The following is a 496,674-nucleotide window of genomic DNA, read 5'->3' on the forward strand; positions in this document are numbered from 1 at the left end:
AAGATCTGACTAGAATGGTAAATAAATACTCAAAGGGTTTTCCATGAAACTGATGACGATTATTGACACTACCCAGCGTGTCTATGTGGCCTTCAATCTCAAAGTTATCTGCGATTCAGCCGCAGCTTTGCTTTGTGGCCTTTTCATAGAACCCCCCCGCCAAACCCCCCCCCCCCCCCACCCTTGGCTTTTTTTTTTCTTTTTTTTTTTTAAATCACCAGCTTGTTCTCCCTTGGTGTAAATCCATCAAGCTCATATCCGTGTTGACGAAGGCCCGAGCCGTTGACCTTTCAGTCGGGGCTACGATAGTGAAGGCAAGTGGCGCGGTGGCTTATTGAAAGCAGCTGGCAACGGGAAGTGGCTGCAACCAGAGAGGGGGTAGTTTGCCGCTTTGTTTAATCTGGAAGGAGGCGGGGGGGGGGGGGGAGGCGCTGGCATATTTACTGACCCGGCGGGTCACAATCCGCGCATCGGATCATAACTCTTCTTCATTGGTCAACTTTTCTGCCGAGCGTAACTGTCCAGTCAAACCCTTTGATGATAGTGGAGGGTGACCTGGTGGGGTTTTCATGGCAAATGTTAACCCTGTCTGATGTGTTTCACTTGATGCTTTTATATACATTGCGCTTCCTTCGCTTACTCCGAGCCCAACCAGATGGTCTTGAGTTTTGAGATTGCCAAACTGTCCTGCGAAATCATGTGCAGACAATTGGAATGCGTCAATTCTGTCGGGACTAAGGTTTGGGAAGATCCAAAAATCAGTTGTTTTTATTCAAGACACTATCAGCATCCTGAATTTTGGGTATCAACCCCATATGTGCATGCAGTACAGTTTTGCAAGCTGTTCTAGACTGAGAGTGAATCTGGATTCTCATCTCGAGTCGGTTTTGCCGGGAGACGTGTTCTGGACCACACTCGCTAAACTTTGAAAGCCAGGCACATCTCCACCAGGCACATCTCCACCATCTCTTCTCAGATAATATGTTTATATCATATACATCCTTGCTCCAAAAATACAATATAAAAAAAAAAACGGAATTTTTTTACATTATCTACAAGTTAAAAATATGATAAAGAAAAAAATTCCAACACTTCGGGGTACGCTCCAACCGCCTGTTTTAGCTAAAGATATTAACAAGCTTTCTCCGACAACAACAAAAAAACTTTCAAAAATATATAAGTTACTTTCATATACTGATAAAATGTCTTTACCCATCTCGAAATGGTCGAAACTTGTCTATAGCACCGGAACCTGACTTTTGGATTCAAGTTTGTGAAAACGCATTTAAAATGACAAAACACACAAATTTACAACTTATCCAATATAAAATTATTCACAGAACATACATTACTCAATATATGATGAAGAAAATGGGACTCTCAGACTCCGACATTTGTCTCCAATGCTTACAAAACACTACAGACACTTATTTTCATGCTTTATGGTTATGTACTCCGGTTATGTATTTCTGGACTAAAGTCTTAGAAAAACTTTCCGCTATTTTGGACTGTAGGATACCTTTATCTCCAAACTTGTGTTTGCTAGGTGACCTAACAACAACTGACTTACCACATAAACAATTTCAATCTACACTTGTAGCCCTTACTATCGCTAAAAAAAACAATTCTTGTTAACTGGAAAAATAAACAAACTCTGAATATCCACCAATGGTCTAACCTCCTCATAAATCACATTTTAATGGAAAAAATATCTGCCTCAAATAAAAACCAAATATCAAAATTTATAGAAACATGGTCTACGTATATAGAATTTTTTAACCTAATTCCGGTTACTTAATTCTGTCTGTTAGCGAGAGCCACTACATCGTGATAACTTACATTGATGTTTCTGCATTTGGCAATTTATTATTATATTATATTATTAGTATGGGATTTTTTTTAATGGGCTTTAGGTGAACTGATGAATACACACACGCTCGCACGCACGCACGCACACACACGCACACACACACACTCACCCACATACAAAAAAAAATATGTATATATATATATATATATATATATATATATATATATATATATATATATATATATATATATATATATATATATATATATGAATATATATGTATATATATTTAAAAAAAAAAAAACATTTATTAAAAATTTTTTTAATTGATTTGTTTGTTTGTTTTTAAAAAAAAAGGAGAGCAATGATGATGTCAAATCGAATGAACAATACTGAGCTCTCCTGGAAAGAAAAAAAAAAAAAAGCCAGGCCCACATTTCATCATCCCCAGAGCTGCCGTGAATTTCGGATATCAGCACATCACAATTTTTGGGAATCATCATTTGAAAATTTTCCCTAAAAACTGAAAAAAATCACATGTACAGAAATATTCCCAACTCCAACTGCGTCGGGATGTTGAAGTGGGTGCGTGGCTTGAAAGGTTTGAAGGCAAGACTGGGGGCACAACTGGCAGCAGCTGAAGATCATTTTTGGGTATCAACCTCATATTCAAGACGGCGAAGGCGTCTAGAATAAACACCGTTCGTGTTTGTCCAGACGCTCAGTAAGACTAAAGATATTCGGGAGGCCAGCGGGTCATCCTGTAGACTTGGGAGGCCCGTGGTTCCGCTGGGAATGGCGCTTCCTCGACATGGCAATCTGGCGCGGTGGCTAGGTGAGCAAGCGTTAGTCACGCCGCTGAGCTGACTGTCTCCGGATATCGAAGCACACCAGGACCTTTTGCACCGCGAATCCCACATTCATCCAGGTTCAGACATGCGTTTCCACCATACAGGCTGATGAATTACAGTAACTCCCCATGTTACGAATGAGTTAGCTTCCAGAAGGCTGTTCGTAACATAAATAGTTACTTAGGACTTTTTTTTTTTCTCTATATGTTATGTATTCCGTAACGCCTCGGTTTCTCGTAGTTTAGCAGCTTGTGACCAGTTCCACAAATAAGAGCCAAAATGGTTAAATTGTCACTTAAAGTTGAAATCTAAATTTGTTTTGATTTAAGTCTGCTAGCTTACGCGAAACATCATGGACTGGCTAACGAAAATTTGCAGAGATGTTACTGTAATTCTAAAAGTCAAACAACAAACGGAGCACACATTATTCACAGGCATTGATTCTCTACTCTGCGGGAACAACAAATATTAAAACTAGAAAACATATCGTATTATTCTAGAGGGCATCCTCTTCTTCTTCTTGGTGTTAATTACGCCGCTGCATCTCTTTCAGTAGACTTTAGTGTTGCCCGGCAAAATAGGGTGCAACGCTGAAGAATCATGATTCCCAAAAATGTAACTAACATGGACGTTTTCGTACAGTATGTCAAAAATATTTGTTAATGTGTTCTGACCAACTTGCTTTTGCCTTCTTTCCTAGGAAGTGTGCAGAGAGCTCTGGTGCCTTAGCAAAAGCAACCGCTGTGTCACAAACAGTATTCCCGCCGCCGAGGGAACGCTGTGCCAGACGGGGAGCATCGAGAAAGGGGTGAGTCACCCCCGCCAAACGGCTTCTGCGGCACATCTGATGATCTCTAGAACTATTGTGCGACTGCAGTGTATTTTGGCAGCGCTAACAATCTCAGAGATGGATATCTGAAAACACAAGCTAACCACATGGCTAGCCGATACGCCAATTGACAATTCCGAGCTTACGTCACTAGTCAAAATGGTGCCAAATAACAAGCCTTAGCCTACTTAAGCGTTAGCCAAGCTGCCCGCTTACTTGAAATGTTTTGCATTGGGAAGTCGTCATTTCTCCAAGCGTAAGAACTAATCATCCAAAGCAAGCGCTAGCTAGCTTGCGGGAGCCCCTGTCTGCTGGGTTGATTTGATTTTTGGTATGTTCCTTTTACTTTTACTTTGGTAAATAAGTCTAATCAGTACTTCTACTTCCATCAGTCTTTATTTTACACAGCATCAGCTATCTGTTTCTTTAGCATTAAGGCTTGCGCTAACCCTAGCTAGCATCTGTTTTAAAAACAAACTTTTTATTGTGCTAAGTTGTCAACATGGATTGTTTATATTAATAGGAAAGACTTACTTTTTAAAAACATTGTATCACAGCTTCTAAATAGTACTTAAGTATAGAGTGTGAGTAGTTTTGCCGCCTCTGCACACTAGTGAGGCAAACTTTACGTCACCGGCGTGCTGTCCGTGGCAGCCAGGTTAGGGAGAGACAGTTTTAACGCGGATTACGGCGGTTATTGTGGCCGGATGGTTGGCGGTCTAAAAGGGAAGAATGGGAGAGTGTCACGAGCTGTCAGCGGCCATTAGCATTAGCTCAGTGGAGCCTTTGAGGGTCGGGGCCCGCGGACAGGGTCCTGGACAACACAGGGGGCCCCAGGTTGAGCCAGGGGGGCTTTTGGAAGCGCTTTTGGAGCACTTTTTTAGGAGCGCTGCCCCGCCGTTGCCTGTCTGCCCCCGGCCGGGATAGCTTCAAAGGAACACGACTGTCAGCCGTTTCTCACCCGCCGTGTAATGAAGAGAGGCCCGGCCAACGGGAAAGGGCAGGGGGCAACGGGGGGGGGGGGGGGGTTATGCTAAGGGGGTGGATTGGAGGGCTAGAAAGACAAAAAGTGACCCACTGAACTGAGCTTCTTGTGTGCTCTCACCTTGCTGGAGGTTGTTGTGTAACGCAAACCTCTCGGCCGCAACATAATCTCGTTTTCCGGAGCCGGCCCGAGGACGTGCGGGACAAAGCCAGGCAAAGAAAGAGGACAGCGGTCCAACGGAGCTCTCGCTCACTTTTAGCAGTGGGAAGCAACCGAGTACAAATAACTTGTGTTTAAAGACCCTGCATAGTGAATTCAAAAGTTTGTTTCTAAATAGATTATACTTGCTTAGAAGGAGTTGAATCTGTACTTCTACTTTTTACCGGTCTGTATATATAGATATTTTTTTCCCTCCAAAAGTACTTTTACTTAAGTACAGACACTGAGTTCTTTTGCTCACCTTGAAGCTCACACTCACGCTCGGGGCTCTTAACCCACTGACACAGTTGGTGAAACAAAAGGCCTGCCTCTGATCCACTCGGATCTCCCAACAGGCTTAGCGAACAGCTTAGCACCCTCCCGCGGCGCCAGGTCGTCCCAGAAGACGCAAGAAAATTGAAGAAGTATTCCTCATTAGATAAAAAAAAAAAAGACTGGCCACGTGGGGCTTCTGCACACGCCACACCCAGAAGACTGGGAAGTAGGACGCATCCCATTTTAAGCTTGCGAAGAAAGTTTCAGGTCAGGTGTAAACAAAAGACATGATGGCCGGGATAAGTGATATAGGTTACATTATGTAAGAGAGCTTTTTCCGAAATGGGTTATTTGATAAAACGAGTCATTTCAATCATGTATGTTCTATTTTTGTAGTCGTATTAAATGTCCACCCTGTCATTACAGAGTGATGCAACCCCTACAAGAAAACCTCTGTTGTTTTCAGGGACATCACTAACAGCATTTTATGTGTCCTCAACGGGGGCAAAATAGGACAAGCTAGTAGCAGAATGAATTTCTTTTTTTTTTCTTCTTTTTTTGTTGTTGAAAGTTGTCAAACTTGTCCACTCTGTCATAGTGGAATATCAATTGATCAAAAAAACTTTTTAGAAGAACAAAATATATTTGTTAAACCATACAGTGAGCTTGCTAACCGAAACATATTTGAAAAGTTGAAAGTCCATCCCGTGCTGATTAAATGCTAATATTAGCTAAAAATGTCCACCCTGTCAGCAAGCTTGTATTATTTTACCTGTTAACGAACATCGTCTTCAGACTGTTAATTTATGAAAAAATCTAAATAAAGGAGCTCTGATATGATTTGATATAAGATAATTTCACCTCATAATGACAATGGCTTTAAACATTTATTCCACATAAAAATAAAACTGAGAAAACATGTCCTCAAAAAACAGTGTTTGAAACGTGTACTACTGTGTCTAATGTGCAAATACCACTTAATAATATTATTCTTAGTTGAAAAAAAAATACAGTATTGACACAATTAAATACAATCTAAGGAATAAAACAAATAAAATAAAATAAAAATTGTAATCACATTTCTGCTTCAATTCAGTGGCCATTGGGCTGCTCCTTTTGCTGTGCATACCTTGGTCACCAGGGGGCAGTACAATACTGCCATACAAGTATACATGAAGTTGGCATCACAATTTCTCCGTAAGCCGCAGTAATATTAGTTGTTCTTCACTGAAGATAAAGAATATGTGCCTGTGAATATTGTTATATTGTCTGCTAACGTTTTACTCCATCGTTCATGTTCAAATATCCATTGTCAACAATGCTATTCCATTATCCGGTCTGTGGTGTTTTGCATTGTCTGTTAGCATTAAGCTAAACGGACTGTGGTAAGAGCATGTGGGTTTAAATACACTGCAAGTAATTCTCCCAGTTTTATGTTTAGCTTGACAGTAAACTTCAACTGGGAGAGGCATTAAACAGCTTGAAGCCTTTTTTTTTTGATGAATTGTTCACCGTCTGCCGAAGTGCTTCTCGTTGTAAAGTGAGTTGAGTTCACCGCCACCGTACAGCTCTCGCGTCGCCAACTTTTACTCGCAAATCATCCGTGCGACGGCTCCTATCCCGAAAAAACACGCAAGTCGTCTCACTCGTATCACGGGGCGCCTCTCTCTTCGGGATTCGCACTGCTTTCATCCTGACCCACAAAACTTTCGGCTTACTCAGCGAATTCCGGGAAAGACACGCAAAGGCAGAAATAATTTCCCCTGTGACAAACACGTAGCGCAAAAAAAAAAAAGCACATAAAAAAAACGCACACAAACGATAAAAGCCCTACAAGGACGACTGCAAAAGTGGACTAACGCGTAAATGAAATTATGGGCTGAGTAATGGCGCGATTGGGAGTTAGCGTGTGTTTAAAAGGGCTTGAAAGAAAGATGGCGCACGTGTTGCTTGGGGGAAAAAAAAGTCATCAGTCAAGGGCTGTATAGTCTACATTTCACGCCGAAGCTAATTTACAGCCTGGACGGGACGCTTGGAAAACAGTAAAACTGACACTTGTGTTGTCCCGGCTCGTAATAAGTTGCTGCTCGCTCATTGTACTCTCCCCCGCTTCTCGCAGTGGTGCTACCAGGGCGAGTGCGTGTCGTTCGGGACCTGGCCGCAGAGCGAGGACGGAGGCTGGGGTCCCTGGTCCATGTGGGGGGAGTGCAGCCGGACGTGCGGCGGCGGCGTCTCCTTGTCCGTGAGGCACTGTGACAGCCCAGCGTAAGTAGGCAAAGTAAGCCACAGCGAGCGAAACACACACACATCCGGGGAGGGGGGGGGGGCCTGCCTACACGTGTGTGTGTAGCCGGACCCGCTGAACAAGACTGGAGACGATCATATGCGTATGCATCGTTTTCAGATGCGGCAGGAAGTCGTCATAAGCGGCGCAGAGTTAACGGCCAATCAAAACACACGTGGGGTACCAAGCCTAAATGTACGACGGCGTATTAGGGCCACGTAAAAAAAAATAATTTGGGAGGGCGGGGGCAATATTCCCAGAAAAAACTTGCCACTTCATAAAGTCGGAAATTTGCGACTTTATTTGCGTAAAATCTTTATATATATAAAATAAAAATATTTTTAGAATCGTTTAAATTAAATTACACTTTTAATTTTAAAAAAATTGCTCTAAACGATTACTCCGTTATTAACTCTTTGACCGCCAGACGTTTTCAGAAAAAGGGATGCCGTGGGTGCCAGCCGATTTTAAGCATTTTGACTGATCTTTCAAGGTCCATAGAAAATTATGTATTTGGACTATGGAAACACACATGCTACCAAAAAAAGATTGGACTCTCATCTTTCATCAGAAAAAAAAAGTTTGTTTCTACCTTATTCCGTTTTTCAGTAATCCACAATAGAAAATGGTTAGTTTCACCTCTGTTTTGAAACAAACGTCTTTTAACGTCTTTGGCACTCCTCCATAGGATTTTACTAAACGTTATTTAACGTTTTTGGCAGTCAAAGAGTTCAAATAGTTTTCTATTATTTTGATAATTGATTACTTGGCGATTAATTAATCACACCAGAAAAAAAATAGTACAGTAAAGTATCACCCTAGGGGTGTGTAAACTTATGCGCTCACGGTATGGTGAGAAAAAGGCGTTATTGCCAATAAAATCCAAAATACTCCGGCAATTGTTTCGATATTTTCAGAGGTTGTAGTTGACACGAGTAGCGACGGGAATGTGAATTTTGGTGACGGTTCGTAGCATTTGTGGCTCATTAAGAGACGTTTAGCTTTTGCACATTTGCAGTCGCGCTCATAAGTTTACATACCCCAAACGTATGCAAACTATCGGAGCGCAACTAACTGTATGTTCTTCTTTTCTGACTTTTGCCGTTGGCGGAATGCGATTTTGGCGGCGTGCGAGGATCCGCCAAAACTGGCGCAGTTGCAGCTCTGTTAAAGCGTTTGATGAGGCTGTTGCCGTGGCGACAGATGATGTCACCTCTCACTCAAGTGTCCCGTGTCCCACTCAGGCCTTCCGGAGGAGGGAAGTACTGCCTCGGGGAGAGGAAGCGCTACAGGTCCTGTAACACTGCCGTGAGTTTCTTTCTCCTTTTTCTTCTCTTTCTTCTTGTGCAACCTGAAGCCCGCGGGAGGCTTTGCTACGCTTTCTGGGCAAGGTCTTTCCAAGGTCAGCGCTCAGCTTCCTGATTTCCTGTCTCGGTGGAAGTCCGGCGAGACGGTGATTTAAAAAAAAACAAAACAAAAAAAAAACGGCGGTGATTCAGTATTCCCGCGCGGGATCTTTCCCGACCGACACATTGCTCATGACACTTCCTTGGAGCGCACGTGGACGAAAGCTTCGCACTTTACGGCGTAAAAAGCAACAGGCCGAGGGGCTTGGAGCAATGCTTTGGATAAATATTGAATGTGGCCGCGTGTCGACAACCCGACTCCCCCCCAACCCCACTGCTCAGCTATTTCCATATGCATGGCTCTTTAGTTTTTTTTTTTATTTCTTCAAGAATTAGAATCATCCATATTGGCCAAGTGTAAATCTAAATCCACTAGCTTAATGCTAACAAATAATGCAAAGTGGCATAGGCGGGGCTAATGGAAATGAGCTGATTGACTCAGTGACAGAGCCCCGGGGTGGACGGTCGGCCGCCGCTTTTAAAAATAACAGCTGAGGGAGGGCAAGCGTGACGCGGAAAACAAACAGCAGCGCAAAACCGCCGTTTTATCACGCGGACCACAAGCGCCAGATGGCCATGAAGCAAAAACAGACACGTTTCAGTCAGAAGGCTGCTTTTTAAAAATTATTTCTTGTTGTTGCATCTACTCAATTACATGTGTTTATTTACTAGAGGCACAACTACAGACATTTTGTAGAAGTCAAACAAGTCAGTTATCTGATCTCAACCCGGTAGTGTTTTTATTATATTTTATTAATTTTTTTTAACAAAACGCTGCCAAAAATTCCAGTTTTTTTTTTTTCCCTCAATGGCAGCTAATAGAGTAGGGTTACTAAAGCTTTTATGGTGGCCACAGGTAAATTTGTGGGGTGGAAATTTAGATAGATGAAGTGGATATAAAAAGTCTACACACCCCTGTAACCCACCCTTTTCGAATGCCAGGTTTTTGTACAACACAATCTAAGAGCGAGAGAGAGAGAGAGAGAAATCTATAACAAGCACAAAATCTTCAGGTTTATGTTAAAAAGCAAACGATATATCATGGAAAGCCAACTAGAACATCTGAACATTATTTGGCGTTCATCAGAGGATTTTTTCAATGGCGGCAAATGTGTGCTGACACCCCGCCCAACTACGAGTTTGAATGTGATCGGCTAATTCCAATTATAAGAGGGTGTGCACACTTGTGCAACCACATTCTTTTACCTCCCTCTGTGAAAGTTTTCAAATGATTTAATCTTCGTCTCATTTTTTTTTAAATCACAAAAAGCTGGCATTTGAGTATGGGTGTGTAGTTGTATTTTTTAATCATTGTAGATAGATAAAAATCTTTATTGATTGATTGATTGATATTGATTGTCTTTGGTGCAGGTACAATGAAAATGTTGAAGTAGGATAAGTCAAATATTAAAAACAATTTTATACAAGACTAAAATATCCAGTGGAAAAAAACAGCAAGGCACAGTTGATGAATTTGAGTCATGAATATTTACAAATGTAAAATAAAAACATAGTCGCAGACAGTATGGAATAATGTTTGTCAGTGAGTTCAGTCAGCGTGAAAGGGGCCACTCTTTAAACGTCAAGTCATGTTGGGTCGGCATGAGTTGCGGCAAATCCAGTTAGGTGTGTGTTCTCGGGTGAGGTTGCGTCAGGTTAAAGTGGCGTCGGATTATACATCAGGTTAAGTCGGGTCATGCGCGGTCAACTTTGTGTCAAAGAACAAATCAGTACATCATTCGTGCTATATGTTTATTTTTTCTGCGCATAAATGACAATATTTGTATTCGAAACGTGTGCTGACAAAACACAATGAGGATTAACTTTTAAAAAATGAATACAAACGAATGATACGGAATAGAATGTGTCCAAAAGAAAAATGGCATTTGTCTTTGTTTTTTTTTTTCTTTTTTTTTTTCTTTTTTCAGGAGAGCTCAGCATTGTTCATTCGATTTGACATCATCATTGCTCTCCTTTTTTTTAAAAAAAACAAATAAATTAAAAAAAATTAAAAAATGTTTTTTTTTTTATTATTATTATTATTATTATTTTTTTTTTTGTCTTTGTATGTCAGGCCTGTCCTTCAGCATCTCGTGATTTCCGGGAGAAGCAGTGCGGCGACTTTGACAGCATGCCTTTCCGGGGGAAGTACTACAACTGGAAGCCTTACACCGGCGGTGAGTTCACAAACATCAAGGAAAACCAAAATGCGATTAGCCGATCCAACCTGAATTTTAAAAGCTATCCTGAGAGATGATTTTTTTCGTGATGGATTTTGTCGTCCCAAGAGGAGGCTCTAGTCCTGATAGAAGATTCTGGTCCCCATAGATTTCAGTCCTAAGAAATAGTTCTTGTCCCAAGAGAAGGTTCTAGTTTTGAGAGAAGATTCTAGTCCCAAATATAAGGGTTTAGTCCTTAGAGAGAGGGGGGGGGGGGGCAGGTAGAGAGGGGGAGGGAGAGGGAGGGACGGGGAGAGAGGGAGAAGGAGAGAGAGAGGGGGGGTGAGGGGGAGAGAAAGAGGGAGGGGGGCAGGGGAGAAGAAAGAAAGAAAGAAAGAAAGAAAGAAAGAAAGAAAGAAAGAAAGAAAGAAAGAAAGAAAGAAAGAAAGAAAGAAAGAAAGAAAGAGAAAGCTGTTGTCCCAACTTTCAAGAGAAGATTCTGGTCCTGATACAAGGTTTTAGTCTAAGAGAAGGATTTAGTCCTGAGAAAAGGCTGTCGTCCCAAGAGAAGGTTCAAGTCCCGGGAGAAGATTCTTGTCCCAGTAGAAGATTTTAGTCCCAAGAAGAAAGTTCTTGTCCCAAAAGTATGTCCTCATCCAAAAAGATGGTTCTAGTCCCGGAAGAAGATTCTAGTCCCAACAGAGGGGTTCAGTCAGTTGTCGTCCCAAGAGAAGGTTCAAGTCCCGGGAGAAGATTCTTGTCCCAGTAGAAGATTTTAGTCCCAAGAAGAAAGTTCTTGTCCCAAAAGTATGTCCTCATCCAAAAGATGGTTCTAGTCCCGGAAGAAGATTCTAGTCCCAATAGAGGGGTTCAGTCAGTTGTCGTCCCAAGAGAAGGTTCAAGTCCCGGGAGAAGATTCTTGTCCCAGTAGAAGATTTTAGTCCCAAGAAGAAAGTTCTTGTCCCAAAAGTATGTCCTCATCCAAAAGATGGTCCTAGTCCCGGAAGAAGATTCTAGTCCCAACAGAGGGGTTCAGTCAGTTGTCGTTCCAAGAGAAGGTTCAAGTCCCGGGAGAAGATTCTTGTCCCAGTAGAAGATTTTAGTCCCAAGAAGAAAGTTCTTGTCCCAAAAGTATGTCCTCATCCAAAAGATGGTTCTAGTCCCGGAAGAAGATTCTAGTCCCAATAGAGGGGTTCAGTCAGTTGTCGTCCCAAGAGAAGGTTCAAGTCCCGGGAGAAGATTCTTGTCCCAGTAGAAGATTTTAGTCCCAAGAGAAAGTTCTTGTCCCAAAAGTATGTCCTCATCCAAAAGATGGTTCTAGTCCCGGAAGAAGATTCTAGTCCCAACAGAGGGGTTCAGTCAGTTGTCGTCCCAAGAGAAGGTTCAAGTCCCGGGAGAAGATTCTTGTCCCAGTAGAAGATTTTAGTCCCAAGAAGAAAGTTCTTGTCCCAAAAGTATGTCCTCATCCAAAAGATGGTCCTAGTCCCGGAAGAAGATTCTAGTCCCAACAGAGGGGTTCAGTCAGTTGTCGTCCCAAGAGAAGGTTCAAGTCCCGGGAGAAGATTCTTGTCCCAGTAGAAGATTTTAGTCCCAAGAAGAAAGTTCTTGTCCCAAAAGTATGTCCTCATCCAAAAGATGGTTCTAGTCCCGGACGAAGATTCTAGTCCCAACAGAGGGGTTCAGTCAGTTGTCGTCCCAAGAGAAGGTTCAAGTCCCGGAAGAACATTCTAGACCCAACAGAGGGGTTCAGTCAGTTGTCGTCCCAAGAGAAGGTTCAAGTCCCGGAAGAAGATTCTAGTCCCAACAGAGGGGTTCAGTCAGTTGTCGTCCCAAGAGAAGGTTCAAGTCCCGGGAGAAGATTCTTGTCCCAGTAGAAGATTTTAGTCCCAAGAAGAAAGTTCTTGTCCCAAAAGTATGTCCTCGCCCAAAAGATGGTTCTAGTCCCGGAAGAAGATTCTAGTCCCAACAGAGGGGTTCAGTCAGTTGTCGTCCCAAGAGAAGGTTCAAGTCCCGGGAGAAGATTCTTGTCCCAGTAGAAGATTTTAGTCCCAAGAAGAAAGTTCTTGTCCCAAAAGTATGTCTTCATCCAAAAGATGGTTCTAGTCCCGGAAGAAGATTCTAGTCCCAACAGAAGGGTTCAGTGAGTTGTCGTCCCGGGAGAAGATTCTTGTCCCAGTAGAAGATTTTAGTCCCAAGATGAAAGTTCTTGTCCCAAAAGTATGTCCTCATCCAAAAGATGGTTCTAGTCCCGGAAGAAGATTCTAGTCCCAACAGAGGGGTTCAGTCAGTTGTCGTCCCAAGAGAAGGTTCAAGTCCCGGGAGAAGATTCTTGTCCCAGTAGAAGATTTTAGTCCCAAGAAGAAAGTTCTTGTCCCAAAAGTATGTCCTCATCCAAAAAGATGGTTCTAGTCCCGGAAGAAGATTCTAGACCCAACAGAGGGGTTCAGTCAGTTGTCGTCCCAAGAGAAGGTTCAAGTCCCGGGAGAAGATTCTTGTCCCAGTACAAGATTTTAGTCCCAAGAAGAAAGTTCTTGTCCCAAAAGTATGTCCTCATCCAAAAGGATGGTTCTAGTCCCGGAAGAAGATTCTAGCCCCAACAGAGGGGTTCAGTCAGTTGTCGTCCCAAGAGAAGGTTCAAGTCCCGGGAGAAGATTCTTGTCCCAGTAGAAGATTTTAGTCCCAAGAAGAAAGTTCTTGTCCCAAAAGTATGTCCTCATCCAAAAGATGGTTCTAGTCCCGGAAGAAGATTCTAGTCCCAACAGAGGGGTTCAGTCAGTTGTCGTCCCAAGAGAAGGTTCAAGTCCCGGAAGAAGATTCTAGACCCAACAGAGGGGTTCAGTCAGTTGTCGTCCCAAGAGAAGGTTCAAGTCCCGGGAGAAGATTCTTGTCCCAGTAGAAGATTTTAGTCCCAAGAGAAAGTTCTTGTCCCAAAAGTATGTACTCATCCAAAAGATGGTTCTAGTCCCGGAAGAAGATTCTAGTCCCAAAAGAGGGGTTCAGTCAGTTGTCGTCCCAAGAGAAGGTTCTGGGGGAAGGGTTTAGTCCCTATAGAAGACTTTAGTTTTAGAGAAAGGCTTCTCATCCCTAGAGAAGGTTCTAGTTCTAGTCCCATTAAAAGCTTTTAGTCTTGAAAGAAGATATTTGCCCCAAGAGAAGGGTTCAGTCCCACCTGAAGGTTTTAGTTATGAGAGAAAGTGCAAGTCCAGTATGGACGTTCTTGTCCCAAGAGAAGGTTCTAGTTTTGAGAAAACACTAAGAGAAGTTTCTTGTCGCAGGAGACAAATTTCATCCTTAGCTCTTTGACTGCCAAAAACGTTAAATAACGTTTAGTAAAATCCTATGGAGGAGTGCCAAAGACGTTAAAAGACGTTTGCTTCAAAACAGAGGTGAAACTAACCATTTTCTATTGTGGATTACTGAAAAACGGAATAAGGTAGAAACAAACTTTTTTTTTCTGATGAAAGATGAGAGTCCAATCTTTTTTTGGTAGTATGTGTGTTTCCATAGTCCAAATACATAATTTTCTATGGACCTTGAAAGATCAGTCAAAATGCTTAAAATCGGCTGGCACCCACGGCATCCCGTTTCTGAAAACGTCTGGCAGTCAAAGAGTTAAAGAACGTTCTTGTTATTTGCAACATGTGCGCATGAAAATCGCACCTTCCACAAATCAAGTTGGCGTGTCTCACAGGCGGCGTCAAGCCGTGCGCCCTCAACTGCCTGGCGGAGGGATACAACTTCTACACCGAGCGCTCTCCGGCCGTCATCGATGGCACGCGATGCCAGGCCGACTCCTTGGACATTTGCATCAACGGCGAGTGTAAGGTGAGCCAGCTCGCTTCGTCACTTCGCCTTGCGTTCCTTTTCCGATTACGCGAGCCGGCAGCGAGTGGCGCCGTGGCATTCATTTACACGGAATAAATGCGTTGTTGCGTTCCAGCACGTGGGCTGCGACAACGTGCTGGCGTCGGACGCCAAGGAGGATCGATGTCGAGTGTGCGGAGGCGACGGCAGCACCTGCGAGGCCACCGAGGGACTCTTTAACGACTCTCTGCCGCGAGGAGGTGAAACACTTTTAACTCTTTGACTGCCAGACGTTTTCAGAAAAAGGGATGCCGTGGGTGCCAGCCGATTTTTAGCATTTTGACTGATCTTTCAAGGTCCATAGAAAATGATGTGTTTGGACTATGGAAACACACATACTACCAAATGAAAGATTGGACTCTCATCTTTCATCAGAAAAAAAAGTTTGTTTCTACCTTATTCCGTTTTTCAGTAATCAACAATAGAAAATGGTTAGTTTCACCTCTGTTTTGAAAAAAACGTCTTTTAACGTCTTTGGCACTCCTCCATAGGATTTTACTAAACGTTATTTAACGTTTTTGGCAGTCAAAGAGTTAAAAACAATAAACATATATATATATATATATTATTATTTTTTTTAATTCAGCCCTGGAAATTTGGTAGACATTTTCTGTAATGCATAGACAATTTCCGAAGAAACTAGGTCTGGAATTGAGCAGTAAGTCTACCATTTTGTTTCAAAGCTGCCATTTTAGGGTCATTTTTTGTGTTTTCCTACGCTAAAAAACATTAACGATACATCAACATAGATTGGCTGTAACACAGCCCGGTTAAGTATGAACAAAATATGTGCATACGTGCAAAATGCACGCTTTTAAAGGGATACTTGACTCATTGAGCCATTTCAGCAGAATTTCAGAATTAATGTGATAACTTCAATTTCCGTAACTTTATGTGCGTAGTGTGTGTGACGCAATGAGATTACACCGCACCGCATTGCGTCCGTCATAGCCGACGGTCGCGGCGCGATCCGTAGCGAGAAACATCTTTGTCCTATTATGGTGGGCCCCAGTGTGTAGCGTCTAAAAATACTTGTGTCGCGTCCTCGCGCTTTTTGTCCTTTTTTGGACCATTTGGCCCATCATTTGGACTCTATACATCCGCTCGTAAAAAAAAAAAAGAACACGTTGTCGCACTGTGCCTTCACTTGCAGGCTACATGGAGGTGGTCCATATTCCCAAAGGTTCCGTTCACGTCGAGATCCGAGAGGTCACCATATCCAAGAACTACATCGGTAAGTTATCATGGCCATTGAGGGCCATCTGGGATCCTTTTGTACAATATGGAGAGTAAAAGTTTTTTTTCTTTTCTTTTTTTTTCTTCTTTGGGACGGTGGGGGCAACGGAATATGGAGGAGAAAAATTGCCAACATTTCAAAGAAATAAATAAATAAAAGTGAAAATAAAAAGGGATATAAAAAATATAAGAAAAAAATTAAATACTTTTTTTTTATATAAATGGAAAAATATATATATTATGTTTCATATATATATATATATATATTTTACATATTTTATATATTTTAACGGAATATGGAGGACCAAAACTGCCAAAATTACAAATAAATAAATGACTAAATAAGTGAAAATAAAAACTGATATAAAGAATATAAATCAAAACTTAAATACAAAAAAAAATTACATAAATGGAAATAAAAACAACAAAATAAATATATAATTCTATTTATAAATGTATTTTTGTATCTAGTTCAACATTTATTTTCATAGTTAATTTAATGTTTTTAATCTTGTTTTTTATTTTTGTATTTATTTTTGCTTGTATTTATTTATTTATTTATTTATGTGTGTATGTATATAGTTTTATTTGTATTTTTGAATTCTATTTTTTATAGCAGTTTTTTATTCATTTATATAGTCATTTATGTTTTAATTTTGGCAGTTTTGGTCCTCCGTAACGGAAGGCCAAGCGAGGTTGAGGTAGAGCACCGTCAGTCCCCGTCTGGAACCTGCCATGGAAAAGCGCCTTATGGCTTAATTATCTACCCCGCAAACCAAATTTAGATGATAGTTCATGCGGTTCGAACTCATAGTGGTCCTCGAAAGAGACCACATTCATGTAGTTCCTGGAACGACAACATTCCAATTTAATGTTAGCAGTACCAAGACCTGAATTTTTCCTAGAATTTCCGCTAGGCACATTTCAGCAGCAGGATTTAACCCTGAACTAGCACATTTGTGTGTTTTACTACAGGAGCTGTTCTGGGGTAATTTAGCCATAGTTCCTGGAAATGAAACTTCTGATGAGATGTTCCCAGTGCCAAGACCTGCAATTTCCCTGGAGCTTCCCCTGAAAATGTAGCTTAATAGCACATTTTGACAGAAGGAACGTTACCAGAGATGATCTTACGCAGTACTCGCAGCGCATCCTGGCGCCTTTTGCGCTTTTGGAACACGTCATGACAAATCTGTGACGGGCTTGAAAATATTTGAAACAATTGTACACACAACAGCGCTCACAATCAGTGCCAGATGTGCGGCTCCGTCCCCAGTCGTAAACACGTGACGCCGGGATGCGTTCGCGTGCGTTTGGAGGAGAGCGGCGTTTGTTTTGACAACCGCCAAAACCGGGGCGCCGTTCGGCAGATTAGCGGCGGCTTTCACCTGAAAGTCTTTTCCCGCGTGTGCGTGAGGACAGAGACTTGTCAGGCGGGGGGGGGGGGATGAAGACGAACGAGGCCGATGAGGTCACACCCGCTGATTGTCTCCACCTGTGGCCTCCTCGGCTACCGTGCACATCTGCTTCTTGTTCTCGGGTCTCTCCGAAATGGCTCGGTTTGGTCGTCGTGATCATCTTGCGGCAAATAAATGGACATTTAAAGGACTTTCCCATACTCAAATACTAGGGCTGGCGTTTGATTTTGATTCACAAGAGTTGAGTTTGATTCCATTTCGCACTCGCAGCCATTTTCACTGAAGCAACCCCCTTCGCTCATATATATAAAAAAAAACATATAAATACGTCTTTGGGACACTTAAATCATTTAAAATAGAACTTAGTTATACATTTTTGGCCAAGACATTAAAAAACTTCTAAGACATTAAATCCCAAAGTAAATTTTAACACTTGTTATAATCACTTAAGTGTTACACAAAATCAGCAAAGATGAGATCACATTTAAAGGACTTTCCCATACTCAAATACTAGGGCTGGCGTTTGATTTTGATTCACAAGAGTTCAGTTTGATTCGATTTCGCACTCGGAGCCATTTTCACCGAAGCAACCCCCTTCGCTCATATAAAAAAACATATAAATACGTCTTTGGGACACTTAAATCATTTAAAATAGAACTTAGTTATACATTTTGGGCCAAGACATTAAAAAACTTCTAAGATATTAAATTCCAAAGTAAATTTTAACACTTGTTATAATCACTTAAGTGTTACACAAAATCAGCAAAGATGAGATCACATTTAAAGGACTTTCCCATACTCAAATACCAGGGCTGGCGTTTGATTTTGATTCACAAGAGTTCAGTTTGATTCGATTTCGCACTCGCAGCCATTTTCACTGAAGCAACCCCCTTCGCTCATATAAAAAAAACATATAAATACGTCTTTGGGACACTTAAATCATTTAAAATAGAACTTAGTTATACATTTTTGGCCAAGACATTAAAAAACTTCTAAGACATTAAATTCCAAAGTAAATTTTAACACTTGTTATAATCACTTAAGTGTTACACAAAATCAGCAAAGATGAGATCAAAAATATTTTCATAATTCTAATTCAATTATTGTAAATAGAAATTAAAACGATTCTGAATTGTCTAAAAGTGGAATAAGTCAAGTCTTTCATAAATGTAAAAAAAAACAAAAAACTTTTCAATTCACGTGAACCAAGTTCAAGAAAACAAAAAAAAATTGGCCTTTAAATTCTATTTTCTTAAGAATTTATGGGGAAAAGAGAAATTAAAAATAATCCATTCATGGTTTTATGACTCGATATCGAGCTTGAAAAAGAAAATCGATTCAATATCAATTATTCGATTAAAACATTTTTTTTTTTTAAACCCAGCCCTATCAAATACTACAGAGGTCAGAGAGCACCAATGATTGGCTGTCTTGGGTTTAAAAAAAATCCGGTTGCACTCAGCAACATGATTGCAATTTGCTAGACCCTTAAAACAGGGTGTGTGAGAGCTTTTTCATCTTCACTCTTCCCAGCGTTGAAATCCGAAGGGGACGACTACTACATCAATGGCGCGTGGACCATCGACTGGCCAAGGAAGTTCGACATCGCCGGTACCGCCTTCCACTACAAGAGGCCCACCGACGAACCCGAGTCTTTGGAGGCCCTCGGGGCAACCACAGAGAACCTGGTTGTCATGGTAACGCTCACGCCAATCAGTTGAGCGACTATATCGCTTTGCGGGAATCCCAAAGTAGCAATTTCTCCCCTTGCCCGTCTCAGATCCTCCTCCAGGAACAGAACCAGGGCATCCGTTACAAGTTCAACGTGCCCATCCAGCGCACAGGAAGTGGCGACAACGAGGTGGGCTTCTCCTGGTACCACCTGCCCTGGTCCGAGTGCTCGGCGACGTGCGCCGGAGGTATGGCACAGTTCCCGTTTTCAAGCTGCAGGAGCATAAGTCATGCTTTGTAATACTATAAGAGTAAATATGGGATAACTTATATACATTTATTCTAACAGGTTTTAAATCTAGGTTCTAAACTAGCGTTAGGGTTTTAAACTTGTGTTACGGTTTCAAATTAGGATTTGTATTTTTTAGGGTTAGGGTTCTATACGTTTCTATAAGCGCTTATCTTGTGATCCGTCTCCCGCCGTCGGCAGGCTCCCAGAAGCAGGAGGTGGTGTGCAAGCGGCTGGACGACAACTCGGTGGTCCAGAACAGCTACTGCGACGCGGACGGCAAGCCCCCGGACAACCAGCGGGACTGCAACAGCGAGCCGTGCCCTCCGGAGTACGTCAAAACGGACCCGAAAAACTCACCAAATTTATTATAATACAATAAGTGAATTAGTCGTATCATTTCGTCAAAGCAAAGTCCACTAGTTTTATGCTAACGTGATGCAAAACACCATAGATGGGCTGACACAAGTTAGCATAGATGCTACAATAATTCTAAACCTTTCGAAAAACAAACAGCAAAGAACAAAGGAGAACTTAACATTTTATATTTCAACACCAAAACAATTTGTCCAAAACTAACTAGCTTAATGCTAACATACAATGCAAAACAGGCTAACCTATTAGCATAGATTTAGCGCTAATTATAAACACGATACAAACAGAACATCAAACTGACCTCAAATCAACTCCGAACCTTCCATAAAAGTGAAATCGGTTGGCTTTTGCTCTTAAAAAAAAAAAGTGTTTGGAGGAAAATAATAAAAGCAAGCAGATTTACAACTTTCCGCGCTCACCCGCGCCAATAATAAGAAGCCCGGAGAGCGACCACCTGCGTTTGATGCTTTTGGCATCGGCGTGTGCGCAGGTGCGAGGCGACACGGCGGCCAAGTGGTGTGAAGCATGACGCCGACAGACTTTTTTTTTTTTTTTTTTTTTTTTTTTTTTTTACTTACGAGTGTTCGTGTCGCTCATCTGGATCTGCTCCTCGGCGCACACGCGCCTCTTTTACTAGTGCAGATGTTTGAAGGTGGTAATTGCACGTGGATGATGATGTCATACATTCGCACGGGCAAGTTATGCAGTTTGCAGTGTAGTGGGTTTTTTTTCCAGTAAAAAAAAATGCAACTAGTAGAAATGGTCAAGCAAAAGGAAGAATACAAAACACTGGCGACTTAATGGATAGTTGGCTCGTTGAATTCTTTTTTTCTGGGTCATTTCCACCTTTTTCTATGTTTCTTTCTGCATTATTTTCTTCTACTTTATTTGTTCCGTAATGTCAAAGGCCCTTGTAGACAAAACGGGCCTCAACGTTGAGTTTTTGCATTGCTGCGCTCTCCCAGGTGGTTCATCGGCGACTGGTCCGAATGCGGCAAGACGTGCGACGGGGGCGTCCGGACCAGGACGGTGCTGTGCATCAGGAAGATCGGGCCGGCTGAAGAGGAGACCCTGGAAGACACCCACTGTCTCACCCACAGACCCATCGAGCAAGAGGCCTGCAACAACCAGTCCTGCCCGCCCAAGTGGGTCACTTTGGACTGGTCGGAGGTAAACCAACTAGCGTAGCGTAGCTGACATCCTGAAAAATCGGTTTACATTTTTAATTGCCATTCGCAATAATGAAATGAAATAGTGGGTTATTATTTTATTCGCTTTTAAATCTGACACAAAACAATGCATGCATTTTTGTCTTTTTAGGCTCTGAAAACAGAAAATAACCGAAAACAAAAAAAAGTGTATTTATTTATTTATTTTTCTGTATTTATATATATATATATATATATACATATATATATATTTTTTTAAATTTATTTTAATTATTTTTCCTGTATTTATTAATATATATATATATATATATATATATATATATATATATATATATTATTTTATTCGCTTTTAAATCTGACACAAAACAATGCATGCATTTTTGTCTTTTTAGGCTCTGAAAACAGAAAATAACCGAAAACAAAAAAAAGTGTATTTATTTATTTATTTTTCTGTATTTATATATATATATATATATATATATATATATATATATATATATATATTTTTTTAATTTATTTTAATTATTTTTCCTGTATTTATTAATATATATATATATATATATATATATATATATATTATTTTATTCGCTTTTAAATCTGACACAAAACAATGCATGCATTTTTGTCTTTTTAGGCTCTGAAAACAGAAAATAACCGAAAACAAAAAAAAGTGTATTTATTTATTTATTTTTCTGTATTTATATATATATATATATATATATTTTTTTTAATTTATTTTAATTATTTTTCCTGTATTTATTAATATATATATATATATATATATATTTTTTTTTTTTCTGTATTTATATATACATTTTTTCTTCTTCTGTATTTATATATATATACAGAAAAATAAATTTAAGATGCAAAATAAAGTGGAAAGAGCAACAGGAAATTGTAGATAAATAACATAAAAATAACAAATAACACAAGGGAAAAAAACTTAAAATAAATAAATATATATGAATAAGTAATAATGCTGAGGAAAAAAAGAGTGAAGAATAATACAGGAAAACAACATAAAAAGAATGTGAAAAAAGTTACATGAAAAAAATAGTACAGGAAAAAAAAACAAGCAAATATACTGAAAAATAATGTAGGAAAAACATGTTAAAGTTTAAATAAGTTTAAATAACAAAAACAAGTAAAAAAAAAAAAAAATGCAGGAAAAACAATTACAAAGAACGCCACATTTTTGTGCTTATAGTGTACACCCAAATGCGGGCCCGGCTTCAAGCATCGCATAGCCTTGTGCAAGAGCAGCGACCTGACCAAAACCTTCCCGCCCGCCCACTGTCCGAGCCACAACAAGCCGCCGGTTCGAATCCGCTGCAGCCTCGGCCGCTGTCCTCCTCCGCGCTGGATCCCCGGCGAATGGGGGCAGGTACGTTTCAGCCCATGAGTGTGTGTGTGTGTGTGTGTGTGTGTGTGTGTGTGTCTGTGAGTCTGTAATATCCCCCCAAGGCTGTTTAAAGTCAGAAGCCTCCCTGATGCTTCCAGGAAAATGCTTAAGAAGATAGCATTCCCCACCATGACGCAACACACACACACACACACCCCAAAAAATTGTTGTTTGATTACCTCTGTCAAGCAGGCTAAAAACTAGTTGGTTATTTAGGAGGGTTACATCCAAACTTCTATCGAGGGACTTAATCAGTGCTTCCTGACTTTTATTTAGCCGAGGCACAAATTGTACTTGAGAAAAATGTCACAAAAGTGGATACACATGTTGTGTTCCTTCTGTCCACTTCCATTCCCAAAAGAGGAACTTTGTTGAATAATGTGCATTACAGGATTGGAGTAAAACTTGTAAAACACGATTTGAAACGTGTTATGCGACCCACAAAAAAAAGGTCACGAAAACACGGCTAAAATAAGCACACGAAGGAGGCCGTTTTGATTTGAAGTGGCCATTTTAGGCTCATTTTGGTCATTTTTCCAAAAAACTGTTTGTCTTTGTAATGCTCATTACTGCCACCTACAGCACTGGGGTGGAACATGTCATGATTTCTTTATTTTTCTATCAAATGTTTACGACTAACAAAAAACGTTTCAAGAAGCTAAACCCAAAATGATGCAGGAAGTCTGCCGTTTTAGGCTCAATCCCAAAAGATGAATTTGTTCTAGTAATGCTCTTTTCTGCCACCTACTGGACATGATGATTTTTCTTTCCAAAACACGTCCAGACATAAATGTTAAAGACTTGATGGATGTCTGGTTTGGTCCTTTAAATCGATGTTTACTTTTGCTGATGGCGATTTTGGTATCGCAAATCCATTTTCTTTAAAGTTCAGAGGTCACCAGTCAGACAAGTCTTCGCCAACATCAAGGCACCTTTGGTAATTCAATCATTGGGCAGACCCCGCTGATAACCCCGGGGTGGTCCATCAAAGGGTGCCAAGAGGTTAAACCCTGGCGGAGCAACAGCTGGAGTCCGCTCAGCACTTTCTCTCACAGCGCGGCGCTAATTACATGCCTCAGAGGCTAGGAGGCGTAGTGATTGATAATTGTTTACAAAAAAATGAATTATATCACAATCAATGAGCCTAAAGTGGCAAAACGACATCCCCTTCACCGTTGCAGTGCTCGGCGCAGTGCGGCCTGGGTCAGCAGATGCGGACGGTGCAGTGCTTGTCCTACACGGGGCAGCCGTCCAGCGAGTGCGCCGACGCCCTCCGGCCCACCACCATGCAGCAGTGCGAGAGCAAGTGCGACGCCACGCCCGTCTCCAACGGTGACGGTGAGATGCCCGAGTCCAGCGTTTCGGGTTTGACGAGAAGAATTTTGTAATATTAGTGGAGACGCTTATTTGACCCTGAAATTGGTTTAACTAATGAAAATAAATTGAGCAACTGTAAATATTAAAACAAATTAAATTTTTTTTTTTAAATTTTTTTATCTTATGATAAAATCAATTTAGAAATGAGCAATAAGCTAACTTTTTGACATTTTTCAATTGCATAATTTGATTGATTTATTGTAAATATTAAATATAATAGATCTATAGAATTTTATTATGAATAATATGATTTTAAATGGACCATCAATTACTTCAGTAAAAAGAAAATTAATAGCTTGTAAAGTATTTTACACATATTGTTAATTGAGCCATTTTCCCTGATATTGATTATTCATTTCCATCCATCCATTTTCTTAACCGCTTGTCCTCACAAGGGTCGCGGGGGACGCTGGAGCCTTGATTATTCATTTCTATTATGTATTTATTTTAAATAAAAAACAATGTAAAAATTGTCTAGAAACAAATTTACATGTACAACTAAAAATCTATAATTAAATTCATTATAAAAAAAAAAAATCTGGAAAATATTGCGCCAAACCACCCCCATTTCTAAATTAATTTAGCTCGTAAAAAATAAATAAAATCCATATACTTACATTTAACATTTATTATATTCAAATGATAGTTTAAATAATAAATTGAGCATCAATCAATTACTTTATAATGATTTTTTATTTTATTGTTATTTTTTTTAGATCAAGTGTGACCCCTTATTTTTTTTTAATTAATTAATAAATGTATTTATTTTGCGGTATGACATGTTCGGTGGAGCTCGCGTGGAAAACGTGAGCAGCGTTTACAGGCCGGCTAATGGGATTAGCCGCGGGCTAATTGTCGCTTCGCGGACGGCAGTGAGGCAACGTCTGGTCTCATTGGGCCCGTCCCAGGCGGGGGCCCGAGCCTAATAAGGGAAGACACTCCGATCATGATAAGGCATTTACAGCCACGGTGCGCTTAGTGTGTGCGTGCGAGTCGTGGCAGCGAGCCCGGAGAGCCGAGCGGGCCAGAATCCTTCTCGGTCTTCGCCTCGTCGTCCAAGTAGAGCCGCTGTGTTCCCTGAGGGAGGTTTCGCCTCATAAGTATTACAATTACGTGTGAGTCACAGCGGCAGGCCGTCCTTCAGGCTATTTTTAGACCTCGACTTTTTCAGTCGGCTCAAGGGTGAATTTGTACGCTACCTTAGAGATGCAACAGGACCAGATGTAGCCTTTTGTTATCTCTTAACTCATTCACTGCCATAGACGGTTATAGACGTCAAAAAATTATTTTAACTATTTCTAGTTTAACATTTTTTTTCCGCACTTTTGTTAACAAAAGTATGAAAACCTAGATTTTTTTTGGTATTAGAACAGAACAAACAAGAAATTTGTGATTAATCGTGAGTTAACTAGTGAAGTCATGCGATTAATTGCTTTAAAAAAAATATATATCGCCCGACGCCCCTAATTTTAAATATTTTTTATTATTAAAAATTTAAAATATTTTTTTTATTTTTAAGAAAAGGTTATTAAAAATTTGGGGCATCAGGCGATTAAAATTTGTAATCATAATTAATCGCATGATTTCACTAGTTAAAACAATTAATCACACATTTTATATCTGTTCTAAATGTACAAAAAAATATAGGTTTTCATACTCTTGTTAACAAAAATGGAGAGAAAAAATGTTTAACTAATAAAAATAGTTAAAATTATTTTTTTACGTCTATAGCTGTCAATGGCAGTGAATGAGTTAAGTCCCTCTCTTGTAATAAAATAATATTTTTTTACATATTTATTTTTAGATAAATATTATTTTAAGGAATTAATGATTAAATAGAAAAATAATAAATATTCCAAAAAATGTCAGTTCAAATTTTAAGTTGCCAGAAAATGAGACGAAAGATAGATGAAAAAGTTTTAAACAAATACCTAAAAATGTCCAAAAAGGAAGAAGAAAAGTAGAAAATTACCAAAATTTCCATTAAATTGCCAAATATGTCAGAATTTAATAAAAAACGGCACCAACATTTTTTCAGAAAGTAACCATAAAATGTCCACAAAAACAGAAAAAAATCTAAAAAATTACCATAAAATGCCCACAAAATTGTAAAAAAAAATGTCAGCAAATTGATACCAAAAAAATTGTCATAAAATGTCCAAAAAAAGGAAGAAGCGAGGCCCATAATATCTCCATAAAATTTAAAACTTTTTGACAAAAAGGTAGAAAAGTCCCAAAAAAATTAAATAAATATCAACATTGTAACGTTATCTCTCATTGTACGTCATTGACATTTACTAAACACCGTTGTAACAAAACGAATTGTTCCCACCTCCCACCGCCATGTTCTGACCCGTTGTCGTCTCGTGTGCGCAGAATGCAAAGACGTCAACAAAGTGGCCTACTGCCCGCTGGTGCTCAAGTTCAAGTTCTGCAGTCGGGCCTACTTCCGCCAGATGTGCTGCAAGACATGCCAGGGCCACTGAGGCCCACGCCAGCCAGCGAAGGAGCGCCAACGTCGGCGACCAACGCCGCCGATAACGCCGCGACGCCCGAAATGGGAAGGCGACCTTTCACGGTTGGCCGCAGAGGCAAACCACTGCTCAGCCGCCACGCTGACACACACACACACAAAAAAAAAAAAAAAACGGTTCACTTCTGTGAAGTGGAGCTCGGAGGAGGATCGATTGGTGATGTTATTTTATTATAATAATAATTCCTGGTATCATTGTTGCGTCTTCCTCCGAGTTGCTGTTTGATCCAAAGTGCTGGACACGGAGCTGAAAGAGGACGGACGACGGGCGAGAGACGCGGTCGCCGGGCGGACTTCTGGCTCGGCTGCACTTTTTTTGTGTGTGTAAATAATTCAGCCGCCAAGGAGATACGACAGAGAGAAGCAAGCCCCGCCCCCGATCATCAGTGTACTGTGTATTTATTGTACAAGAGTCACAAAGTAGCCTACTGTCTTGGAAGGGAATACAATGTCATCGGATGGAAACCCTGACTTACTGTAACCCAACCTTTATTGAGCCAAGGCACATATTAGAAGAAAATCTCACAGCACGCCAGCAACCCCCCCCAAAAAAAGAGGGAATATTCCAAATTGGAAACTTTCCATGGGAATTTACAAGAAATTAAGGGCAATTTAATGAAAATGTGTCATACTCAAGCATAAACATTTTGTTTTGTCAAAAGCAGATATCCATACTAAATATGTAGCTCTCCTTGCCCACATGTGAGGGCATTACAGTACCTCAAATCATTCACTATCAGCTGTACTGAATGCAGTTCCCCATGTCAGCCATTTTAGATGCTCTCTGAATTCATGTCCCCCTCAAAGGGTGCCTTGCTTCCTAACATTCAGCCAGAAAATGTGCAACCAAAACTCGCGATAAACACTTAAGGATTGGCTTTTTCAAATATAATTTTTCAAAACTTTACCGCAAGGGTAAAATGAGACTTGCTACTTTTTTTTACGTTGTTTCAATAATGGTGATGGATTCACCCTGAATTAGCTTTTTGTTGGCAGGCCAGATAATATAGGAGCTTTTTATTTTGGACACCGCTCTTGTATCTGTATGCTATGTTAGCATAAACAACAGCTAGCCAACTCCATCCAGTGCTGCTAATGAATTGACATAAAAAAAAATATATATTTTTTTTATTTTGTCGGCTTGGACTTTTTGACCACTTACGGTATTGGATAGTCTAGTTATAAATTTAGGTCACATTATCTTGAAATTAAAGTTGCATTAAAGTTGTACAGGACCTGTGAAGAGAAGCAAATTAGCTATATTGTTAGCTCAAAAACCTTAAGCTAGGCATACATTTACAACAAGGTTACGCTAGGCTAGGCTCATGTTAACAAAATCTATAGCGAAAGCTAAGCTAGGTATCACTTTGGACAGTTCTAGCCTACTAACACTTTGTGCAATGTCAGGTTCATGTTAAAGCGAACAACAGCGAGAGCTAAGGTGGATATAATTTTGGTGCTAATACTAACTTGTGTCAAAGCTAGTATCATGTTAGCTTAGCTTGGCGCTCCATTCAAAACCGATGGGAATTTGAAAACATTCCCTTTGGCTTGTACGAGGCCTGTCCTCAAAATGATTCAGTAAAAAGTAAAAAAAAAAAAAAAAAGAAAAAAAGACAGCGGTAGCACTGAGCTAAAAAAAAAAAGTGTTGCAGCTCTAGACAGAGGCAAGTTAGCATTAGCAATGATAGCTTACAGATGCTGGAGTGGTGTCAAATTGATTTTTTTTGTTTACCCCTTAAAAACAGTCTTCAATTCCTCCAGCCAATGTGAACAAAAACACCCAAAGTCAATATGGTGCTTGTGGTGCTAATCATGGTATCTGCTGGTCGTGTTCTTGTCATGTTGTTTGTACCTCACACTGGGATTGTATTTGTTGTAGTATTGTATTGTTGTACAGCAAGAAAAGGAAAACAAAAGAAGAAAGAAAAACAGGACACTTTCATCCCGTCACCAGCAAGCCATTTACTGCTGGCTCAGGAAAGGAAAAACGTCATTTCTATTCATTTGTTGTTGTTGCTGCTGCTGCTACTATTTTTTGGTAGCCAACGTCAACGTCGTTCCTTGGAGGAGGCCGTCGAGAGAACAGGACAGCGGGGAGAGTGTTTGGATTCAAAGCGCTAGGACTTAAGGAGAGAGAGAGAGAAAAAAAAAAAGGTACTCTGTTGCTGTGAACTTTTTGAATGTCGCATTGCTTACACACTTAAAAGAGACAATGAAAAGCATCATGTGATGAGTTGTGTATATTTTATATTCAGTATTAATGTTGCTACACTGTTACTAATTTCTTTTTACCCCCCCTCCTCAAAATGTAAATTATATGCTAATTTATTGCATTGTCTCACGGGTACATTTATTTTCACTGCATGCAAAACTGACATTTTAGCATCTTGGGAAAAAGAAGAAGAAAAAAACGCAGATTTTTAAAAACAAAAAGTTAGATATAATAAAATGAGCTGATTTTAAAGAGACCACTGTGTGAGTATCTGTGGTGCTAAAATTCCAGACGGTAGGAAAACGCTAACTACTATTTAAATCTTTTATTGCAGTTTCACAAACTTTATTGAGCCAAGGCACATATTTGACATTAAAAATAAAAATAAAAAAAATCATGGAACACCACTAGACAAAAATGTCACAAAAAGGATATATTCTTCTTGCTTTCTGCCATCTCATGGAAAGTGAGTTTATGAATTTTATGCAGTCAAGCGGCATTCCGTGGCCCGGTGTGACGTATGAACCACTTAATGCGACAGCAACAATTGCTTTCAACGCAACGGGGCACAAGGAGGGAGTGTCGGGTGTTAAAGTTCACACCCCGGTTCGGACTTTCCACTGCTCTGATTCTACCTACCAGAGGTGAGAATATGTCATACACACGAAAGTTATCAATTCAAGTCTTATACTTCAACCTTTTTTTTTTTTGCACCACTCATGTCTGTATGCTATATTAGCATAAGCAAGCTAGCCTAGCAACCAGCTCCAAAGCTATCCGGCGCTCCCTAAAGGTTACTTACGGTAATCCTTTTTCTCGTCTCAAGATTTTGGACAGGTCTTGTCTAATGTTTACTAAAGCAAGGCTTACGTTCGCGTGAACTACAGCAAATGCTAAGCTAGAAATAACGGACGCTAACACAAGCTATAAATTCATGCTGCTAAACTGTGACGTTAATGTAGCTTAGCTAGCGGGTTGCCTGGTTTGTTACAAAAAGTAACTTCGAAAAAAAAAAAACTTGCAGAGATGAGGGTGACGGAGGCTGATGGAACTCAAGTCTTCTCCCCTTCTTTGTAGAGGTTGCGATGAACTTTCTCCTGACAAAACAAAATCTGGCGACTGAACTTTGAAGCACAGACACGATGACGTAACGCGGCAGATAAGGGAGGATGCTGGTGATTTAGGTTCTGCCGTGGAAGTTCATTAGTGCAGCGTTTCCCGTCCTTTATGGAGTCCGTTTTACATGTGAAAAATCTCATGGCGGACCACCGAACAAAAATATCACAAAAAACAAAATATATATACAGGACTATTCAAATGTTTGGGGGTCAGGCTTTTGACGTTTTTAGCATCTCTTCTTTATTTATTTTAAATTAAATTTTCGAATTATATTTTTTATATCCGTTTTTATTTTAACTTTTACTCATTTATTTATTTAGAATTTTGGCAGTTTTGGTCCTCCATATTTTCCAACTTCATACCAGGGAGTATGCACGGGAACGCCCCTTTGACGCACCATGATTTCGACCGACTGTGTTAATCAGAAAAACAATTTATTGGAATCAGCCATCTTTGTTGTTTACATTCGCTTCGAACGCTTTGTGGTCCAAATTGGGAGATTTTTCATGGGATATGTCCGACTTCCCAGAGAGAGAGATCAGAGAGTAACTTGCTCGCTTTGGCTATTCCGATCGCCACTAATCTTAAAAAGTTTGTTTATATAGATCGGTAAGTTAACCATATCTTAGTGATGTAGTATCCGGTGAAAAACGTGCGACCTTGCTAGCGTTTATTCACAAAACCTGTTTCCATAGCCAAAATAATAATTTTCCTTTTTTCAATACGCTTCAAAATCCACCCCCCTCTAGGCGTAAAAACTTTTTTGCGAATTTTGTAGGGGTGGGAATCTTTGAATGTCTCACAATTCAATTCAATTCCCATTTTTAGGTCTGCGATTCGATTCAGAGTCGATTTTCGATTAAGAACGATTTTTGATTCAAAATGACTTGATTGACAATGATTTTTGCTTCAATCTATAGATGTGCAAGGAATCGTAATGATCTACTCCAATCTGACTCGCTAATGCTAATTAGCGCGCCATTCGCGGCACGTTTATCACTCAAAAGAACGGCTCCACGCTGCAAAAAAAACAACTTTTATTGAAATAACTTGATTGTGACTTTTTCTTTCTACTCTCTAATGTGGCTACAACTTAACAGTGTATTAGACCGCATGGAACCACACTGCCCCTCGGTGGCCAACAACATGAACAGCGCTCCAAATAAAGGCACAGACAGACAAAAACAAGACAAGAATCGATTCTGAATCGTACTAAATGAGAATCGATTTTTTTGGCACACCCCTAGAATTTTGGGTCCTTTTTCAAATTTCTGAAAATTTTTGAAGAAAAATGGGTGGATGCAACCCCAACTACTAGCATAAATATATGAACAAAAGGTCCATTATTTGTCGTAAATCTTCAGTCCCACAGCACAGCGGTTGGGGATCATCGCTTTAGTCTGCTCTTGACTTGAATGTGCGGACACGTCCTGGTGTGTGAGGCGCTAACAACAAGGACAACAACAAGGCACTAATCATCACAGGCAACCGCGGCGCTGCCTAAAATCAAATGGTCAGCGATGAAAGCGCCGAGTGTTGTGGACACTTCAGCGCTTGAACAAAGCACAGCGGGATGAGGAGCTCCAGATGGTGTCCTCGGACACAGAGCATGCAGAGTCCACATTCGGGAAGGGTGCGAGGGGGTCGGGAGCGGGTGGCTAGACTGACAGGCTGGAATGCTGGACCGAAATGGGAAGGTCACGGCTCCGGCACCTGCTATCTGCTGAGGTCTGCTTTGGGGCTCGGTGTTGTTAAGCCCCCGCTGAGAGTTTTTTTCCCACAGCTGATGTCCAGACTGGACCGCCGCCACCCAGATGAAAGTCTCGAAGAGGGGAAAGTTCACACTGGGGGGGAAAGCAGGAGGATGTCAAAGATGTGAAGAGAAAGTCTTCGGCTGCGACCAGCAGAAATAAGGGAGGATTTTGGTACAAGATGATGTTGGCGAATACTCGCTTTAAATCCTAATAAGTGACAACCCCCGAAACTTTGAAAGTCGTCAGGAAAGTTCCAGGACTGGTTCTAATGTATTTCAATCTAACATTTTCCCAGCCTTTTCTGCCACACCTTCACGCACCCCTGGAAGAAGACAGACCACTAAAACCTAGGATATCTTTTATTTTTCTAAAAACACTTATTACCACGGTCCAAGCCTCAAACCTGCTTCGTTCCAACCCTTGAACCCGTCTCTCCCTTTGCAGACGAATCTACCGTCCAATGAACTTGAAAGCTTCTTCATAAGACAGGCCCGGCCGAGCGTGTCCGCTGCTGCCGGGAGACGGCACCTATTCCGAGCTTCTGCAGGTAGCCGGGTCACCTCTGCAGACTCCAGGTAAGTGGATTACATTCATAAAGAATCGATAGCCAATCACTTAGGCCAAGGGACCGGAAAACCTGGCGCCGTTCAGTTAGACTACTAAATCCTTGCCGGGTGAATTACGAGCTTGTCCTGCTCCCGAGAAACGACAGGCGGCTAATGAGGACAAATGCTAATGAGGGTTATTACTTTCATTGACATGCCGTTTCTGTCCCACTTTCATGTGCTACACTTGCAACATCCAGGAGGACGTCCAGTGCCGGCTCTAATGGCAACTTTGAAGCCACCAGCTTGTAGATGCTATGACTATTTAAGAGAACTCCAAGAACAAGGTGAAGATAGAGAACTCCATGGGCTAGGCTGAGCCGTCCCCCCCCAGTGTGGGTGGGCGGCCAAGACAGTATAAGAGTAGAAACCATTTTGGACAGATTAGACCTTCTTCTGCATTCAGCAGAAAAGTTGTTTGTTGATACATGAGGTGGAAAACGACAAGCTAGCGCACGTCCAATTTCTATTTTGAATCAACATGAAGATTGACAAAACTGACTGAAGGAAACATTGCACTGATTATATGACAGATCCATATATATATATATATATATATATATATTCCAAAAATATCAGTTCAATTTTTTTGTTGTCAGTAAATGAGACGAAAGGTAGATGAAAAAGTTTCAAACAAATACCTAAAAATGTCCAAAAAGGAAGAGGAAAAGTAGAAAATTACCAACATTTCCATTAAATTGCCAAATATGTGAGAATTTAATTTAAAAAAAACGGCACCAAATTTTTTTTAAAAAAGTAACCATAAAATGTCCACAAAAACAGAAGAAATCTAAAAAAATTACCATGAAATTGCAAAAAAATGTCTGAAAATTTATACCAAAAAATAGTCATAAAATGTCCAATAAAGGAAGAAGAGAGGCCATAATATCTCCATAAAATGTAAAACATTTGACAAAAAGGTAGAAAAGTCAAAAAAATTATGAAAAATAAAGTATGAAAAATTACTTAAACACAAAACAAAAATCCAAAAACGGAAGACGAAAGAAAACAATAACACATTGTTCCCTTCATCACAATCTTCAACAGTTTTGCGGCTCCGCACACATTTGTGGTTATTTATTTGGCCTCAAATGTCTCTTTTGACAGGAACGGTTGCTGACCCCTGGTTTTGAAATAAAGCTGACGTAATTACTAATCAATCGCAAGTCGTTTCAGCTCATTAACAGTTTATTGTCAATACATTGGCCACAAAAACATCACAAATGACTCACAAGCAGCAGTCCAAAATTGTCCCGTCACGACACGGTGAGCATCCTGAATCCAGATGTTTGGGATATCGCTTCACAAAAGCAGGGTCCGATTTGAAGCCGCAGCCCGCCAGCACCTCCCCCCCGAACCCCCCCTCACGACTTCACCTCTTAGCTTTCTTCTCCTGCATGATCTTCTTGCTCTCCTCCCGCCGCCGCTTGTTGACGGGGTTGCGTGGGTCGTAGATCTCGAAGGTGTCCTCGTCCTGTATGGTGGCGTCTTTGACCTTGCGGGACTGCTCGTCAAACTGCAGCACGTGGCCGAGCCTGGACGAAAGGTGGAGACGGGCGGGAGCGCTTACAACTCCGACCCAAGAATATTCAAGGCTTTTAATAAGCGGTTTTGCATCGCTCTTGTCGGGTCAAAATTTGGATTTTGCTCTTCATTAACTCATTTGCTCTATAAAACTTTCAATTTTAAATATTGCCATGGTCCCAAAAACGTATTTATACGTTTTTTTAAATGTTTTTATTTTAATTTTATTTTTTTAATGTTAGCGCTTTGACTGAAGAAGTCGCTTAAACCAATGGTAGTTATTACAAAAAACGGTCAACAGGTGGCAGCAGAGTATAAGAGATCAACCAGGACCATGTTGAAAAAAAGCTCACAGTTTTAAACAGGTTTGTGAATAATGATGAAACTTAGCTATATTCTAATGCTAATTGCTGCAAAACTAGAACAGATACAAATATAAAAAAAATTCCCTAAAGAAAGAAAAGACTCTAATCTTTCTTTTGTATGTTTTGATAGCGATAGAACACAATAATCTGTGGGCCTTGCAAAATCAGTCAAAATCCAGTAAAACAGCCGGGAGTGAAGGGGGTTGCTTCAGTGAAAATGGCTCGGAGTGAATTGAGTTAATACAAAATAAATGGCAAAACTGAGAATTAAATGCCGAGACAACAAAAGTAGTGATGTGTATTGGGAGCTTAAAACTTCAAACGAACTGTCAACGGTTCATTGTTGTTTGTTTACTTTGAAGATTGGTGTTGTAGTAACTATAAATTGGGCTAGAATTCATGACTCTTGACTTTTTGTGCATTTTTTCCTCCTATGCCTTACAAGATATCAGATTGTCTTAGGAAATTGTCCAGTTCCACTCTTCCTGGTCCAAAGAAAAAATATTTGGCTTTTTAAGCCCAACTGATACAACAACTTTCAACACTGAGACTGAAAACAATCAAAGGAGCGTTTCCAACTTTCAATCATTCCTGCCAGGATATCAGCTCGCTTTCAATCCATCAGCTCCGTGAGTCCAAATTTTCCAATATATGACACGCTCAATTACGCACTGCAATGTAATGACATAGTAATAAACATGAACATCAATCAAAAATAACCGGCGGCTGCCAAATTTTCCGTTATATTCTTAACTCTAGTATATTTACAAAAAAAAAAAAAAATGCACCCATTTCCAACCGTCGTCAACCGTACTGGTCGTTGGTGAGAACGGGGCTAAGGCGAGACGGAGGCTGTGATGCAAAGCTACAGAAGCCTCCGCTGTTTATTTTTCTGGCCTTGTTCACTCAAGCGAGAAAGGGGGGGGGGGGGGTAAAAAGTCGAGGCAGGAGGGCGAGTTGGGGGGGGGGGGGGGTCGGTCTGCGCCGACACAGATGGAATAGTTTACCTCCTCTGTCCCAGACTTGACTTCCAGTGTCTGACCTGTTGTAACCCACATTCTGAGTTCGCCGCTCCTGCAGTGGCACACACTTCCCACTGCTATTTTTCCAGGAACCTCGCGAGGCACCCCGACTCCCCCCTGCAGTCCTTGCCATACCTGGCGGGGGCGGCGCGGCGCGGCGAGGTGTCTACCAACCAAGGTTTCTCAAAAATTCATTTGCCCCCCCTCCACCCCCACACACGGAAACCAACCCTCTCCACTCACACACACTCCTGGAGACTAATGGCAACAACAGATTGTGTTATTCTAAATCTCTCGTTCACACACATGGTATTCATTTCAAAATGGACTTGCTTTTAAGATCTGCGCCGAAAAACAGAATATGAGAGCAGAACACAGCGTCAGGACCCATTTCCTGGCGGCGGCGGCGGCGGCCGGCCGACGCGTGCACGTACTGTACGTACCCCCTGAACTTTGGCACGCATTGAAACGAGTGCAACGTCAGACCGTGACTTTCTTTGGGCGGAAAATGGCAGGTGCGGGTAAGCACACAATTAAGACCCGTGTGGACAACATTTGTAATTGAAGTAAAAAAAATTAAATAAAAATAAAAAGATGGCTTGATTTTAAAAGTGCTAAGCAGCAGGTGTCAGAAAACTATTTTCCAAAGGTCTTAGAGCCATAAGAAAGAAGTTTAACTCATTCACTTCCATTGACAGCTAAAGACGTAAAAAATTAATTTTAACTATTTTTATTAGTTTAACATTTTTTTCCATTTTTGTTAACAAGAGTATGGAAACCTAGATTTGTACATTTAGAACAGCTATAAAATTTGTGATTAATTGTGTTAACTAGTGAAATCATGCGATTAATTATGATTACAAATTTTAATCGCCTGATGCCCCAAATTTTTAATAACCTTTTCTTAAAAATAAAAAAAATATTTTTAATTTTTAATAATAAAAAATATTTAAAATTAGGGGCGTCGGGCGATATTTTTTTTTTAAAAAGTAATTAATCGCATGACTTCACTAGTTAACTCACAATTAATCCCAAATTTTATATCTGTTCTAAATGTACAATAAAAAAAAAATTCCTAGGTTTTCATACTCTTGTTAACAAAAGTGGGAAAAATGTTTAACTAATAGAAATAGTTAAAATGAATTTTTGACGTCTATAGCCGTCAATGGCAGTGAACGAGTTAATGTAGAAAAGTAGAAAAAAAAAGCCAACGTAGCTGGTCAGTGTGCACATCAGATTTAAAAACAAACGCGCGCCCGTCAACATTTCGCCGCTCACCATCCTTTGTCGTCGTCCTCCGCCAGTTCTTCCACGTCCGCCTCCTCTTCCGGGGCTTCGCTGATGGCCGTCGAAAGCTTGGACTTGAAACGGTTGAGCAGCTCCATCGTCTGTTCAAGGAAGTCAGAGGTCAGAGGTCAAACCCGTGCGCCACCGACCGTGACAATTGTTTACCTGTTCCTCTCTGCCCGAGCCTTTCTTGCGCTTGTCTTTCCTCTTCTCCTCGTACTTCTTCCTCTCCTCGAGATACTCGGCGACGGCCTCGCTGGTCGGATTTTTGCTCTCTGGACAAAACAGGCGATTTGTTACCAGCCGTAAACAGTCGCCAGAACTTGACATTGGGCTAACACGCTGGCCACAGTTACGCTTGTGGTACTTAATAGCAAGTGGGTACGTTTGTCTCTTATTTGGCATATTTTGCAGAAACTGCGTGAAAGGGGCTAACCATTTACGTAGCTGACAACGCTTGCCATCCCGCTGCAATGGAAACAAATCCTAATTAGGTCTTAAAAGTTCAACAAACAAACGGAACCACTTGGCAGAAGCGCGGCTTTTAATTCAATTTTCTGACTGGCTCGGGAGTCGTGTACCCGTCGGCAAATCCGACGCGACACAACAAGAAAGTGTTGTGTACTAAACGCAGCTGAGAATACTTTCCCGCCGCACCTCTGGCAGCGACGTCTGGTGCGAAACGCCCGATGTGAGGTCAGCGAGCGGCAGACGGTCTGACTGGCTGCAGATGCGGCGTGATGTGATGTTTATTGCGGGCGCATGACAGACGTCTGTGGTGACGCTCGCGTTTTGCTACGCTGACAAACAAATGAAGTAACAGAAACCGCAGCGAGGCCGCCGGATCCGCGTCTGGCGAGCGAACGAGCGAGCGGACGAGCGGTTTGCGCTCAAGTCCGTTGAATGAATTGCAGGACATTTTTGCTAGCATTATTTTTCGTTTTATATACGTAAAATGTAGCTTTCGTTTTTTGAAAAGCACTGTCGTTTTTTTTTCTCCGTTAAAGGGGAAGTCAACCTTAAACATTTCTTGACAATCAAATGTTATATGTGACCTCACTAGTCTAAACATGACATGCTGATTATGAGTTATGCAGCAAAATCCATCTCAGGGGGCGGCCATTTTGCCACTTGCTGTCGACTGAAGATGACATCACAGTTGCTCAGGCAACGACCAATCACAGCTCACCTTCAGCTGTGATTGGTTGTTACCTGAGCCCTGGGCAACTGTGATGTCATTTTCAGGCGACAGCAAGTGGCAAAATGGCCGCCTTCTGATACTGTTAAAAAACGGTTGGATTTTGCTGCTTAAAGGGGAAGTCAACCCCTCTCCAATTTTTTCGGGACAATAATAAGCCCCACTCGTCTAAATGTGGTATTCTGGTTGATATTGTGTTAGTGGAATATAAGTTAAGCAGCAAAATTCAGTCTTTTTGATCCATCTCAGGGGGCGGCCATTTTGCCACTTGCTGTCGACTGAAGATGACATCACAGTTGCTCAGGCAACGACTAATCACAGCTCACCTTCAGCTGTGATTGGTTGTGACCTGAGCCCTGGGCAACTGTGATGTCATTTTCACGCGACAGCAAGTGGCAAAATGGCCGCCTTCTGATACTGTTAAAAAACGGTTGGATTTTGCTGCTTAAAGGGGAAGTCAACCCCTCTCCAATTTTTTCGGGACAATAATAAGCCCCACTCGTCTAAATATGGTATTCTGGTTGATATTGTGTTAGTGGAATATAAGTTAAGCAGCAAAATTCAGTCTTTTTGATCCATCTCAGGGGGCGGCCATTTTGCCACTTGTTGATTGAGGATGACATCAATGTTGCTCAGGTCTCAGGTAACAACCAATCACAGCGCAGCTTGAGAAAACAGGTGAGCTGTGATTGGTCGTTGCCTAAGCCCTGCGCAACTGTGATGTCATCTTCAGTCGACAGCAAGTGGCAAAATGGCCGCCCCCTGAGATGGATCAAAATGGCTGGATTTTGCTGCATAACTCATATTCCACAAATGTAATATTTATCAGAATGTCATGTTTAGACTCGTGAAGTCACATATAACATATTATTGTCAAGAAATTGTTTTTGGGTTGACGTCCCCTTTAACTATAATAATCTTGCCAGTTACCTCCATGAGCGCGGTTGATATTCCAGCCCACAGTAGGTAGACACCTCCGACCCATTTGGAGCTTTACCACACTAGCTCGGCGCCAAGATATAAAACATTTCTTTAGTTGCAAGCTCTTGTTTGCTTGGTTTTGCTGCTTCAGTAAAATATTTGAGGTTTGGAGCGCAGAGGAGATTTTGCAACATCTTTTGTTGTTTTTTTGACACTTTTAAGACCAGATGATTTGTCAATGACTTATCCGAGAACAATGAGTGGTACAGTCATCATTTATTGCGAGCCCTCAAACATTTTAGTGCCAACGTTAAGCGCTTCCTCTGTGAGGGACGTGAGCGGCTCGGGAAAAAAAATAATAAATTGTTTGCATTTTCCGAAAGATGCTGATTCTTATTATCTTATTATTTATATTATATTTTTGGGGCAATTAACATAAACAATGTTCTCCTTCAGGGGGGAAACATTTCTATAGCCAATTTTCTACACAAATGCAAAAAAAATGCTAAATTGCGGAACCTCGTCGGGGGGAACAATAGACGTCTGCAACTAATTGGCACAATTAGAGGCTCGCTCGCTCGTCTGTCTTCGTGACCATTAGCAGAGAATGCGGCGCGGACCACCCGGCTGTCAGAGAGTTTGCTGGGGGCCGTAAAACTCCATTAAAATGTGCCACCTTGCACACTATGTTATCCGTTTATTAAAAAAAAAAAAAAAAAAAAAAGTAAAGAAACACGGCCCGCATACCCTCCTTGACTTCCTCCATGGCGGGCTTGGGGCCGTCTTCTCTTTGCTTCAACGCCTTCAGCTCCTTCTTCAACTGGCGAACTTCCTTGCGCAACTCTTCGCTGAGGAAAGAGAAACAAAGAGAATAAAGGAGGGCATTTGGCACAACTGTCCAGAACCAGCAGGTGGCGCTAGACTCTATTTGAATGGCAGCAAAACCTAAGCGTTTGACTCCGCCCACACAGATTTTCAACCTCAAAGCGCCTTCTTTCTTTATTTGTTGTTAAAAACCTAACCCTAACACATAATGATTACAGCATGTTTTGTATTGAACAATGAAAATTAAAAACGGACCAAAATGCAAATGCTAACCTCAACTTCTGGGGACTCGCAGTACTGCACTCACGCCTCTTCCTCAAACCGTTTAGTTAGCTCCGCCCCGGCTGACCGAGGCTTGAGTATTAAAAATAACTTCATCATTAAATCTGCAAATTTTGTTGAAAAAAAAAAAAAAAAAGTTAAAACCATTTTGGAAAATTCGTGTGGGCGGAGTCAAACCGACGTTGAGGCACGCCTCGAAATGCACTCAAAAAAAAAAGGGAGAATGGATTTGCGCAACAGCATAAATTAACCAGAAGACAGTTTTTCGATGACGGCAAGAATAGAAAAGTAGTAAACAACAAATATAAATGTTTTTTATGCGGCCCCGTGGTCTAAATTCAGTTAGATATTATTTTGGTTAATATTGTGTTAGTGGAATAAGCATTAAGCAGCAAGATCTAGCAGTTTTTATCAATATCAGAAGGCGGCCATTTTTGCCACTTGCTGTCGAGGGAAAATGACATCACAGTTGCTCAAGTCTCAAGCAACGACCAATCACAGCTCAGCTTCAGAAAACAGGTCATCTGTGCCTCGTTGCCTGCGCAACTTGTGATGTCATCTTCAGTCGACCGCAAGTGGCAAAATGGCCGCCCCTGAGACGGATAAAAACGGCAGGATTTTGTTGCGTAACTCATATCCCACAAATGTAATATTTATTAAACGTGTCATGTTAAGACTAGTAAGATCACATTTAAAATGTTATTGTCAAGAAATGTTTAAGGTTGACTTCCTCTTTAAAAAAATTTAAAACATCAAAAGGTACATTTTATTGTTTTTTTTTTTTTTATTGACTGTCAAACCGAAACGAGAATTACGCCATTTTGCCTTCGGAAAGCTTATTTAGCTTAATGCTAACAAACAATGCCAAACGCTAAAGACAGGCTAACGAGTAGCATCTGTTTTAGTGTTCCCAAAAAAATAAAAAATAATAATAATATTAGTGGGTTGTGCTGTCTTTCTATTTGCATTTCCTATAGGAAAAAAATCATAACAAATTTGAGGCTGAGCAGCGTCGCGACCTTCCGCCGTACATCATCATTATTCACGTTATTTATGGCGCTACAAGTCTCACATTTATGAGTAACATCTCCTCCTTTCTCTTAAAGTGGTTTGCGGTATTGAGTGGAAAAGCCCTCAACGGTCATCCACGTACAGAATCGGACCGTCTTCAAACTCCGGACGCCAGTCGTTTTGTTTATACTCCCTCCCTTCAAACGTGGAGCAGTTACATAAAGTTTTCACGCAAAAAAAACACACCAGCAAGCCGGAGGGAAGCGACGCGGCCTCTTTGACCCGCGGAGCCGACCCACTTGGCGGGCGGCCCGAAAAAGCGGGGCTCCCGCGGGGCGAGACGTGCCGGTCGGCTATGACGCAGGCCCGCAGATGTTCCGCCGGGGAGCGATGATGTTTCGGGAAGCCTGACACTTATTGTGTTGCTGCCTTGCTCTCAAAGCTCAGGTAAGCGGCAGCGTCTGTCTGGGCCCCCGAGCAGAAACATGTCAAGCATCTCCAGACTAAACAACGATCGCTTTTCGTTTCTGACGTCCGCTTCTTCAGACTCTTTTTTTTTTTTTCCTCTCTCTCTCGAGCCTTCTATTAGATGTCTAGCTTTACTTTATCCACATGGTGTGCCGCCGTGCCTTTGACTTACAAGCTTGTGAACGTAAAAACGGTCACATCTAAACACTTGTATCTCAAATCAGTCAGCAAATAATTTCATGAAAAAAAAAAAAAAGATTACTAATCAAACATTTGCCAGCCGAGTAGACGTCCTCGTAGATGTCATCTGATTTTAAATGTGGGCGTTTAACGGCAATACTGTAAATATTAGACGATGGACTGACACTGATGATTTTTTCAGGGCCGATACTGATTATTAGTAGTCAAAGTTGCTGATAACCAATATTTGGGGCCGATATTCATTATGACTAAACTAAACTAAACTAATGCCAGAGCTCTTAAATTTGGGGAATTTTTAAGCACATGTTTATTGAACGACTTTTAGGGCTCGAGTAAAAAAAAAAAAAAAACTATCTTAGTCAATAGACATCTTTGTTTTAAAAAGTCGAACAAAAAAGTTCAGGGATCTCCCAGGGGCGTGTCTTCAAAAGTTAAATAAAAACATCAATAAATTGCTCCCTATTGTTTTCTACAGTAAAGAAAAAAATTCCAAAATGTCAAAATATCTGAAATATTAAAATTTTACTTATCTTAGTTTAAATTTCAAACAAACAGAAGGTGCAGAGAGTTGCTAGGGTCAGCAGCATCTATTATTGGCCGTATAACTCAAAATGGCCGATGCCAATATTTGTCAAAATGCTGAATATCGGCGCCAATAATCGGTCTATACCTAGTAAATATTTGTATTAATTTTATAAAACAGTCATTTTTAATATCAAATGAATGTTTATAGAAAGTCCACCAGCTGAGGCTCAATGGGTACTCCTGCAAGCCTCTGGCCTTCAGACTGAATTCGGGTTCGAATTTCCCGCCCCTCTGTCTGCTGATGTAACGTCATGTGCGCATTGTGTATGTGAAGAAGGGAAAATGCAGTTTCATTTTTCAGCCACAGGTGGCAGTAGTGATTCGAAATCCAATTCTCTGCTGTAGCTTTAATTTACGGGTAGATGAATTGTTATTAATCGGACTGATGCATGGCCTATAAATCCATTATAGTATATATAAAATATATATGTTTTGCACTATAGAAAATCCAAGGACCGGAGGAGGTGACAAACATCTAAAACATGTCCGCCTCCGTATCGTTTCAAGATACTGCACAGATGCCGTCCTTCTCTCAGGATGGAAAAATAAAAAGGTGTTAAAATCAAAGAAAGAGCTGTGGGTGATTAACTTTGCATGGCGGTGACCCAACAACTCCCCGGTGATTCAGAACCTCCAGAATCGACTCTGGTGTCTGGCAGGAGTCTGAAGCCGACACGGGGACTTTTTTTTAATTTTTTTTACAAAGCTTAAAATAGCCGCCCGATGACTGCATGCCTCGTCGAAAAGTCGATCATATTCCAAGATATCGGTACTTTTTGTCCGTCGTTTTTGGATGTCTCCGAATTCTCGTTTTACGGCCTTCGAGCGAGAGAAATAAAGGCCAACTGTTCAAATAAAGCATCTGTTGAAATGAGTTAAAGGTATATTAAAACAAGTCAAACTTAACACCTCGCTATGTGGCTGCGCGCAGCGAGGAGACCGCAAGGATGGCGGCGGCGGCGGCAGCAGCCTCCCGTAATGACCCAGCGAGTGATGCGGACCAACGGGCCGGGTGAACTTGCCTGGGGGGAAGTGGGGGGGGGGGCACGCCACAGCTTGGGCTCGGGCCAAGCAGAACTGCGAGCAGGAATCCAAACCTCCACGCAGGAATTTGCATGACTCGGCAACAGCCATCCAGACCGACGCGCAGCCCACCGCGGGTCCCTGTTTTACAACGCCCCCCCTCCCCCCTCCCAATCTAGCCACCGCCATGATGCCAGACAGCAAAGCGTCAGCAAAATGTATACAGTAAGCTATAGTGCGGTTTTTATTTACAGCCTCTATGGGAAACTATTCGTCCTATAGGGAATAATATAATTACGGTGTTCCCCCGCTATAACGCTGTTCACCCTTTGCGCTCCTGCTATAATTACTATCTTTTTTTTTTTTTTTTTTGCAATACTTCATCCGGCTATAACTTAGTATAGTACAGTGTTACTGTTCTCCCATTATTTAATAGTATTTGATGCCCACCCAAAAAGGTTTGCGAGTACAGTAGTCCCTCGTTTATCACAGTAGTAGTAGTAACTAGAAAAATTCCCGCGGAAATTTTGAATGGGACTGCTGACTCTTTGGTAATGAGCTGAACAGTTTAAAATTTAAACCACTGGAATCGCTCAAGAAATGTGGAAGTTAACCTAACTAGGGGTGGGAATCTTTGAATGTCTCACGATTCGATTCCGATTTTTGGGTCTGCGATTCGATTCAGAATTGATTAGGAACGATTTTTGATTCAAAATGATTTGATTGACAATGATTTTTGCTTCAATCTATAGATGTGCAAGGAATCGTAATGATCTACTCCGGTCGGACTCGCTAATGCTAATTAGCGCGCTACTCGCGGCACTTTCGTCACTCAAAAGAACGGTACCACACTGCAAAAAAACAACTTTTATTGGAATAACTTGATCGTGACTTTTTCTTTTGCTCTCTAATGTGGCGACAACTTAACTGTATCAGACCGCGTGGAACCACACTGCCCCTAAGTGGCCAAATTGGGTACAACATGAACAGTGCTCCAAATAAAGGCACACACAGACTAAGGCCAGACAGTATAAAATAATTTTTAAAAAAAAAACGATTTGGGGACATATAAAATCGATTCTGAATCGTACTAAATGAGAATTGCGATTCTTATGAAAATCGATTTTTTGGCACACCCCTAGTAGTAATCATATTATGCATGTGAAGTTACTGCAGTATTTTTGTCCACTTGAGGTTGCCATCCTCACGTTCTACACTATAACTAGTATTTTTGATACACAAAATGTTCCCACTAAACATTGACAGGTAATTAAAAAAAAAATCCCAATACAGCATTTTCCCTTAAAATTGCATGAAATTAACAGCAATTTTCTGTTCTTCTAATTTCTCATTCTAAAACGGCTACCAGGGTGCCTCTGATGCCGGTATCAGTCGCTGTCACGAGTACCGATACCTTGAAATAAGATAAGATAAGATCCACTGATTGTCACAAATAAGGCCAAGTATCAATACGATACCGATACTAGGTATCGGTACTCGCCCATCCCTGGTTAAATGGATAACAGTTTGCAGCTAGTTTTTGAACGTGCCTGTTACGAGTTTATTTAGATACCGTTCGTTTAATAGGGCGATTGAAAGTGCGCTGGCGACTGCGTTTATCCTTGACCACCTGTGGCGGGATTACGATTCTTTCGAACTAATTCTAATTAGCAGTTAGTAAGCCAGTTCTGCTTTGCATTGCACTTTAGCTTCTGTTTTCAAGTGTAAAATCATCCGAAACTTCGGACATTCTCTTTTTTTTTTTTTTTACACACTCTTTTCCTCCTGGCTGGCGTTTATTGCTACGTGAGATTGCCGCAAAATCCTGCCGATGTTGTGACCAGTTTGACATAAACTTCAAATGTGGCTAGCAAGTAAACAGCTTGAAGCAAGCACGCTTGACCTCTTATTTGGAAAAAGAGAGGGCGAACAAGCGCTAAGAATTATTATTTTTTTTTTAAGTGTGTTTTCACAAGTTGAACGATCTAAAACATGTAGGAGAGGTAAAACTATCTAATAATGTTCTTCTTGACATTGCAGTTTTTTTTTGTTTTTTTTTTAAAGACTCCCAGACGTGCACGTCTGTCTGGAAGCGTTTCCAAGCAGCCGGCCAGGGAGCGAGCGCCCCATGCGGAGCAGATGTGCTGCACTGGGCCAGAGTTCTGTAAACCTGGCAGCTCCCAAACGTACACAATCCCGCAGCCAAGCGCTGGATTATCTCAAGTGGTTTTCCACACACACACACACGCTCTCGCGCGCGCGCACACGCAAAACGAGGCCGCATAACTTTGCGAATCTCTGCGAGGCCTCAGCGAGCGAGAGCGCGTGGGCCGGCGTCCAATGACGCCGGCGAAGACGCAGCTATGTCTGATGACCCACTTTGGATGCAGATGATCCAGGGCGGGCCGGCACCGTGGATGTTGACGGTGATGTAATACAACAAAGTCATGTGACGGCTAAGGCAAGGTTCGCAAATGTTTTTCGGGTCCAGGGACCCATTACGTTGAACAAAAATAAATAAATAAATCCGAGGACCCTCCAAAAATAACAGGAAAACAGGATTTTTTTTTTATTTTTTTTTAAACACTTTCACCTAAATATTCACAGCATGTTTAGTTTAGTGACTGAAAACAAAATGTAGCAAAAGTAGCATTTGTTGATGACTTTAACAGAGTATTCAATCTGTCACCCAACGGCTAATTGACACCCTACCAAAAACGTTTATAATTACCTACTGTTGACACAAGATGGCAGCAGAGGGCAACTTTTCCAACTAATTCCTTGGCAGCAAGATGGCACCGTTGCGCTAATTTTACATTAGACATGGTTTTGGTCAGATCACAAAAATAGCTCAGAGGCGAGTTTTTTTTTTTTGCAAATAGTGGAGGGTAGACTTGGTTAATAGGAAAGTAGTAATTGGTGTCAAGGGGGAAGTCAACCCCCCCCCCCCCAAAAAAAAACATTCTTGATAATAATATGTTGGATGCAGCCCCACTAGTCTAAATACAGTATTTTGGTTAAGATTGCATTATTGTAATATGAGATAAGCAGCAAAATCCAGCAGTTTTTATCTATATCAGAAGGCGGCCATTTTGCCACTTGCTGTTGAGTGAAAAATGACATCACAGTTGCTCGGGTCTCAGGCAACAACCAATCACGGCTCAGCTTCAGAAAAGAGGTGAGCTGTGATTGGTCATTGCCTGATGTCATCTTCGGTCGACAGCAAGTGGCAAAATGGCCGCCCCCTGAGGTGGCGTAACTCATATTCCACAAATGTCATATGAATCAGAATGTCATGTTCAGAATCGTGAGGTCACATATAACATATTATAGTTGAAACTACTATTAGAGGCCATTATAAAACATTTGTAGTCAAAATTTTCAGCAGGATTTAGGTCTGGGCTCTGGATGCTTGCTCCATTCTGTCAAACATTAACACGACTTCCTCGTACTGAACTAACTCAACCGTCAGTGGACGTGAGCTGCGGTTCCGTTTTGGGCAACGAGAAAAGGCAAAAGCCCGGATCAAATCAAAGCAGTTGACGGCGGCAGAGGGATTGGATATGGTGGGGGTGATAGAGCACCCCCTCCCCCGCTGGCTCGCCCCCCCAAAAATACAACAATGCCCCCTTTGTGGACGACTCCCAGTGTACCTTGCAGCCTGCTCTGTGATGCCCTGCCAAGACAAACCACTGTGTTGGGTTACAGTTCTTGTAGCAAAACAATCTGTGCTTGTGTTTAATAAAGTACACTGGGCCTGGCTGTCAGTCAAGCGCGCGCACGCACACATGCACGCACACACCGTTGATCCCATTAGCACTAATGAGAGGGGCGGGTTCGATGATGCACGCTGAGAGAGGGCTACCTGTTGAAAAGACGAGCGCCGCAGTCGCTCTCCCGGACTCGTCATCCGGTGGTTTTTACGCGGTCGACGCCGGGCACGTTATCGCTTGCGTGCACCTGCGCCGCCCGCCGCCACTCACACTTTTCAAGTTGTGAGAACGTCACTTTCAATAGTGAATTCAAAAAAAGTGGCGTCAAGCTGTTTAACGTTAAACAAACATGCAACCAAGAGAATTATGGTTGTGAATTGAAAACAGCGAAACAATGCTGCCCTCAAGGCCTGCTAGCTTAATACTAACAAATAAAGGGAAACGCAATTGGCATGCTAACAGTTAGCATCGATGGTCACAAAATGCGGACGCCATGGAGGAATTCATGCAAGTTTTTTGTCGGAAATGTGTCATGTTTCGGCATAAATACGCCCGAGCAAAACAGATAGCTCTCCTTGCCCAAAAGCAAGGGCATCACGGAACTTTAATAATACACTGCAACCCTAATACACTTAGTTAAAAAATAACTTAATATAATTCATTTATTTGTTCAATAAGTTTGACGGAAAGGACAGCAACAGCTGACTTTGATTTGGTATGTTGTAATTATGCGGCATAATTAATAGCATGCCTGAGTAATGTTCCCCAAAATATTTTTCATTTGACTGGGGTAAATGTTAATATAGTAATTAGGTAGCGCTAATACCACATTAAAGTGAATTAAGAATTAATATTTTGGAACATCAAACCTAAAAATACCTAAGATTCCAAATAGTACGCAATTAGTTTTGCAAGGTCAAATTTAACAGGCAGTTAAATGAAAATCAACAGCGCCCCCAGCAGGAAGTTACCTTACATTACAAGTGTAGCAAAAGGAGTGATAAAGCCTTTTTTTAAATATGCTTTAGTTGAAAATATTAGCATTTAAATATACAATGTTTCATGTGTCAGTTTTAGACTTTTTTTTTTTTTGGTAGTGACATTGAGACCGCTCGCGTCTTTGTAAAATGCACGAGCATGCCGAGTCGTACCTGCGGCTGGTCTTCTTCCCCCGCTCCTCCTCGTCCTGGGGCTCGCTCGCTTTTGCGTCGCTTTTCTCCTTTTTCAGCTTGGCTCGGACCAGCTCGCTCATTTTCTCGCCCTCTTCGGCCTCCTGCGGGAACGCGACCACGCGTTTGGGTGATGTTTGACGAGCTTTCTTTCCGGTTTCAAATGGGACGGACTTACCTCTGCTTCATCTCCAGACGTGTTCTCTCCTCTTGGAAAGAGAAATATGATGATATGTAAGAAGTCTTGCTTGTTATTATTACTGTTATTAATGTTATTATTAGGGCCTGATCGACACCAATTATGATATTTAGCAGATTTTATTTTTTTTTGCCAGTTTTAAATGAGCTAATATTGGCTAATTAAATCGACTGGCTGATTAATTGGTCGGGCCCTAATGAATGAATTCATTAATTGTATTACTTATCGACAGCTGGAACGGAGCTCAGTCTTGGATCATCCGTCAGGAGGTCGTGGCTGCTTTTGCTCTTTCCTTTCAAGCTCTGGGGGGACGACAACGACAATTGCGGGAATCAGACGCGGAACACACAACGCTATTAAACAGCGAGCGCTACCTGACTGGCCTGATTGACCATCTCCTCGTCTTCTTCGGCCTCCTCGCCGAACGACAGCAGGCTGAAGTTCCTTCAATGATGGACAAATATATGAGAACGTGCGTTCATACGAGCCACTACAAAAAATGACTTACTTTGTGGCTTTTGACTGTGATTTCTTTCCTTCTTCTTTTTCTTTGTCCTTCTTCGCTTTCTTTGTTTCACGCGGCTCAATGTCGTCAAAAGGACAATGCAGCACCTAGAATATTAAAAAGTGAGAAAAACTTAAGAAAATAGAATGATTGAATCGCCACAAACGTAGGATGCCGAGTCTTACTTCCGCAGTTCTTATTTTGTGGGGATTCAAAGGTCGCTCATTGCCGTCACATTCCACGTCCGCTAACCTCAGCATGTTATAGACCGTGTCTCCGGTCACCTGAAAGCAGCGTTTTTTATTCGTGTCGTACGTCTGGATGCGCAAACAGCTCCCTTTCAAACTCACTTTGCCAAAAATGGTGTGCTTGTTGTTGAGCTCATCAGCACGCGCCAACGTGAAGAAGAACTGGCTCCCGTTGTCGTGCGTCCCGGCGTTGGCCATGGCGACCAAACCTCTTCGATTGAAGCGCAGTCTGGTGTGAAACTCATCCTGAGGGTCGGAGCGGAGAGACAAACAACGGTCTGTATGTCATTTTTTTGTAACCGATAGGTGGATAGTGGTGTCATGGTGAATTGTCTTATGGAAAGGTGAGTTTCAGACTTCATGGATGCATTCCAACCTTGAACGTCCTCCCATAGACGGACTCTCCTCCTGTCCCGGTCCCAGTCGGATCGCCACCCTGAATGATGAATTCAGGCACCACCCTGTGGAATATTGTCCCGTCGTAGTAACCTTTAGGCCGCAATGAAAGTAAAAGACATTATTCGTATAACAATGTCAATTTGATGATTTCAAACTGGCAATTGTGTGACTATTTACCTTCCATGCACAGCTGCACAAAGTTCCTGCATGCTTTTGGAGCTTCTTTGGCCCACAGCTCGATGTCAATCTCACCGGCGGAGGTCTTTAACAAGACCTTGAACGAAACGTTAAGTGGATTAGTTAAACATATTTTAGAAGTAAATGCTAGAGTTGTAGTTAAATGTGACAGATTTGAGTCCGCTCACCTTTCCATTCGTGGGAGGTTCTTGGATGTATATATTGCTCATTTTTAGGACAAGTGTTCTTCCACACTAGTTATTTTTTAGCCGATCTTTACACTTTTAATGTACAAAATGTTGCTCTGTGGAAGAAGATGAGCTTAATTTGCGACACTTATCTGCCTGTTGTGCTGCGACCGTATTGATTTCGTCCTTGTGTGAGGGGGGGTTGACGATTATTGTTACAGTTATTGATTCTTATTTCATCTAGAATTTACACTTAAATAAACTTGACTTCAGTTATAATTTCATTAATAAATCTGCTTGTCTTGTTCGGGTATCTTGGTGTGCGTGTTTTGGCGACAAATAAGGAACGAAAATCTACTTACGCCCCTAAAAATTACGTGTTGGTTTGACCCATGTGCAGTGTGAAAATAGTCCCTCCAAGAAACAACGACAACAAAGAATGTTCCGGAAAATTTGGGCGCTGAGCGGAAGTGCTGTAATTCCGAACGGGACTAGGCGGAAGTTCGTCGACAATGGCGGCAGCTGAAAACAATGTGGAACTGAAGCGAAAAGCCGATCAAACTCAGGATGAAGACGGAGAAAATGAAGAATGGGTCGGGCCCATGCCTAGCGAGGCGGTGACGACTAAGAAAAGAAAAGGTTGGTGTGTTTTGTCAAACAATAAGACCGTTTTAAGTTACCTACTATGAACCCGAAATTGATGGTTCGGCGTTTGAGTAAATACCACAAAATGTACATGCTTTCAGCACATATAAATACCAGAGGTGGAAAGGTCACAAATGCTAAGTCTCAAATCTTAGCCTCTATTTGTTTAATTTGTCACTATGACCTGACAGGACATAAAATGATCTCTGAAAAAAATCAGCACTCTCTCTATAACCCCAATTTGTGCCTCTAATATCATGTGTGAGAAACCACCACGCCTGAGAAAAACAACCAATAAGAGACAGAAGGTGTGGGAAAATAACTGTTTTTCCCAAAAATAATTGCAAAATTGTCCCTGTTTTGCTCAGTTCTGGAATATGAACGTGTCTACCTGGACAACTTGCCTTCAGCTGCCATGTATGAAAGGAGCTACATGCACAGAGATGTGATCACACACATCGTTTGCTCCAAGTAAGTTTCCCTGTAGCTCCAACTGTGTTAGTAAATGGTAGCGGAAGTGCGCCCACCTCAGGATGCTATTTTTTCATTTTATTTATTTAAAGGACAGACTTCGTCATCACGGCCAGTCAGGACGGTCATGTCAAGTTCTGGAAGAAAAAGGAGGACGAGGGAATCGAGTTTGTCAAACACTTTCGGAGTCATCTTGGTGAGCTTTGATTTTTTTGTATTCATCAGATTTTAAATTCTACGATATGAGCACGTTACCCGGTGTGGTTTCCTATGCAGGTGTTATCGAGAGCATCACGGTCAGCGTTGACGGCGCCCTCCTCTGTTCGGTCGGCGACGACCAGGCCATGAAAGTCTTTGACGTTGTCAACTTTGACATGATCAACATGCTCAAGTTGGGGTGAGTTTGCGTGGCAAATCGAAGCGGGGATTAAGCGGTGCCTTCAGGATTTCATGAAGCTTCTTTGGGATTGAAAGCTCAGATTTCGGTGCAATTTTTGGAAACATTGGTTGAAATTGCAAGAGGGCAAATAATTGACAGGGATTGGTTGAATTGTGGTGATATTGCAAATTCTTAAGAGGACTGGGTGAGAAGTTCAGACACTTTGTTTTTTGTTGTAGCTTCCACCCCGGCCAGAGCGAGTGGATCTACAATCCCGGAGATGCCATTTCTACAGTGGCCTGCTCAGAAAAATCCACGGGCAAGATTTTCGTCTACGACGGCCGGGGAAGCGGCGAACCTCTCCACGTGTTCGAGAAGATGCACTCGTCTCCGCTGTCGCAGATCCGCCTGAACGTCAAATTTCGAGTGATCGTCTCCGCCGACAAAGCGGGAATGCTGGAGTACTGGACCGGCCTCCCCTCGGAATTCCGCTTCCCCAAACACGTGCAGTGGAAATACAAGACGGACACGGATTTGTACGAGTTCGCCAAACACAAAACGTACCCCACCAGCCTGGTGTTCTCACCCGACGGGAAGAAAATGGCCACCATGGCGTCTGACCGTAAAGTCAGAATCTTCCGCTTTCTCACGGGGAAACTGATGAGAGTGTTTGATGAATCCTTAACGGTAAGATTACAGTTTGGGTTTACTTTTTTAATTTAATTTTTCTTTTTTTCTTTAGTTATGCCGCTGTATGAGTGATTGTGATTTAAAAAAAAAAAAAAAAAGTTCTTCTTCTTCATCCATTTTCCTCACTGTGCCAGATGTTCACCGAGCTGCAGCAGATGAGGCAACAGCTGCCCGACATGGAGTTCGGCCGTCGGATGGCGGTAGAGCGAGAACTGGAGAAGGTGGACGGCATCCGACTCACCAACATCATTTTTGACGAGACGGGCCATTTTGTCCTTTACGGGACCATGTTGGGCATCAAGGTCATCAACGTGGAAACCAACAGGTGCGGGTTCAAGCTAGAGTTGAACAAAAGGATAGCAGCAGCAAATGTCTAAAAAGTGTCATTATTTTCCCTCCCAGATGTGTGCGCATACTTGGCAAGCAGGAGAACATCCGCGTGGTCCAGCTGAGTCTCTTTCAAGGGGTCGCGAAGGCCATGCAAGTGGCGCCCACCGTGGAGATGAAGGCCTCAGACAATCCCGCCTTGCAGAACGTAGAGCCCGACCCCACCGTGTTCTGCACCGCCTTCAAGAAGAACCGATTCTACATGGTGAGACGCGATGAATACGTACCGTAGATCAAACACCAAAATGTTCCAAGTTTCAAAATGAAGGGCTATCGATCGTTTCCTAAGTGAGGTTTTCGCACATTCTGCCGTGAAGTTCTCTAAGAGGGAACCCGAGGACACCAAGAGCGCCGACTCGGACCGAGACATCTTCAACGAGAAGCCGTCCAAGGAGGAGGTGATGGCGGCCACGCAGGCCGAAGGTCCCAAGAGAGTGTCGGACAGCGCGATCATCCACACCACCATGGGCGACATCCACATCAAGCTCTTCCCCGTCGAGTGGGTGCCCGCCCACTGACGCCACGCTTCGGACATTCCCACAAATTCTCACCTCTGCTCCTCTTCTCGTAGGTGCCCGAAAACGGTGGAGAACTTCTGCGTTCATAGCAGGAACGGCTACTACAATGGACACATCTTCCACAGAGTCATCAAGGTTTGCGCTGTTGTAATGACACAAATGGATCATCCGGGCTTGTGCCATGGGAGTCCCTCAAGGCGTCATTTTAGGACCACTGATTTTTTTCCTTTTTTTTTTCTGACATTTATGCGGACATTTTATGGCAATTTTCGCAATTTCTACTTTTGTTTTTGGAGATTTTCTTTTCTGCCTTTTTTATTCAATTCTCTAACATTTTTGGCAAATTCATTGCGTTTTTATGGTAATTTTCTGCTTTTCTGCCTTCTTTTTGGACCTTTTTTTTTGTATTTTTTTAAAAACTTTAGTCTCTCTTTTTGTGACAATTAACACATTTGGACCCTGACATTTTTTTTCAAATGTTTAATATTTTATATATATATTTTTTTATATATATATATTTTATATATATTTTTATATATATATATATATATATATTTTTTTTATATATATTTTATATATATATATATATATATATTATATTTTATATATATATTTTATATATATATATATATATATATTATATTTTATATATATATTTTATATATATATTATATTTTATATATATATTTTATATATTTTATATATATATATATATATATTATTATTATATATTAGTTTTTATGTGTTAATGGAGAAAATATAATGTAACCAAATTACTAGATTAGATCACCTAAATTCTATGCTTATCTTTAAAAAGCCCACAAAACGGATAAACTGCCATTTGAAATTGAAGTTAGACTGGGTTTATGTCTTCAGGGTTTCATGATCCAGACCGGTGACCCGACGGGCACCGGCATGGGCGGGGAGAGCATCTGGAGCGGAGAGTTTGAGGACGAGTTCCATGCCACCCTCAGACACGATCGGCCCTACACGCTCAGCATGGCCAACGCGGGTCCCGCCTCCAACGGCTCGCAGTTCTTCATTACGGTGGTGCCCACGGTGAGTTCAGACAGCTCTTCGCAAATTAATTATCAGTCGGCATAAAAGAGGTTTTATTTTTGAGAATCGGGTGACTCTGCTTTGCATCTGCACATTCTGCCTGTAGATGCCACAAGATGGCGTCAAAGTACTACTTTTTTTAACTAGACAGGCTTTAGCCTATAGACCTTTTTGAAAAAGCAGTTCACACCACATTTGTGTGGACAGGCATTTAAGTAGAATTTTATTTTGTTTTGATCTCTGTGAATAAAATATACTTCCATTTCCTCGGCAGCCCTGGCTCGACAACAAGCACACGGTTTTCGGAAGGTGCACCAAAGGCATGGAGGCCGTGCAGAGGATCTCCAACGCCAAAGTTCACCCCAAAACGGACAAACCGTACGAGGACATCAGCATCATCAACATCACCATTAAATGATCGTACGTCCGCTTCCTGTACAGTGTTTCCTTTTTAAATATTAAACAATACTTAGTTTTACATGGTGCATAATTTGACTCACTCCGACCTTGCGTCAAAACAAAATGATTTCATTTCTTATCGAACCAAGTCAATCACTTCCTACTCATTTCAAGTTTTTGGATATAACATTCTTTCTTTCTCCAAACCAAAATTTGTGAGACAGTATAAGATGAATCCACAACTCATGTTCAGATTTCGTAAAAAGGAGCCTTGAGTCCAAAATTTGACGACTTAAGGCCCCCCCCCCCCCAAAAAAAAGGACAGACGCGGACAATTCTGGTCAGTCAGTTTATTTGACAGCATCACAATACGAATAATTTACAAAAAAAAGCCGTCATCAAGTCAGATGGTAACAAAATGTGTTGAGACGCGTTTGTGCTTCTACGTTTTTGCAAACTACGCGGAAAAAGGCTTCACACCACATTTACATTTTTTTTATATATTTTTTTTTTTTACATAAGTAGTAAACATTACATAGCAATGAATAAACTCAAAGGTTGTGTGTCAGTGGCGGGTGGGGGTTTCACGGGTTCACATTACATCACAATGAGGCGGCGGGTTAAAAGTCCGACGGTTTCCACAAAACCGTCCAGAGTCGTGACGTTAATACTGGAAGGAGACAGTAGAGAGTTTGTGCGCCTAACTACGACGAGGCAGCGGACAGCAAGTGCGTTTGCCCTATTTTAACGTGCAAAAAAAAAAAAGTTGGAATTCAACACTATAAATATTGTCAGTAAACATGTTTGTTCTGTAACAGAGCAGCGACCCTAATAAAATCTTTTCCACCAACAAAAATCAGCTGTTATTGCGTATGCCTGCATTTAGCATTTATTCAATAACTTTGAAATCCAGCTTGAAGGTCCATGTTTGATTACATTCTTTGTCCTCACTAGTTAAAAAAAAAAAAAAAGACACAATATTAACATTTGTTCCCTTACTTTTATGCAATTAAACCTGCACCATATGACAATTGCATGCTGCTATAAAATTCTATTTAACATCTATCTTTTCACTAGTAGACCAAGTAGCGCGCAGATGTGCACAGTTTTGCCTCTATAGTAACTAACTGAAGCCAGCAGTGGAAAAATGTTGCTAGTAAAACAGCTCTTTACTAAAGCGCCCTATAGTTGTGCACTGAATTGTTTTACCAGCGAGGACAAAGAATGTACTCGTACATGGAAACTTAAGAGGAATATTGAATAGATACGAGAACGGCTTCCTTCAGCTTGCTCACGGGCTTTTTCAGTACCTCACTGGCTCCCCCCGGAGGAGGAGAGCGGTACTCCATGTCGAGGCTCTTCCAACGTGTACCTTCAAGTGTTTGTTCACAGCTAAAGCGCTCCCAGGTGTCCTCTCCCCCCCCCTCCTAGGCCACGTCCAGGACGCCGGCGGCCACCAGCTGTCTGGAGAGCCAATCCAGGCCCTCGTGGAGGCCCACCCCGCTGCGGGCGTCGCAGCCCTGGATGTGCCAGCTCCTGCCGCAGCACAGCTTGTGCAGGCTCAGCAACTCCGTCATCTCCTCCACGGAAACGGCGCCGGGGACGTCCTGAGGAAGCAAAATGATGTGAGGTGAGGCGACCTGAGCTCCGCTGTGATGGGGAGGTTTTGAATTTGATCAAAGTTTTATACCGCTGTCCAGTACCTGCTTGTTAGCAAAGATGAGGAGCAATGCGTCTCTCAGCTCCTTCTCAGTCAGCAGCTTGGCCAGCTCGCTGTGCGCCTCCATCAGTCGGTCCCGATGGCAGCTGTCGATCACAAACACCACCGCTGCGTGCAACACGGGAGGCGCAGAGGAAGAGGGAAAAGAGCTTTGACATTTCGCTCATCATCGAGGAGGCTTGTATGTACTCGATTACTCCTAGTGGTCGTATTTCGTAAAAAGAGAGCGGTTGAGTCCGTCAGTCGCAGCCATTTTCGCTGAAGCAACCCCCTTCGCTCCCGGCGGTTTTACTGGATTTTGACTGATTTTCTAAGGCCCACACAATATTGTGCTCTGTTGCTATAAAAACATGGAACCTACCAAAAAATGTCATCAGGAAAAAAAAGTATATTTGTATCTGTTTTGCAGAAATTAGCATTAGAATATAGCTCATTATTCACAAATCTGTTGAAAACACCGGGGAAAAGAGCTTGTTGCAACATGGCCCTGGTTGATCTCTTATACTCTGCTGCTACCTGCTGGCCGTTTTTGGAATAACTACCATTGCTTCAAACAATCGCTTCAGTTCAGAGGTTGCTCATCAAAGCCTTCTGTGTGCTCTAGCATATTAAAAACTTCCTCCTTTTTTTAACGTATAAATACGTTTTTGGGACCATGGCAATATTTAAAATAGATCGTTTTTATATGTTGAGTTAAATTTGATCACAAGTGGATTTAGAGATCTCTAAATTACATTTCTGAAAGGCTTAATTATTCGTTATAAAATACTTGAACGTCAACAATGTAATAGAAAAATTCTGTAAAATATTCACACACTCAGTGAAAGTGATGTCTTTAAATCTGATTTAGGGGTTATAAAAAAGGTCATTATGTCTTAAATTAAAAAAAAATTAAAAACTGAAATGTCAATAATATTATTTCTAAAATTCTTAAAATATTCACTCATACTTAAGTCATCCTTAAAGTGACGAAGAAGTCTTAAATTTAAGACAAATTGGGATTTAAAAAGATCTATAAATAAGTCACAAGGACTTCATTTTGGAAATCGAAATATAATTTAAAAAATCCTGTCAAAAAAAAAAAATCTTTAAACACTGTGACATGAAATTCAAATTTACTAAGAGAGGCAAATTTTGATTTCTTAACCTTGCAAATACCCCGATGGCAAGAAGAGTCAAGTAAAAAGATTGTAATAACATTGAAAAAGCCCAAACGTGTTACCTTGAGTGTTTAGATAATAGTGTTTCCACAGCGGCCTCAGCTTATGTTTTCCTCCCACGTCCCAGATGGTGAATTTCAAGTTCTTATATTCCACTGTCTCCACATTGAAACCTTTAAAAAATTAAATACAATTGGACAACATGAGTGGCGATATATGGAGCGATATATATATATATATATATATATATATATATATATATATATATATATTTTTTTTTTTTTTTTTTTTTTTTTTTTTAAGTGTTTGGCGGACCAATTGTAGGAATGGGCTGCATGAACTCATCCTGTTTGAGCTTGAAGAGGATGGTGGTTTTGCCAGCACCGTCCAGCCCCAGAGTCACCACGCGGATCTCCATCTTGGGACCGATGTGAACGCGGTTGTCCTGAACCCGGAAAGCAAAACATATGGAAAGCCCCCGTTTGAGCATCTTAGCATACATACCCTCGATAATCAGTAGTTTCCACGGCACGTGCTGATATGCACTTTTGTCCTCGTTACACAGACGATATTGACACACTGTGAAGAAATGCTGAAATAGACTCGCCGGGCGTACCTTGGTGAAGGTGACCGGGATTCCCGCGTCCAGCTGGATGTGGTCAGCCAATTCCGTGAACTGATGCTGCTGCTTCTGAAGAGTCTCCAGAAGACAGTTGATCTCCTGCTTGGCCAGCACAACTCTGCAGTCGTCCTGCAAGGCAAGTTCATTTATTTATTTTATTTTATTTTATTTTTTAAATGTTTTATTTTCTGAGGGGAAAAAAAGGCAAGTTCATTTAGATTGGATCATTCATAAAGTCTGCAAGGCAAAGCCATCATGAAAAAAAAAAAAAAAAAAGTCTGTTCCGTCTTTGCCATTAGCCGAACCCTGCAAAATAAGAACCATTGACAGTTTTTGACTCCAAATACCAGGGATGTGATTTTTCCGCTAATTCGCGGAATTCCGCTTTTTTTTATCCCCCCCCCCCAAAAAAAAATCCGATTTTTTTTTTTTTTTTAGTAGTTCATTGTGTATGCACATGACTCCGACAGATAACATCTTCTGCTATAACAAAGACATTTGTGGTATGCTCTAATATGAGTTACTTTTCATTTGGTCATGATACAATTATTTGTTCATGAAATTTGAACTCTTCAACATTATTTATGTGTTAACTTAGTAATCACATTAGTTAGATATGATGATATTCTCAGTGATAGTTTTTAAAAGCAAAGGCAGTCCAATGTTTTTGAATGTGACTGATTTTGAGTTGACTAAAACTGCCATTTTATATAATATACATTGAAAATTTATGCTGTTGTTTTGTCTATTTCTTTGTCATGTGAGTGCATTGAAATTACTTAAAAACACGGAAAACCCATGAGCTCCGGGGGGCTGTGCCCCCCTTGTCCCCCCACCAGGGCACTGCCCTGGACCTAGCTGGGTGCCAGCGGCCCCCAGACCCCCGGCTAAATTTTCAGATAATTTCACTTTGGTCAAATCACATCCCTGAAATACGCTCGTCCCACCTGTTGAAGCGTCTTCTCGCAGTGCAGGCAGGCGGTGGACACCTGGGACAGCAGGATGGTCATGTCCTCCTGCTGCTGCCTCAACCAGATGAGCCTCTCGCGGACGTGGGCGTCCACCACGCTCAGCGCCATCTCCTCCTGGCGACACAGCGTCTCGTGGAGGTCGGCGAAGTAGGCGCGCACGCAGGAGCGAGCGCTCTCCGCCGTGCCGGGCACCTGTTCGGGACACGGACGGACGAATGATTATTTTGTCCAGTTGATAAACAAAAAACGCGTTTGGAAAGATCAAGCAGGTCTCCTCACGTGTTCCGTGTGCGCCATGCCGACGCCGTCCTCCACGATCTGCTCGCCGCCCTCGATCTGCCGCACGATGCCCACCAGCTTCCTGGAGTACTCCGACACTTCCTCTGTGAATGTGCGGATGCAGTGCGCCATATCCAAGATGGACGCCCGGATCTGGTTGGCCTCCGTCTCCAGGACGGCATGCTGAAGAAAGGCAAGAACACGACAAAAAAGGTGCCATTTCTTGAAAAAGATGGAAATTTATAGACGAAGACAATCCTAAACATTTCTTGTCTAAATGTGACAATCTGATTAATATTACATTTGTGGACTTTGAGTTATGAAGCAAAATCCAGCCTATTTTTATCCATCTCAGGGAGCGTCCATTTTGTTCATGAGCAACTGTGATGTCATCTTCAGTCGACAGCAAGTGGCAAAATGGCCGCCTTGCGATATTGATAAAAACTGCTGGATTTTGCTGCTTAACTCTTTGACTGCCAAAAACGTTAAATAACGTTTAGTAAAATCCTATGGAGGAGTGCCAAAGACGTTAAAAGACGTTTGTTTCAAAACAGAGGTGAAACTAATCATTTTCTATTGTTGATTACTGAAAAACGGAATAAGGTAGAAACAAACTTTTTTTTCTGATGAAAGATGAGAGTTCAATCTTTCATTTGGTAGTATGTGTGTTTCCATAGTCCAAACACATAATTTTCTGTGGACCTTGAAAGATCAGTCAAAAGATCAGTCAAAATGTTTAAATCGGCTGGCACCCACGGCATCCCTTTTCTGAAAACGTCTGGCAGTCAAAGAGTTAACCAACACAATATTGATCAGAAAACCATATTTAGACTAGTGGGGCAGCATAGAACATATTATTGTCAAGAAATTTGGGGTGGTTGAATGAAAATGGAAATGGAAATGATCTGTTCTAAATGCAGCGTCCAACAGCAATGCTTGTTTAATGGATGATTCCTATTTCCCAGTTTCCCTGAATGCAGCATAAGAAGTGGGTACGGTAGATGATGCGGTCCATAAAAGAGGGACGGAAATTTAGGACCTCAGACAGGGAAAAATGTAATGGAAATTACATATATGAAATTCACAATATGTTGGTTGAAAAATGTGGAATGATGTGGAATGATACTTGGCAAAATGCGGAATGATATGTATTGTGTAATGACATTGAAACTAAGATATGCAATGACGTGGAATGATAAGAAATGATATAGGTGGGAAAATGTGGAATTTTGGAAAGTGGGAATTGTGGAAAAAATGATTCCCAAGGTGCAATTGTCAGAAAACTGAATTGTTGGAATGAGAAAAATAATAACCTACATGTTGTAAATGTTTCCAGAATTCACACATTTGAAAACGTATCCTCCCAAAATACTAGTTTACTGCTGGTTGTGACCCATCCACAATGATTCAAGTGTCAAGCTAATGCTAATGCTAGCGCGCGAAACCGACCTTGTGTCCCTGGTGCTTGCCGTACTCCTTGCACACGCAGCACATGAGCGGACCCGGCAGGCACGCCTCCTCCAGGCACACAAACTCGATGGCGTGCACCTGGTGCTGCGGGCACAGCGTCTTCTCGTGCGGCTTGTCGGCCAGCGGCACTCGCCGGTGCTTGGCCAGCGTGCGGGTGGAGTGCGTGAGCTGCGAGCACTCGGCGCACAGGTGGGTGGCGCACACGGTGCAGTACATGGTGGCCGTATGGCTCTCGTCCTCGTCGCAGCGGATGACGCACTGCAAGGCGAGAAAAGGGGGGAATTTGCAATCAGTTTTCATGGGAGGTTAAAAAGAGGAATTTGGGAAATATTTCAAATGAGAAACAATTAGAAACTAATGATGCGGTCTTATTCCTGTGTATTCCCATAAATTTCCATTTATCATAATAGGTTTGAAAATAAAATTTAAAACCCTTTCACACTGTGGTAGGAAAAGGAAAGACATAGAAAATGGTTGCGAAAGGAAGTTTTTCTGTCTCACCTCGCCCATTCCCCTCAGAACATCCTCCGCCATGCCCGACTGGTTGGTGGCACCGTTCTGCAGTCGCTCCAGAAGCTCTAGGAGAGCAAAGTTCTTCTTCAGACCCCAAACTCCAGAGTCGCCTAGAATGGAAAGATGAACAGCAAAGCACCATTTACACCAAGTGGTCTGATTCAGTTCCACTTCTATAAGATTTTTAGGGCACTTTTTGATGTCGGTGGGTTGACAAATAACTTACCCAGTTCTGTCACTTGCCGGTCGAACGGGCAGCGGACTGCCCGGCCGTGCAGGGGCAGCCGGGTTAGGCAGTCGTGGCACACGGTGTGACCGCACAGCAGCAGGCGAGGCACCTTGTCGCCTTGGAGGGAGAAGACGTCCTCACAGACGCCGCACTCGAGCAACTGTGAGTCAACACACACACACACACACACACACACACACACACACACACAATATTACCACAACCACACTTGAATGGACCACCCATGCATGTGCTGTGTGCAAACCACATCACACATGCACAATGACTCGTGACAATGTGTAATTACTCTTTAAATAAAAATAAAAAATAAAGTTTTTTTTTTTTTTTTGAAAGTTGCACGCATACCTTTAGCTCGCATTTACTCAATTATCTGCCAGGCACTTAATACATGACTGCTTTGACATTAGAACTTATTTGGCCTGAGCACAAAACACGAAACAGGTGAGTTTTTCCAACGAATTATGGAGTTCCCCAAAGTTCCTGTAGGCTGTTGGCAATGAAGGAATGCAGAAATAAATATGGAGCCGTGGGCCTGCTCTCTCTGCACGTATGCACACGCACAAATGTGACGTCACCTACAGGCTGCTCCCAGACACCAACAAGCGACACGTTTAAGATTTCAAACAAAACTCCGCGCAAGTGTCGATTTTAGACGTTATTTGTAGCGAGATATTATTGCCACGGTGAGCTAGGTGACGTCTATGCGGCGTTCAGCCTCAAGTCAGCAGCCTCGAAGGCTTGCCGCACAAAATGGCCCAAACGACACATTTATTCGTGTTTTAGTTGCAGTTTGTAAATCTCCCCGACCTTGACGGTGCCTCCGTTGGCCGCCCGGCCGTGTCGAACGCACGGCTCCATGGTCGTCAGGACGCCCTGCTTGTTTATTCCTGCGGCAAAGGCAGCCATTGCGGGACAGCTGCGCCGAGCCCACTGCGCATGCGCGGGTTACACACGGCTAGCCTCGTCACACTTCCGGTTTTGCCCTACGTCATTGTAAGTTCGGATTTTTTTTATGACGTTTTTTGATTTAGTAATTCCTCACCAAAGCATTTATGTGAATCCTGTTCGCAAAAATGATATTTTATAACAAAAATCTTTATTAACATTCTATTCCTTACTTTCTTTTTTTTAATTGAAACGTCCAACTACTTTCGCATTCCTCACACGACTCACATCTCATTTAAGCGAATGAGGCAATAAACAAAAGAGGCACACATTTCATGATAACTAAGTACATTTGTGAGTAATTTGAGACAAAATCATCATAATTTTGCTTGATAGGATATGTGCCTAGGCGCAACTCAACGCACTGCACTACACCAACAACAACATTTCACTTTACTAGATTTTCTGTTGTTGTATTTGCCTGTTCAATCACATCATTTATCATTAACCAAGAAGAAAATGCAATGAGCTGCATCAATGACTGCTATCACACACGCTTTTGACTTGCAAGAGTTCAAAGTTCAACTCTGGTCTTTTGTTATGAAACACGTCTGGCAGGCGTCAGTCGGGTGACCTCGGCGGACATCCTCAGTGATTTCATCACAGGTGAGCAAAAATGATCGTTTTTGTTACTTTCAAAGCACTTTTATTTACAAAAAAAAAAAAGAGTTGCATTTTCATGGGACAACACTGAAAGACTGGCAGTAAGTAGGCTGTGTAATAAATTACTGTGCCCTCAAAATAACTGAGCACCAAAAAACCCTTACATCAAAAGTGTGCACACCCCTGACAGGAACACCTAAATCATGAAAATCCTACAGTGCAGTTGTTCAGGGAATCAATGTGCATTGAATATCACTGCCTGAGAGCTTGAAGCGTTTGTTATTGTGAGGTGGGGAAGGCAACAATGACATTTTGTTTGCTAAAATACTGAGGTCAGCACTTCTCTTTGTTACATTTTTACAACAATTGCACTGGAATGAATGCTTGTTTTGTTAGCAAAACGCAGTACAGTACAGTACACATTTTCAATTGATTACCATAGACCAGAGTTGTCAAACAAATTTTTGTCGTGGGCCACATCGTAGAAGGCCGTTATAACTGTGAATATCATATAAATGTATATTATATACAAAAGTTAGACTCCATTTTATTGGTATTCAATCGATTCTTTTCACAACAAATTCAATCAATCATGGAAAATAGTGACAACGAAAAATAAATATTGGTGTTCGACATGTGTTAAGAAGGGATTTATGAGAAAAAAAGGTTTGTAATATCTCTAAATAAATAACCAAATTAAAAAGAAACAATCCATCTAGCAAAAAAAACACTTGAAGTACTCTCAAAAACAAAAACATGTAAGCTAGCCAGCTAGCTAGCACGCTAGCTAGCTAGCTAGCCAGATAGCTAGATAGATGGTAAGTCATACATGTAGTATATTTGTGCTACTATAATATTTATACAATAAGTGCAAAGTGAGAATCATAATATTATTGACAGTGATATTTAATAACATATTGAACAACTCAAAGGTAGAGCATGTTCATTATCTCTTGAACTTTGCCCATTCAAACGCGCAGTCACTTGTGATTGGCTGGCACGCTTGCACACCCCCCCATAAGCCCCCCCCCCCCCCCCCCCCCCTTGTTGTTAACTGCGGCTCCACTTCACTCGAGGCACGAGGTCCCCGCACCTGACGGCGAAAAAAAAAATGTCTGAGAAGGGAGCCTTCGACACCAACGTGCTGACCCTCACCAGGTTCGTGCTGGAGGAGGGCAGGAAGGCCCACGGCACCGGCGAGCTCACCACCCTGCTCAACTCCATCTGCACGGCTGTCAAAGCCATCTCCACCGCCGTCAGGAAAGCCGGCATCGCCAACTTGTGAGAAGTGATTTCCTTTTTTCTTTTCTTTTAATTCACAAATGCTATCTAAAGGCTTCTCTGGAGAAACTGATATGGAAAGCCGTTTAGCATTTATTCCATATGCTAGATCTTTAAATCCATTTTATATGCTCACTGTATTCACTAGTAACACGATTCAGTGCACTAGTAGACTTCAGGGCGGACTTGTACCACTTTTGGCCCACTAGTATGACCTTCAGATGGATTTGATGTCCTTGATGTTGAATAAATGCTAAAGCAGATTTCCATAATGAATTTATTTGATATCAACAATATTTCAACTCATTCACTGCCATTGACGGCTATAAACGTCAAAAATTCATTTGAACTATTTCTATTAGTTTACATTTTTTTCCCCCACTTTTATTAAGAAGAGTATGAAAACCTAGAAAAAAATGTATTGTGCATTTCGAACAGATATAAAAATTTGTGATTAATCGTGAGTTAACTAGTGAAGTCAACCTGAAGAGATGATTATTAAAAATTAGGGGCGTCAGGCGTTTTTTTTTTTTTTTGCGTAATTAATCGCACGACTCACGATTAATCGCAAATTTTATATCTGTTCTAAATGTATAATAAAAAAAAGTCTAGCTTTTCATACGTAGAAAACAATAAAATAATAGAAATAGTTCAAATGATATTTTGACGTTTGGAACCGTCAATGGCAGTGAATGAGTTAAAGGCTTTAAGTCATTAGTGGGAAATGTTACTTTGGACTTCCACCCGGGCAAAGGTTAACACTAGCTGGCCTGGGGAATTGTGTTTTTTTTTTCTTCTTCTTTTTTTTTGCATTGACATTTAGCATATTTATCTTTAGTACAGTCAAAGGTCTCCTCCTCCATGTCTTTTTTTTTTTTGGGCAGGTACGGTATCGCCGGCAGCACCAATGTGACGGGAGACCAGGTGAAAAAACTGGACGTCCTGTCCAACGACATGGTCATCAACATGATCAAGTCGTCCTTCACCTCATGCGTGCTCGTGTCGGAAGAGGACGAGCAGGCCATCGTGGTGGAGTTGGACAAGAGGGTAAGAATTTGAGAAACCCAACAAAACATGCGCAATAAAACGGGAAAAAAAAAACAATCCGCAAAGTGTGACCGTAACATCACTGTCGCATCGGTGCAGTGACCTTGTAACGTCACGACACCATTGTTACATTCGTGTAACAGATTTATAATTCACTTCGCTAAAGGTAGCGTAACGTAACTGTAACATCTGTTTAGGGTCATAGTAACTTCACTGTTACATCAATGTAATAACAATGTAATTACACTGTCATATTTGTGTAATGACGACGCATAACAGTAACACCGGCGCTAGTGTGATTATAACATTACTAAAGTATGGATGAATGTAACATCTGTAAAATATGTTATATGTGTAACAGTGTAACAAAGTTACGTTAGGATTGTTCTCTTTCAGGGCAAATACATCGTCTGCTTTGACCCACTGGATGGTTCCTCAAACATCGACTGTCTTGTCTCTATTGGTACCATCTTTGCCATCTATAGGAAGGTGAGCATGAACGTAAAATGCTATTTTAAGGTTCGGGTCCGATTTGACCCGATTTGACACACCAAAAAAAAAATCATTTTAATGTCTTGAATTGACCCGGAACAGACCACAGACGACGCGCCCAGCGAGAAGGACGCCCTGCAGCCGGGGAGGAACCTCGTCGCCGCCGGTTACGCTCTTTACGGCAGCGCCACCATGTTGGTCCTGTCCACCGGCCAAGGGGTCAACTGCTTCATGCTTGACCCGGTAAGGCCGAGTCGTGACCGCGATGTCTCGTCGCTGTGCAAAAACTCACACATGTCAATTTGCCCTTCAGGCCATCGGGGAGTTCATCCTGGTGGACCGAGATGTAAAAATCAAGAAAAAGGGCAAAATCTACAGCTTGAATGAAGGATACGCGCAACATTTTTACCCCGATGTGACAGAATACATTCAGAGGAAGAAGTTCCCCGAGGTAAATGAATGATTTTATTTCATAAGTCACATTCTAAAGTGGTTTGTTTCTTGAGCTCAATTGAGTGTGACGGTGCTGACCAGTACGGTGCGTTTCCAGGACGGTTCTGCCCCATACGGCAGCCGCTACATCGGCTCCATGGTTGCTGACGTCCATCGCACGCTGGTGTACGGCGGCATCTTTTTGTATCCCGCCAATACCAAGAGTCCGAAGGGGAAGGTGAGCGTGCGACTCGTAACGGTTCACCTAATGGGTCGGAAACATGCGGTTCTGGAACCTCTGTGGATCTCTAAGAATTTTTTTTTTAATTAATATTTTTTAAATATATATATATTTTTTTATATCTAAAACATTATTTGGATGAAGTAATGATCTAGATAAAAAAAATATAGTTAAATATTTAAAAAAGTCACAGTCCATTTTTTATAACTCATTCACTGCCATAAATTAATTTTAAACAAATTATAAAAAAATAAGGGACGACAGGCAATATTTTTTTTTTTAACTGTAATTAATCATATGACTTCACTAGTTAACTCACGATTAATCACAATTTTTATATCTGTTCTAAATGTACGATAAAAAAAAATATTTTCATACTCTTGTTAACAAAAGAGGAACAAAATGTCAAACTAATCGAAATAGTTCCAATGCATTTTGGACGTTTTTAGCCGTCAATGGCAGTGAATGAGTTATTTGTCAGAAAGAGGGAAAAAAAAGAGGAGGAAAAGTAGAAATTTATCATAAAATGTCTATGAAATTGCCCAAAAATGTCATAGAATTGAAATTTAAAAAAAAGGCAGAAAAGAAAAAAGTAACATAAAATGTCCAAAAACAAAAGAAAGACAGAAAATTATCATAAACTTTTGGGGGGAATTGGCAAAAAAGTAACTAAAAAGTAACTATAAACTGTCCAAAACCAAAAGAATAAATCCTGAAAAATTACCATAAATGTACACAAAATGGCAACAAACAAAAAAAAGTCAGAAAATGTATTTTATATAAGTAGAAAATAAAGTGTTTAAAAAGTAACTATAAAATGTCCAAAAACAAAAGAAGAAATACCGAAAATTATTCTAAAATGTCAACAAAAATACCACAAAATTGTCAGAAAATTGCTAGCAAAAAAGGTAAAAAAAATGTCAACAAAAAAAGCCAACAAATTTTCAAAAAAGGAAGAAAATGACAATATGTCCTTAAAGTTGCCAAATATGCAAGAAATTTGACAGAAAGGCAGAAAAGTCTAAAAATGCATGAAAAAATGTACAACAAATTACAAAAACAGAATAAATATAATAAATAAATACAATTATATATTTTCATATGCTTATTTTTTGTTATGGTGCAGCTCTAATTAGTCCTTGGGCCCTCTCGTACTTTCAACTAACAATAACACGCTATTTCCTTCATCACAATCTTCAAATGTTTTGCCGCTCCAGACGGACAATCCTTTTTGTTGTTGTTACTTATTTGGCCTAAAACGGCACTTTTGACACCTGCTGGACGCCAATAAAAGTATCGCGTACCAAGTGAGACAAGGAGCTTCATGTAGTGCTTTGACGCCATCTCGTGCGTTGCGTGCGGCCTCTCAGCTGCGGCTGCTGTACGAGTGCAACCCGATGGCGTTCATCGTGGAGCAGGCGGGCGGGATGGCCACCACGGGGGCCGGCAACGTTCTGGACATCCGGCCCACCGACATCCACCAGAGGGTCCCCGTGGTGCTGGGCTCGCCCGACGACGTGCAGGAGTACATCGCCATCTATAAGAAGCATCGCAAATGAGGTGAGGCGGGTCACGTGACACCTCTGCGCGAGTCTTTGTGACGTTGATGTTCATTTTTTTTTTTGTTTTTACATGACGCGGGGCCATTCTGGCTCTTCAGCTCGTTCGCTCGACTGCACTGAAACCGCGAGCCGACGATTCGCGGGGACGCGCATTCCCACGGTGACGGATCTTCTCATTTGCATCTTCACCTCCATTTGTTTATAAAAGAAGACAAAAATAAATGTCTTTGTCATAAAATTGTGAATCTCAAAACTCCGATCGCTCATTTTTTACCCACTACCGAACATGTGACATTGAATTGAGGTTTTGAAAAAAAAAACATCACAGCCCGTAACTGTCGGCAGGGCACTCTCTCGGAGAATTTGGCAATCGAAAGCAAAAAAAAAAAAAGGAAAAAAAGTTTCCTTTTGGATGTGTGAAGTGAGCGGGGGTCAGTTGGGAACGAGACAAGCCGTCAGAATTGCTATACAATGTTCTCTTGTGTATAGTGGCGGCGAGTAATCAAGTAGAAATACTTTTGTTACATTTTTTTTTCAGGTACAGCGCTGTAATATTTGTTCCTTGACCTCGCTCAAGTCATCGCCATTAAAATGCCTTTTATCCATTCCGGCCTGCCCCCAAAAACAACAAAGAATCTATCTATCTATCTGTCCGTCCGTCCGTCCGTCCATCATCATCATCATCATCATCATCCATTCATTATCATCATCATCCATCTATCTATCTGTCCGTCCATCCATCCATCCATCATCATCATCATCATCATCATCCTTCCATCCTTCCATCATTCCATCATTCCATCTATCTATCTATCTATCTATCTATCTATCTATCTATCTATCTATCTATCTATCTATCTATCTATCTATCTATCTATCTATCTATCTATCTATCGTAGCTAGCGGGCTAACTACAGTATCTAGCGGGCTAGCTATGTAGCTAGCGGGCTAACTACAGTATCTAGCGGGCTAGCTATGTAGCTAGCAGGCTAACTACAGTATCTAGTGGGCTAGCTATGTAGCTAGCAGGCTACCTACTTACCTATCTATAGTAGCAGGCTAGCTAGCTACAGTATCCATCTATCTATCTATCTATCTATCTATCTATCTATCTATCTATCTATCTATCTATCTATCTATCTATCTATCTATCTATCTATCTCTATCTATCGTAGCTAGCGGGCTAACTACAGTATCTAGCGGGCTAGCTATGTAGCTAGCGGGCTAACTACAGTATCTAGCGGGCTAGCTATGTAGCTAGCAGGCTACCTACTTACCTATCTATAGTAGCAGGCTAGCTAGCTACGTAGCTAGATACAGTATCTATCTATCTATCTATCTATCTATCTATCTATCGTAGCTAGCTGGCTAACTACAGTATCTAGCGGGCTAGCTATGTAGCTAGCAGGCTACCTACTTACCTATCTACAGTATAGTAGCAGGCTAGCTAGCTGCATAGCTAGCTACAGTATCTATCTATCTATCTATCTATCTATCTATCTATCTATCTGATGCCTATGACGGTCACAATTTCTCAATAAGCTGCAGTAATAGTCGTTCTCTGCAAAGCATTAGCATTAAGATGAATGGACTTTTATGTGACAGTTACGTGTAATTATCATTGATTTTTGTTCATGTGCTTTATCCGGTGAGTTGCATGCACTGCCGCCATACTGTGCTTGTAGCTCAAATTTTCGCTCTTAAGTCAAAGCAAAAAAAAAAAAAAAAAAATCAACTAAACGGCAGATCATACTAAAGAGTTAAATAAGTACTTTAAAAAAATAATAATTCTATATGTACACAAGTCAACTTTTACTTAAGTACAGTGTATGTGTACTTTTTCCACCTCAGTTTATTTGCAGAGCGAATGCACAGCCACCTACACTCATACTTTTTGGGAGTGTCCGCGGCGCGCGACGGCCGCTCAAATTTATTGCCACTTTTTTTGTGGATTATGATTATAGCTTAGCGAGTCGATATTCAGATGTTGCAGGGAAAGCAAAAAAAAACAACCAGTTTATTTTCCTCCTCAGACGCACTTTGTGTGGTGTGTTCACAGAAAATGGATGTATAGATTTTTTGGGATTTTTTTATGTAGCATTCATCATTGCAGCCACGGTGGTGTGCGACGCCTCCTCTGGTGGCGCTCGTCAGACCTCACGGGATTAACCCCCAAAACTGCATCAAGGGAGCCATATTTGTCCCACTCGCACCACCGAGCTCGTCTTCCCCGTGCCACATGAAAGCCGCGCTGAGTGAGGCCAGAAACCGCACCAGAGCTTCAACACTGGACCAATAAAATGTCCGCTTCTGTGACAAAATGCGGAACGTTTTGTTGCAATGTGCGTTACTAGGCAATTCTAGTAAATGAAGAGCTGCCGACTCAGAAAGATTTTGGTGTCAATGTTTGAAGAAGAAAAATTGTACCAAAATAAATGGTTAAAAATAAGTCCTAAAGTCCTAGATCAATTGAAGTCATTTTAATGTATTGATTTATTCATTTATTGAATTAAATAATTGGTTATTTAATTAAATGTGCATAACAATATGAAAAATATTAGTCATTTTACCAGTTGTAGATCAAAATAATGTTTAAAAAAATTCAAAAGCTAAATATTAATTAATCCTAATTAAAATACACTATTTTAAGTATAACACAGTCAGATATTTTACATATATGTCATTGTACATGCAGACCTGGCCCATCAGTTTATTTTCAAAATAAAATGTTCTAAACTCTTTTTTTTTTTTTTTTTTTTTTTTTTTATGCTGACGGTATATATTTTCATAAGGCTCATGTAAAAGCTTTTGGTACTTTCCCAGCCACTTTCACTTAATTAGTTAAGTTATCATTATTATTATTATTATATTTTTTCATCCATGCCAACGATGTATAATGAGTGACAGACAAAACCGAAATGCTCAATCAGATTTCAGCCTCAGAATCAGTTTGACTGTCCAAAGTCCAAAGTTTGTGTGCCTGCGTCACCGCCCCGTGTGACGTCACAGAGTTGAGGTCCAATCATCGTCGGGGGAGGGTTGCAGTGGAGTTGCTCACCCAAACACAAATCAAGTAACTGCGTGGAACGATAGCTGCAGAGAGGATGAGCAGGTCCCATTTGTAACTTTCGAGTAAAGTTGCGCACTTTTTTTTTTTTTTTGACGTGAGGAGCCATGAGGACGTCGAGGACCCCCGAAAGTCACGTCGCGTGATGGGGCGGACAGCCGCGTGGCCATGCGGCGTGTTCGGGCTGCTCCTCGGGCTCTGCCTCTGCGCCAACCAGAAACACAAGCAGAACCCGCGGCCCGTGTGCTGGAAGGCCGTCCTGCAGTGCCACAGCGAGCCGGAGTGCCTGTACGCCTACGAGCAATACACCCGCGCATGCGCGTTGGTGCTGAGCGGGGAGCGCCGCAGGTGTCCCAGCCACTGCGTGTCGTCCCTGACCCAGCTCAACCTGACGCGCGGCGGGCCGGATCTGGAGGACTGCGACTGCGCACTGGACCCACTGTGCGCCAGGACCAAGCGGGCCATCGAGCCGTGCGTGCCGCGGACGCGCGCGCGGCTGGGCTGCACGGACGCGCGGCGCCGGTGCGAGGAGGAGCCGGCGTGCGCAGCCGCCACCCGGGACTACCTGCACCACTGCCGGAGGCTGTTCGGCCGAGGGCGGCGGTGCTCGGCGGGGTGCCGCGCGGTCATAGCGCGCATGCGCGACATCCCCGCCGCGAGGCTGCTGGAGACGTGCGTGTGTGACGGTGAGGAGAGGAACATATGCGAGTACGTGAAAGTCAGAATGAAGACGTTTTGCAAAGAGGGGGGGGAGGAGGAGGAGGAGATGGATGGGAGTGGATTCTCGGACTCGGAGGAGGACGAGGAGGACGACGCGGGTTATCTCTCGCGAGTGGACACTTCCGGCGCGCCCGCGCGGCTCCAGAGCGCGCTCGTCACCTTCATATTTTTAACCCGTGGGTTTTTCATATGAAATATGACCGGGCCCAACCGCGAATCGCGAAAATCCGCCAATAGCGGGGGTCAGCACTGCACAGAACTTTTGTGACAGAAGCGCTTGCACTTGTTGGACAGTATGAACGCAAATGTGTCTGAATTGTGGCGCATGCACGCAAAAAATAAATTTGGCCAGTTTAAAAGAGATGTCTCTGAACTTCCCACCTCATGGCCTTTCACACATACACAGACCTACTGCAGACACTCACTCACTATTTTTTTTTTTTTACACTTGTAGACAGTTTAACTTGGTAACATCAAACTTGATAAATAGTGCATGAAAGATTTTATTTTTTTTTTTTTTGCTATGAATAAGAGGCGTTAATGTGAGAGTTTTTTGATGAAGTTTTTTGTGTGAGTTTTGTGGATGAGGTTTTTGGGGGGCGTGTGGGAGTGTTTGTGAGTGTGAAATTTTGCATGGATAAGATTTTTTTTATGAGAGAGGTTTTATGGTGTTTTTTTGGTATATGAGGTTCTTTAATGAGAGTTTTCTAGTGTGTGTATGAGAGAGTTTAGTTTTGAGTGTGAGGGATTTTTATGCGACTTTTTTGATGAGTTGATTATTTTTGTTTTGTGTGAGAGTTATTTTGTTGTGTGTGAGTGAAAGGTTTTAGGTGAGAGGTTTTGGTGTGAATGAGAGGCTTTTTTTTTTTACTGTGAGTGTGAGTGATTTTTGGTTGTTTAGGTGGCCTTTTGGTGTGTGAGAGGCTCTTTTGGGGCGGGTGAGAGTTTTTTTTTTTTTTTGCAGCGATGGACCCTCCATCCATTAACTGAAGGAGACGTTGAGTGGCGCTTCCATTGTGTGCCCTACACTTAACATCACACAATGGCGTGGTTGCACAATGGAGGGGGCACTTCATTCACTCGGGACCCTTGTAAGCCTTCTGGGAAGCCATTTTAGAAAGGAGGCATGCAGCTGGAGTTATATGTGAGAATAGGCCCACTAAAAAAAATTTGGGGGACCATTTCAATCAAATAATCAGTCAGTATCAATATCAGCTTTGATGGGCAGGAGGCTCCTGATACAACCTGGAAGCCAGAGTATTTCTAAATTTGTCATTTATAAACCCCCCCCCCATACCCGTCAGTGCCTTTCACACAGCAGCAAAACAAAGAGGCCACTTGAGGAAGGTAGCGAGAACGGTTTTATAAGGAGGGGCTGATTTATGACGAGGGGTATTAATTATTTCGCCAAGGGTTGAATGTCCATACAAAGTGGGAATATTCAATCGAGCTGTCACTTTTTTTCCACGGGAGGGGGGCGCGGTTGTAACTCCTTAACACCTCAATGTCTCTAGTGACCCGTGCAGGCAAAAGGGGAGGCGTTTAAGGGGTGCGAATTGACACCTTTTTGAAGAACGTTTGTCCTAAAACAACATGCCTTACCTCGGAGAAAGCTCTACGTGTTTAGCAAAAAAAAAATTGGAAGGCGAAAAAAAAAAGGCAAGAACTAGAATTGGGAAGTAACTTTACTTTGTTACTGTACTTAAGTAGATTGGATTGTTTATTTTTCCAATGGCGTATCAATGTTGTTGGCTCCCAAAAAGGAGTTGCATTGAATAAACTGTGCCTAAAAACTACAACAACAACAAAAAAATGCTGTAGGGTTAGGATCCCAGTACTTATTGTTGTTGTTTTTTTGCCTTGGCCACCGGGGGCAGTGTAGCACAAACATACACACAAAGAAGAGTTTAAACACTATCACTGTAAGCTTTATTAGTCTTTTATATTAGCAAAGAATCAAGACAATATGACGGTGAGTATTGCTACATTGTATCTTCATGTGTTGTTTAAAGTATTATAACACAACAATGCTATTTGTTAGCCTGTTTATGCTGTTTTTTTGCTGTGTGCTAGCATTAAGCTTATAAAAATAATCCAGCTATGTCATGTAATGTGTAATTTAGTTCTTAAACCAACAAGGTGGACACCTGGACCGCCTCAGGGTAGGAGTTGAAATGACAACACAGGAAAAAAAACAGAAAGTCTTATTTTCCATAAATAAGGAAATTAATAAAAACACAGAAATGGCTTATTTTCATTTTCCTGTTCAACGGCTCCTCGTCTGGTTTTAATTTGTGAGCGCAAGGGGCTGGAATGCGCCTTTTGGCTTTAACAGAGATTTAGTAGCCCAACGATTTGACGCTTGAGCCAGCATGGCTGAAAAACAGAACATGCTCTGTGCTCAGCATATACAGCTCTGATGCAGTTGACATGTTAATAATTTAATTTTGTATTTTTTGGATGTGCATCGAAGAGGTGTGGCTTAGGGAAGGGCTGGCTGGTCTGCAGTGTTTTCATTTAGTATTTTATTTTTTTTTTCATTTTGAGTGTCATCATTTTATATTTCTGTGAATTGAATGTTTGTCCCGTACAATGAATGGCTGAAAGTGTGCCGTGGCTCTCCTTGCCCACATGTGAGGGCATTACAGGAGCTTAATTGCAACACTTTTTTTTCCACTCGGTTTTTCTGTTGGCGTTTCTGAAGGCCAAATAAATAAATTATTTTTTTTTTAAATCCCACTTTCACCTTTGCCATAGGCCAGTTAAAAACACTGCAACACTGTAAAGGCTTCAGTCAAGTTTATCTACAGACATTAATGTAGCCATAGAATCACTGCTCTGTTTTAAATATTAAACACATGGAAAACAGAGGGAAACTCGCTGATAAAAAAAAAAAAAGATGCAAAATCGAATGCAAACTGGTCATTACGGACCACTAGATGGCACTATTATGCTCATCAACAGTACTTTTCACTCCTGGTGTCTCCCCTGCACTGGGCACCGAGCAGCCCGTTTGTGTTGCAGCTTCGAGTCCTGGTTCGTTTGCCGCCTCTGCAATCGGACCAGCCGGACCAACAGGCCCAGTTGCCTTCTTGAGAGACCTCAGGCCGTTCACCTGCGCAATAAATGTATTATGTTAGCAAAGAAAATGTTAATACGGTAGTAATATGGTTAGTAGATAATAATAGATAATAATAATAATAATGCGCCCTGTGATGGGACTCTCACCCGTGTGCTTCGCTTTGTCGCCTTTGAAGTTCTGGCAGGCCATTCCCTCAAAGAGGTGCGGGCAAAGACACATGCACTTGCCGTCCAGCAGCGCCACAGTGCCGCCATTGTGGCACGGCCTGCATTTGCATACGCTGTACTCGGCCACGTAGTCCGCCGTGGCCCGCTTCAGGTTGGCGATCCTCACGTTGGCGTCGGCCATGTCCAAGGGCACGAGCGTGTGAATGGGCTGCGGCTGGCAGAGGAACGGCAAATTCAAATTGAGGGCAATTCAACGTCACGTCACATGTGCTTGCGCTTGCTTTCCACCTCACTGCTGAGCAGCGCCGGGGCGTCGGCGATGGTGCGAGCCCATTCTTGATAGGTGGCGATGTCCATCAGCCCGTCTTTGTTTAGTTTGGCCCTCATGGTCACGGCACTTGCTAACGTGCCTCCTTTTACGGAGGTCATCACCTTGTCCACCACGGCTTTGCCAGCAATCTCATCTGCGGGTCAAAAGTGGAGTCCTGCTTTAGCTATTTGATTTTGAACCGGTCGTTTTAGGTTTTTACAGGAAAGACCAAATCTTTGCACATTTCTCTTAGCCCCTCTATCTTGTTTCGCAATATATGTTAGCATTAAGCTATTAGATTTTCAACCAATTGTTTTATGCTTTTACAGGAAAGACAGAATCTTCGCTAATTTCTGTTAGCCCATCTATCTCTTTTCGCAGTATATGTTAGCATTAAGCTATCCAATTTTCAACCAGCCGTTTTATGCGTTTACTCAAAAGACCATATTTTTGGTAATTTCTGTTAGCCCCTCAATCTCTTTTGGCCATATAGGTTAGCATTAAGCTATCAGATTTTCAATCAATTGTTTTATGTTTTTACAGGAAAGACAGAATCTTTGCTAATTTCTGTTAGCCCCTCAATCTCTTTTCGCCATATATGTTAGCATTAAGATATCAGATTTTCAATCAATTGTTTATGTTTTTACAGGAAAGACAGAATCTTTGCTAATTTCTGTTAGCCCATCTATCTCTTTTCGCCATATATGTTAGCATTAAGCTATCAGATTTTCAATCGATTGTTTATGTTTTTACAGGAAAGACAGAATCTTTGCTAATTTCTGTTAGCCCGTCTATCTCTTTTCGCAGTATATGTTAGCATTAAGCTATCCAATTTTCAACCAGTCTTTTTATGCGTTTACTCAAAAGACCATATTTTTGGTAATTTCTGTTAGCCCCTCAATCTCTTTTCGCCATATATGTTAGCATTAAGCTATCAGATTTTCAACCAGTCGTTTTATGCTTTTACCGGGAATACCGAATATTTGCTAATTTCTGTTAGCCCGTCTCTCTTTTCACAATAGATGTTAGCATTAAGCTATCAGATTTTCAATCAATTGTTTTATGTTTTTACAGGAAAGACAAAATCTTTGCTAATTTCTGTTAGCCCCTCAATCTCTTTTCGCCATATATGTTAGCATTAAGCTATCCAATTTTCAACCAGTTGTTTTATGCTTTTACAGGAAAGACAGAATCTTCGCTAATTTCTGTTAGCCCATCTATCTCTTTTCGCAGTATATGTTAGCATTAAGCTATCCAATTTTCAACCAGTCTTTTTATGCGTTTACTCAAAAGACCATATTTTTGGTAATTTCTGTTAGCCCCTCAATCTCTTTTCGCCATATATGTTAGCATTAAGCTATCAGATTTTCAACCAGTCGTTTTATGCTTTTACCGGGAATACCGAATATTTGCTCATTTCTGTTAGCCCGTCTCTCTTTTCACAATAGATGTTAGCATTAAGCTATCAGATTTTCAATCAATTGTTTTATGTTCTTACAGGGAATACCGAATATTTGCTCATTTCTGTTAGCCCGTCTATCTCTTTTCACAATAGACGTTAGCATTAAGCTATCAGATTTTCATTACAAAAAAATAATATGGATTGTCGAATATTTTGGTGTTTAAATGGCCACCGTTTAATTGTCTTTTTCTGTATACACTTTTACAAACAGTATTGCTGCCGCATGTATGTTGAGGGTAAGTATCAAGTACTCGAGGAGGCTGTTGATACCAGCCACTGATACCTAAGGCACAGGGCGTTCCGAAATAGACAAACAAATCACATCAAATCTGCAATATAGCAGCAGGAAGGGGAAGCACGATATCGCGAGGAGCATAATTCAGAATGAGTCGAGGCTAACCTTCGGCTTTTGTGGCTACGTCATTACACGTGTCGCCTTTGAGATCGGCTTTCCCCTCGAAAACAGACTCTCCGGTAAGGTCCAGCGTAATGCCCAATTTGACGCATTCTTGAACTTTTCTCTCTGTCAGTTCTGGAAGAAGAACAAATGACACGTCGAGTACCTCGTCAACGCAACAGCCGCCGTGCGCCGACTGACGTACTTTTGGCCTTGATGGCGTCCTGGTTGAGAACATAGATGAGTTCATATTCCCCGCCAGATTTTCCGTTTTGGGTGTAGTGCGTTCCGTAGTCCTCCAGGAAGGCGAAGTAGATGCCCTTGTCGTATTGCAGAGGCAAAGAACGGACGTGCGCCACGAACTCGTCGGCCATTTGCAGCTCTCGAGAACGAAGTCTGTAGGTGCTCATCTGGATTCGACCTTTAACCCTCATGAAGCTCTTGTTCTGATCGGGAAAGAGAATGAAGGATTATTTTATTTTTATTTTTTTTTTAATTTTTCTTCAGAGCTCAGTATTGTTCATTCGGTAATTTTACCGATTTGACATGTCATCATCATTGCTGTCTTTTTTTTTTTAAATATTAATTAATTAATTATAACGGATATCCTGGCAACCTCTTGAAAACTAAGAAAAGGGAGGCGACATTCTTTCTCTCTCCTTTTGGTTGTATTCAAATTCCTGGTGTGTTTTTTAACAAACAGTGGCGCCTTGAGATACGAGTGACCAGACCAGGCGTTGATCTAGGGGGTGGGGGGATGGTGGGGGGGGGGTTAATGCTTGGGGCCCCTTGCGAAGCCCCTTTGGTCGACTAATTTCTTACATTTTGATTTTTTTTTTAAATTACTGTTAAACTAAGCATAAAACAAAAAGAATGACACTTTGTGTATTTCAAACTATCATACAGTAAAAAAAAAAAAAAAAGGAATTACCCAGACGTTGGAGTACTCGGACACCTCCTTGATCATGGTTTTCTTCTCGTACTGGCCCCCTAAATCCACGCCGACAGCGGAGGTGGACATGGACTCCTCGCTCAGCTTGAACTTGAAGGAAAGTCCGGCATCCACCTTCCCGCTCACCTCGCTTAGGATCTCCTTCAGCAGGCTGTGTGTGTCCTGGTAGATTTCCCTGGAGACCGTTTCCTCCACCAGCGTCTTGAGATTCCAAAAAAAAACCATCACCACATCATGCTCGTGTTTTTTTTTGTTTTTTTTTCTCAATAATCTTTCTGGCTCACCTGATAGTTGAGCACCCCGACATTCCACGGAAGCCGATCATTTTTTCCAGTGTACGGATTCCTGACTCGACTGCAATGGCCGTTGAAGTAATCGTTGTTGAAAGGGTTCATGCGAGGGTCCGACCCCAAAACGTTGATTCTGGTGGAGGAGCAAAGGAGGGAAATGTTCAGACCGGAGACCATGTGTGTCTCATGAACTTGTTTATAATCAACTCATTCGTACCCGTATCCCGCCGTCCTGCCTTGTTCGTTGTTCTCCAGCGCAGAGGTGAAACACGGGTTCCGGACAGGTTCGCAGTCCTCATCGGATCCGTCTTCGCAGTCGTAGTCTCCGTTGCACATCAGCCTTTTATTGATGCAAGAACCTGCGTGAAAACAGCACCAAGTTTGTCATTGAAGACAATTACAGAAGACGGTTAAAGTACGTAAACATTATATTATCTTTTTTTTTTTAAATTTTGTTCAAAACAAATCATTATAACAATAAGAATAGTAACGTACCTGATTCGCATTGGAAATATGTGTCGGAGCAGGCGGGACGTGGTGGTTGTTGACATGTGGCGTTGCTAACGCAAGACTCTCGCTCGCCGATGGAACCCTGGCAGGACTCGCCACCAAACTGTCCAAACACTATGGCGCTCCGAGAACGCCTCTGACCACCATAAAAGACATTGAAGAAAATCAAGATCCACTACACAGCCAAACTCGATTTTGGGCTGTTAAACTGCCACTTCTCCGGCGGTGGAGCAGATGATAGCATAATTCAATCAGGCCCTGCCACATCCAAAATGGAAGGAGGGTCACAAAAGTGACTGTTTGTGTTTACAACTGTGAGTCCGCACGCCTGAAATGGACTCACTCTGATCAACGTGCACGGATCACAATCGCCCCATTCGGACCAGCGACTCCACACGCAGTCCACAGCGGGCGGATCAGGAAGTTCCACTCCCCTGAAAAGACACAATTAGCGACGGAATTAGCTGGGACGAGTGTTCCCACAGGAGGAAGTGGAGAATTAAGTTATTTTGTTATCGCGTCGTGTCAAACATGTTTTTTTTTTTTTTGAAGTTTTAGTTCGCACCATCATTGCATGTCTATGCTAGAGAGACAAAACAAAAAAAAAACATCCCAGCTAGCATGTATAGCCTAGCTTATTTCATGATTTATTTGCCATTTCTTCTACAATAATTTTGTATTTAATGAACCAGATCAGTTGAAAGTGATTTAAAAAACATCCCAGCTAGCATGTATAGCCTAGCTTATTTCATGATTTATTTGCCATTTCTTCTACAAATAATTTTGTATTTAATGAACCAGATCAGTTGAAAGTGATTTAAAAAACATCCCAGCTAGCATGTATAGCCTAGCTTATTTCATGATTTATTTGCCATTTCTTTCACAATAATTTTGTATTTAATGAACCAGATCAGTTGAAAGTGATTTAAAAAAACATCCCAGCTAGCATGTATAGCCTAGCTTATTTCATGATTTATTTGCCATTTCTTCTACAATAATTTTGTATTTAATGAACCAGATCAATTGAAAGTGATTTAAAAAACATCCCAGCTAGCATGTATAGCCTAGCTTATTTCATGATCTATTTGCCATTTCTTTCACAATAATTTTGTATTTAATGAACCAGATCAGTTGAAAGTGATTTAAAAAACATCCCAGCTAGCATGTATAGCCTAGCTTATTTCATGATTTATTTGCCATTTCTTCTACAAATAATTTTGTATTTAATGGACCAGATCAGTTGAAAGTGATTTAAAAAACATCCCAGCTAGCATGTATATATAGCCTAGCTTATTTCATGATTTATTTGCCATTTCTTCTACAAATAATTTTGTATTTAATGAACCAGATCAGTTGAAAGTGATTTAAAAAACATCCCAGCTAGCATGTATAGCCTAGCTTATTTCATGATTTATTTGCCATTTCTTTCACAATAATTTTGTATTTAATGAACCAGATCAGTTGAAAGTGATTTAAAAAAACATCCCAGCTAGCATGTATAGCCTAGCTTATTTCATGATTTATTTGCCATTTCTTCTACAATAATTTTGTATTTAATGAACCAGATCAATTGAAAGTGATTTAAAAAACATCCCAGCTAGCATGTATAGCCTAGCTTATTTCATGATCTATTTGCCATTTCTTTCACAATAATTTTGTATTTAATGAACCAGATCAGTTGAAAGTGATTTAAAAAACATCCCAGCTAGCATGTATAGCCTAGCTTATTTCATGATTTATTTGCCATTTCTTCTACAAATAATTTTGTATTTAATGGACCAGATCAGTTGAAAGTGATTTAAAAAACATCCCAGCTAGCATGTATATATAGCCTAGCTTATTTCATGATTTATTTGCCATTTCTTCTACAAATAATTTTGTATTTAATGAACCAGATCAGTTGAAAGTGATTTAAAAAACATCCCAGCTAGCATGTATAGCCTAGCTTATTTCATGATTTATTTGCCATTTCTTTCACAATAATTTTGTATTTAATGAACCAGATCAGTTGAAAGTGATTTAAAAAAACATCCCAGCTAGCATGTATAGCCTAGCTTATTTCATGATTTATTTGCCATTTCTTCTACAATAATTTTGTATTTAATGAACCAGATCAGTTGAAAGTGATTTAAAAAAACATCCCAGCTAGCATGTATAGCCTAGCTTATTTCATGATTTATTTGCCATTTCTTCTACAATAATTTTGTATTTAATGAACCAGATCAGTTGAAAGTGATTTAAAAAAACATCCCAGCTAGCATGTATAGCCTAGCTTATTTCATGATTTATTTGCCATTTCTTCTACAAATAATTTTGTATTTAATGAACCAGATCAGTTGAAAGTGATTTAAAAAACATCCCAGCTAGCATGTATAGCCTAGCTTATTTCATGATTTATTTGCCATTTCTTCTACAAATAATTTTGTATTTAATGAACCAGATCAGTTGAAAGTGATTTAGTTGCTTTTACTGAGGTTGAAATTTCAGAATGATAGAAAATAATACATACATACATTCCATTTCCAGGGAACGTCAGCATGAGAAAGATGGCAAGCGTAACCTTCATCTTGAATTTGCAGGAGAAGAACAACTGGAACGTGCGCAAAGCCGCGTTCCAAACGGACTTTTAAGCCGTCGCCCTATCAATGATTGTCAGATTGCAAAAGCGCATTCGGATTTCAGAATTGGAGATATTGATTGGCGGCCGGCAAATCTCCCACAGGGCAGAGACAATGTTTGTTTAAAGAAGTCTGAACATTTTATTCTGTATTATTTCAGTCATCCGTACTTTTCGTCACTTTCTAGTGTCTACTACATTTAAGGAAAAAAAAAAAAACTTTCCACTGAAAAGCATGTGAAGATTGGAAAAGAGAAATGGATTTGGGTGGGGGATGCAATCTCAGGCAGGGTGAAAAAAAAAAAAAAAAAAACGATCTTCACATGCTTTTCAGTGGAAAGTTTGCTTTTTTTGTGCAATCTCAGGCAGGCACTAACAGCTCGAAGCCTTTCTGCCAAACTATTGCTTACGAAGTGAGTCAAATTGAGTTCACTGCCACCATGCAGTGAATATCAAGAGCATGACCGCTCCTATCGCGAGAAATTCGAATTTTGATTGTAAATGTATAGTGTCAGTGTTGCTGATGGCCGCCCGCTACTGTTGTAGGCAGTAACGTATCCTTTAATCGACTTTTAGTGCACACAAATTGTGTCGAGTGTACCAGCAAAATCAGTACAATGTCAGCCATTTTCCGCTGACTTACAATAACATTGTCCCGCCTGCCAGGTTTGTTCGGAGGCAAGTTGGTGTCCTTCCTATAGGGAAAGAGTGGAAAGGGGGCTCCTCGGTCACAAGTGTTTTGCTGATGTGACCGCTTTTCACAAGATTTTGCAGTTTCCTCCAAGCAGGAAGCTGGAGGCTAGCGCAAAGTGCTCGGCCAGTGTTTCTCCTGACTAGAAAGACTTCCTGTTTTTTTGCGGCCTGGTGAGTAGGCGGAGGGAGGAGGGGGGGGGGACGTGTAACGACAGTCGGGGTCCAATGCAATTAATCTGTCGGGATTTGGTTAGAAATGATCAGAGCAGGCAAAATCATTCACACTCTGTCTGCACTTAATTTGAAATGCTGTACAGTAAAAAAAATACTTGGAAAATACGTGGAAGTTTGATTAAACTCCTGTAAAGTAAAAAAAAAGTACGGACTCTGGTATGTACTTAAGTACATTTGAAATGAATTATTTTGTCAATTATGCTTGAAAACTTGGCACAACAAGCACATTTTCTGCACGCAAATTACTCTCTTTTTTTTAATTAACTTACATAGTGCTTGTAGAAGGAAGGAACGTTATACGTTACATGATGCATTTTCAAAATGAAGGCGTGCTGTCAAAAGGTGTAAAAATGCTGAATTAGCTCATGATAACTAAAATGCACCTGTAGTTTTATTTTAGGTAGATGTTTTTTTCAGTGGTTTAAAAAAACAAACAAACTAAAAAGTCATCAGAAAAATAAATGCTCGAGTAAAGTTCAGCTAATTAAAAAAAATCGACAGAAATTATGTAATTGTGAGTGCTAACTAGCAGCCGCTAGCTGGCTAGTAGCCTGTTCTCCAAGTTAAGCTACATTCTTGTATTACGTTTGTATTTTCCTATTTTGACAATTAATACTTTAATGGCAATATTTGATGCTAATGTTAAGTGCTAATCTATTAGTCACTTACTTGCTAGCTGTTACTCGAATTGTTATCGTATTGTTATCAAAGTCAAACTGAGATTGTTGAAAAACAACAACACCTAATGCTAAGCGCTAACCCGCTAGCCACCAACTTTCTAGCTGCTACACGCATTATCACTTGATGTCAAAGTTAGGCTCCTTTTTATTTTATTTTACATTTTTTCTACACTTTAATGAAAATAACACATGTTACAAAATATTACTGGTAATGTAAGATGTCATATTTGTGATGAATAGTTTCTTGGAAAGTGACTCAATATCTTTTTATGACCAAAGTCAAGCCGGTTGCGTAAAGCCTGCTCGGAAAACAAGACGTCACAGTGACCGGTGGCTGGGCGGGGCTTGGTGATATGACTTATTTATTTATTTATTTGTCACAAAAGTCACATTTGTTTATTTGAACATTGAGACGAGTTAGCATATATTATTGTACATCTGGAGGGAAATTTGGCATACTATCATATCGTTAGTTACTCTGTGTGCCATTTTCTTCGCTGAAAGTGGAATTTTGTTCAAGTACACTCAGAAGCCGAATAAAAGAAAATTCCCAACAACCTCCTTGGTTTATTTGTTCCTTTTGATGTTTTTACCTGTAATATTCTGCAGAGAAACCGTCAATATGCAAGTGACGAAATCTGTCAAGTGAGATGCTTAAGTCAATGTAAAAAAAACAACAAAAAAAACAGAACAAAACAGCTTCTGTCAGCAAAAGACAGGATGCGACAAGACCAGGAAGAACGTCCTTCCTCTCCTTTTCTATAGTCTCATCAAAACCATTGGAAAGACCAAATCACTGCAAATTTTCGACATTCCTAACAACTGTATGATCACGATGACTTGGCTCTGTTTGCCAGTAGTCTTTGATGAGCTTTGTTGTCATTCGGTCCAATTCTTTTCTATAATAAAGACCCCCCCCCCCCCCCCGAAAAAAAGATACACGCGCTCTTGAAATCCGATTGGGTGACGGCTGTTGTGTTTCATGCAAATGAGCCACTGCTCACACCAATCCCACAACCACGCACAGGGGTGGGGGTGGGTGGGGGGGGTTACCATTCGGCAAACACAGATTGCCATGGGCGCCAAGATTTCCAGGGGCCGCCAAACGTCTCGTAAAAAAAGTGATTATTAAAGAGCGCTGCCATTTTTAGCCGTGCCCAAAAAGAACAGGAAAATTAAAATTGTGATTTTTTTTTTTTTTAAATGCTTTATCTCCACAATTCAGTACTACACTTCTTCAGAGAACAGCACGTTGAGCAAAACGTACCAAAAGTTTACCTGTAAAGTTCGCAGTGCATTTGAGGTTCATTCTGAACTGAACTGCCCAACTTTTTTGGGCATGTCCAGTCTGACATGTGACGGCGTTGCTATGTGACTCGTCTTGCGCAGTTTACAGAAGTGAAAGTCGATAAGGGACTGGAGCAAAGAGTCATCCTGACGTTTTCTGATAGAAAAATGTGGCAATCCCTTTCCTGCCTGTGTTTGTTTTAAACTTAGAAGTCCTTGTAACAAGGCGACCGTGGCGCACCGTCATTGACGGTAATCAGCAAACGCCAAAACACTTCCTGTGCAAAAGCGAACACGGCATTGACGCGACTTCATCTGCTGTCTATTTCGTCTGCTTTACTTTTGGAAATGTCAGCATTAACTTTCCTTTTTCCCCCCTTCGTCTTGGCACCGGCGGAGCATTTTTTTTCCTTTTCTTCCCAGCAACACGATGGGACGCCCACTACAATGCATCCACGTCCACTTTTTTTTTTATTTCCATTGTTTGGAGGAACATGTCGGGGGCTGCAAAATCACTTCACGATTACAAATCAAATTTTTTTTGCGCAATACTGTACTAGCGAGTGAGCCCCCGATATATTGCAGTTCATTCAGTTCATGCCCCAAATGTTTTATGCTGCTCTGAGTGTGTTAAAACAGCAGCTGTTTCATATGTTAGCATTACCATCTATGCTAATTTTCGTTTTCCATCTCTATGGAGTTTCGCATTGTATGGTTAGCATTAAGGTGAAATAATATGTTATGGATGAAAAATTAGGTGTTTAAATATGTAGACCAGAAAGTCATTCATCCTATATTTTGATAAAAAAATAAATAAAAAATGTTTTCACGTCACTAGAACTAGGATTGCAGGTGTACGTTAGCCAGTCTTTGCATTTGCCATTATGTGTTAGCATTAAGCTAGCATACGTAAACTGGTATGGTTGTTTTGAATTCTTTGTTTAACGGTAGGTTTAGTTTGATGGTAAACTTCAACTGGGAGTGGCAATAAAGAGCTTCAACCTCTTTAAAAAAAACCCAAAAAAAAACCAAACTGCTTCTTGTTATGAAGTGATTTGAGGAAGCTATAAAAAAAAAGTAGACAAACCCCTGTTCTAAACACAGTTTTTTTTATGTGTGCTGTTTTTCACCACTAATTAACCTATAACCTGTACACTTCAGTTGAAAAAAATATGAGAGATATAATTTAAAAAAAATAAATCTGTTTTTATTTTCATGTTTATCGATTAATTCATTTATTTGTTTTTAATTTTGGCCGTTTTGGTCCTCCATACCACTTGGGGTCTATGTGAGCACGTTCCTAGCAAAGCACCACTGTAATTGCCATTCAAAATTATTATTATTATTTATTTATTTTTACTCAAGCATTTTATTTGAAGGACTACTTTTAAAGCGGTGGTAGTGAACCCTGGTCCCCGAGAGCCACTGTCCTGCCTGCTTTCCAAGTCTCCCTGCATCAACACACCTGATTGATGAACAAGTTCGTTATCAGGCTTCTACAGAGATTAGCTGATCATTTGAGTCACACGTGTTGGAGGAGAGAGACGTGCAAAACAGGCACGACAATGGCTCTCGAGGACCAGCTGGGTTCCCAACCCCTGTTTGAATTAAACTGACAACACTCTTGGCTTATTCCTGCTGTGGCCGCCAGGGGCAACAGAGGACGCTATTGCATTTAATGCACATGTAAAAAAAACAAATAAAAAAAAAACACACGCATTGAAAAATATTCAATTTATCATAGTGATACATAAGTATGAGGTAGGGTTAGGGGATGCATTAAAAATGATCAAACAAAAATGTTTCTTAGCGTCCGATTTATTAGTAATGAGGCCTAATCGACGTTACTGCCGGCAGGGACCGCCCACTCCTCCCCCCACCCCCCCACCCCCCTCCAGAAGCGTCGTTGGCTTGCAGGCAGGCAGGCAGGAAAGGCTTCAAGTGTGACAAGTTTGCGGCGCAGCGAGAGTGCGAGGCGCTCCTGTGCTGTCCACGTTCACGGAGAGAAAAAAAAAAAACATCTGACCGGCAGCTTCACACCAACCGTCACTTCTCAAGCGGGGCTCCCCTTTTCCCCCCCACCCCACCCCCGAAACACACGGTGAGTACACGGCCATTTCCCCCACCTTATTGTGCACGCGTGTGCGTAAGTAAGTGTGTGTGTGTGTGTTTCCCAAATTTCCATCCATGAATGTTTGAGCAAGCTGTCGTTTGTCTTCAACATTTTTTTTTGGGGTGGGGGGGGTTTTACAACGTATCTTGAGTTGTGTCAACTTTTCTGGGCTTGTTGCTCCACAACTCTAAATCACAGGGGAGAAAAGTCTGCTCGCTGTCCAAGGCAAAGGAGTCTAAAAATGACTTTTCAAGCCCACGCAGCTTCTCCTCCTCCTCCTCCTCCTCCTCATTGTGCACGAGAGGCCCATGTTGGCGTGCGCGGCCCGTGTTCGTGTTCGTGCTCGTGTGTTTGTGCTCTGGCGCTGTTTCACCACATTTCATTCACTCGCACGCTGACTCACTGGTTGATTTCCTCCAGATGTGCACCGCTTTACGCTTCCTGACGGCCCCAGGATTGTGACATTTCTATTCTCTCTCAACCCCCCCCCCTTTTTTTTCCTCCGTATTCTGCTGACGTTTGAGGTAGTGCATGACCCAAAGTCCTTGTAAAAGTGTGATCCTTTAACTGTAATTGGCGACGAGCAGCTGACTTTTTATGCCGACGAGGTCATATTGTTTGTGTTTGAAATGTCAGGGAGGGTCAAAAGACGCTTTTGAGAGAGAGAGAGAGAGAGAGAGAGAAAAAAAAGTGTCCAGCCAGGTGTCCAATCGACACTAATAAAGGGATGCAGAGGTTCTTCTACTTTTTGCTTTCCGGAGAGATTTTTCCAACAACCTCCTCATAAAGTGTAACACTAAATGCCATGGGAAATCATTTTTTTGTAGGTTTTAATTTTGGCTGAACAATTCGGAAAAATAATCAATTTTTGCATCATTATTGCGATGCATGATAATTTTTTTGTCCAGAAAACATAAGCTTCGTTGCTTTAACTGTATTACAATAAACAATAAGAGATTTAAATGTTTTGTTCTTATAGGGTAGTATTTCGCAGAAATAAAGGCAAATGAACCATAAATTAATATGAAAGACATCCTATTTGTCTGTTTCAGCTAGTTGCTAACTTGCTAAACACTTTGACTTTACTACAATAACAACATTCTACCAAAATTGTGTAGCCCTAATCATAAATCTGATTACAACAATATTGCAAACAAATCTGTGGCTTTATCACTTCAACTCACCATGTTAAATTAATGAATAAATAAATTAAATATATGGAAAAATAAAGATGACTAAAACAAATTGGTTATTTATTTATTTATTTATTTTTTTTTTACTTTGCCTTTAAAGTCTTTGCAACGACATTCTACTGCATTGCAAGATCATTTTAAATTAGATTAATTGTTCAACCCTAATTTCAACTGAAATTAAATTAGCGTTTTAAATGAAAATTCTAAATAAATGCTTTTTGTCGCTAGCTGATGTGCACTGCTTACACTAAGAACATGGCTGGGAACAGAGGCGCTAATTTGATTCAAAATGATTTGTCTGACTCGCTAATGCTAATTAGCGCGCTACTCGCGGCACTTTTATCACTCAAAAGAACGGCTCCACGCTGCAAAAAAAACCTAATTTTATTGGAATAACTTGAGCGTGACTTTTTCCTTCTACTCTCTAATGCGGCTACAACTTAACAGTGTATCAGACCACGTGGAACCACACTGCCCCTAAGTGGCCAAACCGAGTACAACATGAACAGCGCTCCCAATAAAGGCACGCACAAACAAAGGCAAAACAGTATATAATAATTTAAATAAAATCGATTTTGGGACATTTAAAATCGTATTCTGAATCGTACTAAATGAGAATCGATTAATTTTTTGGGGGGCACACCCCTTTTAGACAGGCTAACGTAAATTAGCATTGATGTTACAGTAACGTCGTTAATCGGTGCCAGTATCATATTGTCCATCATCACATAATTGTTAATCATTCCAGGTGCTTGGATGGTTTTCACGAACAGAAATATGCAAGCATCCTATAAACTTCCGACCATTCCCACGTTATCTCCCGTTGGTTTGTTTTTACTGTCTGTTGGCTCGACTCTTGAGTTCCATCAGCTGATGCTTTGCAGATAAATCACAAGATCTTTTACACTGCCTGCGTAAGATTAACCTACCCTAATTGCTCGACCTTTGCCCCCCGTCCAACCTTTGCTCAGTCCCGCGCTGCTTGCAGCCTCGCTAGACGTTAGCATTGGGATCCGGAAGGGCTCCGAAAGGTATGTTGAGTGTGTGTGTGGTGTTTTGTGTGTGTGGTCTGTTATCATAAACTGTCAGTGGAGATACAAGGCAGTAAAGGCATTTAAAATAGAAAGTTTTTTTTTGTGCTCTCTCTTTTATATACCAAGATGATGCAAATAGGAAAGTAGTAATTTGTGACAAGGACATACAGTATGCTGAAGGCATACAGTGCATCTCAACTGTTGTATAAGAGGGAGGAGCTAAGTTTAGCCTTGATTATTAGTGGAAGTTACGGAGAGTCTTTCTCACATTTGTATGTTTTTGCATTGATATTTAAAAGCTCAAGCTAACAAACCATCCAATGTCCGGCAATGTCTATGAGCTTGCATTTGTAGTTTTCCTGTTATATCTCATTTCTTTAAGATGTTGTTTAATTTATTGATGAGAACAGGGAAGTGCAAAAAAAAAAAAAAAAGTCTTATTGGCTGCTGTGTAGCAGTCACCTGGTCTTATTCAGCATGTTTTGCCACTTTGGAGGTCAAGATGCTTTTATGGGTCACATGTCTTTGCTCCTGTTAAGCTTGTAAATGTTTACAGTCAGGTTGTCAAAATAGTCTTTTCGGTAGCCGAGCAGTAAATATCTTTTGCACTCTGTAGTGCTGCAGCTATCATATATATATTTTTAAAAATGGATTATTCTGTCCATTATCCCATTGATTAATCGACTAATTGGATAAATATAAATTTTAGCCTTATTGAACACGTGAATGGGAGGTGCCGCAAATTATTTTTAGGGTCGGCATCGCTATGCTCACCTGTAGTATCTGTGACTTTGAGTGTGTATGGCTTTAAAAACTGAGGCCTGATTTGGTGAGTGATGTGGGTGTCAGCGAATGAGAATTTGAGATTATATTATTATTATATTATAGTTGTGGCCATCGGGCAGCTCACGTATAAATGTACTTTTTACGTGTTTATTTTTTCTTACTGCTTGTTCATTTAAGCACTTGAAAGTTGTAACGCTGGCTGTTAATCGTTGCAGATAACCACGTGAAGCATGCGCGGATGCTGAGCGCTCCCGCCTGCTGAGCTGCCTTCCGCCAGAGCCACCGACCGACGTCCTGTCCTCCAGTGAGACTCGTCTCGCACGCGTCCCCCCACCCCTCCCCACACTATGTCTGCCATGGTGGAGGCCAACGTGCCGGTCGCCGCCGCCGCCGCTGACCCGACTGCGGTGTCGCCACCCGCGGCCTCGACCTCCATTTCACCTCCTGCCTCACCCGGGAACGTAGCATCCAAGGTCCCGTTTAGGAAAGACAAGAAGAAAGGTGAGATAAATAAGTAGACTAGTAAATAAAAAAAAATGTGGTGGAATGTCAAAGTCAGGTTCTCAAAATGGGACTTGCTCACACAGTTCTTCAAATAAGAGGCAAACTTTACTTGCTAAGTAGTTTGTCACTCCCTGTGAATGTTTAGCTGACATATAAAGCAAAAGAGAATTCAACATTGTATATTCATATTCAAACACTAAAATGTTCATCTAACCTTATTAATAGTTTGCTAGCTTTATGCTAACCGATATGCGAAACAGAATAGCTGGGCTAACTGAAATTAGCATAGCATCAAGCCACGAAGTCTGCCTAGCAACAATTGCCAGCGTAAACAATGTCGCATGACCCCAAAGACCAAAACGTGATTAGAATTTTGTCATTCAGTGCCGGAGAAAACGGATGAGTACCTGCTGGCCAGGTTTCAAGGGGACGGCGTGAGGTACAAAGCCAAACTGATTGGAATCGACGATGTATCCGAAGCCCGAGGAGATAAAATGTGCCAGGACTCCATGATGAAGCTAAAGGTGATCACTACTACCAACTGTTGAGTATTTCAAAACTTTTTTTTTTTTTTTTTTTTTATTACACACACAACGTGCAGTTCTTTAACTAGGAAAGGACAAACAAATGGACTCATAAATTTCCATGGATGTCCACTTCTGTGACTCTTTCACTCTCTGTTGCAACCAGCTGTTGAGTCTAAGCTCCGATATGCAAAACAACAAGTACTGAAACATTCAACAGTTGATCGATCGTGTGTCGAGAAGTTTAGAGTTTACCACTATAGGTTATACTGCATTTTAAGTTTATCCTGAACGTTTACCAGAATGCTTATTTGAGTTTGTATTTTTGTATTTCCAGGGAATGGCGGTAGCTGCTCGCTCGCAAGGGAAACACAAACAGCGGATTTGGGTCAATATATCCATGTCTGGCATCAAAATCATTGACGAGAAATCAGGAGTAGGTGCTTTTTTTTATTTTTAGGTACAATGTGGCCATTGGTGCTATTTCATTCTCAAGTATTTATATACTTGTTTTTTTGCTAAATACAATGCTGATGTAAGACTGTGTATTAGGGCCATATAATAATATATATTTTTTTAGAGGGTGGGGGGGGGGGGGGGGTTGTTAGGTTATAAAGTGGCAGATTTATGAGGAAAAAAACTCGAAATACACGTAGCGTACTCGGATGTTTGTTTGTTTGCGTTTCAGTTGGGTTGTCAAATACAGAGATAGTAATTCATTGCTTTAGCAGATATTAACCATATCATGAATATAAAATGTATATTTACTTGTACATTTATGTTTCCAGAATTGTTATTCATACTTTTTTTTTTTTTTTTGGTACAAGTAGCTAAATTGCTCTCTGTCATTCACTTGCATTTACCTAAAGTATGCTAGCTTCTGATTGGTTAGTGTTAGTCAGCTGATAGGGGATCAGGAAGTGGCTAAATTGCTCTCTGTCATTCCCTTGCATTTACCTCAAGTATGCTAGCTTCTGATTGGTTAGTGTTAGTCAGCTGATAGGGGATCATGAAGTGGCTAAATTGCTCTCTGTCATTCACTTGCATTTCCCTAAAGTATGCTAGCTTCTGATTGGTTAGTGTTAGTCAGCTGATAGGGGATCAGGAAGTGGCTAAATTGCTCTCTGTCATTCACTTGCATTTACCTAAAGTATGCTAGCTTCTGATTGGTTAGTGTTAGTCAGCTGATAGGGGATCAGGAAGTGGCTAAATTGCTCTCTGTCATTCACTTGCATTTGCCTAAAGTATGCTAGCTTCTGATTGGTTAGTGTTAGTCAGCTGATAGGGGATCAGAAAGTGGCTAAATTGCTCTCTGTCATTCACTTGCATTTACCTAAAGTATGCTAGCTTCTGATTGGTTAGTGTTAGTCAGCTGATAGAGGATCAGGAAGTGGCTAAATTGCTCTCTGTCATTCACTTGCATTTCCCTAAAGTATGCTAGCTTCTGATTGGTTAGTGTTAGTCAGCTGATAGGGGATCAGGGAGTGGCTAAATTGCTCTCTGTCATTCACTTGCATTTACCTAAAGTATGCTAGCTTCTGATTGGTTAGTGTTAGTCAGCTGATAGGGGATCAGGAAGTGTTGTCGCTCTAGCTGCCTGTATGACGAGTAAAGTTGAAATTAAGAATAAATCGGTCGCCATCCTGCCTTTTCAATTTATAAATAGTGTTCCATTAACCACCAACAAATCCTCACTTTTAGACTATTTTGCTACGCTGCGTGTATTTGTACAAATTTTACACTTATTTTTTTTCTCTGATTATTAATAAAAAAAATATAAACGTGACCCTAATACACTGTCGTACTGATACCTATTATTGCTGCTTGTATTTATTATTCAGTTTCTCAATTGATTTCCTGTTTCAGGTGATCGAGCACGAGCACATTGTGAACAAGATCTCCTTCATCGCCAGAGACGTGACCGACAACCGGGCCTTCGGCTACGTGTGCGGGGCCGAGGGCCAGCATCAGTTCTTCGCCATCAAGACGGCGCAACAGGTTCCCAAGCGCCCGGCTAACATTCGTCCGCCGCGCCCGTCCGTTCCTGACACGCCGTTTGTTGCCTTTGTTAGGCGGAGCCGCTCGTCTTGGACCTGAAGGATCTCTTCCAAGTCATCTTCAACATGAGGAAGAAAGAGGCCGAGGCTTCACAGAAGGTAAGGAAGGCCCACATTGCAAACTTCCCATAAGACGCCTCCTTTATGATGGCAATGAATTGTACTTAACCCTGGAGAACCCAAGAACCCTTTTTTTCTTTGGAAAATTATGAATTATACATTAAATGACTGCTATAAGTTCACTGAACATCAAAATATATGTTTTTTCAATTTATTCCCTAATTTATGATTAGGGTGAAATTTGACCCTTTGGGATTTAGGGGTATCATTTCGAAAAATCACAATAACAAAAACTGTCAGTAAACTATTTAGAATTTAAGAAAATAATCAATCAAATACACAGCTACATTGAACAATATATATTTTTTTGTTTTATTTGTTGCATTTTAGCCACCTTGTCGCCACCACTCTGGCTCATGTAAGTGCAATATTCATCCACTAGATGGCCTCATGCAGGGGTCAGAAGTGGCACTCTGGACTTTTGAAGTAAAATTTGTAAAAAAAAAAAAAGGTCTTTATTTGAGTAGCAGAATTTATAGGGGCCAAATTTGACCCCGTGGGTTCTCCAGGGTTAAAACAATTTCGCCTTAAGAATGCTAGCATATTGCTAATGCATAATAGAAAACGCCGTTTACGTCAAAATAGGCTTTTTTTTTTTTATCATTTCGCACATTGTGTTTATTTACAGGGAGAAAATGGCAGCGCAGTCGTTGAGGTGAGCACGTGGAAGCGTTTTAAACGGAACGGGACTCTTTAATTCACTTCTATTTTTTTATTTATAATATGTGTTTTTAGAATGGAAGTAATGCTGCACCGGTGAAAAACACTCCAGTAAGTCGACGTCGCTCTGATTTATAATCCAAATCACTTATGAGCCTTTTATTCTTAATTTCTGCATTTGTATCATTACATATTATTCTTGTTTGCATTCACTTCAGTCAACAGACTGAATATGTTTCTATTAATTCATGTGACGACTGCGCCTGTAGTGACTTTTTTTTAATGTTTGGGACGAATAGCCAGTGGAGCAGCTGGACTTGTTCGGAGACATGTCGACCCCTCCGGACATCCGAGCCCCGAACGTAAGTATCCGACGTTCGCTTTCGGCTCGGTCACCGTGGTGCTATCTTTGGGGGGGGGGAAAGAGCCCCAACAAGCCACATAATATAATATTCATAATGATACTCACAACCGTATGTTACAAAATGATCTTTGTGTAAACTCAATTCTAAAAAGAACATTTTTTTGTGTGTTTTGGAGGTGATCAAATTCTGAAGGGGAAAAAAAAAAGTGGAATTTGTGCTTTTTAGAATTGAGTTGATCTTCATGTGAAATCATTTAACGTTTAAAGCTGTTACACGAGAGAGTTGCCTTCGATGATGGTGTTCACACACACTGGCCTCTTCATTAGGTACACTTTTAGTCTCATGAGATCCAGTGTGTCAGAAGAGTAATGTATAAATATTAGAAAAAAAATATTTGGGCCACACTGAAAAGGAAAATAGCACGACACTAAGACTTAAGTCATAATGTTATGAGGATAAAGTTGTATATTTTTGAGAAGTTGTAGAATTGTTGATGGAAAGAGTCGTGTTTTTCTCTCTCAAGATTTAATCCACATTACAAGAATAAAGTTGCATATTTTGTTGTTGTTGAGAAAAAGTATTATATTTCTTGAAAATCTCTTAACTTTATTCTTGTAGTATTAAAAAATATGACTCTTCTCAAATACCGTTATGGGACTTTTATGTCAAATATACAACTTTATTCTCAGAAAATTATGACTTCAATCTTAGCGTTTTTATTTTTATTTTTTATAGTTGGTCTTATGATCATTTTGAGTGTATATTTGAAATCTAAAATTTGAAGTGTACATTTGAGAATTTGTGTAGAATGTTTTGGTTACTAAGACTCTTGAGTACAATAATGATCATGGATCAGAATTTATCATCAAATCTCCATTCAGCATATTTGCCGTCTTTGCACGTAGCAGCTTTAAACGTTTCTCTTTTTGTGATTCATGTGTCATGTGTTATTGACCCCCGTATTGATCCGATCTCTGCATCTCCCTCTCATGTGAACCAGGACTCTAATGATATTCTCTTGCTGGACTTTTCCGCTCAAGTCGACAGCAATCAGAATTGCATAAAGGGAACGCTTTTAACTTCCTGTGCCGCCGACCACAGGGCGCCGCCCCAGACAGAGAATTCTTTCTACTCGCCATTCGGCTACTTTCCAACCCCGGACAGCGACCCTTTCAGAGACGATCCGCTGTCCAAAACGCCCCGTCCCGACAACGGCCCGATCGTCTCTGCTAGGACGGCTGTTAGCGGCCCTTTGAACGGAAACTCCGAGCACCTCAGCCAGCAGGTGCGAGACTTAACCAGTAAGAATATGATCCTCGCTCTCAGTAACGGCCAGTGGCCACTAGGGGGCACAATAACGCACGGCGGCATGATGGACGGCAGCGAGTCCGGATCGGGCCCGTCGGCCAAAAACCCCTTTTTTGACTCAAACGCCTGCGACGTTTTGAACGGGGCGGGCCACCAAGCCGCAGAGATTGCGAGCGCGGACGCGGTGGTTCTAAACCCGCCTCCGCAGAGCTCGAGGGCCGGACGAGGTCGAAGGAGCCAGAAGGTGACCTTGTCGTTTGATGGCGTTGGCTGCATGTGGGATGCCTGAAGGTGGCTGCATGCGGGTCTTGACTGCTCGCATTTGGGTCTTCGCGATGTGCACGGCACGTATTCGAGCAATTTGTTCCGTATGCTTGATATCTCGTACTAGATTTGCCAATTCAGCACACTAGTAAAACGACTGCTGTTTTTTTCGGGCAAGAGGAGTCTGTCGCGCCAATCAAAAAAAAAAAAAAAAAAAATGCATCAGGAAGAAGATAAAAGCATACAAGGATGTAAGTTGCACTGCACTATAACCGAAATAAAGGACAGCAGAGCTCGGACTGGCAACCAAAATGTCCGTTCCCTAATTGTGTCGATGGCAACAAACAAGCTTCCAGTTGGATTCAAAATGTCCGTTTCTAACTACAGAGTTTTTCTTGTTAGTTTAAAATGGCTTACCTTTACTAGAATAGGGTGTTGCATTTTGGTCAAAGGTAGTATCCTGTTTTTTTTTTTTTTTAATTGTACCTTTTGATGTTGTAAAATAGTAAATCGGTGTTATGGCCGATGCTGCATGCTAAGCTAGCGAGCTAGCTGGGGAGACGGTCACGGTACTTTTTCTTCTACTTCTCCCTTTTGTCTTCTTATTGTACGACTTCTACTTTTCCTTTGGCGGTAATTACTTTTGGTGTGTTACTTCTGAAAGGGATTGCGCGTGACACTATTCATTGTGCTACAACACAGCTAATCTCTTTCCTGCGGTTTAGTTACGTGACATTTGCAATGCAAGCCCGAGGACACTTTGGTGTCAACTTCAGTCAACTGCAGGGGGCAGTGTAGGTCAAAATAGCAGCGCCCTCCCTGACTTTGAAGAAAATGGATGGATTAACCCGAGTAATCGTTGTTCCACAAACGCAATATTAACTCGTTCACTGCCATTGACGGGTATAGACGTGAAAAATTCATTTGAACTATTTCTATTAGTTAAACATTTTTTTCCCCACTTTTGTTAAGAAGAGTATGAAAACCTAGAATTGTTTTATTGTACATTTAGAACAGATATAACATATGTGATTAATCGTGAGTTAACTACTAAAGTCATGCAATTAATTACAATTACAAATTTTAATCGCCTGACGCCCCAAATTATTATTTTTTTTATTTTTAAATCGCGTCAGGCGATTACATGTTTTTTACATTTTTTTATGAATCGCTTGATTTTAATAGTTAACTCACGATTTATCACAAATGTTATATCCGTTCTAAATGTACAATATTTTTTCCTTAGGTTTTCATACTCTTGTTAACAAAAGTGGGAACAAAAATTAACTAATAGAAATTGTTCAAATGAATTTTTGACGTCTATAGCCGTCAATGGCAGTGAATGAGTTAATCAGAATGACACGTTCATACAAGTAGGGTTACATGGTAAATATTGCAAAGAACATTTTTGAGTTTCACGTCACTAGTAAATGTTGAGCTGTCAACTAGTAGCAGTTTTCGCTGTATTTGTAGCTACTAGTGCACATTTTAGCCTGCTACTAACTAGCAAGACAGTCGTTTTACTATGGCGCTGTGTTGTCTTCACTAGTGAGGACAAAGAGCATACTAGTACAAGGACCTGAACCAGGATATCAAGGGTATTGAATGCTCAAAAGTCAAATGGATGGTGGTGGGGTGGGGGGGGGGGGGGGGGTTCCTGTTTGAACGCATGCACCTGTGGTCACATGCTTCCTCTGAGACAATCACAAATGTCCTCTTTGTCTTTTAATGCCTTTTAACCGCCTCTCTCTGTTTTTGCTAACGCTTGCGCCGATAAAGCGCCGGTAAGTGACAATGCACGCTGGTAAGAAAAGCTTTGCAATGTATTTGAAGTTGTGGACTCGGAGTGCACTCACAAGCGGAGGAAATAGTATATTTTTTAATGAAAATACCGAATTGGAAAGAGGCGACCAATCAAGTGCATTTTGATGAGGATCAACCCCCGAACGCAACCTAAAGCATTACCTGTCAAAACGTAATATGGTGAACAGATTTTTCAGATTTTGAATGAATGCACATAGTCTATATGTACTTGTGGCGAAGACTCTCCTAATTTCCACAAACAATCCGGACTAAAGTTGGCTTCACACTGACATAACAATGCTCGTCTCTTAAGATGTATCGCCTCAGCGTACTTCCTTGAGACCAATTCCTATTTACCATGGTACATGGAAATATTGAACTGGTGCGAAACCCACACTCTGGTTGTGCAGATGCACCCCGCGTCTGAGAAGATGTCATGTCATTTAGTGTCAAAAGATGACGGTGACGTTTTTTGTTTGGGGTTCATTATGTTCCCTCAATAGTCCTCAGCAAGTGACTTGTTCGGAGCGGAATCGTTTGCAGCTGCGGAAGGTTTGTCAGCTGCCGGCGACCTGTTCAACAACACGCCGGCTAACTCTGCTCAGTCCTCCATTGCGGCTTTGGGTAAGAGATGGTGGCGTGATAGAGCATGTGGTCCTCAACCCTGATCCTCAGGGACCGTTATCCAGCCTGTTTTCCATGTCTCCCACAGCCAACACAGGTGGAGATCATTATCAGCCTTCTCCAGAGATTGCTGATTAGCTGATGATATGAATCACCTGTGTTGGCTGTGGGAGGCATGGAAAACAGGCTGGATACCGGTCCCTGAGGACCAGGGTTGGGGACCTCTGTGATAGAGCATGTGGATCGTTCCCTGGTGTGTACAGGAACTTTTAAAATCTGTTCTCATCTCTAGGGGATCTTCAGTTGGGCCCACCACCAGCTAGCACAAGCATCCCCCCTGCGGGCATGTGGGCAACCTCCACCGTCGCCCCCTCAATGTACGCAGTCCCGGCGGCCGCCTACCCGCAGCCGTCCGCATTTGGCGGTCTTCCCATACCCCCGAACGCCTGGGGTCACCAGATGCCCCCTCAGTTCGGCGCCCCGCAGCTTGCCTGGGGCCAGCCTGCGCCGCCAGCCGCAGTCTGGGGCCACCCGGCCACCACCAACCCCTTCCAGCCCGGGCCCTTCCCCGGCCTTGGCGACCAGCAAGGTCCGTCCCGCCCGCCTCCGCGGCCGCCCGTGAAGGAGGCCCCGCCGAAGGCGGAGAGAAACGCCTTCACTGCTTTGGACCCGCTTGGCGAGAAAGAGAAGAAGACCGGGAAAGATATGTTCAAGGACTTCCAGCTCGCCAAGCCGCCCGCCATCCCCGCTCGGAAAGGCGAGCAGGCGGGCACCCCGGCTTCAGAATCAGGGGCTTTCGACCAGTACTTCAACAATAAAGTGGGCTTGGCTCAAAATGCCGCAGACCACGATGACTTTGACATCAATCAAATGTCGGTGGCGGTCAACGGTAAGGAAGCGCCGTACACAAACAATTTCCACATCGGCTATCCTTACATTGTCTTCTTTCCCGTGCAGATGCACCGTCTCCGAGTGCGAATGCCCCGGGCCTCCTCGGTGACCCCTTCTCCTCAAACGGCTCAGCACCGGGACAAGGCCTCGGTCTCGACAAGTTCGATGAGGCATTTGGAGCCCCCGATGCGACTCCGTTTGGAGTCCCACCTGTCCCAATGGTACAGATTCGTCATTGTCCAAATACTTCTTGGCCAAAACATACATTGATCGACAACAAAGTGAGATTCATAGAAGCTCATTTAGATATGTGATATTGTTAGCTCATTTGCTCCCCAAAACGTGTAAATACGTTCTATTTTAAATGTTTTTTAGTGTCCCAAAGACGTATTTATACGTTAATAATAATAATAATTTAATGCTAGAGCATACAGAAGTCTTTGATGCAGCCTCAACTGCAGTGAACAGTTGAGGAAATGGTAGCTATTACAAAAACGGCCAGCAGGTGTCAGCAGAGCACCAGAGCCATGTGGGAAATACCTCATTTACCCACTAATATTTTTTTTCCTGATGAAGGAAGAGACTCTAATCTTTCTTTTGGTAGGTTCCATGTTTTTATGGTAATAGAACCCAATAGTCTGTGGGCCTTGCAAAATCCAGTAAAACAGCCGGGAGCGAAGGGGGTTGCTTCAGTGAAAATGGCTGGGAGTGAATGCGATATAGAAATACCTTAATGTTTTTATTGCATTTACAGCACATTTTTTTTCTTCACAATCCTCATATTTCTTTTTGTCCTATATGGCAGACTGCTCCTGTTGCCCAGAACTCCACAAGTGCCTTCGGAGATCCCTTTGGAAATCCCTTTGCTTGACCTTAAAATTGTTGTAAGTCATTGATGCATTCATTTATTCACGTATAAGAATATACTTTAGATTTATTTTTTTCGTGTTTTCCCAGCTAAAATGAAGACTCCATGAAGTAAAATCATCTCGGGGACCAACCCGCTGCGAGACAATCAAAAACGATGGCCTCCGTCCAGCCTTCTTCTACGTTGCTGTCTGTTATTTGCGCTGTTTGATTTAGTAGTTCCCTTATTTCCTAAGAGCATTGATCCAACACCTTATGTCATGATCTGCTGAGGGTAAGATGGAGGGGAAAAAAAAAATTGTATAAGGGAAATGTCCAAAAAGGTCCACTGCTGATATTGCCTGTATTAAAAACAAACAAATAAAAATAATGATAAAGCTGCATTGTGTGGATCAGTTCTTTTTGTTTTTCAATAATATATATATTTAAGTTTTTTTTATTGCAAAAATTACGATTACAAATAAATTAAAATATGTATATATTTAACGTGTCTTGCAAGAGCTCCCACATGTCCTTTCAGTCCAATATCTTCATCCTAACGAGGGTGTCATTCTGTCCCAGGTTCACATAATAGGTGCGAAATGTCATTATGTCCGACAGTCCAGAAAACGTTGACCTCTTAAAGTATAGGTAATTTTCTCCAAAGGCAAGTGCAGAGACAATTCCTTAAACCTCTTTACAATACTTGGTTTTCCAACTGACCTCCATGATAGATCTAGCACTACAGTGCCTGTAGTAAACTTATATACACAAACATTCACTGGTATTTATTTAGTCTATGCTCAGCCAGGTAGATCAGTTCATTTTACAATGAAATCAAGCTAGTTGTGTTTGAGGGAAAACATTTTTATTGGTTGATTGTTACCTTTTATACCTGAATAAATGTAGACAATTATGACGTTGACTAGGGTTTTTGTGGTTCCAAGATGCTATAACATGGTGCCAGAGCAATATTTTAAACGGTGCTTTGGCCTGAGCGAATAAAGGAGAGGATTCACTGTACAGGTGAGGTGAGTGTTGTAATGCCAGCTAAATTATTAAGATGTAAATTGTATGAAATTTACTGAAAATATTTTTTACGTTTGTATTCAACTCTTTTTTTTCTTTTTTTTTTTACTCTCGTAAATGAGTCTAGTTATTTTAGTTTAACCAGCTACGCTTGACGTTTACGACCACATTTCCCACAATGCCCCTCGCGGGCGATGAAATAACGCGTCATGGCCAACATGGCGGTTTAATATCTTGCTGCGGGCTTTCATGGCTTGTTTTTTCTCGTCGATTAGTGGACTTTTATTTCTTACTGGCGAAACGTTGGCGAGCAGGTAAGTGGTCCGAAAAAAACGCCGGAAATAATCGATAAAAGCCATTTTGGTTTTGCAAGGTAGAAAGACGGAACGTGTTAGAAAAAGGCGCACGCCTCGCAATCATGTTACTCTGTCAACTGTACAACATTGTTTGTTGGAGTTTTGTCTACTTGTAGTTAACCACACGTATGAACAGCTTGCATATTTAGATTTCGTTTGAATTTCAAAAATCATCATTGGGCTGTCAGGCTTACGCTCTTTTAGAAGCACTAACGGGCCAGCTGCTGGCAACGTCACGTTTCCTTACCATTATTATGAAAACATATGAAAACGCTAATGCTGTCAGACGGTATCAGTAGTTGTGTTCTCAGATTGACTGTGTCAATAGTGCACCAAAAAGTGCAGTGAACTCTTACTCAAAATGTGTACAGTATACATTATTGGGGGATGACAATATTTTTCCAGTAAACTGTATTAAAATACATTTTTAAACATTTACTTCCACAAAATAACTTATAGGTCTCACATTTGTGAGTGCGACATGTAAAGGCGTAACATGAAGGTATAAGAAAGGCAGTTTGTTATTGTAAAGGCAGGGCACGTTTTGATGTTGTTGAAAGAATACTAGCTTATTATAGACATTAAATATCTCACCAAAAAAAAAGTGCGTCCCTCACCTTTGTGTAAATGTTTTATTATATCTTTTCATGGGACTTAAGAGCTGACACTTCCAGTTAACAATGTGAAGATAACACCAAGTTAAACATTCCTGCTCCCATTTACATCAAAGGCGCTCAAGCGGAAAAATGGCTATTTGGGCCCAATTTGGACATTTTCATTTAATAGAATAGTAGTTTCCATCGGTTTGGACATGACTGTGTTGAGTTATTTTGATGGGACAGTAGATTCACACAGTTATTCAGGGTACACTTGTTGTCGTAAAGTGTCTTTTCAAACAGTGTTGTACCATAAAAAGGTATTTAGAAAAATGTGACTGTGCAAAGTTTTACGAGCGATTATATGGAAATTATAGGCACCTTAAAGTGTTCAATTAACTTTTTCTAGCCTTGAAAGGTCATCAAGTTCGGTGTGTATGACGTTCCAGTGTAGCTGATTGACACTCCTTGTGACACGCTCAGGCCTTAATGTTTCGCCGCTCGAGGTTCAGCGTTCGTCCCAATGTGGGCGGGGCCGGGAGGACGGCGGCACCATTGCAGGAAGCCGTACCGATAAGTCAGGAGACGAAAGAGGCTCCTCCGAAAGACGTTGATGAGATTGCGGCGGCCTCTGCGGTGACCGACAGCCAGCTGGTTGACGTGCCTGCGGCTAAAGCTACCCCCGTGAGGTGAGTGGTTTATTTATTAAGGAGGAAATGCGACGTAAACCTTTAGAAGTCCTTGAAATATGTCCTTTCAATCACTTTATTGAATAAAGTAATGAGCACGCAGTCACTCGCCATACAGACTGGGTTTGCCAGTTAACAGCCAACTCTACATTCTCATTTGCTGGCACCCATGTCACTCACCAGAGACTCGTACAAGGATCTCTTCCGGGTTAATGTAGACCTATTTCCGTCCTGCTTAGTGATGGAAACGATCCAAGTGGGGATGGTACCGGCTCCTCGTCTGCTGTCCAGAGGAGGAAACGCTTCTCTGTCAAGCCCAGAGTGGCCCCGGGTCGCCTCACCGCCCCACCTCGAACGCAAAAGTCCCCCACCAAGGTGGGCTCTGAAAATCTCTCCAAAAATTCTGACCTTGAGCCACAAATTGGAACCGAAGTGGTACTGCCTGGGGTCCAGTCGCCGAAGTCGCCCGAGCCCATCGTTGTCTCTTGTGATGGTTCAACACAAGCAGCTGCCGTCTCCCCTGACCACTCTCAAAAAGGAACAAAAAAAACTGAGAAGTCATCACTACCGTCGGACGACAGTCTCATCAAAGTTCCTCCCAGGCCGCCGGACAAAGAGACGGCAGCGCTGTCGGAGAAAGCCAAGACTCTCTTGTCGTCGAAGAGCAGGAAGTCGTCGATTCCCAGGTTCTCCCTGAGTCGACTTTTGAACGACCCGTCGGACATTCAGAGGCTGGAAAAGGCTCAGAAGCTTCGCGACCTGCTCAGGCAGGAGATGCGGAAAGAAAAGGTTAGTCGTTAGTAGAGTTGTGCAAATAATCAAAATTTAATTACAATTTTAATTATTACACTCCACAATTACAAAATTGGCATAGTCGTGAACAAAAATAAAAAAATATTAATACTAATTTTTAGTTATTTAAATGTATATATTTGTACATTTTTATTTTAAAATAACTCATTTAATAAACCTAGTTTGCTCCAAAAGAAACTTGCATAATTATACTGTTTCAAAGAAATGCATTTGTCTTCATATTTTTTACATTTAAACATTTTCTTGTTTTGTACCAAAAAACAAATGATCGCCCTAATCGTGATTTCAATTATTACCAAATTAATTGTGATTAATATTTTCTTCATATTCGAGCAACCCTAGTCGTTAGCCCAGTGGCAATTGTGGTAGAGTGTCCGCCCCGAGACTTGGAGGTTGTGGGTTCAATCCCCGGCCGGGTCATACCAAAGACTACAACAACGGGACCAATTTGCCTCCCTGCTTGACACTCAGCTTTAAGGGTTGGAATTGGGGGGTTAGATCACCAAATGGTTTCCGAACGCAATCCCTGCTGCTCACCGCTCCCTCGGGATGGGTCAAATTCGGAGAACAAATTTCTCCCCACTTAGTTGGGTGTGACAATCAGTGGTACTTAAAATTTAGCTTTCTTGTGTCTTTTATTGTAAAACACATCCAATTTTGGGGCGACCGTTAGAGTGCCTTGTTGTAGAGAAAACAGAAGAACAAGGTAAAAATCAAAAGCAAATAATATTTGGACCCAATTATGTGAAATTGGACCGTTTCCCACGACACACCTGTTGGTCAGTCAAGGCACGTTAATGTGGCACAGTCGTTGGCCAAAAAAAATAAGAAAAGACGTGTTGTGTTGCAGGGTGCCAAGAGAGCAAAGAGGAAACGTGAGCAGGAATGCAATTTGGATCCCGCCAAAATGACCATGAGGGATCTCATCCGCTACCTGCCGACGTCCGACCCAACGTTGTGAGAACTTCTTGCCCGTTTAGCCGATACTACCGCATCACATGCATATTCCTTTGTGTGACCCACAACTAACCGTGTCACAGGTCCAGTTTGGAGGATGAAACTCAGGAGAACGAGACCGTGGTTCCAGTTTCACCAAGGAGAGAAAAGTGAGCGTACCATTCAGTAGATCCCGGTCAAAATTCATGATGGTGCAAGATTTTAACGGCTCTTCTACTTTGATGCTGTCCCAGATCGCCAGAAAGAGTTCCGAAACTGGACTCGGAAGTTATCCCGAAGGCGGGGAGCCAAGCGGAGGAGGAACAGGAGGAGGCAGTGGATGAGGATGAGGATGAGGAAGATGACGGGGCGCTGATGGTGCCGCGGGTCAAAGTGGCTGAAGACGGCACGCTGATCCTGGACGAGGAGAGGTAACGTGTACTAACACCAGAACCCAGCAGTGTTGCACCCCTTCAATGTGCAAAGCTAATTTAGTTAGCCCGTTTATGGTGTTTGACATTATTTGTTAGCATTAAGCTAGCTGAATCGGTGTGATTTTCTGACGCATATCCACGGTGATAAACAGGCGATTTTCTGTAGAGTAATCGTGAGCATTCATGTGTCTCAGTTTGACTGTGGAGGTCCAAAGAGCCAAAGGGCCGAACCCGGCGGAGGGCCGAGACCCCATCTTCGAGCGCGGCTCCACTACCACGTATTCCAGTTTCAGGGCGTCCAGCTACTGCAAGCCCTGGACCAACGAAGGTTCGGACACACACAAGCGTGTAGACAAGCCGAAATTGAATGCATCGTGTATCTTCCTTTTTATGTCTCCTTATTCTTGTAGAGACAGACATGTTCTTTCTGGCGATCAGCATGGTGGGAACGGATTTCTCCATGATCGGCCAGCTCTTTCACAACAGAACTCGAACCGAGATACGGGTCCGTCAAAAAGAGCATTGATGTGTTTATTTATGTAGCTATCTAATGTGCAATGTTGTTTTTTTTTGTGGTTGTGTGTATGTTTAAACAGAACAAATTTAAAAAAGAGGAACGGCAGAACTCCTGGAGGATCGACAAAGCTTTCCGTTTGTACTCCGTTTGCCGTTTTGTGACAGAATCCCGCATATTTATTTATTTTTTGAACATCCCAAGATCCGTCACAGTTGCCATTTGTTTTGCAGGAGAGAGACGAAAACTGGACATCGAGTATTTCACTAAGCTGCTACAGAAGATTCTGGAAGTCCAGGCCAACAGGAAGAAGCTCAAGTCGCTCGTGGAGAAGAACGCATACAAGAAGCGCCGGAGGAGCTCAAAGGGCGAAAAGAGTGAGTGTATTTAAGTCATCTACAATACTTGTGGTAAAAATATAATAGCAAGATGGAAATATAGTGAGATCATATAAAAAAATGTTTCATCCCCTTGCAAATGCTTTAAACACTTCAAAACTACTTGAAACACACTTAAACGTTTTAAATGATTCCTTACCTCCTATTTTTATCCACAAGAAATAGATGGCTATTGTATAGAGGGATGTGATTTTTCCGCTAATTCGCGGAATTCCGCTTTTTTTATCCCCCCCCCAAAAAAAAATTCAGATTTTTTTTTTTTTTTTTAGTAGTTCATTGTGTATGCACATGACTCCGACAGATAACATCTTCTGCTATAACAAAGACATTTGTGGTATGTTCCAATATGAGTTACTTTTCATTTGGTCATGATACAATTATTTGTTCATGAAATTTGAACTCTTCAACATTATTTATGTGTTAACTTAGTAATCACATTAGTTAGATATGATGATATTCTCAGTGATAGTTTTTAAAAGCAAAGGCAGTCCAATGTTTTTGAATGTGACTGATTTTGAGTTGACTAAAACTGCCATTTTATATGGGATAGTTCAATATACATTGAAAATTTATGCTGTTGTTTTGTCTATTTCTTTGTCATGTGAGTACTTAAAAACACGGAAAACCCATGAGCTCCGGGGGGCTACGCCCCCCTTGTCCCCCCACCAGGGCGCTGCCCTGGACCTAGCCCCCAGACCCCCGGCTAAATTTTCAGATAATTTCACTTTGGTCAAATCACATCCCTGTGTGTATAACATCACTTTTATGAAACAAAAAGAAGACTCTGGCTCACGCGGTTCTCCTTGTCATTCCCAGTCGAGGTTCTCAAGTAAATAAAAAATGGCTGACCATGAATTATCGTATCTGCATTGCATCGTGAATGATCTTTCATCTCTTGGTCCTTTTGGTTCTCCTTGGCAGGTAAAAAGTTTGTGGACCATCTCAACAGCGAGGAGGAGGATGAGGAAGTAGACGAGGAGGAGGAGGAGGAGATGGATGGCTTCTTGAGTTCGGAGGCGGAGGACGGAAAGGAAGAGAACGACGAGCTGCGCAAGGGCGGAAAAGCCCTCGCCGCGAAAGCCGGGCAGAAACGCAAACTCCAGAGTGCGCAGGACGTCTCGGCGGCGAAGCTAAAGAAAAGCAAAGTGGGAGGAAAGAGTGGCGGAGAAGGTGCATATCTGCCAGAGCAGAGCGTTCTCGTTGAACCGCACATTTTGTTTTAGGGATTGATTTTGTCTCCTCAGATGACGCTTGCACACCCGAAGACACAGAGGCAGCCCTTCCTGAGGATCAACCCGATTCACAAGTGTAAGGAAGTTTAAAGGGCATTCCACCATGACGTCATGTATTGATACTTCCAGGTGGCAACGGGTTTAATTCTGATTTTAGCCTCCTTCTTTACTGCTGTAGTATTTTTTAGATGAGCGCAATTCTTTGGACGTGAGATAGAAAGCCAAGAGTGATAAAAGTAGTAAAAGTTGGCCCCTAGATGGTCTTGCGACCGGAAATTGGCGTAATCCCAAACAAAGTTTATGTTGTCATTTGTATTTTGGTGCCTCTTGTTAGCAAACACGTTCTGTTGAATTGAATCTCAAGTGGTATATCTTCTCACCAAACGACCAGGTGTGAAAGTCCGGAGATGTGCGAATCATCCGAGCGCGCCGCAGTCAAACCCGCCAAACTCTCACGAGCCAGAGCAGCCAAACCAGTCCTGCCCCTCGGCAGGAAGTGGAGCAAGAAGCTTCCACCCGGTCCAACCGCCACGAAAGCCAAAGGCGATGCGATCCCGATGGGAGACGAATATGTAGCGGATGAAGCCTCGACAGAGCAGGTGATGCTACCAGAGCTTTGTTGAATACACTTTCAACCAGCTGCTAACTTTTTTTTTTTTTTTTTTTTTTTTCAGATAAACAAAGAGACAATGCCACCTAAAGAAGTCAGCGAGGCGGATGAGGAGGATGGTGATGGTGCTATTTCCTCTGGTGATGATGATTACTCTTCTAAACCTGCAAAACCTACCAGGTATACTTCACAAGCCGTGTCCCAATTCAGATGCTGCACTCTGGGGAACTGACGTAACTTTTTTCCCCCATCCTTAATTTGAAAAGGCAAGAAGAAAAGGTCTCTGTGTTTGTTTCGCAGGTATGGGAGAGTCCCCAAGCCCCCCAGCCACTTGAATTACCCTGCCAAGGAAGAGGGTCCCACATCCAAACCCGAGCAAAAGTGCACCGCCAAGAGGACCAGATCGGCCGTGGCACCTTCCTCCGCCCCGGCGTCCAAAAAGTCCAAACTTATCACCCTCAGAGCATCTCAGTCCGAATCCAGCGAGGACGAGGAGGAGCAGCAGGTCCAGCAGGTGGACGAGGAAGAAGCGTTTGTGCCCGCCTGTCTGCGCTCTCCTTTGGCTGTCATTCAACCGGTGGACGAGACAATGGAGGAGGTGCCAAACTCGTTCAGTCGCACGTCATTTTCATCTTTGAATCATTTGCATTTGTCTTTTGTGCATGCTTCCCATAATTCACTCCCTCCTCTCTCATGTAGCTTGACATCTTGGGCAACATGTCTGATGTGTTAGACATTTCCCAAGATGAACTCTGCCCTGATTCCCTCTGTGAGGGGAACAAAAGTGAGTCAGGGGTACGCGAACCGTGTGTGCATCAATTGGACCTCCTGGTTGTAAGTGTCCCCTGCTTAGAGTGCAACACCCAAAAAAAAAAAAAAAAGTTTGTTTAAACCATAAACATTTCTTGACAATAATATGTTATGTGTCCTCACTAGTCTAAACATGACATTCTGATTAATTACATATGTGGAATATGAGTTATGACGCAAAAATCCATCCGTTTGTATCCATCTCAGGGGGCGGCCATTTTGCCACTTGCCGTCGACTGAAGATGACATCACAGTTGCTCAAGGCTCAAGCAACGACCAATCACAGCTCACCTGTTTTTTTTTTTTTAAGCTGAGCTGTGATTTGTTGTTACCTGAGACCTGATCAAAATGGCCGCCTTCTGATATTGATAAAAACGGCTGGATTTTGCTGCTTAACTCATATTCCTCTAATGCAATATTAATCAAAATACAGCGTTTAGACTGCATAGACCATATTGTCAAGAATTTTTTTAGGGGGTTGACCTCCCCTTTAAACTTTATACATTGCCATCATCCACCTGTCTTTTGATGTGTTCTTCCAGATTTAACAACCCCAAATAAAAGTCTTGCTTGTCTTTCAGGATGTTATCGACTTAATGTCTTCTGAACACGCCGAAGGTATGTTGACGCTCTTTTTTTTTTTTTTTTTTTTTCAAATGACTAGTTTCCTGACTCAAACATTGAAATTAAACTTTGCGTTGTTTCTCAGTGTCCGAGGCAGAGAGCTTCAACGAGGCCGCGCAAACGTTGCTCGCCATTGGCAACGTAGCTCACCTCTCTCAGTCGGAGACCACGCGTGATCCGAGAACGGGTACACATACTGTAGTAGTAGTAGTAGTAGTTAATACTGCGGCAAGCAGTTACAGTTGCAGTCAATTTGTCTGTAATTGCAGAGACGGAATCGGAGAGTGTGAATGAGACCAACAAACTCTTGGAGGAAGAAATAGCAGAATTCATCAAGGAAAACAGTTCCAGCCAAATCCCAACTGCAGACCACGGAGTCACACAGATGATTGAGACTTCCACCTTAGCGCCCACAAACACAGGATCTTCAGCTCCTGACCCAAGCCCACAGACCAGAAGAGGTAACGCGTCCAAGGTGAAACCAAAACCTAACCTGGCCAGAGCCTCAAGGACCGCACGTTCAAAGTCCGAACCAGATGCATCACCTGTGAAGTCTCCTACGGAGAGCTGCAGTCTTGCTCCCGTCCTTTCTAAAGAGACAACCCCCATGGAAGGACCGTATGACCAGGCATCAGAAAACCAAACCTGTGACTTCACAGAAGCCAATTTTGATCAGGCTGCCGTAGCAGCCAAGCCTACAGATGTTGAAAGTGGACATAATTATGTGGCTGCATCAAATGTTGCGGAATCGCAAACTGATGGGTCAAACGCACCTTTGCTACAAGAAATTGCTGATCATGACGTTGCTAGGCAAGAAACACTTAAATGTCAGAAACCGAGTGAAGCTGAAGAGACCAGGAGTCGATTCCCAAAGGTCAAATCAAAACCAAATCAGTCACAAATATCAAGGACACAGTCTAAACCTCAGACTTCAGAAGGAACTAGCCCGTCGCCCAATCTGGAATCCACCTCAAAAACAACAGCTGAAGTAGAACCACAGCCAGCTTCTTTAGAGACACCAGGTCAAAACACCAGTTCTGCGTCAACTTTGACCCCATTGATGAACTTAAGCGGCAGTATGATGCAATCAGGAGAGAAGATGGTAAGAGTCGGACATGCCGCAGGTGACGTGAAGTCCACGGATGATAATGCGGATAAAAGTGGTGGAAATACCAAGGCAGCTTCTGAACCCAAAGCTGAATCAAAGACACATTCCGTCCAAGAAGGTAGAGAATTTGACGCCGCCACGCAGGAACAATCGGAAGGTCACAAACCAAGAGAAGTCCAGCCGACCAGGAGGAGTCGATTCGTAGGGATCAAGCCAAACATTTCACATGTATCAAGAAATGCACAATCTAAACCTAAAACCACTAAAGGAAGTCGCCTGTCTGAAGTAGAACCACAGCCCTCGTGTGCCCGCTCTCTTGGGACACCCGCTCAAAGCACCAGTACAGTTTCTAATGCGACTCCAGTCACGAATGTAAGTTCCGGTATCATACATTTCGAGGAACTGGGTTCGGGTGAGGAGAATGTGGTAGACGTTGGAGTTGCTGCAGAACCAAAGTCCACAAACGGTGAAACAGTCAAAAGTGGTCGTAATAATGAGACGGCAGAAGTCTCAAAACTCGAGGCCGAAAAGTCAAAGAAAACTTTGGATCTACTTGAAGGTCAGAAAACGAGTGAGGTTGTTTCCACCCATCAGACCAGAAGGAGTCGATTCCCAAAGGTCAAACCAAAACCGAACCTCGAGACATCAAGAAATGCACAGGATAAACTTAAAATGAGCCCGTCTCTAAATCTTGAATCCGCTCGCGAAACAACAGCTGATGTACAACCACAGCCAACCAATCAAATCACCAGCCCTGCTACGACGGTGACGGCAATCGCAAATGTAGTCTCCGATGTGATACCTTCGGAAGAACTGAATCCTGTGCAGAAGATACCAGGCACCGGACGTGACGCAAGTGCCACAAAGTCCAAAGATTGTGAAACCGTTGAAAGTGGTCGTAATAATGAGACGATATCTGACGCAACAGTCACAGAACCCCAAGCCGAAGAGTCAAATAAATCTTTGGACCCAAAAGATGGCGATCCTGACAGTACCTTGCAAGAGTTACCCGAATGCCAGAACCCAAGTAAAGTTATTTCCAGGAGAAGTCGATTCCCAAAAGCCAAACCCAACCTTCCGCAGACATCAAGAAGTTCACCGTCTAAATCTCAAACCACAGAAGAAACAGCCGAAGTAGAATCACAACGGCAGAAACCAAGTCAAAGCGCCAGGAATCCGATGGCAAACCTCAGCTCTACTGTTACACCTTCAGATGAAATCACTTCTAGCGAGGAGACGGTGGTCGGTCTTGGACCCGATACAAACAAGGAAGACTCAAAGGCATGCGAACACACTCGAGAAACAATTCAAAGACTCCCCAAGGCCAAACCCAATTTGGGATCCGTTGCTAGAGCGACGCAGTCCAAGAATGGATTGGACAAACCCGCCGATGGAACGTCAGACGGCAAATCGGTGTCAGCAAGTTCACGCGGTGAAGGTGGCTCCAAGTCGGCGTTGTCCGTTACCGATGGCCGTAGTAGTGAAACTCCAGCAACGGGTAAGGAAACGGGCAAGCAACGTTGCTCATCATCAGGACACTGTGACGGTGGCTGGTACTTAAAATTGCACACCTAACGTCCTCTCGTTAAACATCACTCCGGCAGATTCTGAAACCAGTGGAGCGTATCAAGTGACCGCAGAGGCTCAAACCCGCAAATGGTGAGCTTATTTAATTTATTTTTATTGTTTCATTAAATTTGCATTAAAGTGGAATTTAACCTTAAACATTTTTTGACAATAATATGTTATAGGTGACCTTACTAGTCTAAACATGACATTCTGATTAATATTACATTTGTGGAATAAGCGTTTTGAAGCAAAATCCAGCCATTTTTATCGATCTCAGGGGGCGGCCATTTTGCCACTTCCTGTCGACTGAAGATGACATCACAGTTGCATAGGGCTGATGCGACGACCAATCACAGCGCACTTGTTTTCTGAAGCTGAGCTATGATTGGTTGTTAGCTGCGACCTGAGCAACTATGATGTCATTTTCACCCGACAGCAAGTGGCAAAATGGCCGCCCCCCCTGAGATGGATAAAAATTGGATTTTGCTGCTTAACTCATATTCCACTAACGCAATATTAACAATACCTTATTTAGACCAGTGGGGCTGCATAGAACATATTATTGTCAAAAAATCATTTCTTTACAAGAGCTTTTTTATTTGACCATTTATGACTTTTTTTTGTAATTATTTGGGAGCAATCACAACAAATCCACATTTCATCGTCCTGATTTTTTGGTTAGGTCCATTGGTTATCCTTCCCTTTTGGCTGAGGTGAAACCTATTTTAATTAGTAGATTAACACCTTAGCTGTTAATAATGGTAACTCTTGCAAGCCAATAGTTATCAGACAGGATTCGGGTTAGAATTTCCCGCCCTCTGTCTGCAGATGTGATATTGTGCACATTGTGTACAGTATGTGAAGAATGGGAAATGTAGTTTTATTTTTTGCCCATAGGTGGCAGTAGCGATTCAAAATTCAATATTGACATGAGTTTGCTTGCTAATGGAAAGTTTGCCCTTATATCGTAAGCACTGACGATACTTCGTTGCCCAAAACCTCCACAATGAGACGAGGCAGGCTCGTTAAGCCCAAGCCCAATGTTGGACAACGCCTTCGCCAGTCTGGACAAGTGACCGTAAAAGCAGGACCAGGTGTGTGGCAGCCTCAATCAGACAAACATACATCACGACATTGCTCTTACTTTGTTATTCGAGACCACCAATTTTGATTCTTGCCCAGTTGGCGCTCGAGGGCAAGCGACCGTCGCGCTGACGCCACTAGAGGGAGCTGTTGATCAAGTTATGGCTACTTGCTCGACAAGAGCACCCGAGCACTCCATTCAGGTAGCATTGTTTATTTCAGTCACATTTAACTAGCCACCAAATCTCCAATGACCTCCTCTTATGTGTTTGTTGCCGCTAATTATGCATTTGAATCTGAAAAGGTGGACTTTGGGCAGACAATTCCGTTTTATTTCTCACCCGATGTCTTTAAGGAGGACTCTGCGACAAGCACGAGAGCCAACCGAACTTCTGCAAGTCTCCCAGTATTTGCAGACAGTAAGTTGGTGATTTTGTGCTAAATTGGAGATGACCAATGTAGCACATGATGTTGGCAGAGCCTTAAAATCTCCAAATTAACTCTTTCACTGCCTGACGTTTTCAGAAACGGGTTGTCCCCACTGCCAGCCGATTTAAGCATTTTGAGTGATCTTTCAAGGTCCACAGAAAATGTTGTGTTTGGACTATGGAAACACGCATACTACCAAATGAAAGATTGGACTCTCAGCTTTCACCAGAAAAAAAAGTTTGTTTCTACCTTATTCCGTTCTTCAGTAATCAACAATAGAAAATGGTTACTTTCACCGAAATTCTCTCTTTTGAAACAAAAAACGGAGAAAAAGAGCTTTTTGTGAAACGATGTTATTTCATGCACTCTAGTGAATTGTACACTTCTTTTTGTCCACGAATGATGCCACAAACACCTAAATAGTGCTTTACTTCTGTAAAACGCTTTCACCAACAATGAAAAAGTGTTTTTTGATTGAAAATACGTTTATTTCCATTCAACAGTGTAACAATTTGACAACACTTTCTTGACGGCCTTTTTTTCCGGGGAATAAAAAGCAAGTAGCAGACTGTACACACTTCCTCCGATGAATATGCATTGGACTCGGGGCACTCACCGTCGTCCGATCGAACGTCCGCCTGTGCGTGCTCGGTTGCGCTCCGCGTTACGACACCGTCATAGCCGCCGCGTCAGCGGTTCCAATTTCGCCGTCAAGCTCGGATTCACCTTCATCATCATCGAGGATGATCACCGTCGTCATCAATGCACTATTTTAGCGTTGGTCGATGCCTTTCGTCTTGTAAGTGTAGAGCTGCTTGCAAACGCTCGCCATTGCCCGTTCCCTCCTCCATCTAGCTCCATCTAACGTCTTCTACTGCCGCGTCAATGCTTCTCAACCACGGAGTCACCACCCTCATCTTCATCATCGATGATGATCATCGTCGTCAACAATGTGCTTTTTCAGCGATGCTTTTGGTCTTTGAAAAAAACGTCTCGGGCGTGAGCTCCTCGCGACCGGCCGCCATTTTTCCTTTGTCTTCCATTCTCATCTCCTGCTCGACGCTCTAGCTCCGCCTCTACTGACGCCCACCCGATCTTGTCAAAAGAGTCATCGCTGCCCTCTAGGGGCCAAAAATAGTCATTAGGCACAACAGACAGACTTGAAACTTTCACCAGACATGCGGAAGGGTTTCCTCTACCCGTTTCAAAAAAAAAAAAATCATTGGATGACGTCTTTTGATGTCATTGGCAGTGAAGCGTAGGTTTTTACTTGACGTCTTTAAACGTCAGTGGCAGTGAAAGAGTTAAATATTGAAAGTCTTTTTTTTTTCTTTTTTCTTTTTTCTTTTTTTTTAAATGGACCAAATCTTTGTGGGGAATGTTGCCATTCTGCTTCTGAATAATGTATTTTATGTCATATTTCCAAATATTATCACATGCTGTGTGGTCTTGGAAAATCACAAAAAGTGTTACATTTAGCATGTTTATTTACATCATCTAATTAGGTTCTGCCATTTTAAATGAGCCCTATTATGCAATGTGGGCCGCCTTTCCCCACAGTATTCATGATGACATGATCAACAACAACAAAAAAAGGACAAACTGGGTGCCACCCCAGTTATTTTTTTTTGTGCTATTGTGTTGTGCAGTGCAAGGCCTGGGCACGCTAAATACTCACCTTTTGTTCTTTTCGTGTGTGGAATAATTATGTCGTGAATGAATGTTAATGTGCTACCGAGTTTCACTCTCTGTTCACTTTCTTTCACATCAGCGCTTTCAGTGCCATCAGATCCAGACGAGCCCTTCTTCATCCTGTCCCTAATGGAAGTCCCACTGGATGCGTCTCCCCCTCGGCCCCCCCGAGCAGATCTATCCCTGCAGCACAGGTCCAAATGGTCCCGATACGTTGAAAAGGTGATACCCTGCTCTTGGGTGTCTAATGGTGCCTCCTTGTCTCCGCAGCCTTCCTGTGGACAGTGCGGTTGCAGGGACGGCCGTCCCCTGTGGAGAGATTGGTGTCGCCGCGGTAACACTGTAGCACCGACATTGAGAGATTTTGTGTGCGATGTTATAACATTAAGGGGGGGAAAAAAAACTCTCAGTAACTTAGCTTTGTATAAGCAGACAAACTATTACTACTTATATTGACACCTGTGGACATTTTATTTAGTTGCTAACTAACCATAGATGACTTTGGGGAGATCAACTCGGTCATTCAATTTTATATTTGATCGGTGGGGCAGGAATACCAGACACAACTATTTGTTTACACAGTCAGTTTCCCATAATATGTTCTTTTTTCTTTTTTCGTGAAGCATCCAGTCCTACCAGCTCCAGCTGCAGCAAGTGAAGACACGCCCCCATCAGCTGTGTCAAGTCCTCCCCAAAGGTGACAAAATGCACCTGATTAATGTGATAAGTGATTATCTTCTGTGTTTAATCAAAATAAGACATTTTGCAAACATCTGTTTTTACTTTGGAAAACAATGACCGAACCGGTACAATAGTAAAACATCATTCCTCCTTTTTTTTTTTAATCACAGGGATGTGATTTTTCCGCTAATTCGCGGAATTCCGCTTTTTTTTTTATCTCCCCCCCCCCCCAAAAAAAAAAATCAGATTTATTTTTTATTTATTTTTTTAGTAGTTCAGTGTGTATGCACATGACTCCGACAGATAACATCTTCTGCTATAACAAAGACATTTGTGGTATGCTCTAATATGAGTTACTTTTCATTTGGTCATGATACAATTATTTGTTCATGAAATTTGAACTCTTCAACATTATTTATGTGTTAACTTAGTAATCACATGAGTTAGATATGATGATATTCTCAGTGATAGTTTTTAAAAGCAAAGGCAGTCCAATGTTTTTGAATGTGACTGATTTTGAGTTGACTAAAACTGCCATTTTATATGGGATAGTTTAATATACATTGAAAATTTATGCTGTTGTTTTGTCTATTTCTTTGTCATGTGAGTGCATTGAAAGTACTTAAAAACACGGAAAGCCCATGAGCTCCGGGGGGCTATGCCCCCCTTGTCCCCCCACCAGGGCACTGCCCTGGACCTAGCCCCCAGACCCCGGGCTAAATTTTCAGATAATTTCACTTTGGTCAAATCACATCCCTGTAATCACTATATGAATACGAAGTACGAAATAAACCCCAATCACTGGTTAATAAACAGTAATCATGGGGGGAAAAAATGCTTTTGTTATGCACTTTAATGCAAAATTGAAATTAATCCGATTAGTCGATTGATTGAATAATCGAAAAGATTAATTGATTCTCAAAATATTCCATATTTACGGCACTAATTTGGAGTGTTTCAATATATGTTATTATTAGCGGTGCTTCATGAACTGTTACAAATGTTGAAAAATCGCCAGTAGGCGAGCTGAACAATTTTGAAAAATAGTAAAAAAAAATAAAAATAAAAATCACTATTATTATACCAATTTTTTGGGGGGGTCTTATGCTGCCAAAAAGGCAAATAACCCATGGATCAATATGAACGCTTTATCGACTTCAAATAGAGTTGTTATTGCTATTTGCCCTATTAAAAACATGTTCAACCCGTTTTTTTGTTATTCCCCAATAGGAGAGCCAGAGGCAAAGCCGCTTCCTGCCGACCCAAAGTCAGCAAACGCGCGACCGGAAAGCGGCCTACGGCATCAACCGCGGCCCCCCAACTGGAGACCGCGCAAAGCACAGCAGAGCCCGAACCATTAGCAGCCTGTACAAAAGCATCGCGACCACCTAGTCCTCCTTTGTCTTCAATTGAGGTAAGCAACGCTCAAGAGCGCCATCTGCAGGCTCATGAAAAGCTCTGCTTGTACTTGTACACGATTCCTACATCTGGATCGCAAGGATATGGAATAAATGCTCTCACATCTTTTTTTTTTTTTTTTTTTTTCACCAGGTAAGGCTTTAAAAAAACAAAAACAAGAAACAAAGCAAATTTGATTGAGTGCTTAACTAAAACTCTTTGTGTCTGTCTTGTAGGTTTCTCCGTGCCATCGCAGCAACAGCAGCACGGTCCAAGAGGAGCCCACCAACGTGTCCCAGTACTTCCTAAGTGACATTTTCACTGAAGTGAATGAAACGTGAAAAGTACTACATTTACACTCCTTTTACCTTTTAATTTTATTTTCCTTACAAAAAAAACGTGATTGGGCTTGGAGTCAAATCCTAAAACGCACTATAACCTTTTTAGGTGACCTTCTCTAAACTTGTTATAGTGCAATTAATAGGTAAAAAATGTTATATACAATAATATGTGCTATGTGACCTCTCTAGTCTAAATTAATGTTGCATTTGCGGAATATGAGTTATGCAGCAAAATCCAGCCATTTTTATCCATCTAAGGGGGCGGCCATTTTGCCGCTGAAGATGATGTCACAGTAGCCCAGATAATGACCAATCACGGTCCCCCCGGTTTTCTAAGTTTGCTCTCGTGACGTTTCCAAGAAGAGCTGTGGTTGGTCGTTACCTGAGACCTGCGACTGACGTCATTATCAGTTGATAACAAGCGGCAAAATGGCTGCCGAGACGTTGCTGAATTCATATTCCACAATTAGTTCGAAATCAGAATACATTGTTTAGAACGGCGGGACCGCATATGATATGCTATTGCGAAGAACAATTTGGGACTTGACTTCCGCTGTAACGTCCATCTTTAAATTGACCCTCAAAGCCCAGTATTGCTAACTTTTTGTGAATAATAGTGTATTTTCGTTGTTCAGCACTTTATAGGGGTATATTTTTTTTGTACTTAGCCATGAAAAAAACAACAGACTGACACATCTTGCTGGTGGAATAATGTGAAGCAACGTCAACCTCCTTATGTTTTGTTTTTCATTCCTTTTTAACACAGTAAACACAAAATCTTGAATGACTTTTCAATGAGCCAAATAAGACTTAAGCTGATTATGCAATTGGATGCACATTCTTTTATTTTTTATTTTTCTCCTGTAACCACTTGAAACACGTAACAAAGTAGTTTCTTTACAATCCAAATAAACACGTTCTTCCACCTAAACGGCGGTTTGCAGGTGTTTTACCTGGATTCTACTTTTCACAATGAGCCAATTATTACCTCAGCCTGCAGAATCTCCAAACATGACCACATAATTCGCGTTCCAACTATTTTTGCTATGCTGGCCTGCAGGGCTTTGCTAACAGCGTTGAAGTTAATTTATAGCCCGGCGACACCCGATCTGAACCCTAAAAGGTCTTCCAAGGTGATCCTAATCGTTTCAATTATTTTAATTTTTTGTCAAATTTCCATCTCAGCTGCTTGCGAATGCTTCGTGATTCCAGGAATGGCTCATCTGATGACTTGCTTTTTCCAACCTTTACGGGCGATGGCGTGACATAAAAATAAAATAAAAACCAACGTGGAAAGCGAGAGCCGATGACGCACCGGGTTCGGAGAAGCACTATATTTTCCACCCTCAGTCTTTTATATAAGAGAATTAATTGCTCCATGCCGTCGTCTCCAAGAATTATTCTCAGCGATTGTGTTGGCTTGTTTGCGCCAGCCTGAAAACCACAAGGTTCTGGCATTCAAAAATTCTCCGCCTAAACTGAAAGAACACAACCCGCCCCAATTAGCATTAGCAAATGTAGCTTTTTTTTTGGGTCTTTTTTTTTTTTCTTTCTCTCCTTTGTTCCAAGTTATCAAGCTGTCATCGCAGAGTCTACACGTAGACTTTTACTAGTAAATATCTGTCCTTTAAATTACAATTTAATTTAATTTCTCTTAATTTTCCTGCAACTAATAAATAAATGACTATAAACTAAAAGGCTGTAACATTCCGTCACTGTCAGAGAAACGTGTTTGGAATATTTGATCACGACTCTTGATATGAGGGAGTGTTTGTTTTTCTTAAGCAATTCTGGTACGCAAACATCTCGAGCATCCGAACAGAAACAAAGGCTGTATTTGATACCGGTAAATGTCGGAATGTTTGCATATTTTTCAACGGCTATAAATGGCTGGCATGTTTGGAATAACGCCGAAGAATGTTTCACAGAGATTTTCATGGTAAGGTTCGTGTGTTACAAAAAAAGATGACAGTGATGGCTGACTCGTTAATTTGTTTATAAGGGGCGGGCCAATGCTATTTGGCATATTTTTCAAAACACAAATTGTTTGATAAACTGCAAACTTACCAAAAGAAAGAGTAGACTCTTTTTTTTTTTTTTTTTTTTTTTGCCTGCTAACATTAGCTTTCGAGCTAGCTAGCTGCCTTGGATGTCGTTACGAAATACAGTATAGTGAAACCCTGGTATATTTATTGTGGGGGGATACGTTCCAGAACGCAGGTGAAAATCCTGCAATATCAACATCTATGATCCATCCATGTTAATAGTGGGCGTTAACTGTTAATGATTAGTGTTAGCGTGCTAGCGACTCAAGACGTCAGTATCCTCGTCTTTGTCGCGGTAGATGAACTTCCTGTGAAGATGCTGCCGGCCCCAAAATCAACCGTTATTTGACAATGATATGTTCAATGCAGCCGTTTTTTTTTATTCATCTCAGGCGGGCGGCCATTTTAGATACTTGCTGTCGACTGAAGATGACATCAATGTTGCTCAGGTGTCAGGCAGCAACCAATCACAGCTGAGCTTCAGAAAACAGGTGAGCCGCGATTGGCCGTTGCCCTGAGCTGCAACGCAGCAAGTGGCAAAATGGCCGCCCCCCCTGAGATGAATCAAAACGGCTGGATTTTGCTTCATAACTCATATTACAAATGTAATATGAATCCGAATGTCATTTTTAGACTAGTGAGTTCACAAGAAATGTGTCAGGTTGACAGGTTGAAAAATTTATGAAGGAGCCGTTTGCCATGCAAGAGTCTTATACCAAGATGTAATTACATATTGGCATCAAAGACCTGTCGGTTCGGTTTCCCAAGATTGGCCTTGTGTGAGGCAACATACAATTAAAGCAATTAAATAAAGCACAAGCTGTTCTTAAAAAAACAAACCTTTATGCCAAAAAGCGACCTAATTGAGACTTTTATTAAATTCCGCAGTGTCATTGTGATGCTTCCCGCCCGGGGTGTAGTTACATTATACAATCAAATGCGGTGTTTGTTTCCCAACATCTATTGAGCAAGGCAGCCTACAAACTTTGGCTCATTGACGCCACTACTTTTAATGTGGAATGAAAATTTCCTGCCAACGTATCGTGAGAAGCTTGTGGAAGGATATCCGGAATGGTTACCCAATGTTATACAGTTTCCAGGCAGTGCTAGCAAAATACTCATGAAATACATCGAAAGTTCTGACTTTGAAGTAATGAATGCAAAATTGTATAAAAAAATCAGATTAAATAAAATATATCATTTTTCCTGCCTTTAGCAAATAGACATCATTTTGTACCCTTGCCATTAGGTAAATTGTGTAAAACACCAAAACACCAAGTGTTATGATGTACTGTTCAGACCCACGGAACTCAATAAGCTGATACCAATAACAGATACCAAATTTCCCATGACACAGTTGGTAAGCAAAAGGTAAACATGCCAAAACCGTCCCAATCGCACTCAATCTCGTCAAAGCTGTTTTTGTTTCTTCATATCCTCATAGCAGCGTAATTGTGTGTGTGTGTGTGTGTGTGTGTGTGTGTGTGAGAGAGACAGACATGGAAAGTACACTTCTTGGTGTTGGAAGGGATCCTGCGTTAAGGCGGATGAATTTGAAATTTGATTGGCTAAAGAAGCCCTCCCATTGCTAATCGTTTGAAGTGATATCAGTCGGTACTGTTGATTCTGAAGGCCCCGTCGTAGCCGCTTGGCACATTTGGAAAAAACAAAAAACAAACCTCACCTTTTGCACTGGCTTGTCCTCGTTTGGCCTCGAATACGATGGCGTCGGCCAAAGGGCGTCGGCCTCCGTCTCCTCTAGTTCAATCGTAGTTGCTTTTGGTGTATCGACTAATTGAGGGTGCACATTACAATTAGCAGCCGCTCAGCAAGTTTAGCGTCTGGATGAAAGACGCGTGATTTGCCGTCGCCATGGAAACAGGGATATACGGACAGCACTTGATTGGCGTTTGATTTGAAGCGTTGACAATCCAATAATTGGAATGTTGACAAACATTTCAGTGATTTGTTGTAAGAGAACACTCTTTGTATCCAAATGAAGACAGCAATAAACCCAGTCATGAGTTTTACCTACATTGACACCGTTTTATGTATTAATGGTGAACCCTGTTATGTCATGGTTTATCTTTCGCACTCGTGCTACAGCTAGCAACACGTTTTTGTGGTGTTTATTTATTTTTAAAATATTTTTCTGGAGGGCTCAGTATTGTTCATTCGGTAATTTTACCGATTTGACATGTCATCATCATTGCTCTCTCTCTCTTTTTTTTTTTTTGTATGTGGGTGAGTATGTGGTGCGAGTGTGTGTGTGTGTGTATTCATTAGTTCACCTAAAACCTATCAAAAAATCCGATACCGTTCACCTAAACTGAACACTTCCAGACAGTCGTGAGGCCGCCAGGAGACCCGAGGAAGGACCAAAGAAAGGAAAGTGAAATCCAGCACCCACCAGGTGTGTGATGGTGTTTATTTTCTAACTTTCCACAAAGCAGAGAGAATATCTGCCTGTGAGTATTGCTGCATGCTCTTTGTATGCGTTGAATGTTATGGCAGTGGCAGTTGTTTGAAGGTTTATAAATACTTAGCATAAATTAGCATAGATGTTAACCTTAATAAAATTTTTGTTAAAATTATACGGTTGGTTTAAATGTTGGTGTCTACAGTGTGAGAATTTTGCAGTCAATGGCAAACAGCAACTTTTAAAGGTTTCTTGACAATAATATGTTATACGTGACCTCGCGAGTCTAAACATGACATTCTGATTAATATGACATTTGTGGAATACAGTATGGGTTATGCAGCAAAATCCAGCCGTTTTTATTCCATCTCAAGGGGGCGGCCATTTTGCCATTTGCAGTCGACTGAAGATGACATCACAGTTGCTCAGTGCTCAGGCAACGTCCAATCACAGCTCACCTGTTTTCTGAAGCTGAGCTGCGATTGGTGGTTACCTGAGCCCTGAGCAACTGTGATGTCATCTTCAGTCGACAGCAAGTGGCAAAATGGCCGCCCCCTTGAGATGGAATAAAAAACTGCTGGATTTTGCTGCTCAACTCATATTCCACTAATGCAATATTAACCAGAATATATATTTTTATATTATTATTATTATTTTTTTATTTATTTATTATTTTATTTTTTTTTGGGGGGGGTCAACTTCCCCCTCAAACCAAGCACACGATGCTTCTTATTTGTAGAATTGTGCATTTTCGTTTTCTTGGTGATATCAAACGATAGTTTCCCATTTCTTGACAGTGACAGAGACAAGTGCGAAGGAAAACTTTAAAATGTATTTTAATTATATTAAATGTGTAAAGAAGGTGTAAAAAAACATTTTTTTCTTGAATGGTCTCTTGCATCCCCGAGTGTTGTGGATACAATATTTACACAGTCTTTCCATTCCTGTGAGCGTCACGTGGAGTTGGAGATGATTTTCTTGAGCTTCATCACCTCCTCGCTGGTCAGCTGCAGCATGGCGGCGGCCGAGCTGGAATTCATCATCAGCAAAGACGAGTTGTTGTTCTCTGGCGCTTTCCAACTGGAATCGGCGTCTCTCTGACGGCTCGTCGTCACCGTGAGGTCGTGCGGAACCGGGTCGGGGCTCTTCTGGGGCGGTTGCCTTTCCTTGGCGGAGGCCTTCCAGTAGGGCGGAGGTTTGGGGCCGCTTGATGACGTCACTTCCGGCTGGGGAAACTGAGGAGAAGGGTTCGGAACGGTGCTGGGTTTTGGAGCACTGTTGGAAGGGGCGGGCACTGCGTAGCCGGTGAAACGATTTGGGTTGGGGGCGTGGCGCACCGTGGACGTCGGGATGCTTGAGCTCGAGCTCGGGCTTGGCGCTTTTCTGCCGGGCACTCTGAGGTCTTCGATGCTGGCGCTACGCTGGTGGCAGTTGGGGTGAAGCGCTAACTGCCCCGGGGGCGAGTCCTTGCTCCTTTGCGCCACCTGCTGCAAGAGGCGAGGTAGCTGCTTGCCGTCGTAGCTCGCACCCGGGGGTCTGTACATCCGTAGCCAGTTGTGGAACACCGACAGGGGGATCTCGATCTCCATTTTGCCGTTGTTTTCGGCAGGCGGGCAAGGCTGGAGGTGGCTGATGTTTAATCTCTTCGCCGGTGGGCCCTCTTCTGTCGGAGTCCTGTACTCGCTCGGGTTCCGCTTGGTAACGCAGGTGCGGCTGTCGGTTCTCATTGTTAGGGCGGCGTCGACCTCCGGACTGCTGCTGGAGGTGAGGTCGACCACAAAGTCCTCCCTGGCGAGGTACGCCGTCGCTCGGTCTGTGGCGGCCTCGTCCGGCTGCTTGGCGCCGTCTTTCCTTGCGCCCTGCGAGTACAGTGAAGACGGCGTGTTGAGAAACTTCGGGTTCTTGCTGGCCAAGGGTGGCGAGAAAGACGATTTTGGATTCCTATCCATCCTTTGAGTCTCCGCTTTGACGCTCAGGTTGAGAGGTTCGCTCAGTCCGGAAGAAGACTTGTACTGCTCAGCCAGGAAGCGCAAGTGCTCCAGAGGCCTCACTTGTTCGGGCGGGCCAGAACCACATGGGGGGAAGGTGAATTTGGGTGGGGGGGCTGTCTGGGGGCTGTGGGAAGTCATCATGGGAGCAGACATGGGGACGTAAGGCGGCAGAAGGGCGCGACCTGAATGGTAGTAGTGGGGGGGTTGAAGTTGGAGGGGAAAGCTGGTGTGATGAAGGCCCGGATGGAGGTTGGAATGATTCTGGTGGAGAGAAAAGTGGAGTTTACTGCGTCTGTCTTTTGGTTCTCATGTCATGCCATGGTTGCCTTGATCCCTTTTAACACTGCTGTTTAAATTCAATCATGTAGATACCTCCCATTGAAATGAATGGCGGGTGACCAGGGGTCGAAATCCCCCCATTGAAATGAATGGCGGGCGACCAGGGGTCGAAATCCCCCCATTGAAACGAATGGCGGGCGACCAGGCGTCGAAATCCCCGCATTGAAACGAATGGCGGGTGACCAGGCGTCGAAATCCCCCCATTGAAATGAATGGCGGGTGACCAGGGGTCGAAATCCCCCATTGAAACGAATGGCGGGTGACCAGGGGTCGAAATACCGGCCCCATTCATTTTCAATGGCCGGGCTGGATACGCTTTAAGGTTGAATAGTTTTGCAAGAGGGAACGACAACCATGCAACCAAAGTAGTCAAGGTGGGCGCGTCAATGAATTTTGAGCGTCCGCCATTCGGCAATCGTCAACAGTCAGGGACACCCTTCCGTCACCGTCACCGTCAATATTTCAAGCCGAACCGTCCATCCATCATTCGTCAAATGTTGAGCAAAATTGGCATCGATTCATGTTTTTCGTCATTCGAAGTGGGCGTCTGTCAATGATTTGTCATTCGTCACCAAATTTATTTATTTTTTATTATTATTTTTTTTTCTGGAGAGCTCAATATTGTCCATTCGGTAATTTTACCGATTTGACATGTCATCATCATTGCTCTCTTTTTTTTTTATATATATATATATATATATATATATATATAAAAAATTTTTTTTTATATATATATATTTTTTATTTTTCGTCACCAACTTTATTGACAGATTGACGATTACAATGTCGGATGAAAAGGCATTTTGAGCGTCCGTTATTCGGCAATCGGCAATAGTCGGGGACACCCTTCCGACATTATCAAATCGTCAATATTTTAAAAAAAAGCTGTCATTCATCGATTGCCCAGCAAAATGAACGTCTGTCCATGTTTCCGTCAATCCGTCACCAAAATCGGACGACCGTCATTGACGGATTGACGATGACATTGCCGGACAAAAACCCACTTCCGTCATCCATTTTTCAAAGTTTCCCGTCAATCGTCAACTAAATGGCCGTCCGTTGGATCGACTGGTTGTTAAACAATACTTCTCTTTATACTACCATCATTTTCTCGTACCCTGTGATTATCTTGTTTGACTTTGTCAAACAGGAACGATCCGCCCTACCACAAACTCACGCAACAGGAGTAATAAGCAGAAATTTACAGTTATGTAAGAACGGACAGAATTTAATCAATGATTGCATGATTTTCTTTCAAATGCCTTCCCGGCAATTTAGCACGTAAGGAGTGTCTGATTTGTGATCAGTGAGTACCAGAGACATTTCCCCGTACCGTTCTGCTTCTTCCGCCTACTCCTGATACTCCGAGAGTGGGCAAGGAAAAAGATAGCTCGGATGACTAAAAGTCATTTGGCAAGTCAATCATGTCCTCTCAGGAAAATTGGCTTTCGGAACACATAAGCTCGCTTTGAAGATCTTTTCGTCTCCCCAGAAAGAAGTAACGTGACCAACCTGGTGGTGCAGCGGCAGCGACATCATCTTGCGCTTGACCGGTCTCGGACCGTCCACGTCCTCCACGCCGTAGCCGTAGCCGTAGCGGTAGTGCTCGGCCACGTGCGGCGACACCACGTTCATCGGCATCCCCTTCAGGTGGCACTCGTACGCCAGCAGCAGCCTTCGCGGGGATGCCCACACGCACGCCGGTTAGGTTCGAGTCTGACGAGTAACCCCCCCCCCCGACTGACTCACTTCTCGTAATGGCGGCGGGTGCAAGTGGCGGCGCTGGTGCTGCGAGGGTTCCCTCCCAGCGAGTTGTAGACCTGCTTCCAGAGCTGCTGAGCCGTCACCTGTACCGGACAAAAGCTCCCATCAATCGTTTCCATGCCATAAAACTTTATTAGCAAATGCTCGCGTTAACAATGTGATTAGCATCTTAGCTACAGAAAGAGGAAGCAAAGTGCTAGCAAGGCAACTATAAAGAACGTACCTGGTGGTAGCCCCCCAAGTCTCTGACTGTCTTGAACATCACAAATAGATCAACTGGGGGGGGGACAAAAACTTTTTAGGCCTCTCGCATTAACCGATACAAGAATTGTCTTTAACTCTTTGACTGCCAAAAACGTTAAATGACGTTTAGTAAAATCCTATGGAGGAGTGCCAAAGACGTTTTTTTCAAAACAGGTGAAACTAACCATTTTCTATTGTTGATTACTGAAAAACGGAATAAGGTAGAAACAAACTTTTTTTTCTGATGAAAGATGAGAGTCCAATCTTTCATTTGGTAGTATGTGTGTTTCCATAGTCCAAACACATCATTTTCTGTGGACCTTGAAAGATCAGTCAAAAATGCTTAAATCGGCTGGCACCCACGGCATCCCTTTTCTGAAAACGTCTGGCAGTCAAAGAGTTAAGAAAAAGTCACCAGATTGATGTAATCAGACTGAACCAAATGATAGGAAATTTTAGGCTTTCTCTGCTAGCTGCTAAATTTCGAGTTTTGCTTGTGTTGCCTTGTCAGTCTACTGACAATTCCAAAAACCGCTCAAGTACTTTGTTTGAAGCCCAGATGCGGGATCCTCTCGATGGGGGTGTCTCGCTTCTTCATGAAGAGGTAGAGATTCTTCAGGAAGGCCTCCTCGCTCACGGCCATCAAGTCCCTACGGTTCTCCTCTTGGACCGCCGGGGCCCCTAAGTGAGCCTTAGCCAAATGTGCCTGCCGATGCCAAGAATAACAACAAATCAGCGCGTTTGACAAAAGGCTCACTGTTCTGCTTTCTTATTGATGAACGGTCGTCAAACAAATAAATCAAGTGTGAGACAGCCGCGCCGTTGCTGCATCAATGCCGCCTTTCACGGTCGGATGACGCGTCGCCCGTCAAGAATTTGGCAAGGCACGTTACTGCTTTTTTGACTGCACCGATTTTCATCTTTAAAATCTTAACCTTCGCCCCCAAAACATACCCTAGCCTGACCCCGGCTGCAGCTGCAACTCCCAACATGTCACCCTAACCTCGAACCCTGACCCTAGTTTAACCTGAACCCCAACTGCACCCTTGCCAACACACAGAGCGCCGTCATGCTCGGAAATTAATTTTGTTGTTGTGAAAGCTCAAATGATATCGAATAGCATTTTTGATTGGCCATTCCATGCAAATACATTTTCGAGTTACCGAAAACTAGTAAACTGAAAAAAAAAAAACTAGTATCAGAACCCCACACAAACCCAAATCCTACTCCAAACCTGCAACCTTAACCCCAAACCTACCCCAAAATCTTAGCCCGAACCTGCAACATTGGCCCTAATCCTAACCAACCAATTTTCACCCCTTAACTCCAAATCCTAATCCCAAATCCAAACATAGCATAATCCTAAATCAATTTTGCACATTTTTGGAAAACTACTAAACACTACTAGAAGAGTCCAGTTGCATATTCAACATTTGTGAATCTACACAGACATAAATTTAAAAAAAAAAATCTATTTTTAGCAAGCCCATTGATTTTTTTTTTTTTTTTTTTTTAACTGATATGACTCGGTTAAAACTGACTTATCACAAAATACCAACCCAAATCCTACCCCTAAAAGTGTTCCATATACAAAAGCACAAAAACCTTCCTTTACTCACCATTTCCATCATGAGTGCAAGCAAGGGTGCCGATCAGTCGTCGCCGGGTGCTAATCCGAAACCACTGCAACACACTCTTTACCCACACGCACACACGTGTACGTCCCGACGGCTGTTAGCAAATATTTGACAGCGTGACACAAGCCGCCTATTTTCAACGTCCCCGCTGCTGAGATTTTGGACGGTCCGACCGGTCCGACCGGCTCCCGAAACAACTGCAGCGCCGAAATCAACCGCACGGCGCAATTTGGCATGAGAAAGTAGCCCAAGTTGTGTCGTGACTCTTGCTCAACAGGTCGCTTTATGGTCGGATTGTGACAGGGAGCGCTTGATGAGTATTTGATGAAATGTGGAGATATTTCGCTGGGTAAAAATAAATACAAGATCGCCAGGCTGATACGCAGCATGTCGTGTCATGTCGTCGTATTAACTATGACAATTATCCGCGCTTGAGCAGGAAATGCAGCATTTCAAACGGCTGCCCGTCTATTTTGGGCTCTCTTAGATTGTATAAGACATTCTGTTTCAAGTTTTATTGTTTAATTAGTCGCAGGCTTATTTGTGTAAAAAAAAAAAAAACGTTAGCCTTTGGGTAGCGCTGTGCCTGATCCGAAGCTAATGCTAAATTAGCATTTGATTTGTGTGTCAAGTTTGACAGATTGCAGAAATAATGGCATGGCTACTATTTATACGCTTCTACAGATTGCTTTGATTCGCTTTAATTATAATTGTAGTTGTATGTTTATTTTTTTTTATTTTTAACAGTATTTATCGGAGGATTCCATTACGTTTAATTGAGATGGAAATTCCTACAGTATTTTTTTTGTGCGTTTTGATAAAAGGTTAAAATGTTTTCGATATTTTTATTGAAAGAGGTTTAAAAAAAAAAAAGTGACAATTCACTAAGTCACAAGTATGAAAGTTTAAAGTAAAAAGGAGTATTAGACAGAAAAGGCACAAAAAAGTAGAGTACAAAATGAAATGAAAGAAGTGGAACATTGAAAAGAAACTTAAAAATTTTAAATGACAAAAAGTGAAATAGCAAAAAGTTTAAAAATATATATTTTTTAACTCTTTGACTGCCAGACGTTTTCAGAAAAGGGATGCCGTGGGTGCCAGCCGATTTTAAGCATTTTGACTGATCTTTCAAGGTCCATACAAAATGATGTGTTTGGACTATGGAAACACACATACTACCAAATGAAAGATTGGACTCTCATCTTTCATCAGAAAAAAAAATGTTTGTTTCTACCTTATTCCGTTTTTCAGTAATCCACAATAGAAAATGGTTAGTTTCACCTCTGTTTTGAAACAAACGTCTTTTAACGTCTTTGGCACTCCTCCATAGGATTTTACTAAACGTTATTTAATTTTGAAAACAAAAAATAACTCAAAAATTGGAAATTGACAAAAATGTTAAAAAGTTGAAAAAAATATGTATATTTTTTCATTTTCACATTTTTTTTAAACCTCAAGTTCTACATTGTTAATTTTCTTTGGTTCCAATAAAGCCCAAGGTTTAAAACGTGAAAAAAACTAAACTTAGTCACACAGATACTATAGTAGTGGTGCTTGAGTGGTAGTTACCAAATACTTAATCTAATAACTGCGTACCGGTAATCTCATAAATCGGGTGTTAAAAACCACAATGAATCAATCATTGTGGTTTTTAACACCCAATTTGCTGCAAGCTGACGTCAATTTTCAACATCTACGTGTAATAATAATCATCATCATCATCATCATTCCATACTTGGACAGTGCGCCATCAACTCACTGAGTGACAGATGGTTTTACCAGAACCTTCCCTGATATTTATCTATCGGCAGGCGGAGATGTCGAGATGCAATTTCATCTCATGTGGACCTTCTGGTTCGACAGGAAGCAGATTCGGCGAGCGTTAATCAGATACAATGCAGAGACGCGACGTTCGACTGGCATGATAATTACGTAGGTGCGCTTTAACTCAGGGTAAGTCGATTTTCATCCAGCGCCTCTTTTTGGAAAGGTCAAAGTTGTTTTTCCCACTTGGAACAAAAATCATTTTCTCTGCTGTTAGTGCAGTTACTAGAGGGTGAAACTTAACATACAAATGCACATTTTAATTTAAAATGACAGATTACAGACATTTGTTTGTTTTTTTAGGAAAGAAAAATGCAAAGTCAAAAATAGTCAAACCAAAATCTCAAGTAAAAAAAAAAAATCTCAAACTAAGAAAAAGATGAGTGAAAAGCACAAAGGAAAAAAGGAGAAAATGTCCAATATTAAAATTAAAATAAATGAAAAAGTGCAAACTAAAGTTATTAAAAAAAATTAAGCGTGAAAAAATGCAAAGTAAAACTAAAAAAGAAAATGGCAAAAAAAATGTAAGTAAATTTAAAAAAGTCAAGTACAACCTAAAATGTACAGCAAAAAAAGAAGCAAAAATTAGAGTGAAAAATGTAAGCAAGCTATAAAAAAAAAGTCAAAAATAGTCAAACCAAAATCTAAAGTAAAAAAAAAAAAATCTCAAACTAAGAAAAAGATAAGAGTGAAAAACAAAGGAAAAAGGAGAAAATGTCCAATATTAAAATTAAAATAAATGAAAAAGTGCAAACTAAAGTTATTAAAAAAAATTAAGCGTGAAAAAATGCAAAGTAAAACTAAAAAAGAAAATGGCAAAAAAAATGTAAGTAAATTTAAATAAGTCAAGTACAACCTAAAATGTACAGCAAAAAAAGAAGCAAAAATTAGAAGTGAAAAATATAAGCAAGCTATAAAAAAAGGGGGAAAAATATATTTAAAAAGTGTACATTTTAAAATGAGTGAAAAATACCTTTTAAAAATACAAATGTAAAAAAGTAAAGGCAAAAACAAGTAAACATTTATTTGCAATAAAGTGAAAGAAAAAAAATAGTAGTCATTGAAAATGTAGCATGCCTGAAACAAGTGAAAAATTAAAGATTAAAATGTGACAATTATTCATCTGGAAATGTCAAAGTTCCTTCAAAGAAAAAAAAAAGGTCCAACTGTTATTGCCAGGTCTGAGCAGAATGGTTATGCAAGCGTGTCTTTGTTGACTCTTCGCTCCTCTCGGCCAAACAAAGGCAACATTGATGCAGACGGAAGTTCAATTGTGAAAGTTATGCTCGCTCGTCCATCTTCAGCTCTGGATGCCAGGAATCCTGAATTGGGAAGGATGACATCATACTTTTAGCTGTCAGTCACCTCCTCTTTTCGTTATATCATATCTGATCATACATGATCGCTCAAAACAACCTTTGCACGTGACCTTAAATTGACCTTCTGTGAACTAGCGCTTGTTCAAACCGGTTCAATGTTTCAGTACTTTTTTTTTTTTTAACTAGCTGTTTGGTTGACAAGGAGCTCAGCGGCAAAATTCACGCATCGTTTGACAAGAAATGAATTATTCTGCTCATGCTAATAAGAAAAAGTCTACACACCCCTGTTCCGATGCCGGGTAATTGTAATGTAAAGCAATCAGGCCAAGATCATTTCAAAGCTTTTTCTGACAATGCAACCAATAACCTGCACAAGTTTAGTCAGGGGGGGGGGGGGGGGGGAGATTTGTAAACTGAAATGTGATTGGTTAATCAGTTAACCAATCACATTTCAAATTCAGTCATCAAGCATCAGGGGTATCTTTTGGTCACAGAATGAATCGACGCTAACCAAAAGTCTAACTTGTAACATCTGCAAATGCCGCGCAGCCCCCCCGAGCGTCAAATCCGCATGACGAAATGCCGAGGTGACAGCAAATATGACATTTGAAGCCCGAGTGGAATAGCCGGCTTGGGTTGACAAAAGCTCCCGCATCGCCGGGATTGAAGACTATGTCAAGAATGGCGTTGGCCCGCGTGCTGATTTCACATATGAGCATCCATGTTAATGCTTACATCATCGTCATGCATGGCGCCTCTTTTGAATTTTTTTTGTCAAGGGTGTGCCTTGGATTGTTCTGCAAAGACTCGTTTTAGTAGGAAATGTGTTTTTTTTTTTTAGGCAACAGTTGCATCTTTGAACGGGCTGAAAGCAAATATGAAAACCAATGTGGTATTTTCACGAGGGAACGCATACTTTGAGGCCAACTGAGAAATTTGCTGCAGTGCGCTCGTTTGTCCTTCTGTGCTCCTCATCCTGAAGTTTGAAGCTGAAGTCCAAAAAAAAAGTTCAAATTTAATCAGTGAAAAGAAAAATGTACAAAAAGCTGAAGTAGTAACAACTGGAAAAGTTCAAATAAAACATAATTAACTCTTTTGACTGCCAGACGTTTTCAGAAAAGGGATGCCGTGGGTGCCAGCCGATTTTAAGCATTTTGACTGATCTTTCAAGGTCCATAGAAAATTATGTGTTTGGACTATGGAAACGCACATACTGACAAAAAAAGATTGGACTCTCATCTTCCATCAGAAAAAAAAGTTTGTTTCTACCTTATTCCGTTTTTGAGTAATCAACAATAGAAAATGGTTAGTTTCACCTGTTTTGAAAAAAAAAACGTCTTTTAACGTCTTTGGCACTCCTCCATAGGATTTTACTAAACGTTATTTAACGTTTTTGGCAGTCAAAGAAATAATGGAAAAGTAAAATAAATAATTTTAAGTCAAAACTAAAACAAAAGTGAAAAATGGAAAAATGAAAGAAGAAAAAGTAAAAGAAAAAATAAATACAAAAGTCAAAACATTTCACTTTCTTTATTGCTGCATTTAAACTGCTCTCACATTTTCAGATTTATGTTTAAAGAAAAAAGCAAACAGGATAAAGTTGGAAAGTCCACGATAAAAAGTGACAAAAGAAAAATGAAAGACTAAAATTTTTAAAAAAGTAAAACCAAACAAGGTGCATAAAAAAGTCCTAATTAAAAAAGTTGCAAATAACAAAAGTGATAAGTAGACAAAATAGACACAAGTAAAAAAAAAAATTAAAAGTGAAACCCCCAAAAAGGGAAAAATAAAGTACTGCTAGGTAAAATTGAAAAAAAGAAAGAAAAGGGCAACATTAAGTGAAAAATTAAAGTAAAAATATAAAAAGTGATTTTTATTTTTATTTTTTTTAAAGTTAAAAAACAAAAACTCCACAAAGTAAAATAAGTCAAAATTATAAACTCAAAAATAAAAAAAAAGTGAAAAATTAAAAGAAATGAAGATATTTTGCAATTTTACAACAAACATGAAGTCGATGCACATAGTTCACTTTGGCGGGCCTTGAGTTCGACACTTGTAATTGACATAATGAAGGCAAAGAAGGTCAAGCCAATTTCACTCTTAATTGCTGCCTCCAACCAAGAACAACACAGGTGTCCCTGATTGCCTGCTGAGTGTCAGGCACGCCCAAGAACAAACTAACGACAATGTGGTCTTTTCACAGCGCGGGCGTGAAACTCCTTTAAGGTTCGGCCACGGGTGCTGGATAACAAGCCTTATTTTCCCAATTAACCGAAACGGCTCTTGTTTTCCGTTTCATTGCGCCGCTTCTAATTTCACCAAATATGGTGTTGGTGTTTTATAGTCACTGTTGTGTCTATAGTTCTTCTGTTTCTCGTTTATGCAGCTGATTGTTTTGATTTCTTTTTTTTTTTTTGCATCACGTGGATATAAAGTTGGGACAAATTGCTAAGTGATGAAAAGCAAATCGTCCTGTAATTTGCTAAATTACACTTGTGACAAAAGACGCCGTCACACAGCATTCTTGGTTCGGTAAATTAGGGCGTCGAGAACGGAGTTATAACATCGGACGCATTTCTGCCTGAGGGGACGTTTGGGAATGGTTTTGAGGGGCGGGGCATTCATTCATTCCACGGTGAGAAGTGAACGCCCGTTGATTGAACCAATAACACAATAACTGACATGTGTGTATATATATATATATATATATATATATATATATATATATATTTTTTTACCCTGTGTCTTTTCAGATGTCAGATTTCGTGTTGCTTGCGGGCTAGGGCTGTTTTGTTGTGTTTTAATTTTAATTTTGGGGGCTGAATTCAATTTTAAATTCTTGAGGGTGCGATGTCTAAAATGGCCACTGCAAACCAAAATTGGTGACTTTCCGTGTGTTTTCAGGCTTTCTTGTGATTTTATTTTTTAGCTCTCTTGTAATAGACGATTCTACCAAACCTACTGAACTGCATTATTTTATTTTTTATTTTTTTAGGGGACGAGTGCTTCGAACCCAAATAGGTTAGGTGACCTTGTGTGATGAATACTTTTTATTTTTATGATAGACATGTCTACCAAATTTCATGTTGCTAGTAAAACTGGCTTTGGCAGGTGCGTGTGTGTGATTTATATAATAGCCAACATGACTGTTTGAAACCAAAATAGCAGACTTCCTGTGTGTTTTCAGGCATGAGCTGCAAGCAATCGCCTGATTGGCCAGCGAGAACTTGGATAAGTAATTGTAGTGATAAGATTGGTCATGAGGCCAACAAGTTAATCGGCTTCAGGAAGTGAGGTGAGTCACATCGTGATCTATTGACAGTCATAGTTGCCGAAGGTGTGGTCACACATCCTCATTAAAAAAACGAATACAATTAATTACCCTGTTGTAATAACAGTCCTTTTGTCCAAATAGCTGTGTGCTAGATTCACACAATTACGCCACTCCCAATTCCAAAGACAACTCGACATGTCACACACGAGTTATTCTCGCCTCCTATAAATGCTACTATTCTAATAGGTATTTGTCAAATATTAAACAGAAAACAAAACAAAAACAAGCCTAATACCCTCTTAAAACACCAGATTCATATCAGCTCATTAGTAAACTCTGGTCTCGAGGACCACAGTTGGTGACCCCGGTCTAGTCTACGTAAGGATTTAAATCGGTCTTGACAAATGGTTACATCACTGGACTCCACAAGTGCATTTCCCTGACTGGTTCTGTCAAAATTAACATTTGTAAAAAAATAAATAAAATAATAATAATAACAACCCCCCACAAAACTCTAACAGTAGCAAACAAATAATGAGAGTTTATCAGTGAAAATGAGCCATCTAACTTTATATGCTTCCTGGTATTATATCCAATTGCACCCCCTGCTGGATGAACAAAGTACCAGTTGTGACTCCTGTGACAATTCAGAACACATTTACCGGATGTGGATTTTAAACTTTAGTGAACACGTGCGTGGCTCTTAAAAGAGCCGTTGTGTTTTTTGTGAAAGTTTATGCCCTCTCCCCGCGGATACGACGGGCCAGTTGGATGTCTTTGGGCATGATGGTGACCCTCTTGGCGTGGATGGCGCACAAGTTGGTGTCCTCAAACAGGCCGACCAAGTAAGCCTCGCTGGACTCCTGCAGCGCCATGACCGCCGAGCTCTGGAAGCGAAGGTCGGTCTTGAAATCCTGAGCGATTTCCCTCACCAGACGCTGGAAGGGCAGCTTGCGGATGAGCAGCTCGGTGGACTTCTGGTAGCGACGGATCTCGCGGAGGGCCACGGTACCGGGCCTGTAGCGGTGAGGCTTCTTGACGCCGCCGGTGGCCGGGGCGCTCTTACGGGCGGCCTTGGTGGCCAGCTGCTTCCTGGGGGCTTTGCCGCCGGTGGATTTACGAGCTGTCTGCTTCGTTCTTGCCATTCTGTAAGCAGTGAGCACGCTTCACTCGATACAGAATTAGATTGGAAGGAAAGCGGGAGACTGCGCGTTTTTATGCAGCGGAGACAGCAGCTGATTGGTGCGTTTGGGAAGTGTCCGCGCGAAAATGTATCTACTATTGGCCGAGACAGATTTGAATTGAGCCAGTCAGCAGGCGTAACTGATCAATGGCTTCCGAAGCATACTGAAGATCGGTTGACTTTATTCATGTTTTCAGACAACGATGCTAAGGAGGGTTTATTTCTCAGACATTATGGACAGTCTAATCACGCACCGGTTGTATGTGTCATTGTCAGTAATAATGCATTTTATTTTATATTGTGTATTTTAACAAGGCAGGCATGAAGAGGTCATGTCTGTATTAAATGTGAGTGAATAGAAAAGAATAGTTTTGTAAATGTAATGCCAATCTACGCTAAACTAGGAAGTAAAGTAGCATTATAAATCCCCATTTGACGGTCCCTTTGCAACAGCCATTTGATTAATAATCATGATATTTGAAGTGGGTGGTTGACATCACAGCGAGTGGAACACATACTTTTTAAGATTAAGTGGGTGGCTCTTAAAAGAGCCTTTGGGTTGGTGATCATGCTGGACGAGCGAATCACTTGGAGCTAGTGTACTTGGTGACGGCCTTGGTCCCTTCGGACACGGCGTGCTTGGCTAACTCTCCAGGGAGCAACAGACGCACAGCGGTCTGGATTTCTCTGGAGGAGATGGTGGAGCGCTTGTTGTAGTGAGCCAGGCGCGAAGCCTCGGAAGCGATACGCTCGAAGATGTCGTTGACGAACGAGTTCATGATGCTCATCGCCTTTGAAGAGATGCCGGTGTCGGGGTGGACCTGCTTCAGCACCTTGTACACGTAGATAGCGTAGCTCTCCTTCCTTCCCTTCCTTCTCCTCTTGCCGGGTTTGCCGGCGGACTTGGTGACGGCTTTCTTTGAGCCCTTCTTGGGCGCTGACTTGGCTGGTTCAGGCATTTTTAATTAGCGAGACGGATGAATCTTGTGGCGTTGTCGTCGGGCTCTTATAAATAAGCGCTTTCATGCAAATAGCACTGTGCCAACGCCACTTTCTGATTGGCTGAAATTATAAAGCGCCATATTTCCTTTGTGGCGCTTTGGTACGTTTTCAAGGCGTTTAAATAAGAACTAAATGTTCCTATAAAAGCCAGAAAAAGTTTGCGTGACGTTCGATGTTTGATATTCGCTCCTGGCGTCTAATTTTGGGACAGTCTACAAATTACGTTCTCCATGGAGCTGTAGTAGCTAGTTGCATACCAATGCTAAACACTACAGCAATCAGAATGGCAAAATGTGTTTTATTTTTGGTGAATACTTTTGATCATGTATGGTCCTTTTAGTCACTTAAATGTCCCAAGCTTGTCCATTATGAAAAGTAGTCACTAGTCAGTATACATCTCATTTATTAACAGCGTAAAAAGGTGTGAATAGGGAACCGGTGTGTTAAATTTGGCATCACAGCTCGTGGCACTCACATATACTTTACCATACATACATAATTAGACTTAACAATGTATACCCTATTTACACATTGTTACACCTCAGTGTGTTCCACGAGTTCTTATGGTAAGACAGAAACACAAGTCACAAGTGTCTGTCATCATGTGTTTGCTAGCCTCAGAAAACGTTGTCTTGTTCCAAAATGATCAAAAATACTCGCTTGTTTGGACTTAGGATCGGTGGAGGAACATGTTATTTAATATATAAAACACTTTTTGTCAAATAATGTTATATTCAATAATTTTATTTAAGAAAAGAGCGAGGAATTCCGTTGAGTGACGCTGTTCACGCCAGTGTGGAGGCAAAGTTTGGAAGTTCTGCAAAAAAAATTGAGGCAGTATACTACTTTTAAACAACGTCTATGTGGAAAAAGACAAGTGTGCTATATATTAAAATACGTTTTTGTTACATAAATAGTTTCCATTGTAATTTCTCACCATTTTAAGTGTACGAAGAAAACACAAGTGAGGAGAGTTTGTCAGCGTGCCGTCAGCCGTGGAACAAACTGCCCGATTGACTCTCCACGGTTCTCATGGTGCGTTTAAATTCCGGCCCTTAATTCCGAAATGGCATCACTTGAGTCCTCATACATATTAATAACAAGCATCATGGCCGAAGTAGCCCCAGCGCCAGCAGCCCCGACAAAAGCGGCCAAGAAAAAGACTGCTAAACCCGCGAAGAAGAGGGTCGGACCCGGCGTCAGCATACTCATCGCCCAGATCGTGGCCGCGTCCAATGAGCGCAATGGCGTTTCTCTGGTCTCCGTGAAGAAGTCGCTGGTCGCGTCCGGCTACGACGTGGACAAGAACAGGTCCCACGTCAAGCTCGCCGTCGTTGGCCTAGTGAACAAGGGAACTCTTGTTCAAGTCAAGGGCTCCGGCGCTTCCGGCTCCTTCAAGATTAGCAAGAAGGTGGGGGAGCAGGCCAAGGCGCTTGCTAAGTCTGCCAAGAAGACCCCCACTAAGGCGAAGAAGCCCGCCGCCAAAAAGGCAACACCTACCAAGAAGCCTAAGAAGGTGGAAGCCAAGAAATCCGCTAAGAAGCCCGCCAAGGCCACGACCCCCAAGAAAGCAGCCAAGAAGGTGGCTGCAAAGAGCCCCAAAAAAGCTGCGTCCAAAAAAGCCCCCGCGGCCAAGAACACCGCCGCTAAGAAGAGCCCCGCCAAGAAGGTGGCCAAGCCCAAAAGTGCGAAGAAGGCAGCACCCAAAAAGAAGTGATTTAATACTTTTAGCTACAAAAGGCTCTTTTAAGAGCCACCCAAGCTACCTGTAAAGAGCTAAACGTATTCCTTGTCACATATACATTTATTGTATTCTGTATACAGTAGGTCATTACTTCGATTTTTTTTAAATGCAAAATTATTTTATTTATGAAACTGCTTGCATAAAGTAGGAGCGTACATGCATTATGATGATAGCATGCACTACAGAAAAAAAAAAGATTAAACAATGACCCAATTAATATAATGCACGGGCCCCAAATAATGCACCATTAATTAGTTACGATTTAGTCTTTTTGGGTGTGCTTTTAGGTAAAGATCACTTTTTTTGGTATGTTAGCCGTAATTTTGACTGTTATTTTTCCATCGAAGGAGAAAAGACTCTTTAAGGGAAAAAAATGTGTGGCTCTTAAAAGAGCCGTTTTGGGGTTGAAATGATTCAGGTTTTTACTTGGATTTGGCGGCTTTCTCAGTCTTCTTTGGCAGAAGCACGGCCTGGATATTGGGCAACACGCCGCCCTGAGCGATGGTCACGCCGCCCAAGAGTTTGTTGAGTTCCTCGTCGTTGCGGACGGCCAGCTGTAGATGACGGGGGATGATTCTGGTCTTCTTGTTGTCGCGTGCTGCATTGCCAGCCAACTCGAGGATCTCAGCGGTCAGGTACTCGAGCACGGCCGCCAGATAAACTGGGGCCCCGGCCCCAACACGTTGAGCGTAGTTGCCTTTACGCAGCAGCCTGTGGACTCGACCGACCGGGAACTGCAGTCCGGCGCGGGAGGAACGAGTCTTGGCTTTTGCTCTGGCCTTGCCACCGGTTTTCCCTCTTCCGCTCATATTGATTGGTCTTTCTGGAGTGAAACCTCAAAGAAAATGTACCACTTGGTGCTAGAAGTCCTGCTTTAATAGCTGCAGGATGCGCGAGACGCTTGGAGTTGGACCAATCAGGAAAAGAGGGTTTCAGCGTGGAGATGGCTTTACATTTTGGAGGCCAGTTCGAAGATAATTCCACCCAACGGGCAGCGAGCCAGTGGTCTCTTTTCCAGGCGGGGCTGAGCTCCAAGCGGGAGCCGCGCACCAATCACGACGCACCGGTCTGAGGGCGCGGAACGCATGCGCACCCGAACAAAACGTTTAAAAACGACTCGCGCGGTTCTTGTGCTGTAATTCTTTTCCTTTGAAAGAGAAAAGCTAGAAGATGGCAAGAACGAAGCAGACAGCTCGTAAGTCCACCGGCGGCAAAGCCCCCAGGAAGCAGCTGGCCACCAAAGCCGCCCGTAAGAGCGCCCCGGCCACCGGCGGCGTCAAGAAGCCTCACCGCTACAGGCCCGGTACCGTGGCCCTCCGCGAGATCCGTCGCTACCAGAAGTCCACCGAGCTGCTCATCCGCAAGCTGCCCTTCCAGCGTCTGGTGAGGGAAATCGCTCAGGATTTCAAGACCGACCTTCGCTTCCAGAGCTCGGCGGTCATGGCGCTGCAGGAGTCCAGCGAGGCTTACTTGGTCGGCCTGTTTGAGGACACCAACTTGTGCGCCATCCACGCCAAGAGGGTCACCATCATGCCCAAAGACATCCAACTGGCCCGTCGCATCCGCGGGGAGAGGGCATAAACTTTAACCCAGAAATCACAACGGCTCTTTTAAGAGCCACCACACTTGCAACTAAATGAGAAAATTCTGTATTTTTAACAACTTTATAAAATATAAATTGACCAATTGTAATTCATATTCATGAGGGTTTATTCTTTTTGTAATCAACTACATTATTTCATAGTGAAAAGCCAGGACAATCTAATACCCAAAAAAAAAGAAATAGGAGACTGCTATAAAACACATTTGAAAACATGAAGAAAAAACAACAGTAAAAATAGCCCACCATTGACGGGACATGGTGATTATTGCAAACTATCATCAATTTGACTCAGTTATTTCGGAACTGTATCATTCAACTAGTACTTCTTCACATTAATCTTAGCAATGAGTAGATTCAAATTTTAAAAATAGTTGGTACCTAATACAAAAAGTTTATGAGTTGGTTTAATAAAATAATAATCCATCACTGTCAGTATTGCAACAATAACAATTAACATGCGTGAATATCAAACTCTTTGTAGATTGAGTGTGTGGCCCTTAAAAGGACCTTTAGGTTTGTTTATGTGCCGAATGTAGAATTTAGCCGCCGAATCCATAGAGAGTTCGTCCCTGCCGCTTGAGAGCGTACACCACATCCATGGCGGTCACGGTCTTCCTCTTGGCGTGCTCAGTATATGTGACAGCATCGCGGATAACGTTCTCCAGGAATACCTTAAGCACACCACGGGTTTCCTCATAGATGAGACCAGAGATGCGCTTGACACCACCGCGGCGAGCCAGACGTCGAATGGCGGGCTTGGTGATACCCTGGATGTTGTCACGGAGAACTTTTCGGTGACGCTTGGCACCCCCTTTCCCCAAACCTTTACCACCCTTTCCTCTACCAGACATCGTTATGCTAATTGTTGTCGAAAACAGAAAGCACTGCTGTACGATCCTGAAAACGGGTTTTCTTATTATAATGCTGAGGACCTGAAAGAGGACAGCTGACCCAAAGATTCTCGCGGTCCATTCTATTCTGCTTTCTGTTCTCGTAAATCTCATCTACTCTCGCGATAACTCAGTGTTGCCAACTCCCCAGTAAGGATAGTAGCCATTGGCTGTCCCAAAAGCAGCTAAATTACATCATCGCCTAATTTGCACGTAATTGTGATGGAGCCTGTTGAAGAGCGGAATTAATAAGTGTTGCTTGCTAAATCTGGCGACTTTCCAAAGCCTCTTGGCGCTTTTCAAAAGTGACTGTGGTCTAATTTTATTTTAATATTCACATTTACATTTTCTGTTCGCTCCTATAGCATCTAAATAGCTAATTATGCAAACAATTTGCTATCACGCCCAACATGACACCACTATTTAAAAATAATTTATACGATTTATAACAACAACTAAAATTGCCGTTGTAAGATTTTCATTGTTGCTCCTTAACTAGTAGAGGAGAAAACCGCTCTTAGAAGGAGTGAGTGGTCCTGAAAAGGACCTTTGGGTTGAATTGCTGGTCGGGATGCAGTGCTTAACCGCCGAAACCGTACAGAGTGCGCCCTTGTCTCTTAAGAGCATACACCACATCCATAGCGGTCACAGTCTTCCTCTTGGCGTGCTCAGTGTAGGTGACAGCATCGCGGATGACGTTCTCCAGGAAAACCTTAAGCACACCACGGGTTTCCTCATAGATGAGGCCGGAGATACGTTTCACGCCACCGCGGCGGGCCAGACGACGAATGGCCGGTTTGGTAATGCCCTGGATGTTGTCGCGAAGAACCTTGCGATGACGCTTGGCGCCGCCTTTTCCAAGTCCTTTGCCTCCCTTTCCCCTGCCAGACATTTTTAAGATTTATAATAGATGCGGTCTGAAATGGGATTCGATTCTGAGGGAACGGACTTTATTACAAATCGGCGGACCTGAGAGAGGACATGTATTCCATTTGGCTTGGCTGGAGGAACGTCATTCAGCTTCCCTTCCCCCACGACTTGGGTAATAGTTCCTTCATTTTTACACCAAATACCAAGGTTTTGTCTCTATATTAATTCAGTGGAGTTGTAACAATTTATTATACTGTAGTATTGAACGCGATTAAATCCAACAATTACTTCTCGACTCAACAATATTATATTAATATCCAGTAGCAGTCCTCACCCATCACTTGGCATAGTAATTTAACTTAAGTTATATTAACAAAAACGATTGTTTTTTGTTTTTTTTTTAAATCAGATTAATCACATTTTAGAATTTTGACTAATCACTTAATAAAAAAGGCTTTTTAATCAACATTTATCCCCGCCAAATTTGAAGAGCACTGGTTATGTGTTAATTCTTGACATTTAATGTTATTTTTTGTACCACTCCACACGCCCATGCTCCTCTTTTTCTAATCAGGTAATTATTAGCATAATTTAAAATGGGGGGAAAAATGACCCCGATATTTTGAGATAAACAAATATTCTAAATGTGATGCGCAAACATTTATTAAATGCTTTACTTTAATGTATTCAATTATCATCCCTGTCACTCTAAAGGATAATCTATGGTAAAAATTAATAGTGCGATTAATCTGCGTTAATTCATGATAAATGCGATTTTTTTTGATTAATTAATCAATTAACGCTTTAAAAGCACTCATATTTTGGTTTAGGTAACATCCCATACCAGTCTTCTCTATTCTCCAGTGTTTCATTACATTTATTAAACCAATTTATACAAGGTTTGCATTATTATTAAACACAAATAATGAATAAATCATCTAGCGGTTTACTTAAACACGTTCTCACTGTATCGCAGTTTAAAAAAAAAAAAAATCCTGTTTACTGCCATAAAAAAAAGCGTTGACGAACGATTTGATGAACGGATTTTTTGAACCGATTCTAAAGATTTAGCTCACTTAAAAGAAGTGTCATGTCCATCACTACTACTCCGCTAATGTTGGATGTATTTTCCCCCATGCGCCAAGCAGAATCTGTGTTGCTGCGATATTGATTTACTGAATCTGCACTCCTGACTACCCGCAAAAGCCTAAATTAGATGGTTCAGGCATGAGACTGTAAATAGCACACAGATTAAATTAGCAGTTGAAATACATTCTCTTCATGAATAAGTGGGTGGCTCTTAGAAGAGCCGTTGGATTTTGTTCATAGGCCGGAGCAGTCTACTTTGAGCTGGTGTATTTAGTAACCGCCTTGGTGCCTTCGGACACGGCGTGCTTGGCCAGCTCGCCGGGTAAGAGAAGACGCACAGCAGTCTGAATCTCCCTGGAGGTGATGGTGGAGCGTTTGTTGTAGTGAGCCAGGCGGGAAGCCTCAGAAGCGATACGCTCGAAGATGTCGTTGACGAACGAGTTCATGATGCTCATCGCCTTGGATGAGATGCCGGTGTCGGGGTGGACCTGCTTCAGCACCTTGTACACGTAGATAGCGTAGCTTTCCTTCCTTCCCTTTCTCCTCCTCTTGCCGGGCTTACCCGCGGACTTGGTGACGGCTTTCTTTGAGCCCTTCTTGGGCGCTGATTTGGCTGGTTCAGGCATGATAATGCTGAGAGGGTTGTTGCACACAAAGCTGGAGTCGGGGCTCTTATAGACGCCCTCATGCAAATAGGGCTGTGCCAACGCCACTTTCTGATTGGCTGAAAGCAGACGCACCATATTTCCTTTGTGACATGTTTTCGTGACGTTTAAACATAATATTCTTGTTAAAATGGCTTTTATCACCTCGTTACTGGGTAGTAAGAGTAGACGTAGTTGTTTCATAATGCTTGTTATAATCCATGTATGTTACATCTTAAGTATATTCATAATGCAGGAAAACAGTAAGGAGTTCATCTCTGTATTAAATGTTTTTGATTCAATTCATTGCAAATATGAATACACCCTTGGGATGCTACAAAATGAAATAAGTTGTGAGTCATTTCACATTTTTATTGCAAAATTTGCAGCCATATCACTTCACATTCTAGGCCAGAAAACAAAAACAAATCAGACACCATTACAAAAAAAAAAAACATGAAAGGATAGCACTCTTAGAAAGATGTATGTGGCTCCTCGTCGTTGCGGATGGCCAGCTGTAGATGACCGGGAATGATTCTGTTTTTCTTGTTATCGCGGGCTTGATTGCTGGCCAACAGTTGCCCTTGCGTAGCAGTCTGTGGACACGACCGACTGGGTATTGAAGACCCGCACGAGAGGACAGAGTCTCGGCTTTTGCTTTACCGCCGATTTCCCCACGTCCGGACATATTTACGGTTGAGAAGTCGGATTTGTGAGGTTTTTTTTTTTGTTTTGTTTTCCGACACAATGACTCCTCCTAGCCTTACAAAGCAGAGTATTTTTCCATACCAGTGCTGCTCCATGATTGGCTAGCCGAAGCAGGGAAACGGTTGTCCAATCAGCGAAGAGATGCTGGCACATTGCTTTCCTTTGTGAGTACCTTCTGTTTCCAATTCCTGTCCTTTCCAAGTAAGTCCATGGAGAAATGTTGAGTTTGGTGACCTATATATTTTTTGCCACTATTCATTGTTGAATTTACCATTGAGGGATTTTAATGTATGGATGAATATAATGCACTTTTAAAAACTTTCATATTACTAGTGCACACTTACGATGCGTCGTTGCGAGTCATTACTCTACAAGAAAAAAACATTTTGATTGTAAACTCTTAGTTTTATGTGCCTACTTACTGGAAAATAATGTCCAAATGCCCTCACAAAACCTGTTATTTATGATTATTGGCTCATCAAGTTTCCTCTTCCAAATGTGTACTACAGTGCCTCGGCACCAGATGGCGCCACTGTAGTTGTCCTATGCCCTCAATCTCGATTGTGTTGAGGCACGTTCATAATATTTATATTTAATAAAAATAAATAAAAACTTAAAAGAAAAGCTATTCGCTTGGTATCCAAGCAGAAATAGGATTTGTGTGAAATAAAATCACCGTGTTTATTTTAAAACATTACAGTGTGCGGTTACAGTCATTAGTCTGTATCAATAACATTGTAAATTGACACACACCCATTTTTGTGTGTGACAATATCAACCATCAGTCTGGCCATCGTTTCTCCCACAGTGCTTGGCCATGCCAAGAACAACGTGAATTTTGAACCCGCTTTTGACAAGATGATGTATTAAAACGCACCGTCACTGTGAATGAGTAAATACAATATTGCGTAATATGAATGTTGTCTTTCTAGTTAACCTCCTGTCTGTAATCAACAGCCTGAACGACAGTGGCAAAAGAATTGTCCAAAATTGCTATGTGAAATGGTTTTGAAAAAAGTTTATATTTTTTTCAATTTCAACTCACTTACTGCCACTGACGGCTATTGACGTCAAAAATTCATTTGAACTATTTCTATTAGTTTAACATTTTTTCCACTTTTGTTAACAAGAGTGAAAAAATTATTGTAAATTTAGAACAGATATAAAATTTGCGATTAATTGTTAGTTAACAAGTGAAGTCACGTGATTAATTTCAATTAAAAAATGTAATCACCTGACAGGCCTAATTTAAAAAATATTAAAAATAAGGGGCGTTTAATCGTAATTAAGAAAAAATAATTTGTTGTACATTTAGAACAGATATCGAATTATGATTAATTGTGAGTTAATTAATTGCATAATTTCATGAGTTAACTCACGATTAATCACAAATTTTATATCTGTTCTAAATGTACAATAAAAAAAAATCTAGGTTTTCATACTCTTGTCAACAAAAGTGGAAAAAAATGTTAAACTAATAGAAATAATTCAAATGAATTTTTGACGTCTATAACCGTCAATGGCAGTGAATGAGTTAAATTGAGGGCAACTTTACCGACGATGTGGCCCGTTGATGCAAATTGACTGCACTTCCTTTTGAATGGCAGCCATTTTAATCAAAGCGACTTTTCCCAGAGCAGGCCAAGGCGTGCTGTGGACACGTTGCAAAAAAAATGCCGTAACCAAGTCTGCCGTCTGAATTACAACGCTGGTTTGACGCCATCCAAAATGTAATTACGACCACTGCAGATATTTCACAGTTGAGGTGTGAGTGAAGAAATTGTGTGTGCGTTGCGTAAGTGTCAGTAATATGTGTGTGGACCTGAGGTGGTGCTTAATTGGGCCTTGGAGGCAGGAAGCCGCCAGGCTCCAATGTCTCCTTGTCTTCTTAATGACTAATTGCCAAGATGCTCAGCAAGTGGAGATCTTGATTCCGTTTGGGGGATTTTTTTTAGTGGCTCAGGGAAGCTTTGCATGAAATATTCACACACACCCAATTTTGGGCTTTATTACATTTGCTAAGCGCAAGGTGACGAACGAAACATTTCCTTGGTCAACAGTGGGGAAATTGAACCATGAATTGCTTATTTTATTATTAATAGGATTGGCGAATCTCACTCCCAATGTTCTCATGTCGTGTTTCCATAGCACAGATCTATTTTCCCATCTTGATCAAATTAATCGATATTTATTTTTGTTAATCGATTAGTTGTTTAGATGCTGTTTATAATTTAAAATTGTCCATAACCTCAGAATTTCAGCTTCTCAACCATAAATGAAAGCAAACTGATTGAATTTTTGTGAATTTCTGTTTCACTTGTGCTAATGTTTATTTTTTATTTTTTTGCAAACCATTTCCATATTCTTGTAGAATAGTACAAACCTAGGGCAGGGTTTAAATTTTTTTAATAACCAGTATCGAATCGATTTTCCTTTTCGAGCCTGATATCGATTCACAAAACCATGAATCAATTATTTTACTCTCTTTTTCCCCCATAAATTCTTAAGAAAATAGAATTTTAAAGACAGGTTTTTTTTTTATATTTTACTGTTTTCTTGACATTTATTGTTCACATGAATTTAAAAGTATTTTCCTATATTTACGAAAGACCTGATTTATTGTACTTTAAGACAATTCAGAATCTTTTTAATGCATATTTACAATTTTTTAATTAGACTTATCTCATCCTTGCTGATAACACTCAATCATTTAACCAGTTACTTCCTCCGCAAAATTTTAGTTTGTGTTTTTTTTTTTATGTTCCATAATTAATCAATATCGGATTGAAGTGAAGTGAATGTAATCGAATCGGAAAAAATCAAAATCAAATCGAACTGACAGAATTGATACCAAGCGATTTTGACATGTGATGTGACATCTTTTAATGGAAAGCAATTAGTGCTAATGATTTAAAAAAAAAAAAAAAAAACCTTCATAAATAGCAAGGAATCGTACACTTTTACGACCGGGCAAAAGGTCACAGGCAGGCTGTGCTTTAAAAATTCCAGTCGCTCCTTTTAAAAGTCATGCTGACGGTGAGGTGATGTCCGGTACAACACACCAAGAGCAAGTTCGATTTTTTTTTTTTTGTGCAGTCCCGATATACCCCCCAAAAAATCGCCAATCTTAAATTTATTGGGAGTCAGAAAATCCAGGAGTCTCTAATCTTAATCTCCAATCACGTTGGCGTTCAGTAGCCGGCGGCGTACGCCCACTTGCGAGGGTCCGATTGAGCGTGGAGTCCGTCCTCGTAGCGGACCACCGCCTGCACCACGGCTCCGCTCGACTTGAGGAATTCCGTCTCGTGGTTCTTCTTCGCCAGGCCCTCCATGACGTTCTGCCGAGACAAGCAAGATTTTTTTTTTTGTAAAGTGGACGAAAGGGGCGGAGTCAGGAACGGTTAAGTACTGGCTGACTTTCCCCCTCCCAATATTTGCCGCTGACGAGACTCACTTTGTCAAAGTCGGGCTCGGCCACCGTGGCGTTGGGACTCAGCTGGTTGTGGAGCCGCGGGTCCGACACGGCTTTCTTCAGGTCGTAGTCGAAGAACAGCGCCTTCATGATTACCTAGGACGCGTACAATCATTACAATCGTTGACGATGGAGAAAATGGAGGGATGGATAGTTTGAACTCATTCACTGCCAGCTATAAGACGTCAAAAAATATTTTTTATTTTTTTTTTCCATTTTTGTTAACAAGAGTATGAAAACAGAATTTTTTTGGTGTAAATTTAGAACAGATATAAAATTTGGGTTAATCGTGAGTTAACTAGTGAAGTCATGCGATTAATTACGATTACAAATTTTAATCGCCTGATGCCCCTAATTATTAATAATGTTTTCTTAAAAAAAATAAAAAAAATAATTATTTTTTTTTTAATAATGTTTTTTTTTTTTTAAATAAGATTATTAAAAATTAGGGGCGTCAGGCGATTACAATTTTTAAACGTAATTAATCGCATAACTTCACGAGTTAACTCACGATTAATCACAAATTTCACATCTGTTCTAATACCCCCCAAAATCTAGGTTTTTATACTTTTGTTAACAAAAGTGGGAAAAAATGTTAAACGAATTTTTGACGTCTATAGCCGTCAATGGCAGTGAATGAGTTAAGGGTTACCTGAGCAATGGAGGTAGTGATCTTCGTGCCGCCAGAGCCTCCCACCACCATCTTCACTCGCCGTTGTTTGTCGAAGATGATGGTTGGACACATAGAAGACATCGGCCTTTTTCCTTTTGAACAGCATCGAATATTAGTGGAGTCAGTTCATTTTCGGGAAATCTTTTGATTTTGAACATTTTATAGCTACTTTTTAACAAAAAAAAAGTATATATACGTTCTAATTTAAACGTGCCCCAAAGACGTATTTATACGTTTTTTAATGCTAGAGCATACAAGGTTTTGATGTAGCCTCTTAACTGCACAAAACGGTTGAAGCAATGGTAGTTATTACCAAAACGGCCAGCAAGTGGCAGCAGAGTATAAGAGATCAATCAGGGCCATGTTGAAAACAAGCTGATTTACCCACAGTTCTTTACAGATTTGTGAATAATGATGACATTTAGCTACATTCTAATGCTAATTGCTGCAAAATGGAAACAGATGAATTCACTTAAATAATATTTAATCTAAAAATTAAATATGTAAAAAAAATAAAAAAATAAAATAAAATAAATGTTTTAATTTTTTTTTTAGAGATCCACATGGGGCCCACGGGAGAGGGACTAAAGAGCCACATGTGGCTTCAGAACCGCAGGTTGCAGACCCCTGGGATAGATGGGGCCGCTCCAAACTCTTTCAATTAGTGGTTGTACACAGAGGATAAAGAATATATGCCTGTAACTAACCTGGCCTGATGAAGTTATTCGGCGATGGAGGCACCCCGAAACCGTTTGTGATCAGCGGGGAGCTGAAGTCGTCCATCTCGTTGTTGAGGAGGACCCCCGTTGACCTCGACATGACTTTGGAGCCCAAACTGTGGGCCGACAGTAACCGTCAAAACGTTATAAGTGTGCTCACGCTGCCGGTTGAAGGTTCCGTTGAGAGGGCGTACAATTGGTTAATGGTGCTGGTGGCCGCCACGGCGCTGCCGTCCTCCGCCACCACGGAGAGGTGCGAGGTGCCGTGGTCGTCGGGGAGGTAAAACTCGGGTTCGTAGTAGCTCATGTTATGAGTCGTCCAGTCGGTGATCTTTGCTCGGAGCTGGTCGGCGTAGGACTGCGAGGTGATGTTTTCGATGACCTTCGCCGGGAGGTAAAAATGTTTTGGAATCAAGTTTTTACAAAGGAAAAATTCCATAAAGCGGGCTTCAATATTTACAATAGCGTCACCACAGGTTCTGTGATTGTGAAACGAAACCGAACGACAGCCAATCAGAAAGCTCGACGCCCAATGCCTTATTCATTTGACTTAAAAAAAAATAATTATTATGATTATTATTTCTTGACCTTTTCGTAAAAGCAGAAAGAGTTTACAACAATCTTTTTAAAGCTAGTATGCTAGCAGCTAAAAATAAAGGGTAACGTTAAAGGAAAAAAAAACATGTAATCAGATTACAGGTACATTTATTTAAAATGGGTTACAATGAAAGATTATTTTTATTTTGTCTTCATGAGCATTCTCAAAATTGGAGTAATCCAAAAGTAATCCACTTCCATTACTTTAACATTATGGTACTTGGATTACGTTACTAACTCCATTTTTTAGCAGGTAACTTGTAACTGTAATGGATTACATTTTAAAAGTAACCCTCCCAACCCTGGTTCCCACAAGTAATAATATTGTGACTCATTTACTTGAGGTGAGGATTTGTGAGGACACATAACGGAGCTCGGAATGATTGACAGGGTCCTTACGTCGGTGATGTTGAGGAAGGCGGGATCTCCGAGCAAAGTCCGTTTTGCGTAGGCGAAGCGGAAGGCCTCCGTGATGCGATGGTACGTCAGGATCTTCTTCTCGGTGCTCGCCACGCTGTCCGACGTCAGGTTGTAGCCTGCGGAGAAAAACGCGCGTGCTCGGGAGCATCAGTAAAAGGTTTTAAATCATTTATGATACATCTTAATAATAGTAATAATTTCCACATTTTTTTATTTCTATACATCAATTATTTATTAGTTAACCAATTAAAGAATGTTGTTTCAGTCAACGCTGTATTTTTCAGATTTATGTAAAATAGTTGAATGTAGCCTAATGCAATGATTCATGAGTTATAATTAAATACCCCGATATTGAATGATTTCTACTGATATTATTATCAGAATATAATTCAGAATAAATCTTCAAATTAGTTAATGACATAAATAAAAATAAATATGTAAAACGCATTATTTTAAAAATGAAATATTTTTCATTTATTGTTTATTTTTATTTAAATAACCGCATTAATGATCATTTTAAAATTCTATTATGTATCATTCATTTAATTATAATAATTACCCAATTATTTAACAAAAATGCATTAATTTTATTTTATTTTATGTAAAAATGTATTTAAAAATTAATTAAATAAAACTAAGGATGATCATTTTGTAAATTTTTATTGTTAAAATTAAATGAAATAAATTTATTACCCAATTATTAGTTAAAAAAAAACAGTTTTGTATTTGTAAGATAATTATCCAGTTATAAAATAAAATGAAGAAATAAATAGAAAAAGGGCTTAATATATCAAATATCCGTGGACTGGTTGATAATGTTCATGCTTGGCGGGCCTTATGTGGCCCCCAGGATGTTTTTGGCTTCATTTGGATGTCAGACACGGGATCAAAGTTTGGCCCGCTCGCTGCGACTTCATGTGTGACTTTTACAGAAAACTTCAATCATGTAGTTTTTATCCTCTGCGAAGAGCGATCCATATTACTGCTGTACTGAAAAGCCGAGTGAGGAGCTGAGCCCCCCCAGTTAATTTCTGTCACGAGCGATCGACTGTAAAATCGTGTCCTGGTCAGTCGGCTGCAAAATTCAGCATGCATTTAACAATAATTAAATAATTGACAAATGCGGTTCGAGACGATCTGATTTCTTATTTTCAGAGCAGGTTTTTTTTTTTCCGCACTGCCAGTCTACGGCGTCGTCCCCATTGCGAGCGAGCGGCTGGCCAAAAGCGAAGGCGGCGCACATGAAAGCCCGTCCGCTCCCACTCAAGGTGCTTTTTTTTGGACAGAGCATCCAAAGTTTACCATTCAAGATGTTTAGTATCAGCGAGAGCACAGGGCCGCTGGCGGGGGCGTTGGGAACAGCCATGGTGTACTCCCCCACGTTTACGCTCAAAGGCTTCACATCCAAGACGGGCGCGTAATCCCTCAGATCCTCCATTGTGATGATTCCGCCTATGCGGGCGAGAGACAAACAGCGCTTGGACTCGATCTGGGATACAAATCCGTCACGGCAGTAAAATTAGACGCCGCAGAGAGGGCAGCAGTTTGCTATGACGCTTTGGAGTGTTGAAGACATAAACGGGAACGATTTTTAAAAAATGGTAAAAGGCAGAATGTACCATCTCTCCTAATGTAAACACTCACTGGTGTATGAAGGACGGCACGACCAAAATGGATTTTTCGAGGCCAATGCCAATTCTGATGTTTGACAGAATAAAATTCTGATAATTAACTGGCCGATTATTATTAAAAAAAAAAAAAAAGAATTAATACAATTACCTATTTTTTGATCCCTTAAAGCTTAAAACAAATATATGAATTATAGGAACAAGATTTGACTGTTTAAAAATATTTTGTCTTTTAATATTTGAATTTTATTTTTAAAATTGATGAATCGATGGATTATTCAATCGATTAATCGACTAATCATCTGATTCATTTTTGCATTAAAGTGTATTACAAAAACATTTTTTTTGCCCTGATTACTGTTTATCTACCAATGATTGCCGTTTATTTCATACTTCGTATCTGTTAGCGATTCGGTCATTGTTTTCCAAAGTAAAAACAGATGTTTGAGAATGTTTTATTTTGATTAAACACAGATGAATGACTACAGAAACTAGTAAACGATTAGTGTTGATTTGCTGAAATCAAAGAATTTGGACAATTTTAAATTCCTTAGGTAGACAATTGCCCCGAACGACTACTCGATTATTAAAATAGTTGTCGATTACTTTGATAATCGATTACTTGTCGATTAATCGATTCATTTTGACAGTTCTAGACAACTTGCAATTTTGGTATGTTTTGTAATCTGCTTTGGGGAGGGGGGGGGGGGGGCATTAAAGATGATGTAGCGGGCCAGATCTGGCCCCCGGGCCTTGAGTTTGACAGTGACCCAAAAAATTCTCTGCTGTAAGGGGTTTGTGGACCCACAAATTTTGACAACTCTAATTTGTTTAACTAAACAACAGAGAGAAAAATCGGTAAAAAATCGACCATTTTTTGGGGTGGGGGGGGGGTGCGTGTTGTTGCCTTTGTCTTAGGTTGTAATGCGTTAAAAAACACAACAAAAAATTGTTTTTATTTCTGTTATAAAAAAAGAAAGAAGCTAATATTGGCCAATTAAATCGGCCAGGCGATTAATTGGTCACACCCTAATAAAAAGTGAACATAACAAAGAGTATTTTGTTGTAAAAGAATAAAAAAAAATGAAAAGAAGGGAAATTATGTGGGGGGGGGGAAAATACCCGCAGCCTGAATATCAGCCACCAGATTCTTTGCGATTTCACCGTGATAGAAAGCATCAGCGCCCCCTTCTGCTATCCTCCTGTAAGTGTCTGCAAGCTTGAGAAACCTAATAGCGTCGTTCTCTTTCAAGACGTCGCCGCCGCCTCCGCTGCAGAAAACCTCACTGCGAAAAAAAGAAATGCGCCTGTTTAAAAAGTCTCGGCGAGAAAACGAGCACGGCGCCAGTCCAGTCTCACCACAAGGCTACGTCTTTGATGATGGTTTCCTTATGTCGGGCCAGAGCCGAGGCCAGCGCTTTGCCTAAAGGAAATCCGTTCTCCGCCAGATCGATGCTGGGCTGGAACAAATCCTTCCAAGGAAGTTTGCCGTGTCGCTTGTGAGCCAACTCGTAACCTCGAATCTCTCCCGGAACGGCGATGGATAAACCTCCTGGCAAGCAATAAAAGCAGCAGGATGAGATTGTTTTATTGCCTAATTGTGTGAAGGGTAAGAGATACGAGCAACAACAAATGCTAAAAATTGGAACGGCTTGTAATGTTTGTTAGCGGATCAAACTCCATCAAAGTAGAACATTTACGATTCAAAAAAAATAATAATTGTGACTGTTTAGCTAACCCTAAGTTCTCATTCGCTAACTTTCACGTCACTCAACAGGCCAGTCCCGCCTTTTAAAGGCACGCACGCATTTATCGTCACAGCTACTACAGTGTAGAACGTGAGTGTGGCGATCACAAGTGGATAAAACTAATACCTGCACCTCAAAATTATTATTTTTAAATTGTAGCAATAATAATAATAATAATAATAATAATAAATTATTTCATTCATGATTAACTCATTCACTGCCATTGACGGCTATAGACGTCAAATATTCATTTGAACTATTTCTATTAGTTTAAATTTTTTTCCACTTTTTGTTAACAAGAGTATGAAAACCTAGAAAAAAATGACTACATTTAGAACAGATATAAAAAATTGTGATTAATCCTGAGTTAACTAGTGAAGTCATGCGATTAATTACGATTAAAAATGTAATCGCCTGATGCCCTTAATTTTTAATCTTTTCTTTTTTTAAATGGTGTCAGGCGATTTAAATTTTTGATTGTAATTAACTGCATGACTTCAATAGTTAACTCACGATTAATCACAATTTTTTGTATCTGTTCTAAATGTACAAAAAAAGTTAAACCAACAGAAATAGTTCAAATGAATTTTTGACATCTATAACCGTCAATGGCAGTGAATGAGTTAATTGCAAATTAATCACACATTTTGTACCTGTTCGAAATGTACGTTAAAATGAGTTTTTCTTACTCTTGGAAATATGTTAAGCTAATATAAAATATTGTTCACTGGTACAGTAATTTCACAGTCATTCATAAAGTTATTTGAAATTAAAATCAAAAAGATGCACTGTACTGTACTGTTAAAAAAATAAATAAATGAATAAATAAAAATAAAAATAAAAATAAAAATAAAAATAAAAATAAAAATAAAAATAAAAATAAAAATAAAAATAAAAATAAAAATAAAAATAAAAAAGTGTGAGATATTGATTTGTGTTGTTTGTGTAATCATAATAAGGCCGCATTGGATTTCTTGACACCTTGCATTACTTTTAAAAATGGTTTCATCAACGTGAAGTCTGAATTCTCGGCGAGCCCAAAGTACCTTTCTGGGACAAATCGGTGCTGTTTCCAAACATGTTCTCGGTTGCGTTGCGAGGCGCCGTCTCCCGAGCGTCGATGGTTTCCACTTTGCCTGCGTGTGTTGCAGCGGAGCGTCACTATGACTTACGTAAGTCGAGCCGCTCAAGTTGAATGGGCGACGTACCGCTTGTTGCGTTGTAGATGGTGATGAAAAGGCCTCCCCCGATGCCCATGCTGTGCGCGTTCATCAGGCCGACGCACAGCAAGGCGGCGATGAAGGCATCGACGGCGGAGCCGCCTTTTTTCAGTGTGTCGCTGTCGAAACGCACACAAATCGGTTATTAGTTTGGCAACCGCGGTGAGAAATAAGTGACTTGACTTGTGAGGGTTTCCAGATCTAATCTGCTTTTCGGACGATTTAAAAAAAAAAAAATCTTGTTTCTAAAATGCTTTGACTTGTGAGCAAAACTTGAGATACAAGCACTGCAACAGCCATTTTGCGTATGGTAAGCATGTATTTAATGAATGAATTAAGGGTGTCAAAATGAGTGCGTTAATTTAAAGTTCCTTTAACGCCACTACATTTTTTAACGCTCAATTAATGACCCCCCCACCCCCCCTTACTTGGAAAGTTTGTAATGGGGGAATTCTAGTCGCAACGCACGTCCATGTCAAAATTGAGCAGTAATAAATTAACTCATTCACTGCCATTGACGACTATAGACGTCAAAAATTCATGTGAACTATTTCTATTAGTTTAACTTTTTTTTTTTTCATTATTTTTTTTTTTTATGAAAACCAATTTTTTTTATTGTACATTTATAAAAGATTTAAAATTATCATGCAATTAATTACGATGAAACGACCCTTATTTTAAATATTTTTTAAATTAGGCCCGTCAGGCGATTCAATATTTTAATTGTAATTAATCACATAACTTCACTTGTTAACTAACGATTAATCACAAATTTTATATCTGTTCTAAATTTACAATAATTGTTTTCTTATTTTTCATACTTTTGTTAGCAAAAGCGGGAAAAAAAATAGAAATAGTTCAAATGAATTGTTGACGTCTATCGCCGTCAATGGCAGTGAATGAGTTAATATTGCATATATTTGTGGAGACTGGGGCCAAGTTGTGTTTTACAATTTAAAAAATGTGCAGAAGTTACTTTATTAGCTAAGCTAGCTCTTAATATGAAAAGAAAAATGCTGTCACCAATGTCTTACAAATGCAATTATGCCATCTAGTGGCAGAAAAATGACCTCAACACAAATTAATATCAATACAGTACATCTTTTTTTTAAATTTTAACTCAATTCAATAAAAGATGCAACCACATCGCGATGTGGTAGATGCCACGGACTTCCAACTTGCTGGCCGCGTTCCAACACTCGCACCCCCCCCCCCCTGACCCCCCCAACCCCCCCCCCCCCAACCGCCTGTCTCGGCTATCTGAAATGCTTCGGACACTGAGACAGACGCTCGCAGCCTCGCACCCGTCGACGGGAACGCGAAACCGAGGGGCACAAAGGCAGAAGCGCAAGTATTGGGACGCGGCCCACGCGTCGCAAAACCGGAAAACAAAGTGGATGGGTGAAAACCCGGAAGTTGGAAGTCCCGCCTCCTCCGTGGCATGTAGGCCATTAGTTTAGTATTAAAACTAGTATGAAAAAAAAAATGTGTGTAATTTTGAACAGATATAAAATTTGCGATTAATCGCGAGTTAACAAGTGAAGTCATGCGATTAATTGCGATTAAAAAAAAATTAATCGCCCGACACCCCTAAAATGAATGAATGGATAATTAATTAAATAAATAAATACCACTCTTCGCAAGGTTTAAACTCTGTATCGAAACGACGAATCGCCGATTCTACCTGACCACTTGGAATCGACATCGCAGATGAGTGAGGGAGCGCTTGTTTTGCTCATTTTGCAGCTGTTGCATGCGTGCGCAAATCATTGACATGTTCCCCGACCGAGGCTAAGCCGCGTGCTCTTTCCGCACAAGTCATGGAAGCGTGACAAAAGGCTCTCGAGCTCATCCTCTCGGGGGAAAGTCTTGTATGCGATGCATATATTTAGATCTTCCGCTATGGATCAACTGGATGCCGTTAGATTATTGCGGCGAATGAGGGAATGTACAGCACAGTGTTGTATATGCTGCTTATGGTATATTAAAGCCTGAGCCGGGTTACATTCATGTTTATGAATAGAGTCACGTATGGGTATTAATAGCAATCAGTGCGCGGCGCCTTCGCCTGAATTCTGTGCAGGCGGCGTCGGATTATTTCTCACTCAGCGGCGGCGGGAATGTGCGTGTGTGAGCGCTTGTCTTGTCTACATGGACGCGATGGACCCCGTGAGCCTTCGCAACGGGGGTCCGCAAAAGAGCGCGCGTGCGCGTGCTCGCCTGCCGATCACCGAGCACGGCCCGGCGTCCGCCGCCACGGCCGCCCTCAGGTACACGTGGTCGCTGGGGCGCGTCTTCCCGCCCACGCCGAAGTAGACGCCCACAAAAATGGACACCGCCGCCACTAGTAGCAGCGTCACCGCCAGCACGAGTGTCACCTTCACCATTTTGCCGCCCTTGGAGACGTTGAAATCTGAAAACATGGTTCAATGCAATGTCGGGGATTCAGTTTGTAAATAAATTAGAATTGATCAGTAATCTGCAGTAATAATCACTTTCCGCAGAGGATAAAGAATATATGCATGTGCTATAACCGTTATAGGACAGCAACATTGATGCTACTTTTATTAGCCCATCTATGGTGTTTTGCATTGTGTGTTCGCTTTAAGTTAGTAGATTGTAGTTTGGTTCAATTCTCAGTTTTTAGGTTTGGTTTTACCGTTAAAGTAGCCCTAAGGAACTTTTCAACCTTAAACTCATTCACTGCCATTGACGGCTATTGACGTCAAAAAATTCATTTGAACTATTTCTATTAGTTTAACATTTTTCCCACTTTTGTTAACAAGAGTATGAAAACCTAGAAGAAGAAAAAATACTGTACATCTAGATTAGATATCAAAGTTATGATTAATCGGGAGTTAACTGTTGAAGTCATGCGATTAATTCCAATTAAAAATTTTACTCGCCTGATGCGATTAAAAAAAGAAAGAAAAGATTATTAAAAATTAAGAGAGTCGTACTTAATTGCATGACTTCACGAGTCAACTCACGATTAATCACAAATTTTATATCAGTTCTAAAAGTACAATTGAAAAATTGTAGGCTTTCATACTCTTGTTAACAAAAGGGTGAAAAAAATATTAAACTAATAGAAATAGTTAAAATGAATATTTGACGTCTATAACCGTCAATGGCAGTGAATGAGTTAATAAAATATTTTCATATTTCATATTTTCTGATGAAAACCTTGACTTAAAACTAGTTGAATGGTACCTTTGCCATGGCCTGAGGGGGTCTGTACCCTTTTTACTGGCACTAAACAACTTTTGAGGAGGATGGTAGGAACACTGACACAAAAAAAAACTACAAACGTGCTGACTGCTTTATGGCATACGTCACTTAATGTCACTTTATGGCATAAATCAATTTGACCGGCGTGAGCTCAAAAACGACCCAATAACCTTGTCCTCATGGTAAATGTGGTCTTCCTTCAGGCATAACAATACCGCTTTTGTCCATATGTGCGCCGCCATAATCAACATAAACTGAAAGTTCCTTAGTGTTGCTTTAACTGAGAGTAACAAGATTTTGATCCAACAAGGGGTAAAATGATGAGTTGTAGTTCCCAAGTTATTTGTATACAATTTATGCGGATAAAAAAATAAACACAAGTTGATATGATATATTCGGCACCGTTTTTTACTTTGGACGCCGTTTCTGACTCAACCCACGCAGTAGTAGTTCACTGACGGGGATTTTAATCCCTGTGTCCAAAATCAGCGGTGTTACCCAAGGAACCATCCCGTCGCCACTGACGTTTTCTTACAATGTTATATTAAATTCGACTTCAACTCCAGTACACAAAATCGCCTTAAACGATGACCAGCTTCAACACTCAATTTGTTGGGTCAACATAATGAACCCAACCTGGAGTAAAAAATAAATTACGAATCGCATGATTTAAATATTACAAGCAGCAAATATATTCCCGCTTTTGAAACTTTTGTTTATTCAGCGTTCATGCTTTTATTTTTGGGGGGAAGGGGGTGTGGCCAAAATGACACCCAGTTACCCACCAATGAGTGTAACAAAAGTTGGCTTTTATACATCTTATTCTGCTTTTCATAGCAGATAGCAAAAATCCAGAAATAATTACGGCCATTTTTCCATTTTCCATATGACATGTATATTTGGATTTTAATGTTACACAATTTTGTCAATTTTTTGGGGTAATAGCGTAAGTCAACATACTGTAGCGTTCAATTGTTTGCGTTCCAATCAGCGAGCGCGATACGGTCTTACCTTGACTTGCGTCCGGGTCGTCTGCAACAAGAAGCTTGCTCCTCCTCGTTATGGCGGCCGCAATCTGCAAACCAGGTGATACGCCGCACTCGCTCACTGTGGCTTTTCAATATGTAACTACCGCCGGAGTCGTAAAAAAAAGCTTAAGCCGGCCCTCCGTTGAACACCTTCATGAAACGCACATCAAACACCAGACGACCCCCCGACGCCGCCTCGCATGACGCAGGCAAATTGAAAGGAATTCATCATTTTCAACCTGACAGGAAACCATATACAAGCGCGTCCTTTTTCAGCAGCGTTTGCATTTTTCGACAAGCTTTTGTAGTCTCGCATAAAGTAGCAATATTTGGTTGTATTACTATACAGAAGTAGTGGTATACTATTTACTAGTTGTATTAGTGTATATAATAGTAGTAGTAGTATCAATTGCAGCAGTAGCAGTATTTAGGTGTATTAGCGCATTCACTGCCATTGACGGCTCTAAACGTCAAAATTTCATTTGAACCATTTCTACTAGTTTTATATTTTTCCCCCACTTCTGTTAACAAGAGTATAAAAATTTAGAACAGATAAAATTTGTGACTAGTGAAGTCATGCGATTAATTACGCTAAAAAAAAAAAATCGCCTGATGCCCCTAATTTTTAACTCTTTGACTGCCAAAAACGTTAAATAACGTTTAGTAAAATCCTATGGAGGAGTGCCAAAGACGTTAAAAGACGTTTTTTTTAAAACAGAGGTGAAACTAACCATTTTCTATTGTTGATTACTGAAGAACGGAATAAGGTAGAAACAAACTTTTTTTTCTGATGAAAGATGAGAGTCCAATCTTTTTTTGGTAGTATGTGTGTTTCCATAGTCCAAACACACAATTTTCTGTGGACCTTGAAAGATCAGTCAAAAATGCTTAAATCGGCTGGCACCCACGGCATCCCTTTTCTGAAAACGTCTGGCAGTCAAAGAGTTAATAATCTTTTCCTTAAAAAATAAATAAATAATTTTAATTATATATATATTTTTTAATTAATTTTTCAAAAAAAAAGAAGCTTTTTCGCATGACTTCTCTCGTTAACTCACGATAAAATTTTATATCTGTTCTAAATGTGCAATTTTTTTTTTTTAGTGCACAGGTGTGCCTTTAGATTGCTTTGTGAACAATATTTGAGAGAAATGGTGATATTGTGTATGTGGAAGAAGATTTAGATCTATGGCTTGTTGTCGTAACAAAAAAAATGGCAGCAAAAACAAAAGTGTTGCGTTTATATTTTTGTTGAGTAAATATACAGTACGAGTATTCGATACACGTTTGTAGGATAATCTGTAGTAGTAGTAGTACATAGTTATACTCTTCTTCTTCTTCATTATTATTATTACTAATATTATGATTATGATTATTATTAGTAGTAGTAGAAGTAGAAGTAGCAGCAGCATCAGTATTTGGTAGTCAAAATAGTAGTAGTAGTAGTTATATTACTAACCATAATATTACGAGTAATATTACCGTTGGCATTTGTAGTACTATAATAGTGTTTTTAATCATATTAATAGTAGTAGTTGTTTTTGTACTTACTCGTAGCATTAATATTATTATAAGTATTCGTAGTAGAGCTATTTTACTAGTTGTAGTGCTTAGGAGCATTAGTAGTATTTAGTAGTAGTAGCAGTAATAGTGTTAACAGTAGTAGTAATATTTATTTTTGAGTACTGTTAATATGAATAGTATTGGGCTTTTTAGTAATAGAATTTGTCATATTTACTATTACTTTTATTGTGTTTACAATGAGTAGTAGTCTTGTTTAGGAGTAGTAGCAAAAGTTAGCTGTATTAGTGTTTAACAGAAGTAGTGGTAGTAGTACTCGTAGTAGCAGTATTAGTAGTGCAGTATTGCACTAAAACCAAAACAATAAAAAAAAAAAAGAAAAGAAAAAGTTTATGTCTGGACACACATGGTTAATTGCAGATCGCCAGAAGAACACAGTGACCACGACGAATTAATCATTAAGAACCCGAGCGCAATCCACATTCAGCTGTGTGACTTTGTGCTTTATCTGCGCAGACGTTTCAACGTCTCTGCCACAAAAGATTAACTCGATTCACCAAGATGATACATTGGCCTTTGGTATCGCCCTGCAACAAAACGTGAAGTGAAGCGCCTCCTCACCGGGAACGAAGATCCACCAATCACCACAGGGGGGGGGGAGGACAGAGGGTCATTAGAACCGAACCAGGCCAGCCCGGAATGTCGCGCTGGGTTCCCGGTGAGCGGGAATGCACCAACCAGGTGTTGAAACGAGACCTCCCCACCCCTCACCCACTTCTTTGAGCTCAGCCAATCAGGGCAAAGCGTGGCCTGCTGGAGCGGGGGGGGGGGGGTGGGGGGCAGAAGACTGCTGACTGGCCTTCAAACTCAAATCCTGATTTATTACAGGCTTAAAAGTGAAGCTGGCATGAAAACACTCTTTATCTATCTGTAAATATTTCCTCATTGAAATGAACAGAAAGGGCATTCGTGTGTTTTAGACTCACTCTAAAATAAACAAATTTAGGGCTGTAAGGCGATTACATTTTTTAATCCTCAATAGTTAACTTACACAAATTTGATGTATGTTCTAAATGTACAATATTTTTGAAGTTTTCATACTCTTGTTAACATAAAAAGTGGAAACAATGTTAAATAGAAATATGGCTGCATCTTTTAGTCATTGATGCAACAATTTCATAATTCATAAAATTGAGTCAAAATTAAAAAGATGTACAGCACTGTAAAAAAAATGAGTGGGATATTGATTTGTGTTTAGGCCATTTTCAGCCACTAGATGGCATAACTGCATTCGTAAGACATTGGTGCATTTTTCTGTTCAAATTAAGAGCTATCTAGTCTTTAACATTAAGTAACTTTATGTTTATAAAATACAACTTGACCCCAATCTCAGACTCTCAACAAATATATGTATTATTTTTAAATTTATTACTACTAAAAATTAGTAGCATTAAAGCAACTTTAAATTAACGCACAAATTTTGACACCCCTAAAAAAAAAATTTGATTTTTTTTTTATCAAGGAAAAACAGCACTCTATATTATCATACTTCATAAAAAATAGATAATATTTTTTAAATAAACACTTTTTGCGTCATGGTTTAATGCGGCAATCCATTTCCTTGTGCTGCTCTTTCGAGTGTGCCCTCTTTAGCCACTGGGAGGCAGTATAATGCAGTCACGAGGACTCAAATAAAGGCGAATTTACGACTCTGTAAGATTTTTATGTAGGCCTTCTACATGCTTAATTCATTTCATGCTCTCTCTCTCTCTCTCTCTCTCTCGTGCACATTTCGTCATGTCACAGCCTTCGGTTATTCGTAATGCATTCCAAAATCTACACAACACCAAACCAATTCCATTCTTGCAAATTTGTTAAGAGAGGAAAAACAAAACCCACGAAGCACCGTTCCCTTCTCCGCATGGCCTACTAACGCTGTCTAGTGATTCTGCAAATGCTTTTTGTTGCGCGAGGTCAGGCCAGCAGCTGTTTTTCGAGAGCGCTCTTCTGATTGGCCGAGAGCAAAAAGCGCGTGCACGGAGGGATGCGAGGGGAAAGGAAGTGGCGCAGACCGCTCTCACATCTTTCCCCCCATGTTGTGCAGCGTGCAAACTTTCCTCGGCATGGATGCGTTTGCGCGCACTCGGGTGCAAAAGTGTCATGGCTTCTTCACGTTTACGCTCAACAACAACAACAACAACAACAACAAGGCGCGCTCTCGAGAGTGATGGGGTCCAAGTTGAGCAGACACAGAAGTCTGCATTTGGAAAGTAAATGGACCAAGAGACGGCGGCAGAGGAATGACACGCCGGTGCAAAGCGACAGAGGAGGAGGAGGAGGAGGGGGGGATGTGTCGCTTACCTCCCTGATGCTCAGGTCCGACAAGCTGCCGGCCATGTTGCGCAAACGCGACCGCAGCCCGTACGTCAAGCGGGTGGCTTGGATCCGCGACATCCAGCGACATCTCCGGGAGCGCAGGTCCGAGCAAGCGGCCGACGTGCTCAAACTGCTGAGAAAGGCAAGTTGGTTGTTGGGTTCGAGACACCAAATCTAGCGGGCTTTTTTCTCCCCTACTTTGTACTCACTTTAAAGTTTGTTATCGCGCACGGTATCAGTCGCACCCGCGCGATTTAGTCAATGAGTTTGTTCTAGATCATTTGCACACATTGTGGGACACAAGTTTGTAAACATGACACTCGGTTATTATAATGGATTTATTGGTTCTAGTAAAGCAATAATGTAATTCAATAGCAAATTCACTAACATACATACAGCATGCAATGCATGACGTTTTTAAATGTACACACAAAAATTGCAGATTGGATTAATATTACCCAAGGTTGGGTTGATTATTTTGATGTTGGGCAGGCTACATAGCTGAACCCGATCACCGTTTTGGACAATTTTGTTGGTTTGGTGGCGTTCAAATCTCAGCCAGTGACATTTTTGTCCCCAATTTCCTTAATTTTGGAAGATTGGTGTTCGTCCGATCCCTTAAAAAAATGTACTGATCTTTTCCACTAAATCTCGATGGCATCTGAATAAAACATCTGTTTTGTCTGCGAGACATCATGTTTATTCATATCCAAAGAGCGGAAAGAACGCAGGGTCATCAAGTAAGCCTTTAAAAGTAAACTAGACGACATCAAATGATAAATGTATTTTTGCGTTACTTCAAATGTCATCGTGTCTGGTGTTCACATAATGGTCTGGCATATTTTTCTAAAAATGAAAAAAATGCAAATGAGGAGCATTGAATTAATGTTCAAGATTGGCCCATACTTGAATTTCATGCTCTTGTTTTTCCCTCGAAGGGCCATAAATAAGTATGGTTGTTTATGAGCATGTGAACATTTGTGTATTACGTAAATACCATGACTTGCCCAGCCATGATTTAGCAAGTTGTGACAACATTGTGAATTTAAAATTTAAATTTAAATTAAAAAAAAATGGGGGGGGGGGGGTCTGCGGTGATGTCCATTTAACTAGCAAGTTATGCCACCGCCCCAAAAATGCATCTTCCCTTTAGATATTTCACTGCACGTGACCGCTTTAGAGAGCCTCGTTGTCAGCTGCGAGTGTGCGCATGTCTTAGAAAGGTGGAGGAGTGAGGATGGGAAAAAAGAAGTCTGGGAAAAAAAAAAAACACAAGTCTGATCGATTTGGTGATATATCGCGATATGACAATGCGCAATTCTTGTATCGCCCACTAGTTGGCAGCAGATCACAGTAGAGCCAGAGTAACGCTGACGTCTCGCGAGAATTATCCAGTGTCGCGTCTAAATTTGAGTAAAAAAAAAAAAATTGCAATAATCGACTTATAGATTAGTATCGTGATTAATCGAATTGTAACCTATGTAATGGATACGGATCGAATCACCAGGTACTAGGCAATTCACACCCGTAACAGCCAGTGTGTTGACAGACACTTGGCGCTGGTGTGGCTGCTTTAGAGTGCCTCATTGTCATGGTGTGTAATATATTCTAGAGATATAAGATTTGTGAATAATCGTGAGTTAACCAGTGAAGTCATCCAATTAATTACAATTAAACCTTTTAATCGCCTGACGCCCCTAATTTTTTAAATATATTTTTGTTTTTTTAATCTTTTCTTTTAAAAAAACTAGAGAAGTCACGCGATTAATTACAATTCAAAATGTTAATCGCCTGACGTCCCTAAATTTTAATAATCTTTTTTTTTTTTAAATATTTTCTTTTTAATTTTTTTTTAATTAACTAGTGAAGACATGCGATTAATTACAATTACAAATTTTAATCGCCTGATGCCCCTAAATTTTAATAATCTTTTCTTTTTTTAATATTTTCTTTTTAATTTTTTTTTTTAAATTAACTAGTGAAGTCATGCGATTAATTACAATTACAAATTTTAATCGCCTGACGTCCCTAAATTTTAATAATATTTTCTTTTTTTTAATATTTTCTTTAAAAAAAATTTTTTTTAAATTAACTAGTGAAGTCATGCGATTAATTACAATTACAAATTTTAATCGCCTGACGTCCCTAAATTTTAATAATCTTTTCTTTTTTTAATATTTTCTTTTTATTTTCTTTTTTTTTAAATTAACGAGAGAAGTCATGCGATTAATTACAATTCAAAATTTTAATCGCCTGACGTCCCTAAATTTTAATAATCTTTTCTTTTTTTTAATATTTTCTTTAAAAAAAATTTTTTTTAAATTAACTAGTGAAGTCATGCGATTAATTACAATTACAAATTTTAATCGCCTGACGTCCCTAAATTTTAATAATCTTTTCTTTTTTTTTAATATTTTCTTTAAAAAAAAATTTTTTTAAATTAACTAGTGAAGTCATGCGATTAATTATAATTACACATTTTAATCGCCTGACGCCCCCTAATTTTTAATAATCTTTTTTTCTTTTTTAAAAAGAAAATATTTAAAGAAGAAAAGAAAAGATGATTAAAAATGATGGGCGTCAGGTTATTAAAATTTGCAATCATAATTAATCGCATGACTTCACCAGTTAACTCACGATTAATCACAATTTTTTTTTAAATCTGTTCTAAATGTACAATACATTTTTTTCCTAGGTTTTCATACTCTTGTTAACAAAAGTGGGAAAAAAAAGTTAACCTAATAGAAATAGTTACAATTAATTTTTGACGTCTATAGCCGTCAATGGCAGTGAATGAGTTAATAGATGATTACATCGTTTATTGGAATTTTATTCTGTCAAATATCATAATCAGTATCAGTCAGGCAATAATATTAAACACTGCGTGTCATGAAATAAAACTTTGCTCCCCTCGGCCTCTTTTGTGTCATCTTCGCGGCCGCCTCTAATTTGACATACTGCGACTCTCGTCAGATATCCGCACGATTGTGTAACTCTTCCCTCGCTTTTAATCCGCGCTTTCCACGGGGTTGGGTGCGGGGGATTTACCCGAACTAGAGAGGCGAGAGTGAGCGCCGTTTTTAGAGCTCAGCTTGAGCTTTCCACTTCCTCTTGGTAGCTTTGCACTGATCAAAGGCGGGGAACAGTCGGGATGCTCTGACGGGAGCACTTCTGATCAAGAGAACTCCCCCGGTGTTAGGCGGAGGGGGGAGAAAAAAAAAAAAACAACAACCTGAAAGTAACTTCCGGCCCATCTGCAGCTGATGTGGCACACACCCACCGTACAGTGAACGCGAGAAACAATGCCGGCGTGAAAGCTTTAAAGCGGAATTGCAAGCGGGCGTGGGATGAACAGATGTCTTTAAGGTGATATTTGCATGAAGCTTAAAGGATGTGACTCACGCTAAACTTCCTGGATGACTTTCTGACCGACGCGTGCGCCCGTGCACATTAAGCGCCATTTATGTAGTGAGTCACACAAGATGAGAAGGACCCCTTTCATTGTCGGCTCCCCCCCCGCCTCCATTATTTTTTTTTTTACACTTGTATGAGGGTAGAACGCACCCTGAAATGCCACACGGTGGCGCCAAAGTCCTGGTTAATAGGAAAGTAGTAATTGGTGTCAACAGACGAATGTTGGACTGATGCATAAACACTGTAAATATGCCAGGGAGGAGCTAAAGAGTCGGAATGGACTTCTGGTGTTAAAAAAATATAAAAATAAAAAATCTGTATGATTTTTATTTTTAAGGGTAATATTGTGTGTTGAGTTTCAAATAATATTAAAGTGTTTTGGGCTCTGATATGAATTTAGTATATTGTGCGACCATACTTGTAATTCCAGTCAGTTGTATCTCAAATTATGTTTCCAATTGAAAGGAATGGAAATGGCATTAATCTGTTATAGCCCTCCCAAAAAAACTTTTTTTTGGGTGTTTTTTGATAAGGAAAATAGCACTCTATAACAGTGTATTTTATACAACATATACTATGCGATAATTAATTCACTGAGAATCTTTCTTATGTGTGATTTGGCCACCAAGGTGCAGTATAATACTGTCTTGAAGACAAAAAAAGAAGACTTTCACAACTACTGTAAGCAACTCATTCTCAAATTGTAATAATAGTCACCCACTGAAGTAAATTGAATCAAATCTGGGGGAAAAAAATAAATCGAAATCGAATCGAACTGGAAATTTGAATCGATACCCAGCCCTAAAGTTCTACGTTACAACCTGGACCCTATAGCTCGAGCAACTTTATTCGTTCCTTTGAAAAGCTCACAGTTTACAGCCTCCTGTCCGAATGAGCCCAAGCCACCGTTCTCCGTCTCTCATGTGACATTGCAAGCGAGAGTTAAGTGTTCAATAATGCTTCATGATTTGAAAAAAGAAACAAACGGTTATTGTTGCGCGGCGTTTTCCTCTGGAGAGGCGGAAGGATTTGCAGATAATCGCCTTGAGATGATGGAACACGTCTCTTTCGCATTGGGGCGAGCCATTACAGGGAAGAACAAATAACATCTCCGTTGCAACGTGTGCCCTCGGGGTTATTGACGTAATTAGTTTTGGGGGTTTTGAGATGTGTATTAGTGAAGCCAAGAATCGGCTGCTATCAATGTCGCTGAGGCCAGGGATGGAGGAAGGAAGTTCATTAAATCAGGTCTTTCATAAATGTAAGAAAATACTTTTCGATTCATGTCAACAGTAATTTCAGGAAAACTAAGATGAAAAAAATTGGCCCATTAAATCCTTTATCGGAAAAAGAGATATTAACTCATTCACTGCCATTGACGGCTATAGACGTCAAAAATTCATTTGAACTATTTCTATTAGTTTAACATTTTTTTCCACTTTTGTTAACAAGAGTATGAAAACCTAGATTTCTTTTTTTTTTTTTTAAATACAGATATAAAATATGTGATTAATCATGAGTTAACTATTGAAGCCATGCGATTAATTACAATTGAAAATTTTAATCGCCTGCCGCGACTTAAAGATTATTAAAAATTCGGGGCGTCAGGCGATTAAAATTTCTAATCATAATTAACTCATTCATTGCCATTGACGACTATAGACGTCAAAAATTCATGTGAACTATTTCTCTTAGTTTAACATTTTTTTCATTTCATTTTTTATAAAAACCTAGACAAAATTATTGTACATTTATAACAGATATAAAATTTGAGTCAACTATTGAAGTCATGAGATTAATTGGAAATACAAATTTTAATCCTCTGATGCCTCTTATTTAAAAAAAATAAATGTTTTAATTAGGGGCGTCAGGCGATTATTTTTTTTATTGTAATTAATCACATGGCTTCATTAGTTAACTCACGATTAATCACAAATTTTATATCTGTTCTGAATGTACAATAAAAACAAAAACAAACTTTCACTCACATTCGCAGACACTTTTGTTTGAAATTCCCTGGCGCATGACCAGATGTGCGGTGGCCCCTTAATCGTTCATTTAATCACATGACGACGATGCAATTAAATAACATTTACTGCTGCACTTCAATGCGAAATGCGGCAATCGAACAACACGCGTTTATTTCCTCCCCAATGCAACGTAAACGCCGGCCTGGATCGGGTCGCACTTGGCCACGTATCTAATTGGATTCTCATGAAGCGCACGAGTGGGATGAGGAAACGCATTTGATATCAAATGACATGCCCAGCATTTCAAAGGGACGTTTTTCTCAATCAGATCTGAGTCCATTAGCAAACCAGACATGCGGACAAATGGAAAAGATGTGATGCTTTTCCAATTGGGAATCGGCCAGATGAATCCTTGGAATTAGATCTGCGTGAGATGTAGCCGCGTGGCAACACAATAGACTTAACCTCCACATTAAACAATGCGTATTGGAAGGCGAGCTGGCCTGGAGGACGGCCCGGCATCGGGGACTCCCACCGAGGTCCAGTGTAATAAATCAAGTCAGAAGCCGGAGGAGGAGAAAATGCTGATGGGAGTTTTCCTCCTCTACGTGCCCCTCAAAGGGTTCGCTCTGTCAGAGCGCTGAGCATTACATAACCTCGACCCCCCGCCCAGTCTGTACTACAGTGTACATTATTACACTATTTGCCAAGCTGGTGTTGAATCTTTTTGAGTTATACCGTTTTTAAACATAATTGATCAGAAGTTAGAGTTAAAGAGCAGATGCAAATATTTTCAGTCCCCAGAGACGTGTTCTGCTTTTGCATAGTTTCGCTTTACATTCTTATGGTCTTGCTTGATTTAAGCAGTAATGGAGTACAAATACGTATAATTACTTGGGGCTGTCCTAATCACTTCTTTTTTTTTTTTTGCACCCAAGTCCGAGTCACTTGACTGTGTGATTGTATTTTAACACTTAGGCGTTATTGTGACCTTTTTTTTTTGGCTTTTTGTTGGTTCTGACCAAGCCATTTCAAAATAAAATACTACCCACGGGTTTTAAATTGTTTAAAAAAAAAAAGAGATTTAAAATATATATATTATTATTATTATTATTATTGATATTATTGTCAATAATAAGTCAAGTAAATGTATCAATTATTTTAAACTTAAAAATTAAGAACATTTTGAAATTACAGCCTTAGTCAGCCGGAAATCACGTGATCAGAAAAAGTTGCTGATCACATGATTTCCAGCTGGGTCAAGCAAGACGTGGGCTGTACAAACGCGAATGGTAAACAAACCGATTTTAGCCACGACTGCTACGTTTTTAGCATGACTTATTGAATTGCATTGATTTGCTAAACGTGAAATGTTAAAACAGAAACATGTGATAAACTTACCTGCTCCGTAATGTTAACGCAATTCATTCTTTCTTTTAGCATCGCTGTTAGCGCATTTAGCTCTGACTCTTATGAGGTCGGATGCTAGTGATGTTCGATGCCCAGTTCGATTTTTTTTTAAACTTTTGTTGCTAACCGGGGGTAAATAATCTGGGAATGATTGACAACATCTCTTCGGTCATGGCTTTCCATTTTGAAAATATTCTTTTGTCTGATCATACAGGCGGTTTGAACGTGTGACAAAAAGTTGCTACTTTAAAAAAAATTTTTTTTTAAACCACAACCCCAGCCAATAAAGAGTCAGGATATCAGATTATTCTTTTTTTATTGCTACAAATCAAGTCTAGTGCAACTGCTCCCATCAAAGATCCTTTCATTCCCCCCTTTCAACGTATGTCAGCTTTTAAAAGGAGGCTAGATTCATGTCGATAACACAGATCTCTATTGATTGGTGTCAGGGGAAATTGAATGCGTAGCGTGCTACCTTATCAGCATGATTAAGATTAGTCTTTTGCCATGAGCCATTTTTTTTGAACACTCCTCTCTTCCCAGGATTTGGGACTCCAGGGAACGTCGCTCAATGACATTTTGTACAAGAACGCGGCTTTCCTCAATCTGGTGGACCCCATCTCACACGAGCTGCTGCTGAGTCTGGCCCGAGACCTGCAGTGTCCTAAGAGGGTGAGTCTTACAAAAATTCCACTTTCAAATGGATTGCTGGTTGTTGAGAGCCTCAAATGCCTTACAGTTCCAGTCCAAACTTTAAAACAGAGACGACGTTCACATGTTGTCAATGTTCGGGTTGGGGTCAAAATTCCGGTTCCAGAAAGATTCAGAATAACCCGCTAATTTGCTCCCAAAAAACGTATAAATACGTTCTATTTTAAATATTACTATGGTCCCTGAAACGTATTTATACAGGGTTTCTTCAAATGTTTTTTTTTTTAATGCTAGAGCAGAAGGCTTTGATGCAGCCTCTGACCTGAACAGGTCGATTAAAGAAATGGTAGTTATTATAAAAACGGCCAGCAGGTGGAAGGAGAGTATAAGAGATCAACCAGGGCCATGTTGGACTCTTAGGGCAGTCTCCAAGTGCCTACTTGTGTGTGCTTCAGCCGTGTTGAGATTCTAGTGTGGGACTAGTGCACATTTAAAAAAAAAAAGAAAAAGAAAAAAAGTTTGACATGGGCTGTAACCACTCCTCCAGCGGCGCAGACCTCCCTCCTGGCCATGAAATTATTAACATCAGGCACCACTGCACTGGCTTTCCTTTCAACACACAAACACTGAAAAGTGAGTTAAAAAAAAAAATCATAACCAAAGTAGTTTTCCTAAATGTCTCTATTTAAAAAGTAATTTGTAATTGACTGTGTCTTTTATTCATTATGACTCATGATAAATCCAAAGTGGGCACCCAAGCTCACCACTGGCATACCAATAAGAAACTCCACACTATGGACTCGAAATAAGCTGAGTGGCTGTAAATCACGGGACAGACCCGGCAGCCATTACTGTTATCTGGCATCGGCAGTTTCAGAAAAGATGGGCTGCCTAAAGATTAACTCGCCGGGAGCTCGTTTTTACTCACTGAGTCCAAGAGGATAATGACCTGTGATTCTATCAATTCTAATCTTATCCCTGTTTACGTTGGCAAAGGAAAAGGAGGCAAAGTTAGGGGTTTGCAGATGCGTTCTCGTCGCTGCCTGGCGACCCGAGACATGACACAGTCGTGGACGTGACTGGCCTTTGGAGAGGCTGCGTGCTCATTTTAGATGGGCAGCTGCTGTCGCCGTGGCCAGTGTAATGCAGCAGTGACATGTTTTGAACCCTTTTTGCACTTCATCAAAACAGGCTAACTCGTAAATAGATTGTAAAGAAACAGCGTGTGTAGCATTTAAAGCCGCAGTCCAATCCATTGTGCATCTGTGTTCAAGTATCCGTTGCTTAAGGGGTTCAAAAACCACAGCTATCAAGCTAACTGCTAGCATGGCGTATTGCATTGTACAGTATGTTAGCATTTAGCTATATGGTTGTTTTCAATTTGAAAAAAAAGAAGCTCTGTTTTATGCTTAGTTAGCCTCATCTAGGTGTGGCATTAAACAGCTTGAAGCCTATTTTTTTTTTGATAAATGATTCACTATTTGCCAAACTGCTTCTTAATGCGAAGTGAGTTTGAACTGTTAAGGCACTGTTAACAATTTCCCTTTTGGAATGAATAAAGTGATCCGGATCCAACTTAATCATAATATTCTTTATTAAAAAATCAACCAAGCACTGAACAAAATAATAACTCAAAAGTTACATTTTATGTACTATTACTGTAACTACAATTATTATTATTATGTAAACAACAACAATGAACAGTTCATCCAAAATGAAAATGTAACCTTTATTCAATCACCGTCACGCATATGACGTGTTCAGGTTCAGAAACACTTCAACTACATGAAGGTGCATGAATAAAGGTTAAATTTTCTGTATCAGCCTCCTAACATTAATAAGTTTATTTTAACTCTTTGACTGCCAGATGTTTTCAGAAAAGGGATGCTGTGGGTGCCAGCCGATTTTAAGCATTTTGACTGATCTTTCAGGGTCCATAGAAAATTATGTGTTTGGAACTATGGAAACACACATACTACCAAAAAAAGATTGGACTCTCATCTTTCATCAGAAAAAAAAAGTTTGTTTCTACCTTATTCCGTTTTTCAGTAATCCACAATAGAAAATGGTTAGTTTCACCTCTGTTTTGAAACAAACGTCTTTTAACGTCTTTGGCACTCCTCCATAGGATTTTACTAAACGTTATTTAACGTTTTTGGCAGTCAAAGAGGCAGCTTTTTAAAAAAAAAAAAAATTTAAACATGAACAACAAATGCGTCTTTGTATGCCCTCATGCGGCATTTGTTAATGAAGGCTTCGCTAATCGTACTTTTTTCAACTGGTGTCCAGCCTTCCATTACGCTACGGCGCATGACGCAAGGCAGCTGTAAAAATAAAAGAAAGCACAAATTACATCATGTAACAGAAGTAACCAGGATCTCTTTAAGTCCCGATATCACAAAATTCACATTGTAATATGATATCTCTATGATTCATACCAATTCCGTTACACGTTGAGGAAATTTCAACAAGCAAAACATTAGTGAGATCTCAAACATGTCTCATTTGTCCGTTTCTTTTCCTGTGGCCAGTGTTCTACTGACAAATGACACCGTGTGTGCTTTGATGCCGCATGGGTCGCCGTTCCATTGTTCCAAATCACATATTCACACGGTGCAAGAATATATCATTAATCAGTATGCGTGGCTGCGTGTTCAGTCACCTAAGTGGCTGAAAATGGCAGCGCTGACTGTTTTGAAGCGAGAGGCATGTTTGTTTGTCACCCAAGAAACAAAGTGGCAGCTGGAATGGTTAATCGCCTTAAGGCAAATTGCCTCGTCTTTCTTTACCCTTCCTCACTCTCTCTCTTTTTGCCACACGACTTTCTTGTTGTTGTGTTGTGCCATTAATTAGATTTGCCCAGCTCAGCGCTACCTACTCCATTTATAGTCACAAAGGAAGAAAAGACGGAAAAGGAGAAGATCGAGGGACATGGAGGAAGAAGGAGGAGGTGGCAGTAGGACCGCCTTGTTCATGTTGCCAGGAGGAACATTTTTATTTATATATGTAGGATCTGAGAGATGCTTTGCCACAACCTTGTTTTTTAAAAAAAGACTTCAGCGAGACACTAGGGAAATAAATACAAGCAAACTGACAAGACACTCAGATACATATGGACAAGACTGTAGTGTACTCGTATTTCCACGATAGCAGCATGAAAAGTACCTTGGCGTATTTTGCTAACCTTCAAGTGTCCAACTCACGCATCCTTGGTGTAAGCTAGCTAACAAGAACAACATCCGGGTATTCCGTGTGTTCTTGTTTTTTTTTTGGTGTACGTGACTCAGGATGTTTATGAGATCAAATGGACAAAAACGAATATTGAGAAATGGCTAGTTTGTACAGTATATATTTGCGGATTTCTTGGAACGATGAGTAGTTGTCGCAGATGGACGACGCGTCGCCCCAGTTCTCGCATGACCGTACGGGAATCACCATCGTTGGCAGCAAAAATAGTGGATAATGAGAGATGGTCAAATGAACAGAGGTGGCCTATCCAGGTAAAGAAAGTAAAAACACTGCTACAGTTTGGCTTTAGCCACAGGTGCTAGCTAGCTAGCTAGGTCCCTAGCTAGCACGCCGGGTGCTTGTTTACCTGCTAGGGAGCTAGCTAGCTAGCATGAGGGGCTAAAGCCAAACTGTGGCAGGATTTTTACTTTTGTCTTCATATTTCATCTATTCAAATTAAGAGAAATAGTCTTCTGGACATAATATATTTATCTGTATCATATTTATTTAGACTTTTAATTGCTGAAAGATGAGCGTGAGGGGATGTTTCACTCTTTAGTGAGCTAGGTTTGCTTTGATTTCACTCTTTCATTCGATGTCCCTTGTTTGCTTTCAGTTCCGAATCTGTTTCGGCACAGTTTGAAGGAAAGTCTTGATGCTTCATGAAGCTTTACCCGTCCCATTTCTACAGATAACTGTGATGACCCAAAGCGGAAGCTCCACCTCTTCCATGATTGTGTTGACTTGCCTACCAAATACTTCGCTTCTTGTTTTTTTTTCTCAGGTTTTTTCTGTGTCTTACGGTCACTTCTTGTTTCTGCACTACAACACCAAATCAGGCTCCTTTGCCGTATCCATTTAATTACTTTTCACCCCCCCCCCCCCAAACCACAGACATCTGCTATCTGATCAGATTATCTGCTTTATGTGGAACGTCACATAACCTAACCCGGAAAGCAGGTTTGTGGACTAACTTTGGGCTGGTGGTTTACATAAAAGTTTCAACTAAAATTATTTTTTATTTCTTCTGGAGAGCTCAGTATTATTGTTCATTCGGTAAGTTTACCGATTTGACATGTCATCATCATTGCTCTCCTTTTTTTTTTTTTTGTATGTGTATATGCGTGCGTGCGTGTGTGTATTCATTAGTTCACCTAAAACCTATAAAAAAATCCCATACCGTTCACCTAAACCGAACACTTCCAGCCAGAGTTGTGAGGCCGTTAGGAGACCCGAGGAAGGACCAAAGAAAAGAAAGGAAAGTGAAATCCAGCACCGACTGCTGATTTTTTATTTTTTTTTAAGTTTGTTGTCCTGGTCTCCTGCCATAGCCCCCCTCCCACCAGTTACCTAAACCGGACAAAAGTGCTTAGTCGTGTTTTGCTGAATGTGTAAATTGGTTGCACATAGCCCCCCATTACAGAGTACAGTGTTTTCTTGTGTAAACCAAAGTCTAGTAATAATAATATAATCCCCTTCATCAAGTATCCCAACGTTTAGTCATTCCTGAACGCATCGTTGATTGAGATTTCCTCCCTTGTTATTCAATACACGTCCGTTGTACTGCTGCAGGAGACGGACTCCCTCAAGTCCACCAACAAGATCTGCCGCCAGCTCATTTACCACCTGACTCCGCACTCCAAGTGGACGAGACAAAGCGTTCCCAGGAGGAAGTCTCAGGCCTGGTGAGTGCACTGTCGCCGCCGCATCGTCACTCTTCAGACGGAAGCTCCCTGTCACGCCGGGCACATCCTCACCGTAAACATCCGCGCGACTCATAAATCCTCCTCAAAGCCTCTCTGAAATACTAATCGGACTTAGTGGATGGAAGTTTGGAGGAATGCTCCTTACCCTCCCGTTCTGTAACCTGAAGCACTTTTTACATTAAATCAGTGGCACTTTTTTTTATTTTTTTTTTTTTATTTTAAGATGAGGCAAGCAGGTCAGGGCCAATATTAGCATGAGTGCTTCAACCATATTGAATATTTGATTGTGGAGCTGCAGGCACACAAGTGAAGGTTCAGTCATGATGTAACGGAAATTGCATCCCAAACCTTTGATTGGGAGTCACGGCTGTTGCAAGAAAAAAAAAAAAAAAAAGAAGCCATGTCCTAAACAATCCAATAAATGAAATCTGTAGTGGAGACGTATCTTAAGCTACCTTAAGATAAGATATCACAAGCACAGTATTGCAAAGAGACTACCTATCGTTGGCTGACAAGGCCTAACCCCTAACAGGCTTTAAGACTTTCACTTAAAACATCTCACGCTTTTTTTTTTTTTGGAGAGCCCCAAAAAAAAATCATCTCACGCGTACACTGTGAACAAAAAACGGTGAATTTTTGTAGCCAATCATTTGCATAAGAAAACAGATTTAACATTGTTGAAAGTTCTTTGAGGTATTTGAAGACAATACAAACAACGGTTCTTTCGCCCCAGCCTTCATCTTGCCATGTTTGCAAACAACGATGAGCTCATTAGGGAGGTCTGATCCTCGCACAGCGGTTCACGCAGGGAAGACTCATTAAAACAGACAGGAACCGCTTCATATGGTTTGACTGTGCTCATGTGCCTAAATGCCAGGCTATTTATTAAGGGGGAGCAGAATAATTCAATCGCAGTTAATTGATGGCCAGGAAATGTGTTGATAGCGTTCAATCGACGGTTGACGCAATGGAGGTAAAGTGGAGTGCACTACTCAGCTGCCACCAGCAGAGGTGCTGTTGAGTCTGTCTTAAAAGGAACCCCCGACTGTCATGAGAAGTTTGCTCTATATTATTTATTTGGTTGTTACTAACATAACTATGACATTTATTTAAAAAATAATAATTTCCAGTTTAAAACATTTTGTAGAAACTTTATTTGGACATACGCCGGCATTGTTATTTACGCCACAACTCATTCAGTGCGTAGTGACGTAGAATGGCGGCAGGCTCTCTGGTAACAACCAAATAAATAATCTTGAGCAAACTTATCATTGCAATTCGGGGTTCTTTTTTAAAAGAAGACGGCTTCAGCTACATAAAAAAAAAAAAGTGGACTTACAGTATGAAGTGGCATTTTTTTTTACGGCCAATCAAAATGGCAGGTTATATCACATGGCCCAAAATTTTTTTGTGAGATCCTAACAGTTAGAATTTTGAAATGTGGAGTTTGATAATGAATTTGAAGTTTGAATTTGATTTTTTTGCATTGAATTTGAATTTGCTTCTCCGTGCCGACATCCATTTTTTTTCACAAGACATTTTTAAGATTAATTTTTAAGAAAATTTATTTTTTTTTAAATTCACAATCAAAATAAGTGTCTAACGCCGTACATCTAAAAAAAAAAGAAAAAAGAAAGTGAATTGCTAAATGTGTTCTCACTCGCCGACAATAATTTGTTTGCCATCATCTGGTTCCGCTTTTTGTTGGCAGGATTTTCAAACCCAGTGATCAAATACTCTTCCCGGCTTCCTTCAGGATAATTTTGCCGGCTAGAAAACAAAGCTCTTAGCAGATGGCTTGATGAAGGCTTCCACCATTGTACATGTTGAGTGGCTCAGCCCCAGGGCTGTGTTGTTTGACATCCCAGATGAGTCACTTTTCTTCATGGAAACTGAATAAATAAAATTAGCAATGTTAATGTCACAGCGGAGAGAAGCGCCAGCCAAAATCAAACAAACAAAAGCCCCTTCCGTATTGTGTATTCTTTTAGTGCAGGTGTGAAGTTGCAGTTGTAATGAGACAAGAGAGGAATAATGAATGCAGCGAACCCTTTGCCAGCGACGAGCTGCTACTCCGTCACAGGTTCCCTCGCGGGCTGCTCGGGCGGCAAAGCAGCGTAATTAGGAGTCGTTTGCTTGTCGTGCAAATCGCACATTTGACACATGACGCAAAGATGAAAGGTCGGTCAATATGAAACCGATTTCGTTGACCGGTGACGTCACAGCCCGATCCGGTGACCTCTTTGTGCTTTCGTTGCACCCTTAAACGACAAATCCGCCACTGATCTGATTCCACGTGACAAAACTGGATGCTCGTAAGCGATGAGCACTGCGACAGAACACACAGAAAACAGTTTGCCTTACATAACGGTATATCGCGGAGCGGCTGCTTTACTATGTCAAGGAACGGTTATGAAACCGGCATTGAGATGCACAGCTCAAAAAAAAACAGCGCAAATGCGTTCCGGTGATCTTTATTCACATCATCGAGATTCCGGTCATTTTTTTGTTTCATTCGATACTCTCATGGCTGCTTTGCAGTTCAAAAGACAATCGATAGGAGGTTAAGAGCTGTTTGAACCTTGGATTGAAAATGAAAAGCCTTCTGTTTTACAATCCTGTTTGCCTGTTGACATCTCATTCTGGCCCCGTGCCATGACGACGGGACTTTCCCGCTCATCATTGTCTTCCAGGAGATTTGGGGTCCACCACGGAAAGATCACAATTTTTCTTTTTTCTTTTTCTTTTTTTTCTTTTTTTCTGGAGAGCTCAGTATTGTTCATTCGGTAATTTTACCGATTTGACATGTCATCATCATTGCTCTCCTTTTTTTATTTTATTTTTTATTTTTTATTTTCATGTACATGGTTAAAGACCAGGTCAAAAAGTATGCAGTCTTGGCTAAGCTGTTCAACGTAAAGCAATATTTTTGACGGCCCAACGTAGCAGCAAATTCGTGTCAAGTTCTCCTCAAAGGGCTTCATAGACCTACAGTTTACTACGGGGGTGGAGAAGCGGCAGGAAAACAGGCCAAAAATTCCAGACGTCAGTGCTAAAGAAAAATTGCATACTAGGGATTGGTTTACCCAAATGGCCTGGTACTGGTCCAGGGCTTAGTAGCTGTGGAGTGCTTGCTGTGTTGAAGATTACTCCTGGAGAAAAACAAAACGTGACTTTGAACATATCTGGTTCGTCCGCTCTGACAGAGCCTGCTTCAGGGCCCGACCTCACAGGCTCATCAAAGGTCGAAGTGTTGACTCAGCGTACAGTTCGGAGGCACTGTGACTTGATTCCACAAATAGTTTGCGCACGTGGTCACATGTCACATGCATAGACTTTTCCAGAAAGACCGAACACGGATCATTTTCAAGAATAAACACCATCTCTGATGTTTCACGGGTGATTTATGGATCACCAGCAGTTAAGGACCTCAGAGGAGAAAAGTGGACTTGATGTAACAATATTGCCGAGGAGGGATTAAAGCTCCCGAACAAGGATGCAAGATTTCATTTCAGATTGGAGTCAATTATTCTCCCCAGAGCAGAAGCAAAGCAAGATCCTGGAGATTAGAAAACGCTAAGAGAATTCCAAGGAGAATCTGGTCCAGGACTTCCCTCAAGAGGAGAGATATGACGCTGTGACGTTCTCTCATGTCTGTTCGGGGATGATTCCGATTGTCTAAGCCTGCGAGTAAAGCTGAAACGAGACATTTTAATACGAACCATCACAGAGAAATAATCTGAGTCACGTCTTTGTGAATAGAACTGGAAGTTCTTTGGCAGTTTTACAGCCTCGGAGTGACTCTCTTATGATCTGAGCAGAAATTACTGGGGAATCCAAAGGTTGGAAGTAAGTCATAAGTAAGTCTCAAGTTTTAACCTTGAAGTTTACATTAACCCTGGAGAACCCACGGGGTCAAATTTGGCCCCTATAAATTTTGCTACTCAAATAACAAAGACCTTTTTTTTTTTTTTACAAATTTAACTTCAAAAGTCCAGAGTGCCACTTCTGACCCCTGCATGGGGCCATCTAGTGGATGAATATTGCACTTACATGAGCCAGAGTGGTGGTGACAAGATGGCTAAAATGCAACAAATAAAACAAAAAAATGATATTGTTCAATGTAGCTGTGTATTTGATTGATTATTTTCTTAAATTCTAAATCGTTTACTGACAGTTTTTGTTATTCAGATTTTTAACCCTTTATTCCCTAATGGAAAAAACATATATTTTGGTGTTCAGTGAACTTATAGCAGTCATCTAATGTAAAATTCATAATTTTCCAAAGAAGAAAAGGGTTCTTGGGTTCTCCAGGGTCAAGTCCCAAGTCACTGTGGCCGAAATCACGCAAGTCGAGTCCGCACTAGCGCTGAGTCATTACTCGGGTTAAGCAAGTTATAAGTCAAGTTGTACAATCTTGCTGAGTCACATTTGTTAGCCACTTTGTGCTCAGGATTTGTGTTTGGGTTTGTTAGCTGTACACATTCAGCTTGCTAACTTAGTTTTTGGTTGAATGGTTCTAAGACCAGTCTCCATATTTAGCATATTTTTACTTTATTGTCTTCTCAAACGCATAACGGTCATGAAACTTAGTGAATGTTTGACCAGCTATTAGTTAGCTTAAACTGCGTTCTGGGTTTTATGGTTACGAATGAAGTTAGATGTCCTTGCTGTTGTCTCCCTTATCTTTTGACTTGCATATTAACATTCTGTTGTTCCAGGTTTTGTCAAAACATAACCCTTGAATTCGAATTTAATCATCTTCGGAGCTCCCTCAATAACACTTGTTTCTTTAAGTGGCCTCTCCGCCGTGCGTTGCCAGGTTCCCGTGCACTACACACACACACACAAAATAACTTTTGGAAAACAAAAACTGATGAAAGTACAGATATTCAATTTTTTAATTTTTATTATTATTTTTTTCCCGGAGAGCTCAGTATTGTTCATTTGGTAATTTTACCGATTTGACATGTCATAATTGCTCTCCCTTTTTTTTTTTTTTTTTTGTATGTGGGTGCGTGCGAGTGTGTGTGTGTATTCATTAGTTCACCTAAAACCTATTAAAAAAAAATCCCATACCGTTCACCTAAACCGAACACTTCCAGCCAGAGTCGTGAGGCCGTCAGGAGACCCGAGGAAGGACCAAAGAAAGGAAAGTGAAAGTACAGATATTCAAATGGAAACAGGCGAGTCATTTTTTTTTTTAGTCGACTACTTGTAAGTCCCAAGTCTTAAATCTCTCACCACTGGGAGAATTGCACCCTAAACTACTTGATAGGTGACTTAGACTATGACACAAATTGGCAAACTAAGTTACCGTCCGGTTAGAAAAATGTGCAGGAATACTTCATAATGGTGAGTTATATTTTCTATCATTTTCATTAGTTTTTATGCTTTGTCTGTCGAGATGTGTCTCTGTGAAATCGGTCCATGGCGCCCCAAAAAAATAAAATAATAATAATAATTGGTTTAGTCAATTCAAAAAATCTTTAGTCGTCCACCAATCATTTTGCAGAGCTTTGAGAGGAAGCAGCTTGTGGAAGAAATTCCAACAGTCAACACAGCGGATGACACCTGCCCAAACAGCTGTCACCAACCCCGGCTCCTCTCACTCTTATCATCAGACGGCACAAAAGCTCGTAAGCCTTAAACGCCGCCGAGGCCAACCAGCTGAGTAATGCGTTCTGCTCCGAGACAAAAAGGCAACGTACGTAATTGCCACACTTTCCTCAATCGTTTTCGCTGCAACGCTGATTCAAGACAAACAAGGTTAAGTCATCTCGCGAAGCCGCTCCAATTACTTTCGCGGTGTCGTGCACGTTTGGAGCGGCTACTGCGAGGCCTCGCCGTCACCCCCCCCCCCCCCACGCAGTAAAAGCCAGATATGAAATTGTCTGCAATCCCGGCTCAATCTCGAAAAGTGCTAGAAGAAGCAATAATATTTTAGAATGATTGGAATATGAGCTTGAGTCATGTAAAATTCAACACCTATTACCAAATCATTAAAAGTGCCTCCAGAGATGCAGCAATGCCAGAAAATGTGAGATAGTGCAGTGGTGGAGAAAAATGAAAATTACCTTGATAATATATTAAGTGTGTCAACATTTGCCATGCAATTAATTAGTAGTGACGGGAAAATGAAGCTTCATGAAGCACTTGTGATGTTTTTTGACTCCACTAGATGGTGCTCTTGATTTAAATATAAAGGCTAGTGCAAAGGAAATTGATTACATTTCCACTGCATCTTTCACCCAAGAGTGCCATCTAGAGGAGTCAAAAAATATCACAAGTGCTTCATGAAGCTTCATTTTCCCATCACTAGCAATTAGTGTCATGAAAGCAAAAGCTGCGCAAGTAAAACAATTTTAAAAAGCTTTTTGATGTGATTTATGTGTTCTTTTGTTTTTAACTGGTGACTTAAAAGCAGTTTAACATTATTTCTTATCCTCAAATAATATTTTTAGTTCAATCTCTTCTTTTAGCAAATGATTTTCCCCTTTCTCTAAAAATGCTGAGAATTCTCTAGTGATTTTAAACATGTCAAGGAAAAAAAAAAACCCAAGAAAAAGCGGATGGTGCGGGTGTGAATACAAGCGCTCTAATCAGCAACCTTGCAGTGATTCCGCCTCCTCCTCTATCTCCGAGCTTGACAGCGCGTTTCCCCAGAGCCGGAGCTGCAACTGCAGCGCTGCTCGGTGTGGCAACAGCCCAACAAAATGGACTCTTTACAGTAAGCGAGGAGAAAAAAAACCCCAGTAACAGAACAGAGAGGAAGACAATCAATGCAATAACATGGAGGGAAATTGAAACAAGAAACCAGAGAAGTCAAATCAAATAAAAGTGAATGTGCTTCTTTCCTAAATTGCTCATTGCTGGATAAGATTGTTTTTGTAGTCTACCGACCGGAACGCGATGGGAGTTGTTTTAATCAATGACGTCGTCGATATTTTTTTGAAGCACAGTACGGTAATCCTTCTGTTTCGATGGACAGGCATAGAAACTAAAAAAATAAAAGGATTTCACGGTTTACTGTCTTTGAGTTGCGTCAAAATCTTTTTTAAAAATGGAGAAAATTCCAATTTTAACTTTAGATGGCACAAATATACTTTTATACGGATTTCACCGCCACAAGAAGATAAACCAACGGTACTCTTCAAGGGCGCTTCCAGATTCTCCCACGGCTCAAGAGCAGCTCCCGTGTTACGTATCAAGAAGTTTGCCCCTCTGGCGCAACCGTGCCGATCGATCCAAGGCATAAACAAGTCAAGACCAAAGTGTCGATGAATCTGATCGATTGATCGGATCCCTTGTGGCGCACGCAGCATCCGTTCCTCCGATGCTTTGAGCTCCTTCTCTGGTGCAGGAAGACATGAATTTCGTTTACAGATTATACTTTTAAATCGACCAAAACGGATTATATGCAGTTGGAAATGATTATTTGTGTGCTATTTACCCGCATAAAAAAAAAGTAATTGACACCCCCAAAAAATTTTGGGACTCGGTTCACTGATTCCTATTCTTAAAGGCTCTATCTCATTTCTCTATAATCAAATTAATTTTTTGCATTAGACTCTCTAAGCCTAATGGAGATGTTCACAGTATGTATATATATATATATATATATATATATATATATATATATATATATGTGTATATATATATATATATATTTTTTTTTTTTTGCAGAGGATAAAGAAATCCCACCTTGACTATTGTTTTTGGCCTACATGCAATTAGTATGTCCCGATACCAAAATCTTGACTATGATACTATATCTCCAATGCTATATCTTAAATATAAAAATCTTAAAATGAGCAAAGCACAGTCGACAGCTAAATAATTGCAGTACACGCGTGTTTTAATTGCATTCACTTAAAAAGGATACTAATTGGGATACTTTTGGCAAAATAAGAAATCCATTTTGAAAAATTTTAAACACTTTAAAATGACAGAACACAAAACATTTGAACATTTTATATAAGTTCTGTAGGCTACAAAAGTGCCACTCTACTTCCTTGACACCAATTCCTATTCAGGCAGGCCTTTGATGGAATCTTGTGGCATTTTAATGCAAATACCCCCCCCCCCCACCACCACCACTGAAAATAGCTGATGCAGGGTCCCACAAAAAATATGAATGTGTGATTTCATGACTAGTGAACTGCAAATATGTCGGGGATTACTGTATTTGTTTTCTAGAAATCTTATATATATATATAAATGATAGTTTCATTTTATTTGAATGTACGTTCCCTAAAAATCACATTCTATAAACCATCAAACGCAGGTTCGGTGTTAGCAGTTTAAATGCAACGGCAAAATAAACCAGCCCCCCGGGCTGCAATTTGATAATATGAGTAGTTTTGACCGGTGTTCCTGCGCTTACCTGGTTTTCAAGGGTTCAAACCTATTTAAAGAACAATCCTGAGCTAATTGTGTTGTTTGTCTGCAGCTGCCTCGGGGGCCCTTTGTGAAAAAAGTTAGCAGCTCCTGTTTTTTCTAGAAGGTCGACAACTCATCCCCTCCCTCTATTGTATGATCTTGGAATTATGGTTTTCAGTTTGTTTTGAGATTTTTTTTTTCTTTTTCTGGAGAGCTCATTATTGTTCATTCGGTAATTTTACCGATTTGACATGTCATCATCATTGCTCTCTTTTTTTTATTTATTTTTTATTTTTTTAAATATATATATATATATATATATATTTTTTTTTTTTGGGGGGGGGGATATTTGACCAACACCTAACTTTGACAGTACAGTAAAAAATAAAATAAAATACTGCAACAAGAAGAAAAAAACAACCACAGTTTTGATATGGATTAAATGATGCACAGGTGAAAGTAACCATAACCTCCTCTGTCAGCGAGGAAATAAAGAACCACAAACAGTTGCTCTTGTCTCTCTCTCTCTCTATATTACTCATTCATGAGAGTAAATGAAGGGGAACTTATAGTCTGCGTGGGAGGACAGTCATTACAAGTTTCTTCCGCCGCATGCTTTTAACTGTCACCCTGGAGGCACAATATACATGAGTTGCTTAATTCTTCCAGGAAAATTTACAAGAAAAAGGGTGACTGGTGAGCGTGCAGTCAAAGCCTTGACAACCCCCCCCACCCCCACCCGGACTTACAGTCCCCTCATGTCCTTCCATATAAGAAACAAGCAAAATTGGATCGAATCGTCTCACTTTAAAATGTATCGTCCTTGAACCCCTACATGTTTTTCCCCTTTATGGCATCGGGCCAACTCGAGACGAGCGGGAAATGGACGCGAAGGAAGCAGAAGGGTATAAATCGATCGTGGCATTTAAAAATGAACCGCTTTTACCTTGTTAAGGGGAAGCAATATGTGAACCACGTGGGACAAATTTATCAAGGATGTCAAAGAAAGATTGGGGTTAGGGCTGCGTTATTACCCTTGGTGTTAAAATCAAATGTCACACAAATCCATCTTAAATTCATATACTTGTTTTTTAACGAATGTATTTTTAACTCATCTCCTGCCAATGACGGCTATAAACGTCAAAAATTAATTTCAACTATTTCTATTAGTTTAACATTTTTTTCCACTTTTGTTAACAAGAATATGAAAACCTAGAATTGTTTTTTATTGTACATTTAGAACAGATATGAAATTTGTGATAAATCGCGAGTTAACTTGTGAAGTCATGAGATTAATTACGAGTAAAAACTTTCATCGCCTGACGCCCCAAATTTTTAATAATGTTTTCTTTCCTTTAAAAAAAAAATAATAATTCACTGCCGTTGACGGCTATAAATGTCCAAAAATAATTTTAACTATTTCTATTACTTTTCTATTAGAGTTAGTGAAGTCATGCGATTAATTACAATTTTTAAAAAATAACCACCTCTTGCCCCTAATTTTTAACAATCCTTTTTTTTAATGAATTTATGGCAGTGAATGAGTTAATAGCCGTCAATTACACACACATTTCTGGTAGTTGCGGGCCAACCCGGTCCGCTACTGTATAGAAAATGGATGGATGCACATTCCAGATGTATCATTGCACATCTGACCTTTCAAGTCAAGAAACAAACAAAAATACATAACACTGATGATAACTCTTTGACTGCCAAAAACGTTAAATAACGTTTAGTAAAATCCTATGGAGGAGTGCCAAAGACGTTAAAAGACGTTTGTTTCCTAACAGAGGTGAAACTAACCATTTTCTATTGTTGATTACTGAAAAACGGAATAAGGTAGAAACAAACTTTTTTTTTCTGATGAAAGATGAGCGTCCAATCTTTCATTTGGTAGTATGTGTGTTTCCATAGTCCAAACACATAATTTTCTGTGGACCTTGAAAGATCAGTCAAAATGCTTAAATCGGCTGGCACCCACGGCATCCCTTTTCTGAAAACGTCTGGCAGTCAAAGAGATAAAGAGACCTAAAAAAACTCAAGTATCACATATGATACATTTGACATCTTTTTAACAATGAGCGCCTCGGGAAAACAAAATAAAGCACTTCAGTCTTGTCTGCTCTAATGATGATGTGCAGCCCTTCAAAACACAGCTTCATTAGGCCAGACTTTCTCGAGGTTGCGCTGCCGGCCTTTGCAACATGCCGGTTCCCCTTCCGCCAGCGTTCTATTTCAATACGGCAAAAAGCCCCAGCAGACGCTTCCTTTCCCACCTCTGGGCTTTACATAACCACACAACAGCGAGCACCCTTGCTCCGTGCGTGAAAGTTAACAACATCCCCGAGGAAAGTCGGGCTATGAAAAGCAATTAGACTGTCTGCGCTCGCCCATCTGTAAGCAGCCGATAGTTTGACACACGAGACTCTGCGCTTATTAGATTCCTGCACTGTTGTGTCAGTTAGCTGCCGACCGTGTCAATAAAAGCAGTTTGCCGGCTTCATGCGGGGCACGCGTGCTGTTTTTGCATGTTCGTCACAAACGCTTCCTGACTGTGCTTATGTTTTCAGGTCGTTATTCTCGAGAAATTGTGGTAACTTTTGATTTCGAGGAGCATATTTGTTATTCATGGCCTTATTTGCGGTCTTTTGCCAGCCACAAAACGCAAGCTTCTAGCATGAAAAACAAAAAAACATCCAATTATATACACAGTGTAGGGTGCATTATGTTATCATCTGTAGCTAATTTAGCAATTTTTGTTGCAGTTCACGCGGTGTTAGCAAAATTATCGGAACACGTTTTGATGGCGTGTCTGTTGACTTTTTTCTTCTTCACACTATACAAGTTCATAAACAAAGGCAAATATTTTGTGCCCGGAAGATTTTTTTTTATTATTATTATTTTTTTTATATATTTTTTTATTTATTTTATTTTATTTTTATTTTTTTTTTCTGGAGAGCTCAGTATTGTTCATTCGGTAATTTTACCGATTTGACACGTCATCATCATTGCTCTCTTTTTTATTATTATTATTATTATTTTTTATTTATTTTTTCTGGAGAGCTCAGTATTGTTCATTCGGCAATTTTACCGATTTGACACGTCATCATTGCTCTCTTTTTTATTATTATTATTATTATTTTTTTATTGTGTATGTGCATGCATGTGAGTGTGTGTGTATTCATTAGTTCACCTAAAACCTATTTAAAAAAATCCCATACCGTTCACCAAAACCGAACACTTCCAGCCAGAGTCGTGAGGCCGTCAGGAGACCCGAGGAAGGACCAAAGAAAAGAAGATTTTTGTTCTCATTCCGCCAGATGTTATAAATCATTTTGGGGAAAAAAACAAACAAAAAACGGTGTCTCCTCTCCGCCACTGCTGCACTTATAAACTACATAGATGCAGGTGCAACGCAGGAGGCTCCGCCCACCACCATCCCAAAAACTGCGACGCACAACCAGAACGTAACAGTATCTGCGCTTTGGAAGTACAGACTCAGAATGCGAGTTCTTGTGCCACTCCTTGTGTTTACTCTTGATATTTTTGCGGGGCTCGCCATATCAGAACGACGGCGCAACATTGTGCAAAAGTACAAAGCGCGTCTTCAGAAATTGCAAAACGCCGGGCCGGCGGGCCGGCGGCCAAATGAGCAGCTTGTGGGTGGGAACTGTGGCCACGCAGCCCCGAGGCAGTGTGCTTGGAAGCTAAGTCTGGAGTCCTATTTTCTCTGCCTCATTAAAAAGGCAGCCCGAGACACCCGAACCCCCCTCCTGCACCTCCCACTCTCAGTCAGTGTACAAACCTTGCCTGACTTTGTTAGTTGTGCAGGATATCGTTTCCACAGACAAACAGGTGGGAGGGCCTCTCGCCGGGCAATGCCATAAATACGTTGCTAACTCTTGGAATTGCTCATCAATGTAAACATTTTCTAAACTGGACCTTTTCCTTTTTATTTTTATTTATTTACTTATTTTTTTCTCTCTGGAGAGCTCAGTATTGTTCATTCGGTAATTTTACCAATTTGACATCATCATTGCTCTCTCTTTTTTTTTTATTTTTTTTTTATAAATAGATTTTTTTTAATAAATTTTTATTTTGTATGTGGGTGAGTGCGTATTCATTAGTTCACCTAAAACCCATTAAAAAAAATCCCATATTGTTCACCTAAACCGAACACCAGAACCGTGAGGCCGTCAGGAGACCCGAGGAAGGACCAAAGAAAGGAAAGTGAAATCCACCAACCAAACTGGACCTTTTCCAATTCATGAATTATACTTCATGCTCCTGCATGACTGTACATAATACGTAAAGAAACTCCATCCACCTCCTGTTGTCAGAGCTACAAATCAACAAATTGGAATATAATGCACCAGTAGACCAAACCGACTCATTTATCATACCGTCATTAATAGTAGCACTAACGTTTGACGAATCGCTTGAATGAAACCACAGGCAGGCACTCATATGATTAAAATAATCTATAAAAATTACTTAAGGCTTTGGAGGCCAAATGAGAAATTTTTTACGAGCCGCTACAGCCAGTCAAGAAAAACATTAGATGAAGACGAACTGCGAAGTATACGGAGGAGGGGATGACGTAGAAGCCACTGCTTTAATCAATCATCTCCCGAATCAGCGCGCTGGTGGCGTCTTATTCATCAATTGAGCCTGAAGGGTGACAGATGCATATATTGCATGCAAATTAATGAGCAGGGAGAAGATCCAGAGGGACGCAGGCAAGCTAATTAGCCACAAACTTTAGCCGGTACACAAAAATATGCTTTCGGTTTATTTTGTTTTTAAGGGCCTCTGACAATCTTGTGTTGTTATGTACTTTCTGCAAAGAAGTCGCGGCCTCCAGCCAATCCCAGCGGAGCGTTGTCTTCAACTCTCCTTGAAAGTCGATTTTCGGAGGCGTGCACGAGTCTCCGGGGTAAAACCAAAATGACAACAAAACAAATACGACAAACGTGTTATGAACTGACGTTAGCGTAAGTCCATCCTTGTTGTTTGTGCGCCGTCTTTCATTTCACAGTTTTTTTTTGTTGTTGTTTTTGTTGCAGAAACGATGTCCGCGCCCAGGAGACAGAAGTCATTACTCGGGACTGAGACGTATTCAAATGCAAATTCTCTCATTACATTATTGATCGCCGCGCTTGTTACACTCTACTGGAGCTTGCGGGTTCCTTTTTCTTTTTCTTTTGCATACTTTGCCGTTCCTGCAGTCTTAATGGGACAGCGTGGCAGCTCTTCTATAGAGCCTTTGAAAATAAGCACAAGATAGTTAAGTAAAGGCACACACGGAACTACGAGTATTCATCCCTCCGTTTTCGATACCGCTTATTTTCATTAGGAATCGCTGGAGTCTGTCCTGGCTGGGAGACCCCCGATCGCAGAACAGACACAGAACGAGAGATAAAGATAGAGATGGACATCTACAACAAATTTTCCTTCGAGCAGTCTTTTGTCTCCTAGTGGTCCCATCCGAGAGCAAATGTATCCTACCGGTCCGTCTTTACACCCAATTTGCCTCCAAAACCTTTGAAAAAGTCTGGCTGAGGCTCGTGACTCTTGGTTTTGTCCTGGTACTCAAGGCCGTCGTCTCCACACTCAACTTCCCGCTAAAACCATTTCCTCTGGGACTTCAATCTCTCTAGGTTACCCTATATCGGTCTTTGTGGGTTTTTTTTAGTGACAGCTGGACGGTAGATGGTTCTTGTGACGACACAAGCCTCCCCGATATTCCGTTGACCTCGCCGATCGCAAGGGACACACATACGGAAAGATTGGTTCAGTTCCAACGTCCCATTTAGTCTCCTTTCTGTTCGCACGATGGGTCTACCAGAGGTTGACCTTCCGTCAGTCCGTCAATGACAGATGCCCGTTTTGTTGATGTAATCGTCAATCCGTCAGTGACGGACGTCCTATTGACAGAAACATTGACAGACGCTCATTTTGCTGGGCAATCGACGAATGACGGATTGACGATTCGGCTTGAAATATTGACGGATGGACGAGGGTGTCCCGACTGTTGACCATTGCTGAATAACGGACGCTCAAAATTCATGGATCTCTGGGGTTTACTACATTCATGCGTCGGCATTCGGATCCACACTTGGAGACGAAGCTGCTCATGGTTGTAGCTCTGCAGAGGTCGTAGCTCCTCTGGGTTATACCAGCGTAGACTAGCGGCAAAAGGCAAATTGCTCCGATATTCTTTGTGTAGTAAAAACAAGATCTGAAGATCTACCAATCGTCTCCGCCAAAGAATGTCACAGCCAAAAACTCACAAAACCGTTCACAACTTCTGCCAAAACCTGCACTGACCGCTCCAAAACGAACCGCCCCAACTTTATTTTCTCTCCTTTTTTCCAAATAGTCTGAAGACCACCCTGAAGAAAAAGCTGTCCGGCGACGTGGTCAACCTCTCCGGCATCCCTCTCTCCGGAAGAGACGTCCACCGCGTGGCCTTCTACCTGCAGGGCGCCGGCGACGCCGTGTCAGCCGTGGACTTGAGCTTCACCGGGCTTCAGGACGACAGCTTGCGGCTGCTGCTGCCGGCAATCGGCGGTCTGCCCAAGCTCACCACGCTCGCCGTCAACGGCAACCGTCTGACGGCGGCCGTCCTGAAGGACCTGATGGAGGCGGTCAAAGACCCCAAGAAGTTCCCCAGCCTGGCGTGGATCGACCTGGGCAACAACGTGGACATCTTCACCGTGCCGCAGCCGCTGCTGGTGGCCCTGCGCCGCCGCTTCGGTTTGCGCAGCAGCCTGCCGACCATTTACGAGTACGGCGAGGCAAAGACTTTAAACCGCTACGTTCCCAACATGGAGACTTCCGTGGAGGAGGCCAGCGTGTATGAGGAGGGCGAAGAAGGCGAGGAAGAAGATGAAGATAGGCTGGAGCTTCACGCTTGGGGCTTTGCGGAGGATAGAACGTCCAGGAATGTGCAGGTGGCATTTTTTGGGAGGTGATCAAGAAAATACGTCTCCGAGTTTCCTGACTCCTAATCTTACGGCGGCGTATTAGTGCCACGTATGTTTTATTTAGAGAGGGGGTAATATTAAGTGGCAAATTTGCCACGTCATAAAATGAAGTGAAAGTTTTTTCTCGCAAATTTGCTACTTTGCCATTTCATAAAGTCACAAATTTGCGATTTTTTTCTCGCAAATTTGCTCATTTATAGTCACAAATTTGCGAGTTTTTTTCTCTGTATATTACCCCCTCCAAAAAATATATATATATTTATACGTGGTCCTAATACGCCATCTGAGAAAAAACTTGCAAATTTGCGGTTTTATGAAGTGGCAAATTTGCGACGTCATTAAGTGAAGTGAAAGTTTTTTCTCGCAAATTTGCTATTTTGCCATTTTATAAAGTCACAAATTTGAGAGTTTTTTCTCGCAAATTTGCTCATTTATAGTTACAAATTTGCGAGAAAAAACTTTATAAAGTGGCAAATTTGCCACGTCATAAAGTGAAGTGAAAGTTTTTTCTCGCAAATTTGTAACTATTAATGAGCAAATTTGCGAGTTTTTTCTCTGTATATTACACCCTCTAAAAAAATATATATATATTTATACGTGGTCCTAATACGCCATCTGAGAAAAAACTTGCAAATTTGCGGTTTTATGAAGTGGCAAATTTGCGACGTCATTAAGTGAAGTAAAAAGTTTTTTCTCGCAAATTTGCTATTTTGCCATTTTATAAAGTCACAAATTTGTGAGTTTTTTCTCGCAAATTTGCTCATTTATAGTTACAAATTTGCGAGAAAAAACTTTATAAAGTGGCAAATTTGCCACGTCATAAAGTGAAGTGAAAGTTTTTTCTCGCAAATTTGTAACTATTAATGAGCAAATTTGCGAGTTTTTTCTCTGTATATTACACCCTCTAAAAAAATATATATATATTTATACGTGGTCCTAATACGTCATCTGAGAAAAAACTTGCAAATTTGCGGTTTTATGAAGTGGCAAATTTGCGACGTCATTAAGTGAAGTAAAAAGTTTTTTCTCGCAAATTTGCTATTTTGCCATTTTATAAAGTCACAAATTTGTGAGTTTTTTCTCGCAAATTTGCTCATTTATAGTTACAAATTTGCGAGAAAAAACTTTATAAAGTGGCAAATTTGCCACGTCATAAAGTGAAGTGAAAGTTTTTTCTCGCAAATTTGTAACTATTAATGAGCAAATTTGCGAGTTTTTTCTCTGTATATTACACCCTCTAAAAAAATATATATATATTTATGCGTGGTCCTAATACGTCATCTGAGAAAAAACTTGCAAATTTGCGGTTTTATGAAGTGGCAAATTTGCGACGTCATTAAGTGAAGTAAAAAGTTTTTTCTCGCAAATTTGCTATTTTGCCATTTTATAAAGTCACAAATTTGTGAGTTTTTTCTCGCAAATTTGCTCATTTATAGTTACAAATTTGCAAATTTTTTTTTAGAAAGGGGCAAATTTACCACGTCATAAAGTAAAGTGAAAGTTTTTTCTCGCAAATTTGTAACTATAAATGAGCAAATTTGCGATTTTTTTCTCTGTATATTACTCCCTATAAAAAAAAATATATATATTTATACGTGGTCCTAATACGCCATCTGAGAAAAAACTTTGCGGTTTTATGAAGTGGCAAATTTGCGACGTCATTAAGTGAAGTAAAAAGTTTTTTCTCGCAAATTTGCTATTTTGCCATTTTATAAAGTCACAAATTTGTGAGTTTTTTCTCGCAAATTTGCTCATTTATAGTTACAAATTTGCGAGAAAAAACTTTATAAAGTGGCAAATTTGCCACGTCATAAAGTGAAGTGAAAGTTTTTTCTCGCAAATTTGTAACTATTAATGAGCAAATTTGCGAGTTTTTTCTCTGTATATTACACCCTCTAAAAAAATATATATATATTTATACGTGGTCCTAATACGTCATCTGAGAAAAAACTTGCAAATTTGCGGTTTTATGAAGTGGCAAATTTGCGACGTCATTAAGTGAAGTAAAAAGTTTTTTCTCGCAAATTTGCTATTTTGCCATTTTATAAAGTCACAAATTTGTGAGTTTTTTCTCGCAAATTTGCTCATTTATAGTTACAAATTTGCAAATTTTTTTTTAGAAAGGGGCAAATTTACCACGTCATAAAGTAAAGTGAAAGTTTTTTCTCGCAAATTTGTAACTATAAATGAGCAAATTTGCGATTTTTTTCTCTGTATATTACTCCCTATAAAAAAAAAAATATATATTTATACGTGGTCCTAATACGCCATCTGAGAAAAAACTTTGCGGTTTTATGAAGTGGCAGATTTGCGACGTCATTAAGTGAAGTGAAAGTTTTTTCTCGCAAATTTGCTACTTTGCCATTTTATAAAGTCACAAATTTGTGAGTTTTTTCTCGCAAATTTGCCCTTTTATAGTTACAAATTTGCGAGAAAAAACTTGATGACGTGGCAAATTTGCCACGCCATAAAGTGAAGTGAAAGTTTTTTCTCGCAAATTTGTAACTATAAATGAGCAAATTTGCGAGTTTTTTCTCTGTATATTACTCCCTCTAAAAATATATATATATATTTATACGTGGTCCTAATACGCCATCTGAGAAAAAACTTGCAAATTTGCGGTTTTATGAAGTGGCAAATTTGCGACGTCATTAAGTGAAGTAAAAAGTTTTTTCTCGCAAATTTGCTATTTTGCCATTTTATAAAGTCACAAATTTGTGAGTTTTTGCTCGCAAATTTGCCCTTTTATAGTTACAAATTTGCGAGAAAAAACTTTGACGTGGCAAATTTGCCACGCCATAAAGTGAAGTGAAAGTTTTTTCTCGCAAATTTGTAACTATAAATGAGCAAATTTGCGAGTTTTTTCTCTGTATATTACTCCCTCTAAATATATATATATATTTATACGTGGTCCTAATACGCCATCGTATAATCTTGTATCTTGAGCTGAAATTAAAATGTAGTCTGGCTCGGACACTCTATTTATGAGATAATTTATCTTCTTACAGCGAGACAGTTTATGGCAGCGGCTTTCGAACTTAGAGATTTATGTGATACGACACAATCAATTCAGGACATTTGACTGGCCCAAAGCTAAGGCAGGAGTAGTTGGTTTAGCATATTTGTAGTTTGTGTATTGGTTCACTAGTCACCGTATGTGTGTACTTGGTAAAAATGATCAAATATAATTTATTACTAATTATTTTGCGGACCTTTAATCCGAGGAGACCCCGAGAGAAACAGGGACTCCGCCGTCTGTGTCTCTTCCTGACCACTGGAGAATCTCGGCAGTTAAGTGCCTTGCACAAGGGCACCTTCGCAGTCACTGACAATATGTTTACACAATCTGTATCGTTCCTATTTGCTGACATTGCCATTTGGGAAATGATGTGTTCCTGGTCAATATGTTGAATAAGTTTACAACAAACCTGTTCCTGAAACTGACAATAATCAGATATTCAGGTGCCAAAAACAGGAAGTCAACACTATGTTGATCGTACAATATTTTAAAAACATTTTTTTTATCCAACCGTTTTTATGAACTAAAAGAAAACAGGGTACAATAGTTCATTTAACCTTTTCTAGATAGGTGAGCTACAAAAAATAAAAGTAGACGTTTAAAAGGCATGAATGGTCCAAACAGTGGCAGCACAGTAGATAGTCTGCCTCACAGGTTTGAGGTTCAGGGTTTGAACCCTTTGCAAGCTTTCCAATACGTGCATGTTTTTTTTTTTCCCGTGTACTCATCCCAGACTCCCAAAAACATGCATGGCAGCTTCATTGAGGACTCTAAATTGTCAATATTTGTGAATACTTGTTTGTCTATATGTGCCCTCTGATTGGCTGGAGAACAGCCCAAGATGTTTCCTGCCTCGCTTTCCAAATGTCATCTTAAAGAGCAACTAAACCCTAAAAACTTTTAAACCAAAAATACAATGTTGGGTGAAATCATTCTCAGCTGCAGATGGGAAGTAAAGAGTTACCTATTTAGTTACTATTAAAATAGTTTGGTTAGTCACATTTGGGTAAGCCTGTTTTGCTAGAAGATCGTAAGGTACCATATTAGCCACAATGGTGCTAAACTGCTTAGTCAGCTTATCGTGTTATTGATTGCATCGCTCGTGGCTCAAAGACCTTTGGAAAAGAGATGGAAAGATTTTGCTAGCGAGAAGTTTTAAAAGGTTTTTCTGGTGAGCGGCACAAGCACAGGGCGAGGTGAACATTTGGCGTTGGAGATGTAGGGGCCAACATTTACCAACTCTAACACACTCACACAAACTGCATAATGAGCTGGGCCAGATTAATACACACCTGATTTTTGTAAATTAAAAGACCTAACGAGTCCACCAAATCCCATGGAATGTTTTAAATTGATTTTTTTTTTGAATAAATATTTAATATATTTACATAAAGAGTAGTTGATAAAGAATACAGTATATCATCGCTGCCATGTGAAAGACACATTTTGTCTTTATTATTATTATTATTTTTACATGTTTATGTTTTTTGGGATGAAACTGTATACAGACATCCCCAAAACGTAAAAATCAAAACAAAAAGAAGAAGAGAAAAAAAAAGGACATAGTAATGCCAATTTTGACAATAACAGAAGAAAATTTGACATCTTGGGTTTCGTTCCCCTTTAAGAATTGGCCGTACTTGCGAATGTCAGTGAGTTCATTTGTATCCTCTAAATGGCCCCATTCGGTATGAATGTGAATTTGTCTATACGTGCCCTGAAATTGGCTAGCAACCAGTCGAGGGTGTAACCGGCTTCTCTTGCCAAAAGTCAGCTCAGTGACAAAAAAGAAAACAAGTACTATAAAAAAAAATGGATGGATAAACCAAACTGCATTTCTGACTCTAGCTTTGTTTATCACACGCTCTCTTTTTTTTGGATATGTGCCGCCTACGAACTGATTACTGCCTGGTTGGGTTCCCTCAGCCTATTTTTTTCTCTCTCAGTAAATAGGACGAGCCCCAGATCATTTTGATGATGGCTTATGATTGATTCTATTTTATTCAGAGGGACGCGAACGATGCCATTTCCACTCGTGTGCAATCCAGGGCGCATTTACAGTCGAGTACTCGTGGCATGAATACACACAGCTTCTCTTTCAGTCACATTTTAAACTGCGTGCTGTAGCATGTTTTTATGTACATGGCTACAAATATATCTCTTTTTCGATTTTTGACACTTTATCTTGTTGATGTCTTGTGTACTTCTTTCTAAGGTATTGTATTTTTTTTTTTCCTGCTGGGATATTAACTCATTCACTGCCATTGACGGCTATAGACGTCAACAATTCATTTGACCTATTTCTATTAGTTTAACTTTTTTTTCCTACTTTTGTCAACAAAAGTATGAAAACCTAGATTTTTATTTTTAGAAATACAGATATAAAATGTGTGATTAATCGCGAGTTAACTATTGAAGTCATGCGATTAATTACAATTAAAAATGTTAGTCGCCTGACGCGATTTAAAGATTATTATTAAAGCCGATTAAATTTTTTAATCATAATTAATCGCATGACTTCACTAGTTAACTCACAATTAATCACAAATTTTATATCTGTTCTAAATGTACAATAAAAAAATATAGGTTTTCATACTTTTAACAAAAGTAGAAAAAAAACTGTTGAACTAAAAGAAATAGTTCAAATGAATTTTTGACGTCTATAGCCGTCAATGGCAGTGAATGAGTTAATGAGAAGGATGCCTCTTGTGTGTGTGTTTGTATAATTAGAGCGTAAATTGCTATCTTTTCATTGCAGAAATGAAATGTTTGCTCATTTGCACTTTAAGGACGGCGAGGCCTCCGAGTAAATAGACTTTGTTTTAATGAGTCTTTGTTGATATGAAAACAAGAAGTTAATGAGACACGATATCCTAAAGTGATTGTTTTGATCATTTTCGGCTCATAAGGTGACGATGTGGGCATCATCTCAAGTATTTGTTTTTGTTTTTTCAGAAGTCTGATAAATGGAGTTGTTGCTCGCTTTGAAAAAAAAAAAGTGACGTTTGCCTGCTCTTGCTTCCAAAATAAACTCATAATTTTGTGGACTTTGTGTCTGTCGGCTTTGGAATAAAATCAACACTCCAGTTTATAAAGCGTCTGACGGTCTTTTGACTTTTGCAGCAAATTGGTTCAACGCAACCAGTTTGAGTGGAATGAAAGAAGAGGAAATCAATGTTTAACTGTTTTTCTTTCTCTGAACTTGATCCTGCACATTGTATCACCACTGGCGTGTGTGCACGCGCGTGTGCGTGAGCGAGAGAGAGAGAGAGAGAGAGAGAGAGAGAGAGAGAGAGCTTGCAAAACGCTGACAGCCGCATCTTGTTTTTCTCCTTCTTCTTCTTTCCCATCGGCACGTTTGCATGTCAGCGTTTCATCTGGTCTGTGTGAAGGAGTGTCGCCCTGAGCCGACCTGTCACGGGAAGAATAATACCAACATCCTGCCAGCGAGGCCAGTTTTTCCCCTCCAAATGAAGAAGGGGATGAAAACGTTTGGAAAACACAGTAGGAAAAGAGCAGTAGAAAACATACAAAGGTTTTGTATTGAACCATAAACAACACGGCACGGTTGTCAAGGCAGAAGTGGATCACCCCTGGGCCCTGAGAGTGAATATATTCGAGAGCAATACATCGTAAGATACATCCGAATGCAAACAACAAAGAAGAACCGTTTCAATTCTAATAGTGGCTAATTTGTGTCGTCCTTTCTTATCCACAATGCTGGGTCAGTTGCTGGTTGAATTCGAGCAGCAGCTCTGGGACTTTAAAAAAAGGTCCAACAACGCCATCTAGTGGGGAGGAAAGGAAAAAGGCTTTAAATGGGCCTCTGCAGAAGGATCCATTTGGGGGAATTCACAGCAATGCTGGAAAAGGTTAACACAGGTTCCAACGGAGATGCAGAGAGGGTCATAAAAAGTCATACATGTGGACGTCTTTTGAAATTTATATTTTTAACTCCTGTTGTGAATTTTCCCATTCGTCTAAAAAGTACTGAAACATTGAGCAATTGGATATTCAGAAGAAAAGTTTCCAGATGGTCAAATAAAGTTAACCTCTAAAGGTTACGGTGCATATTAGCTTAATTTTGATATTTCATCCTGTGTGTGCGTGTGTGTGTGTGACAGTGATTTATGATTCACAGATGATTAGTCAAATGAAATGCTTATCTTGGTCAACGCTGCTGTCAGCCAGCTAATATCCTGAAAACTAATTTAAAATCCTTCCCCTCACTGAGGCCAAAATTGCTGTCTTTTATACATTTTTTCCCCATATAAAATAATGTAAATGCAATTAATCTGTTCCCAAGCTCCAAAACCAGAAAATTCCTATTTTAATTTCTATTCATGTTTTTTACATTTACACCCTGTACAGTATTTAAACAATAAAAAATACCTTGCCTTTTTTTGTTGTGGTGTGATGGCATCAGTGGATTAAACATGCTATGGAAATGCTTGCTTTAGTTCAGTGCCGAGTTTGTGTATTTTACATTTGGCATATTGTTAGACTACTCAGCGGTCCTTGCGTGCGTTGTTTAACGTCAGGCCCGTTGTTGAACAGCTAAGGGGGGTCCTTGTATCCCAGTATTTACAATAGTCACGGTAGTTACAACGGCACGATAACCTCCTTCCTAATTCCACTGTGGTTCGTAGTTTTGTCATGTTTTTTTTTTTTTTTGCTGCCACTGGCACTGTTGTCTTTCTTTGGGCCCATGGCGAAGAAAATTGTCGTGGAAAAAAATCAAAACGTACTCGCGGGTATGGAGCACCTCCGGGAGTATTCACGATCTGACTGGAAATGAGAAGTGCATCGTCTCAACTACCGCAAGGTGAGCATTCGGCTTTGCTCGGTTTTGCTCGGCTTCGCTCGGCTTTGCTCGGCATCGCTCGTCATCGCTCGGCTTCGCTCAGCTTCGCTCGTCATCGCTCGTCATCGCTCGTCATCGCTCGGCTTTGCTCGGCATCGCTCGGCATCGCTCGGCTTTGCTCAGCATCGCTCGGCATCGCTCGGCTTCGCTCGGCTTCGCTCGGCATCGCTCGGCATCGCTCGGCTTCACTCAGCTACCCGTTTTCAAGGTACATTCGGTTTAGCTTGCTTTACTTGGGTTTGAACTCCGAAAACGAGTTCATACTCCGAGGCACTTTTTACTCAGATTGTGGACGACGCAAAGTAAATAATTAGTAATTAAATAAGCAAAAAAATATTATTTTATCCTTTTGCCCATACCTTACATTATGTATTACGTTTTAGAGCAATCATGCTAATTCAGTTTTATTCAATCAAAAAATGGAATGTTGGATTAATTGGACCAAGAAACAAACAAGTCAACACAAAAGTAGGCATTTTTATCCCACCATTGACCATTGTTGTAATGAGTACTTGTTTTCTTATTAATATTACACAACATTTCATTGCAATTACTTTTGCAGTTTTTGAGGCAGGCCTGCTTATTTCCACTCTGCCTCTCATAAAGCATTGGGCCAATGCAACCAGGAAACAGGTGAGGCAAGTCGAAATTCAGCAGATATCCAAACACTTCAAACCAAGTACATGAACGACCGGTGTACGTTGATTAAAAAGCCCTTCCTCGCCATCTTTGATGTTCTCGACAGTGTGGAGGAATATATCCGTGCTAAAGTGTGTCACTGCTGGCCCGAGGGCCTTGGAACATATTTAGACCCAAACGGCTGTGAAATTAAACCAACAGCGGGTCACTATTGATGTGATATGGCAGAGAGAATTTCAAAGGGGCATTTGCATCATTTCTGCACTTGCCTGCAGTGATGCTGCTGCTGCATAAGATGGAGTCGGATACCCAAATGTGGCCCATTATTATCAAGTGTGAGCTGCTAGACTAATCTTCCTCTCCTGAGGCGCACTTGGCCCTGGATGATGATGATGATGATGATGATGATTATGATTATGGAACCTCCAAAGTCAAACAATTTGGAGTTCCACCAAAATTATGAATCCAGATCATATCACTCACAACATAAGACACATTAGGCCTGTCCAAATTCACCACAGTTTATGCGGTCCGTGGAGGCTACATGAGGGAGGAGGAGGCTTCAAAGGACCAAGCCTGCGAATTAGACACTTTTTTTGGGGGGGCAGTCTGGATGCCATGTGGCACCACGCTGCCTCTCACAGGCCAGTCTTGGTACTACAACAGACAGTCTTATTAGGTTGTTTGGTCATCATCTCCGGTCAGTGGCGGTCCTAGCTTGAATGACAGCCTGTGCAGAACCCTCCTTGAGGTGCCTGCAGGAGTCAAAATATAAAATATACATATGAACTTACTCTGATGTAATGTCAATTATTTGAATTGAAAAATGCAGAGCTTATCACAACAAAAAATATTTTTTACTGTTTCCACAAGGGGGTGCAAATTCTCCATACAAATACATGTCATGATGCCAGTAGAAAATATTTCATGTAGTATATAAAAAAAGAAAAAAAAAGCATGTTACATATTATATTACAAATGCCAAAACCAGTCACTGTATGCAGTACATAACATCACATACTATGACAGCAGGACGTACACGTGTTGTTTCCAATTTCCATTAATATTTTTTGTCATGTGTGGGGTGTGCTAAATTTTATATGGTTTTAGACTATATATATATATATATATATGTTGATTTTATTTTCTGTTTTTTTTTTTTTTTTATCGTCTCTGCTCCCCCCTGCGGGCTCCCAGCAGGTACTGGCTATGCAATGGTCGGAAACCTCTTTAATCTGTGTACTGCAGGCAGGCACAAACTGATGAGCATAAATCCATTATTATGCATTTCGCAACCGTGCATAAACACGCTGTAGGTTCACCTTATTTGACTGGTGATGAGAAAGGAACTAAAAACGCCAACCGTGTGGAATAACCGCTGTTGCCGGTAGGGGGAGCGTGACGCGTGCGCCTAAAGCTCGCACATGCGCGTCTTTACGCACGACGTAAGTTGCGTAAAGACGGATTGGCTGCTGAACACACCGGCCCCCTTGCGCGCATTTCGATTGGCTGGCCCTGGCCATGACGTCATGCTAACTCCGCGCACACACACACACAATGCACGGACACCGAGAGGCGGCAGGAGAGGAGAGAGGGAAGACGTCATGGTTTGACTCTTGTGTGTTTGCACTTGCAATGATCGTGGCTCCTGCATTAGTCGGCACATTCCTCGAACGGCAATGAAGGTAGGTGTGCAACCATATCTCTTATTACACAGCTTCGTTTATGGTGACATGACATGGCAGTGACTCACTAGTGGCAGCTTTACGCACGGTGCGGCAGCTCCACTACTAAGGTGATTGATTTTGTTTGCACGAGGTTATATAAGGAGACGGGCTTCAAATGCAGCGGCGGCGGCGGCTATTTTGAGCGCTTGTCGTGGGTTATCTCGGGTCGCGATAATGTGTGTTTTTATGTGTGTGGTCGATGCAAACGTGAAGCCTGGGTTTTACTCTCACCCCCACCCCCACCCCCCACCCAAGTGGACGCAAAGCCGCTGCACAGCCACCTTCCATTCATCGCTTTAATCCGCTCTAACGAGATCGCGGGGGCGCGCGTTGAACTGGAGGAATTGGGGGGGGGGGGGGGTCGGTCGTGCACGAGGAGGATGTTTGGGGGATGTCTCGGGGAGGACGCGAGGATCGCCCCTCAGCTCCACACTTTGTGTCGGGGTTCTCCCCTGTGTGTGCGTGTGTGTGTTGGCTGCAGACGAGGATGAAGCGATGACGTCATTTGCTCAACCACAACATACAACGCATGCAGCAGCTCCAAGCGTCCATGAAGAGATTTAAAAATAGCTTTCTATTGTGGTTTCACGTTGCAGTGGCGTGCATTGCATCACACTGAGAGGTTTGGTGAAGAATTTTCTCCTCCTTGCATCCATCCATCAATTCTCATAACCGCTTATTCTTCATCATGTATAACACATAATTGGTCATGTTTCTGTAGGTTATTTTCTCGACATCTCTAAATATAAATGCAGTGTGCAATGAATTTGGAGCAATTATTTTGAAATTGAAAGTCAAGTCGAAGTCTACTAATCGGTTATTCTACACTATTTTACTCAGTTTCGTTGTTTTTATTGTATTAAGGATAGACTAGCATATTTTGCGCGTGACTTTGCTATCTGTCTCATTTAGGGTCAAGTACGATATTGTCGTAATATTGCAACAAGGGTTAAAATATTAGGAACAAGTCGACTAATTGGTTCAGCCCTGACAATGATTTAAAATTCAGTAGGGAGAAAAAAACACTTATTTTAGTAGTTTAAATGTGAAAATGAATCTAATAAATTGCATAAATAAACACATTGGAAAATACTTTTTCACTTTTTTAATTGAACGGCTAAAATGAATTGGCTTTTCATTTTCCTAGCTTCCATTTGGCCAAATCGCATTAGCTTATCGCCAGAATAACGGACGTGACATTTTGCTGGTTTCTGCTGATGTTTTTTTTTTTCTCTTGCGTCGCGCGGCGATCCCCGCGGCTGTCGATTTTGTTCCGTGCTCTGGAAATGTTTTTTTTCAGACCCGCCTTCAGGACTTCTAAATCTCTTTATTATGCGGGAACAAATCTCAACCGGCTTGGTCGCAGCTTGAGTTTTATCTGCGTTCATTCCGCTTCTTCGGGGCGTCGGCAATTTGTGCGTTTGAGTTTCTTGTGTGACTGTTAGATAAATACTATTAAGCATGCATTTATGCATTCTTGTTCTGGTACTTGAGAGGGAAAAAAGAAATTCAGCAGAGGCGAAATAAGTCTTGTAGTACTTTATCATGCATGTAGTATTAGAAACCAGAAGGAAACAAATACCGTAATTCAGTGATTTTCAATGTGTGGTCCGCAGGCTCCCTCTAGTGGTATGTGAAAGAATCACTTAATTAAACTGCGCATGTTACAGTGGCTTAAACTTAAAAAAAAATAATAGTATTGTAGTGTACATTCAATGTCATGATTAGATTTTTTTTAGACTATATAGAAAACTGAAATGATTTGCTTTTCATTGTCATTAACTCATTCACTGCCATTGACGGCTATTGACGTCAAAAATTAATTTGATCTATTTCTATTTGTTTAACATTTTTCCCACTTTTGTTAACAAGAGTTATGAAAACCTCAATTTTTTTTTTATTGTATTAGAACAGATATAAAATTTGTGATTAATCGTGAGTTAACTTGTGAAGTCATGCGATTAATTACGATTACAAATTGTAATCGCCTGACGCCCCTAATTTTTTATAATCTTTTCTTTAATTTTTTTTAAATAAAAATGAATAAATAATAATAATAACAAATATTTTATTTATTTAAAAAAAAAGAAAAGATTATTAAAAATTAGGGGCGTAATTAATCGCACGACTTCACTAGTTAACTCTCGATTAATCACAAATTTTATATCTGTTCTAAATGTACCAAAAAAATCTAGGTTTTCATACTCTTGTTAACAAAAGTGGGGAAAAAATGTTAAACTAATAGAAATAGTTCAAATGAATTTATGACGTCTATGACCGTCAATGGCAGTGAATGAGTTAAATTATTACATCATTACATGAAATGCCTTTTTTTTTTTTTACCTCATACACTAAAGAAAAAGAATTAGACTTATTTTCGATGCTACCAGCTTCAATTTGTATTAATGCAGAGGCTGTTAATCACATTGCATCATAACATTTGCATGCAAACAGCCATTTTGCCGTATTTTTTTTATTTTTAGCACTACATCATTGCAATTCTACATTCGGTTATGCTGATCTGCACTTGCATGCTAAGTGCAATCGTGGAAATCCTGCTAACAAACAAAGATGAAAACAAAAAGTCCACGCACTGTTCAAGTACAGTCACATTTTTAGTAGACAGTCCTGCCGGTTTCGAGCTCCCCCCCTCGCCACATATAGTGCCTTGTTCCCGGGATTACGTAAGCGGTCCCTAAGCAGACGGCCGAGGTCACATCACAGCGTGTTTGTGACAACTAAGAACCAGGGAGGGAGCTGCCCGGAAACCAGAGGTGAATTTCTGCATTGTGTAGTGCAAAGAGATTCACAATGGCGCTCCTATGTGTGTGTGTGTGTGTGTCAGCTATCGATTGACACAGCCTGGTAGAGTCAAGGAAGACGTACTTGCCCCTCCCCCTCCATTCATTAGCATGCTTGAAGCTGTTATTCCCGCGTTTCATGTTGTCAACAAACAGAATATTCAGCAAGACATTTCATTTTTTTTTCTGTGTATGTATTAAGGGTGTCAAAATGTGTGCCTTAATTTTGAGTTAATTTAAAGTTCCTTAACGCCACAATTATTTATTTATTTTACTTGGAAAACATGTACTAGGGGAATTCCAGTCGCAACGCAGCAGACACGTCCATGTCAAAATTTAGCAGTAATAAATGTAATAATAATAATGCATGTATTTGTGGAGACTGGGGTCAAGTTGTATTTTACAATTTTAAAAATGTGCAGAATTTCACAAGTTACTTCATGTCATTCACTGCCATTGACGGCTGTGGACGTCAACAAGAGTATGAAAACCTATAAAAAAATAATAAAAAATACATTTAGAAAAGATATAAAATTTGTGATTAATCGTGAGTTAACTAGTGAAGTCATGGGATTAATTATGAAAAATTCCAAATTTTTAATAATCTTTTTTTCTTTTAAAAAAAAAAGTAATTTAATTATTTTTTATTTCATTTTTAATACTTTTTTTTTTTTTAAAGAAAAGATTATTAAAAAATTAAGGGCGTCAGGCGATTATTATTTTTTTAATCATAATTAATAGCATGACTTCACTAGTTAACTCACGATTAATCACAAATTTTATATCTGTTCTAAATGTACAAAAATAAAAAATGTTCTAGGTTTTCATACTTTTGTTGACAAAAGTGGGAAGAATGTTTAACTAATAGAAATAGTTAAAATGAATTTTTGAGCCGTTAATGGCAGTGAATGAGTTGACAGAAAAAATGCACAACGTCTTACAAATGCAATTATGCCATCTAGTGGCAGAAAAACGACCTCAACGCAAATAAATATCACACTGGTGTTTTTTTCACGTTACAGTAATTTAAACTCAATTTTATGAATTATTATGAGATTTCTGTGTCAATGACTAAAAGATGCAGCCATATTTCTACTAGTTTAACATTTTTTCCACACTTATGTTAACACGAATATAAAAACGTTATTATTATTTTATTGTACATTTTATTGTAAATGTGCGTTTGTGCTCGCTAGGCGGGGGCCTCGTCCATGTGGGCGTCATGCTGCGGACTGCTGAACGAGGTGATGGGCACGGGCACGATGCGGGCGCAGCAGCCCGGCTTCGGGGCCGGGGCCGGACCGTTCCGCTTTGCCCCCAGCGCCGGCTACTCCACGTACCCGCCGCCCACCGGCTCGGGTAGCGCCGGGCAGCTGTGCAAGGCCTGCGGGCTGGCCTTCTCCGTCTTCAGACGCAAGGTGAGTCGCTCGATGCTACTGTTAAAGTGATATATTTGTGGGACTTGTTCAAGAAAAGCCCCGCCCCCTTCCTTAGCAATTCAAAAAAGTCATTTTTCCCACAATATGGCCGCTTAAATAGAGCATATGAAAGCGCCTCAGCCTTGTGATCAAGCGCCTGAAGCGAGTTGACGAAAAATAAAAATAACACCTCTCTGGGAAAAACTCATTCAACCTTTCTTACAGGCGTCTTTGCAAACGATACTTAAATCGTATTCCGTCACGCTGACATTTCTGCAGGGACGCTCATGTCAGAGTATAATGGCAGAGCGCGCGCATGTGCCAGTCAGACGGGCACGTGCCAGCTTCCTGCGTGCACAACGGAGTCTTCGCCAGCGTGATATTTTCAGTCCACCTTTTAATAAGTGTCCGGGGGGGGGGATGGGGATTAGCAGTGAACGATAGCGGGGAAGGTGTCGACGATGGCGAGGAAGCGAGAAACGTTTGCGCGTGAGTGATGAGCAAATGTTTACCAATTGGGCTGACCTCCTTTCACAGCCGTTCGAAGCGTCAATCACCGCTCAGCTGCTCGGTGAAAAAGTGGATGAGAAATAAAAAGCGATCTAATTGGGATTCCCCCGTCTCAATATATCGATTTATTAAGCAATTATTTTGTTCAATGTCTTATTTCCCATGTATTTTTTAACAAACCGAAGCAATACATTCATCTGTATTACAATAAGCAATATCAGATTTATTGTGTGAAAGCTGAAGGCCTTTACGCATTATTCCTTTTTTTTTTTTTAAATTCCTCCCACATTTTTGACATGCATCTGCTTCCGCATTAATTGTCCGATTTGCATCTTTCCAATTACAACATATTCCAAAAAGTTATGCCATAGGGGCTAGTATTTTGCTAATTCCAAATAATCACACATTCAACGTTTTTTCACCCAAAATTGCACCATTTACTCCCAATAGGGCCCAATTTCACCCAAAAAGCTGAATGTCACATTACATGTTTTGATTTTAAATCATTCCGCTCATTCAATTCACCTGGGGAATAATTTTCAACATGCTAACATTTCCCTATGACAAAAAAAATGCAACATTTTCACTTTTAACTCTTTGACTGCCAGACGTTTTCATAAAAGGGATGACGTGGGTGCCAGCCGATGTAAGCATTTTTGACTGATCTTTCAAGGTCCACAGAAAATTATGTGTTTGGACTATGGAAACACACATACTACCAAATGAAAGATTGGACTCTCGTCTTTCATCGGAAAAAAAAGTTTGTTTCTACCTTATTCCGTTTTTCAGTAATCAACAATAGAAAATGGTTAGTTTCACCTCTGTTTTGAAACAAACGTCTTTTAACGTCTTTGGCACTCCTCCATAGGATTTTACTAAACGTTATATAACGTTTTTGGCAGTCAAAGAGTTAAAATATCAACAAAAATTGCCTTTTCATTCTCATCTGAGAGTCTGAGACGGTCAACGAAACGGATTCACATCATCCCCGATTGAAATTTAAATCGTTCAGATCATTCAATTCACCTCGGGAAAACTTTTGAACATGCCACATTTTCGCACATACCAAAAATTCCCAATTTTGACCCCCCAATAATTTCTGTATTAGGTCCATAATTTGCATTATTCAGCCTTCCTTCAGCATTATTTGACCAATTCAAACCATTCCAACTTGTTCAGATCATTTTAGCCATCTCATTTATTATTCCCATTCACAAAATTGACAATATTTTCCTCAAAAAAACATTTTCATTTTTTACCTCCAGTTTCCGCATATATTGACCGATTCAAGCCATCCCATCTTCAACATATTCAAAATAATTCCACATGCTTCAGTTTTTTTTAAGTCATCCTTTCAGCCTTCATATGGGATTTATCCAGAGATTGCAAATCTCTAGTCATACATTAATTTATTGGGAGCATCATTTTTTTTTTTTTACACTTTGCTATAATATCGCTCAACACGAATGTGGAAAAAGGGAAGAGCTCTGAACACTCTTCCAAATATTCCTATTCTTGGAAAGAAATATACCAGAACTCACATGAGCCGCCGCGGCGGTGGTGGTTCTTCACCAGGTGGACTGCACGATGACTGACACTTTTGGGCTAAATCCCATCAGTTTGTCTGTTCGCGAGTACAAACAGCAGCTGCAATGAGCTCAGCGTCGCCTTCCGGGGCCGCTTTTGCGTCTCAAAGTTTGCGTGGAGTCGAGCTTATTCATAAGGAGCCGCGAGAGGCGCCGGCGACCCTTCAAAATGCCGACAGGAGTCAGACGCGGGGACGTGCAATATTTAAGGGCGGTTTATTAAATGATGCTCGGGTGGTATTAAAAAGAATGACTGATGACCTCCTTTTGGTGCGAGTGTGAAGAAATTGCCTGTGAGTGCCGAAGTGTCTTTAAAAGGTAGGGCCTGGTCTGGTGAGTGACGTGGGAGTCGGCGACACATAATGAGGATTGTTTGACCGGATGATTTAATTGGCCGACATCAGAGGTGGCGAATCCAGGTCCAGAAAGTAAAAAACCCTATCACAGTTTGGCTTTAGCCCCGGATGCTAGCTAGCTAGCTCCCTAAAAGGTAAACAAGCACCGTGGGAGCTAGCTCGGTAGGGACTTAGCTAGCTAGCATCCGGGGCCAAAGCCAAACTGTGGGCAGGGTTTTTACTTTCTGGACCAGGATTTGCCACCTCTGGCCGATATTAGAGCTTTTAAAATTGGCAAAAAAAGAAACCCGGCTAATTTAAATTTGGTGCTGTTTTTTGGGTGTTGTTTTTTTTACACATTACAACAACAAAATCCCCCCTCAAAAAAAAAAATAATCAAAAAGATCGACCAAGATTAGCACCTTAAAAATCTGCAAAAATAGGGTGCTTGCCCCCGTCTTCACTGATTTATTACAACATAAGACATTAAAATAATAATTAAAAAAAAATGTACCTCTCTGTTTGTGAAGTACCAAAAAAAAGAAAAAAATATTGCAAAACCAGTTGAAATTTTCTGCCTGTAGTGCCAAAAAAAGATAATTTTAAAAATTAATCAGCCAATGAATCAGTAATCTGAATTTTATTCTGCCAAATATCACCCTAAAAAAAAAAAGGGTGGGCCCTAATTACACAGAAACCCGCCAAACTCCTTCACATGGCGACTAACGCCGTCCTCTCTTCGACAGCACGTTTGCTGCGACTGCAAGAAGAGCTTCTGCGCGCTGTGCTCGGTGCTGCAGGAGAACCTGCGCTGCTGCGCCACCTGCCACCTGTTGCGGGGCACCGCCTTCCAACGGCCGCGCCTCATGCAGCTGCGCGTCAAGGACCTGCGGCAGTACCTGCTGCTGCGCAACATCCCCACCGACACCTGCAGGGAGAAGGAGGACCTGGTGGACCTGGTTCTGTGCCACCGGTGCACCAGGGAGCCGCCCCGGCCCGTAATGGTGGTGGAGGAGTTGGAGGAGGAGGAGGAGGAGGAGGAGGAGGAGGAGGAGGAGGTGGACGCAGACACGCCCGAGGAACGAGAGGAGGAAGATGACGAAGACGATACGGACAGTCTGCGCTCACACGCCACCTCGCCTCCCTCCCCCGTCGGCTCGGCTTCCGAACAGTCGCTCGGATCCGCCTCTCAGGGAGTCGTGCTCAGCCCAAGTGACAGCTCAGGGACCCCAAGCCAGGTGACACAATCACACACTTACAGTAGCCTGCAGTAAAAAAAATAAAATAATAAAATGTGGTAGACAGTATAAATTTGGTGTGAAGCCACTGGTGGCCATCTTACGTTGCCGTACATGAAGGCCGCCTAACTTGAGTACATTGACTCTACCTCTACGGCGAAAATTCCGCCATGTATGACATGTAGTTGTACCAATAAGTGTGGGAGAAGCACTACATGTACATTTCATTGCAAAGAAAAAGGCATCATTTTCTCTTAGTAAAAGTAAAGCCCATGAGGAAAAAAATGGCTGCCAAATGTAAACCTAACCTGTGTGTGTCAAAATTGTCAACATTGAAATAATATCCTCTGAATGCTCTTTAACTCTTTGACTGCCAGACGTTTTCAGAAAAGGGATGCCGTGGGTGCCAGCCGATTTAAGCATTTTGACTGATCTTTCAAGGTCCACAGAAAATTATGTGTTTGGACTATGGAAACACACATGCTACCAAATGAAACATTGGACTCTCATCTTTCATCAGAAAAAAAAGTTTGTTTCTACCTTATTCCGTTCTTCAGTAATCAACAATAGAAAATGGTTAGTTTCACCTCTGTTTTGAAACAAACGTCTTTTAACGTCTTTGGCACTCCTCCATAGGATTTTACTAAACGTTATTTAACGTTTTTGGCAGTCAAAGAGTTAAAAGGCTCTCATGATTCCATACAGGGAGCCTAGCATAAAACACTCACCGAAAACAGGAAAAAAATAACAGAAGTTGTTTGTAAAAGTGGCAATGTAAGATGGCCGCCCTCTGGCTTCAGCTGGCAGTCCATTGACATATACAGTAAGTCCATGCTTCACGTACGTCTGACCAGGAAGTTTGAAGAACTGTTGGCCGTGTCTGCCGCTCGAGAACTAGCTGGGAACGCCAGGTGCTAAGCTAATTCGCGTCATGCTAGCTATGAACTGCGGCTGGTGAAGGTATTATTTGATTACTTTATTAAGTGTAATCTTTGCGTGTTCAAAATAATTGCATTGAGATCTCATGAAGAAGTTTTCCTTGCAAAGATTTATTAAGAGCTCTTAAGACACAATTAGTGAGCTTACATTTGAAAGCAATGTCCAGCCCCAAGTGTGTACCGAATAGCAAACACCCACTCTTTTTATACATGAAAAAGCTTTCCCTCCCCCTCTCAGGCTGGACAAAGGGTTAGTAATTATAATAAGCAGACATGTGATATACCGACATGTTTACTCCAGCGCCCCTACCAGCCCGCAAATATGATGTCAGTTTTTACGACATAATGAGTAATGGCATGAGAACTCCCTTTAAGACATACACATTCTTATCTTCATGAGAACTTGACTCCCATACACATTCTTATCTAAAGAGCTGGAAGGGAGTAAAAAGTTCCAATATATTTCACAACAACATTATCACAGTGTTATTTTTCCCTTAACTACACAGTTATATGGCATCTATATACTTATAAGTAAATTCATAAACAGTAAAAATACAAATTGAAAATGTTAAATGTCAACACTGGCTAGCTAGTTCAACTAAATATGAGCCACTCCTCTTAAGTCACCTCGCGGCCATGATAGCGGGGATGCAACATTTCTGACAAATATTAGGACTAAATCATGTGACACGCTGAGCAAGGGAGAACCGGAGAAGACGGAGAAGCCATGCTAACTGCTAAGCTAACGTGAAAAGACGGTGAATAGAAAAGAAGTCCATCCCTAATAGACTGTATATTATCATATTTTTTGTCTATTTATTTTTCTTAGATAAAAAAAAAAAACTATTATTTTAAGCATTTTTTTTTTTTTTTTTAGCATAATAGAATTTCAACAATTGAAACTTGCCGAATAGCTTAAAAATCGAACGTGGCCCTTGAGTCCAAAAGTTTGCTCATCCCTGCTGTGGATGCTGGTCGAGCTGATTTCGACAACAATTAGGCTGATTTGCTCTCCACTGACGATGAAAAGTCTGCATTCGTGCGACAGCTGCAAGCAGCAGCGTTTACTCGCTGACTGTCAATGCGTGTGCGCGCGTGTGCACGCGCGCGTGTGCGCATTCAGACCGGCGAGCAAGGCGGCTTAAGCCCTTTGCCTTTTTTTAGGTCGCTTACATGGGCTGAGTCAGTTATGTAACGCGCGCGCAGGTTGACAACTCCCCGCAGCAACGCAGCTGACACCAAACGCTACACTAAACACTACATTAACACATTAAAACACTGCACGCGCGCACACGCACACGACTTCCTGTGCACCGTGCTGGGCATTTTGCCATCATATTTATTCTTCTCTTGTTTATAGTGTGGCAAGAAAGTTGAAATTGCAATTCTGTGCACACTCATTTGAAACACTAACTCGACTTAAAAACATGAAGTCACACATTCTGTCATTTCTCAAAATTCTCACTTTCTCTCTCTGACCAACCATAGTTTAAACCCACGTTTGAAACCCTAACCCATGTTTGAAATCCTACTTTGAAACCCCCAACCTCAGTTTGACACCCTACTTTGAAACCCTAACTTTAGTTTAAAACCCCAATTTGAAACTTAGCCCGAGTTTGAAACCCTGCTTTGAAACCCTAACCTTACTCTAAAACCCTAACTTTACTTTGAAACCCGAGGTCACGCATGCTGATAGTCGCAACTGTCAACCAAAACCTCTTGTTACCCTACTTTGAAACCCTAACATCAGTTTGAAACTCTACCAATAGTTTGAGTCATACTCTGAAACCCCAACTTTAGTTTAAAACCCCAATTTGAAACTTAGCCCGAGTTTGAAACCCTACTTACTCTAAAACCCTAACTTTACTTTGAAACCCGAGGTCACGCATGCTGATAGTCGCAACTATCAACCAAAACCGTTTGTTACCCTACTTTGAAACCCTAACATCAGTTTGAAACCCTAACATCAGTTTGAGTTATACTTTGAAACCCTAACTTTAGTTTAAACCCCCAATTTGAAACTTAGCCCAACTTTGAAACCCTAACCTTACTCTAAAACCCTAACTTTACTTTGAAACCCGAGGTCACGCATGCTGATAGTCGCAACTGTCAACCAAAACCTTTTGTTACCCTACTTTGAAACCCTTACATCAGTTTGAGTTATACTTTGAATCCCCAACTTTAGTTTAAAACCCCAATCTGAAATTTAGCCCGAGTTTGAAACCCTGCTTTGAAACCCTAACCTTACTCTAAAACCCTAACTTTACTTTGAAACCCGAGGTCACACATGCCGATAGTTGCAACTATCAACCAAAACTTTTTGTTACCCTACTTTGAAACCCTAACATCAGTTTGAAACTCTACCAATAGTTTGAGTCATACTCTGAAACCCCAACTTTAGTTTAAAACCCCAATTTGAAACTTAGCCCGAGTTTGAAACCCTACTTACTCTAAAACCCTAACTTTACTTTGAAACCCGAGGTCACGCATGCTGATAGTCGCAACTGTCAACCAAAACCTTTTGTTACCCTACTTTGAAACCCTAACATCAGTTTGAGTTATACTTTGAAACCCTAACTTTAGTTTAAAACCCCAATTTGAAACTTAGCCCGAGTTTGAAACCCTACTTACTCTAAAACCCAACTTTACTTTGAACCCAAGGTCACACTTTCTGACGGTTGCATCCATCAATCAAAACCCTGATCCCTGGCATAAACTCTGGTCTTACTTTGAAACCCTAACCCGAATTTGAATCCCTACTTTAAAGCCTCCAAAAAATGCAAAACATAAAAAAAGAGTAGCTGCAGAAGAGCGCGTGCTGTCTAGTCAACCGAATGCATTATTAATTCGTCGGCGGAGGAATGTGCTGAGACCACACACACACACGCACACACACGCGCACGCACACACACACACACACACACACACACACACACACACACACACTGAATCAAGCACTTGCTCGTCTCCTCTACGGAAGTCTTCATTCATTCCTGACCTCCATCTTAAAAGCGAATCATCAAGCGACGAGTTAAGCGCGCGCTTCAATATGTTTCTTGCGGTGTTAGATAACGGAACAGATGTACTCTGAATACAAGCACTCGAGTCCTTCCGCGCGATACTGGAAGTCATCCGCGTGATTAGGTCGAGGACGACTCGGTTCACTTTGAACCTTGAGAAGAAGGGAAAAAAATGGAGCTTTGAAAAGGAATCGTATGGTGTTGAGAGTGAAGGTCAAGTTAGAACGCAGCTTTGTTAGACATTGATATTGTTGTAGTAGTAATAGTACTAGTTGTGTTTTTTTTTTTGTATTTTCAATATTTCCCTTTCCTTTAATTTTCATCTTAGTTTTATTTGTTTTAGTTTTATTGTATGACTTTTTTTTTGGTGTTTTTATTTTTTCAATTTCAATTTTTAAATGTTAATTTTCTTTAAGCTATACTTTATATTTTAACTTAACTCATTTGCTCCCCAAAATGTATAAATGTTATTTTAAATGTTTTAAGTATCCCAAAGACGTATTTATACGTTGTTGTTGTTTTTTTTTTTTTTTTAAATATGCTATAGCATACAGAGGGCTTTGATGCAGCCTCTCGACTGCAAAAAAATGGGTGAAGAAATTAACTTAATTACAAAAAAGGCCAGCAGGTGGCAGCAGAGTAAAAGAGATCAGCCATGTTGCAACAATCTCTTTTCCCCAGTGTTTTAAACAGGTTTGTGAATAATGATGAAACTTAGCTATATTCTAATGCTAATTGCTGCAAAACTTTCTGATGAAAGAAGAGACTTTAATCTTTCTTTTGGTAATTTCCCTATTTTATAGCATTAGAACACAGCCAGGAGCGAAGGGGATTGCTCCAGTGAAAATGGCTGGCAGTGAATGTCATTTTTTTCTGTTTTTATTTTTATTTGTATTTTTTTTCAGTTTGTTTTGTTTTTAAATATTATTTTTAACTTTTACATTTTATCAAATTCAATTACTTAAAAATAATAAATGTTTTCAAAATGAATAATTTTAGGTCGTTTCACTTTACAGAATATGTAAAAAAAAAAGAAAGAAAAAAGAACAAAAAAGCAAAGGAAATAACCTGATTTGTGTAATATAATATTTTACAAACGTCCAAAGGTGCCGACCGTCCCTAACTTTGTCGCTGGGTTCGTCGTCAGTTTTCCCCTCAGGAGCGCGAGGACACGCCCAGCACGTCGCTCCTCGATCTGGAGCAGACGGCCAGCGTGACGGAGGTCAGCCCGGCCACGCAGAGGAAGGTGCGTGCTTCGCTGTCCGACCTGGACGACGAGGACGCCATCGAGAGGCTGTCGGTTCGCCAGCTGAAGGAAATCCTGGCCAGGAACTTCGTCAACTACTCGGGCTGCTGCGAGAAGTGGGAGCTGCTGGAGCGCGTGCATCGCCTCTACCGGGAAGACCAGAACAACAGGAAGTCCAGTAGGCAGCCACACCACTTCAAATTAGATTTTTGACATCTTGAAATTTTATTGTGACCTGTTTTTTCCACCCCACTTTTCTTCTTCTAGTGGAAAATGTGAGCATTACTGCAGGTAAGTACATTCTCATGTCACTAGTCTCTATGACACTAATGACACTAAAAGTATTGAGTTGTCATTATGCAATGAAAACATGTATAAATCTTTTATTTTTGAAAATTTTGAAAATGTTTTCTTAAATTTTGAAAGCTAAGTGAGAAAGTGAGAAACCTACAAAACCTGCAGGACTCCGGCCCTCGAGGACCGAGATTGCCCACCTCTGCTCTAACCCCAAACCCTAACCCTAAATCCTAACCCCAAACCCTAAATCCTAACCCCAAACCCTAACCTAACCCTAACCTCAACCCCTAACCCCAAACCCTAACCCTAGGGTTTGGGGTTAGGGTTAGGGTTTAGGGTTAGGTTAGGGTTTTCGGTTTAGGGTTAGGGTTAGTAGGGTTAGGGTTAGATTAGGGGTTAGAGGGTTAGGGTCAGGGTTATATATATATAATTTCTGTTTTTGAAACTTAATGTTCGATGTTTAAAAATTTATTTTTCAAACAAAATTTGAATTGGGATGCTTTTTCATTCAAAAGTAAAAAAATATATATATTTTTTTAAGTTAAAAATTCATTTAAAATAATTTCCCTTTTAAGTAGAAATATTTTGTTATAATTGTTTAAAAAATATATATTTATAGCTTAAATTTTTTTGAAGACTGCAAACTTCTTTACTTCAATAATGTTATTTTAATCTGGAGATTTATGTTAGTTTTTGCATATGCACACAAACGATATATTTGTTAACATTCTTTCTGAACTTTTTTTTTTATCTACACAGTGGTTGCATATCCTCCTCTGTGCAACAGTGCTGTCGGAGGTAAGCTCTTTTTTTTCTTCTAAATCAACTCAGAATAAGTTAAAAAAAAAAAAAAAGTTGGTGTGTTATGAGAATAATGTAAAAAAAACAACTAACAAATATTTTTTTTATTCTCATCTGCACAAATTTGAAATCATGGTAAATAGATTTTAATGCCCAAAATGAAAACCGTACACACAGGCTGCAGTTATTGAATATTGTTAGAATCAAATATTCTCTCAATTTTCCCATCGATATTTACCGGTAGAAAAAGTTAACATAGCTTACGTTATTTTGTGGGTTTTTAAAATTTTTATTGACGGATGAAGTTAGATGTAGTAGTTTTGTGTTTCTGATCTAAGCTTTGCATATTTCTAATTTAACACGTAGCAACAGGTTAGTCTGGCGCCCACGTCACTTACCAGTCATCAGTTGCGTCTTGTTTTCGCCAAGCAAGTCCCAAGTCCTAAAAACCGACACCTTAAACCAAGTCACATGACTTGAATCTATAGCCTTGGTGTTTTACGTGTTCCGCAGACGGCGTGAAATCGCAGCTGGCCTCCGACGACAACCTGTGCCGCATCTGCATGGACGCCATCATCGACTGCGTTCTGCTGGAGTGCGGCCACATGGTGACCTGCACCAAATGCGGCAAGAGGATGAACGAGTGCCCCATCTGCCGGCAGTACGTGGTGCGAGCCGTACACGTCTTCAAGTCGTAGAGAGACTCTCGCCGCCAGAGACGCTTGAAATGGGCGCCAGCGGCTTGGACCGGCGGTTCTGATTGGACGCGGCTGGGGTCCAACATGTGCAATACCGTTCAAAAAAAAAAAAAGAAAAAAAAAGGAGACTTATGTGTGTACGCGTTTTATGTTACGCCATATAAACACACTTATTTGCTCATACTTAACTTTGCTTTTCATATCCAACAAGCTTGATGCGACGCCAGTTTGTATTCATTCGGAACCTTAGAAAGCAGTTTACAGTAAGGGTTTATCTTGATTTCTATCATTTCTCATTTTTATTTGACCCCCTAGCTGGTATTGTGACCCGTTTTGGCCTTTTTGATGGCTGTGACCAAGCCATTTCAAAATAAAATACTGCCCAAAGGACACAAGCCACTAAAATATCGTCATGAGCTAATTAAGATTCTCAGTGTGGTGCGAGGGCTCCCTCTAGAGGTACGTGGCGGAACAAATCTTTTTTAAATTTGATTTTAAATCCATCAAAGTTACCACTAGCATCATCCTAGCTAGCGTTAAGCTAATTCATCTCTCAGGTCCATCGTCCAAAAGTTTGCTAATGCCCTTTTGTTTGTTGCTAGCATGGCCAACAGTGAGGTATTAGCTGGCCAAATATTAGCATTGCTAGGACAGCGTTAGCCGGACAAATGTTCCCGTAGCTACTATTTCCCTGCGTCCGCTCTATCGAACCGCACATCTAGCATTCACACGTGATCCCCAAGTAGCTAACGTATGTCACATGCTAGGAGAACAGTCCGCCATGACGCATTTGGACTCGAATGGGAAAACTCTGATTACCGGAAGGGTTAGCCAAACTTTCTCCTTTTTTGGTTTTGGGTCTTTAAAATTGCACCTTTCCCATAAGATGAACCCTTATTTTAAACCGCTGCCAGGGATGGGAAATGGAAACCGCCGAGCAATATCAGTTTTCACATCATCAATTTGATGGTAACAGCTGCTGCCGCCTCTTCAATCTTTTTCTCACCCTGAGAGAGGTAATAAGTCTGTTTCACGCCAGTCCGTTATGCAAGGGAAGTCGTTCTTGAATTTTCGCTCATCCATATATATAAAAAATATGCGTGCGAAATCGCTGTTACTGTAAATGTGTTGCATATAGATAGCTTCTATCGTTATTATGAATTAAATGTCTATTTTTACATGGACTAGCTAAGCTGGAACGCTTGGAGGTTTATGATTAGAATGTATTTATGACGGTTTTGTCAAGACCTTTAAATATATTGATGGTGTCGCTTTGGAATTTTTTTGTCTCACATTCCCCATTCAGGTAAGTTTTTTTTTTTCTTCTTCCATTGTTTGATTTAGCGCGGCTGTTTTGTCAATGGACGATGTCATTCACGGGCAGCTAGTCTTCTGGTGAGCACTCGTAACCCTGGATCTTTATATTTTGGAATGTTTGACCTTTTTATTTTGGTAAACAAAACAAAAAAAAAGGATTTAGTAGATTCAATAAAATTCAGTCAAACTGTTTGTTTTTAAAAGGCTTTTAATATATCTTGGAAAAAAAAAACTCTCCCTAGACTTTAAATGTGTACAACATTTACAGTCAACATGTATAATACACAAACATACAGTGGTTTAACCATAACAAGTAACAATGTAAACAAAGTACAAAACTGGATGTAAAAACGAAAACATATCCACATGAAAACACGTGAAAAGTGCATTTAACTGTGTTCACTGCTTTAAAAACAGTGGGTATTAACAAATGTGGAACATAATCCCTCGTTATTTGCGGACACGTCACCCCATTTGTGTTTTTACCCATTCCCCCGCTTATTCACAGCTTTGACCGAATCTCCCGCTTATGAACAGAAGGCCACAAAGTAACTCATTTTGGTATCCATTCCCCCACTTATTCACTGTTTTGACCTAATCCCCCACTTACTCACGATTACAACCATTCCCCCACTTATTCACTGTTTTGACCTAATCCCCCACGTATTCACTGTTTTACTCCAAATCCCCCTTTATTCACTGTTTGTGACCAAATCTCCCAATTATCGGACGGTTTTGACGCAATCCTTGTTTATCTGCGGTTTTGACCTAATCTCCCACTTATTCACGATTTCACCCATTCCCCCTCTTATTCACTGTTTCCCCCAAATCCCCCACTCATTCACTGTTCTGACACAATCCACCGCCTATTCACAACTATAAAGGCGCATCAGTTATGTATGGATTTTCTCTATTTGTGGTTGGGCAAAATAGTCAATCATTACAAAGGCTGAACATTCTCAAATTATTTTTAGTTTAAACTCAAAACTTTGATTTTTTTTCTTCCTGTGAGTCAAAAAAGGGATTTTTTTTTTTACCAAATTTTTGCAGTTTCTTCAAATGGCACAAGGTGTAAACAAAAGAAAGAAAAGAAAAAAAGAAGAAGCAACCTGACAAACAAAAATTGACTGTCTACATTTTCTTATGCATATTCTCTAAAATTTGGGGCGGAGAACCTACGAGCCACCGGAGCATTTCCATAAAAGCTCAGATGTATCAAATGTCATCAGCCCTCATTTTAAGTAAATGCAATCACTCTCAAATTAATGACAGCTTCATTTTGTTGAAAGAGCGAGCAAGCATGTTGAGCTAATAGTATACTTTCGCCACAAACGACACGCGTAAACGGAGGAACGATAACAAGAAGCTTGTAGCTAGGAAAAAAATATATAATTACAGTTCTGGGAGAAAAAAAGAAAAATTAAGAGACCTTTTTAGTTTTTTTTTTAACCGGTTTCTTTTTCTGCAAGTAAATGCTCTGTTTGTAATTGGGATTTGGGAGTTATACTTTCAGTATAAAACAACAAAAGAAAAATGAAACATACAATGGATAAAATAAGTCTAAACACCCCTGTTCAAATGCCAGGTTTTATTTGTCGTCTTAACCCCAAATAACATTTTGCTGTTCTAGTAAGTTTTTTCAGCCATTTTTAAAAAATTTTTTTTAAATATCATGAAAACCTGGCATTTGAACAGGGGTGTGTAGACTTTTTATATCTGTTGTATACCTTACAATCTTCCTATGGTATCAGTTTTTCCAGAGCTGCATGAATACAAGAACATGTCAATAAATAAGAAAAAAGTAGAAAAGTTAATTTGTTGTAGTTCAATTCAAAAAGTCAAAGAAAAAAGAAAAAAAAACTTTACATTTGCACGAGGTTACAAAAAAATCATATCGTCATTATGGGCTAAAATTTTGAGGGTAACAAATGAGTTGGCACACAAAAAACATTTGATAACTGATTAATCGGTTAAAGTTACATTTTGAATTGAACTAACAATAAAAAGTTTTCCATCATATTCAAATGTATTGAGATGTACCTAATATATATATAAACTGTAATACACTCTACAGTGTCGGCATTTGTGTAACAGGTGCAAAAAAAACATCAACAAAAAACGAAAGCTATACGCACATGACGATCAGTCAAATGTGCTTCAATAAATATCAAACTCAATAAAAAAATAATAACAAAAAACACTGCGTATTGATTATCAATATCAGTAGTATAATACTGTACATGAGTGTAGGAAACGCTTTCTGCTACAAAAATAGTCAATCTGGAACAGAAGAAATAAATAACAAAAACGTCACACAGTTCCGGTCAAAAGTTTAGAGACGCTTCCTCGCGCTATCGAATGGGAAGCCGTGTCTAAACTTTTGGCGAGTACTGTCACATTTTTACATTCTGGCTCAGTAGTTGGCAAGAGGAGACAACACACGGTGCTGCTACCGTCCTCTTCTCCTTCCTTCCTCCGGGTGGTGCTGCGGCGCCCCCGTGTGGCGCAGCGCGTTAGTCGCCAGCGGCGGCGGCGGCGGCGGCGGCGGCGGCGGGTTGGATCCTCTGCAGCAACTTGTCGTCGATCAGCTCGAACTGAACGCTGACCGACATCTCGGCCACGAAGCGCTGGCAGCCCTCCCTGCTCACCTGCTTGCAGAAGCGCAGGTCGATGCGGCGGATGCTGCCGCAGCGCTTGAAGTAGGTCAGCGATTGGTCCGTCACCCTGTTGCACACTGGCGGGTACAAAAATGGCGTGAATTAGTACAAGATTACAAAATCGGGCACTGGGTTGGGAAATAGAAAAAAAAAAAAGATACCTGCAGGTAAACGACACTTTTAGGGATGTGACAATTTTTATATTATTATTAAATATTATAATTATTATGACATGTCAAATGATCAATACTGAGCTCCCCCCCCAAAAAATAAATAAATAAATACTACTAAAAAAAACATTATTATTATTATTAACAACAATAATAATAATAATAATTAGAACTCGACAGATTAATCAATCATAGGGCAGATTTATTAGCTCTTTTAAAATTAGCAAAAATCTGCCATTTTTATGCCATTATAAAAAAATGAAAGATTATTATACTTTTTTTAAATCGGCCAATTTTTGCAAAAAAGTCAAATTTTCTGTCTGTAACTCATATCTTAATTGTTGTTAAGTTACATGATCAAAAAAGAAGCTCTTTTTTTTTTTTTAAATGATCGGCCGATTAATCAATTATCGGAATTGTTCTACCAATAGTCAGGATCGACTTAAAAAAAAAATCCATAACAGTCAGGCCGTAATGATAATAACATTATTGATAGAATATTGCAACAATATTAACGATTGCTGATTAATCGCCAACTAACTAATTTTCAAAATAATCGATAATTATTTTTATAACCAATCGTTTACATACCTTTTTTAATTAAAAATGGTACAAACTCTTGAAATGTCGTCTTCTCAATAGTAAACATTCTCAGATTTCTGTTGACTGCCTCTGTGCTGAATCAAAACAAAACATTTGCTTTTACTTTGAAAAATAATTACCATCATTGTCGCCGATTTTCTGGCATGTATACGGACCAAACCAGAGACTGAATCCTAATTAATTTTCTGCACTGTCAAATTTAAATAATGCCATATTTTGGAATAAAGGAATGGAAATTAATAGTTTTTTAAACTCATTCACTGCCATTGACGTCAAAAATTAATTTTTAACTATTTCTATTCGTTTTAAATATTTTTCCACTTTAGTTAACAAGAGTATGACAACCTAGAAAAAAAAATATTGTACATTTAGATATAAAATTTGTGATTAATCGTTAGTTAACTAGTGAAGTCATGTGATTAATTATAATAATTTTTTTAATTGCCTGACGCCCCTAATTAAAAATAAAATGAAAATTAGGGGTGTCAGACGATTACAATTTTTAATCGTAATTAATCGCATCGCTTCAATAGTTGACTCACGATTAATCACACATTTTATATGTTATAAAAGTGCAATAAAAAAAATTCTAGGTTTTCATAAAAAATGAAATGAAGTGAAAAAATGTTTTTTTTTTAACGTCTATAGCCATCAATGGCAGTAAATGAGTTAAAAACCAGATTCATTTGGAAAAAAAATTTTGACAGAAAGAGCCAACTCTCTTCTTGGCTCCCTCCCACCTGAAAGGTTGACGTCGGTGAGGGAGTCGCGGGTGGTGGTCCCGGCGGCCGTCAGGATGTTGACGGACTGGTCGGTGACGTGGTTGCAGTAGCTGAGGTCCAGCTTGGACAGCGCCGCCATGTGGCGGATGATGAGGCGCAGCGTGGCGTCGGTGACGTCCAGGCCGGCCAGACGGAGGTCCTCCAAGTTGCGCAGCTTGCTACGGTTATCCAGCTGGCCTGTAGGGGGCGACAGCGCGACGTCGATTACACATCCAAATCTTAACCAGATGGAATATAAAAATAGGGACGAATTAACAGTCACTACCTGGCCTGTTATCGGTGGTGGGGGAGAGCAGGTCCCTCATCTGGGCGTCTTTCAGTCCCTCCACCCACTGGACGTCCAGCGTTCTCAAGAGAGGACAGCAGGAAGTGCAGAGAGCCGAGACGGCCACCCACGAGCAACCCGACAACAGCAGCACCCGCAAACCTGCAAAGACGTTGTCGACATTTTCATCAGTTCAAATCTTTTTCTAGGACACCGTCGAAATCAGGTTCGTCCAAAAAAAAAAAGAAGCTATGATATGATATGAATATATCAAAAATTTAAAATACAACATGAAAATTAGTTGCTCTACGTAGAGGATGAAGAAAATATGACTGTGGGTTTCGTTATATACATGTGCTGCTACTGTTTGTGTTCAAACCGTAGCTTAAAGGGCTACAAAATACAGATGCTATTTAGCGTTAGCATTAAGCTAGCAGACTGCTTGCCAGCCAATGGCAGGACACACAATCACACGTACACCGGCGGGAAATTCAGAGTCTTCAGTGGAGCTAATAGGAATATTTCCGGAACGTGGGCGGAAACTGGAGTCTCGAACCCGGATCTCCCGACTGCGAGGCAGATGGCGCCCAACTCGAACACAGTTTGAATACCTGGCAGTCTGTTGATGAGCCAGCTGAGTTGTTTCTTGGAGATGTTGGTCCAGCTGAGGTCAAGGGTGACCGGCTGCCTCCGGATGATCCCGCTCAGCATGAGCGGCGTGATGGACTTGCAGCGGTTCAAATTGATGCGCTTCCACAGCCTCTTGTCGCAGCACCTGCTCACAAATATGTATATATATCGATTCGTAATTTGAAGCAAACAAAACAAAATGTCACCTCACCATCGGTTCCACGTCCGGCACACGCGCATGCACACGCAGAGATCTCGGAGCGGCAGGTGTCCGAAGACGGACATCCAGGCCTCGCGCCGCATGACGTGCTCCCGGCCGCCGTTCAGGGAAAGCCGGTCGGGCGGGGGGCTGATGGGAGGCGGCCTGATGACGTGGCGCTCCATTTGGACGCATTTGGGCGGCGAGCGGCAGGGCAGTGGGCGGGGCGACACCGGAAGGCTGCGGTTGCAGCCGAGCGGCGAGTGGCGTCGCGGCGTCCCGTTGGCCTCCCGCCGGTGCCGCATCCAGCCCCCGAGGTCGCCGCTGCCGTTGCTCAGGGGCCATCTCGGGTCGGACGCCGATAAGTCGTTCTGGGGCTCCGCTTTGACCGGCCTGTGGTTCTGATTGGACGGGAGCTCCTCGGATTTGACCGTCTTTTTGTGTTCTTCTCTTTTGGTGGCGCCGTCCTCCATCTTGGGTTGACTTTGAAGCCGGTTGGCTGAGTTGTTCTGGTGGTTGACGCCGTCTTCGGTCTTGAGTAGGCTTCTGCGTTGATGGCGAACCTTGAAGGGAAATATGGACATTTTATTTGTGTGGTATGCGGGCTCCCTCTAGTGGCACACTAGAGTACAATTCTGTTGTCTTGAACTTTTAAGTTCCATAGATTTGCAATTTATGTTTAAAAACTGTTTGTTTTTAAATATACAACATAAATATAATATATCCTCTAATTTTATATATATATATATATATATATCCACCAATTTCAGGTTGTTTTGTCCAAACGATTAAATATTTTTAGATTTTTAAAAATAAAACAAATCAATTTTGGGGGGTTGTTTTGTCAAAAAAAAGGCAACATTTTTTGGGTGTTGTTTTGTCCAAAACTATTCCCTTTTTTTAAATGATTGTTTTAAATAAAATGCCAATTTTTTTTTTTGCAGTTGTTTCATCCAAAACAATCCAATTTCTTGGGGCTTGTTTTAAATAAAACAACTACATTTTTGGTGGTTGTTTTATCCAAAACAGACCAATTTTTTTGGGTTGTTTTAAATAAAATTACTTTTTTTTTTTTTTTTATAAAGTTTGGCCAAATTGAAAGAAGTAGCGGATCAGTCCATTTTTTAAATTATTGTTTTAAATAAAATGCCAATTTTTTTTTGCAGTTGTTTCATCCAAAACAATCCAATTTCTTGGGGCTTGTTTTAAATAAAACAACTACATTTTTGGTGGTTGTTTTATCCAAAACAGACCAATTTTTTTGGGTTGTTTTAAATAAAATTACTTTTTTTTTTTTTTTTTTAAAGTTTGGCCAAATTGAAAGTAGCGGATCAGTCCATTTGTCGCAAATTGGATTATATATATATATATTTCTGGCAAAAATCGGTAACGCATCGACTTGAAAAAATGCATATCGGTCAAACCCTAATTTTCAACGCAACTCTTTTTTTCCCTTCAACCTTATTGTTTGTAATTCCATAATACGATTTGTTCGATCACTCGTTGCAGCCCTACCTTATTTTCTGACGACATCTCTGATTTCTTCTCCTCTGCCTCCTCTCCGCTGGGTCCTGCTCCGGAGGCGCTTTTGGACGTGGGCTCGCTTTCTCCGGCCGCCGCCGCCGCTGCCGCCGTTCTCCTCAGCGGACTCGCAAGCACTTTGGATTTGTCCCCCGTCCTGTTGTAGTCGTCTTTTTCTCCATCCTTATCGTCGTCTTCCTTTCGGCCGTCCGACTCCTTCTTGGCCTTGAAGTGGATCCTGTGCAAAGAGAATCTGTCTTCCAGGTCGTCCTCGTACTCGCCGAGGTCGTTCTCCGTCTTGATGTGCCGGAGCAGCTTGGCGGTCAGAGGCTGGTCTACTTTGGAGAACTTTGGGACGGCGAGGACCATCATGGACAGAAAACATTAGGGATGTAACGATAACGTCAATATCGTGATATCGCAATATTAAAACTGTCACAATACATATATTATTTTAACATGTTGGTTTTATATGATAATTTTGCAACTAATACTTTTCCACTGTAATATTTTAGTATTTGTTCAAATATTTAATAATTTTTCAGTACCTTTTCAACATTTTCCCATCTATTATTTTTTATTTTTTTGTAGAATAGATGGTATTACATTTTATTACTTGTGTATTTTACATCAAATTTATTATTTTTTTTTTTTTTACTGCCATTCTGTATTACATCTCAATATTTGTGTATTTTGTTCTAATTGTGTATTTTCCATCAAATATTTCTGTATTTGTGTGGTATTTTTTTGTGTAATATTTTGTATGACATTATAGTATATGATTAAGACGGCATTTTATTTGTAATTTTATACTTTTTTTTTTTAACTCATTCACTGCCAGTGACAGCTATAGACTTTAAAAAAATTCATTTTAACTATTTCTATTAGTTTAACTTTTTTTTCTCTCCCATTTTTGTTAACAAGAGTGTGAAAACCTAGAATTTTTTGGGGGGTACATTTAGAACAGATATAAAATTTGTGATTAATTGTGAGTTAACTAGTGTAGTCATGCGATTAATTACGATTACAAATTTGAATCGCCTGATGCCCCTAATTATTAATAATATTTTCTTTAAAAAACAAACAAACACATTTTGTGTTAAATTTTTAATAATCTTTTTTTTTTTTTAAGAAAAGATTATTAAAAATTAGCCAGACGATTACAATTTTTAATCGTAATTAATCGCATGACTTCACTAGTTACCTCACGATTAATCACAAATTTTATATCTGTTCTAATACAATAAAAAATTCTAGGTTAACAAAAGTGGGAAAAAATGTTAACCTAATAGAAATAGTTCAAATGAATTTTTGACGTCTATAGCCGTCAATGGCAGTGAATGAGTTAATATAGTTTAGTTTTTCCAATATAGTCATTTTTCATATAACATTGTGTATTGTTCTGTTTTATTTGCATATATCTCTTTTTTTCATCAGAAAATCTGCCAGTGGCGCCGGTCGGGCTCGTGGCCTCACCTTCCTTTTGACATCGGCAGGTTCGTCTTGCGTGTCAAACAGTTTCCTCTTCTTCCTCAGAGGGTTTTCCTCCAGCCTGGACCGAGGCGAGCCATCCAGGGCCAGCAGAGGCGGTCGCTTCTTGGGAAGCTCCTCCTCTCGTTCGGCTTTTCTCTTGACGCTGACCGCAATCGGGGGAGGCGAGGAGGCGTCGGACTCGTCCCTGGCGTCGCGGGTGGGACGAGCTTCCTTCAGCAGCGAGCCCGGGAGGTTGGACGCGTACTTGAATCCTGGGCCTCTTTTTTGCTTTGAGGCCAGAAGATGAGAAAAATAAACAGCTTGACTTTATTTTTCCCGTTTGTGGAGATGGACGGAAAACATCGGCGGAAGAAATCCATACAGATGCTTACTTTGCCCGTTTTCCCGGCGTGGTTGCACGTGGGACACTCCCAGCAGTTCGGTAGCTCGTCGTTGATGACGCCGCTGGAGTCTTTCGCCTGCAAACAACAACCGTGTGAAGACTAGAAAAAAATCAAAATGGGCAAAAAGGTGTGGAGAAAAAAAAGTCTTTGTCATTATTTGTATTTTCTTCATTTTTCACGCGGTTTATGTGGAAAAACTAACTGGCCAAATACTTTTGTCCATATAGTTTAGATAAGATTGATTGCTACTGCTTTTATTAGATAGTATGTAATAATACTGTAGTAACACATTTGCAGTACACTAATTGAAATAGGTTTCTAATTTGTATTTTTTTATTTTAATCTAACATATTTATCATATTTCTATAAATAATGGCCAAGGTGATTTATTCACTTAACTCTGAGGTATTTCAGCCATTCACTGGAGAGGACGTATTTATTTACATTTATATAAATGCATAATAAATAAATATATTTCTAGTTTATTTCTTTTATATTTTGTAATCTATTTTTAATCAATGATTTCCTCAACAAATAATGACATGTACTATATCTATTTTTAAATAATGTTTTATGGAAAATTTTGTTGAATATTTTTTTTTAAACTAACAATATTTATTTCGTACAGATTTTTCTTTTGCATTTGCTGATTTATTTATTTATTTTATTATATTATGATTTTAACAAATGTGGTATTTTATATTTAATTATTTAATAAAATAGTTTATTTTTGTAAAAATAGAAATATAGTACAATAATAATTTGTCTTGTTTTATATTTTGGTTATTAATCGCTGATGCCGATATTTGACAAAATGCGGAATATCGGCCCGTCCGATAATCAACCTATCCGTAATTTGCTCCTTTGCGGTGAGGATTTGGAAAGTATTGCTTGCCTTCAAACAGTGCGGGTGTACAATTTCGTTGCAGATTGAGCACTCCATCAGCATCAGCTGGAACTTCTCCTGGTCCTCCTCCACCGTGTCTTCTTTGCCCGCTTCGCCGCAAACCACGCACACCGCCGTGTGCGGCAGCACCGGCTGGACACAAATCAAGAAATGAAGAAATACGTCAAATCCTTTCTTTTCTAAACAATAATTCACTCTCATTTTCAATTGTCTTATTCATAATGTATTTTGTTATAATGAATCAAGCCGGATTAAACAATGGCTACTTTTTCCCGACCCCCGACTCGAACCGACAACGCTACACTTGCGACTCGCAGCACAAGAGGGAAAGTGGCGCTCTTCGGTGTCACCATAGCAACCATCTGGATGAGGCTTGAATGAACAAGTCCCCCGGGTCAAAGTCTAAAAATAGACGTGAAACAATAAGGATGTGATTTCTGTACAAAGGGGAGCTAAATATTTTAAATGTCTGCAATGGGTTGGAAACTTTGAAATACAAAATGTGGTATACAGAGAACCAACACTATTGCAGGGGGTTCGAGAGGTTTGTAATTGGGTATAGATGCCACAGGATGGCGACAAGGCGCTTGCATCTAGCATGTCCACAATCATAAACCCATGTTACATCAACTGCATTTATTAGTTAAATACATCAAAACAAACAAACCACCTTCACATCTTCAGCTATATATTAGCTAGCAATTATTTTTTAAATCAAAAATTGGTTAATTGTTTACATTCCATTGAATTATGTCACTATGTTTTTGCAGTTAACAGTGATATATATATAAAAAAAAAAAGTGGGTTATTTTAGAAGGCCAGAACGGATTGATAGCCTTTCCATTCATTTCAATACAGGAACATGATTTGGCATGTGTTTTCAGTGCATTTTAGTGAGTAGTGTACATTTTTGGAGCACAATAACATGCAGTATCATAATGGCGGCAACGTACCGCGATGCACTGCCTCATGATGCACGACTGCTTCATGCGTCCCGGCCCGCCGAACTTCTTCATGTCCTTGCAGAAGTGGCACTCGCCGCACTCGGTCCGCAGGCAGGCCTCGCACTTGCGGCAGCGGGTGCGCCTCCTCCTGGCGCTCGACGTCCCACCGCCGCCGCGGCCCGACGGGACCTTGAGGGCCGACGCCATCTTGGGCTTGGGTCGGTGGGGAGGGCGGGCCTGAGGGGCGGAGAGCATAGATCCAGCAACCAATCAGATTTACTTCCAGATCCCGGTCCAAACAAAATAGCTCAGGGGTGTGCAAACTTTTGTTCTTGAGGGTTCTCGAGGGGCATGCTGGTTCGATATGGAAAATAGTTTCTTTTGATAAGAAAATAATCAGGCGGGTTGTCCGCCGCCAACAGATCCCAGTTTTTATCACGAATGCTGGGAAACTAAAAAAAAATAAAAACATTTTAATGGCGGACTAATAAACAGCAAATTTAATCATCATTGAATCAATTTAATAATTTCAAAACATGCAAAATGATGGTAAAAAAATGTGTAATTGTGTGGAATGTGGAAATGTTTAGCACAGATCCAATTAAATTTTAGGAACGATGCAAGCCCGAATCCTAACCCACACCATCCATTGAAAATGAATGGAGAATTTTGGTTTGAAAATTTTTGAATTGTGCGAAAACTATGAATAGTTGGAATGACAAAAATAATAGCCAGCGAATCGTGAATTTTTGGAACATGGTGACGGTGGAATGGTTTGAATCCGTCGAGAAATGTACAAGTAGTTGAAGAACGAAAAACGTCAGAATTTTAAATTAAATACAAATAACACGTGAATGCTTTCACACGATTATTATGGTGGCACACAACGTTGTGGAGCGATACTCCAACAGGCTGCGCTAATCTCCTTCCTACAACACTGACACGGGAACATGAGACTATTCAGAGATAGAGTCACCCTTTGCTCTGATAACAACGAATGGATTAATTGCTGGTTAATTCTCCTCCAGTATTAAAAAAAAAAATTTTTTTTTTAAAAAAACATAGTGAGGTGGAAGATGAAGAAAAAGAAGCGATCCATCAAGACGCTCCCCGGAGGCGTCTTCCACATTTAGCTCCTCACTAACTCGCCTGTTTCGGCTTCAAAGAGGAAGCGGACGCACTTTGCTACGTTTGCACTCTGCGGCAGCCATGATTGCACGTCGCGGGGGAAGGAGGGCTTACGTTTACAACGGCGTGCGCTAAATGGGCGCCGCTTCATACAACCGGATAATGGAGACGCCTTTGATGTGGGTCCTTATTGATCCAAATGTATTCTTCCCTCTGGTGCCAAACATCAACATGGCGGCAGCTGGCTTAACACACTAAAGAAAACGCAATACTGTACAAAAACATGTTTTATTATATTTCATTTTTTTCCCTTTTACTCAGTTGCTTTTTATTCCTGCAATCTTTCTTCCATCCACTGTTAAACAGTGTATAGCAAAAGTGTACACACCCCTGTTGAAACGGCAGTTTTTACCCGGAGCAATATAAATCGTGTCAAAACTTTTTTAAGTCATTCTTAATAATGTCAAATAAAATCCAGCTTTTGAGGTAGGCTTGACTGAACATTCCCAGCTTGTATACCTCCTCCGTTCCTTAATTCCATATACATTTGCTTCCCGCCATCCTTCCACCCTTAATTTGCACACTCGCGCACAGAACCAATAAGATCAATATTGACACAATTGAAAGAGAAGCAAAGCGCGGTCTATTATTATTCTAATACTGGCGTGAAATGTCCGAGGCAGTCAAATGCCAGGTTACCCGGCGGGATTAGTGGGAGGTTCTGGACAGGATCAGGACGATGTAATCTGCCCCCGGTCTGGATTTGAGGGGTTTCAAACGGGGATTACAGGCGTGGAATCGCAAGAACAAACCAGTAATGGAAATATTAAGAACAATTACGTCTACAATCACCCGTTTCACTAATTGACACGAAATTGGGCATCAATAACAGAATGCATCATGCCCTGAAAAGGAAGTCAGCCATTTTGGAATTCCAGGGCAAACTCCTATTAGGAAATTCATGCAAATGTGCCTCAATCATCAGGCGGCTATCAAACATTAAATTCGACTGTTAAGTAGTCATTATCTCTCACGCCGCCACAGCAGCATACCAAGGGAGTTTGGGCACTTAACATACCCGGGTTAGCTTAGCGCTAGCTAGTAGCAAAAGTACAATTAGCAACCCTTTCAAATTGAATCGGGATTCGCTGGTGAAACCTGAATTTGGGGGTACGAATCTGAGCCCTACTGAGAGCTGTTTATAATATTTTCATTGCCATATTACACTACATTTCCCCCTCATTATCCTAATGCTAATTAAATGCTACTACCATTATGTATAACCCTAAATGCCACTGGAATTAAAAAATTGCCTATTTTTAAGAAGAAAGTCCTAATGTTACAGTAAAAGAGTTTTTTTGAGGAAAAAAAGACCACTTTATGCTCTGCGGAGAAAAAAAAACCCACTCCTGCACTTATTTAAATATTACATCATAATTTATTTACAAATTTCATACTCATCAGACTCATACTAAATCACCTGACATGCAGTAGACCTTCCTGGTAGAGGTTATGTCAGCTGTTTAAAAAATGTAAGTTGTGAAAACATTTCGCCGATAAGTTTGGGAGGTGACGGTCGGGTAAAATGAAATAAACCATTGTTGATTAAAAGTATAATAGTTGTCCTGTCATGGTTTCATTTTACAACTCGGTGGTATACTAATACTATACTCATAGCTAACATGGTATCCTAGTGTGATTCTTTATCTCTTATCTACAGTATCACACAAAAGTGTGAACACCCCTCGCATTTCTGCAGATATTTCATTTTATCTTTCCACTGGACAATACTGAAGAAATGACACGTTAACACCCTCAAAACAACTCCGAACACAGCTAAAAGCTAAAACCCTGGCAACAAAAGTGAGTACACCCCTAAGTGAAAATACCCCAAAACTGTGCTCAATTTGGACATTTTCACATAGGGGTGTACTCGCTTTTGTTGCCAGGCGTTTAGCTATTAACGGCTGTATTTTGAAAGTCCAACAGACATAACCAAGTTGAGTACTTGTATTTGCTCCCAAAAACTTGGTATCCACGCATCCTTATTACAGATGACATTGCAAAACCCCCAATGTAAGGCTCAGGGCACCCCCAGTTTGAGAACCACTGCTCTAGTGGAACAAGCAGCCTTGTTGACTCGCTCGGCAACAACAACAACAATATTATCATTGTCACCATTTGGTAGAAGGGTGGAACAAAGATCCTCTGTGTGTGCGTTATGTCACGCCAATAACCCCCAAATGCAATAAAATGGGAAAAAAATAAATAATACAGAAGAACGAATCTACTGTTTGTACAGGAATTCTCATCCCCCCTGCTTCACGACCAATGGGCAGCCCTCCGGTTCTCAGCTGAAAATAAATAAATAAAACCTTCGTCCCGACAGATTTATCACACACGCAGCAAACCTGTCAGCAAAAAGACCAGCAAAGGGAATTTCATCTGCGCTCATCCTCAGGTAGCTCAGTTTTCCCGCTGCGCTGCAGAGCTGCTGCATGCACGCACGCACGCACGCACGCACGCACGCACGCACGCACGCATTCCTCTGGTGGCCTCCTCACTACGCAAGCCTGCCTGAAAGACGGGGACGGGGGGGGGGGGGGCTAACCTGCTCCGAGTCGGAGTCGTAGTCCTCATCGTCGGCGCTGAGCGACATGGCCATGGCGGCTTTTTCACACGCTGTCCGACGAGCGGCTAAATGACATGGCTGCACTTGCCTCCTCCTCCTCCTCCTCCTCCTCCTGCTCCTCCTCCTCCTCCTGCTCACCACTCCACAATACAACCAGCAGATGTCGGCAGCACAAGACCAGCCAGCCTCATTCATGAGGGAGGGTGGGAGGAAAGCGGTGCGCGGCCATTGAGAGGCCGGCGTGCGTTCTGATAGGCACGCCCTCCTCCAATCAGGAGAGGAGCCGTGCTTAGATTCATGGTTATAAAATGATGCCAATGGCGACAGATGGCAATGCACTGCAAAAGAAAAACAAATACTTGGATATATAGTTTTTGTAATCTTGTAAAATAAAATTGTACTGTCTGAATTCTTAGCAGCTTTTAATTAAAAAAAATTACTTTTATCTAAAATTTTAGTTTTGCAATACTACAACTGCTTTACAAAAAAAAACATTTATTCTCCTATTTTTAGATTCTTATAAATCTACAAACTGTTATATTGTATCAAAAAAAAGAAAAGAGATACATTTTTAATAAATTAATCTTAAATCACAAAAACACCTTCTTTCCTGATTGTTTATTATCCAAATGTACGATCTAAAGATTTATTTTTTTTAATCTGATCAATTATATATAAAAAAAGTTGTTTGCACATATTCATGTAATATGGCAACTTGTTCTTGTAACAAAGCAAATTTTTAACAAAAAATGTAAACATTATTCTTCTAATAATATCTTTTTTAAGTCAAAAGCTTTTATCTCAAAAAATTTAACCATACACATTGAATTACTAATCCCAAAAAATACCTGTATCTTCATAAAATTCAGATTTTTTATCTGCAACTATTTTCTAAAAAAGAAAAAAACACCTGAAATACTTGAATTAATCCCTTTTTTATTATTAAATTTTACTATATTCATCTAACATGACAACTTTTTACCTAAAAAATACAATTACCTAACGTAAATGTGACTATTCTTGTACTATTATTTTTTTATTTGAATAAAATTGACTTTTTTAAAACCTAAAACAAATATGAATTTATTCTCTTCCTTTAAAAAAAAAAAAAACACGAAACATAACTTTATTCCCCTAATATCAAGATTTTTTTTTAAACCTAAAAACTGACTTTTTAATCTTAAAAATCACAACTAAATATTTGAACCCCTCTCATATTACAAACTTTTATCACTTAATAAAACAACTTTATTCTTGTACAGTATACACTGACTTATTCCCAAAATCAATATTGTACGTAAAAAAAAAAAAAATGCTTTAAAAAAAAATTATCTTTATGAATTCGGCAGTCGATCCATAGCCCAACGGGAGGCTGGCGTGCATGTGAAAACGCACACGGGGTGTCCGTCCTCCAATGAGAAGAGGAGATGCGCTGATATTCATGACTATCACACGGCGCCAATAGAGACAGATGGCATCGCATTGCGAAAGGGCAAACTCAGGCGCACGCACGCACGCACGCGCACGCACGCACGCAGGGCTGCTAGGCGGCAGGTGGCCTTCACATCCATACAGGACAAGTCACCTATAGTCATGCTATTTCCATGTGCTTGTATGCTGATTGAAGCAGGAGAGGAGAAAATGAGTAACACTCAAGTGGCACCAATCACGATGTCACACTTCATGTGTGGAGCATTACTGTACCTGTTTGATTTTTTTTTTTTTTTTACTTGAAAACATCTTAGTTATTATGTCAAAAACACCACTTAATCCTTGTGATAACATGATTTTTTTTAGGGAAAAAAAAATCAGACAGAAGATTTTTTTTTTTTTACCTCCATTTTGTGAACAGTTGGAGGATAAGTGACTGCATAGCAGATATAAAAAAAAAAAGAAGAAGAAAAAAAACAAGTAAAAAGCCTACCTTCATGGTTTGACTAGGCCAGAAGACAACCGGCAGTCCAGTGATGGCAAACTGTTGGTCATCGTTGGCATGTTCCTTTAAGACAGCCTAAAGCCAATAAGAAAAAGACGTGATTAAATTAAATTGTATGTGCGTGCATATGTAGATTCAATTATACTGTTACATCCCAAAAAAATTCAATCTCGCTTTTTACCTTGATTCTTTTAAATTTTCTAAAGCAACTAATTTTTCTTGTAAGTTTAGGACTTTAAAAATATGTACAATTTCTAATCCCCAAAACATACAGCTTTCATCTTTGAGTATTACAACTTTTTTATATATATATTTTTTAAATGGCTTATCTATTTTCTTATCTTGAAAAATATAAGTTTACTCTCATAATATTTAGATTTATTTCTTGGGCAGATACGAACCACAATCCTATCCAAAAAAAACAATAATAATAAAAAATATATATTGTTAATATTACAATTTATTTTCTTGCAAAACCAAAAATTTTATTCCAGATAATAAAACTTTCTTTTCCTATCGGTACGACAAAATGCAACTCTATCCAAGAAAACCTGACTTTATTCTTACGCTAACAATTTTTCCCTGTGGAAATAAAAAAAAGTAATCTCAGAAAAAAACAACTTTATTCTCTTTAACATTACAACTTTAACAATTATCATTGCGGGAAATTGGAAACATGAACGTCGCGGAACGGATAGAATTTGTAAATAAAGGTTTCACTTTATTTCTTGAAATACTGTATTAGTTTTTTTTCTGAAAAATAAAACTTGATAATTGTAAAATAACAATTTGATGATTGAAAAATATAACCTTTTTTTATCTAAGAAAATTCTGACTTTATTCTTGTAAGTTTCATTTCTTTTTCCTCGAGGAGAAAGCATATTGTTACCTTCATGTCCTCCAGCAGGCCGAGCGGGTTCTCCAACCCCTCCGGAACTTCTCTCTTATGCTCGGGGAGGGACTCCAGTTTCTCCACCAGCCTCTTCAGCCCGTTGATTTCAAATTCTGTCAGATGAGTCCACTTGCTGTGCGATTCCGAGGTCGGCGAGTCTGATGGGAAGTCCGCGGCGTTGGAGACGGGATAACAGCTGTCCTCGGAGTCGGCGCACAACGTGGCTTTGGGGCGTTGCTGGCTGGAAAGCACTTCTGTTTTTTTGCACGGGTCATCGTCATCCCTGAGCTGTGAATCGCACCAGTCCTCGTTCATGTCCTGGCTTCTTGAGTCCGAGCAGGGGCTTCCCGTGTGGACTTTTGTCTCGTAGTCTGGAAGACACAAATGAATGCTACAGTGGGTTTGTCTAGTGATGAAGTCATTATTATTTAGAGAGGTGGATTGGTGACACTGGTGGATTTTTGGTTGGCTGGATTTTGGTGTATTTTTTGGGAAGTATTTATCTCAAACAAAATGGATTGCTATTATAGAAATGACATTACAGTAAATTTACAAGCGTGATTGTGCTAACCCATGAGCAAAGGCTCCTTCCGGATCTCCTGAGACAGGTAGGACCGTTTGGTCAGGCAGTGCATGTATCGCTCCAGGACGTACCAACACATCTCGTAGTAGAATGGAAAGCGGAATTTGGAATGAACCTGGAAAAAAAAAAATATATATATATATTTGAAACTCATTTTAGCTCGGATGCGTTTCCAGATCTGCAGAATCCCACCTTGGTCCGGTTCTCAATCTCGTGGATGGTGAGCTGCATTGGAATGTTAAAGCTGTGCAGGATGTTGCCGCCGAAAACCAGCGTGTCCTCGGGAGTGTACACTGCGTGAATCCACCCTGAGTCACACAAAGAAGGCAACAACAACAAGAAAAAAATGAAATTGTAGTTACGGCTTCCTTCTTGGCTGTTGAATGACAGTGAAACCGCTAGTTTTTGCAATTTCTGCAGAAATTGCGTGGGAATGCTAAGCTAAATGCTTACGAAGCAAATTGAAAGATAAATTATGTGAACATTAAAAAGTAGTAATTGTAGTTGAAAGATAAATGAATAAAAAGAACACTTGAACCCAGGAGGTGTGAATTTTTGGCGTGGAAAGTGGGACTTCGAAAAAGTTCAACGTCAGCCCAATGCAAAATGAATGTGGAAAAGTTGATATTTAACATTAAATTGTGAAAATACCGTAAGGCGTTAGTTGTTTCTCGGCAAAAAAAGTGAGGAGAATAAAAATCGCAATAACATAAGTGGGAATGCTTCCAGCAACAAAAATGTTGCAAAATCTTCAATTTGATCATTCATACATTACAAATTGTAGCAAGGCTAATGGAAGATGACGCACATGATTTGCTTTTGCAAGCCACATAAAATGATTTGTGGGCCTTGAATTTGACACCTGCAATGTGACTTTTTTTTTTCCCCGGGGGAGAAAATACCACTGAATTTATCTAGAAAAAATCCACATTTTAATTTAAAAAAAAAAATCCACAAAATTCCTGCAATATTACAACATTTTTCCTTTTAAAAAACAAAAAATGAATCTAGAAAAATTCTACTTTATTCTCATATCATACTTTTCAGCAAAAAAAACATATACTTACTGATAATATTCCAACTTTTTTATTTATTATTTATTTATGTTACTCATACGTAAGCTGCTTTATTCTTGCCTTATAATGGCTAATTTTCTCAAAAAATAGGACTTTACTGTTTTAGTTGAGACCTTGTTTCTTAAAAAAAAAAAAAAAAGGACTTCTCGAAACAATGCAATTTAATTTTGAGGGTTTTTTTAAAGAATAGTACTAAAAATAAGACTTTACAGCTCAAACAAAAGGTTAACATTGTACTTGTAATGCAACAAACAAATATTGCTCTACAGGTGCCCTTGTTTCAAATGTGAACCCACCAGAAGGGATGAAGAAGGTATATCCCTGCTTGAGTTCCACTCTCTGGCATCCGTCGGCGCGATCTCCCAGGAAGACGTCGCTCTGCTTGCCTGACAGCACCCAGTCCTCGTACAGGGCCAGGTTGTGGAGCGTCGGGGGCACCAGCCAGAACACCTGAGGGTCAACAACATTCACAAACAAGACTTTTGATCTTGAGAAAAATCTGACTTATTCTAAAAAGGCTACAGTTTTTTCTCAAGAAAATATGTTTTACTTAAAAAAAAATTAAAAAAAACGTTTTCATAATACTGACTTTTTATTCAGAATTTTTTTTTACATTATTTTAAAGGATTTTATTGCTTTTTTATTGTTTTTTATACAGTAATAATGTACACTTTTTTTACCTCAAAAAAGTACAACTATTTTTTTCTGTTTTTACTTTTTTTTATTCATTTGTAATATTACAACCTTTTTCTAAAAATAACAAGTTTTTACCTTCACTTTTTTGCTATATATTACAATTTATTTTATAAACATGACTTTACCTTGAAAACTGCCACTTCATTTTCATAACGAATTTTCCGCTAGAAAATGCAAATGCAAAATCCGACTTTATTCTTGCAGATCATGCTTTTTCATTAAAAAATCCTTTCTCCCAAAAAATTTCAAAAAAATACTTTAGTTTTTTTTTCATTGAAAAAAATAAAATAAATTAAAAGGCTATTCTCAGCATAATCTGACTGTTTTGAAAATACTATATATTTTTACTTTATTCTCATAAGAGCATGATTTTTTTTTAAATATACACCTTTAGTCTTATTTTATGAATACATCATAAAAACGTAATTTTTGTAATATTACGATTTGAAAATAAATGCTACTTTTTAATTTAAAAAAAAATACTTTTTAAGAAATTGCTGCTGCAAAAAAAAAAAGTCCTAATATTCCAACTTTTCTTTATAGAAAGCGACATGACATGATAATTCAAAATTGTAGCTATATTCTCGTAATATTACGGCTTTATTCCAAACACTTTTGTCTTGTAATATCATGACTTTTCAAAACAATAAAAAAATTCTCTCTCAGAGTAATAGATTTTTCAAAAACAAACAAACAAACAAACAAAAACCATCCTAATATTTTTCACTTCTTTCTCATAAGACTTTTCACCTAAATAAATAATTATTCTCTAAATATTCTGGTATTTTCCTTGGGAAAAAAAATAAAAAATTTTATCTAATAAAAATCTGACTGTCATAAGTTGACCCATTAAAAAAAAAAAAAGATTTTATTTGGACTTAACTTTCCAATATGTCTTAAATGTCATAATATGACTTACTGTAGTATCTCTTAAAACAATACGACTTGTCTTAAAATGGATAGTTGTCATGGCCACAACATTGCATACATACTTTTTGCCCCTTGAAGACGTGATACCACACGGAGGTTCCCCCGAAATCAATGTGGAAGTCTGTATAGCAGCCCTTGACACTCATCAAACAATACCTGGGAGAAAAAACACACAGACACGTCATATAGGTCAAACAAACACACATGGATATCTAGAAACAAAACAATAGTACAAGAGCACTGGAAATTGCACCAAGCATAAAAAGAGATGTAAATGGAAGCGTGTGAAGTCTCCAAGGGGGCCATTAATAATTCAGTCATCGAGCAGGATGCGAGTGAAATGAGATGAGGCTTAATTTTATGGGAGAGAATCTCAGGAGGAAGCAGAAAAAAAACATAACCGGGGGGATTATTTGAACAGTGTTACGATGAGCGGCCCTCTAGAGATGACTAAAAATACAACAAATCCTGCGAAATATTCTCTACGTTTGTCGGCCACAACATTAGGTATCCGATCTAACTAGGCGCGTCTAATGTAACCAAGTAACCGTTAATACATAAAAAGCGGTTTATGACAAGTGTCTATGAGCTGATTGTGCAGTAGCAAGCTGAACAATGTGAAAATTGAAAAAAAAAAAAAATAGGTGTTGAAAGGTTGGGAAAGTGCTGCCTAGCAACAATCAAGTGCACTTAGAGAAGAAGGTGGAGAGTTGAGTACGCAGCTCCCCAGTCCGCCTACCTTTGCACTTTTGGATATTTCATCTCCGAGATGACGTTGGTGCCTTCCGTTTGGCTCTGCTTCAAATAAGAAGGCCACATGCTGTCCACCCAGTCCACCTGATCAACCTGCCCGGGGGATCAAAACTGTCAGCAGTCGCTTTCTTACTCAGTTCCAAAACAAAAACTAACGATTATTTTAATAAATAATTACATTTAAATAACACATTTTTCGCTGAATTGATAAATACATTTAAAAAGCTTCAATACATTACTATAATATAACTTTTATCTAGAAAAAAATACTTAATTTGTAAAATGCTACTTTTATTATCAGATTATATATATATATATTTATATATAGATATATATACTACACGTCAGTCATGATAAAAAAAAACATTACTCTCATAGCAAATTGACTTTTTTTCTTAAAAAATATGTTGATTCTCAAAATTATACAACTTCTTTTTTCTAACTATAACAATTTCACACTCCTAAATACTCCGATTCTTTGTCCGAAGAAACACGTCTCAATCTTGAGAGGGGAAAAAAACATTTCAACTTAATTTAAATTAACTTTATTCTCATTTTACGACTTTTTTTCCTCTGAAAATTATGATTTTGGTTTCCTAATAAACTGATTTTTCCCAAAAAATAAATAAATAAATATAGATTTAAAAAAAAATATATATATATATATATCTTTTAAAATACAACTTCCTTCTCGTCTTTAAATGGCTCGTTTACTCAAAAAAATCTGATTTATATCTAAGAAAAAATTGATTTTATTTTCCTAAAACTCCATTGTTTTTAATTCCTAATAAAAATACAACCTATCTTGAAAAATACAACTTTATTCTTGTCTTATAATGGCTAATTTTCTCAAAAAATAGGACTTTACTGTTTTAGTTGAGACCTTGTTTCTTTAAAAAAAAAAAAAAGGACTTCTCGAAACAATGCAATTTAATTTTGAGTTTTTTTTAAAAGAATAGTACTAAAAATAAGACTTTACAGCTCAAACAAAAGGTTAACATTGTACTTGTAATGCAACAAACAAATATTGAACAACTTGACAAAAATGTGCCAATTTTATCTAAAATGTGTTAATATCACAATTTGTAATCTCAATAAAAAATAAGACTTTTAATCTTGAAAAAAAAAACAAGACTATATTCTTCTGAGTCGTAATGTTATGACTACTTTCCTAAAAATATATATATTAAAAAAATAAAATAAAAATAAAAAAAGGTCTTTAAATCGTGTCCAAAAAATAAGTAAAATAAAAATAAGTTCACGTCATAATCACGAAAACACGCAACTAAGTCCTGTCAGCGTTCAAAACGGCAGCATCAAGCCACTTGATGAGCCATTTTTCTACTTTTCCTAGCCACGTGTATAAGAGTGACATACCACGGTGGGCCTCTTGATGAGGTTCTCCAATTTGGTGTGGCTGAACTCCAAGCTGATCACATTGAACAGTTTGTCGCGCTCTTCCTCCGGCGTCTCGTAGTAGCGCACAAACTGGGCCATGCTCATTTCCGAGCCTTTCTGCGTGCTCACGTCCATCACGTCCACCGAGCGACGGCTGCCTGAGAGTAGAAAAAAAATTGACAAGTAGGATACACTATACTGTATATGTCATTTTTATAAATATTGAATACATGTTATAAACACTGTCTATGGTTTATGTATATGTAACACAGTTTGAGGGGCCAAATGCTTGGCCAAAATGAGTCAATACTAGTATTTGACTTACCAACTAAGCCTTTAATTTCCGACACTGTGAATTCCGGATCGGGCATTCTGTGTACATTTAAAGAAACCAATTTTTCTCAGGTAATAGTAGAAAACTGTACATCCGGTAAAAACTAAGCACTTACATGATCCCAAGTCCTTCTTTCTCTTTGAAGATAAGTGGAACTTTTAGGGCCTCCCGTTGCACATATTCATAAGTGAAGTCTGTACGTAGGCAAGAAGGGTAATTCGTTGACAAAAATAAACTGATGAGGCGGGAGCGTGTTTGCGCTTTTTTTTTTTTTACCTTTAGCTTCCATGAAACACACAAAGTTTGCGGCGTAGTTGTCGCTGGTCAGCTTGTCCTCCACACTGAATCCTCGGATGTTGACCATCTCCTCCACGTCGGACAGGTCCTCGTTCTCGTCGTACAGCTGCCGGCAGATGGAACGCTGCCCCGATTGCAAAACAAGAATAAAGAATATATAATAATAATATACATGACTTTTTCTTAAAAACTTTTTTAAATTTATAAATGACTTAGTTATTTTATAATAATAGTTTTACCATGTTTAATTTTCCCCAAAACTTTTCATGTTATAAATATACACCTTGATTCTCATATTTGAACTTTTCTTATAATATTTCTTTGAGGAGGGGGAAAAACACTTTTTCCCTCCAAAATACTTTTTTAAAAAAATAATAATAATAAAAAATAGTGCTTCATTTATATATATATATATATTTTATTTTTTTCTTAGTTACCACACATAATATTGCACCTTTTGCACCTAAACATGACTTTATCTACATAATTTTATAACCGTTTCTGTCTTGCAAAATATGACTTTTTAAATCTCATTTTATGTTATCTCTCTCTCAAAAAAAAAACACCACATTCATCTTGCACGCAAAAACACTTGATTCATGCACTGCTGTGTTTTGGTCATTGTTAACACTTCCTTGTACGCTTCTCCTCTACTACCTCGCATTCAGCATCACACCTTATTAAAAACTTGTCAGGACTGTGATGTGCCAGTGATACTACTCGTACTTGTACTACTACTACTATGACTACTACTACAGTACTACTGCATGGTGCACAACATTAGCTCGGCTAACTAATTAGCTCCAAGCCTCTGCTCTCTCCTCAGGCAAACGTCGCCACGGCTCGCGGTTACTCACCAGCCGGCGGCCGGAGTCGACACTCCTTTCCTCGGCCTGAGACATCGCCTGCTGGGGGGAAGAGTCTCTTCCAGTCGTTCAGCCTCGAAACAACATCGCCGCGCGTTGCGCGTAGCACGCTTCACAGGTCCAAAACAAGGGAACCATGTTTTTGTGTGTTACGTCACCGTCAGGAACCAAAACATTGGTGGAGAGTCACTTTTTTTCTCTCCAGAAAAAAAAAATCTCTGGTAATTAATAGTCGATAACAATCATTGAAACATTAATGATTATTTTTTCGGGCCAATATTGTTAACAAAACATGAGGTATAATCTAAAATATATTGCCAAAAACAGATTGAAACTAAATCCCTGATGCTTTCATTCATTTTAAAATAATGAACAAACGTCACTTTATTGTGATAAAAGGTAGAAAATTAACCGTAAAACAAAAAACAAAAAAAGCGTTTCATACCAATTATCCTATTAGTATATATATCTTAATAGAGTGATATTATCAATTATTGGACAACCAGTAAAAATAAACCTACCTATCGCTGCCAATAATGACACTTCCGGGATAGGGAAAATGGTTCATCTTCATTGGCTGAGTAGTATGTATGTACTCCCTCTATTAGCTGACTGGAGTCATGTGATACTAACAAATCAATGCGCGTAAAAATACAAATAAAAACATGCTTTATATGTCACCTTTGATAAATTTGTCACCTTTGCTCCGAATATGTTGTATAATAAAGTTGTCATCATTAAAAAAATAAATAATCTGTTAAGCGGGATGCTGACGCTAGTGTAGCGCTTGACTACGATTGATCGATTGACAGCGCTAGCTCGTTCTCTATTGGCTTACTGGTGTCACGTGGCATCGGTTAACACCTTTGCTGTATTTGCTACGGTGGCGACAACCTTTGTCTCGAATGTTTTGTATTTATTGCAAATGGAAAGTTAAAGTTGTAAAGCGAATGGCTGTTGTAAGCGCGCCATCTTGTGGCTCATGATGAGACTGCTGGCGGGTCCTCTATTGGCTGAGCGGGGTCACGTGACACTGGTTGATTTCTCGTGTGTAAAAATGCTTACAAAAAAATACACTTCATTTTGTCACGACGTCTATAAATTCATCCCAAAAATGTTTTATAATAAATGTATTTATTGGTAAAAATATAACATATTCTTAAAGCAAAATGCGCAAATCTGGTGGCTGACTTTTAGCGCTCGCTTGCTCTCCATTGGCTGAGTTGGCCACGTGCTAGTCATTGAGCCATACAAAAACGCTTCGTTTGTCATGTTTTTATAACAATAACAAATACATAAAAAAATCACGTGTTTTAGTTTGATTTCCAGATAAAATGTTGCAGCTCGAGCTGTCTTACCTGTCCTCAACAGCAGCACTTATCAAATGCTGAGACGTGACAAAGCTCTGCAACAAGTTACATAACCATTTTGTTACTTTTTCTGAAAACAAATATGTAAACTAACTCTCCCATCTTCCTTCACGAGCATTCCCATGGCCACAAGCACTTATACTTCCAAAACTTACATTTCTCATGCTTTTCACTTATGCTTTTTTTTAATTCACTTGGCACTTTATCAGCTGTTTGTGTAAACATAACCATTAATCACTCGCTCGGTGTCCCAACTGTCCACACGTCAAAAGGCATCAACCTAGTTGCTCTCTTTTTCTTTTTCTTTTTTTTATCCAAGGAGCATATAGTGTCTTATTATATGCACTAGAAGGCGCTAGTAAGCCATACGCCAGCAGTAAGGGATGTTCTATCTGTACCACCTTTTTTCAGACCGATACCAGTATGAGTACTGTATTCACTCTTTGAGTACTCACTGATACACAGTACCGATACCACTAGTACTTTTAATATATAAAATTTTGTGAACAACCCACAGTGTTGGTTGTTTCAGCAGTCTCCATCACACCTGCGTGCGATGTGTAAGTAACAAAAAGTTTTTTTTTTTTTTTTTTTAAATCTGTCAAACAGACTTGAGGACCTCTTCCGTGTTCATAGTCAAGATGGCGGCGGAGGACGCAGACTCTTGCACTTCATGTCGTCCAGAGTCTTCCAGTACTTGTAGTTCTCCGTTAGGTGCTCCATGAGACCCGGCAGGCTGGCGAAAGCTGAGGAGACAACCGTAAAACCCGTAAGCATTGGTCGGCATGGAAATGCATAAAGCAAGTCTGTCGGTAAAATAAAGTAGGGTTGTTATGAGTGGGGAATTTTTTTTTAATTTTATGAAAATAAATTGTAATTTATGAGGAATAAGTTGAACTGTTAGGGGCAACGGTGTGAGGAAAAGGTTGCAATTGTGCATCGTCATGAGAACGAAGTTTGAAATTGTGAGAATACATTTAACCCTGGAGAACCCACGGGGTCAAATTTGGCCCCTATAAATTCTGCTACTCAAATAACAAAGACCTTTTTTTTTTTACAAATTTAACTTCAAAAGTCCAGAGTGCCACTTCTGACCCCTGCATGGGGCCATCTAGTGGATGAATATTGCACTTACATGAGCCAGAGTGGTGGTGACAAGATGGCTAAAATGCAACAAATAAAACAAACAAAATTATATTGTTCAATGTAGCTGTGTATTTGATTGATTATTTTCTTAAATTCTAAATAGTTTACTGACAGTTTTTGTTATTCTGATTTTTCGAAAATGATACCTCTAAATCCCAAAGGGTCAAATTTCGCCCTAATCCTAAATTAGGGAATAAATTGAAAAAAACATTGAAAAAACATATTTTGGTGTTCAGTGAATTTATAGCAGTCATTTAATGTATAATTCATTCTTGGGTTCTCCAGGGTTAAATTTTACAAGAAAACTGTCATTCGGGAATAAAGGTGTATTTTTTTCCCCTTTCTCTTATTTTTATCACAACAATATTACTCCCCCATAATTCCATCATTCCTACCATCCCAAGCGTCAAACATGTCGGTGATGAAGTAGTCGATGAAGGAGAGCTGCGACTTGGGCACGCTGCAGGTGTTGCGGTCAAAAACCGGCATCACGACGGGCAAGCCCTGCCTCTTCTCCTCATCCGTCTGCGAGAACGCGCGGAGAGAAGAAAAAGATCACCGTGACGACGGCGCGATGCCGACGAGAGCGGCGGTCCACGTCGCGCACCTGAGCAAAGTACTCCTCGGAGATGCGCCCCGCCCACTCGATGCAGAGCTCCAGCGGCCTGCACGGGTTGGCCACGTCGGCGCACTTGATCAGCATTCGCTTGATCAGCAGTCGGTTCTCCGGAGAGTTCTTGACGTTCGCTTGACCCTCGCAGTCGTTGTTCATGCTCTGCGCGCGACACGCAAACACTTTCCACTTCATGATGGCAACTCAAGGCCAATTTATTTATAAACATAAAAAAAAAAAAGTGAACACGTGAAAAACAAGTAGTTTTACGGCAAAGAAGTTATGTTACGAGAACAGCCATAATTACAAAAATAGTTATGAAAATAAAGGAAAAATAATTTTAATTTGATGCAAAGAACTTATGACAATAAAGTCATCGTGTTACAGGGAAAAAAATCAAGTTGTAACGTAGTTAGGTAAAAAAAATGAAATTCTATTAGCAAAAATGTGTTACGAGATATGTTGTAATGTTACAAGAATCACGTGTAACTGTGAAATTATTTATCATGTTACACACACAAAAAAAATCATGCTATGAGAAATAGCAATATCTTGAGAATAAAGCCAAACAACTTGTATATTTAAGTGAAAATGTAAAAATAGTTGTAATGTAACGAGAATTTTACGAGAAAAAGTTGTAATATCACATGATGAAAAAAAAACGTCAAAAAAAGTCAGGTTACTGTTAATAGCCTAACGTTGAGAAAAAAGTCATAATGTTAAGAGAGCATATTTTCCGATTTTTAAAAAATCGAATTGTAAGGATGTTATTGCCCTTGTCTTTTGCTGTAACATGTTAATGTTATTTAAAGATGTCATGTTACGAAAAATAATTTGCAATGTGATGAGAATAAAGTCGTCAAAGAAATTAAGTGAAGAAGTTGTACTCTAATGACACGAGAATAAAGTTAACATGTTACAAATAAAAAGAATAATAATAAACAATAGTCAAAAAAATTGTCATTGATGTTACAAAAAAGCTTCATGTTATGAGAATAAAGTCATAATGTGAAGAGAAAAACGTAGTGACGTATGAAGAATTTGTAAAGTTATGAACAAAAGAAAAACAACCTTATAATAATGTGAGAAGAATAACATCGTAATGTTACGTGAAAGTTGGCACGGCAACCACGTAAAAAAAAAAAAAAAAAAAGGTTACGTTTCACACTCACACATGTGTTGGTCTCCTCGATGGCCGCCAGGGGTTTGTTAATGCTGTTGACAAACTTGTTGACGTGCTCAAAGTGTCGCGTCATCTCCGTGGCCAGCACCATGTCAATGATGGCCTGCCGCAACGTTCGGAACTGGTTCCTGTCGACGTTGGGAAACAAATATGGGATTTGATTATCAGCTATAGGAAATTATACAGTGCCATTTTTAATGAATTAAATAATTACACATAACAATACTACTTTATGATAATCTTTGTTCTTTCATATCGTACCGCTCAATGTTCTTGAAGATGTTACTCTTGCCGTCGCGCGCGGTGAGCTGGAAGGCGAGGGCAGCGTGGTGGCTCTCCAGCACCGCCGTGTCGTTGTACAGGACGGCCAGCTCGCTGCCGGCGTTGCACAAGAAGGAGTTGGTGCGGCCCGGGTGGTCCACGTCGTGCACGGTGGCCGCAATCAACGCCGCCACCTCGTCCAGCTGATCCAGATTGTTCTGAGGAGAACACAGAAAAGACGCGTGGCGACAGAATCGGTCAGAATGCTCGCTTGGCATTTTTGCGCTCGGGGGGTGTCCCTCAGGGCTCCCTGCTCGGTACCCTCATGTTTTCCATACACCATACACTACAATACAGTAGGTCAGGAAGATGTTAATGTCACAAGAATAACGTCACAATTATGCAAGGAAAACGTTTTATTGTTACGAGAGTAAGCTCATGTCGCGCGAAAACCTTTTAAAATTACGATAAAGAAATTGTATTAGGGAGATGAGAATAAACATGTCAGCAAGTTGTAATTATGAAAATATGGTAATGTTTCGAGATAAAAGGTGTCATATTTTATGTTGTCATTTTAAGAGAAAAAAAAAGGTATAACGCTATCGTTTTGATTTTACGCCTGAGGAGTGCCTCAAGGCTCCTTCCTTGATCCCTGATTTTTTTTTTTTAAATGGATCTACATGCCACTAACCTTGACTCTCTCCTTGCGTAAGAAATACGCAGTGGCGTGCAGCACGTCGGCGGCGTGCGTGGAGTTATGGTAGGAGTTGGACGAGTGGTAGCTAGCTTCCATCAGCTGCAGCCAGGAGCGCAGCGACGTCTCGGTACAGTCCAGGAAGTCGCCCACCCCAAAACTGGTGAAGATCTTCAGGCCCAGGTAAGTCAGCGGCCTTTGAGTCAAGCAACCAACAACACGGTAAGCATTGCCTAGCGAGCACCAAAAGATTGTTCATGTAAAGTTAAATCGCAATGCTAACAACAAACCTTGCTACATTAGCTTCGAGTTCTTACCGTAATTAACCTTTTGTTAACGCACACATTTATTTAGGCCGGACAAGGTCATTGCACATAAGTGATTTAAATAAACCTCTTATGCGTGGCCGCTTCCAAGTCGAGGATGTTGAACTCCCAGCATTCCTCATCGTTAAGCATGTCAGCGATGGACTGAGGGATGTCGCTCAGTGTGACCGGAATCGCCAGCTGGCTTTGGCTCGTGTCTGGAAGAAACCATGACCTCATCAAACCCCCATTCCAGGCATGCAACTTGATGGTTCGACAGAAAATAATGTGATGTAGCAAACAAATACAAATGTGTTTTTTTTTTTTCTCATGTGGAAGTTACTCTACTTTTTAAACAATGGTAATCAATTTGAGGTTGTTAAATCTTAACGGTGACAATTTCTTTTTGAAGCTCACTTACTTTTGGAGAAAACATACTCGTTGCCAGATAGCCGTCGCAGCCCATCCTGCGGAAGGAAAAAAAAATAATAATAATTTTATATAACATGAGGATGATTTTACAAAAACAGGTTCATCGGGCACTAATCAAAATACACATCTCAAGTATTTCTAGAGTCTCTTACGTTCATCAGCCCGCCGACCAGGTCGTTAGCATGCGGGTCGTCGTCCTTGGATGCCAGCTGAGGCGAGTAGAGCTCGGCGGTCCTCAGGATCTCCAGGACGCGCTCTAGAGCCTCGGCCACCGTCAGTGGGCTGTTTTCTTGGGCGGCGTGGATGATGTTGATCACCTGTTCGAATGAAATGGACATGAAATGGACCTGATTCCTAAAACACCTGAAATGTAAGAGATTATTAAAAAAAAAAAAAAAAAAAAAAACAACCTTGGTGATGGGAGCCTCGATGGTCATGGAGTGGATCCTGGCAACGGATGAGTGTCTCCGGTTCTGTAAACTGGCAGCTAGCGGAAGCGTTTTGAAGAGTTATTAACATTGTAAGAGGTAATAATAAAAATAAGAATTATGCTGCATTCGAGGACGGTCGGACTTTTCCGAGTTCAAACCAGGAAGTGTGTACGAGAATTTGGAAATTCCAATTCCAAGTTTTCTGGAGGTCAAAATGAGTTTTGAGGACCAAAATAAAAAACTATTTATCACCTATCCGCCATTTTGGTTTGTTTACTTTCGCCTCAAATGCTTTCAGATCAGAACTGGGAAAAAAACAACTCGGATATATCCGACTTCCGACCATCCTCGAATGCAGCATTCCGTATATCATCATAAAATGTCCTCACCGTCGCTACTACGGGAGCTGAGTGATCTCGTATCTATCGAGTCTTTCCTCCTGTTACGGTGGAGTAGCGAAAGGCACTCTTGGAATAACAAGGTAGGAGGAGGTTAATCAAAATGTATCGGTATAATCCCTTGACTTGGCATTAGGCTAATCCTCTGCTAACTGCTATTGTGAAAATAATAGCAATAACAGTGGCTAAAACACTGCTAATAGTTAAATGCGCTAACATAGCATAAAATTCGCTAACATTGCTAACAAGCAAAAAGCTTTAATTTAACAAGTCTAACAACATTGAAATTGCTAACACATCTATGCTAACATGCCCCAAACAGAAATACAACATAAATGCTTAAGTATTGCCCCGCTAATAGCAGCTAATTCTACAAAGTTTGTTCTAAAGACAAACGCTGGTAACTTTACCTGAGTGGGAGTATTCAACACCGCACCGATCCTCCTTGTTATACTTGTGCACCTGACAATTGAAAATTAAAAAATAAATAAATATTTGAAGATACATTAAGAGCCATTGAATGTTCAATGAATTATGAGTAAAAATCACGCGGCATGTGACTTGCTGTCATGACTTTTCTATTGTAATGCATGAAAACCCTTTATGAAATCTTTCTGGATGTTCCAAATAAAGCAGCATACAATGCAACTGTCGTGGCTAATTCCAATGCGCTCGACTGCAAAACAACCAAATGAGTTATAGTAGAAAGTTGGCTTAAACAAAGTAAATGGGATTAAGCGCATATAAACACTTCTATTGATGATGTATCGTACACCGTTGCCAGATTTTAAGAGCATCTTGGGCTGCACGTCTCCCGAACGATCTCAAGCAAAGTCCCCGGAATACTTAAGATGATGGCGACACTTAAGCGAGAGGGAAAAGTTAAACAGAACATGCTTGAAGTCCCGAGTGCTTACAAAAACACGGCCAGCTAAAGAACACAATGAAATGGAAATCCAGTTTTACGGCCAATTGTGTGTTCAAAGGACTAAGGCGCGATTCTGCGTGGAGAAACGCGGCACGCTATCAAACGCTCCGTTAGCTTCAAAAGAACCATTTGGTCTTGTGTTGCCCGACTAATTGTCAGATGGTATCTTACAAACTAAACTTGTATCGCTACTTTTAATCAGTGTTTTGCTAACAACACAAAAATAACACCATTGCGACGGAACCAATCGGATTAGCCGCTCAGGATTCCCAATCCCAACGGGCAGGAGTCGACGCCATTTGGCAGGCCGATGGAAAAGGCTCACCTTTTGGATACATGGAGGAGGGGGAGAAAAAAACCCCCCGCTAACGCTAGCCTCTCATTCGTATAAATAGACCTGAGGCCTGGCCGCTAGCCCTCGCGGGCGCTTAGCCGTATCTTAGCGTAGCGTGACGTAATTGGGACGGGAGTCTTGCTGAGCGAAGCGACACACTGGATTTACTACACAACTCAGGCTGGAATTTGTATCTTTTTTTTTTTCCCGCAATATTTAACAACGTTAGCGGTACGTGCACATTTATGCCAAGTTCGGGCAGACAACATATGAGTCTACTGGAATGCTAATCGTTAATGTAAAACATACGTAGCAGGTAACTTCAGAGTTTTCCTTGTTATCTGCTGTTGTTTTGGTTAGCAAACAGGCTGAGCATTTAAGACTTGAGTGTTTAGGAACTGGCACAATAATACTTAACACTAGGGTAATAATTTTATTTTATTTTTTTTAGCACTTTTAGAGGAGCTAGTTTAGCAATTTGGTCACCATATTTAGCGTCCCTGTAGCACCAGTATAGTGCTGTCACTATCAACTATTTTTAGAATTGATTAATCTACTGATTATTCAATCGATTAATCGACTAATTGGATAAATTTTATATTTAAGTGTATTAAAAAAAACATTCCCCTCATGTTTACTGTTTATTAACCAATGATTGGTGTTTATTTCGTACTTTGTATTCTTATAGTGATTTAAAAAAAGGAGGGATTGATTATTAAAATAGTTGTTGATTAATCGATTAATTTTGACAGCTCTACACCACAACTAACGACTTTAATTCCTGCTTATTACGTCATTTTTTGCAACACCCACTTGACTGTTGTTGTCGACGTGCGGCCTCTTGATGGCTACAAAGTGTCTGATCTTCCTGGCGGGAAAAAAAGCAAGAAGAAAGTTGTCACCTTTGCCGGAAACGTTCTCCGGCGCCGTTCGTTGCCTGGACTCACCCTCCTTGGCCGACGACGGGCGTTATATTCACGTGTTGCGGCACACTGTCACCCGACTTCTTTGTGGCGTAGTAAATCCCCTGCCATTCCTGCGAGCGATAAAGCGCAGTGTAGTCCCGGCCAAACTCCGCACCGGGGGGTGTCGGATGAGCTCACCTTTCCTTTTTCAATGCAATTGTTGATGGCGTCCAAGAGGTCGGCTCTGTTTCTGTCGCTCTTCGGGAGCTCGGTCATCTCCTTGCCGATCAGTTCGCCCTTGTGGTAGCCCATCATACGCTCGAAGGCGGGGTTCACGTACTGCGAAAAGGACGGTCGAAAACACATCCGTGGCGGATCCGTGACGGATCAGTATTTCGCTATATGCCATTATTGCCTATGTTTTTTTTTTCCCGTCCTACTTGTATGACGTGATCTTCACTGGTGATCTCCACGGCTTCCTGGCACTTCTCCAGAGCCGTGAAGGCCGAGTTACAAGCCCTGACAGAACAAGAGAGTGGCACAGTTAGGAACCACATAATATTATTATTACTTTTTTTTTTTTTCTGGAGAGCTCAGTATTGTTCATTCGGTAATTTTACCGATTTGACATTTTACCGATTTGAACCACATAATAATATTATAAACACATATAGATACAGTGAACTTAAACCGTGCGTCACTCCGTGTGATGTACCTGAGTTTGAAGTGGCATCGCACTTCCCCGTGCTCAAGTTGAACCAGTTCATTATAGCACGCCGACACGCTGGTGTTCTCCGCAAAGCTCTGCAAAGGCACAAAGAGATAATTGTTTAATTTGTGGATATACTTTGATTTAAAAAAATATATATGAGGAAAGTACATACTCGGCTGAATCCAGCGCACAGAAGAGGAAAAACGGAGGGTTCGTCCTGGTCGGATGGCCTACAAAAAATGACATGCAAAAGAAACATGGACAGTCCATTGAACTCGTTCTTGTTTATTGCCAATACTAACAAGTCGGTGAACGTGGGTGACATCAGATGAGAAAAACTCAGAAGCTTTGATGAGACCATAAAATTCTTTCGAACAAATTTGCTTTTAAAGAACCTCTGGGAATGGACCAAAATGACACTAAAATGGCCACTTCAAACCAAAATGGAAGACTTTCTGTGTATTTTCAGGCTCCTTGAGACATGTTTACCAAATTTCACGTCCTAAGTAAAAGTGCATTGGGGAGTTGAGGTCATGCTTTTTTGGCGGCCAACATAGTCCTAAAACAGTCCATTCAAAGCCACATGACAGATTTCTTGTGTCTTTTCAGGCCATTCATTCTTGAATGAATGTCATTCTCTAATAGTTTAGGATTTTTTTTTTTTAAATATAGTTGGTTTTTATTTTGTTTTTACTTTTGTTTTTGAAATTCAGTTGATTGTAGTTATTTTTAGAGAAAGTTTGTCAGTTTTTTACTTCTTTTTTTTTTTTTTTACTTTAGTTTAGATTTAGTATTAGTTTAATTTTTTTTATACATGGAGTGTTTGTCGAGTGCAAGATGTAAAAAACAAACAAAAAAAAGGTCACTAATTATTGTATATTTAAGTCACTACAACTACAATTCTCAAGCATTTGACTTTTTCCTTTTTCTGTATGGACATATAGCAAGACAAAACCCGAAAACTCATGTATGACAAAGACAAAAACGAAGAACATTTTTGTTATAATTTTAGTTAATCTCATTTAGTTTTATAAACCAAAGATATTGTTTCAGTTAATTTCCTTTAATTTTTTAAAGGCATTTTTGAATGTATTTTATTTTCTCAACGGAAATGTTTTTTTCAATTGTAGGTTTAGTTATTTCGTTCTCATTAACTTTGCCTTAGCCTTGGTGTTATATGCTTTTTAAAATGCACATGGGGGAGGGGGGACTGGAACGGATTAAGAGCTTTTCCATTCATTTCAATAGACAATGATGATTTGAGATTTTTTTCAAATTCAACTCATATCTCAGGGCACCACTGCATTGACTTACTTTTGTGGCACAACGGCGAGGATAACAGTGTTCTCTGAGGGCTTCGTGGCACGGATCATCCTGCAAAACAATAACAATAGATGCATCAAGACCAGAGCAAACAATGTCAGACATGCTTATGAGGAGCTGAGGACACAGAATGTGCTCTTTGAAATTAAACCTTTTATATCTGATGTTCAAAATGTGATCGCAAAATCTCAAGAACAAGTACATTTTTGAAGGAGCTCTGGAAATGGTCAAAATAATGAATTAAATTAATACAATTATTATTATTATATTGATGATTAATGATCACGTCCCTCACCGGCACACGACCTCGGGCTCAAAATAGCGCGAGTGGCGCCCGTCGATGACAACGATCTCGTGATGCTTGTCCAGGAAACACTCGAGCGCAGACTCGGGCGTTCGGGCGATGTTGCACCTGAAGCCGGCGCGGTCACACGCCCACCACAAGGCGTCGCTCTGGCCGTCCTCCTTGGCGAACACCAGCAAGACCTGCGGAGTTGGAGGTGGGAACAAGATGCCAGCATGAGACACTGATGAATAATTGTTGTGCAGTTAGTTTAGAGAGAAAAAAAAAGTCCCAAAAAAGAGAGAAAACAGTCATAATGTTATGAATAATATAAAATGGTATGGTGACGAGGTAAAGAGGTCCTAATCATATTTGTACGACAATAAGCTCTCATATTTAAGAGTAAAATTGGTGTGCAGAAAAAAAAAATTGAGAATATTTTATGAAATATATTTTCAAGAAATCAAATCCTACGAGAACAAAGTTGTATTAAAAAAAAAAACTGGTTAATAATTTTTAGAAAGAAAGTTGAAAGTTAAAGAAAAAAAACGATCTATTTTCAAGAGAAAAAGTCAGAAATTGTTGATATGAAAATGAAGTTGGATATTTTCTAGAAAAGAAGCCGGATATTTCAAGAGCGAAAAAAAATGCTACTTTTGGTAAGATTTTTTTTTTTATCTCTAAAAAGGAAAAGTGGTACATTTTCAAAATATATATATATATTACAATAAAAATGTTGTATATATTCCAGACAAAAACAAAGATTAGAGATTTTTTTTTAAATTTAAAACAATTTCTTATTTTTTTAATTTTTTTGCCACAGGTTATAATCTTACAAGTATAAAGTTATATATTTGGGAGATAATTATAAATATTTTCAAGATTAAAAGTAAAATTTTGCAGAATTTTAGGAAAAAATAAGGTCTCTGAGAAAATTTGCATACTTTTTATAATAAGAAATTTTTTTTGGGGGGGGGGGGATAAAAGTAGGTATTTGGCTCAAGAATTTTTTAAAATATTTTGAAGAAAATAGCCGTAATCGTATACGACTTGATGCACAACCACCAGTAGATGACATCAATGCCCCATTTTAGATCTGATATAATATATTGGCACCATTTATAAGTCCACTGGGAAAAACTACGGATTATAAAAGAACGGAAAAAGGTAGAATCAAACTTTTTCCTGGTCTATTCTTCCATTTGGTAGATTTGGTGTTATAAATAATCATTTAGTGAAATACTCTAAAATGGCTGCCAGTGAATACGTTTTAATGTAAGCACGTGTAGTAAAATTGCAATCTGACCTGAATGGGCTCCTGGCTCACTCTCATGGGCCCCACACATTGTTCTGTAGAGGAAACCTGCCAAGAGACAAAACATTAGCAACGGTATATTTCCGTCACAGGGTATCAGTGTAACGTGCCGTATCGCAGGGCCCCAAGTGTGCGTCATAGAACTTCCAGTGATGGATGAATGCCATTGGCAATGCATCTGTAATGGCTGTGAAACACAAATTGCTGTTCCAACTTTCCCAGTGCGTCAAAGTCAGCCGCTCAGCGTTACACGTGAACCCAAATGCAAGCTAAGATGTCTTAAGCTAACTTAGCATTCGGTTGATGACGTATTTTAAGGGTTGAATACTTTTTGTGAGGCACATAGACCGATTAGCCATTTTTAGCTAAGCTCTCAATGGATTCCTCAGATGACATCAGTGTCACTATGGCGACCGTCACGTGTAACAAGATGTGGTGCTGGATTTCACTTTCCTTTCTTTGGTCCTTCCTCGGGTCTCCTGGCGGCCTCACGACTCTGGCTGGAAGTGTTCGGTTTAGGTGAATGGTATGGGATTTTTTAATAGGTTTTAGGTGAACTAATGAATACACACACACTCTCACACACACGCACAAAATAAAAAATAAAAATGATATTAAAAAAAAAAAAAAAAAGAGAGAGCAATGATGATGACATGTCAAATCGGTAAAATTACCGAATGAATAATACTGAGCTCTCCATAAAAAATAAAAAAAAATAATTAAATTAAATAAAAATAAATAAAAATTAAAAAAATCTTCCGGGCACAAAATATTTGCCTTTGTTTTTTAACTTGTATAGTGTGAAGAAGAAAAAAAGTCAGAGAACAAAAATCTTCTTTTCTTTGGTCCTTCCTCGGGTCTCCTGGCGGCCTCACGACTCTGGCTGGAAGTGTTCGGTTTAGGTGAACGGTATGGGATTTTTTAATAGGTTTTAGGTGAACTAATGAATACACACACACTCTCACACACACGCACATACACGCACAAAATAAAAAAATAAAAATTACATTAAAAAAAAAGAGAGAGAGCAATGATGATGGCATGTCAAATCAGTAAAATTACCGAATGAACAATACTGAGCTCTCCATAAAAAAAATAAAATAAATTAAATTAAATAAAAATAAATAAAAATTAAAAAAATCTTCCTGGCACAAAATATTTGCCTTTGTTTTTTAACTTGTATAGTGTGAAGAAGAAAAAAAGTCAGAGAACAAAAATCTTCTTTTCTTTGGTCCTTCCTCGGGTCTCCTGGCGGCCTCACGACTCTGGCTGGAAGTGTTCGGTTTAGGTGAACGGTATGGGATTTTTTAATAGGTTTTAGGTGAACTAATGAATACACACACACTCACGCACGCACATACACATACTCACCCACATACAAAATAAAAAAAAGAAAAGAAAAAAAATATATAAAAAAAAGAAAAGAAAAAAAGAGCAATGATGATGACATGTCAAATCGGTAAAATTACCGAATGAACAATACTGAGCTCTCCAGAAGAAAAAAAAAAAAAAAGTATAACAAGATGAACTACTTCAACCCGGAGAATGTTGAATCCTTTTCCAGGGAAGTCGGGAGGTAGCTTGTCGTCGATGGACTTTGTATGCACTTCACTTTCATGTGCACTTAGCTTTGAAGAGGTTCTGCGCAAACCTCGCTTAAGTCACGGCACGACGCACATCCAACTTTCTGTTGACTTTCTGCGTGACACTGTTTATTTCAAGAAGACGACGCGTTCAAGATGGCCATACAATGGCCACTTAAGACAAAATGGCAGACTATAATTTGTTTTTTCGGGCGTAGGTTCAAAATACTTTTTTGGTAGGTCTACTCAACTGATTCAAACCTTGTAGAGCGGAGTTTCCTCTTCTTTTTTTTTTCAAGAAAATGTGAAAATGTAAAAATTATTAAGACAAATAAAATTCTTTGAAACACTATAATTATGCAAGTTCCTTTTGGACGAAACTAAATTTATTAATTTTGTTATTTAAAAAAAAAATAGAATGTATAAATGTAAACAAATCAAACAACTAAAAATTAGTCTTAATAATCTTTTTTATTTATTTATTTATTTTTTTTTACAATTATTCAGATTTTGTATTTGTAGAGTGTAATAATTGGCTCCCCCACTACTTCCTGAACTTAGCACCACTCCTTCATTTCCTGTCTTTCATGATTGGACAAATTGATTAATCCAGGTGTGCCTGACCTCAGTAACCACGGCGACAATGGCCAGACACATCTGGATTAATCAGTTTGTCCAATCATGAACGACAGGAAATGAAGGCGTGGTCATTTGTATTGCATTTCGGTTCATTGCACAGCCCTACTAGAACAACAAACAATTGATCAGAATCAGCCATCTTTGTTGTTTACATTTCCCTCAAACGCTTTGAGGGCGGAACCGGGATGTGCCGTAAGGTCGGAATTGTCAATACCAGACGTCCCGCTTTCAAATAAATGACTGACGAATGAATGGATCACAAGTCGTACCATTCAGAATGTTAATAATAATAATTAATATGCGTCTTATTTCTTTTTTTTACATCCAGAGAAAAAAAAAACAACAGACTTCTATAGCCGTCAATGGCAGTGAATGAGTTCATCTTTAGACGCAAAATGAACCTTTTTTTTTTTTTTTTTTTTTTTTTTACATTTCCTAGAGTATCTACAGTAAAAGATAATGGTTCACTGAAAACTAATGTATAATAATAATAAGTTTACTTGAGTACAATTTTTAGCTATGACCGTCATCTTCACTTAGGGTTCGGGTTAAAGGGTTTAAGGAATTTATGGGTTTAGGGTTAGGTTTCGAGTTAGTGCGGAGGCTTAAGAGGTTATAGAGTTAGGTTTAGGGATACACACACACACACACACACATAGAGCAAGTCACAACTGGAAATACGTTAGCGTTCGGGTTCAATTTAGTCGCTTGCTAACCCTAACCCACAAAACGCACATTGTTAACAAACTTGCGACGACTCTCATCTCCATTTTACTGACCTTCGGGCGTGAGTGTCGGCATCAGCGCCTTCATGTGACTCGCACACTGACCAGAGGGGTAAACAAACTACATGCGCACAATAAACACACACACACACACACACACATACACACGGGGGGAGCATGATCAACACCATGGAAGATTGTCCTGCAGGGGGGAGGCTCCAAGTGCTGGTCTCAAATAATCAATGGTATCATTGATCCCTCTTCTGAAGAAACAGTTGATACCCCCAACCGCACACACACACACACACACACACACACACACACTCGTGACACAGTGCTACATGCAGCTATCAAAACGAGCTTGTGTTCATCTGCTGCTACTTTTTGCATCTTGGTTTATTTCTGGGTTTTATCGGTTCACATAGCTGACTTTTGTCCCAATGAACTTTCATTAGTAGCATAGCGCTAACTCTTACAGTCAGCAGCAAGTGCAATATGTACGGCTCCGCAGGGCGCCATTTCTGACCCCACGTAAGAAAAATAAATTGCTATAGCAGGTGAAATAGTTTTGTATTGCGCAATTGGCGTGACTTGTTAATTGTTGGCATTTGGATGCAGATTTTGCACCCCCTTGTGGTGCCACTCTGTATTAGGAGAAATACAGTACTGTATATGCACTGAATCATGAATCAACATTTTGATCAAAACTTTATAATGTGCCGATTCTGACAGCCTATTTAAGGCCATTTAATAAAATAAATGTCATTCCCACTCCTTACACACATTAACTCATTCACTGCCATTGATGGCTATAAACGTCAAAATTTCATTTAAACTATTTCTACTAGTTTAACATTATTTTCCCACTTTTGTTAACAAGAGTATGAAAACCTAGAAAAAAAATTGTACATTTAGAGCAGATAAAATTTGTGATTAATCGTGCGATTAATTATGATAAAAAATTTAATCGCCTGACGCAACTAATTGTTAATAATCTTTCCCTTAAAAATTTAATAAATAATTTTGATTAAAAAAATATATATATAATTTTTTTCTTTAAAAAAAGAAGTTTTTTCACATGACTTCTCTAGTTAACTCACGATCAAATTTTATATCTGTTCTAAATGTGCAATATTTTTTTCTAGGTTTTCATACTCTTGTTAACAAAAGCAGAAAAAATAAACTAGTAGAAATTGTTAAAATGAATTTTTGACGTCTATAGCCGTCAATGGCAGTGAATAAATTACAAATGAAAAGGGTAGCCACTAAACAATTTGTTTTTGTTTTTTTTATCATCCTGAATTAGCAATTGAACATGATTTCAGGAAGATATTTTTTTTTATGTTAATGGACACAGGTCGTGATGTCAATATAAACTTAAACTGGATTCCAACTATTCAACGTCCAGTCGGGAAGATGAGTCAAACTCTGCCATTAACGACTTACAAAAACGACCTAGTCTTCCCGACGATGCACAAAACGGCAACGCATGGGGAAAATTGCATTTTCAGTGGAAAACGTTTTTTTTTATTATTTTTTTTTATTAGATTTAAAAATTGAAAAGAAATTCGCGAACCGCCGGTGCCGAACCGCGGGTATGCGGGGGTCTACAAGTCTGCAAGTGCATTCATGAGCAATGCGACTCCGCCGGTGACGTCACATAAATACTGTTGCTGGTGGTGGTCCTCTTTTGCGCGGCTCATAAACAAACACAGCGGCCTGCTCACGTGTGCTCGGCCGCCTGGCGGTTACCTTGACGCCGGCGTCGCTGGTCTGCGTCTCGGCCTCGATGAGGACTTGCGCGCCGCCTCCGACCGTGTCCCGGTGCTCTCGGCGGGAGTTGAAGCTCGAGTGTCGGCTCTGGTAGGCGACGACGGACGGGATGGCGTCGGCCGCGTCGGTCTTGATGAAGAGGCCGCCGCCGCCGCCGCCGACGCCCCCCTGCGAGATGGTGGTGGTGGTCTGGTGCGGCGAGTTGGACTCGTCCGAGTCGCGGCAGTAGATGACGCCGCTCTGCGAGACGTGGATGCTGGGTGCGCAGCCCATGCCGCCCCCGCCGAGACGAGTCCTCTTCCTAACAAGGCAGCAGGCTGGATGTCATGCTTGCTATCCGGCACGACGGCTCTGCTACGCGGCGTCTAGTGAATGAATGGAGAAGGCACCTGAACGCATCACACCCACCGCTTCTTCTGTAACATGTTGAGCGACCGTCGGGAAGAACTGAATAGATGTGACATTAGTTAACCCCCCCCCCCCCCCTCCCCAATATCCCACCCACTGACAATATGACATAATACCCCCCTGGCCCCAATCTTTGCACATGACCAAAAGTCAGGGCAAGTTTTTCATCACGCCTGGTGAATTGACGAAAGTCGTAAAATATAAAACACCAAAGCAGGCACTGAAATTCGTAACTATGACTGAGGTGCCTCTGGGCGATGTACTAAGCCCCTACAAGAACAATAATAGGCCTACCGATAATAGTAACAGTGGTGCTTTGAAATAGCCTACAGCAGACGCATAAAAAAAAGACTTTCCCAACTGAATCAGTAAGCTGCAGTATAATTAGTCATTTTTCACTAAGGATTAAAAAAAAAAAATGTCTGTAAACTATTGTTTGTCTGCATGTGCTGCTACCGTTTGTGTTCAAGTTGGAGAAATGTCAGCACTAGTTTCATTAGCCTCTCTATGGTGTTTTCGATGGTGTGTTAGCATTAAGCTAGCAAACTTTAATGGGAGCATGTCACAGAAATGTTATCAAGGCACAAAATGTTTTCTTTAATATCATTAAAGTGATGCTCACTGATTTTCCTCTTCAAGTGATAATTCATTTAGCTCCCTCTTGTGGTCGTTTAATGTAATGCATGTAAATACTGTAACGGCACCATTTACTAGTTTTGAAGGAAAAATTGGGCTCTAAATTGTAGCGCATCACATGTGGTCATGTGACCTGAGCAATATTTGTTGCTTTTGTCAATTTGTCCTCAAATTAATTCTAATAGTTTTCACTACATAAAATAATGTGTGTGTATTTTTCAATGAACTTCTCTCATAAAATAACAATTGCTTGAACATTATTTAGACAAAAAAATACACATATTAGCACGCGTTTAGCAATGTTTTTAGTAAATAGTTAATTAATCCTGAATAAGTTTAAATAAAGTTTTAAAATGAATAATATTCGATTATTCGAATAAATTATTTCCACACACACATTTAAGATTGTAGAATTGTTCCACTTTTCCCTCATCAATGAAGCCTATCCATCTATTTAAAAAAATATATATTAATTTAAAATAAAATAAAATTTGCCCAGTCCTGTATGTGCGGGAGGAGACACACACCGACACACGGAGGCGAAAGATGCTGTCATGGCCGTCGACAGGAAGTTGCCGTTGAGCCTCTTCTGCTGGCAGCGTCGACGAGCTCAGCCCGTTATGACATAAGCCGGCCTTTATTTCCCTAAATCTCAATTATGCACGGCTCAACTGAATCCGCCTTATGCGCGCGCACACACGTTTGGGTATGATTGTCTATGTCAGTGTTTTTTCCAACCTTCATTGAGTCAAGGCAATATTTTACTTGAGGAAAATCTCACGACACGCCACCAAATAAAAAATGTTATTGTTGCTCGCAGCTGAAGTTTACATACAAAATGAACATAAAACAAAAAAAAAAGGGAATAGCACATACTGTATATTAAATAATCACATAGCGGTTTGCCTTAAGTTCGCTTAGCTTAATGCTAACAAGCAATGCAAAAAGCCTTGACAGGCTAACGAATAGTGCAGCAACACACATGGCTTATCCTTTTCATAAAGTATTTTTTATTTTAAAAAAAAAGTTCCAAAATCGTAGGTGTTTTTGAGGGGGCTGGAATGGATTAATAGCATTTCCATTCATTTTAATAGAGAAAAAACATTTTCGGTTCTGCCATAGGTTAATGGCAAAGATAGACAAAAAAAGTTTTAGTAGTAATTCAATTAGTAGCTTTGCGACCAATTTAAGTGTAAAAGGATAATTTCCCGAGACACACACATGATGATCTCTCGCAGATGAATGGTCGCGAATTACTGGTCTATGTGATCAACAGTTACTCTTTATATGGCAAAACTTTAAGTATTTTGCTCCCTGTGGTCTAAACTAGTTGATTAACCAATTGAATTTATAAAAGAAATAAAGCAAATACCTAGAAGCGAAAAAAAAATGGGAACAAAAGTGCTAAGCTTACCGATATTAAAAAAAAAAATTTTTTTTAAGCAAATGGGAAAATATTCGCTTAAAATCAGATTTTTCTGAAAAATCTGACATTTTATTTCTGGACTTTATTGGCCACTTGATGGTTTTGTAAACAATGTTCTGCTCATGTTTTTTTTTTTTTTTGCTTGATGCAGTAAACATATAAGGGAGTTTTGACTAGGAAGTATGCTGCGCAAATTTCCCTCACTTCAGTGTAGTGTTTCCTTTCTTAGCGCTAACTAGTGGCCTGGCATGCTTATTACAGCCCTTTTCTTATGTGGATTTTTAAAACACTCACAAACAAAAAATAAATAAATTTTAAAAAAAAACAGCCGTAAAAAGGAATTCTATTTTACAAGCTTGTTTTGAGTAACTTCAACATACCCCGAGACTCCGAATGCCCTCCACTGGCTAACAAACTCACGTCGTCGTCCGGGCAACGGATCATCTTTGCAACATCAAGATGGCGCTGACGTCAGTCGGGATGTAATCTCATGGGCCAATTAGGGAGTCTTCTGGAGGAAATTCAGTTTTTATTTCTAAGAAATGACAGGCAGGCACGGCAGTGATGTCGTCCGCCCGCTTGCTAAATTTAGCCATGTCATTTCTACCGGGCCCTGAAGGCGTGTGATTACATTTGATGGAGGTTTCCAGCTTGACGGACGAGCTTATCTCGGACACAAACATGTTGTCGTACGCCAGTCGCCGCCAGCGAGCTGAGGGATGAGTGTCTTTTCTTCCGTAGTGTCCTTGAATGCAACATCTTATGACGCAGTCCGTTTATTTGATGGCAACGTGTTTTGGTAAATATTTATATATATATATATATGTTTTGGTGTCCTTGAACGCAACATGTCCTGCATTTTATAATCGGAGTTTTGCGGAAGTCAATTTGCGCAGCTGACACCTGAGCCGAGCCGCTTTGCATCGCCGGCGGCATTTTCTCATCATGGCGTCACGCGGGGATGCCGCCGTGTAATTCCTTTAATCGTCATCATCCAGGTGCAGAGTGAGCGGCATGTAAAATTAGGCCGCAGGCTCTCGGTCGAAAAAACATCCATCCTTCACATCCATTTTCAAGAGTGCTTATCCTCACTCGTCGAGCGCCAGTTCATTGCTTTTTGGTGTTTTTGTCAGTGTTTTGAGCATTTAGTGACTCAAACAGTTTAGCTTTTCGATGAATGAGCAAATACATGTTTACAAACCTAATATAACATTCATGTTCCCGTAAACGTCAAAGACAAGTCTTTAATGAACCTTTGGTTGGCAAACCTTGGGTACGTGTGCCTTTTGAAGATATCAAGTACAATTTTGTCCGTCGATCAACAAGTTTATGATCCCTGCATACGTGTTTTTGTAAACATCAAAATTAATTTAGTCTTCATTGACCTTGGATACGTTTATGAACCCAATGTCGGGGGATTTTTGTAAACAAAGATGATTTAGTGGGAACAAAACCACCTTGGTAAGCATCAAAGACAATTTTGCGTTTGGGCGCAAACTTTTGATTAACTCATTCACTGCCATTGACGCCTATATACGTCAAAAATTCATTTTAACTTTTTTTTTATTATTTTAACATTTTTTTCCACTTTTGTTAAGAAGAGTGTGAAAACCTATTAATTATAATAATAAATAAAATAAATAAATAAATAATTATTAATTACCGATTAATTACGATGACAAATTTTAATCGCCTGACGCCTCTAATTTTTTATTATCTTTTCTTTTTTAAATATTTTTTTAAAAGAAAAGATTATTAAAAATTAAATGCGTCAGGTGATTTTTTATTTTTTTTTAATCATAATTGATCGCATGACTTCACTAGTTAACTCACGATTAAAAAATGAATAAAAAATTAGGGGAGTCAGGTGATTAAAATTTTAAATTGTAATTAATCGCATGACTTTACTAGTTTCTCACAAGTAACCACAAATTTTATATCTGTTCTAAAATCGAGGTTTTCATACTCTTGGTAACAAAAGTGGGGGGAAAAAAATGTTAAACTAATAGAAATAGTTGTAATGATTTTTTGACGTATATAGGCGTCAATGGCAGTGAATGAGTTAACATCAAAGGCGATTTAGCCTTTAGTATTTTTGACCCAGAGTGTGACATCTGTTTTGATCCAAATATTGATAAAATTGATATCAATAATGATCAATAATGATGGCTACTTTAGTTCCAGTTTCTCCTCATCGAACATTTCTTTGAACTCAGGGTTAATTTGGATCCTTCGGATTACTGTAGCCCACCCTCTGCGTCGACACCCCCCCCCACCCCCCCATCCTCACTGTCACCATCCCTGCCCTCGTCACAAGTGCGCAATCACTTGGTAACGGTGCTCGGGGCGGCCGGCAGGTGGTCGTCGCACAACTTATAAAAGGCGGCGGCGGCGGCGGCGGCCCCACCGAAGCCCCGCCGATGATGATGACGGTGACGATGATGATGACGGAGCGCTCTTTTCGGCAGCGGCTCTTTTTCCTGCTCTTGAGCTTGTGCGTCCTCAAGGGAGACTGCAGATACATCGAGGTAGGACCGTCTTCAGTCCTCGCTCACCATCATCATCATCATCATCATCATCATCATCATCAAAGATTGTCTCCTGTCCTTTGCCGTTGTAGGACAACGACGTCCTAAAGGATGAATTCTATTCCTTCTTCAACTCTGAGCCGCGCAGGGAGACGCCGCAGGAGTTGATTATGTACCGGCGAGCGCTGCGTGAGTTTTTCCACTTTTGAGGACTTGCGCTTAGTACCTGTCAGTCAAAGCGCTTTGGACAAAGCTAACATCGGCGTTTTAGAAAATGTAATCTGGTTACTACATGTTGTTTTTCAAATATTCATTTACAGTCTTCACTAATGGAGAGCATGTTTTTGTGGTAGTAAAATAATCTTCAGCCTTTAATTAGCCTGTATATTTTTGTGGAAGGGATTTTCATTGTAAATAAACCAATTATGTGTTTTCTGAAAATATTTCGTATTTGACAAATCTTCAAGTCTTTTCCTGTACATTCAATGTAATTTAAGTTTTAGCCTTAAATTCACTTTTATTTTTTTTGTCAAATCAAAGAATTTAAAATTTAGAATTTTCAATATAGATGTATTCGAGACAACCTTTTCGTCGAAAAACCGAGTAGGCTTTTTTTTTTTCTTCAACAATTTTACTTTGCACTTTAGAGCTTTTGACAAACCAAACGATTTTCAGTCTTAAATCAAACCAAGTTAAATGTTTTTGTGAATATGAAAGGCAGTTTAGTCTTGAATAAACAAATTGTGTTTTTAAACATTTAACAATTTTCTTCACCTGTCAATTAACAATTAATGTTTGTGTTTTTGTAAGCATCAAAGACACTTCAGAGTTTTCAATGACGACAGTTATGTGACATTGAGATTGTGTAAGTCTTCAATTTTTTTTTAATTGAGTCTTTTTTCCCCAAGAAAGATAATTTATAATTTTCGACAAACCCAATGCGCATGTTTATTTCCAACAACAACAAAAAACACGACATTTTCAATTTTTCTATGAAGATAATTTGTCAACGTGGACAGTTTAGTCTTCAATAAACCGATTATCCCCGGAAAAGCTAGACGAAGTGGTTGGGGAGAGGGAAGTCTGGGCTTGCCTGCTTAATCTGCTGCCCTCCCGACCCGACCAAGGATAAGCACAAGAAAATGGATGAATGGCTAAACCGATTATGTGTTTTTTCAAGACAATTTATAGTCTTAAAGCAAAGCGAACATGTTTTTGTTGACATCTAAGACAATGTCAATTAACAAATGATCTAAAAAGAATATTCAAATCTAGAAGGTTTCAAAAAACGAACCTTCTCAGGTTGTGTGGACATGGTGTCGGTGGAGGGTCGCTTCACCTTCACGGCTGAGCATCCTCAACTCAGCTGCGCCGCCTTCTTCATGGCCGAGCCCGACGAGGTCGTCAGCGTCGAGTACGACAGCGTCGACATCGACTGCCAAGCGGGAGACTTCATCACGGTGAGGCCATCGCCGCCGCGGGAAATTGGATTTCAGGGCTGAGAGATGGAAATACAAGGGAGAAATGAGGACTAAAACAAGAAAAATGCTAAATGCTAACGCTTAAATGGTGCCATGTTGCGGCAGATTCGACCTTTACTCATTAATCTTACTTCATTGCCGTTGACGACTATAAACGTCCAAAATTATTTTGAACTATTTCTATTAGTTTTAACTTTTTTTCCCCACTTTTGTTACCAAGAGTATGAAAGCCTGGACATTTAAAAATAATATATATTTTTTAAATTTAATTTAATTTAAAAAAAAAAAAAGATTATAAAAAAATTAGGGGCGCCAAGTGATTAAAATTTGCAATTGACTTCAATAGTTAACTCACGATCTTGAACTATTTCTATTAGTTTAACTTTTTTTCCCCACTTTTGTTACCAAGAGTATGAAAGCCTAGACATTTAAAAATAATATATTTTTTTAAATTTTATTTTATTTTTTAAAGAAAAGATTATAAAAAAAATTAGGGGCGCCAAGCGATTAAAATTTGCAGTTGACTTCAATAGTTAACTTACGATTAATCACAAATTTTATATCTGTTCTAAATGTACAATAATTTTCTTCTAGGTTTTCATACTCTTGTTAACAAAAGTGAGAAAAAAAAAAGTTAAACTAATAGAAATAGTTCAAATGAATTTTTGACGTCTATAGCCGTCAATGGCAGTGAACGAGTTAATCAAGATTTATATGTGCGCAATGTTTGGATCGTGTGTGCTATTACTTTGACATTGTAAATGTTGTTCTTGAACAATAAAAATGCTAAATGCTAACATATTAACCAGCACATAATAGCAGCGCCATTTTGCGACCACGATACAAAATCAGTAAATACACACACATGCATCCCATCTTAACAATCCCCGTATGTGATCTTAAAGGTATTTGATGGCTGGGTGATGAAGGGGGAGAAGTTTCCCAGCTCGCAGGACCACCCGCTATCCCTGCGCGAGCGCTACGTGGACTACTGTGATCCCGCCACTTCCAGCAGGAGAAGCGTGCGCTCCTCGCAGAACGTGGCCATGATCTTCTTCCGCGTGCACAACGCCGGCAGCGGCTTCACCGTCACCTACAGGAAGCTCGCCAACCCTTTCCGTAAGTGAATGCAACCCAAGTAGGGCGATGCCGTGACATCAATTTTGGGTCTGATAGTTAACTCATTCACTGCCATTGACGACTATAGACGTCAAAAATTCATTTGAACTATTTCTTTTAGTTTAACATTTTTTCCCACTTTTGCTAAGAAGAGTATGAAAACCTAGGAAAAAAATTTTGGATAAATTGAGAACAAATATAAAATTTGTGATTAATCGTTAAGAAGTGAAATCATGTGATTTATTACAATTAAAAAATGTTATCGCCAGACGGGCCTAATTAAAAAAATAAAAATAAAATAAGGGGCATTTAATCATAATTAATCGCATGATAATTCTATATTTGTTATAAATGTACAATAAAAAAATCTAGGTTTTCATAAAAAAATTTAATGAAATGAAAAAATTGTTAAACTAATAGAAATAGTTCACATGAATTTTTGACGTCTATAGTCGTCAATGGCAGTGAATGAGTTAAAGTAGTAGCACACAAATTCAGAAAAACGTCCCTGTACTATGAGCTACTTCCCTTTTGTTTTGCTAACTAAAAATACAATCAATTTCCTATGTTTGAAACAATGGATTGGAATATTTCAGAACCATTAATTTTCTGATATTTAAAAATAGTAGCACACATGTTGCAAACATGGTAGCCATGTTCTTTTGTGTTGCTGCTACTACGCACCATATACTGTAAATGCTAACCAATTAGCATTTTCTTGTTCTAATATAACAATCACGCTACTCTGAAAAAAAAATGATTTCAATGAACGAACTACCCTCTTGAATATTAGAATTGTGCATATTTCTTGTTTTAGAACAAGTTTTCCGTTTACATGTTAGCGTAATGATAAGCCGGTCGCGTTTGCCTCGTTGCAGCCTGCAATGTCATCTCCCAGTCACCAGAGGGCACATTCACCATGGTGAGCCCACAGCAGTACAGAAACTGCAGCTTCTCCATTGTCTACCCGGTAGAGGTCGACATCTCGGAATTTTCCACTTTAGGATTCCGCGGCAACTTCCCGAAGGTGAAGCAACACAAACAGAATGTCCGCCTCTTCTCATACTAGTGTGCTGCTTAAATTGGGTTATACAAGATCAGACTGAAACTCAACATTTGAGGTATGGATAAAGCTGAAAAATTGTGCAATTTGGAATTTAATTTTCAGGGGACGTCGAATAGTCGAATAAATCATTGCTACTACTGTATTTCCCATGGGAAGGTTGTTGGAACGTGTTTGACCATAAATTATTATTATTTTTATTAGCTTGTGTCATATTAAATAATACATATTTTTTTTAATTGTTTGTTTTTTGCCCCACAACAATTATTTGTATACACTATGTATTATGTATTTTCTTTAAAGGCTATTTATTTATAAAAAATAAAAAAAATTGACATTACTTACACATACATTTTTTTCCCTTCAAATTTCTTTTTTTTGTCTGGGTGGCATATTAAAACACATTTAAAACAATTATATATAAATTATATATATATATATATATATATATATATTGCCCTGCAGAACATCCGTAAAAATTCTAGCAGGTTATTTTTTGTTGTTTTAATGATTTTTTTTTATGTAAAAAAAAAAAAAATATATATATATATATTTTTTTTTTTTAACGTTTTTTATTGTCTCATGGTTGTTGAAAATATTTTATTGAACTATTGCATATTTAGAATTTTTTTTTTTAATGTATTGTGTTTTTATGCAATGTCATATTGGTTGGATGGACATAACAGATAAAACAGAAAAGTAGAAGTAAAAGGAAAACAGTGGCAGTGTAATCTATTCATACAGTACGTTGTGTTTCTCACTTATCCCCCCCCCCCACTCACCCAGTGGCCCACGTCGGGTTGCGCGTCCGACTCCGAGGACATGGTGCAGCTTCTTGGGGGAAACGGTCTAGACACATCCAAGATGGTCCCCCTCACGGAGCTCTGCAGCTCCTCTGCTGGCCTGAGTGAGTACTGGCATTTTGTATCAGTCTTTCATTCTTTCTGTACTTTCTATATATGGTTTGATGGATGGATGGATGGATGGATAGATAGATAGATAGATAGATAGATAGATAGATAGATAGATAGATAGATAGATAGATAGATAGATAGATAGATAGATAGATAGATAGATAGATAGATATGAATTTTCATAAATCGAGGGCCCTCACGTGAAATGTTGCTTCTTTGGGGCCCCATGGATTCGTGGGCCGACTTTTTTATTTTTTCTTCTCTTGTCCCCGCAGGCCACGTGAAGGTGGGCTGCGACAACACGGTGGTGCGAATGGTTTCCAGCGGCCGCTACGTCAACAAGGTGTCCTTCAGCTACCGCCTGCTGGACAGCCAGGAGCTGCAGAGGCTCCGAGTCAACAACGTGGAGGATTTCTGCCTGGCCAACTGACCTCTCTCGTCTGTTACAACCAAAAAAAACAACAACAAAAAAACACCAATGAATATCATTGAAGACAAACTGTGTGTTGTGCATATTTTGTTTGTCCCCCCCCCCCCACCCCCAACATCCATGCTGTTTGTTGAATAAAGTCGTTGTTGCTGCCTCTGTTGTGATGATCATTCTTGTGATGAACGGTGCTAAAGTGAATTTACTGAGAGTGATGCGTTGTTAAAAAAAATAATACATTCATTGCCATTTGTATACACATGCTTTTTTTTTTTGTAATAAAATGACACTGCATGGCAAAGCAATTATTCGTTTTGTTTCTTATTGAGCGAACATTTGAATGTTTCCACTTTACACATCCAATGGAGCTATGGCAACTGTAGTCATGGCGACCGGCCATGACACAAGCTGCACCCAATATGAGGCTCCTCACACAACTTTAGACAGTAAAAAAAAAAATAATTAATGCACAAAAACACGCCTGGGGGAACAAAAAAATAGACTCTACTTTATAGTATAAAGTAAAATTTCAAACATTGTAGTTACTTGTGCCATATTTATATAAGAAAAAATGCCAACAGGTTTTACAGGTTTTGATTGGCTGGTTGCATTATTTATTTAATTATTTACAATTATTAAATTTATTTGGGCGGGGGTCTGCAACAGATAATATATTTTTTATTATTTAACAATTATTGGCCCTCGGTTAAGTCTTAAAAAAACAAATAATTGGGGCATAGTAGCATTTTTGGAACAAAATGTGTCCTATACAGTATACAGTAGACACATCGTGCTCGTTTCTTTGAATGCTAATTAGTGCTAAGCTAATGCCTTCATACAGACATTCGGGTCGAGTTGTCATCTGCGCTGACGACAAACGAAACCTCCTGCCCCCCAAACAACCACCACCTACCACCACCAATCTCCCCTGGCTGCCGCCGGCAAAACAGCGGACGCTATCTGGAGGAATGATGGTTGCTTTGTGTCAAAAGAGGCTAGGTGCTTTGTCTTTGACACACCTGCAGCCATTTTGGGGGGTGATAGCATGTGTGTGCGTGTACACTTATGGGCTCGATGGAACTACGTCCACCAAGGACGTACTTCCCCTTCCCCTGCCCATAAAACTTTGTTCATGCTAAGGAAGTTAGCTGTTAGCATGTTGGTGTCTTACTCTGCTAATGCACATTTTAGACTCCTTTGGACTCTTTTTCGCAAATCTGTCGATTTAAGATGACTGCTACCATCTGCTCGTCTCAATCAAAGCCAATCAAGTGAACAAGGAGCATTTGAGTTTAAAAGAATCCCACGTTATTTATTTTGCCTGGAAAACGTCGTCTCAAGTGGAAATACATTTTCTGGATATTACGCCAAGCCGATAAGTGTCGGATTCGCTGCCTGAGGCGGGAAAACATCTGTGAGGGTCCGACGCGAGTGGACGCAGGTGGTCCGTGCGTCACGCTGACTAGGAGGAGGGTCGCTTCCCGAAAAGCGAAGCAGTCGTTCGTCCTCCCCTTGTCAAAAATGGCCGCGAGGGGTGTGAGGTTCGCACCAGCTCGGAAACGCAGATGTGCTTTCACACTTCACATTTCAAAACAAATAAAATGTTTTTGTGTGTTTATTACAACGTCTGGGTCATGGTGAATGTGGAATTTGTTGGATGAAGGCACGGGTAGTTTTTTGAAGCCTGTGCTATTCAATAAAATAAAATAAAATCATTTTTCCACCAATCCAGGATGAAAGCTGCAGCATTTCCTCAATGAAAGATGAAATGTGGTTAAATGAAATGAAAATACTTCAAATAACTACTTGCGCGTTTTCCTCAAAAGATAGATGGATAGACTATTTCTTGTAGTCCTGACTTAAAACATCTGTATAGCAAAGCAGCTAGTAAGCTAGCTATTCTAGCTAGCTCCCTCTACCTAGCGGATAGATATTGTACCGGTTGACTATCATTCAATCTTATCCATCAATCTAAACAGCGAGGTAGCGACAGCTAGCTAGATATAGCAGCTAGCTTACCGGATAGCTAGTTTTAGACTACAAGATATATGTAGTGTAGCACTGTTAGCCATAAAAAAATTAACATGATATAAAATATCTAAAAATATAGATACTAATGTAAAAAAATATATTTGTATACACTATATATATATATATATTTATATACTTTAAAAATGTATAAATAATAATAATAATGATAATAGAAGAATGATCCAATTTATGTTCATTTCATGCAAACGAGAGTCATTTAAAAGCAACAGATATGAAAACGTTTTGCCACGATTTATGGAGCATCTGAGCGAAAACGGGTGCATGACGTAAAAGGAAAGGGAAATCATCACATTTATTGACAACAGTGTGATACAACAATTCATGTGTTCTTCCACGACAAGGATGTATACAGTGTGGTTAAAAAAGGGAACATCTACTTGGTTTTCTTCTTCTTCTTCTGCTCCTGGAAGAAGTCGTTGCAGGCGACCGTGAGCGCCGCCACCAGCACCACAAACTCGTTGAAGTCCACCTCGTTGTCTTTGTTGGAGTCCAGGTCGCTCATGATCTTCTCCACCAGCAGTGGATCCTTTTGCGACTGAAATAAATAAATACATCACACCAAGCGTAAAGATTTGTGTTATTTATAATTTCCTGCCAAGTGCAAAAACGCATCAACAATTTTTAAAAATATTATTATTATTTTTTTTACATTAATGTAATTTAAATATGAATCACTCTATGCTTTTGATGCATCTAAGATATAAATGCAACAAAACAAGACGATCCCTGCACTCAAGATCTGCAATCACATATGATTGCCCCGCGGGCCTTCAATGACATCATGGCAGCGTCTATATATGGAGGTGATCTGGGCCCCCGATGACGCTGATGAAGCGCCAGCGCCCGAGGCTTCCATTCACATGCGGGACGATAACAAGAAAACAATTATTTTTAAAAATCATATCTGCGGTCATCAGCCCTTCCAGACGACTGTCTCAAACACAGGAAGTGCTGTTTGCTATCACACAGGCTCGGGGGGGCTGATGATTGGGCGACTTCCTCTGCCCACTAATGGCCACAAGGTCAAACGATGCCTCCAAGATGGCGACAGGGCCTTGTTAGCTTCAGGGGCCATTTTCCATGCTAGCTCTTGTCCTCAAAATCCCAGCAGACTTTGGGCAAGAGTCGACTAGAATATGGTGGGGGAGGGGGGGGGGGAGGCGGACAAAAATGAAGTAAATAAAAAAGCGCAACGATGGTGGAAAGGTTACCGTAAGGAAGTCAGTGAGCTCGGTGTGCAGCAGCTGTTTCAGCTCGCCCTTGTTCAGTTTGTACTTGTCGCCGTCGTGGCCCGAATAGTTGTAGAAGACGGCGATCAGCGCGTCCATGGCGCCCTCCAGCTGGCTCGGCATCCTGCTGACTCAATGAAGCAGAAGGTGACGGAGAAGGAGATGAAGAGGAGCGGAGCGGTCCTACCTGCGTGCAGAGGTGTCCAGGTGTGGCGGGCTCACTTGTTTGTCAGAAAGGGAAGCATGAACGAGAGATTTGGAGTAGGCGTTTTTTTTTTTTTTGGGGGGGGGGGGGGGGTTCCGCCCTACTGGGTAATTAATTCCACAGGCGAGGGCGTCCATAGCGACCGTCTAACTTTTCCAGCCGTGCACTTGGAAAACAAAACATGTGCTGATGTGACCCTCGCCGCCCTCCCCAAGGGTGCGAGTGCACAGGATGGAGCCTGCATCACTCCGGTGTTTCCACCACCTCCCGGGAGGCCGCGCAATGGGGTGATACGCCGACAAGCGCGGGATGTGAGATGAGTCACACGGTTCGAGGGTGACTGAGGGAGGATTTGAACCCGAGGGTTCCCTAAGTCAGAGGCTGCACATTCAGGTCTCGGAAGTGAAAGCCCTGCCACGGTTCGACTTTAGCCGCAGGTGCTTCTACTCAACCAGCAGGCAAATGAGCTCCCCGGGAGCCGGTTGAGTAGAGATCTAAACTGTGGCAGGGTTTTGACTTTCTGGACTTGGATTTCCCCCAAGGTCTGTTTTAACCAGGATACTTCTATGAGTGCTCTTTCTGGAATCACTGCAAAGACCACACTCAGATGATTCAGTTCACTGATCACCAGAAACGCATTTTGTGGTTCACTGACTCGAGTGGCAGAATCGGACAATCGAGTTGACTGACAAGAGTTAGCAGACTCGCCTAAGACCAGAGCCAGAGAATTTGATTCAACGACTCGTAGGAGCAGAATCCCCAGAAACACTGTAGACTTGAACGATCAACTTCGCAGACTCAAATTCACAGATTTGATATCAGACCAGGATTGACCAGAAAAGGACAATTTGACTCGCTGACTCCTGTTGGTGGATTCCCAGATTGAACGATATGATTCACTGGCTAGAGTTAGCGGACTCACTTTGATGATTTGACTCAAACTAGACTCATCATAAACACAGTGAACGCAGATAATTCCGTTCACAGACACGAGTTAGTACCAACATCGTAATTTGCTACCGACTTAACGATGATATGATTCACTGACTGTCGATTTAGCTCACTGGCTCAAGGGCACTGGAAACATCACTAACTCAGAAGAAGGGGTCAACTGACTCAAATTAGCGAGCGCAACGACAACACATCAGACTCGGATGAGTTAGTTCACAGACTCAAGTTAGTAGACCCACCATGAACTCTGTAGACTGATGACTCAGTCGGCTGACTCAATAAAGTCGATTTGGGCAATTTTATCTACTGACAAGAATTAGTTGACTCTGGGTGACTTGATTCACTGATTTAAGCAGCAGATTTACACCATTCGATTCAGATACTTAATTTAACGGACTCAGTGGGAATACGTCAAGACTTGGAAAATTAGGTTTACTGACTCGAGGTAGCAGACTCAGATGGTTCGAGTCACTGACTCACTGAAATCAATAAACACAAACCCTTCAGTTCACAAACTCATTTAGCAGACTTAAGAACATACTGTAGATTTGGACAATTCTGTCTACAGACTCAGATGATTTCTGGAAACCCCCATCTTCCAATTTCAAATTGTTATGTTTCGAATGACTCCCGTCTTTGACTTGTAGCGACTTGTCCCTTTCCGCCTCACAACCCCGCGAGTTTCCTTGCAACGTACGGGTTTATTTTTAGCCGCGCCGGTTTTCGTCCTTTTATCATTTCATCCCGACATAACTGCCGCCAACCACAATAGCAGTCAGCCCCTAAAGAAGATCCCCACAGGAAAACCTTTCTTCCACTTGTAGCCGCAACAAGTTTCCATTTGTTAACTTGACGAAAGCCTTGCAGCAGCAGCAGGACCTACGGGGAATAGAGACAAACATCATGAAATGATTCTGATGGTTTTGTCGCCGAGATAAATTGAAATATCGGGACAAACGGATCAACAGTGTCTTTCAGGGCTGCTGGGCGGACTATACATCACTTTGAGACCACCGACAGACATCCTTAGGGCTCACTGCAGCATCCTCAAGGTTGTCGCAAAGACAACATCCTCAATATGTCTTTGCCTCTCGAGAGAATGAGCAAGTGTGGTATAATCGATTAGTGTGTGACATAACGCATATGGTAGACTATATAAATATATTTCTGAGAAAAAATGAATAAATAAATAATAAAAAAAATAATTAAATAAATAAAAATAAATAAATAAATATATTTCTGAGAAAAAATAAATAAATAAATAATAAATTATTAGTATTTTTTTTAAATAATAAAATAAATAAATAAATATATTTCTGTAAATATACATATACAGTATAGACATTTGGACATGGTTGAATCACTGTGTTGAGCTCTACTGCCCTCTACTGGCTCATTGGAGACAACACAGTGTGCTGACCACTTAACCTCCAATTTGAAATCAGGTTTTCCATCAAACATAATTGAAAAAAAAAAAAAAAGTGTCTCAAGTCATTCGAGCTCACTGTGCGGTTTCCGTGGCAACGAATACTGCAGAGAAAGGACACTAAGGAAATCAAACACAACAAGTATTATGACGCCCGATTATTCATGGGAGGGGGAAAAAAAAAATCATTTTGCAACAGAACAAAACAAAAAACACTCAGAGCGGACACCAACTGAGAGGAAGTGCTATTGACTTCCCTTTTGACAACCTCTCTGTGATTAATGAGCATCCATGTGGCGTGCGTGTGAGACACATTCACCCACTTACTCCCTACAAGCTGCAGACAAGACCTTTGGTCATGCTCGGACCTTCTGGTTAGCCGTTAGTATACGTAACGTGGGTCAAGTGAAATAGCAATTGGACAAAACCTTTGAAAGACCCCTGGAAAAAGCCATAATGAGCCTAACCTTTGACCCAAGATGGTTGACTTCCTGTAGTTTTACAGGCATGGCTTTATGAAGATATTGTTGTGGGTCTTTTCATGATCTATGATATAGCTATTAAATTTCAAACTTTCTAGGACAAGTTTGTCTTTGAGGGAGGCCTGGAAATGACCAAAATGAGCCGAAATTTTCTACTTTGACCCAAAATGGCTGACTTCCTTTGTCTTTTCAGGCGTGGCTTCTTGAGAATTTTTGGTGGGTCCTTTCGGGATTTTAATTAGAAGATATGATCGTTATTGAATTTCAAACTCGCTAATAAGTCTGCCTTTGCGTTAGCCCTGGAAATGACCAATATGAGCTTAAATTGGCTACTTTGACCCAAAATGGCCGACTTCCTGTGACTGCGTCAGGCATGGCTTGTTGAGACTTTTTTTTAAACATTGACTCATAATATAAATGTCGCTAGCTAGCTTTATCTCGCTAGCTAGCTAGCTAGCTAGATAGCTTTATCTCGTTAGCTAGCTAGATAGCTTTATCTCGCTAGCTAGCTAGCTTTATCTCGCTAGCTAGCTTTATCTCGCTAGCTAGCTAGCTAACTGTCTGCTATTGTGGTAGAAATGAACCTAAGTAGCCCACAATTGTGCCGGATAATCACTCATGAGAACTAAGGCACTCAAGCAAGTTTTTATATTGTATGGTAAAAAGCAATTTAATCGTTCTCAGTCTGCACGTTTTCAACAATTATCACAATCAGCAAAATGTACAGTATTTAGAAACAAATCTCCGATTCAATAACAATTACAGGAGCAAATGAAAACAAGTTTGAATCCTAGCTGGTCTGCCTTCCCTGTGACGCTCTCTCCTTTGTGGCTCATCACGAAGGAGGAAGGGCCGGAACCGGTTTGGCGTGATTTGTGCTTCACGAGCGGCATGTCTGTCGCAAGAGGTCATGTTTAATTTAGCAGCGGTGATGCAAAACGCGGACGCTCGTCAGAGCCGCCCACCCTCGCGGCCAAAGTGGCCTTTAAAATGAGCAAAACGGGAAGTTGAAAAAAATGTCAAAATGATCAGCGCAGGAACTACGCCATACGTCGAAGTATGTAAAGCCCGTGGGCCAAAGGACAGTTGATGTTACGAGAAACTCGGGGCCATATAGAGCGTGTTGCGACACAAAAAAAAATATGCAACCGTACGCCGGTATGCAAGACGTATAACCACATATCCGTTTTGCGTTAAACATGCACACTGCTAAAGTAATGTAGTTCAAAAGCTTTGTTAGTTGGGTTCTTGCCAAGGTAAACACACAAAGACCCACAATAAGGGGGGGGGGGGTGGGGGGGGGGGGTTGGGGTGAGCCTTCATGCAGGTAACAAAAACCTGCAGAACCACCTTGAAAGTGAACTTGTTGCTATAAAACGTAAAATATTGATGATTTTTGTCTTGTTCTTGTGTACACTGGGAGGACTTTTGACACGTCCTGCTTTTTCTAATTCTAGTTCTGTACACTACTATTTCTTAGAAATCATACTAAAACGGCTCTTTTGGCGTTAAGCAACCCCACCGTGACCTCTGTCCTAGAATAGTCAGAATAGAAATATGATATGACTAGAGATGACACCGCTCATGCAAGAATGAATCATTAACTCTTTGACTGCCAAAAACGTTAAATAACGTTTCGTAAAATCCTATGGAGGAGTGCCAAAGACGTTAAAAGACGTTTTTTTCAAAACCGGTGAAACTAACCATTTTCTATTGTTGATTACTCAAAAACGGAATAAGGTAGAAACAAACTTTTTTTTTCTGATGGAAGATGAGAGTCCAATCTTGTTTTGGCAGTATGTGTGTTTCCATAGTCCAAACACATAATTTTCTATGGACCTTGAAAGATCAGTCAAAATGCTTAAAATCGGCTGGCACCCACGGCATCCCTTTTCTGAAAACGTCTGGCAGTCAAAGAGTTAATTAACCTACCATGCAGACACGGCAACTTTACAAAAGTGCAACGCGGTCAGGGATGCTGGTTGACTCCAAAATGACTCTTAGAAAATACAAATCTGCATAGGAAATAATTGAAATAAAAGTTGCCGGTTCAAGTCAACCATTTTTAACAAAAAGTCCAAACTGTATAAGACACATTAAGGCCACTTCCAAGCAGGTGCTCTTTACAATGGCATCTGCTTGGTCAAAGCTATTTGCTAGTAATTCATATTTCACAGTAGAATTGATCATACTTGGTGGTAAAGTTCCACTTGCAGTTCTCTATTTATCATCACACACTTCTTTACCTTTGTTTTCCTTTTCCCGGGTCAACGGCGAACTGTCTTGCATCACGTGCTCGGCTTTGGTTTACGTTGTTAGTTTAAAGTTAATCATCTCCTCACTTTCTTCTTATCAACTGCAGGGAATGTACACTTGCAAGACAAGAAATTAGAGAAATATAATTTCCATTTTTTTTTTTTTTTTTTAAGATACACATTTAAATTAGGAGTTGTGTCAGGTTTAATGTGACTCACAAAACAACACAGCAGCGAACAACAAAAAGTAACAGGACACTTGGCAACATACAGGCCAGCCTCACCTGACACAGGTCACATTTCATCTCTGGAAATGAGGCGGGGCATGTTTCCTTTTGACATGCTAGAAACAGTTCTACAACCCACCAACTAATCGGATAAAAATTAATTTGCATTAGTAAACAAGAACATACACGTGAGGTGCGGGTACTATTTTTTGTTCACTTGGCCTCGACATTTACATGCGCTACTGTAGTATCTGTGACTGCGCGACTTTTATGTACTCTTGCTACTTGCTCACGGCCATTGCATTAATTTAACATAGCAGGATGATCAAAATAATCCTCGAAACCTTTTTACGCCAGGTAAAGTGTCGGCAAACCTGGATGCAGCGGGCGCAAAACTCCCAGTCTGGGTTTGACGTTAATGTCGTAAGACTGTGGCTGTTGAAGCTGTTCGCCAGGAAAAGACCATCGTCTGCCGGTTTGCTGGAGGTTAGGTCAGCACAGGACACTTTTCTCTGTTGAACGGTTTCTTATCTGGCAAGGAACCGACAAGACTGGGCCAGCCATGGGGAAAGCCGCATTCCGGGAATTCCAGTCCGGCAGCGTCACCACGTGGATTGCAGTCATTGAAAAGAACGGCCATCTTGCTTGCTTTTAGCATTTATTTACAAAACAATGTAACACTAAATGAGGTTAAAAACACTTTGAAAGTCTTTGGGGGAAATTCCCAATCTGGCTGGACGGACTACAACCTAAAACAGCTTGCATCGCATTAAAAGTCCATCCTTGGCGGAGGTATCAGTCCACCCGTCCACCCGTCCGCTAGCACGAGCTGCTCTGCGTATTCCCCGAGTCCGACACGAACGACTTGCTCTTCCGCGAGTACTTCATGGGGCTGAAGGACACCCGCATGCGCTCCACCGTCCGGCTGCTACGGCACAGCAGCGTGTTCTTGACGTGCTGGCGGAAGTCGTCGGACACGAAGTAGTAGATGAAAGGGTCCAGCACGGCGTTGAGGCTGGCCAGGCACAGCGTGGCGAGGTAGAAGCCGTAGCCGTTCTCCGCCACCCCGTCCTTGAGCAGCGAGTAGTGCAGCACTAGCATGATGTTACTGGGGATGAAGCACACCAGGAAGGTGAGCAGCACCAACGCGATCAGCACCACCGCCCTCCGCCGGTTCTTGGCGGCGGCGCCGCCGCCCATACCGCGGCCGAGCGCCCGCAGAAGCAGAACGTAGGCCACCACGATGATGACGCAAGGCGCCAGGAACACCACCGTGCCCATCAGCATGAAGTAGAAGTAAGGCAGGCGCACGGACGCGAAGGGGTCAAGGGGGTTGAGGATGACGCTGACGTCGTGGCAGGTGGTGATGGCGGGCCTGCGCAGCCGAGCCGTGTGCTGGTACAGGTAGAGCGGCGTGGTGGTGAGCCAGATGAAAATCCAGATGGCGACGGACACGCCCACCGCCACCTTATTGTTCTTGTGCTGCTGGGAAAGCGGGTGCGCCACCACCCAATAGCGCTGCACGCTGAGGCAGGCGATAAACAAAATGGAGCAGTACATGTTGCCGTAGAAGAAGCCCACCAGGACCTTGCACAGCCCCTCGCCGTACGTCCAGTCGTTGCCGCCGAGGTGGTAGGCGATCTTGAGCGGCATCCAGATGACGAAGAGCAGGTCGGCCAAAGCCAGGTTGGCCATGTAGATGGACGACGGGTGCTTCTTCTTGGTGCGGAACAGGAACACCCAGATGGCCATGGCGTTGGCGGGGAGACCCACCACGAAAACCACGATGTAGACGATCGGCAGGAAGACGGTGGTCAGGCCGCTTTGAAGGGTCGCCAAGATGGCGCGTTCCACCTCCACCAGGTCCGAGGACTGGGGGTCTATGTGGCCGATGAAGCCGCGGCCCTTTCCTGCGAATAAAAAAAAAACAAACAAACGTGACCAAAATTAACACACATGCTAACGTTAGCCTAGCCTTAGAGTGAAAATGCTCTGCATTCATGAATTCACACAAGGATTACAATAGTTTTGGATTTTAAATGATAGTTTTTAAATTAGTTCAAACTTTTTTTTTTTTTAATAATAAATTAGTTATAAAAAAAAATTGTTGATAGGGTTTGTTGCTTTCCTTTTAGTTTATTTTTATTAGTTTTAGTGTGATCTATTGAGTGCATTTTTTAAAAGTCACAATAAGTATTGTATATAATAAACTAAATAAAACTGTTTCAGTTATCTATCTTTTTTTTTTTAAGCACTCATGTTTTCTTTTATTTCATAATTTTTTTTCCTTCAATTTGTTTTTTTTGTGTTAGTATCCAGGTTGTTACCCTTTTTTATGGCGTTTGTAATCCTGTGCAATTTCAGCATTATGACTCAAATTTAAGTATTTTTATACAGTTCTGCGTAAATGTGAGTTTTCCCACAAGTGCTTACAAAACCCTTTTATGCGAGCACTCTGAAATGTTAACATTTGAAAGCCTAAGGTGATTAAAGTAAATGTTCCGTGGCTCGTGGGCTTGTTCAAACAAACGCTTTAACTCGCGAACGTTAATATTTGGTTTTATTCAAATGGCGGACGAGCCTCGTCCAAACCGCAATATTTGCACACACGACAAGGCCCGATGACGGTGACAGAAGCCGAGGTTGGAGCGCCGAACTCGGTCAATAGTTGAATGATGTATCGATGAGCACTTAGTGGAATTTTTGTTTCTTTCCTTCCCCAAGACAACACAGTCAAAAAAGTGATTTTAAGCACGAAATAAATGACATGTCCGGGTGAATCAAAACTAGTGGAGTGAGTTTGTAAGAACTTACCTGCGCCATCCGCGGCCCAAAGGTGACACAAGACGACCAAGAAGAGCGGCAGAAATTGTGCAGGCTCCATTTTTTTCTCTCTTCCTATTAAATTGGGCTCCGTCCACCAGTTGGGTCCTCTCTCTGTTCTGCTTTCGTCCGTGTGTTGTGTACGCGCCCAGATACCTCGCCCTTTAACATAAACATCCGCTAACTCGTCCTCCGCCACCCCCGCTACTACCTTGAAGCTTGCCGGCCACGCCCCGAGACTAACTGGCCTTGGCAGGGCCTGCGGGGCGTGGTGACGTCATCAACGAGCCGCCAAGCCGGTTGCTCCTTTTGATGGCGTCACCATGATGGGAAAAAATGAGGCTCACCCTTCTTTTTAATATAGATTCGTTCTTGAAATGACTTAATTAGTCAAAAAATCGGGATGGTTTTACATCTTTTTATTTTGTGGCATCTGTTTCAGCTCTCATGACATGCATGTATGTATGACGTACTTTCTTTCCTCTCAAATGAATAAAATGTATACATTTCCCAAAATGTACATCATTGTATGTTATGTTCTTGCATTTTTCAAATTAAACATAACCAAACCACGTTTTAACTATCGTATTTTCTGTATTTATTTATTATATAAATTATTGGGGGGGGGGGGAGGGGTAGCTTTTTTGGATTTTAATTTATGGCTAAATCATAAAAGTATTTATTTAGTTGACATTTTTATTATTTTAAAAAAGAAGAAAAGGCCAAACTCAGGTGTAATGTTTTTGGAGGTCAAAACGTTTTACAAACATCCATAATTTTTTTTTTTTAACTTAACACTGTAAAACTAATTACAAATATACTGTACTTGCTTTTTGTATGTTAATTTGAAGTATATTTTATATGAATACTGTCTGTAAATTGTTTAATTATTTGATGTAGTAATTGTCTGTCAGACACAAATGTGAATATAGATAAATAGTAACTGTATATTCATTAAAATAAAACATCGGTACAACCCAAATTGGTCATGTGCTACTATAAGTTACAGTCTGATTAAACATGTCAAAAACTTCAATTTATTTCATTTTACAGTTCAAAATTTCAACAGAAGAAAAATATAACATGAATAATCTTACATGTAGGCATAAAAAAAATGAACACAAATCAGTGCTTAGATGTGCATCGTCTGCACCTCCAGCCCGTTTTAGTCTCCATGTCAATAATAGGGGTTCTCAGACATATGATATTAAACGCACAAACAAACACAAGGTGGCTTTTTTTTCGCCTTCTAGGCTCACGATTGTGTAGACTTGTGATCACTTTACACACCAAAACACTAAAGAGTACAAACTGAAGACAAAATTGCTACAAGTGTAAAATACTACCTTAGCCGACTTTTAGGCAAGAGGCAGGGTCAAACCGGCGCTGGTCATCAGCCAATTTTAGCGCACATATGGACAACCATTTACATTCACAGTCTATGCATCATTTCAAGTCTTTAATATGAAGCTAACGTGTATACCAACCGTTGGTCCTTTGTGCTGCCCTATTTAAAACAGTAACAACTAAACGCAGTCCGTTATCCAGCGCGCCGGCTAGCACTGCGAGCTGCTCGTGTTCCCGCCGGAATCGGACGTGTACGTGTTGCTCTTCTTGGAGAACTTGAGCGCGCTGAAGGACACGCGCATCCTCTCCACGGTGCGCTGGCTGCGGCACAGGAAGGTGTTCTTGACGTGCTGGCGGAAGTCATCCGAGATATAGTAGTAGACGAAGGGGTCGATGCAGCTGTTGAGGCTGGCCAGGCACAACGTGGTGATGTAGAACCCGTAGAGGTTGTCCGGCGCCTCCTTCAGGAGCAGCGCGTAGTGCGCGAGGAGCATGACGTTGCTTGGCGCGAAGCACAGCATGAACATCACCAGCACGGTGACGATCAGCACCACGGCTTTGCGCCGCTTCTTGGCCACGGCGGCGTCCGTCGCCATGCTGGTGCGCAGCTCCCGCAGCATCAAGGCGTAGGAGACGGCGCACACCACGGCGGGGCCCACGAAGCCCGCCGTGCCCATGGTGAGGAAGTAGCCCGCCGCCATTTTCTTCTGGCTGGGTCGGGTGACGTCGTGGCAGGTGAGGATGTCCAGGTTGGCCACGCGCACTTGCTGGTCGTACAGGTAGAGCGGCACGGTGAGTAGCCACACCGTCGCCCAGATGGCGGCCGAAACCACGTAGGCGATCGTGTTTTCACGACGGCGCTGCGCCAGAGGGTCCACCACCACCCAGTAGCGCTGCACGCTGATGCAGGCGATGAAAGCCATGGAGCAGTACATGTTCCCGTAGAAGAAGCCCACCAGGACCTTGCACAGCCCCTCGCCGTACGTCCAGTCGTTGTTGTTGAAGTGGTAGGCGATCTTCAGCGGCACCCAGATGACAAAGAGAAGATCGGCCAGAGCCAGGTTGGCCATGTAGATGGACGACGGGTGCTTCTTCTTGGTGCGGAACAGGAACACCCAGACGGCCATGGCGTTGGCGGGCAGGCCCACCACGAACACCACAATGTAGACGATCGGCAGGAAGACGGTGGTCAGGCCGCTGCTCAGGACCGACATGGCATGCGGGCCCAACCAAATCCCATCGGTGGTCTCGGTTCCGGTGAGGCCTCGCAAATCGTCTGTGGGGGAACAGAGGAAAGTACGAGCTGGGGCTAACCTGTATTTAGTTCTAAGCACGGCTTGTGAGAAATGCTTCCAACCTGTGTTGCATAAATGCCACTAATCCTTAGCACTTAGCTTAGCTTCTATTCCAATCAAAAACCACTGCAGTAAATAAAAATCAGACCAAATCCATAAAACTAGCACGCACAAAATTATGAACCCATTTTACATAAACACCTATTCAGTCGTGAAGAGGGTATATTAAAAATCCATACTTTTGCGTGTCCAATAAATCAAATTATGGGATAAGAAATGAACAGAGTTCCTGCGCAGGATGATTTATTCCGGAGATTTCCGTTACATCATTGAATCAAACTCCAACAGTTTCAGATCAATAATGCCACTCCTCTTTCGAAGAGCCCACACTTTATTACAATCAAATCGCAAGAACAGTGTCTCCAACACCGCCCCTCATGAATAAGTAAATGTGTTATATAATGGAAAAATACAGGTTGAAAAACAGAGTTCTCAGCACTCAAAATATACTTTCAAGGCACTTCTCAGTACTTTCTCCCATAACAAAATCTCACAAACAAGTTGAACTCAACAGCTCCTAATGTAACATAGTTATATGAGTGTGCGCTCTCTCTCACGAACAGAAATGTGTTTTCGCACAGAGAAGGAACTTCTAGACCAAACAATGGGTCCCACCTTAAGGTCAAATTGGACTGAGTTCAAAACTACTTAATTAATATAAAGAATTAAAATGTTAATAATGTATAACAATGGTTAATATATGAAATAAAGTATTAAAAATGTTAATAATGTATAACAATAGCTAAATCAATCAACACAAACAAACTACCTCTATATCAAAAAGAATTAGCTAGCATACTAGCCTAAGTAACAGGATAGCACTGACTTGACATCACGGGCAAACTTTTATGTTCACTAGCACTTAACGTTCAAGTGCTGCCAACAAAACAGGACAACTCAAACGCAGACCATAAAACACTACTAATGAATTTGAAACACACACACCTAGAAAGTAATATATTTATTGCTTTGACGTGAGCACAAAAACTCTGAATAGACAAGATTTTCAGCAAATAGCGGATGATAGATTATTTTTTTTTTTTTTATAATAATAATAATAATTTTAGTTTGTCCAATTCCTTATTATTATATATTCCGTATCCTGGTGAATCACTGATCCGGTATTAGATCATAAACACGCTACTTCTCATTTGTGCTGCACGGAGTTTCTGATTTTTTCAGCCACATTTGTTTGTTTACATTTGCTTGTAACACTTTGTGGTCAGTTTGGACAAATTTGCGCCATCTGCGTGCCTTGCGAGGCACTTCCCCTCTTGGAGATTAACCGGAAGTACACGGACCTCACAGCCAAGCGCCACTTCATGTCACGTGACAGTACTTAAAAAACAAACAAACAAAAAACAAAAAACTCCCTACTTATACAAAACCTACAAAACAAAAACAAAAACTACATTACACATTGTAATTAAAAAACATACATAAATGTTCTTATGTGTGCTTTGTGGACCACCGAAACTGTTCCACGTAGGTAAACAAAACGAACTCACCTGTGTTACACGAGCAGGTATGAAGACAACGAAGGAGAACGACGACGAGTACACAAAGGCGCCCACCCCGCGCAGACATGGCGGCGTTGTTGTTTTTTACTTTGTTTTGATAAAACAACAACAAAGACGACGACGACTTGTGTGGTGGTAGTAGAGGTGATGTAGGCGGGCGTGGCGCTTTGCAGGTGCTGGGCTTAAATCTCCGCCCGACCATAAACTAGTGTTCACACCTTGGTGACGTCACTATGTCACATGACCGCGCGGAGCCACGACTACCTAGTCACCATCATCATAATAACAATAATAAATAATAAGTGTTCCTGAGTATTAATTCATATTATAGCTAAAGTGTCTAAAATAAGAACAATACATACTAAAAGACATAAGTTTAGAGCAATGGAAAATAGTTGTAGTACTTTTGAATTATTGCAAAAGAACCAAAGCATAATGTGTTCGATTTTGTGACACATCTGGGCAAAACCCTTTCTTCTGGCGCCATCTAGTGGATAAAACAAAAACTTACCAACAGACGGCAATAGAATACTAATGATGGTCGACAGAGGGCGACAAAAGCACTGACAACATCAAAAGCCTACCGGCTTATCTTTGCTGGGTAAGCTTGTTTATCATTCGCAAAGAGGGTCAAAAAGTGGTTTCAAATGTGTTTATTTAACAAAGAAAGTGTAAAGTAACATATCAGATGAGAAAGAGAGCAAATATATGCATAACACGTACAAATATTGACTTTGCTAAACATTACAATGTAACAGTTTAAATAGTTTTACTAGTGTGCAAAATGTAAAATCCTTCACTGTGTTTAAACGCTTATTATTGTTATTGCACATTTATGTGGTAAAAAACTGAAATATTTGTGACAAGTTGCAATAACAGGTGTATTTCCATCAAAGATATCAAGGAAGGTTCCTGTGGACCATCATAAGTGGTAGTAAAAATAAGACCAAAGATATCACTAATGATAATGGCCATAAACGCGACCAGCTAATTGTCGGAAACTCTACTCTTACTTTTTTCTTCTTTTATGGGCGAGTAGCGTTCCAGTCGAAGGCAATCTACACAACATAGCCCGATTCCCCAAAAGTTCCAGAAGTGCATTTACATCCTGGGTCCCACAACAAAGGTCTCCTGAAGGGAACTTCAAGTTCCTCATCTAATGAAATACGTTACCAACATCATATCCCGCTCCTAAATCTCCTGAACCTTAAGAACATTCATTCTGGGACTTCTCGGGAGAGTTGGTAAATAAGACCAAGTCTGTATTTAGATTATGGTTCCCAAGATTGTGTTCTTCTGTAGGAACCTCCCGAAGGTTCCTGGGGTAAGTTCCTGTGGTTCAATCTAAAATGTTCCTGTCTGCAGACCCCATCCCAAAAGTTCCTGAAGCTTTCAGTTCTTGGGAGGTTGATCAATTTAGACTCTTTGTCGTCTTTTTGGGGGAAGGCTCCTGTGGTTGAAATGCACTCAAGATCATCAGGTCACTGGATTTGGATGCGCAGTTGAGTAGTCACTAGTCAGACAAGAAGTTTCTTGTACAGGCCGCCGTGGCTCCCTTGCAACAAATCTTTTTTGGCCAACGAGACGTTTCGCTCTGAGCTTTCCATGCGGTTGGTCTTCAGGATGGTCCTGGTGCTAGACCTGTACGAGTCCGACGAGCTGGTGCTGAAGCTCTCTGCTATCTTCTGACACCTCAGCGCCCCGGCGAGCTCTCGCTGGCACTGGGACGAACCGAAGCAGTAGAGAACCGGGTCCAGCAGACAGTTGAGGCTCCCCAAACACAAAAAGACCAGGTAGGCCACGTATGAGCTCTCGGGGGCATCGCCGGCCTGGCTCATCCCGTCGTGGAGCTGCGCATAGTGGACCAGGAGCAGGCAGTTTGTCGGCGCGAAGCACAAAAAGAAGATCACCAGCACCGTCAGCGCCATCACGAGAGCTCTGGTTCTCCGGCGGGAACGTCCGGGAACGCCACGAGGAGCCCGGCTCAAGGACCAGATCACGCGCGTGTAAGAGATGACGGTAACTAGCAGCGAGGTGACGAAGAGGGTGGCGCACAAGGCTGTGAAGTACACCCCGTAGAACCCAACCACCTCGCCCACCGGCCGGACGTCGTGACAGGTGGTGATGTCCAACTCTTTCAGGTAGAAGGTCTGCTCCGAGACTACCAGGGGTACCGAGCCACATAGGGCGATAACCCACATGGCAACACAGGCTAAGACGGCGTTGCGGGGCCTCCTCCACGCCAGGGAGTCGATGGGGTACACCACCGCCAGGAGGCGGTCCACGCTGATGCAGGCCACCAGGAGGACTGAGCAGTACATGTTCCAGTAGAAGGCGGCGGTGACCACGCGGCACATGGACTCGCCGAACACCCAGTTGTTCCCGGCGAAGTGGTACGCCACCTTGAAGGGCAGGAGGAGGGCGAAGAGCAGGTCGGAGCACGCAAGGTTGAGCATGTAGATGGCCGCGGGTTTCTTGGGGCGGATGCGGCGCAAGAAGGCCAGGGCGGCGCAGGCGTTGATGGGCACGGCCAGCAGGCACACCACGGCGTAAAAGGACGGGATGATCAGCGTGGAAAGGCGGCCCGTCAGGAAGCTGCGCACCTCCTCGGCGATGGCGGTCACATTGCTGGCCCTCGGGGTGATGTTCACCCTCGGGTCCGGATCTAGACCGTAGACATCCTCCAGGGTGAAGGGTTCGTCGGTGAATGAGACGCCGAAGTAGGAGAACATTCGTCCTCTGGCGCTTGCTGGACACAAGTAATGTGTTTAGTTAATTAGCATGCTAGCATTATGCTAACACAATCCAAGCTAAGAGCTGCTACTCCTTTAGCAATAGTGTGCTTGAAGTTAAAGGTGTTTTTCTATCCATGTTTAACTTATTTTTGACATTTTATTTGTACTACGCTAGCTTTTTAGTTGTTTCTTATATCGTTTATTTTTATATTTGTTATTGTGTTTCTACAAATGTACCTTTTTCATGTTGTTTATGCTAACACAATCCCAGCTAAGAGCTGCTACTCCTTTAGCAATAGTTTATAGTGTCATTGAAGTCAAAGTTGTTTTTCCATGCTTGTTTAACTTATTTTTGACATTTTATTTGTACTACACTTCTAAGCTTTTTAGTTGTTTCTCATGTTCTTTACCTTTTTCAGGTATACCGCATTGTTTACCTTAATACAGCAGTGCCTTGAGATACAAATTCATTCTGTGACTGGACTTTTAACTCAAAACACTTGTAGATGGCGCCTCTGCCATCTAAATTACATTAACATTAGTGATTTTTTGATGCTATAATATTGTTAGCACGTCAGGGCCATTACCTCAGGCTTTACCTCAGCTTTATCATGATCTATTGATTGAAAATATGTATACAGAACTTTCTTTATTATTGTAATACATGTTGCAATCTACATAAACATATTGTTAAATTACTCTTATGCAGTTTATACAAAAAGCTTGTTTCAATGAGAATAAAGTGAGGTCAATTATGTATTTGCAAACAATTAAAAATACAAATTTTAAAAAGTGGATATTCTGCATTATCGAATCAAATCATCAATTAAGCCATTTAACAGTTTTAACATCAAAGATAGGATTCAATCGGCAGTACATGCGTAATGGTGACGTCACACCGTACGTTCACATGATTCATCATTTATATTTTATTTACACATACAGCATAGGGAACAAAAATAGTTATCGTTTATAGTCGAAAAGTAACGATAAGTTGATTATCTTTCGCATTAAAAACAAAAAAATAGCATCAACAACTAAAACTTACTATTGTCGTGAGCGGCGCATGCGCACACGGCAAGCAGCGTCACCAGAACGTGAAGAGTTGCTGGAAACATTTGGCAGCTTCAGCAATCAAATACTAACACGAACAACACAATAAAACGTGTCTGGACGAGCCCGTGGAGCTTCTCACACGCTTGGTTGGTGTAGTGTGCTGCTGCTCTCCGTTTCAAGGATGTTCTGCTGGTTCCGCCCACCCCAAAAGTGGGCCCCGGCTGGCGGCCAATCAGCAGCGAACGGAGCGACATTCTTTGGCACTGACGTCACGTTTCCCGTCACTCCTACAGCCGGATGAGCCAGGACTTCTTTGAGTTTGAGAGTTATTCAATTTGCTTGCAAGCTATTTTTTATTTTTTTAGATTGGTTAATGATTTGTATAAATAAATAAATACATAGATAAAATAGACAATATGGGGACTGACTAGTATCAATTTGTGAACAAATATGAAATTAACCATATTTGGGCATACACGGTTCCTGCCTGACAGCGACGCATCAAATATTGAACCATCTAGTCCCCATTTTACAGTTCAACAAGCACTTAAATGTGATAGTACCGTACTAGTTTTTGTGAACTCCTTGCCATCATGCAATCAAACTGTTTGACTAATTTAATCAACGACAAGGATCAAGACAGGAGGTTAAGTGAGGAGTTGGCGAGGTCACCTCGTCCTGACAGTCATCACGGAGTCAAACCTGTGGGAGTCCGCCATCCAAAAGGAAGTCCATGGCGCATTGTCAGGCACTAAAAAAAATCATTCTTTTTTGCTTCCTACTGTTATCTCGTCTCGGTCTGTATCGCCCAATCATAACATAGCTGGATAACAGCAACAGGAAGAGTCCGAAACATGGCGACGTGGTGCCTTGTTTTAATTGGATTAATTTTCATTTCCAATACGTGCCAAGCTCCTTCGCCGGTGTTTCCATGAGATAAAACCGTTTCCTGTTGTTTACTCGTCCAGAGTTATTTTTGGATCTTGCAGTACAGAAAATGTGGTCCTCCTCTTGTTTCAAATAAAGAAGAATGATGTGACGTTGGGTCATCTTGTTTTTGTTGCCGTGACAAGCCGATTGATGACATTCAGTGGTTTAATGTGACCGCTTGCTTGTTTGACAAAGAGGAAAAGGAAAATGAAGCAAGGGACCTAACCACAACTCGAGCTGGAATCTTAAAAAAATAATAGTAAACCTAATATATTAGCTAAAACTCAACTTTAAGCCTAAACCTAGATTAATTATAATGAAATATTTAGGCTATTCCACTGGCTAAATGCTAATGCTAACAAATAATGTCAAACTCCGTTGTCGGTTAGCATCTATGTTGCGGTCTTATAATTCTTTTTAAATTCTTTACAATTGTTATAATTATGTTTTTTTTTAAACATAAAAAAAAAAAACATTAGAACTTTTGTTGTTTATTTTGGGGGCGCTGGAACAAATGATTACCATTTCCATTCATTTCAATTGGGAAAGATGATTTTTTTGCACATTACGCACCCACGCAGCGGAAGTGTCAGCACTTGGAAATACTTCCCTATTGTTCATTCACTTACAGGATGACTGCAACCCGCTCCGCAACATTTCGGCCCCCTCCCGCCTCAACATCAGCACGAATGCAGTTTGTATTTTGATTAATGTCTGTCGTGACGTAACAGTAACAGATGGCTGACCCTCGAAAAAACTTGCTTGTTTATTGAAGAGAGGCGATGTGGAAACAGCTGGAATCCAACATGCATGCCAACAGCTAGCTAGCCCTCGATGACGTCACCATTTTCCTGCCATCAAAATTTTTAAAGGAGAAGTCAACCCAAAAGATTTTTTTTTTTTTTTGACAATAATATGTTCTATGAAGCCCACTGGTCTAAATATGGTATTCTGGTTAATATTGCATTAGTGGAAAATGAGTTAAGCAGCAAAATCCATCAGTTTCCATCAATATCAGATGGCGGCCATTTTGCCACCTGCTGTCGACTGAAGATGACATCAATGTTGCTCAGGGCTCAGGCAACGACTAATCACAGCTCACCTCGTTTTCCCAAGCTGAGCTGTGATTGGTTGTTGCCTGAGCCCTGAGCATCATCGATGTCATCTGCAGTCGACAGCAAGTGGCAAAATGGCCGCCATCTGATATCCCTAATTTGTTGGAATTTAGATGTTTCTGGGGTTGGTGAAAGACACTGGTTGGTAACCCGGTGGGTAGTAGGTAATGTCTGGTCGGTGCTGGATTTCACTTTCCTTTCTTTTCTTTGATCCTTCCTCGGGTCTCCTGACAACCTCACGACTCTAGCTGGATTCTGAAGTATTTGGTTTAGGTGAACAGTATGGGATTTTTTAATAGGTTTTAGGTGAACTAATGAGTACACACAAACACACACACACATACAAAGAAAAAAAAAATATTGATAAAAAAATATTTTTAAAAAAAAAAAAAGCAATTGGCAAAATGGCTGACCCCTGAGATGGATAAAAATGGCTGCATGGATTTTGCATCATAATGTTTATTCCTTAAATGTAATATTAATCAAAATTTCATGTTTAGACTAGTGAGGTCACATATAACATAATATTGTCAAGAAATGTTTAAGGTTGACTTCCCCTTTAAAAAAGAAGAGGGGGTAAACTGCCACAGAAGGCCAAATGTGGTCCGCAACTGGAAAAAAAGCGAAACACACAAAATTGACAAACGGTCCGGAAGTGGCGCAGCTCGTGTCGAGACAAGTTTATCATCTCCCGGCAGATATTTCCTGTGCACGTATGACCTCACGTCAAGGGATCACATTTCGAGGTCAAATCGGAGTTATAAAATATGAAACCCACATTAGGAAAAATAAAATAAATACAAGCAAGGCGTGTTGCGTTGCCGACGGGCTGCCACCTTTGAACGTCATAAAGCTTGTAATGCAACAAGGATCATAAACGAGGCCGGTTGAGGGTCCCATAGAGGCCAACCCACATGGACGTTTTTTTTTTTTTCCTTCTCTCATAGTGAAGTGAAGCGTAGTAGACGGCGAGAGGAGCTGCGTGCGTGTCACAGGCGCGGGAAAAACATGAGGAAATATTTATTTACGCTGGTTCTGGTGCTCTGTCTCAGCGGGACGCTTCAAAAGAAAGGTAAGAGATGATAAAGTTGAATATGATAATCAGGTTAGGGGATGGATTGTTTGGATTTTGTTTCACTTTTGACACTCGTGTTGATTCAGGGCAAATGTTTTGTCCAGGGCGCGTCTGACACAATCCCAATGTTTTTCATCGTGTTTTCGCAGCTGAGCTTCCTAGGACACTTTGTACTTTACAACCCACGCTAACGTTACTCTCAAGGGATTTGGTAGGATTTTAGGAGCAGAGCAGTGAAATTAGTCGAAAAAAATGCCAACGGATCACAATTTGTGGGAGTTTGTTTTGTCAATTTGATTTATAACGTGTTTTCTGGTGAGCGTAAGAACACATTGGGATATTTTGTTAAAAGGCAGCAAGGTCTTTAATATGAGGTATGACTCAATACGGTTTGTTATGTTTCTTTAAATTAGGTTTTGACAATCAAGCAAAAAAAAAAAGAAGAAAATAAAATCCCTTGCAATTAATAAAATCGCCCAAATGTCCAATTACGTATATGTGAGGTCCTGATTAATGTTTCTTTATATGATTTATGAGTCAGTATTGTTTGTTTTAAATGTCTTTTTTTATATATATATTTTTGAGCCCAAAAAATTGCTTTATGTCATTATGTCATCATATGATGGCATTTTAACTAAACAATCAAATCCTTTAAAATTTGGAATATTTTTGTTTCGTTGATGTAGTTTATTTTTATTTATTTTTGGACCTTTTTAAAACCTAAGAAACTTATATTTGGTTATTATATCATCATGAGATAATATTTTGACTAAATATTTATAGATATGGAAATCTCTGACTAAACCTTTTAATATGTAGTTGTAGTTGATAGGGTTAATTTTTTTTTTTTTTTGTATTTTCTGGACATTGCTGTTAGTATTTGACATTTTCGGGACACAAAACGTGCTTTTGGTCATTGTAACATGCTATGATAAATTTGGAGTAAAATTCTTATTGATCTGGAAAGCTCAGACTTAACGTTAACTCATTCACTGCCATTGACGGCTATAGACGTCAAAAATTCATTTGAACTATTTCTATTAGTTTAACAGTTTTCCCACTTTTCTTAAGTATGAAAACCTGGATTTTATTTTAAAAATTATTGTACATTTAGAAAATATATAAAATTTGTGATTAATCGTGAGTTAACTAGTGAAGTCATGCTATTAATTATGATTAAAAATTGTAATCGCCTGAGGCCCTTCATTTTTAATAATCTTTAAAAAAATATATATTAATAATAATAATAATAATAATAATATATTACTTTTTTTTATAAAAAAAGAAAGAAGAAAAGATTATTGAACATTAGGAAATTTTCATAATTAATCCCATGACTTCACTAGTTAACTCCCAATTAACAATTAATCAATTTCATACTCTTGTTGACGTCTATAGCCGTCAATGGCAGTGAATGAGTTTAATATGAGTTGATGTTTTTTTATTTTGCATTGTATTTTTATATTGATGTGTGAAGAAAATACTTTTAGTCATTATGACATCATACAGAGGGCTGTAATGTAGTATTTTGGTTACACAGCAGAATTTAGGTTGTGCCGGTGAAAATAACGGAATGTTTTTGTGCCAGGGAAAAAGAAGTTACACATTCGAAAGCAGAAGAATGCTACCGAAGTTGCATTTCCCAGAACCTTCAAAGGACAACCACTGGCGCAGACCCGACTCGTCTCCAACGGAACACACCTCCCCGTCTCCTCACCTCCCAGACTCCGGTTGCTAAGCAACAGCACAGCGTGGTACCTGGATGGCCCGCTCAGCACCAAGGTCCTCCCCGCCGTCTACGCGCTGGTCGTGGCCGTGGGGGTCCCGGCCAACGTGGCCATCCTCAGCACGCTCGCCGCCAAGGTGCGACGGGTGTCGTCGGCCATCCTCTACAGCAGCCTGGCGACCTCCGACCTCCTCCTGCTGGTCTCGCTCTTCTTCAAGGCCCACTATCATCTCCATGGCAACCACTGGGTGCTGGGAGAGGCCGCCTGCCGGGTGGTCACGGCTTGTTTCTATGGCAACCTCTACTGCTCGGCGCACACGCTGGCCTGCATCAGCGTCCAGCGCTACCTGGCCGTGGTGCACCCTTTCACGTACAAGCGTCTCCCCAAGCGCTGCTACGCCGCCTGGACGGCGGCGGCCGTATGGGGGGTATTCGCCGCCGCCGTCCTCCCTCAGCTGCTGGTGCGGCAGAGCTTTCGGATCCCCGAGCTGGGCCGCACCACCTGTCATGATGTGCTGCCGCTGGACCTGGGATCTCACGTCTACCTGCTCCACTACAACCTGGCCCTGACGCTGGCGGGACTCGTCGGCCCGCTGGTGGTGACGGTCCTGTGCTACGGTCGGATCATGCGCGAGCTGCAGCGGTCGCATCTGGACTGGGCCGCCTACATGAAGGCCAGCTCGCTGGTGTTTGCCATCTTCCTGGTGTGCTTCACGCCCGCCGGGGTGGTGCATTTCCTCCATTACGTGCAGCTTTTTGTGGACGGTACTGAGGGGTCTTACGTGGTCTTCAATGTGGCCGTGTGTCTTTGTTGCGTACACGCCTGTTTGGACCCCTTCCTCTTTCTTCTCATGTCCAAATCTGCTAGATCCAGGTTGTACTACATTGCAACTAAGCCAAGAAGCCTCAGCATGTCCTCTTGAGCAATTTTGACGATCCACATCTGCTCATGATTTGGTTTGTAACAAATATACATTTTAAAATATGATTTTTTTTATCATTACATCATCATAGGAAGGTATTTTGGAAAAATAATGTCATATTTAGAAAGTCCTGATCATGGCCGTTAAGATGAGGTATGAGTCGATATAGTTTTTAAGCATTTTTTTTTTTAAACCTTACTGCTACTTTTCAATATTTTCAATTAAAAAAAACAAAATAGGTTTTCTGGTCAATCATTGTCATACATGGATATTTTGACAAAAATAATTACATATCTGAAAAATCCGGATGATGGCCGTTAATATGAGATATGAGTCGATATTGTTTTAAAGCATTTTTTTTAAGCTTAGTGCTACTTTTCGATATTTTCAATAAAAAAATTGGTTTTCTGGTCATTCATTGTCATACATGGGTATTTTGAGAAAAATAACTACATATCTGAAAAGTCCGGATGATGGCCGTTAATATGAGATATGAGTCGATATAGTTTTTAAGCATTTTTTTTTTAACCTCAGTGCTACTTTTCAATATTTTCAATTAAAAAAACAAAACAGGTTTTCTGGTCAATCATTGTCATACATGGGTATTTTGACAAAAATAATTACATATCTGAAAAATCCGGATGATGGCCGTTAATATGAGATATGAGTCGATATTGTTTTTAAGCATTTTTCTTTAACCTTAGTGCTACTTTTCGATATTTTCAATAAAAAAAATTGGTTTTCTGGTCATTCATTGTCATACATGGGTATTTTGAGAAAAATAATTACATATCTGAAAAGTCCGGATGATGGCCGTTAATATGAGATATGAGTCGATATTGTTTGCTGCAAATATGTATATATTTTTTAACATACAGTATTTGCTTATTTTTTAGATTTTTAAGCCAAAAACATGATTTCATTAAATCATCACACGAAGGTACTTTGGCAAAAACAATGGCATATTTGGAAAGTCCTGATTATGGCCTGTAATTTGAGGTATGAGTCAATATGGTTTGTTGTAAATTATTTTTGTTTTAATAATTTATAACACATTTTTGATTTTAGTCTAAGGCCAGTCACCACAAAAGTCATTAAAAGCTTACATGATGGTTTACAAAATGTTTTCTAAAATATGTGACTGATTTAGTATGTTTGAGCAGGACCTTTGCACAAATCAATTTTACGCTTTATGTAGACATAAAGATGTAACACAATATATATATATTTTTGGAATACACTGAATTTTGCAGGACAAAGTTTTTCTCAAATGTTAACTGTTTCATTCTTGCTTGTCGAAATAAATAATATATGAAAAATGTTATTAGACAAACTTATTTTCAGTATTTGCTGGATTATTTACATGGGGCTGTTTTTTGTTTTATGGCTATTCTCATCTTTTTTTTTTAGACTTGTCCAAAATGATAGCTTAGCTCAAATGTAGTGCTTCGCTTCTTCTCTCTCAGGGACGAGGCATTTCCTGGACTTCCTGTGACAGGAAGAAGTGAGACACGCCTGCAATCACAAAATCACAAAAGACTGGGGGGAAAAAAAATATGCAGGCATATCCAGTTGTGTAACGTGGCTCTATTTAAATAAAGTTATTTTTTTCGCACTTGATTTGTGTCACTTTTTAAAAACTATTTTTCATTCGATTCTTTCATGGAAATTCAGCAACTTTTCTGCACCAGAAACAGATCAGTAAAATATGAGATTTTTCTGATCCAAACAATAATGGTACAAGACGATTATTGAAAGGGACAAACATTCAATTCTACAAATACAATGGATATAAAAAGTCTACACACCCCTGTTACATTGCCAGCGTTTTGTAGTTTCAAAACATTTTCGGCCATTTATGACCCATAAACTGTAAAACTGGGGGGGGAAACAATTCTTTACACAGGTGGAGTAAAAATAAACAACTGAGATTATGTGGTTGCACAAGTGTGCACACCCTCTTAATTGGTGGTGTGACTTAATCAATCACATTAAAACTTGCTTGATGTAGGGAATCAGCACACACTTAAAATACCTCTGACAAACTCCCAAAAAGTACAGTTGTTCTAGTAGGCTTTTCCTGACTTTATTTATTTTGCTTTCAATCAGAAGCCTGAAGGTTTTGTAATACTTAAAACTTGCTCTATGGAACTGTTCATAATTCCATAGATTGTGCTGTAAGATGTGACTATAAGCATGTCTGAAAAAGCCTCCAAAAACATCGGAACTTAACTTGGTGTTATTGAGAGGGATATTAATTGGTAGCAGGTTTGCGTTTACTCCCATTTCACATGACTTTGAATGTGATTGGTTCATTGTGAACATCACAGCAATGTGTTTACACTCGGTTGTAAAGGGTGTGCACACTTGTGCAACCGCATTGTTGTTGTCCCCCCCCCCCCCCCAATTGAGCTGTGCATGTTGAAGGTCACATTGGTGGAAAATGTTTTGAAATGATTTTTCATGGTCTAATTTTTTTTAACGTCACAAAACAAAGCATTTGAACAGGGGTGTGTAGACTTTTTATAAACACTTACAAAGAAACATGGAGCAGATGCTCAGACTGAACTGCGTGGAAAATGGCCAACCAGAGATGGACTCAAACCTTTCGGCTTGAATAAACATCATAATGTATTTATTTAAATGCGTTTTTTTTAAATAAAGTTTTTATACAAAAAAATTCATAATGCGGTGCTATTTTTTTCCTATTAAAAACATGCACCAAAAAAGGGTTTTGCCGGGCTGCAACGGATTAATGGCACCACCTGCTGGCAAGTACATGATAAAAAAACAAGAGCGTGTTGGTTTCAAATTAGACATTTTATGTAGACGCCACACACGGCATTCACCACATAGACATTTTCTTATTAAAATAAATCATCCAGGCACAGAGAGAACATCTTGGCAACCGCGGCACGGTATCGTGACCGCGTGACAAAAAGACAACCGGGAAGAGGGAGGAAGAAAAGATTACAGGCAACAAGAAAGAAGGACATTTTGCAACAAACATGCGGGCTTCGGAGACACGAGTGTATGGCGAGTGTCGGGGAAAATTGCGTTGCATATTTTTAAGCAGGATTTGGACGACTGAGGAGTTTTATATGTGAGAAAATTGTAGGGCTGGGTTTTTTTAAATCGAAAAATCAATATCGAATTTCTTTTTCGAGTCCGATATCGATTCATATAACCATGAATCGATGATCTCTTTTTCTCATAAATTCTTGAGAAAATTGAATTTTAAAAGCAACATTTTTTTTTTTTTTGCTTGCTTTATTTCTAAGGGAGGAACAGCAATGTAAAGAGATGATGGGATGGATATCGTCGATAAAGCGTCTATGCTACATCACAACACGAAGTCAGCTGATGTTGAAGCGACACCGGCCCTTTAAAAGTTTTTGCAAACGCCTTTCGTGGAGAAGATACAACAAAGCAGCAAAAGCTCCCAGCCACATTTGGGAAGCGAGAGAAAGAGAAAGAGAAAGAGAGGCACCACATCGGAGAAAAAGGCTTTTTTTTTTTTTTTTTTTGAGGGGGAGACAAGACAAGGAAAGACACGACTGGGGAAGCGACGAGAAGAACTTTGCACACGACACACACAAGGGAGGCGCACGCGGCGTGTAAAAAGCAGAAAATGTAAACTTGTTTTTCAGTCACTGGCACAGCTTTGAATGTTGTGCGGCCTTGAGGTTATTCTCGACAAAAAGCTTTCACAGGTTATGACGGGACGGTGACGGCATGTGATTGAGGAGAGGAATTCAGTGGGAAACCTCACAGTTGAGTGAAGCTTTAGACATCAGCAGTACCTGATGCTCGCTATAATTTGGCAGAAAAGGAAAATTTGCTATTAACTCATTCACTGCCATTGACGGCTATAGACGTCAAAAGTTCATTTGAACTATTTCTATTAGTTTAACTTTTTTTTTTTTACTTTTGCGAACAAGAGTATGAAAACCTAGAAGAAAATTATTGTACATTTAGAACAGATATAAAATTTGTGTTTAATGGTGAGTTAACTATTGAAGTCATGCGATTAATTACAATTACAAATTTTAATCGCCTGACGCCCATAATTTTTTTATAATATTTTCTTTAAAAAAAAAAAAAGATTATTTAAAAATTGTTTTCTAGGTTTTCATACTCTTGTTAACAAAAGTGGGAAAAAAAAAGTTAAACTAATAGAAATAGTTCAAATGAATTTTTGACGTTTATAGCCGTCAATGGCAGTGAATGAGTTAAAATGCCAAAATTTGCAATGAAAATGCAGTGGGCCCACACTATTAGGGCCCGCGTTCGCCCCCAAGTAGCGAAAATCCATGTAGATTTGCGATAAAAATCCAAGCTAAATTTTGCAATGAGAACATTCGATTTTCCCAAAACATACAATCTTACCACAAAACTGCTAAACTCTGAAAAGAAAACGCTAGGTTTTGGCTGAAATTATCAGAAGCTGCTCATTTTGTTGAATACATTTCATGGTACATATCCAGTACCATAAGCAATTAAAGGATTCCCCTCGGGATTTATTGTGGTGGTCTAGTTTCACTGGGGCTCAACCTTTTTGCAAAAATTCTTACTAAAATCTTGTTAAGATAGCCAGAACTGTATGACTCACCTAAAAAAATAAAATAAAAAAAAGTAGAATTTAAATTAAATATATATACATTAGCACGGTTCAAAGAAAATATTCAACTAAAAAGGCAAGCAAATGTGAAAAAATGAATAAAACAAAAAACAAATAATTCAACAAATACAATTGAATCGTTGAATTCAATTGAATTAAATTATTAAATAATATTTTTTAACATAAAAAAATAAACAGTCACTGTTCACTGAAAATCATGAACCTCAAATTTTTGTTTGTCTTGTCATAGCCATAAAAAAAAAAAAACAATTTGTGGTGTATGGAAGTGAAATGGCTGCTGTCAATGTAAAGCTACGGATGTCGGCGAGGGTCAAAAAGCAGCTGTAGCGCATAGTAGTCAATCCTTAAATTGTATGAGACGCTGTGCTTGTCTCTAGTCCCTTTTCAGTGTGTTTTGACATGAAACTCGTGAGTTTTTGCGACTTTAACTGTGCTAAAAGTGAAAGAACCCAATTGAAAAGTGCATCTATATATATATATATATATATATATAAAGATACGAGCAAACGTTTACATAAGGACGTTGGCGCGCGTGTCCGGGAGCCGCAGGCCCACCAGCCCACCGCAGACCAGCACGCACGACGCCAGCAGGATGGGGATGGCCTTGGTGATGCCCACCAGAGAGCCGAAGATCAGGTTGCCCAGCACGGCGGCCAGCTTGCACAGGGCATTGCAGAAGCCGAAGCCCGTGCCTCTGCGGAAGACCAAAAAAAGGAGGAAAAGTCCGGTTTGGTTGGATTGAGTTGAGAGTGGCGGAACATATTTTAATACAGAAAGCGATTGGCTCAATTCTTCTATTTGTATTTTGCCTTTTTTTTTTTTTTAGTTAAAAGGTCATACAGTACATGGTAAAAAGTCATTTTTAACTCTTTGACTGCCAGACGTTTTCAGAAAAAGGATGCCGTGGGTGCCAGCCGATTTAAGCATTTTTGACTGATCTTTCAAGGTCCACAGAAAAATATGTGTTTGGACTATGGAAACGCACATACTACCAAATGAAAGATTGGACTCTCATCTTTCATCAGAAAAAAAAGTTTGTTTCTACCTTATTCCGTTTTTCAGTAATCAACAATAGAAAATGGTTAGTTTCACCTCTGTTTTAAAAAAAACGTCTTTTAACGTCTTTGGCACTCCTCCATAGGATTTTACCAAACGTTATTTAACGTTTTTGGCAGTCAAAGAGTTAAGGAGATGGCATTTTGCCCATATGAAAAGTCAGATTTCTTGATTAACTCATTTACTGCCATTGACGGCTATAGACGTCAAAAATTCATTTGAACCATTTCTATTAGTTTAACATTTTTTTTCCACTTTTGTCAAAAAGAGTATGAAAATCTAGATTTTTTTTTTTATTGTACATTTAGAACAGATGTAAAATTTGTGATTAATTGTGAGTTAACTAGTGAAGTCATGCGATTAATTATGATTACAAATTTTAATCGCCTGAAGCCCCAAATTTTTAATAATGTAATGTAATCAGTTTTTTTTTATTTTTTTATTCATTCACTGCCATTGACGGCTATGAACGTCAAAAAATAATTTTAAATATTTCTATTAGTTTAACACTTTTTTTCAACTTAGAATATGAACACTTAGAAATTTTTATTGTACATTTAGAACTGATATAAAATGTGTGATTAATTGTGAGTTAACTAGTGAAGTCATGCGATTAATTATGATTACAAATTTTAATCGCCTGAAGCCCCAAATTTTTAATAATGTAATGTAATCAGTTTTTTTTTTTTTTTTCATTCATTCACTGCCATTGACGGCTATGAACGTCAAAAAATAATTTTAAATATTTCTATTAGTTTAACACTTTTTTTCAACTTAGAATATGAACACTTAGAAATTTTTATTGTACATTTAGAACTGATATAAAATGTGTGATTAATTGTGAGTTAACTAGTGAAGTCATGCGATTAATTATGATTACAAATTTTAATCGCCTGAAGCCCCAAATTTTTAATAATGTTTTCTCAGTTTTTTTTATTTTTATTCATTCACTGCCATTGACGGCTATGAACGTCCAAAAATAATTTAAAATATTTCTATTAGTTTAACACTTTTTTTCAACTTAGAATATGAACACTTAGAAATTTTTATTGTACATTTAGAACTGATATAAAATGTGTGATTAATTGTGAGTTAACTAGTGAAGTCATGTGATTAATTATGATTACAAATTTTAATCGCCTGAAGCCCCAAATTTTTTAATAATGTTTTCTCAGTTTTTTTTATTTTTATTCATTCACTGCCATTGACGGCTATGAACGTCAAAAAATAATTTTAAATATTTCTATTAGTTTAACACTTTTTTTCAACTTAGAATATGAACACTTAGAAATTTTTATTGTACATTTAGAACTGATATAAAATGTGTGATTAATTGTGAGTTAACTAGTGAAGTCATGCGATTAATTATGATTACAAATTTTAATCGCCTGAAGCCCCAAATTTTTAATAATGTTTTCTCAGTTTTTTTTATTTTTATTCATTCACTGCCATTGACGGCTATGAACGTCCATAAATAATTTAAAATATTTCTATTAGTTTAACACTTTTTTTCAACTTAGAATATGAACACTTAGAAATTTTTATTGTACATTTAGAACTGATATAAAATGTGTGATTAATTGTGAGTTAACTAGTGAAGTTATGCGATTAATTACAATAAAAATGTTAATCGCCTGTCGCCCCTAATTTTTATAATCTTTTTTTTTTTTAAATGAATTTATGTCAATGAATGAGTTTGAAGGTTTTTTTTTCTTCCTTTTTAGATAAAAAGCTAAATCTTATTCCAAAAATATGCTTATTCAAAAATACTTAGGATGATTCGGCCTTGGTGGAGGTCTTTGCCATTCTACCCGTGAGTGAGTGAGAGCCGTCACCTTCTGTCGGTGGGGTAGAGCTCGGTGGTGACCACATCCAGGGAGTTCCAGGCGGAGATGCTGAGGCCGTTGTAGAGGCACAACATGAAGATCATCATGGACTCGCTGGTGCCGAACCACAGGAAGAAGCAGCTGATTCCCGACAGCACCATGGAGCCCCCTGCAGGGTGCGGACGGGGAAAACAGTTACTACTCAGACTCATGGTTTTAATTAACTTCCGCTATCCCATTAATTCATTTATAACATGCATGTGAGGTGCAGGTATTATTTTTGTCCACTAGGCTTTGCCATCCACGTGTTCTACTGTAGTATCTGTGACTTTGGAGCGTGTATGGCTTTAGAAGGCGTGGCCTGTCCTGGTGAGTGACGTGGGTGGCTAGCTGGCTAACCTTTAACCTAGTAGCTATAAAATCTACTTAAGTACATTAACAGTAAGTATTTGTATGTGTCGTTATGTCGTACCCAACATGCTGAGGCGGCCTATTTTGTCCATGAGGAGCGCCGAGACGATGTTGCCGGGCAGCACTGCCAACGTTCCCAGGAAGTTGACAAAGTAGACCCAGTAGGCGCTGTAGTCGTCGTCGAAGGTCATCTGACAGCCCGTCTTGTTGTGATGGAAGGAGCTGTTGACCACCCTCGTGTTTATCAGCTTGCTGTCGTCGATATCTGTAAACGGGACGACAGAAGTGTTAAAGGCCACTAGGGGGCAGTATATAATATAGGGACATTCACAAAAAAATTGGATGGAAAGTCATTTTCCAAGATAAAAATTCTGATTATTTTTGGTTTTATGATAAAAACAGATTTTTATTATATATATATATATATATATATATATATATATATATATATAGATAAAAAGTTTCTATTTAAAAAGTCAAGATGGGAAAAATTCACTTTTTTTTTAGATGAGTCATATTTTTGTCTAGATAATAAGTCACGATTTATACTAGATAAAAAGTCTCATTTTTCATGGATTAAAAAAATATTTTAGTCCTTTTTAGATATAGTTTGCCACAAGATTAAGATTTGCTTTCACAATAAAGTTTTATTTTTCTTAAAAACATTTCCCTGTATTCTCAAGGACAAATGTAACATTACAAGATGTAAGTAAAAATTTAACAATGGGGAAAAATTATTATTTTTAGATTAAAAAGGTCACATTTTTTAATGAAAAAGTAATATTTTTTTAAATGAAAGAAGCATTTTAAATAAAAAAGTTACTTTTCAAAATAAAATACATTTTTCCAAATAATTTAAGATATTTTTCGGGGTGATAACCCCCTCCCAAGCCCCCCCCCCCCCACCAATTGAAGTCGTATAGTCTAAGTGAAAACGGTAATATTAGATGTTGGTCGAAATGTAACCAAAAAATTGTAGATAAAAGATTACATTTTCTTTTTATTTTATTTATTTAATTAATTAATTTATTTATTTATTTATTTTCCAGGAGAGCTCAGTATTGTTCATTCGATTTGACATCATCATTGCTCTCCTTTTTAAAAAAAAAAAATGTTTTTTTTTCTTTCTTTCTTTTTTTTTTTTTTTTTAAATATATATACATATATATACACATATACACACATATATATATATATATACACATATATATATATATATATATATATATATATATACTGTATATATATATTTTTTTTTTTGTATGTGGGCGAGCATGTGCATGTGCGTGCGTGCGTGTGTGTATTCATCAGTTCACCTAAAGCCCATTAAAAAAAAATCCCATACAAATAATATAATATAATAATAAATTGCCAAATGCAGAAACATCAATGTAAGTTATCACGATGTAGTGGCTCTCGCTAACAGACAGAATTAAGTAACCAGAATTAGGTTAAAAGATTACATTTTCTAAATAAAGGACAAAGTAGTATTTTTAAAAACACAAAGAGAGAAGTTTGAAAAGTTCCGCACTTGGACCTACAGTGTAAACCTTCCTTAATAGTTAATTTCCTAAATAGGCCACGCTGTTCTTACTCTTTCCGCCCTCACATGCTTATAGCACATTGCTCCGGGGAATCAAAAGAGACTTCATTTCCCATGGTGCATCGCCAGCACCTTCCATGCCTTTGCCGTTTCCGTGTTCAGCACTTTCCCCGAGTGCTGCAGGGGAAATCATTTGAAAGCCCAGACTCCCACAAGGTCTGATTCAGCTTTAGTTTCTCGCGCCGCCTTTTCTTTCCATTCCACTTGCACTTCTTGAAACCTTTTCATTGCAATCCTTGCAAGCGAAGGATTTTCTGAGCGGCGGTACCAGGGCTGCGGGGGGGGGGGGGGGGGGGGGGGGGAGCAAGAACGTACCCGTGTTGTAAAAGAAGGAGTCGACAAATGTGCAGTTTTTGAAGGAAGATCCCACGGAGGAGACGTCTTCAAAGTAGCAGTTGAGGAACGAGGAGTTGACAAAGGAGACTGCCTTGAACTTCATGCTAATAAACCTGCACAGAAGACAGAGGCAAGGCTATGCTATGAAACAGGTTATTGATACAATTCGAAATTGTTAGTTCAGGTAAAATCCTGGTATAAAAAAACTCCGCTTTTATCCTCCATTAGTTGCTGGAATTCTCATCTATTAGTTTTTTTGTGTGTGCATTGCCAACATAGTATTACGTTAGCGCCACCTGGTGAACTCTTGGTGTTACTGTTAACTCATCGAGAGTGCCCCCCCCCCCCCCCCCCCCGTCAAAAGTAAAAGTAAACATATGTTTCTGATTCTCTTCCAATGCAGCTATTAATAACTAGTGTAGTTTACGTTTACTGATAATAATTGTTTGTCCTAGCGCATCTACTTGTTAGCCCATTGTGCTGTCACGCCGGTTTGTGCTAGCGTTTTATGCTAGCTAATGCTGTTGATGAGCTTCATGTGAATGTTTTTTAATATATATTTTTTAATGTGTTGAATAATTTAACTATTGAATACAGTCGCTTATGTAACGTGTTTATTCTTTAGTCCATAGTAGAAGCATGGCGTTGATGCTTTATGATCATCTCGGTTTCAAGTGCTTTGCTGCCATCTTGTGGTCTCCATCTGGAATTTCAAATCCCTTTTATTTGTTTAGTTTTTTTGCTATTCGTAAGGTATTGGTTTCTGTCCCCTTTCCCCGGGATATGTATGTATTTATTAATAAATAAATAAATTAATTAATTTATTGTTATTTATTTCATGTATTTAATTAATTGATTAATTAATTGATTTATTATTATTTATTTCATGTATTTAATTAATTAATTAATTTTTTGTTTTGATTTCGTTTTGATTCCCCCCTCCGAAAACAAAAACAAAGAAAAATTGGCTACCGCAAAAATGTGCGCATAAAAAAAGCTTTGAACCACAGCCAAATTGAATGTGCGCACCCGGGGCATCGACATTTATTTTGTGAAAAACGGACACATGCATGTGCACATGTATCTTTCCTTGGTGTAAGTGGAAGTCATATCCAGGAAGGACAGGCGTCCCGCCTAGATAAGCCTTTTCATTTCCTGTTAGAGGCAGAGATAACCGAGGCAGGATTAATATGAACGGCCATGACGGCCTGCGACATACTGAGGTGAACGCCTTGAGTCCAAATAATCGCGGGTCCGGTTACCTGTCGTTGAGGAAAGCGCTGTTTCTGTGTATCTGGTTCTCCAGCGTGAAGTTGAAGGTGAAGTCTTCGATGCGTTCGTTGGTGTGGATCTTCACCCGGGAGGCGTACTCGTCGGCCTGCAGGTGCTTGATCACGTCGGGGAACCACACCGACAACCCGTAGTACCTGCATTTCGAGGACCAGGAGTACTTAACTTAATACTTAACTCATTCACTCCCAGCCATTTTCACTGAAGCAACCCCCTTCGCTCCCGGGCGGTTTACTGGATTTTGACTGATTTTGCAAGGCCCACAGAATATTGTGTTCTATTGCTATAAAAACATGGAACCTGCCAAATGAAAGATTAGAGTCCCTTCTTTTATCAGGAAAAAAAAGTATATTTGTATCTGTTTCTGTTTTACAGCAATTAGCATTAGAATATAGCTAAGTTTCATCATCATTCACACATCTTTTTAAAACAGTAGGGGAAAGAGCTTTTTGCAACATGGCCCTGGTTGATCTCTTATACTCTGCTGCCATCCGCTGACCGTTTTTGTAATATCTACCATTGCTTCAAGCATTCTCTTTTATTCAGAGGCTGCATCAAAAGCCTTCTGTATGCACTAGGATAAAAAACACACACACACAAAAAAAACATATAAATACGTCTTTGGCAGCATGGTAATATTTAAAAAATAGAGCGTATTTATACCTTTTGGGTAGTAAACTAATTAAGTAAGAGTACAACAGAATTGATAGAATATTACTTGGGTAAAAGTATCTGACGTGATCTGAATGCAGTTGAGGCATTACCTCAACTCGTACTGTATATTTGCATTTGAACTCATTTTTAACCCTCAACTCATTCACTGCCACTGACGGCTATAGATGTCAAAGATCCATTTTTACTGGGTTGGCAGCGAGTGCGTTAGAAACATTTCTCGCCGGACGCAAAGACTTGGGAGTTGTTCTACAGACATGAACCACATGAAACATCCACAATAGGATTGATCTTACCCGAAGGAAAGCGTAAACCAAACTGCCGCCAGTTTCATGGTGTTGTCTTTTACCGGGTAGTTGAAGCATCTCATAAAAGTTGACCAGATCTATTAAAAAAGAAGAGAAAAGAAAATAATGATGGTCATTATTATATGTAAACAACCATAAAAGCTAATCATTTGCAATTAATTAATGAATTAACAATATGCATTTTCAAATGTTTACATATAACCTTCTGGCATCAGTATTAATGTTTCTGTAGTGAACCACTTAGCACGTTAGCTAAATTAGCATGACATGATGCATAAAGTCATTTCAAATATGGTGGTTTTAACGGCACAAGGTTATATGAAAAAAAATCATACAGTGTAGTACAGGCTACGCCTAACTCAAAAGTTCCGAATCCAATACTGACCCCTCGAAGCTCAGTCTTGACTTTGGAAAGAACCTTGAGCGCCGGGTTGGCCGACTCGCTCTGCATTTCCACTAGCTCGTCCAGCAGCTTGGGGATTTTTATCCGGTTGACCTGTAGGGGGAGACACTCGCCAGTCCCGTTGGCGGTTTCCTGGAGCCACAAGGGGGCGCTGTGGGGCATGTCAACTCACCGTGAAGACTCTCTCTGGCTCTCCGCGGGCTCGCATGTTGGTGTCATGGATGTGCTTGAGGACCATCCAGGCCTCGTCGTGTTTGCCACTCTAGACAGTGCATTCAAAAGTTTAGTGGAAGTCAAATTAAGTTCACATGGAAAGGTTAAAGTGCCGCTTAGGTTCATCCCGAAATGACACCTAAAAGTGCAATACTATATCATTAACATTTTGGGAGTTTGGCATGCCTAGCGCGCTCTCTCACCTGTAGGAAGAAGCGGGGGCTCTCGGGCATGAAGGTGAGCGCCACCACAGCTGAGACGCAGGGCAGCGCACACACCACCACAAACACTCGCCAGCTGTGGAACTGGTAGGCGGAGCCCATGCTGAAACTCCAACCTGTACACAGAAAGCGACGAAGCGCGCACACATGGCCAACTCCGGCGTCAGTAGACCAAAAATTGAATATTGGAATGTGACGTATCATATTATAAAAGCGGTGTATCGTAATGTGATGTATCTTGACACGATGTATCAAAATGCAATGTATCGTAAAATAATGTCTTACGTCTCATGACTTATTGTAGCTTGTCACTATCAAATATTTTTTTAATTGATTGTTCTATTGATTATTCCATCAACTCATCAAATAATGGCATACATTTTTTATTTCGCATTAAAGTGTATTACAACTTTTGTTAACAAGAGTGTGAAAACCAAGAATTGTTTATTATTGTACATTTTGAACCGATATAAAATGTGCGATTAATTGTGAGTTAACTATCGAAATCATGCGATTAATTACAATAAAAAAATGTAAGCGCCTCTGTCGCCCCTAATTTTTAATAATCTTTTTATTTTTTTTTTTTATTGTACATTTAGAACCGATATTAAATTTGTGATTAATCGTGAGTTAACTATTGAAATCATGCGATTAATTACAATAAAAAAATTTAATCGCCTCTGTTGACCCTAATTTTTAATAATCTTTTTATTTTTGTTTTTTATTGTACATTTAGAACCGATATCAAATTTGTGCTTAATCGTGAGTTAACTATTGAAATCATGCGATTAATTACAATAAAAAAAATTTAATCGCCTCTGTCGCCCCTAATTTTTAATAATCTTTTTATTTTAGTTTTTTATTGTACATTTAGAACCGATATTCAATTTATGTTTAATCGTGAGTTAACTATTGAAATCATGCGATTAATTACAATAAAAAAAATTGAATCGCCTCTGTCGCCCCTAATTTTTAATAATCTTTTTATTTTAGTTTTTTATTGTACATTTAGAACCGATATTCAATTTATGTTTAATCGTGAGTTAACTATTGAAATCATGCGATTAAATACAATAAAAAAAAATTATCGCCTCTGTCGCCCCTAATTTTTAATAATCTTTTTATTTTTGTTTTTTATTGTACATTTAGAGCCGATATACAATTTATGTTTAATCGTGAGTTAACTATTGAAATCATGCGATTAAATACAATAAAAAAAATTAATCGCCTCTGTCGCCCCTAATTTTTAATAATCTTTTTATTTTTATATTTACTGAATTTATGGTAGTGAATGAGTTAATAGCAACAAAATGCATTAAATCAAAACTATGGCAAAGGCAAGATAGTAGCTATTTTTCGACTAGTTGTTGCAAATACATGTGGTTCCGTCTGTCACTTGAAGATGCAATAATTTATAGGAGCAATTGCCAAATTTGCAATATATCATATCACAACGTATCCAATACCAATATATCATATGGCAACGTATAACGTTAACGTGACGTATCGTAGCACGATGTATCAAAACACAACATATCGCAAAAATAACGTATTACAATATGCAAATGAGCAGCAAATCTGCACGTCGCGGTATGTTAGCTTTAGGAGACGTGAGCGTGTTTTTTTCACGTGGCCCGTGTGAGCTTCATTCTGCCCGGTCCGGTAAAAAAAAAGCTCATTAGGAGGAATCCAGCTATAATGGACTGTTGGCGATGGCTGACTGGTTGCGATACTCAAGGTGATTTATGTGGCTACTCTACAGTAAGTGAGAACGCCTCCGACAAGCACGCACACACAAAGCAGAGCATCCAGACAAATCGGCCTTACACTGCAACAAACACACATTTAAGACCGGTCACAGCAGCAGATTTTACAGTTTACTTTTTAGGGACTATAAAAAAAAAAAAAGAGACACCACCACGCGCACACACACACATCTGGCCTTTACTCACCACCAGTCAATGTAAAGAGCACTGCGGCGAAACCCATTCCCCACAAACCACTGCGTATTGCAGCACCAAAAAAAAAAAGAAGGATGAAACAAGCGGCGTCTAATCAATTGACCTCGATTATGATCCTTTGGCGCCGCCTCGTGTCACATTAATGTTTCTCGTCAATCGCTACTTATGATATGTAAAAAAGATGGATGGTACGTCTTACCTACTGCGTAATAGATTTTTGGGTTACGGTCATGGAACAGCGACCGAGGATCGCTGAAATAAAAACGATTCCATTTGTACAGATGTGCGAAAAGGAAGAAGACGTATAGATGCTATTTGGTGATGTAAAGAAAATGCCTTTGGGATATTTTTGTGGATGTACAGTATGTCTTTCGAATGTGACGCATAGTCTTGTATTTTTATTGTACGCTTGCGCAGAATTTAAACTTAAAATGTATTTACTCTTTTTCATTCTTTTGAATTTGTATACGTAAAAACACTGTTAACGGATTAGGCTGAGGTTTAAAAAAAATATAAATAAAAAAAAATCCCAAACCACAAAATAATAAATAAATAAATATTTGTATAATAAGCTGTTTGCTTTATTTGATTTGGTCAAAAATGTTTATTCACTATAATATAATGCATTATAATAATAATAAAAACTGAACATACATTATTATGGTAATATTTCAATTATTTTTTTTATTTAGTTTTATTAAATAATTGATTGATTAAAATCAATTAAATTTAAATAGTCCATTTTTTTTTAAATACATTTTTTTTTAAGTAAATTTTAAATCCAATTCAGCGACAGGGACACAAAGCTAGCTTAAAGCTATCTAGGTGGTACAGTAGTTAATTTTTATTTTATATATTTTTTTTAAACCACATTCATGACTTACAAAAATGCTTATACAACATCCTTAACCTACCTAATGTGTGGTGGTGCGGTTAAAATATTTGAACGTTTTTACAAATACTCATGTGGGGCATCAGTCTTTAATCCATAGTCGATGCACGTTTTCCCCTCTCATAATCTTTATTGTCACCTTTCTCAATAAGTTTAGTTTTGTCCTGGAAGTGGCTTCTATTTCTCCAAGTGCGTGTCTCACGAGTCCCCAGATAAGTGCTTCGCCCGGTTGAGGCACTTCATCAACGCGGCCCGTTATATATATCGAACGCCTTCCAGCTTTCCATTAAAACGGCTAAGCCGTTGTTTCTCTCTCCGACTGCCGCCCCGCATCTCTTCACCTTTCCATTTTATCCCTCACGGAGGGTTCGTAAATCAAGCGCTCGCCACGCACCACCTTCAACATGCCGACAACCGAACAACCCCCCCGCCCCAAAAAAAAAATCCAAACAAACATAGTTTAACGCATAGATATATATAGTTTTTAATTATGAAATAATCAATGTCAACCGTTTTGCTTTACTTTTTGCTTTGCTTCTTCGACCTCAATTTTACATCATAAAACAGTCCGGATACACTGACAGAGTTGGCGCATCCTGATCCTTGGCGCTCCAACTCCCTTTCTCGTCGTTTCTTTCCGAGAACGCCGCCCTCTATCACTTCACCTTTCCATTATCCCTCACAAAGGGGTTCATAAATCAAGCGCTCCCTGCCAACCTGGCCTCCGCTCTTGTCCTCCTAATCTCTTTTGCTGCCCCACATCGGATCGCAGTTCATCCACGAGCATGTTATGACCTTACGCTTGTTTTGTATTTTTTAAATGTATTTATTTTATCATGTCCAAATGCACGAATACACCTTCACGGAAGACAACCTGATCATTCAAATGGATCATCATAAAAAAAGAAAGGAAAAGAAATGAAATAGAGCATTATTATCTCTGTGAGGGCCGATTTTGCTTAACACAAGCGTTCTTCTCTCGGCTCGCGTGAGCTGTAACTCGAGAGACGTTCTGTCGATTCACAAACGAGTCAATCAGCAGAAAGTCCGGAAAATCAATCGGGGAAACTCCTGCGTGACAATCGGCCTCTAATACCTTTCTCCGAAAAGGAAACACCACCCGGAACCCACATCTTGGGTTTATGTTGGGCAATTTAGGGATTTCTTCTTCCTGTGGCCCTGAAACAGCCAAATTTGGATCATAAAATGAATATGAATATATTAAATAAATCAGTGATTTTTTTTTAGGGCATTTAACTACATTTTTGGTCTACCATTTTCCCCCCTTGTACACTGTGTCACTGTATGATTAAGATTATTTCCCCCAGAATACACCCCCAATCCCCCCGTAGAAAATATACGGCTAGTTTTTTTTCTCAAAAATGAGCATTTTTTCTGGAAAATTCCAACTTCTGCCAGAAAAACATCGATCTTTTTTTCCCGTGGGCAGTATTTTATTTTGAAATGGCTTGGTCAGAACCAACAAAAAGCCAAAAAATGGTCACAATAACGCCTAGGGGTTAAAAATGTATAAACACGTTTTAAAAGTCATAATCATAGAAACTCTTTACATCTAAGCACTTCTAGGTCATGAACATGAAAGACCAAAATAAAAAAAAAACTGATAAAGCATGCCCTCTTGTGTCTCATCATTCCGTATTCTTACGCCACCAATTTCATAACTTGGAAACATCATATATGTCTGGTGACGGTCGTAAACGGAGGTCGATGAGCCATACTGGGCATCCACACACAAAACCAGCTTAGTTCTTAAAAACCGACCCGCCGTCAGTGTGTAAAATGAATCCCCGGCTACGCCACCGCCACCTGCTTGTTGTTTGCGTGAGCGCCCGAGGGCCCCGCAAGAGCGGACATATTTGCAAAACGATCTCACATGTTGCCTTTTATTGGCGTCACTGCGGCGAGGCGCATCGTGCACGCTCCATTTCTGTTTGCAGCAATGCGACAGCGGCGGCAAAATCTGGAGTTTTTACGTCTTTTTTGGCCTTAAATAACCTTTCGCCAGCTTCTATATGCTGTCTCTATCTGGGAAAAGCAGATTTTCCTTCAGAGCTCCAGCTATTACACATTGGCAACTCCAATTCATAATCGATGCAACCCTTCCCCACATCCAATATCTTATACTAGCGACGGATTTATTCTTTTTTTTTTACTTCTTTTTTTTGGCTGGTATGACATACATTCAGGAGCAAAATATAGTCCAAAAAATACAGTACTACTTTTAAAAGTCTTGATGACTATAATTTTCGAATCTAACCCTGGAAAACCGACGGGGTCAAATTTGGCCCCTATAAATTCTGCTACTCAAATAGCAAAGACTTTTTTTTTTTTTTTTTACAAATTTTACTTCAAAAGTCCAGAGTGCCACTTCTGACCCCTGCATGGGGCCATCTAGTGGATGAATATTGCACTTACATGAGCCAGAGTTGTGGTGACAAGATGGCTGCCAACATGCTGTTTTGTTGAGCTGGAAATCAATCCAAACAAAACCATCTTCTCAGCAAACCATCAGATGGTAAAATTTTGTTTTTTTTGTTTGTTATCATTTTGCAGAATGCCTAGGAGTATGTTTTATATATATATATATTTTGATAAATTAGCAACTCTGAGCTAGTTAAAAAAAAGGGTTAAAATTGAAAAAACATATATTTTGGTGTTCAGTGAACTTATAGCAGTCATTTAATGTATAATTCATAATTTTCCAAAGAAGAAAAGGGTTCTTGGGTTCTCCAGGGCTAAGCAGCAAGCAGATAAGTTAGCAATTAGGCTAAAATCCTATCATTGTCATCAGTCACTCACCGTAGTGCGGGATGATGGCCCACGCCATGGCCGAGGCGTAGATGCCGCCGATCATCCAGAACATGCAGAGCCAGCTCAGGTGCTCACCACGCTTCTCCCGGGCCAACACTTCGGCAAAGTAGGAAAACACAATGGGCACCGCGCCGCCAATCCTGCGGACAGCCAGTTGTTTTTAGACATGAAAATAGACTAGTTTGATTTACTGATTTGATTTACCCAAATCCCGACAGCATGCGGCAGAAAAGGAAGGTGCTGTAGCCTTGCACGAAGGAGGAGAGAAAGGCGAAGAACCCGTTGGTGGATAACGATATCAGCAGGCACTGCTTGCGGCCCAGCTTGTCCGACAGGCCGCCCCAAAAGAAGGCTCCGAACATCATCCCCAAGTACACGATGCTGCCTGGAGAGAGCGAGGGAATGGAAAGAGCTCATCAGACATTGTGTATCAAACGAAGTTGGTCACTTGCTAGAAAAATGGCACCTTGGAGCCACTACTGATTTAGCCAGACCGTGACGACGACGCGCTCTAATGCTGCGCGAAGCCCCTGTACACACGCTGACGGTTAAAGGAGCCCTGACTTGTTTTCCCGCCTTTATTTTTTCCGGGCGACAACGAGGTGCTCAAAAGTGGCCAGGCCAGTGACTATCTGAAGGGAAGAGACATTTCTACTGCATAGGGCGCTAGCTAGCTAGCTAGCTAACTGCATGCAGTGACTGCACCAGATGAGGCAAACAAAGGCACTCAAGTTCATAAATAGTGGACATGGTATGGAATTGTCAGACTGTTTTACTGTTTCACTGTTTTAGATATGCCTTAAAAATCAAGGAAACTGAAATGCTGAAATTGATATAGTATCTCCAAAATTAAGCACTGTGTCGACCCTCCATTTTTTGTGAATATATTTTGGAAGTTTTTTTTCCTGGATTTATTTCCCCCTATATTTTTACTTCGGTTTCCGTGTCTGCAATTAATGCTTATCAGCGTTTTTTTGAACAATTTTTGGGGGTTTAAAACTCATCACAACAACTACATTCAAAGTGTTTTTAACTCATTCACTGCCATTGACGGTTGTAGACGTCAAAAAGTAATTTATACTATTTTTATTAATTTAACATTTTTTCCACTTTTGTTTTTTTATTGGACATTCAGAACAGATATAAAATTTGTGATTAATTATGAGTTAACTCGCAAAGTCATGCAATTAATTGCGATTAACATTTTTAATTGCCTGACGCTCCTAATTTTTTATAATCTTTTCTTTTTTTTTTAAATCTCCTCAGGCGGTTAAATTTTTTTATTGTAATTAATCGCATGACTTCAATAGTTAACTCACGATTAACTCATTCACTGCCATTGACGGCTATAAACGTCAAAAATTCATTTGAACTATTTCTATTAGTTTAAATTTTTTATTTTTTAACTTTTGTTGACAAGAGTATGAAAACCTAGGGAAAAAATTATTGTACATTTAGAACAGATATAAAACTTGTGATTAATCGTGAGTTAACTAGTAAAGTCATGCGATTAATTACAATTTTAAAAATGTAATCGCTTGACGCTCCAAATTTTTATTAATCTTTTCTTTTTTATCGCGTCAATTTTTAATTGTAATTAATCGCATTACTTCAATAGTTAAGTCATGATTAATCACAAATTTTATATCTGTTTAAAATGTACAATATTTTTTTTTCTAGGTTTTCATACTCTTGTTAACAAAAGTGGAAATTTTTTTAAAAGTAATAGAAATAGTTCAAATGAATTTTTGACGTCTATAGCCGTCAATGGCAGTGAATGAGTTAATCATAAATTTTACATCTGTTCTAAATGTACAGTGTAATAAAAAAAATCTAGGTTTTCATACTCTTGTTAACAAAAGTGGAAAAAATGTTAATCTAATAAAAATTGTTCAAATGAATTTTTTACGTCAATGGCAGTGAATGAGTTAAAAATGTACACAAAACCGGCCCGTTCCACACTACAGGAAGTTGTGGTCGGTTCTTTTCCCGTTCCCGAGACAATGCAGCGTTGGAGAGCATAGTTGTCAGGCCAGTAAATAATGGCGTCGCTCTCGACGTGCTAATAAAAATGCTAATGTCTCTGGAAGGTGGGGGTGAGGCCTCCCTTTTTTTTTTTTCCTTCCGCCCTCTCTTTTGCACCGTGTTTGCGGTGATGGGACAGATAGGCTAAAAGTAAAACGCTCTTATCGAGCCGCGCAGACACCGCGCCGAGTCGGCCATTCATTACGCGGCGACAGCTGCTAGCTCGCCACTGCAGAGGAGGCCGTTGCGAGTGAACCCGGGACCAACCCGGGCGGTGGCGGGAAAATGAAACGAAAAATATCAGGGTAAAACGTCACGAGTGCTGCAAAACCGGGCACATACGCGACGGCACAAAAAATGGGAGATGCACACGTGTAGCCAAGACGCTCGATCCGGAAGCGTCGGCTCATTTGTTTTATGGCGGAGCGCGCGCTGAGTTAGGATATGTAATAAAGGGAGGAGGAGGTGAGGTGGGTGGCTTATGAGTGAGGATTCTTCCTGAGATTGGATTTGTTATTTCCTACGGGGTTCAAGCAAAGGTCAGACCTTTGAAACACACATCTGCCTCAACACCAGAGGTGAGACAAAATATCGTGTCATCGCTTACGATACTTTTCCCGCCGCGTGTGATCAAATTGCTGTTAGAATTTGATTTGCTCGTATGAAGCCATGACTTTTTAGGATGTATGGATGGCCTTTTTACAAATGTGGATAATTGTGGAATATGAGTCAAAGACAAGTCCAAAACAACTGCAAAGATAAAAAAAAAAAAAAAAAAGCATAGATGTTTCTGAGGTATACACTTCTTGCATCCACTGGAACAATGCACAACATTTCCTTGGAGGGTTTTTATTATCATTCCTCTTATATGGTCTCCATGCATGCTGATTTTGTGCTTCCTCTTTTAAATCTGAACTCCCCCTCGACGCCTTTTGCGCGATGTTCTCGCTCATCGGCACGCCGCGTCCCGCCACGCTTGAGGTGTTGCGAGCCGCTAATTTCCTCGTTCGGGACGCGAGGATCTCGGCAGATGACGGACGATTCTCGGAGGAGAACGTGTGATTGACGGGTGGGTTTTCGCAGGGGCTCGAATGAAAACGTTAATTACGCCGGCACCTGCCGAGCCGTGCGCCACTTTTACTGTTAATGTCTTCTGTTCTTTGATTGAAGAGCTTTGAATCTTTGAACTTTTAGACTTGTGTGATAGACGAGTCCAAAATCGTTGCCAATAGGGTCCTTTCGAATGGCCCGAAATCCAGGAGATTATTTTCCGATTGCTACAAAATTTGGAGCTAAAGTAAAGAACGATAATCAAAAGGGTTCTAGTCTTAAAACTAAAAGTATGTCCTAGTTGTAAGACTGTGTTCCAGAAAATTTCTCTTAAATTATTTGTGGTCTTTTCAAAGAGCTATCATTAGCCTCTCTCTTTGAAGGAATCCAGTCAAGAGGCCGCTATTGATCACTCTGATTTTATTTCCCACAACATACGTATAGTTTATTTTTGTTGCGAGCCACTTGGTGCTACATAATGTGACTCATTCTTTTGTTCTCCCCCTCTCGTCTCCCACTGCGAGATGACTCACTCGTGGAATGTGAACGAATAACACAGCATCCTTACGCTCGCTGGCCGCATCATTAGGTACACCTGCATCAGTTCAACACAAGTGGTGTACCATATTCATAGATCTGCTACATATAAAATTCGGCATTTTGTTGATGAAATCGGCGAATCTTTATGGGAGGTCGATTTATATCGGGAAGGCGAAAATATGTTTAAATTCAGAGGTGGGCGCGTCAATGAATTTTGAGCGGCGGTCATTCGGCAATCGTCAACAGTCGGGACGCTCCTCCGTCATCGTCAATATTTCAATCCGAACCGTTAATCTGTCATTCGTCGATTGCCCAGCAAAATGAACGGAGACATCGACTTCCGTCATTCGAAGTGGGCATCCGTCAATCCATCACCAAAATGTGACCTTCGTAAAATTTATTGACTGATTGACGATTACATTGACGAACGAAAACCTCCTTCCGTCAATCCGAAGTTTATAAATTTTTTGAAGTTTCCCGTCAATCGTCAACAAAATGGGTGTCCGTCATCGACTGATCAATATTGATGGAATGCCCACCTCTGGTTAAATTAGAAAATGGTGGCTATGTATTCCTTACCAAGCCATCCGGCGCCGGAGTTGGGCACGCACATGTCCGTCTCGGCGCTGGGCAAGACGAATCCCACCACGAACACCTCCACGCCGTCCGACATGAGCGCCAGGCCCAACACGAAGAAGAGTTGCCACTGGAACCTCCCGTGGCCGCACTCCTGCATGATGAGCTCGTACTGCTGCGCCAGCTCCTCCTCGTCGGCCTGCCGCTCGTCCTCCAGGTCCTTGCGGCTCTTCGGACCGTCGACCGGCGGCTGGCCCAGAGGCATCTGCCCGTCTCTCGGTTTCCCATCCTGGTAGGCGGGCACGCCTTGGTACTCGCCCTCGTAGATCTCGTCTTCGTCGTCGTGGCCCTCCGTGGCGTCGCTGGACGCCCCGTCCTCGTCGGCGTTGCCGCCGTAGCGCCCGTCCGCTTGTCCGTAGGAATTGTAGTCGTTCTCCTCCTCCTCGTCGTTTTGGAATCGATTGTAGCTGCGGTGCTCCGAGTATTCGTCCGAGGCGCGGTCCACCGCCTTGCTGAGGTTCTTGCCGGCTTGCCTCTTGGCTTCCTTGGCGATGTCCTTGGCCCCTTTGGCCAGGGAAGTCCTGTTATTGTGCGTTTCATTCATCTTGACGCAGACAAAGCTGAGCACTAAGTGTTTGTAAGTAGCCTATTTCAGCAGCTCCAGTGGATGCAGCTGCCTGGGACGCACTGGGGGTAGTTTATAGGGTCAAGCCAGCAACAGTCCGGGAACGCCAGTCGGCTGCCAGGATAGTAATTAAGCGCTCAGGTCAAAACCCATGGAGCTGCAAAGGAGGCCGTCGAAATTGGAAAACTTCTCAGTTGTGGAAGAGCTTAGCAGACGAGGCCGTCAGCCTGCAGGAACACACGGAGAAAGCACTTCATTAAAAGTTAGCTGATGAAAACCCGACTGTAGCGGAGGGCCGAGGTATTATTACAGCCCTCTTGAAGGCTAGCGTCCGAATCGCTCAGATGAACCACAAATACTAGACGGCCTCACCACAAACAATGATCGCAAAGGATTTGTTTTCAGGAAAAAGGCAGCAGAAGCACGGATGTAACATTCACATGTGGCAAAGAGCCTCTGTAACTTTCACTAACAACCAAGGTTAAACCTACTAGGATGTTAGTCTCTTAGTACATACCGGTACATACTTCCTTGACACCAATTAACTCATTCACTGCCATTGACGGCTATAGACGTCAAAAATTCATTTGAACTATTTCTACTAGTTTAACATTTTTCCCACTTTTGTTAGCAAAAGTATGAAAACAGAGAATTTGTTTTGTATTAGAACAGATATAACATTTTTGATTAATCGTGAGTTAACTAGTGAAGTTATGCAATTAATTACGTTTAAAAATTGTAATCGCTCGACGCCCCTAATTTTTCTATAATCTTTTCTTTAAAAAAAAAAAACATTAAAAATAAAAACGTGTTTTTTGTAAAGAAAAGATTATTAAAATTTTGATAATAATTTGTAATCGTAATTAATCGCATGACTTCACTAGTTAACTCACGATTAATCACAAATGTTATATCTGTTCTAAATGTACAAAAAAAATTCTAGGTTTTCACACTCTTGTTAACAAAAATGGGAAAAAAATGTTAAACTCATAAAAAAAGTTCAAATGAATTTTTTACATCTATTGCTGTCAATGGCAGTGAATGAGTTTATATGTTCAGGTGTATTAAACCTGGTCAAAATATACATTTAGTAGGGTATCACTCCCCCAAAAATTGGCTTGGTAATGCCGCCAACTTAATTCCTTCATTCTGATGACCCGTTTTCCTTCCACTTCTAACGGACTCAAATGACTTCAAACTGTATACAAGTCCTTCGCCCTACAAAGGCTTCTTCTTCACTCCTTGCAGCTTTTAATTCTTATCCTCTCCAAAAAGCTCAGTTCTCTTGTGTGTCAAGAATAATTCATTCCAGTTTGCTGATTCCAATCCAGGAACACATGTCAGCCCGTGTGAGTGAGCGCCCTCAAGGCTCGTTCCATGGCCACCACCACCGCCGCCGCACTGGCCCGGTCTCGCCAAAGACCTGTCAGGGCCTTGTCGCCTGTGCCGCAAAACCCTTTAGCTGTTTGTGGCAGACCAATAACCACACAGACATGTGTGAAGTCGTGCTTTGAGGAGTGGACATTTGACATTTTTCAGTCTACAATGGATGGGACATGATATGGGTCCAAATAGGATCAGTTTATGTCATATACTGTATAAGAAGTTTTTGTTAAGTGTATCACTTTAGCCCTTTTCACACTTTCCAACAAGTTTGTCTTTTTGTTATGTCCTGACAGTAGTAGTACATGGTAAATAATCTGTAAATGAAGTAAATTTATCTACTCATCAATTTTTTAGTAGAAATTCATTAGGCTTAAATAGCATTTTGTTGCACTGTCAATCAAGAACTTGTATTTTCATAGTTTTTTAGCTAATTTAGCTAGTTAGCTAATTTGAACTCATTTGCTAAACCCAACTCAATGGACAGTGTGCACACCTGACTGTACTGTAGTTGGTACCCAAGCATACGCCGAGATGAATAGTGTGTCAGTGTGGTATGTTAACAGCGTTGCAGCTGCAGATACATCTGCAGGATGTGAAATCCATCTTTTCCACATTAGCGCTAACGGGCTAGCGGTCTCGGCGCACTCCCGGGAGCGGAGGGCTGCAAGACGTTGGCCGGAGCGCCCCAAATGGAGCGTGGCAGCTTGATGTATGGCGCCACCGCTCACCTTTTGCTCGGCGCGATGAGATAAAACATCAGTTGGGATCAGTCATTTGAACGCGGGCGCGCCAGGGGGCTCGCCGGAAGGCGCCCGAGAGAGTTTGGTGCAATGCAGCAGCCAAATGAAGCGGGAAATGGCTCGTAACTAACTTTTCTTTGGCGCGACCGGGTATTGAGGAGGAGGCTGACCCTGGCTGTGGATGCACCTGTCAAGGCGCAGAGTGCAGTGAGTGCCCTTTTAAATAAAAGCCTTATGGGTACTTTGTGCTACTGACCCCACAAACTCTTTGGAGCATCGACCCCAAATGGCGTCTAATCTGGCTCCTATCATTTAAACAAAACAAAACTGTTATACAATGTAGTTTCTGTTTTGATTTTGGCAAGTTTACATTTCTATTTTTGTTCCCATTCCCTTGGTAGTAAAAATACTTTTCTCAGATATCTGTAATATTGTACATAATTCACAGTAAAGATGTATTCTTACTCCATTTTTGTACAATTTTGAAAAATATCACTTTTTTAACATTTGCTAAAACAGTCACTATGACTTTGCAGTCCAATCTAGAGCACCTCTTCTTTAATATAGAAGAAACCACACTGCCTGAGAAAAAACAACCAATCAGAGACAGAAGGCCACACATACTAAGTGTCAATCATTTGTTCCGGAGTGGCAGGTACATACCCACGACCTCGCAGTGACCTGTTGCCTTGTTAGCCCGGTGTTACTATAATACTATAACACTACATTTTTATCAGTTTGAAGTTTTATTTTTTCACAAAGCTGTGGGGCCGCAACAAGATGGGAGCTTTTTTTAACATCGCATTTACATGTTTTGACTAATATCAAAATATGGGTCCTTTGAAAGACACTTTAATAGTCGTTCTTACTATTATTATTATTACGACGACACGGCGTGGAATTTTGGCAATCGGCAAAATTCCTCAGGGGGAGTAAACAATTTTCCTGACTGTGGCACTGTAACGGCCCGCTGACGCCGGCGCACTGCCACATACATTAATTACTGACGAAAACCCGTACTGTATTTCTACGTGGACGATGCTGTGGCGAAAAAGGAGCAACACTTGCCGTGTTCCGCACCGATTGGCTGAGCGTCGGCATGTGACGTCCAGGTTGACTATATGGAAATGTGGCGCCCCACAGGCTTGCTGCGGCTCCCGCAGATGGCCGCAGTGAGCAATGGCTAATGTGCATCATGCGTACAAAAAGCACACGCCAAAGCGCGACTGCAGATGCTGCACAATACAGTTTTAGCTTGGAATATATGCTGTTCACTTTCTATGTTACATTTGCACGATAGGACTTCATAACATTATGGGATGCCTTTGAGACTTTCCCACATCTCATCCCCCAAAAAAGTTGAGATTCTCCATTTATCTTCATATTCATTGTATTTGGTAGATGCTACGCTGTTTGAAATGCAAGTTGGTCAAGATCTTCCAGTTTTCCATGAATTAACTGCAAACAGACAATGTACAGTACCTACAAACAGCCATTGGACAATGACAGGGTGGACATTTTTGAATAATATCTGCATTCTACGGGTGGACCTTCACTGAGCTGCATGATTCATCAAGCAAATAGGCTGGGCACTGTTTAACAAATTCATTAATATTTAAAAAAAAAAAAAAAAAAAAAAAAGGTTTTTAGACCAAATTATTCACTATGACAGGGTGGACAATGACAGGGTAGACATTTTTTGATAATATCTGTATTTTACTGGTGGGCCTTCACTGAGCTGCATGATTCATCTAGCAAACAAGTTGGGCACTGTTTAACAAATTTATTAAGATAAAAAAAAAAAAAAAAAGGTTTTTAGACCAAATAATTCACTATGGCAGGGTGGACATGTTATGCTTGACAATATCCATCTACTCACATAATATAATGAATATTATGAAACGTGTCTAAATATTTATTCTGCAACTATTACCAGCCTCTATTGAAGCAAGACAAAATTCTGGCCGTAATGTCCCTAACAGCAGACACTTTCTTATTGGTGCAGTGATCCAATAATGACAGGGTGGACAGCATTGTCAGGGACACTTGGAAAACGTTCAAAATGATCATGAAAATAAAATAAAATATAAGTACCTGAAAAATCTACTTCATGACATTAACCAAGTATTTGTACCCCATTACCTCCCACCACTAATTTCATCACAGAAGGGTCCTCCTAACTTCTAGTGCAACTACTCCAAACGGACTTCCTGCAGCCTGTGGCTCATTCCACGAGCACGGAGGAAAAGGCATCAATCAACGCGGGAGGCGTTTGACGCGCGTTACGTCCCGTAATTAGATCTCTGTGTGCTGTCCCGCTCCGTGAGCATCCATCCTACAACCCCCCCCCCCTCCTCCCCCCCACTCCAACACCTACGGGTTCGCTCACGCTGCAGCGCTTTCCTGAGTAATGACTGCATGTACCACCCACCCCCCACTTTATTACACACCCTCTGCAGCCCCACTCCGAGGAGTGGTTGCCTTAATGCTGTATTTGCCGCTACATGCCCGGAACTTTTCAAGCTCCCCTGGAAGACTCGTGGCGTGCTTGTGGATTTTTGCCCAACTTTTCCTTCAATCTCATCTAAACTTGGGAGAAAAAAAGAACATTCCGTGGCGTGCGGCATCCGCGGCTTTCAAAGAGAATACGAAAAAAAAATGAAGCACTCACCATCGTTGAGACCGCATGCCAGCCAACGCGTGGGTACGTGTGAGCTCCACGCTCGTTCCGATTGAGATGCTCGCCGCTCGATGCTGCAGTCCGACAAGAGCGAGAGAGAGGCTGGAGGTGGTTGGGAAGCGTGAGCGCAGGAGGGGAGGGAGGTAGGGAGGAAGGGAAGGAGGTAGGAGGAGCTGCACGGAGCTTGTACCGACTGAAATAATCAATAGGATATACAACAATTGGGTGAGACAGTTGGCGGAGTATAAGCAGGCACTCCGTGTGGCCTCAGGGTGGGGGAATTGAGATGGAACCCCGGGGAGGAAGTTCACTCAGGGGTGACTGCAGCTTTCGAGATCACTGATCGCCTCACGGGCAGGGCGGCGATAGAGTGGGTCAGCACGTCTTGCCTCGCAGTTGTTCGGTTCAGGGTTTGAATCTGGGCTCTGTCCCTCCTTTGTAGAGTTAGCGTGGTTCCTCCTGCGTATTCCAAAAACACAAATTCATCGAAGACTCTAAACATGCCGAGTGACTCACTGCAGACTAGTCCGGGATGTAAACCCGCCTCTCGCCCGGTCAGCTGGGATAGGATCCAGGTTACCGGTGACGCCATTAACGATATCACTGATCGAAAATAGAAGGATGGAGGATCATCTCATTTCTTCCTGTGGCCATCTGCAACTTTGCGGATACTTCTAAGACAGTGAAGAGGGTCTGGGTGGGCCTCCTCTATTTCCACAACAATAGACCATTTGTCTGTGGTCGAAGTCAATGTGTATTGACGAATGCTGTAAAAGTCTTATCTCATGTCTGGTGAACGCTGGGGGCTGTTTCCTGGGGGCTTGAGGGTTTTATGATACCGCCCTTCAAAATAGTATAAGAATGTTGTGAGTCCGCTGTAACTTCGCACTCGTGAGAGGCTGCCATTTTCTGTGCCCGGAATATTCTGTAGAAATAAAAGCTTCGAAGTGACTGTTCATCGATCTCCAGCCTGCATTCGGATAACCAACATTCTCACGACCAGAAAGAAAACGAACACGCGGGGGAAAAGATTATTTTCTTCAACAATAGCGACAACTGCTATCAAACGCAATACGCTGAGAGACGCGTCTTCAACTTCACACTCCAAATCTGGCATTGCCTTAAACACAGGTGCGATTCCACCTCCAAGCACCAGCTCCTGGTGAGACACATAAAACAGCTGTCAGAAGAGAACCACAACGAGAAGCTTCGACTCAACCGGCAGCTAAACGAGCTGAATCGAAGCACCTGTGGCTAAAGCACTTAGCACTTACTTTCTGGACCTGGATTTGACACCTCTGCAGAAAAACGACTACTTTCAAACACAAGAGGACAGGAGAAGTGAGTGTCGTCTCTTAAACATCACTCCCCGGTCCTGGCATTTCTTTCAACATGGGTGCCCCCCCGCCCCCACCCCCTGTTACGGCTCCGATTCCACCTCCAAGTACCAGCTACTGATGTGACACATAAAACAGTCGACTAACAACACCAGCAACAGGAAACCACAGTCACGTGTCTGGGGATGGTCTTAATGAGCCAGGGTCTCCACAGTGGCAGGTAACGATCTGAACCACCTGGCCACGGCTGCCCTGCGACCCACAATTGCCAGCATCTGGTATGATGTATAAAAAAAAAAGGTTGCTTTCAACACAATAGGATAGGAAATGACTGTCAGCTCTTAAACCTCGCACTCCTATTCGGGCATATCCTCACGGTTGCCGTTCTGCCTCCGTTACGGCTCCGGTTCCACCAACACAACAGGTTGGGGAAGTGAGTGATCCATTTTTGACATTTGAAAATCAATCTTGGTCCAAACATTGTTAAAATCCCAAGAAGTGTCATGGCAGCCGGACGATTGCAATGCAGATGTCTGCTGGGTGAAAGGAAGCGATTCCTACTCCCCGCAACCCTGAAAAAGGCCAAGATGCTCATCATGGCCTTTGGAGGGCCATTGTAAACATTCAATGAGCACCCCCCCCCTCCCCCTTCATGAGACCCCTTCTCATCTTCTCCAGAAATAACCACATCTCAAGCAGCCAGGAAGGAAGGACATCCCTCTTGCTCTTCACAGGAAGAAAAAAAAAAAAACGATTTGCATTTCAATCCAGCAGATGTCAGGGAATGATGCGTAACGTCCAGAACGCATCTCATTAAGCCACGTCGTTACCATTAGCGATAAGTAAAGACACTAAAACCACTTTCTGTTCTGGTTTCAGTGCTTTTACACCCCAAAACAGTCATCATTTGGCGTTGTCATTAAGCCAAAGTGGAGATACTGCTGACTCAGCATGCGGCCGCAACATGAGGCTCGTAAAAAAAAAAGAAAAAAAAGGCCTGCCGGTGTCCAGATACCACGTTGTGGAGTGGTGTTAAGTAATGAGACAAATAGCCTTGAGAGTAGCCCGGCGGGTTAACGCAAGGTTAATTACATTACTTAAACACAGAACCGGGGAGGCGGCGGTTAAAAGAGGGTTGTCTAACAGGAATGGGTAAAAGTGGACGAGTTAAAATGGTTTATTAGTTTCGTGGCTAACTAGCGGGAGGGTTGATGGAGCTTATAGATTTTTTGCAGTGTTACGGTCAGGATCTTTGATTTCACTGCCATTGTCTGTGCGATTTGTCTTCTACATTCAATACCTCTGAAATTAAGCCAAAGTATGGCCTATAAAAAAATTAATTTTCAAAACTCAGATTTCCGATTTTAATTGTCTTTAAATGACCCCCCCCCCCCCCCACACACACACACACACACACACACCAACACTCAACGACTCAAGTAAAATATATTGCATACTAAAACTGAAAAAGCATTACAGAATATCAAAATAAATGTTTCTAAACAACCACTTCTAACCTCAGATCAGATGTAAATATATTGAAATGAAAAGTTAAATACAACTAAATGTAATTAACAAATATGTACACTGTTACCTTCCACTGGGCTCCGTTCTTGTCAAGCAGAAACAAAAAATTGCTGCGAAGAGAGGTTGGAAAATTTGCCAAGTTGGCAACACTTTGGAGGAAAATGAGCAGCACAACTTCCCGACACGCAACGCATCTTTGCGACACGAATCGCATGCAACGCACTGACATCTGCGGACGAGTGGGCGTTGGCGCTGACAAGTCCGAGCGTGAGAACGCGTAGTGAAGTGCGAGTTAATTCAAAGCGGCATGCGTGGGGGGTGCGACGGTATGGCGACACATAACCTTCTCAGGCCAGTGGGTTGTCTCCATTTGATTTGCCGCTGTATGGCAGGAAACCCGGAAAAACACGCGGCATTGAAAGCATCAGTTGGAATGCCGTAGCAAACCACATTTTATTTTATTGTTGGATTGTAACAATCCAATTGTTGCAACCTAAAATGGTGGTAGATGTTTTTTTTTTTTTTAGCTTTTGCTGTAGCTTCATGTTGCAAATAAAAGTTTGATTGAGTTTTTTTCTAACGGCAGGTTTTAAGAAAGTGATGAGAAAAATGTATTTTCCACAATAGCATGATGCCAGAGACATTGCGCTAACACTTGTGTGTGGAGGTGGTTGCTAAATTTTACCTCCATGTCGCCACTTCACACAAACACAAGAGATGAAACGGTATAAGCGTTTCATATCACTGCTAATTAGTTGTATCACTATATTTCTAAAATAAATAGGCCAGGGATTTGCTGTTAGGATTGGCAGGTCAAAAGGTACACTTCTGTAGTTTAATGCTAGCAAAATGATATACTTTAGGAGAAAAAAAGAGAAATATTTGAAAAAATTACCAACACACGCATAATAATACCATAAATTTTAAAAAAAAATTGGATGTAATACAAAAATAGTACTTTAACCACAATTTTACAAAAATGAAAACATAAACAAAGGCAAAACGATAAAGAAATAATATATAAAAGTAGATGCAAATTTGAGAAAAAAAAACACCCAAGATATTTAACAAAAGTAAACAAAATTCGGCATTTCAGAAAAAAATAAGAAAATAGAAATTGGAAAAAAATATATAAGAAAATACAACAATGTAAAAAGCAATACGAAAATAGTAACCAGAAAACAAAAAATCATTGATTTTTGAAATTATTTGAAAAAAAAAAATACAAAAGAACACACAAAAAGTACAAAAGCAAAAATAATTCACAAAAAATACACTTTTTTTCCAGAAAAAAAGAATCAATCCTTGACAAAAACATTACACAAAATAAAAAATAAAAAAAGACATGAAAAAATACAAAATGTTTGACAACCCCTCACAAAAATATTAGGAAAAATGTACAAAAATAGCTGAAAATAGACAAAAACAACAAAGAAAAATGTCACTGTCACAAGGGCTGAAAAAACAACTACTGTACATATGACGGTAACTCCAACTTTAGGGCGGTCCAGTACTACTAACATACAAATGTTATCTTTTATTTCATCCCATCTTACACAAACACACACAAGAGTGTAGGAGGTGGTGCAGCAACTCACTCCTTAATTTGTCATCTCTCATTAAGATTGAGGCTAATAGATGGGCCTTGTGACAGTGATGTTAATTGCTTCCCCTCCTCGTCAGCCGAAGGTTGCGCGGTTACCAGGAGTGAAGGCGATGACACTCGCCGATAAATAACCATCAATCATCCTTTTGTTGGTTGTCGTGTACAAAAAAGGGACTCTTTTTTTTTTTATATACATATATTTTTTTTACATTTGGATTAACTTGTCGTTAAAGCGTTAAAAAAAAAAAGCTATTTCCTTTTGTTTCATCAGCTCTTGATCTACTGAGCACTCTGTTCATGGAACTGGCTGAGTGATGAAGGGAAACGGCGGGGATTCCTGCAAGGCAGTTTTCCTTTTTTACTCCCCGCAGCAACTCCTCCTCCTCATGACAGCCAAGCATCATGTGTGACTCACAGCTGGGAATTCCTTTGGGTGGCGACGGCGGATGATGTGGGCACGTCTTCGCTACGGCGCTCACCTCTGAACGGAGGTGACAGCTCGCCGAGTGTGCCTTTGTGTGTGTGATATCATATTAGCTTAGGCTAATGGCCTATTAGAGTGCATGTAGTTTGAAGCGGTGTATGACTACACTGCATTTAATACTCCTAAAAATGTAGAAAATTGCAGATTTTTTTTTCTCAATTATATGCGGATTTTTACTATTTGCAGGCTGGCCAGGGCTCTATGCCCCATGAATTACAGTTGTCCACTGTAGTCCTCTTTTGCCTGGTGGCTACATGCAGACTGAGTGTGGTGCAGCAGTGTAGCTTGCTGGCTGACTATCATACTGCATCATCAACCCATTTTTACAGGACAGTCGACCCCCTCTACAAATAGCGTATACTGTCATTGTATGATAATTACCGCACTACTGGACACTTTATCACTTTATTTTTATTTTTAAATAAAATATATATTTTAAAACATTGAAGCGAATCAGCAGGTGCCGACTGTAAAATAAAAGCTTTTCGGCCTTGGCGGAGAGTAATAAGTCGACGTATGATCCAATCGCCAGCCTTGACCGTTTTATTGTTCCTCGCACGCCTCGATCTTTGCCCGTTTTACATTCGTCCCCCTTCTCACTCAGGAAAATGGAGGAAATTGCCGAGCTGGCAAAAAGCTGCCTGTCCACGAAGGTCAAAGCGTTCCCGCGCCGCTGACAAATGACTCCCACGCCGCTCGATGACGTTCTGCTCCGTTGACTTTTAACGCGACGGGGAAGAGGGGGGAGTGGGTTACAAGCTGGTACGACACACAAAAAATGCTGAGTCATTCAAAAGGCAATTATCAATTATATTTGACTCAGCATTTTTGCATGCTTGGCCCAGCGTTGCAGTGCCCTGAAAATGCCAGTAGGTGGCACTGTGGGGACATATTGATTGACTTTTTAATACAGTGGTGCTTCGTTGTTTGGCAGTAAACAATTCTAAAATAATAATATTAATAATACCCTTAATGCTGTTTTATGACACTGCTAGTTGAAGTTTGAGACAGACGGAGACCATCTCATTATTATTATTACTATTATTTTTTATACCATGTTTTATTTAATGATTCTGAAAGACTTCATTTGAATTTCGTTAAAAATTAATTAAATGTGTTTTTTGCTTGATATTACGTTTAATTTAAAGAATACAACACACAACATGTTACAAATTCTGCCAGTGTATAAGCATAACTGTCATGTTTGAAGATGATCCATTAATGTATACATGGATTAGTGCATTAGCAGCAGAAGAAAAATACAATAATGTGAATGTAGAAAAAGAGGAAACCTCATCCAGGGACGCTGCACCGCCATAACAAAAATGTAGCCACTCATGTAATGTAAAAGTAAATGCTGCAGAGAGCGCTACTAGCTCATAAATAGAAACAACCATGCCGGTTGTCATGATCCCATCAGGGCAGAAAATAACTTTGGGAGGGAAGAAAAGAAAATGTGCAGTGTGCACTTTCCAGAATGGTTACATGGTCAAATATTCCAGGCCTCCTTTTGTCCCATATGTGTCTCGAGATCTGACTATTGAGCAACATGCAGCTGTAAAGAGGATATGATTTAATCTAATCTGATGACCCAATATGACTCATTCATGTCTTGCGGCCTCAGAGTGAATCACAGATGTAGGGAAAAGGTGAAAAATGCCTGGTGAGTGAAAATATTGTGGAGATTTGCTGCCTGGCCACGAATAACGGTCATCTATTGAAAAAATAAATCAAATAAATGAATGCCTCCCTGTTTCCACAAAAATGTGTTTTCCTTAACTTTGGATGTAGCCAGTGGCATCTATTTTTGAAAAAAAAAATACAAATTAATGTTAGCTATATTGTAATTTATGTCAAGCAAAAGTAGCACAAAGAAGTGGCAAAGCTACCCCGGGAAACCAAATGAACATGTGACTATGCTAATCTGTGCTAAAGATGGCGTCTCCACATAACATGAGATCATCTCAAATACTGCACACGTCGACAACATACGGGCAGATTCCACACTTTAATTTAGATGAGAGACTGTGCTTCAGTAGGTGCTGCTGTTTTTGTTAGCAACATACAGTCAGCAGCTAACTGATAATTGTCCATGTGTGAACCCGACTTAAATGAAATGAGACAATTACAAAATGTTTTTGTTGTTGTTGCCGCACATTTACTCATTTCAACGTGAATAAATCCTGGTTCTTCCGTGGCACTTCTGAAGCTCCAATTGACCCGGCAGCTTGTGTAAAAGCAGCTACACCTGCAACCCTTTTCTATTTTAGCGTACGGCTCAATTTTTCAGGAACTACAGTATCCAATCACAAATGCCTTACTACATAAATAAAGGCCTTATCCTCTGTGCAGTTGAATAATGTCAACTTCTTGCTCCAACATTCCCTCTCAGTAATAAGGAAGCGTTACATTGAGCAGCTAATGGAAGCCTTGCTGTTTTGGTGGTCTGGTGATTCCACCGGATGACCGCAGAACTTGTGATGAGGCTAAACGCTCTCTTCTCCCCTCTTGCGCACAACATATATCATCAGCGCTAGTGTATTATTGGTGTTAGCTTTTGCAGAAGACGGATTACAGCGTGACTCATTAAGCAAAGGTTTATGTCAAGAATGGGGGAGGGAAGCACATGAACGCTTTACTGGATTACGTTTTATTCCAGGAAATATATACGACATGCTAAGTGCTTTAGAAGAAAACCTGACTCCAAGTCGGTAGTGGCCCAAGACTTTTGCACAGTGCTGTATGTAGAATACAATTTCATATTTTGTCTTTTGACATTAATTTGTTGAGTTATGTCTCATGAAAACGGGGGAAAAAAACCTTTGACTCAGCCCACAGGACAAAATTTCAAATCTCAAAAAGATAAGGTAAATGAAAGAGGGTGACATGTTTTGAATGAATTAGTAAGCCCTAAAATGGTTGAATAAAAATATTAACACACCATTAAATATTATTTAAAAATCATTATACGGGTGCACCTTATTAAGACAATATTGGAAACAAATTTTATTTCAGTAGTATATCTAACTTCTGTATTCAAATTCAAAATTATTTTCATGTTTTTTTTCTTGACTTACTGAATTGGCATTTTTGTTATCCGTAAAATATAAATTAAAAAATTGTAAAAAGTAAGATTATTATTACGTATTAGTGAATCTATAGATGCAGCTCATGGCATGCATCTTTGATAGGTCATAAAATAAAGGATTATTGTTATATACAATTAACATAATAATTTGAATTTACAAATTACCAATTAACTTAATGTACAATTTAATAAATTATATTAAGATTTCATTACATTATTGGCACAATGCATAACCATTGCTATGCTATAATAGCATCAGATCCTGCAAGTGTGTTTACAGTTATGGCTCGTGCGTTGATAATACATTCACATATAAAACTGCACAAACAAGGTTAATTTATTTTTTATTTGTATATCGCTGTGACACTGGCCGATTTAAGTTTGGGGATTTCCATGCTGCGTGTTTAGTTTGACTACTAAATCTGTCTCCCTCTTCTATTTCCAGTGGTAAGGGGGGCGGGGCTTACCTCTCCATTTCAGGAAGAGCGTCGATGACGTCACGGCAGCCAGCGCCCCTCTGAGCTGGAGGCTGGAACCACACGCACACGCACACGTTGGGAGGAAGCGCTGGTTCGAGAAGAGGAAGAAGGACGGTGGATGCGAGAGACGTCAAGTGGACATGGCGAACATCAGACTGGCGGTCACCAACCGCATCGTCTGAACGACACGGGAGGGTTTACGTCCGTCTACCGAGGCCATTTTTTTAGGCGGCAATTTGGTCCCCCCCCCGACATGACTCGGTGAGCTGTTTCCCCCCCACTTCGCGTCCGAAATTGGTGTTAGTAGCCCGCCGTTTTGCGCTAACACCACCACCGACATGTCGGATAACCAGAGCTGGAACTCGTCCGGTTCCGAGGAAGATTCGGAGCTCAGAGAGGAGACGGGGAATCCGGTGGGCGTCGGCGTGTTCAGCGGGGTGCTCAGCAAGGTGAGTCTCCTCGGGCTTTCTAATCAACGGAGGTCACTTCCTCCTTGGTTTGATTTCAAACATATCAACGTAACTTTATTTGTGTCGTCTTAAATGACAACACACGTTTTTAAATTAACATAAAAACAGCAAGAAACTTACTCTGTGAATAATAACGAAGACCCTACAGAAATAAACAACGGTGAGAACGCCGTTCAAAAAATGAAAACCTCATGTCCATTAGACGCTTTACTTCGAATAATCAATTTAAACTCTATTTGAGAATAACAGAGGAAATGTGATAGCACATAGCAATTGTTTACCCCCTTTAGTTGACAAGTTTAGGTCATGATTTACTATATGCTTACTATATCAGAAATGGTTAAAAAGGCTTATTAAGGATTTTCAGATTTAATTTAATCCTCAAATGCACTGTTCACTGGTCTAAATGCCACTAACCATTTTACTACAGGGCCACCAGTGTTTTGTAATGCTATGGCTGGCTGTACTGTAAGTGCAAATGTGAATAGAGTTAACTTGATCAGGACGGAAACATACGAGTAATGGTGCTGCGAGATTTGGCTCCAAATGATTCCAAATGTTGATGACACTGCCATTGTAGCGCAAGTAATGAGAATTGTTGCATCCTTAAATCGCTTCGCATCCCATATAACGAGAATCATATCAAGTCGTCTTTTATGACTAGATATAAATTGATTTGATATTGCCTTAAATTTAATTACTTTGGATAACCTGGGCTTTGGAGAGCTTCTACATTTTGTTGCATATTAATAAACATAACAAGGTACAACCATATCAAAATTGAATCGTAATAACTCAAAATTGTTAGATTTTAAAATTGTCACAACCTTTAATTTTATCCTGCCTCATGTATCGATAATCGTTTCGTATCAAACTTGTGCGGGGAGACGCAAAACCCCTAATACGCACACATTTTGGCCTTACCAATGGCTTTTGTTGGCGAGCTAATGTGCGTTCAATGTCGCCGCCGGTCTTAAAACCGATTGTGTGTGCTGACCTGCTAACCGCAGCACATTGCGAGATTACACGCACATCCTACATTGCGGAGCTCACCTGCCCCGCGGTGGCACAGGCAAAGTCCACCGTGCGTTACTGAGGCCTCTCCAGGGGTGATTAACGAGGCTGCAGCCCACCCATCAGACAAAAAGCCTTTATTATGTCGCAAAAAAATTACTTTGTTACATCATATTACTAAAAAAAAAAATTCAAAGGTCTTAGAGCCACTAGTGATGCAGTAAGTAAATCAAACGATAAGCTGACAAAACCCCGGTTCTCTTGCTCCCTTCAGTGGACCAACTACATCCACGGATGGCAGGACCGCTGGGTGGTGCTGAAGAACAACACGCTCAGCTACTACAAGTCGCAGGATGAGACGGAGTACGGCTGCCGCGGCTCGTTGTGCCTCAGCAAGGCCGTTATCACGGTGAGTGCTCCCGACCGACCGCACGCAAGCTGCTGACTGATGGGTTTGGTTTTTGCGCAAGGTGGTTTCACAGATAAAAATTCCTCGATTAAGCCAAAGGGACTTGCCCAAACATAACTTAAAATATGTATTTTTTGTTTTTCCCACTCACGTAGTTTTAGACAAGTTTGCCTCATGATAAATGTTTATGGTGTCAATTTGCCCATGTTTTGTAAAGATTTCGGGAATTCACTATTAAAGGACAATTAACTCTTTCACTGCCAGACGTTTTCAGAAACGGGTTGTTCCCAGTGCCAGCCGATTTAAGCATTTTGACTGATCTTTCAAGGTCCACAGAAAATGTTGTGTTTGGACTATGGAAACACACATACTACCAAATGAAAGATTGGACTCTCATCTTTCATCAGAAAAAAAAGTTTGTTTCTACCTTATTCCGTTCTTCAGTAATCAACAATAGAAAATGGTTACTTTCACCGAAATTCTCTGTTTTGAAACAAAAAACGGAGAAAAAGAGCTTTTTGTGAAACGATGTTATTTCATGCACTCTAGTGAATTGTACACTTCTTTTTGTCCATGAATGATGCCACAAACACCTAAATAGTGCTTTACTTCTGTAAAACGCTTTCACCAACAATGAAAAAGTGTTTTTTGATTGCAAAATACGTTTCCCCCAAAAAAAATTGGATGACGTCTTTTGACGTTATTGGCAGCCCTCCGTAGGTTTTTACTTGACGTCTTTAAACGTCAGTGGCAGTGAAAGAGTTAAACCTGAAATCGGTCTTTCAGGGAATCTTAAACAAAAAATACGCTAATGATTTATCTGTCTAGCTTTGGGAGAAATATATTTGTATTGTTTCTGTTTGTCACATTGTTTTGTCAAAAATCCTAGCACACGTTACTCACATTCTCGCAAATCAGCGATTATAAACCCTGTCCTATGTACTTCCGGGGTGTTGCACTATGCGCGCGGTTTCTACTTGCGGATGTAAAGCCCAGATTGTGAGGAAAAAAAGCAAATGCCCGTAAAGACAAGAAAATAATTTTCACACATGGACGCAGCACTTCATACATTACTCTTAATATATTTGTCAGTTAGGCTAGCAGGTCTTAAAAATGCCTGACAAATGTATTTTGTTTGGAAAACTTTCAAAATTTTGCATATCGCCCTTATCCACCTCCTAAAATGTCTTCCATGAATTCCTTATGAGCACAGATGCCGCATGTGTCAAAAATGTGAATCAGATGTCGAGCATCCGCCAAACGGTTCTCATTTCCTGAATCCCCGTCGGACAATGCTGCCTCGGCGCAATCAGCTGAGAAACTTGAGCCCGTTGTTCCACAGGTACACGTGGTTCAAATACGTGTCCCGTGGTTCGCCTGGGGGCCAAACATGCCGTGTGTATCAACCAGATGTCCTGAGAGGAGAATGCGTCTTTGTGCGGCAACTCTTCCCCCAACTCGGAATTTTGACTCGTTCTTATTGGTGCCTCAATGTTTCAGAGATGACTTTTTAATACATTTCGTGGCATTGCCCTGTACAAAAAAAAAACAAATAGTTTAATTAGTCACTGTTTCCAGGCACTAGACAACCATTTTGTTGCCATTAAGTGCATTTGCACAGCTTCAACCCTCCCTAAAAGTAAATATTAACCTACACGTCGTACAGTCGCGCTTTTGCCAGGCCTCATTCCAGTGCAAATACGCCCCAGTGGAGATAACGACGCTTTGCTGCCCTTATGTTATCGGGCGTTTCTCAACTTAAAGGTACGAATCAAGGGAGAGATAGTCAGGAGTCATCTGTCGACGTGGAGGCTGGATGGCGTGTGTGAAAGAATCGCTACAGGCAGGAAATGCAACTCGTGACTTTCTTTTTTCGCAAGTTTTGTCGTCATGACACGGAGGAGGATAGACGATCACGTTCTCTATTTTTACATATCGTCTTCTCCCTCTCATGGTAAACTCATGCTCAATGTTGAGTCACATGTCGGCTTTGAGTGGCCGTTTACACCAGCAGTCGCTTTTAAAGGGGAAGTCAACCTTAACTCTTTGACTGCCAGACGTTTTCAGAAAAGGGATGCCGTGGGTGCCAGCCGATTTTAAGCATTTTGACTGATCTTTCAAGGTCCATAGAAAATTATGTGTTTGGACTATGGAAACACACATACTGCCAAAACAAGATTGGACTCTCATCTTCCATCAGAAAAAAAAAAGTTTGTTTCTACCTTATTCCGATTTTGAGTAATCAACAATAGAAAATGGTTAGTTTCACCTGTTTTGAAAAAAACGTCTTTTAACGTCTTTGGCACTCCTCCATAGGATTTTACGAAACGTTATTTAACGTTTTTGCCAGTTAAAGAGTTAAGCATTTCTTGACAACAATATGTGTCCTCACTAGTCTAAACATGATATACTTTTTTTTTTTTTTCTGGATAGCTCAGTTCATTCGGTAATTTTACCGATTTGACATGTCATCATCATTGCGCTCTTATTTATTTTTTTATTATTTATATATTTTTTATACATTTTTATTTTGTATGTGGGTGTGCATGTGCGTGTGTATGCATTAGTTCACCTAAAGCCTATTAAAAAATCCCATACCATTCACCTAAACCGAACACTTCAGAATCCAGCCAGAGTCGTGAGGCCGCCAGGAGACCAGAGGAAGGACCAAAGAAAAGAAAGGAAAATAAACATGATATTCTGATTAATATTACATTTGTGGAATGAGTTATGCAGCAAAATCCAGCTGTTTTTGATCCATCTCAGGGGGCGGCCATTTTGCCACTTGCTGTCGACGGAAGATGACATCACAGTTGCTCGGGTCTCAGGTAACAACCAATCACAGCTCCACTTCATAAAACAGGTGAGCTGCGTTTGGCCGTTGCCTGAGCCCTGAGCAACTGTGACGTCATCTTCAGGCGACAGCAAGTGGCAAAATGGCCGCCCCCCTGAGATGGATAAGAACTGTTGGATTTTGCTGCTTAACTCATATTCCACGATCGCAATATTAACCAACATTTAGCCTTGTGGGGCTAGATAAGTTTTCAAATGTGGGATTCAAACCGTGGTTTTGTAGCTATTGTGCGGGATGCTATATGTGGCCATAATGGGGCAAAAAAAGAAAAGTGCTTGTTGCGCTTAAACCTTTAAATCAATAAATACACACTTAACACACTGCATTATGCATGCATGACAAGCACATGTGATGTGTAGTGATCTCTATCACACACGCACACACAGAGCAGCGGCTTGCTTTTGTTGCCTAGGCAACCGTTCAATCTCACCGCGAGCAGGCCGTCACGTCCATTTGTTTATTCAGCTTTCCCTTTCGTTTCTGGCATGTGTGCTTCAGCAGCTGTTAGCTATCACAATCCAGGCAAACGTCACAACAATATTTTCTCTTTTGTTTCCGCAGCCCCACGAGTTTGACGAGTGCAGGCTGGACATCAGCGTCAACGACAGCGTGTGGTACCTGAGGGCCCAGGACCCCGAGCACAGGCGCCTCTGGATCGACTCCATCGAGCTGCACAGGGTCAGCCGCATGCACTTTGCCGTTACCGCGTCTACATGAAAGTCCCTGGAAAGTGAACATAAATAATGCCTTCTAAATTGGCACATCACAGAGGAGAGTTGTTAACAACCATGCCCAAAAAAAAAAAAGTCAAATATGAAGTGAGGTTTCTGCCTTTCTCACCATAACATACGTAAAAATGATCTTCAAACATATAGAAATGGAAACATACCTGATTTCACTTTACAGGGTCCTTGTGAGTGTGTGTTTATTGTTATATGTGTGTGTGTGTGTGTGTGTGTGTGTGTGTGTTTTTCAATCAGCGTGTCAGAGATGGGGCAAGAGACAAAGGAGGAGTCCAGGCTATGATTTTCATCCCTCCACCAATGGTGCGTTTAGGAATGTGTGTGTGTAGCACTAACTCTTGGCAGAGTGAAAATGGTTTGACAGCAACTAGCCACTGGGAAGTCGTTATGACTTCCTCTTTGAGTGTCACAACAAATTGGCGCTTCTCATACGGTCTCCAAAGTGTGCTGAGAATTGGTCTTGTACATGTCAAAACAACTCTATTTTGTGTACAGTGTTTAGGTGTTCTTTATCCTATTTTTTTTTTTTTTTTTAGTTAAAAAATAAAATAAATATTTAAATATGTTGGGGGTTTTTGGGGTGGATTTACCTGTTTTATTTAGAATATTTGGGGTAAAAAAAAGTACTTATGTAATATTTTCCAATTCATTTTAACATATGTCAATTGTACGTGTATTATTTTTTTTTTTAATGCTATTTGTGAGTCGGCTAGGTGCCTATAATCGGTTGCAAAGTCAAATTGGTGTTTTTGAAGTCAGGGTTTAAAGTCAGAGTTGAGGGTTTAAAATGTGGGGTTTCAATTCAATTCAATTTCAAACCGAGGTTATTGGTTCTAGATAGGGCTAAGTTTTTAATTGAAGGTTTAAGACGGTCTTAAGGTGGTATGTATGTACTGACATTATTTTTCTACTTGCATATTTGGTTTCACTTATTGACCTTTTAGCCACATTGTGCTGAGCAGCCAGCACAGTGAGTGACTACAATTAACTGCAGTTTATAATTTAAAACGTTTTGTAAAAAATATTTATTTATTTTGTTCTAGCCTAAAATATTTGCCAAGTGGTCTCAAAATGCTTCAGTGTCCATTTATATGCCAACTACTGGCCTGGCATGCATCACACGGTGATTTTGCAAGCCTTGAGCCTCACTTGAACTTAGTTTGGGGAAATCCCCCTCCCCCCGCCCCTCCTTAAAGCGCCCCACCCCCATCTCCTGACCAGCCCCAGGAAGCGTCACAGGGACATGACTCACCCTCGTGCACATCCACTAAACACACATCCAACTGTCATTCCATCCACAGTGAGTCACCACTTAAAAACTCCCCCAACCCCCAAAGTACTCTCCAGACCACCATCGAGTCTCCCTGGAAACACAACACAACACAAGCGCGATGATGTCATTGTTGGGATTCCCGCCTTATGCAGTATATTAGCCCCGCTGTGCTAAAAGGAGATAAAGTAACACAACAATCCGTTCTGCTCGACAAGCTGCTTCCCCTCATTTGATTACGTCCTCCTTATCACACAAAACAGCTTGGCAGCGCGTGGAGCAGCCTTGCGCACGCGCACTCGTCACATCCGAGCTGATTAATGGGCGCGTGCGTGCGCTTGGCCCTAAAGACCTAAATCCACCAGCAGAGTTACTCCTGGTCAATGACCTATAGTTACCTTTGTCATATGGTTCGGGCTCTGTCTGTGTGTGTGTGCTGCTCCCTGGTGGTGAAGCATGGAAGTGTCTTTAGAGGGACACGCGTTGCCATGGTGACAAGACTCAAGTCAAGGGGCTTATTTTACCTAAAAAAAAAAATGTTTTGGTTCATCTCATTTCGTTTACTTAGTGAGTATGTGGGTGCCGTGCCTCGTTTTTTTCCCTTTGTATGCACTATGCATGGCAACAGGTGGATACACAGCTTAATTTTATATTCCGCCATCTAGTGGAAGATAAATAGATTTCCAGATGGACAAAAATATTTGTTTGTAAATTAACAGTTCATTTGGAAGTTGAATCTTCCACTTCACACTAAATATGAGACGGCACACATGACCTTCCTTAGAGTGCCTCGTTGTTGGTCATGAGTGTGCGCGTGCTCGCATGTCACTGAGACAGGATGGAAGAATGTTGGGGGGGGGGGCATCATGTGATGGGGCTTGCTTTCCACTGGTGTGGACACTTTAGAGCGCCTTGTTGTCCGTTGCCACTGGAGGTTTTAAGCAGATAAATGTTGCCGGCTCATGTAGTTATATATGCATGAGAAAGATTCTGAAAGTAGCAACCATTTTTCTATTTCATAGAGGTGGTCTTTTTGTCCTCGAAAACCCAGTTGTTCTCTGCACGCATCACTTTTTTTAAAACATCTTCTTTCTTTTTTTAACTCTTTGACTGCCAGACGTTTTCAAAAACGGGTTGTCGCCAGTGCCAGCCGATTTAAGCATTTTGAGTGATCTTTCAAGGTCCACAGAAAATGTTGTGTTTGGACTATGGAAACACACATACTACCAAATGAAAGATTGGACTCTCAGCTTTCATCAGAAAAAAAAAGTTTGTTTCTACCTTATTCCGTTCTTCAGTAATCAACAATAGAAAATGGTTACTTTCACCGAAATTCTCTCTTTTGAACCATCATCTTCATCATCGATGATGATCATCGTCATCAACAATGTGCTTTTTTAGCGATGCTTTTGGTCTTTGAAAAAAACGGCTCTGGCGTTAGCTCCTCGCGACCGGCCGCCATTTTTCCTTTGTTTTCCATTCTGATCTCCTGCTCAACGCTCTAGCTCCGCCTCTACTGACGCCCACCCGATCTTGTCAAAAGAGAGTCATCGCTGCCCTCTAGGGGCCAAAAATAGTCATTAGGCTCAAAAAACCTGCTTAAAACTTTCAGGAGAGCTCCGCAAGCCTTCCCAGCACCCGTTTCCAAAAAAAAAAAAAAAAAAAATGGGAGGACGTCTTTTAACATCTTTGGCGCTCCTCCGTAGGTTTTTGCAGAACGTCATTTAACGTCTTTGGCAGTAAAAGAGTTAACGGCTATGTCTTCTTTTCACCAGGCCGATCCCGGCTACGGTTCCGAGTCCAGCCTGCGGCGACACGGCTCCATGTTGTCGCTCACTTCAGCCACTAGCGGCTACTCCGCCACCTCCACCTCCTCCTTCAAGGTGACAATCGGAAAATCACAATTTCGATACGTGAATGACACAATTTGTTCATTCCAACGTGGCTGCCTCGTTTGTAGAAGGGTTACAGCCTGAGGGAGAAGCTGGCGGAGATGGAGACCTTCCGAGACATCCTGTGCCGGCAGGTGGACACGCTGCAGAGATACTTTGACGGCTGCGCCGACGGCGTGTCCAAGGACGAACTCCAGCGGGACAAAAGTAAGCCCGGCGTCCCCAGAAGTCACCGATCGAAGGCAGTGAAACAGCAATCTGTCTTTTGTTCCCGTCGCCGCTCCCTCCCACCCTCGCTCCATTGTCACGACCTCAGACCCTTTGTGCACGTCTGTGTCAGTCTGTGTGCGCGTGCTTGATGACGGGCCTGTTTTTTCCTTTCAGTCGTGGAGGACGATGAGGACGATTTTCCCAGCACCCGCTCCGATGGAGAGTTTCTTCACAGCGGCAGCAGCGCCAAAGACAAACGTAAGTCAGGCAAACGAGTCATGTGATGCCCGTCCGTGTGCTAAGATGACATTTGAGTTGGTTGTGGCCGCGCAGTGTTCCAGTGCTCCCATCCCAAGGGGGTGAACGGCATCGACTTCAAAGGCGAGGCCATCACGTTTAAGGCCACCACCGCCGGCATCCTGGCTACGCTGTCGCACTGCATCGACCTGATGGTCAAGCGAGAGGACAGCTGGCAGAAGAGGCTGGACAAGGTGAGCGGACATTTAGTCCCTTAAAGGCAAATGAAATGCTGTCGGCCACAGCCCGCGTCCAGACTCTCACAGCATGCCCCGCCTCTTAAAGGCACATATCTAACATACTGCACGTATTGCAGCATATGTATCCTCTATACATTTTATCCTTGGATTTTTTTGTATGTGTGTGTTAAAATCTAGGTACAATGTGTTTAAACTGTTTTTAACTCGTTCACTGCCATTGACGGCTATAGGCGTCAAAAATTCATTTGAACTATTTCTATTTAACATTTTTTTAGAGTATGAAAACCTAGGGAAAAAAAAAATTGTACATTTAGAACAGATATAAAATGTGTGATTAATTGTGAGTTAACTATTGAAGTCACCTGACGCCCCTAATTTTTAATAATCTTTAAAAAAAAAAAATATTGAAAAAAATGTCTAGATTTTCATACTCTTGTTAACAAAAGTAGAGGAAAAAAATGTAAAACTAATAGAAATAGTTCAAATGAATTTTTGACTTTGTCTTGGTTTGTTTCAAATGTGTGGGAGGGATTTTTAACTGTGCAAATGTGGCCGCAGGAGATGGAAAAGAGAAGAAGAATCGAGGAAAGCTACAAGTCGGCCTTAAATGAGCTGAAGAAGAAGTCGCACTTTGGAGGTCCAGATTATGAGGTGACATAATTGAGCAAGTCGTCTTATTTTTAGTTTATTTTTTATTTTTGAACGATGATCGCAAGTGTTGACTCGTTTTTCCCGTCACCACCAGGAGGGCCCGAACAGCCTCATCAATGAGGAGGAGTTCTTCGACGCGGTCGAAGCCGCTCTTGACCGACAGGACAAAATTGAACAGGTACGCAAATATTCTTTGATCCTCGTATGGGAGAGACAGGACAAGCATTTATTATTATTATTATTATTAATATTATTACATTTTTAGTATTATTTTAAAAATACTTAGTTTAGTTTGACACTAATTTTGACTAAAGAACGATTGAAAAATAGTTAGCATTAATTAATTAAAAAATTAGTATTTCAGTTCAGCCTAGTTTTTGTTGAAAATGAACATCCTGCTTTTTACGCCTACGGAAAGAAGCTGCTTTAGATTATCTTTATAATGTAAGTCTTTGGCCTTGATTATTGATGTATTTTCTAGGGCCCGGCCAATTATTGCCCTTCAAACATCGGCCAAAACAATTATTATTTTCCCTTTATTATGTTATCATCGAAGAAAACCGAAGTTTTCGACGCTGTGAAAGTACCCTGAATGCACCATTTTGCTTGCGTAGCATTAGCAACTAACAAGTGTGTAGCGTATTTTATGCTGGTTATTCTGTTGTCCCTAAGCGTCCTTTAAGCTGTTTAACTCATTTACTGCCATTGACGACTATAGACGTCAAAAATACATTTGAACTATTTCTATTAGTTTTACATTTTTTCCCCTCTTAACCGAGTTTTGATGTTGTTGTTGTATTAGAACAGATATAAAATTAGTGATTAATCGTGAGTTAACTAGTGAAGTCATGCGATTAATTACGTTTAAAAATTGTAAACGCCCGATGCTCCTAATTTAAAAAAAAATCTTAATTTTTATTTTTTTAATTACATTTAAAAATAAAATAAAATATTATTATAAATTAGTGGCATCAGGCAATTCAAATTTGTAATCGTAATTAATCACATGACTTCACTAGTTAACTCACGATTAATCACAAATTTTATATCTGTTCTAAATGTACCAACAAATTCTAGGTTTTCATACTCTTGTTAACAAAAAAAAAAGCTAAACTAATAAAAATAGTTTAAATTAATTTTTGACATATCTTGACTATAGCTGTGGCAGTGAATGAGTTAATAACATCCGAGTTGGCGTTAACTGTAAAACTAAACACGACGCTAAGAATTACATCCATTGTGTATTTAACTCATTCACTGCCATTGACGCCTATATACGTCAAAAATTCATTTGAACTATTTCTATTAGTCTAACATTCCCCCCCACACTTTTTCAACAAGAGTATGAAAACCTAACAACAAAGATGATTAAAAATTAGGAGCGTCAGGCGATTACAATTTTTAATTGTAATTAATCGCATGACAAATTTGTGTGACAACCTAGAATTTTTTTATTGTACATTTAGAACGGATATAAAATTTGTGATTAATCGTGAGTTAACTATTGAAGTCATGCGATTAATTACAATTAAAAAATATAATCGTCTGAGGCCCCTAATTTTTAATAATATTTCCTTTTTTAATTTATTTTTTATTAGGGGCATCAGGCGATTAATTTTTTTAAATTGTAATTAATCACACGACTTCACTAGTTAACTCAAGATTAATCACAAATTTTATATCTGTTCTAAATGTACAAAAATTATTAATTAAAATAGTTCAAAATGAATTTTTGACGTCTATGTCAAATGTCAATGGCAGTGAATGAGTTAAATGCAAAACATGCTTTGTTTTTAAAACATCACTAGCCTAGCGCTAATGCTAATAGTGATGGGAAGATCCCATTCAAGTGCTAACAGGAAGTTAGCATCGATTTAGGGAGTGTTTTTCCTTCAAATAATGAATATTCACACACAAATGCTGTGGGAACACAATTTTATGCATTAAATATATGTTTTTAAATTATCGGCAGCTTAATCTGTAATTGGTGAAAAATCGGTGTCGGCATCGGCCTAAAAAAATGCATATCGTTCGGGCCCTACTATTTTCTGAGATAAATTTGGAAAAAACATAGGATTTGTTTACTGTAAACACATAAAGGGATTAGTACAGTTAGACTTCTTGTACAATTTTTTGTTGTATTAATTACTCTGTGTTTGTTGATCAACAGTCTTAAAGAACTTTAAAAAAAGTGTTCTAAATGCTAATAAAGCATGCCTAGGGTAGTTTTAAATCAGGTATTTTTCTATCATGGATTATTATTATTATTATTATATTATTGGTCTGTAACGTAACCCCCACAGTTATCTGCCTCGTGCAAATGGCTCATACTTACCTGGCTTGTTTTTTGTGTGTGCGTGTGCGTGTGTGTGTGTGTGTGTGTTGAAGTGTCAGACAGAGAAAACCAGAATCCAGAGATCCAGCCCACTTCCACCAGCAGACATCTTCTCCAGCTCGGGCTCTCACAGATTATCTGAGCAGGTTCGCGCCACGAAAGCACGTTGGTCACCTGTCCCGTCTCGACTTCCGTCCCCCCCGTGCGTGCGTGTCTCAATGCTGCAAATGTGTACAACTTTTCACTTCCTCTCGCAAGGTGGAGGAGATGGTGCAGAGTCACATGACCTACTCGCTCCAGGACGTCGGCGGCGATGCGAACTGGCAGCTCGTAGTGGAGGAAGGAGAGATGAAAGTATGTTGTGACTCAACTTCTTTTTTTTTTTTTTTTTTTTTTTAACCCACAGTAAATAAATGATGAATGTAGAAATGCCCACCATTACTATTATGTTTATCAACATATTGTTATTGGAGTTGATAGTTTGTGCGTCGTCATAAATACACAAAAACTGTGTGTTCAACACTATAACATTAATGCTAGTTTCCAGGGATGTGATTTTTCCGCTAATTCGCGGAATTCCGCTTTTTTTTATCTCCCCCCCAAAAAAAAATCCGATTTTTTTTATTATTATTATTATTATTTTTTATATATAGTAGTAGTAGTAGTAGTAGTAGTAGTTCATTGTGTATGCACATGACTCCGACAGATAACATCTTCTGCTATAACAAAGACATTTGTGGTATGCTCTAATATGAGTTACTTTTCATTTGGTCATGATACAATTATTTGTTCATGAAATTTGAACTCTTCAACATTATTTATGTGTTAACTTAGTAATCACATTAGTTAGATATGATGATATTCTCAGTGATAGTTTTTAAAAGCAAAGGCAGTCCAATGTTTTTGAATGTGACTGATTTTGAGTTGACTAAAACTGCCATTTTATATGGGATAGTTCGGCCCCCAGACCCCCGGCTAAATTTTCAGATAATTTCACTTTGGTCAAATCACATCCCTGTAGTTTCATTAGCACATTAACAGCAATTTGCATTGTGTGTTAGCATTATGCTAGCAGACTATAAAAAGTGTCATGTTTGGTTAGATAGACGACTTGTTTTTCCGGTGATCATATTTCAATTTATTTGACGGGTTGTTGTTTTTTTTTTTTGACGACGCTTCAAATGTTGATAGTTTTTCTCTTACGCGTACAGGTGTACAGGAGGGAGGTGGAGGAGAACGGCATCGTGTTGGACCCGCTCAAGGCCACGCACTCGGTGAAGGGCGTGACAGGACACGAGGTGTGCCATTACTTCTGGGACACGGCCTACCGCAACGACTGGGAGAGTACGTGCCTTTTTGACGCTCCCTTGCGAGCTTGGGTTTGCCTCATTGTGACCCTCGCCCTTTCGCTTCGTCACCCCACAGCCACCATTGAGAACTTCAACATTGTGGAGACGCTGTCGGAGAACGCCGTTATTGTCTATCAGACGCACAAGGTATGACCTCGCCTCAATTAGGTGACTGGAATGACCTATCAAAATGACATTTGATGGTTTGTCTGTTAGCTAACCAAAACAGCAGCATCCACAACACTAATTTTGTGTTCTGATTTCTTACAATTTCTTGAAGGATTACTACTTTCTTCTTGGAAAATATAACTGCTTTTCTTGACAAAAAAAAAAAAAGCTTTTTTTTCTTAAATATTATTTTTTTCTTCAAAGAAAATCTAATTTTGGAGAAATTTAAATTGGCTACTTTTTTTTGAAAATACTATATTTTGAAATTGAAAACCGCAATGTTCCTTACATTAAATGCATTTTTCTCTTTTTTTTCTTTTTTTTTTGGGGGGGGGTCCATACAAATTTGAAATTTACTCATAAGCTTGCGACCTTTCTTGTAAAATATTACTTTTTTTCCTTTAACAAATACAATCAAATCTTGGAAAACCTTTCCTCAATAAATACCAGTCCCCCCCCAAAAAATGAAAAATTTACTAATTAATGTGTCCCCACAGAGGGTGTGGCCCGCCTCCCAGCGTGACGTTCTTTACTTGTCGGCCATGCGCAAGATGGTGGCCAGCAACGAGAGCGACCCCGACACGTGGCTGGTGTGCAACTTTTCCGTGGACCACCACGATGCGCAGGTGAGAGGCGAGGCGCCGAGGGGGCGGGACGTCCTCCTCCTTTTGACACACATGCACTTACACTGCTTGTTTTTTTTTTTTTTTTTTTTTTCAGCCGAGTAGCCGCTGCGTGCGCGCCAAGATCAACATCGCCATAATCTGCCAGACCCTAGTCAGTCCACCAGAGGGCGACAAAGAGATCAGCAGAGAAAACGTGACGTGTAAAATCACATACGTAGCCAATGGTGGGTCACAAACAAACACACCTTGTCCAATTATCTTGTACTTAACTCAAAAACATACAACTGCGTTTTTGTCATATTACTACCTCATTTCTTGAAGGAAATAAATACAGCTTTGGTCTCATCTATTTGAGAACAATACTCATGTTTGCCTTGTGTGCAGTGAATCCCGGAGGCTGGGCGCCGGCTTCGGTGCTGCGGGCAGTGGCCAAGAGAGAGTACCCCAAGTTCCTGAAGCGCTTCACCTCCTACGTGCAGGAGAAGACGCTCGGCAAGCCCATCCTGTTCTGATCCTCTCTCGCGTCAACACACAGCATCTTTATTGTACCAAGCCCCCGTGTTCAGGTCACACTGAGGAGGATGAAAAAGAAACAGCAACCTTGACGCTGTTATTGTTACCCGAAATTTTTCGAGGGAATAAAATTTTGGGGGAAGAAGTGTAATATAAAGAAAAAGTTCAAAGTTTGCAGATTATCCTCAAAGAAATATAAGTATTAATCCAAGTAAGTTCTGCCAAGTAAATTTTTTTTTTGGGGTGGGGGGGTGAATTTTGTGTCCAACTTTGTCTTGAAAATAAATTCAACATTTTCTGTCCTAGGCTTTTTTTTTTGTATAAAAAAAGTGACAATTTTCTTAATTTTTTGGGTCTGATAGAAGCAACTTTTTTCGCAAAATTCAACTTTTTCTTAAAAAGAAAATTAACATTCTGCCCGACACGCAAAGTGCCATTTTTCTCAGATAAATAATGCTAATTTCTTCGTAAATCATCTTTTCAAGATTTAATTTTTATTTTTTTTCTTTGTATTTTTTCTCGGAAAAAAAAATATTTTGATTTTTTTTAAATATAATTGAAAAACAACTTTTACAAAAAAAACACTTTGAACTCATCTACTCCCGTATAAATACGTTAAATTTTGAATATTAACATGGTCCCAAAAACGTGTTTATACGTTTTTCATTTGTTTTAAGGTGGCGCATGAAGAAATTGTAGTTATTACAAAAACGGCCAGCAGGTGGCAGCAAAGTATAAAAGATCAACCATGGCCATATTGCAAAAAGCTCTTTTCCCCACTGTTTTAAATAAATTTGTGACTAATAATGAAACTTAGCTATATTCCAATGCTAATTGCAGCAAAATGGAAACAGAAATATACTTTTTTCCTAAGTAAAGAAGAGACTAGAAAGAACTCCTGCTATCTATCTAGCTTTTTTTTTTTTCCTTTTCAGTGTGAGCCTAATACCACTTGGTATAATTGCCATCCAGCAGGATTCCTCCCCAGCTGCCAATCTGCTCCAGCATTGGCACCCAGTTGTGACTTTTCAAACTGTCCAGTCACTAAATGCAAAGTGCACTCAAACGGCGCGTACGTACGTTCTACAAGTGTAAAGAGCTCTACGAGACAAATTGTTGCTATCAGACTGTTTTCAACTTGCAGCTCTCAGATTTATTGGTTTGATTGTATATAGAGCACTGAGGGGACCGTCGTGATGAACCGCAGACCCCTATGACGTAAGACACAATCCTGCTAATGAACGCGCCTGATTTTCAGCGCAGAAGGCGGGACCAGCACACCTAAAAATTGTAAGCGTCGCAAAGACTTCTTGTCGTTGTGACCGCGCGTAGCCCAAAATGCCTTAGTGGGTTAGTTAGAGGGGAGGTGGCAAGAATTTGACACCTATGATGTCACTAGACAAGTGCCCATTTATTGAGAAAAAACAACTTTCAGCTATGTTGTTACAATTTTCAATTCTGATTTGATTCCAATGAAGCACTTTGACCTTTCCTTTACTAATTCATGTGTGTGTGTTTTTACCTGATTGTTATGTTGCCGGGTAAAAGCAGTTAGCTGGTTGAATGTACGTGCAGTACATGTACATAGTTTGTGCATACTAATGCTTTAAAAACTTTAAAATACTGTGACCATATTTCCCAGGAGAAATAAAAACGTTTGACAAACACTGGACAATGTGAGTGTTATTTCATACTCTTAAAAAAAAGTAGTTGTTTCAAATATGTAATTTTAGGGCTTTTACTTCCAGGTTTAATTTTATTTAAAGTGAAAGTGAGGTGGGAAGTGAATAACGCATAATTGTTTCACGCACACTTAACTCTTAACTTTTTTTCTCATAAGAAAAAATAATATTTTAAAACGTGCAACACGTATTAAAAAATGTTTCTAGTTTTTTTTGGGACGAAACTATAACCTAAAGTTTTTCTCTGAAAACAATCGTGAGTACAATGAATATAATCAAACCCCTTCCTGACTTTACGCCCTATCAACGATACCAAGTGGGTGGGTACAGGTGTGAGCAAGTCTGTCACTGTGATTTGAAACCGACACGTTTTGAATCGGAGCTTCATTGAGCATTCACTTTTGCTCGAGACACGCTCCGAAGACTCGCTTCATTCGGCACATCGCTACTAATTACCAACTTTTTGCACGTGTACTGTACACAGTTGTTAGTTGTTAGTTATGAAGGAATAGCTTTCCGGGTGATCAAGATGGGGCGTTTCTGTAAAGGGGAGAGGCTTCGTCTTTAGCTCGTTGCTGATTGGACAACCGATTTCCCGGACCATGTGGCCAATCACCGAGCAGCACGCCTACTTATAAATACACTGCGTCCGAAATGCGAACATAATCCAAAATTCACCTCAAAATCATAAAATATGAGCGGAAGAGGAAAAACCGGCGGCAAGGTCAAGGCAAAGGCCAAGTCTCGGTCCTCCCGTGCGGGTCTTCAATTTCCCGTCGGTCGTGTCCACAGACTACTTCGCAAAGGCAACTATGCTCAGCGCGTTGGTGCCGGCGCTCCCGTCTACCTGGCGGCCGTGCTCGAGTACCTGACCGCTGAGATCCTCGAGTTGGCTGGAAACGCTGCCCGCGACAACAAGAAGACCAGGATCATCCCCCGTCACCTGCAGCTGGCGGTCCGCAATGACGAGGAGCTCAACAAACTCCTTGGCGGAGTGACCATTGCTCAGGGCGGCGTGTTGCCCAACATCCAGGCGGTTCTCTTACCCAAGAAGACTGAGAAGGCCAAGGCTAAATAGAATAGCTTCACATTCTATTCCCCACAAAGGCTCTTTTAAGAGCCACCCATTCATTTCGTAAAGGGAAAATTATTCCTTAATTCTTTTATATTATCATGTTCTAATGTACAATAATTATCTGAATTGGTTAAGAAGGAATAACCTTATAACAAATATACATGTCGCTTTTCAGGTGGTTAGTAATTTACTAACTTAAAACTAAAGTGCATGTGTTAAACAACAGTTTTGGAGATCTCCAGCTCAAAATGGAGAAAACATTACATTCATATTATGTTCTACATTTAAGCCTATTTTAATAAAGTAGTGGACTATGATCGCCTTCAAAATCATTTTCATATATCTTGATTTTCACTATTGCTAAAAAATGGAATGTTTATTAATAAATTTGATTTGAAAAACAAAAATACTTCCTGGTGACGTAATATTTTGGCGTTGAGAATAGTGAAGCTCCTCCCCCCCCCAAGATTGCGTCAACTGTGGTTGCTCTTTCAGGTCCGTAGTCTTGTTATAAGAACGGCCGTCCTCAATGATCTTGTTATTCTACTTTTGTTGAACATTACAGGGTCAATATGTCTGGAAGAGGAAAGGGAGGCAAAGGACTTGGGAAAGGCGGCGCTAAGCGCCATCGCAAGGTTCTTCGCGACAACATCCAGGGTATCACCAAGCCCGCCATTCGCCGCCTGGCTCGCCGTGGCGGAGTCAAGCGTATCTCCGGCCTTATCTACGAGGAGACTCGTGGTGTGCTCAAGGTTTTCCTGGAGAACGTTATCCGTGACGCTGTCACCTACACCGAGCACGCCAAGAGGAAGACCGTCACCGCCATGGATGTGGTGTACGCTCTGAAGAGACAAGGGCGCACTCTCTACGGCTTCGGCGGTTAAGCTATCTCTCAACAACCCAACAAAAAGGTCCTTTTAAGGACCACTCATCACTTCTGTTAAGAGCGTTTGTTCCATGTTTTTAATAACTATTCTCATCACATCTAATATGAATTAAAAATGCTCTAACTGCAGTATTTATTTCAATTAATAGTCGCCAAGCAATACTGTTTTGGATGTAATAGACATCTGACCAATATGCAGAGCATTTGGAAATTGAACGCACACATAGTTCAAATATGAATTAAATAAAAATCTCAACCAAAAAGGCAATAAATGGTAAAATTATATAAAGTTAACAGTAATTTCATATTTTCTCAGAAGCTACTGATGAAAAATAACTGAATACAAAGTTGATATGGTTTCTTATGCATTACTTTAGACCTATGAATGTAAAATGGTTAAAAATAAAATATTTATTCAATTAAATCGTGTATAGATTATGTTCAAATACACCATTCAGCCAAACTGCGAGGGAAGCTGTTATCAGTGCGTATGCAAATTCGGCTCTGCGGACACCCTCTCCTGATTGGCTGACTGATTTCACGCTCTTTCCTGGTTGGCTGCTAGCGTCGGTTTTGAATATTGTGTTTTAACAGCAACGTAAGGGACAGCGACTTTTTTTTTTTATTAAACAATAATAATAATAATAAAGTTTTCTTCTTATTGCTCTTTTCAAATCAAATTTATTTACATTTTTTGCATTCATGAAAAGTTTTTGTTTATTCTTTCATTAGATTAATGCAAATAAAATCACTGACTTTTTCTTTGTTGATAATCACCACTATTGAGTTTGCTGACAGCACACACAACTACTATAATACAAAAAAATTAAAATACATCTAAACATGAGGGGGGTAATTATTACTAATGTATGTTAAAGAAATACTAAAATGAAAGGTTGGCTTATATCAGGGCTGCCAAACTGAACTGAGCCTCTCTACTCCCTTGTCCCTCTCAGGTATTGGGAGAGGGAAACTTCCAAAACGTACAGGATAATACATCTTGAAGGACCCCTGACCTAAATTTCAAGACAATTACAAATTTAACAAACAACACAAAAACAAAATGATTTCAGTGAAAGAAAACCATTTATTTCACACAGGAAAAATATTCAAGAGAATTTGCAATCAATAACAACTTTAGAGGACAATCAACAACTTTTCCGAATTGCATGGATTGGACCCCCCCACTCCTGGAAATTGAGCAAACTTGCTCAGCAAGCACAAGGCAGGAAATAGACACGCCTCCGAGTGACTCGTTACAAAAGAGACTTTTAAGCCAATCAAAAAGTTGCGCTGGCACATAAAAATTTGCATGAAGTGGATATAAAACCACTGGCTGAAAGAGTAAGTCTACACTCGAATTGCTAGCCTGCTACAACTTCGAAAAATCATGCCTGAACCAGCCGCCAAGTCTGCTGCCAAGAAAGGCTCTAAGAAAGCCGTCTCCAAGGCACCGGGCAAACCTGGCCGTAAGAGAAGGGGAAAGAGAAAGGAGAGCTACGCCATCTACGTGTACAAGGTGCTGAAGCAGGTCCACCCGGACACCGGCATCTCGTCCAAGGCGATGAGCATCATGAACTCATTCGTCAACGACATCTTCGAGCGCATCGCTTCCGAGGCTTCTCGTCTGGCTCACTACAACAAGCGCTCTACCATCTCTTCCAGAGAGATCCAGACCGCCGTGCGTCTCTTGTTACCTGGTGAGCTGGCCAAGCATGCTGTGTCCGAGGGGACCAAAGCCGTCACCAAGTATACCAGCTCCAAGTAAATCGCTCCGGCAAACCTACAAACCCAACGGCTCTTTTAAGAGCCACCCATCTCATCTTTAAGAGTTAGTTTCCAATAGAAGTCTTTCAGTTAGTAAGTTAGTTAGGGCTGTGATGTTTGATATTCTGTTTTCGTTGGGTTAATTAATAAACAATTAAACCAATTTGCATTCATAACTTAAGCTTCTTCTCTTCAAATTAAACTTGATTCTTAAGCATGCCGTGCCGTACATGAGCAATTTAAAGTTACTAAACTTTCAAATATAACTAGTGTAAAAATGTAATTCAATGTAATTATTACAGAGTGCTGCGTAATGCCTACTACTGTCATTGGCGGGCCGGCGCATGCGCATGAACTACAAAAATTGCGCAAGGGACACAAACATTAAGAAATGTAAAGGATCGATACTAGCTCTTTGGTATTGACCCAATAGTATCGATTATATTGATACTCATTTGCACAACCGTAATATCAGTTCTAACATTCACTGTGAGGGCAGTTTTGCTCCAGATCTAAAAGTAAATATACACCTTTTTTTTTTTTGTAGTTTTAATTTATTAAACTTCTTAATTTACCTAGATAATTATTGTACAACATATGAAACGAATAAGGAATGATTTTCTCTTTTGTGAAATAATTGTGTGGCTCTTAAAAGAGCCCTGGTGGGGAGTAGACCGTGTTAAGCAATTCTATTTAGCCTTGGCCTTCTCAGTCTTTTTGGGCAAGAGAACCGCCTGGATGTTGGGCAACACGCCGCCCTGAGCAATGGTCACGCCACCCAAGAGTTTGTTGAGCTCCTCGTCATTGCGGACGGCCAACTGCAGGTGACGGGGGATGATTCTGGTCTTCTTGTTGTCGCGGGCAGCGTTCCCAGCTAACTCGAGGATCTCAGCGGTCAGGTACTCGAGCACGGCCGCCAAGTAGACGGGAGCGCCGGCACCAACGCGCTGAGCATAGTTGCCTTTGCGAAGCAATCTGTGGACACGACCGACGGGAAATTGAAGACCCGCACGGGAAGACCGAGACTTGGCCTTTGCCTTGACCTTGCCGCCGGTTTTTCCTCTTCCGCTCATAATTGATGATAGTTGATTGATATTTGTAGACTTGAAGTTGACAATAATGCTATGAAGCACTATATTTATTCAGGACCAAGATGCTCAGTGATTGGCCAAAAGTTGCGGAGAAACTGTTGTCCAATCAGCATAAAGCTACAACAGACACCGCCCTCCTCCTGCGTTTGAATTTTCTATTTTACGGCTGTTGGAAAGATGACGTGTTCCAATAAGTATTTACGCGCTAAAAAAGAAAAGTGAATTTACTGAGGTAAGTCTGTAAAACTATACAATCATCACTCCGACAGATTAAGGTCTCCAATCTGCAAGTGAATGTTTTAACAGCATTGTGTGTAACTAAAAAAAAATAAAAGTCAACAGTGGGAGAATTTATTTAACCAATTACCTTAATGCTTATAATACTAATGGCATTTACTATTTCAGTACATTGATTGGTTGCATTATTTGAATATATCAATACAAAATAAATAAAAAAACAACTGTTTTCTCTATATAGTTTGACTGTAATACAAAAAGTCTGATTTTGGATGTCAAAAAAAGTATTGGTACGTTATATAACATAGTTTGATGAAAGACTAGTTACTGTAGCTTTTTTGTAAAATACTAAAAGGGCAGGTGTTGGTTTTTGTTGGTGTTACAGCATAATTCCACATAGGACATTCTTCTCTCTGCTTCTTTTCACTCCTTAAATTTTGCACTTTAATGTTAATGTCTGCCATTTGTTTCCATGAAAGTAAGTCTTTTTTTTTTCTCTTCTAAAATATTGGAGCTAATGCAAATGTCTATACATACCTTGTTTGTTTTTATATGACCACAAAAATAATACTATATTACAATTTTGCTCATCTGCATCAGTTCACGTTGAGTGATAAAGTTGCCCCAATTCATTAAATAAAAGTACTTCAAAATCCACAATCTTTTGTACAGTATGTTATATAACGTACATGACATTAGGAATTATACAGGCTCTAGTGGAGAAGGTGAGTGGTCCTTAAAAGGACCTTTTTGTTGGGTTGTTAGAGATAGCTTAACCGCCGAAGCCGTAGAGAGTGCGCCCTTGTCTCTTCAGAGCGTACACCACATCCATGGCGGTGACGGTCTTCCTCTTGGCGTGCTCGGTATAGGTGACAGCGTCACGGATAACGTTCTCCAGGAAAACTTTAAGCACACCACGAGTCTCTTCATAGATGAGCCCGGAGATACGCTTGACTCCGCCACGGCGAGCCAGGCGGCGAATGGCGGGCTTGGTGATACCCTGGATGTTGTCGCGAAGAACCTTGCGATGGCGCTTAGCGCCGCCTTTCCCAAGTCCTTTGCCTCCCTTTCCTCTACCGGACATGTTGACTCTAGTAAATTCGACAAATGTGGAATAACGTGACTTCTGAGGACGGCCGTTCTTATAACAAGACTGCGGACCTGAAAGAGCAACCACAGTTGCCGCAATCTGGGAGGGAGGAGTTTCGTTTAACTGAAAGCCAAAATATGACGTCACCAGGAAGTATTTTCCTTGTAAAATGAGCATATATTATGTATATTATATAAAATGGAATGGTCTTTGAAGATGACTACGGAGTTATTAAAATGGTCTGAAATGTCTCACATAAGCATTTGAATTTGTCGAGTTAGTAGCTCCTCCATTTTGATCTGGACATCTCTTGGAATTGCCGGTGAAGGAATCCCAGTGCTATTTTTCTCCGAAACGGTTCATTTATTAAACAGATTGCCTTTATTATTAATTTCTATCTGTAGATTAAAAAATAGTTAATAGTACAGTCAGGATTTTAACATTGTGTGACTTAAAAATATGCTTGTAATTGTGATTAACAAATGTTTTCAAAATTAATGAAAAAACAATAGGAGTACATTTTACATCATGTTAATAGGTTTCTGACTGTTAAGGTAAGCAGTTATGACATGAACTATGAATGATTTCCTCTTTATGAAATGATTGTGTGGCTCTTAAAAGAGCCTTTTTGGGGACATGGTCCGCGTGAAGCAGTTCTATTTAGCCTTGGTCTTCTCAGTCTTCTTGGGCAAGAGAACGGCCTGGATGTTGGGCAACACGCCGCCCTGGGCGATTGTCACGCCGCCCAAGAGTTTGTTGAGCTCCTCGTCGTTGCGGACGGCCAGCTGTAGATGACGGGGGATGATTCTGGTCTTCTTGTTGTCGCGGGCAGCGTTCCCAGCCAACTCCAGGATCTCGGCGGTCAGGTACTCGAGCACGGCCGCCAGGTAAACTGGGGCCCCGGCCCCAACACGTTGACCGTAGTTGCCTTTACGCAACAGCCTGTGGACTCGACCGACCGGGAACTGCAGTCCGGCGCGGGAGGAACGAGTCTTGGCTTTTGCTCTGGCCTTGCCACCGGTTTTCCCTCTTCCGCTCATAATTGCCGCTAGTTGATTGTTAATCGTAAACTTGAAGTTGACAGTGTTGTTACGAGGCAGTGTACTTATACAGGACCAAGCTGTTCAGTGATTGGCCAGAAGATGCGGGGAAACTGTTGTCCAATCAGCATAAAGCTACTAACAACAGACACTACCCGCCCTCTTCCTGCGTTTGAACTTCCTATTATGCGGCTGTTAGAAAGGTGACGTGTGGGTTTGTTATAGTTTTAGAAATTTCATTTTAGTATAGCTTTTAAGCTTTGAGATTTGTTTTTAAATTTATGTAGTTTTAATTAGTTTTTTTTTAATGTATTACTTGTGCGCAATATTTAAAAAAACACCATGGGAGCGACTTCATCTGAAGGTGCTTCTATTGGCTGCTGCTAGATGACGTAACTTCTGGGTGACACACTTTCAAACGTCCTTATTCCAGTTAATATCAAAATAAATCGACTTAAAATCACATTTAAAATCATCCCCAAAGGCTTATGCATTAAATTAATTAACAAAGACAAAAACGAATTACATTTTTGCTATAATTGTAGTTAGTTTTAGTTCGTTTTGTAAACATAAAATGTAGTTTCAAATAAAATATATATATTTTTAGCTTAGGCGAGTCTGTCATACTATATAATAATCATTTTGTTTTTAAATGAGTGTCTAAACTATCTTTATTCGTTTTGTGATTGGAATTTTGTATCATGTTTGTAAATTATGTGTAAGCAAATAAAGTTATTTAAAAACGGAAACAGTTGTCCAATCAGCAATAAGCTGCAACTGACACCGCCCTCTTGTGGTTGAACTTCCCATTAACACTCTTGAACTATTTGGAAGTTGGCTTGTTCAATCAGACACTCCCAGCCACAAAAAATGTTGTTGGACTTAGTCTCAGGTGCTCCATTAATATAGCCTCTAACCTTACTAATGCAGTAAAAGCTAGTAGTCATTTCAAGAAGCAACACTTTTGAATATTTATTTGAAGAGAAATCATGCTTTTGATTTCTTTATTTTACCATGATGACATTGCACCCGCAGGCGACATAATATATTAGGGCATCTCATTTTATGACAGGAATTCACCATCTAGATGAAAATGTGTTGGCTCTTAAAAGAGCCGTTGTGGCGTGATGGAGAACTATTTTATTTAAGCTCTCTCCCCGCGGATGCGACGGGCCAATTGGATGTCTTTGGGCAATGATAGTGACCCTCTTGGCGTGGATGGCGCACAAGTTAGTGTCTTCAAACAGGCCGACCAAGTAAGCTTCGCTGGACTGATGCAGCGCCATGACCGCCGAGCTCTGGAAGCGGAGATCGGTTTTGAAATCCTGAGCGAGCTCCCTGACGAGTCGCTGGAAAGCATACCTGTCAACCTCTGCCGATAACTGCCCTTATAAATGATTATGATTCCCCTTACAAACACCGTACGACGCATGTTTACTCGCGGTAACCAGACAGTGTAATAGAAATAACAAAAGGTAATTTGCATACAAAGTCTTTTATTCAATTAAAAAAGTTTACAATGCAATAAACTGTGCCTTCAGTGCTTCCTATTGTAAGCCAATGTGCATGATTTAGCAGACTTTATCTGCTCTAATGAGGGTCTCACTTGTGAGCAACAGTTGTCACAGTTCAATTTCATCTGTAATAAAGAAGTAAGAGTGTCTGTTCCCATTGTCTTTCTGTACTCTGTGTGAATTTTCCTCACATGGCTGAAAACCCGCTCGCTATCAGCATTACTGTGAGGAAGGCTGAGTAAAATCAGATACATCTTTCTCATCAGCGGAAAGCGATCCAGCCCCAAACCAGTTTTCATTTTGAACACATGAGGCCAAAATGTCTCTGGACGAATTGGTTGTCCATCCTGACTTTTCTGAGGGAGACGATCATCAGGTATTAGTTGATAGTCTTCCCATTCATCTTTTAATTGTTCCTGATCAAAGTCTGGTGTAAACCTGTTTGCAAGCTTAACAATACTTGTGTAATCCAACATCTCTCTCTTTCTTGGGTCCAACACCACCAAGTCACTCAGTATTGTATTCTCAAGATGACAAATGCATCCAACACTAAAAACAGACCCATTTTTTTCTTTTATCCTAGACAAGGCAGAGTTTTTCTTTCCAAACATGGTGTTGCAATTGCCGCTTGCAAATCCCACAACGCTACTCCACGGAATGTCATTTTCTTGTAAAATGTTGTCAATGACGGCAAAGATTGATGCTGCTGTGCCTGATGCCAACTCTGGTAAATCGAGGAGTCTGGTATTTGTGTTCTCCCCATTAAAGAAGTGAGCTAACACAACAAGTCGCTTTTTGGTAGTACGATCATTGCTTTCGTCAATCATGAGGGTAAATGGGTGAGTTCTGCAGTACTGAATGACGTCTTGGGTGTAGCCGCGTGCAAGGCTCTCAACAATCATCGTAGCCTTGGTCCTCCCACATGCAAACTCCTGCAAAAATATAATATTAAAATATAAAATTTTAATTTTTGACACGGTGCCCTAAATGCTGATTCATTGTAGATATGAATGATAATAATAGTAATAATAAGTTACCTTAGCTATCTGTGAATCCGGAAACATAACTTTCACCAAATCCGAGAAGTGGTCCGCAGCTGTGAAAGCAATGTTGTGCTCAGCAAGAAAATGGCAGAAGAGGATTTCCGCATTTGTCGTTTTGTGGGATGATGCAGGATTTGCGGTAGAGACGAAGTGCTTGGTTAATGGGACATTTGAATTGTTTTTTTTCACACTCTCCACGTGTCCGGCAGTTTTAAAGTGGCTCTTCAGATCGTAAAATCCGCAAGGCAGCTTGCGGATGAGCAGCTCGGTGGACTTCTGGTAGCGGTGAGGCTCCTTGACGCCGCCAGTGGCCGGGGCGCTCTTGCGGGCGGCCTTGGTGGCCAGCTGCTTCCTGGGGGCTTTGCCGCCAGTGGCTTTACGAGCTGTCTGCTTGGTTCTGGCCATTCTGTAGTACGACAGAAAGAGTGAAGAGGGGAGTGGTCGACTACGCGTTTTTAACCAGGCGAGATAGCGCTGATTGGTGCGTGTGAGAAGAGCCCGCGCAAAAGCTGCTCTACTATTGGATGACGGATTTTTGAATTTAACCAATCACCACCAGAACTGACTGGCGTCTCCTGGAGCACACGGATTCACTGACGCATACAGTAAGTTATACGTAACTAAAATTGTGATTGACATGTTTTGATTAACCCATATTAATTTAAGTAAACGGTGTTCGATAACTTTGTGCCTAATGATGGTTTTAATTTTTGAGAGAAACAATATTTATGAGTAGACTGTAAACATGAGTGCTTCACACTCTTGTACAGTAGGTGGCGGTAATTGAAAGAAGAAGAACCTCTTGTCCAATTATGTAGTAATACGCCAGAACATAATAGCCTTTTGTTGTCGAGAATGATTCCCCTCTTCAAAGATATATGGAAACGCCTGATTAAGTGGCACACTGACATATGTTATCACTTATAGCCCAAAAATTTTAGAGATACTGGGCTTTGGGATGACGTTTCAGAATTAACCAAATCTTGTACAGGTCAATTTCAATCACTATATGGGAATTTTTAAATAGTGGGCTAATATGGCTGACTCATCAGTAAAATCAGAAAATAGTTTGAACACACAAATTGACCGTACACTTGATTCAAAGTAAAATAATTTATTATTATTATTATTGTTATTATTATTATTATTATTGTTATTATTAAAATAAACTACTGTTAAATATATAATTAAAAACAGTAGCGTTTCTATGAAAATATAAGTGCAGTTACATGCTTGACCACTTGGTTGCACTGTTGCTCAAAGTTTTTATTTTTAATCTTTGGGATGTGTGATCGTTTGAAAATGTCACTTTCTTCACCTTTGTAGATTCTCAAGTCATCCATGTAATGGAATTACGCACAAGTGCGCGCGCACACACACACACACACACACACAATATAAATCGGGGCATCTGGACTCTACTTGGTTGTTGAAGACGTTTCACCTTTGATCCAAAAGGCTTCTCCACTTCTCAAAATTATGTGCGGAATATGTTTATTTATGACTCTGGTGGGAGTGGTGGTCACATGGTTGTTGTTGTCTTGTAAACTGGTAGCTCTAGGAAAAACATCTGGTTTAGTGGCCACTTCACTGATGGAGTGAGACTTTTTTTTCTCTTCAATCTGCCTTGGTCAGCTGGTTGATTTGAGCTGCAAATGAACTGCTTATTTAGATTAAAGGTGAAACATCTTCAACAACCAAGAATCCAGTTGCCTCAATTCAAAATTTGTGGATTTCCATTACCTTCATTCATAAAACACAAAATATTTCATTCTAGTTTAGTCTTCTTTTTTTTTGTTGTTGTATAATTGCACCCAATGTTTATACATTTTGAAGTCAGTGTAGCTTGTCACATACATAATAGAATTCATGGAATGGAATTCATCATAAAATGAGGCTTTTATTGTAATTTCTGTCAGAAACCCCTTTGGATTGACACCCGATACAACCGTCAAAGGTCACGCTAGCGAGGAAGTCCAAATGTCAAACATCACCCTGTGAAGTTTAAACCTTTGTAACACCCAGACAGACTGATCTTCTTCTCCAGACGCTGAAAAATGTCACTTCTCGTCACCGGCTGCTCCGATGGAGGCTTTTTTCGTGTCATTCCAGCACGCGATATTTTTCCAAGCAAACAATCGAGACCTTTCGTTGCCCTCTGCGCTTTGTCAAATAAAAGATCAAGCGTCACGCTCGCCAACGACCACCTGCTGCTCTCTGAACATTTTGGAGAGGATTTGTAAGGTGGCAAATGTCACAATTTGCATGCCACTGACTGAGTGTTTGCTAATAATAGTACAGTAAACGAGATTTGGGGTAGGGTAAGAGGTTCATGTAAAAAGTTTGGGTTAGGGTTTTGATTAAATTGGGTTCAAGTATTCATGGACAGACAGTCTCACCTGATCCAAAAATCAATTGAGCACTGAGAGATGTTCCGAAAGATATGTGGCAAAAATCCCAGCAGTGGCGTTCTTTCCAACCACGAGCAACTCCCCGTGATCCAAATACTTGGTCATTGATATTTGCCGATTTGAGTGTTTAGACTAGTGGCGGCGCATGGAACACTTCATTGCTAAGAAACGTATTGCCTTGAGTTCTCCTTTAAGTACTGTACAGTATGTTCACCGCTACTACTGAGTCTCGTTGGCTCATTCGCTCCTTTCCTCGCATGTTCTAAATTGGACGGGAGAGACATTCCGGCGTGTTAATTGCAAGGCCGCAAGCGGGGAAAACAAGTCGTTAGAGGACGTCGGCGCGCTGACGAACCTTTTGTGGCGAAAGCAGCGCTCGAACCAACGCGTTCCTTTCAATTACCCGCCGCCTCATTTTCCCCGCAAAAGTGATGACACCTCTTTCAAACTCTCTGTTCCTTCCTCCATCAAGGAGGTAAATACTGCACTTCACATAACTGCCAGTTTACCCTTTTGCTGATATTTGTGCTCTGTCAAGCTGTCGATGATAATGACTCACCCGGAGCCGTGGGGGGAAAGGGGAGGGGAGGGGGGGGGGGAAGTCTCGAGAAAGTGAGTGATGGCGGCCACGTGACGACGATGCTAATGGCTGCCTCGGTTCTTGATGGCCCGCTGCTTCAACAGCTGCTGAGCCGCAAGTAACCACGGTAACGGGCAAGGTAATCACACCAGGAAGCACAAGATGTGCGCTAGCTCTGCCCAAGTCACATGACCTCAATCTTCCTCATTCATGGGTTGTATTGTCTCATGCCAACGGATAAACAGACATTCATAATACACGTGCGCGGTGAAAGATATCGGACAGACAGCTATTTGCATCTTCTGTTTCTAAATGGTTAAACACATCCAGTGTATCGGCGAATGAAATGCTAACCGCTACCTAAACAACTTGTTTTGTTAAATGTTAACCACTAAGCTAACTAATACCTAAAACTCTAACCTAAAATCCTTTTGCTAACTGCTACCTAAGCCACTAAGCTAAACTTATTTTGTTGACTGCTAAACGCTACGATGACTGTTAGCCGTTCAGCTAACTGCTAAGGGCTCCGGCGCCCCGTTTGTCAACACTTTGGTCTTTCCAAAGCCGAGTTGGGAGTTCTCACCTGAGACAGGGAACGCTGACGAGGACACCCAATTTGTAAATGTCAACTATAGTTTAAAACCATAACCCTGTCTTGAAACCGTAATTTGTTTCTTAAAACTGTCCTTTTAATCCCTGACGCACGGTTGAAGCCCAAACCTACTGCTTGAAACTTTAGCTTTGAAACCCCATCCCAACTTTTAAACTCTAACCCTTGTTTGAAACCCAAGCCTATCACTTGAATTTTGGTTTTGAAACCTTAACCCTGTCTTGTACCTTGAATTTGATGTGAAACTCTTATGCTGTTTTAAAATCCTAATCTAAAATCCGAACCGGTCTCGAAAACCTAACTCTTGCTTAAAATCCTACTTTGAAACCTTACCCGTGACCAGAAGTCCTAATTTTAAACCCTAATCTTGTTTTTTAACCCTTCTTTGAAACCCCATCTTGTTTAAAACCTTATTAATCAATGGCCTTGGTATCGATATTTTCATCTACAGTATGTTTACCATCCAGACGGTTTGAATTTCATCTCCCCATTCAGATTGAGCGCTTTTTAGAAACGCGTCGCGGACGCCTTTGCATGTCTCTGAATAATCCAAAACTTGTCCTTGCCCATTAACCCTCCACGCAGGAGATGGCAACCTTCTGAATTTAAATTTCATCCCCAGCTCATTTTCTTCCCCCAATTAACACGACCTCCCACCATGTCACTCGCCACCAGGATTAGCGTCCCGAGGCATTCCGCCAGACCCCTGGCCAAGGAGCCCGGTGCAAGGTCCGGAAAGGTCCCGTCCAGTTTCCGCAGAGCCTCCTTTTTGTCTACCCAGAATTCAAGCAGCGCTAAATGCGGTTTAACGCTGTGAAAGCGCGTCAAGCGACATGTCGCCAGTCGGCGTGAGGGCTCATTATGCAAAAAGCACTTTGTCCATTAATGGTTAACTATGTTTATGTGCTGATTGATCTTAAGCTGTGACTCCCTAACAACTCGACAACCGCAATAATTACATTAAAAAAAAATTGCTTGTGAGGCCAACTCGTGGCTGTACAGACTTTTAGACGTCCAACCCACTTGGAACATAGACACAAATGTTCCCCCCCTTCACCACTACCACCACCACCACCACCACATTTAAACAGATTTCAGCTTCTGGCACTTTTTATGACTGGAATCCAACCGTTTAACACAATCGTTAAGTAAGTCAAACTAAAAGTGAATTACATGTCGTGTAGTAAAAACAACCGCGTAATGTTGCCTTCTGCTATCTTAAAGCTAACACACAATGCAAAAGGCCTTAGGCTAATAAATAACATTGGTAGTGAGTCCTTTGCAGTAGTTGTGAAAGTCTTCTTCATTTATGGCTTCATGATTGCTATACTGTCCCCGGTGGCCAACATGCGCCACACCAGAAGGAGTCACGATGAATGAATCTTTTTCTATTTAATTCATTACTATTTTTATAAGCGTGGTTCGAGGTAGTTTTAGTCCAAGTACCACCATCATGACTAACATTAATAGCTTAGTAGGCCTAAAAACGAGACAGATTTGATTTCATTAAAAAAAAGTATTTATTATTGTAAGCCATTGTAACACTAATACAGTAAACATTAACAAAAAAAAAAACTACTAAACAATTACTTAAAACAGCGGTTCGCAAGGTGGTATGTGTGCTCCCTCTAGTGGTACACAAAATACTTGCCAAATTAATGTTGATTGCCAAAAGTTTTTTATTTTTTATTTATGCAGAGCAGTAAAAAAAAATAAATAAAAATCAGTTTGTTTTTGTCAAGTGAGATCAATACATTTTTTCGAACTGTTTGGCAAAGATGATTCAAATCGCATCTCATACTTATTTGAAACCCTGGCTCGACAACCTCACTTAATCCCCCCCCCCCCACCGCCTCTTATCTCTTTGACTGCCAAAAACGTTAAATAACGTTTAGTAAAATCCTATGGAGGAGTGCCAAAGACGTTAAAAGACGTTTTTTTCAAAACAGATGTGAAACTAACCATTTTCTATTGTTGATTACTGAAAAACGGAATAAGGTAGAAACAAACTTTTTTTTCTGATGAAAGATGAGAGTCCAATCTTTCATTTGGTAGTATGTGTGTTTCCATAGTCCAAACACATAATTTTCTGTGGACCTTGAAAGATCAGTCAAAAATGCTTAAATCGGCTGGCACCCACGGCATCCCTTTTCTGAAAACGTCTGGCAGTCAAAGAGTTAATTAATGAAAAAGCCTTGCTCACCAGGCTCGAAACCCGACTTTTCAACCCTTCATTCGAACATGGCGTTCATCCAAATCACGTGTGTGGGAAATGAGCTGTGCGAGTTTGGCTCGCCTCGCTGCTTAAAGTGTTAATTTGTGAAAAGGAGCACAAAGAGGTGTAACATTTCACCTTGTTGTAACATTCAACCCTTTATCGCTCTGTGTGTGTGTGTGTGTGTGTGTGTGAATAATTCTGCGTTATCAGCGTCTCCGAGGGCGGCGTAATGAAGATGTTCTCATTGTAGCCTATTAGAGGCGAGACAGCAGCGTGTTGATGCTTTATCTTCAAGGTTAGTTGGCGCACGCACACACACATGTGGTCGGGCAAAACGCACAGCAAAAAAAAAAAAATAAATAAATAAATAAATAATAGTCAGCATAACCTTCATTTGCATATTCATACGGCTGCTGATTTATTTACTGATCGAGTCATGCCGCGCGTTGTGCGCTCACCTTGTTGTTTGTTGTGCGCGGGGCGAGCTTGTTGTTGAATGTCATGCCGAGCGAGACGTGTTAATAGAAGTGACATTTCAACTCGCATTATTATTTAAATGCATCCTATTCGCGGACGTACGCGGTCGACTCTGAAAATGTTCCGGGAAATGCAGGTTATTTTCTTTCTTTCTTTTCTTGCTTCCTTTCACTGCAATGATTTGTGTCAACCTTGGCTTGCAATCTTCTTTTTAAAGTCTAACCTTTCCTGCAAACCCTCCGTTGAAACCATAACCCCTTAATTCGAATCCTTAACAGACTTAAAAGTTTCATTTGAAAACATAACTTTACATAAGTCTAACCATGTTGGAAGCCTTAAATAAAGCTTAGAATCCAAGTTAAAACCCGAAATGTGAATTTGAACCATTGTTTTTGCTTTGAAACCCCAAACCTTGTTGGAAGCCCCACCTTTAAAAACTAAATAAAAACTTTTAACGCTGGTCTAAAACCTGAATTTGAAACCCCCAACCCAGGCTCGAAACCCTCATTTACAATCTAAATAATTGCTTTAAACCCTAATTTGGAGTCCTATAGTTTGAAACTCAAACCCTGAATTTGAAACCCTAAAGGTGTTAAAACCCTAACCTTTGCTTTAAACACAAATTTGAAACCCTAACCATTGCTTAAAGCCTGCATTTATAATGTTATCTGAATTCAAATATATGTAATGACTAACAGATCCCTGTTGATGGCGCCATTGCATTGCTTTGTATTTGAGATCATCTTTAAAATAGAGTATAAAGACAAGGTCCTTAATCTTGGCGGAGAAAATTGTCAACACGTGTTGGTCCTGAATCTTTTCTGACATAGCCAGTGCCTTTCTATCGGCTGTTTGGTCGCCCCCTAGTGGCATTAGGAATAACGCATGTTCCCTTTTGCTCTTTTCTACATTCGCGGCACACTGAACCTTGCGATAAAATTCCGAGTGCGCCGAGCCAAAGATAAATCGACAAATTGATTTTGCTGAATAAAAAAATAAATATAGCGGGCTGCTTCAAGGCGGAGCTGATCATCTTTCCTCTTTAAAAAATGAAGCACGCCCCGCTGATGATTTATATTTTATATTGCCACACCGGATGCATAATACATGGCGACTTGCGCGCTTGTCAAAGGTTACCATTAGTTCAGTATAAACAGGGAACAATGTGTTATTGTGCTCCTTTGAGGTGGCAAATATAAATGAAATAATACAATTACTCAAGTCGGATTTTAATAATGGAGCTGGCGCAGAGTAGACACGAACCGATGAGATGTTGGCCGTGGAAGCTCATCGTGTATGCGCACGCACGCCCGCACATCTACTACATTAAAGCCTCGGCGTGCGCTCATAAAAGCAGCCGAGTGGCAGCTATGATGTCGATGTGTCACTCAGTCATTAACGCTTCGTACTAGTCATAATAAATTCACATAATGTGAGGCGGACATCTTTGTCTAGATCCGCATTTCAGGATTTGGCTTTTATGTGCGCCACATCACAGAGTTCGTTTGTTTCATTTTTATTCGTGCATGTCCAGGACGCAGCTGGGGGGGGGGGGGTATTTATTTTTTTACAAAGTGTACTTTTGGTTCCTCAAAATGATGTTTTATGTTTACAAATGTCTTAAAAGAGCACATCTTTGCCGTTCCTTAGGTCCGTTGAAAACTAAATTGTCTTTGATGTTTTTTTTTGTCGTAGGTGTTTACAATGTCTTAAAACATTGAACGCTGAGATTGGTTAAAGGCAAAATTGTCTTTGATGTTTCAGGACAAACTTATCTCACGACTCAAAAGTGTCTTTGAGGAACTATTCAAACGGTGTGAGGTTTGTCTTTGAAGTTTGCTACGTCAAAGAATAACATTTTATTAACTCATTCACTGACATTGACGCCTAGAAACGTCAAAAATAAATTTGAACTATTCTATTAGTTAAAAAAAACAAAACTTTTTTTAACAAGAGTATGAAAACGCAGAAATTTTAATTAACTCTTTGACTGCCAAAAACGTTAAATAACGTTTAGTAAAATCCTACGGAGGAGTGCCAAAGACGTTAAAAGACGTTTTTTTTTTCAAAACAGAGGTGAAACTAACCATTTTCTATTGTTTATTACTCAAAAACGGAATAAGGTAGAAACAAACTTTTTTTTCTGATGAAAGATGAGAGTCCAATCTTTCATTTGGTAGTATGTGTGTTTACATAGTCCAAACACATAATTTTTTATGGACCTTGAAAGATCAGTCAAAATGCTTAAAATCGGCTGGCACTGGGGACAACCCGTTTCTGAAAACGTCTGGCAGTCAAAGAGTTAATAATCTTTTTTTTGTTGAAAAAAGAAAATATTATTAAAAAGGGGGCGTCAGGCGATTAAAATTTTCAATTGTAATCAATCACATGACTTCAATAGTTAACTCAAGATTAATCACACATTTTATATCTGTTCTAAATTCCACGTACTATAATATTTTTTTTAGGTTTTCATACTCTTGTTAACAAAAGTGGAAAAAAAAAGTTTTAAACTAATATGAATAGTTCAAATGAATTTTTGACGTCCATAGCCGTCAATGGCAGTGAATGAGTTAATGTTTCCATAAAGTGTATGTTCACCTCATTGATGGCTCAAACTTGTGTTTGATGTTTAGAAACACTTCAACTCTTGGTACGTGAGGTCTGTTTATGTTGTTAGGTTGGTTGGCTAAATTGCCTTTGATGTTTCAGAAAAATAGGGTTACGTTATCTTAAAATGTATTTGATGTTTGTTAAGTCTTAATACAATATGTGAGTTGTGTCTTTTTGATGTTTACAAAAAAAAAAAAAAACTATGCTTAGTCAGTTGAAGGCCCAAACATGTCTTTGTCACTTCTGGAAATAAAGGTTACCTGAAAATGTCTTTGATGTTTTAAAATAGTGTCTTAAAATGACCTCTTTTATGTTTACGTAAACAAGTTGGTTCCTTGAACTTGTGTTTCATGTCCAATTTGTCATCGATGTTTTAAAGCAGCGTCTTAGCCTAAAGTTAATCTATGCGATTTATATAAACACCTGATTTAGGTTTGTTGAAGACTCTAATTTGTCTTTGATGTTTACATATTCTTAAAACAGTACTAGAGCCTTAGTCTTTAAAGTTCAATTAAAAGATCTAATCTATTAGCGCCGCTGATGTCAGGTTTATTGAAGACTTAAAATCAGTTGTCGATTTTTGCGGCAGAGTCTGAATTGTTTTTGATGTCTTTGATGTTTAACATTAAGGGCTAAATTGTGTTCAAAGCGAATATAAATCCTTTAGCGCTTTGGTCAATGAATATTAAATTGTGTATAATCTTCACCTAAACGTTGGGTTCTTTGAAATCTAGAAATTGTCTTTGACTTTGTTGAAAATTGTTCATTTGGACGGCCTTAAAGGAGTCAAAGACAATCAAATATTTCACGTTTTGTTCATTGACCTCTATGTGACTCCTGCATCGTCGCTGCAATCGGGGCATGGCTACGATAAGTGAAGTCGATTGATTCTTTGTGAGCAGTGAGGAAGATGAGCGAGGAAGAACCAAGCGAGCGTCTGACAGCCGCCATCCATCACTTGTCGCAAGTTGATGCGACGAGCGATGACGAAACTCGCGCCCTCGTCCAACACGTGGAGTTTCTTTTTCTAAGTTCTCGGAGAAGCTCGTCTGTAATCGTAGTCGTTGTCTATTAGGACGGTAAATTTATTTATCTCCAGAAAAAAAAACAGTTTTTTTTTTTTTTATCAAGATACAGTGACGTTTCAAATTTCAAAACTTTTCAGCTTGTTCAGGAAATGTATGGAACTATTTGTCAAATTCCCAAAATTCACTCTTTCACAACAAAATTCACAAACTAATAGATCATTTACATACAGTATTTTGACCAGTTCATTCCATATTCAAGTCTTGCATTCTACATTTCAACAGTTCAATGACCTCGACAGCATTTCAGATCTGCGTCAGCTCTCCAGCATTCCCGAGCAATTTCCACGGAAATTGCATTCTCTAGTTTTTGTATAAAGTGCTAGAAAAAAAAATCTAATCACCTGACATGCGTGGCTAAATTACAATATGTGCCATCTGCTCGCACACGCAGTCAAATATAAACTCGCCGATTGCCTTCATCGCCGGCAAACGAGTTCACGACGTTTGAGAGCTCGCCGTGGCTTGCCTCAAATCAAACCGCTCTTCATCCTTGAACGTTTGGCTGCCAGTGACAAATAGTCTTCGCGGAGGAAGCTCATCTCACACGCAGACCAACAGGCCTCTCTTGAGTGATGGATGATGTGAAAAGCCTTCCTGCGGATAATTGTTAGCAAACAGCAGATGTTTTACTGGCGAGTGCGGAAAACACAAGAGAAATTAGTTGATTTTTATGGCTTTTTCTCGGAGGCCTCGCTCGTTAGCGACGACGTCGACAAAGCCAGAGATTAAAGGGTTTATTTAGACGTATGTGACGTGTTTTCTCGTTGGTGTTTGGATAAACATGCATGTTCGATAAGATCGAATAAAAGACAGGTGTGGCAAGTGTCGTGATTTTTACATTTCACGGTAGGTTTGGCTGACGACTGAATTGCCTTCAATGTTTACAAAAACACATTACGTTTGTTGTAGACTGCAACATTTTCTTTGATCCTGTTCAATCAAAATTGTCTTTAGTGTTTATGAAAAATACGTATATTAGGTTTTTTCAAGAGTCTTTGATTTAAAAGAAGAAGCGTACATTAACTTTGTCTACCAAGACTACATTTTGTGTTATGTTTAAAAAAAAACATTGTCACGTTAGCTTTGTCGTAAACTAAAAAGTCCTTGATATTTGCCTCTATTAATCGTTTGGTTCATCTTTTTACGGCTACTACTTTCTTTGAAATTAAAGCAAAAGTAAACAATTGCCAGCACGTGCCTTATATTTCTCCTCTACAGGCTACAGATTAAAAGCCCTCATTAAACAAGATGGACCGAAAAGCTCATTGAAGTGACACGTCACCTAGCCTTTGTAGCTAAGCTAATTAGCGCTCGTCACTCACTTCTGGTTGCACTTCCTCGGTTCGGCCCTTTGTTCCCGTTGCTTCACAGATTCTCGTCACAGTTGATGTTTTCTTTTTTATGTGTGAAATGCTCGCAGTCAACAAACGCTAACACCTCGCTAATTATTAGCCCGAGCTACATTTGTAGCGAATGAGCAATGCGGCCTGGTTAGTGTTTTTTTTTTTCCCAGTTATGTTAAGAGTTCTTAGGCATGTTTTGATAACCAAGCTAACTTTGTATTTCGTCTCTACATATGCTAATGTTTGATGTTAGCATCTCTACTTGTGTCAGTCACACACTACGACCAAAAAAATAAAAAATAAAATAGCACCCCTCGTTGGGCTAATTAGCACACTCGTCGTTCATGTTTAAACGAAACTGAAATAGCAAAGATTCCTCCATACTTATTTTATCTTCAAACGTGTTTTGAAAGAAATCTCAGAATTCACTTTACAGAGTTTTTAGGTCAACAGTTTTAGTACTGTGGCTACGCTAATTCATAGTGCATTTGAGGTTCCGTTCCGTTCCGTCTTCAATTCCGCTTATCCGGGGGTCGGGTCGCCCAGGGAAGCCCAGATTTCCCTCTCCCCAGCCACTTCACCCGGCTCCTCCGACGGGATCCCAAGGCGTTCCCAGGCCAGCCGAGAGACGTCGTCTCTCCAGCATGTCCTGGGTCGTCCCCGGGGCCTCCCGCCGGTAGGACATGCCCGGAACACCTCCCCAGGGAGGCGGCCAGGAGGCATCCGAACCAGATGCCCGAGCCACCTCAACCGGTTCCTCTCAATGCATTTTAGGTCAATCCAGAAATTTCATTGGAAAGCTGAATATTTTAAACTTCTTCTGAGTAGTGTATATACAGTATACTGTATGCTTGTGAGTATGTGTGGCTCACCCCTACCTAAATAAACAAACAAAAAGAATGAAGTGTATCAAGTCAAATCCCAAGCAGGTAACGTGCGAAGGCAACGGTGCGAGCAAGGCCGAGCCGGACCGTTGTGCTAACCGGCCCGCTACAGAACTCCGCAACTGGCCCAGATAAGCAGGCGGAGCGAGGGATGGAAAGTGGAATATCTGTTACATAAAATATGAGTTTTGCCGCACAGCCTCCCGCTCTAACTTATCAGCCGCGGGGCACTGGACCGTCGTGTCTCATCACTCCCCCGGTTCTGGCACAGCGGGCCAAAACGCAAACGCTTCCGACGAACGGAACAGCGATAAGGGGAGGGAAAAAGTCTGGCCGAGGCGTCATCGGAATATTGCCTGTCTCTTGATAATGTCAGCGTGATTAGAGAGTAATTGCTTCTTAATGCGTTTCAGGTCACTCGCACCCTCCCTCTATGCAAAAGTCACCTGTTGCCGCTTCATCGAGGGCATGACTGTGAGCGATGTGTTGTGTTTGGGCTAATTGTTTTGCTATCTTACATGCAGGACCGTGCAAATTCCTTACAATTTACTAGTTTGCTACTTTGGAGTCCAGGATGCCGAGCGAGATCAAGAACAGGGGAAGTTAGATAAAACCTGCAGCCGGACCCCCATCGGTTACTTCATAGGTACAAAACCCAATGTGTAGGTTAGGGTTTCAAGCGTGGTTTGAAGATGGGTTTTCAATCCAAGGGTTCAAATTGGGGTTTTAAATCCTGGATTACGGTTTCAAGACTGGGTTATGGTGTAAAATTGGGGTTTCAAACCTAGGTTACGGTTTCAGATTGGGGGTTTAAAGCCTGCGTTATGGTTAAAAGTTTGGGTTTCAAACCTAGGTTCGGGTTACAATCCTGAGTTATGGTTTAAATTAAAGGTTCAAGTTGGGGTTTAAATCCTAGGGTTAGGTCAGGATTTCAAATTAGGGTTTCAAGATTTTCTTATGGTTTGAAGTTAGTCAAGTCTAGTTTAGGGGTTCAAGTTAGGCTTTTAAAGTCTGGGTTACGGTTTTAAATTGGGGGTTTCAAACCTAAGTAGGTATTTCTAGTTAAGGTTTCAAGACTGGGTTATGGTGTAAAATTGGGGTTTCAAACCTAGGTTACGGTTTCAGATTCGGGGTTTAAAGCCTGCGTTATGGTTCAAAGTTTGGGTTTCAAACCTAGGTTCGGGTTACAATCCTGAGTTATGGTTTAAATTAAAGGTTCAAGTTGGGGTTTAAATCCTAGGGTTAGGTCAGGATTTCAAATTAGGGTTTCAAGATTTTCTTATGGTTTGAAGTTAGTCAAGTCTAGTTTAGGGGTTCAAGTTAGGCTTTTAAAGTCTGGGTTACGGTTTTAAATTGGGGGTTTCAAACCTAAGTAGGTATTTCTAGTCAAGGTTTCAAGACTGGATTATGGTTTTAAATTGGAATTTCACGCTTTGATTATGGAGGGAAGTTAGGGTTTCAAGTCTAGTTTAGGTTTTCAAGCCTGGGTTATGTTTGAAGCCAAGGTTAGGGTTACACGGCTTATGCCCGGCTTCGGGTTTACAGTTGGGGTTTCAGGCATGAGTTTGGGTTTCAATTTAGGGTTTCAAGCCTGGGTTGTAGTTTGAGGTTGGCTTTTCACACCTTTAGGTTATGTATTCGAATTAAGGTTATAAACCTAAATGAGAATCTCAAGATAGGGGTATCAACCTAATGTTACGTTTTCAAGTCACATTAGAGTTTGAAGGCAATTTTAGGATTAAAAAAAAAACGAAATTATGTCTAAAGAAAACTTTACAAAAATATGTTTTGAAATGTGAAGGTCAAATTGTGAGGAGGAAAAAAGAGAAAAGAAAATTAATAATTTTTTTTTCTATTCAAGTCGGGGAAGAAAGCACAGAGTTAGTCAATGACGTTGTAGCCTGGCTGTCCTTGTGCCATGACGTGCGTGCGCATTTGTGTGCTGACACACATCACTCAGGCTCGCTGGCAGAAAGCCGATTAAAGCGTGAATGCGGCAGGCTGCTTTCCAGCCACATGTTCGGCGCTAATAGGGCCGCGCCGGTTAATGAGGGTTAAATAATAATTAGGATGCCGTTTAAAAAGAGGTAAACACGGAAAATCCACACAATTTGTTAAGTGCGCGACTCCATTATCGGCGCTACCGTCTCCCAGCATGCTTTGCGGGAAAAACAGGCCTCTGATTCAACAGTCTTTAATCAACCATATCGGAGATTTTTATTTAAAACATTGAAGCCAATTTTGGAGTCTTTAACAACCAATCTGTGTTCAATGAGCTAGCCGTGTCAAGCTTAAGTTAGCTTAGCCATTAGCTTGGGTTCTCTTGTCAGAAATGTAGCTTATTTGCCACCACAAAGGCAATCATTGCTGACTTAACTAAAGCTCGTTGCTAGCTAGCTGCTGTCGCATAACTAACCCCCGACGAACCTGCTTTGGGTTTCTTCTTCTTCTTCTTTCTCTTCTTTCTTCTTCTCTTTCTTATTTGTTCTTCTTTCTTCTTCTCTCTCTTGTTTTTTCTTTTTCTTTTTCTCTTTTTTCTTTTTTTATTCCTCCTGCTTTTCTTTTCTCCCTTCTTCCTTTTCTCCTACTTCTTCTCCGTCTCTTCTTCTTGTCTTTCTAATCTTCCTGTTCTTCTCCTCTTTCTCCTACTTATTTTTCCTCTACTTTGACTTTTTTACTTTCTCAGTTTTATTTATTTCGAGCCTTGTACATACACATTTTTTTTTTTTATACATAACTGCAGCTTGTGAGGGATTGTGTGAGGTGTGTGGGGGAGGCAGGAAAGGGATTCATGTCGAGGAGGGTGGGGGGGGTGACAAACTGGAATTGATCGTAGTGTCAGGTCACGACCCTTGTATCTGCGAGGCGTTTAGTATTCCGCTGCAGGCGTCCGCCACGTCGCAGGCACCGTGTCGGAGCGTGAGCGGAATCGATCGGCACTACTGTTTATTCTCTCTTTACTTTTAATTAATGTTGACGCTGATTGCATCTCTTTATTAACACATGGTGATGAGGGGTTGGTGGTTATTGTGGGGGGCACCTTGAGAAAAACAACCCCCTCCACACACACACACACACACACACACACACACCTTTTTCATGGACAAATCAGCAGCGCGATTGACAGGTCAGACATTCAATTCTCATTGATCATCACTGATTGGATTAGCAGAGCTATGGCATTGAGGCAACAAGGCGGAACTTTGGTTAGCACCCTTGCCTCTCGGATAGGTTTGACTTTGCATGTTTTGCCTTCGATTTGTCTTCGACATAAAAAAAAAAAAAAAAGGGGACGTTAGCCCTCACTGAATACAAAATGTTCCTTTTCCTATGTCAGGTGCAATGAAAAAATTCATCTGTTTATGATGTTTACAAGTAGGGCCCGCTACCCATACAAAAGCTAAATCAGCTAAAGAGCTAATATCGACTGATTAGCTCTTTTAGAATCGGCATAAAATATGGCAGATTTTCTTGCAGTTTTCACAAACATTTACATTAGGTTGACTTAAAATGGCCTTTGATTCTTAAATCATTCCCTCCCAGCCATTTTCACTAAAGCAACCCCCTTCCATCCCGGCTGTTTTACTGGATTTTGACAGATTTTGCCCACAGAATATTGTGTTCTATAAAAAAAAAATACAAAAAAGACGTTTTGGGGAGGAAAGGACAAAGTATTTAAAAAACGTTTTTACATGTTTTTGGGATTGAATGAGTTGAAGAAAAAAAACATGTTTTAGTTAAAAAGGTCTGTCCTCCCTCTGCTTTTTTTTTTCTTCCGTCTTCAGTCTCGGAAGGGCCCAGCGTGGGGGCGAGGAGTGATCCCAAATGCGGCCCGTAATTTCAGGCCAGCGATAATGTGTCAGATAAACATAATGGCATTTGGAGGTGTGAAGTTTGCGCTCCCTTTTAAAAGACGGCACCGCCTCCCGTCTCGCGCCTGTTGCTTATTTTCCGAGGCGAGACGTGGTGGGGAATTTCAACCGCGCTCCTTATTCACCGACAAGTTCTTTTAAGTGTGAGGACAAGAGTGTGACCTGCATTCTCTAGAAGCCTTGACCACCCAGCAGGCACACACACATATACACGTATACACACACCTCCAGATAAGAAGACAATAGATAGCGCTAGCTTCCTCGCTGGCTGCGTTGTGTGCATGTAAATTCGTTATAACTCCCTCAATCGGGGCGCAATTCCGCCAACACTTGTGAAAGCAAACATTTGCACTATTTGGCTCCGAGTGACACGCGCGCTCAATTCTCTGGAGGAAATTTGCAGTTTTCCCTGTGAGGTTTTCAACCTTTTTGAAAAATATGATGAGCTCAGTCAACATCGGCCTGACAGCGACGGCCTTTCGGGGCACGCCGACAACTCTGCAATACCAAAAGGAATAAAAAGAGAAAATAGTTAAGATGATAGAGGAAAGTAGAGTTGAAATTGGGGGGAAAATGTTAGGGTTACAAAAAAAAAAGAGGTAAAATGAACAAAATGAAATGGAGGATGTAGAGTTGAAATACAAAGGTGCTGGATTTCACTTTCCTTTCCTTTCTTTGGTCCTTCCTCGGGTCTCCTGACGGCCTCACGACTCTGGCTGGAAGTGTTCGGTTTAGGTGAACGGTATGGGATTTTTTAATAGGTTTTAGGCGAACTAATGAATACACACTCACACGCACATACACACACTCACCCACATACAAAATAAAAAAATATTTAAAAGAAAAAAAAAAAGAGAGCAATGATGATGACATGTCAAATCGGTAAAATTACTGAAAGAAAAATACTGAGCTCTCCAGAAAAAAAAAAAAAAAATGAAATACAAAAGAAATGACTTGATGAAAGATGAGGAAAAAGTGTAAAGACAAGTAAAAAAATATAAAAGTCAATAGAATAGACATAAACATGAAGCTAAAAATAAATAAAAATTAGTTAAAATATAAAAGAAGAGAGTTAAAATAAAATAAAATCAAGTTTAAGATGAAACATGTCAATAAACATTTGGTAAAATAAAAATTTAATTAATAAAATAAAAAAATTTGAATTAATTAAAATAAAATGAAAATAGCTCTAAAAACAAAACAAAGTTAAAATATTCCCAGTTCATCTATCCAATTAATCATCATCCATTCATCCCTAATTCCAGTCCATGAGACAGGTTTCCATCCATCCATCCATGTTAACTCTTTGACTGCCAAAAACGTTAAATAACGTTTAGTAAAATCCTATGGAGGGGTGCCAAAGACGTTAAAAGACGTTTTTTTTCCAAAACAGAGGTGAAACTAACCATTTTCTATTGTTGATTACTGAAAAACGGAATAAGGTAGAAACAAACTTTTTTTTCTGATGAAAGATGAGAGTCCAATCTTCATCTATCATTTGGTAGTATGTGTGTTTCCATAGTCCAAACACATCATTTTCTGTGGACTTTGAAAGATCAGTCAAAATGCTTAAATCGGCTGGCACCCACGGCATCCCTTTTCTGAAAACGTCTGGCAGTCAAAGAGTTAACTAAACCAATAACACATCAATGCCTTAAACAAATCTTTCATCCATGTTTCAATCAGCCTATCAAATCCCTCCAACCTGCCCATTCATCAAGTCCAACCAGCCATCGCTCTACCAAGCCATCCGTCATCTATTAATCCACTCATCCATACCTTCTAACAATCCTTCCATCCATCCAATCATCATCCGATTCAACGTGCCCATCCGACCGTCATCGATCCACGCACGGCCTTCATCCCCGTCCGTCCATCCGCACAGATGCCGCCTTTCTTTGGCCGTCTCCGAACCGTCGACGTATTCTCTTGTTTCTCGTCTCAATCGCTTCCATCTCGGCCGCTTAGCCGGGATTGGCGGGATTGGCCCGCGGGCCGCGCCCATTCACGGCGCTCGACGCGTATTGATTGAATTCGACAGAAAGAAAAAGAAGCCGGGCGGGTAGAAACAAGAGAAAGAATGCAATCTTATTCCCATTAGCCGCCGCCCCGCTCGCACTAGTCTTTATTCAACATTAATTACTGTTCATTTCACACTCGGGCTCGTTTTCACACACCCCGACATTCTTTGCATTAAACACCGAAGGAAGTATCAGCCGGCAGTCAGGAATAAATTAAGCTTCTTTTTTTTTTTTACCCGACAACTTTTATTGCGAGGAAGTGTCTGAGATGAGATTGTTGAGGTGGAGGTTAATGCAGTGTCTGTTTCACACATAAAGGGAGCACCACAGAAGAAGAAGAAAGAAGACGACAGCGTTGGAAAAAGTATCAGGACCGACCGACGTAAGTGATGAAACCTCTGTTGATCCCCTTCGGGCTGTTTTCACGGCTGTCACATCCGCCGAGTTTTCGCTTCCTTCACACGCATGACGCATGCCCGAATCTCGGTCCGCAGGTTCCTTTGGCCCACAGGCTCGCCTTGGTACAAACATGTGTACAAACAAAAAAATAAGCAGTCCATTTGGAAGCAGAACTCTGATTTGGAAACTGTAGCCCTTGATAGAAAACCCTAGCTTGAAACTTTAATTTAAAACAATGACCCTTGTTTAAAACTCCATTGATTGAAACCCAAACTGAAACCCAAACTTCACCCTAAAAACGTTTTTCAAGCCCTAATTGCAACCCAAGCATGACATAACTTTATAACCCGAATTTTAAACACTTGAAACCTTGAAATCCTAACTGGCTTCAGACCATACTTTGAAACCCTAACCCAGTCTTAACCCAAACTCAGGCTTTAAAATCTAAACTTGAAACACTAATCCTTGTTGGGATCCTAACCCTGATTTTAAACCCTAATTTGAAACTCAAACCGTGGCTCGAAACCCTGATTTCAAACCATTACCTTTTATTTGCTACAGTAATCTAGTCTTGAAACCCTGATTTAAAAACCTAACCTAATCTTGATACCAATGATCCAGGCTTGAAGCACAACTTTAAAACCTGAACCCTGTCTTGAACCCCCACGAATTCAAAACCCTAACAAAGCCTTGTAGCCCTAATTTGAAACAATAACCATTCACAGAACTCATTCACTCCCAGCCATTTTCACTGAAGCAATCCCCTTCGCTCCCGGCTGTTTTTTTTACTGTTCTATTGCTTTAAAAACATGGAACCTACCAAAAGAAAGATTAGAGTCTCTTCTTTCATCAGGAAAAAAATATATATTTCTATCTGTTTCCGTTTTGCAGCAATTAGCAATATAATATAGTTAAGTTTCATCATTATTCACAAATCTGTTTAGAACTGCGAGTAAATCAGCTTGCAACATGGCCCTGGTTGATCTCTTATACTCTGCTGCCACCTGTTGGCCGTTTTTGTAATAACTACCAGTGCTTCAACCGTTCTGTGCAGTTGAGAGGCTGCATCAAAGCCTTCTGTATGCGCTAGGATAAAAAACACATAAATAAAACATAAACACGTCTTTGGGACACTTAAAACACTTAAAATAGAACGTATTTATACGTTTTTGGGAGCAAATGAGTTCAGATGATGTAGGGGGCCTTGCATTTTTGCTTTATCGACAACATCACAGGTCAAGCAAAGTCAAAATCAGGATTTGTGTTCAAGGGTGAGACAGTTTTGAAAATTGACTTTTTAATACAACAAACAGATGAATTTGTAACCATTCGTGGTTTTGGTGCTCTGTAACTGGAGTCATGTTTTATTTTTATTTTCAGCTTTTTCTCTTTGATTTTTTTTCTTCTTCCTGTGAAAATTACCGGCATTTCTCCTTCCCTCTCTCTCTCTCTCTCTCTCGCTGTCCACGTTGGCTCTCGTCGGCTGCCAGCGACTGGCGTCACGAGTCATTAGAAACGCGTGACCTTCCGGAGAGAAGGTGGTGGCTAAGCAGTGATAAAGTAGGCTCGGCCCACTCCAGAGAGCCGGGCGGCGGCGCTGTAATAGGTGCAGCTCGAGTCCACAGAGCCGACTAATGGTGCTGAACCTGCATGTGCCATTAGCCTCAGATAGAGACTGGGTGGGGGGGGCGAGCGAAAAAGGGAGAGGGGGCGGGGCGGGGGTGCAACACGTTGAATGTGAGGACAAAAAAGTAGCGGCAGGGATGATGATGCATGATGGGAACTTGAAATGCCTTTTACGGGATGTGTCTTTCGTTTGTCACTGCCGGCTTCAATGACGGACAGCGTATTTATCTTGTCCTGACCGCAGCCCGCGATATTAGGAACACCTGCAATTGGGCTGATAATCGTTGGGTTTTCGGAGTGTCACGTTTTATGATGAATCATCAAAAATTCGCCACCGAGCTTCACTCGCGCACAATGCGAGAATGTCACGTCTTCTACTATTTAATGTTGTTGATCAATCTAGTATGACATGACTTTCGGATTTTTCCATCGAGGGTCGCCGCAGCCAAACATTCGCATGATTTGTGTGGCACAGTTTTTTTTTTGCCCAATGGACTTCCAGATGCAACCCATCCATTTTTATCCGGGCCTTGGACAGAGAATCGCTCTTGACAAATACGGCCCATATTTAAAAAAAATAAATAAAAATAAAACTAATGAAAATTTTACTGAAACGGAGCATTTTCAAAAATAAAAACTACAAAAAAACTAACAAAATCAGACTTAACTCTTTGACTGCCAGACGTTTTCAGAAAAGGGATGCCGTGGGTGCCAGCCGATTTAAGCATTTTTGACTGATCTTTCAAGGTCCACAGAAAATTATGTGTTTGGACTATGGAAACACACATACTACCAAATGAAAGATTGGACTCTCATCTTTCATCAGAAAAAAAAGTTTGTTTCTACCTTATTCCGTTTTTCAGTAATCAACAATAGAAAATGGTTAGTTTCACCTCTGTTTTGAAAAAACGTCTTTTAACGTCTTTGGCACTCCTCCATAGGATTTTACTAAACGTTATATAACGTTTTTGGCAGTCAAAGAGTTAAAATTCATGAAATATAAATGAGATTTAGAAACAAAAATCAAAATGAAATAAACACTATTACAACTCATATTACACATAAAAATATACAAACATTAGATTAAAAAAAAATACAGAAATGGTAGATGAAATTTAGGCACAGAGACAAAACTACATAGGTGAAAACATGAACGTTACATGAAAGCGACACGTTACGCACTATATGAAAAAGGCACCAAGATTAGGCCCAGTAAAGCCGAAAAACTACTTAAATGAAAACTTATATGAAGGGGTTTAAAATTTGGCAGCAATCCTTTCAGTCCTTCATTTTAATTATTTGAATTTCACCCTTTCACATTAGAAAGGTTTGTTTGTCCATGGCCTTATCAACTATAAATAACTTCATAATTAGTACAATAAGTACATTCTGAAAAAAACTCACATTTCAGAATGTCATTTAAGTGGTTGTCATTGCGCCCTCCAGTGGTCAAAATTCACAAAAAAAGGAAAAACTGCCGTTTTTGTTCTGCCCTCAAGGGCCAGATTGCACCCACTGACCGGCCGGTTCCAGCCCGCAAACCGTATGTTTGCCCTGTACAAGATAGTTTTGTAGCGCCCCTCGAATTGGCCAAAATATGCCTAAAATGTCCTCTTCAAAACAAAATGGCAGACTTCCTGTGTCCTTTTTCATGATGGCTTCTTGATTCTTTTTTCGGCGGGTCATGCTAGCGATGTCGACCTCGTTTCGTGCTGTGAATTGAAAATTTCAAAACATTGAAGAAGAATGCACCTGCAAAAACAAAGCAGTTTATTAATGCTGTTTTCCAGTAATAATCAATAACCCGAATTCATCCCCACGTCCTTATTTTTTGTCGGTGAGCTTCCAAGCTGCTGCAATATTCATCGGCGATTGCAGCACCAATGCGGGCCCGCGTTGCAAGCGCACGCCTCTCGCCCGTTGCAGCTGCAAAGCCCCCCCCCGAAAGGACGCGCGGTGCTCCGTTGTTCAAGCGGCTCATTCATATTGATTGCGGCGTTAGGGCAACAAAGCCGACGCCGTGGAACTGAGAGACCTTGGCGAGCGGCCGTCCGTGGCAACCGAGGCGTTTTGTGCGGCGCGTTGCGTCATGGATCGCGATTTCCTTTCACCTCCGACAGCCTGCGGGCCAGAAGGAGATGAATTCATCTGAGGAATTCTTATAAAATCTCTTCAAAGAACTAGACGTGTGATTTTGGTGTTTTTGCTTTCCAGCTGCTACCCCCCCCCCCCCCAAAAAATACAAATTTTGTGTAGTGTGTCTTAATAAGGGAAATAGAACTCGATAATCAGGAAGGAAAAAATAATGAAACGATTTTTGGCATTTTGACATTGTGCTGCGCCTTCTATATTCTTATAGCATCCACTCTAGTTATTTATGTATATATTAGGGGTATCAGGCAATTATTATTTTTTTTATTGTAATTAACCGCATGACTTCACTCACGATTAATCGCATTTATTTATCTGTTCTAAACGTACAATAAAATATTTTTTATTTTTTAAGTTCATACTGTTGTAAAATTGGAAAAGTGTTAAACTAATAGAAATATGGCTGGATCTTTTAGTCATTGATACAGTAATTACATTATTATAAAACTGAGTTAAAAATAAAAAGATGTACTGTACTGTAAAAAAAACGAGTGTGATATTGATTTGTGTTAAGGTCATTTTTCTGCCACTAGATGGCATTATTACATTTGTAAGACGTTGGTGACAGCTCTGCATTTTTCTTGTCATATTAAGAGCTATCTAATCCTTAAAATGAAGTAACTTGTGAAATTCTGCACATTTTTAAAATTGTAAAATACAACTTGACCCCAGTCTCCACAAATATATGCATTATTTTAAAATTTATTACTGCTAAACTAACGACGTGGACGTCTCTGCTGCGTTGCAACTGGAATTCCCCCCGTAAAGGCTTTCCAAGTAAGGGGCGGTCATTAATCACGCGGACTTTAAATTAACTAAAAAATAACACACTCATTTGGACACCCCTAATATATATATATATATATATATATATATATATATATATATATATATATATATATATATATATATATATATATATATATATATATATATAGCTTGTAAAGGAGCAGCAGACACTTAAGTTGTTTTATCTGATTGTGTTTGTACTAATTTGTTAATTAATACAAACTATCCAAACTGTTCAGGTCATATGAGACCTGTTTGTTTTAAGGCCGATGAAGAGATAGGGCTAAGCAGCAGGAGGTCTTACTCTGCAGGAAAATATGCTTGCACAATAGCGCCGAGAAAAGCTGCTTAATAGGCTGCAGTGGGTGTTGATGAGGGCAGAGTGATGCTTTGCAACCCGTTTCATCAGCTCGATACCCCAACAGCCCCCCCCACTGCACTTGTGCGCTGTTGACCCTCCGGCCCGCCGTCATTCACACGAGCGGCTTTGTACGCAAACAAGCTTGGTCTCGGGCAGGAAAAAGCCGGCGGCCAGGCCCGACTCCCCGGATGCTCCCCGTTCAGGCTGCAATATGCGCTCTGACAGGCAGCAGCCAGTTTTGACGCCGACATGTTTTATGCTCTTTCATGTCATGTGTGCGCGCTCGTCTGTCGATGTGTATTTCGGGGAAGGAAACATCTCCAGTAGGAAATGCTGGATGCTGGCCGGCCAATCAGAGTGAGGGTGGGCGGGGCTTAGGCCTTATCAGAAAATCATCAAAATATAATATATCAACAATCGGAGGCCGTGTTTGACACCCTAACACTGGTTGGAAACCTTAAACCTGACTTAAAACCTTACTTTGAAACCCTAACCCTCTCATATAAAACCCTAATCCTGATTTGAAACCCTACTTTGAAACTATAATCCTGGCTTGAAATGTTAATATGAATCCCTAAACCCTAACCCTGTCTTGAAACTCTACTTTGAAACCGTAACACTGAATTGAAGTGTTATTTAAAAACCCTCATGCTGACTTGAAAGCCTAACTTTGAAACTATAATCCTTGAAACGACTTATACGTCTTGAAATGCTTACATAAAACCCTAATGCTGTCAGAAACCCCCAACTTAACTACAATTTCCAGATGAGCCTCACAAATGTAAAAATAAGGAAGATCATTTCCAAAGATGGCTTCCCAATTAAACATATGAAAACTTTAAAAGGCTCCACACTACGTGATTATTTTTAGCAGAATCGGATGCAAAGAGAAGCGTTTTAGCGACTTCAAAGCAGGTTAGCGCCGCCGGGCTTCGCCACACTTGTCGCAACACGCGTTTGGCCCAAAGTGACTTGAATGGCCGTCGGAGCCAGAAGGCGGTTCGCCGGCCCAAGCAACACCTCCGATGTGGCGCCTCGTCAGTTCCTACCTCGTTAGCGCGCCGCGAAGACGAGCGCTCGCTACGCGGGCCAACCCGCCGGCCTCCGTGAATCACCGCTCCCTCTCCTGACGTGCTTTCCCACGCGTCCGTTTTGTCATCGCGCGTGCGCTCGTTTGCGTCGCAGGTGAGCTGCAAATGAACTTGGGTGAGAGAAGCCAGGGACGCCCCCCCCCCAACCTTGCATTGAAATCCTCTGTCGTCGTCCTGTTCTTTTCCTCGTCAGACCACGCCCGTGGTCTGTAAGAATTTCTTAGCGCCAGAAAAAAAAAAAAATTCTTAGCGCCCAATCCCCAATAAGGACAAAGAAAATTTATCACCATGCGGCAAATTGTTTGTTGTTGTTTTTTCTTCACATCTGCATCGTCTATTGACGGCTGAGCGGACGCCCTGGTGTAAGCGTATATTGCTCCTGCTGGCCCATCGAGTATCTGTCCATCACACTGCAACCCGAGTGGTCGCCGCAGTGGACAGCGGAAGAGTGACATGTTTTATTATTAATGAGCACAATGTGCACGGGCGCCGTGTCTGCGAGCAAAATGAACATTGTCCACCGCAGTATAAAAAGAAAATGTGCTTGCTTGATAGCCTAACTTGAAACCCCAACTCCGATTTTCAACTCTAATTTGAAACCCTAACCCCAAACCCTAATTTCCAACTTTAATCTTGGCTTTATACCCTTTTTTTGAAACCCTAACTCTGAGTAAAATGTTAACAAGTCTGAAAAACCTACTTTATAACTTGAAATCTCACTTGAAACCTAACTCGGGCCCAAAACTTTAAACCGTAACCTAAAGTATAAACCTTGACTTGAAAACCCAACATGGCCTTGAAACCAATCTTTAAAACCCTAACTTTACTTGAAATCAGACCCAAACTTGAAATCCTATCTTGAACCCCAACACGAAACCGTAATCTCGACAAGCAGCTTTAACTTGAAACCCCAACCCAGGCTTAAAAGAGTACTTTAAAACCCAAACTCTCACATGATATCCAACCCAGGCTTGAAACGCTAATTAAAAACCTTAAATTGAAACCCTAAACCTGGCTTTAAACCTTACTTTAAAAAAACCTAACTCTTTATTGAAAGCCCTAATCCACACTTCAACTGTCATCCAGACTTGGAAACCTACTTTTAACCCTACCCTTGTCTTTAAACTCAAATTTAACATCCTATTTAGAAAGTTTAACCCTGACTTAAAACTCTAACTTTAAACCCTAACCCAGTCTTAAACCTCTACTTTCAAACTCAACTCTTAGTTGAGCCTAACTCAGGTTTGAAACCATAACTTGAAACCAGAAGCTTGTTTAGAAACACTAACTTAAAACACTAAACCAACCTTACCTTAAAACCCCAACCCTTGCATGAAAGTATAACCAATGCATAAAATTCTTTTTGACACTAACCTTGGATTGAAACCTTAATTGCAAACCCTGTTCCCAGTTTAAAACCCGTACCCATTCTTAAAGCCCTAATGTGAAACCTTGTGACTTCATACCGTAATGCAAATCTCCACATTGTATAACTAACAATGCTGGCTTGAAAACCTCAATTTCAAACCTTGACTCTGACCTGAAACCCTAACCCTGACCTAAACCTCCTATTAGCTAACTTAACATTTGTACCATCTGTGGACGCTGGCAAACAAAGTTGTAATCCTCAAGTTGCCGTCCCACATTTTTCTCCCGCCGCAACGGATCGGGCGAATTGGTGGCGAGTGTTGGGGGAGCAGCGGCTGGCGCTCACTTCAGACCGTCTATTAATAAACGGCCGGTCCGAGCCTGGCGCAGCTTTTGCGCCTCATGGCGTCGCCAAATAGAAAAATTCCCAGACGTAGGCGCTAAGCCTCGGAAGCGGCGCATCGCTACGCTGCTGAGCTGCGATAATCATTTTCATATTCATAGTGTGGAAAGTCAACAGCCCTCACTGGGTAATTCCAACTATAAAAGCATATTAATATATTTTTGGGGGAATGTTCAGCAAATTAATTTGAAATCCTAACATAGACTTGAAACCTTGGTTGGAACCCTGACCCTGTCTTTAAACTGTAATTTTGGAAAGCCTGACTTTGAAACCCAAACCTTCTCTTAAAACCCTCATTTGAAATCATAACCCTGACTAGAAAGTCGACATGATACCCCAACCCTGGTTTGAAACCCTAACTGGAAGCACTTATGTTTCAAATATTAACCTTGACTTGAAACTTCTAACCATGCCTTCGAACCCAAATTCGAAATCCTAACCTTCGTCCTGACACCCTACTTTGAAAATGAAGTAGTATTTTTGCAAATCTTCTGTCTTCCTCATTGTCGTCCTTTTTTTTTTTTCTCCTCGTCTGATGTTTGTCTTCCACTTGTTACTAGGCAGAATTCATATAGGGCTCAATTGTAACTGCCCCGTCAGCCAATCAGAAGTTCGGCCACACCCAAACTTCAACAAACACAAACTTGTGAAATGACTTCCTTTTTTTTTTAAAGGGTGATACACAACACCTGAATGACAGCTCTGTATTAAATATAAAATGGATATTATATTGGATTGTTGCTACAAATGCAGACTGGCCACCGTCTTTGAAGCTTTATTGCTTTTATTTCTTGCTTCTGCTTTAATGCCAAACTTCGCATTTGTTTTTTTTTCGGAGAGCAGATGAAGGCTTATCGGAATCATTTAGTAGGGATTTGAGTTTTGGCTTTTCCTGCCGCCTCGCGTGTGGCTGAGCACACCGCGCGGCCACCGCTAGCTAAATAAACAAACGCACCGCTTGAGCGTTCCGCATCGGGGGCCGATCTAATGAGAATACGGGAGCTACGCGCGCGCGCGCGCACGCACACACCGACGTCGTGGTGTAAATGAGGTTCAAACAGCAGCAGAATGTTAGCTAACGCTGAACATTTGGCTCGTTTCCTGCTGCCTTTTACTGCCTCACCTCCTTCCTCCTCCTCCTCCTCCTCCTCCCTTCCTCATCCTCTTGCTCTACCACCTCCCCTTCATTCTCCTCCTCTTTGTCCTCTTTTGTCATCCTCCTCTTCCTCATCTTCGCTCTACTCACATTCTTCCGCCTCCTCCTTTTTCTAATTCCTCCCCCTCTTCTTCTCCCCCCACCTCTTTCTTACCATTCCCTTCCTCCTCCTCTTTCTGCTTCTCCTTTTCCACCTCCTCCACTTCTTTTCATCCTCCCACTCTTCTGCCTCCTCCTTCTTCTCATCCTCCTTCTGCTTCTTCCATCTCTTTCTCGTCCCTCCATGTCTTCTTCTCCCTCCCCTGCACCTCCATTTCTCTTCTTCCTCTTTCTCGTCCTTATTCTCCACCTCTTTCTTCTCTTCTCCTCTTCCTCCTCTTTCTCATCCCTCCCCCTCTTCAACCCCCTCCACCTCCTCTTTCTTCTACTCCTCCCTTTCCCCCTCCTTCACCTCCTCTTTATCCCCTTCCAGCTTGCACTTCCGTCTTCTCCTTCTCCCCTTTCTCCTCCTCTTCACCGCCCTCCTGCCCCCACCTTCCTCCCCCTCCTCTTCCTCTTCCCCCTTCTCTTCTTGTTCATCATCCCCCTCTTCCTGCCCCTGATATGAAGGGGAAGCCTTATATGAAAATGAACACACCATGCTCCTTCATTACACAATCTATTATTAACTCATTCACTGCCATTGACGGCTATAGACGTCAAAAATTCATTTGAACTGTTTCTATTAGTTTCGTTTTTTCCATTTTTGTTAACAAGAGTATGAAAACCTAGATTTTTTTTTTTTACATTTAGAACAGATATAAAATGTGTGATTAATCGTGAGTGAACTAGTGAAATCATGCGAATAATTACGATTACAAATTTTAATCGCCTGATGCCCCTGATTTTTTAATTTTTTTAAAAAAAAAAATATTTTTTTTAAAATTTTTGTTAATTTTTTTTTTTTTTTTTTTTTAATTAAAATTTTTTTTTAAAGAAAAGATTATTAAAAAAATTAGGGGCGTCATGCGAGTACTATTTTTAATCGTAATTAATCGCATGACTTCACTCGTTAACTCACGATTAATCACACATTATATATCTGTTCTAGGTTTTCATACTCTCGTTAACAAAAGTGGGGGGAAATTTTAATTTTTTTAATAAACTAATAGAAATAGTTTAAATGAATTTTGGACGTCTATAGCCGTCAATGGCAGTGGAATCCCTATTTTGAAACCCTAACCCTGGCTTGAAACCCTCATTTAAAGCCCAAAGCCTGGCTTAACCCCTACTTTTAAATAACAAGCACAAGCTAAACATACTTGGGCACACAAAGTTCGCTCCCCTTCCTCCCCTTCTTCCTCCTCCTTGTAAAAAAAAAAAAAAAAAAAACGCCTCATGATGAAGATGATGCATGCGTCCCTTCACTTCGCCCTCGTTTATCGTCGGCTCAGGCCGCCGCTCGTCCATTAGCGGATTTAATATGCGGATGTCGAATGTAAAAAGTCCCAATGAACGCGAGCGGAAATTAATTAACGACATCACTTCATGTCCGCACCTGAAGGCGGGAAAAAAAAGGGAAATAAGGACGGATACGTAGTCCAGTCCATTAGCGACAATACAATCGAAAATCTGTGATTAACATGCGCGCTGATGATGATCGCCAGGATATTACATTAAGCGCGTGGCGTGAATGCCAAACCGCCACCGATCAGACGCCGCCGGGCCAAGCTGCCGAGGGTTCCACCTTCCGCATGCGCGCGCGCGCGCCCACGCACGCACGCGTCCCCGCGCTCCTTGAAATTCATCAGCACGTTACTCGGGACCCCCACGATTTAATTAAACCAATTCAGGCGCGGTGGAAAAAAAAAAAAAAAGTGAATCGGTGCGGCACTGTGGAACAAGGAGGCAGGCGGATAAAAGTGCACGTACGCGCGCACACCCTGGGTTGACGGTTGCCATGACGAGGCTATGAGTGGTGCACGGGACGCGGGTGGGAACAACTTGAGCTGGCGGCTTGGATGCACTACAGGCAACTTGTAACAAAATGCTGTCCATAAAACAAAACACAATAATCAGGATAATAATAATGAAGAAAAATTAATAACTTGAAATAGGATTTTTTTTTTTTTTTTTTTTTTAACCACTGGTCGCCTGCCCATTCACTTGAAATGGTGCATTTGCTACAAGCTGAGTTTGAATGTAAACAAACAACTGCAGTTTTCTAACAGATGATAGTCGTAGGCGGGTAGCCTCTCTCTCTCTCTCTCTCTCTCTCTCTCTCTCTCTCTCTCTCTCTCTCTCTCTCTCTCTCTCTCTCTCTCTCTCTCTCTCTCTCACTTCACGATACAGTCCTTAATTTTATCTTGTTGACAGCTGCGTCGTTGTTGACAAAAAAAAAATACCACGATGATCCAGCGCCACGCAAAAGAGTGGAAAGTGTACAATAAGGCAGTATGTACAGTAATTGCACCGTTGTTGTAAACAGGCTGCTAGTGAATTAGACGCAGGAGGCGGGGTCTCATTTGCATGAGGCATGTCATGGTTTCCCAGAAATGCATTGTGTATAATATAATATATACAACAGACAAAAAGTGTACGCTTTTTAGTTTGTTCGCAAGGTTCGAGCAACAACAACATTAGTCATGGACCGGCAGGATGACGAATGTTCCCAGGATTCATCTGACTCGGCTACCTACCTGGGTGCTTTTGGGCAAAAGCCCAAAGGCACGGACTGATTTGTATCTGAGCGTAAAACCCCTCTCGCGCTATCCGTGTCTTGCTTAGTCTGCTGAGTTGAGTTAGTTGAGTAAGTCAGTTAAAAGATTTGGTTAGTTGAGAGAACTTTTATAAAGCGCGAGTGAGCGGGCAAGTGAGTCAGTTTGTTAGGCGAGCAACTTTGTTAAAAAGTTTGTATGTTAGTTGAGGAAGCTAGTTAGACAAAAGTTGGTTGAGTGAGTGGATTGCCTGACTGAGTTGGTTCATTGACAAAAAATTATTATTCATTTAGTTGGTTTAGTAAATAAGATGACTGAGTAGGTTAGCTAAGTTAGGTACTATTTTTGAGTAAGTGAAATAAGACATATCAGTTGAGTAAGCTTGTTGAGTATATGAGTTAGTAGAGCAAGTTGGCTGAGTGACTAAATTCGCTGAGTGAGTTGGTTAATTGAGTAAGTTTTATTTAGTAAGTTGCATGACTAGTAAATGAGTGAGCAAAGGAGCCAGCAATCGAGTCAAGTAGTTAGTTCATTTGAAAAAGTTTTAAGTCAGGGTTGAGTCAGTCAATTAGCTGGCTGAGTGAACTGGTCAACTGAGTGAGTTACTTATTTTAGTACATTGGTTAGGTGAGTTATTAAGGTGAACAGTTGTGTTAGTTGAGTAGGAGTCGGTTGAGTAAATAGTAAATACGTTGAGTGAGTTGGTTAGATGAGTAAATTACTTGAGTAAGTTTATTAGTTGGGGTAGTCACTGAGAGGGTTGGTTGAGTAAGTAAACTGAATTATTTAAGTTTTGTGGGTTTGTTAGGAGTGAGTGGGTAAAAAAGTTGTGAGTTGGTTGGGTGAGTTTGTGACTGAGTTGAGTAAGCGAGTTAATCAGGTGAGTTGCTTAATTGAGTAAGCTAGTTAGTTAGTTGAATATGTTGCTTAATCAAATTTGATGGGTGTAAAATGTTTAAAGTAAATCAAAAGTTAAAATGTATTAGTAGAGCGGCTGAGTCAGTTGGTCATTTGCGAAATTAACATTCATATCCGAGGCTCGCCTGCTGAGCGAGTATCGCAGTATATCACCACGTTTGGCCCGGAATGCTGAAACATGAGCGCGTAGCCACCCATCATGCTGCCACTCTGCGACAGGCGTGTGCGCGGCGGCGTTCCTCACCAGCGCAAGGTCGCCGATGGAGGCAGCGGCTGCGCAGAAGGAGACGGATGAGGGAGAGATTTGCAGAGGCAATAGGCGGCGCCTCGTCGCTGACGGATGCTGGCGCTCGCCCGCCTTTTCGAAGAGCTTCTCCTCTTCGCGTCGCTTCCTCCCGGCCGCAATTGTTTCATCGAGCGGCTTTAAGCACTTTTTTACCGCACTCGCGCGAAAGTGAAAAGGTCGACTGCTGTCGGCCGGACGGCTGATGAGAAAGTGCAAGAAACAAAAGCGATTGGAAAAGTCAACGTTTACATTCCTTCACCTTTGTCTCGCATGGGCAAACATTTTCAATGCTCCTTATGACAGCAGGCTGGGGAAATTGCTCACGGCATTGAGATGAGGGATCACTTTTTGATGCCTAGTTATATAGTAATCAGTCAGTCAGTCGGCTAGTCGGGCGGTCGGTTGTTTGAGTGCGTACGTTTGGGAAGTAGGTTGCTGTAGTTGAGTGAGTTCATTTGTGAGTTAGTTGTGTGACTGAATAAATTGACGAGTGAGTGAATTCAGTTATTTAGTTTGTTAGTCATATCAGTAAGTTAGTTGATGCTGATTGGGTAAGTAAAACTGGTTGAGTTAGTTGTATGAGTTATTAAGTAAATTGGATCATGTGAGTGAATTAGTCATTTTGGTGAGTGACTGAGTGAGTTATTTTCGATGAGTGATTTAATTGGTCAATTTAGCTGAGCGAGTTAGTTTAGTTCTTTAGGTGAGAGGTTTGACTGAGTTTTGTTATTTCGGTGCATTATTTGCTATGTTATGTAGGTAAGTGTGTGAGTTTTGTAATTTATTCAAGTGAGTGAGTAAGTCAGTCAGTCAGTTCAGTCATTTAGTTGAGTGATCGGGTGAGAAGTTTGATGACTGAGTTAGTTGAGTAGATTACGTGAGTGAGTAAATTAGTTGTGTTAGGTGACATGGTCATTAGTAAATTTGTTGATAGTTGAGTCAGTGGGTCAGCTGAATGAGTTAGTTGAATTACTTGAGTGAGTTAACTGACTCGGTGAATAGTTGAGTGAGTTCATTGTGAAAGCGCGTACATTGGTTGTGTTAGGTGACCGTGTCATTTGAACTAGTTGGAGCTACATGAGAAATATTAGTGTAGAAACGTATTTTCACTTGGTCATTTGGTCATCAGCCATTTGTATGTTGGGGCGGAGCTAAGTTAGTGTTAGTGGAAGTTATGGAAAGTCCCAGAGATCAACTCGAGTGAGCCATTTATTTTTGAGGATAACGTAAGAAATTATTTTAAAGTGTTTGGGGATCACGGTTAGTGTCACACTTATGGCTTAAACTATCAACGTGGGTAATTATAAATAAAATTAGGGGGGCCGCCAATGACTCGCTGTTTTTCCCTATTTATCGTAATTATTTACATCTCATGAACATTTATGTGGCACGCCTGGTTTATTCCCGTCTCCCGCTGCGCACTCGGCTCCACAAGTTGCAAAAGGAGTCGGCGGGGGTCTGGTTACGGCAGGAATCCCGGCGGACGCGAGCACATCCATCAGGCGTTAGACTCCCGCCGAGATAGCGGCGTGACGGATGGATCTAATGGATTGATTTAAGTCGGCGCTCACCCGCCGAATAAGTGAGCCGGCGCCGCAAATAACTCCATGTGACGCGTGGTGCTCTTCTTCCCCTTCGCCGTCGACTTCATCCATCACGCCGCTCCCCGATTGGCCCGCTAATGCCCTCCGCTCCCCCTCCGACTTCCTGTGTACGCTTTATTATTTCATATTAAGGCTGGGCCTTGACACCTGCACCCCTACAGCCCATTTGTTCATGTGAGCTCTTGTTATGCTGACAGATGAAACCACGCAGTGTGTGTGTGTGTGTGTGAATGTTTGTGTGTGTGTGTGTGTGTGCGCTAACAAGCATCCTCCTTATCAATCCTGCTTCCAACAAGCTGCCACGTTGTTGACGGAGTGCACCGCTCACCTCTCTGGCTTTTCCATCTTTTCGTCACCCACAGACTAGGAAGCTACATTAGCCTTAGCTTAGGCTCACGTTCCGACATTACAGCTTACATGACATGTTTTCTATAGTTAGTTAGTTAGCTTGTTTAGTTGAGTTATTTAGTTAGTTGTGTGAGTGAGTTTGTTTAGTTGAGTTATTTAGGTGAGTGAGTGTTTAGTTGAGTAGTTTAGATGAGTGTGTTCATTTATTTTTTGTTAGTTAGTTAGTTAGTTAGTTGGTTGGTTAGTTAAGTTATTTAGTTAGTTATGTGAGTGAGTTTGTTTAGTTGAGTTATTTAGGTGAGTGAGTGTTTAGTTGAGTAGTTTAGATGAGTGTGTTCATTTATTTTTTGTTAGTTAGTTAGTTAGTTGGTTGGTTAGTTAAGTTATTTAGTGGGTTTAGTTATTTAAGTTAGTGAGTTTGTTTAGTTGAGTTGTTTAGGTGAGGGAGTGAATGAGTGACTCTGTTTACTTAGGTAAGTTGTTTTAGTTTATTTGTTGTTTAGTGAGCTGTTTAAGTTAGTTAGTTAGTTAGGTAGGTAGGTGAGAGAATGAATAGTTATTTACTTGAGAGAGTCAGTGAGCTCAAATCACGTGATTAAAACGGTGTCGGTCATTTTGTTGACCAAACTTCAAATTTTTCAGGTGTCGTTTGTGTCTCGACTTGCTGTTAGCAGATTCCCGCATTTCTGACACCCGAGTGTTCCCGTCCCCGCCGAAGCTCTCAGCTCCTCGTTTGAAGAGAGAGCGCCGGGCTGATTGCTGGCGACAGGTGACTGCTCCACTTTGGGTGAGAGCCAATCCTTACCCCGTCTGCACCGTCTCTCTCCCTCCCGGCTCAAGGTCGGTGCAGAGTATGTGGGGGTGGAGTTTGGCCGTTGCCCCCAGAGGTTCAATTCGCACCGGCAGACAAGCAAAACTGATTTAAAACAATGCTACGCTCGCCTTTTAGTCAGGGGAAGACTTTTTTTTGCCACAGTTAGTCAGCAGAAAGAACATCACTATTAAGATATATCTTTGCCAACAACTTTTCATAACACGTCACAAACGCTGTGTGGCCTTGAGGAAGGAAATAGTGAAGCCAGGGATGAGTTTCAAGTCCCTTTGAAGCAAGTGTGGGCGTGACCACTCAATGTGTGAAACTATTACCACGATTTCGTCTCGCATCTTTCTTATGCGTAAACATAACTTCATGCATATGTTTTTCTATATTCGTCAGTAGAAGTGACTCATGTGATAAAATGTACACCGGGAGCCGGTCCCTGCTTTCTGCTACCAGTTTATTTATTTATTTTTTTCTGGAGAGCTCAGTATTGTTCATTCGGTAATTTTACCGATTTGACATGTCATCATCATTGCTCTCTCTTTTTTATTTTATTTTTTTTATATATTTTTTTTAAATTAATTTTTATTTTGTATGTGGGGGTGTATGTGCATGTGCGTGCGTGTGAGCGTGTATTCATTAGTTCACCTAAAACCTATTAAAAAAATCCCATACCGTTCACCTAAACCGAACACTTCAGAACCCAGTCAGAGCCGTGAGGCCGTCAGGAGACCAGAGGAAGGACCAAAGAAAAGAAAGGAAAGTGGTACCAGTTTTCACACAGCTGCAGTACTACCCTTTTGACACCACCCCTAAAGCTGTTAAATTTGCATTTCTACCTCTCTCAATGAGTGTCAATCACACCGAACGTCAACCTGGAAAACTTGCTGAGCATTCCCCGCTTTAATAAGCGGCGGTAAAGGGGCTGCGTTGCATGTGCGCTCGCTATGCGGCTGATTGACGAGCATTTAATGAGGCCTTTGGAGATAGACCGAGAGGCGAACGTATGACGCGGCACGCAGACAACAGGCGCACTCCGACACGCGGCCACCGCTCCGATGTGACATTTCAGCAGACGCGAATGTTTCCCGTCCCTGCGCTGTTGATCACGTTCACCGTTTTGTTTTGCAAAGCGGCGAGACAAGAGATTTGAGCGGGAATGAAACAAACACATAATTGGTCTCCCAGGACCCGACACACCGTCTGAACTTTGCGGCGGGAGATCTTTTCACTGTTTTAAGATATACGCAGCCGGAGGCGTCGCTGGCAGACGGCCCGGTATTATATTTGTAACACCCCCTCCACCCCTTACAACACACACACTGTCCTCGCAATGCAAACACACATAGGGATATCGAAACATGGTGTTTGTCCTGAAATGCTTTCGAGACTGCCAGGAATTTGGCTGACGAACACAACAACGCTCGTGTTTCTTTATGAAAAGATGGAAGCCCCTTTCACACAGAGATCCCGCAAAATTACACTTGAAAATGATCAATACTTTACCTCTCAGACAGACCGCAGTGTGACGTGTACGATAGCTGCCACGGATTCCCGCTGTTGCCTTTCACAAAACTGCCAAACCCACCTCAGTTTTGTTTCTGCGAAAAACAGCTTAGATGAGATGTTTGTAAGGGGTAAAAATACCAAAAAAAAAGCTGCTGTTTTTGCAAAAATGGAGCATCTGATGCGTAAACAGTAGATCAGGAATTGATATAGCCTACTTATGCCTTTTTCTACCTTACCACCTGTTCTTACTATAACTCATTCACTGCCAGCCCAGTCAAAAGGAATCTTTGACGTCTATAGCCGTCTATGGCAGTGAATGTGTTAATACTCGCACTGTTTTCCAAAATAAGAGGCTCGGCGTGCTTGCTTCAAGCCATTTTAAGTCACTCCCATTTGATGTTTACTGTAAATCTGACATGTAAAACCAAAACAATAAAATGTTCCCCCAAACAATAGATTTCATTTAAAACTCCACTAGTTTAATACTAGCATGAAATGCTTATGAAAATTAGCATAAATGCTGACATGCGGCGTAGCCACACATTCAGAGTGACAATACTGACTGGCCCACCGATTTCAACTCTTTTAAATTATGCAAAAATCTGCCAATTTTTTCACACATTAACGCGTTACAACACTAGAACCCCCCCCCCACACCCACCCCACCCCACCCACACACACACACACTTTCCCCAAGTAAAGTTATAAACAAATACTAAAGGACAAAGTTTTGTAAAAAATTTGGACTGTTTGGCCGATTAATTAGTTATCAGAATTTTATTCAACTAAATATCGGAATTGGCATCGGCCTCAAAAAATCGGTTTTGGGCTCTTACAAAAACGCAATCACTTCACTTGTGCGCTAAAGCAGTGGGCGGGAATGATAAACTGCAATACAGCCGTCGCCACGCCAACGATACTAGCGCGGAAGCTGAGAAATCCCCGCGTCGACTTGACATTCCGTGCTTGTACCTTTCACACACCGAGCGGCGATGTAATCGGCGGCCCGCGTCGGCAGCAGTCCGATCCGTTTACGGGCGAGCGCGTTTAAATCTGGACGCCGTTCCCGGGAGGGCGACACGCGAGCGGGTGGTTTTATTTGCGTGTGCAGCGGGCCAGCACCCCTTAAAGGCCGCTTCCGTCTGTCACTTGTGTTTTATACTTGACCCGCGTCATTAAACTTACATCTGCAGGCTGTTTTCCGCCGCACTCGCCGAACATACAAACAAGCGTGTAGTCATTCCTATTCCGCATCCGGCCTCGCGCGTGCGTATCCGCTCCCCCGTCAGTTCCCCGAGACCGCAATCTTGGGCTGCATCGCCGGACCGCTGATTGGCAGTGCCGATACCCCCCCCCCCCTCCTACAAACACCCCTCCCCCACCCGAAGCGGCGCCCCCGCCAATCGGCGAAGACGCTCCTCTTCTTTTTGCACCTGTACGTGAATGTCAGATGCTTCGGGGCAAGATTAGCGGAGGGGTTTCAGAGGGATTCCTGTAAGTCAATTTTGGCATTTGATTTCCATAAAGTGGGAGGAGTGCTTCTCGGCGCACTCCACGGGAAAATGCCTCTGAGCCGACGGCGGCGTCGGGAACACAAAGCCGGGTTGCGGTGATTTTGTATACATGGAATAATATCACGGATGAAATGCCCATGTATAGATTTAAAACAGCCGGCAATGAGACTGAATGAGATGTGGATGGAAGAGCGGCGAGATTAGTATGCGGTGCTGTAAATCGCAATAAAACCTCTATTGGTGTCAAAAATAGTCTATAAATGAGCAGTATATGACAAATACGCACGTATACAAAAGTGGACATAAGCAATAAGAGTAGTCAGCAATTTTGTTTGTGCGCTCAGCGTAAAAACCGGCACATCGTCATTTTCGTGCCGGGGCAAGTCGGATTTAGCGTGTTTGTGAATTTGGTAGACCTGCCGAATCTGCTCGTTTGGTGACAAAAAGTAGACTACTTTTTAGACTTGTGAAAGCAGGTCTAATTTGCGGTGTAGGTGGTGTATCGCGATTTTGTTGGATTTGATCGAGTCAGGCAGACAGATTTGTATTTCATTCATAAATATGACATCAGCGTGTATCGAATATATAAAAAAAAAACTGGTTTGAACAGGAAAATCAAAAGATGAGACCGCATAGAACAGAATCCGATCGTACCACTTTGAAATATATGAAGATGCATATCTAATCATATTTTTGGGGGAGGGATATCGCTTAGAAGAAAATGGCACATTTACAGTACTGACAAGTTCATTCAAATGTCAAAAACAAAAAGTCATGGCGTCGTACCCTCTCGAACTGAGCCGTATCATATCGAATCGCAATCCCACTAAATTTAATCGAATCGTGCCACTTTCAAGTTGAACTATCCTTGAATCATTTTTACGCCCCACGTATCGAAAACCAAATCAAATAACAAGTAGCAATCAAGACCAGGAATGGGCATCGTAATGCGCTTTCAACGAACTGTCAACGGTTCCTATGAAGAAAAACAATCGCTTTTGTATGTCAACTGTCGAACTATTTGCCTGCTCTCGTGTCCGTCCCCATGAAAATTCACATTTGACTTTTGTTAAGTCATATAGTCCAAGTCACGTCTTTTGAAAAAACAAGTCAATCAATGTCAAGGCGAGCCTTCCATTTTGTTGCTAGTGCTCAAACTGACAATTTGAATCTGATTTCAGTCAAGTCAGGTAACGCTAGCCCCCCCCCCCCCCCACTTCTGCCATTAAGTACGTTCCCGAGCCATCCAGGTAACTGCGTGTGCGTGTGTGTGTGTGTGTATAGCGAAAAGACCCTCACGGTGACTTTATCCCGCTTTGTCCTCGAGTGCAGCAACGGGAGAATTCCCGACAACAAAAAGTGTTGGCGGAGAGCGGGTCCCGAGGGTCTGATTAGCTCGGCGGACCCTGGTCCTGTCACTGGGATGCTCTGTGAGGCTTGAGCCCATATAGGATAGCTGAAGGCCCGTGGCAGGCACGCACACACACACACACACACACACACACTGTGGATCCATTACCACATAGAGTGACACACACACACACACATACGCACAAAGAGCATTACTACAACCTTGAATGCAACCGAGGGTCATTTACACCGTAAAAAGAAGCACGGGAGCACAAAGAGGCGCAGCTTGAGAGGCTTCATCTGTTCCTTTCAATTGTGCTCTACTGTAATTGCAAAGACAAGTTATATAAGTCACTTGAAAGCCATGAAATGTTCGGCAAATCTTAGATTTGATTTAAAAAAAAAAAAGGCGGACCTCGAAGGACTTTTTTTTTTTTTTTATATCAACATGATCATTGTCCTCTTTGGCTTATCAGCAATGATTTTTCAAAGACTGCAAACATAAAAGAGAAAGCTCAAATGAATTGAAAAAGAATCTTGGGAGGAAAAAAATAAATGCCGGGAAGAAGTTTGCTAAAGAATTACAGTCTTCTGCCATTAAGACGTTTTGCTCCTACACAAAAAAATAGTACGCTAGACTATGACATTGTTATTGTTTTGCCATTAAGCCACTATTTGATAACAAAAGGCTGAATCAAACATTGGACGTGGTATGTTTTACAAGCAGAAAAAAAACATATCTTTAGCCAAGAAAGTAGTAATTTTCTCCAGAAATACTCTAATTCACGTAGATAAATATATAAGACTTCTTTCTGTAAGACCAAAACGTTTATGGAGGGCTGCACCTATTATTAATTATGATTAATCTGTCAATTATTTTGTCGATGAATCAGATTTTTAAAACATTTTTATTCCATCCTTATATTCAATAACCAGATTTTTTAATTTTTTTATTGCTAATACAGAAAATGCACTGGCATATGTTTTGGGGGGGGGGGGATTTGCTTACTGGTTTGTAATGTAACATGTCATGAAATAGGCAAAAATGTTGATCATTGTTTTCAGAAGTAGAATTAAAAAGGCATAGCAACTGACAACATCATCATAATAAGCGACATTGCAACTGCATAGCAACTACAAAATAAGAGTCACTAGACAAACTAAGAGTAGCTTATGAAGGACCTTAGAGACTGGCATAGCAACTGACAACAGCATGATCATCATCATAAGTGACATAGCAACTGCATAGCAACTACAAAATAAGAGTCATTAAACAAACTAAGAGTAGCTAACGCAGGACCTTAGCGACTGGCATAACAACTGACAACATCATCTTAAGCGACATTGCAACTGCATAGAAACTACAAAATAAGAGTCATTAGACAAACTAAGAGTAGCTAACACAGGACCTTGGCGACCGGCATAGCAACTGACAACATCATCATCATAAGCGACATTACAACTGCATAGAAACTATAAAATAAGAGTCACTAGACAAACTAAGAGGAGCTAACACAAGGACCTAAGCAACTGGCATAACAACTGACAACATCATCATCATAAGCAACATTGCAACTGCATAGCAACTACAAAATAAGAGTCACGAGACAAACTAAGAGTGGTTAATATAGGACGTTAGCAACTGCAGAGCAACTGACAACATCATAACAACACGATGACCCCGTGACCCAACCCACAATACATTCATAACATTTATTTATTTACATTTTTTTTTTTTTTACCCAAAAATGGTACATTAGGCTGTGACCTTGTGTTTTTCTTTGTCGATAATACTATGCAAGCGTACATTGTGACACTTTGCGCAACGTGGCTGAAGAGGAGTTTATTATTTAGCGAGTGGCGACAAGCCAACGTGCCTGCCAGCAAGACCTCCCACACGACACCCGGGCCCGACTCCTCTTCTATTATCTCGCCCAAGGCCGTCGGAGCGCCGCAGAGGCGAGGACGCGCCGCCTAAACGCTTCTATTCACATCTCTGTGTGTTTAGAAGGACGCGCGGCCGCCGCCGATGAACCCCGCGTGGGCCCAACGCCTCGCCTTTAAGAATAAACACAAATGTCAGAGATGTTTTATTGGCTGGGAATATTTGCCATCTTTGGAAAATGACCCGGGTGAAAGCAGCTCGTGTTTGTTCGTTAAAGCCCTTGTTTACTTGCTGCTAACACATTGTATGGACGCAGCTGTCTTAATCGATGCATTCATCGATCAAGAGTTGGATAGAGAATCTTAATTAAAGATATTTGGGGCAATTTAATTTTGCCATAGTAATGCAATACTTTGCCCCCAAAACATTATTTAAGGGCAGAAATATGACACATTTGACATTTAATGTTTGAGTCCATACACTAATTTAACAAGTTAATGAGAGTATGACAACTTAGAAAGAAAAAAAAATGTATTGTAAATTTAGTTGTACATTCAGAACAGATATAAAATTTGTGATTAACCTGAGTTAACTATTGAAGTCATGCGATGAATTGCGATTAAAGATTTTAATCGCCTGACACACCTGATAGATAGATAGATAGATAGATAGATAGATAGATAGATAGATAGATAGATAGATAGATAGATAGATAGATAGATAGATAGATAGATAGATAGATAGATAGTGCTACTGTAGCTAGCTAGCTAGCTAGCCTGGTAAGATGGATGGATGGATGGATGGATAGATGGATTGACGGATAGATGGATAGATAGATGGATAGCTAGATGTCCTGCTAGTGCTACTGTAGCTAGCTAGCCTAGATAGATAGATAGATAGATAGATAGATAGATAGATAGATAGATAGATAGATAGATAGATAGATAGATAGATAGATAGATAGATAGATAGTGCTACTGTAGCTAGCTAGCTTGCTTAGATAGATGGATAGATAAATGGATAGATAGCTTGCGAGTGCTACTGTAGCTAGCTAGCTAGCTAGCCTGGTAAGATGGATGGATGGATGGATGGATAGATGGGTGGATGGATGGATAGATGGATTGACGGATAGATGGATAGATAGATAGATGGATAGATAGATGTCCTGCTAGTGCTACTGTAGCTAGCTAGCCTAGATAGATAGATAGATAGATAGATAGATAGATAGATAGATAGATAGATAGATAGTTCATGATGGTATATTGCCAAAAACGAAATGTCACCGGTTTGATGTATTTTTCGGAACGTACAATCAACACAATTTCTACATTAGGCTTTAAATATTTTGTTTTTGCCTCAGAAACACTTTCTAAGGCAAAAATAACCTACAAAAAAATAATAATAATACCGAAATGGCATTAAATGTACGTTTTTGTCACTAAAGCTAAACTTCACTGGGTCATGAAAGAGTAGAATGTCGCCATGAAAACGCTCCCAAGCTATTTTGAGCCATTATTTGTCACGTGTCAGTCATTTGCTGTCACCGAGCTGTCACATGACAGACGGCTGCTGCTGGATGATGTCATCAGCGGGACCAACGACATCATCTTCAAGGTGAGCGAGCGAGCGAGCCGACGCGGCTTTGGCGGGACAATAAAATACCGACGTTGCGACAAAAGCTCGTTCTGTCGTTCTCGCTCCGCCGGTCCGCTCGATGGCCTCGAGGCCGTCGCTGCCCGCAGGCCGCCTCCCTCCCCGAATATTTGATGCACGTTTATGGCTACCGACAGAAATATTATCCCGGGGTTGACCTGGCTTGACTGCACACTCTCTGCTTGATATGCTAATGAGGTTACACAAGGTCAAGATGCGAATTTACTAACAACTGTTGACTGGCGTGCCGTTAGCAATCGCAATACTACGGAATGAATTAAAAAGTAATCCCAGGTCAAATCGAAGCCCCATCGATGACATCGAAACGACTGCCTTAAATTGAAAATTGCAAAACTGGGTAAAAAATAGGCTGATATCAGCAATGATATCAATACATTAAAAAGCATGATACCAAGTAAAATAGAAGCTGGAATTAGTACATTAAAAAACATTTTTATTAATTTTATTAATAACTAGAAATTAGAAATGAGGAGAATCGAAAATGACCATTAATTTCATGCAATTTGAAGGAAAAATTTATGATATGTCATTGTTGTTTGGGGAGATTTTATCATATTTTATCGGTATCAGTGACTACTCAAGAATTGAGTTCTCGTACCAGTATCGGTCTGAAAAAAAGTGCTGTTGAACATCACAATTAGTGCTGCAATTAACGATTATTTTAACAATCAATTAATCTCTTGAATTTTTTTTTATTAATAATTGAAAGAGATTTAAAAAAAAAAAAAATGAAATGCTTGGTCCGCAATCGGTCTGAAAATCTGCACAAAAAAAAGTTTTTCAAAGTAAAAGCTGATGTTTGCAAAATTTTTTGCAAAAGTCTTATTTTTGATGAAACACAAATATAATCAGTCTGCTTTCATGGAAACCGGATTAGATTTATTTTTGAGAGGCTAAAATGTGGCCAATTTTACCTAAACAAGGTCTCTAAACGATTAATCGAAAATCAAGATAGCTGTCAATTAATTTGATCATCGAGTTGTCGATTACACGATTTATTATTGCACAAATTTAAATACCATTTTATCAAGGTAAAAATCGAAGATAAGGTATCAGGAAGGCTGATGTCATCAAATCAATATTTTAGTATTGATTTATTAATTTTATTTTATTTAAAAACATTTTTTTTTTTTTACAAGGACTTGAGACCTCATGTATTTTTGAATTTAACCCCTCCGTGTTATTGATCGTTGGGCCAATCAGCAAGCAGATGCTCATTAATTAGTAAGGCAGAAAATAACACCACGTGACTATCTCTCGCTCTCTCTCTCTCTCTCTCTCTCTCTCCTTCTCCGCCTCGTGTCACAGTGCAACTCTTCCTCCTCCTCTTCTTCCTCTTTCTCTCCTTCTTCTTCTTCTCCGCACTGCGTTACAACCGCGAGGTAGCGGCTCGGAAGACACCGGAATTTGTATTCTATTATTTAAAAAAGAAAAAAGAAAAAAATAAATTGGTGGGTCCTTTTTCCCCTAAGTCCGCTCTCTCTCTCGTTCAGCCGACAAATGAGCGGGTGCGAGAGCGCATCACGCGGAGAGCCGCCGCGAACGCAGCCGTGATGGGACGCAGGAGCTCCGGGGGACGCGCGACTTTGGCCGCGCCGCTTCTGCCGCTTCTGCTGCTCCTTCTGCCGGCCGGCGCGCTCGGTCGAGGTAAGCACACCCGTGGGAACGCCGTGTGCGTGCGTGCGTGCGTGCGTGGAAGTTGCACGTGGAAGTTGTCCGACGCGACTCCCCCCCACCCCCACCCCCCCAAATTACGCTCGCGCGACTTGTCCATCAAAGCGTCAGAAGGTCACGGGTTCGAGTCCTGTAAGATGGGTAGTGGCGATGTGTAGGCTTGCGGGTCACCGTTTGGACTTCCACCTGTCAATCAACTGCTCCGCTGTCAACAAAGTGAACCTGAGGTTCAGGGTTCGAATCTCTGCTGTGTGGAATGTGCATGGGTGGTTGGGATTGGCGGATGACCCGATTGATGATAACCATCGAAAATGGATGGCTGCAATCGACAATGCTGACTTTTTGATCGATGTTTGTGTTTCTAAAATTTTTATCCCTCCCCGCCCAACAAACTACTAGAAAGAGCTCCTGATGAGACGCATTTAAATGAGATTGATTTAAAAATACACTCTGTTGTTCTTCACCAGCTTACTCCTCATAAGCACAAATCAGCAGAAGGGCCTTTGATTGGTCACCAAGGAGATGTGTTGTTATTTTTGATCATTTCAACCTGGAAGGATGCACAAATATCGATAGTAATATATTTGAAAGCATGGTGTCAATTATAGGCTGGTGTCGCCGATATTGACACAAACCAATGGAGGTTGCTACATTAAAAAATAGCAATCGAATTTACCACGGTATCATATAATGGTTAATTTGTGTGGTTGTTGTAAATGCACGTATTTTTGATGTCTTTTTTGGGGGGTGGGGGCGGGGGCATAATTTTTTTACGATAAAATTAAATTGACATCGACAATAAACAGCTTTTAGCCTCTTTTAAGAATATTTACCAATCCATTTGCCACTCCCAATAAACACAATACTTGTATCTCAAGTTGGTGCTCACAAGTCAAAGCATAAAAGTAGCTTACCAAAAAATGGCTCAAAGAACGTACACTGACAACATTTAAACACTTTAACAGAAGACTTAAAAAAAACATTTAAAAATGAAGAAAATAAATAATATTAGGTTTACAAATTTATTAAAAGACCACATTTAATCCGGATTTAAATGCATTTACACTCGGGACTAGTTTACTTCTGTTGACATCTTATTCCATTTGTGTGCAGCATAACAGCTAAATGCTGCTTCACCGTGTTTGCTTTGAATTCTGCGCTCCATGTATAACATCCAGATATTCCGGACCCAAACCCACCCTAGTGATTTATAGACCAGTAGCAGACTTTTGAAATCTATTGTAGAGCTGACTTGAGCTGATCTCATCAGAACCCGAGCTGCAGCGTTCTGAATGAGCTGCGGCTCATTGAGTCCAGTCAGAAAATCGTTACAATAATCACTGGAGATAAAATCACTGGAGACGTTTTTCCTGGTCTTTCTTCCTTATAGTATTATGTTGCTTGCCAGGTTTTTGAAACCAAAAAATGTGCTGGAATGTTTTTTTTTTTTAAAACAACTGTTTTGTATGGGCAATTAATTAGCTCTTTAAAAAATCAACAAAAATGGCAGATTTTTTTGCCGATTATTATTTTTAAAACATTATTTAACATATTTGTAAACACTGTACAAGACATTGGAAATTATGTTCGAACACTTTCCTAAAATCCGCAGATTTTTGCCGATTTTTGTCGATTTTTGCAGATTTTTGTCGATTTTTGTCGATTTTTCGCTATTGTGAAATTAAACAAATATTAAGAACAAAGTATTGTAAACTAGTCCAATATTCTTCTTATAATTCATATATTTCTTGTTTTAAGTATTAAGGGATGCAAATTCTCACTTCTTTTGGATGAATAGGCCGATTAATCGGTTATCGGAATTCATAGCTGCCGAATATTAGAATCGGCCGAATAAAATCCTCATCAGTCGGACGTTTCTGAGTAGGTAAGATATACGTTTGAATCCCGGCAGATTGTGCAAAGGCCGGCGATGGAGGGTGGCAGTGAACGCAGCAGGAATAAAAGGCCAGCGCGGGCGGCCGTGTTTTATGTTTGCCGCTAAATGACTTTTCTCGGCCCGCGACTTTGATTGAAGCCACGTCGGAGCCGAGACGAGCCGCTCGGCCGCGGCCGCTCGCCTGCTTGGCGGGAGATTGCGACGTGCTCACTTTCGCTCCTGCATTATTGAAGGGGAACACATTTCATGCAGGGCGGGAGATGTTGGAGAGGATTGTAGAGGGGAGGGGGTGGGGGGGGGGGGGAGAAGAAGAGAAAAGCAGCACTCGGCTATGCTGGTAAAGCAGCGCGACGAGCGGACAGCGCTGATGTCCAATATTCATTGTTGCTTTATTTTGAAACAGGTCAATATCCATTGTTGTATTATTTTAAAGCAGATCAATACAGAGGCCGTTTGCCCTCCCTGGAGGGAGTGGCATGGAATCCGAAACAATGCTTTTATTGTGAAAGGGATGTCATGTGACTGGCGGAGTTTCCTTTGTAATTTGCGCGTGATGGATCGCGAGACGGTGACGCTTCATCGGCGCCGTCGATATGTGTTGAAAGCGGGACTATTAATATAGACTTGCAATTACGCTCCATTGTATCGCACGTCATTTTCTTTTCAAGTAATGAGCAATCCTTGTCGCGATTTTCCCGTCATTAGAGTACATCAAGATCAATATTAATTTCGCCCCCAAACCGCAGACATTTTGCTTTGCCTCACAACAAAGTTGTTATGTCAGCAAGAGAGAAGAACATGTCCATGTTTTTGGCGGACACTCATTTAGTGCCTTTCAAACGAACTGTCAACGGTTCTTGCTCGAGATAGACCGATGTTTTTTTTTTTCAGGGCCCGATATCTATTATTAATAGTCCAGAAGGCTGATTTTCCTTTTCACTAAAAGGAAAATATTGGCATAAAAAAAATACAAACTCCAAGTCTTAAACGTTGTTTAATTTTTTAAGCATATCTTTATTGTCCAACATTGGAGTGTTTTTCTTTAAAAGTTAATTAAAAACAAATAAATAGCTCCGTATTGTTTTGTTTTTTTTACAGTAAATAAAGTTTTCCCAAATTTCAAAACATCTGAAATGTTAAATAGTTTTCATTTGAAACAAAAACAAAAGGTGCATCTTTTTTCAAGTTGACCGAAAATGTAATCAAAGGCCAATATTCGTCAAAATACTCGATATCGACTCCGAAAATCGAGCCGGCCGATCTGTCCCTTCTTGCCTCCTATTTTACCCGAGATCCATTTTTGTTGCCCTATTTTGACCCTGCTCACTCTTCTTCTCTGATGAAATCTTGGGGTGCTCTGGGGTCGATGTCTGCCATCTAGTGGTGAACGTTGTTATTACAACTTGAACCGGATCAACTCCACTGCACGTTTCGATTTTGTGGACCGCCAATTTGCCCACCCCGGCACTAAAATAAAACATTATAACGAGGTCATAATTAACGTTGAATGTGCGTATTTTTTAACGTTTACCGTCTTTTTACACTTGGATGGCAGTTCAAAATGAAACTTTGGCCGTGCAGTTTTCTAATGGTGGCATTTACATGATTTCCTGCGGGGAATGCGGCAGCAACATTTTCTAGGCGTCAAAGAGCGGTAGACAAGATTTTCTGACTAATAGGCAAGCAGCTGTAGCGGTTATGCTAAAGCGTGAGCCGCCTCTGATGACAAATATACAATTGTCGGCGGTTACTTGGACACGCGGGAATAACCTCGGGTAATGAGCCGCGTGCTACTTCGCCCGGTCGCTATTTCGCGCTCACGTGCGGCGCGCTTCCCACGTGTGCGGCGCCTCCCCTGTAATAAACGGCGGGGGGAATGATGGCTCGCCATTTCAGCCCTTTCACTTTCACGCCGCCCGTCGTGCACGTGCGCCGCCATATAGAGCGGGTGGAAAAAGCCTCGGAGCTAACGGGCCGTCCACAAAGCCATTCCACAGCGCGCTCAAGGACGCCGCCTCAATGTCGTGATTCAACAACCATATACGCGGGGGGGGGGGGGTGACAAATGTCCTGACGGAAGGGCGCAACCAGGCGGCGTTCCCGGGGAAAAGTAGCAGGCGGGGTCGGGAGACGGATGGGGCGTCGCGGGGCGGAATGCTGAAAGCGTCTCTGGTGTTTGCCGGGAGCGATCGTTTGTCCACCGCGTCTCCTATCAGATGAATAAACTCCCGCATGAATCACACACAAACGCATATTTAATAAGTCTGCACTCCACCAAGGCCGTTTTGGGAAACCTGTGGGATGTTGATTCAAGACTTCTAGATTAAAAGTCTTAAAAGTGTTGGGACACAACCTTTAATCACTCCATAATGACCGAGTTGACCAGTTACGAAACTTTGCAACCCACCCAAAACCTTCCCAGCTATCTACCGACAGACCGTTTGCCCATCTGACTGGTAGGTATGCAAATAGGTTGCTACTTACATAACTACCAACCTACTCATTTACCAACTACCTAGCAACTGATCAACAATCTACCTACCCACCTACCTGCCAACCGACTGACTACCCAATTTACCTCCCTACATTTCTTCCTACCAAGTGACTGACTGACCTAAGTACTTACCGTCTTGCCTATCTACCTAGTCATCAACCACCAGCTGACTGACTAAATGCCCTGACCTGTTGCCCTACCAACTTATCCACTAACTGAATGACTACCTACCTACCTATCCATTTACCTTTCCAATGACAAAAGTTGTACCTACCTGCCAACCAATGTACCTACCAGCTCAAGTCCACCTGATCTATCTAACTGCATACTGACTGACAGACCTAAGTACTTGCCTATCTACAGTAACTACCTTTCCGTCGACCTACCGACTTACTGACTAACCGACTGACCTGCCAACTGGCCTTCCTGGTACCTTCTTCTAGGACCAACTTGCCAAGCTCCCTGCCAATTCACCTACCTACCTAACTACCTACCTACTAGTTGATCAACATAAGTACTTACCAATCTATCATTCTACTTTTTCCACTTTTCACACAAGTACAGTACTTACCTACCCACCGCCTTGTCCACCTAACCTACCTACCTACCTACTAACTTTCCAAGCTACCTGCCAATTCACCTACGTACCCACCTACCTACCCACCCACCTACCTACCTACCTATATACATACAAACCTACCTAACTAACTATGGACTGACCAGTTGACCAACATTAGTACTTAGCGACCTAACCTTCTACTTTTCTTACTTACCTACCCATCCCCTCGTCCAACTAATCTACCTACCTACCTATTGACCTACTTACATACCCAAACACCCACCCACCTACCTACATACCTAACTATCGACTGACCAGTTGACCAACATAAGTAGGCTAGTTGCCGATCTATCCTTCTACTTTTTCACTGATCAAAGTACAGTATTTACCTACCCACCACCTCGTCCGCCTAATCTACCTAACTACCTTTTACCTACCCATAGACCAATTAACTGACAGAGCTACATTAAGTACTTACTTGTCAGTGGCTTGAACCTTTTTCTGTCCAGGAAAGTAATTTTTTTAATTTACTTGGAGTGCAGATGTTGATGCAGTCCACTCATTTTGACGCGCTTGACTAAATGCGTTCCACCGACAGCGTTAAAAGCAGACTTGTAAAAGTCGACGTTGTGCACTTGAGGCAGGTGAAGGCCGTCGTCAAGGCAACCCCAGCAAACATTCGCCAGCGACGTCACCGTGTTTTATTCATCAAGTCGAGCGCCGCGCCTTAAGACGTCAGTACTCGAGGCTGAACAACTCTCGAAGGTCTGCAGAACTCTCCTCTGTCGATTTGGAAAAGCGGCGGCGGGGCGGCAATTTCCGCGGCGCCCCGGACGCTCGCCATTGTCAGCCTGACAGGACGGCCAAATTGAAATGTCAGCGCTCGACGAACACGCGCTGAATTAAAATGGACGCTGTTATTAGGATGCGACGTTAATGCTAATCCTCGTTTGTATGCGACGCTCGAGTCCGACGGCGGTCTGGATTTAAAAAAAAAAAAAAGTCTTATTAACAGAAGCACTCGGTGCGCCATCAGAAGCTATTTAAGTGTCTCCTATTGATTATGAGCGCCCCGTCGCTTCCTGTTTGAGTCTCGGGGTCTTGATCAAAGGCACATTGCAAATGGAGGCCGTCCCAACCAATTTGGTGCTTGTTGACTGCACACTTCCCACTACATCTTTTCGTTTAGGACTGTTTCATAGCATTTTTTTTTTTAGAGCGATACCAGTACTAGTAATTTTGAGTATTCACCAATACTGAGTGTTCGTCTAGTACTTTTGATGTATAAAATGTCATTTAACACAATGAACAAAGACTTTTCTGTGTCAAACTGCCACAGAATAGCAATTTATTTGCTGTCAGATTTTCTTTGCCTTAAGTATCGGTGGCTGGTATCGGCAGCCTCCATGGTGACCCGATATCTACATGTAAAAATAAAGGGTAAATAATAAATAGTAAAGACCGATATCAATACTCGCCCATCCCTAATTTTTAACCCTTGAATTTTGTTTGAGTAAGTAGGCTTGAAACCCTCAAATCCAAGTTTGAAACCCAAATTTGAAACCCTAACATAAAATCACAAACAAAAGCTTGAAAACCAATTCTGTAAACCTACTTTGTAACCCTAACCCCTACTTAAATCTAACTGAAACTTGAAAGCCTAATCTTTGTTTAAAACCCTAACTTCAAACCCAAAAGGCTGATTGCAAACTCTGTCTTGAAACCCTGGTTGGAAAATGCAACCCAGGCTTGAAAGCCCAACTCTGACTTCAAACCTGATTTCGAAACCCTAAAAATGGCTTCAAACCCTGATTGGAAAGCGTAAATGAGGAGGGCATCCGTAGCACCACCCCCTCAACCTTACCCTGTCTTGAAACCATATTTCGAAAAACTCACTGTAGCCGAAGTTGTTGACTAGATGTGATGTCATCGAAACATGATATAGTAGATATGTGACGTTCGTGCTGGAGGCTTATTGCTCTTCGCCGCCATTTGTTGAGTTTCTCCCTTTTTCCTTTACGCACCTGCGGTTCCTGTTGTTGTGGTGGTGGTTGTGTCGGGTGTGCAAAAGCGAGGACTCGTCAAAGGCTGGCTGAGGTGCGAGCGTCTGGCGCGTCGCAGCGGCCCGGCTCATCTCTCATCCGTCCCCTCCGGCTTTTCAGCTCTTTTCCCGGCCAACTGGATCCTTCCCCGCTTTGCCGCTTTTTGCCCCCCCCTCCCCCACCACCTCGCGGCGTGCGCGGTACAGGAGCCACGCGGCAAAGTCATTAGACATTCCTTTTCATCATTGGTCACGCCTCCTTTGCGTCTTTCGTCACTTTTGTTGCTTTTCCAGTCTGGGGGAATGCTTCACTTTCAAACTATTTCACAGTCGGACGCGTTTTTGTCTAAACATATCTTTAGTTGACCTCGATTGTGTTCCAGGAAAAGAAATGGTGGTTTCCCACCAACGTTTGCTCTCCCTCGGCACACTCTACGAACAGTTGCGTCAACAATAACCCAAATAGGGTCAAATACGGAGTGACCCAACTTTTGGGTTATTTGTCTAACCCAAAATGTTGGGTTAAATGAATAACCTACAAAACAACCCAATTTAAGTTTTTTTTTTTTTTTTTTTACTAAAACAACCAACCTAATGTGGGTTGTTTGGGGTAACATGAATAACCCACAATTTGGGTCAAATAACACAAAACAACCTAAAGTTGATGATTAAAATATATATATATATATATATATATATATTATTATATATTTTTTTGGGGTTGTGCAAAACAAACCGCTTTTTTGCGGTTATTTATTAAAGCCAAAAAGTTGGGTCAAATGAATAACCCATAACTTTTAGGTTGTTTTGTATAAAACAACTTCAATTTGGGTAAAATGAATAATCTACAAAACAACCCAACAACATTTCATTTTATTTATTTAATCCAAAAACAACGGTCATATGAATAACCCATAAAACAACCCAATGTTTCGGGTTGTTTTGTATAGTTTATTTATAAAACCCATAAAGTTGGGTCAAATGAATAACCCTTAAAATAACCCATAAATAGTGTTGGTTTATAAAAAAAACTATTTAAAACATCGGGATGTTTTGTGGATTATTCATTTGACCCAACTTTTTGGACTAAATGAATAACCCAAAAACTTGGATATGTTTGTTTTGGATTAAATTTGGGTTATTTTTACCCAACTGTTCAGAGTGTAGTAAAGTTAGCATGTTGCTAACTCTGTGCCTTTTCTCGCAGCCTGCTTTGACTGCCTTTTATAGAGCGCCACCACAAGGATTCATGAAGTAGTGACCCATACAGAGATGAAAGAAGCAGAGGATCACACATTCTTTCTTATTTTCGGCCATCAAAAATGTATTTAAATATTTAAAAAAGGGAGATGATCAAACATAGGAGCCTGAATGTGAAATGTGAAATTTCAGGTTTGATCCTCTGTGGTGTGCTAATGAAGCCCCTCGTGTTTGCCATTGAACGCCGCGTGTTTGCCACCGGGTGCCGCAGGAGGGGGTGGAGCGGGGTCGGTGGGGGGGGTGGGGGGCTCTGCTTCATCAAAGCGAGCCACCTTTTACCTTTTCACGCAGCAAAGGGACGTCGATGGTGGTGCGCAAGGAGGGGGGCGCCGGTCAAAGAGTTGCGGCCACCGGCCTCCCGCTGGGCTGGCCCTCATATGACAAGCGCTGGCTAAAGGTTTTAAAAGGAAGACCAGCTGCGGTACGCAAAGATGGCGGGGTGAAATGAAGCAGAGGGTGTGGGGGGCAGAGGAAGAGGGGGATCACGATCAAAGCTTTGATACGTTTGAGTAGGAGAGGATGGATGACGGTTGTGTGTAGAGTCACTTTAAACCCTGAGTTGGAAACCTCACTTCATTCTGAAAACACTTGGGTAAAAGATAACCCAAATAAAGGGACTAACCACTACCTGGGTTGATATATTTATTTTTTTATTTTTATGTTTTAAATACAAAACAATCTGATTGGGGTTGTTTTATGACATTTTCTTGCCCCCTTCCCCCCTTCTCCAAAAAAAACCTAACAAAAGTCAAATTGACCTAAGTAGCGGTGACCCAATTCTTTTTTTTTCTGCACAAATTTTTTTTGTACAAAACAACCCCAACAATTGAACTGAGTGTACAACAAAAACATTGTTTTTTGTTTTAGAGGAAGAAAATTGGGTCAAACTGACCCAACTAGCAATTGGTCTTTTTCACCCATTATTGGGTTACTTCTGATCCAGCTGTGAACTTTAACTCTGGCTTGAACCCATGCTTTCAAACCTTAACCCCAATTTGAAATTCTTGTTTAAAACCCTGGCTAAGTTGAAACCCTAACGCTTAATTGACGGTGTAATTAAAAACCCTAACCCACACCTTTACTTGAAACCCTGTGCCTGACTTCAAACTCTTCTTTAAACTCTTAAGCATGGTTCGAAACTCTAACCCTGTACTGGCAGACTAATTTGAAACCCTTACCTTGACTTAAAACCCTATCCCTAACTTGAAAACCTAACATGACATTTTAACCCTGTCTAGAGACAATAATTTGAGTTCGCTTGAAACTCTATTTTCTACACTCTAAAAACAGTTGGGTCAAAAATAACCCAACAATGGGTCAAAAATGGACCGATCCTCTACTTGGGTCAACTTTGAGTCAAGAAATGGGTCTTTTGGTGTAAAACAACTCATAAATGTTGGTCAGATCTTTTACTTGGGTCAAAAAATTGGGTCATTTTGTATAAAACAACCCAGAAAGTTGGGTCAAATTTCTTAATTGGGTTACTTTTGACCCAGCTGTTTTTATAGTGTGCATGTACCGCATACACTCTAAAAAACAACTGGGTCATATATAACCCAATATGGGTCAAAAAGGTGTCGACCCAACTTTTTTAGATTATTCTCTTAACCCACAAAACGACCTAATGCTTTGGGTTGATAATAAATAAAGCAAATAAATAATGTTTTGTATAAAAATGAATGTGGTATTCAGTTAACTCAGAAAGTTGGGTCAAATGAATAACCCAATTGTTGGGGGTTGTTTTGTACAAAAAAAAAAAAATTGGGGGGGCTTTTGTACTATAGCAACGTTATTAGCGCCCATGTGTTGGCTTCAGATCTTGTTGCGAAGTGTGGAGGTGGTGAGTTCAAGTTGGTTGGGAAATGTCAGCGCCGGGGGGAATCGTCCCGCTCTGATCGGCATCGTTCAACCGACCCTCGCCTTCTTCCTGGAGGCGTTTCACCTACGGCCCCTTAACGCCTCTCAGCTCGCTTGTTTCCTTCCAGCGGTGTATTATTTTGAAAGGTGCCAGGTCAAAGGTCACAGCTCGCCTTTCTTGGCAGCCTTGTCCTCATTCGCCAAGCAGAGAAAGAACAAGAACTCGTTTTTTTTTTCCTCTGCTGTTGCTGCTTTCAAGTTACATGGGAAATCTACTAAATAATTACGCGATACAAGTTGACGTTTTTATTTGGGGAAATTACTACTTTCTTTTTTCTCCCCAAAAAAATGACTTAAGACATATAGATTTAATCTTTTTGTCATAAAATCCTCACGTTCTACTCATTTTCATTTTCTTGTAAAGTTATAGTTTTCGTCTCGTAATATTACAATTTTACTTCAGAAGCATGTGACGAACGGGCGTCATTTTATGGCTTATCTCAAAAGATTTTTTACGTAATTCTCTTGAGAATTTTTTTACTCAAAGAATTCCAACATTTTTGTGATAGCATTGCAACTTTTCTTCTAAAATGTATTATGACTTTGCACTCATAATATTACAGTATTTTTCTTTTTCTCCAATCACTATGATTTTGATCGCTCCAAAAAAAAAAATTATTCGGTAAAATGATGCCTTTTTTCCGGGAACAATATCATTTAATTCTCGCAATTTATGTGTGTTTTTTCCTTAATTTTTGATGTACCGTGTTTTTTTTTTTCTAAAATATTAACGACTCTACGCGTTTTCTTCTCGGAAGCTTTTGACTTTCCTACAATGTTTTTCTCAGAAATTCATTCTTGTAATTTATGACTTTCTTTTCCGGGAAAGTTATGTCATTGTTGTGTTTTTTTCTGAATGTCACAATTTTCTACTTGAAACATTTAAATTGTTTGTGTGTTTCTAAAAAATATATAATCTTAATATTACAACTTTTTTTTCCCCTTGGAAGAATACGACTTAATTTTCTCTTCCTCTAGAAAAAATGATGACATCCTTCGCATTAGGTTGCCTTTTTTTTCTCTCTAGAAAATCACAACTTTCCACGGGTAAAATGACAACTTATTTTTTTCTTGGAAGCATCCATCTTCCCTCTCGTTTATTATGGTTGCACCCAAAAATAGGTATAAACACAATTTTTTTATTTCTGTCGTGTGCATTGTTAGCACGTGGAAAACACAACACTCATTAATTATTTACAGATGAGGGAAAAAAAACCTGCCCTTTCTCGTGACACTTGGCAAAACCTTGTTGACATCTATAGCACTTGCGCGCAAACAAAATGTTAAAAACAACTTTGTGTTTTTTTTTTTTTAACTGTTTAGCGAGCTGGAGAAAAAAAGTAAGTGCGCCACTTATGGGAGGAAAAAGTGTGGCGGCACTAATGGAGCTTGGAAGCGCTTGTGAAGTTGAAGAGCGATGTCGCCCATCAAAGTGTTGAGATGAGGCGACGGTGGAGATGGGGAGGAAAAAAAAAAAAAAAAAAAAAGTGAGCGCGAGGAATTAGCTCGTAGGTGTTTGAGGTTTTTTCCCGCAAACTTTTGCAGGTAATTGGAGTGTCAGCGCGGTGGGGGGAGAAAAAAAAAAACACATGAAACACATCGCAGACGACCAACACGTAATTACATTTCGCTACCAAAGAGCGAAATGCACTTTGAGCTCCAAACCACGTGTGTGTGTGTCTCGGTGTGTGTGTGTGTGTGTGTGTGTGTGTTTGCATATTGTTTGTTGACCGCTGGTTGGCCCAGCGCTCGGCTGGATGAAGGCAATGTTTCCAATTGCAGTGGCTTTAATTTGTTTGATGCATTGTCATGGCAACGCGCTTGGGCAGGTGTTGATGCATATGCTTTACTGCTTAAAAAAAAAAAAAAGTGAACATCCGGCTTTTTAGAGTTTCCTCTGTTGCCTTAATATGACACTGCTCTTTCGATATTCTTTTTTTTTTTATTGGGGGGGGGGGGGGCACTACTTTTATTCTATTTAAAAAAACATCATTCTTGTAATATTGTTTTTTTTATTCTATAAATGTCAATTTAGTTTGCAAATACAATTTACTTCTTGCAATATTGTGATTTATTTTTCAAAATTAAAAATACAATTTTTAATCTATTAAAAAAATCGTACTTTTATTCTTATGTCATGATATTAATCCAAAAATTAAAAAAAAAAGACTTATACTTATATTATGACTTATCTTTCTTTGAAAAAAATTATTTCAGCCCAAATCTTTACCATTATTTTTATAATGTGCAGAACTATTATTGTGTCAGCAAAATCTAACTTTTATTTCCCTTCCTCTTGAAAAAAAAAACAAAAACTTTTTTCTTGCAATATTATATAACCTTGTTTCTCAAAAAGAAAATATTACTTTCCGTCTTATAATACGACTTTTTCCCATATAGTAGTTGCACGATTTTGTCCAAAGAAACTTACGGAAAATTTACTCTTGAAAGGCTGAGACATCTTTTTTTTTATTATTGTTAAATTTTGTTACACTTTCAGAGACAGGATGTAGAATTTTTTGATTTTTCAATGTTCATTCATTTTAAAAACCCGCTATTAATTGGCAAAAAAAAAAAATAAAAATTATATGTCATTAACTCATTCACTGCCATTGATGGCTATAGACGTCAAAAATTCATTTGAACTGTTTCTATTAGTTTAACATTTTTTTCCACTTTTGTTAACAAGAGTATGAAAACCTAGGAAAAAAATATTGTACATTTAAACTAGATATAAAATTTGTGATTAATCACGAGTTAACTATTGAAGTCATGCGATTAATTACAATCCCCTGACGCCCTAATTTTTAATAATCTTTTCTTTTTTTGAAAAAAGATTATTTTCTTTTTGAAAAAAAGATTATTTAAAAAAAAGAAAAAGAAAAGATTATTAAAAATTAGGTCGTCAGGAGATTAAAATTTGTAATTGTAACTAATCGCATGACTTCAATAGTCATTATTAATCACAAATTTTATATGTGGTCTAAATGCACAATAATTTTTCCTAGGTTTTCACACTCTTGTTAACAAAAGTGGAAAAAAATGTTAAACTAATAGAATTAGTTAAAATGATTTTTTGACGTCTATAGCCATCAATGGCAGTGAATGAGTTAACATACACATTTTAATATGCATATAATCGGTGCATGCTTCAAAATACACATGCTTCAAACTTAGCTCATTGCTTTCTTTTAGGTCACCACTAGATGGCACTAACGTCTACACACTGTCCCTTAAAAAAAAAAAAAAACTGCAATTTTTCTCTTCTCTGAAAAAAACATAATTTTCTTCTTGTATTTTCTTCAAAGAAATATGACTTTTTTCCAGTAAAAAGCACAACGTAATTCTTCTGTTATGATGAGTTTCCTTGCGCCTTTTCATTTGGAGAGCCACCCATCCGTGTCCTGTTGGAGGCTTTTAGTTGCCCGAGCGTTTTCATTCATCAACATCCGTGCCGCCGCCTCCTCCAGGGAGCGTTTAGTGCTTGAATAAAAGCAGCCATCACCGTTGTTTTTATGCGTGGCCGAGGAGACATAAGATAGTAAAAGCACATTCGCATGATGATCATTACTTTCCTGAGAGTCAGGCTGCAGAGCTTATGTTCATTAAAGAGATTCAATCAAAGCTCATTATTAGCCACATTCTGGCTAAAGGTAGCTCGGAAAAGAGGCAATAATCCACATTGGCTTGTCGGCCTCTTCAATTAAACCACTGACTAGTAAGATGGTTGAGCAAAATAAAATGGTTTCAAAGTAGAAGTGAAGGTTAGAATAAGACTATTGTAAATAAAATAAAAACATGCTTAGATTAAAGTAGAAGTCTACTAAAAAAAAAATATATATATATTTTTTTAAATCTTCTTTATAATAATAAGCAGCCCCACTCGTCTAATCACAGCAATCTGATTAATGTTGCATTTGTGCAAAATCCACCATTTCTATCCATCTCACGGGGACGGCCATTTTGTGTCTTGCTGTCGAGTGAAAAATTTTCAAAACTTTTCAAAAAAATTTAATTTGACAGCGATTTTTTTTTTTTAGCAGGGTTTTAATTTGAAACTTAAATTAAAGAAAGGATTTTTCCTATAAAAGAAATTGAAGATTTTTTAAAATAGGCTTTTTATATTTCAAAGAAAAAAAAGAATGAAAACATCATTTAAGCAAGTTCTGACGATTCTAAAAATAGTGGGAAAAAATATATATTTGCATTTTATTTTATTATAAAATACTTTAAAAATATGTTTTAAAAAATAAAAAATAAATAAATTAAAATGTTTTTTTTTTTTCAATTCAAATTTTAGAAAAAATAATAGAGAAAAATAGACAATTTAAAATAACATTTTTAATTTCATAAATCTTGTTTTCAAACACTTTAAACCCCAAATTTGAGAAATATTTGATCATACCTAATACCGTAAATCCTTGTCCCATGTTTAGCAATAAAAACCTGCTTTAAATCAGGTCATCCCTTCTGAGTCATTTAAAGCAGTGACAAAACCACGCAGCTAGTTGACTCACTCTCATAAATTGCTAGCCGACAAATTGTGACATGATTAAAAATGCGTGTGCCCCACATTTCCTGTCACATTGATAATCGCCGAGCCTTTTGCTGTAACTGATTTGACACCAAAGGGATTTGACCCTCATCCACTCGCCGCCGCGATGACACAAACAGGCTTGAAACCTTCCAAAAGGCTTGACCGCCAAGGTGTCGCCACTTCACATGGTAATTGGCGTCCTTCTATATTTGACCACGAGGCCCCCGATGCCGCTGTTGGCATCGAGGGTAATCAAGCGTTCTATTTTCCTCACTCCCATCAGTGGACTAAAGTGGGCCGCGCCTCGCCACCGCCGCGGCGTTCCGTTCGGTCACGGCCGCCATCGACGCTGCATCAGACAGAAAAGAATGCAATTATTATTTTTTTATAATGTGATGCTATTTAATTTTACATTGAAAGTTACAATGAACCAAATGGGAAAGATCATTTGGGCTGTTGTTCTATTGTAGTGTTTTTTTTATCTTTTTTTTTTTAATCAAATTAATCAACAATTATTTTATTGTACAAGCTGTAATAGTACACTATTATGCACACTATTTTTACAGTATGTTTTTTTATTTTTTTTTTACAAATTAACAATCTTATCTCACAATATATATCAATAATATAAAATGTATATTACGAAATGAACCTTCCTTCTGTAGGCGTAAAAAGCAGGATTACAACAGATGGCATTCAATAATTTCAACAGAAATTTCATTCTTCTTCGTTCATATTCACACCGTCTCAAAGAAAGAAAAAAAAGTATGCCACCATCTAGTTGTCGACGGTGGAATTACACCCAATATAAACAAGAGTCAGACTAAAATATCATTATTAAATGTACAAAAAAAATAGTGGGGAAACTTGAAGGGAGTTTACTGTAATCGGAAAAAAATGATCGTCAGATTAATCAATTATTGGAATAATCGTTAGTTGTAAATATTCAAATGGAGCAGCATGACAATTTTGTTTCATCCAAACTATAAATTGTCCACCCCCTCCATCCGTCAATCCATCTAAAAGTCTGAACAGACAAAACAAGTGCTGTCAAACGTAAAAAAATAAAATAAAATAAAAGACATAAAAATACATCTTCTATGTTGAATCCCCCGCAGATTACATGAGGTCCGACTCCGCAAGGACTCACACAAGACCGAGAAAATGTCTTTGTTGCTTTTATTGTCGTCCGCGGACACTTCCCTCGAGGCTTCCCGCCAAGACGCAAGTGCGTTCAATAATTAAATAAATAAAATAAAAAAAAGCAAAGAAGAAGAAGAAGAAGAAGAAGCCTTCATGTTTTATGAATGGCGTTCTCGTTTCGTCTTCCATGCGGCGCTTCTCTGTTGTTAAAGCGCGAGTTGTGGCGGCCACTACCAAGAAACGTGGAAAACTGATACAAGCCGTGTTGCTAATTACGGCTTATTCTTCGGAAGTGGAAAATCTACTTCTTTTTTTTTTTTTTAGGGTTTTCTTGCTCTCCAAACTTTGTGGGCTTTTTCCAACACAGTTTACTGTGTATCTTTGAGTAAAATTGCCAAATTTTGTTTTATTTGGCAAAAAAATAATAATAATAAAAAACGATTTTTGATTCTTTTTTTTGGGGAGTGGCATACCTCAGGGTTGGAAAAATAAAAATCCAGCACCTGAAGCCAGTTAGCTCTTGGCAACATGGAATTTAGTAGCCGTGATTATCATGTGTAGATGCACCAAAAAAGTCATGCCCAAAAACACACAGCCAGTCGGCCATTTTGATTTAAAGTGGACAATGACAGTGGTCAATTATTTTTTTTTGTTTGTTTTTTTTTCTGGTAAAAAAAAAAACACACAGTGGTCAATTTGGCCAAGTTAACCGGTTCGGTTCAAAGATGCTTAGATTTTAGGCTCTTTTCGACGGTTTCTTCAAAAACTTGTTGCTAAATTGTGAAATATTATTTTGGTCTTTTGTGTGGTTGGAGAATTGTGGAGAAATTTGATGACACAAAAATCTTAAAAACTCCGCTACAACAATTTTTTTTAATTCAGCCCCTGAAGCCAATTTCACTCAACAGCATGAAATTTGGTAAAATGCACCAAAAAAAAAAAAAAAAGTCTTAAGAAGTCACGCCCCCCCAAAACGCAGCTGACATTTTTGAGTCAATTTGCAGAGATCCGAGATGTTGTACGATCGTTACCAATTTCAGGGATGTGATTTTTCCGCTAATTCGCGGAATTCCGCTTTTTTTATCTCCCCCCCAAAAAAAAAAAATTTGATTTTTTTTTTTTTTTGTAGTTCATTGTGTATGCACATGACTCCGACAGATAACATCTTCTGCTTTAACAAAGACATTTGTGGTATGCTCTAATATGAGTTACTTTTCATTTGGTCATGATACAATTATTTGTTCATGAAATTTGAACTCTTCAACATTATTTATGTGTTAACTTAGTAATCACATTAGTTAGATATGATGATATTCTCATTGATAGTTTTTAAAAGCAAAGGCAGTCCAATGTTTTTGAATGTGACTGATTTTGAGTTGACTAAAACTGCCATTTTATATGGGATAGTTCAATATACATTGAAAATTTATGCTGTTGTTTTGTCTATTTCTTTGTCATGTGAGTGCATTGAAAGTACTTAAAAACACGGAAAACCCATGAGCTCCGGGGGGCTATGCCCCCCTTGTCCCCCCACCAGGGCACTGCCCTGGACCTAGCTGGGGCCCCCAGACCCCCGGCTAAATTTTCAGATAATTTCACTTTGGTCAAATCACATCCCTGCAATTTGAAACAATGTTTAGTCGACTAGACAGATGGACAGCACTAAATTGTGAAAAATGAATCTAGAAAAAAAAAAAAAAAGAAATTGTGAAAAATTAAAAAGAAATTTGGTAGTCATGTTTATTAGGAGTGGACCCACAAAAAAGTCTCGGTGGAAAAGCGACCATTAAATGATGACAAAATGTTAACGATGTATACATATTATACAAATACATATTTTGTGCCGGCAAACGAGAAACATAGCCTAGTCGTCGGCAAACCCGAGATGTCATCCGTTAATGGACAGAAAACTTCATCATGAGGTCGCACGGAAGTTCGAACCAACTTGAAATACTTCCTAACTGCCTCGGTCACACTCGAAATTCCGATTTTGCATTTTTCCCCCCTCATCTCCCACATCCTGATTAGACATTTTGCAGCCTGTCCTCTTGTCGCCGAGTGGCCTTTAATGAGAAATAAATGTCCTCTCTCATCACGCGCTCGGATGTGCTACAGCGGCGGGTCTCAAAATGGCGGCCTGGGGGGCCATTTGCGGGATGATCATTAGCGGCCCCGGTACTGACACGGCAACACATAGATGCTGAATTCTGATTGGGCCAAAAAATAAATACGTCTAACATGCACATAGCAGGAAGTTTGATGTTTGTGTCTGCCAGATAATACAAATCTGAAACAAAAATAACTAAATGCTTTTTTCTTTTTCTTTTTTCCATGCACAGGTTTCTCGCGGTGTGCACTTTATTCATCCATATTCGAAGTAATGTATGTTGATGTATCCCGTTATCAAATGCACGTTTCGTTGCGCTTTGACTTGCCACCCACTCGTTTGTCTCCTGTTTCCGGAAAAGTTCCAGATGGGGAAAACAGAAACAACAATCCCACCTGCACGAGACCGCGCAGTTCATCACGCCTCCTCTTCCTCTCGTTGCTGCAGGGTTAGTGTTGCTTAGGTTTTGTTTTGTTTTGTTTTGTTTGGACAAAGTTTACTTAAAAACTGCACAGCCAAGGTCTGAGTTGTATTTTGTTATTTTTGGTGTATATCGTTTCTGTTCAAAATTCATTGGGGGAGGGGTGGGGGGTGGTTTTGGGTTAGCGTTTTAGGGTTTGAAGTAAGGTTAGTATTAGGGTTTTACCTGTTAGGGTTTTTGAGTCATAGTCATTTTGGATTATGGTTGAAATTTCAGGTTTGGGGTTTAGGGTTTTAGATTAGGGTTACATTTTTTGATTAGGTTTTTGGGTTTTGGTATTTAGTCTAAAATTTGTGGTTAAGTTTTTTGGGGTTTGCATTGGAGTTAGAATTGTCAGTTTTCAGGGATGTGATTTTTCCACTAATTCGCGGAATTCCGCTTTTTTTATCCCCCCCCCCCAAAAAAAATCTATTTTTTTTTTTTTTTTAGTAGTTCATTGTGTATGCACATGACTCCGACAGATAACATCTTCTGCTATAACAAAGACATTTGTGGTATGCTCTAATATGAGTTACTTTTCATTTGGTCATGATATAATTATTTGGTCATGCTCCCCCCCCCCCCCCCCCCGGCTAAATTTTCCGATAATTTCACTTTGGTCAAATCACATCCCTGAGTTTTTTGGGTTATAGTTTTGAGTTTGATTTTGGATTGGCGTTTTGATCAGGGTTTGAGTTTTGGGTTAGGGTTTTAGATTAGGGTTACATTTTTTGATTAGGTTTTAAGGTTTTGGGGTTTTGGTATTTAGTCTAAAATTTGTGGTTAAGTTTTTGGGGGTTTGCATTGGAGTTAGAATTGTCAGTTTTTTGGGTTATAATTTTGAGCTTGATTTTGGATTGGGGTTTTGAGTTTTGGGTTAGGGTTTTAGATTAGGGTTACATTTTTTGATTAGGTTTTTGGGTGTTTGGTATTTAGTCTAAAATTTGTGGTTAAGTTTTTTGGGGTTTGCATTGGAGTTAGAATTGTCAGTTTTTTGGGTTATAGTTTTGAGTTTGATTTTGGATTGGGGTTTTGATCAGGGTTTGAGTTTTGGGTTAGGGTTTTAGATTAGGGTTACATTTTTTGATTAGGTTTTAAGGTTTTGGGGTTTTGGTATTTAGTCTAAAATTTGTGGTTACGTTTTTGGGGGTTTGCATTGGAGTTAGAATTTTCAGTTTTTTGGGTTATAATTTTGAGCTTGATTTTGGATTGGGGTTTTGAGTTTTGGTTTAGGGTTTTAGATTAGGGTTACATTTTTTGATTAGGTTTTAAGGTTTTTGGTATTTAGTCTAAAATTTGTGGTTAAGTTTTTGGGGGTTTGCATTGGAGTTAGAATTGTCAGTTTTTTGGGTTATAGTTTTGAGCTTGATTTTGGATTGGGGTTTTGGGTTAGGGTTTTAGACTAGGGTTATATTTTTTGATTAGGTTTTAAGTTTTTTTTTTGGTATTTAGTCTAAAATTTGTGGTTAAGTTTTTGGGGGTTTGCATTGGAGTTAGAATTGTCAGTTTTTTGGGTTATAATTTTGAGTTTGATTTTTGATTGGGGTTTTGATCAGGGTTTGAGTTTTGGGTTAGGGTTTTCACATGATCGTTTTGGGTTAAGTTTCTGGATTAGAATTTTTGGTCAGATTTTAGGATTTGGAAGGGAGATTTGGGGTTTAGGATTGTGGTTGGTAATTTGAATCAAGGTTAGAATTTTGGTTTAGCTTTTAGGCTTTTGTGTTTGGCTTTTCAGTGTTGGGGTTATAATTTTAGTTTTAGATTAAGTTTTTGGGTTTAGATCATAATTAGTATTTTAGGTTCGATTTTTGGGTCGGAGTTAGGGTTTTTGGTTAAGGATTTTGAGTGAGGATTTGAAGTATGTTTACTGTATGGGTGGCATTTTGAAGGCATTTGCATAGCAGATTGAAGTATGAGGTTTTGCGGCCTAATTATTGGAAAATCAAACATATGACTTTCCTCCTCGCCGTTATTTTGCACTCTAAACGCTCGGATTGATTTGAGACACTCTAGCGCTCTTTACGCTTCGTTTTGAAAAGCCGAAGAAGAAAAGTGGTGATTTTGCAAACCCGATTAAATGTTCGCTTTGCGTTAAAGACCTCATTCTTTCCCCGTCACGCCCGCTGCGCCGTTTTTGCCCGAGAATGTTGTTGACGTTGTTTGATCCGCACCGCCCAGCCGCCTCGCAAACAGCAGACGTGATTAATAAATAGCTTTGACTGATGATTCTTTGCAAGGTCACAAAGAAACAGTCGATACGCAGCCGTGAAAAACGCCTGAAACGCTCTGAGGCACAACCACAGAAGAAAAAAAAAAACATCTCATATAATTGCTTCATGGTTAACTTCTCTTGTACTGTACGAATGTCTGGAATGTTAAAATGCCAAAGTATTCAGTTATTCAGTCAAGGAATCTTTTAGTTGATTTTAATCTTGAAATATTTAAAATTTTAAATATATAAAAATATTAAACTTTTTTTCTGGAAAAATGCAACTTTTTCCTTGCATGATTCTGATACATTAGCTAGGGAAAATGGCTATTAATTATGCTAATGTTACGATTTAAAAAAAATACATTTATTGTAAAATTCTGTTTAGGAATGTTTTTTGTGATAAAAAAATATATATATATATTTTTACTCACCACAATTTGATTCTTCTAACATTCTGAGTTTTTAATCAATTTTTTTATATATTTAAAAAAAAAAAATACAAATTTGTTCTCGTTAGATTCTGTCTTCAGGGGAAAAAAAAGCTGTTTAAAAGAAATACTACATTATTCTTAAAAGATTTAGATTTTTTTTCTGTTCTGACTTTATTTTTGTCATTTTTGCCCAAATAAATAATTTCTTTTTCATTAAACTAAAAAAGGGACTAATGACGAAAACTCAGTCTTTTTTTTTTTTTAAATACAACCACAGTTTTTTTTGTTTTTTTTCCGGTGTGATTCTCCATGTGACTTACTTACGTTCCATCAAAGCCCCGTATTGTACTTCCCAGAGCTGCTGAGGAGTCACTGAGGCGTTGCCGCTTCAAACATGATTTTTTTTTTTTTTGCTTCGGGTACACGTGTCGCAGCGTCGTACAGCAACAAAATTGAATACAAGTCCATTCAATTTACTTTTACAGTGCGACCGGCGGTACATCGCGGGCCAAAGCAAGTGTAATTGCCTAGATGTGCAAACAATCACAGTGCAGTCGGCGCATGTAATAACCTCTGCAGTCGCCCGGGTGCACTCGCGCCGGCATTATGTGCTTCATTGCTAAACGACAGGCCGGCCTTCACCTTTGGAGATGCTTTTACTTTATTTTCATAAGATTTTTATCTGCTCTATGAAGATTTTGTTATTTAGCTCAAAGAAATCTGACTGTATTATTTTTAATTTTATGACATTCCATATTCTGTGTTCCCATAAGCTCATGACAATTTGTGTTGGGGAAAAAATGTGACTAGAATTTTTTCTCGAAAAACACAACTTTACTCTAATAAGCATATAGGATATTGTATCTTTAATTTGACTGCCAGACGTTTTCAGAAAGGGGATGCCGTGGGTGCCAGCCGATTTTAAGCATTTTGACTGATCTTTCAAGGTCCACAGAAAATGATGTGTTTGGACTATGGAAACACACATACTACCAAATGAAAGATTGGACTGTCATCTTTCATCAGAAAAAAAAGTTTGTTTCTACCTTATTCCATTTTTGAGTAATCAACAATAGAAAATGGTTAGTTTCACCTCTGTTTTGAAAAAAACGTCTTTCAACGTCTTTGGCACTCCTCCATGGGATTTTACTAAACGTTATTTAACGTTTTTGGCAGTCAATTAAAATAAATAAATAAATAAATAAAAAGCTCATCTGAGAATAATAATCTTTTGAATCTCACCTTGATTATGCATTTAAAAATGTATAACATCAAAACGGTAATATTTAAGGGCTCTATTTTTGTGGCCCATGTGAATCCTTGTGCAGCCCACGGCGTAGCTGCACAAAGGCAGGTTAGACCCGATGTTGGTATTTTCGCAAACAAGCAAAGGCTGGCTTCAGTCGTAACCAATCAAAGCAGCTCTTTTAAATGTGGCGCGCGACTGCACAAGAGTCTTGACATGGAGGGGTGGCGGGGTGTGGCTGGGGGCGTGGCTGGGGGCGTGGCTGGGGGCGTGGCTGGGGGCGTGGCTGGGGGCGGGTGAGTGAAGTGAGGCTACATATGAATCTTGCTAGCTGTTAGAAAACTGCAAACTCACCCTTTAATTCTACTAAACTAAAAAGTTTTATCTGAAAAAATCGGAAACCAGAGCGTTTTGTCAAAACAATAAATGATGATGTCTTTTTTTCTTCTTCTAAAAATAGCAACGTTGTACAGCAATAAAATTGGAGTCCTTTCAATTTATTTCCAGTGCGAGCGGTGTATATTGCCGCCAAACGCAAGAATAATTGGCTTTGTGTGTAAACAATTACAGTGTAGCCGACGCATGTAATAACCTCTATTGTCGCCCCGGTGCGCTCGCGCCGGTTTTATATGCTTCATTGCTAAACGGCAGGCCAGCCGCCGCCCTTGCTTTTGCGGTGCTGTTTGTATAAGCAGCTATTGATCCTGCTGGTGGGGGAGGTGGAGGGGGGGTGGGGGGGACTGGCACGAGTCAGCAACTTTATCAACAGCTGAAAAGAAATGAAATTACATTTTTTGATGGATGCTCCTGTCAGGCGCAAACAAATGCCATCGGCAGGTGAACCTCGGCGTGGGGGCTGGTAGGGGGGGGGGGGGGCTGCCATCAAACACGTTCTTGTTATTTATTGGCAGGAAAGCTGCAGCGAAAGGTTACTCCCGTGTCGGTTTCACCTTTTAATGTTAGTCTTGTTAGCGCCACTGATCACAAGCTAATCCCCCGGAGCGCAAAAGCTAATGAGATCCCAGCGAGTCTTTCATTAGGAACATCTTTGAGGCCAATTGTCCAGCACTAATAATCATATGCTAATAACCACTTGCGTGCGGCGCAGCCTCCGCCAGTGATTAAAGTTAAAACGGACCAAAAGACGTAAATGAACGAATCAGGAGGATTGGGCTCGATGGTTTGGAAGGAAAACGCAGAGGAGGAAAAGTGAAGATGGAACATTAAGAAAAAGTTCAAATGGTTACTCGAGTTACTGCAGTAATTATTTCTGCCAACAGGGGCTGCTTATGAGTCGCCTTTGTCATTCCGCAAAGACGGTCGAGATCTGACTTTGCAGGTTTGACTTGTTAGTTTCCTGCAATTGGAGGTCTCGTGTCAAATTGCCAAAAATAACCATAAAATGGCCGCTTTAAACCAAAATGGCAGATTTCATTTTTTTTTTTTTTTTGGGGCATGGCTTCTTCTGTGAAACGCCAAAAATTGTTGGGGGTTTCTAGCAAGCCAAATGTTTTCATTTAGCCAAGAAACAAAGTGATTTTAAGATATCCTAATTAAAAGTCGAAAGCATAACAATGAACGTGAGCGTTGATGAGCGATCAATTAAGCGTCCGCTGCGGGGATCGCTAATGCGCTCGCTAACAAACGAGCCATTCATCATGTCGCGTCTTCTTTGTGGGCGCAGGCTGGCAGGAGTGCATTAGTGCCGCCGCAGGGACGGGCATGATGGACAACCTCGAGGAATATGAAAGGATGCCATCCCCGTATCAGGCGGCGCACGCCAGCGTGAGAAAATCTCTGTGTGTGTGCTGTTTTGTTGTGGGCTGGAAAAAAAATAAAGTGTTTTTTTTTATTTATTTATTTTTTTTTTTAAAGCTGCTGCTACTACTAACAATTTGTGCCAATGGGAAAAAATGTGCTGCGATGTCAGGTGACCGTTTGTGATGAATGGATCCATTTGGGCCGGAAAAAAACAACGGACGCAAAGACTTTGCAAAGCTGCTCTACGATCGGCGAAAACAAAAAGAGCAAGTCAAATACAATATTAGAGAAACACTGGAAAGGTCATCGACACTTTTGCACCGCAGAGGAACAGGCGCATACAGACAAGCAACTCTTTTATTCATATATATATATACATATATATATATATATATATATATATATATAGAGAGAGAGAGAGAGAGAGAACATTGAATTTTCAGCACATACTAGGCTCATCTCAACTCATTCACTGCCATTGACGGTTATAGACGTCAAAAAATCATTTTAACTATTTCTATTAGTTTAAAAAAAAATTCTACTTTTGTTAACAAGAGTATGAAAACCTAGATTTTTTTTAATTGTACATTTAGAACAGATATAAAATGTGTGATTAATTGTGAGTTAACTATTGAAGTCGTGCAATTAATTATGAGTAAACGCCCCTAATTTTTTTAATAATCATCTCGTCAGGCAATTAACATTTTTAATTGTAATTAATCGCATGACTTCACTAGTTAACTCACAATTAATCAAAAATGTTATTTCTGTTCTAAATGTACATTTTCATACTCTTGTTAACAAAAGTGGAAAAAAAAAGTCAACTAATAGAAATAGTTCAAATAAATTTTTGACGTTTATAGCCGTCAATGGCAGTGAATGAGTTCAATACTGTTGGCCTGCTTCCTGTTTTCAGTTTTCTTCTTTCAGATTTAGAAACTGTACAACAATCGTGTGCTGCCATCTTGTGGCCAACAGTGGAATTACACCCCAAATACCGAGGACCCGTTATGGCAAAACAAAAACAAAACAGTGAAACTGAACCTGCAGCTGAGTAGGGTTTATTGTCCTTCTAACTTTGAAAATTGACAAATTTATCTCATTTTGACGTTTGCACCCGTGTCCGTGCGGGGTGCAATATGAAGGAGATGGCTATGTCTGCTAGAAAACAGGAAGCCTTGTAGTATGAGCGTGTAGTCGCCTTATCGTCTTTGACTTTGAAGGCTGATGTTTGCTTATCTCAGATTTGTCGGACATCTTCTCATTTGCATAGATCTCTTATCACAGAAGAGTGCCTCACTCGCATATCTTAAAAAGCGCCCCGTGCCTCCGATACGTCCCCCCCGCTTAATCCCGCCATGCTAATTGCGGCTTCTTCGAGTCAAAACACGAGAGGCGCGGCCCGCACTCGAAGGACGAGACGCTAAACGTTGAAAACGCGGAGTCGACGCCGTTTCATTGTCGAATCTCTTTGGTTCGAGTCGATGCGTTGTCACAAGAAAACATTCGAGCATGAAAGAGAACACAAGTGACAAATCTGACAAGTTTGAATGCTTGAAAGCGAGGGGTGGGAGTGGGGGGGGGGGTTGTGGGGGGTGCTGGGGGGGAGTCCCGAACTCAAGAGGAACAAAGCCAAGGCGACGGGAAAGACGATCAAATGGGCGAAGAGACGACAAAGACATAAGCATCAAAAACACGACTGCAAAAACAAGAGATTCGAACAACTGAAAAAAAAAAAAAAGGAGGGGGGGGGAGGGTAAGTGCTGTTTTTCCCATTTTTAACTGTAACAAAAACAAAACAATTTCAACAGATGGCACCAATTTTGCCAGGGAAAATTGTGGACTAGTGCTTAGCGAGATCACCAAAAGCCTGTTTAGGTTCTTTTAAGGCTCTAAATGGTCCATAGTTGTGTAAATGTTCGTGTGTCTAAATGCGCCCAATGATTGATTGCTTGAAGAGTCTGGCGTGCATTCTGCTTCTCTTGCCAAAAGTTAGCTTGGGTTCATTGAAAACTCTAAATGATTCATTGTTATGAATAAGTCTGTCCTTTTAAATTAAAAGTAGAAAACCTCACTAATCTAAACATGACATTCTGATTAATATTACATTTGCGGAATATGAGTTATGAAGCAAAATCCAGCCGTTTGTATCCATCTCACCTGGCGGCGGCCATTTTGCCACTCGCTGTCGACTGAAGATGACATCACAGTTGCTCAGGGTGCAGGCAACGACCAATCACAGATCACCTGTTTTTTGAAGCTGCGCTGTGTTTGATTGTTACCTGAGCAACATTGATGTCAACTTCAGTCGACAGCGAGTGGCAAAATGGCCGCCCCGTGAGATGGGTCAAAAACGGCTGGATTTTGCTACTTAACTCACACTCCACAAACGCAACATTAACCAGAATAACATATTTAGACTAGCAGGGCTGCATAGAACATATTATTGTCAACAAACAAAAATTGGGGTTGACTTTCCCTTTTAAAACCTTTGATTGGCCTGCGACCAGTCCAAGGTGTACTCCGCTCATCTGAGATAGACTCCAGGTCAGCCACGTCCTTAATGAGAATAAGCGGTATAAAAAAAATCGAAGCCAATATAAAAAAAACAAAACATTTATTTTCTCCATTCCTTGCTCTGTGTGAAAAGGTGGAAATCGGTCCTTGAAAAAGGACAGAGGTTGCAACAGGGCGTGGCATGTGGCGGTTTTTGGCATGCGCGCTATGTGCGGCCACATCTTTGCTAGGAGGGCCATCACTACTGCTGTACGTCACATTAGAAACTGCGCAAAAGCGTCCACGGACACGTCAATGTCCCGCTTTGCTGGTCTCTGCGTGAAAGGCCCATTCGGATAAATCTAGGACAACAATAAAACATATTTACGCCTGCCTGATGACTAAATGCATCCATAAAGTCAAGTAAAAAGACATCCTAATTAAGTCCAGCCGAGAGGCAGCGCATTAGCGAGCGCCATTAAAGGCCCTACCTTTAATTGTCTCCATAAAAATGCACTCTGCTTGACGCCTTTCCAAATGCAAATAAACACTGCGGTTTATTTCCGAGCTTCGCGCGCGCCCGTCTTGCGTTTGGAGCACAAAAGGCGCGTTTGGCAGCGCATCCTAAACGAGTGGATGCGCGCATCCCGAGGAGGGCAGCTCATTATAATGTGATAATTGGCTCCGTAGCATCCGACGGCGGCGGGCGCCAACCTTGTTAGCTTCGATTGCGCCTCCATTACGCCACTGCGTGTGTGCGCGCTTATGTGTGTGTGTGTGTGTGTGTGTGTGAGGGCGTGCGCATCTTTCTGTTCCACTTGCTAACCAACCAGGCTGACAGCGCATTACAATATCTATTTAATTCATTGGCACGCTGTAATGTGTTCAATTACACACTCAAGCGTGTTCTCAATGACAGCTTGTCAATTCTCAACGGGAAACAAAAAAATAAATAAAATCAGCGGATGAATGAATGCGACGATGCCGTCAACACATGCTGCCGGTCAAGACTGGCAGCTTCCGAAACAAAATGGCCCTCTGGACACACGTTATCGTTTACATCATATGTAATGGTCTTTTTGCCTCTAATTTACCATATTTACATAATATTGAATCTTCTCCCTTTTTACATAATACATTCGTCTGCATATTTACACCATATTTAAAGGTGTACTCTTCTAATGTAACATATATGCATCCTATTTAATGTCGTATACACCTTCTAATATACCATATCTACATCATATGACGTGTAGCATGGTAGCATTAGCGACGGAACGTATGCGCCCGAGTGGTCTCCCGTCCAGCAGTCTGTTGCGTGACCAACTTTTGCGTGTGGATATTTTTAGCGGCGAGGTGAGCTGCTAGCTTTGTTTAGCTTAATAATGGAGGACAAGGGATGGGGGCGGAGGGATCAAAATAAACGCACGTCAACTGACTTGGCAGAGACATTGGGAAGGAATACGAATCAGGGTTGGGTGGGTGGGGGGGGGGGGGGGTCGACAGGGTGGTAAGGCCTCAAGACTCCTGACGTGTTCTAGCTTGACGGCGACCCGGCTTGATAACGGCGAACAGCCCCGTGACGGAAGATTACAGTAAAGGTTTGACAGGGAGGCCAAGTGTCCCTGTTGTGTTGACGACAAAGAAAGTTGAGCGGGAAACTAATGCTGGAAGCTAAAGTTGGAGCTGTGGGATGCTAACAAAAAATACACTAACATAACTCTCAATTCGGGCTAACTGAAGGATTTAAAAATAAATAAATAAATAAAACAGATTAGTGTTCTTAATGTCCAAAATGTTTGAATGGTGAATGTTCTTATGTTGTATTGAAACGTTGGAATCTAAGTTCAGGAGGCAACAATGAAAGCCAATGTTGGAAAACTAGCATTGGAAGCTACTTGGATTCAAAGCTAATTCAAACCTAAAGTTGGAAGCTAACAGTGATTTTCCTTAACTCAAATGTTTGAGGAAACGTTGGAACCTAACATCGATAGACAACGTTGAAAGTTAACATTGGAAGCTAATCTTGGAGACTAAATTGGAGGCAACCTCGGAAGCTAACGTTCAAAGCTAATTTTGACCCTAAAGTTGGTCGCAACATTGATTTTCCTGATTTCCTTTATTGTTAGAGGAAACGTTGGACGCTAACTTCGATAGACAACGTTGAAAGCTAACATTGGAAGCTAATCTTGTAAACTAAATTGGAGACAACATTGGAAGTTAACATACAAAGCTAATTTTGACCCTCAAATTGGTAGCAACATTGATTTTCCTAATTTCCTTAAACGTTAGAGGGAACGCTAACTTCGATAGACAACATTGAAAGCTAACGGAAGCTAATATCTTAGCCAACATGGGAAGCTAACAATCTACCGGAAAACGTTAGAGGAAACGTTGGAAGTTAACTTCAGTAGACTACCTTGAAAGCCTATGTGGGAAGCTAACGTCGGAAGCTAACCTTGGATGCTAACATTGGTCATTTTTAGCTTTAGAAAAGGAGTGTATAGGTAATGTTAGCGGTAACATTGCAAGCCCGACTTAAGTGAAAGGATTGGAATAAGTGGATGCTCTTGGGTAGCATCAAAAATGTAAAAAAAATAAATAAAAAATATGTGACTGATATGAACCCAAAGTGAGAAAATAATCTAAGTACCAAAATAAAAGACTAATGAACATAAAGCTCTATTTATAAGTAGGGAGGAAGAGCAATCAACAAAGTTCCAATAGCGGCTTTAAGGACATTTAGACAAAGTGCCAGAATTTACAGGGAAAAATCAAGTAGTATTAAAAAAAAAACTATTCAACAAGAAGCAATAGCCAATATGGGAGCGAGACAGAATCCAGCACAGCAAATTGGTGTGAACTATGAAACCCGAATATAACATCATAAAAACATTTCTGCGGAGGCGTGTCCACCATTGCTATAGCAAGGGTTTACTGTATGGCAAAGGAGAGGCGAGCGGCTCTACTTGGATCTCATCATATTGTCAACACCAAGTCCACCCCAAATCCATTAAAAGCCAATTATACGCGGCGAGTTCCAAGAGGCGGGCGGCATGCGGCGGCGGCGTCCGGGCAGCAGGGCGCTCTCCCGTCAACCGCGGCGCTTAATCCACAAAGAGCAACTAATAGGAAATTTGAAAATAGAATCCACACCGCAGAGGCTCGGCGGGGATTTGCCGGGATTAAGAAGATGTCCTGACAACACGCCGGGCGAGAGAGCGACATCCGTTAGCCTGCTACGACGCGGCTCTCTTAGCCGGCCCGACGCGTCCTCTTCATGTCAACGTCTCGCCGGTCATGTTTAACGTATCGACGCTTTTAAAAAAAACGGGAAGCTATCTTTGCGGGGTGACACGCAAAACAGTCGTTGAGATTTACGAGTCTTGACAGGATCACAGTAAGGACGGCGGGAGGGGAGGTGTGGGGGGGAGGTGTAGAAGAGGTTTTCACACAAACTCATGGGGGGGAAAAACTCTTTAGGAAGGAAAGACGTGACATCAACAAAAAGTTTTTATTTACCGTATTTGTAAGTTTTACATTTAATACAGAGCGGCATCAAAATAACAAAAAAAAAATTACATTGTTTATTGAAATCTCGAAAGACACCTTCAACTCAATTATAATTTTCCTACAAGGAGACGTAGGTGTGTCCATCTCGGTCAATCAACAATGACTTTTTTTTACTTAATACAGAGCAGTGATTCTCTGGAAAAATAAACACATTAACTAGCCCTTATTGTGTTGTTTTAGAATGCAGTGATCTACTTGCGGTGGGGATTGGGACTAAGCACTTGCCCATAGATGGCACAGGATGGCGTCAAAGCACTACTTTTCTGTTGGACAGGGCTTTGGTACTTAGTTTTCCTGCACATAATGGAGGATGGGTCGTCGTCCCCCCCCCCACACCCAGAAATCAACAAATAGGTGACGGTAACACTCTAGTGGGCGGGGCTATCTTTTGCCTGCTTTTCTATTGGTCGACCAAGCACAAACACTGAATTCTGTCTGTCAACAAGCTTCCAGGAAATTGGCTTGATCGCTGCTCAAATGCCATTTGTGTGGTTTGTGCTATTTTCTAAGTGCATTATTTTACAGCGTCTAATCAACATCCTTTCAGACATTATTGCTTTCATCTCGGCAACTAAAGCTACTTTCCCGCCATCCCTCTCCTCATCCCCATGTTCTCTTTCTCTCTCCAACCTTCACCGTAATCACCTCTCCAGCCCACTCCGCTTGCTTCTTCATCATCTCCACATCGTCTTCATCATCTCCGTCTCGCTCCGGAGGCCGTTTGAGTACGCGAGTGGGCGTGCGTTCAGCAGCACTCTTGGCTGGCATTCTTACGCTTGATTGCCTCGCAGGGCCGTCCTCCCCCCCCCCCCGCCCCAAATCGGGACCGCCGTATGGCTTACATCCAATTAGGCTGTCAATCCGTCAGAGCATCCCTGACCACGCGGTGTGTGCGCGTGTATGTGTTTCATGTGTGTGCGCGCGTGTGGGCGAGGTATCATCTGTGAGCTTGACAGTTCTATCTGACAAGGCCGTGATGACCTTTTGTTGCTTCAGGCTAATGTGAGCCCTCTTGTATGTGCTGGAAGAACACAGTGAGGCGGAATGAAGAATTAGCATGTTTTTAAAAGCAGTGCTTAAAAGCATTATTATGAATATAAAGGTACGTTTTGAAAATTCAGCCTCCAAAGATGGCTTTAATTTGGTAAGCATGTCTATGATGAGTAAACGTATAAAAAAAAAAAGACTCAAGACGCCATGCTCGAAAACACACAGGAAGTCGTCCATTTAGCTTTAAAGCGGCCATTTTAAGCTTGTTTTTCCATATGGAGGACCAAAACTGCCAAAAGTCAAAATAAATAAATGAATAAATAAATGACTAAAAATGAAAATAAAAACAAATGTAAAAAAAATAATTTCGAAAATTTAATTTAAAAAATATATATAAATGGAAATAAAAACAACAAAAACAAATATATTTATATACATAAATAAAAAAAAAATTAAATTAAATTTCTTTATGTTTTTATTTTCACTTTTAGCCATTTATTTATTTATTTAGTGAGTTATTTATTTATTTAGTCTTTTATTTATTTTTTAATTTTGGTTCATACTGCCAGGAATGAAAATGTTATTCAAATGAGGGGGCGGTGCTAAGCGCGTCTTGGGTTGGACTCCACTGTAACAAACTGCCTTTCATTTGTCAAGTGAGCGGGTCGGCGAACAAGGACGTCTCGCCGACATGAATGGAGAGCACCAGCAATGGACGACTATCGGGTCCACTGTCACCCCGACTTGTTGTTGAGCAACTCAAGTCGCAAGTTGTGGTGAAAGTGGACAAGATAGTCCAACCCAAGACAAGCTTGGGACCGCCCCCTCATTTGAATAACATTTCGTCCTGGCAAGATGGACCAAAACTGCCAAAATTCAAAACAAAAAAAAATTCTAAATAAATAAATAAATTATTTAAAGTGAAAATAAAAAACTAATATAAAAAAATTGTAATACAAAAATTTAATACAAATGTATTTATTTTTGTGTATATATGTATATATTTTGTTGTTTTTATTTCCATTTATATTATTTTTTTTGGATTTATCAATTTATTTAGTCATTTATTTATTTAGAATTTTGGCCCTCCATAATTCCATGAGTCCTTCAAAAATTAACTTCCCTTATCAGATTTTCTCTGATTCCTACCAAATTTTAGCAATTTACTATCCTGGACAAATCAGAGATCCACAGTTTTAAAATTTCAGCCCCCAAACATGAAATTTGTTAGGAATGTCTATAATGAGTACACCTACTAAAAAGTCTCAAGACACCATGCTCGAAAAGATACAGAAAATCTTCCACGTTGGATTAAAGTGGCAATATTGGACTCAACTGCATAATGTGCGTTAAATGTTGAGCTCCAAAAAAAACGATGGGGTCCCAGCACAAACAAAATGCAGCGGACTCGCATACATAAATACATCACTTCCAAAGACAAAATGCCCCGACGTCGCATCCTAGAGGGTCCCCCTCCTTCTTATTAGGTCGGTATTGTGTGCCTGAATATAAAATGTGACAAGTAAATGGGAAAACATGGATCACGCGTTGGGGAAAATCAATAATAAAGAGAAGCTTTGCGCTGGCAGACGTTCGCTCTGCATTTCTTATGGCTTTAATAGAAGCAGCCAGAAGCCAGCGTGTATACGAGTCAACATTATGGGGATCGGGTGGGCCCGTATGTCGCTATAACGCGTGCTAGTCATCCTTCATATGTGCACCGGGGGTTGCGTTAGCGCTAGCCTCAGCGCTAATGGTACGGTTGTGCTAAATGTGTGCTTCGGGAGCCGAGTTAGTTGTATACAGTTTGGTATGGCTGTCAAATTGCTACTAAATTTGAAGCATGTATACTTGACAGATATTATTAGCAACATACAATTTAGTAGACACGACCCACAAAAAAAAAGTCTCAAGTAGCCATGCCTGAAAAGAAAGAGGAAGTCTGCCATTTTGGTTTGAAGCGGCCATTTTGGTAGCAAACTGACTCCATAATCTTCACAAGAATTCATCCAGCCTAAGTCAGTTTCACTTAGCAACATATACTGTAATTAGGTGGGAATCTAAAACAAAACATGTCTGAAAAGAAACAGGAAATCTGCCATTTTGGTTTGAAGTGGCCATTTTGGTAGCAAACTGACTCCATCATTTTACAAAGAATTCATCCCCTAAAGCCAGGTTTCACTTAGCAGCAGAAGATTTGGTCAACATAGCTATTATTAATATTAACTCATTCACTGCCATTGACGACTATAGACGTCAAAAATTCATTTGAACAATTTCTATTAGTTAAAAAAACAATTTCTATTAGTTAAAAAAAAAAATCCACTTTTGTTAAAAAAAAAAAAGAGTATGAAAACCTAAAATTGTTGTTGTTGTACATTTAGAACAGATGTAAAATGTGTGATTAATTGTGAGTTAACAAGTGAAGTCATGCGATTGATTACAATCAAAAATGTTAATCGCCTGGTGCCCCTAATTTTCAATAATCTTTTTTTTTTAATGAATTTATGGCAGTGAATTAGTTAAAAAAAAAAAAAGTGTCAAGAAGCCATGCCCCATAATTTTTTTGAAGCAGCCATTTTAAGCTCAGTTCTGCTCATTTCCAGCAGCTCCTTCAAAATTGAACTGAGATTTCGTCCGATTATTGCGAAACGTGAATTTTGTGTCCTAGACAGATGGAAGACTAAAAGCTAAATTGTGAAAGGTTTGAGTTTGGGTCATTGTGCGCAGGTGGAGTATATCAGTCAAGTTTGATGAATCACTATAAAATATAAGTCATTTTCTTCTCTGGTGAAGAAGCATCAAAAGTTTCAACGTGAAGCCTTTTGTTATTAAGTGACCGGAACAAATAGTTCTGCGCATACATTTTTAATAATGTCCTAATCATCCAGAAAATAAAATGAATCAGTTTCATTGTGTTTCTCCCTTCAGGAGCAGTTTTAAGTGCGCAGTGACTAAATAATACCGTTTAACAAAGACAAGTAGCCGAAGTTTTGCGTTGAATGGAAAAGAACGATACTTCACTCCTTAAATGTCGAGGGGGAAAAAAAAACCGTCAAACGAACGGGGGCCCCCGTCGTTTAAGAGGGCCACCCTGGTGGGCGTCGGATGTCGACGGCGCGTCGAGGAGCGTGATATTTGCGATGAGACGATAGCGGCGAGACGCAGACAAGTCCATTTGTTTGGGTATTAACGCGGGACACTGTAAAGCCTGATGGATGCCGTCGTTACCGCGGGCGGGCTGCGAGGCGGCTGCCGGAAAGCCGTTTAATCTTGATAAAAAAGACGTCGCGGGAGGAGCTGGCAAAGGTGGTGAAGGCTTCCCCTGTCAGGATGCATCATGAGCTCCGGCGCTAGATCACGGCAACTATATGAAGGCGCGCTTTCAAGGGAGGATTTGATCCCCACCCGGCGGCTAAATATGAAACACGAGCGCCGTCATCGCCGCGTAAGTCGATTAGCCGCGACAGGCCGCCATTAAGGAGCGTCCGACGGCTCGTTAAAGGATCCTTTCGGGTCGGCTCTCGCCTGCCTAATGCTAACAAATCGTAAGCTAACGTCAAAAGTAGCCTCGTTGGGTTTAACGTCGTTAAGGTGAAATTTAAAGTGGAGAGGAGCTTCAAGACAGCCTGCTAACCTTAAACCGGTTTAGTCCGCTTTTTGGGAAAGCCTGCGTTCCAGATTTTTGAGCTAGTTTTCATGGCAGGGTTAGGATTTAAAGGTAGGGTTTCAAATAAGGTTTTCAAGTCTATCTTAGGGTTTCAAAGTAAGGTTTAAAGACAAACAACAAATTATATTTTTAGTAGTTTATAGTTTTTTTTTTTTTTTAATAGAATGAGAGAAGCTCGCTGAATTCTGCCTAGCAACTCGTGGACCAATGAAAACGTGGGACGCCAAGCCATTTTTTTTTTTTTCAAATAAGGTTTTCAAGGCTAGCTTAGGGTTTCAAAGTAAGGTTTAAAGACAAACAACAAATTATATTTTTAGTAGTTTATAGGGTTTTTTTTTTAATAGAATGAGAGAAGCTCGCTGAATTCTGCCTAGCAACTCGTGGACCAATGAAAACGTGGGACGCCAAGCCATTTTTTTTCAAATAAGGTTTTCAAGGCTAGCTTAGGGTTTCAAAGTAAGGTTTAAAGACAAACAACAAATTATATTTTTAGTAGTTTATAGGTTGTTTTTTTTTTAATAGAATGAGAGAAGCTCGCTGAATTCTGCCTAGCAACTCGTGGACCAATGAAAACGTGGGACGCCAAGCCATTTTTTTGCTGCCATTCCTTGCTAGATAGCTAAAACGTGCAGACTTTCCAAATTCAGTCATTTTCGAAGTGATTTTTTTTCTTTCTCCCAAATAGCCCAAATGTATAATTGATTGAAAATAAGTGCGCCTTTAGTCTCAACGTCGCATTGTGGAGTCTCCTGAGAAACCTTTTATCCCGATACATAATTCAATTACTTGAATAAAACATTCTCCACCTGCGGATAATTTATTCCCCAGGTTACACGACATGGTTTGGTTTTCAAAGTAAGGTTTAAAGTCGGGGCTTGAGTTTAAAAATAGAAAGTGTAAACTGTTAGTGGTTTATGTTTTACATTTTCAAATTAGGATTTCATGGCTGCGTTGGGGTTTCAAGTCTGTGTCAGGGTTTTAAATTAGATTTTCAAGATTAGGCTAAGATTTCAAAGTACAATACTGTTTCAAGTCAGGATTAGGGTTTCAAATTTCTAATGAGTGTTTTATGCCAGGGTTAAGGGTTTTAGACTTTGGTTTCAAGTCAGGGTTAAATTTTAATCAGGATTTGAAGTTTACTAAGGGTTTAAAATATGGTATCAAAACTGGTTTAGGGTTTCAAGTCAGGATTTGAGTTTGAAGCCTTTCTTGGGGTTTTCAATAAGGTATCAAAATTGGGTTAGGGTTTCAAAGTAGGGTTTCAAGTCAGGATTATGTTTTGAAGCCTTGGTTTTAAATTGAGGTTTTAAGGCTGGGGTTCAAAGTAGGGTTTTAAATTAGAGGGTTAGTATTAAAGATAGGCTTTCATGTCAGGGTAAAGGCAGGGTTTCAAGTCAGGGTTAAGGTTTTAAAATGGGGTTTCAAGTGATAGTTAGGATTTGGAGATTGAATTGGGATTTAAAAATAGGCTCTCAAATCAGAGTTTGACGATTGTGATTGGTTTTAAATAAGGGTTAATATTTCAAGATAGGATTTCAAATTGGGGTTTCAAAACAAGATTTAAAGTTAGGGTTCTAAGCCTTTGTTAGGGTTTCAATTCAGAGTTAAGATTTCAACGTAGGATTTCAAGCCACTGTTAGGGTTTCAAGTCTGGCTTAGAGTTTTAAATTAGGGTTTCAATTGAATTTGACTTTCGTCCCGATACATGATTTTATGTCCCGTGTAAAACATCCTGCACCTGCGTTTAATTTATCCCCCTGTTTTCCGTGGCATCCTCTCCCGTCCTTGTCATGGTTGAGCAAAGCGGCCCCGTGTCAAGCCGCCGGCCAACCCCGGGCCGTATATCACATATTGCATCTGACTGGCGGACGGACGGACGGCCTTATGAATCTCTCCGTAATACGTCGGAGGAAGCGGCGGGAGTGGGGGTGTGGGGGGGGGGGGGGGCTTTGTGCGAGCGGGAGCGTCCCAGCAGCTGCGGTCAGAGATCGTCCCGCCGCCATTCGTCTCCATCCAGTCAGCGTCTCTGTTTACTCTTTGTCCTCCTCGCCGCCGCCGCCGCCGCCGCTTGACTGACACGCCGGCAATTTACTCCTCGGTTCTCATTTCCCAACAATAACACGGCTCGTAAATTACGCACCCCGCCACCACCCCAACCTCATGTTTCCCTACTCTCTGGCACAAAGTGAGGGCTCAAGACAAGGTTAGGGTTTCAAAGTAGGGTTTCAAGACAGGCTCGAGGTTTGAAAGTCGATTTTTTTTTTTGGTAATTGGGGTTTCAGAATAGGGCTTCAAGACAGGGTTCAGGTTTATAATTAAGCATTCAAAACAGTATAGGATTTTTCAAGTAGCGTTTCAAAGTTAGGGTTTAAATTGATGCTGGTTTCAAGACTGTGTTAGGGTTTCAAAACTGGTTTAGGGTTTCAAGGTAGGGTTTGAAGACAGCCATTGGGCTTTCAAAGTAAGGTTTCAAGGGTTAGGGTTTCAAATGCACATTTCAAAGAAGGGTTTGAATTCAAAGTGTTTCAGATTATGGTTTCAAGCCTGGGTTAGGGTTTCAAACGGTTTGAGGTTTTCCAGCCTAGCAGCATTTCAACATTGGAGATCAAAAAACAAAGTGGCATCGCTGAGAGCTAATTACAGTAAATGCCTTAAAAGCTGCTAAACGTCATATTAGCTCTTTTTCCACCACACTAATTATGAGAAAGAGATGCAGCAGCAGGTGCGTACTGAGGGAGAAAACACAAAATCTCACTGAGCTGCTTTCTCTTTGTTCTGCTAGGCCACGCGTTTGGACGGGTTAGGGTTTCAAGGCATAGGTGTCAACGTGTTTTGGTAGTTTAAACCAGGGTCTTAAGCCTGAGTTGGTTTACATTTTCCAATTTTCAAGCCAGGTTTAAGTTTTCAATTTCGGCTCTGAAAAATCTTAGCGTAATTGCTTTTAAGAGTGTTAGGGTTTGAAGACAGTGTTAGGGTTTCAAGTTAGCAGGGTTTTGTTTTCAAATTGTTGTTGTAGTTTTAAAACAGGATTCCTACTCAGAGTTAGGGTTCCAAAGTTTAAATCATTTTTAGTATTTCAAAGTAAGGTTTCAAGTTAGGGTTTCAAACCTGAGGTAGGATTTTAAGTTAGGGCTTTAACAAACCGGGATTAGGTTTTCAAATTGAGGTTGTAAGACTAGGTTAGGGTTTCAAGCCTGGATGAGTGTTTCAAATGAGGGACTCAAGCCTGGGTTAGGGTTTCAAAATAGGGTTTAAAGCTTTGGTTAGTGTTTCAAAAGTGAGATTTCTTAATAACAGTTTCAAGTCAAGGATAAGGTTTCAAGATTTCAAGACATTTTTAATGTTTCAAGACAGAATTAGGATTTCCAATTAGTGGTAGGGTTTGAAATTTAAATCCCAAACAGTTTTTTGGGTAGTGTTTTCAGCCTGTTGTGTGCAGTCAAGCTCCACGTTTCTCCAGAAGTCTTCTTTTTTTTCCAAACCTGAATGATTTGCACGATTGATTTGAAGCGACCGACAAACGCGTCGGCCTGCAGGCGAGCAACTTTTGTCTCGTCCAATTCCACGACGACAGCAGCGGGATCGAAACGCCAATGCGCCTGCGGGTCCCGAGAAAGACGATCAATCGGTCGCCAAGCGGCCAAAACCTGACTCGTTAAGGATGAAAAGTCAACAGGCACCAAAAACTTTCTGCTGGCTGCAAAAACCAAGACCGAGACAGTCGCGTCTTTGGGAGGCTTTCAAAGTAGGGTGTCAAGACCGTGTTAGGGTTTTAAACAATGGCTAAGGGTAGAAGTTCGGGTTTCAACTTTTGTGTTTTAAGCCTGGGTTTTAAAGCTCAGATAGATATTTAAAATCAAGCTTGGGTTTTTAAATTTGGGTTAGTGTTTCAATTTGGGGTTATATGTCAGGATTTTAAAGTAGGGTTTCAAATTCGAGTTTTAAGGATTTGTATTTAGGTTTCATGCCTGAGTTTGAAATTTGAGTTTGAAATTTGAGTTTGAAATTTGAGTTTGAAATTTGAGTTTGAAATTTGAGTTTGAAATTTGAATTTGAAATTTGAGTTTGAAATTTGAGTTTGAAATTTGAGTTTGAAATTTGAGTTTGAAATTTGAGTTTGAAATTTGAATTTGAAATTTGAGTTTGAAATTTGAATTTGAAATTTGAGTTTGAAATTTGAGTTTGAAATTTGAGTTTGAAATTTGAGTTTGAAATTTGAATTTTAAATTTGAGTTTGAAATTTGAGTTTGAAATTTGAGTTTGAAATTTGAGTTTGAAATTTGAGTTTTAAGCCTGGGTTTGTGGGTCCAGTTTGCATTTTGAGTTAGGGTTTCAAGTCTGATTGAGGGTTGAACCACAGTGTAGGGTTTTAAATTTGTGTTTTAAGCCTGGTTTAGTTAGGGTTTCCAAGTTTGGAAGTTTAGGTTTCACGTTTGAGTTTTAAACCTGGGTTTATGTTTCAAGACAGGGTTTTAAAATTGGGTTTCAAGCCAGATATTTTCAAGTAAGGGGTTTAAAACAAGGCTAAAAATTAGGATTTTCAACTGGATTTTCAATATTAGGTTTGGGTTTTAAAATTAGGGTTTCAACTCTTTGCTAGGGTTTGACATCTTCATTTTAGGTTATTATTTTAATCCTGTTTAAGGGCTACAAAGTATTGTTTTGAACAAAGGTTAGGCTTTGGATGCCTTTTCAAATCATCCCCTGAGGTGAAACCAGCGGAAGGATTTTGATTGGCCGACAACACAAATGATGTCACGGCTCGCTGGTGCACATCGTCGTCACTCTCTATTGGACACGTGATGACACCAACCCGCTGGGCCTCGCGTCACATTAATCACATTGCATTTGCCTTGTGTGTGTGTGTGTGTGTGTGTGCCGATCACAATGGCCACCGGCCTTCAAACCCCAACAATTTACCCGGCATCCTCAAGGGACTTTTTTTTTTTTTTTTTCCCCGCCGATGTGTCGAGAAAACATTGACATGGAAAGAAAAGCTTGTGTGCTTCTATTTTCAAGGAATTAAAAAAAAAAAAATTGGTTATGGTTTCAAAAGACGGGATTCACACTTGGTCCAGGGTGTGAAATTTGGGATTCAAGCCTGGGTGAGGGTTTCAAACAAAGTTCAGGGTTTCAAGCCAGGATTAGGGCGTTAAACGGTCTTGCTTGCCTGCATGCTGGAACTGCTTCGGCACAGTTATGAGCTGCTGCGCATCTCGTCGTCTCCTCACAGGAAATGAAAGGTGACGTCCCAACATCGTGTGGAGAATGACAATGTGGGGACACGCACACACACACACACACACACACGCACGCTCACGCTTGTGTGTGTGTGTGTGCGTGCGGTATATAGCGGTTGACTGCCCAACCGAACATAAAACAAAGAATACATGTTGCGTATTCAAAACAAAGCTTTGCCTTGGAAATGTCAGCTTAGCTCAATGCTAACAAACGATGGCAAATGGCATGCAAGTGCTAACAAATAGCATCCTACTTTGCAGTGTTAAAACCATTTATGGAATGGATATAATGTGTGAACAGACTAAAACAATACGAAAATACTAATAATAATATATTCATTATCCTATGCAAAAAACTAATTCATATTTCTTAATGTGTCACAGTAGTTGTGAAACTCTTCTTTGTATCTTTTCTTACACTGTGTTTATAAAGTACAATATTATATAGTGATTTATTCTCAGTAAAAAAAAAAAAGTTTTTTTTTTGTGTGCAACCTGGAACTAATTAATCACGTTTCTATTCCTTTCTCACGATTTGAGATAGGAGTGATTTGACTTACAAGCATGGTCACAGAACCAATTAAGCTTGTATCTCAAGGCAGCAGTCGCAATAAATGTATCGGACGAGCCGATTGGTAATTTCTTGACGCACGGGGTTGGGCACGTTGCGGCGGACAATTCGATTCGATTCAGTGCGATTGGGATTCGATTCGATACGGTACGAGTCAATTTCAGATTGTATGATTGAGTCATTTTGAATACATGTAAAATGTGGCCTTTCAAATGAATTCGGTATGTATCTCAATATATTTCAAAGTGGAATGAATCGGGTTTCGATTCTAAACTTTTTGAACATAAATATATATATACGGTATATACTGTGTGAATTTTAGCTCCAGATCAATCCGGCAGTAGGAATTATCTCCGGCTAATTGACGTTGAGGCTGACGGCATCGACGGCATCGACGGCAATTCCGCGAGGCTCCGCTGCAGAGAGGGCAGTAATTGATCCCGTCCGCGGTGACCTTTCTCCCGACGCGGACGAGTAAACGAGCGGCGGCTTTTTAGCGCCTGGGCTGGTCAACATCGATCTGCCGAAAACGCTTCGTGGAAGTGAGAGCGACTCGCGGACGTCCGGACCGCTCAGCGCTGACATTTGGAGCAGTAAATAACGCCGCAAAAGTCCTCGCCGCGCTTTAAGGAGAGCGCTCAGACACGGGAGAAGTGAGGCAAAAAAAAATAGCGCAGGCCGTGTCATTGCCTCTCAATTATGAGGCGATACGATGCCATTCAAACCAATCACACGTGATGCGATGCAATAAACTGCAGTTATGATGCGTAAACACACACTCCGATTACAATAAAATTCGATTCGCTCCAATTCTGATGTTATACGAGTCACTCCAAATACGATGCAATTCAATTAGCAAAACATTTCAATTTTGATGCGAAATGATTCATTCCGATTGCAATGTGTTGCAACAAGATTCGCTCGATTCATTACGATTCACTCTCATTCCAGTAGGATACAATTACGATATGATACGGTCCAATTCCGACGCCAAGCGATGCGATTCACTTCAATTCTGATGTGATCTGATTTGATACAATTACCATACTCAAATTATAAAACAATTTACTGTCATTATTGTCTGATGTCGAATTATGATGCGTTACGATTCACTCGATATTTACACTTGAATTACAACGCAATACACATCAATCACGATACTGTACACAAAATACACTCCGATTACGATATTATCCACTGCGATTATGATATGATTCGCTAATTATGATACGCCTCCCTTAAAGTTGAATACGATTCCTCAAGCAGTGGTACGATTCTTTTCCAATTAGGGCAAAACACGAGACACACAAATCAAGACGCGATACTACAATTCACGCCTTTTATGAAGCGATATGATTCACTTTAATTACGATTATAATTATATATCATTTTGATACGATTCACTCCAGTTACAACGTGAAATGAATTTCAGACCAAATATTTTTATTAGGGATGACTGACTACTCACGACAGCGGCCGATACTAGTATCTTGTGGCCGTTTTTTTTTTTTTTTTTTTTTCAAGAGGAATAGAAAATTGCCATTCATTTAATGTAATTTTCAGGAAAAGTGTCTTTTTTGTGTGTGTGTGTGTGTGTGGGTGGGGGGGGGTTATGTATCTTTCAATCATCTAAATCGCTTTCATTTGGATGTTGTTGTTGTTGTTTTTATTTTGCACGGTTCACCATTTCCACAGCGCACAAAGCTTCCATTGTAACCCGGACGGGAGATAAATTGTTCCAGGGAGGTTCGCGTGAGCGTGTTATTTTTTCCCGGGGAAAAAAAGTGCACATGCAAGCATTTAACTCCTGCCCGCACAACAGCTCATTTAAAACCGTAACGCTGTGACAATGCGGCCAAATCATCCACTGGAGGCCGTTTTTTCCCCCAATCGGCGCTTTTGTGTGCGCCGCAGTCACTTCCCTTTGTGTGTACATACGGAAGACGTAGCCGGTCAATCCAAACACAGCTGGCGCCGGCTAAATCCCAGCAGGTGCGCGTTCATCCTCCGGCAAACCAGGAAGTCGTTAGGCTGTTTGCCGTATTGACGAGCTGCACTTCATCCAGGCTGAGCGCTGATGAGTCTCCTGGTGGAAAAGACAGAGACAGGAAGTTGGAGCTTCCAGCCGCAAAATGAGAAATCAATCTTAAAGGGGACATATTATGGAAATGTGGCGAGCGTATTGCGGCGGCTCGGTGATCAAATGCCGCCTCCGCGCGCGTTAATGCGACGGGATCTCGACGGACGCCGGGGGTGTGATTACATTTCGGCGGCTTGGTGAACAAATGCCGTCTTTGCGAGCGATAATGCGATTGGATCTCAACGGGCGCCGGGATGCGGTTTTCAGCGGCTTAGTGAAGAAATGAACATTTCGCCGTCTGTTTTTGTAAATCCAGCACGAGGAGCGGTTGGAATCGGCGCAGGGGCGGGCTAGACCGGGTGTTGGTATTTTTGGCGCCACTTGGGTTAAGGTTAAAGATTAGTGTCATGGTTTCGTAATCTTACAGTGAGCTGAAAATGTAGGAATCACTTTCACAAAGTTGTCTGGTTTCATCCCAAACTCCTCGAAACATCCTCGTCTGACTCCAGTTTACGATATCGCAAGTTTCTGTGAGGCTTTTGGACAAGCGTGTCTGTTAAAAGCCAGCGACTGGCAGACTTTGAAATGTTGGCGTTTGACACAGTCAGATGGAAAATTGCTCATTAAAGAATAAAAAAGTTAGACGCAGCCCGTCGAGGCGGCGCCAATAAGAAAGTGGCTCGGTGCCACTTGAGCAAATAAACTATTTATTTTTGAGGGGGACGCACACGCGCATAAACACACACGCGCGATGGACGCACGCAAGCTGTTTGTAATCGCCGCGGTTACATGAAAGAGTGGCGACAACAACGTCCTAATTGGCTCCGTTGATGCAGACCAAATGTAATTAAAAACAAACACACACGCGGCGGACAAACACAAGCACGCGCACGCACGTGCGCGCGCGTTTCTAATGTGTGAAAAGGAAAACAGTAAATGACACCTAAAATTCTAAAAATAAAAAATTCAAAGTGCTGGCAATAAAGTAGAGCGACAAAGATTTTGTCTTCGTTTTCATGCAGACGAACGTAGCAGTTTGAATCGGAAAATCGGTTAATCGGAAAACCGAATCGAACTATTCCATACGTCGAGGTACGCATGGAATCGTCTGTTATTGGAAAAATATATTTTTGAAGAGAATGTCACAGTTACAGAAATTTAGTTGGTTCATATTGTAAAACGACAACTCGTTTTATTATACCCTCTCGAAATTGGCTGCACCGCATCGAGTTAAATTGTAATTGCACTGAATCGAAGTGATTTGAATCGTTCCACTTTAAAGTAAGCCCCCCCCCCTGTAAAATTAACCGGATTTCCCCCCTGCATTGAGATGCGTATCGAATTGTCTTTTATTGGAGATATGAACACCCCTAATATATATGCATACACTTTTTTTTTTTTTTGCTTTTTTTCATATCAAGTAGCCATGTTGCCAAGTGTAAAGCGGAAAATGGTGCCGATATCATGAAAGAAAGCTTATTAGCGTTCTGTTTGTCGTCGTCAAACATATTAGCTTAGCACATTGTCGGCTATCTTTTTTTGCTTATTTTTGACTGGAAAATTGGTTATTTTGTTGTCAGATGTCAAGTTGACTGCTTAATTGACCTTTTTTTGCTTTTAGCTTTTAGCATTAGCATCATCAAGTGGATGTGCTGCAAGTTAGTGCAATGCTAATCGGAAAAAATTGTCTGAATATCAGCTACTGGATTCAGGTTGCCGTTATAAACAGAACAAAAATGAGTTAAAGTAGCACTAAGGAACTTTTCAACCTTAATGAAATATTTTCATAACTCTTCTGATGAAACATGGACTTAAGACTAGTTGAACGGTAGCTTCGGCATGGCCTGAGGAGGTCCGGAACATTTTTACTGGCACTTTGAGGAGGATGGTAGAGCTCAAAAACCACGCAATGCGCTTGTCCACCTGGGAAATGTGGTCTTCTTTCAGACACCGCTTTTTGTCCATATACGATGCCGCCATAATCAACATAAAACTGCAAGTTGCTTAGTGTTGCTTTAATATCCTTCGTCGCTGGCTGCTTATCCCAGCATTGTGGTTGATTTTTTTTTTTTAAATTATTTTTACAAGATGCTGTTTCTGGCTGTGTTTGTGTTTTGTTTATTGCGCTGACTGTTTGTTGTCGCGCGCTTGTCGCGCTCGAGACGAAACACAAGTCGCCATATGCCGCGCACCGCCTCGGCGCTTCATTAGGAGCGAAGTTTATTGCCCGGTTGAGGTGGAAAGCACTCTGGAGATTAATTTTGTAACGAGCCATGTGAAGGTACTAATCATTTATTTATCTTCAAGGGCCCGCGGCCGGGATTATTCATTATTGTTTTGATGCATTTGAAGAAGAGCAGGCCCGGCCAGACGTTTATGAATATTTAGTGGCGGAATTCGCGCGTCTGTGTTGAGGAAACATTTGACTAAATTAGCAGATTTAGTTGTAATCGTCTCTTCGTCGCTGCTGATGGAACCGAAGTTGTCTCCGCCCGCCCGTGCGCACTTGCGCTTCTTTACAAGCGCACCCTCCTCCCCCCCAACACCGCTGTGCCGTAGAGAAGATGACATGACTTTTAGTTGAGAGTCCAGATTCAAACCTTTGATGTGAATTATTTGCTGGCAATTTGGGATGTTGTCAGGATTTTAAAAAATGTAGAATAATAATGAAATGAATATGTAAAAAATGTCCGCTTACATCCCGACGCCAACAGTTCATCAATCTTCCCTTAGCAGTTCCAAACGCCAGTAAACAGACATTCCCGCTATCTGTCTCTTTATAACGGTGTGTTTTATAACCCCCAAATGTTTACCCGAGGCTAAATAGTAAATTCCTTTCCTATGTGTCTCACACTTCTTGCTCGCCTTGCTGGGTAAACCATAAAAGCATGAGATCACCCATTGGAATCTTAGCGATGTGATCGATCTGTGTCGAACCCGGAGCCTGAAAGTGGTCACCGGTCAACTCTTAATGTTTGTACTTCAATAAGGAAACCTAATAAAATGTTGAATCGGTGTCAATCATACTACACCAACCAACTAAATGATACTTGGTGTTTGTTTACCTGGAATGCTAATCGCTAGCGCGCTAATGCTAATCGGGATTCCGAGCCATTTAGCATAGGCTAATTTTGTTGGTGTTTAATAATGCTCGTGCACAAAAAGATAATAAATAATTATTGTTATATCCACTCAAATCAACTCATGTACATATAATGATGCACGTGTGAATTAAATGGAGGCGCTAATGCTAATCGCGAATGCTAACCGTTTTGGTTTAGCGTAGGGTCATTTTATTGGTGTTGAGCAATACCCTGAAAGTGCAGTGAGCCAAGATTTTGATTGAATCGCCGCTCAACTCTTAATGTTTGTACTTCAATAAGGAAACCTAATAAAATGTTGAATCGGTGTCAATTATACTACACCAACCAACTAAATGATACTTGGTGTTTGTTTACATAGAATGCTAATCGCTAGCGCGCTAATGCTAATTGGGATTCCTAGCCGTTTAGCATAGGCTAATTTTGTTGGTGTTTAATAACGCTCATGCACAAAAAGATAATAAATAATTATTGTTTATTGTTTATTATTGAGGCGCTAAAGCTAATCGCGAATGCTAACCGTTTTGTTTAGCATAGGGTCATTTTGTTGGTGTTTAACATATTGAAATAATCACCTAAGTAATTTTTCCAGATTTTTCAGGAAACACAAAAAATTTAAATAATTTTCATCATGAGGAGATGATTTATGCAAAAATATTTTTTGAAAAAAAAAAAAAAGAATTATTTCAAGAGGGTGACAATATGTACAGAAGATAATAAATGAGTAGTTAAATCCACTCACTCCAACTCACTTAACCTTAATGAATTAACACACCAAAAAAATGACAATGTTATTTTTTGGTCATCATTCGTTTGAATAAACGATTTTTAAAAAGATTCGGTACTGCCTTCAACCTCAAAACTGTGAAACAAACATGCTCGCCGCTGTAATTACTGTCAAAAATAAATGGATTATTCTTACTCCGGAGACTCAATTCTAAACTTGAACCCGGCAATTGCGAGGCAGAGGCGCTAACTCTCAATCCAACCGCGCTCTTAACCTTCTCTCGCAAAACTTTCAGCTCTTCATATGAAAAATGTCCCTCGCTGTCGTCCCCGGCGAGTCCTCTAACAAGGAAGCACCCCGATCCCCCGCCATCCGCCCGTCATCCTCCCCCCTCGGGAAGGAGACAGGGACCGGACCTTTCGCCAGTCGGGATAATTGGCCTGGATGGGCGCAACGACTCTCATTACTTGCACTGGCCTCGTCCCCGCTCAAAACGCGCGGCACATGAGCTGCAGCCGGCAATAATCGGCAAGCGCTTTTTATAAGGTCCTCCAGGCTGCTCGGGGTCAACGGCGCCATCACGAGGAGCATCGTAAAGGTCCTTGTAAATAAAGCGAGCGCTCCCTCAGCGGCGCACGCACCTTGAAACGGTGGCACTCGCAAAGCCGGATGGCGGCGCACCGCTTTATTCCGGCACTTTTTATTTTTCTTCACGTCTTTGTGGAATCTTTTAAGCTTCCACATCTCGGCCGGACTTCCTTGAGGGATTGGCCAGCGGAGGCTCGCTCACATCTGGAATGAGGTCTTCATTGCGGTTCGGCTACCCTGACCCGCAATGTGGTCCGGTAGTCATGCTGGGAATGATAAGCAGAACTGGAGACGGCCATTTTTGTAGAAATGAATTGTAAAGAGCTGAGGCTGAACAGGAATATTGCGCAATAATGATAGAAATCGTGGTGTGTTTTTGTACTAAATTAATTGGCTGGGATCGGACCGCAACCTCTTACGTCACAATTTTGTAAATTTTTCACAAATATATACCATTTGTCAATCCACATGTGTGGGTGTTATTTTTACAAATCAATCTTAAAGTATTAAAAATTTGGGGGTCTCGTTGCTGCTGCTGATGTAACCGAGTTGTCTCCGCCCGCCTGTGTGCACTTGCGCTTCTTTACAAGCGCACCCTCCTCCCCCCAACACCGCTGTGCCATAGAAAAGATGACATTACTTTTAGTTGAGAGTCCAGATTCAAACCTTTGATGTGAATTATTTGCTGGCAATTTGGGATGTTGTCAGGATTTAAAAAAATGTAGAATAATAATGAAATGAATATGCAAAAATGTCCGCTTACATCCCGACGCCAACAGTTCATCAAAAATGGACTTCGCTCTTTAGGCAAAGTTCGTTTTGGGGCTCTCCGAAAAAAGTGATGATTTTGGAGGTACGAGGTAAACAGTGTGAACAAAAGCAGACACGCTTGCTACAGTGTGTTTTTTTTTTTTTCTTCCCTTCCGTAATGTCGGATTGTAATTGCGGCCCATCGAGGCGCGGCGGCGAATAATTAGGAAAAGTCTATCAGCGAGCGACGGAGGAAATTAAAATCAGCTTGTCGCTCGTCTGGAGCTCGTCTCATTTTGTCTCGCTTTCACTTCTGGTTTCGCTCCAAACGGCGACGCGCTAACATGGGGCGACTCAGCACATTTTTATATTCAACATGACAAACTGCGGCGATGATGATGATGATGATGATGATGATGATGATGATGATGATGATGATGATGATGATGATCGCCGGCACGCGAGCACCAAATGGCCCGTGAAAACGGCCCGGGTTTCGCTTTCTGTGTGCTTTGTGGTGGGTTAAGGTTTCACATTAGGGTTCCAAGAAAGGGGGGGGGGGTTAATTTAGGGGTTCAAGTCTGGGTTATGTTTCATGCAAGAGGTTCGGGTGGTTAGGAGTTCTTACAGGCATTATGTTTTCAAAGTAGTGTTTCACTCTAAAACCAAGTCAAATGAGTCAATTTGAACTAACTTTTGAAAAAATTGGGTGATTTTGTACAAAAGGTCAAAGGTCAAATTTACCCAATAATCAGACTCAAATGTTTTAGAGTGTTCAAACCATGGGAATTTGAGATTCAAGGTACAGTTTCAAGACATGGTTAGGGGTTTAAGTCTCAACCAAATTTCACAGTTTCAAATTTGAGATTTTCAAAAGTTGGGATTTCAAACAAGGCCTGGGTTATGTTTCAAGCTAAGTAGGGTTTCAAGGCATGATTATGGATTCTTTCAATGATTCTGATTTCAGTACAGTAGTGTTTCAAGCTATGTCAATTTGAGATTCAAGGTATGGTTTGAAATCATATGAGGGATTTAAGCAAAGGTTATGTTTTCAAGACAGGGTTAGGGTTTCAAATTTGGGCTTTGAAGCCTAGTTTAGAGTCTCAAGCAAGTCTCAGGAGCTTAAAATGATACTGTTAGGGTTTCAAAATACGGTTTCAGGGCGGAATTGGGGTTTCAAATTCAGTCCGGGTTGGGTTTCAAATTTGGGCTGGTTTGCGGTATAAAGCAAATGTTTAAGTTTGAAAGTAGGCTTTAAAACCAGTTTTTGGCTTTCAATTGAGAGTTTCTAGCCTGGATTAGGGTTTCAAATTCAATTTCAAACGTTTCGTTTACAGTCTCAAGCATAGGTTATAATTCCAAATGAGGTTGCCAGGGTTAGGAAGGAAGAAAAAAAAATACCCAGCATGCACTGCTCCATTGTCAAGCCCGATTACTAGCAGGATGTTAGCGAGTATTCCCCCAACGACGGATTTTTGGATAGCAAAAGGCAAGTGGACTTTTTTTTTTTTTTTTAAATGCTGTCTTCTTCATTTAGTTTTCCTCCTTGATGCTAATGTTGTTGTTTTTTTTAGCTTTCTGCTCTTCGAAGTCATCACATGCAGTTCGCGCTTCAGATGCCGTCACAAAAGGAACCTTTGGGGTCAGGCGCATTAGCATTGTTAGCGCGCTATGCTGACATTGGTTGACCTGCTACATCTCAAACATGTTTGAACAATTCTTAAAAGTAAAAAAAAATTAAAAAAAATAAAAGTGCAGCCATCCAAATTTCCACAGAGTTCACGATGTCGTCTGCACTTTGTTGTATTTAATATTAAATAACTTGAATACCAGAATAGGAAATTAGTGTTTCAAGTTATCTGTCAGGCGAGGGTTTGGGTTTAAAGCCTGGGTTCTGGTTTTGAATTAGCGTTCCAAACCAGGGCATAGGGTTTAAATTTAGGATTTTAAGACTGTATTTGGGTTTTAAGTTAAGGTTTAAAGCCATGGTTCCGTTTTCAAACAAAAAGTTAAAATTCCAAAGTAGGCTTTCAAGTTGATGTTAAGATTTAAATCTAGGGTTTCAAGACAGATTTAGGGTTTAAAATGCAGATATCAAAATTAGGGTTTTGAGCCTAGATTAGAGTTTCAGGCTTGGGTTAGGGTTTCAAATTAGGGTTTTGAGCATGCGTTAGAATTTTAAATTAGAGTTTCAAGCCAGGTTTGAAATTAGGTCTTTGAGTCTGGGTTTGGGTTTTTAAATCGGGATTTACGACAGGTTTAAGGTTTTAAATTAGGATTTATTAAATTAGGAGGGGTTAGTGGTTCAAGACTGGGTTAGTTTGCCTGGGTTAGGTTAGGCTTTGGAGCCTGGGCTATCTTGAAACCCATACAAGCTTTATGGTTTCAAATCTTGGTTAGGGTTGCAAATTAGGAGTTCAAACAAAACCTAATTTCAATGTCTAATCTTTTCCATGCTTTCTCCCGTCATGTTTTTTCTTCCGCAACAAGCCGGCTTACCTCCCTTGAGCTTTTCTATTCCGAGCACGTCATCCCGTGCACCCAAAAACGCTCCCCGCTCACGTGCCCAAATGCAAATGACACAACCTGACTCATCGCTGGAGGGGGGGGGGAAAAAGTGCAACGACTATCGGGGACGACGGGAAATAAACACGAGCGTGGGTGGGAGCGGCGGGAGTCGAGTCGCCGTGAGATTTGTGGCGGGGCGACGCTCCATGTGGGAAGATGATTGAGAAAGATGAATGATAAGAGAGGGACGGGACGAGAGGGGCCGCTGATTTACGCGCCGCGCCATGTCGGCAAAATAGAGCTGCGCGTCTTTAAAAAAAGAGGCGCAAGACAGGAATAGTGTCGCGGGTGTCAGCGTGAAGGGGTGTCGCGACCCCGGCGCCGTAAAACTCTTTTTTTTATACGACCGTCTCGGCGCTCACATTTATTTACTCCCTTTTGACGTTTTGGGGAGGGCGGGGTTTTTTATTGACGATTTCAAAGTGGCCAATCAGAGGCGTAGATATCGCTTGTTGATTAGATTAATTAATTGATGCGTTGATTAAAATGCATGCTCGATAAGATTTAGGTCTGGTTTAGGGAAACAGTATGGGATTTTTTTAAAAATTTTTAGGTTTTAGGTGAACTAATGAATGCACGCACGCACCCACATACAAAAAATAAATTAAATAAAAAAAAATAAAAAAGAAGAAGAGCAATGATGATGACATGTCAAATCGGTAAAATTACCGAATGAACAATACTGAGCTCTCCAGAAAAAAAATAAATAAATAAAAGATTTAGGTCTGGAAATTGATGTCACAAAAATATTGGAACAGATCGACCTAAATTATAGTAAAGTGATGAGGATTTAATATTTAATTATATGTTGATTAGATTAATTAATTGATGCGTTGATTAAAATGCATGCTCGATAAGATTTAAGTCTGGTTTAGGGAAACGGTATGGGATTTTTTTTAAAAAAAATTAGGTTTTAGGTGAACTAATGAATGCACGCACATACACATTTTCACCCACATACAAAAAATAAATTAAATTAAAAAAAAATAAAAAAGAAGAAGAGCAATGATGATGTAATGTCAAATCGGTAAAATTACCGAATGAAAAATACTGAGCTCTCCAGAAATAAAAATAAATAAATAAAAGATTTAGGTCTGGAAATTGATGTCACAAAAATATTGGAACAGATCGACCGAAATTACAGTAAAGTGATGAGGATTTAATATTTAGTTCAAGCCGAGTTTGTTTGTTTACCCGGGAGAGCCAACTTAGCTAGTTTGTTAGCTTGTGGCTCCCGTTCATTTGTATGCGTTCCATCTCCCCGCATTGTGCATTGATAAACTTTCACGCCGCTCCCCTTGACAGGCGAACTAATAAGAGCGCGGCGAGGTGGCGGGAGTACAAGGTGAGGCCGCCATCTTCATCTTAAAAACATGAGAGAGAGCTGCCGGATGCGGCGACCCGGCCTCCTGTTTATGCAGCTCGCGGGCGCGCCGGCGCGGAACACGCGCGGGACGAACCCTGACCCGGCCGGCAGGGTGAATACCAATCAGGACGTCGCGTCTCCCGTTTTGCGGCAAAAAGGAAACCGGGGGTGGGCGCGCGCGTAGCGGGGATTACGGCTAATCCCGACACACGGTGTGAACCCGAGGATTGGAAATTAGCGGCGAGACAAATGAGTTTGTAATCACTTTGAACGACGGCAGCGAGAGTGGGATCAATAGGAGTTAATCGCCGCGATACATAAACATCGCGGAGCCCCTTAATCCCGCGCACGCTTTATTAGAATCTATTGGAACGCCATCCACACCCCCCCCCCCCCCCCCCCCGCGTCATGTGACCACTCAGAATATTCATTCTCCGGCGTCTGTGCGCTATCGACGTCTGCGAGGATTTTCAAGTCACAAAGGATCATTCCGAGCGCTGTTGATTCTTTCGGGGCTCAATTGTTCCCGGAACAACGTGCAAAAAAACGACGTTATCACAAAATAAGTGAGGCCAATTCCTTTCTGGTTTGATATCAAAGGATAAATATGAAATACAATTTTTCAGGGTGAGCAAAAGATTGACTTAAGAAACGGTAAAATAGATATGATTTGATAGTCATATAAGTACCTGAAACCTTGGTTGGCTCTACAGGGTTTAAGTCTAATGATTGACGGGCCAAAAGTATTGGAACATATGGATTTAAATTGTCCAAAGCGAAGACGATTTATTCGAAACGGCAAAAATTTGTTGTGCAGTCAGAACTTCAAATGAAAGCGAATTACTTCATATTTAGTGGCACATTACGCCCGTATTTTTCATTTTGGGCATTTATTTCCTTCATCCTTCCTCTTTAGTAGATAACATGCATGCTTTGTTGGGTTTAAGTCTAATGATTGACAAGGGGGGGGGGGGGGGGAGTATTGGAACAAATTGCATTAAAATTGGCCAAAGTGAGTAAGACTTATTAGTTGGACTTATAACTGATCAAAGTGATTAAGTTTGAATGACTAAAAGTGTTATCGCAATAATTGTGAAAAATAACGAAATAAAGACTAAAATTGAAAAAAAAAATCATTAATAAAATAAAATAAAAACACTGCACTTTACAAATACTCCATATATTAAAAAATAAAAACTATCTAAAACTAGGGCAATTATTCAAAATTCAATCACAATTTCAATTATTACACTCCACAATTACAAAATCGTCATAATCGTAAACAAAAATAAAAGATTTTTAATACTAATTTTGAGTTGTGTAAATTTATGTATTTAATAATATATTAGTCTTAATTTTTTTTCCGTGTTTAAACATTTTCTTGTTTCGTACCAAAAAACGAATGCTTGTCCTAATCGTGATTTCAATTATTACCAAATTCAACGCGATTAATATTTTCTTACCTAAAACTAATAAAAATTCAACTAAAACAAAGCATTTTCGAAACAATATATATTAACAAACCTGCTTTAAAATCTCATTAAAGCAAACCGAATTTAAAAAAAACTAAATTCAGAGTGGACTAAAAACTAACAATAATGACAAATCCAAAACTATTACAACCCTACATCCAGCCTGTGTTGCTGTTTGTTTTAGAAGGTTTAGAAAAATTAAAAAATAAAATTAAAAAGCCTCATCTTAAGCAAGTACTGTAAATTGCATACGCCTAATGTGGAGACTGACAATCTAAAAGCAAAAAAAACTATTTATGTATTTTTTTTATACTTATACCCTATAGAACGGACTATGAGTGCTTTTAACACCTCGATTCATTATCTGAATGATCCATGTAATAAGACACACCTGTCCGTCACACGTTCCAATACTTAACCACATCCACTCTGGGTTTTTCAATCTGCCCGCCTCCAATCAGCACAGGAATGCTCCACAGATGAAATAAATGTCGGAGGGTGCACGCATCGCACCCGTGCAGGCCGTTTACCTCCTTGGCGACATCCATCACGCCGCTCCTGCTGCTCCTCTTACTCCGAGGCCTCCTGGTCCCAAGAGGGCATCCAGGCCGAGTTCATAACACGCAAGCGAGCGGGTCGACGGCGGGGGGTGGGGGAGGTAAAAAAAAAAAAAAAAATGTAATTTCAAGCCGCCCCACAGGTCAGCGCAGTGGAGCGGCTGCAGCCATCCATCAGATAAATCAGCTTTAAGGCCAAAGCAATCCACTTAGTGGCTGCTCTTGCTGACATGCGCTCACCTCCATTGTTCTACAAACAAACATGGCGGCCGGCTGGCGATGGCCTTCACATCAGTGAGATGATTTTTCTGAATGAAATCGAACTGATCTGTGGCATTTTCAAAATAAAAGCAGGTTTTTGTGAATGTCTTATTTTGACTCAACACAAAGATAATCCGTCTGCTTTCAGTATTGTAACAGCTGTTGAAAATGGAGACCCTGCCTGGTGGCCAAACTCTCCTATTTTGACTCCCTGGCGCATTTAAAAGCAGAGATCTCACATTCTGACAGCTGAATTTTTTGAATCAATTTTGTAACAGCTGTTTGAAAATAGTGACCTTACTCGGAGGCCAATCTCTTGCTTTAAACCCTACTTTGAAGCAATTAGGTCTTCAAAACCCGAGGTCATACATTCGGACAGCTGATTCTTTTCAACCAATTTTGTAACAGCTGTTTAAAAATCATGACCCTGCTTGTAGGCCAAACTCTTCCTTGAAACCCTCATTTGAAGCCATTGACGCCTTGAAAACCGCAGGTCACACATTCTGACAGCTGAATTTTTCAACTCGATTTTGTAACAGCTGATCAAAATTGTAACCCTACTCGGAAGCCAATCTCTTGCTTGAAACCCTACTTTGAAGCCATGAGGTCATCAAAACCCGAGGTCATAAATTCGGACAGCTGTTTCTTTTCAACCAATTTTGTAACAGCTGTTTAAAAATCATGACCCTGCTTGTAGGCCAAACTCTTCCTTGAAACCCTCATTTGAAGCCATTGACGCCTTGAAAACCGCAGGTCACACATTCTGACAGCTGAATTTCTCAACTAAATTTTGTAACAGCTGATGAAAAATTGTGACCCTACTCGGAAGCCAATCTCTTGCTTGAAACCCTACTTTGAAGCCATGAGGTCTTCAAAACCCGAGGTCATACATTCGGACAGCTGATTTTTTTCAACCAATTTTGTAACAGCTGTTTAAAAATCGTGACCCTGCTTGTAGGCCAAACTCTAATTTGAAAACCCTAATTTGAAGCCCTTGACGCCTTGAAAACCGCAGGTCACACATTCTGACAGCTGAATTTTTCAACTCGATTTTGTAACAGCTGATCAAAATTGTAACCCTACTCGGAAGCCAATCTCTTGCTTGAAACCCTACTTTGAAGCCATGAGGTCTTCAAAACCCGAGGTCATACATTCGGACAGCTGATTTTTTCAACCAATTTTGTAACAGCTGTTAAAAAAAAATCATGACCCTGCCTGTAGGCCAACCTTCCCTTGAAACCCTACTTTGAAGCCCTGATGCCTTGAAAACCAAAAGTCACTCATTCTAATGGTTGAATTTTTCAATTTAGTCATGTACCGGTAACAGCTGTTAAAATTCTCTCCCGGTCCCTATCACCACGAATAGCGGGAGTCCAGTCCTCTGTATTTACTTAGCATACTGTACCCTGAATAAAAAAAAAGATTAGCTTTAAGCTGCAACAACAAATTTGGGAGAAAAAAACATTTTACTCACTGTCACTTGTAGTCAATGTCTGTTTTTACATTTTGAACTCTTTATGTATTGATCAAAAACACTAAGCTAAAGAGAATGCAGCACACGTTTCTTAATTTACAGGCTAACATTTAGCCTCGCCATTCTTTGTTCAGCTAACGCAGGGACACCTGGAACTCATTTTACTTACGTTAGCTCGCCGCACTCTACTAATGATTTTACATAATCTGCAATCTGGGCCACCGTGTGCCCTGAACTCGCCGCGGGACGCTTAGCCTAGCGCTACTCAGCCTGAAAAGATCTTGATTCTTGTCGTATGGCTGATTTATTTTTCCTTCGTTGACTTAAATTATTCATCGGGAATCCTCGCCGCTGCATGCTGCGCCTCTTAATAAGTCATTAAGGGTTATCAAGGGAAAAGCTGATTAGCAACGCACAATGACTTAGCTTAGCTCGGCTGTGGGGCTGCCTTGTATCTACGCTACTGTTCTGATTTATCGGAACCTCAGCTTTCTTGCGCTTTACTACAATACAAACAGTATTTTCTATGCTTTCCATGCCCGCAATTTGTTTTTCATGTTCAAATACATTTACAATGTTTTTAATATATGTATATATTTTTTTTAAGTGTGTTTTAACAAATGTATTTAAAGTCAGCAAATGTTTGCTCAACATCACAGATTTTCGCCATATTTAATCTGGGTTCTATTTTGCTTTTTGCTGCCTAGATTGAGCATTCCTGCAGTTTTCAGGCGCCATTAGCCACCTTTAGGCACTCAGAAAAGCAATGTTTGACGCTCATGAATTTTCTATGTAAAGAATCCCGCCGCTGCCCACCTCCATCTTCTGTTGCGTCATTACGTATTCCGTTACTTTTTAATCCGCCCGCACACACTCTTCAGGAATGTTAATCTGCAGGAGGACCTCGCTCCGGGATTACGAGTACGGCCGCCATCGCCGCGCTCAATCTTTTACAGGGAGAAAGATGAGGTTTACCCATTTGTCAACATGTTTTGAGGTTTCCCCTTATGTTGCTCAGTCCTAGCTTAAAACAGCTTCTTCTTGTTGCTCTTTTTAGCATCAAAATGCTGCTATTCTTGTTTTTAAAATGTCAAAAATGCTTCTTCTGTTATTGTTTCGACATCAAAGTTCTGCTTCTGTCGTGATCCAGACCTCAGAATTCTGTTTTTTGCTGCTACTACTGGTTTAGCTCTTCAACCTGCTGCTTCGCTTGTTCTTTAGCCCTCAAACTGCTCTTGTAGTTTAGCTATCAAACCGTAGCTAAATCTTCAAACTATTGTTTCTCAAGCTTAGGCTTCTTACGTGTTCGTTAGCCCTTTGCTTGTAGTTTAGCTGTCAAACTACTTCTTTCATTGTTGTTTAGGCCTCAAAATTCAGATTTTGTTGTTCAGCAGTTAGCCTGCTAACTCTGTTGCGCTTTAGCTAAGTCTCCAAACTGTTGCTTCTCTTTTTTTAGGCTTCTAATTTGTTCTTTAGTCTTCAAGCTGCTTCTTTTCTTCTAGTTTCGCCGTCAAACTACTTTTGTTGTTTTGTTGTCAAAATTCTGAATTTGTTGTTTAGCCGTTAGCCTGCTAATTCTGTTTTCATTTAGCTAAGTCTGCAAACTGTTGCTTCTTTTGTTTAGGCTTCTACTTTGATGCTTCTTTTCTTCTAGTTAAGATGTCAAACTGCTTCTTATGTTGTTTTTGTCTCAAAATTCTGCTTTTGTTGTTGACAGGGCCTTAAATTTATTTTTTCCATTGTTGTTTGGATCTCAAACTACAACATTGATTATTCTGTTGTGTATGTCTCAAACTGCTGTTTCTTTTGTAGTTAAGACATCAAACTGCAGCTTCGTTTTATTGTTCTTTGGGCCTCATACTGCTGCTTTTCTTGTTCTTTCTTGTGTATCTCTTGTTGATTAGCCCGTCATAAATTTCTGATTACAGTTAAGTTTAGATAGTCAAACCACTGCTTCTGTTGTTTAGGCCTTAACTCTTTGACTGCCAGACGTTTTCAGAAAAGGGATGCCGTGGGTGCCAGCCGATTTAAGCATTTTGACTGATCTTTCAAGGTCCACAGAAAATTATGTGTTTGGACTATGGAAACACACATACTACCAAATGAAAGATTGGACTCTCGTCTTTCATCAGAAAAAAAAGTTTGTTTCTACCTTATTCCGTTTTTCAGTAATCAACAATAGAAAATGGTTAGTTTCTGTTTTGAAACAAACGTCTTTTAACGTCTTTGGCACTCCTCCCTAGGGTTTTAATAAACGTTATTTAACGTTTTTGGCAGTCAAAGAGTTAAAATGTCTGCTTTTCTTGTTTGTTTTTTAGGCCTCAAAGTAAAAAATAAAATAAAAATTCCATTGTTTACAACTCAACTGCTTTTTTTCTTTTGTTTTTCTGCCTAAACTGCTTCAGTGTACAGTATAAGGAACATGGTTCTCGACCTGTTCCATATAAAAATTAGATGTGAAATCATATATGTGAAGCGGTGTTTTTGCTTTTTTGTTTTTTACATAATGCAAGTCTGTTGGCCATAGCCATGGTAACAAAGAAAAGTAATGGCTTATTGTTGCTTACTCTTTCTTTCCATCTGGCCTTTGATCCGCATGACAAGAAAAGACGGCGGCATAATTGAAGATTTTGCGGCATGACTCCGGCGGGTCGACGGCTCTCTCTAATGAAAGTCCTGTGCGGCGGAGGCTCGATAAATAAGTTAAAACAATCGTCACACTTTGGACACAAATAAAGAGGAGGCATGAATAAATGAAAGTGCAGCCTGGCCTTTAACGTGAGAAAAGCTTTTGTGGCACCTTGCAACTTTTTTGGCACTTTGCTTGGTGGCGGCAGGGAAATGAGATGCAGTAAAGAAAGTTAATATCCTGAGAAATGTATTAATGTCATTAATCATCTGTACACGCGTTAGATTAGAGTAGCCTTTTAAAAAATATATTTTTCATCACAACTCATCACTTTTGTTTATGTTGAGTTCACAACTTTTTTTTTTTTTTTATATATATATATATATTTATATAAGCTTTCGAAGCAATTTCCGTCCGGAGATATTTTTTCCGCATCATTTGTCGATTTGTGCTGGGACCAACGCAGTGCTGATGTGCTGCGAAAAAGAAAAATAAATAGATAAGAATAAATAAATAACGCATACAAAAACTCGAGACCTAAATGAATGAAGTTTGCGTTCGTGAAGTTGATCTAAATTAGGAGCGTGATTGTCTGCGTCTTCTCGTTTGACATGGAAGGAGCAAGCGCAGATGAATGAGGTGTCATGTTCCATAAGACCCAAAAAAACAAACGTGTACAGATCGATGATTTGTCGCTCGTCACGTCGACACTCGGCGGCTGACCCACTTCCGCTCGAGAGTGTCATCTCTTTGAAGGCGACGGCGCCGGGGGAAGCGCCGTCGCCCGTCTGCCACCATCAGGTTGGCAAGCTGTCGCTAGTGTGATGAAGACGGGCGCGGCGCCACCTGGGGGTTTGGAGGCGAGGCCGCGGGTAGCGCGCATAACGCCTGACTTGTGTTTTTTGTAAACACGGAGAATGATTTAGTTTTCGATGAATTTGGGGTACACGTTTTTTTTGCAAACATCAAAGACGATAAAGCGCCACAGTGCAAACATCGGGGTTTTGTAAACATTAACGATGATTCGGAGTCTTTGTTTAACCAGGCGAATGCATTTGTAAGCATCAAAGAGACAAGCTGTGTTTTTTTTAAACGTCCAAAACAATTGTTACACGTTTTTGTAAATACTGTTTCAGAGGCAATTTTGTCTCTCTTCTTTGAACTTGAAGCGGTTTCTTAAACATCAGACATATTAGCCGTGATGAATTTAAATAATGTGTTTTTGTAACATCAAAGACAAGTTATAACACATTTTGTAAATGTCAAAGACAACATAATGTTGGCAAATTTAGGTCGTGTTCAAATAACGTAGGTATGTTGTAAACATCAAGGGCTATTTGTCGTCTTCATAGAACCTGTAATATTTTTCGTAATGTCTAGTAAGATTTTCAAACTTAAACATCAATATATTTACTTTTGGTTCCTAAGAGCATAAAATGTGTTTTCATAACCCATTAAATTCTCCATTGAGCCAAATGTGTGCGTGTTTACAGAAACATCAAAGACTATTAAGTCTTCAGTGAACCTAACATATTTGTTTTTATAAAATAATAAACAAAACCTGCAGCGAAACCACAATTTCAACCTGCTGCTTTTTTCTTTTTTTTTTCATTTGTCAACCAGGATTGATGACCTGTTTCATGTTGTAAGTGTGCCTGGATGGAGGAAAAAGCCTAAAAAGCTTCCTAGTGTGCGCGAGCCGACAGATGAGAGGTTTTTCATCAATATTTGAACAAAGCACTGCGGCATCTTTCTGCTGTTAAGCAGAGAAACAGAAAGATCATCGCCGCAGACGTCGTTGCCGTTTGCGACGTTAGCGTCCTGAGGAGACGCTGGAAAAGTTTCTTAAAACAATGTCAAGTCAAATCTCGCTTGAATTTTCTCCTGCTTAGTAGTTAGACACAAAGTTTCCCCAAACACAGTGCGTCAGTTTTGTAACCTGACGCCAAAACATGAGGACGTCAATTTGATTATTTGACTGGAAGGGGGACACCCGCGAGGAGTTAGCTCTAAACCGAGATTTGCAGTCATCCTAAAGTTAAGCATTAAAATAGCCTTATTTGCTCTTTTTTTTTTGTCAATAATTTTGTGTCTCAATTAGCCTAAGATACACGTGTTTGTAACATCAGAGGATACGGTCCCAAACTAGCCTAATATGCTTATTTTGGGGAAATATCAAAGACATTCAACAAACCTGATGCACATTTTTTTGCTAACATTAAACAATTTATTAAACAATTTAATCTTCAGTCAACTTATTGTATATGTGTTCTTAAACATCAAATGCAATACAAAGCCCCTAACATATGAGGGTTTTCAAAACTCAAAAGACAGATGAATCTGGCATGTTATCCAAGTTGGCTAACGATATAAGGTTGTTGCTAAGATTAGCATCAATTTGACAGGTTTAAAGGCAGATTTGAAGTGGAGTCTTAAGGGCAAGCATGTCAATGACACCCCGAAAAGTTGTAACTCCAGTTGGAGACCGTGTTGCCCTCACCGAGCCAACACATTCACATTCGCAAGCCGTTTTTCCCTCGTTTTTTTTAAGGGCTTTGCGACATCGTCGTAGCAGATGCTCACTCACCTCCACCGCCCACCGCATCCATCTGCCGGGCGTAAGGAGCGTTTAATCAATGCAGTGTTGACAAACGCCACCCCGTTTGCCGCCTGTTTGCGCTGGCGTCGGCCCGCGACCTAACGCTTCTGTGGGGGCAGCTGCATGACGCTAACCGCTAACCAGCGCGGCGCAAATGTTACGGCAAAAAAAAAAAATGTTGTTTTTAATTAGCGAGGATGTTTTCTTATTTATTCATAGGCCCGCTAAGCCACTTCGTCCTTGTTTTAGAACGTGGTCTTCAGCAGAATACTTTATTTGTAGATAGATAGATAGAATCAGACACTTTAGTGTAGCAATTTAGACATGTTTTGAAAATGAATGAAAATGTGAAAAAAAAATGGGGTTGTTCTAACTTAATAAGTTTTCTTTCACATAAAAGACAATTTAGTGTTTAACTTACATAAGGATGTTCTTGTAAACGTCAGTCTTCAATTTACCAGATAATACGACTCAAGTGCTATTCATGCTAACATGCTAAAGAAACATGTGTGGTACGGTACTAGCGTCAATGGCAAACCTTATATAAAAGTTTAAGCTGATTGAATTATGTATTATGTTGCCCCAAAAAGCAACCCCCCCCCCCCTTTCCAGAGCGACTGCCCACCCCCGGGAGTGTGCGGTCTCTTGCTAATTAACACACGCTGAGTGTTAATGAGCACACGTGTAATCATCACATGACAAGCTAACATCTGTCTTTCATCGCAAACATCTTTGCGTTAGTATTGAGGGTTCTCCGCCATTTTGTTCACCCTTTGATGTATTTTTTTTTCCTCACAAGTTTGATGGCCTTCGACGCAGCGACCGCTCCCTCTGAGACTAACCTAAATCTAGCGCTTCAAGTGTGCCGTATCGGCGGCGGCGAAGAGGGACCGCCAGTGAGTGTTATGAATGAGTCATGTGAGTGGATGTCGCGTGTCGCATGATATCATTGCTTGGAGTGTGTGTGAGAATGCGTTTGTGAGCGTGCGTGTTTGTGTGTGGGTATCTAACGGGTTGAAAGGTCATTTTGACTGAGTGAAGACAACGTGTGGCCTCTGTAGAGACGACAAAGTGCTAGTTCAAGTTGCGGCCATTCCATCCCTGCGAAGCTTTAGGGTTAGTTAACCGAACGAGTTCAAGATAAACACCTCCTTCCACTTCCTGTTTTGACTCTTGAGGAGGCTGCACATTCCCTGTTGTTTTTATTGAATCTGTCATTGAACTATCCTATTGATTTTTAATGTCCTAGTGATTTTTTTCCAAGCCTGGTGGCCAAGGTAGCGGAGATCAATGGTGACTTTAATACGTTTCCTGACACCTCACCATCTGTCTTCATCAAACCGCGGGAATAATTGCTCTGTGATGGCAAGAATTCTATTGATTTTTCCCAAAAATACTGCCCATTCATGATGGACTTTTACATTAGCGTCAGTCGCGTCTCGTCCAGTCATGGTTGTCTGCTCACCTTTCTGTCTGTCTGCATTGCACTTGATTCCCGTTTCCCTGCATTTGGGTCCACCCTCCCTGAACCACTCGCATTCCAACCTGACAGTACTTTGACAAACTCCTACTAGGGAATTCTCGAACCACTGTGCATTGTACAGTACACAGTACTCCAAATAATGATGATTTGGTCTCAATTTACTCCCAAATTTACATACTAAATGAATGGAAAATAACCATGGTTTGATATGTCCTCATGTAACCTCTTATATAAGGCTGAACTGTTGGCGGAATCGAGCCTGGGAACTCTTTCCTTGTTTATACTGCAGTCCTCCCTGTTTCGAAAACATGTTTTCGAGGCAGGACACCTGCAGTCCTCCCTATTTCAGAAACATGTTTTCGAAGCAGGACACGACTCATAGAAAGGGAGCCTGGGAGAGGGCTTGGCCAGCCCGGCTTCTCACGCTCATCCCTACTTGTTAAAGAATAAAAGACGGAGCGGCGCGCGGTGTGGGTAGAGTCAGCTGAGGGAAGCGTACGTTCGCCCAGCCGTTTTGCAGCTCGTTCTACCCGGACCGTCGGCTCTCCGGTCTAGTGTCAAGGTAAGCGCTGATGATGATTATATTATGCTGCTTAGCGTTGAAGTGTGTTGATTGCTGTTTGCGGGGAATAAAGTGCACAATTATTCTAGCACAGTATATCAGTCCGTTGCCGCCGATCACTCACGATCTTGCATAAAAATATAAAAGTGAAGTAGTGTTTTCCACAAAACACTAGGTTTTAATTGAAAAATGTATGTCGACGATGGGTTAATTATGGGACTGCTGAAAGCAGCACATATTACTCTCCACCCTAGAAAATCCCGAGATTTTTCCGCAAAAATGCGGCCCGTACCGTAGATCGCACCGGGACAAATGAGGTATCAAACGATGCGGCTCGATCTGACTCGGTGCGGCATTACTTTTCTAGGAATTCCGAGTTACCATGGCGACGCAATTCCCCATAAACTCCCAAAAAACTCCCATAGGAAATGAATGGAGAAAATTACAGATCAAGCACCTTTTTCCAAGACACGCTGCGCACGCATACGTTATCCGACCGATACGAATTTTAGCTCATTTTGTAGGAATTTTTCCCATCTTTAGCTCAGTGTCGAAATCTTTTTCAAGGAATGTAAGCTCTCCCCTCTGTGCGGGTTCAAAGACAGTGAGCAAACAGCAGACAAATAGCCTTCTCCCATTGTTGTGTATTGCAAGTGCCAGAGTGGAGCAATTCACTTTAGAGTGGCGGGAAAAAAGAAAAGTCTACTTCTATTTGCAAAAGTTTCACTTCAAGTCGTCACCATGGCCACAATCTTTTCTCACGAGACGTCAAATTCTCACATTTTGTAGTCACGAGTGTCTTCTCTCAGACAAACTAACTTTTATTTGGCTAAGGTGTCATTTAGTACCTTTATTTTCACTTTAAGCTCGGACAAGTCGGACCAACTCGCCTATCTCTTCCATGTTAAATTCAAGCGCCTTTCGCTCTTCATTTCTGATAAATCATAAGTTTTCAACCTGCTCTCATTTGGTCATTTTTCATCCGATTAAAAAAATGAGAACATGCTCGTGTTCCCCAAACCCTTGCCATTCTAACGAGCCATTTCTTGAATCTGTATCTTGAATCGTTAAGTCGTGAGAGGCTTTTGTTCAAGGGGTGCGTCTTTCATGCAATCTCAATGGAATGTGGGGCGCGTGACGACTCCAAGTCAAAAATGGCTGTGCGCTCTTAAAGGGACAGTGAGATATTTTTAGTTTCTGTTGATTATGATTAACTTCCACATTTCTTGACCGATTTTTGTCGTTTAAATTTTAAACTCTTCAGCTCATTTACATTTTTTTAAATACATTTTCAGGGACAGTGAAATACTTTTAGTTGATGTTGATTATGGTTAACTTCCACATTTCTTGAGCGATTCCAGTCGTTTAAATTTTAAACTGTTCAGCTCATTTACAAAGTCAAATGTGTGTGCGTGAAAGTGCATTTTTCTTAAAGGGACAGCGAGATATTTTTAGTTTCAGTTGATTATGGTTAACTTCCACATTTCTTGAGCGATTCCAGTGGTTTAAATTTTAAACTGTTCAGCTCATTTACAAGACTCAGCAGTCCCATTCAAAATTTCCGCGGGAATTTTTCTAGTTATATCTACTGCCCTCTAGTGGAAGACACATCGCTCTGCGTCGCTGGCATAGATAGTTGACCGAACATACATTACTTGTCGTAAATAGATCATTTTCGGACCAATTAGGTGATCATATCCTGCGGCACAGTGTTTGGGAATTACTGTACTAGACAGATGGGCGATGCTAAATTGTAAAGATTGCTTTGCGAACCATCTAATGTGTCACATGGGGTAAAGGTTTGCTGATCGTTTTGAGGATTTAAAATTGGGTGCAAGGGCCTGTTAAGAAGATTTGATGGCTGCTGGCTGGTCACAGGGCGGAAGAATGTGACGGCAGCGGATTTGGGATGATGGAATTTGATAGATGGAGACGTTGAACACGTTGACAACGCGGAGGCAGCCTGACATCCCGCGTGTCAAAAGCATTCGAGTCATTTGATGTCGTGCAAAGTGTTTCCGCCGAGTCTGACTGTGATTTGATTTGATCTCCGTGCAGGCGTCCGCGGTGAGAGCCAGCAGCATGGTCCATCCAGCACGCTGCCGCGCTTCGTGGAGGAGCCGGTGGATGCCTACATCATCAAGAGCAACCCCATCAAGCTGCGCTGCCAGGCCCGGCCCGCCCTGCAGATCTTCTTCAAGTGCAATGGCGAGTGGGTCCACCAGAGCCAGCACGCGTCCCGTGAGCATACCGACCTGGGAACAGGTACAGACAAAGCTCTTTCAAAATGGCCGCAGAAGCGCACAGACCAATCAACCAGTTGGTCTTTGCTAAACATGGTTCTGACTGTCTGACCCAAAAGGTTCTTCGTTGCTGGGCCAATTTCTTTTCATTTTCTCCTGAATGCAGGACGTTCAGTGTTCAGGTCAGCGTTGCGGTTTCTGGTTCCAAGTTCCTCAAACAACTTCTCATTTCTCTGGTTCCTAGACTTCGTTTGTAGTTAGGGTTCAGGTTAGGTGTTAGGGTTCTTAATTATTATTTCTAGAGCAGTTTGGAGTTTTTGGTCTACTTTCTTCTCATGGATGCAGAAAACTCAGTGCTAATGTTACGGTTCTGGGGTCTTGGATCAGTATTTAGCTTAAGGGATAGCGATTACACATTAGTGGTTGTGGTTGGGGACAGGGTTAGGTTTCCTGGTGCCTTGGCTCTTAGATCAAGGTTAGCTTTAGGTTAAGGGCTTAAGAGTTTTTGGTTCCTTGACACCTACTTTTCATTTCTCATGGAAGCACTTTGAAATACACTCTAAAAAAAAAGGATTTGTCAAACCGACAATTTTATAAACACGAAGAGACTTTGTATTTGGCAGCGATGTTAACTCATTCACTGCCATTGACGGCTATAGACGTCAAAAATTCATTTGAACTATTTCTATTAGTTTCACATTTTTTTTCCACTTTTGTTAACAAGAGTATGAAAACTTAGGAAAAAAATGTGTTGTACATTTAGAACAGATATAAAATTTGTGATTAATCTTGAGTTAACTAGTTGTCATGTGATTAATTACAATAAAATAAAATTAGCACCTGATGCCCCTAATTAAAAAAAAGAAAAGATTATTAAAAATTAGGGGCGTCAGATGATTAATTTTTTTAATTGTTATTGATCTCATGACTTCGATAGTTAACTCACGATTAATCTGTTCTAAATGTACAATACATTTTTTTTTCTAGGATTTCATACTCTTGTTAACAAAAGTGGGAAAAAATGTGAAACTAATAGAAATAGATCAAATGAATTTTGGACGTCTATAGCCGTCAATGGCAGTGAATGAGTGAATTGTTTTCATCATAAGTTTGATGTGAAAATAGGCCTTTAGACTAGCGGTTCTACTATAAGGATTGGCACATAAGATTGTCCAAGTCTCATAATGCAAGAAGACGGGACATCGTCTCGGAATTTTACACCGCTGTACTGAATTTTTCACACAACCACCACGAAAAAAAAACTTCACAGCACCAGAGTTGAATTAGGTCCAAAATTTTTTAGGATGTCATGAGATAAAAAGTTTAATCTGTGTTTTCTTGTTTATTATTTGAACTCACACGGTCCCAAAAGTTGCCGGGTTGGGCTGATTTTTCATCACAGCACTTGTTTGGGTCGAACGTTCTCCCCTTCATAACGAGGAGGATGTTTTCCTTCTTGTTTTGGGGGGATGCGCCGGCCTGCCTCGTTAATTAACGGCACGGGCGAGCTAATTGGAGCTGAAAAGATCCGCTTCTTCTCCAACGCGTTCTGCACCAGAACACAAAAACGGTGCGAGCCGAGGGCCCCCGCAGCGTCCGTTAAGAGAAGCAACCAGCGGAGCGGACGCTAGCAAATGAATGCCAAATTAATGACATTGATTCTGAAGAGCTAAAGTCCGCAACACGAGATTTGATTCAGACTCAATTGTCCTGAGATCAATTATTTGTCCTTTTGAAGTTGAATCGGGCGTCCTTTAAAGACGACCGCACTCATGCGAATCCTTATTTAAAAGATTATTTCTATCACGTAAAGGTGGCTTTAATCATGAAAAACTAGCGAGGCGAGCTGTCACATTTGTTTACTATCACTTTTTTTCTTTACTCCGTGGATGATTTCTAGTTCTTCTGTTGACTTCTATCATTAATCACGTCACATCCACATGCGTCCATCCTTAACCAAGGACCACTCACTTTACGCTAACTATACGGCGGGCATAGTCGAGCAGGCTAAAATGCGGATTTGCCCGAGTCCGGGCGACGCAACGAGAGCACTGCAGCAAACACAAACGAGATGTTCACTGAGAATATTTCACGAGCGGCAGCAGCTGTCAGAGTCCGAGTTAGATCATCTCTTTTAACGCGTGTTGCCTTTAATATTTCATACGCCGGCGATGAAGACATGAACGGGGAGTCTCGCGGAGCTTTGATTCCGAGCACCTCAGGGACCACTTAAGAGGCTCCTTCTCTTCTCGAGCTGCACATGTACCTAATAATTTGGACGCCTGAGAACCGTCTGGTGGTGCTAATGCAGAATGGGAACGTGGAATGTTTTTTTTTTTACATTGTATAGGTATATGAATAAGAGATGAGCAGTGGGGGAGCCGCAATGTTTTGGCCAGGGGGGAAGAACACAATTATGCGCCCACCATAAAAAATAAAATAAAAACAACGCTGTCTGTGTGTGTGGCCCGGGAAGACGCTTTGATGGTAGGTGTTTTGAAAGTGTGATGTAAGGATGAACATGTGACCGTCACAGCGGAACCCACCAACCGAGTGCGCAGTGAATCCAAATATCTACTACATTTTGTTGTGTCACAGTCATGTAACAAGACATTTTAATAAGTGGTTATTTTTCATTTCTTTTTCATTGATAATTGATATTTTCTTTAAAAGTCTACACACAACAAACAACCCCATAATTACTTATTTTTGTTTTGTTTTTTTTAGATTTTGGCAAAATGATTAAAAACTAAAACCGAATAAATCACATTTGCATAAGCGCTGCAAAGGCTGTAGTTGTGCCAAACCTGTCACGTTATATTCAAGGAGACATTTTTTAAAAGCTATGCAAACATTTTTTTTTTAATTCATTTTGTCATTATTTTCTTGGGGTTTTTTCCCCCCACAATCTTGAGGCAAACAAATGAGTTCGTCCATTTTGGAATGTAGCTGTGATTTAACAAAATTGAGCAAAAACTGAAGCACAATGTATGATGGCCTATGCTAATGCTAACGGCTTGTCATAAATGGTAGAAAACTACTCAAAAGAATTAAAATTAATTAAAAAATTATCTGGCTCAAAATAATGGATGTTACATAAACGATAAAACTATTATTCTATTATTAATTATTCTAGCACAGTATATCAGTCTGTTGCCGCCGATCACTCACGATCTTGCATAAAAATATAAAAGTGAGGTAGTGTTTTCCACAAAACACTAGGTTTTAATTGAAAACTGTATGTCAACGATGGGTTAATTATGGGACTGCTGAAAGCAGCACATATTACTCTCCACCCTAGAAAATCCCGAAATTTTTCCGCAAAAATACGGCCCGTACCGTAGATCGCACTGGGACAAATGGGGTATCAAACGATGCGGCTCGATCTGACTCTGTGCGGCATTACTTTTCTAGCCATTCCGAGTTACCATGGCGACGCAATTCCCCAAAAACTCCAAAAAATGAATTAAAAAATTATCTGGCTCAAAATAATGGATGTTACATAAACGATAAAACTGTACATTTTGACCTGTTTACTGGCCCCAGACGCGATTCTAATGCTAACCACTACTAGTTCTGTGTAGTGAAAAAAAAATAGGCTAAAAACAGGCCCTGTTGATAAAAAATTACTCAACAACATAGTATTTGGATACCCAACTCAATGCTAACGCAAACAGGTAGCCCTGCACGTTAAAGAAATGGACCCATGAATACTGTTTTTAAACCACAAACTCGATGCTAATGCTAGCAAATTGCCATATATATGGTAACAATGTACTGCGTCAACATTGCGGCTGCACTTGTTGCTAATGCTAACAGCGAGTCAAATGTAAGCCTTCTTGACCGAGGAGGTCACAGAAGGACGAGTAGCTTTCGTTCAGGAATCAGAAAGTGATACTCTGATGGGATGAGATAAGACCAGAAGGATGATGAGGGGATGAAAATGGATACCGAGGGAAGAAGAGAAGTGCTCCTGCACATGCTCAGATGATGATGATGAAGAGGATGTTTTCTTTATCTTGTGAGAATAAGTGTAGCTATTTAGTGGGAGACATTTTTTTCAATTGAAAATGTGTCATAAACTAGACAAACATTATCATATTTCACTAATATTAATAATGTTGGGTACTAAATGTCACTAAAAAGCCAAAGAAAAAGCAAAATGGGCGATTCTGAACATGTAAAGGCAGCGCATACACTCAAAGGTAGCTTAGCGTGTTAGCAAGCTACCGTGTTAGTTAATGAATAAATGAATGCGGTGATCCGCTCCTCAGTGAGCATTTAATGCCTCCTAATCAGCACACGCTCACATTTTTTGCACATTAACAATGCAAATGAGCACTTCGGGCATTTTAATGACAGAATTAGGAAGATTTTGTGTGTCTATGTGTGTCACACGATCGTCTCACATCACACACATATCTGGGAAGCAGAGTGAAGATTTTATGTGGCCTGCGAAGGCAAATCATATGCAGGGACTTGAAACAAACAATTGTAGCTCAACAAACAATTTCTGATATCAAGATTAAGAAAGTTGGGAAAATTTTAGGGCCGTATATCACAACTTTAAACATTCGCACGGTGTGAAAAGAAAATTCGCCAGTACGCGCTTGCCAACATTTCTAAACATTCATTAGTAAAATAGTGATTGCCGCCAACTTGATGCCAAAGCTAACAACTTGCTAACTACCTTAAAAAGTGCATAGCCTATGAAGATGTTGCTAATATTAGTTCACGTCTATGACGCTACTTTTTGAAGAACAAATGTCTAAGCCAAAAGAAAGTTTATGTATGTTTTTGTGTGTGTGTGTGTGTGTGTGTGTGTTTGCGCTGCGGGCCGTGCGAGTCACCTTGTGTGCCTGCAGCGTGACGCGCTACATCATCATCATGCATGTTGTTGTTTATTCATCAGTTTCTCTTGCATGGCCATTAATAAAGATGATGCAGCAGAGGAGGTGAGGGCAGGGCCTGCCTGCCTTCCCGCATCGCCTGCTAGCGTGCTTTGGCTCGAGGCTCTTGTCACAACGGGGTCACGAAGTAAACAGAGGCGATATTTAGCGAGCTAATGTGTTGCTAGCAATGCTAACATTTGCCTTACAGCAGTTGTCGTCGTAGCGCAGATTAGCATTAGTTAAAAAGTGTTAGCTCTTGATTAGCGGCATGAAGTTAGTGCCGTGTGTCTGCTTTAGATCCGCAATTGCCCACAAGGACGGTAAAAGTGTGGGTTGTATTATGATATTCCTTGGCGGAGGCAGTACTTCATAACCAAGCTAACGAATTACACTGCATGGTGCCAAACACAAATAACCTCCAGCCCATGTCAAAAACTTAGCTGGGTATTCTTACGACATAATTATCAGAAGCTAACGCTATTCTGTGCTAACCTCTCTGCTTACCTTTTGGCTTTGACATGAGATTGCTTCAGGTGGTTATTTCATTCAGAAATGAGAGGCTGGCTCACAGGTGCATTTTGAGAAAACAGAAGGCAGACAACTAAAACTGCATTTGTTCAATTTCACACTTGATGTGTGGGAATAGAGATCTAACTATTATGTATACAAGGCATTAAAAAGTCCGTTTTCCATAATACGTCCCTTTAAACTGTGAACCAAAAAAATGCATATTAATACATCTCCTTTAATTTCAGTCTGTATTAAACGAGTTTTTTTTTTTTTTTCTATCAGCAGCAACAAGCCAAACGAGAGGAAGGTGACGATTAAACACGTCCGGAAATGAAATGTGAAATCATCGCATCACGCCGCATTCAAATGCATAATTGTCAGAGGAGCGATGGACATTTAAAAGCCTTCAATTACGCCTCACAATAGCTGACGAGCTTATTGGACCCACAGGAAATTGCGGCTTGGGGCCGCCTGCGGGATGATGAGCGTCTGGCTGGTGAATACATTTGCCAGAATAATGGGACGCCTTTGATGGTCTAGTCACAATGACTGAGCCTGCCAGGCTGACCCAAAGTAAAAGTACTGACTTCTGATTGTTTTCTACTCAGATGTTTGAAAATTCACAATTTCCTTGAACGTAATAGTTTTCTTCTTCTCAACATCATAATCAAATAAGAAACCATATATGGGCATCAGTGGAAAATGAAAATTTTCAAGCTCTATATGGTGAAAAAAATATAACATTATCATTCAACTGAAAAATGTATGCTAATGCTAACAGTTAGCTCTATATGGTGGAAAAGTTTAAAAAAAAATTAAGTTTAAGTTTAGTTAAAATTAGTGCCATCGGACACAAAAAAAATATGCTAATGCTAACAGCTTGTCGTATATGATTAAAATGGTATCACAAAGATTGTCATTTCACCCAAAGAAAATGCATGATAATGCTAACAGTTAGCTTTTTATGGTGATCATCCCAAACAGTGTCATCCAACACATGGAAAGCAAGCTAATGCTACGTTCTGACCCAAAACTGAATGATAATGCTAACAGCTATCCCCATATGGCGAAAAATTATAACTTCAGCTCTGTTTGACGAAAAAAGTAGTCATGATGATCAAACGCGAGGTTAACAGTTAGCCCTGTATGCCACCGACAGGCCTGAAGATCCGCGAGGTGATGATCAACGTGTCCCGCCAGCAGGTGGAGGACTTCCACGGTCCTGAAGACTACTGGTGCCTCTGCGTTGCCTGGAGCCACCTGGGAACATCCAAAAGCCGTAAGGCATCCGTGCGGATTGCCTGTAAGTCTCAACTTTTGTTTTTCGTGTCTGTGTGTGTGTGTGTGTGTGTGTGTGTGTGTGTTTTTTCTGACTGACTGAACTTCTGAAGTTTTTTTTCCCCCCCAGACCTGAGGAAGAACTTTGAGCAGGACCCTCAAGGCTTGGAGGTACCCCTGAGCGGCATGATCGTGTTGCATTGTCGGCCACCAGATGGCGTACCCGCAGCCCAGGTACAATAATAAATCACATCATAGAAGTAGAAGATTCATTTGGATTTTTTAATCTAATGTCACAATATATTCATTCAAATAACTTGGCATGAGTGGACAAAGCGGGAATAAATAAAAAAAAAAATCAATACAATCAAACGCCCCACTGTGACTTACTCAGGTGTCTTGTATCAATTCCCTCTGTGAGCGTGTGTTGTTGTGTTTGACACGCGGCCTTTTTAATTTCTCCCTCATGAATATCAAAATGAATTTCAATGAGGACAACAATGAGAATAGCAACGAACGCTCTCACCCGCCGTCACGCTGAGTCATGCGGCGTCACGCTGAGCCGCCGTCTGCGCTATGTCGATGTCAAAGTCGGAGGCTTGAGTTTACGCAAAAGTCAGACCTGCTGTTTCCTCTTTGATTGACAGCTACACGCTAACAACAATACTAGCAGTTATAGGGTAAAAAAAAAAAAGAGGAACAAATTACAGTAGCCTACATTACTGTACAGTATATCTTCTCATCAAATTTGATGCTACTGCTAACAGCTAGCCCTGTATCCGTCTTCACATCACAGACTTAATGCTAATGCAAAGGGCTAGCCTTGTAAGCTAACATTAGCTGTAGTGTAGACCCTTAGATGCCACTGCTAACAGCTAGTGCTGTATGGTAATTGTACACGTCTACATTGTCTTCTAGTGCCAAAGCCTGACGCTAAACTCGACGCTAATGTTAATAGATAGACTTGTCTAGTACAAATGGTTGACTTAATGTGAACAGCTACTTCTGTAAGGTGAAAAAGTCCAACATTGCTAATGCTAATAACTATCTCTGGTTCATTCAAGAAAATGAAATACGTTGTGATCCAAGCCCTGACTTGATACTACAAAGCTGACAGCTAGGCCTCTTTCATAAGAAATGCATTGTTTTATATTTTGTCACGCTATCATGTTAGCGACGTGTTGCTCTCCAGCCTCGTGCCTACTCTTTGTGTCATTATCGCGTTGTTGTCAAGCAATAGAAATGAATAAAATATGAGAAGTGTCTGGAGAAGGTAGGAATGGGGACTCGCTCTCAATAAGAGGAAGCTTTGTTAGTTTAGTTTAGCGGCGTGTTCGACTTGGCATACTACAACATGCGATTAACATGTCATCAAAAAAACGCTTAAACTTTTAAATGTGTGCGCGTGTGTGTGCTTGAATGAGTTCTTTTTTTATTAATTTGCCAAAGCCTGTGTTAGATGCATGTGTTAGCATGTTGTTTCTTTGTGTTAAGTGTATTTCCTCAACCTAGTTTGGCCTCATTGACTTTTTGACTTCCTGTTCTTTTTGTGTTCTATTTTAAGGGATTTGTGCGAGACAATCCCACAGATGATATTTGTATCTTCAAACTGGCTTATGTATCAAAAAAAAAAAAAGCTAATAGAAAAAAAGAGTGTCCCGTCCTCAGTGAGACTAAAGCAGACGTAAGCTGTTTTTGCTATCAGGCGTGCTAAGCTTATTGCTGCTATCACAGCAGGGCAGCAGATAACATGCACGCCTCTTCTTTCCATTAACGTCGCACAGCAGCTATAACGCCGCCGTAACGTTCCGGGTGGCTTCCAGCTGGATAGCGCTAGTTGTGTCTTAAAATGCGGTTCGTCAGCAAATAAATGTCCGAACCATAAAAAATAAAAAAAAGCTAACGGCAGACAGCGGTGGGCGTGACCTACATTGCTAATTGCTAAAAATATTGTCATCTTAGCTCTAGTGTGAAGCTAATGCTAACAAAGTAAGTTGATCCCAAACTTGATGCTAAAGCTATCTGCTAGCCATGTATGGTAAAAAAAAAAATATATATATATATACGTTAACATTATCTTTGGATCCCAAACATGATGCTAATGCTTACAGCTAGCTCTCTAGTGGCGTTGTGACCTCGATTGCTAAAAACGTCAGCAGGGGTGTGCGGGGGGGGGGGGGGGGGTTGGGGCGATAGCAGAACGTAACCTTTCCAACCTCACATCATGAAAAATGAAGAACAAAAAAAAGAGAGAAGAGAAGCTATTTCCTGCTTCTGCTGGGAATTACTTGACTTTATGGATTATTTACTTGCACTCTGCTCTTTGTAACATGCATCAGTGCGTCAACAAGATGATAACCACAATGCGTCAGTGCAGCGCTAACGTGCTGCCATGCTATTACCTGCTACTATAGGCTATACTTTATCATTCAGCACGCACATGCTTACACGCGCACAAGACTAGCACAACACACATTATCACATGATAACACATTAGAGTACATGTACCACATGATATCACATACAAATACCTACTAAAAATGTTGCCTCTTGTAACTCATGTTAACATATTAAAACGTGCTAACACATTTTAATCCATGTGGACATGCTAGCCCAGACACATTAATAGATAAGAACATATGCTAATACATGCTAACACATCCGCCCATGCTTTCGCATGCTAACACATGCTTGCCCATGCAAATCACGCCATTAGCATGTGCTAATAATATGCAATTACAAGCTGTCACTGGAAAATAAATACAAACACGCTCTAGCACATTTAGTGTCATTAGCACATGCTATGCATATTAGCACACAGGATAGTCACTAAGCTCAGACATGTTGGCACGTAGCTTAATACATAATAATGTGACCACGTCCTGACAAATATTAGCACATGCTATGCTAAAGATCTTGCATTTCCAATTCCCCATAATTATTAGAAGTGAGAAAAGTTATAGCGAGATTCACTCTTTTGTCCTATGGTTGCATTTGAGTACTTTGAACGTTGCTGTAGTTTCCATTTAAAAGCAAGGGTTTTTTTTTTACTATCGGAAAAGTCCGACATTTCCGCAGTGCTAAATATTGAATGAGAAAAGTAATAGCTCGCCCGCCCTGAAAAGACGCACGTTTTGTCCTTTGGTCGCATTTGAGTCCTCTGAGCAAAATTGCCCATATTAGCCGCTGATATTACCCGCCGTTTAAAAAGCAATTATTTACACAAACTCCTGCTTTGTTCCCCATGGTGACACTCTTTCTGCGGCAAAAGCTGTTGACCTTCGTCTCCGTGGCAACGCACAGCAGCATAAGGTGCTCGTGCTCTTTTCTTTTTTAACAGCCCGAGACTTTTCCATGGGAGGCACAAAGCTCCCTTCGCCGTTATTGTGTGGGTCGAAGAATAATCGAATAGCGCACGGAGCTTGATTACACCGCCAGGTGGGAAAAAAATCAGCGGGGACAAAAACGTGATGGACGAATTCAGCAGAGCAGGCAACGCGGCCCACCAGCGGGGGCGCTAAATTACAGACGCCGAGAGTGGGTTAAAAAAAAAATAAAAATCAAAACCGCTCTCGTGATGACGGGATTCCTGATTTATTGATTTCCTGGTGTTGTGTTATTTTTGCACCTTTCAACTGGAGTTGCTCGGAAAGAGCAAAGCAATCCCTGAGTTTGTTGGCTGCTGTGCTAATCCCTCAGCGACTGGACGCCAAACACACACGGCGTGCTCAAGCACACATCGACGCACGCGCCGGTGTACAAACACGCGGCGTTCCCAGCGGGACGGAGTTTTTAATCCTCAAATAGAGCGGCGTGAATCAGAGAGTGCTCCCCGCGGATGAAAAGCTCCTGACGGTAATGTCAATTTACAGCAGCGCTCAAGCGCGGAGATCGGCGGCCACGGAGCGTCCTTCGTCGCGGCTTGGCAGTGCCAAAGGAGTCGCCATTTTGAGGGCTTTCTCCAATGTTTAAAACTAAGGGTGTCAAAATTAGCGCATTCATTTTAAGTTCATTTATAGTTTCACTCATTTTTTTAAATGCGCGATTAATGACCTTATTTGGAAAGCATGTACTGGGGGTATTCCAACGCCGCAGGTCAACATTTAGCAGTAGCAAATTTAATAATAATGCATATATTTGCGGAGATTGGGGTCAAGTTGTATTCCATCCATCCATCCATTTTCTTGGCCGCTTTTCCTCACTAGGGTCGCGGGGGTGCTGGAGCCTATCCCAGCTGGCTTCGGGCAGTAGGCGGGGTACACCCTGAACTGGTTGCCAGCCAATCGCAGGGCACACAGAGACGAACAACCACACTCACATTCACACCTAGGGACAATTTGGAGTGTTCAATTAACCTGCCATGCATGTTTTTGGAATGTGGGAGGAAACCGGAGTACCCGGTGAAAACCCACGCAAGCACGGGGAGAACATGCAAACTCCACCCAGGAAGGCCGAAGCCCGGACTCGATCTCACGTCCTCTGCACTGGGAGGCGGACGTGCTAACCAGTCAGCCACCGTGCTGCCCGTCAAGTTGTATTTTATAATTAAAAAAAATAATAATTCGCAAGTGGCTTCATGTTCACGATTAGACAGCTTTTTATATGAGAAAAAAAATGCACAGTGCTGTCACCAACGTCTTACAAATGCAATTATGCCATCTAGTGGCAAAAAAAATGACCTCAACACAAATCAATGTTACTCTCGTTTTTGCAGTCAAGTTCTTAATTTTAGCTCAATTTTATGATTATGAAACTACTTAATTATAAATACTTGATAAATACTTGATTAAAAGATTTTGCGATGTTTAACTTTTTTCCCACTTTTATGTTAACAAGAGTATGAAAAATGTGCGACTAAGCGAGTTAACTATCGAAGTCATGCGATGAATTAAGATTAAAACAAATTAATCGCCTGACACCCTTAGTAGAAACTCACCAAATTTGGCAGGAATTTTCATCCTGTTGAAAATTTAAATATGGATGAGGTTGTGCGTGTAAAGCTAAAAAAAAAAAAAAAAAAAATAGCTAGGAGACGCCTTTGGAGCGTTTTTAAAATTCAGCATTTGAAGACAATTGTATACAGCAACATGAAATTTAGTAGACATGTCTGTCATTAATAGACACACAAAATATCTCAAAAATTTCAAGACACACGAAGACGGCCATTTTAATCTGAAATATCCATTATAGGTCCACTTTGTCCATTTCAACCGTCCCAACGATTCCATCTCCTAGCATGTACTGACTCAACTCAGCAAAATCAAAACCGTGCCCGAAAAGACACGGGTAGCCATTTTGATTTGAATTAGACATTTTTTTTTTAACTCTGTATTTGTGGTCTTCAGGTGGAATGGCTGAAAAACGAGGAGCTTTTGAGAATTGGCGGCGGCGTCACGGACACCAAAGGCGACCGCCGTCTGGTCATCCCTCAGGCGCACCTCTCCGATTCCGGAAACTACACCTGCGTCGCCAGCAACATCGTGGCCAAGCGCCGCAGCCCCACAGCTGCCGTCGTCGTCTTTGGTGAGCTAATGAAACCCTTAACTCTGCTTCTTTTTTTCTTTTTTTCCTTTTTTTTTTTTTTTTTAAAGAGTTGTTTCCAAGTAATTTGTGTTTTATTGCTTTTCCGTGTGATTTAGTCGATAGCGACGGGCCGCAAAGCCACGGCAAGAATAAATCAGCTTCTCTTTTTTTTCTTGTTTTCTTTTTTCGCAAAGGCCCATCAATCATTCATTTCCATAATGTTCATGATGGCCCGACGACTCGTTCTTCCCGCCCGGTGACAGCCAATGAGCTGACGCGTCACTTTGGTGACCGCAAATCACGGCCAAACATGACAGTCGCTGCCGTTGATCATCATCATCGACTTCTCGATGAACTCTGGGGACACTGAGGCGGGATTTATACGGCACCTTTTTTTTTTCCAATTTAGTGCTTATGTCCATTTTTTTTTGTATTTTATGAGCATATATTTACAGAGCAGCTACACACCAGAGTAGAAGTAAACAAAAGTTACGTTAATCATGCAATGTCGTTTCGCTTGGTCTGGATTGAATTCGCATGCATTTGTCGCACAGTGAAATACTTTTCATTTATATATTTAGTTAAATTACAAGTATTTAAGATTTACAGCAACGGAAGGAGCAACAACCGGCCAGCATTCCACATTTGGCCACAACACGATGCGAGATACTAGTTAAGGAAGACCATTTTAAACTAAAAAGAAAGAAAAAAATTGAATCCAACCAGAATTCAATCAAGGAATGTTTGATTTTGGTTCTCAGTCTGAGCTCTAATTTTAACATACAGTATACAAATTGCACCCGAGAATCAGCCAAACTATTAAAAAAAAAAAAAAAAAGTGTGACCTTTAGTCGCAAAAATCTGATATTTTATATTTAATTTATGTAATTGTAATTGTATCATCTTTTCATGACTTTATTGTCATTTAGTGAACGGTGGCTGGTCATCATGGAGCGACTGGTCGCCGTGCAACGTGCGTTGCGGCCGCGGCCTCCACAAGCGCTCGCGCACGTGCACCAACCCGGCGCCGCTCAACGGCGGCTCCTTCTGTGACGGCGCGTCGGTGCAGAAGAGCGCCTGCACGTCGCCGTGTCCAGGTAACGCCACGTCGACGACGACACCACGTTAGCCTAGCTTATATGCTAATATTGTCACGATTGCCATCCGGTCAGTGGACGGTGGCTGGGGCACGTGGACCGAGTGGTCGGCGTGCACCGGCGACTGCGAGAGGAGGCGGAGCCGCGAGTGCGCGGCGCCTGAACCCAAGCACGGCGGCCGGCTGTGCGACGGTGTGGCGTTGGCTACCGACAACTGCACCGGAGGCCTGTGCACACAAAGTGAGAGCGACGACTGTAAATGGAAATTGATAAAAACAGCCGCATTTCGCCTAAAACTATACGCGTGCGTGTGTTTGCAGATGGAAAATTGCTGCGTGACGCCAAACCGCAAGGTGAGCTTTTTGTGTGTGTGGGGATCAAAAGAAGCCCCAGAGAAATGAATTACAAGAAATACAAATCCTAGGGACTAATAATAATAAATTGGGCGAGGTCTCCTGTTGGGGTGTGGCAAAAAAATCGATTCTCATAAGAATCGAGATTCTTATTTAATACGATTCAGAATCGATTTTAAATGTGTCAAAATTGTCTTGCCCTCGTTTGTGTGTGCCTTCATTTGGGAGCGCTGTTCATGTTGTACCCGATTTGGCCACTTAGGGGCAGTGTGGTTCCGCGCGTTCTAATACACTGTTAAGTTGTAGCCACATTAGAGGGTAGAAGGAAAAAGTCACGAACAAGTTATTCCAATAACAGTTGTTTTTTTGCAGCGTAGGAAGAGCATATGCCGGTGAGTAATGTTCTCTGTGTACATTCCTGAAGCGTTTTGTATGAATAGCCGTACTTCTGAGGGATAAAAGTGCCGCGAGTGGCCCGCTAGTTAGCATTAGCGAGTCAGAGTAAATCGTGACGATTCTTTGCACATCTATAAATGAAAGCAGAAATAATTGTCAGTCAAATAATTTTGACTTAAAATGGTTCTGAATCGGAAATTGATTCTGAATCGAATCGCAGACCCAAAAATCGAATCGTGAGACTCCCACCTCTAGTCTCATGAATGTATCTGATGGGAACTTCTTAGTTCCAGCAACTGCAATTGCCAAGAACTAAAAGTTCCAGAATATCTTGCATGGTTTGACTAGAACTAATAATTTTGGAGGATCCCTATGTAGGAACTGGTTTCAGTTTCTTACAGTTCCAGGAAGTAAAAATCGCAAGAGCAAAAACTTCCAATGAGTTTAGGTGTAAAAGGGGCTTGAGAGTCTTTGTAGCGACTTCTCCTCACTTTGTCCTCAGCTTTGTTTTAGTTTGTCCCAAACTTTGCGAGCCCCCAATTAACCTGCCAGTGGAAAAATGTTAATGAGCTTTCTTTATTTTTCCCATTTTGCGCTCCGTCCTGCTGAGCGGATTTCTCCCAATGTCCCGCTTGGATCTTGTTATCTACATGTAACAAGCCAGCAGCCCGTTGGTGCTCGGTCCTTGGTCCTCGTTTCTGCTTTGGACGAGATACAGTTTTGTCATTGCGCATTTTATGCGAAAATCACTGGATGCACACAAAGCGTTTTGTCTGTTTTTTTTGTTGTGTTTCTTTCAGGAACCTCCTCAAAGTTCTTGTCTTTGCAAGAGATCTCCCTTACTCATACTCGCTACTTTTACCTCATTACGTCACTCAATTGCTGATAGTAATTACTCAGTTAAAAATAATAATAATAATAATAATTAATAAATAAAAATAAAAAATACTAACTTTTTTTTAAACAATAAAAAAAAAATTTAAATGTAAAAAAAAATAAAAAGTAGTTAGTAGTGAGTAGTAACTCAGTTACTAAAATAAGTTACTTTGTTACGCATAATGTTACGCATAACACCGTGTCCCAAATAAACTACTCATAGTCACTAGTCTGATTTGCACATTTGTTAGTTGCCCAAATTTATTGTTCCATTACTCATAGTTACTTATTTACTCACATAATTACTCAAATTACTCTTGTTAGTTTCTCAGTCACTCATAGTAATTGCTTATAGTTACTCCTAGTCTGTTACTGATTGTAAGATGCTATGTAATGAAAGCTGCCGTTGTTTTTTGGAGGCGTGGTGGAGAGCGGCGTTGGCGGCGGGGGCGACGTGGCGCTCTACTCCGGCCTGGCAGCCGGCGCGGCCACGGTGGCGCTGCTGATCGTGGGCGTCACCGTGTACCGCCGCAGCCGCAGCGACTACGGCGTGGACGTCATCGACTCGTCCGCCCTCGCCGGAGGTTTCCAGTCTTTCAACTTTAAGACGTCGCGGCAAGGTGACACCGACAACGCATATCCATTTATACATGAATTATCATGAAGTGATTGAAAGTGTTTGTGTACGTGCGGATGAATCATGTATGTGTACTCGTATGAATAATTCAGCGACGCTATTCAATGTTTTATTGTATGTGCGTGTGATGCGTAATGTCAATTTGTTTTACAAGGTTGGCATTGCAGGTCACGTTTGTTGTGATAGTGCAGCGAGAGGCCAGCGGGGTACGAAGAAGGTTGCCGTTACCTCCTCACCTCACTGAATTATTTGTGTCCTTCAAACCGTGCCGTCCATGCTGCTCCGTGTAGTTACTCGGTTACTCATATCAGTTACTTTGCCCAAATAATTACTCCTAGTTGCCTGTAGCTAATCCGTTTCTGGTCTCCAAATAAAAAGACTTAGTAGTAGTTACAGTTGTTTTGTTAACCAAGGAATTACTCATAGTTACCCAAAAGTACTCTGGAGTTACTTTTAGTTGCTTAACTTAGCCACATACTATCTATGCGTTTACTCAAATAAGTTACTCGGAGTTACTCATAATAGCTGTTCATGTATTCAAATAAATTATATATAGTTAGTCTAATACTTAAACTAGCTTTTCATTTGCCAGTTTCAGCAGTTGTTTTGTTAACTGAGTATTTACTCATAGTTACCCAAAAGTACTTAGTAGTTACTTTCAGTTGCTCAACATAGCCACTTAATTACTCATTCTATCTATGCATTTACTCAAATAAGTTACTCGGAGTTACTCATAATAGCTGTTCATGTATTCAAATAAATTATCTATGGTTACTGTAATACTTATACTAGCTTTCCATTTGCTCAAATAAGTTACTTGTCGTTACATTTGTTTTAGCTACTCAGTTACTCATGGTAGCTATTTATTTATAAGTTTAAAGTACTTGTAATTTGCTATTAGTAGGTACTTATTTACTTTAATTAGCTACTCATTTAGTTACTTTTACTAGCTGATAAATTGCTCAGTTACTCATTCTAGCAACTAATCTACCCAAGCAAGTTACTCTGTAGTACTGCGGTACTCATGCCAGTTACTCATTTACTCAGTTTTGGTATTTATGCATACTAATAGTAATAATTGAGTCTCTCATAGGGATTAAATTGTTACTTTTGGTTGGTACTTTTACTTCTCATTATAGCAAAATGTGTTAATTGTAGTTACTCTCTCACCCGTTCTAGCTAAACAATTACTCATGCCTGCCACTCATTTGTCCAATTAAGTTACTCGTAGCAGCTAGTAGTTATTCAGTTTTTCATTGTAGGTAGTTGGTTACTCGCTACTAGTTATTTATTATACACAAACTCTGTTCCCCCTTATAATATATTGCTCATAGTAATTCATTGTAATTACTTAGTTACTTATAGGAGGTACTCGCAGTATTTTGTAGGTAGTGGTACTTAATTAATCTGTTAATCATACTAGCTACTTGTTTAGGACGGATATCAAGGATAAGGAATGAATGCTCAAACGTCTTTCCGCAGGTAACCCACTGTTGATCCATTCGTCGCTGCAGCCCGACCTCAGCGTGTCTCGCACGTACACGAGCTCCATGTGCTTCCAAGACGCCATGGACAAGGAGCTCCTGGACCCCGATCTCAAGGTCAAAGGTCAGCCCCTCTAAAATCATTACGACATTTATATCATGTTTGTAAAGAATAGGCAGTGGAGTACTTCCGGGTGACGGTGAGTAAGTCTTTACACAGTACTACTACTGGTTAGTTACTCAGTTACTCTACCTACTAATTTAGGTTACTCATTATGCCATTACTCATAATCATAGCAGCTACTTAGTTAGTGATACGAGCTTCTTATTTCTCAAATTAAGTTTCTTACATTTACTCTGTTACTCAAAGTAGGTATTCAGTTACTCATACTAACTACCCATCAGTACTCAGTTACTCTACCAGGTACTAATTTGCCCAATTAATTAAGGTACTCACAGATACTCACACTGAGTTTCTCGTAGTGGCTACTCTATTACCCAGATTACTTTGTTACAATCGCCCCAAATAAATGTGTTGTAGTTAATCAGTTACTAATTGTAGCTACTCTTTTACTCAAATAAATAAGTTACCTGTAGTTACTCAGTTACTTGCTGATCCTTTACCCAATACAGTAAAATTATTCATAGTCGCTCAATTACATATACAAGTTGATTAGTTACTCAGTTACTCATTTTAGCGATACATTTACCCAAATAATTTACTCGTGAGTATTCTGTTACTCATACTGGCTAGTCCTTTATTTCAATTATATTGCTTTTGGCTACTTGGAGATTCTGAGTTGCTTATATTAGCTTCTCTAATAGTCATTGTGATTACGTTGTTATAAATGGTAGATACTGATAAGCGCTTCTCATTAGGCGAAATAAGTTACTTAGTTACTATGTTACTCACAAGTCAAGTGGTGCGTGTCCATTTTGACACGTCATTCATGTGTGTGCTTGTGTGCGTGCACGTAGGGATCACAGATGGCCCGGACTTCCACCCTCAGACGTTCCCCAGGGGCCTGTCCCCGGACTACCGAGGAGTCGTGGTGGGCGCCACATTGGGCCGAGGAGAGCGCAACTTCTTTGGCCCCCAGGGGGCGCCACCACCCGCGGTCAGGCCACGGCACAAAGCCATGGCCGTGTTGGGGCACGCGGGGGGACGCCTGGTGGTGCCAAACACAGGTTAGTCCTTCTTCCTTAGGTTCTTCCTCATTTACTTTTTTCCTTCCTCCTGGTTTCCTTCTTCCCTCGATATTTCTTTTTACTTTCCTCATTTCTTTCTTTTCTCCATCCTTTGTTCATCTTTTTATCATTCTTTCCTTCCATTTCATATTAACGCTTTTTATCATTTCCTCCTTGTTTCCTCATTCTTTCATTTTTTCCACCTTATTACTTTTTGTCTTTTTCTCCTGCTTTGCTTCATTCTGTCTTTCTACTTCATATCTCCTCCTTCTTTGTCACCTCTTTGCTCCTTCCTTGCTCCTTCTTTCCTTCCTCCAGGCCAAAAAAATAAATAAAAAATCACACAAACGCTTAGAGAGCGAGGCGGGCGGGCAGGCGTATTTCGGCAATGTTTGACCTTGTCGTTATTGGCCCACAGCAAGAATGAGAAAATGTCATCCATCCAGCGAGAACATTCATTTTTCATTCACTCCACAGATGGCCGACAGCTTTGGCCTTCTTCGCCTCAGTCAGCCTCCACCGTCCCTAAAAGCACACAAACACCTTGAATAGCGGGCATATGCAATACACTGCAACAAGAACTCATTCAAATTGTCAAGGTGATACTTTCTTTGAAATCCGAAAATTAAAGGAAATTGAGGAGGAAATTCATCCAGAATAAAATTGATTTAAAAAATATATATATATAATTTAGTACAACGTACTAAGGAGTTGTGATATTAGAATGGTGGAGCAAAGTGATACAGGCAAATTGTGGCCTGGCGTGCACACGACACTAAACTACTGCTAGTTATAGCAGCAGCTGGCTTTAATGAGGCGCTCTCATATACAGAAAGCATTGTTAGCTTCGCGCTTGTTGATGATTTAGCTCAGGTGTGCTAATGACGTCGACGTTGTGCGCAGGTGTGAGTCTGCTGGTGCCCGTCGGGGGGATCACTCAGGACACCACGTGGGAGACAACGGTCATCGTCAACCAGGAGGACAGCTGGTGAGCGCACCTAAAACACGTTGTTACGTTGGTTGCTCAATTAGTTGTTGGTTGTGTAAGTGGTTATGGAGTTGCTTATTTGTGAGGAAATGACTGAGTTAGTCATTGGTTAATCAGGCAGGTTGGTCGTTTGGTTGTAAGTCAATCAGTTGGTCAGTTATCTAGTTGGTTGGTGGGTTGGTTGGTTAACTAGTCAAATGGTTAGTTTGTAAGTTGTCAGTCACCAGGTTGCCTGTGATATATTTTTGTGTTTTTTGTTTGTTTGTTTTGGGGTTATTTTAGTTTTTATGAATTGTCAGTAGTTAGTGGGCTGGTAAGTTAGTTAGTTTGCCAGTCAGTTAGTTAGTCAGTTGAGAGTTTGTCACATTAGTTGGTAAGTCAACGAGTTAGTCAGCTGGTATGCCAATGAATGTGTTGGTTGTTGGGTTATTTAGTTAGTTGGTTGGTGAGTTAAGTTAGTTGGTCAGTTAGTTGGAAGGTCTCATTTGTTAGTTAAGACAGTCAGTCCATCAGTCAGTTGGTATTTCAGTGAATTAGTTGGTTGTTTGGTTATTTAATTAATTCCCTCAGGCAGATAATTGGTTGGTAAGTTAGTCAGTTGGAAGTAATTCTCATTAGTTGGTTACTTACTTAGTTTTGAAGTTGGTACTTTAGTTGGTTGGTTAGTTCGTTAGTTAGTTAGTTAGTCAGTCAGTCAGTCAGTCAGTCAGTTAGTTAGTTCTTTTGTAAGTCTGTTAATTAGTCAGTTGTTTGGTTAGTTGGTTTTCCCAAGTCTGTGGTTGTTTTATTTGTGAAGTTATTTAGTGGTTGGTTGGTTGGTTGCTTAGTCATTTAGTAATAGTTATACATCCAGACCGAATGTCATCTCAGGGTGGTTTGAAGGTTATAGTTAACCCAGAGATGACTCTAAGCGCCTCTGGCTTCAGCCACTGCTGAGCCTCGGCTCTCCGCTCATCTGTGCTACTTCTGCGCCGCGCTGCACTGTGCAGCGGTGTGATAAGACGCATGCAGTTTGCCGCTTAAGGAAGTTGCCGGAGTCGCAGCACCGAGCTGTCAATCAAACGCTATCAGCCCAAAGGCGGAGAAAGTCCGGCAGGACGGAGAAATGGGATTTCCTTTCTTTTCTTGTCGCCGAAATGAGACTTCCCGGCTCACTTTCACATGCTCAAGAGCCTCGTATATTTTAGTCACGAGTCACAGGCGTCTGCTGTCATGTGACACACCCCTACCGACTACAAAATGATCTATTCCAATTGACACTGAGACTAATGATATTCCTTCGCCTTTATTGGTCATCACTGTTTATATTCGCTCTGTCAGAATAAGAATTGTAAAATAAAACATTCACAAAACACAAACAAGAATGTATTGAAGGTGAAAATTGAACAATAAGGGCACTTTGGTTGATCAGTCGTTGATTGGTTTTAAGGTCATTCAGTTAGTTTGTTAATCGGTTAGTAGCACTAGTTTGCTAACTGCTCTCTGCTGAGTCACATTGCAGTTGTCAAACGTTGAGCTAATGTTGCGACTTGTAACGCTCACAGCTCGGCGTCGAGCGAAGGATCAGAAATCTTCCTGAGTCCCGCCGTCACGTACGGCCCGCCGGGCCTGGAGCTGTCCTGCCCCGTGGTCCTGACCATGGCGCACTGCGCCGAAGCGGCCGCCGACCGCTGGATCACACGACTCAAGAGGCAGACGCAGGACCGCAAGTGGGAGGTCTGTCATCCACACCCTCCATCTTGAATTCCCTCCATCTCAACTCAGGTTGTCATGATTTTTCAGGTGACTGGTGTTTTTATATAGGTCACAGTAGGGGTCTGTCTGCAGACCCGGGTCAATTAGAGGAGTGCAAAGCAAACATGGTGAAGCAGCATTTAGCTGTTATGCTGCACGCCATGGAATAAGTTGCACGTAGAAGTGAAATCAGCCCCGAGTGTAAATGCTTTTAACTCTTTGACTGCCAAAAACGTTAAATAACGTTTAGTAAAATCCTATGGAGGAGTGCCAAAGACGTTAAAAGACGTTTTTTTCAAAACAGGCGAAACTAACCATTTTCTATTGTTGATTACTCAAAAACGGAATAAGGTAGAAACAAACTTTTTTTTCTGATGGAAGATGAGAGTCCAATCTTTTTTTGGCAGTATGTGTGTTTCCATAGTCCAAACACATAATTTTCTATGGACCTTGAAAGATCAGTCAAAATGCTTAAAATCGGCTGGCACCCACGGCATCCCTTTTCTGAAAACGTCTGGCAGTCAAAGAGTTAAATGTTGTCAGTCTACGTTTTTTTTTTTTTTTTGTAATTTTGGCAAGCTTCTTTTATTTTCTGCATTTTCTTCGTTAGCTGTCGTTTATGAATGCTTTAAGGCGTCGTGTCTTTGCTTTTGTGAAGCACGTAAAGTTGCCTTGTGTATGAAATGTACTGTACTATATAAATAAAGCTGCCTTGCCTTGAGGTATCGGATAGGGACTCGGATAAAAAAAAATAAAATGAAAAATAAATAAAAATCAAGTACCTCAGACTCCGGTGAAAAAATTGCATGATCGGGACAGTCTTAATCCAACACCATCCTAACGCCCCCATCTCGAAACCCTCTGTTTTCACATCCTCCACCTCTACACCTTCCACCTCCACACCCCACAATAGCAACACCCTGCCTCTCCATACCTTCCATCTCAACACCTTCTTGCCGGCGAATGTATCCATGATGCTCTTTTAATGGTGACCTCATGCAGGGAGGGAGGAGGGGTTTGCGGGGACGCCTTTGAGGCAGAATGACCTGCATACACCCACGCGTAGAAGACGACTATCAAAAGAGTGAAGGCACCACCATATTCGATTGGGGGGCGTCGCGACTCTGACCGCTGTGAGATAACGAGAAAGACGTCTGATGTAACGCAAAATTTCTCCGAATTAGCGTTCCCAACACTACTGGAGGTCCCCGTCGCCCATTAAGGCTCCATCAGAGAGTCGAGTCCCCTGCTGCACATTTCATCTCAGGGCCTTAGTGACTAGAATATGTAGATTTACATGCTCCTCATTCCAACAAAATAGTGTGGATTTTTTTTTTTTTTACTTTGTGGATTATTATTTCTAGTCATTATCTTTTTTTCTTATTGTGCAGAACGGCATTTATCGTGAATAATTGGTGAGAAGTGCAAACACTTTAATCATATGGCACATACGTTGTGCATAGGATTTCATTTTTTATCCTAATTGGATTATTTCTAGTTGTGCTCATTTCGATTGGGCAGAGTGGCGGTTGTCATGAGTAACTTGCAAGAAAAACCAAGGCATTCAATATATGATAGTTGTTTGCGCGTGACTGTCCACAACTAAGTTTGCCTTGGAATTTTGTTTTGATTTTTTTGGATTATTTCTAGTTGTCCCCTTTATTTCTATTGTGCACGGAGCAGTTATAATAAATAACTGGCAAAAACAGTGTCTATTGTACATTTCACACACACGAAACCCGACTTGGCCGAGCGTGTTGTGGACTTTTTTCTTTTGACTCAGTGGATTATTTCTAGACATTGTTTATTTTTATTATGAAAAGTGGCTATCATTATGAATTACTGTTAATGATGTGTGACCACTACTATGTCCCTGTGTGTGGCTGAGCATGTCATATACTTTTATTTTTACTTTATGGATTATTTCAAGTCGTTCTTTTATTTCTATTGCGCTAGCTGGCAGTTTTCATGAATGATTGGAGAGCAGCGCAATCATGTCACTTAATTGTGCAGGTGCCCAGGCATGTTGTGAGCTTTTTTTCTGTGGATTATTTCTAATTCATTGTGTTTGTTTCTATTGCGCAGGGTGGCCGTTATCATATTTAATTGGAAAGTGGAGCAATTTAGGATGCTGTGGACTTTTTTCTAGCAAATGACTAGCAAGACAAATGATTGTTCATCAACAAACATGCAGTGGATTTTTTTTTTGTTTTCTTTGTGTATTATTTTATGGTGCTTGTGATGATTTATATCGCACAACGTGGCAGTTTGATGGAAAAACTGGCAAATAAGGGCCGTCTCATTCTCCACATTATGCCTCCACTGCTTTCAAACGGTAGCGACCCAATAAAATGTGAACGGCTTTAATTTATGCGTAGCTCATCTTTTCCTTATGACATGTCAGTGATAGTCATCCAATCCCGTTTTCATTATCGCTCCCCGTAGGTGGTAATTGAAATGATTGTCCTAAAAGTCAGAGTGGCTACAGGTTGACACGCAGTGAGAACCGCATGTGGGCTCACCGGCGGCGTGGCTTCTCTTTCTGCTTGCTGACAGGAAGTGATGTGCGTGCAGGAAGATTGCACTTCCTGCTACTGCCTGCTGGAGGCGCAGCGCTGCCACGTGCTGCTGGAGCGGCCCGGCCGCTACGCCCTGGTGGGCGAGCCGCTGCGGCCGGACGGCGCCAAGCGGCTGCGATTGGCCGCCTTCGGAAGCCCCGACACCGCCAACGCGACGGGCTTCATCCTCAGGGTCTACTGTGTGGACGACACGCCGCACGCGTTCCAGGTAACTTTCATGACTTTGTGGATTGTTTCTAGTGTTTCTAATGTTTTATTAGGCAAAGTAGTTGTTTTAATGTATAACTGGTGAAATCATCTTGGCCTCTGCATGACTAAACTGTGTGTGTTTTTTTGCTTGTTTGTTTTGTTTTTTTACTATATGGAATTTTTCATTTGATTATATTGTGCAAAGTAGCTATTATGAAAAATTGGTGCCTGACTTGAATGTGATTTTCTTTTCACTATGTGGATTGTTTTATTTGAGTTTATGGATTATTTGCAGTATTTATTTTTATTGTAAGTAAAGGTTTTCAGAAATAACTGGCTCAAGGAGCGATTGTTTGACTGATCTTTTTTTTTTGTTTTTTTAACTGTGTGGATTATTTTTAGTCATTATGATCTGTTTCTATTGAGCAAATTGACAATTATCATGAATAACTGGCAAGGGGAGCGCTCACAGGGCATGTATGCGTGTGACCAAAGGTTGCTGTAGATTTATTCTACTTTATGATTATTTCTAGTTTATTTCTACTGTGCAAAAAGGTCAATGGAACATAGGGCCTACTATTGATAAAAATCGACAGTCATAAATTTATTTTTTACTGGATTATTTCTCATTAATCTCTTCATTTCGGTTGTGCAGGATGGGAGTCGTCATGAATAACTGTCAAGAGAAGCAATCGCATTAATTATATCACATACTTATACATTGTCTGTATGACCGAGAATGCTGTGGACTTTTAATTTTTACTCTCGGGATTATTTCTAGTTATTACGTTAATTTCTATTGTGCAATGTGACTGCTCAGAGGAGCGCTTGAATCGTGTGGCACATTCATTGCGTCTACGCTTTTGCCCTAGCGTGCCCTGGGCCTTTTTCTGTGTATTTATTCCTAATTGTGTCTATTTCTATTGTGAACTCCGAACTCACCCCGCGGCCTCAGGAGGTGACGGCGGGCGAACGCGTCCGAGGCGGCCGCCTGCTGGAGGAGCCCAAAGTGTTGTCATTCCGCGGGAATGCACTCAGCCTGCAGGTGAACATCCAGGACGTCCCGCAGATGCTGTGGAACATCAAGCCTTTCACCACCTGCCAGGTAAACTCCTTGGATTGTTTTATTCATTCTGTGGATGATTTCTAGCCACGGTGTTGATTTCTATTGCGCAAGGTGGAGGTTATCAGGAATGGCTGACCTCCTCTTCCAACCTTCTCTGCAGGAGTTCTCCTTCTGTCAGGTGTGGTGGGGCAAACAGCGCCCCCTGCAGTGTGCCTTCTCCCTGGAGCGTGCCAGCACCTCCTCCTCCTCCTCCTTTTCCTCACCTCCTCTCTCGTGTAAGATCAGCGTGCGTCAGGTTCAAGGTGAAGAGCAAATCCTGCAGATCTACACAACAGTGCAACCTGAGGTGAGACAGTAAACAATTGGATTGTTTGTGATCACGAAGGTTATTAGCATTGATGATGATGTTCCAAGTAACTGGAGAGGGACTCAATGTTATTGGACATTTTTGTTTTTTTTCCCACCCTGCCAGAACCCGAAGGTCCCCGTGGGATTCTTTTCCGAGTCGGACTGTTCCATCACGTCCCATGCGGGATCGCGGGCCTTCAAGATCCCCCTCTCCATCCGCCAGAGGATCAGCGCCACATTTGACGGCACCAACGCAAAGGGCAAGGACTGGCGGCTCTTAGCCCAGAAACTGCAAGTGGACAGGTGGGAAATCTCCCATTTCAATTCTGAATGGACTCCCATGCGGCGGTAAAAGCGGAATTCCGAAATGCTTATTTAGAAAGTGGGATACAAGCGGCCTTGGTCGGGACTAATCTACCATCAGCCGCCAAAGCCTCCAGTCGCGACCACGCTGCTGATTTCATTATAGATGCGGAGGCGTGCGGGAGAGCAGGCGGGGCGGCGTTCCGGTTGACACGCCAGATTCTGATCGGGAAGGTCTCGGACCGTCGGGAATCTCGGGCCGCTCGGCTCGTTACCCGGGCGAACGCTTGATGATTCCCGATGACCTCAAGAGGTGGGAAATCTGGTGAAAGGAACGACAGGAGAGGAGTGAGACAGAAGAGTCTGGGGTCTCTCTCGGGTTCGTTAAGCTGATTTATGCAATTATTTCTGCAAATATTTGCTGACGGTCACCGGGAGGGACAAGGAAGAACAGGAGGAAGGGGGTAATAAGTTCCCAGATTCAACTCTGGTGAAACACTGCCCCCTAGTGGACTTCACGCAAACAGCGTGAAGATTTTCAGCCACTTCTTTTCTATAGCGCTTTTCACGTTCAAGGTTGCAACTAAAGGATTCCATTTCCTAAGCTCCAGGTGCCAGCCTTTATGCCGGCCTTGATTTCTACCCTTTACTTTGACGATGTTGCCAACCTTTTAAACATATTCAATGTCAGCCATTTTAGATGCTCCCTCAACACATCCCATTACACATAATTGACAAGAATACTCGTCAATGGCAGTGAATGAGTTTTAATTGTTTATTGACCCCCGCAGGAACCTGGGCTACTTCGCCCGCCACGAAAGTCCGGCGTCGGTGATCCTGAGCCTGTGGGAGGCGCAGCATCAGGACTCGGCCGACCTGGACTCTCTGGCCAGCGCCCTTGAGGAGATCGGCCGGGTGCAGTCACCCACCGGAGGTGAGGCCAACGACATGCGGGGTTCCCTAAACTCGATGAGGACTGCAGACTGAATGAACGCTGAGGAGCAGACACTAGCAGGGACTTCCCGGATTCTTACGGAAGCTCGTTTCAGACGGGAACAAACGTCAAGGTGAGGTTTGTGTTGTCGGGAGAGACGGACAACAAGCGTCCATCTTGGAAAGACGACTTCCTGTTCCTCTTCCTGTGGGCCCGCCAAACATTTAGTGTGACGTCATGTTGTCGTTTTTCTTTTTTCTTTTTTTTTTTGCTTTTGCGTCGTGTCTTTAATTGTGCGAAAAGTGGAGGTATAACAAACGCAACATGTTGGCGACTTGATACTACTACACATGCTAAGAAAAAAAGTTAGCATGAGGAAGATTTTTTGCGTGACACCGTCTGAAGAGTAGGTACCTTGGACAACCACCTGGTCCACTCACTCCCAACAGAATAAAATGGCTTTGTGTCCAACTGTGTGTCGGCCTCTCTTCTCACCGTCCGTACTACATTGTCAAAATGCATTTCTACTCTGGAAAGATCGCAGGTGAGTGTGTCAAAACTTTAATAAATGTAGAGATAGGCGGTTATATGAGGCTAGCTAGTAGCAAGCTAGCAAACAGAAGGAACAAGAGGCAAACCCGACACGACAGATGCTAATTTTGTCATAAGCTAAGGATCCTCACTGGTTGTCAGATCCTAAAGTAGCAAGAAGTAAGTGTAACAGCAAAACTTTTATATTCACTGCTTGGATGCTGACAAATTACTGGTGGCAATTTCCAAATCTAGCCTCATCTTCAGTTTGATATTTGGCAAATAGTCCACACAAACTCAAAAGCAATAGCAAGAGGCTAGTTTAGTAGCTATGAAACATTAAACTTCGAATACCGTATACTACACAATTTGCTAGCAAGCCGATGAGCCGCCCTATTTAGGACATGCTAAGCTAGCTTGGGAGCTAACTCACACTATCCATGTGGCCTATAAATAAATAAAAAAGAAAAGTGAACATTAAGCATGTTGATTTCACTCTCGCATTGGATCTCATTGGATGGTGTCCCTAATTAAGTGACCATTGAGAGTGTATTGTAAATACGCCGCCAGTAGAGGGTGCTGTGGGCTTTCCTTCTCGCCGTGAGAGAGTTGTCCCCTTTGCGCATGCCCACACGCACTCTTTCCATTAGACACACACACATAAAACCACCGTATGCTGGGTAAATATTAATCTGCATTATTAGCTTCACTGGGCAAAGCGTGACCGAACCGAATGTCCCTAGAAAATAAACCCCCCAGCCCGTCTTAATAAATGCCTCTCATTTGGATAGCTGGACCCCCCCCCCCCACCCCCCACCCAGCATTCCAGCTGGGACAAACAGGAAGTGTGTGTGTGTGTGTGTGTGTGTGTGTGTGTGTGTGTGTGTGTGTGTGTGTGTGTGTGTGTGTGCGTGCGTGCGAGAGTGTGTGTGCGTGAGAGACAGCGAGAGTGTGTGAGAGCGAGAGAGTGGAGGGGCGCTAAATGCAAGTCATGTGCGCCTCATGAGAACTAAAAGCTACACACAAAAAAAGAAAGTGGCAAACTTGTTTTGCTTTGGGACAACTAGGCCCTGACTTGTTGCCACGGCAACGCTCCCATTCCCAGGCCGACGTGTGTAGCTAGTGTGCTAAGTGTGCTAATTGAGTTTAGTGTATGGGGGTCTTAAATCAGAGGTAGGGTTTCAAATTGGGGTTTCGGAGTCCAAATTGTGGTTTAAAATCATGGTCACTGTTTCAAATTGGGTTGCAAATTACGGTTTCAAAACGGTTTGACGACGGGGTTAGGTTTAGGGTTTCAAGTCAGGATTGGGGTTTCAAGCAAGCAATATGGTTGCAAATCTTTCTGAGTTTCAAAGTAGGATTTCAAGCTAGTTTGAAACAGATTTGGGGGGGTTCAAACTAGGGTTCAATTGAGATTAGGATTTCAAGAGAGGGTTATGGTTTTGAGCAACTGTTTGAATTTTGCGTCAAGCGGGGATAGGGTGTTGGTGTTTCAATTCAAGTTTCAAGTTAAGCTTTTGAGCCAGGGTTAGTGTTTTAAACAAGAATAGGGGTTTAAAGTTAGGGTCAAAGTTCAAATTAGGGTTTCAAACCAGGTTTAAGGTTTCAAAGAAAAGTTAGGGTTTCAAGTTAGGGATAGTGACTCAAGTTATAATTTTGAGTTAAAATTTAAGCTAAGGTTAGGGTCTAAAATTTAAGTTTGGGTTTAAATTAGGGTCAGGGTTTCAAACCAGGGTAGGGGTGTCACATTACAGTTTCAAAACTACATGGTGGTTTACAAATCAGAGTTTTAAACATGGTCTAGGGTTCAAATTAGGGTCATGTTTTTTTTGGTTAGTGATTCAAACAGGTTTTAAGGTTTCAAACCTGCGTTAGCGATTCACAGGAAGGTTCTAAATTGGGTTTTTTTTGGGGGGGGGGGGGTCCTGCTTTCAAAGTAGTGATGACATTAGCTGGAATGTGTCACTTGTGTGCAAATTGATCAACACGCACCAAAACATTCCTCCAATTTTCATTGTGTGTGCGTGTGCGTGCGTGCGTGTGTGTTGCGGCGTTGTGGTATGCTTTGGATTAGCGCGCTCCTGCGGCTGGCGCGCTCGTCCGTCTGCTGCCGTCTGGAATCAGACAGCAAACATCAGCAGTCGTCTGAATTCTTCCAAGACCAAAAGTGTTTGGGTTTCTCCTGCCGCCGTCCGGGTCTCTTTATTAGCAACATCGGCGGCATCGTCTTGGGCCAATTTTGAAAATGATATTGTTCGAATGGCAGTTGGTCTTTTTTTTAGACTGTTTAAAATAAGGTTTCAAACAAAGGTTAGTTTCAAGTCTGGGTTTGGGTTTGAAATGTGTGTATCAACCCTAGATTAGGGTTTCAAATTAAGGCTTCAAACAAGGCTCAGGGTTTCAAAGTAGGGTTGCACACGAGAGTTAGGGCCCTCACCTCTTCAACCTCCCCTTCGTCCTCCTTTCTCCATGCCAGGTCATGTGACTCATCAGACCGATGACATCACCTGTGCTCAGACAAAAGGCCGCATTCCTGCGCAGCGTGCTAATCCGCCGCGTTAATGTTCAACCAGACTCAACAAGCTAAGCGGGGCGGGGACGGGCCCCTTCGCCACCTCCAACCGCCAGTTCCAACCACCGGCTGGGGTGCGAGGAGCTGCTGAGTGCGCAATAAGACTTTCCAGAAGCTCCTGCCAGAACCCCCCCCCCCCCAAAAAAAATCCTCCGCAAATCCCCCACATATGCCTCCCTAGGTTCCGTGACGTGAAGACAAGACGTCGCTAACCACGTTGGCTACAAGATGCTAAAATTAAAAAAAATAAAAGCTAAAATTAAAATGCTGATGTTTAGCAAGCTAGTTTCATTGCTACCCACTGCCAGGAACATTTTCTGAAATAAATATTTGAGTTTAGTAGCTGAGTAAGCAGATCTAAATTAGCAAGAGGCTCGTCTCCTGACACTTGCGCGTTGGAGACCAGATGATGAACTTGGAAGAAAATCATCAAAGTTGTCAGATCGTAATTTAGCAAGAAACTATCTTAGTAACTACTCATTTCTATTCACATTGGCTACAAAATACTAGAATTGGACGAAAGTACTCGTGTTTGACAGTAAAGTTAGCAGATCCTAACCTAGCAAGTGGCTAGTTTCGTTAGCTCACATCACCCACATTGGGAATAATGTCACAAGTGGCAGCCGTGTTTGTGGAGTTTTCTATAAATAAATAAACATTGTTTGATCACTTATAAAAAGTTTGAATGTTTTACTTTCATTTATTTTTAAACCAGAGGTTCTTTTTTTTAACAATATATCACATTAAAAAAAAAAAAAAGACCATGTATTTCCACACAAAGAACTCAATATCTCTGGAAGCCATCGTCCAATTTTCAAAATTCTCAAAATTTAAGCAGGCTAGCATTTTGACAGATTGATGATATTTTGGCGAACTCTTGTCACATTTCTACTGCATGATGCTAAACATGGAAATGCTAGTTTTGTAGCTAGTGCTACCTGATGCTAAAAATGGCCAATATATATATATATAAATAAATAAACTGTGTAACCTGAGTGCTAGCATGTAAACTTTGTATTCATGTACATGAACAAGCCATCACCGTTTTATGTTAGCAACATTAACATGATTAAACCACCTGTTTTGCTAAATCTAGTTTTTGTTTTTTAATGAACAGACATCAGCATAACTCGATGACGTGCTTCATAGCTTGTGTTACTGATTTGTTTTGATTCGACCTAGCTATTTTTAATTATTTTTTAATGAACAATTATCAACATAAATCAACATAAAGCCACATGCTAACATGGTTCTTGTTAGTTTTTTTTTTCTAACCCAACAATGTGAACTTGCAGTCACCGTTTTTACTTATTATTTATTCATTCTCCATTTTTTTATTTTTTACGTAATGATGTCACCAACCAGTTGCCAGCATACACATGACATTGTTTCTTTCCACTTCTATTTTATGGTTAAAAAAAATAAAAATAAATAAATAACTGTAGGTCCTCTGCTTGTACTCTAGTCAAGATAAGACAAATATGTGGAGGCTGCCGTGCTTTACACATACTTTAATTGTTAGCGTGCGCCAACATTTCAGGATGACATAAGCGACAAAACCAGCTACCTTGTGTCAACATTAGCAGCATTACGTTTTAGCACCTGCAAACTTGAAGTTTGTTCGTCTTTTTTTTTTTTTTTTTTTTTTGCTTCCTCTCACTTCGAACCTTCCTAAACAGAGCTGGCAAAAACAATACCCGGCGGACGTCACGCAGGAAGGTTTGTCTTCCTTTTATTTTTGTCGACCTTTTCCGCCGCCGGTCAGCAGGTCAAGCCGGGTATAGTCGCCAACACGCACACACACACAGAAGCATAGCTAGTAACACACATTCAAACGCATGTAACACAAACACACACAGACAGAACTGTTACCAAGTACCACACAGACCCATCGGGACACGTTCTCACAGCCATGCACACACACACATACACGGGCCGTTAACCCAAGGTGCTGGTGAATGATTGCATCTTTTCTCTGTGAAGTGTCCTGGAGCTCAGGATGAACTCGCCAACAACTCCGCGGCGCACTTCCTGTTTTCCAGCACGTCGTCAGTACTTGACCTCCTGTAGAAGAACACAGGATGTGCTCCCAAGACACACGCAGCTTTCTTCGACAGATTTTCACTGCAGAGTTTTATCTTCTACTAACGTTAGCGTGAGCCACCCTGATCGTGTTTGTCTGCGGTATGGCCAGCTTTCCGCTATTCCCTCAACCGCCTCACGTGATGCATGAAGGGCACAGGCGGATAGATGTCAGACCTGTTTTGTCAGTTATGAAAGAACTGTAGCACTGTCACTGCCTGTCAAAGCTGACTTTTCCCCCCTTATGTCGCTTTTCTGTGTGCAAGGTACAAAATATGTTTGATGGGTAGTTAAAGTCAATTAGTCGATTTAGTATTTGCCATAAAATCAATCTTTTTGGGGTTATTTTAACAAGTTTAGTGGCAAAAATGTGTAACCTGAGTGTTAGCATGGACAGCTACGTAAGTGAACTCGTAGCCAGTGTTTTATGTTAGCAAACATTAGCCTGTTTGGCTAAACCTGGCTAACTGATTGGCTAGCTGTTTTTTAATGGACAAACAACAGAAGTCAACCTGAAGCTACATGCTAACATGTGTGTCTTTAGTTGTTTTGTTTGTTTGTTTCAGCTACATGAACTAGCAGTAGATGTGCCGGTTTTGCTAGCAACGTTAGCA

At 40.6% G+C, this 496,674-nt stretch overlaps 37 protein-coding genes and 2 pseudogenes across 60 annotated transcripts in view; 17 read left to right on the forward strand and 22 right to left on the reverse strand.

Annotated features, from left to right (window-relative positions):
- The window catches only part of adamts6 (ADAM metallopeptidase with thrombospondin type 1 motif, 6), a 59,881-nt gene extending 31,281 nt beyond the window's left edge, over positions 1 to 28,600 (forward strand). Inside the window, exons 12-25 of the mRNA XM_077586132.1 lie at positions 3,362 to 3,469; positions 7,069 to 7,214; positions 8,478 to 8,541; positions 10,714 to 10,816; positions 14,490 to 14,623; positions 14,739 to 14,862; positions 15,816 to 15,896; positions 18,847 to 19,010; positions 19,094 to 19,232; positions 19,475 to 19,604; positions 20,614 to 20,818; positions 22,025 to 22,201; positions 23,401 to 23,557; positions 25,973 to 28,600. Of these exons, the coding sequence (XP_077442258.1) occupies positions 3,362 to 3,469; positions 7,069 to 7,214; positions 8,478 to 8,541; positions 10,714 to 10,816; positions 14,490 to 14,623; positions 14,739 to 14,862; positions 15,816 to 15,896; positions 18,847 to 19,010; positions 19,094 to 19,232; positions 19,475 to 19,604; positions 20,614 to 20,818; positions 22,025 to 22,201; positions 23,401 to 23,557; positions 25,973 to 26,082 (1,842 nt within the window). The 3' untranslated portion in view covers positions 26,083 to 28,600. The remainder of the gene's footprint in view (positions 1 to 3,361; positions 3,470 to 7,068; positions 7,215 to 8,477; positions 8,542 to 10,713; positions 10,817 to 14,489; positions 14,624 to 14,738; positions 14,863 to 15,815; positions 15,897 to 18,846; positions 19,011 to 19,093; positions 19,233 to 19,474; positions 19,605 to 20,613; positions 20,819 to 22,024; positions 22,202 to 23,400; positions 23,558 to 25,972) is intronic.
- Positions 28,601 to 32,992: 4,392 nt separating this feature from the next.
- Positions 32,993 to 49,278, reverse strand: cwc27 (CWC27 spliceosome associated cyclophilin). 2 transcript variants are annotated; one of them, XM_077585938.1, is made up of 14 exons: positions 49,133 to 49,278; positions 48,945 to 49,041; positions 48,745 to 48,857; positions 48,471 to 48,614; positions 48,306 to 48,404; positions 48,124 to 48,227; positions 47,990 to 48,059; positions 47,838 to 47,917; positions 47,595 to 47,625; positions 47,399 to 47,520; positions 38,887 to 38,987; positions 36,186 to 36,295; positions 36,012 to 36,121; positions 32,993 to 33,357 (listed from the first exon to the last, which is right to left on the reverse strand). In XM_077585938.1, the coding sequence occupies exons 1-14, from the start codon at positions 49,172 to 49,174 to the stop codon at positions 33,195 to 33,197; spliced, it is 1,386 nt and encodes a 461-aa protein (XP_077442064.1). In that variant the 5' UTR covers positions 49,175 to 49,278; the 3' UTR covers positions 32,993 to 33,194. The 2 variants fall into 2 exon arrangements, with proteins under 2 accessions (XP_077442064.1, XP_077442063.1); XM_077585937.1 differs by having other exon boundaries at positions 48,306 to 48,614.
- ppwd1 (peptidylprolyl isomerase domain and WD repeat containing 1) lies at positions 48,500 to 53,759 on the forward strand. 3 transcript variants are annotated; one of them, XM_077585932.1, is made up of 12 exons: positions 48,500 to 48,644; positions 49,533 to 49,771; positions 50,146 to 50,248; positions 50,341 to 50,444; positions 50,525 to 50,645; positions 50,867 to 51,314; positions 51,452 to 51,642; positions 51,720 to 51,909; positions 52,022 to 52,203; positions 52,276 to 52,357; positions 53,099 to 53,281; positions 53,556 to 53,759. In XM_077585932.1, the coding sequence occupies exons 2-12, from the start codon at positions 49,645 to 49,647 to the stop codon at positions 53,697 to 53,699; spliced, it is 1,875 nt and encodes a 624-aa protein (XP_077442058.1). In that variant the 5' UTR covers positions 48,500 to 48,644; positions 49,533 to 49,644; the 3' UTR covers positions 53,700 to 53,759. The 3 variants fall into 3 exon arrangements, with proteins under 3 accessions (XP_077442058.1, XP_077442057.1, XP_077442056.1); XM_077585931.1 differs by having other exon boundaries at positions 48,610 to 49,053; XM_077585930.1 differs by lacking the exon at positions 48,500 to 48,644 and having other exon boundaries at positions 49,461 to 49,771.
- A 256-nt stretch (positions 53,760 to 54,015) lies between these two features.
- Positions 54,016 to 61,634, reverse strand: trim23 (tripartite motif containing 23). The gene is made up of 11 exons (XM_077585933.1): positions 61,473 to 61,634; positions 60,642 to 60,804; positions 60,404 to 60,525; positions 59,882 to 60,160; positions 58,433 to 58,615; positions 58,130 to 58,345; positions 57,177 to 57,311; positions 56,876 to 57,005; positions 56,623 to 56,733; positions 55,384 to 55,508; positions 54,016 to 55,287 (listed from the first exon to the last, which is right to left on the reverse strand). The coding sequence occupies exons 1-11, from the start codon at positions 61,569 to 61,571 to the stop codon at positions 55,108 to 55,110; spliced, it is 1,743 nt and encodes a 580-aa protein (XP_077442059.1). The 5' UTR covers positions 61,572 to 61,634; the 3' UTR covers positions 54,016 to 55,107.
- Positions 61,635 to 62,198: 564 nt separating this feature from the next.
- On the forward strand, positions 62,199 to 67,513 carry LOC144063927 (fructose-1,6-bisphosphatase 1-like). Its single transcript, XM_077585939.1, has 9 exons — positions 62,199 to 62,216; positions 63,290 to 63,494; positions 64,379 to 64,541; positions 64,938 to 65,030; positions 65,136 to 65,276; positions 65,347 to 65,484; positions 65,584 to 65,703; positions 67,077 to 67,266; positions 67,367 to 67,513. Exons 2-8 carry the CDS (start codon positions 63,325 to 63,327, stop codon positions 67,263 to 67,265), a joined length of 1,014 nt encoding a protein of 337 aa, XP_077442065.1. The 5' UTR covers positions 62,199 to 62,216; positions 63,290 to 63,324; the 3' UTR covers position 67,266; positions 67,367 to 67,513.
- A 2,490-nt stretch (positions 67,514 to 70,003) lies between these two features.
- LOC144063928 (growth arrest-specific protein 1-like) lies at positions 70,004 to 71,414 on the forward strand. The gene has a single exon (XM_077585940.1). It carries the CDS (start codon positions 70,481 to 70,483, stop codon positions 71,246 to 71,248), a length of 768 nt encoding a protein of 255 aa, XP_077442066.1. The 5' UTR covers positions 70,004 to 70,480; the 3' UTR covers positions 71,249 to 71,414.
- A 1,547-nt stretch (positions 71,415 to 72,961) lies between these two features.
- Positions 72,962 to 80,882, reverse strand: c9 (complement component 9). 2 transcript variants are annotated; one of them, XM_077585934.1, is made up of 11 exons: positions 80,739 to 80,882; positions 78,569 to 78,659; positions 78,211 to 78,361; positions 77,933 to 78,074; positions 77,710 to 77,848; positions 77,405 to 77,626; positions 76,679 to 76,919; positions 76,477 to 76,608; positions 74,593 to 74,768; positions 74,284 to 74,518; positions 72,962 to 74,170 (listed from the first exon to the last, which is right to left on the reverse strand). In XM_077585934.1, the coding sequence occupies exons 1-11, from the start codon at positions 80,789 to 80,791 to the stop codon at positions 74,013 to 74,015; spliced, it is 1,740 nt and encodes a 579-aa protein (XP_077442060.1). In that variant the 5' UTR covers positions 80,792 to 80,882; the 3' UTR covers positions 72,962 to 74,012. The 2 variants fall into 2 exon arrangements, with proteins under 2 accessions (XP_077442060.1, XP_077442061.1); XM_077585935.1 differs by having other exon boundaries at positions 80,735 to 80,863.
- A 4,758-nt stretch (positions 80,883 to 85,640) lies between these two features.
- Positions 85,641 to 99,232, forward strand: dab2 (DAB adaptor protein 2). Of its 2 annotated transcripts, XM_077586259.1 has the most exons (15): positions 85,641 to 85,837; positions 89,078 to 89,363; positions 89,751 to 89,890; positions 90,228 to 90,326; positions 91,757 to 91,888; positions 91,963 to 92,046; positions 92,696 to 92,722; positions 92,803 to 92,838; positions 93,027 to 93,089; positions 94,093 to 94,644; positions 96,971 to 97,091; positions 97,384 to 97,980; positions 98,049 to 98,203; positions 98,788 to 98,866; positions 98,940 to 99,232. In XM_077586259.1, exons 2-14 carry the CDS (start codon positions 89,210 to 89,212, stop codon positions 98,851 to 98,853), a joined length of 2,226 nt encoding a protein of 741 aa, XP_077442385.1. In that variant the 5' UTR covers positions 85,641 to 85,837; positions 89,078 to 89,209; the 3' UTR covers positions 98,854 to 98,866; positions 98,940 to 99,232. The 2 variants fall into 2 exon arrangements, with proteins under 2 accessions (XP_077442385.1, XP_077442386.1); XM_077586260.1 differs by lacking the exon at positions 94,093 to 94,644 and having other exon boundaries at positions 85,643 to 85,837.
- Positions 99,233 to 100,040: 808 nt separating this feature from the next.
- Positions 100,041 to 120,809, forward strand: LOC144064073 (uncharacterized). 6 transcript variants are annotated; one of them, XM_077586280.1, is made up of 28 exons: positions 100,041 to 100,171; positions 101,293 to 101,498; positions 101,738 to 102,287; positions 103,162 to 103,268; positions 103,352 to 103,417; positions 103,502 to 103,678; positions 103,876 to 104,009; positions 104,092 to 104,186; positions 104,278 to 104,332; positions 104,429 to 104,572; positions 105,515 to 105,763; positions 105,838 to 105,901; positions 106,217 to 106,424; positions 106,500 to 106,615; positions 106,736 to 107,033; positions 107,135 to 107,269; positions 107,827 to 107,863; positions 107,955 to 108,056; positions 108,139 to 110,475; positions 110,582 to 110,636; positions 111,519 to 111,640; positions 111,729 to 111,832; positions 111,934 to 112,048; positions 113,830 to 113,944; positions 114,021 to 114,084; positions 114,374 to 114,447; positions 115,662 to 115,845; positions 116,066 to 120,809. In XM_077586280.1, the coding sequence occupies exons 2-28, from the start codon at positions 101,299 to 101,301 to the stop codon at positions 116,168 to 116,170; spliced, it is 6,012 nt and encodes a 2,003-aa protein (XP_077442406.1). In that variant the 5' UTR covers positions 100,041 to 100,171; positions 101,293 to 101,298; the 3' UTR covers positions 116,171 to 120,809. The 6 variants fall into 6 exon arrangements, with proteins under 6 accessions (XP_077442406.1, XP_077442402.1, XP_077442403.1 ...); XM_077586276.1 differs by having other exon boundaries at positions 104,278 to 104,572; XM_077586277.1 differs by having other exon boundaries at positions 104,278 to 104,572; positions 115,665 to 115,845.
- A 645-nt stretch (positions 120,810 to 121,454) lies between these two features.
- arid6 (AT-rich interaction domain 6) lies at positions 121,455 to 126,832 on the reverse strand. The gene is made up of 6 exons (XM_077585326.1): positions 126,591 to 126,832; positions 125,515 to 125,677; positions 124,952 to 125,004; positions 124,714 to 124,811; positions 124,477 to 124,639; positions 121,455 to 122,886 (listed from the first exon to the last, which is right to left on the reverse strand). The coding sequence occupies exons 1-6, from the start codon at positions 126,600 to 126,602 to the stop codon at positions 121,588 to 121,590; spliced, it is 1,788 nt and encodes a 595-aa protein (XP_077441452.1). The 5' UTR covers positions 126,603 to 126,832; the 3' UTR covers positions 121,455 to 121,587.
- Positions 126,833 to 133,759: 6,927 nt separating this feature from the next.
- LOC144064112 (histone H3-like) lies at positions 133,760 to 134,306 on the reverse strand. Its single transcript, XM_077586372.1, has one exon. It carries the CDS (start codon positions 134,168 to 134,170, stop codon positions 133,760 to 133,762), a length of 411 nt encoding a protein of 136 aa, XP_077442498.1. The 5' UTR covers positions 134,171 to 134,306.
- Positions 134,307 to 134,779: 473 nt separating this feature from the next.
- On the reverse strand, positions 134,780 to 135,203 carry LOC144064113 (histone H2B-like). Its single transcript, XM_077586374.1, has one exon. The coding sequence runs from the start codon at positions 135,165 to 135,167 to the stop codon at positions 134,793 to 134,795; it is 375 nt and encodes a 124-aa protein (XP_077442500.1). The 5' UTR covers positions 135,168 to 135,203; the 3' UTR covers positions 134,780 to 134,792.
- Positions 135,204 to 136,133: 930 nt separating this feature from the next.
- On the forward strand, positions 136,134 to 136,970 carry LOC144033973 (histone H1 pseudogene; annotated as a pseudogene).
- Positions 136,971 to 137,376: 406 nt separating this feature from the next.
- On the reverse strand, positions 137,377 to 138,254 carry LOC144063689 (histone H2A-like). The gene has a single exon (XM_077585463.1). It carries the CDS (start codon positions 137,761 to 137,763, stop codon positions 137,377 to 137,379), a length of 387 nt encoding a protein of 128 aa, XP_077441589.1. The 5' UTR covers positions 137,764 to 138,254.
- On the forward strand, positions 137,769 to 138,543 carry LOC144063688 (histone H3-like). The gene has a single exon (XM_077585462.1). It carries the CDS (start codon positions 138,125 to 138,127, stop codon positions 138,533 to 138,535), a length of 411 nt encoding a protein of 136 aa, XP_077441588.1. The 5' UTR covers positions 137,769 to 138,124; the 3' UTR covers positions 138,536 to 138,543.
- Positions 138,544 to 138,675: 132 nt separating this feature from the next.
- On the reverse strand, positions 138,676 to 139,981 carry LOC144063687 (histone H4-like). The gene has a single exon (XM_077585461.1). The coding sequence runs from the start codon at positions 139,559 to 139,561 to the stop codon at positions 139,097 to 139,099; it is 465 nt and encodes a 154-aa protein (XP_077441587.1). The 5' UTR covers positions 139,562 to 139,981; the 3' UTR covers positions 138,676 to 139,096.
- Positions 139,975 to 141,025, reverse strand: LOC144063691 (histone H4). Of its 2 annotated transcripts, XM_077585466.1 has the most exons (2): positions 140,417 to 141,025; positions 139,975 to 140,328 (listed from the first exon to the last, which is right to left on the reverse strand). In XM_077585466.1, exons 1-2 carry the CDS (start codon positions 140,461 to 140,463, stop codon positions 140,028 to 140,030), a joined length of 348 nt encoding a protein of 115 aa, XP_077441592.1. In that variant the 5' UTR covers positions 140,464 to 141,025; the 3' UTR covers positions 139,975 to 140,027. The 2 variants fall into 2 exon arrangements, with proteins under 2 accessions (XP_077441592.1, XP_077441593.1); XM_077585467.1 differs by having other exon boundaries at positions 139,975 to 141,025.
- Positions 141,026 to 141,573: 548 nt separating this feature from the next.
- LOC144063690 (histone H2B) lies at positions 141,574 to 142,037 on the reverse strand. Its single transcript, XM_077585464.1, has one exon. The coding sequence runs from the start codon at positions 142,030 to 142,032 to the stop codon at positions 141,658 to 141,660; it is 375 nt and encodes a 124-aa protein (XP_077441590.1). The 5' UTR covers positions 142,033 to 142,037; the 3' UTR covers positions 141,574 to 141,657.
- A 3,585-nt stretch (positions 142,038 to 145,622) lies between these two features.
- Positions 145,623 to 168,233, reverse strand: LOC144063685 (glutathione hydrolase 1 proenzyme-like). 3 transcript variants are annotated; one of them, XM_077585456.1, is made up of 15 exons: positions 168,177 to 168,233; positions 161,377 to 161,521; positions 157,478 to 157,541; positions 155,456 to 155,648; positions 153,224 to 153,354; positions 153,062 to 153,151; positions 151,627 to 151,819; positions 151,390 to 151,553; positions 149,942 to 150,091; positions 148,619 to 148,755; positions 147,817 to 148,004; positions 147,611 to 147,738; positions 146,883 to 146,995; positions 146,213 to 146,326; positions 145,623 to 146,096 (listed from the first exon to the last, which is right to left on the reverse strand). In XM_077585456.1, exons 2-15 carry the CDS (start codon positions 161,467 to 161,469, stop codon positions 145,950 to 145,952), a joined length of 1,905 nt encoding a protein of 634 aa, XP_077441582.1. In that variant the 5' UTR covers positions 161,470 to 161,521; positions 168,177 to 168,233; the 3' UTR covers positions 145,623 to 145,949. The 3 variants fall into 3 exon arrangements, with proteins under 3 accessions (XP_077441582.1, XP_077441584.1, XP_077441585.1); XM_077585458.1 differs by lacking the exons at positions 161,377 to 161,521; positions 168,177 to 168,233 and adding an exon at positions 159,637 to 159,757; XM_077585459.1 differs by lacking the exons at positions 155,456 to 155,648; positions 168,177 to 168,233 and having other exon boundaries at positions 161,377 to 161,510.
- LOC144063686 (leucine-rich repeat-containing protein 75B-like) lies at positions 168,010 to 195,207 on the forward strand. Its single transcript, XM_077585460.1, has 4 exons — positions 168,010 to 168,067; positions 168,729 to 168,857; positions 173,637 to 173,749; positions 188,535 to 195,207. Exons 1-4 carry the CDS (start codon positions 168,065 to 168,067, stop codon positions 189,127 to 189,129), a joined length of 840 nt encoding a protein of 279 aa, XP_077441586.1. The 5' UTR covers positions 168,010 to 168,064; the 3' UTR covers positions 189,130 to 195,207.
- Positions 195,208 to 196,746: 1,539 nt separating this feature from the next.
- LOC144063845 (E3 ubiquitin-protein ligase RNF34-like) lies at positions 196,747 to 223,993 on the forward strand. 5 transcript variants are annotated; one of them, XR_013296640.1, is made up of 8 exons: positions 199,212 to 199,348; positions 203,388 to 203,609; positions 206,787 to 207,278; positions 212,387 to 212,663; positions 212,753 to 212,776; positions 213,542 to 213,580; positions 214,097 to 215,297; positions 223,863 to 223,993. XR_013296640.1 is itself a non-coding variant. In XM_077585752.1 (7 exons), the coding sequence occupies exons 2-7, from the start codon at positions 203,403 to 203,405 to the stop codon at positions 214,279 to 214,281; spliced, it is 1,224 nt and encodes a 407-aa protein (XP_077441878.1). In that variant the 5' UTR covers positions 196,747 to 196,985; positions 203,388 to 203,402; the 3' UTR covers positions 214,282 to 215,790. The 5 variants fall into 5 exon arrangements, 3 of the variants coding, with proteins under 3 accessions (XP_077441878.1, XP_077441877.1, XP_077441879.1); XR_013296639.1 differs by lacking the exon at positions 223,863 to 223,993 and adding an exon at positions 222,487 to 223,649; XM_077585752.1 differs by lacking the exons at positions 199,212 to 199,348; positions 223,863 to 223,993 and adding an exon at positions 196,747 to 196,985 and having other exon boundaries at positions 214,097 to 215,790.
- Positions 215,789 to 239,828, reverse strand: LOC144063844 (lysine-specific demethylase 2B-like). 2 transcript variants are annotated; one of them, XM_077585750.1, is made up of 22 exons: positions 239,666 to 239,828; positions 238,788 to 238,932; positions 238,627 to 238,705; positions 238,503 to 238,549; positions 238,157 to 238,335; positions 236,766 to 236,872; positions 236,089 to 236,182; positions 234,697 to 234,850; positions 233,517 to 233,632; positions 233,313 to 233,439; positions 232,739 to 233,112; positions 231,838 to 231,924; positions 226,163 to 226,390; positions 225,198 to 225,341; positions 224,291 to 224,377; positions 223,902 to 224,186; positions 222,420 to 222,773; positions 220,917 to 221,467; positions 220,687 to 220,850; positions 220,076 to 220,237; positions 219,769 to 219,987; positions 215,789 to 218,332 (listed from the first exon to the last, which is right to left on the reverse strand). In XM_077585750.1, the coding sequence occupies exons 1-22, from the start codon at positions 239,708 to 239,710 to the stop codon at positions 218,112 to 218,114; spliced, it is 3,969 nt and encodes a 1,322-aa protein (XP_077441876.1). In that variant the 5' UTR covers positions 239,711 to 239,828; the 3' UTR covers positions 215,789 to 218,111. The 2 variants fall into 2 exon arrangements, with proteins under 2 accessions (XP_077441876.1, XP_077441875.1); XM_077585749.1 differs by having other exon boundaries at positions 223,902 to 224,194; positions 224,290 to 224,377.
- Positions 239,829 to 240,849: 1,021 nt separating this feature from the next.
- pde8b (phosphodiesterase 8B) lies at positions 240,850 to 257,474 on the reverse strand. Its single transcript, XM_077542832.1, has 22 exons — positions 257,007 to 257,474; positions 252,299 to 252,355; positions 251,005 to 251,195; positions 250,701 to 250,760; positions 249,559 to 249,616; positions 249,390 to 249,478; positions 249,115 to 249,193; positions 248,873 to 249,013; positions 248,717 to 248,805; positions 248,583 to 248,637; positions 246,918 to 246,969; positions 246,499 to 246,576; positions 246,089 to 246,165; positions 245,831 to 245,995; positions 245,668 to 245,713; positions 245,335 to 245,464; positions 244,939 to 245,137; positions 244,248 to 244,465; positions 243,976 to 244,114; positions 242,798 to 242,965; positions 242,586 to 242,715; positions 240,850 to 241,790 (listed from the first exon to the last, which is right to left on the reverse strand). Exons 1-22 carry the CDS (start codon positions 257,298 to 257,300, stop codon positions 241,681 to 241,683), a joined length of 2,625 nt encoding a protein of 874 aa, XP_077398958.1. The 5' UTR covers positions 257,301 to 257,474; the 3' UTR covers positions 240,850 to 241,680.
- Positions 257,475 to 261,838: 4,364 nt separating this feature from the next.
- On the forward strand, positions 261,839 to 267,334 carry LOC144033946 (corticotropin-releasing factor-binding protein-like). The gene is made up of 7 exons (XM_077542372.1): positions 261,839 to 262,025; positions 262,118 to 262,214; positions 263,328 to 263,485; positions 264,412 to 264,625; positions 265,504 to 265,652; positions 266,475 to 266,595; positions 266,878 to 267,334. The coding sequence occupies exons 1-7, from the start codon at positions 261,918 to 261,920 to the stop codon at positions 267,030 to 267,032; spliced, it is 1,002 nt and encodes a 333-aa protein (XP_077398498.1). The 5' UTR covers positions 261,839 to 261,917; the 3' UTR covers positions 267,033 to 267,334.
- A 2,014-nt stretch (positions 267,335 to 269,348) lies between these two features.
- s100z (S100 calcium binding protein Z) lies at positions 269,349 to 276,020 on the reverse strand. 3 transcript variants are annotated; one of them, XM_077585762.1, is made up of 5 exons: positions 275,914 to 276,020; positions 275,621 to 275,746; positions 270,498 to 272,345; positions 270,293 to 270,434; positions 269,349 to 269,616 (listed from the first exon to the last, which is right to left on the reverse strand). In XM_077585762.1, the coding sequence occupies exons 3-5, from the start codon at positions 270,650 to 270,652 to the stop codon at positions 269,455 to 269,457; spliced, it is 459 nt and encodes a 152-aa protein (XP_077441888.1). In that variant the 5' UTR covers positions 270,653 to 272,345; positions 275,621 to 275,746; positions 275,914 to 276,020; the 3' UTR covers positions 269,349 to 269,454. The 3 variants fall into 3 exon arrangements, with proteins under 3 accessions (XP_077441888.1, XP_077441887.1, XP_077441889.1); XM_077585761.1 differs by having other exon boundaries at positions 270,293 to 270,437; XM_077585763.1 differs by lacking the exons at positions 275,621 to 275,746; positions 275,914 to 276,020 and having other exon boundaries at positions 270,293 to 270,635.
- Positions 275,817 to 278,915, reverse strand: LOC144063849 (proteinase-activated receptor 2-like). The gene is made up of 2 exons (XM_077585758.1): positions 278,671 to 278,915; positions 275,817 to 277,766 (listed from the first exon to the last, which is right to left on the reverse strand). The coding sequence occupies exons 1-2, from the start codon at positions 278,738 to 278,740 to the stop codon at positions 276,676 to 276,678; spliced, it is 1,161 nt and encodes a 386-aa protein (XP_077441884.1). The 5' UTR covers positions 278,741 to 278,915; the 3' UTR covers positions 275,817 to 276,675.
- Positions 278,916 to 279,693: 778 nt separating this feature from the next.
- On the reverse strand, positions 279,694 to 283,105 carry f2rl1.1 (coagulation factor II (thrombin) receptor-like 1, tandem duplicate 1). Its single transcript, XM_077585757.1, has 2 exons — positions 282,890 to 283,105; positions 279,694 to 281,302 (listed from the first exon to the last, which is right to left on the reverse strand). The coding sequence occupies exons 1-2, from the start codon at positions 283,101 to 283,103 to the stop codon at positions 280,236 to 280,238; spliced, it is 1,281 nt and encodes a 426-aa protein (XP_077441883.1). The 5' UTR covers positions 283,104 to 283,105; the 3' UTR covers positions 279,694 to 280,235.
- A 434-nt stretch (positions 283,106 to 283,539) lies between these two features.
- LOC144063846 (proteinase-activated receptor 1-like) lies at positions 283,540 to 291,695 on the reverse strand. Of its 3 annotated transcripts, XM_077585755.1 has the most exons (3): positions 287,365 to 288,548; positions 286,685 to 286,979; positions 283,540 to 285,650 (listed from the first exon to the last, which is right to left on the reverse strand). In XM_077585755.1, the coding sequence occupies exons 2-3, from the start codon at positions 286,752 to 286,754 to the stop codon at positions 284,419 to 284,421; spliced, it is 1,302 nt and encodes a 433-aa protein (XP_077441881.1). In that variant the 5' UTR covers positions 286,755 to 286,979; positions 287,365 to 288,548; the 3' UTR covers positions 283,540 to 284,418. The 3 variants fall into 3 exon arrangements, with proteins under 3 accessions (XP_077441881.1, XP_077441882.1, XP_077441880.1); XM_077585756.1 differs by lacking the exons at positions 286,685 to 286,979; positions 287,365 to 288,548 and adding an exon at positions 291,571 to 291,695; XM_077585754.1 differs by having other exon boundaries at positions 286,685 to 288,548.
- On the forward strand, positions 289,459 to 294,081 carry LOC144063850 (proteinase-activated receptor 3-like). Its single transcript, XM_077585759.1, has 2 exons — positions 289,459 to 289,809; positions 291,401 to 294,081. Exons 1-2 carry the CDS (start codon positions 289,746 to 289,748, stop codon positions 292,459 to 292,461), a joined length of 1,125 nt encoding a protein of 374 aa, XP_077441885.1. The 5' UTR covers positions 289,459 to 289,745; the 3' UTR covers positions 292,462 to 294,081.
- A 788-nt stretch (positions 294,082 to 294,869) lies between these two features.
- Positions 294,870 to 322,701, reverse strand: LOC144034218 (synaptic vesicle glycoprotein 2C-like). The gene is made up of 13 exons (XM_077542815.1): positions 320,741 to 322,701; positions 315,322 to 316,170; positions 311,332 to 311,512; positions 311,116 to 311,267; positions 305,425 to 305,558; positions 305,181 to 305,270; positions 304,991 to 305,101; positions 304,594 to 304,682; positions 303,598 to 303,762; positions 302,315 to 302,448; positions 300,458 to 300,661; positions 299,995 to 300,154; positions 294,870 to 297,797 (listed from the first exon to the last, which is right to left on the reverse strand). The coding sequence occupies exons 2-13, from the start codon at positions 315,920 to 315,922 to the stop codon at positions 297,614 to 297,616; spliced, it is 2,205 nt and encodes a 734-aa protein (XP_077398941.1). The 5' UTR covers positions 315,923 to 316,170; positions 320,741 to 322,701; the 3' UTR covers positions 294,870 to 297,613.
- A 6,581-nt stretch (positions 322,702 to 329,282) lies between these two features.
- LOC144033966 (ceramide transfer protein-like) lies at positions 329,283 to 345,938 on the forward strand. Of its 2 annotated transcripts, XM_077542403.1 has the most exons (17): positions 329,283 to 329,719; positions 331,029 to 331,163; positions 334,579 to 334,695; positions 334,998 to 335,063; positions 337,806 to 337,913; positions 337,991 to 338,129; positions 338,307 to 338,390; positions 338,466 to 338,623; positions 339,188 to 339,280; positions 339,375 to 339,458; positions 341,669 to 341,761; positions 341,874 to 341,969; positions 342,827 to 342,959; positions 343,041 to 343,111; positions 343,630 to 343,758; positions 343,853 to 343,982; positions 344,143 to 345,938. In XM_077542403.1, exons 1-17 carry the CDS (start codon positions 329,609 to 329,611, stop codon positions 344,268 to 344,270), a joined length of 1,875 nt encoding a protein of 624 aa, XP_077398529.1. In that variant the 5' UTR covers positions 329,283 to 329,608; the 3' UTR covers positions 344,271 to 345,938. The 2 variants fall into 2 exon arrangements, with proteins under 2 accessions (XP_077398529.1, XP_077398530.1); XM_077542404.1 differs by lacking the exon at positions 334,998 to 335,063 and having other exon boundaries at positions 329,284 to 329,719.
- Positions 345,939 to 346,639: 701 nt separating this feature from the next.
- LOC144034242 (histone H2A-like) lies at positions 346,640 to 347,078 on the forward strand. The gene has a single exon (XM_077542871.1). The coding sequence runs from the start codon at positions 346,648 to 346,650 to the stop codon at positions 347,029 to 347,031; it is 384 nt and encodes a 127-aa protein (XP_077398997.1). The 5' UTR covers positions 346,640 to 346,647; the 3' UTR covers positions 347,032 to 347,078.
- Positions 347,079 to 347,597: 519 nt separating this feature from the next.
- Positions 347,598 to 348,070, forward strand: LOC144034100 (histone H4). Its single transcript, XM_077542649.1, has one exon. It carries the CDS (start codon positions 347,601 to 347,603, stop codon positions 347,910 to 347,912), a length of 312 nt encoding a protein of 103 aa, XP_077398775.1. The 5' UTR covers positions 347,598 to 347,600; the 3' UTR covers positions 347,913 to 348,070.
- Positions 348,071 to 348,815: 745 nt separating this feature from the next.
- Positions 348,816 to 349,844, forward strand: LOC144034243 (histone H2B-like). The gene has a single exon (XM_077542872.1). The coding sequence runs from the start codon at positions 349,305 to 349,307 to the stop codon at positions 349,680 to 349,682; it is 378 nt and encodes a 125-aa protein (XP_077398998.1). The 5' UTR covers positions 348,816 to 349,304; the 3' UTR covers positions 349,683 to 349,844.
- Positions 349,845 to 350,359: 515 nt separating this feature from the next.
- LOC144034187 (histone H2A-like) lies at positions 350,360 to 351,011 on the reverse strand. Its single transcript, XM_077542767.1, has one exon. The coding sequence runs from the start codon at positions 350,752 to 350,754 to the stop codon at positions 350,371 to 350,373; it is 384 nt and encodes a 127-aa protein (XP_077398893.1). The 5' UTR covers positions 350,755 to 351,011; the 3' UTR covers positions 350,360 to 350,370.
- A 531-nt stretch (positions 351,012 to 351,542) lies between these two features.
- Positions 351,543 to 352,106, reverse strand: LOC144034103 (histone H4). The gene has a single exon (XM_077542652.1). The coding sequence runs from the start codon at positions 352,091 to 352,093 to the stop codon at positions 351,782 to 351,784; it is 312 nt and encodes a 103-aa protein (XP_077398778.1). The 5' UTR covers positions 352,094 to 352,106; the 3' UTR covers positions 351,543 to 351,781.
- A 546-nt stretch (positions 352,107 to 352,652) lies between these two features.
- LOC144034186 (histone H2A-like) lies at positions 352,653 to 353,150 on the reverse strand. Its single transcript, XM_077542766.1, has one exon. The coding sequence runs from the start codon at positions 353,137 to 353,139 to the stop codon at positions 352,756 to 352,758; it is 384 nt and encodes a 127-aa protein (XP_077398892.1). The 5' UTR covers positions 353,140 to 353,150; the 3' UTR covers positions 352,653 to 352,755.
- Positions 353,151 to 354,283: 1,133 nt separating this feature from the next.
- On the reverse strand, positions 354,284 to 356,101 carry LOC144033987 (histone H3-like; annotated as a pseudogene).
- Positions 356,102 to 374,137: 18,036 nt separating this feature from the next.
- LOC144034125 (netrin receptor UNC5D-like) lies at positions 374,138 to 491,346 on the forward strand. The gene is made up of 19 exons (XM_077542678.1): positions 374,138 to 374,195; positions 399,255 to 399,408; positions 464,316 to 464,522; positions 471,062 to 471,205; positions 471,311 to 471,414; positions 476,526 to 476,703; positions 477,633 to 477,800; positions 477,876 to 478,040; positions 478,121 to 478,153; positions 479,845 to 480,045; positions 481,545 to 481,670; positions 482,525 to 482,734; positions 483,638 to 483,722; positions 485,267 to 485,438; positions 488,013 to 488,243; positions 489,180 to 489,329; positions 489,451 to 489,636; positions 489,763 to 489,941; positions 490,733 to 491,346. Exons 2-19 carry the CDS (start codon positions 399,315 to 399,317, stop codon positions 490,926 to 490,928), a joined length of 2,829 nt encoding a protein of 942 aa, XP_077398804.1. The 5' UTR covers positions 374,138 to 374,195; positions 399,255 to 399,314; the 3' UTR covers positions 490,929 to 491,346.
- Positions 491,347 to 496,674: the final 5,328 nt, after the last annotated feature.

Source organism: Vanacampus margaritifer, chromosome 14 (genome assembly GCF_051991255.1).
Source record: "Vanacampus margaritifer isolate UIUO_Vmar chromosome 14, RoL_Vmar_1.0, whole genome shotgun sequence".
In the NCBI taxonomy this organism is placed as follows: domain Eukaryota; kingdom Metazoa; phylum Chordata; class Actinopteri; order Syngnathiformes; family Syngnathidae; genus Vanacampus; species Vanacampus margaritifer.

Bases quoted from the DNA above. Each gene is read 5' to 3' on its own strand.
- LOC144064112 (XM_077586372.1), bottom strand. From the start codon at position 134,170: ATGGCAAGAACGAAGCAGACAGCTCGTAAATCCACCGGCGGCAAAGCC.
- dab2 (XM_077586259.1), top strand. From the start codon at position 89,210: ATGTCTGCCATGGTGGAGGCCAACGTGCCGGTCGCCGCCGCCGCCGCT. The intron at 91,889-91,962 runs GTTCCCAAGCGC...TGCCTTTGTTAG, and splicing joins CCATCAAGACGGCGCAACAG to GCGGAGCCGCTCGTCTTGGA. The intron at 97,092-97,383 runs GTAAGAGATGGT...TCTCATCTCTAG, and splicing joins GTCCTCCATTGCGGCTTTGG to GGGATCTTCAGTTGGGCCCA.
- LOC144063690 (XM_077585464.1), bottom strand. From the start codon at position 142,032: ATGCCTGAACCAGCCAAATCAGCGCCCAAGAAGGGCTCAAAGAAAGCC.
- LOC144063849 (XM_077585758.1), bottom strand. From the start codon at position 278,740: ATGGAGCCTGCACAATTTCTGCCGCTCTTCTTGGTCGTCTTGTGTCAC. The intron at 277,767-278,670 runs GTAAGTTCTTAC...TTTTATTCGCAG, and splicing joins TTGGGCCGCGGATGGCGCAG to GAAAGGGCCGCGGCTTCATC.
- s100z (XM_077585761.1), bottom strand. From the start codon at position 270,652: ATGGACGCCCTCGCCTGTGGAATTAATTACCCAGTAGGGCGGAACCCC. The intron at 270,438-270,497 runs GTAGGACCGCTC...TCATTGAGTCAG, and splicing joins CTGGACACCTCTGCACGCAG to CAGGATGCCGAGCCAGCTGG. The intron at 269,617-270,292 runs GTAACCTTTCCA...TATTTATTTCAG, and splicing joins AGCTCACTGACTTCCTTACG to TCGCAAAAGGATCCACTGCT.
- arid6 (XM_077585326.1), bottom strand. The intron at 125,005-125,514 runs GTACTTGAGCGG...TCCCCCCCCCAG, and splicing joins GCATCTGGGCTTCAAACAAA to TTGATCTATTTGTGATGTTC. The intron at 124,640-124,713 runs GTGAGTCAGTCG...ATCCCCGCGAAG, and splicing joins ACCCGCCGCCATTACGAGAA to GCTGCTGCTGGCGTACGAGT.
- LOC144063686 (XM_077585460.1), top strand. The intron at 168,858-173,636 runs GTGAGTCTTACA...GTACTGCTGCAG, and splicing joins ACCTGCAGTGTCCTAAGAGG to GAGACGGACTCCCTCAAGTC. The intron at 173,750-188,534 runs GTGAGTGCACTG...TTTTCCAAATAG, and splicing joins AGGAGGAAGTCTCAGGCCTG to TCTGAAGACCACCCTGAAGA.
- LOC144063687 (XM_077585461.1), bottom strand. From the start codon at position 139,561: ATGAGATTTACGAGAACAGAAAGCAGAATAGAATGGACCGCGAGAATC.
- LOC144063685 (XM_077585456.1), bottom strand. From the start codon at position 161,469: ATGTCGCGGATCCAAGCCACCCGCTTGACGTACGGGCTGCGGTCGCGT. The intron at 157,542-161,376 runs GTAAGCGACACA...CCTGGTTTGCAG, and splicing joins CGGACCTGAGCATCAGGGAG to ATTGCGGCCGCCATAACGAG. The intron at 146,097-146,212 runs GTGAGTCTCGTC...TTGTCTCGGCAG, and splicing joins CCGAGCCCGACTTTGACAAA to AACGTCATGGAGGGCCTGGC.
- LOC144063846 (XM_077585755.1), bottom strand. From the start codon at position 286,754: ATGTTTCCAGCAACTCTTCACGTTCTGGTGACGCTGCTTGCCGTGTGC. The intron at 285,651-286,684 runs GTAAGTTTTAGT...ACTTGTGTCCAG, and splicing joins ATGCGCCGCTCACGACAATA to CAAGCGCCAGAGGACGAATG.
- LOC144064073 (XM_077586276.1), top strand. From the start codon at position 101,299: ATGTTTCGCCGCTCGAGGTTCAGCGTTCGTCCCAATGTGGGCGGGGCC. The intron at 103,269-103,351 runs GTGAGAACTTCT...ACCGTGTCACAG, and splicing joins CCGACGTCCGACCCAACGTT to GTCCAGTTTGGAGGATGAAA. The intron at 104,573-105,514 runs GTGAGTGTATTT...TCTCCTTGGCAG, and splicing joins GAGCTCAAAGGGCGAAAAGA to GTAAAAAGTTTGTGGACCAT.
- LOC144034100 (XM_077542649.1), top strand. From the start codon at position 347,601: ATGTCTGGAAGAGGAAAGGGAGGCAAAGGACTTGGGAAAGGCGGCGCT.
- LOC144034187 (XM_077542767.1), bottom strand. From the start codon at position 350,754: ATGAGCGGAAGAGGAAAAACCGGCGGCAAGGTCAAGGCAAAGGCCAAG.
- LOC144034242 (XM_077542871.1), top strand. From the start codon at position 346,648: ATGAGCGGAAGAGGAAAAACCGGCGGCAAGGTCAAGGCAAAGGCCAAG.
- ppwd1 (XM_077585932.1), top strand. From the start codon at position 49,645: ATGGCGGCAGCTGAAAACAATGTGGAACTGAAGCGAAAAGCCGATCAA. The intron at 50,249-50,340 runs GTAAGTTTCCCT...ATTTATTTAAAG, and splicing joins ACACACATCGTTTGCTCCAA to GACAGACTTCGTCATCACGG. The intron at 51,910-52,021 runs GTGAGACGCGAT...TCTGCCGTGAAG, and splicing joins AGAAGAACCGATTCTACATG to TTCTCTAAGAGGGAACCCGA.
- LOC144034125 (XM_077542678.1), top strand. From the start codon at position 399,315: ATGGGACGCAGGAGCTCCGGGGGACGCGCGACTTTGGCCGCGCCGCTT. The intron at 399,409-464,315 runs GTAAGCACACCC...ATCTCCGTGCAG, and splicing joins GGCCGGCGCGCTCGGTCGAG to GCGTCCGCGGTGAGAGCCAG. The intron at 471,415-476,525 runs GTACAATAATAA...TGTGGTCTTCAG, and splicing joins ATGGCGTACCCGCAGCCCAG to GTGGAATGGCTGAAAAACGA.
- LOC144034218 (XM_077542815.1), bottom strand. From the start codon at position 315,922: ATGAATGAAACGCACAATAACAGGACTTCCCTGGCCAAAGGGGCCAAG. The intron at 311,268-311,331 runs GTAAATCAAATC...GGCTGTCCGCAG, and splicing joins CGCATGCTGTCGGGATTTGG to GATTGGCGGCGCGGTGCCCA. The intron at 305,271-305,424 runs GTGAGAGAGCGC...TGCACTGTCTAG, and splicing joins GCCCCCGCTTCTTCCTACAG to AGTGGCAAACACGACGAGGC.
- c9 (XM_077585934.1), bottom strand. From the start codon at position 80,791: ATGAAGGTTACGCTTGCCATCTTTCTCATGCTGACGTTCCCTGGAAAT. The intron at 78,075-78,210 runs GTACGTTACTAT...GTTTTCACGCAG, and splicing joins ATATTTCCAATGCGAATCAG to GTTCTTGCATCAATAAAAGG. The intron at 77,627-77,709 runs GTGAGCCAGAAA...TGGAATCTCAAG, and splicing joins TCGGGGTGCTCAACTATCAG to ACGCTGGTGGAGGAAACGGT.
- LOC144033946 (XM_077542372.1), top strand. From the start codon at position 261,918: ATGATGATGACGGTGACGATGATGATGACGGAGCGCTCTTTTCGGCAG. The intron at 265,653-266,474 runs GTGAAGCAACAC...CCACTCACCCAG, and splicing joins TCCGCGGCAACTTCCCGAAG to TGGCCCACGTCGGGTTGCGC. The intron at 266,596-266,877 runs GTGAGTACTGGC...TTGTCCCCGCAG, and splicing joins CAGCTCCTCTGCTGGCCTGA to GCCACGTGAAGGTGGGCTGC.
- LOC144063927 (XM_077585939.1), top strand. From the start codon at position 63,325: ATGTCTGAGAAGGGAGCCTTCGACACCAACGTGCTGACCCTCACCAGG. The intron at 64,542-64,937 runs GTAAGAATTTGA...GTTCTCTTTCAG, and splicing joins TGGTGGAGTTGGACAAGAGG to GGCAAATACATCGTCTGCTT. The intron at 65,485-65,583 runs GTAAATGAATGA...GTGCGTTTCCAG, and splicing joins AGAGGAAGAAGTTCCCCGAG to GACGGTTCTGCCCCATACGG.
- LOC144063850 (XM_077585759.1), top strand. From the start codon at position 289,746: ATGAGGAAATATTTATTTACGCTGGTTCTGGTGCTCTGTCTCAGCGGG. The intron at 289,810-291,400 runs GTAAGAGATGAT...TTTTTGTGCCAG, and splicing joins CGGGACGCTTCAAAAGAAAG to GGAAAAAGAAGTTACACATT.
- LOC144063844 (XM_077585749.1), bottom strand. From the start codon at position 239,710: ATGTCTCAGGCCGAGGAAAGGAGTGTCGACTCCGGCCGCCGGCTG. The intron at 225,342-226,162 runs GTACGTTGCCGC...ATTTGTGTCCAG, and splicing joins TCATGAGGCAGTGCATCGCG to CCGGTGCTGCCGCACACGGC. The intron at 219,988-220,075 runs GTAGTGACTGTT...CGCCCCCTACAG, and splicing joins CACCACCGATAACAGGCCAG to GCCAGCTGGATAACCGTAGC.
- LOC144034243 (XM_077542872.1), top strand. From the start codon at position 349,305: ATGCCTGAACCAGCCGCCAAGTCTGCTGCCAAGAAAGGCTCTAAGAAA.
- cwc27 (XM_077585937.1), bottom strand. From the start codon at position 49,174: ATGAGCAATATATACATCCAAGAACCTCCCACGAATGGAAAG. The intron at 48,858-48,944 runs GTAAATAGTCAC...TGCGGCCTAAAG, and splicing joins TGTGCAGCTGTGCATGGAAG to GTTACTACGACGGGACAATA. The intron at 36,296-38,886 runs GTATGCGGGCCG...TGTTTTGTCCAG, and splicing joins CATGGAGGAAGTCAAGGAGG to AGAGCAAAAATCCGACCAGC.
- LOC144063688 (XM_077585462.1), top strand. From the start codon at position 138,125: ATGGCAAGAACGAAGCAGACAGCTCGTAAGTCCACCGGCGGCAAAGCC.
- LOC144064113 (XM_077586374.1), bottom strand. From the start codon at position 135,167: ATGCCTGAACCAGCCAAGTCAGCGCCCAAGAAGGGCTCAAAGAAAGCC.
- LOC144063845 (XM_077585751.1), top strand. The intron at 203,610-206,786 runs GTGAGTCGCTCG...TCTCTTCGACAG, and splicing joins TCTCCGTCTTCAGACGCAAG to CACGTTTGCTGCGACTGCAA. The intron at 213,581-214,096 runs GTAAGCTCTTTT...CGTGTTCCGCAG, and splicing joins GTGCAACAGTGCTGTCGGAG to ACGGCGTGAAATCGCAGCTG.
- LOC144063691 (XM_077585466.1), bottom strand. From the start codon at position 140,463: ATGACGTTCCTCCAGCCAAGCCAAATGGAATACATGTCCTCTCTCAG. The intron at 140,329-140,416 runs GTCCGCCGATTT...AATGTCTGGCAG, and splicing joins GAATACATGTCCTCTCTCAG to GGGAAAGGGAGGCAAAGGAC.
- f2rl1.1 (XM_077585757.1), bottom strand. From the start codon at position 283,103: ATGGTCGGGCGGAGATTTAAGCCCAGCACCTGCAAAGCGCCACGCCCG. The intron at 281,303-282,889 runs GTGAGTTCGTTT...GTTCCCCCACAG, and splicing joins TACCTGCTCGTGTAACACAG to ACGATTTGCGAGGCCTCACC.
- LOC144033966 (XM_077542403.1), top strand. From the start codon at position 329,609: ATGTCGGATAACCAGAGCTGGAACTCGTCCGGTTCCGAGGAAGATTCG. The intron at 341,970-342,826 runs GTATGTTGTGAC...TTACGCGTACAG, and splicing joins TGGAGGAAGGAGAGATGAAA to GTGTACAGGAGGGAGGTGGA. The intron at 343,759-343,852 runs GTGAGAGGCGAG...TTTTTTTTTCAG, and splicing joins TGGACCACCACGATGCGCAG to CCGAGTAGCCGCTGCGTGCG.
- pde8b (XM_077542832.1), bottom strand. From the start codon at position 257,300: ATGGGCTGCGCACCCAGCATCCACGTCTCGCAGAGCGGCGTCATCTAC. The intron at 252,356-257,006 runs GTAACCGCCAGG...GTCTCTTGGCAG, and splicing joins CCAGCGACGCCGGCGTCAAG to GTTTCCTCTACAGAACAATG. The intron at 249,617-250,700 runs GTAAGTCAATGC...CATTTTTTGTAG, and splicing joins CTCGCCGTTGTGCCACAAAA to GCCATCCGACCAGGACGAAC.
- LOC144034103 (XM_077542652.1), bottom strand. From the start codon at position 352,093: ATGTCCGGTAGAGGAAAGGGAGGCAAAGGACTTGGGAAAGGCGGCGCT.
- LOC144034186 (XM_077542766.1), bottom strand. From the start codon at position 353,139: ATGAGCGGAAGAGGGAAAACCGGTGGCAAGGCCAGAGCAAAAGCCAAG.
- trim23 (XM_077585933.1), bottom strand. From the start codon at position 61,571: ATGGCTGCCTTTGCCGCAGGAATAAACAAGCAGGGCGTCCTGACGACC. The intron at 57,006-57,176 runs GTACGCCCGGCG...TTCCGGGTTCAG, and splicing joins TCCCGGTCACCTTCACCAAG to GACAACCGCGTTCACATCGG. The intron at 55,288-55,383 runs GTACTGGACAGC...TTGCTTCCTCAG, and splicing joins TCATCTTTGCTAACAAGCAG to GACGTCCCCGGCGCCGTTTC.
- LOC144063689 (XM_077585463.1), bottom strand. From the start codon at position 137,763: ATGAGCGGAAGAGGGAAAACCGGTGGCAAGGCCAGAGCAAAAGCCAAG.
- LOC144063928 (XM_077585940.1), top strand. From the start codon at position 70,481: ATGGGGCGGACAGCCGCGTGGCCATGCGGCGTGTTCGGGCTGCTCCTC.